Source organism: Crinia signifera, chromosome 3 (assembly GCF_055691185.1).
Source record: "Crinia signifera chromosome 3, ASM5569118v1, whole genome shotgun sequence".
Classification (NCBI taxonomy): Eukaryota; Metazoa; Chordata; class Amphibia; order Anura; family Myobatrachidae; genus Crinia; species Crinia signifera.
In genome coordinates, this window is record NC_139219.1 from 154,817,863 (window position 1) to 155,394,578 (window position 576,716).

At 41.0% G+C, this 576,716-nt stretch overlaps 1 protein-coding gene across 1 annotated transcript; it reads left to right on the top strand.

The window, feature by feature from the left end:
• Window positions 1-42,756: 42,756 nt before the first annotated feature.
• TRDN (triadin) lies at window positions 42,757-470,120 on the top strand. Its single transcript, XM_083174940.1, has 48 exons — window positions 42,757-43,477; window positions 108,744-108,953; window positions 123,997-124,128; window positions 155,491-155,538; window positions 157,464-157,520; window positions 164,475-164,549; window positions 185,003-185,062; window positions 186,537-186,590; window positions 189,751-189,807; window positions 192,556-192,606; window positions 201,002-201,061; window positions 203,774-203,833; window positions 213,469-213,528; window positions 216,212-216,268; window positions 216,936-216,995; window positions 219,737-219,790; window positions 220,033-220,089; window positions 220,781-220,963; window positions 227,113-227,172; window positions 268,811-268,882; window positions 302,995-303,057; window positions 308,566-308,622; window positions 333,750-333,800; window positions 337,331-337,360; window positions 353,370-353,411; window positions 354,775-354,816; window positions 361,426-361,467; window positions 366,142-366,183; window positions 367,372-367,416; window positions 368,839-368,883; window positions 371,009-371,074; window positions 372,890-372,940; window positions 398,331-398,369; window positions 399,801-399,839; window positions 401,392-401,433; window positions 402,429-402,476; window positions 404,039-404,089; window positions 415,438-415,476; window positions 417,071-417,115; window positions 419,242-419,286; window positions 419,368-419,415; window positions 429,189-429,233; window positions 432,572-432,616; window positions 446,596-446,643; window positions 448,134-448,199; window positions 458,838-458,885; window positions 468,065-468,112; window positions 470,011-470,120. The coding sequence occupies exons 1-48, from the start codon at window positions 42,757-42,759 to the stop codon at window positions 470,118-470,120; spliced, it is 3,570 nt and encodes a 1,189-aa protein (XP_083031066.1).
• Window positions 470,121-576,716: the final 106,596 nt, after the last annotated feature.

The following is a 576,716-nucleotide window of genomic DNA, read 5'->3' on the forward strand; positions in this document are numbered from 1 at the left end:
TATATGAGCCAAAGGATGTTGCCTTGTAACTTCAATAATTCAGATGGAAGATACACTTTAAATTAGAGATGAGAGGATTTGGTTTCTAGAGAACCAAATCCCCTGAACTTACCTGATCCAAGGCAGTCACCATTTTCTGGATCCAAAATGAGGTCGAGCCTCATCACCCCGCCGTCAGATTCTTCCAAGACCCAGACCCTAGATAAGTCCCACCATTTTAATTCTGGCTGTGAATTAAAACAGCACAGAATTATGAATTATGCTGTCCTGTGCTGCCATATAAGTCCAGCAGTGCTTCCCTATGCTGCCATATAAGTCCAGTGGTGGTGTCCCTCTATCTTACCAGTCCAGTGGTGCTGCTGCCTGTCTGCTGTGCTGTGTTAAAAAAATAGTTAGCTGATGAAGAAAGACTGGGATACAATCCAAACACATGTAGAATAAGGGGAGACCAAAAACTGAAAATGTGGTCTGTAATGCTAGGGCAAGACTAAAGGCATAAACACAGGCCAAGGCCTTAGCCTTTTTCTTCCCACTTTGGGTCATTGGCAGCATATTTTGTCCTCACTGTCCTCTTGCTCCTGACTCTTCTTAGTAATCAAATATGGAGGTGGTATATTTATAGCTAGCTATGATTCAGAGAACTTGCAAAACTTTCCAGGGGGACCACCTGTCATTGAAATGATGGGTTTATTAAACTGGGCATTTCCTGTTTAAACAACATAAGGGTAGGTCGGAGGGTCCAAGAACAATTCCATTGTGCTACTCTTTTCTTTGCTTTATGTGCTCTTTGGAGCTTTGTTAGCTTGTTTTGTGGGGCCCAAACAAACCAGCCATGCTATGATGCTGTGACCTACTCTTGCACCTGCCCATATTATACTCCCTGTATCATACTACAGCAGCTCAGCCTACTATGAGTACTCCAGGATGTTTTTGAGCATCAATTTTTCTCCTCCACAGCTCCTTCGTCTCATCTTTGCAAGCTCCTACTACAATGTAGTGAGATCATCTCACACCTGCCGTATCATACTCCTGGATGTCTTTGTCACCTAGGCAATGAGCATCCATTTTTCCTCCTCAGCTTCTTCTCCTCATCTTCACAAAGACGCAGTGACATTATCTCTTGCCTAGCGCCTGTGATCTCCACCACCAAAATAATTTCTTCAAAAGCACAGTTTCATCTTGCACCTCTTTTCATTGCATGATGTGCTCTTTGGAGCATTTGCAGCTTGTATTGTGGGGGTCCAAACAAACCAATAATTTCAACCGGAGTCGTGGGGGTGCATTTAACATTGTTAGCCCCCATTAGGGTGCTTATACAATTAAACATCGTATAGGGGGCTTATACAATTTTAAATCGCATCGCAGTGCATCGAGTGTATGCCATGCGATGCGATTAAAAGTTGTGCGACCAAATATCGTGGGCGCCGTGCTAGTACACAAGTACCAAACTTGGTTTCAAAAAGTCTTGAACTGTAATGGGCATTCCTGGGCAGTGACCTGTAGATTGCTTAGTGCACAGCAGAATCTTATGAGATATATATGAAAGTTTTGTGGGTGTGTTTTAGAAAGAAAGAAGTTGCCTACAGATTTACTGAGATATTCACATATACAGTATGACTGCACCTGCAGGTTTGGATGGTGCAAAAAATCCTGCTTCAAAAGATGAACCGATCAACATTTTAGTGTAGCAGTACTGATGGTGTAATGGTTATCATTACTGCCTCACAGCACTAAGGGTTGATTTCCACCATGGCTCTAACTTTGAGGAGTTTGTATATTCTCCTCGTACTTGCGTGGGTTTCCTCCGGGTACTCCGGTTTCCTCCCACATTCCAAAAATATACTGGTAGGTTATTTGGCTCCTAACAAATTTAACCCTAGAATGTCTGTGTGTGTGCGTGTACATGTGGTAGGGAATATAGATTGTAAGCTCCACTGGGTCAGGGACTGATGTGAATGTTCAAATGGTCTCTGTAAAGCGCTGCAGAATATGTGTGCGCTATATAAGAAACTGTTAATAAATAAAGACATGGTATCCCAAATCCCCAAGGAGAGTCTAAGGGTGTTGGTGGTTGCGATGCCTGACCTTCCCGTCACTGTACGGGAAGAGGCGGCTCCTTTAACCATTTGCATGCCCTCTGCATATGATGGAAGGATCACCCACAGTCCAGTTTTGAGATTGAAGGTGTCACTGTTGAAGTACACCAGGAGGAGAATATTGATGTAGCTGGTGCTGAGGAGGAAGTTGGTGAGGAGGATGCTGCTGATGGTGATGTGGTTTGCTTAAATTAGGTACCGGGCGAGTCGGTTGTTGTCCGTAGGATGCAAAAGGACGTCACCATGCCTGGGAAGAAGACCAAAAAAATGTAAATTATTTTTATCCCAATCCGGACAATTGTCTCGCCATATGTAGCTTATCTAAAGCTACAATAAGCAGTGGTAAGGCCATTTTCCACTTAGGTACATCCTCACTTATGCGTCACCTGAATTTCATTCATAAGTCACTGTGATGATTTGTATAATCATCCATTCGTAGCCTTGCGTGCAGGTACAAAATCATTCGATGGACACCGACCATCGAATGATTTTTCAAGCGATTGCATATCTAAGGCACCTCTTTGGTGTCTTACATCTGTGAGCGCCTTACGTCAGCTGCCCGCCCCGTCATCAGAGAATCACCAAGAGAACGCCCAGCATTTTCATGGGAGCGCCCGTGAAATGCTAGGGGTTCCCATGGGCAGATACCCCACGCCCCCGCCCTCACTGTTGTGTGTGAGTGTCTGGCGAATAATCTATTTGCTGTGGCTGCTCACACACATCAGCTGCACATGCGCATAACTGTCTATGTGCAGTCGCAAAATATCACTCTCCTACGTGAACACACAGGGAGGGGGGCAAATTAACCTGAAAAGGCCCAATGTATGTAGGGTATAGTAAGCTTCCCTCTTTTTATGTCCTGTTTCTTTATTATAAGAGATACATACAGTATATGACACAATAGCAAGGAAAACAGCATGAAAAAGTAGTTTTAAACCATTCAACTGATATTATACATGACATAAAGTTCAAAATGCCTTATACCTAGGTAAATTAGTTGATTGCACCATTTAAAAAGTAGTTACATAAAAACTTGTTACATAACAACTACTGTACATCATGGATTAGCTAATAAAAAGAATGTGTGTTCACTTAACTCCAACAGTGAATTCAACTTTACTGTGTAAGCAACTACTTGGTAGCAATAGCTAAATAATAAAGTTAGTCTTTTTACATTGCATTTACACTAGATGCAAAATGAACATAATTCCCAGCAGAAAATCAGCAATTAGCTTGTATCTATCAATTGCAAGTAGGACAATAAAAGTAAAAACCTAGGTTATAGCTACCAAAATGTAACTGGTATCTGGACTGACTCATAATAGACAGTCATATGGTCGACCACTAATGGTCAACAGTCAAAAAGTCAACAGGGTTAAAAGTCGACATGGAAAAGGTCGACAGAGTTTAAAGGTCGACTGGCAATAGGTTGACATGGTCAAAAGGTCTACATGGAAAAGTTCGACATGAAAAAGGTCAACATGCATTTTTTTACCAAATTTTCAGCCGACATGTGGCGATAGAAAGTATTTCATTCCCTACCGTCCACTAGGGCGCGGAGGGAGAATAAAATAGTGTGCAGAACCCAAAGCATGGCGAGCTCAGCGGTACACTTAGACGGTGTCCATGTCGACCTATGTCGACATAGACACCCTAAAAAAACATTAAAAACTCATGTCGACCTTGCAACCATGCCGGTCTTTTGCCTGTTGACCTTTTAACCATGTCGACCTTTTGACCATGTCAACCTTTTCCATGTCAACCATAAAACCATGTCAACCTTTTACCTGTCGACCTTTAGACCCTGTCGACCTTGTGACTGTCGGCCATTAGTGGTCGACCATATGACTGTCTATGATGAGACAGTCTATGATGCATACCATAGCCAATGTAACTACTAGTAGATTTTGATTAACTACAGTATAATCTATTTTACTCCCTCTTCCTGTTTTCATTTGTTTCTTGTAATTTTGCTTTTAAAGTAAACTTTTGCTTGGTAAGTGGTCCATCCTGATATAATTAGATATGCTATGAGGTTGAATTTCCCTGTAAACTTATAATGACAAATCATAATGCATGGCTAAATGTCCATAGCGTATATGCTACTATTTTTTCTTGACAAAATCAAACCGGTGAGGTTTCCAGGACACTAACTGTGTTAATCACAGACAACTTTTGACTCAATTGAGCAATGCTAGATGTTCCAAAATAATTACAGCGCACTATAAGTATACTTGTTAGCTTAATGATGCAAAATTCATTACTAGAAATAAATGTCATGAAAGTATATTTAACTATTTACTGACTTGCATAGGATTTTCAGTGGACTGGTGGCTCCATAATTGTGAATTCTTTTTTATTTATTTTTGTATGTTCCCAGCCTGGAGTCTAGAGGGGAGTGTGATAAAACTAGCAAATGTCTTGGAAAAAGTGGGCAAATAAATAGTCCCTAGCTTAATGTTAACCATAAATAATATAAGTAACACTAGATATGACATGGACTTCATCCATGATACTCTTCAACAGCAGCGGCTTCAGTGCTGACCGTGGAGTGCAGGAAGGACATATATATATATATATATGGTACTCTTTACCTAGCACGGCGCCCATCGCGGTCATCGCGGGCATTGAATGCACTAAAAAATCGGGTGCGACGCGACCGACGCGATGCCTGCGATTTCCAATAGGGACCAATGTTAAATTTCTCAATTGACCCGATTTTTCTGTTCAATGCCTCAATTGACACAATTTTTCATAGGAATCAATGTTAAATGGGCCACAGAGGCCAAATAGCCACCCTGAAGTGTGAAATGGCCCCCACAATTGTTAACGCCACCCCACGATCAACGTGAACCCGAAGCGTGGCGAGCACAGCGAGCCCGCGAGGGGCGGCGGTACGCGTCCTACGACCTTTTCATACCCCCACTATCCACGTTGGCGTGGAGTTTAGAATAGAATAGTGTGGCGAGCGCAGCGAGCCACCGAGCCCAAAGCGTGGCGAGCGGACGAGGATACCTGTGAAGCCCGCGAAGGGACGCGTTTACCTGTGAAGGTATCCGCGTCCCCTCGCGGGGCTCGCTGCGCTCGCCACGCTTCGGGCTCGGTGGTTCGCTGCGCTCGCCACACTATTCTATTCTCAACTCCACGCCGACGTGGATAGTGGGGGTATGAAAAGGTCGTAGGACGCGTACCGCCGCCGCTCGCCACGCTCCGGGTTGACGTTGATCGTGGGGTGGCGTTAACAATTGTGGGGGCCATTTCACACTTCAGGGTGCCTATTTGGCCTCTGTGGGCCATTTAACATTGTTTCCTATGGAAAAATCGTGTCAATTGAGGCATTGAACAGTAAAATCGGGTCAATTGAGAAATTTAACATTGTTCCCTATGGGAAATCGCGGGCATCGCGTCGGTCGCGTCGCACCCGATTTTTAGTGCATTCAATGGCCGCGATGCCCGCGATTTTTTTACCTGCGATGCCCATCGTGGGCGCCGTGCTAGGTAAAGAGTACCATATATATATATACCGTGTTTCCCCGATAATTAGACCTACCCCGATAATAAGCCCTACCCCAGATTTTGGACGCTGGTCCAAAATAAGCCCTCCCCCGAAATTAAGCCCTATCAAATTTCCCATGTATTTTTTTTTTTGTAACTGTAGCCCCCGCTCAGCCCCGCTGCCCTCCGCTCACCTCCTCTCACGCCCGCTCACCTCGCCTGCAACACCGCGGCTCCCGTTCCCAGGGATCCATTGCGGTAGGCGCGGCGTGACGTCACGCCGCGCACATCACCGCCGCTCAGCACACACAGCGTCGGCTGGTCCAACAATCCGTTACACAAACAGGTGGGGGCATGTACGGCACAATATGGATGACTGGGATGGGAATTGTGGACTGGGGCATTTTTTTAAAGGCGCAGTGGGGCATTTTTTTAAAGGCGAAGTGGGGCATTTTTTTAAAGGTCTATTAAAATAAGCCCTCCCCCGAAAATAAGACCTATGGTCTTTTTTGATTGAAAAAAATAAATAAGACAGTGTCTTATTATCGGGGAAACACGGTATATATATATATATATATATATATATATATATATATATATATATATATAAGCGATGTGCTCTGCACTCAGTGCCTATGGGCAGCAGCTTGTCAGGTGCTAGCGATCCAGGAAGCAGGAGAAATATAAGTCAATGTAAGCCAGCACTCAGACGGGTATCAGCAAGTCAAACGCAAAAAGAAAAAAAGGGTAATGACAGCATTACCCGTGGGTTTTGTCTTCTTTTTGCGTTTGACTTGCTGATACCCGTCTGAGTGCTGGCTTACATTGACTTATATATATATATATATATATATATATATATACACACACACACAAACACAGGTGGCCCAGCACTCGCTACAACAAAGTAACTCACCTTAACATTCAAATAATCAATTAATTATTTAATTGATTATTTGAAAGTTAAGGTGAGTTAGTTTGTTGTAGTGAGTGCTGGGCCCCCTGTGTTTGTATTTACTAGAGTGTGTGGTCACAGGCCACTGCACCCCATTCTTAGGAATGGCAAGTGTGTTGGTACTTCTGTATCTATCTATCTATCTATCTATATGTTGTAGGGGAGCTGCTGCAGCACAGTTCAGAATTCAATTAGGGGAACCACACCAACTGCCACTCCAAACTGACTCAGTGGCAGTTGTTGGCAGTTGTTGTATTGCAGCCTCACCTCTGGAGCTGACACTGCATGTTATCATGTATGTAATATATGTGCTGTATCATTCCCCTGGGGATCGCCAGTGCTGAGTGCTGTGGCATCCAGGAATCGTCATAAATCATTACACAAGTGTTATTGGCTAGTCTGGGGCAAGACTTAACAGTGTCAGGGGCAAACGCAGGATTTTCAGAAGGGGGTTTCCAGAGGGGCACTTAGGTGACCCAGTATATGCCGGTTCAGTGAAAGTATTATAGATAGACCAAATGTATATAAATAATAATAATAATAATAATAATAAAATATATATATATATAGACACACACACACACATATATATATATATATATATATATATATATATAACAGCAGTGTAGACCCCTGGGCATAGCAATGTATTGGGGCCCCTACCGATCCTCCAGTGGTAGGGGTGGGGCAAGCTTTGATGTCCCCCGGGTGGTAGGGGTATTATATCAATTGCTCAGCATGTAGGGCCTGGATCAGTAATTTCCACTAATTACCCCTTTACTGTACAGATGGTGGGAGATGGGGTGGGAGAAGGGGGCATTGGGCTGAATGAAGGGGCCCTGATACATAACTTCCAGGGTTGAACTTGTACAGGATGTTTAATATGCAGGGGAGGGGTGTATAGTGGAGGGGGCTTATTATTCATTATTTTCTGGTGGGAGGACAGCTTGCTTGATTGCAGATATCTCCAGTTCCTGAAAATAGATTTCTTAGATTTTAATGGAATTAAAATCTAGAGAATCCCACCTACCAAATGGTATTGGGCACTAGGGGATCAGATTTCAGGAGGCAGAGCAATCTGCCAACGAGTATATAAAACTACATACCAGGTGTGTGGAGCTGGAGCAGTAACCAGCTGCTGGAAGGCTGATATCTCTGGTTCTGGGCAAAGTAGTGACAAGTTGCTAGTGTCCATCAAAGGGGGAGAGTCCCAGCTTTTGGAATATACCCTCAGAAAAAACTCTAAGTCAGACAGAACCTGAAATATCTGACTGGGAAGAGCAATTAACAGGCTTGGATGGGGACCACTAGTTTGAAGTCAGATATCTCCGGTTCCCAAGGGCTGATTTTTAAAATTCTTGTACCCCTGGAAAGAGGGGACCCTCAGCTTTCAGGCTAGTGTCCGTAGACTCCTGGGGGGTTTCTGGGTACTCAGAAACCCCCCCTGCGTGCGCTACTGAGTGTGTAATGCCTTTTGCTGATTTCTGGATTCCTTGCGGCGCCCAATGATCCCTGGGGGATCAATCAAGAACATATGTTACATACATGATAACATTTCTGTATTTATGTGCATAACAATCCCCCCTACACTCCATGGGCGGAACTGCAGCCACCACTGCTCTTTAGGTACAAAAATATTTAGCTATAAGTCACAGAATATCATGTACATTATTATATTTCAAATAATATAGTTAAGACAAATAAAATGTCCACATGGACATTCCAAGAGCAAGATGACTCCATTTCTTTGTTACGGGATACAGATGGAGTGTGATTCATATTGGCGGGGACTGTCGATTCTATCACCAGCCCCTGCCAGCCGGCAGCCGACGCCAGAGGGACACAAGCGCAAGAGACGCTTGCACGCCCTATAGCGATGGAGCTCCCCCTCACCGTCCGCCGCCTCCCCCGCCACCATTGCCGGTCCCCACCGCTGCCCGACCCCCCAACCCTGCGTGTCTCCATGAAGCGGAGATGGACAGGATCCCGCCACCCAGCTGCCGAGAGACTGGGATGCGTGTGCGCCCCAGTCTGATGGAGTCCCTCCCCGCCGGCTCTAGCCAGCAGGGACTTTCTGGCGAATGCCGGGCAAAGAAGAGAGGGACTCCATCTGTACGTTTATATTTATTTTTCATTGTTTTTTGTTTGATTGAAGATGAAATCAGTACTTGCTGTTGCTGTTTGTTTTCTTTGCCAATGCTTGTGTAAACATTTTTCTATTCATTTGTTATTGCTGTTGAACTGGACAGCAAAGGTTGTCTTTATTTCTTAATTCTGTTCTTGTTGTTTCTACTGAATGAATTTCAAATTCTTTCACCTTCTGTACTTTTTCTCTTGGGACATGTTCCTGGGTAACCTTTTCCCATACATTTTTTAGTCAGGTCTTCACTTTGTTCTTGGAATAGTTTTAAATCTGAACAATGTCTGCTCAATCTCATGTGATGACCTACAGCAATATTTACAGTGCACTTTTTGTAATAGTTGCTGATTTGGTAAACTCCAAATCCACATTATTGTTATTTATGTACCTGATGAATTATTATAGTTTCTTTGGGTCTGTCCCATATAAGCAGTGTTGGACTGGAGCATGAAGGGCCCACCAGGGGATGTAGTGGTAGGGTCCCATTTTCAAGGGTGTGGCCTATGTGTATTGGAGGTGGGGTCAGCGAGAGAGTGCATGAGCTGGAACCCTTGATAAATATACAGTAAATACTTCTAATGCTTGCATGATAATGTACGATATTAAGCAGGCCTGGCGACAGGGGGTCAAAGCGAAAAGCTGATCCAGGCCCTGATGATTTGAGGGGCCTCAGAACCATCCGCTCCCCCCCCCCCCCCCCCCCGGCGCGAGCTCAGCCATCCGACAGCTAAGGTCCTGGCAGCATCTTGGACTTGCAGCCTGCTGCCATCTAGCAGCAGCTCAAGCAGCTACTGCGTGGCTCAGCCCCCAACTCAGAGGGATGTGGGCGGAGCTACAGGGTCAATGGTGTGGGGCTACATGGGGCGCAGCTACACTGGACTCAATGGGGCGGGGCTACAGGGCACTCACCCAGTTGCTGGTGCTGCTGCTGCCTGAGCAGGAAGAGAGGCTGCTGCAGTTCCAGGAACTTCCAGGCAGAGATGCCCAGCCAGTAAGTCTGCACCCTGCTGGTGTTTCTGAGGTAAGAGTAAGTGGTGTGTGCATACATGTGGGGTGGGTTATGGTTAGGGTGCTGGGGAGGTAAGGGTTAGGTTACAGCTTACCAGGGTTGGCACTAGTGAGGAGAGTTAGGATTAGGCTGCGGAGGGAGTGTTAAGGAGCAGAATAAGAATGAGCTTTTTTGGCCATGTATACTTGCATATACTAGGAATTTGTTTTTGGTTTGCTGTGCAGCAGCCAGGTGGGTAAAAAGTATGGGGGAACATGTACAGTCATACAGAAAGTTATTCCGAGGTGACACAGAGTTAGATTTTGTGCAAAGGGTTATGGCGTGACTAGACAGTGAGGTGTTCACGTGTTCACCCATGTCATGTAACAGCACAGGCCGGGGCATGAGGGAGTTCGTAAGTATGAGAGCAAGAGCCTCGTGGTGAGGGAGCGCATCAATGTGATAGAGCACAGGCTGCGGGGTAAGGGAGCATGTCAATTTGGTAGAGTGTCGCAGGGTGAGTGAGTGTGTCATTGTGATTGAGCTGCCAATCCGCCCCTGGACATTGGTTTTTGATGTTTTTGTCCCTTCACAGCACTGAGGTCATGGGTATAATGCCCACCATGACCCTAACTGTGTGGAGTTTGTATATTCTCCCCGTACTTGCATGGGTTTCCTCCGGGTACTCTGGTTTTCTCCCACAATCCAAAAACATACTGGTAGGTCAATTGGCGCCCAACAAAATTAACCCTAGAGTAAATGTGTGTGCGTGTACATGAGGTTGGGAATATAGATTGTAAGCCTCACTGGGGCAGGGACTGATGTGACTGTTCAACTATTCTCTGTAAAGCGCTGCGGAATATGTGTGCGCTATATAATAAACTGTTAAGCGCTGCGGAATATGTATGCGCTACATAATAAACTGTTAATAAATAAATTAATAAATATAGGAGGAATGTGTGGGATTTAGTAAGAGAGCAGCATTTCAGCCATATTTTCTCCCATGGTTCTCAGCAGTGGCAGGTTAATTAGGGCAAGGCAGGATAGTCATTACAGAGGGTAATTGTTTTAGTAAAAATGAGACACCGAGATTGTAATATTTACTTGTTAATGAAAGGAAACTAATACTTTTCAGGTCTTGCTCATGTATTGTGTTTTACAATACATATAAGCGGCCATGACAATCCTTATGCATGTAGTCATGGGGGATCATTATGCCTTTTAACCAATACAGGGAAATAGCACTAATCATCCCATTTGAATGTACAGTATATATTTCTAAATTTCCTTTTGTTTCCCTAGAAAATAACAGCTACGTAATAGGGGTAAGGTGAGTGCTAGACTAATTATGGAGTAAGGGAGATCGCTGGTATTTCAGGGATTGTCTCCCTAACAATCAGGTAGAGTTTGGAAGTATGATTATAGTACATCCCCCTGTAATACTGTACCTTGTATCAGTTGGGGCTGGCTTTTTTGCTTCACTGTCCTGTACCTACAGCACTTTAAAGGGCCCCTTACACTTGTGAGATTTTGTGAGATTTCATCCAATTTGAGTCAATTTATCTGACAAGATCTGATGTGCCGTCTGACAAAATCTTATGTGCCTGATGTGTAGGACACAATCCACAATCCTGTGCCATTGGGTATAACCAAGAGATTGGAAGAGATTGAACCTCCTGCACATAGGATAAATCTCGAGTCAATCAGGTTCAATTTGTTGAGACAATTAGTTGACAAGTGTAAGGGGGCCTTAAGTCAGCTTTTTATGTGTTTAGACTTTATCAGTCTTACCAGACAAAGTTATAATTCAATAGAAGCTGCATTTTATTTTGCACAAACACATTTTTTAAGCAAGTTAAAAAAATGAAAATTTTTAATACACTATTCTATGACTATAGTATTTACACATTAATAATTAACTACACCAGAAAACTTACTAGTGTATCTACAGTACATAACTCTTGAGCGTTCTAACTAATCATCTTCAAACTTTGCACACTACTGTATCTAATCATCTTAAGGGACAATCTAAGTTCGGAGATGGATTTAATCAGAAGACGCCTTAAGGGTGCTGTAATAAGAGTAAATGCTATTTCTGTTGTTTTCTTGCATTGTGATATGTTTTTGGAAAGCTTATGACTTTCTGAATACAACTAGGGATGAAAGTGGAAAGAATGGCACGGTCAATGGGAGGGTGTGACCAATGGCAGGGCATGTGCGTGCTGTGTGCTGGCACACAGGCTGCTGCTGCAGCTGCCACTCTCCCCCACGCAGCACATGGCACTGAGCAGCATGTACTGAGCAGGGGAGAGCGGTTGTGCCACTGTGGCAGCCTCTACTTACTTTACTTCCACTGTCCAGTTTCTGCAGCAGGAAGGGGTTGCAGGACCTTGGCACCTCCATCAGATCTGAGCATGGGGAAAAAGTACCAGCCCCTACCAGGGCAGGTTTGTTCTGGGGCAGCCGCTGGCTTTTGATGCAGCCCCTGCTGGCCTGAAACTGCTGCTGGCTTTGGCTGTTTGCAGCAACTTAGAGAAGTTTGGGGCTGCTTGGGGAGGGGGAAGGCTCAGGAGTGCACAACCATTGGTCTGTTTGGACATTTCTATGTTTGGACCCCCGAACACACGAACAGGCGTGCACAGTCAAACCTCCAAGTGGAGGATTGGAAATGGGGGGAGGATCAGCAACAGGAGGGACGGTGTTGCGCCAGTGGTTCACCGCTGAAGGCACCACTGGCACACCATTTCCAATGGCATGCCTGGAAAATTCTCAGGAGAACCCGCTTCTGCAGTGCTTCTCAGACCGAGTAATTTCTGGGCATACCACCAAAGTGGTTAAAAACTTATAAGGGCCCGTTAAATGAAAAAAAAATAAACTTTACAAAACTTTGAGAATTTTATAAGCTTAAACTTTAGCCCACCCGTCGGATGGGCCTGCAGACTAGTCAGTAAAAAATGTAGAAGTACTGTATTTGAACCAACAGTATCAAGAAATATAAAAATAATTATGTCTGAAACATTGTGTTGGTGGTTCTGGAATTTGAGGATAATCATTTTTCAGAAAATAGGAGTACAGGTTGAGTATCCCTTATCCAAAATGCTTGGGACCAGGAGAATTTTGGATAACGGATTATTTTGTATTTCGAAATATTTTAATATCTCAATGAGGTATCTTACGCTGCTCTCCCACTGCAGACCCGTTTTAAGTACTGGTATTTTTAAACGGTATTTAAAGTTTATTAGAATTCCCACTGCAGCAGATTACAATTTTAAATACCGTTTAAGTACCATTCCCATTGCAGGTAAAACGTTTTTATTCCCCTTGTGTCCCCTTGTACCTGCCAGCTGATACCCTCGCTCCCCCCCCTCCCTGGTACCCCCCTACCCCCCTGCCCTGGTAGCTTGCTCCCCCTCCCCCCCTCCCCCCCTGCCCTGGTACCTTGCTCCCCCATACCCCCCTCCCCCCTGCCCTGGTACCTTGCTCCCCCCCTCCCCCCCCTGCCCTGGTACCTTGCTCCTCCCGTACCCCCCTCCCCCCCCTGCCCTGGTACCTTGCTACCCCCGTACCCCCCTCCCCCCTGCCCTGGTACCTTGTTCTGGGGCAGTGCAGTAGGCAGCGAGTCGGCAGGTCCCCCACTGATGCAGACAGCAGGGGCACTGGGGGCACTGGGGATCCAGGAAGGTCCCTGCCATGAATGGGAAATAGCGGAGCCGCTCATTTAATACGCGCATATTTAATTAGTGGCTCATTAGATATGCGCATATTTCCTATTTGCGGCAGGGACCCCCTTCCTCTGCTTCCTCCTCCCACACTACTTCCCCCTCCTCCAGGACAGGTACCAGGGGAGGGGGAAGTAGTGTGGTATGTTAAATACCGTTTAAGAGGCATTCCCACTGCCTCAAAAACGGTATTTTACCATGTAGGACTCTGCTTTTGAAACGGGTTGAAATACCGGTTAACTTTAACCGGTATTTCAACTCTGGCGCTTTCCCACTGCAGCCTTAAACGGTAAATTGCGCTGAAAAATCGGCAATTTACCGTTTTAGACTTGCAGTGGGAAAGCAGCATTAAGGGATCTTGCATTTATGTTGTATAAACACACCAACCACATGAAATACACACAAACATATGTTATTTGTTAAAAAAAAATAAGGTTTCAAAATATGAAACAAAATTTGTGTACTATCTCAGGCACTGAATTTGAATGGCAAGCAATCAGTTTCTTGCACATATTTAGTGCCAGTTACATGTTACTTCATCAGTAGTGCTGTTACAGATGTCCCCAGTAAGCTTTTAGCAAAAAATATTTTTTTTTTTCACTTTCCGGAATGTATGGTTTTCGGAATAATTCGGATAAGGGATATTCGGAAAAGGGATACTCAACCTGTATAAGCAAGGTGCTAATCAAACATTGAAACTTCTTATTTGGGCATTCTTGATCTGCTACAGAATTTTGAATTCAAATTATAGATGACCAATTTTAAACAACACGTGTACTGTACAGTCTGTGAAGTTTCCGTCACAAATAACTACTATAAAAAGTAACTAGTATTTAAAATAAGTATTAAATATACTGTTTGTATAAAGAGGCCTATAATTGGTCATTTGTTGAAGTGCAGTGGGATGTTGTCGGGGAGAAAAATACACTGACTATTATAAGGATTACACCTTAGATTGGATCCTAATAAGCATTATACCCATTAGAAATTGTATCATATTTGTAAAAAAAACTAACACTATCAAGCAACTGCAGGAGTAAAATTACACAATTTTGTGTCAGAAGTACTCGGAATAGAACCAATAAATAACACTCCAAAATGAAGCATCAATGAATTGCATAGAAGGATATAAATCACAATATTATATCTCTCCTGTATTAAATCACTTGTATGGGTAGACACCAATAATGATTCTGGCAATCTTATATGATTTGTGAATTTGATGAATAAGACCCAGGTGTTCTTTTGAGACAACATAACACTGTTCAAATAGGAAGCTACTTTTTGCTTACGGTACACAGTATATGCACAGACTTATCATACCTGATCTAACATGGACTAACATACAGTATAAGCTCTTGTCAGAATATTATCACACTATACAAACCCTTGAACTCATAAGGTGTGTGTATATGTGTATATTTTTGGTTGCCTTTGATATTCATGATGACATCTACTATGTGTTGACAAGTGTCACATTTAATGCAGTTTGAATTCTATTCACCTACAGTATTTACTGCTACAGTATGTGTGCAAGGTTTTTAGATTCACAATAATAATAAATTAAAATTACGTTTTGGTACTTGTGGACTATCACGGCTCCCACGATGGCCATCGTATGCGAAAAAATCTCATTGCATCGCATCGCATGCGATCGCATACGATTTTGCACTGAAAAGCATCCAAATGCATTGGAATTAGTATTAAACATGTTCAATGGCCCCCAAATGGCATTTTTGAGGCTGCACCACCCCCACTATCAACGCGAACCCGAAGCGTGGCGAGCGCTGGCGGTACGCGTCCTACGACCTTTTCATACCCCCACTATCCATGTCGGCGTGGAGTTGAGAATAGAAAGTGTGGCGAGCGCAGTGAGCCACCGAGCCCGAAGTGTGGTGAGCGCAGCGAGCCCCGCGAGGGGACGCGGATACCTTCACAGGTATCCGCGTCCCCTCAGGGGCTTCACAGGTGTCCGCGTCCCCTCGCCACGCTTCTGGCTCGGTGGCTCGCTGCGCTCGCCACACTTTCTATTCTCGACTCCACGCCGACGTGGATAGTGGGGGTATGAAAAGGTCGTAGGACGCGTACCGACGCCCCTCGCGGGCTCGCTGCGCTCGCCACGCTTCGGGCTCGGTGGCTCGCTGCGCTCGCCACACTTTCTATTCTCGACTCCACGCCGACGTGGATAGTGGGGGTATGAAAAGGTCGTAGGACGCGTACCGCCGCCCCTCGCGGGCTCGCTGCGCTCGCCACGCTTCGGGTTCGCATTGATAGTGGGGGTGGTACAGCCTCAAAAATGCCATTTGGGGGCCATTGAACATGTTTAATACTAATTCCAATGCATTTGGATGCTTTTCAGTGCAAAATCGTATGCGATCGCATGCGATTGCATACGATTTTGTAAAAAAACATCAAAAATCTGTAAACATCGCATGCCATCGCATGCCACTATATATGGCATGCGATGGGAGCCGTGATAATCCACATGTACCTAAGTTTTTACTATATGAGTGCCCCTCAATCTACTTAAGGTGGCCATACTTTAGAAAGACATTGCACCCAATCATACAATCTCAATGGATTGTAAAATGGATTGTATTCAGATTGTGTGCACATCGTGTGTGCATATTCTGAATCATACAATCACACAATCTCCCAGCCCCAGGAGATTGGAGGATTGGTCCTCTGATTTGACGTGTTGCACATCAGATCAGTTGGAAATGGGAGCAGATTGCATGTGATTTTTGGCTCTTACAACCAGAGTCATGTAACACTCTCTCCTGGACTAGCAGAGAAGAGAGGTGCAGCTTTCAGACAGCCCGAGGCAGTGAAGATGATGGGAAGTTTCCAAGCGGCAGAATGGCAGGCAGCTGAAGAGAGCGGTGCAATTCCTTTTGCACAAATCTGCTATTACTCTGAAAACAGTTTTCAGAGGATTGCTGCATTCGCTTGACAAAGGTCAATCCACAAGGACCTTTGTCAAGGGATCTTGACAAAGGTCCTTGTGGATTGAAACGCGTTGGAAAGCTGTGGAGGTACCTTGACCCCTTGCCTGCTGGGACTGATACACCCTGGACTTTACCATCTATGTGGACAATCCGGATTTATCCACACCCAGTGAGTCGGGGTACGCTCCCCATGGAAAATTCCCTTTAAAAGATACCTTTATAGGAAATTTCTGCTTTTCTTTACTGTGAGTGGGGTACAACCTTCAATATCCTTAAAGATACCTTTATGTGTGGTTTCTGCACCTCACTAAAGTGAGTTTATCTGTACGACATTACTTCATGCACCTAATGGTGGAAGGACATCTACAGATGGGTCTTGTCCCATCTTGGCAGGAGATGGCGTTGGCGTCGCCAGCCGCCATCCCCCGCCAGCGCCATGGCGATGGTGAGAAGGGGACGCGCGCGCACGTCCCCTTCCGACGGCGCTTCCATCCGTTCCCCCGGGTCCCCGCCGGCTTGCCGGCGGTAACCCGGGGTCCCCGCCGCCTGCCCGCACCCCCCCCTAACCCCCCCTAACCCTGTCCGTCTCCCTGAGGCGGAGACGGACAGGGTTTCCGTCGCGCTGGCGACGGAGACTGAGACGCGCGTGAGACGCACGCGCGTCTCAGTGTATTCGCTGGCGTGGCTGCTGGCGGGTCGCCAGCGCGGACGTTCTGGCGACCCGCCAGCAAGGATGGGACAAGACCCATCTGTATCAAAACACCTGTTTTTCCCTGAGAGTGAATCACTTGGGACTTGTTTTCTTTATATGGTTACATGTATTCTGACACAAAGTATATTGTCTTCATTTTTTTTCATGCCTCTCCATATGAACATTCCCATGGGATACCACTGAGATCTCTAGGATTACTCACGCCTTCAGACCCTAGACTACGAAAAGGGAAGTGACGTGTATATATTTTTTCATAGTCATCATTCACAAGCGCTGTGTAGACTCCACTTATAATTGATTGTTCTAGTACTTGCCAGTGTCGCTCCTGACACCTGTCCCAGAACCTCAGATGCCAACACGGAGAGCTATCGCCGCGCGCAGATGGGTGACACCTGATGTAGCAAACATTTGCATGTAGCATAATTATATAAATTCATAGGTACTTATATGTTATAGTAAGTACGCTCATACCACTATCCATGTCGGCATGGAGTTGATTTTATATAGTGTGGCGAGCGCAGCTTAGTGGGCGCCCAACTAAAATATAAGTACCAATTCATATTTAAACTGCAATTTTGATTTCAGTTTAAACACACCCCACTCAAATTTAACTCTCTCTGCACATGTTACATCTGCCCCACCTGAAGTGCACATTATTTTGCCCATTACAGAGAGATTTTGGCTTTGCGAGACAACCTTAATTAGGCCCATAACTAGAACTGATTCGCTATAGTGATATGAAACATTTTTGCTCTATAGTGATTTAACCTTCCCAAACCCTGGGGGAAAACGCTACTTATAATCCCAATTTAATGTTCCCTTTTTTTTCTTATGTAAGCCACAATACATTGTGCATGGAAAAATTGTGTGTTTGTTTGCTTATCACTTTTGTTTTCATACTTCTTTTTAGAAAGAATGTGTTAAATTTAGCAGGGTCAGACAAGTTGTGATGGTAATTGAAGTCAAACTGCCCTTCATATTATTTTACCAACCATTGGGAAAAGTCAGTTCAAGGAGAGAGAACACTCAGTGGAATTCAATGTACCTGTATTAAAGTCAGAAAGTCATTTTAAAGAGCAAACAGGCAAATTAAGCATTCAAAAGGCAGAAAGATGTTATATAAAAATAGATAGAGTAAATAGACTAAATGCAGATAAATCTACAAAAGCATTTACAGTCTATACCAGTACTGCAATACTGTTCATCTAATAGAGAAAAATTTAACCAATACTGCTAGCTGAGTGGTTCATTAATGACTATATTAGACTCGAACAGAAAGAGTGCAAAAAAGTAATAATTTATAGACTCATTAGTTTCTAACCAATTACAGTTTGTTGAGTAAAAAGAAAATAGGAAAAATATTTAGATGTAGTTTTATTATGCATTAAAAAATAATTCCACCTGTTACCTATTATCTCCTTGAAATCTAATTAAATACAAAATAAATAAAAAAAAAAGAACCCCTACCCCAGAGGAAAGGTGCTAATACATTATTGCAATTTGGGCACTTTTCTTGCGATTCCGAAGGATTGGTCTGAGAAATCACATATGCAGTGTAAAATCGCATGACCAAGATCATAATCAGTTACTAAAAAAAGATTTACAAATTTTATTAAACTAATTTCCCCAATAAAGGCCTATTAATCTGTAGCATCCTATAGCAAATTTCTATAAATCAAAGGTTCTAACTCTACAGCTCCTTTTTCCTAACCTTAAATACAGCACAAATTTCAATGATGCTTTGTGCTATGTTATTTTCAGTACAGTATATAATATCCACAACTACAATCATGGCTGGTTGGGTGGCACACACTAACGAGTGGCTTATCACTCTCCATTTCATCTCTTTTCAAAGCTTCGTACAGATGGAGCAGCTGTCAGCCAGCCTGCCTGATCGCAAGATCTCTTGTGCTGACGCAGGCTGGCGGACGGCAGTGTCATCTGACAGTCCCTGTCAGCAAGTCGGCTGGGAGATGCTTCCCTGCCCTTCTCTTCTTCTGAGAGACGGGCAGGGTGCGAGAGCTGGCTGGAGCAGAGTGGACAGAGGGGCAGAGCTTGGGCTGCTGCTACATAGATAAGTAAGAACCCCTTTAACCGTTTGTCCTTAGAGATGTATATGAAAGACATAAAACACATACAATCTTCGTGTAATACTGACACGGTATGGTGATCTTGAGATAGTTGCTCAAAACCTATGTGTACCACGATAAAAATATATGTGTATATAAGCAAAAAGAATTGGTGATAAATTTGGGGGTTCCCCTATCTCAGATTACTCACAAGAGTAGAGATAAAGATGGCATATCAACAGATCCTTAGGGCTCCCTTTCTGTGTGGCAAGGATAGGCAGGATCACAAATATCAGCTAGGATAAATGCTTTATTAACATTGGTTAAAACATAAGTGAAGTGGGCTACTCATCTTAAGGATTTCCAGATGCAGCGGTGGAATGAAAAAAATAGGGCCCCATTTTTAAAGTTGCTGATACTCCTTTGTCCTTGTGATGGGGTTCCCCACTTATAACGTTTCGATCTGTGGTCCAGATCTTTTTCAAAGTGTAGCTGACTGAGAACTGATAGGGTTTTAATACTCTTCCTATGACTAGATGTCCTGCAGGTGTGTTCAATTTGGGGATATGTATGGAGTATAAATGGTCATCGTATGCTATGGGATTGTTTCCGCTTATGCTGGTTCCCGGTTGGTGTGTAATTCCAGCATTTCCGGTATCGCGCCCATTTTACTTCCGTCGTAAGTGACCTATTACTGCTGTTTGTTGCAGTCTTCTTTCTGCTTGGTTTCTGGTTGTTGTTCCCTCATCGTCATGGTGTTCACCGCCGTCTTACGTTTGGCTGTTGAACTCTGGATATGATCCCTCGGTATAGTGGTCTGCGGTCATTTTGGGTTTGGCAGTATAATATCTTTATAACCCATTAAGAGGAAAAAAGGAACAACTATGCTAGGGAAGTACTGTATTGTCTCATTACCCAGCGCTTAAAATAGAGGTTACAGGGGTTCTTACTAATCTGTCACGTCTAAAGGGTTGGTGTTACCCCTTTTTTTTCCTTTAAACTCCAATCTAAGCTGCTTACAGCGCAATCTTGGTCTTTCCTATATTTCTTTCTGGAGGGCTGCTACAGCCTCCGACAAGATCGAGTGCGCGTGCATCTCATTCGCTCGTGCATCCCGCCTTCTGTCGAAGGACGGTGGCTGGGATTGGTGATAAAATCGTCAGGAGCAGCTCAGATGAGAGCTGCTCCATCTATACATCTTGCCAAATAACTGCCCGCTGCCAGCCAGTTACACACTGCCGGCACCACTGACGAAGGAGCTGAGACTGAGTGATATTTCGCCCCTTCACTCTCCGCTTAGCTGTGCTCCGTTTTCAGTATCAGCAGTGTACACAGTTCAGGGGGACAGTGTGGGGCCCCCTAATGTGTAGGGACCCCAGGGCGACCACCCTTGTAGCCCCTTCTTGGATCTGCCCATTATTCCTCCCCTCCTCACTGATTCTAGCAGACACTACTATCAGTTAGAAGGAGGGGCACTGATATATAATAACACAGTCACTGATTGAGTCTAATATTGGTATTAAAAAATACTGGTCTAAAATGTAGTCAGTGTGAGAGAGGGATAAAAAATGTATATTTCAGGTGATGGGGCTTGCTACAATAAGTAAGCCAGGGTCTCTCATTTACATATCATTTGGGTATACTGTAGGGACCTACTGCATTCAGTGATGAAGTATGATGTATTAATGGATATAAGAGGTGAGAAAACATGGCGCAATCAGTGAAAGTAATATACTGTAATAGAATACAAGTAAAAAAAAAATACCAATAATACTGTAATAGAGGCATAAATCAAGAATTAAATTAAGATGCTATGGATTGTTCGAGGGACAGAGGCCCTAATTCGGTATCTTGCTAAGGGCCCCACGAGGTCTAAATCCACCTTTGATTGAACATGTACGGAAATCAAAATAGTTTAATGTGTATGACTGGAGAGATGTTTACGGTCACTTATATATGAAGAGTGATAACTTGGTAAAATAATCTCAACCTGTGCATTACTGTAATTCCTTCAATAATGTGCAGGATTTAGATATTATGACTTTTTTCCACCTTTTTTCAGTAAATCACATCATCTTCTGAATCCAGGAATCAGATGTAGATGGGACACTGCTCTCTGCAATTGGAAATAGTTATTTTCTTTTTATTCTCTTACTCTGTTTGTTTACAGGGATGTGCGTCCAATGAGTGCAGCAGCTACAGTATACGGTAATAGTGGCATACTCATATTAACCGTTTGAGTGCCAATTTAATTTGTCAAAATAGGTGTGAAAATTGCCAAGCAAACATTTTTATTTATCATAATGACGTGATGTGTACTGTCTACTTTAGGAAGTATCTTTTTTAACATATTTTTTATTTGAATTTATATAATAAATGTGAGCAACGCAGGCATTGTTAGCAGATATTTTGCACAAACCTCAGAGGTGTAAAGTAATGTAAATAATTGTTATTTACATGACCCCAATTATGGATAATCTCTCCTCTCTGCTGTAGTGCACATAGGGGATTATTCAGCTTCATTTCAGTTTTGCAAACCTCGTTATTCGCTGATTTTGGGGGGAATTTGTGCATGTGTGAACACAACCCTTTAAATTGTAGTTGCATTACAAAAAATGCAATTGCTGTCTAATTGATAACAGGGCAGCGACTCAGTCTGGACTGTTTGGGGGTGCGTGGCAACAGCGTCTCACTAGTCACTGCAACCCAAAAGATGGTTGCTGCACAGCCAGGGAACCACCCTTTATGTGTCAGTGTTTCTCAGCGAAGTGATTGCACATTAGGGATGCATTTACAAAATTTTGCAAATGTATAGCAGGGGTGGGACGTGGTTGTGATGGTCGGTCTCCTGCATGCTCATAGTTACTTATGCAAAGGCTTTTGTCATACTTGCCTACCCTCTCGGAAGATGCAGGAGAAACCCTCATTTTTGGGTAGTCCTCCGTGGCCATGAAAGAATAGGAGACTTGTGAAGCAGGTAGAATAATGTGAAATTCACAGACAATAATCTGTATTATATACCTTCCGACATTGCAATATGCTTTAATACATTTCAACCATTTAGACATTGCCTTTCATTGTATAGAGCAGATAGAGCAGAAACAAGCAAATGTAGTATCTTTCACTGAAAAGGAAACAGCAAGTTACAAGTGAGAGTAAGTGATTTACTAAATGTGGTCTCATTGAATCCCCCTTGAACATATACTACATATGTACAACAGTGACCTCATGTGGTAAACACTCATTATACAGTAGCCCATAGTAGAATGACACCAGAACTAACTATTTAGACAACTGCTGTATTAATAGAAAAATACTTCAGATGCACTAGGTAACCAAAAAGTCAGACATTTATTTACAATTGTAGGTAAAATCAGTGTTGTAGACATTAATAATGTGTTTTTATTAATCTCTTAATCGTTTACAGGGTTTTTTTCTGTCAACAACAATAAAATACAGAAAACCATTTATCAATCTTGGGAAAGAAAACAACATATTGGGTGGGATGTTCGGTACTTGTTTCCTAGCACGGCGCCCACGATTTTGATTGTATTGATCAGGTCGGAAAAATCGCGTAGATCGCATCGCATGCCAACCAAATCACATGCGATGCGACCAACGCAATCGACCCGATTTTTAAAATTGGAATCAATGTAAAATGGTCCCTGAGACCCGATTTTACATTGATTTCAATGTAAAAAGCCCCAAAACCCCCCATTTTAATAGCAAACCCCCCTGATGGGTGAAATGGCCCCCCATTGTTAATGCCACCCCACTATTGACGTCAACCCGAAGCGTGGCGAGCGCAGCGAGCCCGCGAGAGGCGGCGGTATGCGTCCTCCGACCTTTTCATACCCCCACTATCCACGTCGGCGTGGAGTCGATTTTATATAGTGTGGCGAGTGCAGCGAGCCACTGAGCCCGAAGCGTGGCGAGGTATACGCGTGCGCTCGCCATGCTTTGGGCTCGGTGGCTCGATGTGCTCGCCACACTATATGAAATCAACTCCGCGCCGACGTGGATAGTGGGGGTATGAAAAAGTCAGAGGACGCGTACCGCTGCTGCGCTCGCCACGCTTCGGGTTGGCGTCAATAGTGGGGTGACGTTAACAATGGGGGGGCATTAACCATACTTTCTAACCATATACATTGTTAACACCACCCCACTATTGACGCCAACCCAAAGCATGGCAAACGCAGCGAGCCCGCGAGGGGCGGCGGTACGCGTCCTCCGACCTTTTCATACCCCCACTATCCACGTCAGCGTGGAGTTGATTTTATATAGTGTGGCGAGTGCAGCGAGCCACCGAGCCTGAAGCGTGGCGAGCGCAGAGAGCCCCGCGAGGGGACGCGCATAACTTCACAGGTATACGCGTCCCCTCGCGGGGCTCGCTGCGCTTGCCACACAATACAAAGTCAACTCCACGCCGACGTGTATAGTGGGGGTATGAAAAGGTCGGAGGACACGTACCACCACCCCTCGCGGGCTCGCTGCGCTCACCACGCTTCGGGTTGGTGTCAATAGTGGGGTGGCGTTAACAATGGGGGGGCATTAACCATACTTTTTAACCATATACAATGAGAAATTGGCCATATTGGCCCATTTCCAATTGTTCCCTATGTAAAATCGGGTTGATCAACCTGATTTTAACTTTAAAAATAATTTAACATTATTCTCTATGGGCCGCGATGGACCCGATCAACGCGATTTTCTAATGTAACATTATTCTCTATGGGAAAATCGCGTCGGTCGCATCGCGGCCCATTATAATGGGCCGCGATGGACCCGATCAACGCGATTTTGTCTTTCACAGGCAAATACACTGGTGATTGACATAAAATCGGGTCCATCGCGTCAATCGCATGCCTTAAGTACCTTAAACTTAAGGCATGCGATCAACCCAACGGGCGCCGTGCTAGGAAACAAGTACCGGATGTTCTAACACCCGCCGCCCGTTCTCGCCCCTCTCCACCGGCTATCGCATTGGTACTAATTGCATATGCTCTGACATATGCGATTAGTAAGGCAAAGGATAGCTATTGCGATAAGAGCTGTTTTGTGCGATGCAGTGCCATCCCTCTGCACATGTGCAGACTGATGGTGCCAGCCGCAGAGCATGCTGGGAAGGATCCATGATGGATCCCTCTGGCAGCGATGCGGAGAGAACCCACCAGCTATTGCTGTCAATTCTCGTCGCAGCGCTGCCCCAACAGTGGGGGTTTAGAGAATATGAAAATGCAGTAAAAACCTAGGTTTTTTACCACATTTTCGTGTTAGAAAGTCCCATCCATTAAGTTTTCAAGCGAATTTGGCCCATTGACCTCTCAATGTGCTTTCCTAATGTCACATTTGAATTTGCCCACATCAGTCCCTGCACCAATTGTACAGGCGGTTGATAGACTGCACAGAGCCAAATGCATAAATCCTAACTGTCCCAGGACCTCCCAACTGTCCCGTGGGCAGCAGTGAGGGGGACCCCACTGTCACTGGTGAGCACAGCGCATCTAATCATGGAGAACGAGGGGCTAGGGGCATGACCAGCAGCTCACCATTTAAGTCTGATTAATTCCATATAATTTGGAGCAAAGATAAGTGAGAGTTGGTAGTGCTCCCTACAGTCACACACAATAGCATTCAAAACAGCAAGAAAAGTAGAATCTTGGTTACATGCAGTCTATGGGCAGTATTCAATGAGAATATTCTCCGTGCATGGCGAGCGTTTTTTTTCTCTCGCCATGCACTCTCCATGTTTTTGCGGAGATTCTCCATGTTAGGAGATTCTCCGTCACGAGACTATCCAGTATTCAATGTGACTAAGACTCGCCGCCCCTCACAGCGAGTCTCAACCAATCCAGCATATGAGGTGACGCCGCACGGAGCCTGAGGACGGTGGCAGGCAGGGAGATGGAAGTCTCCCTGCCTGCCCCAGAATGTATGTGGGGGGGAAGGTGGGCTCCCCGGGAGCCAGGCAGCACAGGCTGCCCCCCCGGGAGAGCCAACAGGGGACCGGTTATTTACTGCACCCGATCGTGCATATGTAATGATCGGGAGCAGTGAATATATGAATATCTAATGAGCGGCTCTCGGCTCCCGGCCCCATGCTGGCTGCTATGTGTAAAAAAATATATATTTTTTAAAATGACATATATATTCATGTGCTGTAATGGCGAGTGACGGAGAGAGACTGAGAATCTCCATGCAAAATCCTATTGACAAAACATGGCGATTCGCAGCGAGTATCAGATGGAGAACCATCCATTATTCACTGTTCGCCGATGGCGAAAATATCACATTGAATAGAGTTGTTCGCTTTTTGAGACCAGGGGCGAAATGTAATAGGGTGCGATTTTTGGACGAGTTCCAAACTCGCCAGAAATCGCACTTTTCAAAATCGCGTTTTTTGACGCTAAATCGCATATGTAATGAGATGCGAATTAGCGGCAAAAATGCGATTTGCCGCGATTTCGGGCGTTTTAAAGTCATGAAAATGTGCGCATTTTCAGTCCTGAAAATGTGCGCATTTTCATATATGCGATTTTGGTTAAAACAAAAAAAAATAAAAAAAAACGGCGTGCGGTCCCCCCCTAAGCATAACCAGCCCCGGGCTCAAAAAGCCGGTGCTGGTATAATAAAATCAAAGGAACAATCAAGTTGGGGTTCCCTGGATTTTATAAAACCAGCACCAGGCTCAAGGTCCGGCGCTGGTTCCCAAAATACGGGGGACAAAATGACAGCGCGTCTGCCGGAGAGGATGCCGATGTCGTCGCCGGGGACCAGGTGAGTAGGATTTCCTTCCTCAGGTACCCCTGTGGACAACTTCGGATCCTGGACCCCGGATTCTTCAGCCCAGGAGCCCCGGAACCCCAGGACCAGCCCCGGAACCAGGACCAAGGCCCCGGAACCGGACTCTTCTGCCCTGGAGCCCCGGAGCCCGGACCCAGGATCCAGGGACCGACCTACGGGCTCAAGGTAGGTAAGTATCAGTGTGTGTGGGCTGTGTATGTATTAAACTTTTATTTTTCAGGGTGTCAGTGTGTTTTATTTAACTATTTCTTGTACTATGGAACTACAAGTACCAGCGGGCCCTTTAATGCCCCGCATGCTGGGACTTGTGGTTCTCCAAGTCCCAGTATGCGGGGTAGGCTTGCTGGGACTCATAGTTCTTCAGCATAAGACAATAGTTTTACTTCTATTTTTTACACTTTACATCAGCCCGATGCCCACCGCCCAGGGGCATCGGGGACAGCCCCGGACTTTCAGCATGGGCTGGTAAGTCCTGGAGGGAAGGACCCCTTCTTTGGGGGGGTCCCCACTTCCCCAGGACCCCTGCCCATGCTGACCAGCCAGGGGGTTAATGCTTTGGCCGCGGGACCTTATATAATAAGTGTCCCCCGGCTGTGGCATTACCCTGCTGGCTGGTTGGGTCTGGTGCTGGTTCTTAAAATACGTGGGACCCCTAGTCATTTTGTCCCCCGTATTTTGGGAACCAGCGCCGGACCTTGAGCCTGGTGCTTGTTTTATAAAATCCAGGGAACCCCAACTTGATTGTTCCTTTGATTTTATTATACCAGCACCGGCTTTTTGAGCCCGGGGCTGGTTATGCTTAGGGGGGGGGGGACCGCACGCCGTTTTTTCTTTTTATTTTTTGTTTTAACTATTTTTTTTACAACAGAAGCATGCACAGATCTCAATGATCTGTGCATGTTTCTGTAAAAATCACCAGCAAGAAGCTGGTCTATTTTTTTTGCGGGTTTTGGTAAGTTCCCATATGCGACTTTAGAACTCGCATCCTATTACATATACGAGTTCTATAGTTTCCTATGGGAAAACATCTGGATGCGATTTTCAGTGTGACTGAAAATCGCATCTTTTAAATGTGCGAATTCACGGGAAAAAATGCGCTTATTCCCGCGAATCGCACCCTATTACATGTGCGATTTTTAGAAAAATTGCGATTTTGGCCGTTTTTGGCCAAAAATCGCAAAAGTCTAAAAATCCCACCCTATTACATTTCGCCCCAAAATTCTCTGTCCAACGCGAGAGAAGCACAAACTCGCCAAAAAACACGGCAAATTTTTCTCATTGAATACTGCCCTATGATTCATTGTCTGGTTTTGGATTTGTATTTTTGTTTTTAGAAATGTATTTTTTGTTACTACAATATTATAACTTCAATCATATTCATTTTCTGTCATTTTCTGTCAGTTCTGACCACCTCACAGCTCACAATATTGTTTTCCCCAATATTAACCTATGGCTACAGCAAGTTGGCTGGTTAAACTAAGTAACATAGCAGCAGCACCAATACATGGAACATTTACAGTGGCATCACTGGTGGGGTGTGCAGCTGCAACCTGCAACCAGTTGTCACCCTTCAATGGGGTGGCACCATGCCCACAACCCCTGCAGTCATGCCTACCTAGCTACTGCCCCCGCTGTGGCTTGGGGGTGTTGGGGGGCTTATATATAGGGCAGTGCAAGTTTTTCTCACCCCTCAATTTCAAATGCGGACAGTCAATCCGAGCATTTGTATTGGCATATGCAGTGATTGGCTGCCGGGTGGTGACCTTTGATTGGCTCAAGAGCGGGCGCCATACTTGAAATAACCGCTGGAAGGGTTAGCGAAGCATATACTCCACTTTTCTCCCCTCAGTTGCCAGCATAAGCGGCAAAAAAAGTGAGCACTACAATGGGCATTATGTGTAAATGTGACCACGGGGCATTATTTGTAAGTGGTACTACAGGGAGCATTATGGCTCTTATTCTGGTTGACTCGCAAGGTTGCAAATTTCGCTGCCTTGCTCCACCAAGGGCCACCCGCCACCCGTATGGCCGCCTGTCCTCCCCCCTCCCCCATGCAGGCATGTGAATGGATGATTTGCCATAATCATCCATTTGCAGCCTTGGTTGCGGGGGAGAAATCATTCGATGGTCGGCGACCATTGAATGATTTTTTTAGCGCTCACAGATCTGAGACACGTCTATGGTGTCTCTGATCTGCAGGTGCCCTATGCGAGGACAGACTGGGCAGCTGACATCCTCTGACATCCGCTGCCCACCCTCCGCACCCAAGTCACCGCCCATAAAATGCTGCTCATTCCCATATGCAAATTGCCCGACCTGCCGTCCCTCCACGCCCCCCCATCTGGACTTCCGTGTGCTTGCACTGTGGGCGCAAGCACACAGCGCCTGCACTGGCACATAACAACCTATGCGCATGCACAGTCACTAAAAATTGCCCCCCGCGTGCGACCATGAGGGGGACCAATTGAATTAGAATACCCCCCACTACAGGGGGCACTATGTGTATAAATGGCACTAACGGGGACACTATATGTGTATGTGTCAATAGTGGGGCATTATGTGTAAGCAGCTCTACATTGGAATTATGTGCATGGCATGGGGGTTTATGTGTAAGCAGTAGTACAGGTGGCATTAGTTATATAAGTGGCACTACAGGGGGCATTATATGTAAGTGACACTACAGGGGGCATTATGTGAAAGCAGCAATACATGGGGCATTATGTCTAAGCAACACTACAGGGGGACATTACATTTGTAACTGGCATTACAGGTGGCATTATGTGTATAACCAGCACTAAAAGGGGCATTATGGACCTGACTCTGTTTCACTCGCAAAAGCAAATTCTCTCTCTAATGGACAAAACCATGTGCACTGCAGGAGGGGGCAGATGTAACATGTGCAGAGAGAGGCAGATTTGGGTGTTATTTGGTTTCTGTGCAGGATAAATACTGGTTGCTTTGGCGGGTCTGGGCGTTGTGCAGGCTAGAGGTGTATTTAACTTGTCATCATTAGTGTGCAGAGGGGAGTTGTGCAGAGGGGTGCAGTCAGTGCAGAGGGGTGCTGTGCAATGCAGACAGAGGGGTGTTGTGCAGTGCAGACTGCAGACTTTAGAGGGGTTTGTGCTGTGCAGACTCAGAGGGGTGTTGTGCAGTGCAGACTAGAGGGGTTTGTGCAGTGCAGAGGGATTTGTGCTGTGCAGAGGGGTGTTGTGCAGTGCAGACTATAGGGGTTTGTGCAGTGCGGAGGGGTTTGTGCTGTGCAGAGTGGTTTGTGGCAGTGCAGTGCAGACTGAGAGCAGAGGGGTTTGCCCCCCGGCGTTCCCGCGTCTCCGTGGTCCTACCCCGTACTTCCGGCCGTATCCAGGTGTGTCATGCTGCGGGGCGGACGTGCGTCAGTATAATATACTTAATTACAGGGCCGGCGCTACCCACTCAGCAGCTCCTGCAAAACAGGGAGGCGCCATGCTGAAAAGGCGCTGTCTCCCTCCCTGCTCTGCTAAAGCTGCCTCAGCCCTCACTGTCACTGCCTCCTGCACACCGCCCGCAGCGCCTGTCTGACAGCGGGCAGGCGGTAGTATAAAAAGCTGCTCCCTGCATCGTGCACACACTTCCCTCCTCCTGTGACCTGCCCCCCTCTTCCTCACTGACACTTGCGCTGAGGCATGAAGCGCTGTCTGTGAATGCCTGGATGACATCTCATGTCCGGATCCGCCCCCTACCCATTGCTCCCTGCGCCTGTCAAGTGTCAAATAAATGATGAACAGGCAACAGCGCCGCCCTTCCTTCCCTCTTCTCGGTGTGCTGTGCCAGTGCCAGTCCTCAACACTCCACCCCCTCTATCTCCTCTTCTTCCATCTCCTCCTCCTCTCCCTTCCTTTCCCCCTCAGTATCGAGAGGGGTGTAATGGCGTCCTCAGCGTCCTGCTTACGCAGATAGAAAAGGAGGGACTGCACAAGAGTTAAACAGCAAAAGAACAGTGAGTCTTGTATTATAGGTGTTTATAACAATTTTTTTAAGTAATTGTAGATTTTTTTTATATTAATTTAGACACTTTTTAAAATAATGGTCTGGGTTATGTGCCTAAAGGTGGCCATACATGCTGCAATAGTAGCGTGCGATGCACGCTCCTGCGGGCATCGCACATTACAAAAAGAATGTGCTGCGATCTAGCACATAACGTATGCGATTCTCGCAGTGTGTATGGGCACCTTTAGTGCCTGCACTAAGATGGTGTATGCATTCATGTACATGCAACCGAGATCCTCCATAGTATCGCATGTTGCATACGCTCCCAGAATCGGGCTGCAGCTTGTTGCAATGGCAATGTGAAAGGTCGCAAAATTTATGGTTTGCAGGAGGGCGCCGGACACCCTAGCACCGGCTCTGCTTAATTATATTGTAGTAATTGTATTGGTCGTGTGTTAGGCAGGCTGTCAGTCAGTGTATTGGGGTACAGTAGTACACAGGCTGGCTGCCAGTCAGCTTTTCATTGTTAATTTTTTTTTCATTGCGGTGTGTGGTCACTGTGGTGTGCTGCACTGCAAGCCAATACACCATATACTACAGTCAGAATCAGAACAAGTTTCGTGTGTGATCATTCTGCCTCCATGGTCCACACAGTGTTATCCATGCCCCGTCCATAAAATAAAATTGTGCTGTTCTTTATTTTTTTGCTGTATACTGCACCCCAATAGTATACACCACACGTTCAGTGTGTGATTGTTCTGCATCCATGCAGCGTTATACAACTTGTGCATTAAAAATAATTAAAGTAAAAAATCCAAATCAATTTTTCTCTTCTTTATTCATTGTTTGTGTGTACTACACCCAGAGTATACTGTCAGAAGGTCAGTGTGTGATTGTTCGGCCTTCACGCAGCATTATACAAGCTGCACATTAAAAACAAATTAAATTAATTAAAGTTAAAAAATCCAAATACATTTTTATCTTCTTTATTCATTTTTTGTGTGTACTGCACCCATAGTATACTGTCAGAATATATGTGTGTGATTGTTTGGCCTTCACGCAGCATTATATAAGTTGCACATTAATTAAAGTAAAAAAAAAAATCCAAATAAATTTTTCTCTTCTTTATTAATTTTTTTTGTGTTCTGCACCCATAGTATACTATCAGAAGGTGGGTGTGTGATTGTTCGCCCTTCACGCAGCATTATACAAGCTGTACATTAAAAAATGTTAAAAAAATGTCCTCTTCTTTATTGTTTGTGTGTACTGCACTCCAATACACCTTTCTGATACTGTCAGAAGTTTGGTGTGTTAATAACCAGCCAGCTTGCTGCAGACCTAGGCCTAAATTGACTGAAAATAACATTGTGAGCTGTAAAATGGCCAAAATTGTCTGGAAAGGGCTGGATTAATGTTATTGAGGTTAGTATTACTCTAGGGACAAAAAAATGGAAAAATTACGCGATTTGGGCGTTTTTTTGACAATTTTTGAAAAAAATCGAAATCCAAAGCCTTTTACCGCTGTTTGACAAATCTTTGGCCCCGGTGCTAATCTCTAATTTCAATCCCATTGTTTTATTGGGCTTAATAGGAAATCCTCCCTTAACGGAGGAGGTCCATGGGGGGAGGGGGGGGTTGACACTAACACTAGCGACACTTCTGCAAATTACACATTATGCTGCTCAGTAGTGACCAAGATTCATATTACACCATGCAGTGCCCCTTAGATGTGTTAGAAAACCAAAGGCTGATTTAGCACAGAGGGTTCTGATATGCTGTAACTTTAAGTAGCATGGTTGCTAAGGTGATCTGAAGAGTGATGAAATAGCCAACCAGGGACAGGGGAGTAGGCAGGAAGTTAGGTGATCTGCCTCTTTGCAAAGTTTTTTCCCACCCTCCCATCCCTAATTTTCTATTTCTCTGTGATGGTAAAGAACGGTCCTTGTTTATATGCAATTGTATGTAGATAGTAGGTACACTCTCCCAACATCAATATGTCATTAACCCATGCCCCTGGACAGGGGATGGGCTGCACCATCTGCACGGTTGAGTTGGCAATGGGAGAGGTGATCACCAAAGGTGTGTGAATGGCATGTGGTGATTTTACCCCCTCTTTTCTATGATCGTTCTATACTGTCGCCACCATTTATAGTCAGATCATAGCTGTTATGCAATAAATTTGACATTCAGTTTTAAAATGCCAGCATTTGTGTCTGTGTCTTTATTTTAGTGTTAAGTTTGATAATGTTAAGTTGTTTAAAGTTAAGTTCGTTGTCTCCCCTTTAACGCCGGCTGCTTGTGCCAATTCCAGTCTCTCCTCACCTCTTACCCCACTTTCCTATATCCTGCAAATCCAATCAATTTATGGTCTGCTGTGAGCACTGGGAACTGGAGATAAGTGGCGTATATGGTACTGAAGAGCACATTCTCACCCCCTCCTAGCTTTTATGAGAGTGGCATGCTAAGGGACGGCAACAGAAATCTTGGGGCCCTGTACACTGATATTTCACCCACCACCATATAATCCCAAACCCACACAACCCTCTTCTGCATGTAGAACAAGAATAAAAAAAAAGTAGTACTGAAAACACAACTTTAATAGAACGTCCATTTACATAGATACAAAATAATACAAGTAACTGCAAGAAGGTACAAGAAGGTAGGGACAGTTAGGGTTTCCAACATAATACCCCTAGCACTCCTTTTATTATTTTAATCTAGTTTAACCTATTGGAGCTGCTTAAAAACAATTAAGAGCATGGTACATTTATTAGTATAATGCTGTATATGACAATAATGATGACACTGGCTCTCACTGCAGAGATGCCTGTATATGACAATATGAAATAAGGTGTGTAACAGAGCGCTAAAGATAACCATGCAATACCAAAAAAATAAATAAATCAAAGAGATTGTAATGTTAAGCTCTGTAAACACGGAGTACGAGATCTCTGAGCAACATATTGCTCAGTTTCCCGATTTCATCAGCGACCAGAGATGGTTTCTGAGAAAAGTAATACTCTCTGCTGGGGGAAGCTGCTGGTCACATGCGCGTGGGACCAGCGATAATCACTAGGGCTGGTTGCGGTAGCGCGCTCCTGGCAACAGTTGCCCCGTACACACGGGGATATGGTTACTTACCGACCATATCCCCCATGATTATGGCTAAAATTGCCCAATGTGTACGGGGCTTTACAGCTATTTTTGATTTGTTGAGGTAGCCGGGTTTTGTACTGCGATGGTACAGAGTACACACTAACTTTCCCTTACTATTATGGTGCCTCTGGATCCGCCATTATCTGTGGCTTCTACTGCTGTGCAATCAACAACAGAGCATCTTTTGAAAATACAGAATTTGCTTTTTGGAGCCGCAGATAAAGGTGGATCCGCCATAATAGTAAGGGAAAGTTAACATGCACTCTGAGTATCAGGACCGCCGACGCCGGCCACATCAAATAAAAAAATAGCTGTAGGACTACAATCTCTTTGATTTATTTGTATTGGTATTGTGTGTTAATTTTAATGCTTTTACACACCATGTTTATTTTTGTTAAAATATTACAGCTGTTTCTAAGCCTTCACATGAGCGATCATGTATGTGACTACGCTAGCAGCACACTGCCATGCCTGGCTCTCTCTGCAGAGAGATGAGCTCCAGGAAGCTCCTTGCCTTTTTGCCTAGTCCTTCCCTCCTTACCTATACCATTATGGATCCAGGGAGGGCCTTTTACACTTTAGTTGGGGACTCTTCTCCAACTGTGTAGTAGAATCTCTGCAGCAGCAGCCAGCAGGGCAGGACTCGGAGGCAGCCACAGACAGCACACAGTGTGGAACACAGATCATGGTGTATTCCACACAGTAAGGTCCATGCGGTGTGGAGTGCAGCCAGGAGACAGCCAACTCAACCTCCGAGCACTGAGTGGCTGCGGCTATCTGACAGCTGTACCCGGCGGCAGCAGACACTGTGAGTGGTTAGTGACGGACTGCCACATCAGCACTGCAGCAGCCGGAGAGACCCGGGGGCGGCGCACACAACAGTGAGTCGGACAGACACAGACAGACAGACAGCACACAGACACAGGCTGCAGACTGCTGCGGCCATGGGGGTAATACAGACTGGCCCTGGGGCCCTTCAGATCACCGGGGCCCTTCACACATGTCCCCCTTGACCCCCTGTCGCCGGTCCTGGGCATGCCTGCAATGATCTCCCTGCCTTGAAGTCCCTCCCTGGAAACACAGTAGTAGCTATCTGTCAGACAGGAAGTCAAAGGGTAGTATTGGTGTTGGTGAAAGGGGGTTTGAGGAATATCTGCAGCTGCACCATCTTTTTACCAATGGAGGGGGAAAGTTTGACTTTTCTAAAAAGCTGATTGCAGCTTTTTGGAAGTGATTATTTTGTTAATGAAGCACGATGAATGCCTCTGCACAGCTCTTTGACCTTGAAGGAAGTTGAAAACATAATGAATGAACCCCTAGAAAGCTTATCTCTGCCATTACATTTATTGAGTTTGTCGACTTTGTTCCCTTTCAGATACTTATTCGCAATTATTATTTTTGAGATCCTAGAAAATGCAAGCCATATCCAAGATGCAATCTATATTATGGTTATTACAATGGCTTCACTATATAAATAAAACTGCTTAGCAAAATCCAGTGCATGATCAAACAAATTCAGACATGTTAATCGAAGCAACACACAAAATGTGTTAATCGGGATATATGTGATTTTTGATTAAATAACATTAAGAGAGAGTCTTAATTGTGATTTTAAATTGCTGCTTACTAATCAATGAACCAGAAATGATTGAAACTGACTTCATTTTAAACTGATATTCTGGCAAATCGTGAGCAGAAGGCAAGGCAGAGAGCAAATGACTCAGTCTCACATTGCCAGATGCCCAGTCAGAGCGGAGAGACAAAACAGGTGCACATAGCACAGTCGAGAGATCATGAGAGTACTGACTGTGTAAGAGTAAACTTAGAGTCTCAGTGGATAATGTATTGTTAGTAAAGATAACAATGTAAAACAATCCCAGCTAGTTGAGCAGAAAATAAATTGTCAATTTAGATCTTAAGAATTTTCACTTTTATGCCATATGCAAGAGGCATCAGTGTTTATTTACTAAGATGGGAGTTCTATTGTAGATGGGATGTTGCTATGGGCAACCAATCAGAATCGATAGTAATTCTGCTGTATAAGTCCAGCTGTGCAGTCCTGTGCTGCCGTATAAGTCTGCAGTATAAGTCCAGTGGTGGTGTCCTGCACTGCCATTTAAATCCAGAGGTCCTGCCATTTAAATCCGCTGTATAAATCAGTCAGTGCTTCCCTCTTCTACCATATAAGTGTGCCGTATATGTCAAGCAGTGCTGCCCTCTGATTGCATATAATTCTGCCCTATAAGTCCAGTGGTAGTGTCCTGTGCTGCCTTTTGCTTGCATATAAATCTGCCTTATAAGTCCAGCAGTGCTGTCCTTTGCTGCCATATATGTCCAATGGTGCTGCCGTATGTCTGCTGTATAAGTCCATCCGTGCTGCCCTATGCTGCTGTATAATTTAGCATTATAAGTTCAGTGGTAGTGTCATGTGCTGCCATATAAGTCCAGGGGTGAGGGGGAGCGGAAACCCTGCCCATCTCCGCTTCAGGGAGACAGGCAGGGTTAGGGGGTGTGGGCAGCAACTGGGGAGCGGCGGAGAGCTTCATCGGAAGGGGACGCACAATGTCTTGTGCATGCGTGTTCCTTTCCAGGGACTGGTGATTGGCGATTCTATCACCAGCCATCGGCAAGAAGAAAGTCTTTCCATCTGTAAGTCCAGCAGTGCTTCCCTGTGTTGCCATATAATTCTGCCGTATAAGTCCAGTGGTGGTGTCCTGTGCTGCCAAATAAGTCTGCCATATAATTCAAGCAGTGCTGCCGTATAAGTGTGCTGTACCTGTCCGGCAGTGCTGCCCTATAATTCTGCCATATAAGTCCAGTGGTGGTGTCCTGTGCTGCCATATAAGCCCAATGGTGCTGTCTTGTGCTGACTTGTTCTGCTTTATAAGTCCATTGGTGCTACCATATAAGTCTTCTGTATAAGTCCAGTGGTGGTGTCCTGTGCGGCCATAAAAGTCCAGCAGTCTTGCCGTATGTGTCTTTTGTATAAGTCCATTGGTGGTGTCCTGTGCTCCTATGTAAAGCCAGCGATGCTGTACTGTGCTGCCGTATAAGTCCAGAGGTTCTGTCCTGTGCTGCCGTATGTCTGCCGTATAAGTCCAGTGGTGCTGTCCTGTATTGCTGCATAATTCTACCATATTAGTTCAGTGGTGGCGTACTGTGCTGTCGTCTTAGTCCAGCGGTACTGTCCTGTGCTGCAGTATGTCTGCTATATAAATTCAGCGGTGCTGTCCTGTGCTGCCGTATAAATCTGTCATATAAATCCAGCGTGCTGCCCAGTGTTGCCGCATAATTCTGCCATATAAGTCCAGTGGTGCTGCCCTGTGCTGCCATATAATTATGCCGTGTAAGTCCAGTGGTGGTGTCCTTTGCTGCCATATAAATCCAGCGGTTTTGCCCTGTGCTTCCATTTTAGCAGTCCTTATGATTTAAAAAAAAAATACAGATCCAAAACCAAAACCCAGAAGGGTGATTTTGGCAAAACTAATTCAGATTCAAAATACAAAGGAGGATCCAGATCAAAAACCAAAAGATAAAACACTAAAAGTGTCCGGTGTACCTAGTTTTTTATTTACAGTATGCAGCATCACCTCTTTATAAGTGATCCTGGCTGTAAGACTACTGAGGGTCAGAATCCCAATGACAAATATTAATGTTAGGGAAAGGCACTTGGTGGAGAGTTAGGGTTAGGCTGTGGGGCAAGGTTTTTGCTAGGGTTAGGTGGTGGAAGGAGACAATTAGCTGTGGTAGGGTACGTTAGGGTTAAAAAATGTCCCAAAATCTGTTAGGATGCTGTTGTCAACATTCTGATTGTTGAGACCCCTACTGTCGGAATTTCATACCAAATGCCTTTATCACACAACTTATATTGGGAAAAATAATAATTATAAAAACATTGAGCTTTTGTTATAATTTTAATTATCGTATCACTTTATCTATATTTTTGAGATACGTAAATATTGGCACTTTTCAATAAGAACAGGTCAGTCTTTCTGAATGTCGGAAATGGTCTGATGGTCAGAAAGCCAACGATCGGTGAAAACGGCTGCAGATTTAACAAATTTAGTGGCCATTTTTGACAATACAGATTCAACTTTTAAAAAGTCGAATCTGTATGTGTGACAATGCAACTGAAAATGACCGAAGTAAATAGGTGTGTGCCGATATTTCTAACTATCGGAAATATAGGCACACATTGAATACACCCCAATATCTGAAAACAGCAGACATGGTTGCTTCTGAGCTATTGAAATAGTTTTCTTTTTTTACAGTTACTGTACACCATGGTAAATAGTTGCACTTCATAGGGTTTCACTATCCAAATGTTTAATTTTAGTTAGATGAGCTTTAAAAATGATGCAATGTCAGGAATCATTTTGTATGCAGTCTACAAGCCAAGCTTGCTAAGGAAAAAGCTAATTTGGAACCCGTCTGTTACAATGACAAATTGCTCTTTCTCATGTCTGTGATTCCCATATCATTATATATCAATACCAACACACTGGCTCTAATTGAAACAGGCTGTCACACTAACATCTACTTCTGTAATGTTTATACAGTCACTCTATTCTCAAGGGTAAAAGGAGAAAAAGTCCACAAGTCATTTTTCCAAAATGTCTGGAAATTCTAGTTATGGCAGTACATATTTTGTGTTATCAGCTAATGGGAGGCTAAATATCCCATATGTGCTGTACAATGGGTAAATGTATATCAAATTTACAATAATGAGGTAATAATCTGATTGTGAATCATATGAAAAAGGAATTATTTTGGTCTTAGAGTACTGTATATGTAAACTATATTGTACTGTAGTTCTTCGGAGGCAGGGGCATAGCCAGTTTTTGAAAAGGCCGCCAATATTTCTAGAAATCCAAATTGCTCCACCGGAGTGGACACAGCTGGTGCTGCCCAGGAGTCATTATTATAGCAACCTATCATTTTAATATATTAACATGCTCAAGTCTCTTCATCATCCTATCATCATCGTATATCACCACCATCCTCACAGTCATTACCCAATATTAGAATATTAAATATTTCCCATAATAGTGGCCAAGTTTATTTTATATTATGTTAGTGCCTAGTTAATTTTATTGCTCCTAACGGTGCTCTAATACATATTAAGATCATTTTAAGTCCACATAGTAGTGCCCTAGTTAAGTGTATGCTACATAGTAATACACTGTGTATATAGTATGCAACTACAGTAGTTCCATTGACCCCGTTAATAATCAGCCCCATATTATGTATTGTCCATTTCCCAAATTGTATCCGGTTGATAGATCTACAGTGTCTAGATCAGTACTCATTTTCTTGGAAAGATGGTCTGGGGGTGGTTAGATTAAATAAAATTGTATAGAGAGAGAGAGACAAAGAGAGAGAGAGAGAGAGAGACAAAGAGAGAGAGAGAGAGAGACAAAGAGAGAGAAACATAGATTCTCCAGGTGACTTTAAAATAAAACATCTTATGGAATGTAAATGTTGGCCCATGAAAGGTTCCTGACAATGTCTTATTTAATTAGAGGTTCAGGAACTGAGTTCTTGCTGGTTCCTGCTGAAAAATAGCCCCGGTCAAGATAGACAGTCAATAGGGCCAAAAGGTCGACATGATTTTTCAACAATTTTTTAATTTGAGGGAAAATATAATAGTGTGCCCAGTGTAGCGAGGCACCGTGCCCAAAGCAGAACGAGCGTAAGCTTTACACTAATTAATGGTCCATGTCTACTGATCTCGACATCAAAGAAAGTGAAAAACTCATGTAAACCTTTTGGTTGTCGACCTTTTGACCCTGCCGACCTTTTGAATGTCAAACTTTTGATAATCAACCTTTTGACTCTGTCTACCTATTGCATGTCAACCTTTTGCTGTCGGCCATCTGTCTATCTATCTATCTATCTATCTATATATCTATCTCACACTATAGATCTATCAATCCACAACTGTCAAAATTTATAGTATTAACCCCCCCCCCTGTTGTCAACAACCTCCAGCTAGACTGATTATTCAGAGGAAGCGGTGCAAAACAAAAGCATTTTACTGATCCCATTAAGTTGTTTTCAAAATGACATACCTGTATTATTTTTTTCCCTCTTCTTTCAACTTATAGAAAAACAGTGAGTGCTACACAAATGCACAACACCATGGGCTTTGCGGCACAGGGTTGGAAGCATATAGCACTGAAGAAGGATCTTTGCTGGTCTGACATCCCTTGCAGTGGTTAGTACTAAAACCATATGGCTTGTTTTACACTTTTTCATAGTCTTTAGATAAACAAAATGTTGGTACTTGTTTCCTAGCACGGCGTTCATCGCATCGTATACCATAAGCCTTACAATTGTATGTGATGCGATGCGATGCGATGGCACCCAATGTTATACAATTCAAAATTATATACCATTGTATATGGCATACAATGTCATACAATGCGATGGTATACAATTTTAAATTGTATAAGCACCCTAATGGGTTCTTTCAATGTTAAATGGCCCACCTATAAGATTATTAATTGTATAAGCACCGTAATGGGTGCTTACAATGTTAAAAGCACCCCCACGACACCCCCACTATAAACGCCAACCCGAAGCGCGGCGAGTGCAGCGAGCCCGCGAGGGCCGGCGGTACGTGTCCTCCGACCTTTTCATACCCCCACCATCCACGTCAGCGTGGAGTTGATTCTAGATAGTGTGTCGAGCGCAGCGAGCCACCGAGCCCGAAGCGTGGCGAGCCCCGCGAGGGGACGCGGAATACATGTAAAGTAATCTGCTCGACACACTATATAGAATCAACACACTATCTGCGCTCGACACTCTATCTAGAATCAACTCCATGCCGACGTGGATAGTGGGGTATGAAAAGATCAGAGGACGCGTACCGCCGCCATTCGCGGGCTCGCTGCGCTCGCCACGCTTTGGGTTGGCGTTGATAGTGGCGGTGGTGTGAGGGTGCATTTAACATTGTAAGCACCTATTAAGGTGCTTATACAATTAAAAATCGTATAGGGGGACCATTTAACATTGAAAAAAAAACATTAGGGTGCTTATACAATTTAAAATCGCATCGCATTGTATGCCATTGTATGCCATATACAATGGTATACAATTTTAAATTGAATACAATGCCTTCGTGGGCGCCGTGCTAGGAAACAAGAACCAAAATTTTTATTGAGCCATTCACCGACTGAAGCAAAATGTATCCGCTCTCTGTACTTATTTCTGTACAGATTTCTCAGATTTCAGCTTTCAGAAGATACTGTATTGCTGTTTCTGACACCGGTGCCTCCACCTCACTCACTGATACATGAGAGGCACCATTACCAAAGCATTCTGGAATTGACCAACAAGATGATTCAGCTGTTGACTGGAGAGTTTCTTGCAGCATAAGAATTTATTTTGGTGAGAAAAACACCATGTTGATCCTTATGGATGGATCTCAATGTGATTATTCTCATATGAAATATGAGTGTGAATGAAGAAATGAAAAGAACACATTTAATTAGATGATATTGCACTATGTTTGTTTTCTTTGAGTTTTAGAGGATGACCATTTGAAACTAGAGTATTGTTACCAGGCAGCAAAATAACGTTTGTTTATTGTGGTGGTGGGATTTCTGCAGGCTGCTCCATTGTAGCACACATCTTTATTTTTATGTTTCCATTTATATCTTATCTGTTTCATTCTGTGTATTTTATTTTTATATAACCCTTTGTGTGCGGACCGGTGTGGTCCACATTGAAATTTGGCTGTGTCTCAGTATTATGTCACAAGCACCACCGGATCAAGCATCAGGAGGTTATTGTCCCACCATATACCCAGTGGGGGCTGCATATACTTATACCCCTGAAGAGGCTGAGGGGATTCTATACAGTAACCTATTGGATGATTTATCGGAGGCTGCACCCCTTGATGAATTATATAGAGATTTACTAAAATTGAAAAAACGTGAAATAGACTATTACTATCACGGGTTATCTCTAAGCGAATACTATCGTGCTAAAAAAATCCCGAGGGGGCTTCGTATGAAAAATGGCCCCACAATAGGGAGACATGATCCCACTTTTTGTCGCAAGTGGGTCGCCATTGTGAACAAATGCTCCTTTGACCTAATGCTTCATATAATCGAGTATTCCACCCAAGAAGTGAAATTGGCCAAGGAGAAGATCGTTCAATTTGAAACAAACCATAAAACCAGTCTCAGTGAGGATCCTGGCACTGACTGGTATGCCAAGCTATATGAGCAGTTGCAAGTCTATAAGAGAAATCTAATTAAATTTAAGAGGGAAAAGAAATTAAAAGTGGACACTGACTACGAGTTGAATTTAGTGTACCAGTGGACAACTTCACAGCATCAAGGAGGGCCCAAAAAGCCGTTCTTCCGGAGACATAATAGAGGTCCGAATAGGACACAGGGGTCCTCAACTGATTTTAACTCCTCAAACAGCGAAGGAGAATGTGTAGGAGCGGTTCCCTCATCTATCAGCCTGCCCCACCCTTTAGGGGCTCGCAACAAACGCTACCCACCAGGCGGTGGCGAATGTACACCCGGAGAGGGGGCCAGACCGAGAGACAAAAACGCTGGCAGAAAACCACCAGGAGGGAGAGGCATGAACTAGTCATTAATCTGTCCTCATATCCCCTGACTCCCGTGGAATCCAGCCTTCTCTCAAAAGGTTTATCTTTCATTCCCACTACACATTTTGATAAGAATAATTGGCAGGTGGAACAACACAGATTGGCCCGCCAACTAAGGTTGAAGGATTTCTTCTCAAAGCCTAGAGATCCCATTACAGCATCCAAAGAGGTAGTGAGTGGTTGGGACATTATACCGCCCCAGTTGAAGAAAATTCTCCCAAAATCACAGTTTGACCCCCAGTCCTTTAACCCTACAATCAAGACCTTCATGCGGCTGCTCAATAACGGGGTAGCAACAGAAGTCCCTAAGAAATGTCCTACAAGAGACAATTTGTCGAAAGCAGAACGGATGGCCCTACATGACCTATCAAAAAACGAAAAATTAATCTTTCGCCCCGCTGACAAGGGGGGGGCCCTAGTTCTCCAAGACCGAGACAAATATCATAGTAAAGTGATGGTTCATCTGAATGATGCAACAACTTACAAGAAATTGTCACAGGACCCGTCATGCACTTATAATAATGAATTAGAACAAGTTCTACAACAAGCAGTTGACAAGAAATTCATTACTAGTCAGGTGAAGGAGGCACTACTTCCAACATTTCCCCTGGTACCATTAATGTACACTATCCCCAAAATACATAAGACCTTGGTGGACCCCCCTGGCCGCCCTATAATCTCGGCCCGGGAGTCCCTTTTTCAACCTTCTTCTATTTTCATTGATAGTGTGTTGCAGCCTTGTATCCGGGCTCATCCCAGATACTTATTGGATACCACTTCATTACTATGCAAACTACAGTCTTTCAGTAAATTGGATATGGATATCTGTATGTTCACGGTGGATGTGTGTAGCCTCTACACGGTCATTCCCCACGATTTGGGGATGGCCGCGGTGAGAGACTACATCACAGGCCACCCGGCGTATGATGGGCCAGATGTGAATCTGGTGCTTGAGCTCCTTGGCTTGATACTTACAAAAAAAAAAATTTCTCTACAATGGGGGTTTTTACCTCCAATTGACCGGGTGTGCTATGTGGGCGGCGGTGGCCCCCTCATACGCAAACATATTTATGTTCCGGATGGAGGAGGAGATATTTTTCAGTGATCAACATATAGCGGGACGTATATTTTTCTACACCCGCTATATTGATGACCTATTGATTTTTTGGAGGGGCCCAGCGGAAGATCTTACCAGGCACATTGAACAGCATAATTTAACCACCAGCCCAGTTAAATTTACCTTTATCCACAGTAAAGAATGCATAACGTTCCTAGATGTAGAAATTAGGTGTGAAGATGGCCAATTATCCACCAGTCTGTTTTCCAAATCCACTGATCGTAACAATTTACTTCATTACTCCAGTTGCCACCCCAGATCAGCTATTCAAGGACTTCCATACTCTCAGTTATTGCGCACCAAGCGCATAAACTCTGATCCTATCAAAGCGGACAACCAGATGGATCTCATGATCCAAAAATTCGAAGATAGGGGATACCCCTCCCCGGTCCTGGAGGCTGCTAAAAATAGAGTCGATGCCCTTGAGAGAAAAGATCTATTAGTACCCAAAAATACCCTCAAAACCCTGGGGAATCGTATGCCCTGGGTCACCACCTTTAATACCAGTAGTGTGTTAGTAAACTCCACTTCTAAAAAACTTTGGCCGATGGTCAAATCAGACCCAGATCTTGGCCTAAATACCACTGATCTTTTGGCTTGCTATAAGAGACCCAAAAATCTCAAAGATACTTTAGTTAAAACCGAGATTTTGATAGGCCCGAGCACCAGAAATTCCAAAAAGGGTAACATTCGGTGCACATGTACCACTTGTCGTTTTCTTATGGTAGGAAATACCTTTCCTCATCCCCAAACTGGAAAAAACATGTATATTAATCACACACTTACGTGTAATACACGGTTTGTGGTGTACCAGATAGTCTGTCCCTGTGGGCTGTCATACATCGGTAAAACCGAACGTTCCTTTAAGGAGCTTATGGCAGCCCACAGGTCAGCTATCAAGAATGCCCTTTTGACTGGCCATAGTGAGCAACCAGTGGCCCGCCACTGGGTCACTGCTTCTCACACTATGTCTCAGCTGAGATATCGCATGATTGATCATGTGCCGGGATCTCTGAGGGGAGGCAATAGGGGTTTGAGCTTACTTAAGAGTGAAGCAAGATGGATTTTGAGACTGGGTACAGTAACCCCAAAAGGGTTAAACGATCACTCAGGGATTAGCGTACTATCTCTCTAAATTTCTGATCAGATTATCTTTGGATTGTGTAATCACTCATATTGTAATGTTTATAATGCAAAATGATTTCTCCTTATGCCTATTTTAATTTTTTGTTAGGGATTTATATGCCCCGTCCTATGGTTTGTGACAGTTAATAGTCCCATCAAGTAATATTTATTTCTTCTGGGACGCGATTGTTAATATAAGGCAGTAAACGTGCCTAGACCTTTTTTGTATCATGCAGACAGCTTGTTTTGTTGATTCACTCTGCATGATGACCGCTTCAGTATTATTTGTGGTTTTAATATGTCATTTTCCTTACGTGTGTTTCTTTTGTGTTTCTCCCACTGTTACAGGGTTGCTAGGTGACGGACGCCGCCGACGCTAGGAGAAACGTCAGCGGGATGACATCATTCCTCCTGCGCCGCCGCCCGGGTGCGTGGTCCCGTTCGCGGCACTGCGGAGTTCTGTGGTGTTTATAAGGTAGGACATTGTCTGTTATCTTTTAAGCCTTGATGAAAATGCCCAAGTAGGCATTGAAACGTTGGTGTTATTGCTGGATTAAATCGTTATCTTGAAAAGCTCTGGAGTGCCACTCTGTATTCTTTTTGGCTATATATATATATATATATATATATATATATGTATATATATATATATATACATATACATAGCGTGATAGGCTGGCACTCCAAACTCCATAAACGATACTTTGAGCCTGGTGCCTTCAGCAGGGTGGCGCCAGAGCAGAAACCCATATACAAAGAGGGGATAGCAGCGGCACTCAGGACTTATTCAGACTGACAAACGACTCGTAGCCAAGACCAGTGACGTTTCAGCCCTTCAGGGCTTTTATCAAAAAACAGCTTACACAAATGAACTGTCTGTGATGTCGTTGCCCTAGCAACGCGTCTGTGCGTTTGAAGAAATTTAATAAAGTTTTGTTGAGACTCCAGAAAAAAAAGAGGAGAAATGTGCTTTTGAATGCGTGTGGATGTGAACCGCTGTCACTGCCTGCAACACAAGTGATAACACACAAAAATAAATACAACAAATACGTGAATACAGCAAACTAAAGCATAAATGACAGCGGAAAAATAACTATAATAATTAAACAAGGAGTATTACTTAAAAACGAAGACAGTGTATTTATAAGAGCTAATAAGAATAAATACGGGAAAAGAAAAAAAGGGGAAGTTTCTTTTGAACCACATGCATAGCTAAGGATGATCTGTGTTGTAAGCATGGATCATTATATTGGATAAATACAGAAAACTGCTATCTATATATTTGTGTTCTCCTTAGAGACCAGGGTACATTGCTTAAATTTATTACGCAAGTAATTAGTAAATATGGGCCACTAATAGGGCTGCCTAGTGTTAACTAGACCTGATGTTACTACTAACAAAGAAGTAAATATAAGCACTATACTTCAATTTAGCAAAAAGCAACAGCTAAATTTGGTGTCAGCTCTCAGTGAGGCGACTCCTCATATCTACATCTTCACAAGAACCAATGGAGACCCAACTGTTCGTTAAGGCCTCTGGGGGCCATAGTACCCAACTTATGGATCCAGCGGGTTTCAAGCTGCAATAGCTTTCTCCCCCTGTCTCCCCCTCTAGCCAGTGGTGGAACATGGTCAAGAATCATATATTTGACCGTTGAAAGAGGATGTTTGGCTTTTGCATAATGTCGGGCCAGTGGTTGGTCACTGGTACCCTTGGTTATGGCAGCTCGGATGGCGGAACGGTGTTGAGACATACGTTCCTTGAATTGTCTCTCAGTTTTGCCTATGTAGGCCATCGAACAAGGGCAGAAAATGATGTGCACAACAAATCTTGTTGTACACGTGAAGAAATGTTTTAACGGGAAGCGTCTCCCTGTGTAAGGATGAGTAATACACATATACATATACATATATATACACACACACACTGGATTGCCAGGGACTCACCTACTACTTTCATCTGGGTCTTGCTCAGAAGGGCATTAATCTGTGGAGCTACATTACATCAGTAAAGTCTAAATTGTCTTGTATGAATTTCTAGTGAACACCATTGTCCGTGTTAGACTCCATGCCCCTCGTTGAGTCCAATTAATCCTTTTCTAGCTTCAGTGTATCCTGGCATTTGGATAGTACTACAATTCTGCATGGTGTCCCAATCAAATTGAAGATCTGATACTGAGCTTGTTTGGACAAATAGACGTCTACTCAGTGATGATAGATTTACAGGAATTAAACAACCATATGGGTGCTTTCCCTTCCTAATTTTCCGATCCTCCAGAACAAGCCCTACAATAAGAAGTTGGAAATCTGTTTTTTCCTACTCCTCCTTTTCTTAAAGGTGATCTAACCAATGTTTTTGTTTCATATTCCAAAGTGCCATCCAATATGAATTGCAACCAACTAACTTTCTCACTGATAGAACCAGAGTGGTCCATCTTTTCTATTGGTACAAACACTAGTTATGAACGTTTTCCAGCAGATGCTAGAGGATTAAAATATCAGATTAAAGCAATTACAATGTTTTTGTTGTATGAGCTACAATGAAATGAAAATTACCAAAATGCTAAAACCATATTTATTTAGGGGGGGGGGGGGGGGGACGACGACTTAGGGCCTCATTCGTCTACTGTACCGGTTTCATCGCTGGGATACACCACCAACATGCATTGGGCCATAAAGGGTTAGGGAAAATATTGGTCAAAGCTTCATTCACCCATCTTCAACCTTGGAAGCTGCAGGATTCTTCTTTGTTAATAAAATGGATGGGGATTGAACGCTACTGCTATCAACAATTGATATCCTCCACCTCTACTGCTATCAACAATTGATATCCTCTACCTCTTATTACTGAATTATTTGGCCATATCAAAGTAGTATCTGTTTTCAATGTATTAGATATCTGAGGAGCATATAACCTAATTTGCATTTGCAAAGGTGACAAATGAAAGCCCGCCTTCAATAAACATGATGGTAACTATGGGTATTTGGTAAAACCATTTAGCATATTCAATGCTCTTGCAGTTTTCAAAACTTTGTAAGTGAGATCTTCTGTGACTTTCTATATAAATGTTTGCTGGTACAGTATATTTGGACAATATTTCCATTTCTCAGTCCTACTGTAGTCACATTACTCATTTATCAGAGTCCTCAGTTGGCAGCAGAAGCATCATTTAATTTGTAACAATGGAAAAATGCATCTGCATTCCATTCTTATAGTGCACAGAACTTGAAACACGGCTTAAATGTATATTATATTACTAAAATAGTTGGGTTGAACACACAAGTTTGCCAATCGACTTTCATATTTAATGTTTGCAAGGTCAGTAAGTGCTAGACATCTCCATATTTAATTATGTATTGAATATTATATTAATTTGTATTTTTCTTGTCATATGCACACTTTGACGTAACCATCATTCCTTTCCTTTGTCCCTCTTTAATTTTATACTGGCTACCAAAGTAGCACCATTGTGTTAGGAGTGATACTTGAATTAAGCTGTACTTATAACCGGTGTGGATGGTCTGTGTGCATTCCCCAGGAAATTTTGTATATGCCAGAACTCTCTGTAAACAGCTATCTTTCATTGTGATGATGAAATGTTGGTCTTCAAAAGTTATTAGGTTTTGTAGCTACTGTATGTACAGACAGGGGAAGATCCAGGAGAATGTGGTAGGGGGGCCACCATGATAGGAGAGGGATTGGGAGGGGGGGACGTTAGTGGTGCCAGTGTACATTCTAAGAGAGTGGTGAGAGAGAGGAGAAGAGAGAGAGGGTGGGATTGGGATTAAAAATAGGCCATGGTGTTTAAAGTACACAGGCCCACTTTGGCGACAAAAGTGAAGAATATAGTTGTGTGTGTGCCAAAGGCGCGCTCAGGAAAAAGTGGGTGGGGCCACTTAAAAGGGGTCATGTCCTTTAATGTAGTGTACCACGCCATAATTCTCATAATGGCACAAGGATTGCGCCAAAATTAACATAATGCTACACAGATAGAGCCAACATTCACAATATGCTTCATGAACAGGGACATTGAGCGCCTTTGGCACTAATTAACAATTTACACCATAATGCCCATTACGTGTTATGCCACACACCATAATGTCCATTATGTATTATGCCAAACACCATAATGCCTATTAAAAATTATGCTACATAAGTGCTACTTACCTACATGCTCATTACCAAGGGTTCCATGCTCATTGCCAGGGATAACATGCTCATTGCAAAGGCATAATACATGTTTGTGGCAACTGGGGAACAGCCGCCGCCAGGCAGAATTGACAGCCATTAACAGCCGGGAGGCTGCCCAACTGTATTCAGAGCACTGCATGCCCCAGCTATTTGAAATAATACCCCTTTCACACCAGAAAATGCAGGGACTTACCCGGGAATATGGTCCCAGGATCATGCAGGGATATTCCCGGGTTGTCTTGTTTTACACCAGCTTAGTCCCTGCAGACCAGTATCATATTGAAGAACTTTTGAGTGGGCTTTGAATTATTTGGTACCATTAAACTGGACTGTTTGGTTCTGCCCTCAAAGAACATGAACAGCCATGAAATTACATTTCAGAAATATCTGTGGAACCAATTGATCCCTATCGACCATCCTGGTATCAGATTGAAGGCCCAGAGATTTGGGATCAAATGAGCTTCAGTGATGCCAGGGCTAGGCTCGTTGGAAAGCCCTAGTCCTCAGCTACAAAATGAGCTATGTCAGAAATGAATCCGCCCATGTGTACAGAATACCAAGTTTCAGTACAATATATAAAAATAAATAAAATAAACAAGCATTTTAACCAAAATATAAAAACACCCATAAACCCATTGTGTATATTTTTGTTATATGTCTAAAAATACAGGGGACTAAAAATTAAATATAAAAAACTACTATTTTCACCTTATGGGCCATAAGTACTGTATATTTTGGTATCTTTCATTTACTCAGGTGTTTTAAGTTTTTTCCAGCTCCCTGTAGTTAGACAATTTGTTATTTGGGACATACTTCAGGGGCTCTTATAATGTATATTGAAGCAGATCTGAAAAGCTTTCAATAGTAAAAGATCATTGATCAAAAGCGTTAAAGTAAGAACTGACTGCAAATCACAGAATATAACTTGCCTTTGCTCATAGTTGACACATTTTTCTTATCTCAAAAGGCTTTCATAATAAAATCTGACTATTGTGTGAACGCTTTCATGGCCTCCAGTACAAAGAAAAAGGGCGGTAAGAGGTTTATGGAGTTAATTAGGCTGACATTTTTTCTTAGGCTGAGGGATGTGCAGTAATTACGTATTGAATGTACAAAAGTGTAATTATTTTATATTAGTGGGGCTAATTATATATGTGACTATTAATATGAACAGGACCACAACTGCGCGGGGGGGGGTTAGAAGGTTGCATGCTCCCTGGTTGCTCGATATGATACTAATACATGCATGCAGAGGAGTGCGGGCACGGAGCGTGGCCAAAATATTGCCTTGGTCTGGTTGACAAATATCCTAGTTTCCGCCCTGCTGTGAAACTAAAAGTCAATGATTTGTATGCGATGTGAATGGGTAAACCAAGCCAATTGACCCGGTTCACTTTCACACTATTGGGAGTAGGCAGCAGCAGCTCCAAGAGCTGCCTCTTCCCCGCCCCCCTGATGACACATCACCGCTCCACCCCACCCCCTTTCTGACTTTCATCACAAATGCCAGGTCACTACAGGGATGGACCCATGTCCAAATCCTGGCATTTGCAATATGAAAGGGATAGGAGTTGTCTCAGGGCCAAATTAAGGACTATGGGGGCTTTCTGAAATGGGACAACAATCAGTAGCCTCACTATAGTAAATAGTTTCTATCTACTTATTGAGACATAGTACACCACAACTTTAGGTCTTTTATATACTGTACCATTCATAATGGCTCTAACAATTTCTGAAATTCCTCAGACCACCCAACTCATCAGACCACCCAATTACCTTGAAATATGCCTTCAGATCTCACAAAGTGGTCCAATTTGATTAGACAAAGGATTTGTAATTTTCCATTCAGTATTATATGTGGAGATATCTGTTAGAATCCAAGCTCTGCACCCTGGTATTATTTACAAGACAGATTTATAACACACTTAAGGGGGGATGTTCTAACATCCCTATCCCAGCTCCGCCCCCTATCGCATTCATAATTATTGCATATGCACTAACATATGTGATAATTATGGCAAATGACAGCTCTTGCGTTAAGAGCTGTCCTTTGCGGTGAGTCAGCTGGTCCCATCAGGACACGGCGGCTCCCCCCTCCCTCCCTTACCTGGCTGCTGCTGCGGGGGGCTGGCTCTCCTCCTCCCTGCACCCAGAAGAGGATCAGTGCACTGAGGAGGAGGTCAGAGGTCCAGGCAGCACAGATCTGTGCTGCCCGGACACAGGTGAGGGGGCAATGCGGGGCAGCGGGGGTCCGTGCGGCGCAGCGGTGAGTCGGTGCGGGGCAGCAGGGGGTCGCGTTAGAAGCCCATAGGCTTCTATGGGGCACGCTAGATTTTTCTGGCGATGCCCCCCGCCACGATGACCCAGCGGGGGATGCTTAGTGCATCCCAAAATGCGGTATAAACCCCGATGACGGGGGTTTTACCGCATTTTTTTGCTTAGAGAATCTCCCCCTTAATATTGTAACTCACTGCTACTGTAGTTAAATATTCTCTTATTCACACTGCTGGGACTCCATTGCAATCTCCAGTGCTTCGCACAGCATGTGCTCATGACCATGTCTCCTGACACCACTTCGGAGACATCACTTGTCCAATCCCCTCTGTCGGATCTGTGGAACCTCACCCCCTGCTCTCCAGGCCTGCTCCTTGGAATCTCTCAAGTGAAAGCCCTTGTTTTACTCCACAGTGCCACCAAGTAAGTCTCTAGCCTTGCAGAATCCATAGTCATCAATAGAACACCAGGGGCAGGTCCACATGTGTTTATTTTTACATGTCCATCATATGTGTATCAACCATCTGCATCCCCTGCCCCAATAGGAAGAAGAGGATCAGGAGCATGAATCAGTGCCTGTCAGTGTGCCTCATTGACCACCAGAGACAGTACAAGAGCCTGCACAAGAGCAACCTATGGTCAATATATATGGTCCCCATGACATTTAAGGTCATTATAATCTGAGTTTACACTTAAGCAAAAATAATCAGCTAACTACAATAGGCATTTGTCAAATCAATCTGCACAATAGCAACTTCAAACAAGCACAATTACATCCATTGCAAATGTGTTTGAAGACTTGTATATAGACTGTTGGAAATCACATCAGCAATCACAGCATTGCACATGATGACAGACAAAATGTGCACATCACTTTCACAGCTACAATACAGTATGCCATACTGCAGCATTTATCCGTAGAACATGCCAGTTCTACTGCTAACTAAAATATTTTTTTTGAAAAACAATTCTGAATGAATGTGTGAGTTCCTACATATTAAGCATATTATATTTAAACTTACCTTTTCAAAGTTCAGAATGTTTTTTTATATATTAAACACTTACATACAGGTATGAATTATGCTTGTATGAGACACTCTCACATGAGATTGTGTTAAAGAGAACCCTGGCTCCTCACTAAACTTTAATAAACCCTGGATCAGACTTATATTGGAGGAACGCTGTGTTATTCAGCATACAACAATCAGGGCTGGTGCTAGCGTGTCCGGCGCCCTCCTGCAAACTATATATTTGCGCTCTCCCATATTCAATAAATGGACAGTGCACACAAATAAAGGTTGTGGTATCATAAGGAAGGGGCATAGACGCACTATAGTACCACCAAATGAATTACACCATAAAGTAACACATAGTAGTGTCCCTTATACACAATGCCCACATAAGTAGTGTCCCTTAAACGTAATGCCAACAGCGCTGCCACTTAAAACACCCACAGTAGTATGGCCCCTTATACATAACTCCCAGTAGTGTTAGTTAGTGCAGATGGGTATATAATGTGCAAAAAGAGGGGGGACAGATTTTGAGAGAGAAGGGCAGATGCTAAGGAGAGAGAGAGGGGGTATAGATGTGTTGGGAGATGGGGTACAGATGCTGGGTAGGGAGAGGGGGCAGATACTGCGTAGGAGGGGGGGACAGATGCTGGGCAGGGAGAGGGATGACAGATGTTGGGCAGGGAGAGGGTGGCAGATACTTGGCGGGAGGGGGGACAGATGTTGAGCAGGGATAGGAGAGCAGATACTGGGAAGGGAGATGAGTGACAGATGTTGGGCAGGGAGAGGGTGGCAGATACTTGGCGGGAGGGGGGGACAGATGTTGAGCAGGGATAGGAGAGCAGATACTGGGAAGGGAGATGAGTGACAGATGCTGGGCAGGGAGAGGGGGCAGATTCTGGGCAGGGAGAGGGGGCTAATACTGGGCAGGGAGATGGGGCAGATACTGGCCAGGGAGTTGGGGCAGATACTGGGCAGGGAGATGGGGACAGATGCTGGGCAGGGAGAGGTGGGACAGATGCTGAGCAGGGAGAGATGGCAGATACTGGGCAGGGAGGGTGGACAGATGCTGGGCAGGGAGAGGAGAGCAGATACTGGGCAGGAGTGGGGACAGGTGCTGGGCAGGAGGGGGAGCATATGTGGGCAGGGAGAGGAGGGCAGATACTGGGCAGGAGCAGGGAGAGAAAGGCAGATACTGGGCAGGGATAGGGGGGCATATACTGGGCAGGGATAGGGGGGCAGATACTGGGCAGGAGGGGGGACAGGTGCTCAGCAGGGAGAAGGGGGAAATGTACTGGGCAGGAGTGGGAAAAGGTGCTGATCGGGGAGATGGGGGGACAGATGCTTGGCAGGGAGAGGGGGGAGGTACTGGCTAAGGAGAGGGGGACAGATGCTGGGCAAGGAGGGGGTAGGTCAGATGAGGAGAGAGAGAGAGGCTGCAGAGAGGCAGGAGCTACAGAGACAGAGGAGGCAAGGTGCTGGGTGCAGTAACTTACAGAGGAAGCCATGTGCTGTGGGATCCTCGGTGTTCCAGGGGTCAGTGGAGAATGATAGGCTCCACCAATCAGGGGCTCTCTTCTAATAAGTATGTGCCGAGCGCCTCCAATCACTGCTTGGCACATGCTGTCCTGACCCTGATGCAGAGCTCAGGAGGAGGGGCTCAGCACCTCAGTGAGGAAGGAAGGTGCAGTCCAGGACTTCCCCTGCTGGTGCTGCTGTCCTCCGGAGTGTCCCGACCCCATTGCTGCTGCTGCTCTCATCCCTCTCTCCCCTCTGCTGCCAGTGCTGCTGCCTGGCTGTCACACACTGTGACAGGTGCAGCAGAAGCAGTGCACATCCCATTCTGTGCATACAGTGCAGTGGCAGACTTGGTAGTGTCGCAGAGCAGGGAGGAGCCTATGGAACACAGCATCTCCCTGCTTTGCAGGCTCTGCTGAGCGGGTAGCGCCGGCCCTGACAACAATATCCATTCCATAACTTGGAACGGAAAAAAAGGGGCACCCCATTGAATTTGCAAGGCACTTGATTATACTTTCAATAGTTCAAAGGTGCATAACAATACACTCCTAGTGGATACAAGTAGCTAATCTTAATTGTGGTGTGCTGTGGCGTGTGGGTTAAATAGAGGAGTCCGTAATCTAGAGTGACAGTGAATTCATGAACCATATGAAATCCTATAGAGCAAACAGAATTCTAAGAGCAATTCTATATTGCATTAATGAAATAGGAATCATACACAATAATCGGTACTTATTTCCTAGCACGGCGCCCGTCTCATTGATTGTATGCCTTAAGTGTAAGGTACTGCGTTGATCGCGTCCATTGCGGCCCATTATAATGGGCCGCACGATCAATGCGATTTTCCCAAAGAGAATAATGTTAAATTATTTTTCAAGTCAAAATCAGGTTGATCGCGTCAGTCGGGGCCCATTATAATGGGCCGAGATGCGATCAACGCGATCAATGCAATTTTACATAGGGGACAATGGGAAATGGGCCAATATGGGCAATTTCTCATTGAGTATGGTTATAAAGTATGGTTAATGCCCCCCCCCCCCAGTGTTAACGCCACCCCACTATTGACGTGAACCCGAAGCGTGGCGAGCGCAATGAGCCCACGCGGGGCGGCGGTACGCGTCCTCCGACCTTTTCATGCTCCTGCTATCCACGTCGGCGTGGAGTCGATTTTATAAAGTGTGGCGAGCGCAGCTCGCCACCGGGGTATGAAAAGGTCGGGGTATGAAAAGGTCGGAGGACGCGAACCGCCGCCTCTCGCGGGCTCGCTGCGCTCGCCACGCTTCGAGTTGGCATCAGTAGTGGGGTGGCATTAACATTGGGGGGCATTTAAAACATGAGGGGGGTTTTCTATTAAAATGGGGGGTTTTGGGGCTTTTTACATTGAAATCAATGTAAAATCGGGTCTCAGGGACCATTTTATATTGATTTTTCAGACCCGATCAATACAATCAAAATCGCGGGCGCCGTGCTAGGAAATAAGTACACAATAATCTTTACATGCAGATATAGTATTTGTAGCACATAGTAGCCAACTTTCAGGCATTTTTCCCACTCTCAAACGTCTCCTATATTTCTGACAGGTTGTAGCGTAGTTATCATGACAGAACCCAGGAGTTTTCATCAATCTCATTATTTTTATGCTAGCATCATATGCCATCTTCACTTTGAGTGCTTGGGAATGATATCAGTTGACATACTGTACACCTCAGCTCTTTAGTGCAGCATCCTCATGCAATACAACATATGGCTCTTAGGTATACCGTACCTGAGACTTGAAAGAAGGCTACCTTTAGGTCCATGACTTCTCACTAGAGAAACAGATTACTCCAGTCCCACCCAGAGGTGCTAATATATCCTTCGGCTGCTACTAATCTGAGAAAGTCCATGGCCAAATGAAGATCTAAAATCTCACATACTGTAGCAGAACCAACGGCCCCTGATACTGGTAGAGAAGATCCGCCTTCCTCTTGGACTTAGGCAAATAGGCCTCAAAATAATAGCTAAAAGCAGCCAAACACGTGGCTTTTTAAAATGTTATTTTTATACACACTTCTGTTTCTCACTGCGGCTATAGTAAAGGTGGCACAATAGAGCATAATAAATGTAATTTTTTGACAGTTTTATTTTAGTTTTTTAACATGGTGCTTACACTGAACAGCACATTACTTCACAGTGCTGCACCTCATAACCATACAAAGTCTAACATAGTCACAGCAGTAGTGCTATAGCATACCCTCCAACATGACCTATTCCATTAGGTACAAAATGCTCTGTTCCTGGACTTCCCTACCCGTGGCAGTTACAGAGGTTGGACTCCAGCACAGTCCAAAATTAAAAGAGGTGGGTCACATCAACTGCCAGTGAGTCCAGGACAGTGATGTTTGGAGTTGCATTAGGTGTGGCTCCCCTTTTTGAATATTGGACTGTGCTGCTGCCCCATCTCTGCAACTGCCACTGGCAAGGAAGTCCAGAAACAGAGCATTTTGTACCTAATGAAATGAGCCATTTTGGAGGGTATGTCATAGAAGTGCTTGAAACCCACAGTCCTACACTGACACAGTCTTTCACAGTCTGTAGGCAGACCACAGCCCTTCACCATCTGTCACAACAGTGCATAGTTGCAACCCACCCTGGCTTAGAGCTGTGGCCCACAGCCCACCCTTCCAGCATCCTGTATGAAATGGAGCCTGAACCACACAGAAGCAAAATATGACACCAAAAAGATTATGCTTTGTCTCATCTTGGAAATCACACCTGGTGGAAAACCTGAGCCTGGGCCTTATGTACCCAGATATGCAAAATTTGGGAAGGTTCGGTTTTCCGAAAATAGAACCTTCACATCTCTGAACTGCACCCATAGGATTTGTGTGTTAATAGGCAACATATATATTAAATGTAAAAAGGGGGGTGAACAACAAATACAAGTGGCGCAGTGCAGCTTCAGAAGATAATCCTTCTAGGTGACACCAACACTTTAGGTAGTTTTCTAGAAGGAAAAGAGGATTTGGAAGAGACTCTTCAAGAGGCGCACCATTTCAAAATTTTGAAAAGTGATATTTCAATAATAAAACCATGTGATAATTCAATAAAGAAAAAGAGAAAAAGAAAAAAATCCTTGTCTGATTATTTTGAGTAGAAGCGTGTCCTTTCTTTTAATTAAAGGTGCTCCATATTGTGGTGATTCTCAGTGATGATGTGATCAATAATGCACATAAAGTGAAAGATAAAAATGGAATTGTGATTAGATAACTGTGTGTACATAAAATGTAATGGTGCAACTAGTTATAAGGTGGTGGGCATATCCAACTCACTCAAGAGGCATGTGTTTTCAAACCTGTAATGGTTTCTTTATCCTCCAGATGGTATGCTGTTTTTCTAATTCGGATCGTCTAGAGGTTGCTCCAGTGGTATAAAAAATAAATGAAGACAACAATGTGTAGATTCCTTATTTCACAACTTAAAGGAGTATTTTACAGAAGTTTTTTTTTTTCCCTTTAGTGGCATACCTCACTCACCGGTTAGGGTGTAGTGAGACATATATCAAGGTATCTTTAGAAATATAGTGAAGGAAGTTTTTTCAAAGGAGCCTACCCAGGACTCACAGAAAATTTGTATGGTAACTCATATACATTTTCTTTTACTCAGGATGGATTTCATTGGACAGTAAGCGTACCGTAACTCACTTGTCCGAAAAAAATGGAGACTCCTATCAAGATTTATTTTCAAATTCTCATTTCTCTTTCTTGGGGTTCCTCGGTAGTGGCTCAAGATATGGTGTATAGGTGAACCGGAGGAGAACACAAAATAATCCAATGTGTAGTATTGAAATGAATGGAGGTCTAGTATTATAAGTTTTGTGTGTCAACCATCACCTTTGGGGATATCTCATATATCAAGGCCCCCAGAGTTTTGCGATAGAAGTTATATCTCTAGGGGTTAGGCGTACCTTACTCACCACTAATTGGGGGGGAGGAATACCCGTAGTGGTTTCTTTACTTGAAGAAAACCCGTGAATGGTGTACCTCACTCCCCAGGCTATATATGGTACCCAGTATATAGCGTTTTCTTTATAATAATGCCGTAAATATCAAGACACACATTGTTTTATTATTGAATTATCACTTTTCTCAATTTTGAAATTGCGCACCTCCTGAAAATATATATTAAATGGCCACAGGTGAAGAATTTAAATCCTTGATATTTGCAAGATTTTTTTCTGGTGCATTTATGGAAACATTCCAAATATTACAGGTCACTCCATCTTGAGACTGTCAAGGTTCCGCCGAGTGCAGCAACAAGTGACGAGTGGTGGGCTGTGCCAGCCGGTGGGGATCGCCAGCCTCTCCACTTCACTGCTCAGTGAGGCAGTCTCATTGTGTACAGGACGTGGGCCCCGCCATTACTGAGCTGATCAGGTGACCAATATATGCCTGTCAGCTTAAGTCAAATCCTGACAAGCCAATAATAGCTCCCTTCTGCACTTCTGCTTTTGGCGATTTGCCAGTTCAACAATTATCACAGCCTAGCTGTGAGTGAGTTATCTTGGCTCCTGGAGATCCAGTTAGGCTGGTTCTGTTTGTGACATCAAGCGAGATCCAGTCACTCTGTTCATTCTCTGATTCTGTTACTCCTCGTTTCTTCTAGCAAGTTTGGATCAGTCTGTCTGGTTATTTTCTGATTTTGTATTTTTGAGGTATACCCAGTTTAATCTGCCTGTTATTGCCTGGTTCATTTATTCTTCTACTTCAAGAAAAAATATTCAGGAACAGTTTATCTTCTCAAACCTGTCCACAGTCTTTCAAAGCATTGTTTTGTGACCCAGTCAGGGTCAATGGGATTCCTTGTGAAAATCTCCAAGCATGTTTGACTGTGTGCCCCTGCACTGGGTCTCACCAACCATCTTGCACAGACATCTGATCTGTGCTCAGTTCATGCACAGACACTATATAGGACCTGCCACCTTCCAGGATCCAAATCTGAAATCTACTTTAAACAAGGCAGCTAATATGGATCCACAGGACTCCCAATCCCTTTACAGAGATTTGTACCTTCAACATTAAAACAGATTGATATATTGACTTTTCTCTGGAAAATTGCGTAAAAAAACCTGCAAATTTCACAAAATTAGAAGTCAATTCATTCCCCTCTGTGCATCAATGGATCCATAAAGTTGTAACTCCTTAATTGCTGGAAATGAAAGCTATTTGAGCTCTGTAATTACAGGCTGTTCCATTGACATAAACATGATAACAATGTTTCTGATGCTGCAAATTACAATGCTCACAAGAATTAGGGTATACTTTCAAATTGCACTGTAAGACTTTCCTCTAGTGTTGCCTGAAGACTAACCCCTTCAGAAAGCTTATCAAAGCAAATAAAAGGGTTGGAGAAATTGAATTATGAAGACAGATTGGACAATTTGGGATTGTTTACGCTATAAAATAGACGTTTAAGGGCAGACATGCTTAACATTTATAAATATATCAGGGGCCAATATAATGAATGGTCAGGTGCCCTGTTTGCTTTGAGGAAGGACTCTAGGGCACATGGACATGAGTTTAGACTAGAGGAAAAAAGATTTCATACCCTTACAGTGGCAAACGCAGGATTTTCAGAATGGGGTTTCCAGAGGGGCGGAGCAATGCCGCGTCAGATAGACCAAATGTATATAAATAATAATAAATATATACAATATAGTGCAGTGGGCTTATTATTCATTATTTTCTGGTGGGAGGACAGCTTGCTTAACTGCACATATCTCCAGTTCCCAAAAATATATTTCTTAGATTTTAATGGAATTAAAAACTAGAGAATCCCTCCTACCAAATGGTATGGGGAACTAGGGGATCAGAGTTCAGGAGGCAGAGCATCTGCCAATGAGTAAATACAACTACATACCAGGTGTGTGAAGCTGGAGCAGAAACCAGCTGCTGGAAGGCTGATATCTCTGGTTCTGGGAACAGTAGAGACAAGTTACTAGTGTCTCCCAAAGAGGGAGAGTCCCAGCTTTTGGAATATACACCCTCAGAAAAACTCTAAGTCAGACAGAACCTGAAATATCTGCCTTGGAAAAGTAATTAACAGGCTTGGATGGGGACCACTACTTTGAAGTCAGATATCTCCGGATCCCAAGGGCCGATTTTTAAATTTCTTGTACCAATGGAAAGAGGGGACCCTCAGCTTTAAGACTAGGGTCCTTAGACTCCTGGAGGGGTTTCTGGGTACTCATAAACCCCCCCTGCGTGTGCTACTGACTTAAAAGATCAAACTTTTTTATCGTCAGGGCAATAAAATTGTGGAACTCTCTTCCTGGAGAAGTGGTGTCGGCAGAGACAATACATTATTTAAAAATAAGGTTGGACAATCATCTATTGGGCAAAAACATCCAGGGGTACAAATAACAATTACAACCTGTATATAATTAAATCAGATTTCAGTTAAATAAGGGATGAAGCAAATAGATCATGCACTTAAATAAAGTAGGTTGATTTCGATGAATGCAAGTCTTTATTCAGCCTTAACTATTAGATCTCGTTAACTGATGCACTGTCTTCAGGAGGGGGACATCACTGGAGGGGGAGTTTACACTCTCCCGCTTTGGCGGGCAAGATGTTAATAATAAGGCAAAGCAGGAAGTATTATAGCGGCGTGCTAAGCGCTACTATAATACATCTGCCCCTATGTAACAAACTCGAATTAACTCACACACTAATAAACACGATCGTATACAAGATTAGAAAATACAATTCCAACAAAAAAGTTTCTAAGTACATTTTAGTGTTTAATCCTGAAAAACTCATGTATGCCAATTGTGTTTAACCCCTTGGGTGGTATACCCGGAGATTTTCTGGGCTCAGCTGGGCTGCTGCAGCGGGCTGTCCCAGAAAATTTCCGAGCATACCACTAATGTGTAATAGGTGCGAGCCAGTGGTGTTCAGGTGTGCACCACTGGCGCACCACGTCTAGAGCCCCCCCCACCCCATTACCTTTGCTCTGGCGATCGTACGCCGAAGCTTCCCTGACCCTCTCTTCCCCAGCCACCATGCAGTTTCCTGCAGTGACGTAGGCGGCAGGCTGGTGGATGTTAGGGGAGGCTCGGGGGGACTCGGGAATGTTCAGGGGAAGCTCCGGCATACTAACGCTGGAGCAGAGGTGAGGGGGGAGGGGCTCCTGTGATCTGTGGTGGGTTTTGCTGGGGCAGGACAAACCTGCCCTGGTAACCCCACCACTCAAGGGGTTAAAATAGGACCAAGCACGATTCTTTATAAATTACTCCCAAGCTTGTAACCACCAATGTGCTGGCTGACAACATTCAATATTCTTTCATGCTATAAAACCTGCAGATTCTGTTGAAGGGATTGTTTTTCCTCTTAAACATTGTTAAAACAGTACGCTTATTCTATTGCCTAGGAACTTTTATTGCCATGCCTGGAGGAGATCAAAAATTGTTTAAGTGTTACTGAGCTGTCAAACATATTTCTAAATAAGAATATATTTTTTAAATACATTTCAGACTGTTTAGATCATTTAAAACATTTCCATTTGTCAAAAATGATGACAAAAGAATATACAGTGCAAAGAATAATGATTTATACACTCTATTTTAGCGATAGAAAATGGTCTTCCTGATCTGATGGAAAAACTTTGTTTTTTTTTATTGAATTGCAGGTTTTTCATGATTGGCAGCCATTGGACATACAATAGCTTTCTGTTACTGGCTGTGCAGCTCTGGACAAGTGGTACTGTATATGTTACCAAGCTTATACTGTACAGTATGTGTATACGCGAAGCTCAGACTGCATCTGCACATAGTAGCGACCAATGGATTGATGCAATGCAGGGCCGGCGCTACCCGCTCAGCAGAGGATGCAAAGCAGGGAGGCGCCAGCAGAGAGAGGCGCACTCACTTGCTCTGCATCCCCCGCTGTCTGTGTGCTGCTGTCGGCGGCTGCTGCTGCCGCTCCTGTCACACTATCTGACAGGCAGCAGCAGCAACATGATCTCCTGCGCAGAGCCAAACACACACTGCTTCTCCGCGCTGCAAACAGCACCGCCCCCTCACCTCCGTTCAGTGGGAGCATCAGACCAGTCACAGTGCTCTGCTGCTGCTCTCTGCAGTCTCAGTCTGTACTTTGCAAGTCAGTCACACGCTGATGCACATGTGACTGTGCACCGGAGGAGCCCAGGACGGCCAGGACACATGAGATGAAGATAAGCAGCCTTCTCCACTGCCAGCCACACAGAAGTTTCTGGTAAATTCTACTAATTATAAAAGGGTTTGGGAGAAGTAATGTGGTCTAGGGGAAGACAAAATGTACCTAAACAATGTTTCTTGTGGGGGAGGGGAGGTTGGCGGAGGAGGACAATGGAGGAGGACAATTTATCTGATCAATATGTGCCTGGGGAATTCTTTATACTGTACCTGAGCAATGTGTGCCGTGTGCGGGGAAGGAACGATGTATTAATGTGTGCTTGAGAGGAATGGCGGATTAATGTGCGCTGGGGAGGGGCGAAAGAATGGCATATTAATGTGTGCTGGGGTGGGGCGGAGGGATGGCGTATTAATGTGTGCTGAAGTGGAGGAATGGCGAATTAATGTTGGGTGGGGGAATAATGTATTATTTTTTGGTGGGGTGGAGAAATGGCACATTAATATGTGCTGGGGTGGAGGAATGGCGAATTAATGTGGGGTGTGGCGGAGGAGTGGTGTATTATTTTACAGTGTGGTGGAGGAATGGCGTATTAATGTGCACTGGGCTGGGGCGGAGGAATGGTGTATTAATGTGTGCTGGGGTGGAGCAAAGGAACGTCATAATAATGTGCGCTGGGGTGGGGCAGAGCAATGGCATATTTGTGTGCTGGGGTTGGGCAGAGGAATTGGGTATTTGTGCGGTGGGGTGGGGTGGAGGAATGGCTTATTTGTGTGATGGGGTAGGGCGAAGGAATGGTGTATTTGTGTGCTGGGGAGGAATGGCGTATTAATGTGTCGTGGGGTAGGACGGACAACAATTCCTTTTTTGGCACAGGGCACAAAAATTTCTAGTTACAGCTCTGCTATCGGGCACATTATGGGGATTATTCTGGTTCACTCACAAAGGCACATTCACTCTGTAATGGACAATACCGTGTGCACTGAGATTTAGATTTGGGTGGGTTATTTTGTTTCTGTGCAGGGAAAATACTGACTGCTTTATTTTTACACTGCAATATAAATCTCACTGAAGAAAAACCCCACCCAAATCTAATTCTCTCTGCATATGTTACATCTGCCCCACCTGCAGTGCACATGGTTTTGTCCATTTGAGAAGGAATTTGCCTTTGCGATTGAAGCAGAATAAGGGCCTATGTGTATAAGAGGCCCTACTACTACAGGCATTATACACCTTTTATTCTCAGCGTCTGTCACACGCTGCCTTATTGTAAAGTATGGGATGGCGCAAATTTATAGTTTGCAGGGGGGCGCCGAACACCCTAGCACCGGCCCTGATGCAATGGCTAGTAGTCCCCTGCTTTCAGATCTGCATGTGCACAGAAGCTGCAATGCACGCATGAAGATCCTAGGCTGCAATTTCGCTTGCAGTCTCCCAAACATTGCAGCATAGTTACAATGCAGCTGGCTTTTGGGGATGGCAACAGGGTGATGAGAGTCAGCGCTCTAGAAAACTGGGAGCTGGGGGCTTCCTTTGTAGGTGCTGTGATGCCACTGGCTATGTGGTCTGTGCCCATCCCTGAATCAAGCTCATTGATTGCTTTTTCATGTAAAAAAAGATACTGCTTAGAATTAAGTTAAGACCTGTAGCGCAGGTGTGGTATGATGCTCAGTCGGAACCCCGACTGCTGGGACTCCGACAGGGGGGTAGGCGCTACTAAGCCCCTTGCAGGCTTGGACCCCATAGGGAGAATAGCCCCTGTCAGTTGGGATCATGATTGTTGGGCATTTATCAGTTGGGATTCCGATGTCAGACTAATGGCCATCTGAATCCCGACTGTTGGAGCGTCATCCAGGTCCCCCTGCAGCACTACATGATTTTGCACAGTAGCTTTTTTTTTGGCTTAACTTATGCCCCTCTGTGCATCAATGGATCCATAAAGTTGTAACTCCTTAATTGCTGGAAATGAAAGCTATTTGAGCTCTGTAATTACAGGCTGTTCCATTGACATAAACATGATAACAATGTTTCTGATGCTGCAAATTACAATGCTCACAAGAATTAGGGTATACTTTCAAATTGCACTGTAAGACTTTCCTCTAGTGTTGCCTGAAGACTAACCCCTTCAGAAAGCTTATCAAAGCAAATAAAAGGGTTGGAGAAATTGAATTATGAAGACAGATTGGACAATTTGGGATTGTTTACGCTATAAAATAGACGTTTAAGGGCAGACATGCTTAACATTTATAAATATATCAGGGGCCAATATAATGAATGGTCAGGTGCCCTGTTTGCTTTGAGGAAGGACTCTAGGGCACATGGACATGAGTTTAGACTAGAGGAAAAAAGATTTCATACCCTTACAGTGGCAAACGCAGGATTTTCAGAATGGGGTTTCCAGAGGGGCGGAGCAATGCCGCGTCAGATAGACCAAATGTATATAAATAATAATAAATATATACAATATAGTGCAGTGGGCTTATTATTCATTATTTTCTGGTGGGAGGACAGCTTGCTTAACTGCACATATCTCCAGTTCCCAAAAATATATTTCTTAGATTTTAATGGAATTAAAAACTAGAGAATCCCTCCTACCAAATGGTATGGGGAACTAGGGGATCAGAGTTCAGGAGGCAGAGCATCTGCCAATGAGTAAATACAACTACATACCAGGTGTGTGAAGCTGGAGCAGAAACCAGCTGCTGGAAGGCTGATATCTCTGGTTCTGGGAACAGTAGAGACAAGTTACTAGTGTCTCCCAAAGAGGGAGAGTCCCAGCTTTTGGAATATACACCCTCAGAAAAACTCTAAGTCAGACAGAACCTGAAATATCTGCCTTGGAAAAGTAATTAACAGGCTTGGATGGGGACCACTACTTTGAAGTCAGATATCTCCGGATCCCAAGGGCCGATTTTTAAATTTCTTGTACCAATGGAAAGAGGGGACCCTCAGCTTTAAGACTAGGGTCCTTAGACTCCTGGAGGGGTTTCTGGGTACTCATAAACCCCCCCTGCGTGTGCTACTGACTTAAAAGATCAAACTTTTTTATCGTCAGGGCAATAAAATTGTGGAACTCTCTTCCTGGAGAAGTGGTGTCGGCAGAGACAATACATTATTTAAAAATAAGGTTGGACAATCATCTATTGGGCAAAAACATCCAGGGGTACAAATAACAATTACAACCTGTATATAATTAAATCAGATTTCAGTTAAATAAGGGATGAAGCAAATAGATCATGCACTTAAATAAAGTAGGTTGATTTCGATGAACGCAAGTCTTTATTCAGCCTTAACTATTAGATCTCGTTAACTGATGCACTGTCTTCAGGAGGGGGACATCACTGGAGGGGGAGTTTACACTCTCCCGCTTTGGCGGGCAAGATGTTAATAATAAGGCAAAGCAGGAAGTATTATAGCGGCGTGCTAAGCGCTACTATAATACATCTGCCCCTATGTAACAAACTCGAATTAACTCACACACTAATAAACACGATCGTATACAAGATTAGAAAATACAATTCCAACAAAAAAGTTTCTAAGTACATTTTAGTGTTTAATCCTGAAAAACTCATGTATGCCAATTGTGTTTAACCCCTTGGGTGGTATACCCGGAGATTTTCTGGGCTCAGCTGGGCTGCTGCAGCGGGCTGTCCCAGAAAATTTCCGAGCATACCACTAATGTGTAATAGGTGCGAGCCAGTGGTGTTCAGGTGTGCACCACTGGCGCACCACGTCTAGAGCCCCCCCCACCCCATTACCTTTGCTCTGGCGATCGTACGCCGAAGCTTCCCTGACCCTCTCTTCCCCAGCCACCATGCAGTTTCCTGCAGTGACGTAGGCGGCAGGCTGGTGGATGTTAGGGGAGGCTCGGGGGGACTCGGGAATGTTCAGGGGAAGCTCCGGCATACTAACGCTGGAGCAGAGGTGAGGGGGGAGGGGCTCCTGTGATCTGTGGTGGGTTTTGCTGGGGCAGGACAAACCTGCCCTGGTAACCCCACCACTCAAGGGGTTAAAATAGGACCAAGCACGATTCTTTATAAATTACTCCCAAGCTTGTAACCACCAATGTGCTGGCTGACAACATTCAATATTCTTTCATGCTATAAAACCTGCAGATTCTGTTGAAGGGATTGTTTTTCCTCTTAAACATTGTTAAAACAGTACGCTTATTCTATTGCCTAGGAACTTTTATTGCCATGCCTGGAGGAGATCAAAAATTGTTTAAGTGTTACTGAGCTGTCAAACATATTTCTAAATAAGAATATATTTTTTAAATACATTTCAGACTGTTTAGATCATTTAAAACATTTCCATTTGTCAAAAATGATGACAAAAGAATATACAGTGCAAAGAATAATGATTTATACACTCTATTTTAGCGATAGAAAATGGTCTTCCTGATCTGATGGAAAAACTTTGTTTTTTTTTATTGAATTGCAGGTTTTTCATGATTGGCAGCCATTGGACATACAATAGCTTTCTGTTACTGGCTGTGCAGCTCTGGACAAGTGGTACTGTATATGTTACCAAGCTTATACTGTACAGTATGTGTATACGCGAAGCTCAGACTGCATCTGCACATAGTAGCGACCAATGGATTGATGCAATGCAGGGCCGGCGCTACCCGCTCAGCAGAGGATGCAAAGCAGGGAGGCGCCAGCAGAGAGAGGCGCACTCACTTGCTCTGCATCCCCCGCTGTCTGTGTGCTGCTGTCGGCGGCTGCTGCTGCCGCTCCTGTCACACTATCTGACAGGCAGCAGCAGCAACATGATCTCCTGCGCAGAGCCAAACACACACTGCTTCTCCGCGCTGCAAACAGCACCGCCCCCTCACCTCCGTTCAGTGGGAGCATCAGACCAGTCACAGTGCTCTGCTGCTGCTCTCTGCAGTCTCAGTCTGTACTTTGCAAGTCAGTCACACGCTGATGCACATGTGACTGTGCACCGGAGGAGCCCAGGACGGCCAGGACACATGAGATGAAGATAAGCAGCCTTCTCCACTGCCAGCCACACAGAAGTTTCTGGTAAATTCTACTAATTATAAAAGGGTTTGGGAGAAGTAATGTGGTCTAGGGGAAGACAAAATGTACCTAAACAATGTTTCTTGTGGGGGAGGGGAGGTTGGCGGAGGAGGACAATGGAGGAGGACAATTTATCTGATCAATATGTGCCTGGGGAATTCTTTATACTGTACCTGAGCAATGTGTGCCGTGTGCGGGGAAGGAACGATGTATTAATGTGTGCTTGAGAGGAATGGCGGATTAATGTGCGCTGGGGAGGGGCGAAAGAATGGCATATTAATGTGTGCTGGGGTGGGGCGGAGGGATGGCGTATTAATGTGTGCTGAAGTGGAGGAATGGCGAATTAATGTTGGGTGGGGGAATAATGTATTATTTTTTGGTGGGGTGGAGAAATGGCACATTAATATGTGCTGGGGTGGAGGAATGGCGAATTAATGTGGGGTGTGGCGGAGGAGTGGTGTATTATTTTACAGTGTGGTGGAGGAATGGCGTATTAATGTGCACTGGGCTGGGGCGGAGGAATGGTGTATTAATGTGTGCTGGGGTGGAGCAAAGGAACGTCATAATAATGTGCGCTGGGGTGGGGCAGAGCAATGGCATATTTGTGTGCTGGGGTTGGGCAGAGGAATTGGGTATTTGTGCGGTGGGGTGGGGTGGAGGAATGGCTTATTTGTGTGATGGGGTAGGGCGAAGGAATGGTGTATTTGTGTGCTGGGGAGGAATGGCGTATTAATGTGTCGTGGGGTAGGACGGACAACAATTCCTTTTTTGGCACAGGGCACAAAAATTTCTAGTTACAGCTCTGCTATCGGGCACATTATGGGGATTATTCTGGTTCACTCACAAAGGCACATTCACTCTGTAATGGACAATACCGTGTGCACTGAGATTTAGATTTGGGTGGGTTATTTTGTTTCTGTGCAGGGAAAATACTGACTGCTTTATTTTTACACTGCAATATAAATCTCACTGAAGAAAAACCCCACCCAAATCTAATTCTCTCTGCATATGTTACATCTGCCCCACCTGCAGTGCACATGGTTTTGTCCATTTGAGAAGGAATTTGCCTTTGCGATTGAAGCAGAATAAGGGCCTATGTGTATAAGAGGCCCTACTACTACAGGCATTATACACCTTTTATTCTCAGCGTCTGTCACACGCTGCCTTATTGTAAAGTATGGGATGGCGCAAATTTATAGTTTGCAGGGGGGCGCCGAACACCCTAGCACCGGCCCTGATGCAATGGCTAGTAGTCCCCTGCTTTCAGATCTGCATGTGCACAGAAGCTGCAATGCACGCATGAAGATCCTAGGCTGCAATTTCGCTTGCAGTCTCCCAAACATTGCAGCATAGTTACAATGCAGCTGGCTTTTGGGGATGGCAACAGGGTGATGAGAGTCAGCGCTCTAGAAAACTGGGAGCTGGGGGCTTCCTTTGTAGGTGCTGTGATGCCACTGGCTATGTGGTCTGTGCCCATCCCTGAATCAAGCTCATTGATTGCTTTTTCATGTAAAAAAAGATACTGCTTAGAATTAAGTTAAGACCTGTAGCGCAGGTGTGGTATGATGCTCAGTCGGAACCCCGACTGCTGGGACTCCGACAGGGGGGTAGGCGCTACTAAGCCCCTTGCAGGCTTGGACCCCATAGGGAGAATAGCCCCTGTCAGTTGGGATCATGATTGTTGGGCATTTATCAGTTGGGATTCCGATGTCAGACTAATGGCCATCTGAATCCCGACTGTTGGAGCGTCATCCAGGTCCCCCTGCAGCACTACATGATTTTGCACAGTAGCTTTTTTTTTGGCTTAACTTATGCCCCTTTCCCACTGCAGCCTTTACATGGTAATTTGCCGTTTTTTTAGGCTTTTTAAACGGGTACAGCTGCAGTGGGAAAGCTCCAGGTTGCTGTACCCGTTTAAAAATACTGTGTTTTTTTAAACGGGTAAAAAGCAGTGTTTTACCCGCTTAAAAGCCGTTTTTTCGGCAGTGGGAAAGGGGTAGCCCTTTTACCCATTAAAAAAAATGGCATGGGGTCCCCCCCCTCTTTGCCGTAACCAGCACCAGGCTGAAGGAGCCGGGGCTGGTATTAAAAAAATCAGGAAACCCGATAAATAGGGGTTCCCTGATTTTTTACAACCAGCCCCAGGCTCCAGGTCCAGGGCTGGTTCCCAAAATACGGGGGACAAAATGAGTAGGGGTCCCATGTATTTTAAGAACCAGCCCCAGGCCAAAACAGCCAGCAGGGTAATGCCACAGCCGGGGGACACTTATGATATAAGTTCCCGCGGCCAAAGCATCAACCTACTGACCAGTCAGCCTGGCCAGGGGCCCTGGGGGAGTGGGGACCCCCCCAATGAAGGGGTTCCCCCCCTCCAGGACTTACCTGACCAGGCTGAAGCCTGGTGCTGTCCCCGATGCCCCTGGGCGGTGGGCATCGGGCTGATTGAAGTGTAAAAAAATAGAATAAACTATTGTCTAATACTGGGGAACTATGAGTCCCAGCAAGCCTCCCCCGCAAGCTGGGACTTGGAGAACCACAAGTCCCAGCCTGCGGGGCATTAAAGGGCCTGCTGGAACTTGTAGTTCCACAGTAAAAGAAATAGTACAATAAACACACTGACACACGTGAAAAATAAAAGTTTAATACATCCACAACCCACACATACTGATACTTACCTATCTTGAGCCCGTAGGTAGCCCTCGGTCCTGGTCCGGGGGTCCGGGGTCCTGGTCCGGGGGTCCAGGGGTCCGGTGTCCGCGATCCGACGAAATCCATGGTGGAAGCTGTGGAAGGCCAGCAGGCCCTTTAATGCCCCGCAGGCTGGGACTTGTGGTTCTCCAAGTCCCAGCTTGCGGGGGAGGCTTGCTGGGACTCATATTTCCCCAGTATTAGACAATAGTTTATTCTATTTTTTTACACTTTAATCAGCCCGATGCCCACCGCCCAGGGGCATCGGGGACAGCACCAGGCTTCAGCCTGGTCAGGTAAGTCCTGGAGGGGGGGGGGGGACCCCTTCATTGGGGGACCCCACGCCATTTTTTTTACCCCCCCCCCCCCCATCTTTACACTGCTTAAACGGGTTTTTAAACGGGTAAGTGTGAATGTGACAAAAACAGCTTTTAAAAGCTGCAGTGGGAAAGGGTCTTTATGGCTCTTACCCGTTTAAAGACCCGTTTAAAAAAACGGGTCATTACCCGTGTAGGCAGTGGGAAAGCAGCATTACAGAACAAACATGAAACAGGCCCTGTATTTACTGCATTTCTTCTCCCCTTTTACTTTCCTGCAGAGACAGATTACACAGATTTGTTTGCCCTGCTGTAATTGCCCGGCCCAACTAAATAAATGCACAAATAAAACTCTCTTAGCTCTTTGAGTGCCAACGTTGCTGTGAGAAATCTTCACAATGTCTGCTAAAAATGCCAGCATTGCTCACAGCGACTGTTATTTTAGTACAAATAAATACAAACAAAAAAAACAGTCGCTGTAAGAGCCACTGGCATTTTTAACAGATATTTTGCACTCAAAGGGTTAAGCCTTGGGGGTTATTCTAGTTCACTTGCAAAGGCACAAACACTCTCTAATGGACAAAACCATATGCACTGCAGGTGGGATAGATGCAACTTGTGCAGAGAGAATTAGATTTGGGTGGGGTGTGTACCTCAAACTGATATCTATAATGCAGTGTAACATTAAACATTAAAACACCCAAATCTAACTCTGCACATGTTACATCAGCCCCACCTGCAGTGTACATGGTCTTGTCCATTAGAGAGTGATTGTGCCTTTGCAAGTGAACTAGAATAATGACCTATATAGTCTTGCCTGCACAGTCTATTTTTCTATTACATTTCGATGCATTGGGATCGAAACTGCAATGTATGCGGCTGAAAACCAGTCAATGGGCGGGATGTATCAATACTCGCATTTCTGTAGTGAAGTGGAGTCCTTTTTTTTGTGGTGTTTTCGCTGGCTTTTTGCGGAGTTTTCCGCGTTATGTATGATTTTTTCCCTCTGTTCTTAGGTCTGCGGTAATGCAGACCTCCGTCGGAATCTTTTCGTTGTTTTTTTTTTTGTGCGCATGTGCAGATGCGTCCTGCTGCTGGCTGGGTTTCCCCCGGCTCGCAGCACTCAGCTTTTTTTGACTTATCCCTTGTATTGCTGGCGAACTGCAGTTGTGACAGTTAAATTATTAAAGTATAATGTATTTCTAGTGTTTTATTTACCTTATGAAAACAGGTTGTGCTGTGGGATGTATTTTACTTGTTGTATGGGAGGCAAGATTGGTTCTTTTTTGGAAGGTGTGAGGCACAGATCATCAGGGCTAGGCAAGAGGCAATGTGCCTCACACCTTACTGCCTCTTGCCTAGCCCTGATGATCTGTGCCTCACACCTTCCAAAAAAGAACCAATCTTGCCTCCCATACAACAAGTAAAATACATCCCACAGCACAACCTGTTTTCATAAGGTAAATAAAACACTAGAAATACATTATACTTTAATAATTGAACTGTCACAACTGCAGTTCGCCAGCAATACAAGGCGAATTATATGTAAGAGAAGCTGAGCGCTGCGAGTGTTAATACATCACACAGCGCTTCAGCTATAATACTCTGCAATGGGAGGATCTTTCACGCCGGAAACTCTGCGATACTTCAACCCGGCGGAGTTTTTTCAACAACAGGAAACGAAAACTTTAATCATACATCATGCGAACAAGTGGCGAAAGCGAAAACGGCATGTCAACGCCACGGTAAGCGTTGATACATCCCGCCCAATGTCTTTTCGATTTGATTTTTACTATTTTGATGATATATATATAAATCAAATTGAATGTTACCCTCTGTAAGGGGCTGGGGGGGGGGGGGGTTTACACGGTTCAGCTGTTTATTAACTTTCCTTCTATCCTTAATTTAAGAATATATCAAACAATTCACGCAACTGAATATTTCAAAACTAGTATTTATGACTGGTGCTTAAAATGTTACAGCTTGGCAATGTAGGGAAACTACTAACTAGTAAATCAGAGCACAGATGATCAACTGCCGTCAAGCAATAAAAACTATTACAGAGTTCAACATTAATTTTTTTTTTTTTTTACTTATTTAATCCCCTGCAGACTTATTGTCTACTCCAAGACATCATACAGTACCTTAAGGCAAACTAAAAACTAAGTTGAAGCCCAGTTTTAGTATGTTTCAAAAAGACCTTGTTTTATGATTAGAGACAAATTTGTAGCCTTGCAGACAGATTTAGTAATAATGAGTATACACTATGCCACATACTGTGTATTTTCTACACACTTCCCATGCTTAAAGGACGTTATCTGTAGCTTAAAATAGAACCATGGTAAAACAAGGCATATAATAGTCACTGTCAAAAGGATCTGCGACATATTGCAGAGGACCTGTTGCGGGCACTCCCAGTGATCTTCCTAAATGATAACTCCAGCAGTGAAGGAGTGAATGACATGGGTGTTTGAGGGACCACACAGATGGGACCCACCCTCAGCCAAATAAGGCCACGAAGAATGCAAAGAGCAAGTGTGCTAAGAATAAACCTGAGCATTAATGGGTAATGTTACAAGACACTCTGAGACCTATGCCATATACAAATGCAGTTATTATGAGACAAGCTGCAGGGCCTTAACTGGCACTATTCAGTTCCTTTGCTTTTTTTGCTGTCTCAGATTTTCAGTTCTTTTTAGAGTTGAATACCTAATAATATTAGGGATCCTCGGAAGGACTGTGAATTTTTTTTTTTAGTGACCTGGAAACGCTTAGATTGATCCTAAGACTCACTGCACTGAGAGCCATCAGGAGGGGGATGCTGAAATTCAGGAAGTTCCAGGCAGCATAAAAGAGGAAAGGACTGAGTTACTAAACACAGAATCCTACCCAAAAATCTCCCCAACTTTAAATTGCTCAACTCCACACCTGAAGACTTATGACCTGTTACTGCCATTGATTCCTCAATCATCGCTATGACAGAAAGCACATCTGAAGGTAATTAAACCTTTTTTGACACAAGTATCTGCCAATGATTTTCACTTATTGTACCTTAGGTGTTTTATATTAATTTGTCACTTATAGAATAAAAAAAAATATACTCTTAGTTACATTGATCCAAATGAGCTGAAGCTGCTTGCTGTTGCATTTTGACCTTAGGAATCATTTATTTTGGACTTAATTTAATTTGTGCTTGTCATTAGCAATAAATGATTTCATAACATTTTTGGAGTTGTTTTTAATTAGTGATAGTTAGATGTTTTGCATGGAAAATCAGACCTCCTATCCCTCCTATAAATAACATGAAATATGAGGCCTGCCAGGGATCTCTGACCATCTTCTAATGTGACATAAGAGCAATGTTTATTAGACTCATCATCTACATTTATGAATCCATAACTTGCCCTCTCTCTTGTAACCTCTTTGTAAAGGTCATTTCTTGCACGGTTCTTCTCAGTCAGTAAGGACTATTTCACACGCTTCGGCTCCTGCCGGACAGCGAAATCCCGCACAGCGAAAAGCTGTTAATAATGGACTAATAATTAGCAGTTAATAATGGACACAATTGTGTCCATTCACACGGGACGGCCATGGCCCGGCCGCCCGATTGCAGCCAGATCCCACTGCTGGAAGGGATGGCTGCCAGGCTGTGGCCATCCCCTCCATTGTAAACTACTGTGTGCGGCACGGCTTCCTGGCCGTGTGGGACGTCACCGTCCGGCAGGAGCTGGAGTGTGTGAAATAGCCCTAATACTGTCTAAGTGTTTTCACAGATAATGCATTTACCTTGAGGTTATTTAATAAGCATTGAGTGGCTATGTTGTTGCTGAGCTAATGATACTTGAAAATGTACAACCCAGGGCATGCTGGGAGATGTAGTTTAACAACTACAAAACATGTTGCTTGCTAGTGACAGAAATCCATAACGTTACAGATATTGTTAAAATAGCATATTACATTATTTACTATTAACCATTTTTGATGGTGAACAAAACAAGGCTGCCTTCTTGCATGTTAAACATTTTTGTAAAAAAGAGAGACATAAACGTAAATAAATCAGCTCCTTCATGTCATTTTTCAAACTCAGCCTGTAACATGACAGTTAGGAGCCATTTGCCTGGTTGTTTATCACCTTCCACTTATCACTTGTTGAAGCCTGATACATCTTGCCCTATACGTTTCCTTGTAATTTGTTTTTATGTTTGCTATGTATGGCGTTGCGGACACTTTGTGGCGCCTTATAAATAAACAAACTACTACTACTATGTTATATTGTATACAAGCACAAGGATATGTAAATAATAATAAAAGTGATAAATAAAAATATACACCAATTAACAAAACACCTATAACAACATGTGATCTTGATATATGAAAACACTACAATGTTGGTAAATATGGTAACATCAATATATTTTTAATTATGTAATCTCAAGCAATGTTTTGAATATACAGTACCAAAAAAAAATTCTCACTTCCTGACATAAACTGACCATATACTAAGGATATTTGTAAAAAAAATATAACAATACCTGAAAGCTATTCCGTGATGTATAATATGTAATAATCATGATCCACAATTGACCATGTATTATAACTATTGTTATTCCACAGTTGCATAATAAATAATGTATATTAAAATGTAATATAATTGAACAACATGGCAAGCCAACACTGCATGTTTACATTTAATACTAAAAGCTAGGAAAATAATATAAAATTGTCACAGATAATGTACAAACCCATCAGCTCCTAACTGTCATTTTCTCCTAACACTTCCTATAAAATGTGAGGCAGAAGCTGATTGGCCAGTTCTCTCACTCTCTCACTCAGTCTCACTCTCTCTCTCTCTCTCCTAATTGTGTTTAACACAAGATGGTTTTCATACCTACCAACAATCCAGTCTTTGGTGGTTTCATTATAATTCATGATAATGGGTAATTGAGTCACAATGGGCCATAGCTAGCACATTTGAGCACTAGGCTACCCCCAATCCCCTCCTCCAAAAAAATTGTTAAAATGCCATACTCAAAACAGTTCTGGCCACAAACCATTCTGAGCATGTTATTCATAACACATTCTCTACATTAGCGGATCATATGAACCAATGGTCAAATTCCATTATAATTTAATCACTAAGATCTATTCATTTACAACAGACATAGGGGGCGATTCTCTAACACAGAAATGCTGTAAAAACCCTGTTATCAGGGTTTTTTCTGCATTTCTGTATGCTCTAACCCCCCTCCACAGTGGCAGCGCTGCGGAGGGAATCGCCAGCAAAAGCTGGCGATTCCCTGCAGAAGCCTAAGGGCTTCTTACTGCAGTGCTGTTTGAGGGATCCCTCACGGATCCCTCGCAGCATGCCCTGCGGCCGGCGCCGTCACTCTGTGCATGCGCAGATTGACTCCCGGGTCACAGACCTGGAAGTCCAGTACCGGCACCGCATTGCAAGGCACAGCTCTTATCGAAAGAGCTGTCCCTTGCATTAATAACCGCATATGTTAGAACATATGCCGTTATTAATATTGCGATGCCCGGCGATAATAGGCAGCGGATGTTACAACATTCTGCCCATGGTGGTGTTTGAACAATTAACTACAGTCATTTCTTAACGAATGATGTAACTAGCTTTTTTTACCTCTGTAGATAGTCTCCCACTGATTCACTTGAATGTCGGATTACTACAAACAATTGATAATCACTATTTGATTATCTATATTCAATGGTGCTGACAGTGCATGTTTGTGTGTGTGGGTGGGGGGTGATGTTTATCTGGGCCTGTGCTTGTTGGAAGGGTACAGCGTGGGCCTGGATCAGTTGCTGAGTGGGATATCATTGCCCTTTGAAACAATGCTCAGGCCTGGACCAGCCCCATCCCTCCTGCTTGCTGTGGGTGCCTAGAAGGTACCATCCGCAGAGAGGCAGGTTCCCCCTCAGTGCATCTCCGTGCTTCACATCACTGCACATGGTATTTTTATTAGGGGCATGACTATGCCTCCTAGGTCGGCCAAATCCCCCGCCCCAATCCCCGTCCACGCATCCAAGTGGCTCTGTCTTTCATCTATGTCAATTATCTGAAACATTTCAATGGCCACTTGGGCAGCCCACTAAGCTTAAAAAGGTCTACACTTTGGGGTTTATTTATTAAGATGAAAGTTCTATTTCAGATAGGATGTTGCTGTGGGAAACCAATCAAAACCTACTTTATTTAGCACCTTCTAGAAGATAATAGATAAAATCTGATTGGTTGCCATAAATAAATCTAAGAAAATATAAACAATATTTTATTAAAAAAGAGACACCTGTAACATTTTAGTATTTACTGTAAATAGGTTTAACAAGCTATAAACCAACAAATCTGACAATAATTCATAAAGGAGCTGTAGGCCGCAGGTAAATGCAGGGAGGTGTAATGTCCCTAATTATGTGGAGTTTGTATGTACTCTACATGCTTGCATGCATTTCCTACTAGTACTCAGGTTTCTTGTATAGGTCAAATATTATTTAAGCTCTATGATGTTGAAATCACTTGGAGAGATCACTGATTGTTTAATTTACTATATGTGGTCACTGAGATGTCACTGTATGGCAATCAGCATGATTCTATTTGGGCTGTGTGGTGGTCAATAGGATGCTCTTTATACTGTATGGTGGTCACATGGATGCTGTTTGTAATATATGGAGTTCACTAGGATGCTACATGTACTGCATGGAGAACTATGAGATGCTCAGTGTACATTAAGGTGGTAGCTGGAATGCTGTTTGTACTATATAATGTTCACTGAGATGTTTGCACTGTAATACAGTAAGTCACTTGGATGCTGTCTGAACTGTATTCTGGTAATTGAGATGCTCTTAAAATTGTATGGTGGTCACTAATGCTGTGTACAGACTTGTACAATCTGCATGAGATCCAGATGAGATTTTGACTATATAGTATTGGCTGCATAGACTATATAGTGCAGATCTGCACTATATAGTCTAAAATGTATGCATATAGTCTAAATTGTATACATAGTCTAAATTGTACAAGTGTGTACACACCTTAAGATGCCGTCTGTTTGGGGATTGCTAGAATGCTTCCTGGTGGTCACTGGGATTCTGGGTTTACTGTTTGCTGGTCACTGGGATGCTATCTACATTTTTAGACAGTCATGTTTGTGTTCTCAATACTTTCTGTGCATGTGGATGCTCAATGTACTGTAAACTAATAATGTAGATACTCCCATTACTATAGTGTGGCTAGGGTTAATGGTTTCTAAACCATTCCTTGACAACTAGCTTTTCTTTCTGGTTATGATTTATTTATCCAGCAAAGTGATATATCTGGTAGTATGGTGACCATGATTTTGAGAATGCTTACTGTCTTCTAGATATTCTATCTTTAGGGTTTCACTTTTAAAAGGCTGTGGTTCAAATGGATTGTCTGCAGCTGGAGGCATTTATATCTATCCTATTCCTAATTGTCACCATCAGTATTGCTCCGTATCTCTGGATGCCTTTCTGCCAATTCATCTTGGATGTTATCTCGCCACCTCAAACTCATCACTTCCAAAACATCCTCGACTCTAAACTGTCCTTTATTTCTCACATTCAATCTGTCTCTATATCATGTTACGTGCATTTAAAAAACATATCCAAAATGTTTCTATATCTTACACAGGACACTGCAAAAACAGTAATCCATGCACTCACTACATCACACATTGATTATTGCAATAGCCTACTTACCGGTCTTCCTAAGAAAAGACTCTCGCCACTACAATCCATTTTGAATGCAGCTGCTAGGCTGATCTTCCTGGATAGACGTTCAACATCTGCGGATCCACTCTGTCAGTCCCTCCATTGGTTGCCTGTATATTACCGCATTCAATGTAAAATACTTGTAATTACAGAGGGAGCCTCTCTCATTCAGCTCCAGCGCTCACCACTATGTCCCCGCTGGCGAGCGTTGGCTGAGAGGGACTCTATTAGGACTGGGACGCACAAGCGTCTCAAATGCACGGCCGGTTCTATCCTTATGTATCCCTCCTATTATCCCTATAGATTGTAAGCTTGCGAGCAGGGCCCACCTACCTCTATGTCGGTTTATTTCTACCCATATTGTTTAATCACTGTTGTTTACAATTGTAAAACGCAACTATGAAAAGTGCAAAGTACTGACTATCGGTACTTTACACATCTGCAGGATTCATTATGCATGTGCACAAATGAGTCCTGTGACCTAAGACCCAGTTCAGCGCCATGATAGGACAGAGATTCCTGGCCTCTATGTCTTGCTACAAGCTGCCCAGTGGTGGGTGCTTTGATATGATGCTGAATCCTAGGACACAGGTTGGCTCACTACTGCATCAGTTTACAAAACTGATCAGATGCCCCTACAAGTAAGTGTGAGCTTTGTGGAGCCAAGGGGATGGGGGTCACTGATGTGGCATAACCAGGCACAGTATTTTTGAAAAGTACCCTGAGAAGTGCAGGGGAGAGATGTGCATTATTGCAAGCTCTACTCTTGCATGAGATATTTGTTACATTCTGCCAATTTGTATTTATAACATGCCACCCACTTCGTATTATGATAAATATGCCCCATAGGGCCTTATTCAGAGTTGAGTACTACCATTGCTGCAGCAGGTGCATTGCATCGGGCCCCTGACAACTAATGGTCCCACTGCTACCCAAACCAACAATGAGGTGTTGTAAACCTGGGTTGGGGTGGAGGAGGGGGGCCTAAGTTATATTTTTGCACCTGGGCCCTCAACCCCCAATTTTCACCACTGATGCCATAATGTACTGTAAGTTGCTGTTTGCTTGCTTTGGTCATTTGCACTATTTAGGTTCTTCTATGGAACCCGTGTGGTCCCATAAATAGAGGATGATCATGATAATAATAATAATAGAATATTGCATTCAAATATCTGGAATAACATTGCAATTATATCCTGCATAGCACATTGGGCCTTATTCTAGTTCACTCTTTCTGACAAAATCCTTCTTAGATGGACAAAACCATGTGCACTGCAGTGAGATTTATTTTGCAGTGTAAAAATAAAGCAGCCAGTATTTACCCTGCACAGAAACAAAATAACTCACCCAGATCTAATTCTCTCTGCACATTTTATACCTACCCCCCTGCAGTGCATATGGTTTTGTCCATCTAAGAAGGATTTTGTCAGAAAGAGTGAACTAGAATAAGGCCCTTTGTTTGCTGCAGAATGTTATAGTAAAATTCCCTTATGGTATTCAAACAAACATTGTGGTAGTTGTTTATTCTCATAACGTTCCATATATGCTAATAAACTGAGATGCTATTTTGTAGAACAAATTGATTAATGACCTTTCACATTGACTCTTCTTAAACCCTGTGTCTCTGTCACACCTGCATTTTTCAACTGTGATGTCTGGGCCATGTCAGTTCACAGTCTCAATTGTAAGTTTAATAAAGCTGGATGACCTGCCATTTTCTGACATAATAGTAAACAGTACTCTGTAAGTTCATTTATACAATTTATTTACCTTTTGTGTTGCCTCTCCTAACCCCGCTGATATTGGAATAACATGCAAATAATTGAAGATACATTAGCTGTAGGTTTAATACAAAGAAGGAACAATGCTGTGGCGTAACTATGCCTCCGCAGCCCCCGCCGTGGCGGGGAGGCACAGAGTAACTATGGGCGCCGGGGGGGGGGGGCTGCGGGGCTATAGTTACCTGCTGCGCTGCTGTCTACTCTGCCCAGCCGCATCTGTGGTCACTGTCCCGTCACTCGCTCCTGCTGATAATAAAAACTGACACTTAGAAAATGGCAGCCCCCAAATTGCAGACAGTTTTGGCAGCCATTTTCTAAGAGTCACTTTTCATTAAAGCAGGAGCCGGCGCCGGGAGAGACTGGACGGGACAGTGACCGCAGATGCAGCCGGGCACTCTGTCAGGTATGGGCAGGGGAGGGGAGGGAGAGGGGGAGGGGGGCGCCAAAAAAAGTGCGGCGGGGGGGGGCGCAAATTATATAGTTACGCCACTGGAACAATGTACAGTAACTTTATAGAGGTGTGAAACAGTAATAATAAAGACTTTTTACATTTCAACAAAATGACACAATCTTTTTGACACAATCGATTTGATGTTAAAGGGGAAAATTAATTTTAGATTGATGTTCTCACCCATACAAGTAAGTGCAACTACATGCCGCAATTACTGTACCTACAGTATAGGGCTGAGAGCCAAAAGATACAAGTCTAGTGGGAGTGCAAGCCACCAAAGTGCTGAGATGCCGGTGCTGGTGTTTACAACCAGATCCAATGGCAACTATCTCAGTTTGAGGGCGGGATGTTGTAACATCCGCAGCCCTGTTCACCCCCCCTTCGCCGGCCACCGCATTTTTAATAACGGCATATGCTGTAACATATGCGGTTATTAACGCAAGGGACAGCTCTTGCGATAAGAGCTGTCCCTTGCGATGTGGTGCCGGCACTGGACTTCCGGGTCTGTGACCCGGGAGTTCTTCTGCGCATGTGCAAAGTGACGCGCCGGCCGCAGAGCATGCTGGGAGTGATCAGTGACGGATCCCTCAAACAGCACTGCGGTAAGAAGCCCATAGTCTTCTGCAGGCAAAAGCTGGCGATTTCCCTCCGCAGCGCTGCTACTGTGGAGGGGGGTTAGTTAGAGCATACAGAAATGCGGTAAAAACCCCAATAACGGGGTTTTTACCGCATTTCTGTCTTAGAGAGTCGCCCCCTGAGTGAGGTGGAGAGTTATGTACATATAAATACGGAACCCCCCCCCATAAGAATCCTGTTTTGCTGCTGAGGCATCAGGTTATGAGCCACTTTAGAGCTTGTACTGTAAGTGCGCACACAAGCTTACCAGCCTTATATTGTAGCTATGGCTCACTTCAGCACATTTGCTTTGACAGCTCAGTTACAGTATTCGATGGTACAGGCCAGCCCTATAAACTGTGAGCTGAACAACAGCTGTTAGACTACAATATTGTAAATACTGTCATACAGTTATGGTGATTAATCCTTCTTATGCAACATAATCATTTGTCATATGAATTTCAGACAAATCACCCTTTCAGGAACATACTGTATAAATATATGTAAATATTTTAATATACAGTAATACAAGAATATTGATCTAATGCAACACCCAAATGTCCATGTGAAATATTGTCTTTCAATGTTCCATTTTCTAATACACCATCTATTATTTGGTAGCTCTGTGTTCTCCCAGGAGACAGATGTAATCAAGTCCCAAAGAATAAGTTCGAAGACAAATGTGAGGAAAAGATACTACTACTGTAGCTTGAAAATGTATAAACTTGATAATCACTTAAAAAGGTATAATAACTGTGCATACCAAAGCTAATTAGTACAATGACATATCAATATATATCAGAAATGTGAACTGTCTCCATCTCTAAATTAGTCCCTGTGTTAGGTAACTATTACTGAAACTGACATTGATAGACTTGTTTGACAAACGTGTTTAACATATATCCTAATGTCTTATGCCCCATACACATGGTGCAATTAGGGTTAGGTTTCGATTACAATTCGATTCTAAGTATATATGTAGTCAAAATCGAATCAAAATCAAACGGATTTCATCAGCATTCGATGCTGATTCGATTCTGGTGTGTGGCATATAGGGTGACCAATCTCAGGATCGGCGGGATCCTGGGATTTGTCTCCATATTTGTCAGGATTTCAATTTCAGGATTGCAGTTTCCAATCCCGGGATTTCAGGATAAGACCCCTGCTCAGACACTGCCCGATTTCTCCCGACCCCGGCTGTACGGCTCTGCACAGCATGACATGGTCAGAGGTCACGCTGCGCAGGCCACACAGCCTCTCCACCCGACCTGGTCACGCCACCAGCACCGCCCACCTGGCTCTCAGCCACACAGCTATTCTCACGGCTGCACCGTCTGGCTTCGGGCTGCACACCCATCTAGCTTCCGGCCGCTCCCGACATGTAAGCAAATATGTGGGGCGGCTGGGGTGTTTTTTTTATTTTATTTAAGGAAACCAATCCATGGACCCAGGGAATACCATTATTGAAAAAATGCCCCAGGATTGGCATCCCTAGTGTCTTTAAAAAATATACTGTGCAGGAAAGCGCCATTTGCGATGCGATTTAATCCTGATTCGATCCCGATCGAATTGGGATTGAATAGAAAAATAATCGCACAATGTGTAAAGCATTTAAAACATCCATTTGCTTATGTTGTACTGAAAATACAGAAACACACTCAATTTATGTACAGTACATTGCTCAGACTTTTGGCAGTGTGTAGAATAGCTTCTCAGATCAGGTCCATTTCCCTAGTGAAGTCAGTAGTCTGAGGGATTGAACAATTGATGTTGAATTAATGATCCTGGCGATGTCACTGTTGGGGCTGGACTGGACCCGCCGATGTCACTGCTTAGGGTGGGCTGGCCAACATCACCATGAAGGGTGTTCTGGGGCAACATCAGTGCGGGTTTGGCGGGTCGGGCCTAGCGATGCTAGTGTGTGTGTGTGTGTGGGGGGGGGTGAGCCCAGCATCTATAGCAGTGCTGTGCTTCCCTCAATTGCACCGGAGGGGTCGGACGGCAGGCTGTTCTAGCAGGGCACTTCTAGAAGGGTAGGGCACAATTTGCCTTATAAAAATTGGGCTAAAGCAGCCTAGAGTGAACACTATTGAATCATGGAATTCTACAGCTTAGTACACGACTGGCACAATTAGCCAGGCCAGACTCATCACTTCAACCACTTGGAAATGTCTTCCAGTATTTAAAGATATTCTGGCCTTGGAATGGGACTAGAGGTGTCTGTGGCAGTAAAGAATTTCCATACAGACACCTTGTTCACACTTGTGTGATGGGTAGAGAAATTTGAAAAGCCCCACTGGATGTATTAGAAGCAAGCATGTGGATAGAATAACACAAAGACATGCTTCATAAACATTGATGGGCACTTAACACCACACTGTTTCCATGTGAAAGAAGCACCGGATTACTCATACAAAGAATTGGTATCCGAGCTGTCTGGTATTATGCTCTGCTATTCAAAAACAATAACAAAAGCACTAATTAGCCATTAACAGCTGTGCAACAACAAACAACTATTGGTGTAATATACTTCCCTAACAGCTTTATATTGATATCACAAACCCCACAGACACAATACCAACACAAAAAGGAACCTAATTGAAGAGTGAACCTGCTGTACTGTAGGTTGGCTTACTACGTGGTACAGGGCACTAGGGTCTAGAGCCCATTGTAACACAAAGCAAAACCACCTCCTACAATATATCAAGCCTTTAATGCTTTGTTATTTGTAGTATGCTTAATGCCTATTGCACAGCACAAATACAGTAAGCATTGATGGTTTGGTGGCACAAACGTCATAATCCCTAACAAGTGATGGAATTTGTCCTGATCTTAATGTACTATATAGGAATTAGGCTTGTGCCAATTCCCACTAAATGGAAGAAAGATTTTGCTACCTCATCTTATTTGTCCTGTTCCAGCTAGTGGTTTCTCTGACTAGATTATTCTCACATTGATCAAGTCTTCTGTTCTTGTGCAATGAGCCCACCAGCTTCCTTTTTCTTTCTGCTGTCTCCTTCTTTCCAGCACTTGCTCTCCTGTTTGGTATTGGAGGTTCTAGTTTTCTCCATTAGCTAACTAAACTGGTGTGAGGGATTGGTATAAGCATGCGGCAAGCCTAGACTGGCTCACTGCTGCACCAAAAAAGTATGACAATGAGCTCTGATTTGCTCATCTCTCTGTCTAATTTGAGAATAATGAGATTTTACTGACAGGAATACTTATTCTTTAGCAGAGCATCGAGTAGAGACACCAGCTGTGTTTACTTTTAACCCTTTGAGTGCCAACTGAATTTGTCAAAATAGGTGTGAAAACTGCCAAGCAAACATTTTTTTTCATCATAATGACCTGTAATGTTTACCTTATATAGGAAATATAATACATTTTTAGTTTTTTACGCAACATTTTATATTTGAATTTATTTAACAAAATTAGCGATGCTGATATTTTTTTGCAGATATTTTTGGCTTTTGGCAGTCAAAAGGTTAAACAACACAGAATGTCTTAATCTACACCCAAATAAATCCATCTCTCCCGTGTCCATTCAACTCAGACATGCTGGAATGCCCCATCATTTTGGTGTGTATGTGCAAAAAATGATCTTATCTATGTAGAACAGAATTGAGTAGTCTGCCTCAAGATGATGATGATGATGATTAATAGGGCCTACACATGAGGCAACACTACTGAGTGAATTGAGCACTGTAGATCACTCAGCACACAGCGCTGAACAGCGATGTGTCAGCACTGTGTGCTGAGCGATCTGTCAGGGCCAGTGTTCTCCAGTGAAAACACTGACACTGACCAGGGATCTCGCTAGATTTATCCTGCATGCAGGATATTAATCACCAGGCTATAGCGACGCGCAGGGCCGCATATCACTATCACTATGACCCCTACACACGGACAATGTACGGTCATTTTCTAAGCAATCTAGTGAGATCACTTAGAATATGCCCTGAAATTACCCCGTGTGTAGGCCCCATAAATCTTTGCGTTACTAAATAAAATCAGTGTATCTTTAATCTGCTATGTCTTTACACAATTAGCTTATGGTTTATTTATATCACTCTGGGATGCTGAACATGTCTACACTACAATCTGTATCTAATGAGCAGCTATACAATATTCTAATGCAAACGGAAGGAACTTTGACAGATGATCTGAATAACCAAATAAATCATGAAAGAAAGCTATATATATATATTGTAAGTATGCAGGGGTATGAAGGTCCCCATACATGTTGTGATGAGCAGCGTGCAATGCAATGCGTTATCAGGTGGATCGCATCGCAATGCATGCATTTTGCATGCAATTTGTGTGCAATGCAATCCGTGGGCAGTACAGAAAGTATGTGCATACTTTTTGTACTGTGCGATGCCCGCGGGAGCATCTCGTCACATTGCACGCTGCTTATCGCAGCGTGTATGGGGACCTTGAGTGTGTCCTGATATAAAATTGTTGGTTCAATTAGCCATGAGCCAGCTTGCCCAGTAAGTGTGTGTGCATGTCACACTTACAGTACTGTATCCTTGAACTTGTGGATTTCTGTTTGCAGCCCCATAGGATTGCGTACAAAAATATCCAATTTCAGGGCAGAAGTGAAATTTGTAATTTCACTGATTTTACATTTAATAAGCAAGAAATTATATTTTTTATATACTGGACAATACAGCGCATAATTATATCTTATTATCACACTCTTCTTGGTTATCTTGCCATAGTGACACAAAATGTATGTTAATTAATCCAGCATTAATGTAATGTTTTCTGACATATGTTTGTTTAAATATAATATCCATTTCAATCAACTATCTGCCAGATTTTCGTGGTTTACAGAACTGAAATGCAGCATAATGTACTAATAGCCTAATGACTTCTTAGCCTTAGAAGACATATGGCTGAAGCAGGCCTTTTTATTTTGGTCAGCTGTTGGACGGATGCTTATTTTGCTTCTGGCAGCGGAGACTACTGCAAAAGGCTGAAACAGGTGGTATATCATGACAGCTTCATGAAAGGACTGTCTCGCGGGTTTAGAAGTCTTGTGCCAAATGTGCTGACACCTTGCTCATTTGCAGTGCTTGTTGTTAGTTCCATATATATGACACTGAGTTATAGACTGAATGCAGTTTAGAATAATGACTGTAATTGGGAGTTATATTAGATTTTTAAAAAGTATAAAAGTTTAATAAACCTGACATAACATTTTACTGAATAAATATACATAAAGCCTGATTCAGAGGTGCAAACAATGCCCACGTTTGTGCAGTTGAGCAATTATTTGGCATTCTGCAAAAAGTCTAGGAAGCTTTTACTGCGAACACGCGAAGCAATGTAATCAATGGGCACTTCCAGACCTATACTGATCGCAAGAAGCGAAGGTGTTATGAGATCTTTGGTCACACGACTGCAACCTCATTTGCAGCACTACAGCCACATATTGAAAACATTTTACAGTGGATGCTCTGTGCAGTACAGATGCAGCTTGCTAAGTTAATGTTGCAATCGATGGTGCATCTTGCATATCCGAGTACGTCCGAGACCGGGCTCATGTTTTCTCATCAGGCTAGAATTCCAAAATAAGGCGCTATTTCACACACTTGAGGTATAGGGTTGGTTGCAGTACTAAGTCAGTCAGTGAAGGGCAGCTGTGGCAGGCTGTGCACTATGCCTGGGCTCGGATTTTTCTGGTTGGCTGTGCGTCGAAGCTTCTCATTGGCTGGCAGTATGTGAGATTTATTTATTTATTAACAGTTTCTTATATAGCGCATACATATTCCTCAGCACTTTACAAAGCATAGTTATGGGCAAAAACACATAACGAATTACAGCACAGGACAGTTTAGGACAGGGGTGTCAAACTCAAATTCATCGGGGACCGCATCAGCAGTTTGGTCACCCTCAAAGGGCCGCTGTATAATAATAATGCAATGACACCACAGGCTGCTCCTGCTGTATAATAATAATGCAATGACACCACAGGCTGCTCCCGCTGTATAATAATAATGCAATGACACCACAGGCTGTTCCTGCTGTATAATAATAATGCAATGACACCACAGGCTGCTCCCGCTGTATAATAATAATGCAATGACAGCACAGGCTGCTCCCGCTGTATAATATAACAATAGTAATGCCATGACACAAATTATTATACAGGGAGAGCAGCCTGTGGTGTCATTGCATTATTATTATACAGAGGGAGCAGCCTGTGGTGTCATGGCATTACTTTTATATTATACATGGGGAGCAGCCTGTGGTGTCATGGCATTACTTTTATATTATACAGGGGGAGCAGCCTGTGGTGTCATGGCATTATTATTATACAGGGGGAGCAGCCTGTGGTGTCATGGCATAATGCCATGACACCACAGGCTGCTCCCCCTGTACAATAATAATGACACCACAGGCTGCTCCCCCTGTATAATATAAAAGTAATGCCATGACACCACCACCAGATATATTGTTTTTTTTTATGTAACTTACTGTATTTTATCCCTCAGGCTCCTTTACTACTGCTGCTGCGGCTCCAGTAATTTTAATTCCACTCTCTGCGCCGCGGCCTGTCCTGCTGCGGCCCCCCGACTCGGCCTGCCTTCCTTCCTCTCTGCAGACGCGTGGGTGGGAGGCGTCATCGTCATGACGTCCCCACCCAGCGTCTGCCACTGCTTTGATAAGAGGGAACAGGCTGCCGGGCCCTCCTCCACGTAGCCGTGGAGGCCGGCGGCCATGTTCCTGTGGCCGCAGACATCTTAAAAGACCACAGGAACATGGCCGCCGGCAGTGCAAAAAAAACCTCTCAAAAAAAGATCTCAAAAAAGAGAATAAAAGGTGAAGGCTGGCGACGGCTGCGCGGGCCACATGACGAGGTCTGTCGGGCCGGATTTGGCCCGCGGGCCTTGTATTTGACACCCGTGGTTTAGGACAAGTACATGGTTACTATGGATATTTGCATCAGGAGACAGGACACTGAAACAATCATCAGGGTGGCAGAGGTTTATATATTCTAAGAAATGCACATGAGGAGAGAGGGCCCTGCTCGTGAGAGCTTACTTTCTAAAGGGGAGGGTTAGACAGACATGGATGACACAGAAGGGAAAGAAGTGAGCATTAACAGGTTAGGATGAGAGATGGTCAGGTTTTATGCAGGAGGGTGGGAAGAGGTCAGCTTAGTCTTTGATATTTTAAGTCGAAAAAAGTGCTGGGTCATCCAAGAGTAGATAGAAGAGAGATAGTTGGAGATATGAGTGAGGATAGAGGGAGAGATATCAGGAAAGGAGCAGTAGATTTCAGTATTATCAGCATAGATGTGATAGTGAAAGTCGAGTGCAAATAAGCTCACCCAGAGAGGACGTATAGAGATAGAGAAGAATAAAATTTAGAGGGTCAAGAATAACATTTTCGGGGACACCTACTATCAATGGAATAGCAGGAGAGATGAAGTCATTAGAGGTACAGCTGGGCATTTTCAAAACTGAAAGTGCAAATACAAGCATTAACAGTGATAGTAAAAGTTGTTTGCAGATGTAAAAATGGTGATATTATGGTTGAATAGCCAGATTAAGCAGCCAGGAGTAATATGTTATGAGAATCAATTGATCTCACTCAAAGCAGTCTTTGGTTTTCTCAGTTGTTGTTTTGTGTCCTTCTGTTTCACTTCAGTGTAACACCAGTATAACGCTGCAGTTACTGTATATTAAAATTATGCCGCAGTTTAAAAATGATGCACTTCAAAACTATTATGCACATAGCTAAACCATGCACACAGCCTACATGGCCCACAGCCTATGTAGTGATCTTTAAATGTATGTGCACTCATTAATTGGACTTTTCCCACCCAATCCCAACCCCCCTACTACAATGAATGGTAATAAGAGTGGCTTACATAAACACCCATGTATTACAAGATAGCATGTGTCATTAAGAGTTATAAGATATTCCTCCCTTCACATAGGCAACAGAGATTTGCCTTTTAACTTGCAAAATTAAGGTAGCAGACTAGCTTTCAAAAGCTTTTGCTTCGCTAATATAAATATATATATATATATATACTGTGTGTGTGTGTGTGTGTGTGTGTGTGTGTATGTATATGTATATGTGTGTGTATATATATATATATATATATATATATATATATATATATATATATATATATATATATATATATATATATGTTTAATAAGCCGTTAGGGTGATTTTGATATTAAAATGAATAACATTTTATATATTTTATTTCTCAAATGCTTGGGAGAACAGCAAGCTGAGCAGATAAGCAAAGTAGACTGCTGACTCTTCTTTTCTGCATAAAAATAAATATGGAACTGTGGATAAGAATCACATACTATGCATACTCAACAGGGACACAAAATTAGGATACCTAAAAATATCTCGCTTTAAGGTATGTTGAAGTTTACACATTATGAAAATCTACTGTACTTAATGGACTTAAAAATCATTTTAAAGGCTCTGCAGAAAAAAAAAATCTTTTTTATTAGGAAAGGGATATAATAGTACAAATACGTAACCTACAAAGCCTGCCATTTTCTGTGCAGCATTCCTTTTCCACAGAGAACATCAAAAATATTCCCATACCTTTAGTTTATGTCAGACTGTCAGACGGATTGTGAATCCAAACCTGTGTGAAAGCCTTTGTTATGGAAATGAGACAGTTTACCCATATCCTTTCCTGTGTAATGTTGAAAATAGCATCTTAAATTTGAATCCTATCTTTTGCTTATTTAAATCCCTCTTAGACTATAATAATATTTTGATATTGGCCTGCAGAATCTGTTAATCTCCAGTTTGGAATGCTATTGACAAATTTGTTCTAATAAGATCTTTACAGCAATCAGAAGATAAGTTATTTCACTGCCAAGTGTCTGAAAAGACATATATTGCCTTTGACACATTCTTAATTGATTAAAAAAAAATACTAAAAGACTGAATGAAAGTCAACTATTTTTTCCCAAGTAGTGACATAAATGGTTACATAGAATGGTTCTTACTGTATGTTCAACTGTTACTGATTTTGTGTACAAACCAGTAAAGATGCATAGGTCCTAATGAACTGTAGGGATTGGTGGAGCTCAGCAAGGTAAGAGGACCTTATAAAGTTTATAATCACTATTACCGTAATATAGAGGAATGAGCACATATTTTATATAAAATAAATAAGAGAGTACAAATAGAAAATACTTATTGACATATTATAAATTGTATTTTAGCACATAAAGATTCTTTTATGCAAAAAAAATAGACATTTGAAAAGCAAGATGGTATAAGAGAGTACACAGAAAAAATCAGACTTTATACTGCTAATCTATAATACACCTTACCTACTGGCTATCTTGTATAGCTTCCAAGCAACACTGAGTCTGTTGCTAAAATCCAAACACTCTTTTCAATAGATAAGGCTTCCTCCATCAAACACAATATCCCTTAATAGTTTGTAATGTCGTTCCTATGTTAACCCCTTCCCGACATTGCCTTTTAAGGTAATTTTTTTTTTTTTTTTCCTCCTTGTGTTCAAATAAGCGTAACTTTTTTAATTTTCCGGCTATATAGACACATGAGGGCTTTTTTTTTGCGGGACAAGTTGTACTTTCTAATGGTACCATTTACTATACCGTATAATATTCTGGGGAATCAGGAAATAATTCAATGTGGGGTAAAAAAAAAAAAAAACGCAATTCCACAATTTTGCGCTGGTTACGGTTTTTTTGGAGTTCATAGTTCGTTTAAAATGATGGGTTATCTTTATTCTATGGGTCGTTACGATTCCGGTGATACCAAACTTATATAGTTTTCGTTACATTTTACCACTAAAAAAAAAAATAGAAAATGTTACGGTTTTTCGAATTTGCGTCGCGTCGCCATGTTCTGCGGCTTATAACTTTTTTATTTTTCCACCTACGGACCTGGGTGAGGGCTCATTTTTTGCGGGCTGAAGTGTACTTTTTAATTAATACCATTATGGGATATGGGCGACTTTCTGATCTCTTTTAGCTATTTTTTTTTGGGTAGGCGATGCGACCAAAAAGCGTAGTTTTGGCGTTGGGGATTATTTTCCGTTTACGCCTTTAACCGTGCGGGATAACTAATGTTATATTTTAATAGATCGGACTTTTAGGAACGCGGCGATACCAAATATGTTTATTTTTTTTATTATTTATTTATTTTTATTTGGGAAATGGGGAAAGGGGGGTGATTTGAACTTTTAATATTTTATTATTTTTTTTTTATTTTTAAACTTTATTTTTTTTTTTTTTTTACTTTTACTACAAGGCCCCCTAGTGTACTTGACCACTAGGGGGCGCGATCGCCTGTACTAGGTTCAGCCATAGAGCTCTATGGCTGAACGTAGTGATTTTTTTCACTTCCTATTACATCCTGCCTGAGGCAGGATGTAATAGGTATGAATACACGGACAGCACAGGGGTCTACATTAGACCCCTGGCTACCATGGCAACCGATCGGCACCCTCCGATCGCGCTGCGGGGGGCCCCGATCGGCGCCGGAGGGGGGCGCCCCCCCTCCGATCAGCTATTTAAGCACTGCGGGCGCTTTGCCCGCGGTGCTTAAAGGGTTAAACGGCCGCGATCGGCGAACTCGCCGCTCGTGGCCGTGAGAGCAGGGACATGGCTGTAATATACAGCCATTACCTGCTCTCTATCAAGCCAGCTCACTCCGTGAGCTGGCTTGATTCACCCCCAACCGACATATGACGTATATATACGTCATATGTCGGGAAGGGGTTAAGGGCTCTTTGTACCAATCAACATTACCATTTAGGTTTTTCTTCCTGTTGGTATTTAAGATGGCATCAAAGTTTGGTTAGCATTAATGAACTTTAATTTCCCTTTGGTTTACTAGTGGCTTTTAGATCTGAAAGATGGATGATTCCCAGAATATTGGTTCACACTTATTAATTGTCATTGCTTTAAATGAGAGGCATGCAGGCGGTTTACTCTTGTTTCCCTTGTTGAAGGCTTTTCTTCATTTTCTGTACTCAACAGTGTCCTGCTGAGAACAGAATGGTTCCGAAAACTACACTGTCTACAAGTCATAACTGTTCAGAAAATGTATTGGTAGCCTGTTTAGTGCTCCATACCTAAATCAAATAAGACCACTGCCAAAAAAAAAACAAAAAAAATCACTCAAACTGTTGCTGATAGTTGGCTTGTGCTCATCTAAGTTCTAGGACTCTGTTTCTTTGGGAATCTCACTGTACAGTATATATCACACACATTCTGAGCATTGTAACATTAAAAACAAAAAACAATCAGTTTTGCTTTTATACTCATGCTCTGACAGAGAGGAGAGGTTGAAGGTAGTAATTGCAGGGCTACTGAGAGTGTACAAAAGCCCAAGTACTGGAAGCAATGTCAAACACAGAAGGTGTGTCCAATGATACTATGAGCAGCACCGCAGGTTGCACCCACCATAACTTCTGCCCTCTTTCTCCCCTCCATACACACTATACTATCCCCAGCCTCCCCTGCTATGCATCAGGAGGCCTGTTTACACAACAAGGGTAACATAGACACAGCATTGCCTACTGGACACTCATTGGGGTGCTTCTTCTGCTGTATGTGTCTAAGCATGATTGCACATGGGAACAGTCAGTAGGAACACGCAGGGAAGGTAAATGAAACAAAGAGAGAACTTCCTTTACTCCTTTATCTCATTCAGCTCCTATGTACCTAGTTCCACTCACTCCTATTAACTAGACATGTGCACAAAGTATTGTGTTTTAGTTTCAGTTCAAATCTCATTGTCATATTTACAAAATAATAATAATTTGGATTTAAAATCAGAATTTTTGGTACTGTACTTCTTGAAAGTGGATAAAAAAAGAGCTTAAGTCATATAATGTTTCCAATCCTATACCCCAAAATATCGGGATTGGAATCCAAATTCTGAATCACCGGAAGATCCACACCACTTTTATACACAGGTTTCAAGTGAGTTTGGATTTCTAAAGAATAGGAATTGCACATATCTACTGTTAACCCCTTCCTGACAGAGCTAGTTTTTGCGTTCCTGACAGAGCCATTTTTTTTCAAATCTGACATGTCTCACTTAAGTGGGGATAACTTTTTTTTGCTTTTACTTATCCCAGTGATTTTGAGAATGTTTTTTCGTGACACATTGTACTTCAAATTAGTGGTAAATTTGGGTCGATACAGTCTGTGTTTTTTTGTGAAAAATACCAAAATGTCGTGAAAAAATGGAAAATTTAGCGATTTGCAAAATGTTAAATTTTCTGCTTGTGAGACAAATAATCATACCACTCAAAATAGTTAATAACTAACATAGACCATATGTCTACTTTATGTTTCCATCATTATTTCAACTTCCTTTTAATTTTTTTGGACACTAGGAGGCTTACAATATGAATAGCAAATTCTCAAATTTTCAAGAAAATTTCAAACACTGTTTTTTTAGGGACCAGTTCAGTTCTGATATGACTTTGAGGGACTTGTATGTGAGACACCCCCATAAATGATGCCATTTCAAAAACTGCACCCCTCACAGTATTCAAAACAGCATTTTGGAAGTTTGTTAACCCTTTAGGTGTTTCACAGGAATTAAAACAAAGTGTAGGTGAAATTTCAAAATTTCATTTTTTTTGCAGATTTGCAATTTTAATACATTTTTCTAAGGAACACAGTACATTTTACTAGAGAAATGTGACTAAAAATTGATTCCCCCAATTCTTTTGTTTTTAAAAATATCCTATATGTGGCCCTAGTGTGCACGTTGACCAAACCACAGGCTTCATAATAGAAGGAGCACCTACTTGATTTTGGAGCCTCCTTTTTATGAGATTATTTTTTAGGCACCATGTAGGTTTCTAGGCACCATAAGATGCTAAAATTTAGGAACCCCCCCACAAGTTACCCCATTTTGCAAACTACACCCCTCAGGGAATTCATCTAGGGGTATAGTGTACATTTCAAACCCCCAGGGGTTTCACCAATTGTGGTACAACTGGGCAGTGAAAATGAAAAATTACATTTTTTACACAAAAATGCAGTTCTGGCTCAAAATTTTTCATTTTCACAAGGAATGAAGGAGACAAAGCACCCCAAAATCTGTGCCCCAATTTCTCCCGAGTACCGCAATGCCTCACATGTGACCAAAAAATACCAGTTGGGTGCATGGCAGGACTCAGAAGGGAAGGAGTGATTTTTGGATTTTGCAGCTCAGATTCTGGTGGAATTTTGGTGGGTGCTATGTCGCATTAGCAAGACCCCCCAAGCACCAATACAGTGGAACCCCCCCACAAGTGACCCCATTTTGCAAACTACACCCCTCAGGGAATTCATCTAGGGGTATAGTGTACATTTCAAACCCCCAGGGGTTTCACCAATTTTGATACAAGTGGGCAGTGAAAATGAAAAATTACATTTTTTTACACAAAAATGCAGTTCTGGCTCAAAATTTTTCATTTTCAGAAGATATGAAGGAGAAAAAGCACCCCAAAATCTGTGCCCCAATTTCTCCCGAGTACGGCAATGCCTCACATGTGAACAAAAAATACCAGTTGGGTGCATGGCAGGACTCAGAAGGGAAGGAGTGATTTTTGGATTTTGCAGCACAGATTTTGGTGGAATGAATGGTGGGTGCTATGTTGCACCAATACAGTGGAACCCCCCCACAAGTCACCCCATTTTGCAAAGTACACCCCTCAGGGAATTCATCTAGGGGTATAGTGTACATTTCAAACCCCCAGGGGTTTCACCAATTTTGATACAAGTGGGCAGTGAAAATGAAAAATTACATTTTTTTACACAAAAATGCAGTTCTGGCTCAAAATTTTTCATTTTCAGAAGGTATGAAGGAGAAAAAGCACCCCAAAATCTGTGCCCCAATTTCTCCCGAGTACGGCAATGCCTCACATGTGAACAAAAAATACCAGTTGGGTGCATGGCAGGACTCAGAAGGGAAGGAGTGATTTTTGGATTTTGCAGCTCAGATTCTGGTGGAATTTTGGTGGGTGCTATGTCGCATTAGCAAGACCCCCCAAGTACCAATACAGTGGAACCCCCCCACAAGTGACCCCATTTTGCAAAGTACACCCCTCAGGGAATTCATCTAGGGGTATAGTGTACATTTCAAACCCCCAGGGGTTTCACCAATTTTGATACAAGTGGGCAGTGAAAATGAAAAATTACATTTTTTTACACAAAAATGCAGTTCTGGCTCAAAATTTTTCATTTTCAGAAGGTATGAAGGAGAAAAAGCACCCCAAAATCTGTGCCCCAATTTCTCCCGAGTACGGCAATGCCTCACATGTGAACAAAAAATACCAGTTGGGTGCATGGCAGGACTCAGAAGGGAAGGAGTGATTTTTGGATTTTGCAGCTCAGATTCTGGTGGAATTTTGGTGGGTGCTATGTCGCATTAGCAAGACCCCCCAAGCACCAATACAGTGGAACCCCCCCACAAGTGACCCCATTTTGCAAAGTACACCCCTCAGGGAATTCATCTAGGGGTATAGTGTACATTTCAAACCCCCAGGGGTTTCACCAATTTTGATACAAGTGGGCAGTGAAAATGAAAAATTACATTTTTTTACACAAAAATGCAGTTCTGGCTCAAAATTTTTCATTTTCAGAAGGTATGAAGGAGAAAAAGCACCCCAAAATCTGTGCCCCAATTTCTCCCGAGTACGGCAATGCCTCACATGTGACCAAAAAATACCAGTTGGGTGCATGGCAGGACTCAGAAGGGAAGGAGTGATTTTTGGATTTTGCAGCTCAGATTCTGGTGGAATTTTGGTGGGTGCTATGTCGCATTAGCAAGACCCCCCAAGCACCAATACAGTGGAACCCCCCCACAAGTCACCCCATTTTGCAAAGTACACCCCTCAGGGAATTCATCTAGGGGTATAGTGTACATTTCAAACCCCCAGGGGTTTCACCAATTTTGATACAAGTGGGCAGTGAAAATGAAAAATTACATTTTTTTACACAAAAATGCAGTTCTGGCTCAAAATCTTTCATTTTCAGAAGGTATGAAGGAGAAAAAGCACCCCAAAATCTGTGCCGCAATTTCTCCCGAGTACGGCAATGCCTCACATGTGACCAAAAAATACCAGTTGGGTGCATGGCAGGACTCAGAAGGGAAGGAGTGATTTTTGGATTTTGCAGCTCAGATTCTGGTGGAATTTTGGTGGGTGCTATGTCGCATTAGCAAGACCCCCCAAGCACCAATACAGTGGAACCCCCCCACAAGTCACCCCATTTTGCAAAGTACACCCCTCAGGGAATTCATCTAGGGGTATAGTGTACATTTCAAACCCCCAGGGGTTTCACCAATTTTGATACAAGTGGGCAGTGAAAATGAAAAATTACATTTTTTTACACAAAAATGCAGTTCTGGCTCAAAATTTTTCATTTTCAGAAGGTATGAAGGAGAAAAAGCACCCCAAAATCTGTGCCCCAATTTCTCCCGAGTACGGCAATGCCTCACATGTGAACAAAAAATACCAGTTGGGTGCATGGCAGGACTCAGAAGGGAAGGAGTGATTTTTGGATTTTGCAGCACAGATTTTGGTGGAATGAATGGTGGGTGCTATGTTGCACCAATACAGTGGAACCCCCCCACAAGTCACCCCATTTTGCGAAGTACACCCCTCAGGGAATTCATCTAGGGGTATAGTGTACATTTCAAACCCCCAGGGGTTTCACCAATTTTGATACAAGTGGGCAGTGAAAATGAAAAATTACATTTTTTTACACAAAAATGCAGTTCTGGCTCAAAATTTTTCATTTTCACAAGGAATGAAGGAGACAAAGCACCCCAAAATCTGTGCCCCAATTTCTCCCGAGTACGGCAATGCCTCATGTGTGACCAAAAAGTGGCAGGACTCAGAAGGGAAGGAGTGATATTTGGAGTTTGCAGCACAAATTCTGGTGGAATGATGGTGGGTGCTATGTCGCATTAGCAAGACCCCCAAAGCACCAATACAGTGGAACCCCCCCACAAGTGACCCCATTTTGCAAACTACACCCCTCAGGGAATTCATCTAGGGGTATAGTGTACATTTCAAACCCCCAGGGGTTTCACCAATTTTGATAAAACTGGGCAGTGAACATGAAAAATTACATTTTTTTACACAAAAATGCAGTTCTGGCTCAAAATTTTTCATTTTCACAAGGAATGAAGGAGAAAAAGCACCCCAAAATCTGTGCCCCAATATCTCCCAAGTACGGCAATGCCTCACATGTGACCAAAAAATACCAGTTGGGTGCATGGCAGGACTCAGAAGGGAAGGAGTGATTTTTGGATTTTGCGGCTCAGATTCTGGTGGAATGAATGGTGGGTGCTATGTGGCATTAGCAAGACCCCCGAAGCACGGTGAAATTATGAACCTAATATTCCATAGATGTGTGGTATATTTTAAAACACTCCTTTATACATAGGCCGGGTTTGTCGGGGCAAGTGTCACACTGGAAAATAGTTTGCTTTCTTATTCCCTTTTTATAGCAAACTTTGCACCTTTTTTGTGTCCTGCCCTTTTTTCCAGTGGAGGGGATTTCATCAGGAAAATGCTGCCCTGGTACAATACGGGGGCCAGTACTAGAAGTACTGGGGCCCTCTGCCTGCTGGTTCCCAAATATTAGGCCCTTTATGACTTCCTCTTGAAAGTGCATAAATGTCCCCCTCTGGCCGGTAGAACGGAATAGTACGTAAGCGTTATACAGTGCCATCTGGATGATATACACGGCCACCTTCTTGTACCAGATTTTTGTTTTCCGCAGGGCACTGTACGGCTTCAGTACCTGATCTGAAAGATCCACTCCGCCCATGTACCTATTGTAATCCAGGATACAATTAGGTTTGGAGGTGTGGGTACTGGTACCTCGTACAGGGACGGAGGTGGTACTGTCTCCGTGAATTGTTGTCAGTATAAGGACATCCCTCTTGTCCTTATATTTGACCAACAACATATTTTCGTTGCATATTCCCCTGCTTTCACCCCTTCTCATTACTTGGGCAATGTGCGTTTTTGGGAGGCCTCTTTGGTTCTTGCGCACAGTACCGCAAGCTGCTGTACCTCTTGAACCAAGGGCCTTAAACAGGGGGATGCTAGTGTAAAAGTTATCCACATAGAGGTGATAACCTTTATCCAGGAAGGGGTGCACTAAATCCCAGACAATTTTCCCACTAACACCTACGAGGGAGGGGGGGCATTCTGGCGGTTCAATTCTTGAATCCTTCCCTTCATAAACCCTAAACCTGTGGGTGTACCCTGAGGTGCTTTCACACAGTTTATACATTTTTATGCCATACCTTGCCCTCTTACTGGGAAGGTACTGGCGGAATTTAACCCTTCCTTTAAAATGTATAAGGGACTCGTCGATACAAATAAATTTTTCAGGGATGTACACCTCTTCAAATTTGGCACTGAAATGATCAATGACCGGCCTGACTTTGAATAGCCGGTCAAAGGTGGGATCATCTCTGGGTGGGCACTGTGCATTATCGGTGTAATGTATAAATTTAAGAATTGTCTCAAATCGAGTCCGGGTCATGGCCATACGGTAAAATGGAGTACTGTACAGAACATCTGTACTCCAATATTGCCTAATTTCTGGCTTTTTTACTATGCCCATATGAAACACCAGACCCCAAAACGTCATCATCTCTACTGCATCTACAGGGGTCCACCTAGCAAATGATGACGTGGGGTTTTGAGCAATAAACTGCTGGGCATATAAATTAGTTTGGTCCACCATTAAATTTATAAAATCATCAGAGAAAAATAATTTGAAAAAGTCAATTTCTCTGAGACCTGTGGAATCAAATTGGATTCCTGGCATGGCCAAAAACTCAGGAACCTGGGGCTCAAAATTGTCTGGTGGTGGGGTCCATACGAGATCAATTGTTGGGGGGGGGGGGTCTCAGCTGCTCTACGGGGGCGTCTTTGAGGGGGTCCCTCATCACCAGAGGAGGAAGAGGAGCTTAAGACGAATCCTTCAAATTCCCCGCTTGCATCACTGGCTGTGTCTGAGTCAGAGGCAAGCATGGCATATGCCTCCTCCACTGAATACATTCTCCTGGATGACTGGGAGGACATTTGGGAGGACATTTGGGAGGACATTTGGGATGCCATTTTTATTTTTGTGTTACTGGTAGTGAAATGTTTCAACACGTGTATAGTGTAGGGGGGGGTACAAACTTTATTTCAACCCGGGGGGTATGTAGTGTGTAGTGTGTATGTAGTGCAGAAAAAAAAAAAATACTTTATACCAATAAAAAAAAAAAAAAATGAAGGGGTTAAAAATAAAAAATTGAAGGGGTTAAAAAAAAAAAAAAAAAAGGTCCTGCGCCAAAAATTGAGCACAGATGTTGGTCAGTAACGTCTGTCACTGAACAGCGCTCAAAGGCAACAGGAATTTGATCAAAAAAAAAAAAAAAATAGATCAACCCTGTGCCGAAAAAGATGATCAGTGATGTACGTCACTGATCAGCGCACAGCGGCCACAGGACACCCACAAAATCACAGTGTGTGTAAAAAAAAAATTAAAAAAAGACCCCACAGCACACACACAAAAAAAAAAGGTGATCAGTGATGCGACACTGATTACCAGTGAGGTGCAGCAGGTGCACAACCTTTGGTGCAACTGACAGTGCAACTGACAGGTATATATAAAAAAAAAAAACCTCTGTACCCCCAAAAAAGTTGCTGATCACCTCAGATATAGTGATCAGCACAAAAGGCGGGGGCAGCAGACACAAAATTTAGCACTCTCTATCACTCTCTGTCACTATCTCTCTCTATCTCTCTATCTCTCACTATCTATCACTCTATGACACTGCAGCAGCAGCACTGACAGGTATATCTATATATAAAAAAAAACCTGCGCCCCCAAAAAGTTGCTGATCAGTTAATTTATACTGATCAGCACAAAAGGAGGGGGCAGCAGTCAGTTATATAAAAAATATATAGCACAATCTGTCACTATCTCTCTCTATCTCTCTCTCTCTATCTCTCTCTATCTCTCTATAACTATCACACTGCAGCAGCACAAAATATAGCACTCTGTCACTAGGCCTCTCTATCTCTCTCTCTCTCTCTATCTCTCTCTATCTCTCTATCTCTCTCTCTCTCTATCTATAACTATATCACACTGCAGCAGCACAAAATATAGCACTCTCTGACACTATCTCTCTCTCTATCTCTCTCTATCTCTCTCTATCTCTCTCTATCTCTCTCTATCTATCTCTCTATCTAGCTATTACACTGCAGCAGCACAATTTCACAGCACAGGAAGGCACAAGTAGCAACAGGATCCAGGAAGCATCCAGCACACTACAAGCACAGATCAAGCAGTGATCAAGCAGTGATGAAGCAGCGATCAGGTAAGTATGGAGCAAGGTTCTGGTCAGTAAATGGCGGCAGGGGGGTACGGTGACCGCACTGCACGCTATTCCAGACCGGAATGGCGTCTGCAGTGCAGTCACCGTTAGTTTAAATCCCCCTCCTTGGCTGTGATTGGTCCGTCAGTCCGACGGACCAATCACGGCCTTTGGGGGCGGGCGGGGTGAGGTGGGGTGACACCAGTGTCACCCTTACACCCCGCGGTGATTGGTGCTGTACTTTACAGCACCAATCACCTCTGATCCCGTGTCACCGGCGAACGTTATTCGCCGGTGACACAGGAAAATGCTGTGAATGGCTGTTCACACTGAACAGCCAATCACAGCGATCGCCGACGGGGGGGGCGGCATCGCAGCCCCCCCTGGGCATGCACGGACATGTCTGCTGTCAGGGACAGCAGACATGTTGAAACTGTCACCGCGTCTATAGACGCGGTGACAGTTTAAATCCATGACGTACATTTACGCCATGTGTCGGGAAGTGCTTCCCGACCATGACGTAAATGTACGTCAAATGTCGGGAAGGGGTTAACATTGTTTCAACAGTGTCATAATCCCATTGAATGTGTCATAAACCCATAAAATGGAAACAATCTCAATCACACCATTAACGGAAAAAATATTGACCTCAAATAATCTATGTTTGTCAAACACAGAAGGTCAATTTGCATCCCTACATCCGCTCTGACCTTTTCAATCACTCTTTGTGGATAATTGTAACTGCACACCGCATATAGCCAGGCAGCCGGGGGCAGGGCTGGGCAGTGGCTATTACACAGATCAGCGCTGCCGCCTGGACCCGGGGGCACAGTGGTGGTTTTTTTTTTTAGGGAGTGCTCCCCAGAAAAAACTTGCTCAGTGGGGAGCGCTCCCTAAAAAATCCCCACCACTGAAGGGATTATGGGTGTCCTATTTTTTTTTAGGTGATTCCCACAAAATGTGTATTAAAAAATACAGAGCTGAACCACTTGTATCCTCTGTGATAGAGAAAATGCATGGTGCACGGTCTGCGATTGCATTATGTGTGTGTAAGTGTTTGTATGTACTCTATATACAGATGAAGCACCTCTTGTTCAGCCCCCCCGGAAGGGGGCGCATGTGCATGAGACGCTTACGCACCACGTTCCAACTGGACCTCTCCACAGCATCCTCGCCGCCTCCCCACACCCCCCCTAACCCTGCCCTTCTCCCTGAAGTGGAGACGGGTAGGGTTTACTCTCCATGCTGCCGAGTTACTGGGACGCTTGTGCGTGTGAGATGGTCACGCGTCCCAGTCAGACGGAGCGCCTCCATGCCAGCGTTCGCGATCGGGAGCATTCTGGCGATTCCCAGCGCTGTATGAAAGGCGCTCCATCTGTACACACACATATAATATTTATATATAATGAACAGATGTTTGAACTACACCAATAATCATGTGATGATTTTTTTTTCAACCTCAGAAAGCAACTTGCATCTGGCAGATGCTGCTGGTACTGGATTAGTGACATGTTGATGCAGCACAGATGTTTCAGACCACACATTACATTATTTTTAAATATAATTAGCTGCATTTCAAAATAGTTATAACTAATAATTGTGTTAAATGGCCCAAACAATGCAAGCATATAAATTATTGTATTTTCTCCTTGAAAAATTACATTAAATGTTTTCAAAATTATGCAAGTGTATTTTTTATGCATGGCTTACCGTATATATAGCAATTGGTGTCCTAACTGTATGTCAGCACTGTCACTACATATCACAAACATGTTTTGATTTAGTTTCATTGCATTGTGCTATATGACAAGAAATAATACTCTGTGAGAATAAAGTGATTTTTAGCTGTTATAGCTTTATTTTACTTGTAATTTATTTTATTTACCATGTTTCAAAACCTAAGGCCCCCGTACACTATGCAACTTCTTTGATGGGAGAATTTGCATACTATCCCACTTGAACTGCCCGGGAGATTCCTTGGCGGCAGGATTGCAAATGATACATCGTATGCGGTTCCTTTTGCACAATGTATCTTATGCAATCCTAGCAAGAGCTGCGGGATCTGACACATCTATAGTGCAGCCCTTGCAATCTCAGGCTCCAATCTAATGGGACCGTGCATCTGATCGAAATCAGAGCTAAAACACATGTGGTTTGACTCTTTTCATCTGATAAAAAAAAACGTGTCCCTCCCGTGGTCCTGCACAGTCTCTCCACAGTCTCATGTACATTGAATGGCTCTGATTGGTGGATAGCTCCAGCCATCTCTTAATCATAATGCTAACAGCTATTTACTGTCTGGCTGCAGGCTCAGAGACTGGTATAATATGCTCCCTCACTGCACTGATTGTGTGGCCAGCACTCTCCCCTATTTAGAGGACCTACAATCATGAGGTTCTGGGTTTCTGCCTAGTGTGCCTATATGTTAAGATGGCCCTGTATCCTCTTAGTAAGTACTTAATAACACCTCCTTAGGTTAACATCACATCTTTCCATGTTTCCAATTTTCTAATCTTCCTTGCAGATTTATTGTATCTCAGAATTATTCACAGGTCTTATTGCACGGTTTGAATGTTTGAGATCTCACACAGATTTTCTATAAAATACAGTAAAAGCTGGAGAATTTAAGAGCTATTCTGTAACTATACTATTTTATTCCTTCATGGTTGAAGTATGTTTTGGATCATTGTCTCATTGAAATATCAGACCTTTTTTCATCTTTATTTTCTTAGCAGTCTCTGTTTTTTAGGTTTAATGTTTATTTTTAGTTAAATCAATTTTTACTTTCTCTTTTTGATAATCTTTCCATTGCATCTCTCTGCCACACTCCAAAGAATAATAGATTCATGTACTTAGTAAATAACAAATTCTTCATCAGTTTTCACCGATTCCATATTCTGGGGAACAATTATTTTTTTTCTGCCAAATCTCCCATCCAACATGAAGCGAGATCATGGAGAACCATTCAAATATGTTTGTTTGTTTCTTTGTTTGTTTTGAAGTTTTTTGCAGATGTTGCACATGCACAATTGTGTAAGAGTAGAAAAAAAATGTGGATTTTAAATAATTCTTAAACGGAGTTGCTTTGGTGGTATATAATGCAGGTGGTAATACTTTCATAGCAGATTAGGCTGCTTTTTACTGGGGGCTGCAGTCCAATGCAAAATCTGCCACTGGACAGTTTTTGTTCCTGTATCCAGTGCCTGCCTCTTGCGGATCCTCTGAACCTATTTTCATTGGGGGTCCTGGAGCTGCAGCTCCATCTGTTCCATTGTACTATACATGCAATTTGACATGACTATGTGGGAGTAGGGGCGGGAGTATTGTACCAAATTGGGAACCTATGGAGACTGGTGAGTGGGGAGTTATGCAATTGAGGATTAATTTCCACTGAGCTATCTATTGACATTGTGGGTGGGAGATAATGGCCCTTATTCTGGTTGGTGCGGCCAGAGCCGCACACGGGGCTCCGGCCGCACAAACCAATCCCCGCCCACCCTACGGATCGCCACGGCCGTCCGTACACGGACGGCTGGCGATCCGCATAAAAATGGTGGAGGCGTACGCCTCCACCATGGTGGGAGCTGCCCCCTGCATTCGATGGTCGTCGACCATCGAAGGCAGGTCCGCACGCCGCGGCAGCTCCCGCAAGCTGAGACCACACGGACAATCGTCCGTGTGGTAGCTTGTATGGGGGCTGAAAGCTGACATCCGGCGACGTCAGCTTTCCGCCCCCATGAGTTGCGTCATGGCCTCATTACCATGCATACGCCCCGCGTTTGCATGGGAACGCCCATGAAACGCGGGGCGTACACATAGGGAAATGAGGGCATGATGCCTCTCACGCCCCTATACGCCCCCTTTGCGGCGGACGAAATACGTCTGCGGCGAAGGGGGCTGCACATGCGCAGATTGACCTCTGCGCATGTGCAGTGTAAAAACATCGGCGGTACGGCCGCACGCGGGCCGTACCGCACGAACTAGAATAAGGGCCAATGTCACAATGGGCACCTATGAACAATGGGAATGTGAGACTTCTATTCATATTCTCAAGTGAAAATGTTTTAAAGAATATGTTTTTAACTTACATTATTGTCAAAAATATGTAATTTTAGTGGGTAATGATGTTTTTGAAAGTAGAAATTCCAAGCTTGAATAATTATGTATCTTTTTATAACTGTCATTACCGCTGTATATATTTGCTATGTCTTTTATTTATGTTTTTGTGTCCCTTAGTAGCTGCTTAGAGGTGTCCATTGTCGAAGAGTAGGTCCAACACACTATTACAAAACAAGGGTCAGATTATTCTAACCTCTTTGTAAACTTTGATTTAATTAATGCCTACTGAGCTACTGAAGTTATATGTTTTTAGTCAGTATTGAGTTGTTAATAACATTATTACAGTGCTTATATAGTGACAGCATATGCTGTTGTCATTTGGAACATAGTGATAAAATGAGACTGAGTATTAGGAGAGAGTAGTAAATAGCTTAACATCTATAAAAAATAGTTACTGTAAGACAAAATAAAGTTTATTTTATTATTACATTTTAGTATTGGCCAAATTAGTACTTATTTTTGGAATTTCTTTCTTATATATGAATGTGAGTAAATACAGGTTGAGACCTATATTTTATTGGGATCAGAAGTATGGTACTTGTGTACTATGACGGCGCCCATCGCATCGCAGACCATAAGGCATGCGATGGTATGCGATGCAACGAGATTTCCCCCCATGTCATACAATGTTAAAATTGTATAGCATTGTCTATGGCAAACAATGCCATACAATGCGATACGATGCGATTTTAAATTGTATACGCACCCTAAAGGGGGGCTTACAATGTTAAATGCACCCCCACGCCACCCCCACTATGAACGTGAACCCGAAGAGTGGCGAGTGCAGCGGTATGCGTCCTCTGACCTTTTCATACCCCCACTATTCACATCAGCGTGGAGTTGTTTTTATATAGTGTGGCGAGCGCAGCGTGCCCTGCGAGGGGACGCGTAATACATGTAAATACACACTATATAAAATAAACTCCACGCTGACGTGGATAGTGGGGGTATGAAAAGGTCGGAGGACGCGTACCGCCGCCCCTCGCGGGCTCGCTGCGCTCGCCACGCTTCGGGTTAGCATTCATACTGGGGGTGGCGTGGGGGTGCATTTAACATTGTAAGCACCCATTAGGGTGCTTATACAATTTAAAATCGTATAGGGGGGCTTAAATCGCATTGCATCGCTGTGCATCGGGTGTATGGCATGCAATGCGATGCGATGAAAAATCGTGCAACTTAATATCGGGGGCGCCGTGATAATACACAAGTACCAGAAGTATTTTTTATATCAGATTTTTCTGTCATTTTGGAATATTTTCATGCCACAATGAGATTTTGGGGATTGGACGCAAGTCTAAACCCTTTATACACTCAGGCTGAAGATAATAACACAATTATCCTTTGCAGTATTACAAAGCAGAAATGACAAACATTGCAATAAAATCTCAGACAGGGAATGACACATACAGGGGGAAGGGAAGAGCTCAATGTAGCTGTAGTGAGGTGTAAATGTGCCCCTGTGTCCCAGGGGGACCCACACCATGCACACTGTATCCATTTTGGTAACACTTACCTTTCGGAGTCCAGTGGCCGACTGCTGCCAAAATGACGAAAAAGTGGTGTGGAGGCCATTTTTCTATTGATCTGTGCATGCGCAATGGAGTCTGAAATCTCAAGCGCACAGGCTCCACAATGAAGCGATGTTTTGAGCATGAGCAGTAGGGTCTGATAACTAGAGCGCTCAGACCCTACTGCTTCTTGAGCTGCTCCCAGCAGAAAGAGGGGGCCTGGCCAAGGAGGCTGCACACACACACACACACACACCCTCTTCTCTTAAGATGCTGCTGGGTACAGCAGCAGGTCTTGTTTTTTTTAGAACATCTACCTATGCAGAGCCAGATTAAAATTCCCATGTGTGCCATAGGCAATATAACAGTTTGGGTCCCTCGTACCAGAACTATCCATACAAATGTCTTTTTTTGGTGCAAATTTAAAAATGATGCGTCAACAACATCATATACCCTTTTCTACTGTCTCGTCTTCACATATACACACCTATAGCTACAGTATGTGTAAAACACACACACACACACACTTGCTTTCCCACATCTGCTCTACTCACATACACTTGTACTACAGTATGTGCACATCCCTGATTACCTCTCACATAAACCTCCACTGTTAACTCACCCACATATTTTAGAGCTAAAATCTTGTCCTGACTTGTCTGCCCCACATTCCCTACATTCCCTTGCTTCCCCTGTCTTTTCTATCCAAATCATGGCGAGTACCGCAGTATATTTACATAGGCAATGCAATGTAAAATAATGTCAACCTTTTGACTGTCGACCCAATGTATGTCAACCCTATGACCCATACCAAATTCAGAGCAGTCCTGTAATGGAGCTTGGTGGCCCAGGGAATGTGTCAGACACCAGTAATCGCTATAGCAGCAACACTGAGCCATTTACGTCAGCAATGGCCATGCTGTGGTTATCTGGGAATTGTACAGATAATGTCCCAGGTACTCAAAACTCGAAACCCAAAGACAAGCCTCAGCATTTTGTTGATATATAAATAGGTGGTGTCCAACTACACTGGCTTGTAGAAAAGCACATACAGTACCAGTCAAAAGTTTGCACACACCTTCTTATTCAGTAGTTTTTGTTTATTTCATTTATTTTCTACTGTAAATTGTACAGTATATTAATAATGAAGACATTAAAACTATGAAAAAACACATCTGGAATTATGTTGTAAACCAAAAAGTTTTAAACAAATCAAAATATTTCTATATTTTAGATTTCTCAAAATACCCCCTTTTGCTTTGATGACAGCTTTGCACAAGCTTGGCATTCTCTCAATCAGCATCAAAAGTTAGTCTCCAGGAATGTTTTTTGAAGGAGTTTCCAGAGGTGCTGAGCACTTGTTGGCTGTGTTTCCTTCACTCTGTGGTCCAACTCATCCCAAACCATCTAAATTGGGTTTAGGTCTCCCATTCTTTATAAAAAAAATTGATTTGTTTAAAACTTTTTTGTTTACAACATAATTCCATATGTGTTCTGTAATAGTATTTATGTCATCATTATTAAACTACAATGTAGAAAATAATTTAAATAATCAAAAAATATTGAATGATAAGGAGGTGTCCAAACTTTTGACTGTATGTACCAGGCTGATATAAAAATAAAGGACCCACTTGGGGGTGTGGCCAATTCTCATCCCCAAAAAAAGTTTTATCATTTATTTTGGTTGTTTTATACACATATGGAAACATATGGAAGGCCAAAGGTATTTGGTACTGTATTTGAAAACGTCTCATTTAAAAACTGTACTTCAAAAATATCATATCTTGGGGGTGTTTGCTAAGGCATGGATTAACTTGTCATCTAACATTAGCAGAGGTATTTGAATAAGACATGACCTACTGTACTAGACTATTTAATATGTACATGAATTTTCAAAACCTATACCGATTTAATTCATTAAAATAAATAAGATATTACATCTCTTAAATATACTATACATTTCCACCCTCTCATTCTCCTGTTAAATGATCATTTTTCAAATTCTATCTCCCTTTGGGCTGATTGTTAGCAGTTTAGCTTTTTGCAATCACAGCTGTTCTTATTAGCACCCAGCCCATAAATCTGTCTTACAGAACATTACTTTGGTTTCATTATGGATTCATAAGACAAGATTCTCAAAGGCACAGAAATAGATTTCAGAATGGAGGAGGATGGTGACAAAACAAGAAGCAATTAGGCAAAAAGGTTGTCCTGTAAAGCATTTTAATTACAGAGTCTTGGCACGGAGAATACATGGGATATGGCAACTGTTTTTGGAAATAAAATATTTATTTAAAAAAAAAAGTCTAAATGTTTGAGTTACATTTTTGACTTATAACTCCTTTATATTGCTATTGAAAACATGGCAAGAAGCCTAAAAATGTTTATTAAGATTTTGATAAATAATATTTCTCCATTGCTATTTTAAAAGAGTGCAATTTAGCAGAAGTGCTCATTAAATGCTATGCTGCTTTTTCAAAGTAATGAAGCTTATTCAGTCTGTTCAAGTTCAAGCTCATGTTTTAAGGGTATTCCTATTTGAGCACATAAGAGTGAATTAAAATAAAAGAGATTTATCAAAAAGCAGAGAGCTAAAGTACCAGCCAATCAGCTCCTGACATTTGTCAAACCCAGCCTGTAACATAGCATTTAGGAGCTGAATTGATGATTCTTAATCTCTTATCACTTTATCTTTCTCCAAGCTTTCATGCATCTCCCACAAAGCTATCTATACTAATGGACAGTTAAGGGTACATTTACTAAAGCTTCTTAAAATGAAAAGAGGTGATGTTGCTTATAGCAACCGATCAGATCAGATCAGATTGCTGTTGGCAACCTCACCTATTTTCATTTTTAGAAGCTTTAGTAAATGTATTACCTAGAGCGAAGACCAGAGTTGGGAAACATTGGCATATTAGCTCCTACACAGTGATAGTTTAGAATTGCTTTTGTTGGAGAACCATTTAACTGCCCCCCCCCCCCCCCCTAAACACACACACACCTGAGCTGCATGTACTTCCCAACAGAACTGGACGTCCAAAAGATTCAGTGGGAAAGCTACAGTTGTGTCTGTGCAAATTTTTTTAAATCCCCGGTAAGCAATCAATGAATTAATATCCCCAGGATGATTCCACTTCTTTCTTTGTTGCAGTCTACTCTTACAGGGCAGACTGTTTTATTTCAAAACATTTAAGTAAAAGACTGACAATGCCTACAGTATTTTGGCTTAATATACTGGAATGGGCTAATTTGTACAAGGAAACTCATTTTGTATCTTCACCACTTTCTTTCTTTCTTGTGCAGCCATATTCCACGTTCATGCCTGATTAATGAGAAGAAGCAATTGCTTACATTTACATAACATATTCTATTTATGAAGCTGTGTTGTTGGGAATCAGCATTCATAGGGACTGCATACAATCCAATGCATTTTCATTATTTTCAGCACATCAGTTTGGCTTCCTGTCCTTAAATTACCTTTTTCTATTAAGTTAATATTTCACTTCAAACGCCAATTTTATAGGCAAGCTGATCAAATTACTTAACCATTCTCCTAACGAATTTAGACCATTCTACAGGGGTACTGCATTATATGTCTGTTCATGCAAAACAATACAGTTACTCTTTCTATACTCAACCTACTGAACCCTACACCAACGTTTCCACACGACTGCATCAGGAAGACCAGCTATGCACTTTTGCCATCTGGCTTTGCCAATATGCAATCTCTGGCAATTGATCTCATGTATCACACTCCTATTTATGTATTTTAGTTTGTTTTAGTTACTATCAGTCTTATTTTAATACTGTATTTGTTCCAAATGATAAAGTACTGCTTAGTATGCCCGCAAAATATATTGTAAATAAATGTTAAGTAATGTTTGTGTTGTCTATATATCAGGAATTTGTAAGTCTCTAATTACTACCTTTGCATTATTCATAGCATTATTAATTTAGATTAATAGAGCATAGCTTGTCTAAACTTAATACTGATTTGAACTCCCACGTTGGAAAATACTACCTTTTTTTTTAATTTTTACTATTTGTCATTTGTCCCACAGGTCGTTCATTTACCACCACTACAGTGGTTTTAGATGGTAAAAATGGATCTGTCCACAAACCACCATTAAAGATGACAAAAACAGTCTCGCAGGACCTGAAGACGACTTTCAGCTCTCCAATAGCATGGCTACTTGTTGTTGCACTCATAGTGACATGGTCTGCTGTAGCTATTGTAATTTTCGATTTGGTGGAATATAAAACTTTTGCAGGTAGGTTTAATCTTTATTGCTAATGTTTTATTTGCAAAGTAACAATGATTATTGTTACTTTTTGATTTCCACAACCACAAAATATAATATGTATATACAAATACATTTGCACTGATTGTAAAACGTACATACAGTATGCCACTATGGAGATATGGTCCATTAGTTAAAAAAGTTTTTAGGATATGACCGGGAACTTTCATGGACATAATGGTAAAAAGCACATTTTTGGGTGAAACCGTGCATGTAGATACCCAGAAAATATTAATAATAAAAAAGTTTAAATCCCTCAAGTCAATATATTTTTCACTAAGATATTTGAATGGGTTAATAAGTAATGTATGTACAGTTTGATGCTGGCAAATGGTGAACTGTCAAATGCATCCTCAATAAATATTTTTTACAGTTGTATTTTTTTATGGTGGGGATATTCTTTTCTAACTGTCTTAATCAGGGTTTAAAGTTGTCCTGGAGAGATGGTAGAATTAATTTCCCTTTGCCACCTAATTATCTCCATCTCCTCCCCCCAATAGGCAGAGCCTGGGTCAGTGGTAGGCAGTGGCGTAAGTTTGTTGCAGTTGCATGGAGGCAAGATAAATATTGGTGCCCCACCCACACCCACACAACCACCACCTTGTATAAATATATGAATGCATGTGTATATGTATATGTTTAGAATAAAGAGATGGTGAAGTGCCAATGGTCCTTATAGGAAGGGGAGTTAGCCACAGAAGCGACATTCAATTAACTGATTCAAACTCACAGGGGAGGAAAGGTGCCCCCTTGGGTGCAGGAGCCCAGCGGCAGATGACTCAATTGCCTCCCAGAGTTACGCCTCTGGTGGTAGGGTTTTTGGCATCCCCCTGAAACTATAATGCTTTTTTGTTACAATTATAGTGCAGGGCCATGGTGGAGGTTGCACTAGTTCCACCTAACCATTAGAGTTCCACATCCCTAACCCCACCCCCCATACACACACTTTAACCCCTTGTCTTGATGCTCCTTTTTATTTCATTAGTATAATTATATTTTAAAAAGTGTAGATCTATCTATGAACACAACTTCATTTGGTCATTTGTTATGTAGTAATAGTAGTAGTAGTAATAAAAGAAGAAGCAGTAGTAGTCTGGGGTAATTTGGGATGGAAAATCAGCCTGGAAAATTTCCGGAAGCCGCCCCTCATGGAGGTGGGGTCTGTTGAGTTTGTTCAGTCTATTAAATTGGTAGGCTCACCCATCACAGGGCCTGATTCTGAGTTGGACAGCCTTCCTTTTGTCTATTCTAGCAGTTGTGTCTGCGAATTTAAGTTAATTCCATTACGATGCCCTTATCGGGTGTCAAGGGCAGATTGTAAATTGAATGTGGCTTTGGAAAATTTCCAAAATGTTGTCGCCTTACACCCCTGCAACACCAGCCTGCCCCCCTGCCCTATCTACCCCTTTACACTCCAATACAAATATGCCACTCTCTACCCCCTAACACACCCACGCAAACAGCTTGTCACCTTCTATCTTCCAACTGAGAGGGGGAATGGGGGGGGGGGGAGCCAAAGGGTTGTAATGACACTCGGACCCTGGAAGTAATAGTAATAGTAGAAGCAGCAGTAGTGGTAGTACTACAATAGCAGTAGTTGTAGTAGTAGTACAGTAGTAAAGATAGTTGTAGTAGTACATAAAAGTAGTAGTAGTAGTAGTAGTAGTTGTTGTTGTGGTCATGGTCTTATGGATACATTATTTTTGCCTTCTGACAATATCCTACTATAATAAATAATAGAAAGTATTATTGGTGTGCCACAAAGATACTTTCAGGGGTGGCTCAGGTTGGTGGTTATTGTCATTATTTGTCATTTACTGTAATCATAGAAAAATTTAAATGTTTGATTATTTTTCTTGTGCTATTTTAAAATATCACTTTTATTGTCATTTTTCATGTATGAACATTATGTGGAGACATATGAAAAGACAGCGATGATATTTTCTTGCAAATGTATTCAGAATATAATATATTTTGAACAAGCTATAATTTTAGAATGAATCGTAGATTTAAAAAAAAATACTCTGTAGCCATTTCCTGATTAATCAACATTATCTTTCTATCAGTAGAATAGTTAGTTTATTACTTCTATTCACAGAAAGCCTTCTGTCTTTCAAAAACTTGACAGTAGGATTAATTTCAGCACAAAATGTAATAAAGTTTCTGGCATTGTCATTTCCCTATTCATGTGTAGATAATGAAATGTAAATTTGTTTTTAGTGTTCATTCCATTTAATATTTGCTACAAATACATGCCTTTCATTATTGAAATCCCCATACATCATGTGCTTAATTTGATGGTACTGTAGATGTGGAAATAATTCTAAGATAAATACAAATGTCATTTGTTTATATCATTAAACTTGCTACAAATCCTCAAATTGCATCCCAGCTGCAGGCTTATTGCAACAATTTGCCAATCGATTTCCTTTGATTACATCCAAACCCAATTTTTTTAATGGACAACTAGTCATACTTTTTCGCGTTATTTATAAGTTAATACATTTTTATAAGCTATACATATTTTTACATAGTAGTCTATTGCATTGTCTAATCTACCACTTACACAAAAAGGAGAGAGGAATGCGTTGCTTAACTACAGTACACTGCTGCTATACTACTGGTATCTTCCAATGGAATGTGGTCAGAAATCTTACAGTCAAGGGCCCATATTCTGGTTCACTTGCAAAGGCAAATCCCTTCTCAAATGGACAAAACCATATCCACTGTTGGGGGGCAGATGTAACTTGTGCAGAGAGAATTAGATTTGGGTGAGGTATTTTGTTCCTGTGCAGGGAAAATACTGACTGCTTTATTTTTACACTGCGATATAGATCTGACTTTGAAGTAAATCCCCACCCAAATGTAACTCTCTCTGCACATGTAACATCCCCCCCCCTGCAGTGCACATGGTTTTGTCCATTTGAGAATGAATTTGCCTTTGCAAGTGAAACAGAGTAAGGTCCTATATCCCTAAAGTCAGCATAGTGGTAAGTTCCTGAGGTTAGGGATAGGGACTATATAGAGGGTTGGGGTAGGTTAGGGTTAAGGGGCATATACACACTTACATGTGTGCTAGTTAAACTTTTGTGATGAGCAATTTAGGGTGAGCAATTTTCTGGTGTCTAAAATGCCATAACTTGCCCTTACACATTCTGCTTAGCAATTTAGATAAGCAACACAAGAGGGAATAAGATGATTGCTCACAGGGAGAGTCAGGGGAGTGGCTCACAGGGAGAGGCAGAGAAGCTGCTCATAGGGAGAGGCAGGGGAGTGGTTAACAGGGAAAGGCAGGAGTGTTGCTCACAGGGAGAGGCAGGTGAGTGGCTCACAGGGAGAGGCAGGAGAGTGGCTCACAGGGAGACGCAGGAGAGTGGCTCACAGGGAGAGGCAGGGGGTGGTTATAAAGCTCTAAATCACTAATTCTGTACACAAGGAGCAATGTGAAGTTACTTGCTTAGCAATCTGAATATATTTTTACTTCACGTAGTTAAGAGCTAGTCAGATAAAACGCTATTGCTGGAGATACTGGGGGGTATACAGTACACATGGAGCAATCTGTGCTTAATTTGACTAGATTGCTTAGAAAACATCTTAAAATTACCCGTGTGTATGCCACTTTAGAATGCAGGGAAAAGGAAGATTAGTTAGGATTAGGGTGGTTACTTGTTGGGTTTTTATACTATACCTGACAGTTGGAATACTGGATGCCGGGGTTTTGTACCTGCCCCCTTGCAACAGTTTATACAGCCAGAGCTTGTGTTATTGCCTTCTTCAGGTTCCAGGAAACAGAAATGCTCCATAGAGTAATGGTGGAGCTATACACAGACATAGTATACATTTTTTCACAACATGCCTAACTGAATATATATATGGTTTATCAGATCAACCTTTAATATGCTATATCATTTAAAATTGTAGGTAACCTTATTTTAATATATTGTATATTTAAAGGCAATAACAAATTAACCACCTGCTTTTGTGTTTTGTAAATGCTAATAATGATCTCAACATTAATTATAATTACTTTTAACAATATTAATTGATGTCAAAATCTGAGTTTTCCAAACACTTCTAGCAGTTTCTTATACATTTTTAAGTTATACCGCTAAGAAATCCTTAATTTAATTGTACTGAAAATAAGGTAAGAAATATTGAGTGTTATCTTGTTAAAACAAATTGCCTACCAAACCTGCTTAATGTGTTACACAGCAATTGTTTCAAAGATTATCAATACTTCCTACGTGCATTGTTTTACTGTAACCATAGTCCTAGCGTTTAAGCCTTCTCAGTAATCATGGGGCAATTCAGTTAAACTACAATTATGCACTGTGCAATCGATATGGTATGGAAATGGTCACAACAGCAGCACATCAGGGACACAACACCCCTTTTTCCTCACAAACACAAAGACTGGGAAAAAAAATGTATTTTTGACTCTGGGTGCATTCCTTTGTATATGCTTGGTTTGATCATCACCATCAGGCAAGCTCGACAGCCGTGACCCTGTTCCATTCTCGGTCTGCTCGACCAAGAATACGCAGGCGGGATTCAATGTCCCACCTGCAGTGGGACAATAAGGGGGCGTGGCCGCGAGTTGCGGCTGGGTAGTCACTTCTCGGCCGTTCTTGAGATGTCGGCTTCGTTCTGCCAAATAGTGCCGGCAGCCATCTCCCCTGAGGAGATGGTCGCCAGTAATTGAATACCCCCCTTAGTAAGCACAGATGTTGCCAAGAGTCACTGCCCAGATGTTATCATTTGGTAGACGCACCATCTCTGAGCCTTAATTAGTTGAATTAGTTTACTGCTGTCAAACAAGCTCGACAACCGTGACCCCCAGATTGAATACCCCCCTAAATCCTTTTATGTTGAAAAAGCTCTCAAAGCTAGACTTTAAGTTATTCTTATTGGATGATGATAAACGGATTACAAAATGTTAATCTATTCTGTTATATAATTGTGACCGGCAGATGTATGCTCTTTAAGGATTTTTATTATGTTAAATGATTATGAAAAAAATCTAAGGTAATGTATTATGTCACATGTACCAGTATACAGTTGCTGTATTGCTGCATTTATGGGAATGCAAAGTCTACAGCAAAAAATGCTAAATCCCCTTCAGCTTCCCTGTTGCTAAAAATGACATCTACCATAGATCAAAGTAAATTGCTAATTAGTTATCAAGGAAGATGTACATAAATTAACAATGAGAGTGAGTGCAGAAGGTTGTTCATGACTTACCTATAGAATTTTATACAGAAATACATTTCCAGTGATAAGTACTAATATATTTCCTTTATTTTTCCATCATCATCATCGCCATGATTGCTCCTGTCACGCCATCAATAGACACCTATTCCCAGTACTGTGATGACCCCTGTTTACCACCTGGTAAAGATATTCTGCCTGCAGTGTTTATTTTATTAATTAACTAAATGTGCTTTCACAGCCGCCAAGCACTAATAATGTCTAATATCTGCCTATGTACTGTATGCACTTTGCATAGGCATATTCTGTCCATATACTAATGGAAATGCTGTGTGTTTTTTTCTTTGAAAGCAACACTTCATATGTAATGGAGTAGATAGGGTGGCACTTAACCCAAACTAAAGGGTTTGGGTTGTACACTGAAACCTGACACTTACGGATGTAGTTGTACCTGGAATTTAAAAAGGCAATGAATTTACCAGCAAAACAACAGCTGGAAAAACTGCGCCCTTTTTACATTTTTGGCATAAACACAATCAGAAGCTATGGGTTTTACAACACAATGCTATGTAAATAAACTCTATAGTCCATATGATGGTTAAGGAATATGTAATATAAACATAGTATTAAAAGTTCAGCTACTAAAGTACTCTTGTTTTTTGAAGATTTCCTATAACTTGGACAAAAGAACCTACAAAAAAGCATTTCATTACACATACAGGATGAGAGTTGGTCCTTATATCCTCTTTCCAGATTACAAGTAACTGTGTGCTCTTCAAAACTGGACTCACCACACTAAATCACATAAATTCTACCAATACAGTACATCCAATACAATGTGTATTCCAAACACTACAAGCATATATACTACTATTAAGCCCGCTTGAAGCAAAAGCTTCAAAAGCTAGGCTGCTACCTTCTGTGTGTGTGCATGTGTGAGAAAGAGATGTAGTTTCACTCTTTGCCAGCAGATGGCAGTATTTCAGAGACTCACGGACACTAGACATATATAAAGATGATATTCATACACTTATGAATATCATCTATATATAGATGATATTTATGTACTTATGAATTATCTGCGTTATTTTTCCCACACTGTCATTCAGCTACATTCCCGCCAAACTCAGGACTCAAACTCTACACCGCACATACTACAGTCAGATTAAGGACTCAAGATCTACACCCCACATACTACAGTCAGATTCAGGACTCAAACTCTACACCCCACATACTACAGCCAAACACCTAATACATGGTACTATTTGATCATGGTAAGAAGCCTACTTGTTAGTGGAATAGCCTCCCATCAGAGGTGGTAGACTCAAATACAGTAGAGCAATTTAAACATGCTTTGGCTAGGCATATTGATATCCTTACAAAGAAATAAGGATCAAATATAGTTTGAGGTAACATGTTTAAAAAAGGGGAAAACTAGATGGGCCAAGTGGTTCTTATCTGCCGTCAAATTCTATGTTTCTATGTATTAACTATGTGAAGCTAGTTGTAACTTCTAATGGTCACTTTAAAACATTGCTGATAGCATAAAGTATGCTGGTCAAAGATCACAAATCAAGTGCCTCTTATCCACAGAAAATAGTCAAACCACAGAATATTAAAATAAATAAATAGAGATTGCACATAATGGAAATCTTGCAGCTCTGAATCATGTTTCTGCTATCCATTGGGAAGTAACAGAATGATACTCTACTACCAAAGTGCCCAAAATAAAAATTCCTTACAATATTATGTGGTATTATCTCATTACTTGTGTATATCCATAATAGGGTGGTATAACAAAAATTCATTAAAAACAACATCAAATTCAGGAACTTTGTTTAGAGGGATAGAGGTCACTGGACTTTCCGGGTTGCACATTTCTATGCACTCTCTTTTGATACATATGCTGTCTAAAACTCTCTTTGGCTCTGTATTGGGAATAACATCCTCCCATAGGATATCATTTTGTTGTATGAACCCTGAAGATCCGGTGAACTCTACACCTATAAACAAAGTCCCTGCATTTGATGTTTTTTTATGTGACTATTTACACTGTGGTTATTTTCTCTGGATGTATTTTCCTTTTGATATTGTTAAAAAAAAGCTCTGTTTTTTTTAAATATTTGTGGATATATGAGACAATTGATACATCAAATAAAAGGATATACCAACCTGTTATGGATATAAACAAGTAATGAGACAATATCACAAAACATTGGACCTTATTCTAGTTCACTCTTTCTGACAAAATCCTTCTTAGATGGACAAAACCATGTGCACTGCAGGTGGGGCAGATGTAACTTGTGCAGAGAGAATTAGATTTGGGTGGGGTTTTACTTCAAAGTGAGCTCTATATTGCAGTGTAATAATAAAGCAGGCAGTATTTACCCTGCAAAGAAACAAAATAACTTGCCCAAATCTAATTCTCTCTGCACATTTTACATCTGCCCCCCTGCAGTGCACATGGTTTTGTCCATCTAAGAAGGATTTTGTCAGAAAGAGTGAACTAGAATAAGGAATTTTTATTTTTAACTTTGGACACTTTGGTATTAGAATATGGGCCCTTATTCTAATCGGCACGGTACGGCCCGCGTGCGGCCGTACCGCCGATGTTTTTGGTCTGCACATGCGCAGAGGTCATTCTGCGCATGTGCAGCCCCCTTCGCCGCAGACGTCTTTCGTCCGCCGCAAAGGGGGCGTATAGGGGCGTGAGAGGCATCATGCCCTCATTTCCCTATGTGTACGCCCCGCGTTTCATGGGCGTTCCCATGCAAACGCGGGGCGTATGCATGGTAATGAGGGCATGACGCCCTCATTACCATGACATGGGGGCGGAAAGCTGACGTCGCCGGATGTCAGCTTTCAGCCCCCATACAAGCTACCACACGGACGATTGTCCGTGTGGTCTCAGCTTGCGGGAGCTGCCGCGGCGTGCGGCCCTGCCTTCGATGGTCGACGACCATCGAATGCAGGGGGCAGCTCCCACCATGGTGGAGGCGTACGCCTCCACCATTTTTGTGCGGATCGCCAGCCGTCCGTGTAAGGACGGCCGTGGCGATCCGTCTGGTGGGCGGCCCTTGGTTTGTGCGGTCGGAGCCCCGTGTGCGGCTCTGACCGCACCAACCAGAATAAGGGCCCTTATTCTTTTACTTCCCATCGGAAAGCAGAAACATGATTCAGCGCTCCTGTATTTCCATTCTATGTAATCTCTGATGCTGATAGCATATCTATGTAGTGTGCAGTCACAAATAGACACATATAGCCACGCACTAAATAGATCTGCTTATCTGCAATTGCAGTATTTTAAACTGACCATTACATAATACAAAGTATAATTTACTGTAGAATGATCCAAATTTCTATGCACCAGAAAATAGTCCAATGTGTTGGGTGTCTGACTGCAGTACATAGGGCTGGGTTTTTGAGAACCAGTTATGACATGCTTACAAATTTGTGTTTTCATTTCTGAGGATATAACTGAAGGTGTGCATATCTACTGTGACCCCATGAATGTAGAAGTAGAACATCAACCATAATAAAATTGTAGTCAGAGACTTCTCATCTCTAAAACAAATATTAGAGATGCATGCAAAACCTCCTTTTGGTTTTGTGTCTAATTTCATCATCCTTTTTTTGTTTAAAAAACCACCCTCAAGTATTTTGGTTTAAAATTCGGATTTAATCTCAAAATCTTGGGTTTAGGATTTTTTGAAGATGAAGAAAAACAGTTAAAATCATGGAATGTTTGCAATCCAAAACCCAAAATTCAGTTTTAAGATCTGAATTCTAAAATGTGGGAAGATTCTAACTAGGTCAGATTGGATCTTCTTGGGAGATCTGGATAGGGTTTGGTTTGAATTGGATCACACACACACACACACACACACTGCCATATACAGTCACACACTACACACAGGGCCTAATTCTGGCTGGTTGACAAGGTAAATTGCAAAGATCGCAGCTTACTGGTTGCGTATCAGTGTTGATTTAAAAGTTTTTGTTAGATTGTCTGTTTTTTTCTTAATACACTGTACACTGACACAGAAGAAGTACAAAACTACTGTATATGCGTCCTATTAAAAACTAACTATTGCCTGCATTAGATGCATGGTTTCAGGATTCAAGATGGAATCAAATCTAAAATGTTGAAAGTCTTTATACAAATTTTAAAATGATAAAAAAATTGTCATTGCAATATTGATATAGTTTTGGTTCAAGAACTACATTAGAATCTAGCAACTGGATATATCATGATCCATTTTGCAAATATACTAAATAATCAATCATGACACAATATTGTACCCATGTAATCTTTATATTGTATCCATGGAATCTCTCTTTCTAAGAAATACCAACTTCTAAACACTACAACCCTGTTCCCACAACAGCTGCTTTATACAGCTGGTTCACCCTGACCATGGAGAAAATATACAGTAGCTTCCTTGCTGGAAACAGCTGTTGATGTGTACACAAATATATTGGATAACAGTGAATTGTTTGCAGTAACCATTGTAGCTGTGTTGTGTTAATATTAATCTATATTTGGTCACTACTACACAGAAATTATGGAAAAAGGATTGCATAACTTAATTTTAGACAATGCAGCATGTCATTTTTTTTCTTTTGTTAACCATTATATATGATACTATGATACTGTGGGGTAGATTTATGAAGCAGTGATAAGAGAGGAGAAGTGATAAAGTGCCTGGTACTTTATCACCGGCCAATCAGCTCCTGACTGTTAAGTTACAGCCTAGGTTTAAATAGGAGCTGATTGGCCGGTGATAAATTACCAGGCACTGTATAACTTCTCCTCCCTTATCACTGCTTCATAAATCTACCCCTCAATCTTCAAGTCACATGCATGTGGAAACACATACTGTATGTCAATACTTATATTCTACAGTATACCTCATTGCATTGTAGATGCACTCCTGTTGAGTACAAATGTAGAAGTTATTTACTGTATTGATGCACATTAGGTACAGCATAATGGGATTCAGACGATAGGTTAACAGTGTCTACATTGACAGCCAATAGATGAACATTCACTAGGTCAACATTGGCTAAAGGTCAACACAAGCAAAACATCAATGCATGATGAAGAGTCTATAAGAGTTTTTCACTTTTTCTTTTTCATTTTTCTTTTGACTTTCTTTTTCATACCTCTACATCCATGTGGTATCTGATAACGGTAATGTGTGCTGAAGACAGTGGTGGTGGAATGAAGCATCTAGCCTGTAGCATGGCAGACTAGGGCACATGCTACATTTGGGATTCAACCGGTTAAGGTGCGAGATTGACAGCACAAAAATTTGAAAAACTCACATCAAATTTTTCAGGTGTTTGACCTTTTCATGTTGACCTTTTGCTTGTGTTAATTTTTTTGTCGAACTATTGACTGATGATCTAGACACTGCCCCTCTTATGATCCATAGCCCACCGTAATGGAGCAAGAAACTTTCAAAAAACGTTCTGCAGTACAACTCAATTTATATACTATACTTAATTTACAACATTATATACATCCACACTGTATCTATAGTTAGAAAGTTATGTCCCTAATTTGCATGTTGTTTAAAAGCTATAATTTATGCATACTTTCAGTGCTCTTTATGTTTAAAGGCTTTCCGAGTCCCCGCCTCCACCCCAGCCCAGGACTTGGCCCTTAACCTACTTAGTGGGTCAATATTTTTTTAAATATTAGTTGATAAAATGCTATGATCACTCTGCTGGTAGAAAACAATACGGACACAGAGCTTACTATTCCTAATATTGTAGAGTAAATTTGTACTGTCCACTAACCATGTGGATGATACAATCTAACAGGAACACAATGATAGTCATTTACAGCTACTTCATTTTCATTAAGTGTTTCATACTTAGTGATTTGTGCCAGCAACTGAGTGTTCACACTACTGTATCTTACACTATGTAATTTGCTAAACACCTGTAGCTGTTCTGCTTCTATCCCTTCCATACATACCCTTTGTCCTAATAGGATATCACCAGCCTGCTGTTGGCAATGCTTTGAAGGATGCTGAAAGCCTTCTAGGCAAGAATAATTCTTAATCTCCTAGCATGTTGTTTGAGCACGATTTTTCCTAAAGAATGTATGCGTGCTTCTTTCTGAGATCTACTGTCATTTTACTATAGGGGCCATTGTGACATATCTGCATATACAGTCATTCAAAAATAATGCAATGCATAGAATATATCACTGTATCTAGTTTTATTAGTTGTATTTTAGTTTTTTTACTGTTTATTGTACAAATAAATATAACAAAATTAATCGATGTATGATTACAGAGAAACTTTGTACAGTGTATGCATTTACTCCATTCAGGGAAGCATATTAATAAGCTGTTGCATATTCTATCTACTGCTCCATTCAGTTGGGTGCCTAGATCACAAATATATGCTGCAGATTATTTAATGCTATTCCAGCACCTACATGTATATAAAGTGGCAGCTCAGACCTCTATGGGCTGCTTCGGCAACAGCACATAGAAGAGGAATCATGGTTCTGGCGTCTGTATAATACAGATGGCAGGCAGCGGGACCGGCACGTGCACAGTACCAATGTAGGTACTGCGCATGCACGATCTTCGGATTTAGCTCGGCAGCCCATAGAGAGGCATCCCAGAGGGAGTGAACACCTCCCAATGGGACTGCCTTGGTGACTGGCAGGTCGGACTTCAAATAGGAAGTCACTGCCAGTCACAGTGAAGCCAGTGCAGTCTCCATCTTGCTTCATTACAGTGATGGATTTTACCTGGGGGGCTGCAGCCCTGCAGACCATAGGTAAAAACTGCCACTGTGTATGTGTGAGTATATGTGTATATATATATATATATATATATATATATATATTCTATTCATGTACGTTCTGAAGAAGTGGACAAGTTGTCAGAAAAGTAAAATCAGCTTCTCATATTACCAGATCAATGTTTAAATGTTTATCTAATATTATCAGAAATATGTGAAAAAACAAGCATTTGTGATATTTAACAATGCGTTTCATAACTACTAAAAGATTTCAGAACTACTATGATTACCAGTTTATTGTAGTCCTTCAAACCATTGAAGAACAAGTTAAAAAAATACAATAAGGTGTAACTGATCTTATAAACAGTAGGTGAACTACCACTATAGCTGTGGATGTGATCGCTATAGAACCTGGAGGTCCAATAGCCAAATGCCTCTCTTCTTAGCTTGGGCTTTATTGAATGTGTGTATTCCCACACATTCCGAATGAGTACCTCTACAGTTAGTGATTATTATTATTATTATTATTATTATTATTATTATTATTATTATTATTATTTTAGTTTTTGCTCTTTTAGTAGTTCCTGCACAAGCAATTTTATTCATAATTTTTCTTCCAGAATATTTTTCTCAACTCTTAGTACAGTACTGTATGTTTTGTTTAATTGAGCATCTGTTGCCCTATTTAGATGTTTGTCAGTTTTAATGCAAATATATGATCAAATAAACCAATATCATCAAAATTTTAAAATATACTATTTCAATAACTATACAAAAATATGCAGTTTGTTTACAAAATAAGAATGTGCATCTTGCTTGTTTGTTGCTCGTTCACATTGGCTGAAATGCAAGCTGACTGGTCACTTCTTGGCATGTTTCGTGCAACACTGCAGTTAGAAACGGTGGTAAACAGTCTGGAAAGTCTACAGAATTGATATGTTACCATTAAGACTACGAGAAATTCACCTTATTATACAAACCATTTAAGCATGTTATACTAAATCTCTGGGTGCGGGAGAGGGGGATATAATGTATTTATATTGTACTTAAAAAAGTAATCAAATTATTTTATTATTGTTGTAGGCCTACGGTATTAATTGTGGATAGCTTCATGACTAAAACTGAAGCCATTATAAATTCAATATTTGCCAGTTCTATAAGACTAGATCATCAGTCAGTTGCTTTCATTAAGAACAGTAGGAATTACAATGGCAGTAGAATTTAAAGATTACATTTTTTTAAAAGCAAGTCTAACCCCATTTTGTCTTTGAAGCGCAAAGAAGCAATACTTTTGCCATTACAAAACCTATTACAATACCGCCATGTTTGTAATGCTTGCAGACTTTGGGCGTTATTCTGATTCACTCGGAAAGGCATAATTGCTCTCTAATGGACAAAACCATCTGCACTGCAGGTGGGGCTGATTCAGCATGTGCTGAGGGAGTTAGTTTTGGGTGGGGGGTGTACGTCAAACTGATTGCAGTGTAAAAATAAAGCAGCCAGTATTTACCCTGCACTGAAACAATAAAAACACCCAAATCTAACTCTCTGTTACACAACCCACTTTGGGTGGTCCCAAATTTAGCCATGGTAATTAACCATGGCTAATATATTTGCCCCAAGCTATACTATTGTTCCCAACAAGCTGGTGCAACCCACGATAAGCACCAGCTTTTTGGAGATTCTATTGCTAAAACACACCTGTATCCGAGAGAGCACATTTGTTTTGGGCAACCAAATTGGAAAACACATCCGTGAAATACGTACAATTTTGCACTCAATATTTTTCCATTACTTCTTGGATACCCTCTTCAAAACAGACTAAAGAAAATCCCAGCTGCTGTAGAATTGAAGTATCAATAAAACCTGTCATATAGTGATTCATTTTAATACAGAAGGTAGTGTTCTGCTTCTTTTGTCTCCACTTCCAGTAGCTCAGCAAGGAAATAACTGTTGCTCAATGAAGTTGATGTAAACAAACACTTTAGTGGAAAGAATTCAATTCAGTCCAGGTAAACATATTTGAGAATAATTGGAGCAGAGCTCTGAATACAAAACATTATGGAACTAATGCAGAGATGGAAGCAAAATGAGTGTAAATGACTGAAAACAGTCACTCCATGGAAAAACTGTGCATTCCTGCACATTCACAGGGCAGTACACATATTGGGGAAATTTAATAAGATGTATATTCTACTTCATATGTGATGTTGCTATGGCAACCAATCCGATCCTGTCTACTATCTTCTAGAGGGTGATAAATAAATAAATAAATAAATAAGGAGTAGATTCTGATTGGTTGCCCATAGGAATATCACAGTAGTAGAATACACATCTTAGTATATTTCACCCATTTTGTGCTTAATTATTTACATGAAGAAACACTTATGGAACTTTGACAATAAGTGTAAGCTTATTTCGACTCATTTAAGAGTGGAGGGGGCCTTTGTGAAGGTTCCGTCTGGGCTGTTTCTCTGTCTTTGAACATGAGGATATATTTACTAAGATGGGAGTTCTATTGAATATGGGATGTTGCTATGGGCAACCATTTGGATACTATTATCTTCTAGGTGTTAAATAAATATGTATATTCTGATTGGTTACCCATAGCAACATCTCATCTTCAATTGAACTCCCATATTAGTAAATAAACCCCATAGTCCTTGTTTCTGGGGACTTCTCTATTGCACATGCTAATCATCAGAAAAATGGCCTACAATCCCAGCTGATGGAGAACTCTAGAGATAGAGGTGAGGTAAGTATAATTATGTGAGTGCAGGTTCTAAGTTGTTGGCCCCTCTGAACTAATTGGCCCATGTGTAACACACCTCCAGCACCCAATGTTTCCATCCCATGTCTTTATGTGCATTATTATAATGAATATCTACACCTAAATGCCATAAACACCTCCCTGTAAAATGAATGAATGACCCTAACAAAGCAATAGAAATAAAAGTATGCAAGTAATGTATGTCATGTATATCTGGACTCAGCTGAATTTTGACTATTTCATTTTCATTTTCAATCATGTGCTCAGGAGGTTCACTTGAAAAGCTCAGGAATGACCCAGTGAAAATCATACATGAAGCTGTAGATGACACCACTGACTGGATCTATTCCATTGCTTCAACTGTGTCGAATCTCATATCACTCGATGATGAACGCAAAGGTATTTGTATATAAACTAAAGCAGTTCCTTTTTCACACAAATTTGACTTTGGTCATCTGTTTTGTTTATTGTACAATGCATGTCCTGTATTTCCACAGAACTATGAACACTTTGTTCATAGTTCGGACTCTGCTTCATTTTTATAAAACTGAGCATGCATCTACTATGCAATTATATGCGCAAAATCACACCTTCGTTATGGAATTTATAATGCGCTACTTAAATATACGTAGACCAATCATATCAAGTTTTAGAAATATATTGAACAACAGATGTGGATAAAAATAGACAGCCTATTCCCTTTTGGAAATACTGGAGCACTCATACAGCATAAACTATGAGGACAGAATGTGATATGGAATATTGTAAATCGGCAACAAGAGGAAAATGTAGGTACATTTTCCTATCATGAGGTGTAGAATTTGGGGTGGTGGGTTTGTCGCACAAGAAGGAATAAGTATTAATAAATACCCTAATATTGGGGTATGGAAGTGGCCCCCTGTTTTATCTCTATTCCATGACTGTTGGTCAGATCCTGGGGATGATAGGGGTGTGCTACTATTGGACAGAAAAATGGACAAATAGATGAGGAAAGAAAGTATGTCACGTTAATAGTGCACAAAAAAGGGGTAATAATATCAGTTCTAAAAAGTATATTTTATTAGATATTGGGATAAAAGGCGGAGTATAAAAACATACATACAAACATAAAGTGAAACAAGACACCATCAATTGTTTAAAAAGACTGTGTGTGTGTTTCTGTGCACAACATCAATTAATTTGTATTTTTATATTGATGTATCCAGCGTCTCCAAGATATATCCACTAATATAAGTATCAATGAGCTTCCCAGCTAATCCTGGAAAGTCCTCGGGATTACCAATGAATCGGTTAATGGGATATAACCCATCTTGTCTAAAATTTTGTAAACAGTTAATGGTTCATTTAGGACAGTGATTCCCAAACTTTCATGAATCAAAGCATACAGCATTTTATTCACAGCACCCCTAGGCCAAAAGTTTCTCATTGAGAAACTGAGAGGGATTTATTAAATGAAGCAAATTGCGCTTACCGGTCATCCTTGGAACAGTTATATACTGTTAGGTTTGGTTGAGCTTCTGTTTGTGCAGATATATTTTGTGATTGGAAGCTACAAGCACTGGTTTTACCTATCACATTGACCATATATAAATTGATTTTACCCACAGATTAATTACAAATTAACAAGAAACAATGAGGTCTGAATAATCCCCTCTTTTCCTAGCTGTCATGGCCATACAGCTGGAAACCTATTTTTTTTTTAAGGACAATATAATCCTGTTCCCTTGTCTTATGAACAGATATGCCGTTAAGCACTTTATAACACCTGGAAATTCTTTGAATTGCAGATGTACTGTAGTGTACGACAGAAAGATGTGTATTGTATCATTTTGCAACTGTTGTGCTGTATCATACAGTGTGTTGGAGTGTTCGTCCACCTTACTAGCATTAGCAGAGCTCTAATTAACCCCTTCCTGACAGAGCTAGTTTTTGCGTTCCTGACAGAGCCATTTTTTTCAAATCTGACATGTCTCACTTAAGTGGGGATAACTTTTTTTTGCTTTTACTTATCCCAGTGATTTTGAGATTGTTTTTTCGTGACACATTGTACTTCAAATTAGTGGTAAATTTGGGTCGATACAGTCTGTGTTTTTTTGTGAAAAATACCAAAATGTCGTGAAAAAATGGAAAATTTAGCGATTTGCAAAATGTTAAATTTTCTGCTTGTGAGACAAATAATCTTACCACTCAAAATAGTTAATAACTAACATAGACCATATGTCTACTTTATGTTTCCATCATTATTTCAACTTCCTTTTAATTTTTTTGGACACTAGGAGGCTTACAATATGAATAGCAAATTCTCAAATTTTCAAGAAAATTTCAAACACTGATTTTTTTAGGGACCAGTTCAGTTCTGATGAGACTTTGAGGGACTTGTATGTGAGACACCCCCATAAATGATGCCTTTTCAAAAACTGCACCCCTCACAGTATTCAAAACAGCATTTTGGAAGTTTGTTAACCCTTTAGGTGTTTCACAGGAATTAAAACAAAGTGTAGGTGAAATTTCAAAATTTCATTTTTTTTGCAGATTTGCAATTTTAATAAATTTTTCTAAGGAACACAGTACATTTTACTAGAGAAATGTGACTAAAAATTGATTCCCCCAATTCTTTTGTTTTCATAAATATCCTATATGTGGCCCTAGTGTGCACGTTGACCAAACCACAGGCTTCATAATAGAAGGAGCAACTACTTGATTTTGGAGCCTCCTTTTTATGAGATTATTTTTTAGGCACCATGTAGGTTTCTAGGCACCATAAGATGCTAAAATTTAGGAACCCCCCCACAAGTGACCCCATTTTGCAAACTACACCCCTCAGGGAATTCATCTAGGGGTATAGTGTACATTTCAAACCCCCAGGGGTTTCACCAATTGTGGTACAACTGGGCAGTGAAAATGAAAAATTAAATTTTTTACACAAAAATGCAGTTCTGGCTCAAAATTTTTAATTTTCACAAGGAATGAAGGAGACAAAGCCCCCCAAAATCTGTGCCCCAATTTCTACCGAGTACGGCAATGCCTCACATGTGACCAAAAAATACCAGTTGGGTGCATGGCAGGACTCAGAAGGGAAGGAGTGATTTTTGGATTTTGCAGCTCAGATTCTGGTGGAATTTTGGTGGGTGCACGACCCCCCAAGCACCAAGACAGTGGAACCCCCCCACAAGTGACCCCATTTTGCAAACTACACCCCTCAGGGAATTCATCTAGGGGTATAGTGTACATTTTAAACCCCCAGGGGTTTCACCAATTTTGATACAAGTGGGCAGTGAAAATGAAAAATTACATTTTTTTACACAAAAATGCAGTTCTGGCTCAAAATTTTTCATTTTCAGAAGGTATGAAGGAGAAAAAGCACCCCAAAATCTGTGCCCCAATTTCTCCCGAGTACGGCAATGCCTCACATGTGACCAAAAAGTACCAGTTGGGTGCATGGCAGGACTCAGAAGGGAAGGAGTGATTTTTGGATTTTGCAGCACAGATTTTGGTGGAATGAATGGTGGGTGCTATGTTGCACCAATACAGTGGAACCCCCCCACAAGTCACCCCATTTTGCAAAGTACACCCCTCAGGGAATTCATCTAGGGGTATAGTGTACATTTCAAACCCCCAGGGGTTTCACCAATTTTGATACAAGTGGGCAGTGAAAATGAAAAATTACATTTTTTTACACAAAAATGCAGTTCTGGCTCAAAATTTTTCATTTTCACAAGGAATGAAGGAGAAAAAGCACCCCAAAATCTGTGCCCCAATTTCTCCCGAGTACGGCAATGCCTCACATGTGACCAAAAAATTCCAGTTGGGTGCATGGCAGGACTCAGAAGGGAAGGAGTGATTTTTGGATTTTGCAGCTCAGATTCTGGTGGAATTTTGGTGGGTGCTATGTCGCATTAGCAAGACCCCCCAAGCACCAATACAGTGGAACCCCCCCACAAGTGACCCCATTTTGCAAACTACACCCCTCAGGGAATTCATCTAGGGGTATAGTGTACATTTCAAACCCCCAGGGGTTTCACCAATTTTGATACAAGTGGGCAGTGAACATGAAAAATTACATTTTTTTACACAAAAATGCAGTTCTGGCTCAAAATTTTTCATTTTCACAAGGAATGAAGGAGACAAAGCCCCCCAAAATCTGTGCCCCATTTTCTCCCGAGTACGGCAATGCCTCACATGTGACCAAAAAATTCCAGTTGGGTGCATGGCAGGACTCAGAAGGGAAGGAGTGATTTTTGGATTTTGCAGCTCAGATTCTGGTGGAATTTTGGTGGGTGCTATGTCGCATTAGCAAGACCCCCCAAGCACCAATACAGTGGAACCCCCCCCACAAGTGACCCCATTTTGCAAACTACACCCCTCAGGGAATTCATCTAGGGGTATAGTGTACATTTAAAACCCCCAGGGGTTTCACCAATTTTGATACAAGTGGGCAGTGAACATGAAAAATTACATTTTTTTACACAAAAATGCAGTTCTGGCTCAAAATTTTTCATTTTCACAAGGAATGAAGGAGAAAAAGCACCCCAAAATCTGTGCCCCAATTTCTCCCGAGTACGGCAATGCCTCACATGTGACCAAAAAGTACCAGTTGGGTGCATGGCAGGACTCAGAAGGGAAGGAGTGATTTTTGGATTTTGCAGCACAGATTTTGGTGGAATGAATGGTGGGTGCTATGTTGCACCAATACAGTGGAACCCCCCCACAAGTCACCCCATTTTGCAAAGTACACCCCTCAGGGAATTCATCTAGGGGTATAGTGTACATTTCAAACCCCCAGGGGTTTCACCAATTTTGATACAAGTGGGCAGTGAAAATGAAAAATTACATTTTTTTACACAAAAATGCAGTTCTGGCTCAAAATTTTTCATTTTCAGAAGGTATGAAGGAGACAAAGCACCCCAAAATCTGTGCCCCAATTTCTCCCGAGTACGGCAATGCCTCATGTGTGACCAAACAGTGGCAGGACTCAGAAGGGAAGGAGTGATATTTGGATTTTGCAGCACAAATTCTGGTGGAATGATGGTGGGTGCTATGTCGCATTAGCAAGACCCCCAAAGCACCAATACAGTGGAACCCCCCCACAAGTGACCCCATTTTGCAAACTACACCCCTCAGGGAATTCATCTAGGGGCATAGTGTACATTTCAAACCCCCAGGGGTTTCACCAATTTTGATACAAGTGGGCAGTGAACATGAAAAAGTACATTTTTTTACACAAAAATGCAGTTCTGGCTCAAAATTTTTAATTTTCACAAGGTATGAAGGAGACAAAGCACCCCAAAATCTGTGCCCCAATTTCTCCCAAGTACGGCAATGCCTCACATGTGACCAAAAAATACCAGTTGGGTGCATGGCAGGACTCAGAAGGGAAGGAGTGATTTTTGGATTTTTCGGCTCAGATTTTGGTGGAATGAATGGTGGGTGCTATGTGGCATTAGCAAGACCCCCGAAGCACGGTGAAATTATGAACCTAATATTCCATAGATGTGTGGTATATTTTAAAACACTCCTTTATACATAGGCCGGGTTTGTCGGGGCAAGTGTCACACTGGAAAATAGTTTGCTTTCTTATTCCCTTTTTATAGCAAACTTTGCACCTTTTTTGTGTCCTGCCCTTTTTTCCAGTGGAGGGGATTTCATCAGGAAAATGCTGCCCTGGTACAATACGGGGACCAGTACTAGAAGTACTGGGGCCCTCTGCCTGCTGGTTCCCAAATATTAGGCCCTTTATGACTTCCTCTTGAAAGTGCATAAATGTCCCCCTCTGGCCGGTAGAACGGAATAGCACGTAAGCGTTATACAGTGCCATCTGGATGATATACACGGCCACCTTCTTGTACCAGATTTTTGTTTTCCGCAGGGCACTGTACGGCTTCAGTACCTGATCTGAAAGATCCACTCCGCCCATGTACCTATTGTAATCCAGGATACAATTAGGTTTGGAGGTGTGGGTACTGGTACCTCGTACAGGGATGGAGGTGGTACTGTCTCCGTGAATTGTTGTCAGTATAAGGACATCCCTCTTGTCCTTATATTTGACCAACAACATATTTTCGGTGCATATTCCCCTGCTTTCACCCCTTCTCATTACTTGGGCAATGTGCGTTTTTGGGAGGCCTCTTTGGTTCTTGCGCACAGTACCGCAAGCTGCTGTACCTCTTGAACCAAGGGCCTTAAACAGGGGGATGCTGGTGTAAAAGTTATCCACATAGAGGTGATAACCTTTATCCAGGAAGGGGTGCACTAAATCCCAGACAATTTTCCCACTAACACCTACGAGGGAGGGGGGGCATTCTGGCGGTTCAATTCTTGAATCCTTCCCTTCATATACCCTAAACCTGTGAGTGTACCCTGAGGTGCTTTCACACAGCTTATACATTTTTATGCCATACCTTGCCCTCTTACTGGGAAGGTACTGGCGGAATTTAACCCTTCCTTTAAAATGTATAAGGGACTCGTCGATACAAATAAATTTTTCAGGGATGTACACCTCTTCAAATTTGGCACTGAAATGATCAATGACCGGCCTGACTTTGAATAGCCGGTCAAAGGTGGGATCATCTCTGGGTGGGCACTGTGCATTATCGGTGTAATGTATAAATTTAAGAATTGTCTCAAATCGAGTCCGGGTCATGGCCATACGGTAAAATGGAGTACTGTACAGAACATCTGTACTCCAATATTGCCTAATTTCTGGCTTTTTTACTATGCCCATATGAAACACCAGACCCCAAAACGTCATCATCTCTACTGCATCTACAGGGGTCCACCTAGCAAATGATGACGTGGGGTTTTGAGCAATAAACTGCTGGGCATATAAATTAGTTTGGTCCACCATTAAATTTATAAAATCATCAGAGAAAAATAATTTGAAAAAGTCAATTTCTCTGAGACCTGTGGAATCAAATTGGATTCCTGGCATGGCCAAAAACTCAGGAACCTGGGGCTCAAAATTGTCTGGTGGTGGGGTCCATACGAGATCAATTATTGGGGGGGGGGTCTCAGCTGCTCTACGGGGGCGTCTTTGAGGGGGTCCCTCATCACCAGAGGAGGAAGAGGAGCTTAAGGCAAATCCTTCAAATTCCCCGCTTGCATCACTGGCTGTGTCAGAGTCAGAAGCAAGCATGGCATATGCCTCCTCCACTGAATACATTCTCCTGGATGACTGGGAGGACATTTGGGAGGACATTTGGGAGGACATTTGGGATGCCATTTTTATTTTTGTGTTACTGGTAGTGAAATGTTTCAACACGTGTATAGTGTAGGGGGGGGGTACAAACTTTATTTCAATCCGGGGGGTGTGTAGTGTGTATGTAGTGCAGAAAAAAAAAAATACTTTATACCAATAAAAAAAAAAAAAATGAAGGGGTTAAAAATAAAAAATTTAAGGGGTTAAAAAAAAAAAAAAAAAAAGGTCCTGCGCCAAAAATTGAGCACAGATGTTGGTCAGTAACGTCTGTCACTGAACAGCGCTCAAAGGCAACAGGAATTTGATCAAAAAAAAAAAAAAAATAGATCAACCCTGTGCCGAAAAAGATGATCAGTGATGTACGTCACTGATCAGCGCACAGCGGCCACAGGACACCCACAAAATCACAGTGTGTGTAAAAAAAAAATTAAAAAAAGACCCCACAGCACACACACAAAAAAAAAAGGTGATCAGTGATGCGACACTGATTACCAGTGAGGTGCAGCAGGTGCACAACCTTTGGTGCAACTGACAGGTATATATAAAAAAAAAAAAAACCTCTGTACCCCCAAAAAAGTTGCTGATCACCTCAGATATAGTGATCAGCACAAAAGGCGGGGGCAGCAGACACAAAATTTAGCACTCTCTATCACTCTCTGTCACTATCTCTCTCTATCTCTCTATCTCTCACTATCTATCACTCTATGACACTGCAGCAGCAGCACTGACAGGTATATCTATATATAAAAAAAAACCTGCGCCCCCAAAAAGTTGCTGATCAGTTAATTTATACTGATCAGCACAAAAGGAGGGGGCAGCAGTCAGTTATATAAAAAATATATAGCACAATCTGTCACTATCTCTCTCTATCTCTCTCTCTCTATCTCTCTCTATCTCTCTATAACTATCACACTGCAGCAGCACAAAATATAGCACTCTGTCACTAGGCCTCTCTATCCATCTCTCTCTCTCTATCTCTCTCTATCTCTCTATCTCTCTCTCTCTATAACTATATCACACTGCAGCAGCACAAAATATAGCACTCTCTGACACTATCTCTCTCTCTATCTCTCTCTATCTCTCTCTATCTCTCTATCTCTCTCTATCTCTCTCTATCTATCTCTCTATCTAGCTATTACACTGCAGCAGCACAATTTCACAGCACAGGAAGGCACAAGTAGCAACAGGATCCAGGAAGCATCCAGCACACTTCAAGCACAGATCAAGCAGTGATCAAGCAGTGATGAAGCAGCGATCAGGTAAGTATGGAGCAAGGTTCTGGTCAGTATATGGCGGCAGGGGGGTACGGTGACCGCACTGCACGCTATTCCAGACCGGAATGGCGTCTGCAGTGCAGTCACCGTTAGTTTAAATCCCCCTCCTTGGCTGTGATTGGTCCGTCGGTCCGACGGACCAATCACGGCCTTTGGGGGCGGGCGGGGTGAGGTGGGGTGACACCAGTGTCACCCTTACACCCCGCGGTGATTGGTGCTGTACTTTACAGCACCAATCACCTCTGATCCCGTGTCACCGGCGAACGTTATTCGCCGGTGACACAGGAAAACGCTGTGAATGGCTGTTCACACTGAACAGCCAATCACAGCGATCGCCGACGGGGGGGCGGCATCGCAGCCCCCCCTGGGCATGCACGGACATGTCTGCTGTCAGGGACAGCAGACATGTTGAAACTGTCACCGCGTCTATAGACGCGGTGACAGTTTAAATCCATGACGTACATTTACGCCATGTGTCGGGAAGTGCTTCCCGACCATGACGTAAATGTACGTCAAATGTCGGGAAGGGGTTAAAAGGAAACAATTTAAAAAAAAAATCTTTGTATGCTTATCATTGTTTGGACAGTATGGCTAAGTATGTTAGTATTCCGTAAGCTTAAATGCAACAGCAGAAATATCAGCTAGCTATAAATAATCTTGAAGAGATACATATACAGTCAATCTGCATAGATTTTCTGGAGTTTGTAGTATGATTTAGAAATTGTTGACTGAGCGCTGAATAAAGCATTGGGTTTATGCATGTGGAAATCTTATGTCATAGACCATTTACTGCCTGCCACATATTACATTTTATAGTGTGCATTTCACTGCAGGTAAACTTGTTAAAGTATTAGAATGCACATATAAATCATTAGTGTTAGTGGGGACAGAAGATCAGTTTCAATAGATAAATTATAGCAGAGCTGGTTGATAAGAGGAAATTTGCTTACAGTACCTGTTCGGTATATCTTTAAATGGACACTTAATATCGATCTATGAGCATGACATCTAAAGTAGATTATTGTAGGCATCATTTCATAACTTGCTATAGGCTTTGTATTTCTGTCCTAAGTAGGTTTGGATATCTTTGCTATCCATTGACTGCTGAGCAGTTGCCACTTGTCTTCACCTATGCCTTGTCTTCGCCTGATGGTTTTGCACTGCACACATCTAGCCTGACTTATCACTTTGTCTGATAGGTATTTACCTTTCACTTGCCATTAGCTACAGTGTTATGTTTAGCACTAGAGCACAGGGCTGGAGTAAGCCTTTTGGAGCCCAGGTCAATATAGACAGGGGTCCCTCTTCCACTTGCCATTACAGGCCGCAGACTGCACAGGAGAATATTACACTGTCAAAATACAGAGTAAAAGCGATATAAACTTGGCCAATTGGTAACTGCAGGGGTGGGGGTGATTAAAATGATATATATATATATATATATATATATATATCCATTCCATATGGACAGCACTCTCCAATTTAATCACATCCACCAGGGTGCCAAAAAGCCAAAAAAGTGTCGCAGAAGTCCAGGTTATTTTGTATTCAAGTAAAGAAATGATGGGGCACTCACTGGAATTGCTTGAAGAAGAGATTTTTAATTACATACCAATCGTGAAAACAGTGGGTACTGGTCAATGTTTCAGTCCCTCATTGGACCTTCTTCAAGACCCCCTTTGCTGCCTCCTCTGCATGCAATCAAAACGTTGATATTATTCAACCGCCTATAGCATTTTCTTTATGGTGAGTGCTGCCGTCTGGTCCTGTATCTGCAACCTTTCTATGGTTTTGGAAGGCACCGCGCTCTGAATGTAAGCTGAGGATGTGCTGCTCACAGATGGACATATATATATATATATATATATATATATATAATCACATGAAAAGCCTTTCTTTGTTTGTCTCTTTGTACCTTACTCTGTAGGACAGACTGTAGGAGCCCTCACAGGCTAAGCACTGCCTCTGATAAAAACCCTCTCATGACGGGCTGCTGCTGTCCTCCATGAGCCTAAGAAGCATGTGATGAGCACCACTAATCAGAGCTCAGCACAAGCCTCTCAGCCTCTGACCTCTTGTGCAAAACCTTTAGCTAATATATATATATACACACCCACTGACGAAGTCCGACCAGGACGAAACACGTTTGGGCAGAGCTGAAGGACAAGAGTCGTGACGCAGTAACGCGGTGAGGCGTGGTGACGCGACCAGGTCCAGGAGTAAGGCTGATGCACAACGCGTCTGATAGTGAGAACTCTGATCAGTGACAAAAGTTTTTAAAACCATGCGCATATTGTGTTATAGTAATGATAGCACATGTACCCTTGTGAGTGCAACTTTTTTTCAGTAAAGATTAATTTTTTTAAAACCTAAAATACTACACTATTGTACGCCTCTTGTTCTTCTTTTTTTATTGACCCCCTGAGCCCCCCTTCCTTAATTTGTTTCTGCTTGAGCACATCATAATACATTACATTTACTTCCTGAACATCATCAATTTTTATTCAATATAAAGTACCAGGCAAGGAAGCCATGTTGGTTAAAATGTCTTACTGCTGTTATTATAAGGATCTCTGTTAGACTGATAATGTCGTTGGGAATGGCAGACAATGCTATAATAATTCAGCTATTTTAGAATGTTTTTATTATACTGTATGTTGTCACAGTGCTCCAAATTACATATACACTTCAAAAAAAAAATCTATACATTTTTAAATTACCCTGTACTAAGCATTACTGTAGTAAATTCCAGACCTGAGTAAAAGTGGCATGTTCTATAATCATGTGGTGTGTTTGAAAAATAATTTCTATAAATATCAATAATTAAAAATCCCTTCCTATACCATAATAGGGAAAAGTAACCCTTTATTTACCAAACAGATGTTGTATTCAGATCCTTTTGAGCAATATTATTGGCAGAGAGACACTGACCAGCTCTATTTCTTTCATTAAATATATTTCATAAATGTCAGGGGTGTGAGAACAGATGATTAGTATTGTACTAATTAATATAAAATAAGACTAAAAACAACAAAATATTTATTTGAAAATCAAAGATTGCATATGATTTGCTGCATGCAGATTTTTCAGGCCATTGCAATGACATGCCACAACATTTATTGCATTTTAGCTGCTTGTGTAAATGGGTGCAAAATGTCATATGTGAAACTTTATTGCATGCTACAATCCTAATAAGACAAGAGTGCCCATATGCAGCACATCTGGTGTGATTTAAATAAAAAGTGTGGTTATTTATTAACAGTGCTTTGTGTAATGCATGCCAAGCTTAACACTCAGATAAGATGAAACCGTAGGCACTTATGGGAGCTTATATGCAAAGTTCAACATTTTCCGCTCATAAAAAATGCATCCAAAATGCTCCTGTCCACAATGTACAGTAGTAATGTCCAGCAGGGAATCTCACGGAGTCTTCTTCTATTCCAATTTAGGACATGCAGAGCCTCCAGTGAAAAAAATAGGTTGGTTATTTATTTTTTATTTAATGTCTTTTTTTGTCACTTTGACATGTTCATGGTGTATAAAAAATGCACTCTACCAATATTTTATATAAAAATTTGGTCAACCTTGGCCTACTGTAGGCTAGCAATGTAATGAGCAATACACATTTTAAGCTTTCATGTCTTGCCTAAAATAATAGAACTCAACTACAGTACATAGTAATACAACATATCCAACACGGTACAGTTTATGTAGAAATGTATTGTACAGATAGTGATACTACAATTTCCCTAAATATGTTACACAATATACTTTATAAATAGACCTCCCCCTGAGCAGCATGTTTAGAGAAGCCAGAGCTGGCCCTGGTGCAATGCTGGATTTAATAATAACATATTGATTCACCAAAACCCAGCCCAGGTACTGAAGTGAGCCTCATACAACTGTCAAAACCCTCACAGTTATGTCATTTGCAGAGCACCCAGCCAATCAGTAGCCACTAATAGGGTAACAGCTGGTGTTTACTGTAAGTGGCCTGACTGTTAATCAAATGCTGCCTGTTCCCATGGTAGCGGCATGTACATAAAGGGCTTCTGTGTCTGGACTGGGTTTGGGTGAAAAAAATTAGTTTTTTTTTTTTTTAATTCTGGATTTCCTTATGAAGAAGCGGAAGTGAGCTATGCTCAGGGATAGGGGAGTATAGATCCCCATTAAGTAGTATTCTACTGGAGAAGTGGACCTATGCAGCATCAGGGGTAAGGTAAGTATACAGTATGTGAGAGTGAGTGCATGTACTTATAATGTAATTGTGTGTTTCATGTCTTTATTTTAATTTATCTTTAACAGATGGGCTAAAAGTACCAGCAGGCCCCTAATGCCACATATACTGAAACTTGTTCTCCAGATAGCAGCATGTGGGCTAGCCTTGCTGGAACCTGTAGATCTCCTGAAAAATTCAGTCTTACTTTTCATTTTACACTGATTGCTATCAACTTGGCACCCAACACCCAGGGGTGTCAGGCCTTGAGTTCCCTGGAAATGGTTGACCCCTTTTTTAGGGGGAGTCTCCATTTCCCCAGGAATCACTAGCCTATGCTGTCTTGTTGGGAAGGATGAAAACTTCAGCCACAAGACCCCATCCAGTGTGTCTGCTGACTGTGGAATTAGTAGAGCCGGGTTCTGGTTGTAAAAAATACGGAGAACCCTAAACATTTTTGACCCAGGGCTGGCTTAAATAGACCAGGGCTGGTTATGCTTTTGTGAATGGAACACTACTATTAATACCCTGTACACACGCAGAAACCTATACAGATACCACTGATCTGTGCAGATTTCATATTCAGGAGTATGATTTAAAGAAGTACTCCCATGTCCAAACGATTACTAACTACCTTGTTTAATCTTGGCCAAACTCAGGCAAAACATAATACTTAGCATATTTACCTCTTAGGGTGAGAAGTATCAAGCCTTGTAGAGATATCAAGTGGAGAAGTTGCAGAACGCAGTCCATCAGCCTCTAGCTTTCATGTATCAAGCACAGTATTTGAAATGACAGATGCTAATTGGCTGCTTTGGACAATGGTTCAACTTTTTCTCCCTCCAAGACTTAATACATCTCATATGAGTTTACAGGGTGCTGCCCCCATTACCCCTTAAAAGCAGTCGTATCTACTGAAATACTCTGTGCTACTATGAACATTATTATGAAATGAATACCTGGAGATTGCTAGAAAAAAAGCTACTGTAGTTTAACTTTAGCAAAAAGCACCTTAAAATTACTAACATTCACAGTATTTTCAACTGAACTGAACATTATTTCCATTTTAAGTATTGAACCAAACTCATTTTAATAAAAACATTTTTTTGAATGATTTAAACGTAACAATACAGCAATTTCCTGATTAAAATATATTAAAATCCGTAAAAGAAAGCATTTATAAATTCATTTTAAGCATGGTAATGGAACACTGATTACTGGTGTATTCAATTATATTCTTGTTTGATCATACATCAAATTGCACAATTAATATCTGCAATGGCACTTGCCAGATGATCGGTTATCAAGAATGAATACTATTTTCTACTTAGAAGAGATTACAAAGGATAGCAGCTGAGGGATAGCTAATGAAGATTATATCTTAAGAATGGAAGATGCTGACAATACACTAATGAATGATTTAAATCATCTGGTAATAAAGATGCAATGAGCCAATGACAAAATAAGTGATTATATATATTAGAGGGTTAAAGGTGAGAGTGCAGGGCTTTTAGTTTCTTATATACTGTATACTGTATATACATACATACACACACACACACACATGCACACACTATATAGTGCATATACATTCTTTTTAAATGTCCTGGCATACTTTATTCACACAACAAATACATCCATGGAGTTAACTAGACTCTTGGATGAAGTGTATATAAAGGCCTAGGCATGCTATTTGAAGTGCAGTTTATAACCTGTTGCATTTACAGTACTAGATTTCCCTTTAACTCTTTTTGGTGAATTGTATATGTAAAATGATGATTGTCACTAACTGTAAAATGTAGTTTGTCCATGAGAGATGTTCTAAATCTTCATCATGTTTAGGTTTTGGTAGAACTCACCTCATATGTTTTTGGTTTCAGTTTTGAATATGGATTATTTGAAGAAAACACTAAAATCATCTGATTTGTGTCTTTTTTATGGGTTATTTATATTTTGACAAATAAAAGATTTGAAAATCACAAACGAGCATGAACAGATTTTGTTGAGACACGCGTGTATCTGGAAAGTACTGTACAGCAATGGCAACAATAGCAAAAACAACATAATCAACAAGTGGAGCAGTGTAATAGTACAATACATTTTTGTGACTGTTTTTATTTTTGCAACATCAATAGCATTAATTTATGATCATTTACAATACTGTTTTCCCCAAAGGCTGCAGCAACCTGGATAAACAGCGACCGAGCAGCAGCACAAACACATGGCAGTTCAAAAGAGTATAGCATATCAATGAAGCATAGTGACACTGCAGTGGCAGACAGGATGGCAGGTTAATAAACTAAAACACTATAAAATGTTAGAGAACTAAATGCCTAAAATATAAAAGCCTAGTAGGAAACATAATATATTATTATCACACTTCTCAAAAGCTGATCACTTAGATGATAGCAGCAGCAAAATATGATTAAAATGTGAGGGCTCCCCGTCAAATCAATATCCAGTCCAGGACTTCTGAGTCTGGTATTCAAAAATAGGGGGAACAATTACTTGGGCTTCCCCCTATTTTCCAATAACCACATGGAGGCCTACGTGCAGTTGAAATCTTGGGAAACTTCTCAGAAATTATAGTATCTCCTAATACATTTTTAATTTTGAAAACCAACAGCCTACAATCTGGAAAATGTAAGGTAAATATTATGTATATGGTTTATGTACCTTTTAGTTGTTAAATACAGTATATTATTTGTTGTAAGGCCCCTAAAATGAACAGGGTCCATAGTCTGGTGCCTACTCTGCCTATTTGGTAATCCAGCACTGCCTCTGTAGCACTACCAGCTCTGGGCTAAAAGTTGTAAGGACAGGGTTATTTCTCACTCACTTGGTTATGGTGGTTGTGATGTTAATGGTATAAAAATAGTTCATATTGTTCTTTACAGATGGACTACCATTCTTGGCAAGCATTCCCTAGCATGCAGGCACTTATTGTCTGGGCAAATGCCACCATGCCTAGACAATCTGGAACATGTAGTCTGCAAATATTAAACACAGGACTCACACACTTATGTTGCATAATTTTTTTGTAAAAAAACACAAATAACATATGCAACAGTTTCATACTTACAGAAACCTTTTGTGGCCTCCTCTTTGAGCCATGCAGGCAATCCAATGGCCGTGTTAGAACCTTAAAAGACATGCAATGTACATTATTATACAGTACATTGCCTAACCTAAAATGACTGGTCACTGCGGTCATTGCCGTAGGAATGAATTGGCTAAGATCAGACATTGCCATAGCAACCACTCATATAGGGCCAGATGTACAGTATCAAAAGTGCTAAAATGGAGAATGATAAACAACCAGCCACTAAGCACCTTCCTGACATTTTTTCAGGAAGGGGCTGATTGGCTTTCTGTTTATCACTCTCCATTTTATCACTTTTGAAGCTTGATACCTCTGGCCCATACTCTCAGCTAACAGTGTACAGCTTCCTCATTCATTGGCAATGACTGATTTGACTGGTCATTTTGCCTTATATGCTGTACATAGGGCCTAATTCAGTGTGGATCAATAATCAGAGAATTTGCAGAACGCTGTAAGCAGAAAGCTGCCACCCAGACAGATAGAAAAGATGCACAATTGCGATGCGACACAAATATCGATATTTTTGCATATCTCAAAAACTGAACCATTGTACACTTTTTTTCTTTCTGCGCCACTCTAGTGTTTTCTCTAATCTGTTTAAGAATCAGGCTGGAAGTGGTCACAAACACATCAATGTCGATTATCACTCACATTTGATAATCATTCAATTTGTGAATTCTCTGATTAGCAACCCATGCTGAATTAGGCCAATAGTGCATAATGTATGTTTGACTTCTTCTCTTGCGACAACAAAGGTGTCAAACATGTACAGTAGATAATTAATGGTTTTGAGAGCCAGTATCAAAACATGGAAATTTCAGTGTCCTGGAGATATTTTTAAAAAAAATTATTATATTTTTTACTTAAGGCTTTATTTTTGTATCTTTTTTACTTTTTTTTTCTCTTTTTTTATATATATTTTTTTTATTCTATTTATCTTGTATTTTTATTTTTAAGTATTTTGCCATAGTGTTTTTATGGAAACATTGAAGTGAATTGTTACCACTTTTTACGGTCAATCCTATTAATTGCGAAGGGTGCAAGGTGTCGTTCCAACGGTGTTTAAACGCCGGTAACAGCACCAATATTAACCGATTTTGCAACTCTATGGGGTAGCGAGCACTTTAGTGCGAATTCCGTCTTCGTTAAAGTGCGTCTGATGCCATGATGATTTGCACTAACAAATTAATCACCATTAATATTGATCCTATTATCCTATTCAAGTTTCTACCAATAGGAGTAATCATCATATTTCCAGGACAATGAAGTTTACATATTTAATAGATCTCAGTAAAAACACAAAAAATTGTATGAAATCTATACAGTATGAACAATCTCTTATTTATAAATTGCTAATTTATCAGCAGATGTACTAAGCTTTAGAGAGTTCTTAAGATGAGAGAGAAACAACTGACCAATCTGCTTCTATATGCTTTATTCAAGCAGAGCCTATAGCATGGGCTGATTGGCTGGTACTTTATCTCTCTCCGTTTTATCCCTCTATAAGGATTATTACATCTCCTCACTAGGGACCTTATTCTGATCGGTGCGGATATATCCGCGTGCGTTCGGCCCGCCGATGTTTTGTGTCTGCGCATGTGCAGAGGCGTCTCTGCGCATGTGCGAGCGGGGCGTACGGCCAAATCCTGCATGATATGTGAACACTTCCGAACAGGGGGTGGAGATGGGCGTGAAGGGCTATTTGGGCTCATTACCATATGCATACGCCCCGCGTTTCATGGGAGTTCCCATGAAAACGCTGGGCGTACGTATGGTAATGCGGCCATGACGCACGTGTAGGGGGCGGACATATGACATCGCCGGATGTCAGCTGCCCGCCCAGATCCCTGCTTTTGCATGGAAAAATGTCTGAGGTTGCGGGTGCTGGTGGAGCACTGGGGGAGGTTCCCTTAGATGGAGGAGGCGTATTCCGTGAAAAATACACGTGCGGTCCGTTCGGCCAGCTTCTTACCGCATACGGACGGAGTTGGCGATCCGTATGGAAGGCGGGGTTTCGCACGCACGGTCCTGGCCGCATAATCGGCTCTGGCCGCACCGATCAGAATAAGGGCCTAAGTAAGGAAGATTGCTACATTAATACAGTATATCTGGCAAGTTTGTCAGCACATGAGGTGAAATATGTTGTACTGTATGTTTCTTGAGGGGTAATTTGAGAAGTCACTATCTTCTTCTTGGCTGCAGACTTTGTTCTGTTGGGCGCCAGCCATTTAATTCCTTTTGTTCTATCCTCTAAGTTGCCTTTGACACCATGCATAAACAATCAAATGCAATAATTGAAAACCAGCAAAACCACCCTAGGTGTTTTAGGTAGGATTTAGGTTTTGGGTTGGTAAAAAATAGCTAATCGTTTATAAAACTTGATAAAACACCTCTGAAATCATGTAATTTTTGCATACGGAAACTAGAAATTTGAATTGAAAATATGAATGCTAACAGTGGAACTATCCAAACTGGGAGTTGGTTTGGAATGGATCTACTTGGGAGATCCAGATCAGGTTTTTTCCAGTCTGGACAACAAATTCAGAACTGAATATCTCTAGTAAATAATTTTTACATATTTAATAAAAGAACCCTTCAGATAAAAACATAAAATCATATTATTCATATTTTAGTGATAGTCTTTGGACTCTGCTTCAGTAAGATTTCCTCTGATAATGATTCACCAAGGAAACCAAACTCTAAAAATAAAACCTTTTTGTCAATGCTATTTGACCACATTACATGTTTAAAGTTGTAACTGGTAGAGCAGGTACATTTTTAGGGCTGGACGAGCCGTGTCTGCACAGTATTCCATGTTATCTGGCCGTCTGCATTATGTACTGTTAAAAATGTCCCTTACAAAATGGCTGCTGCCTCAAGAAGGATACTAGAGGAGGCGTATGAGTTTTGGGAGGCAAGGAGGCAGGCACAAATAGTGTAATATGGAAGTCCTGTGACTGCTGAGCTGCTGGGAGCGATGCTGCAGTTACCAAATCGATTATGGGGTTGGAGGTGGACCAAAAGGGAAACAGCCCATGACATGAAACACCTGACATGAGCAAGATGTTTAAAAGTAGGTAGTTATATTGTGGGGCATATAATGGTGCCAGGAGCATAATAAGGTGTTCTGAGTAGTACTGTGTAAGGGATACAATGGTGTCAGTGACTTACTTTGTATGGATTAATATACTGCAGGGGCATTACTGTGTAAGGAATAATATGGTGCAAGGAGCACTACTGTGTATGACTTAATATGGGAAGGTGTATTACTGTGTGGGGCATAATATGAGGCAAGTGGCATTATGGAGTGGTACATTATGTGTAAATGGCATTATTGCATGGTGCATAATCTGTAAGGGGTATTGCTATAAGGAGAAAAATAAAGAAATCAGTTTTTTTCTGTGCTGGTCTGCTGGTGCAGGGAGAAAAACTGGGTTGTAAAGTAGTATATCCTGCAAGATGCCACACTCTTGAAGTAAGGCCTCACCTTTTTTCCAGGGGGAAGCACATCATTTTTAACTGGGAGCCAAATTGTTTAGAAATGGCCCTGTGGTATAGGATGGTAAGCTCTAGTTAACCCAACCTATTTAACTAATTAGTAGTTGAGCTGTGATTTGGTTGACTCAACCCTAATGGATTCTCAGAACTTAAAAAAATCATAACATTAAGCTGGATCTAAACTAAAGTATTTATCAAATTAATTAGTGATTGTAAACTTATAATTAAATATTTACAATAAATATTGCTGTATCTGTATGCTTCCACATTTGCTATATTTTAATAAATGTTTTGGCATATTCATTTCAGGTACGATACAGGCAACAACACACAAAAAAGGTAATGTTCCTAACTGAATACATTAGTGAAAATTGTATTTTCCAATTTTCCTATGTGTTGGTTAAATTAAAATTCTACTTTGTATATCAAAATTAATTGTTACTTTGTTTGCGGACATGTTTTGCTTTGTTTTCTGGATTACACTGCCTGGAAAGCTTGAGATACAGTATATCCAGGAAACATGTTGCTTCTGTGGTTTGAACAACATTCCTGTGAAATCATTGAGCTAGAGCAATTATATTCGTTTTTTTCTTTTGATTTCCAGAAATATCTATCTAAGTGCGTTTACATATAAAGTTAACTCTTTAGTTCTTAGCAACATTAATGCACATGCTTACAGCTTCATATTTAATGTCATATCAGTAAGTCACATCATGAGACTCTCCCCTATGGATGTGTCCAATTACAAAACTACTGGCAGCGCGATGCAGCTAGTGAATTAATGTGCATGGTCCTGAAACAATTTTCTGCACTGTAGCACCGTTTGCACCATAGGAGTCTATGGTGTTGGGGGTGCACACTCTGGCATGCCACTTTTTCATGGCATATACAGTATGATGTAGAGAGCTTCAATATGAGCAGAAATGTAAAAGGACACATCTGACAGCACCAGGGGCAGGTTAGGGATATGGAGGCTGTTCTCATTGGAATGCTTGCATATCTTATGACTCTACAAAAAATGCTCCCTACATGACCACTGCCAAAGATGCCACTGCTGTTGGGAGAAGGTTAGACACTTCTAAACCACCATGGATTGTTTGTCAAATGTCACATATCAACAGTGTGCTATGCATGCTAACATTTTGACAGTGTCAACATTCTCATGTCCACATTATCAAAAGCCCTACCCTGCTACTCTACCATAGTCTAATTGTCCTCCAACTTTGCCTGTCAATCAGTGGTGCTTTAAGAGAGGAGGAGGTCCATGTGCAGCCTCCAGCCAAGCCCACCCTTTCTACTGGAAGCAGCATCCTGCTGCCCAGTGCAATAGAGTCTGAGCACTTGAGAACTCAGACTCTATTGTGCATGCACATTCCTTCATCGTGGGACTTCAGAGGGTAAGTATTAAAAAATGGGTGCTGTGTGTGTGGTGTGGGCCCCTGTGGGACTCAGGGGCCCGTGTGCACCACGCACAATGCACCCATTATAAATACGCCACTGCTGTCAATTTAATCCATAAGAATGCCACTAACTAATCCGCCTGTTACAAAACTAGCCACTTTTGCAGAATTAGGCATTAGACTTATGCAGCCTTCTGCTATCTTAAACTGCATATTGTCTGAAACATTGGGGGTTATTCAAATCCATTCAGTCCTCTGTGCATTCACACAGAGGACCGATGGTGCGTGTCTGCTCATGCGCAGGCGCCTTTCTGCGCATGTGCAGACCTAGGGTGCTCGCATCCATGACGGCGTGTGGGGGGTGGAGATGGGCGGAGGGCGCCGGGCTGCACCATTACCATATTGGAATACCCAGCATTCCATGGTAATGAGGCAGTGACGCGGTTGCAGGGGGCCCATATCCGTGCCTGCGCGCACGCATATGCACGCATATGTAAGTGACTTAAAAGTCACTTTTATATGTGTGCACGCACCACATCTTTCGATGGTCGGCAACCATCGAAAGATGTGGGCGGGAACCCACACTTCGAGGGGAGGGGTGTCCATTCGCCGGGCGGGGTTTGGTGGACTCGCAAGGCTGCGAATTCTAAGCCTTGCAAATCAACCAGAATAACCCCCTATAAATATATCGAGTAATCCCTTGTTTCTTAGGTTCTAACATACTCTTATCCTTTCCCATTACATTTGAAATGTCCTTTTATGTTATATGTACCAGGAAATAACATACTTAATGTCTACAGTACTTAAAATGACCTACTGTATTTTGACTATTATAACTTAAAAAGAACCAATTCTGTTACTTTAGTTGAAACTATACAAATTTACTGTGGAAATGTGTGGAATGAGTAGATCCCACTGTGAGCCACACAGGTGCTGCTGTACATGCAGGTGCCCCTTCAGGGCTTGGACCCCAGAGGCAGGCAGCTCCATTGCCTCTGGGAGTTAAGCCTCTGGTCATATACAATCCACAAAGAAAAAAGCAAATGCTGGTTTTATATAATATGTGCTTTTTTTCACAGCTGTGACACGGCTGCGTTATCTCATCATGAATATTTTTCATTATCAAGACTTAATCTAATTAAAGACTATCCATAGCCACTAAATAATGACATTTAATTGCACCAATAATGTTTTAACTGGATTCGCTTTATAGGTAATAGAGCAAGTGTAATTTATCATTATAGAACACAAGTCATTGATTTTTTATTTAATACAGCACACACCAATAGTGTCAGTAAGAGGAATACAGTGTTGTTCCCAACTACAAGCTTAAATATCGGAAGTGTGACCGACATACAGTATTAAGAGCATTAATATGTCAACAACCATTGTGATTAGTTGCTCATTATTTTTCCAGCATAAACTTGTTATCATTTTATTTCTTGTTCACCTTCGTAAAATGTAACCAGTACACTAATACTCCGACTTGAGGTCAAGCAAAAGCCATGCTAAAATGAGGCGTTTTGTTAATGCCTGCAGCACAATGAGTGATCTAATAATAAAATGAATGTTCTAAGAAATATACAGCTTTTCCATAATGTAATAAACTTTTCACAAACTGCACAGTTGCCAAGGCAACAAAGATTATCCCAGCAGTTTCTAAATCCTGTATTTTTTTTTCTGAATAGTAGCTGGCAATATTAGGAATAATTAACAATGTGTCACATTGATAAGGATAAATTGCATGTTTTACTCTAGGCATGTAAGTCTTCTTTAAAATGAGATCCTCTTTATCAACTTAGCAATATAATATGATGTGATTACCAGAAAATTAAAGCCATTTGTCATAAAGAATGTGACATATCAAAACACTCAATAGGGAAGAAGTCAACTTTTGAATGCATTTTACAATCTCTTTTATTCACACATTCAGCTGGTGTTAAGGGATCAAGTAAAAATTGTTAAATGGATGACTTGTAAATGTAATCATTGAGAAAAAAGTGATGCTATTTACATAATGAGACATCCCCGCCATATTAAAATATAATTTACTGTCACCTATGTTCTTGTTAGAGAATAAGCTGACATTCAAGACAAAAAATGCATCTGAATGATAACACAGCATTATCTTTTAAGGGTTATTTAAGCCTCGAGACCTAAATATCTGACCTCTTCAATTTTAACAAAAGTAAAGCTGCAATAAAATATCCATTACTCAGTTCAGTTTAATAATCTGTCATTCTCCTTTCTTTAACAGAGCTATTAAAGATAAATGTGTTTTCCATGATGAAAAATGTATTTTGAACTTGTTGATGTTCTTATGAGTCTGTTTTAAAACAGCCTACATATTTAAGATTTCAAGTTGCAAGCTAGAGATGAGTGATATTGCTCTGTGGAATAACTCGAGTCAAAAATCAGATCAGCTGCAGCATTCAGAATAGATTTAAAAGGGGAAAGATAAGATTATGGGAGCTATGAAAGACCAAAGTTACACCATAAGTGCATGGATGAGTGTATTGGAGGAATATGACATGAGAACATGTCTGATGCTGCAGGTGTTGCACCAGTGGTAAAGGTAGGAGCAAAGGGAGGGTTTGAATTAAACTTGGAATAGGGTGGAGGTTGCAGTGGATGGACTTTATGCTCAGTGGTTGGGGACAAGGTTGGATGGTAACGGGGAAGTGATAGCAGGAGATTTTGCGAATGAGATGTCCTTGCAAATAGTGTAAATATGGGAAGTAATATTGGTGGCAACACAAGTGTAGAGTGGGTAGAGTATCAGGTAGGAATAGGAGGGCTAACATATTGAGTTGAGCATGGTGAAGTGGCAGTGAGGAGTACATAACTGAGGACATTAACACCATAGTAAGATTGCTTATCATAGGTTAGGGCCAAGCTGTTGGAGGAGAGTATTTGAAATGTAGTAAATCTGCATGCTAGTGTTTTTTTCTATCAGTAGAATTCACCAGGGCAGTAGCATTGCTGAACTTAGAATTCTAACTTTGAAGTGCAGACTGATTCGCAGGTGAGTGTCAAGAGCAGAGGTCACAAGGGTAGTGTTGTATGTCATGCTCCGGAGGCTTAATTCCACAGCAGGCAGCGTTGCAGGTTCAGGCTGGTGGGGAGACATCTCGGTATAGAGCGGCCAAAGGGGGCTCTGGTGTGGGATGATCTCCATCTTGCTGAGGCCCTTGGGGGTATTGGTGCTGGTTGCTGGAGGCTGTGAGCTACTGTACTCCAGATCCTGAAGGTGTCCTCCTTGCGGGGGGGGGGGGGTGCGATGTTGGAGACCGGAACAGACCATTCTCTCTGAGTCCCTGTGCTATGGTTTAATCCACACCCTTAAACGGGATCAGGTTTTCATCCTCTGTGCCAGTACTTCTAGTGGCTTACCTATGTTAAGTGCTAAAGTTCGGAGATCCTGTCAGGAGCTTCTTGTTGTCACTTGAGCCTTGCGCTGCTGCTTCTGCTCACAGCTTGCCATGTGGTCGCTGAGTCCTCTTCTGGAAGGTATCCTGATTCTGACAGTTACCAAAGTCTCAAGTGTCTACAGTTTTCAGCTATTCACAGTTCCTAAAGCCACAGTTACCAAAGTTTCACAGAATCTTCATATCCAAATCCTCAGTGCACAGTATTCTTCAGTGTCATCTCCCAGTCCTCAGTGCGCAGTATTCTTCAGTGTCATCTCCAAGTCCTCAGTACGCAGTATTGTTCAGTGTCATATCCAAGTCCTTAGTGAAAGCAGTATTCTTCCCTGTCATTTCTAAGTCCTCAGTGCGCAGTATTCTTCAGTGTCCTCTCCAAGTCCACAGAGAGCAGTATTCGTCATTGTCATATCCAAGTCCTCAGTGTACGCAGTATTCTTCCGTGTTATCTCCAAGTCCTCAGTGCGCACATTATTTTTCAGTGTCATCCTCAAGTCTTCAAGTCATTATTATTCAGCCTCGCATCACAGTGCATCTCTTTACAGTGTTCTACAATATCTTCCTTCAAATCATCATCACAAACTTACCATCACCACCTCAGTCCCTCTCCGGCCAGTCACTCCAAACCCCCTAATTGTGACATTGTAGAGGAAGGCAGCTTGGTTAGGACTAATATATATAGGATAAATGAGAAAGTTCAGAAAAAATTAGAAAAGATCAAATAATTAGCATCAAGATCGTTCTTATGAAGATCAACTTCCAAGGAGACAAAAGGTAAAGGAAGGTAAGATAATTTGACAGAGAGTGGGATAGGGGGTGTTAGCTTATTTAGACATGATGCAAATTTTGGGAAAGCTGGATCAAGGATATGGCGGTTTGAGTTGATGGGTGGAGGAGAGAGGGCGAGGCATCCATTGCAATGTCAAGCGGCATATGAAAGTTACCCGGGATAAGGAATACTCATACAGCAGTTGAATACTGGTTTACTTTGAATGTTTGGCTTTTGTAACATTGATTGACCAGAGGAGGTTATAAAATAGGGAACCTTCAGTCTTGTTCAATACAGCAAATTGTAGGTTTTGAGATATCCTTACTTATGACATCAATGCTGGTTGTTATAAAGATAATTCTGGACAGTATATGACAGTTGCAGTATGGTGCACAATAGTCTTAGGAGTTCCTTCAACTTTGTCCCTATCTGTTTGCACTTTGTGTATTATTATGTATACTTTAAACTAATACAAAGTTTAAAAAATGATAGATAAATTGTCTTCTTAAAAAAAATACCCTATTGTATTTGTGATAGAGGATATAGCTCACATGGAGCAGGAACGGATGTGGATTATTACAGCCCTACCCTGTGAGTATATGTAAAATCCATGGAGTCCTATTGGATGAAAGTCAGTATATAAAGAAATGTTTTACATTTTTTATATACAATTATTTTATATGCCAAATGTATGGCAGCTCATGTCATATTTAGCATGTATAAATAAACTGATTTATTTTAATAGGAGATATATTCCATGGGATAATATTGTAGAAGGACGTGAAAGAGTAATTATCATTTCCCCAAGATTAAATTGCCATTCAAAGTAAGTAAAATGAATGGAACATGGTATGGTATACAAACCAGAATAACCACTGCAAATGTTCCCTTTACTATCTAAGAAATTTCACTTGTGCCATACTGGTAATGAAGAGAAATGGTCCTATTGAGCTGCATTGGAATGGCACAGTAGTGACGTTGGACAGCACATTTACAGCAACATAGGCAATTCTAAGCAACAATGACAAGAGTTTATAGGGATAGATCAGTATCTTATCTTTCTCTGCCCACACTTTCCGTTTATTCAATGCTAGAGAATTTTAAAGGCATGATCTTGCAGAATAGGCCAGGTGAGACTGAAATGATAAGAACCTAATAGTTTCCTAATAGTTTTTATATTATTCTCCTTATTTTTCCTTAAACAAATTCTCAGTAGGTTTTCATCCATATAAATCTGATTAATAATATACTTTTTACGAAAACACGATAAGTCGACAAAAATGTGATTATAATGAAGTTTACTTATCATTCATACATCAGGGGTCTGAAATATTGGTGTTACAGTATTTCTGCGCTGTTTCATGCTGTACATCATAAACTTACTGTACAATGTTAATGATGTTGTAGGAATATATATATATATATATATATATATATATGTGAGTGTGTGTGTTAATACTGTATGTTCGAAGCCTAATATACAATACATATTTTCTGAAAAGTTACGAACTTGTACAACAAAGCTCTCTGCAATATTAAGTACATTATACATTTAATATGGATTTGCGAAGCACAACAATGTAAGTCCTGAATGGTAGGTTGACCATGAAGGCTGCTGTGTAGAACATAGCAGAAGCAGCAGTAACAATGTGAGGTGTAAAATACTGTAACAATTTGGGGTCAGAATACCAGAGGTCAGTTACAAGACATCATGCATGGGAATGACAAAGGCAAGATCAGAGTTAGAAGCACAGTAATCTCTTAGTGACTGAATGTCATAAATTGCTCTATATAGCCAGAACCATGGTCTCATGTGATAATGATCTCTACATAGGCCATGCACAAGGTATTAATTACTTTTCATAACAGAGTTTGTTCTGGGCATGCTCAAGGTATTTGATTAAATCCTCTTAGACAATGTCAATGTGACTTTTTATCTTGAAAACCCAGAGTCAGCCAGTAAATGATGTGAAATATTTGTAACTACAGCATTCTTTAATGTTTGTCTAGGATTGCACATAATATATAAATATTTGACCATGTTTAAGCTTCATCTAATTTTATTAGGTTGAAATTTGAATATATTTTTATGTTTTGTGGGTGCCATGATTTGAAAAATATATTCAGAAGGCAAACTGCAGAAACTTTGTGACAGCAGTGGCCCTTATTCTGATCGGATCGGTACGGCCCGCGTGCGGCCGTACCGCCGATGTTTTTACTCTGCACATGCGCAGAGGTCATTCTGCGCATGTGCAGCCCCCTTCGCCGCAGACGGATTTCGTCCGCCGCAAAGGGGGCGGATAGGGGCGTGAGGGGCTTCATCCCCTCATTTCCCTATGTGTACGCCCCGCGTTTCATGGGCGTTCCCATGCAAACGCGGGGCGTATGCATGGAAATGAGGGCATGACGCCGCTCATGGGGGCGGAAAGCTGACGTCGCCGGATGTCAGCTTTCAGCCCCCATACAAGCTACCACACGGACGAGTGTCCGTGTGGTCTCAGCTTGCGGGAGCTGCCGCGGCGTGCGGACCTGCCTTCGATGGTCGACGACCATCGAATGCAGGGGGCAGCTCCTACCATGGTGGAGGCGTACGCCTCCACCATTTTTATGCGGATCGCCAGCCGTCCGTGTACGGACGGCCGTGGCGATCCGTAGGGTGGGCGGGGATTGGTTTGTGCGGCCGGAGCCCCGTGTGCGGCTCTGGCCGCACCAACCAGAATAAGGGCCTCTGTGCTTATTTATAATAAGTGTAAAATAACAAAGCTCACAGTATGTACCTGCTTTTAACAGGCTTATGTACTGTGTAGCACATACATGTTTTTCTGCACTTATATATTTATTCATTACCCAGACTAGCTTACAATCTATATTCCTCACTAGAAGGATGCAAACACACACACACACACACACATATATATAAAGGGGTTAATTTTGTCAGCACAAATTAAATTGTGAATAGCTGGGGAAGAAGGGGGGGGGGGGGGGCAGGACATATGCACCTGCACTCCCACTCCCACCCCAGTGCTCCCTGTCATAACTGTTGTCATATTGTTGCCATTTTTGCAGCAATATGTATATATTGATGTGTGTGTATGTGTGTGTATATATATATATATATATATATATATATATATATATATATATCTGAACGTACAATAGGGGGATGACAGAGTCCTCTTTGACCAATGGACCATCATGAACCACATATTGGCAGCACCCTACAGTTTTATAAAATATACAAAATCCACACAAACAAGGCCCTGTTTACAAATGAACCAATGGCCGTGCAACTGTGAAGCAGAGATACCAACCAATGTACCATTGCGCTACCCAATATTTTTTATTATACTATATGATAAAAATATGTTCAGCAGTTTTACTATGCAGCAAACTGAAAAATAGAATATTTTGACAGGTGAAAATTATTTTAGACTTTGTAAATGTAATACTAATTCTCGGAACACATTCACTAAAGCAGATTCCCTTCTATGTACTGTGTTAGGACGTTTTCAGTATGTGTCCATCTCTGACTCTTGCATCCTAGATATTACTTGCAGAGTCCTTCAAGGATTTATTCTGGGGCCAAAACTGTACTTATAAATGACCTAAGTATACTCAGTAATTCAAAGTCAAGCAATACACTACATACTGTATGCAGATATTATATTGTATTGAAAACACTCATTTATGAGAAAAATCTACTACAAGCTGTTCTCTCAGATGGAGCACTCAAAATATAATTTGCAAAGTGTATTACACCTACAGTAATTTTCTTATTAGTGCAAACCCCTAAATCTAGCTGGCATCAGTACCCAAATATATAATTTGGTATATGGTTTGAACCAAACACTTTATTAAGTTTGGCATGTTGTCTTACATTCAAAATATTCTATAGCAGTGGTTCTCAAGCTCGGTCCTCAGCATAGGTGAATCTAAGGGGTGGTCCGGGGGTACGCCGGACCACCCATTGGACTGCCCGGCCATTATGTAAATTTAAATATAGATTTACCGGAGCGATGGCCATGGGAGGGCTGCGTGCATGCCCAACTGCATGCAGCTCCTCCCATGGTCCTTTGCAGAGTGTGAGCGCCAGGTGCTCCCTCCGTCACCATTTGTCCTCCACATGCTGCTGCAGCTAGCAATGGCTTGTGTGTGCAGCAGCCAGCAGCAGCACCAGCGGGTTCGGGTCACAGCAGACAGTCATGCGGCGGGGATCAACAATCCAGTCCTGACTCCTCAGACTCCTGACTGCACTGACTCCTGTGGGCGCCGGTGAGTGAAGTACGTGTATCAGTGAAATTTGCGCCTCAGTCTCCCTCCTCAGTCTGTTTGGAAAGACAAAGAAAAAGACTCTCTTTTTTCTTGGGGCACTCTGGTAAAGATTATGTTTTGTAATCAGTAACTTGTCATAAAATGAGACATACAGTGGTGTATTGATAATATAGGCTAACTAGCTACGCGACCGCCGGCATAATAAAAGTTTAATTTTAGTACTCACTATAACCAGGGCACTTTCCCCTACAACTATGTGTTACTAGCATTTAATCCAAATTCTGATTCTAACTTTAATTCTAGTGAGGCTCAACTCAAGTTTGCTCCTTTCTGTGCCCCACCCTATATCATCAATACACCACTGTATGTCTCTTTCTATGACCGGTTACTGATTACGAAACGTAATCTTTACCAAAGAGTGCCCCAAGAAAAAAAGAGTCTTTTTCTTTGTCTTTCCAAACAATTATCTTACTCTCAAGGGTGCACCTCCACTTCCTTCAATTATTCGAGAGGCTACGCCTTCCCTCTCTTGATTTATCTATTGTGGACTCCTTCATCACCTTTCAAATTTATCGTCTGAATACAAAACTGTGCACTGGTCGACCACCTCCTCCCCTTTCCCCTTTTCAAGTGTCCCTCCTCAGTCTGCCTTGTCTTGCCCAGTGCCCAGTGCCCCCCCTTAATAAAAAATAGAAAAACAAAGTAATCTGTCCCCCCTGTTCAGTCTGCCTTGGCCTGCCCAGTGCCCTGCCTTAATAAAAAAATAAAAAAAAAATGCAGTAATCTGTCCCCCGTGTTCACAGCAGTGAAAAAAATGGGGGAGTGACTTGACCTTGTTAAGCAATGCCCCTCAATTGAGGCTACACCTCATTTTTTACACCCGCGGGGAAGCTGCACGCAAATTTATTATGTTTGGTCTGGGACCACCCATTAGTATATTTCTAGATTCGCCTAAGTTCCTCAGGACCCTTCACAGGTCATGTTTTCCAAGTCACCCATCAGGAGCACTCTGTATCTCCAACTGTCTTTATTTTTAAATCCACAGGTGACCTGAAAACATAAACAGTGTGGGGTTCTTTGGACTGAGTTTGTGAAACTGTGTTCTATAGAAGCAAATCTTGTGGGCAGATGCACATTTTCCCATGAGAACACAGATTCTCAGACCAGTTATACAATATACCATGGGTCCTCAAACTGCGGCCCTCCAGATGTTGTGAAACTACAAATCCCAGCATGCCTTGCCACAGTTTTAACACTCCCTTATAGCAAAACTGTGGCAAGGCATGCTAGGATTTATAGTTTCACAACATCTGGAGGGCCGCAGTTTGAGGACCCATGCAATATACTATACCAATGTAGCTTATCATTCTTTCGCATTTATTTTACTAAAGCTTGAATCACTTTATAATCCAATATTACATGTTGTAACTACAGTACAAAACATAGCTACTTGAGATACTATCTTATCTAAGCTGGCTCTCCGGGATTCTAGATGTAGCATTCACTAGTCACTCTCTTTCCTATAAGTACTGTCTGGACACATTGGGCCCAATTCTGATTCACTTGCAAAAGCAACTTCTCTGTTAGATTTGGGTGGGGTTTGTGCTTCAAACTGATATCTATATTGAACTGTAAAACTAAAGCAGACAGTATTTACTCTGCACAGAAACAAAATAACACCCAAATCTAACTCTCTCTGCATATGTTACATCTGCCCCACCTACAGTGCACATGGGCCCTTATTCTGATTGACTCGCTCTGGCTCGAATTTGCACCCTTGCAAGTCATCCAGAAACCGCCCTGCGAATTGTGGTATGCCCACCCCCCCCCCCCCGGTTCGTTCGACCAGTTTGTGAATGGATGTTTACATAAACATCCATAAACATCCATTCCCATGCCAGTGGGAATCTCCCCCATCTTTCAATGGTCACCTACTATCGCATGGTGATGAAGGCACACGCATATGTAAGGGTGGTCCAGACCACTCATAAATATGCGTGTAGAATTCCAGTAAATAGGGCGGGCAGCTGACATGCCATTATTTCAGCTGTCCGCCACCTGCATTAGCAAGTGTACGCCCAGCGTTTTCATGGGAACGCCAATGAAAACTGGGCGTTAACATATGCTAATGGCCAAGGCCGGCACCCCACACCCCTCTCAACGCACTGCTCAAAAGGGAGGTAGCGTGCACTTGGCGAACAGATTTTGCACAGGTGTAGAAATGCTGCTGCGCATATGCATATGCAAAACATCGGTCCCAGTGCAAATTCGTGCCCGGACGAATTAACCAGAATAAGGGCCCTGGATTTGTCCATTAGAAAGAGAATTTGCTTTGGCAACTAAATCAGAATCGGGCCCATTATTCAATCAGTTGAACAGACTCTATACTGTACTTCTGCAGCTGTCCGTGCATACTGTGTTATTTAATTTGAATCTTGAAGTTATGTTATTTAGCATTCATTTTAATAACAAGAAAATGTGTGTCAAAGTTTTTCCATGTGAAAGCTTCATCATGTTATGGAGCAATATAAATTATAACTTCTCTTAAGTTACCTGTGATTATTTTAATTACAATAATTATTTTATAATATGCTTTTTATCTTTTTCAGTTGTCCAAATCGAAAGAGAAGAAAAATATGAAAAATCTGTTCAAAGAAGTAAGGAAACGCATGAGCATAATAAAGTTATACATCAGTCAACAGCAATCTGTTTTCTATGACGCACAAATTCATAAAGTTAAACATATGAATTCATTTGAAAATATTTAATTGGACTCCAGGTTGCGGAGTAAAAAACCTTATATTGATTCAACAAAGAAATCATTTCAGATTACTATATATTACTTTGAAACGTTCTTTACTTGTCTTGTAGTTTTCAAGCTTTAATAATCATTTCAAAGATACAGTATATCAAGATAGGAAATCATTTTTTATCCTTGGTCAGTTTTTCATCAGAAGGCAACAGTAAAGCAAAAAAGAAAGTTACAGAAAACATAAAATTGTATAACACTGTGGTGCTAAACTGAAATGCAGTGACTTTCAGGGCCAGATGTACTAAGCTTCAAAAAGTGATAAAATGGAGAGTGAAAAACTACCAGTTAATCCATACCTTCCTACTTTCATCGGTGGCCCAACGGGAGGTTCGTGTGCATGAAAATTTGGTGGCGAGGCCTCACGGTGAGGGTGGCGTGGCCTTCAAGACGTGTCACACGTGCAAAGCCACACCCCCATTTTACCGCCACTCCCAACTGCCCCCCATCCGTGGGACACTGCTGGTTCCGGGCGGGCCAGTAGAACGCCCCCAAAAACAGGGACGTTCACTCGGTAAACACGACAGTTGGGAGGTATGGTCAATCAGCTCCTATCTGTCATTTTTCAAAAACAGCCTGTAACATGGCAGTTAGGAGCTGATTGGCTGGCTGTTTATCACTCTATTTTATCACTTTTTGAAGCTTAATACATATGGCCCTCAGTGAGTGATTGCAATAAGTTAAGATAACATTATATTTATACTGTACGTCCGCTTTTACTCATGTCCCATAACATAAAACTGTTACTTAAATATGTACAGTACAATATATGCATAATCTTATTTGTTTATAAATTAGAATTTGAGGCATTATGATACTATCTTAGCGGAAAAGGTGAAAAAATGATTTACATAAATCTACGCCATGCCTATAATTCACCATTTCAGCTTAATCAATGCATTGATTAAATTGAGACATGTGAGTAGGAACAACATATTATGATTATTTGGCCTTAGTCACATATAGTCAATCTACACACAATGCTGATGTTCTCGTAGCTGAGTGATTAAACAGATTTGCATAATCATAACATTTTCTGAAATCTCCAATGTGGTGGACATTCAAGGAACCAATTATGCGAGTATTGTGGGCGTGTTAATGAAAGTGGCTGCTTTACAGATGCAAAGCCACATGCAAAGGAGGCTGTGGTCAGATTGAGAAACTGCACCTGCCATCGGGTTTATGCAAGTTTTAATGATGCAGCTGATGTTAATTCATGCACCATCAGTAATTACTTTGTGTATGGAAGCAAAAAGTGGGCATTTCAGTCCCTACACAAGTGGATTATGCATGTAATTATGCACAAAGTCATAAATGGCCAATACACACTGCGGCATTCATTTTGCGTGCAACCAAGAATAAGGCCTCATACTGTATCTAATAACATTCCATACTTCTGCAAATACATGGGGAAATAGTATATATAGTAGTTAATCAGGTCAACTGACATTTGGAGGAGGTTGAGCATAGCGCTCAGATCTGGACATTATCAACTAAACCAAGTGCAAAATATATATATATATATATATATATATATATATATATATATATATACAGTGTATATATATATATATATATATATATATGTATCAATAAGTTATGCTTTAAAACCTCTCTCCCCCCCCCCCCCCCCATAGTTTTGCCCATGGTAAAATCAGACCACACTGTTGATTTACCCAGTAGTAATCCTATAACTTATCCATAATAAGTATCACAAAAGTCTTATTATGTTTGTCACTAACACCAAGCATTGATTTACAACTTTTTTTTCAGTTCTTCACAAAGAAAAAGCAGTAAAGGAAGAAACATTTCAAAAGGCAAAACACAAAGGTATATATATACAAATATATGATAACATTTAGCAAATGTCAGTATCATATGATAAGGTTTTTTTTTCCCTATCTGTCTTTTGGCTTCATCCATATGTAAATATCACAAAGGCGCATTTCACAGCAGTAGCTATAGAGAATTTCCTCGTCTCATAATGTCAGCTCTACATAAACGAATGCCAACCAAATTAATTTTCCTTTGAAATGAATATGGGAAAGAAATGTCAATCTTGGACATTTTACATTGATTGCTATATCACTTAAAGGTATAATCTGTACAAGACGACCCTGGCCAAAACCAATATCAATTAATATTCAGTACTGCATAGGTTTAAGTGGCTTCCGACACTGGAGAAATTACTGAAAGTTTCTTATTTTGAATACAATTATTGATTGTATCAAAAGCATTTCATGCTTTGTGTAATATGTCACAATGACATACTAGCATTGTCCCCGCAGTGGGGATAGGACAACACTAGACCTGTGCTGGCGGAAGAGGCCGCTAATCACTGTTTTTTTTTGCTGGCGACAGCCCTGCCGAGCATATCTCGGCAGGCTATCACTAGTGCGCATTAAGTGCGCTAATGATACATTGGGGAAAACTTAATCCCCCCCCCCCCCAGTAAACTAGCGTTAAGTGCATTTCTGCATCTGCAACACTAAAACTTACAGCAGATGCCACCACTTACACCACTGGTTAACTGCCAGTGGTGACAGATGGCCAAAGGGCAGCAGGGAGTGTGGAGCAGTACTTTGGAGTAAATTTGCCTACTGTTTATTGTGTTTAATCATGAGTCAAGACCAAGTAGTGTGCACACAGTTATTGGGGGATGCACTAACATCTGCCACCCCAATTCACTGCACATCATCGGCTACCGCATCAATAATAATCACATATGTTCTAACATTTAGAGCTGCCCTTTGTGAAGCAGCCAGCAATGCATCAGTAGGTCCCTGGCGGCACTCCCCCTTCCTCCTGTGGCTGTGCCCAGCTGTTGCTGCAGGGACTCTGCCAGAGGGAGGAGGAGGTTACTGGACATGAGGTGAGGGGGAGCAGCGTGGGGTGGAGGGGGTCATGGAAAGAAGCCCATAGGCTTCTATGGGGTATTGCCATTTTGTTGCTGGTGATGCCCCCGCTGTGGTAACCTGGTGTACAGGTTTTAGTGCACGCAAAAACCCAGATAAAAGGGTTTTTACAACATTTTGTGTTAGTACATCCCGCCCATTGTTGGATACTGCAGTGTGGATATCATAACCAGATTCACTTCCATGTAGTACATACATTCAGCTAATACGATATCCAGCGAAGCATTGCTCCAGTTACAGTATTGAGTAATGAGTTTATTCAGAGACTAGTAAAATAGACCCAGTGTGAAAGATGTATGAAGCAGTGATAAGGGAGAAGTGAGCCAGGGGAGAAATGGCCCATGGCAACCAATCAGCTGCTCTGTATAAGTTTATATTATGCAAATTATAGATGTTACTTCAGTGCTGATTGGGTTACTTGGGCTATTTCTACTCTGGCTCACTTCTCTCTTATCACTGCTTCATACATCTACCCCTATGTTTCCCAAAGATATTGTACTGCACCATAATGGAAGAGATTGTTATAGTAAAAAGCACATGCCTACAGGAAATAGTTGCAAAACTGCCAGGGTGAACAAAACCACATACACTTTATTGTAGACTATGCATTCTTACACTTATCCCAGACTTTTATTAATTGATCTTAGGAGATAACTTTCCTAGAAAAGTTAGCTAAACTCAATATAGCTAGCTACTGGGCCCCAGTTATAAGAACATTTTAAATGTGATTATTTTAGACTTTGAATTAGTGTGCTAAGAATGTCCGATGTCTTGTACTTTGTTGTTCTGTACATGAGAAGGGTATATGAATAACGTACATATTAGGTTAATCTAATTTGCTATTACTGGTGTAATCACCTCAAGTTCTTGGTATACGGTCATATTATCGACGACACTTAGGTCGACAGTCATTAGGTCAACACCGTTGGGTCGACATGCAACTAGGTCGACAGGGTTCTAGGTTGACATGGTTGAAGGTCGACAGGTGTCTAGGTTGACATGGGACAAGGTCGACCTGGGTTTAGGTCGACATAGTGTTAGGTCATAATGGGTTAGGTCGACAGGTCGTGAGGTCGACATGGGTTTTATCACTGCTTTGTGAGCCAACATGTGCCGACAGGTGGTATTTCATGCCCTACCATCCACTAGGGCGTGGTGGGAGAATAAAATAGTGTGCCCGAAGCATTTCGAGCGAAGAGAGCGATGCGAGGGGCTGTAGTTGACTTCCAACTGTGTCCATGTTGATTGTGACAACATGTCAAAAACCAGTGAAAAAACCATGTCGACCTCGCGACCTGTCGACCGAAAGCCACGTCGACCTAATGCTAGGTCGACCTAAACCCATGTTGACCTTGTTCCATGTCTACCTAGACACCTGTTGACATTCAACCATGTCGACCTAGAACCCTGTCGACCTAGTTGTATGTAGACTCAACAGTGTCAACCTAATGACTGTTGACCTAAGTGTGGTCGATAAAACGATCCACACCCAGGTTCTTACAGCAGAGAGATGCTTACAGGTTAACGCCTCTCGCTGCCCGACCTAATGCACGCCCCCCACCCTGCTGCGCAAATCTCCTCACTAACATGTGTCCGCACAGGCAAAATGTAATTTGATGGTCACTCCCCATTGAATTCTTCTTTTTTTTTCACAAATTCTCAAACTCGGTCCTCAGGACCCCCACACAGTGCACGTTTTGAAGGTCTTCTCACAGAACCACAATGATCTGTGGATCTTTTGCACCTGTTCGGTGACATGGAAAACATGAACTGTGCAGGTCTGAATCACTCCTTTATTCCTGTTAGAAGCTACGGGCAACAGATCTGGGTGAGGAATACCAGAAGAAATAAGGGATAACACTTTCCAAGGTGCTTACTCTCGGGTGTCACAAGCGTCCCCTTAGTACTGTACATATACCCCAATATTGCAAAAGTATTTTCTCTTATGACCTTATGACATATATGGTCAGTGTAGTATAAATTTACAATACAGGTCAGGTGACACCTCAGGCTTTTATTATGTACTGTACAAGGACATTTCCCTGGAAAGTGTTGTGTACTCTAGCCATCCTTGCCTTCTCAATATGCTGCCTATGCCAATGCACCATCTTACTAACTACAACTAAAGGCCCATGCACAATGGATGATTTTGAGCTGAAATTGGCACACTTTTGGTGTTTGGAGCTCAAAAACCCCCCAGTGTGTATGGCCGGTCCATGAGTGTTGAGCGCTGATAGGTGCTCCGGCATCATTGCTAGCCACTGCTGGCCGTCGACTGGTAAACATCATTCTGAAGTTTATCCAGATTAAAAAAATCACAATATGAATACAGGTTATGAAGTAAGAAATACAAGTGATGTATTGGTGATGCATACATGGAAAATTGCTAAAAAACAACAACATACAGATGTGTCTACATACATCTTGGTTTTACTGTGCCATGTATGGCACAATTTACATGCGCAGGCGGGTATCTGCGCATGTGCAGGCGTATGTTGCGTGCACCCACGGCGACCTTTCGGGTCGCCGGGTGCACGCACCCATGCCTGCGTGGGGGGGGGGGCGGAGATGGGCGGGGGGCACCGGGCTGCCCCATTACCATATGGGAACGCCCAGCGTTCCATGGGCGTTCCCATAAGAACGCTGGGCGTTCTCATGGTAATGAGGCAGTGACGCGGGTGTGGGGGGCGGGTAGCTGACATCACCGGATGTCTGCTGCCCGCCTATATCCACGTCAGCGTGCACGCAAATGTAAGTAACTGAAAAGTCACTTACAGTATATATGCGTGCACGCTAAACATCATTCGATGGTCGGTGACCATCGAAAGATGTGGGCGGTTACCCGAGCCATGCGAATGGATGTTTATGCAAAACATCCATTTGCAGCTGTTCGGGCGAAGCCGCACTTTGAGCGGGTGGCGGGGGGGGGGGGGGGCGGTCGTTCGCCGGACGGGGTTTGGTGGACTCGCAAGGCTGCGATTTTGCAGCCTTGCGAATCAACCTGAATAAACCCCTAATATTGATGACTATGCAGTACAGATAGAAACTGCAATGCTTTGTATAAGAATAAGGGTTGTAGAGATTACTACTAGTGTGACTTCTTGGTGGCTTGAAATCACACTTGATTTCCCGTAAACTCCCCGGCAGCTTCCCAGACGGCAGGATCACAAATCCTGTACGCAGGCTATTAGCATACAGTGTATCGTATGTGATCCCAGTCATGGGATTTCTGGATCCGATGCGCACGAGTCTGCACATCGGATCGGAACCGGAGGCTTATAACACATGATTTGACACTTTTTGACCAACTTCTCGGTCCGATACTAAGTTATGGGCCCACTAGTGTATGGGCACCTTTATATTGATAAATAAAGCTTGCACATTTTACTAACAGTATAGACCTTATATCAGGTTTTATTATGAAGTTGGATACCACATGTATTTTTTCAGCATTTTTATAAAATGATTGTATTTTTTATGTATTTATCTTATAATTCAGCATGGATCGCAAAAGCAAAATTGTTCTCGAATGCTGCACTGCAGGTGATACAGATGTAACATGTGCAGAGAGAGAGTTAGATTTGGTTGAGTTATTTTATTTCTGTGCAGGGTAAATGGCTGTTTTTTTCTTACACTGCAATCTATATTACAGCTTAAACACCCCCCCCCCCCCATTTAAATCTCTCTGCACATGTTACATCATGATCTGCCCCATCTGCAGTGCACATGGTTTTGTCCATTACAAAAAGATTTTGCTTTTGCAATCCAAGCTGAATCAGGCCCATAGTCTGTAAGAAACAGAATAGTATTTTTGAACAGTCCATATAATAAAGTCCATATGTATTTTCCTTAACATGAACTGATGTTGAGATATTGAAAGAGGCATTTGAAAAGTATTCTTGGAAAACGGTCGAGTAGATACATATTTCAGTTTACCCTATTTGTATATGCAGTATTTTGTTAGGCAGCTAACTGCTTATGCAAATAATGTCTGAATTTATCATACTGTATATATAATAAGCTAATTCATTTTTTTATTCATTTATATCAATTCTGATACACTGACCCTAATAATTGTTGCATTAAACATATTTTATGTTATGTACTGTACTTACCAGAATTGAATCAAGTATTTCTAATAGAGAGAAATGAGGCATGCTTCCAAACTCCATTTTACTGGAAATGGTTGCTGCTTTGTATCCTGGATTATGGATGAAAAAATGCTGAAAACACATTTTTTTTTTTCTACAGCGATAGAAGGCAGAATGTTAATGCACCGTGCACTCTGCATAACATACTCAAGTAGAAATAACAATGTTTTATATTTACTCCTTGAATGGAACTAGTGAGATTTAGATCATTTAGAATTAGGATACATTTGTTTAGTGATTTTGTGCAATACATGATTGCTGCAGTTGTGCCAAACACCCCTCTTGGCACACCAGGTCCCGTTAGACTCTGCTGGCATCGGTCATCTGTTTTGCCGAAAATGTGCCTTACGCACCAGGATATGCAACACTTTAAATCTATATCTGACTTCTACAGCTGAGTACACACCAAACAACATGTGTACCAAGCCAATTTGACAGGTGATGTGGCTCTGCATCCACAAGGGCATACACACTTTCCGATAATGGGGGGTTTGGAGCAATGCGGCATGTCATGCAGCATTTTACAGCATTTCATTGCTAGAGATATTTTCTGTTGACCCTGCAGCATTGTCAACCAGAAGACATCACTAATTATGGCATTTGTGTGCATATCGGGAATGCACACTGCCCAATATACACCAATGTGAATGATATGTCGTTCTAATTAGCTGGATTGAATGACATATTACCTGGTTTGTAACCTGCTTAAGAATCTATATACTGTATAAAGTGCTGTGATGCATATCTTTTTTCCATGCCAAGTTCTATTGTTCTTCATATACAGAACTAGTCACACACAGATATACAAGTTGGTATGCTCTAGTCTAGTTGCATAACAATGTAATTAAGTTGCATTTTAAAAAAAAAAGTGCCCTAAGCTACAGTAGCAGAATTGTATGTGGCTTGGTGGCTCATTTGCGGGAACCAAAGTGTGTTATAGCATACGCATTTGTGTACTACATTGCTATTACTTGAAATGGCTTCTGCAATTTATAAGTGGCTCAGTGCGGAGACCTAATTCCATGGGCATGTGGCGCATTGGCTTTTAATGGGAGTGTCATGGGCGTGTTCCAGCAAAACACAGTGGGTATGTCTTATGAAACAAACAATGGAGACTCTGCACCAGAGAGGGGCTGTTTGAGAAGTCGATGTTACTAGTGATGGTGGAGAGATTGGATTCAGCAGCACACTTGAGCATTGCTCACATATGCAAAGTGTGTGTTGAAGGATTTGCAAAGTTCGTCAAACAGTAGTGCCCAAGGGGAATGCCTAAAGTACACACTTGGCAGTTTTGCCTGTGTATGACTATGTGAAAATCGCAGGTCGATAAATCGCTCAGTGCATACACACTGATTGATTTCCAGCCTGCTCAACAATTATCACTGCGGTGAACTACTTTCTACAGTAGGAGACTATGGAAAGCGGTTCACTCATCCTGTTAACAGGGCAACAGTAATCAGGGCCCGCAATGATGCAGGAGCACACATCAACGCTCATCGCCTGCCTATACACACTTGGAGATTTGAGCTCAGAGTACCTCAAAATGGGAAAACTGAGCTACTCTGAGCTCAAAATCCCTATTTGCATATTTTGGCACTTGAGAATCTTTGGTAAATCACAGCTACCTGTACACTTGATCTGTAAGCACTTTACAATTTAAATTATTTTAAAACAGGGATATTTAAATTTATAAGGCAAAACCTTTTTTTATATTTCAGAAATTTCAAAAGCAAAACCTGAAGTAAAAGAAAAACCAGAGAAAAAAGCACCAGAGAAAAAAGCACCAGCAAAAGGTAACAAGCAAAATGAGGATAAAAAATTCCTGTAACATTTTGGGGAAAATATTTGAGGAAATGGTTGTAACCCTTCTAAAGTCATGGGTCATTTTTGTCTTCACATAGAATAGCAGGCTGTGTAAAGTGTTCATTCTTATTGTACTCAGTATCGCCTCCTTTGAGGGAAGAGGCTTTTGCGTGTGTCATTTTTTAATTCTTAGAACTGGTTCCAGAAAGAGAAACACAATAATTTCAGAAATTAAAACTTATTTGCAGTTTGGAATCTACTATAAATCTGTACATTTTTCCTGAGTTCTGGAACCTTACTGTACACACTGGTAAAATGTCATATGTGTTATCTCACACCATCCCTGGGAGACTGTTGCACTATGTGGGAGATGAACTAAGCCTTGGAGAGTAACAAAAATGAGAGAGATAAGCCAATCAGCTTCTAACTGCCATGTTTGAAAATGGCAGGAACTGATTGGTTGGTACTCTACCTCTTTCCACTTTATTAGATTTCACGGCTTAGTACTAAGGGCCCTATTAAGAGGGGGGACACAGAAGAACATGCAGCAGTGTCCATTGACATGACCGTTTCCTAGTTATGTACACACTGCAATACAGATTAGATGCCACCATCAGTCATATTGAAACCAGCAATGAAGCATGAAGCAGCTTTTTTTTTTTTTTTTTAAAGAGTAATTTTTATTAGGATAACAGACAATGAATGAAATGCCTACAACACAAACACAAACATCGCAACCATCATTATTATCTCTATGTTTTTATAGAATGTGCAGTACTTGTTTAAAGCAACCTCAATGATGTTATGCAATACCTCTTGCAGTGGATCTACCATATCATGCTAGGTGTGGTGCCTCATGTCGTATGGTATATAGATGCTAGGGGGGAATTCAATTATTTTTCCCTAATGCTGATGGCACCGAACCGATCACCCTTGCCCCCTGACCCCAGGTGTATTACTTATATGGAATTGAGGAGAGAACAAGGTCCTATAGGATCTTGTCAAGTGAACTTCAACTACCACATTTAGAAGAAGAGGCAACTAATTACTGCATGTCCAAATTACCTGGTTTCCATACAACCCCTGTGCAATGGTGGTAAAGCTAAGTTGCCATAATTTGGGTGGGGAAGGGGTGGTGCTCAGCAGTATTCCAAAAAGGAGGGCATGTCATCCCCACTTTCTGAGTGCCAAGGCCAGTGTCTAACATCTTCAGATGCAGATATAATGTACTGGACTTGGCAGCAGGGCCATCTTAAGGGCATTATGGGCCCACGGGCAAAGCAGTGGATTTGGGGCCCCAATCTAATAAATACATATATATATATCTAGAACAAAAGCGAGCGCTCCATAGTGCGTGCATCAGTAGGAAAAACTTTCTTTATTCCATAAAACCACTCACAAAGACCATCAATGGGTCACGTCAGGTCACGTACCTCTGACGAAGTCCTAGTGACGAAACGCGTGGGGGTGTGGCCTAGCATCGGACGAAGGTGACGGTGCAGCCGCTCTAACCAGACCGCCGAGTCTGAGGTTTATACGCTGAAAGCTGCAGTTGTCTCAAACCGCTTTTTATGGTACGTGATCCATTGATTGTCTTTGTGAGTGGTTTTATGGAAAATAAAGTTTTTCCTACTGATGCACACACTATGGAGCGCTCCCTTTTGTTCTAGAGAAATCCATTGTTCACCTATCCAAGTAAAGTTGGGGAAGCTGCCGATCGCTGAAGTGTGATTAGTGCTCATTGAACGTGTTCACCATTTGGGACTATTGGTTCCTTAAAAAAGACTACAGATAAGGACTTGCGCATTGTCTCTTTTTTCATATATATATATATATATATATATATATATATATATATATATATATATATATGTAACACAAGAAAAAAGAGGAGCGCACAGGTGAGCAAGATTTGAAACAGCGTTTACTGAAAAAAGTGCAGGCTCACATACATGGAAGAAAACAGCAGTCAGCATATGCGGTAGTCACCGTCAGCACACCGTCAGATAGCACGGACACCAGAGGACATCTAGACGACCGGCAAGATGGACACAGAGGCGGCGGCGGCGTTCTCCACACACGGACTCGAGACGGACAGGTAACACCGGAATCAGGATCTGATACGTCGGGTGACCACGCCCCAACGCGTTTCGTCACTGATGACGAAGTCATCAGTGACGAAACGCGTTGGGGCGTGGTCACCCGACGTATCAGATCCTGATTCCGGTGTTACCTGTCCGTCTCGAGTCCGTGTGTGGAGAACGCCGCCGCCGCCTCTGTGTCCATCTTGCCGGTCGTCTAGATGTCCTCTGGTGTCCGTGCTATCTGACGGTGTGCTGACGGTGACTACCGCATATGCTGACTGCTGTTTTCTTCCATGTATGTGAGCCTGCACTTTTTTCAGTAAACGCTGTTTCAAATATTGCTCACCTGTGCGCTCCTCTTTTTTCTTGTGTTACATGTGTTCAAATTGAGGCCGTGACAAAGCCTTCAAGAGTGAGCTGCACTACTAATTGAAGACAGGTTCCGCAATTATAAGTATCACTTTGCGCATTTCCTATTGTGTTTGTATATATATATAATATATATATATATATATATATATATATATATATATATATGTGTGCATTCAGATATCACAAATCCCCAAGCAGAGTCCAAGTGTAAAAAAAAACATAAATAAACTGAGCGCAGCAAACCAAGTGATAGTCCAAGCTGCTGTCTCTAAGGGATACTCAACCCTTATTAACCAAAGAAAAAAACACCAAGTAGACAGTGCTGTAGGACTGTAACTTTCAAAATTGTACAATATTTATTAATAAAATATAAAAAATAAACACCGGCCGGTGAAAACATACAGTAACATCACATATTAGTGACACATTGGTTCATATAAATTTCAGCTAACAAGGTTCAATGGCAATTGTGCAGAGAGTATAATACTCTATCATGGACTTGGCTTTCTTCAGAAACTTATGTGCTATCATTCAAATAAAGTTAGTTATTAGACAAGTCCAGTCAAGCAGCAATAGGTTAAGTGTAGCTCAATTTGCAACAGGTAAGAGCATCATTCACTCAAGCAGGAGCAGTCTCTTAGGTTAGAACTTCATAGCTGCAGCACATTCACAAATGTTAGGCTGTTCACAAGCTTAGATTAGTCAGACAACCATCCATGCAGGGTAAAGCAGTATGTCAATGATCACTGAAATAAAAAGAGTTTTTATACTTATGCTCCGTGAACCAGATGCTTTATAACCCGCTATGTTATGGTAAGTCCCTTTGCACTTAGAGCGGGTCCCCGGATGCTGGTGCCTCCCTAGTTGTGCAGCCTTTTCTGGGACTTATCAACTCCGGTATTCTGGGTCCCCCGGTCGGCGGTGATTGTGCGTGGCAAATGTGGGAATCCCTTGGTCACGGCAGATTTTTTCCGTTAGAATGCCCACACATACAAAAATTAAACTCCAATAAAACCAGATTTTTAAACATGTTTAAAAATCTGATTCAGCAATTGATTGGCTAACCCTATTAATTTTTGATTGGGATTGCCAAAAGGGGGAGCCCACACATTAAAGTTTAATTATGATCATCTCCAGAACGGAGGATTGTCACAATTAAGTGCTTATGTATGGGGCCCATTAGAGTCCAAGTGTGTCCCCCGGTTTGCGATGTCTAGGACTGACTTTACCAATACTGCATGGTAACTACACTTGGCTGGTGGGAAAATAATTCTGTTTTGGAATACTACTGTATTTAGTTTTACAAGGAACAAGGAAGATGAAGTATAACAGAAGTCACCCAGTTGCAAAGCAGATTACTGAAGCCATAGCAACTATGCTGGTGTTAGACGTGCATCCGGTATCCGCCATTAGTGCAGTGGGATTTACACAGTTGATTTATGTACTGTGTGCCCAGTCTGGATTCAATTTCACTATTCCCAGACTGTACAAGGGACATTTTAAAAAAGTGTCGTTAGTGTCCTCTCTCAGAAATGTCATTGTACCCACTGTCCACTTAACCACCCACATGTGGACAGGACAAAGTGGAACTTATTATCTGTATTACTGTGCACAACACATTCATTGTAGGCATAATTTTGTTGTGAGACAAATAACTGCAAATTCCAAAAAGTCCCATGTTTTTCTGACACAATTTATTTGATAGCGGAGGATAATTTTATTCCATAAAATGACGGGCATGCAGGAGATGCTATCCGCGACTTGGAAAGGGTGATCAATCTATTGAAATCAGATCACTGTATTTTGGCCACTGTACTTAATCCCAGGTATTGTAACTCTGTATCTTTGTTTCTGATGATCACAAATCTGCAGAGGCGTAAAGAGCTGTTGGTGAGAATATGGTCAGCACAAGCGCAGCAGGACATTGTAACATCTCCTTCTTTCATGTCCCCGCAACTGCCGGAGAACACTACATTTTCAAAACACACCCGCTATAATGATGGACATGTCTATTGTCCATGCATATGATGCTGTCTCCATTGAAAAAATGGGGGATGATTATTTATTTTGTCAGTGACAGTATTGAAGTAGGCATGTCAGACAGTCCATATATTATTATTTACAGTTTCTTATATAGCACAGTGCATTACAAATGGAACAACAGTGATAAAACAAACTGGGTAGTACTAGTAACAGACCGATATAGAGGTAGGAGGGCCCTGCTGGCAAGCTTACAATCATGTAATATATTGGCAGGAAAAAGATGCATTAATTCAGTTGGGCCTTGCACAAACTACATTTATTTTACTGCAGTGCATCTACTCTTCATCGCAATTTAATATCTAAAACAGCACCACCCCTCTCCCACAGTGCCCGGTTAACTCTCCAGTGTGTTGTCACTTGTCAGTAACCCAATTTAAAAATTTACAGTAGCACCCCTCTCCTACAGGACTGGAATTATACTGCATTATTACAGGACTGGAATTACACAGCAGTATTACTGGACTTTAATGGCAGTATCACTGGACTTCAACAACATTACTACCAATGGACTTTATTGGCAGTACCACTGGACTGAATTTATGTAGCTCTATCACTGGCCTGAAAGTACAGCTGTATCACTGGACTTTATCGGCAGTACCACTGAGCTGAACTTATGCAGAAGTATCGCTGGACTGGAATTATACAACAGTATCACTGGAATGGAATTATAGTCATACAGCAGTATCACTGGACTTTATCAGCAGTACCACTGGACTATCACTGGATTTGAACTGCAGCAGTATCACTGGACTTTACTTGCAATGTCACTGAACTTTAACTGCAGTATCACTGGACTTTAACTGCAGTATCACTGGACTTTAATGGCAGTACCACTGGACTTTAAGGGCAGTACCACTGGACTGGACTTATGCAGCAGACTCACTGGACTGGACTTTAATGGCAGTACCACTGGACTTGAACGGCAGTACCACTGGACTTGACTTATGCAGCAGTATCACTGTACTCAAACTTCAGTAGTATCACTGTACTTTAACAGCAGTATCACTGGACTGGACTTATACAGCACTATCACTGAACTGGAACTGTAGCAGTATCACTGGACTTTAAAGGCAGTATCTCTGGATTGGAGTTATACAGCAGGATAACTGGACTAGACGTATGCAGCAGTATCACTAGACTGGAGGTCCCAAGACCAGTGCTCCGAGCCTGGTCAGGAAATCCTGAACAGGCTTGGAGAGTGGGTTTTGTTTAGGGGTGTCCAGGTTCCCCAAATTTGAACTCGCTCATCTTTAATATATATATATATATATATATATATATATATATATATATATATATATATATATATATATATATATATATACATATACCTCCACTCTTCTAGAGTCAAATGCATTGCCAATACATCCTTACTTTGAATCCAATAATAAAAAAAAAACTTCTTTAGAGATCTCTGTGAATTTTATACCCCTACAATTACAGAAGAAGCTTCAACCTTCAAATGGAAAGTGAGACATGTATCAGGATGATGGATTAAAGGAGCTGTGGATGAAGACTATTATCATTTCAGATACTGTGTGCATCAATAGCTTCTGTATTTTCCTGATTTTGGTGAGAGACTTAAAGGGTACTACCAGTGAAGAATATCCTTTTAATTAACTGATTTTAATAATTAGCAAATCTGAGAAACTATTCCTCTAAATCCATGTATTGATGCCAATTCTGGATAGCCTGGTTTTTTTTAGTTAAGATGAATTCCTGACACTATATGAAATTTATCACGTTCAAATTAGCATTTTTCCATGGGGTCTAACTAGAACTTTGTGGGCCACTGTCACATGAGAGAGAGGGTGTGAGAGAGGGTGTTAGGGAAAGACAGGGGAGTGAGAGAAGGTGTATGAAAGAGAATGGTGGAAAAAAAGGGAGTGGGGGAGGGTGTTAGGGTGAGAATGGGGGAGAGAAAGGTAGTTAGAGATGGTGTAAGGGAGAGAAAATGGAAGAGAGGGAGTAAGAGAGGGTGCAAGAGAGACTCACTGTCTCTCTTGCACAAGATAGAGAGAAGGTTTCAGATAGATAGAGAGAGAAAGTTTCAAAGAGAGGGAGAGGATGGAAAGAGAGAGAGAGAGAGAGAGAGAGAGAGAGAGAGAGATGGTGGGGAAGTGTGGAGAAAGAGGATGGGATCAGAGAGAAAAAGAAGAAATAGTCTAAAACAGGAAGCTATGTAAATAGAGAGGTGAGATAAAGGGGGAGAGGAGAGTGGCAGGGGAGGAAAAAAAGAGTATAGAGAAAAGGGAATGAGGAAAGAGCAAGCAACAGAGTGGAGGGGAAACAGTTGAGATAGAGAGGGAAAGGGGGCTTAGAGGGAGAAAGGGGGTGAGGGGAGGAGGGAAGAAAGGCATGGAAAGAGGGGGGCTAAGGCAGTGGGTTTAAAGGGCAAACAGAGAGGATGCAGAGTAGGGGATTGGAAGGGTTATGACATGCATATTCCCCCAATCTTACCCACCATCAGCACCGGGTCACCCTGTTCACCAATGCCGGCAGTGTACATTGGCAGCTGCAGCTCCCCTGTGCTCTGGGTCTCCTGTCAAAGGCATATGTGTCTATCCCCATTCATGGACTCTTGGAAGAGGCGCAGGCAGCCACCTCTCTACTGTGTTCCTGGTCTCCACTGCTGAAAGTAGACTGTTTCGTTGCGGTTAGGCTCTGTGATCGAGGACTGCCAATACCCTTCAGCGAAGCCTTAAATCCTGCAAGGTTTATGGACTCCCTTAAGTCACATACTACAGCTCAGATATATACCAGGGACCATATGATTATCTAATCATGAAGCAAACCAATAACCAGTGGGACTCCAATCACTAAGTATAAAGCCTCTCTTGTCCTTATCAATGCACTTTATTTATTTATTTAAAATTGTTTGAATGTCTATTATACTTGCTGCTAGATAAATATTAAATATTACCTTTAAATATTGAATATCAGTTTAATAAAGATACTATTGTACTACCCAATTGATCCACATTTTTCCACCACCTTCTTTTCCATTTTACACTGGATAATAGTCCCTTCCAAAATACTAGTCTCCCCAATATTGATGAGGTGAAATGCATTTCCATGGGAAGAGTGAGTAGATATATAATGGGAAAATAAAAGAATTAGAGATATTCTGGGTGCACACTGGGAATTGTTATGTGATCGGAGTCACATAACAACTAAATTGATTTCATATTGAAAATTTTAGAAATCCTTTTACTCGATTAGTTGAACAAAACAATTTCCAGTGTGCACCCAGAATATCTCTAATTATTTTATTTTCCCATTATACATGTTCATAAATTTATAGATAAGGGTAGCACCACAACTGCTGAAAAGTTGGAAAGAAATAGCACAGAAGAAATAGTGTGGAAAAACTGAATAATAATAAAAATATTCACAAAAGCAAAGGGAATAATATGTGATCCGCACAAAGGAGCACTCAGTGCAGAATAGACAAACACTTCCTCTGAAGAGTGAGTAGACCCTGATTTATATCTAAGCTTGATTTTGATTTTGTTTCTTACCTTCCTAATAAACTTGAAGTTTAAAAATAAACGATGAACATTTGGTGACAGAAAAACTGATTAGCATCAGTATACACTACTTTAATGTTAGATGGCATGGATTTATTTCTCTTTGGTTATATACTGTGATAGTACAAACTATTTATTTATTTATTTATTTACAGTTTCTTATATAGCGCAGCAGATTCCGTTGCGCTTTACAATAGTAGACAGTGATAAAACAAACTGGGTAACAACAGACAGATTTGGGGGTTAGAGGGCCCTGCTGCAAGCTTACAATCTATAGCGATATTGGAGGGAAACAGACTAAAATGATTTCATTGCATTGTAGATTTTGTAAGATTTAATTCCTCGCCACAACTTAGCAACTCGATCTAATAACATATGACTGTATACAGTAAAAATAAATGCTATACTGTATATTGCATAACCTATACTAAATAATGAAAATATGGTTGTCAATGATATCACTGAATGACATTTATCTGAGGAACACTGCTGTCTCACTGTAGATGATTTTGGAACAATGTCATAGTGTAACAGCAAGTTAACCTCAGTTTGCTATGATATGATGTCATTAGAGTCTGCCCATATGGCCAGTCACTTATAAGACCTAACTGACATCAGCAGGAGAACATGATATACAATCTCAGTCTAAACCCCTCACAAATGTCACTGTAGGCATGATCCCTGTAACAGTAACCAACTACAGCTGTTCTCATCAATCAGGAGTTCCCAGAGGGAAATGACAGTGACACAAATTTGGAAATGAAGTATCTCTCTCTTTAAATTTGGCACATCTATGAATGTGATGGCATTCTCAAGTTTTCACTGTTGTCAAACCACTTGCACCCAGTAAACAAGGAAAGGAATGTGTAGGAATGTAATATGTTAATGAACTTTTATTAACTTAAGTGATGTCTATAGTATGCAAAACCACGCAGTCTAAAATCTGCTAAGTGTTCACGTATTGTGCACAATCAATTCAAGACATTGAAAGCCACACAGTAGGAAGTTGCTCATAATTTAACGTATTTTCTACACAGCCTGAAAACTCCCTTACCTTATAAACATACATAGATGGAACATGATACTCTGCGATAAATAGTGAGATTGAGCACCTGTTGCACAGCATGCCAATTCTCTAACCCACTTTTAACTTTGCCACACTCCGAGGGTTACATTCTGAAGTAGGCAGGATAAGTACCGTACAATCCAGCACATTCTCTTCACTTCATGAGGTGCCAGATCCTACCATTTGTCTAATTATATCATTTACCATCTCTGCACTGATTGTATTACCTGTTTCCAGGAGCATAAACACAGCTTCCTTTTTTCTCCTAACCGTCTGATTTCAAATCCAAACTCTTATTTATATAACAGCTTGTGTTCCAGCTATCTCTCTGATTCATATTCCGCTGTGCAAAAGTCTATTATTTTCTCTATTCCGAATTTTCAAACTTTGCTTTTGCTTTTGAAATGCTACAAATCTGCAAAAGGTGTCATTTTCTCCAAATTCTACTCCAGCCTTTCTTCCACAAATACATATGCCACCTGATAAATCTGAATTGGCTGAAAGAGCTGTTTTAATAATCTCATGTGCAGGGCAGGCGACAGGGGGGGTCAAAGGGGACACCTGTACCGGGCCTCAAGCTTGTGAGGGGCCCCAAGGTTCTGAGGTGCTCAGGGACTGTAAGCATAGCTGGCGCAGTGCAGTGCCTATCAATGGGGTATGGGTAAAATCCGGAATCGGATAAGACACCGGAATGCCGGACTGGACATCAAACTCTGCATTCCGGAGCTTGTAGTATCCGGTCCGGGGGTGTCCTGTCCGGGGGTGCTCCATCTGATGAGGCTGCTCTCGCACCTGGCACCTGGGAGAGGAGAGGGGGGAGAATACAGCCTCACTGCATGGTCCGGGGGTGTAATAAAAACTGGAACGGTCCAGACCACACGGGGAGGCTGTAATCTCCCCTTCCCCATGTCCCTGGTGTGAGCAATCTCAGGCATCCCCCCGGACAAGACACCCCCCGCATGGGACACCCCTCGGACCAGACACTATAAGCTCCGGAATGCAGAGTTTGATGTCTGGTCCGGCGTTCCGGTGTCTTATCCGGGTCCGGTTTTTACTTAGTCCCCTATCAATGGTTTATAAAAGCAACCCCCTGGTTCCTGTAAGGGTACTTACTCTGACCCTCCTCCGGTATTAGTGGATATTAATTATGTTTCGGTACTCTTTACCTAGATGGGCGCCCGCGATTGAAATCGCGGGCGTCGGGGGTAAAAATCGCGGTCATCGCGGGTAAATCGCGGGTACATAAAAATCTGCTACCCGCGATGACCGCGATTTTCCCATAGGGAACAATGTTAAAAAGGCTGATTGAGCGCGATTTTCATGGAAAATGCCTCAATGTCCGCGATTTGGCCATAGGAATCAATGTTAAATGGGCCACAGAGCCCAAATAGGCACAATTAACCCTTAAAATGTCCCCCCAAATTTTTTACGCCACCCCACGATCCACGCCAACCCGAAGCGTGGCGAGCGCAGCGAGCCCGCGAGGGGCGGCGGTACGCGTCCTCCGACCTTTTCATGCCCTACTATCCACTAGGGCGTGGAGTGAGAATAGAATAGTGTGGCGAGCGCAGCGTGGCGAGCCCCGCGAGGGGACGCGGATACCTTCACAGGTAAACGCGTCCCCTCGCGGGCTTCACAGGTGTCCGCGTCGCCACCGACACCTGTAAAGCCCGCGAGGGGACGCGTATAACTGTGAAGGTATCCGCTGCGCTCGCCACGCTTCGGGCTCGGTGGCTCGCTGCGCTCGCCACACTATTCTATTCTCACTCCACGCCCTAGTGGATAGTAGGGCATGAAAAGGTCGGAGGACGCGTACCGCCGCCGCTCGCCACGCTTCGGGTTGGCGTGGATCGTGGTGTGGCGTTAAAAATTTGGGGGGACATTTAAGGGTTAATTGTGCTTATTTGGGCTCTGTGGCCCATTTAACATTGATTCCTATGGCCAAATCGGGTCCATTGAGGCATTGAACAGTAAAATCGTGTCCATCGGGCCTTTTAACATTGATTCCTATGGCAAATCGGGAGCATCGCGTCGCGGGCATCGCGGGTACATTTATGGCCGGCCGCGACGCAACCGACACGATTTCCATGTTTAACATGGGTTTCAATGGGAAATCGCGGGCATCGCGTCGGTCGCGTCGCGGCCAGACATAAATGTACCCGCGATCACCACGACGGGCGCCCATCTAGGTAAAGAGTACCTATGTTTCTTTTGTAACAATTAAAAAACACATTCAATATGCAGCATTCTAAAAATGTTTTTCTCAAGGGGGCAGGGTTAGGAGGCCAGAGATATCAGTGTACCGGGCCCCAAGATTTCTGTTGCCGGCCCTGCTCATGTGTGCAAAGTGTGCAGCAAGGCAAAAATGCATAGCTCACAACTGTCCTGATTGTCACTGGACAGTCCCATTTTTTGGGAGAACCTCTCACTTGTTGCTTCTCTTAGCAAAACGATGGTGAATAGTTACGGTGCGCATGTGCACAGGGTCGGTTTGCGGTGAGAGAGGGAAACGGGTATGCCAGCAGCTCAACCCACAGTGGCAAAAATAGGGTTAGGCCAATGATAATGGCACTATCGGTGATGGCCATGCCCCTTTCCATCTGGGGAAAAACCCCTTTTGAAGATTTCCTGGACTCAAAAGTTGGGAGGTTTTGCAGATATGTCATTTCATGCTGTGACTGTAGTCTCATCAAATAGCCCCTCCCAACGCATCAGATCCATACTGTACAAAGCAACTCTTTTGCTCCAAGTGTTTTATTTGCACAGATAAAAAAACTGGAATTGACAAATATGCATTGCTAGCATACACAGGGCCTGATTTGGACCTGACTATAGGTATGTGTCTGCATCCAGGGGCATTGAGGGAGGGAGCTGGGCACTGGGAAGAAAGATGACAGGCTCCAACCATAGCACAGCCTCTCTCCACAGCTCAGCACATGCTGCTCAGTGCCTTGTTCTGAGCAGCCCGGAGATAGACAGCTGCAGTGGCAGCCTGCCGTCTCTCTCCCTCTCATTTTATCAATGGATTCAATGGCTGTTTTCTTAAGAGTATCTCATTCTTGGGGCTCGTACTGATGTTTTTGAATCACCCAAAAATATTTTTTTATTCCAACCACAAGGCCTTGAAATATCTTGGCTTGGTAGGATTGCAGCTTTTAAAATGTCAATATTACCAAGAAAAATGTACATATTTCGTGTGATTCCATATCTACTACCACAGAAAACCATTAACCAAATTCACTCTATAATTTTTAAATATATTTGGAAGAAACCACCACCACATAGCATATAAGAGATTAACTAAACTACAGAAACACGGGGGGCCTAGAAGTCCCCGACTTAAAGAAATACCAACTAGCTTGCTTAGTGGCCCAAATTAACAACGTCTTTACCTGAAGGCAAAAAACAGTGGGTGGATCTGGAAAGTCAGTTATTCTCCCATACATCTCTAATTGATCTCCTCTAAACAGAGACCCTTTTCATACACTAATATACGCGCTATTTCTTATTCCCTCTCTGCATGGGACACACTTTCCCTTCCCAAAATCTCTCTCTGAATTAGTGCCGAATATAAACCTTACTAACTGCATACCCTGTGGTATTGTTTCTATCACCACATTAGTAGATGGAGTTTCCACAACCCCCTTTACTTCTCTTCAGCTTCAATTTAACCTACCAGATAAGGAACTATTCTCCTATGGTTGGATTGTTCATTAGCTGAGGGGTGTATTAAGATCATCTGGCCCGATACTGTCCCCCCCCCCCTAAAGTACTAACAAAACTAGCTATGGATAACTCTAAGGGATCAATAAGCTTTTGGTATTCCGAATCGCAAGCTGATGACTCGGAGGATAATTCCCCCATACAAATAAAATGGGAAGGGAACATGGCGTGCTCTATCTCCCGCCACCAATGGGAAAAATTCTGCCTTGCATCATATGAGATATCTAAATGTAGCAATCACTTAGAAATGCATTTCAAACTGTTACATGACCTATATTTTACCCCTGCGAAACTGCATAGAATCTGGCCCTCAATCTCTGACCTTTGTTGGAGAAATTGCAAAGAGATTGGAGACACCTACCACACCTTCTGGGGCATTTAAAAAATAAGACAACTCTGAAAGGGAGTCTTCGATCTTGCTTCCAAAGTCCTTGGAGTCCTAATTCACAAATCCCCATTTCTGGCGTTGATTCACGTCTACCCACCAGACATTCCCAAATGTTACATATTAGGCCATTTTTTTCATAGCCACCCGGGCCGCAATAGCCCAAGACTGGAAAACCTTTCTCCTCCCCTATTTTGCAAAATTATCAAGAAAATCCACCACTCATTCCAAATGGAAACAATGGGTCTACCTTCTTCCCCCAAACCTTCTTCCCCAGTTGCGACATGTTGGCAGGAATATATAACTTCGACAGAAGGGGCAACCCTATTATTTGATATGGCCTAATTTACTGAAGAATCTTATTGTTGGCTTTGTTCACTACTTTCTCTAATGTGCTATTACTATGGCTTATTATGTTTATGCTGTTTATATTTAAACTGATGTATGTTGGATTATACCCAATCCCCCCCCCCCCCCCTCTTTATTCTGTACCCCTTTCCTCTTCCATGTGTAATGGAACAAAGCCTTTAATAAAAAATATTTTGGAAAGAAAGAAAAATAGAATTGCTTGGCTGACAAGTACTGGGCCTAGTATTGATGACACTTAGCTGAGAGTAGAAATGTGCACAGACCCCTGTGTTTTGATTTGTCATGTGTTGGTTTTGCAAAACCACCCTCAAGTGTTTTGTGTTGTGGTTTTGTATCTGGGTTTCTTAATATCAAAACAGGTAAAATCATGTAAAGTAACTTGTACCTGTTTTTGTTCCTATAGAATTTTTGACATCAATTATGTTAATTTCCAGTCAATTTTTCCCACATTGCCATACAATGTCCTGAGTAAAATGGAACCTGTAGTCACAAGGGACCTACCTACAATCCAATGCCAAGATTTCAAACATAAGGAATAACCCCGCCCTGGGCCATGAAAACTAATTAAGCAGTTTCTCCTTCACTATCCGCTCATGGTGTCTCCAGTCATGGACCCATAGTGACCATGCTATTTGCATTGGTCTCAGTAAATTTTTGTTTTTCAGGAAAATGGGTACTACTTGTAAAATTCAGTAATAGAAGTTATTTCGCCTAACATTGATGCGCTCAAGACTCTATTTAGAAACAGCCCTTCAGCAAAATGAACAAGCCTGGAGATCTATTTGTGTATCACAGGCAGGTACTTTACTGAAGCCATATTTCTGCATACTGAAGGCTATTTCCATTCTATATTCTGCATGTCTATCTTTGTCAGTGTGTACAGTATGTTTGTATTGGATGCTTGTTTGTTGAGATTTAGATGGCAGGTCTGAGAACAGATACTGGGCTTCGGGTGAAAGGCACTGTGGAGTCTATGTACTAAGCCTTAGGCAGAGATAAAGTACCAGCCACTCTGCTCCTAACTGCTATATTACAGGCTGCGTTTGAAAAATTACAGTAAGAAACAGGTTGGCTGGTACTTTATCTCCAGCACTTTATGTCTGTCCAAATCGTATAGAGAGAGCCATTTGCAAATACATAATTATAATTATATTAGACGTTGTGATTCTTATAAACAGAGGAAAGTTAAATAAAAGACAAAGTTGAAGAAGTGTCAAGCCTCCTAAATAGTATATAGGTGGAGAAGTTACCAATAAAAACTAGTCATTTTCAGCCTATCATTTTATAGTATATACTTTATAAATGCCATTTAGTAGCTGATATGTTGCAATGGGCAACATATCAACTTCTTGTTAAGGGAGCTTGATTCATATCTACCAAATAATGGATTAGCCCTCAGACTTTCCTTAAAGGATCTTATCCATGGTGCTGACCTGGATACAGTACTTGACCTATTTTCATGCCTTTACCTATCATTTTGCCCCTTCTTACTGTATGTCACAGCACTATAATGCATTTTCAGAGAAAGAGAACATTTCTTGAGATTAATGTGGAGGTAAAAGTTCAGAGTTGCCCAAAGCAACCAATCAGCTTCTACTGTTGCTATCAACTACATTCTATAAAAGGATAGCAAGAAGCTTATTGGTTAAAATTGTTAACTTCTCCCACTGTCCTTTTTAATGTTTGACACAGATCCCTTTATAAGTGACATCTGTCAAACATTAGGTGATTCCCCAAAATTATTACCAGAACTAGCCCTTTATGCCTAGACTGGTTTTGGAAAATTTGAGGACACAAAGTGCATGAAGCACTTGGAAAACAACAAGCACTAGCATGCCCTGCACCCAGGGTCCATTGCCACCCACTATGCACCTGTTAAAAATATTAAAGTAGCCACAATACACACACACACACATAGACTCATACATATATATTTTAAATATTTATTGAAAAAAGTATCCCAAACACAACCTTTGTTTGCCACTATATTATTTACAAAATCCATTCTGGAGGCCCTCTTTGGTACAGTTAGCATCAGGGCTATTTTTGTGCAGGCTCTAGCAGGAACTGTGGCCCTTATTCTAGTTCACTCTTTCTGACAAAATATTTCTTAGATGGACAAAACCATGTGCACTGCAGGTGAGGCAGGTGTTACTTGTGCAGAGATAATTAGATTTGTGTGGGGTTTTACACCTGCCTCACCTGCAGTGCAAATGGTTTTGTCCATCTAAGAAATATTTTGTCAGAAAGAGTGAACTAGAATAAGGGCCACAGTTCCTGCTGGAGCCTACACAAAAATAGCCCTGGTTAGCATCAACTTCCTGGCTTGTTAAAAAAAATACACAAACGTATAAAATATCAATTCAAGACCCTTTCTGGAAAACTGGACGTGCACTCATTGGGAACAGCCATGCTCTAACCAATCACAGTGAACACTTGAAAACTTCTGCTTAATAAATTTGGTATTTTATATACTTGTAATGAGGAAACTTGAAGATGGATATTTAAGCTAAAAACTTTTTTTTTGCCCATTTAACCTTAGTTTTTGCAAATACACAAGTAAATTTATCTCCATGTTATTTATGCAAATAATTATTTCATTTAAATATAAATTCTAAAGTATGGTTGAATAGCATAATAACAATTATCTACCAGAATAATAATATGATATTTGCAATCAGTTTACAGCAACTAGCTCTGCTGTACTTAAATAATAATTTTAGTAGAGCCATAATGTATGTCTCAAAGCATTGCTCTGGCAGAACATGCGAATAAAGAGCTGTGAGAATATGTTCAGACTGAATAAAATCAAGACCAGTTAATGCTATGCCAACAAGGTCTGTCTGTGTTGCTGAACATTATTATTAGCAGTGGTGAAAGCCAACAGCTGAAGTAGCACATTCTTGTAGCCTGATTCAGTATGTTCAAAATGATTAGCAGCTTTGGAACATATGAGCTCAAGCCCTGGGCAACATTGCATTATGTCTAACAAATGTATACACTGTACTGATTATTGGTCTATAAAATCAAAATATGACATGAATTTTGACATACAGTATGAGATGTTTCATACACATTATATTTTTCTTGTTTTTCTTGTATTTAAATCATTTTATGAACAGTAACTAGACAACTACTAGCAAAATAGGATTTCAACTTTTTTTTATAGAAATATGTTCAATAGGAAAATAGAGCAATGTGATGATCTATATGTTAGTGTTACATTATGAATATCTGTATATATAATTAACTTATACAAAAAATGCTAATAATATCTGGCTAAACTTGCACACGGTTTGTTCAACATAAATACAATTCAATTATTCAAATTAAAAAAGTGGTATTCACTTACCAATATCAACAAATCACTACTACTGTCCCTTATTTATTTGCTGAATTACAGAAATGTGACAATTTTTTTGTGGAATCAGTGCTTGAAGTGGGCGGTATACACCGGTATGGCAAACCGGCACTTCTTTGAGTACTCATTTTTAAAATTGCACACAGCCCCCCACTGGATGCCGCCAATGCCCTCCCTACTGTCTTCTGTGTCCTGAATCCTGCGCTACCCAGTTGGGACACAAAGCATGTCTTTCCGCCACTATTTTCAAGTCTCCTTGTCCTGCTGGAGTCTGGACCCTGCTGGACTGCGAGCCAATAGGAGCTTGCGGTCCAGCAGCCAATCAGGAGTTGCATTGGTGGCTGCAAGACCACAAGCTCCTATTGGCTCATGGTCCAGCGGGATATTGAAAATAGCAGCGCAACAACCCAGTCCCTTAGCATCCTAGCGTAGCCGTGGGCAATGGGCAGCATTGAGCTGATGGGGACTGCTTGAAGTTATTATAGCGGCTAGGGTAGCAGTGGGCTAATGGCTACAATTTGAGTCCCCCTTGGCAATGCACAATTTGAGTCCCCCTTGGCAACGAGCAATTTGAGTCCCCCTTGGCAACAAGCAATTTGAGTCCCCCTTGACAATGATCAATTTGAGTCTCCCTTGGTAACAAGCAATATGAGTCCCCCTTGGAAATGAGCAATTGCAGTCTTACTTGACAACAAGCAATTTCAGTCCCCTTTGGCAAGGAACTATTTTAGTCCACCTTGGCTACTAGCAATTTCAGTCCCCCATGGCATCGAGCATGAAGCCCCTGGCTTTATGTGTAATGGGTATTACAAAGTTCGCTAAAATGTGCAATGGGCATTACAGTGTGTGGTATAATGTGTAATGCCATGCCCCTTTGTGATGCCATGCCTCCTTTCCATTAGGCTATGCCCCCTTTCTGGAGAGCGCCTTCGGTGCAGGCATCACTAATTTCTTTACTTTTCCATAACCCTACTTTTAAATGTTCACTGGGTGGAACAGGAAAGTAAGCAAAGTGCAGGTGATACAATCTCTAATTATCCACCAATTAGGTTGGAAACTTTTGCAAAAAAAAAAAGGAATTCTGCCAGAAGATTCCTAGGGGAAAATTTACCAAAGGTCAGCTTGTGGTTATTCTCAAAACTGATCGACCCCCCCCCCCCTCATTTTCAATGGTGTTTATGTATAAAAGCCAGCTGTGTTTCGCATACAGTATAGGGTTTCAGCTTCAATTGAAACATCATGCCGGAATCAGTTACGGTATAAATGTCATAGGTTTCATTTCAAAACAAAAAACAAAAACCATATAGAAGTTCAAAAATAACAACAAACCCATTGAATCACTACACAGATCACTATGACCTGTAAAAGCTTTGTTAAAATCAAATAAAGTGTTTAAAAGTAAGAAACAATATTGTGTGGGGTCCCCCACTCTCCTAAGAAATAGCCCAGGACCTCTCAGCCTCATCTGATACTCTGGGGGAAATCAATATGGAGTCATCTGGTTTGACATTAAGGGGGAAATGTAATAGGATAAGAGATTAAGAAAGTGAGAGATTTGGTAAGAAACCTCCAGTTTTTTTTAAAGCGGCAATCATTTACACTGCAAATCCAGTTTGATTTTGAAGTGTAAATGATTGCCACTTTTTAATCTCACTTTTTGAATCTCTCATCCTATTACATTTCCCCCTAAGTGTTCTTAGATCAATTTTTTGGTCCAAACAGCAAAATCTGCGGTTATCTGGTTCCCAGTGTCTGGCCCCATTTTCTACTGGGGAATGATAAAAAAAATGATTGAACAGCTTTAAACCTACAACTAGTTGATAGAATAATATTTTATAGGGTGAACACTAGAAACTGTCAAGCTTAAATTTAGATTGAGTGACTACTCACACTTCAACACAAAGGAATTTCATTACAATTATTATATATTCTGTGTAATCATAGACAAAGCTTTGCCTTGTGAAACATTAATGTATAAGCATAGGCTTTTCACAACAAAACATTGTAATATACTATAAAACCAGGATTTCCTCTTTATTTAAAGAGAAATCTGATCTTAGAAATTTCACAGTAATGATGCACCCTATAACATCTTTGTCAATTACTAAATATATAGATGATATGTTTGACTTCACGATTCAGAAATGTACTTATTGTAACTGTATCAAACATTTAACAATGATTAGCATACTTTTTAAAAATATGTTGTTAAATATTTGCTTTGTTCCAAAATTGCCTATAATATGTTGTATACTGTATATTATTGGCAGAATTTGGGCTTAAAGGTCCCAGTTCTACTGCTAGTGGCACAGCAAAATGTATTGTATTCATTACAATCGTATGCATTACAATTAATTGTATTTACAAACCAATTTCTGAATAAAAGTAAAAGTTGGAATTTCTGTTTATCCAGTATTTATTAATAACATTGATAACACTAATTTCACGTATTGTTTGGTGTAAAATAGCAGTCATGTAAAACACACATACTGTAGATTCATGATACGATGGGGGGGGGGGGGGGGGGGCAATACTAGCTGGGACATTTCCACTTGAAAACCCAAAGTGACCTGATTCTGATCAAATCGGAAAGCCAAAATTTATGCGTGTTTGTATTGCTAGAAAACCAAACTGTTCATCCCTATTTTAACAGGAATATTGTACATCTGTAACATGAAATATTGCAATGTATTACTCAAAATTATCACTATATTTTTTTTACTCTTTCTAATAAGATATTTGTCAATTATAATCTGATAGGCAACACTAGCCTACCTTCTGAAGGTATTAATAGCCTGATTATACATATAAAACACTATTCAAGCAATTATTTTTTCTTTCTGCAGATAGGCAATAGAATACAATTTTTAGCATTACAACTTTCACAAAATAGATTTTATCGAATTTTGCTTTTTGTGATGTGTAAGATTGGACCTTAAGGCAAAATTGTTTCCAAAATTACAACACTGACTTAATCACTTAATTTATCATTTTATTGAAATTCTTAATTCCCTTGAAATTAGATATTTTTTTCCTTTATAACATGGTATCTATAAAAAAAAACCTAAAATATAAATTTGATAACAGAAACTACTTTGATTCAGAGTTTCCCAAACACTATCCTCAAGGCACCCTAATGGTCCAGGTTTTAAGTACATCCATGCTTGACCACAAATAACTTAATTAGTATCTTAGTCAGTTTGATTTAACCATCTGTGCTGAGCCATCTGTATTTTTAAAACCTGGAACATTGTGGTGTTTTGAGGACGGTTTTTGGAAACCTCTGTTGAATTTGTTGAGTGGTTCATATAGTCTACCAATCACAATGTCTACTTGTGTTTCTTTTTTATGTGCATATTTTTATTGGATGCTGGAAACTTGTGAGTATAGAGTGATCAGTTTTATATGTCACATCACTAAGTTTAGTGATATATATAGTTCTAATAAGATTCATCATTTGGAAGTTTCTGTGTATTTAAGTGTAATGAATGGTTTTGTCTTCTAATGCAGAGATTCAAAGACAAAAGACTAAAATACAAGTTGAGACTGTGAAGAAAACTCCCTCCAAAGGTAATACATTCATTGTAATTACCTGACATTTATTTCTAGATTAATTAATTAAATGTGTCAACATGTTGAAATGAAAAAATAATATATTGGTACATAAAATTGTCACAGATGCAAGAAATAACTAGATAGTATGACATACTCTACAAGATGAGAAATTAATCTAGATCCAACCAATAGAGTAGTGGTGTACTGCTCCATGGTTATGCACAGTGTAGCCTTACCAATAATAAAAACAATAGTAAATTTATGACACTAAAGCCCCGTACACACGGGGGAGATATATTGCTCAGCAATATATTGCTCAGCAATATATTGCTAGCAATATTTTGCTGAGCAATATATTGCTCAGTGTCTCCTTTTCATCAGCGACCAGAGATGGTTGCTGATGAAAGGGAACCTCTGCCGGACGGTGCCGCAGAGGTAATCAGCGATTAGAATGGGGCTGAAAATGGGAGCGCGCACCCGGTGATTTATTGTTGGGGCACACTCCCATCACTGGCAATATGCTCGCCAATGACCATATTCCCAGCGATTTCAGCCCCATATCGCCCCCGTGTGTACACAGCTATACAGGGAGAAATTTACTAAGATGGGAATTAGACTTCACATGTGATGTTGCTATGGGCAACCAATCAGAATCTACGACTTATTTATTTAGCACCCTCCAGAAGATAGTAGACAGGATCTGATTGGTTGCCCAGAGCAACATCACATGTGAAGTCTACTTCATAGCTCCACAGTATCTTTAAATAGTTTAATCTTTAATTAACAGCACTTTCCTTAATTCCACATGTCTAACAGCTAATCATCTTCCCACCCTCCAGCACTACCTCATCTCCCACAATTTCAGTATCTATTGATGGCACTACTATCTCCTCTAGACCCCAAGACCGCTGTCTTGGAGAAATCCTTGACTAACATATATATAACCTATATATAAAAAGTCTTTATGAAGTAGCACTCACAATACAGGATAACATTTGCTGGTGCCCTCAGGATCCAATAAAAACGGTCCCAAACATCACTGTTGTCAGGCAGCACTCAGCATAATAATTTCACCAAGATGCAAAAAATGTAGATCAATGTTTCGAATATGTTTACTTGTCTTCAGGATCCTGAAGATGAATAAACATATACAAAACATTTATTTACATTTCTGCATCTTGGCGAAATTATTATGCTGAGTGCTGCCTGACAGCAGATATATACTGTGTGTGTGTGTGTATGTGTATATATATATATATATATATATATATATACAGTATATATATATATATATATATATATATATATATATATATATATATATATATATATATATATATATAAAAGAGAGAGAGAGAACACACAGCAATCAGCAGTGTAGTAAACTCAATCTCCTTAATACATAAATGATTATCAGAGTCCCGACTAGCAAATGAATATTCAATTACCAAATACTGTCCTTATTTTATAAGTAATTGTATCATTTCAGCTGTAACAGAGAAACCTAAGAAGGAAAAGGCTGAAAAGAAAGCTCCGACCAAAGGTTAGTGTCCAGCATTAGAAAGAAAGATTGAATAGTTTAAATTCACCCATCAATTTGTAAAATAGGTACTTGTGTATTAATACGGTGCCCCCGATATTAAGTCGCACGATTTTTAATCGCATCGCATGCCATCGCATGCCATCCACCCGATGCACAGCGATGTGATTTAAGCCCCCTATACGATTTTAAATTGTATAAGCACCCTAATGGGTGCTTATAAGCACCTTAATGGGTGCTTACAATGTTAAATGCACCCCCACGCCACCACCAGTATGAACGCCAACCCGAAGCGTGGCAAGCGCAGCGAACCCGCAAGGGGCGGCGGTTCGCATCCTCCGACCTTTTCTTACCCCCACTATCCACGTCAGCGTGGAGTTGATTTTATATAGTGTAGCGAGCTCAGCGAGCCTCCGAGCCCGAAGCGTGGCAAGCGCAGCGACCCCCGCGAGGGGCCGCTTATTACTTTACATGTATTATGCGGCTGCTCACCACGCTCCAGACTCGGTGGCTCACTGCGCTCGCCACACTATAAAAAATCAACTCCACGCCGACGTGGATATTGGGGGTATAAAAAGGTTGGAGGATGCATACCGCCGCCCCTCGCGGGCTCACTGCACTCGCCACGCTTCGGGTTCACGTTCATAGTGGGGGTGCATTTAACATTGTAAGCCCCCATTAGGGTGCGTATACAATTTAAAATCGCATTGCATCGCATTGTATGGCATTGTATGCCATATACAATGCTATACAATTTTAACATTGTATGACATCGGGGGAAATCTCGTCGCATTGCATCCTATCGCATGCCTTATGGTCTGCGATGTGATGGGCACCGTGATAGTACACAAGTACCGTAAAATATTATGTTTTTAAAGAATAACAATACAAGTGTGTATTTTTACACATTGCTTTATAAGGAAGAATGTAGTTTCAACTTTCTTGTTGACTGAATGAATCTGTTTACCATTTTTAATGCGCCTGCCTCTTTCAATTTGTTCATCGGAGCAGCAACATCCATTTGCCTCTTTCCAATTTTTAGATTGTAACCCAGATATGTCATTATATTGTCAGGAAATTGTATTTGTGAGATGCACACCTAATGCTAGGAAACTACTCATATGTTATGGAAGTACGGTAAATAATGATTCTTTGTGCAAGTTGGTATTTGAAGCAACACGAGTTGTTATGGAAATTATGTTCTACTGTAGGCAAGGTTCAGGAGGAATGAGCTTTTTTGTGCTTTGGAACAAGATACTGTAATAATGAGAAAGGTGGACATTGCCTAAGCCAGTGGTAGCTAACCCTAGCCCTCGAGAGCTACCAACAGTTCACATTTTCCAGACAACCTAGCTGCTGCACAGCTGCACTCATTAATCACTGACACATTTTAAAAGATCCACAGATGGATCTAATTAGGTCACTTGTGATTCTGTGAGGAGACCTGCAAAACATGCACTGTTGGTAGCTCTCGAGGACTAGGGTTGGCTACCCCAGGTCTAAGCCTTGGACCTTTGTCTTATTTGATTACCATAGGAACAGCTAGAGAATATGTAACAAATTGCACATTCAAAATCGCATCCAGATGTTTTCTTATTAAAAACATCAAAATCGCAAATGAATCATAAAACAAATAGACCTGGTCCAGGCTGATGAGTTTGACAGAACCATTCACCAATCAGTGAGATCTGTGCATGGTTCTGTCCAAAAAGGTGTTCTAAAGTAAAATATATTTTTTTCAAAGCGTCCTACAAGTCCCAGCATGCAGGTGGTTTATGGGCCCATTTGTTCTTGTAGTTGTACTGTGAAAACAATTTACAATAAAAGACACACACACACATAGAAAAGTAAAAGTTTAATATACACACAAACACACATGCACACATACTGACCATACCACGATCCAACAACGGAGAGACTCCTCCCTGTGACTTCAGCCACACAGATTTCCATCACGGGGACTCCACTCAGCCCTAATTGGCTCCAAGCATTTTCATGGAGATGCCTACAGCCAATCACTCCTCCATTGAGCCCTGGACACAATTTCCTGCTTACAACCTCCGAAGCCAATGCAAGGATAGTATCAGATGGGCATGTTATAGCTCACGGACGTCTAAGTTGACAGATTGTAGGTCAACAGCAAATGGTCTACACTCATAAGGTCAACCGTGGCAAAATGCCGACTTGAAAAAAGTTGACACAGGAAAAGTTTAGCATAAATTTTACCCATTATTTTGTGTAAATCTTGACACCAATTAGTGTACCATGTTCCCTTGCATGGCTCACTTCACTCGCCATGGTTTGGATGCTTTACTGTTCCCAATCAGAGTCCACATGAAGTATGAAAACGTAAGAAAATCATGGAAAAACTCAAATTAACATTTCTATGTCGACCTGTTGCTTGTGTTGACTTTTTGTAAATGTTAACAATGTTAACCTTTTGGTGCCAACCCAGACAGTGTTTTTCAGGCGTCCAGATACCATTTTGGATACAATTCCCTACATATAACGCATTTCGTTCTGACTCACTAATGACAGGTAGCTGCTGAAGGGCTTCTTTGGTGGAGCATGGCCCGAATGCTGTATTTATTTAGCCTTAGTAATGGAATATTTTTGACAATTAATATTATAAATCACACCCCTTAATTGTAATTTTAATAGATAGTTTTTCCAGAAGTTTAATTTCGGAAATAAGGCTGCAATCATCTTTGATACTAGTATATGAAAATTAACCTTTTGTGTATATTTTTTCTTGTCTGCAGCACCACTGCACTGCAAACTACAAGTCCCATTATGCCTTGCCACAGTTTTGCTATTGGGAAATGCTAAAACTATGGCAAGGCATGCTGGGATGTGTTGTTTCACAACAGCTGGAGGGTCACAGATTGGACATGCCAGCTTTAGACTATCCAAACAGGCACCCCCCTGCAGTCTGTGTGGGCTGATCTTAATAGCATATATGACTCAGCCCCCTTTGTGATTTTTCATCTGAGGTTTACATACAAATTCAGCCAATAATAACTCTGCACAAAAACAATATAAATGTATTTGCTCCCCTTGCATGACAACATGGCTTGTTTGCTTTGTTAGCTTTAGTTACAAACATGAATCAGGTTCATTGTCAAATGTACATTGCTTATTTGTATGTACTATGTCATTTCAGCTGTAACAACTGAAAAACCTAAGAAAGAGAAGACTGAAAAGAAAGCTCCAACCAAAGGTTAGTGCCCAGCATTAGGAAGAGAGACTGAAATGTTTAAAACCATTAAGTTAGATATTATACAGGATATGGGGTGCCATCAAGGGGAGGATTGTCAGGACTTTTGTCCTGGTTCCAGACAGAGAGACATTTGGATGGCAGTGGTGGTGTACTTCATTGCTTAGACAGCAGGCAGTCACTTTCTACAGTCTGGCAGCATTTGAAATGTAGCCAACAAGAACTCACAGTCTGACAGCCAATCGGGAATGGGTGCTCCTGATTGGGTACTGGTCTGTGTGAACCTTATTAGCTAGTGGAGGGAGCCACATTTGAAATGCCTTAGATATGCTGTCAGGGAGCCTGTGTGTAGTGGGAGGGAGCTGAGTCTCAATATACAGTACAATGTCATTTGGTTTCTTAGCAACCAGCAGCCACACCCATGCAAGGGAGAGAGCAGGCATCTCCTGCGGGATGCGGTCATTTGGTCTACTGCATTATGGTAGACAGTCATTAGGTCGAATCCATTAGGTCGACATGCTAAAAGGTCGACATGACTCTAGGTCGACATGGGAAAAGGTCGACATGATTCTAATTCGAAAGGTCATTAGTTCGACAGGTCATTAGTTCGACAAGGTCATTAGTTCGAAATTGTCTATGTCGACATTCACAAGGTCGACATGGAGTTTTTCACTGTTTTTTGAGCCAACATGTGCCGACAGGCGGTATTTCATGCCCTACCATCCACTAGGGCGTGGTGGGAGAATAAAATAGTGTGCCGAGCGTAGCGAGGCACCGTGCCCGACGCATAGCGAGCGCAGCGAGCGATGCGAGGGGATGCAGTGCACTTTAAACTGTGTCCATGTCGGCTGTGTTGACATTCAGGTAAAAAAACCAGTGAAAAACCCCATGTCGACCTTGTGAATGTCGACATAGACAATGTCGAACTAATGACCTTGTCGAACTAATGACCTGTCGAACTAATGACCTTTCGACCTAGAATCATGTCGACCTTTTCCCATGTCGACCTAGAATCATGTCGACCTTTTAGCATGTCGACCTAATGGATTCGACCTAATGACTTTCTACCATAATGCAATAGACCAAATGATCCCAACCCTCTCCTGCATAGCCACCTCATCAGTCATCCCCCTGTAGACTCTCTGAGCCATACTTCCCAATAACTGAGGTTTCTCCCAGTGGCACTCACCACCTTGGGGCAGAAGACACTGACAACTGGTGCAGTATATACAGTACATGCATGAAGGAAGGAGTGCATTGCAAGTGTAGAAACTTTGGTGAGCAACTCTGAGCTCACTAGTAACTGTATAATTGAATGTCTGACACTTATGCTTATTTTCAAGATCAATTCAAACATTTTTTTACCCTGTTCACACACTAGATATAAAGTAGATATAGTCATTGCATGCTATTCATTGCTGTACAAATGAAGCACTACAAGAGTCAGCAAGCCTCTTCAGCCCTCATTCTGATCCATATGCTCTCCTGTGCAGTTATGCTCATGTGCATGCTCCATTTGCGAGCAGGCACGGCAAATTGATTGGGTAGCGGCCCAGTGTTTCATGAGCATCTCTATGCTAATGCAGTTGTGACACAGGCGTGGGCAGCTGACATCAGTGGATGTAAGCTGCCTGCCCTCTTCCCATAGAGGGGCGCCGCAGATCTAAGACACTCTCTGTAGCGCTAGAGAAATCATTTGATGTTCGCAATAATCAAATTATTTTTGCCCCGCACGCAATCTGCAAATGGATGTTTATGCAAACCATCCATTCGCATGCGTGCAGGGATATTCACGGTGCGTGCGGCAGAGGGATCTTCACGTGTGAGGCGTTTTGCTGTGAATTTCGCAGCTTTACTGATAAATCAAAATGAGGACCTTTATGTACTGCACCAGCCTGCCCTTTTGTGTGTTGTTCCCAATGTTTTGGGAAGAGGTAGAAAGGTAGCAGCTACAAGTCTAAGCCATGCTTTAACATGTAAACCCATAAGAGCCATTTACTTTAAGGACAGCAGATGTATTGTGTACTGTCTGTAAAAGGACACCACAGAACTAATTGCGTTAGTTCCTTTCTCCTGTGATGTGATATGCATTCTCTACTACTAATTTGAATTAAATTGTTAGTGCAAATAATGTGAATAAGAAAATGACTAATAATGAAACATGGTTTATTGGTGGGAGGGTCAGACTTTCAATTGGAATCAACTGTGAATAGGTACAGTATGTTATACAGTATGACCCAGGTTTGCTGGGAACAAATCAGGCCATGTACAGTATCTTGGTCTCTTGAACATTGTGTTTTAGACACCAAAGTGTCAAGGTTTCAGAGGGTGGAGGCCACAAAGGGGACCAATAAGAAAAGGAAGCAGCTGCATTAACTATTCTGCAACTACAACCCTGGCACAGTATGGGGAGCATTCTGGGAGTCTTTTAAGAGCTGCATAACTATTTGCTGTGTGTCAGGATTAGGTCTGTGCTTGGCAGCAGCCACGGAGGGTTGGAGCTGTCCTGTACTATGTAAAAAAAAAAAAATATATATATATATATATATATATATATATATATATATATATTTATTTATATCTATATTGTATACTGTATGTATTTCATGTGAATCTGGCGATTGCAATGTATTTTATATAAAGCTGGATTTGTAGAAAATACATTGAAATAGATTATTATTATTATTATTATTATTTCCATTATTTAAGTATAAAATTTAAATGTAAAATAATCTTGCTGTCCTATTCCAGAAATTCCAAAAGAACAGAAGAAAAAGGCTGAAAAGAAAGCCCCAGAAAAAGGTGGGCTTTTATTTCTAAAAATGAAATTGTGTGTTTTGTCATTTGTTTGTTAGCTCGCCACACTTCGGGTTCGCATTGATACTGGGGTGGCGTTAACAATGGAGGGGGCATTTCACATAGTAATCACCCATCAGGGTGGGTGTGCAATTAAAAATCGGGTCTGGGGACTTCCGGCACGCGGCGTATCCAAGATGGCCGCATCTTAATAGAGCTCCGCTCATCAGGGAGCAATCCGGCCCCATCCGAGCCTCCACGCTGCACTGCTGGGCACCAAACACCAACCCAGAGATCCCTGGAACTCGGGGAACCGATCGATCCGAATCTTGGGACGCGGAGGGGCCTGGAAAACCCCCACCCAGCGCCGGAGTCCGGCCTGTGTTCAGGCCGCCTCGTGACAGGGAGACCGACCTGTGCTGCTGAGGTCTGCCCACCTGCCCGCCTTACCCGACACCCAGAGACTGGCAGATCAGGGGCTGTGCTTGCACACCCCCTGACAGGTAACATCCCTGTCTTTGCCCCACCATCACCGGAGCGGCACCTAACTCCCGCAATACCCCACTGAACCTTGCTGAACAATTGTCTAGATACGGTCCGCAAGGACCCCCCCGGCTCCCCCTCCTATATAGATTTCTGCGAAGACCCTGCATTACCACGGCTGGAGGAACGAACTGTGCCCCTGACCCCCCCTGGTAACCCCTCCAGTTAAACCAATCTTCCTGGGTTTGGACACAGACACCATATCTACTGCCCACACGTGGGCCCTCATACTACTTTCTGACCCCCCTCCTCCTGCACCTGAATGGGAGAGCAGTGAACCTGCATTAAAAACAAACAGCCCTCAATACCCCCTGTGTTCTATTCCTCCAAGACTCACTCCCAGTATTGGATACTCGGCAGGGGACAGGACGTGCTCTTTGTGACTTATATTCCATCTGTTGCACCAAACTCTGCTCCCCAATTCGGACCAGCTTCTTGCCCCCCACCACGCCCAATACCCATCCTAGGTAACCTTACCAAGGACCCCCCTCCTACTTGGAACTTGGCTGCAGCAACTAACCCCCAAAGAAGATACGATATTGGTGGCCCCACTCCTGGCTATTGGGAAGATTTACAGTAACTAATAGCTCTAATGGTTCTTGCTATATATGCCTCTTGACTACTCTCTTCTAGCATTCCTGTAGTCTGTGTGTTGCAAATTCTTGTGCTCAATTATATGTAATTGTGGTACACGCTGACAGCCTAGGACACATTAAGCCGATACCTGGAAATTCACAGCCTGGGCCACACTCTCTGGAGAAATAGGCGATTGTTCTGCACTGTTTTGTATTGTTTCTAAGGAATACATAGGTTACATGCTTGGTATATAAGATGCATACCGCCACCTTGTGGCATCTGACAGTACTATTTTAAATCCAATAATTTGTTTCATATACCTTGTAGAAAAGACTGTAATATTGGTAATTGTTATACCTAGCAGACCGAGATATCTTATCATAATTCTTTTACTGAATCTAGCTTTACTTTACTTACAGTAACCTTGGGAACAAACATAGATAAAATACCTACATAGATATAGGATGTGATATGTAAGAACTACATAATTCTAGGCAGGAGAAAGCGCTCATGGACCCTACTCTGAAGATGTGAGATATACACTCTACCCTTATATTCCTATTCTTTCCTTTAAATTGCACGGGCAAACCTATACACCTACTCTAGCAACTCAAAAATCCAGCTACTATTACTTTAGAATTGTCTACACTCGACATAGATAGTAAAGTGTGAGATTCGGAGCACCAAGATTATTATAGTCATAACTGACACAGACCGTAACATTCAGTCCTGAATCTTACACGACTCCTCACGCTTTTTACTCATCTCCTAATAGATTTGGTTAATGGACAGGTTTCTGTCCCCATCACGTTCACTCCCAACCATATCGCTTGGTGAGGAGACAATGAGACGCAACAGAACTACAAAACAGCCGCCTTCGACACCCCAATCGTCACAATCTTCCTCAAACACGACCCCTCCTCCAGATGGGGATATTTTCTCAGATAGTCAATCGGGTCCTTCCTCTACAGCTCAGGAAATCTTAGCGGTCCTGATGCCACACATTGACAAAAAAATGGAGGAATTCAAGGCCTCTTTTCAGTCTACGATTAGGGAGGTTGCCTCTAATACGTCTCGCATAGCGGACCTCGAGCAGAGGGTAAGCGATGCAGAAGATACTGTCAACAATATACAATCCTCCTCTGATAACACCTCCATGATGATCCAAGAACTCCAGGATAAAGTTGAGGACCTGGAAAATAGAAACCGGAGGAATAACCTCCGGTTTATAGGCATACCCGAAAATATTAAACCCAATATGTTATCTGACTATCTATCCTCTAAACTACTGCTAGCCCTAGAGTTGCTGGATTCTGTAGATTTGCCCCATAGCACACAGAATAGGTCAAGAAAAAACAGACCCTAACTCGCGCCCCAGACCAGTAATAGCACGCTACCTTGATTTTAGAACAAAAGAGGCGATACTAAGGGCATACAAAAAAATGGAGCAACTCATAATAGATGGCGTAAGCATACTAATTTTCCAGGACTTTTCCGTTGCAGTAGCTCAGAAACGGAAAGCATTCTCCACTGTGTGCAAATTTTTGGTAGACTCCCATAGGAGATTTGCCCTACTCTACCCAGCTAAGTTGCGGGTAACGGATAACGGACGCACTTTGTTGTTCGATGACCCAGAAGCTGCAAAAGCACACTTCATACCATCTGGTGGTTCTCCAAACGCACTAGCGAATACCTAGACAATTGGTCCTCCTCACTTTCTTTGTTATATTGTAATTGAATATTCTTTCTCTAGGCTAGAATATTGCAAATGTTAAAAATGTTAATCTTCATTTTATTTTTAAATTCTATGTCATTGTTACTCTATACTTACCTGGTCAGCTCTGACGACCTGGTCAGGGCTCACCAACATGTTTTGGTTGGAAAAAATTGGAAAATGTTGTCAAAGCTTTATCTAATTCATGTTTGTTATAACTGCATCATCATTGCTGTTCAGAATTCATGGTTGTTTATACAGATGACCACACTACGGCCCCTCACTCGCTGGGATGAGGGCCCGTTGAATACATTTTGTCCCTTGTATGTGAGCATCGCCAGGGTTGGAATAGGATGACGACACAGGCCCAAATGACTCTACCGTACTCACCCCCACCCCATTCTATTAATGTGCTGTCCTGGAATGTTTGTGGCTTGAATTCCCCAATTAAAAGAAGGAGAGTTCTAACCCACATAAAAAGCTATTGTCCTGACATAATTTTATTACAGGAGACCCACTGGAAAGCTGGTGAGGACTCAACACTCAGAGCGACATGGATCGCGGAATGTATCTCTGCCCCATACGTTACCAAATCTAGAGGTGTAGCTATCCTTTTCTCGAAAAAACTGATATACTCAGTCACTAACTCTATACTGGACCCTGAGGGCAGATTCTTACTCCTGGACGTACAGGTAGGAGACTCAACATTAACAATCTTAAATGTATATGCCCCAAATGCACAGACTTCAAGCTTCCTTTCACATATTTCTCAATTATTAGCAGAACGGGCAAATAATCCTTTGATTATTGGAGGGGACTTTAATACTGTAAAAGACCCTGCTCTCGACAAACTACCCCCCCCACGAGCTACTACCTCGAATACGTGGACAGCCTTTAATACTTTTCTCGCACAGACGCACACAACTGACGTATGGAGACTGTTTCACCCTAGTGACAAAACATACACCTTTCACTCAGGAGTTTATCACTCATTCTCACGTATTGACTATGTTCTGGTGGCAGATACGCTGGTATCCTCGGTCACATCGGCTAATATAGGAGATATACTGATATCAGACCATGCCCCAATAACTATATCTTTTAACGCCCCTGCTACAAACCCGTTGCATAGGACGTGGAGATTCCCCTCATACCTCTTCCACTCAGAGAACTTTCGCCAATACCTGAAACACCACTGGCTAGATTATGTTGACAACAACATTGACCATTGGGACTCGCCAGTTTTGTTTTGGGAAACTGCTAAAACAGTAATGAGGGGACATATTATAGCATATGTGGCAAAAAGGAACAAAACTTCCAGAATGCAGTATAACTCCCTCCATTCCAACATGACTTCTTGCCTTAACCTCTTTATCTCCGACCCCTCAGATGCTAACCATACTGCTTACAAACAGGCAAAACACCTCCTTGAAGATTTTCTGTTATTGCAGGCCCAAAAACACCTAGATTTTACCAAAAACAGGTACTATAGATGGGGCAACCGCACTGGACGCCTTTTGGCAAATCTGACTAAGCCTTTTAACCGAAGGAGCCATATCACATCCATAAAACAATCGGCCAACTCCCCACTGCTAACAAGGACAGAGGACATCATAGAAGCATTTCATTCTTTCTACACTAACTTATACAAAAGCACCCCCCCAGATCACCCACGAATAGACCAATTGCTCAAAGATTCTAATCTACCAACTCTCTCTCAAACACAATTAGAAATGCTGGATAAAGATATCACAGCGGAGGAAATCATTCAAGCCATCTCATCTCTTAATTCGAACAAATCTCCGGGGCCTGATGGCTTTTCTGGGGAATTCTATAAAATGTTACAGTCAGAGATCACCCCTACGCTACTAGAGCTCTTTCAGGGCATACATCAGACCCACCCTCCATACCCCACGTTTAATGATGCCTACACAACTTTAATCCCCAAACCTGGACGGGACCCAACAAAAATAGACTCATACCGCCCCATTACCCTCCTCAACGTGGACTGTAAACTCTTGTCAAAAATAATGGCGACTAGAATACAGTCTTTTTTCTCAGAAATTATATTGCATGCTCAAATGGGATTTGTGGCTGGGCGACAGTCAGTGAAGGGCATCCGAACGGCCATAGCCTCAGTAATCGCCTCTAACCTTAACCCTACTGCCCCACACATGCTCCTAAGTTTAGACGCCCACAAGGCATTTGACACAGTCTCCTGGCCTTTCCTATTCTCGACCTTATCGGCTTACTCTTTTGGACCCCGATTTATAAATTTGATCAAATTCCTTTATAATACTCCAGATACCTCTCTATTACTTAATGGCTCTAAGAGTGCTCCCATACAAATGCATCGAGGGACTCGCCAAGGCTGCCCACTCTCCCCAATATTATTTAACTTGTCTTTAGACCCTATCCTTAGACTAATTGAGTCCTGGCCTACGCTCAGGGGAATACAGGTGGGCGCTGAGGAGGTCAGATCAACTGCCTTTGCAGACGATGTTTTAATCTACATATCAAATCCCAAAACTTCCCTGCGCCCATTGCTGGATCTCCTTGGTGATGCTGGGGGCCTATCTGGATTTCAAATTAACTGGGACAAATCAGAAATTCTCTACTTAAAACAAGGCTACATACGACCTAAATGGGCATCCCAGTTGCCTATGAGATGGGCTAAGGGCAAATTGACTTACTTGGGCATACTCCTGCCTAAAAACATACAAAACCTATACTCTTACAATTTAACCAGAACTATCAAAACTCTCACTAGAGACTTAAACAAGATGAAGCATCTACAGCTATCCTACCTAGGCAGGGCTAATCTACTGCGTATGGTTTATTTTCCTAAAATCCTATACCAGCTCCAGGTCTTGCCCTTTCTATTAACTAACACTGACACTCTTAATATCACGAAACTATTCCGCAATTTCATTTGGAATGGAGGGAGAGCTAGGATTGGGATGGTCAAGCTGATGCAACCTAAATGGAACGGTGGTATCAATTTCCCAAATATCAAGATATACAATCAAGCAGCAGTCTTCAGATATCTGAAAGACTGGTTACTCACGAACTCCACATACGCAAATACCTCCCTAGAACAAAACTTCTTACCCCATATCTCCCTGACGGCTTTTCTACATCTCGAAGACAAAGATATACCCCCGGACGTATATACCATCCCCCTATTAATGTCAACTAGGAAATTGTGGCTAGTTCTACGACATTCCTACCAGCTAAACCCAAATCATTCAATACATCTTCCTTTCCTGCGTAACCCACACTTCCAAAATGGGAGTGCTTCAAATATATTCTCAACTTGGAAAAATGCGGGACTATATAGGGTAGGACAGCTAATAAATAAAGGAACTCACAAGCCACTTACCTTTCTTGAAGCTTCTAGAAACTATCCAGTCATAACCACACTTAACCTGAACTTTATTCAGGCACAATCATACATCGACAAAATATGTAAACTCATTCCTGACAATAACTGGGATAATGATTTAGATAATGTCCTCCTGGCCCCCCCCCTTACCTAAGAAGGCGATTTCCACTTACTATAAATTTCTTCATAAACCATTTGACTACTCAGCACAACGTACAGGACTACATCAGTGGTTAGACCACTTTCCCTCCCTCAGTACGGACACTTTAATAAAAACCTTACAGACCTCGATAACCACCTTCCCGATGGCCAGATTTACGGAAATGTACTTAAATATCTTTCATAGGTCATATATCTCTCCCTCACGGGGATACCAAATGACAATACTAAATACCCCAGAATGCTCAAAATGTGGAAATCCACGAGCAGATCTTTACCATTGTTTCTGGGGCTGCCCACTGGTACTGAAGTTTTGGACTGATGTCCGGGACTTCGCCACTGAGCACCTTGTGAATTATGCACCACTTACTCCTGAATGGGCGATTTTTGGTATCCTTCCAGAGGAGTGTAGAATACCCAGACCGGTCAGGAAATTAATGCTGGCGATCTCATCGGCTGCTCGTAAAACAATCCTTCAGGTATGGACTCAGCCCTCCCCTCCGACCTTGGCGATGTTCAAAGATAAGCTGTTCTTTATATTCCATATGGACTGGTTGGAGGCATCCCTCCAAAAAGAGACGCGCACCCAACGCTTCTTTACTACCTGGACCAGTTACATGGAATCGTTACCATCATCAACCAGACAAACTATTTACCAATGCTTTAAAAACACGCGATGGTATGAGGAACAGACGCTGCTTAGGGACCCCCCATTAACTCTAGAATAGTATGTTTCTCCTATCCAAGCTTAGCTATCATATGACAGCAATTTATTAAGACGATATCTAATGTGATACTTGCTCTTCATAGAATTGTAGTACCATGTGATGTTTGAATATACAATTGTATTAACAGTAATGTTTTGATTTGATATGATGCTTTGACACAATAAAAAGTTGTTAAAAAAAAAAAAAAAAATCGGGTCTGGGGGTGCATTTAACATTGGAATCAGGCATCAGGGTGCCTGTACAAAGTAATATCAGGTATAATCGTATCGCATGCCATTATAATGGCATGCTATGCTATGCGATATTAAAATTGTACACTCTGCCCGGGAAAGCCTCAAATCGGGTACAATCGTATCGCATGCCTTAATTAGTGGCATGCGATGCGAAATATCGGGCGCCAAGATAATACACAAGTACCAAAATATGTTTTATGGGTGTGCCCACAAAAACGGTGACTGCGCCCATGGAAATGCTGGTTGGACACCTGTGAACGCATGTATGCCCATGCCTGCAGGGGCGGGCGGCTGATGTCACATGATGACAGCGCCCGCCTCCATTTCGGACATCATCATGCAGGATGAAAGTATGTATAGACTTACTTTTATCTTCGAAGGGTGGAAAAATAATTGGATGGTGAGTGACCATTGGGTGATTTTTTAATCCCTGTGGCCACATGCGAGTGGATATGTCAGCGTTCACATCTGTTATCACAGTTATTACCCAATTTTATTAGCTAAACTGAACTTTCCAGGCCCAAACTAGCACCAATGAAATTTCTCCATTGTGAGACGAATAAAGGAATAAAAGGAATTCTATTCTAATCTATTCAATGTGCAATCCTTCTAGTGAGTAATAAAGCATTCACCCTTGGTGGGGATAGTTCAGCTTCAATACTAAATATTAACTGAATTGCTATGCCGTTCAGTAGCAGGGCTTTTCTTATAACTGTAAGCCCTAAATATATTTCATACTGTATCTTTGCATTATACAGTAATTCATGTAAAGTGAATGAACATCAATATCTAATGTAAATCCACATTTATGGTCGCTAGGTAATGAACACCAGTCTGTACTGCTGAAGCATGTTGATCTTTGAATTACTCATTTACTATTTACTGTATCTGCTGTTTCTGGATTCAGCTTGCTATTTTTATCTTCTTGTAATGAGATATTACCAATCAATTTTGTTACAAAAATACTGGATACAATTGTAACACATGTTTTGTTTTTCAATCTGTTATGCATTGACATGTGCTACAGTCACTTGTTTGAACATCTATATTTGTCTCATTGCAGTAATTGCCAAAGAGAAAGCTGAACAGAAGGAGAAAGCACAAAAGAAATCTGCAGCCAGAAGTCAGTATAAAACACTAGTTTTTTTTTCTAGAAGTAGCAATTTTAGTAATAGAACAGAGATATGTTTTAAAGATATTCTCTATCTCCAAGTCAGCAATCATCTCACTTCATAAACCACTGGAGATACAAACACTACTTCGCATTGCAACACCAAAAATTAAAGTCAGAAAGTACATTTCCAGCACTTGGACCAATTTCTCCCTATTATATATATCGGAAATGAAACCAAATATAGGGCCTAATTCAGACCTGAACACAGGACAAAATTGTTATCAAACTGGGCAAAACCATGTGCACTGCAGGTGTGGCCGATGTAACATGTGCCAAGAGAGTTAGATTTTTGAGAGTTATTTTGTTTCTGTGCAGGGTAAATACTGCCTGTTTTATTTTTGCAATTTAGATTTTGCTTTGCACACACCTAACCCAAATCTCCTGCTCTCTGGTTTTGCAAATTTTGAAAGCAAATTTGACCTGCAATCAAGTCTGAATTTGGTCCATAGGCTCTGATGCAGGGCCAATTCATGGTATAAAGGTACCACAGACACAAGCCCTCCTTGGTTGCAGTCATCCTCTTATTTAAACATTTTTTTTGTATTTAATTTTTTTTACAAAAAAAAAATCCAAAATGGTGGTATAAATGTACACATGCTTTTATTACAAGGCTTTAGTGGTGTTTAGACTTAATAACATAACAAATGTTGTTTAAAGGTAATCAGCATGTTTGACTGGGTCATGAAGAGCCCACCAGAAAGATACAGTGGCCCTTTTTAAGAAATGTGGTCTGCCACCACAGAGGCTTTTCCAATCATTAGAGGGCCCTTTATAAATATGTATATACTTTGTGCAGTATAATCTACTAAATTATGCACTTTAGTCAAAATATCATAGTCCTGGGAATGTTACCAATATATAATAATAAAGCACATGATTGTGAATCTGTCTATCAGTGACATGCAGTGAGGACAATGGCTGAGGATTCCCTGGAAAGTACCAGAACCAGATTTGCACACAATATATGAGCCCTGGGGTACATGCCAGCATTATGCACATGTGCAGCTGTATACACTGCTGGAGATTCGCTGAGTTTTGATAAGAGATGTACAGAAAAGTTAGCCAGGTGAGGCACTGCACTGCCTCTCCTGCCATAGACTTTTTACTCCAGAGTTTTGACTATGACTATGAAAATTATTAGAATAATAATCACCTGCCTCACCCCACCACACGCCACTGCTGTCTATATATATATATATATATATATATTGAACCACAATCTATATACTTTACATATGATAGAAGACCTCCACATATACCAGCCAGTGTCTAAAACACTATGTTTATTGTATTAGTTCTAATGCATGCCAATGTAAAAAAATGCCGTTTATGTATTACCACTGCAATTCATTTTTTTTTGTAGTTTGCAAAATGCAAAGCACATTAGATCTGATACCCAATCACTAACTTTGATAGTTGGGAGGGTGAATCTTGTTGTAGTACCTATGTTCCTGCTCTGCCAGTTAACAATCCCATTAACAGAGTAGAACATAATTTGAGTGAATTGTCAGGTACTTGACTTTAAAGAAAGGATTGGGGTTTTCAGAGAGTGGGCACATCAGAGATTACCCCTCTATACCTGAGGGCCAGTCCGACAATTAGAAAAAACATCAGTGAGGTTACTCAGAAGTGTACACTACTGTACATTAAGATCATGGCAGGGGCGGATTGGGCCACCGATACCGGGCAATTTCCCGGTGGGCCTGTCCGGATTTGTCTGCTTTCCCCACTGACTGGGCGGCCACCGTCTCCCCAGGCCGCGGCCGCTAACCGCAGGAGGGACTGGGGAGGCTGCCAGTGATAAAGATGGTGGCAGCTGGTGGTCCTAGGGGAGAGCTACTGCCAATGCCCAAATGCAGCAGCTCCTCCTCCTCCCATGGCCCTTTGCGGTGCATCACACACCGTGCACGAAGTGAAGTCCTGCTGCCTAGGCTGTCCTCCCCTGCCGAAACTGTGCTGTCCTCCCTGGACCCCGTTAGCGCAACCCCTCCGTTAGCACAGCACAGCAAACCCCTTAACACCCCCCACCCCGCAACCCATTAGCACCACAAACCCGGTAACACCCCCCCGCAACCCATTAGCACAGAAAACCTGGTAACAAGAGCCCCCCCCCCCCCCGCAACCCATTAGCAAACACCCACAACCCAATCCCCTTCCCCCGGCTGGTGTAGGATTAGAAGGCTGATAAATAACTTCAAGATATTTAGCTATATTGGCACAATACTTGCTGGTCTCTTGTCAAATACAAACAGAATAGAGAAGTAAAAATGTCACCTTTGAACATGATACCAAGCTGAAGCATTTAAATCAACCAAGGAATTTCTTCTGAAACCAAAAATTACCAAGTCAAAATTGTGTATTTTTCACTTGAACATTACAGTAATCTGATGAAAAAATCTGACATGATATTCAGTAGCTTGTATAAAATCCTGAAATTTCAGTAAGTTTTGTCGACATTTTATATCAACTGTATATTTATTTGCAGTATATATATAAAATTTTATGTTCAAGTAGCCTAGTAAAAAGTTAAAAGGCAAGATCGTCAATGAATGCAAATGTATAAGAAAATGTTAGCCCCTTTCCCGCCTTCTCCCCAAAATAGGTAGATTTGATGAGAAAATTGTCCTGTGCATAAATTTCTCATATTAATTTGTGTTTTAGTAAGTACACTAGAAAAGGAGGAAATTAAGGGAAAAGCTGAAAAGAAAACTCCAGTAAAAGGTAACTCATTCTGTTCATATAAGAAGCAATGTACAGTATATAGAGCAGAAGTCCTCAAAGTCGGTCCTCAGGGCCCCACACCGTGCATGTTTTGCAGGTCTCCTCACAGAATCACAAGTGAAATAATTAGCTCCACCTATGGATCTTTTAAAATGTGTTAATAAGTAATGAATGCACCTGTGCACCTGCCGGGTGACTTGGAAAACATGAACTGTGTGGGGTCCTGAGGACTGAGTTTGAGCAACACTGGTATAGAGAGTATTATTTAAAAAAAATTATATAAATTATACTATATATGTATCACAACTACGATATAAAGAAATTAAACCCCCAAACAGCTTGGTGTGGAATGTTATCTATGCTAACCCTTTGAGTGCCAACATCTCTGTTAGAGATGAACAAAATATGAGTAACAACATCTCTGTGACAGATATGCAAAATATCGACTAAAAATGCCAGAGTCGCTCACATTTGCTACATGAATTCAGATAAAAAATATTATATTTCTTACAGTATATGAGATAAACATTACATTATGAGGAATATTTGCTTGGTATTTTTCACAAATTCAGTTGGCACTTAAAGGGTTAACACTGTAGAAAAAATGATGTCCAATGAACAAATATCTGCATATAATGCAAGAGTATTCTTAATTATTTTTATGCTTTATATCTGTAAAATTTAGTTTGCGCAAATATATTTATTTTTCATGGGTATAAAGTTAATGCCATGGTTTGCAGTATCATATTAAAGAGATTCAATTTAATATTGATTTAGCATTATTACCATAATTATTAGATGCTATTTTGGATATTAAAAGAGGGTCAACACTTGAAACTATTTATTGTTTTTATATATATATATATATATATATATATATATATATATATATATATATATATATATATATATATATAAAATATGGTGCAGAGAATCCATATAATGCATTATTTATACAATTCAAGAATTATATTTTCCTTGATACATAACAAAATAATTACTTTGTTTACAGTGAATTATTTTCACAATTGCAAATTGGCTAGACCTTTGACACATTGGACCATGCATACGCACTAAATCAGTCTGAGAAATTAATTATGTTATATTAAACTGTTATACACAAGCTACTCATTACATGTTTGATATTGAAAATATAGATGTTTTTGCAACTACATAAAGTAAAATGAAAGAATTTCAATAATTAAAGAAATACAGTGTCCATTGTGTCATCTCACTTACCTCTTCACATGTCAATCAAGTATTAATTACCACATTTCTGGTTTATTTGCTAGCATTACCATGCTTTCCACTATACTATATAATACATTTCCCGTGAGACACAATTTCATACTACAGGCTGGAAGTAATGTATTGCGAGTATGGCGGCCATGCAGGATGCCAAATTAATTAGAAGGTTTTTTAAGGGGGGCAATAATTTACAAGGCAAAACCATGCTTTGTAAATTTTTAAAAAAGACCTCCTACCCTTTCTATCGCCCGCTCTAGTATTTCTTCATTTTAAATGGTCCCCTTATATCGCTGATTTAGATACCTCAGTTCGAAACTCCATACTGCAAGCCTTTGATAAGACAGAGAGAACAATCTATGACTCATTTACACTTTCGCCCTTAAGTACCACATTTATTTGAACCATGTTATCTGGACTATGATTATTTACCTCTCAATTCAAGACCCCCTCTCACTTGAACTTAGCTCCAAAAGATGTATAATCTCTACTGGCTCCCCCCCCCCCCCCTCCCCATATCCTATATGATCTCCCCTCCTTGTACCTGTCTTTGTCTGTGTCAGTGGTTATGTCTCATAAGTTACCAGAGTATACTGATTAATAGATATATGTGTAGGATTGTTATACAACATATATTGTTATATTATTATGGTTCTCACGTACTATACGCTTTCCCATATGAGATACATTCACCCAAAGGGTATGAATCCTCAGTGATGTCCCACCCTAACCAATTTATTCCCCCCTTATCCTAAATACTATTTAAGGGTGAATGGACAAGTTCACACAAGGACCATTACCCATAATATATTAATATACTTATATAAGGGACATATTACAGTTTTATAGATGTTGTAAATTATTAAATTTACCGGTTATGTGAGAATATGAAACACCTTATTCATTATTGTCAATTTTCTATATTTGTATTTGTATGGTGTGATACATTCTATACATGTATTTATCTGCTTAGAATTTATATTCCTTTATTTACTGTTGAAAATTCAATAAACCGTTAATTAAAAAAAAAAAAAGACCTCAGAGTTTAACTAGCATCCTGCATGGCTGTCGGACTTGCAACCCATAACATCCAACCCTACGCATTAGCAGTACTTACTACTATTAAAAAGTTTAAATACTCAGAAAACATGCTAGTCTTAACACAAGTTTTATAGCAACTTCCAACAAGTCTTCAGAAGCTTATTTTGTTATTTTCTAAAATGATTTAACTGATTTAATCCTGCTTTAAAAATGTCAAATGTTATCAATAAAAGGTGAAAATACAATGCATAATTTAAATACCATCAGAAAATAGCACAGCTTATTAGCTTGCATTATATTTGAGAAATGGCTGAAATAAAACAAGAAACCCTACAATTACATATAAAGGAGTTGGAAAAGATTGCTTAGATGTTTTGCAGATCTTTTATTGTTGCTGCAATGCATACGCATCACAGCAGTCATGGCGTTTGATCACAGGAATCTCGCATATGCATGCACCTGCTATCCATTTGCTACAATGAGCCCGCTAACAGGTGCATTTCAGTGTTGTATACCACAAAGCGTATGCATAGGGGCACCACTATAATACATAGCGATGAAATGCATAGCAGCAATGATTCCCTACAGGTAAAAATTCCTGAAAATGTGTTATTTTTCCTGAATTTTGCATCAAATTCACATTAAGACTAGTGTCGTACTGGCCCACAAAGGTACAAGACAAACCCCCAATGGCTCCCACTGCCAGGGGTCCTAAACCTCCTCTAGGGATTGGGTTACAGACAGGGCCGGCAACAGAAATCTTGGGGCCCAGTACACTGATATCTCTGGGGCCCCCCAACGACACACCCAGATTTTAATAACATTGAATGTGTTTTTATTATTAGTGACAAAAATGATAATTAATATTCACTATGCAATATAATTGTGCAGGGCAGATGGGAGAGCGCAGCATTGGTTCATCCTATGGTTAGCTCTGTTGTGTGATGTCACTGATAGCCGGACAGGTGACCAGACTGAGGAGGGGGGGGTTACTGGATTGGGATACATGTAAGTTTCCTTCCAGGAAGCCAGGTGGGCAGGCAGCACCTTTATAAACTAGCCATGTTTACATCCCCTGAGCCCCTCAGAGCCTTGGGGCCCCTCACAAGCTTGGGGCCCGGTACGAGTGTCCCCTTTGACCCCCCCTGTTGCCTGCCCTGGTTACAGATTGTACACTTGAAATATACATTATGCATATGTTACATTAAACTGTATATGACTATGGTTTATTTGCTGTTATTAATCTGGTACATTGTCATGAACATACTAGCAATATTATATATATATATTTGTATAAGCAATACTTTCTGGGTGCCTTCTTGATAACAGAGTGGATACAACATGAAGGGAAGCGGCACTCCAAATATAATCCAAATGATTTATTGTAACGTTTCGATGCCTAATGTGGCATTGTCCTCAGACATACAAAAGATAAAACAAAGTGATTACCTTATAACACCAACAGGCACAAGAAGTCTCGGGGGTAGAAGGAGTCTGAATGCAGTCACCGGGCATCACGCAGCATGCCCAATTTCTGGTGGCAGAATAATAGTGTCAGCTAAACCAGAAATCACTTCCGGAGCTGATCACTATCACTGACACCGGCGGGTCACGTGACCGCTGACATCCCGGTCAAGCATCAGGATGCAGTTTCCATAGTGACCTTCCATCACCATAGTAACCAAAAAAACAAAGACATGAGCAAAAATGACAGAGAAAAACCAAGTCATGAAATATCTTAAGCACTTATTGCATGATACAACTATAACAGATCCCAGCAGCATACTTATCATAATATTGTAATAATTATACCAAAGCAGAAATGCCAGAATATTCATTCAGGCCCTTGGGGGTTATAGTACCAAGGTGAGCTATCCAATGTGCCTCACATTGTAAAAGTTTGAGACCACGATTCCCACCATGAATTGATGGTGGGACGTGGTCAATCATTCGATATCTGAGTGTGGTTAACCCATGCGATGCCTGAACAAAATGTTGTGCCATCGGCTGATCACTATTGCCGGTGGCTAATGCTTTTTTTATGGCAGAGCGGTGTGCCGCTATCCTCTCCTTAAAGGAGCACTCTGTCTTGCCTATATAAACAAGTCCGCAAGGACAAATGATCTTGTATACTATGTATTTATTGTTACATGTAAGAGCGTGTTTAATAAAAATAGTTTTACCGGAGTGAGGATTACAAAATCTATCTCCGGCAATCTAAAATTTACATGTCACACAGGTACAATGAGAGCAACCAGGTTTTAATATTCTAGCTAAGGGGCATCAACATGGATATCGTTTTTTATATATATAATATTGCTAGTGTGTTCATGACAATGTACCAGGTTAATAACAGCAAATAAACCATAGTCATATACAGTTTATATATATACTGTATATATATAATGGTTAGCCAAGCCACTTACGCATGAGCCCGGTTGCTGCATTATGCCGATGAGCCCTTCATGCCAGAATTTGACAGTGCTTAAGAATTAAACTAGTAAATTCAAAATGCAGTTCAAATGTGCTGTACTTACAACTTTGGTCACTTTTTTTTTTGGGAATTGTTCCTTCTCAGTTGTACCTAGATTTCTAAGCTGTCCTTAATTGAACCTGACAGTTCAACACATTCATCAGATGTGCTAGACATATGGGAAACACACTTGGCACATGCTTGCATGTGTAAGATCATGATTATAATGGATCATCAGCAGATTTGTGATCTTGAAGAGACTCAAACCTGCTTGACACAGGCAAAAACTTGAGTTGAATCCCTTAATCTTGCAAGTTCAGAAGTTACTTTTGTGTAAGTTCAACAAACTACTAAAGTCATTTCAAAATGTTTTGAAAGTCTGGATATCTACAAAACCTGCACTGTTGGTGTGCCTTGGCTGGATACGTCCGAAGTGCATAGACAATCTATGGTAGTCAAATCTTTCACCATCTCAAGGTCCCTCAGTATGACAAGCAGTGATGTTGTAGGCTTTAATAGGTAGAGTTTGCACCCAAGGATTAAGAAGACTGCCTATCACCATAGTAACCAAAAAAACAAAGACATGAGCAAAAATGACAGAGAAAAACCAAGTCATGAAATATCTTAAGCACTTATTGCATGATACAACTATAACAGATCCCAGCAGCATACTTATCATAATATTGTAATAATTATACCAAAGCAGAAATGCCAGAATATTCATTCAGGCCCTTGGGGGTTATAGTACCAAGGTGAGCTATCCAATGTGCCTCATATTGTAAAAGTTTGAGACCACGATTCCCACCATGAATTGATGGTGGGACGTGGTCAATCATTCGATATCTGAGTGTGGTTAACCCATGCGATGCCTGAACAAAATGTTGTGCCATCGGCTGATCACTATTGCCGGTGGCTAATGCTTTTTTTATGGCAGAGCGGTGTGCCGCTATCCTCTCCTTAAAGGAGCACTCTGTCTTGCCTATATAAACAAGTCCGCAAGGACAAATGATCTTGTATACTATGTATTTATTGTTACATGTAAGAGCGTGTTTAATAAAAATAGTTTTACCGGAGTGAGGATTACAAAATCTATCTCCGGCAATCTAAAATTTACATGTCACACAGGTACAATGAGAGCAACCAGGTTTTAATATTCTAGCTAAGGGGCATCAACATGGATATCGTTTTTTATATATATAATATTGCTAGTGTGTTCATGACAATGTACCAGGTTAATAACAGCAAATAAACCATAGTCATATACAGTTTATATATATACTGTATATATATAATGGTTAGCCAAGCCACTTACGCATGAGCCCGGTTGCTGCATTATGCCGATGAGCCCTTCATGCCAGAATTTGACAGTGCTTAAGAATTAAACTAGTAAATTCAAAATGCAGTTCAAATGTGCTGTACTTACAACTTTGGTCACTTTTTTTGGGGGGAATTGTTCCTTCTCAGTTGTACCTAGATTTCTAAGCTGTCCTTAATTGAACCTGACAGTTCAACACATTCATCAGATGTGCTAGACATATGGGAAACACACTTGGCACATGCTTGCATGTGTAAGATCATGATTATAATGGATCATCAGCAGATTTGTGATCTTGAAGAGACTCAAACCTGCTTGACACAGGCAAAAACTTGAGTTGAATCCCTTAATCTTGCAAGTTCAGAAGTTACTTTTGTGTAAGTTCAACAAACTACTAAAGTCATTTCAAAATGTTTTGAAAGTCTGGATATCTACAAAACCTGCACTGTTGGTGTGCCTTGGCTGGATACGTCCGAAGTGCATAGACAATCTATGGTAGTCAAATCTTTCACCATCTCAAGGTCCCTCAGTATGACAAGCAGTGATGTTGTAGGCTTTAATAGGTAGAGTTTGCACCCAAGGATTAAGAAGACTGCCTAAGTAAATTGACACTGGCTGAAGTAAATAACCCCGGGCTGATATAATCGGTCGTCCGGGGGGATTTGTTGCAGACTTATGTATTTTGGGAATTGAATAGTAAAGTGGCACAATAGGAAAATTAACAGTTAGAGCTGTTTTCAACTCTGAAGTTATTCTGCCCTCTTTAACTGCCTGGCACAATACATTATCCAATTCCCAATTACACATCATTGTTGGATCGGTTTCCAATCGGATATAAGTGCTGACATCATTTAATTGATGCTCACACTCCATCCAATAATCCGCCAAGTTTTGCATGACCACTGCCCCTACTTTGTCGGCTCCCCAGATAATGTTATCCCTGCGAGCCGACAGGGATTTACGTGCAAGTTTTTCTTCAACTGCTAAATTATGCTGCACCCGGTGGCTATTAACAGAACTGATGGAATGATCACATTGCTGGTCCATTAACCTAATGAATGTCTTAATTGAAGGGTTATTAGACCCAGGATCGAATTTTGACTGAGGAGTGATCCTTTTCAATTGTGGTGGAATAAGGTCTACTGTAGTAGAGGGGAATTTTTTAGTCCCCCCGATGACTTTTCCAAAATGGTCTTTTAACCACTTCAGTGGTACTCACGTTAAATCTCTGGGCTGTGTAGATAAGCTGACCTTGGCAAACCCGGAAGTTCTCCGTGCTGTATTTTTCACTGAACTCCTGACTGAGTTCATTGTCAGGAGACTTCATAAATGAGCTTATACTGCCATCTTTTGGCTTTTAACAGTATTGGTCCATGTGCACCATTACTACAGCTGAAATTATAGAGCATTGTAGCTAAATTGTAGGCAATACAAAGTATCCAGCTGAATTATGGCCAAAAGAAAAGCAAATAAAATGAGTGCTGATGTAATTCTTGCTTATATGGAAGAGGAGTCTGTAGATGATATTAGCCTTTCAGAAGAAAGTGAATTTGAGCCTGATACTAGCAGAATGTAAACTGTGTGGGAACATCCCATTACATCCAGAAGGCTGCTTTGAAATTTATCACACCAAAGAAAATATTAGAATTTGTTTATGTGATTTTGCTTATATAGCCTCCCTTCATGGCAAAATATTCTGAAAACTACTTATTGTATTGTTAAATAAATTATTGTAAAATGAATTTTCATGATCGACTCATCATTTAAAAACCCGCCCTGGGAGAGGTGACATGGTAATAAAAACCTGCCACTGAAGGGGTTACACGTAAGTATCGGTTAAGTTTAAACGTGTCAACCTTCCATTGAAAGGGATCGGAACAAAACTTAAACCCTTGGCAAGAACTTGCATCTCAATATGGGAAAGAGGTACAGACGCTAAGTTGAAAACTAGGTCTTGGGCTTTATTGTTTTGGCTGCTTTTTTCTTCTCTGATGTTTTGGCCTGACCTCCGCATCCTCTTCCGACTGGTTCTTTTAGCGTATGGTCTCTAAGCATAGCTTGGGTCCAGGTTCCTAAAGGGGCCTCCTCATCATTTGAAGGCATGGACTTTGCTTAACTTTGAGACGTACTAAATCCTTCTAAAGTTCTGCCAGGGATTTGGGCCCCTCTTTGCCTGTATGGTTTAGACCGTCTAGTGTATCGGCTATTGACAACCCAGTCATACACTCTTTTTTTTTCATAGTCCATTTGGACCTTTTTAGCTTTTCTCATTTGAAAACAATCAAATTTTTCCTATACATCTCCATTTGTGTTTGCAGCTTTTCCATCTATTGATTGTCAACATCCTCCAACATGGTGGAAAGATGGGTTGCCTCAAACTCCTCAATTTTTGTCTGGTAGTTTTCATGTTCCTGGCTGGCCACCTCTTCACTAAAAGTAGCAGATCCATTGAACATTTATTCAATACTGATAGCCAACATTTGCAAAACATGATATTATTGCGGCCAATGGTGGGCGTGTTCTTAACCCGAAAGCCCCTCAGGATCATTTTACTTTGGTAATAGTCTGAAAAGCTCCTGGTTTGCTGAAGTCATTATTGCCAGAGGAATGGTTAGATAGTACCTTAGCTGCTGAACCCCTGTGGGGTATGGAAGGAATCAATAAAATAATAAACTCCGCTTTTGCAGGCTTTTTTAAAGGGTGGACTCAGGGGGTGCCTATAACAAAGTCCCAATAGGTGCCATGACATGTGAAACTGTTTCAGGGAATCACAAATCCAATATATACAGACAGAGAAGTCCGGCTATCATATGCAAAAAAAAATCACTCACTATGAATGCATGATGAACTATACTTACTGCGTGGCCATCTGGGCACAGCTCCAGCAGCACAATGGGGCAGATGTATGAACGTTCGTTATGGGGGAGAAGGGGTATTAGCGCACGTTATGTGCGCTGATACCGCTTCTCCCCCATGTATGAAGCAGCCAGCGTGCGGTACAGGACAGAGGCGCTATGCGCCCCTGTCCATATCGGCGCTGCTATCAAAATGATAGCAGGCCGAATGTATGAACGGTCAGCATCGCTGACCGTTCCGCACGAAGCCGGGTTTGGCTTCGCCAGCATCAGGCTGGCAAAGCCCTATCTAAACAGCAGGGACAGCGCTGTCCCTGCTGTCAGCTGTGGGCTGCGCTGGGGATCTCGCGTGAACAGCGAGATCCCGCGCATGCCCAGTGCGGCCGGCCGGGGGACAGTATTAACTGATGCGCTATCTCCAGAAAGGGACATCGCTGAAGGGGGGAGTTAACGCTCCCCCGCTTCGGCAGACAAGATGTTAATACATCTTGTCGATGTCCCTTCCTGCTTCGCCTCGCTATTGAGGCGAAGCAGGAAGTATCATAGCGGCGCGATAAGCACTGCTATGATACATCTGCCCCAGTGTGACAAGTTACATACAACATTTAAATACTCAGCCCACCCCTCCCCTACCACTGATTAGTGGAGACATGGACATATATATGATGTACAGTAGTGATGCCTTATTTGTTGGTCTTTTTTCCAGAAGCCACAAAAGAAAAACCTGCTACAAAGGAGAAAACTGAGAAAAAGGCTCCAGCTAAAGGTCCAAAATTAGCCATAATTTTTATGAATTTTAATGGTGACAATTACTTGGCTAAAGATTTTTGTTTTAAAGTTTTTTGCTCTGTACATAGTTTATTTAGATATATATTTGCAAAATGACATATATGTAGTATATCATTAATTTAAAACTACATAAAACATAGTAGCCGAGACGTACTAAGCCTTGAAAAGTGATAACAGGAAGAGTCATAAACCACCAATCAGATCCTAACTGCCATTATTCAAAATGTAACCTCACAGTTATGAGCTAATTGGCTCACACTTTATCACTCTCCATTTGATCACTTTTCCAGCTTAGTACATTTGACCCAGTCACTTATAATTTTATATTTTACTGGGATTATAATTTTCACCTTATTGTAAATTTTCTTTTGAGAGAATGATGAAACTTCCATGCTGTATGAATAGGATTTAGGACCCTATTTAACATAAAATGTACTATGGCAGGATCTTAGCAGATATCTCCGATATGTGCTGATCAATGGTGAATCTACGAGTGTGTGTAGTGCACAGGAGCCAAACCCTGATAGATTAACCCTATAGTAGCAGGATATGTTGTCTCCTGTTGTAGATATACTGTAGAAGTGAAATAATTGCTACTGAGATAATTGCACTACTTTTCAAAATGCAGGGATGGACTCCTCCCATGCATACTATCGTTACCAGGGCCACCATCAGGGTGGCCCTGGTAATAGACAGAAAGGGGCAGATAACTGTAGTCTATCAAGTATAATTTGTCATAAACAAAACTTTTGCCTTGTAAATGATTACCCCTTTAAAAAAAAAAACACCTGTGTTAGTCTGGAATCCCACAATGCCACGAACTTGGGGAGCATTTTATCCTGCTTTAAAAATATTAATTTAAGTTACATACTGTAATGCCGTTTATACAAATGTATAAGAAATGCTCCAGCTGTCCTATACATTTACAGTATTACAAAATGTCTAGAATTCTGAGGGGTTTCATTTATAGATATTTGTTATTTAGGTCCCTAGTAAGCTTCCATCTGCTGTTATTAATGTTCTTTGGTGTTATCTTAATGCCTGCATAGTTTAAAGTTAGAAATAATTCCTTTATCCAGATTAAGCCTGTTTGTACAGTCATTGCTGGCTGACTACATGTAAAATATAATTAAATATACTAAAATAACAATATAAATATACACAATGCTCCTAATCCATTAATACAGTTATTTTAGAACTTGTTAATGCCAGTGCACTGAAATTAGTTTTACTTGGCATGTCACAAAATGCTATGCTCTGCATTAAAGTCTGGCCTACCGATCCATAACTGCAGTTTGCATTACCCTGCAGTCATGTGATTGCTGCTATCACTAGCTATTATCTATTTAATATATGGCTTCCCTATTTAAATGTGGTTTAATGGTTGCTAGAGCATTGGGCTCAATACTTAATTCCAGCATACAGTATTTAGACTTCCTACAGTTTGTCCGTGCTCCTGTGGATGACCTGACTTTGGTGTGACTACTCCCTGCATAAACTTAGTAGCCTGTATTTGAACTCATGGAATCCTGTCTTTGATTTTTGATCTTGACTGCTCTTTACATATTTTCTGTAGCTAATCTTCATGTCCCTGTGTACTTGGCTAAGAGAGTCTCCTTGTTTTTCCACTGTGGATTAAACAAGACTTCAAGTATACCTGACCACAGCTTGGTGACATCTTTTATTGATTACTAGCACAGATCTATCACACTGGTAACCAGTGCAGGGAACTGCTACTTACATTCTTGCCAAAACCACTAAAATTCATATCATTGTAATTGGATGTGCTATTACTGGCTTGAGGCACTAAAGCCATTAAAACGCACAGATCAGGAACACAGAAGTACAGATGTAGATATAAAGGTAATTAAAAAAATAAATAAACTAAAACCAGACAAAACATATACATTGTCAATAACTTTTTAAAACAGTCTTAAGTAATTGGTAGAACTAAAGTAGGTCAATATACCACTTCTTGGCCACTTTTCCCCCAATTTTTCCTTAATGTAATTTCAGTAATCTTCATGGAAGACAACTATTCACAAAGATATTAGAAGCCACATTACTATGGGGGAAATTTACTAAAGGAAATTTGTAAAAAATAGGTGTATTTGTATCCAGAAATACACTTATTTTTGGCATTTACTATCCCGAAAATACGGCAATTCATATTCGCATTAATGTGCTATCAATACGGATACGAAGTGCCATATTTTCGGGATAGTAAATGTCAAAAATAAGTGTATTTCTGGATACAAATACACCTATTTTTCACAAATTTCCTTTAGTAAATTTCCCCCAATGTCTATGTATATATAAGCTAAGCAAGGAAAATAAAATTACTTTATGTCTAATTTCAGTTATATATATTTGAATAGTTTTTGTTTATTCTTGGTAAAACAACAGTCAAAACTATTGTCCATATAAAAAAAAAAAAAAAAACAACAACTTAAAATAGAAAAAAAACTCTTTGGTCAAAAAATAACCCTTTGCCTAAAAATATAGAACCAAATGATTATTTTCTTCAATGGTGAAATTACAGCTACAAATCATTTAATGTTTGATAAATATATTCTTGTTACATCTGTAATGTAAAGATATTATGTAATGATTGTATACACTAAAGTAGTGTCATGTATTTTTATTTTTTTTTATTTTAGAAACTAAAAAGGAGGAACCAAGCATGAAAGACAAAATTAAGAAGCCCTCAACCAAAGGTTCATAAATAATTAAAGTTATCCCCCTAGTTTTACTAATGCCGTGGTCCACCATCTTCAATGAAACCATTGGAATGATTTGCAGCCAAATCTGTAAACTACTGTACATCAAAAGTGTGTCTTCAGCATAATGAACTGTGTAACTGCTATTGTTCCATGCTGCCTCTGACAAAACAAAGACATACTAATATTTCAGCTTGAAGATACGTTTTACACAATTTGAAAACCTTGTTATCAAAATACCCCATAAAACCGAAATTGCTCCATTGTCTCTTCAAGTTTGTGAATGGGGGCACCTTAAAGTTTTGGGGAAGGTTTTGGGATGGATCACTATGCTTTAACTTTCCATTTGTTTTGAAATTTACCCCCTTTGTCTAATTATTTCCATTACTTCAAATCAAAATTGTCCAAGATAAAAAGCATTAAAAAATAATAATAAAGGATGGAGACAAGATAATTCCATTCACCCTTAAAATCTAGAACCATTTGACTTCTTTACTCCTGTGGTGACAATACAGTCAGAGCTGTTTGGTCATTTTAGCCATATTTACTTGAATCGTAGTCTAGAGCAATTTTGACATATTTAAAGTTCTTAATATAACAATAGTTGTACAAGCAATGTGATGTAAAATTTGTATATACTTTAGTGTTGATATTTCCATTTCAGAACCTGCAAAAGAGGAACCCAAAGTCAAGGACAAAACTGAGAAAAAAACTCCATCTAAAGGTTAATCATTTTATAAACAAGTTACATGTATTCATGGTACTTGAAAGTACAGTGTGATGGGTTTGTTTAGTGTGTAACACTGTAGGGGAACTGGATGCCCATTCCTGGGGTAGAAGGCAGCAAGCAGCAGCTGAGGAATCATGCAAGTCCAGTCTCTGGGGTGCAACTGGCCGCAACCAGTTTTATTAAGCAGAAAATAAATTAAACATCAAAAGGAAATACCTTGCCTGTCCGGCACTAACTAAACACAGGATATTACTACCTGTCTCTAAACAAAACACAAAGTTGTCCAGTCACTACTGGATGGCTCACTTTCTTCAGAAAGCTTGTTTCTCTCACAGAGATTCTGAAGTCTCAATAGGCAGTCTGCACCCACTGATCAGTCTAGAAGCTCTATCAGGCCCTTCCACAGCTGCAAGCCCTGATTAGTTCTCTGTGAGGCCAAACACCTGAACTGGGCCTTTACTCAGCTTTAATACAAAGAAACACTCTCATGAAAGTTTTCCTGTTTCTAAAATGTGTAAGACAAAAACCTGGGACAAACATACCTGCCCTCAAACACTATTCAGTGTTCTTGTCACAAGTGTAATACAATTGTTCAAATCAATGCTCACTACCTTGTTCTATGGGAGATAGCCAATTACCCCATATCAATTGCATTGCCCGGGGCTTTTTAATTCACCACATTAAGCCAACACTCAGGCAATGCATATGATTAGAGCTAATTGGATCAGATACACAAAATATTTTTTATTTAGATTACATTGCATATTATATGTGTTACTCCATACAAGTGGATAGTAGGAATGGGGGAAGTAATTGATCAACACACCTAGGATGAAGAAGATCGTAAAGGCCCCCATAAACTATTCGGTTTGGGCACAATTTTGCATGATTCGGATGAATCGGGCCGTAAAATCGGCCCAAATTGCATATGGAGACATCCCCTCCAACCCGATGCGCGGCCCCGTGCGCATTGGATCGGAGTCGGGAGGTTGGACGGGCTGCACATAACATTTTCTAAATCTTATGTGCTGCCCGGAGCCGTGCGGGGACTGCAGCTGGTGGGGGGACCTACCAGAGCCGGGCGGAGGGATCAAGGGGGGCGGCGCAGGGAGCCAGGCAGAGGAGGAAGAAGCTGCCGTCAGCAGGAGCAGGGGGGCGGCGCAGAGTACCAGGGAGCCGGGCAGGAGAAGATGCTGCAGTGGCAGCGCGAGTGGCGGGAGCAGAACACTTTAAAAAAAAAAAGCCCATACAAACGCATAGGAAGCCATTGATTGGCTGAGACCTCTCTCAGCCAATCGCTAATTGGCTGAGAGAGGTCTCAGCCAATCAATGGCTTCCTATGCGTTTGTATGGGCTTTTTTTTTTAAAGTGGTCAGCTCCCGAGTCCCGCCGCTGCCCGGCAGTGTCTTCTCCTGCCCGGCTCCCTGGTACTCTGCGCTGCCCCCCCCTGACAGCAGTGGCTTCTTGCACGGCTCCCTGCGCCCCAGCCCAGCCAGCTAAGTGCTGAGGGACTTGCCGCCCGCCCCACTGCTCCCCCTGATGAGGATCACCGGCGTCCCCCCTGCCCCTCACCGCCTGCCCACTGCTCCTCAACGCCCGCTGCAGCTCCCTGTTACATCTGGTAAATAGCAAGCGATATATCACATGTAAAATTTGGCTTATCAAGTGACAAATTGTATGTGAGCCTCCCGGGGAGCTGCCGGGCGTCTCACAGGAGAATTGGGTCCGACTTGTCCTAAGGACAAGTCGGTCTAATGTATGGGGGCCTTTAGGGAGTGTACATGTAATTGGAATTGTGGTGAATCTGGATGTAGTGTAGATGTGTATAAACATGCCAGAAAATATATTTCTTGTGGCCCTATAGACCTATATTGTGATGCAATGGGATGCACTGATTATAAGAACCAGCAATAGCTACAGTAGCAGCTGTTGATTGGTTGCTTGTGGGTTTACCTCAACGGTTGATAGTAATGAATTCATGTGGCTGCTATATACTAAATAATGTGGTCACCTCAATGTGCAGAACTTAATTGACATTTCTAATTAGACACAGGAAAATAGATTCCTATTTTGTTTATAAAGGATCATACAAACAATAATTTTATTTAATTGTATATATTCATTTGGAATTTATTTAAAAGTTATGTTAATTTTATGAAATGATGACACTGTCAACCCAACATTATATGTTGTAAATATTACACTTCATTACATTAGTTTACTGTAGAAGTAGATAATAGTGTTTGTAGTAGTAAATGCAGACAATTGTCTTGCCACACCTCTATACTTTTGTTAGGTGTAGGTGGCACAGGGTTAGGGTTGTAGAGATGGACACATGTTGAACTGTATCATACTACACATATGCACATAAATGCTCTTACTCATGTGCATGATGTGCCAGGTTCAGTGCATAAAAGCATCCAAATCTGCAAAGCCCAGCTGTATCAATAGTCCTTTACTCATTTAAACAGATTTAAATTAAGTTAACATGTGGAGTGGTAGCCCATAGCCTGAGTGCACCATTGGTCTCTTTCCATATTGGAAATGCTTTGCAATGCCCTTGCTCCATACAATCCACCATATATTAGATATATTTCTTTCCAAAAAATGTGGGTGTTTTAGTTTTGTTACACATCATAATGTGGGTGTTTTAGTTTTGTTACACATCATAAACCATTTAGTTAACCATCTTGTTTGTTAACTCTCTAATATATGGCCATATTTTTTTCCATTAGTTGCCAAAGAAAAACTTGAAAAAGTTGTAAAAACTGAGAAAACCCAGGTCAAGGGTAAGGAGTCATTTTAGAATGTTTTCTTTTTATTCTTAAAATATCAATAATCATTTTTTTACTGTAAGTGAAATAAAAACATTAAGATATATATATATATATATATATATATATATATATATATATATATATACATACACACACACTGTATATTATTTTGTTGTATATTCCTCCACTCCGTATGTTAAGTCTTGCTTTTTTATTTCTAATATTTATTATGGCCATCATTCTTATTCCAATAGTTGCAAAAGAAGTGCCTGAAAAAGTTTTAAAAACTGAGAAAATAATCCAGGCCAAAGGTAAGTAGTCATTTAAGGAGTTTTTATTATTATTATTATTATTATTATTATTATTATTATTATTATTATTATTATTCCTAAAAATGTAAATTTTATTTAATTTACTAAAATTATATATTTATTATGTCTTATTTTTTATACTGATGTTGGGTAGTACATTCATAAAAACCTTATACTGTACAGTAATTTGGGACAGCTGTAAAAAAAGACAGTCATACCAACAATAACATAAATGGAAAAATGATACGTATTTTCCTAAAGTAAATCTGTTCCCATAAGATATTAAATATCAGTTTATATTTTAGCCAAAATATGTACATTTGTAAATCAAAATAAATGCTATTATTTTTCCTAGTCCTACACTAAATTATGATTCTTACAGTATATATGGATTGCAGGTTTATATTTGAAGGAAAAATACAGTATGGTATCATATTAATACATTGTATCTTTACTGTACTAGATATATGTGGATTTACAAGCACTAACAAGAACTTTAGTCACTATAATTAATTTATATTGATGTTCAGCTACAGTAAGAGACATAAAAGATATATCACTATCATTTTCCTTCAACGCTTTGAAATAAAGATGCATCACCTGAAAATGATGAACTAAAACTGTATTTAGTGTACCAAACCCTTAAGACCTACATGGAAAATACTTGATATTTCTGCTTTAAATTATTTAGATGAGAAGAAAGCTAAAGTCTCTCAGAAAGAAGTAAAAGCTGAAAAAGATGGAAAGGCAAAAACATCAGACAAAGCTGTAACAAAAGACTTAAAGAAAGTAAAAGCTGTTGAAGAAACAAAGACAAAGGCTAAGCCCATTGTGGCTGAGAAGGATAAGATGGAAACCAAAGTTGAGATGAAAGGTAAAATAACACAAAATAATATTTAGCAGGCATACCATGGTAACCAAACAATATATTTTCTTCCCTTCTGTGTTAAAAATATGAGGATTCATCTTCAAATGAATGTATAAAGAAGGCGTAGTCCAATGTAATATATTAGCACAATTCACATTATTAGCTATGCAGTAATCCAGTATCCTCCCCAACCACAAAAATGCTGACCACATATAGCACTAAGATTTCCTTAAACACTAAAACCTTTTCCTTAAACACTTAAACTCTTTGTGGTCAATCCAATTACCCACAAAGTACAGTATGTGATTTGCTATTGCAGTAGCACTAAAAATGACAGAAAATACACCTCATGTGTACTCCTCGCAGTTCACTCTCACGATCTAGCTGTGCTAACTCACCTAATTCATTGCATATATGTATCCCAGGTGCAAGTGAGGTAATGCAGAGAAGTTCCTTTTTTCCAGGTGCTTTTTCTTCCAGATGCGCCTACTTGAAACCATTTTCAAAATGTGTCATTTATAGTTATACAGTATATTATATAAAACAACATCGGTCCCGTTGCGAACACAGCCCTGCTGCGAACAGACCTGAATAAGGTCTAAAGTACATACAGTATCAGGGGTATAATCAGAACTTTGTGGGCCCCATAGCAGCATATTGCAGTGGCCCATCCTAATGATTCTTGAGAAACACATCTCTGAAGTTATTAATATTATTCCCTACAATATGCACCTTGTTTCATTTCCATTGTAATACCCTAGTTAATTTCATGACTCATATTAGTGCCCTAGTTTAGTTTATAAACAATCATAGTTTACATTATGTCACATTGTAGGCTTGACAGGATAAATTATGCAACACACTACCCTAAAATCATATTATGACATACAAAGACCCCAGTTCATATTCTGCCACATTACAGTACCCATCTATGTATGCTCTGCCACATAGGTGCCGATTTATGTTTTTGCTGGTGGGTGCTCAAGCCAAAAATATAGGGGAGTGGCTTCATGAGGAAGGCCACTGCCTTGACCTCGTTTTCACCAGGCTGTGCTCAGTCTCTGATTTTATTAACACTCCCTTCCCTCTCTCTGATCACAATCTCATTACTCTCTCACTCTCCTCCATTACCTCAAGCTCACTGACACAGAAATCATGCAAGCCTACTCTAACCCGCAGAAATACTAATGCTATTAATTTTCCACAACTTTCCACCTCCCTGCAACAACAGCTCTCACTAATTTCTACATTTACCTCTCCTGACTCTGCTGTTTCCCACCTCTACCAGACTCTTGAAACAGCCCTTGATAAAGTGGCTCCAGCTACCCATTATACCCCACGTAGGCTTAGATGCCAACCGTGGCACTCCAACACAACAAGACAACTACGAAATCAGTCACGTAAAGTTGAACGCCAATGGCGTAAATCTCGTAATATTACTGATTTCCTCACATATAAGACTAGCTACAACTCCTACTGCAATGCTTTGGACACGGCCAAACAAACATACTACCAATCTCTCATCTCTTCTCATGCCACCAACCCTAGGCGACTTTTTAACACATTTAAGTCTCTTCTGTACCCTCCCCCTCCTCCCCCACCGGCTACCATCAGTGCACAAGAACTTGCCTCCTACTTTAAGGACAAGATTGATAACATCCGAGATGAAATGGTATGCTCCACAATCTCTAACCCTCTTTCTGCCACACCTGAACCCTCTGGCACTTTCTCTTCGTTTGAGCCCACAAATGAAAAGGAAGTATCCGCACTCTTCTTATCCTCCTACTCTACTACCTCTCCTCTTGATCCTATACCTGCACAAGTCATTAAAAATCTATCTCCTGTGATTATTCCAACCTTAACTAAAATCTGCAATCTCTCTCTTGCTACTGGTACTTTTCCGTCTCTGCTCAAACATGCAGCGATTACTCCCATTCTGAAAAAACACAATTCTGACCCTAACTCTCTCTCTATCGTCCTATCTCTCAGCTCCCATGCCTCTCCAAGCTACTCGAGAGACTTGTCTACTCTCGCCTAACAAACTTTCTTAACTCCAACACCCTATTAGACCCGCTTCAGTCAGGCTTTCGCTCTCAACACTCCACTGAGACAGCACTGACTAAAGTGGTGAATGATCTGGTAACAGCTAAGTCTAAAGGCCATTATTCACTGCTTATTCTTCTAGATCTTTCTGCTGCGTTTGACACTGTGGATCACACTCTCCTTTTACAAACACTACACTCCCTAGGTCTTAATGATACAGCCCTTTCCTGGTTCACATCTTACCTACTGTATCTGATCGCTCTTTCACTGTTCGCTTCTCTGACTCTACTTCCTCTTCACTACCTCTGTCAGTCGGAGTTCCGCAAGGCTCAGTCTTAGGTCCTCTGCTTTTCTCAATCTATACCTCCTCGCTTGGCAAACTAATCAGCTCCTTCGGATTTCAGTATCACTTATATGCGGATGATACTCAAATCTATCTATCAACCCCAGAGTTGTCACCAGTGGTTTTGGGCAGAGTCTCTGAATGTCTCTCTGCCATCTCATCTTGGATGTCTTCTTGCCAACTCAAACTCAATATTTCCAAAACTGAATTACTTATATTCCCGCCAACTAAGAACAGTTACCATCCTGATATCTCCATCACTGTTGACAACTCGACAATCTACCCTACCCCACAAGCTCATTGCTTAGGGGTCACCCTCGACTCTGACCTGTCCTTTGTTCCCCACATTCAATCTGTCTCCAAATCATGTTACATGCATCTAAAAAACATATCCAAAATACGACCATATCTCACACAAGACACTACTAAATCTCTTATCCATGCACTCATTATATCCCGCATTGATTATTGCAATAGTCTCCTAACTGGACTTCCCAAGAACAGACTCTCACCACTGCAATCCATTTTAAATGCTGCTGCTAGGCTGATCTTCCTTGCAAGACGCTCATCGTCTGCTGATCCGCTCTGCCAGTCCCTCCATTGGTTGCCTGTATATTACCGTATTCAATATAAAACACTTCTACTTGCATATAAAGCTATTAACCATACTGCACCAGCATATATCTCTGCACTTATCACACAATATCTCGAATCTCGACCACTCCGCTCTGCACAAGATTTGCGTCTCTCATCTGAGCGGATCACTAGCTCCCATTCACTATTACAGGACTTTCATCGGGCTGCTCCCATCCTATGGAATGCCCTTCCATGCACAATTAGACTCTCCGCTAGCCTCCAAACTTTCAAGTGTTCCCTGAAAACTCACCTCTTCAGGCAAGCCTATCATATTTAAGTTCTACACGCATAACCCTCTGAGGCACTTATGTATTATATAGCTTCCCTTCTGGACTTGTAACTTTTTGGGACTGCTATGCTATTACTGATGCCTGTCCTTGTGTTTCCCTCCTATATACCTAATAGATTGTAAGCTTGCAGCAGGGCCCTCTAACCACCAAGTCTATCTGTTACCCAGTTTGTTTTATCACTGTCTACTATTGTAAAGCCCAACGGAATCTGCTGCGCTATATAAGAAACTGCAAATAAATAAATAATAATTCATGGGAAAGGGGCATGGCCATAAAATAATACTGATTTATATTACGCAGCACAATTGTCTCCAATATTCAAATTATGGCAACAGTGTGAAATACATAAATGCCCACACAGTGCAGGTACAAAAATCCCCCCACAGTGCCAAATACATAATTGCCCCCACAGTGCCAAATACATAAATGCCCTCACAGTGCAGGTACATAAATGCCCACACAGTACCTGTGCCAGCGACGAGGGAGGGGAGTGCAGTGGGACACGGGCGAGTGGGCCGCTGCTGAGCGGGTGGGTGCTCATCAATTTCCGTGGGTGCTTGGGCCCTCAAGAACCCACAGAATCGGCACCTACAGATGTGTCCACGTACATCTTGGTTTTACTGCACCATGTATGGCACAATATGGCACACCTTGGACTCTTCTACTGTTTCAGACATTTTTTAGACTCTATCTACTTGCTACATTTGGAAAAACAGCTAAGCCGTGTTTTACATGTTGTGACAAGTTGAGAAAAAAAAGCCAAGATGTACACACATCTGTATGCTCTGCCACATTACAGTGCCCCAGTTCATATTATTTTACACTATATATATAGTGCCTCAATTAAATTTTGTGCCACATTACAGTTCCCCCGGTCTTCTTACAAAACATGTCCTCCACATTACAATAAGCAGATCAGATTGTGACAAATTACTCCGCACTTCAAGTGAATCTTCTGTCCAATTATAATAGCCTCCAGTTAAAAGTATGCCACATTAGAGTGCCATCATAATACCCACTGCACACTCCTATCACGAATAATGTAATGTCACATAATTTAGACACAATTGCTAAGCAGGCCCATCTGGAAAATTGCTATGCAACTTTTTAGCATGGTTCCTGGACCTTCTAGGCATCTGAGCTCCATAGCAATAGTACCCCTTCCACCCACTACAGTTGTGCCCATGGTAAATATTACTATGAATCAGAAGTAACCATAATCAATTAAAATTATCCATGACTTTGGCTCATCAACGTGATAACTGTATATTGTGTTGAGCAGAATCTAAATATGTCTAAAACACTTAGAACGTAACAATATCTAAATTGTCCATACCTGTCAGATAAAGTACAGTAAGTTGTTTTATTAACATTAATTAGCAATATTTTAGATGTCCTGAAAATAAAAAATGACAGAAATGTGTATTTCCTCTCCATATTATTATTATTATTATTATTATTATTATTATTATTATTATTATTATTATCAGGTAGTAGTAGTAGTGGTCTTGGTAGTAGTTGTAGTAGTAGTAATAAAAAAATTCTCCCATGACATACCCTATTTAGGACTAGAGCAATTTGATTAAAAGTGACATTCACAAGGGAAAATGATCAACCATGGTTTGCCAGCTAATAAAGGAAATGCCTTTACCTCTCAAACGTTTTACAACAAAATCAGAGAAAATTGTTAATCAGATTTCTGTAATGAATTTATATAGATAGAAATGTAACTGTGTGGTGTATTGAAAACAAGACATGTGAGACATAACCGTGATGTATAAAAGTATGGATACAGTTTTAAAACAAAACCATACTATTTGTCAGCCATTTTTTTATATATGTGGCATTCTTAAAATATGTCTATTGCTAAAAAATGAACTGTAGTCAGTATCTAGCACATCACAAATTTTTAAACAGAATTTCATCCAAAATGTTCTAAGCCTCTGTGTACAGCTATTTTGGATAAAATATCACCTATCCAGAACAAAGTAAACTAAATTCGGACAATTTTGGAGAGTTTTGTTTTGAGATGTACTCTAGTTTGAAAAGAATTGTATAATATTAATACATATCCTTTATATGTACAGTATTGGATATAATGTGGCAATTTTAGTTATCCAGGTCATAAACTTTTGATGTTTAAACTACATGAATAAAAAATAAATACAACAAACTAATTTATCCTGCAGTTTAATACTAAAATATCAATGCATAACTTACTGCTTTAATCAACAAATTTTCTCCCTTTTATTGGGTAATTTTATATGCAAGCAGGATGTTTTGCTGAAGCAATTGCAATAAAACCCCAGCAATCATAATTTAGATTGTTTTAGAGTGGTGTCCAAGGACAGGTTTTTTAATTGGATTATAATCAAGTCATAAATACTGTTTCGGATTATTTGTACAGTATTTATTTTAGAACACTCAGCTGTACATTGTGTACTATATCAGATATATACTACAGGAAGATATTTAGCACTTTAAACCAAACTATGCAAAGTATTTAGCTGTTCAGTTACTTGTTTGATGCAGACTATGCACTAGACCAGGCAGGTCTAAAGTTGGCCCTCCAGATGTTGTGAAACTACACATCCCAGCATGCTTTGCCACAGTTTTGCTATTAGAGAATGCTAAAACTATTGCAAAGCATGCTGGGATGTGTAGTTTCACAACATCTGGAGGGCCAACGTTGGACATGCCTGCTCTAGACTATAATGTAAGTGAAAGACTGCGCTTCAGGTTCTAGATTTTCTTCCAGGGATGTGGTGCCTTATTGTACTGAATCAAAGCAGTATTAATGTGTCCTCACTGGTGACTGGTCTTTTTCCTTTCTGTTTCATTAGATCAGTATCAGTTCTGTCGCTATGTGGTTGACATGTATTCTCACGGGGATTTATACACAGGTATTTTACAAAGCCCTTGTGCGCTGGCTTAATATACTGTGCTTTTCTCAAAGCATTAACTTACATTCGCATTTAATTCTTCTGCATAAGCTACTGTCGCAGAGAACACTCTTTAATAAAGACAAGAACTAATAGCTAATTGTGCCTAAATCTGCATGGATAGTACTTTTGGAAATTTCTTATTAATGGGGTTTACCTGTCATACATATCTAATTAAAAGGTGATATGCAGTGATAAGTCTCATATTGTACAAGCAGCAATCCCTCATACTACGCATTATAGTGTAACAAATCATTCCAGTCAGACAGCACAATGGTTCCTCTAATTAGTCTCATGTTGCTATGAAAGAGCTTTCTTGGTTATCTATATTGTCATCCAGAAGAAGAAAAACTTTTATCCTTTTTGCTAATAAATGCTAAAGTATAGAATGTTTCATATCAATGGCAATATGTATTAACCAGCCATGTGCATGCTGTGCGGGAAGTTCTGCGAGTAGGCCTTATTTTTAAAGCAGCAGTCATTTGCAAGGCATAACTGACCTGGTTTTTCCTTGCAAATGATTGCCAGTTTTAAAAATACTTGCACAACTTCCTGTATAGCCTGCACATCAAAGGCTATTACATATTGCCCAAAGTGTCTGTGCCTGATTCTGAACATGAGCAAAATCGCTCATGCATGTCTACCATATATTTCCAATGCACACGCACACTTATCAGTCACAATAATGGGTAAGATGAAGCTAACCATACTGTATTTGTATAAAATCATTTTATATTTGTTTACTAGTCCTTCTAGAAGTCATGTTATATTTTTACTATACATTCAATCATATTAGTATGCAAACAGATCATTATTGGCTAATATATGAGTATATAGGTGCACACAATTCCATTCATTGTGGTTATTATGCAATCACAGTTTAAAAATGTCAAACCTATAGATTGTTCAGTTTTAATCTGTGGCACATGCCACACCTGTGCTGCTAAATTTTGATGCTATGAAAATAAATTATATTTTTTTGTAGCAGAGGAGATAAATTATTCAAAGTGACATTTGCCAGGATTCTGAATTAGAGATGTTCACCTGGTGTTTAAACGGTTATTTAAAAACAAAACTGTTTGCCCATATTTTTAGATTTCAAATACTAGATAGATAGATAGATAGATAGATAGATAGATAGATAGATAGATAGATAGATAGATAGATAACTACTGGCATACAAGTGAATCGTTTCAAATGATTTGTCAATACTGTACTTACCATTCCTATCTTATGCTGTATGCACCAATGTTGCTTAATAAGAATTAGCTTTGTCACAAGTCTTGCTTGCCAATCACATTTCGCCTTTATGTCTTTCTCTTCTGCAATACACTCATTTGTGTCAATATATTTTACATGATATCCTTTCCAAACCATACCTACTCTCTACATGTGTCTGAACCATTTACCATATGTTCCCCCATCATCTGGTATGAATAGTTGCATGCTAGTGTGCTGCTTCTTTGTATGTTATCCTTCAGAAAAGGATTATTGATGCTTAAGTAATTTGCATCAGTTATTTAAAAGCAAATCTTTTAAATAACTTTCTACTACTCAATAGGTGATATTTGCATTTTAAATATTTGCGTATGGTACTTTGGTTCATGTACTCACAATAAAGCTGTGAGAAGCATTTGTTGTTGCAATGTGACCTGAAGAACCTGGATCTTCCACATTTATTTATACAATATTTCCTCTTAAATAATCTTTCAATAAAGTTGACATTGTGATGGAGTGCAATGATTAAGCAATACTGTACATTATATATTTTTTGTTTGTGTTTTTGAATGTCAGGAAGCCTGAGTAATATACTGTAGGTGTTACAATGGCAGTAATTGTAAGATAGCTTTATATTAAAAGAGTTAGTACTACTAGAGAGCTTTAGTAATCACAGAGGTTCTTGGCTATGGCTGACTTTAAGAGAAAACACAAGAATGAGGTCATAACACTCTGAAATTATGGGTGAAATGTAATCGGGTGAGAGAATCAGAAAGTGAGAGATTTGGTAAGAAATCTCGAGGTTTTTTTTTAAAGTGGTAATCATTTACACTGCAAAATCAAACTGGTTTTGCAGTGTAAATGATTGCCGCTTTAACCCCTTCCCGACATATGACGTACATTTACGTCATATGTCGGTAGCGGGGGAATCAAGCCAGCTCACGGAGTGAGCTGGCTTGAAAGAGAGCAGGTAATGGCTGTATATTACAGCCAGGTACCTGCTCTCACGGCCACGAGCGGCTAGTTCGCCGATCGTGGCCGTTTAACCCTTTAAGCACCGCGGGCAAAGCGCCCGCAGTGCTTAAATAGCTGATCGGAGGGGGGGCGCCCCCCTCCGGCGCCGATCGGGGCCCCCCGCGGCGAGATCGGAGGGTGCCGATCGGTTGCCATGGTAGCCAGGGGTCTAATGTAGACCCCTGTTCTGGCCGTGTCAGCATTCCTATTACATCCTGCCTGAGGCAGGATGTAATAGAAAGTGCTGAAAATCACTATGTTCAGCCATAGAGCTCTATGGCTGAACCTAGTACAGGCGATCGCGCCCCCTAGTGGTCAAGTACACTAGGGGGCCTTGTAGTAAAAGTAAAAAAAAAAAAAAAAATAAGTTTAAAAAAAAAAAAAAAAAAATATTAAAAGTTCAAATCACCCCCCTTTCCCCATTTCACAAATAAAAAAAAATAAAAAATAAAAAAAATAAACATATTTGGTATCGCCGCGTTCCTAAAAGTCCGATCTATTAAAATATAACATTAGTTATCCCGCACGGTTAAAGGCGTAAACGGAAAATAATTCCCAACGCCAAAACTACGTTTTTTGGTCGCATCGCCTACCCAAAAAAAAAATAACTAAAAGAGATCAGAAAGTCGCCCATATCCCATAATGGTATTAATTAAAAAGTACACTTCAGCCCGCAAAAAATGAGCCCTCACCCAGGTCCGTAGGTGGAAAAATAAAAAAGTTATAAGCCGCAGAACATGGCGACGCGACGCAAATTAGAAAAACCGTAAAATTTTCTATTTTTTTTTTTAGTGGTAAAACATAACGAAAACTATATAAGTTTGGTATCACCGGAATCGTAACGACCCATAGAATAAAGATAACCCATCATTTTAAACGAACTATGAACTCCAAAAAAACCGTAACCAGCGCAAAATTGTGGAATTGCGTTTTTTTTCTTTTTTACCCCACATTGAATTATTTCCTGATTCCCCAGAATATTATACGGTATAGTAAATGGTACCATTCAAAAGTACAACTTGTCCCGCAAAAAAAAAGCCCTCATGTGTCTATATAGCCGGAAAATTAAAAAAGTTACGCTTATTTGAACGCGAGGAGGAAAAAAAAAAATTAACAAAAAAGGCCTCGTCGGGAAGGGGTTAAAAAACTGGAGATTTCCACAGCGCTTTCAAGAGAATATTTGAACATTCACATCAGTCCCTGCCCCAGTGAAGCTTACAATCTATATTCCCTACCACATGTATACGCACACAAAGACATTCTAGGGTTAATTTATTGGAAGCCAATTAGCCTACCAGTATATTTTTGGATTGTGGGAGGAAACCGGAGTACTCGGAGTAAACCCATGCAAGTACGGAGAGAATATACAAACTCTGCACAGTTAGAGCCATGGTGGGAATCAAACCTATGACCTCAGTGCTGTAAGGCAATATTAATTCCTGTGATGTGAATACCCACTAAATTGTATAATTCCTGTGATGTGAATACCCACTAAATTGTATATTTAACAGTAAATATTAAGCTGCTGGTGTATGCTGGGAGGGAAAGGTTATAAGCAGTTGGAACACCAAAGATATCAGTTATGCCACCCTTACACGGAGCGATAAACTCTGTGCATTTTTAAGTACTGTAGATTGCGTTGCATCTAGTACAAAACGCATGCAATGGGCTAAAGCATCATGCGTTTTGAACTAGATGCAATGCAATCTAATTTAAAAAGTATGGCAGCACATACTTTATGTGCTCTGCAATGTGATGTGCACGGGAGTGCTCATCGCATCACACCTGTCCGTCGCACCGTGTATGGGCGGCATTACAGAGGGTCTTAATTAAAGTAGAGTTATAAAAATTCAATGAAAGTGTACAAATTTGCAACTGGACAAATATTTTTGATCAAAGGTATGCATATGTTATACACACATATACTGGGCATAATTATTCACAATAGGAACCATATATGCCCACATTCAAGTTCTATTTACACATCTAACCCCCACCTCATAAATCAACATGGTTTTGCCTAGATTAAGAAAAAAAATGCACATTGTAACTGAATTTGCAGTGCTATTATGTACACCTTTTGCTTTATGATGTTATATTATATTGAAGAAAAACACATTAAGTTGGACCTAGTTAGGTAGTATCTGTTTAGTCTTACTTAAAGAGGAATCTTACTTATCCAGTTTCTCACTTATTCAGGTTTAAGAAGTGTTTGTCTCACTTATACAGGTTCTCATTTTTGCAGGTTCAAACAGTATTTGATTCAATTATAGGGGTCCCTACATGCTAAAGAAAAATATGTACATTATGTGCATGGTTGGTTTCCATGTCTTTTCTGACATCACCGATCAGAAATAGAAACTTGTCAAAACCTCTATTAATCCCAGCTAGAGAGTTTCTAAAAGTGGTTGTCTCATTTATAGAGGTAAATAAACTGCACTACTCTCCATTGAAGAGGTTCTAACAGTGGGATAAATATGGATGGCCAGCGGTCAGGATGCTGGTGGTCAGAAAAAATATAACTGGCCCTTCCCCAGCCGCAATCCCGCTGCAAAAATAAAAATGTCTGTGACCTCTTTGGGGACAACTATAAGCCTTGAAACTCTTATTCTTGAAATTAAACTTAATTTCTCATTCTGAAATCTGGGTTTTTACACCTGCCGTATGCTTTGTAAGGCATACTGTACATGCTACTGATTTTGAAAGTCTATTTACAGTAAGCATATCCAAAAAGCTGCTGTCAGAGGAGTCCTGAGCTTTTGATGGCATATGAATATTTTATTGTAAGGATAACTTGCATAATACCAACATCATGATTATGTTTCGGTTATGTCGGTATACCTGGTTGCTGTCTGCATCACTTAACAGAAATCATCTCAGTTATAGAGGTGATTATTCCTAAAAATCAGTCTACGTTAAAGTGGTTTGACAGTTTTGTTAACAGAGGTTTTTTTAGTGCAAAATGAGCTTAGTCCCAGTAATAAAGGTTTCCAACTTAATTATACGATACTAGTCTAAAGCAAAACTTTATGCTTATGCAGTTCTCAAAAATGCTGTAATGTGAACATGATTTTAATTTAATGGACCCTTATAGGCTTTTAAGGGTCAATTTAAGGGAGTCTGTTTATTGTATTGTATTCAGTGCCTTCAAGAGGGGGGGGGGGTAGTTTTTACCCGGCCCAGGTCTGTGGGAGGGACCCAGGCCTTTTGCCCCCCCTCCACAGCTGGAGGGCGTAGAGAGCAGAGGCTGCCGCAGCAGGGTAGAGAGTCAGCTTCAGCAGCATTTGGACATCATGAAATTTACAATCCAGTATAAATGTTACCTTCTTATAAGCAGAAGTGTGTGGAATTTGGTGGAGAGGAGGAGACATTACCACCATGGATTGGGGCAAAGTTCTTGCACTGGACTCATGTGCACCCTACATATCAGCAACATGAAATGAACAAATACTCAAAGCCAGGACTTCTATTGTTTTGGGAGAGAATAATGTCTTTACAGTGTTATAAATACATGTGGAAGGCAGTTTTTATATCAAATGTAATTAAATACAGAACAAAAAATGCAAATAAAATCATTTAAAAAAGTGATAGTTTCTTGTTTAACTGTCACATAGGAATATTCTGTCATTCATTATCAGAAACATCTAGATATTGTGCTTATAGTCATATAGTCATTGTCATGATTGCATCCTCATGGTATAGTGGCTTTATTCTGGAGGTGTACTGGATAACACCATCCCAAGGCGGCCACCAAGATGTGAGTGGCAACTGCACAATAACGCCACAAGGCTACTCACTCATTTTGGACAGGTGTACAATGAAAGTGCTTGGGAGGTCCATTTAGCGTACTAGCTGCTGGAGGAGATGAGGCCAATGCAATATAGGCATGTAGACAGGGGCTGGCTGGCAACTTTCAGCCTGGGGGGCAGAGACAAGCAAGTGGCCCCGGCTTCTCTACCACCACACATATCCTGCCGGTATGTAAAAAAACGATAAGCAGCAAACGTACATTTATTGCAGCAGAGCACAAAATACTGCTTGTTTCTTTGCCACACACCTTACTTGCAGCTGTCAGGAACAAGGAGTAGTGCTCCACAGTGACACGAGCACTCAAGTGTCTGGGAGGAGCCATGTGATGCAGCATCTGGAGGATTCATCCATCCTTTTGGCTACTTGAAGCTGCCGCACATGTGCGGCACTTGGTGATCTACTTATGAGGGGAATGGTGTGAGGCAGTGGGGCAGGGCGGGGGTGAGTGAGTTTCTCAACCTGTTGTGCTACACAATTGAACCCTCCTGCCCAGCATGTCAGCACAATTCATGACTGGGTCTGCAGGAAGGCTGCTGTCTGCACCTAACAGTCAGAGACACTGATCAACACAGCTGGGCAGCGCAACCCCCAACCGTGCATCCCGAGAGCATTTTCTCCTGATGCTGGATGCAGTTGTCAGCCCCGTTTACTAGCCTGACCCTGAAACAGGGGTGAAACTAGACCTATTGGGGCCCATAGCAAAATTTTACCTGTGTCTGACCAACCAAGGTGCGCAGAACATGCCACCCCACTGCAACTGCAACCAATATAGCCACTATGTCCAACCTAAACCCACAAATAAAGACAATCTACCAATCTCACATTCAGAGGTACAATACACAGAATACAGAAATGATCATATATACACATATATACGTAAAATAATAATATTTACACACACACACACACACACACACACAAAAAACATTCTACCTATAAATGAGTGCAGGGGAGGGCCCCATAGCACCTACTATAGTTATTCCATTACACATATACTGTATAAACATACATACATATGTTGAGGTTACACACATACAAATATAGTACAACACATATAAACATACATACAGTATGTACAGTTACACACATACACATATAGTCACACACTTATCTATGTACAGGCAGACACACACAGTACACATGTATATATTATATATTGTACCTCAGTCACCACACTACTGTATTACTTTGTGGGCCCAGTGTCTTTATTGCAGCTGCCTCCTCAGTCCTCACATGTTGTGCAGGCTGCCGTGTAGCTCCAGAAAAAAGGTTGGGGGTCAGTTACCAAGGTAACTGTAGGGGCGCCTGTATGAGTGGCTTTCGCTAGCAGCTGTCACAAAAAGGGGGTGTCAATCCCTATAGAAAGTACAAGAAAAAGAGGTAGACTGCGCTCATTGATGACAGAATGAGAAATTAAAAATAGTAGTAATATTTTAATTACACAAATAGCATGCTATAATAAACATATAAAATACACCGTATACAATAATAAGGTACACAAAAAAAAAAAAAAAGGGGAGGGGAAGGGGAAATGGTAGAATTATTAGAAATAGCTGCGTCCACTTTTTTGAAAAGTGATATCACCTGGTTTGAGTCCACAGTCCAATGGATGACCGTTTAAATTGAGGAGCAGATGGATTGTCAAAAACTGACCACGGCGGTACACAAATGTCACACACTTATCTATGTACAGGCAGACACACACAGTACACATGTATATATTATATATTGTACCTCAGTCACCACACTACTGTATTACTTTGTGGGCCCAGTGTCTTTATTGCAGCTGCCTCCTCAGTCCTCACATGTTGTGCAGGCTGCCGTGTAGCTCCGCCCACCCGCTCGATCTCCCTCCCCTACAGCTGGCAGAGCACTGGGGCAGCTAACCTTCATCCAGCTCTTGTTGTGACAGGCAGGGCAGCCCATGTGCTGTCTAGCTCCGCGGTGGCCATCTTTAACAGGAACATTGGCATCATGGGATTTGTAGTTAATCTTTGACTGCTCAGAGTCTGAGCAGTAACAGTTAAACTACAAATCCCATGTGCCGCTGTTTTTCCTGCTCTGGACAGCCTCCAACTTCCTCCGTGCAGGCTGGTGGTTGTAAGTGAATCTCTCCCACACACACTCTGTCTCACACAGTACTGCGGTGGCCCCAGTGCTGCATAACTGCACCGGCCCGGGGGGCACATGGCACCCTGCCCCCCGGCCCAGTCCGCCTCTGCATGTAGAGCCCATACACTATAAGCCCCAATGTCTCCCTGTATAACTAAAGAAAAAAGAAATGCTATTTTAACACTTATGATTTATGCACATTCGTGTGACCTGGTGGTGATTATCATGCTGTCTAGATGGTGGGCTTATTTTTATATGGAGGCCTGGAGATGCAGCTACATCTGCCCCATTGTTAATCTGTCCCTGCCTATCACCATATGCCTCTTCATTCATTTCTTCATTCATTAGATAAGACAAGTCAACAATACACAAAAAACTGTGTCTGATTCAGAAAAGACAGGACAAGGCCGCCTCGTATGCCAGGTCAGGACCTGTGATGTGCCTGCAAAATGTTGAGGGCACATCACTACTCTGCAAGCACTTTGCTATACAGATAAAGCCACATCCATCTATGCCACCAATGTTGTGCCGCTAATGAAGTGCGCGTGCGTGTGAGATGCGCCCCATTCACGGCAATGTACATGCAAGTATGTAAGATGCTTGCATGTCCCTGTGTCAGCGAATGACGTGCCAAGACAGGTTGCTCAGGCGTGCCGGTGGCATAGATGGATGTGGCTCTATCTCTACATTGAAGCGTTGGCTCATCACTTTCTGTGAAGTCAGGTGCAGGCCAGCCATGTTTTGGTTTGCAGCGGTCCAGACACACCTGTGTTGTTCCACAAAATGCCGTCCTGCCAAAGGTCCTGCAAAAGTTCATTGCTGCCCCCATCAGTACTTAAACTGGGGACTGTAGTTTAAGAGCACATGCACTGGCAAGTGCCCACATGTGTATTGGCTCATATGCGCAGATCTCTGGAAACCACAGACGAGCAATCTTTGTATATATATGCGCATATCTCTGAATCAGCCCCTATATGTGGATATATTTATGGTTGCAAATAAGACCCATTCAGTTTAACATTTTTTATTCAAATTTATATGATCAGCTATCAAATTAAATGTTTTAATGCACTAAACATTTATTCCAAGTCATCACCCTTGTGAATAACTGTATAATATACTTTGATCCACTCGCATGCTTCCTCACTTACAAAATAACAAACTCTTAATGGGTCAAATATAGCTGAAAATAGTAGTTTATGGAATATGTTGCAAATACTGTTACAGAAAGTGATTTCAGATTATACAAGCATCACATGAGAATGAGCTTCAAGCACTATCTATTTCTAACATTACAAGTTCTTGCTGATCACTGCTTACTGCTTACCAGAGCTGAGACGGTATTATTTAGTAATGGCTTGCAACTGCAGCTTCATATCCTTTTTTGCATGAGATAATCCTATAACAGAGAGGGGTTTGTATGTGTGTTCTTGGAGGAGCTGTGAACTGTGCTTGCCAAAATATGTTCAGAAATATTGCTATGACTCTAGATGGATAAGCCACAAACAATACAAATTCTAACATTATAGCTATGATCTATGAGTTTCTATTACAATTAGATTTCCTCTTTGTACACTGAACTACATTACTAAAGGAATCACATTTTCTTTTGAATCAATGAGTACAGTTTGGGTCCTGTTTCAGCATGATCTGACAATATGCGCATGCAGCAGCGCACATGTGTGAACCATTAAAGCAGGCATGTCCAAACTATGGCTCTCTAGCTATTGTGAAACTACAATTCCCATCATGCCTTGCCACAGTTTTGCTATTAGGGAAGGCTAAAACTATCGCAAGGCATTCTGGGATGAGTTTCTTCAGAACAGCTAGAGGGCCATAGTTTTGGTCATACCTGCCCTAAAGTCTAAGTGCTGGCGATGGGTGTAGCGAAGGGATGATTATGGTCTAGAAAAAGCAGTCACGTATGGAACATTTGTAGGGTGGCCCACAGCAGCTGCATGAGATCACACGTAGCTGCTGTGACCCAAAACATGGCGTCCCTGCACCTGCCTTTACAGCTAGGCTGCTCAGGGGGGATACCCATAAGATGAGAGTGCTTTGCTGCAATTTGCAGAGAGAGAACTGGCATGTGGGGAGGCCTTACCCTGTGCCGGATGTCCCCCCTGCATGCTAGTGTAAGTAGCTATAGTTTTGCGATTACTTGCTCATGCTTAATTAGGTCATAATACACTAAAGCAGCTAATAATGCAGCTACCCTACATCTAGACAACACCCTCTAATGGGTCCTGTAAAAGGCTGAACGTGATGGACGTACGTCTTCTTTCAACTTAATTTACTATGTTACTATGTTTGTTTGTTTTGTCCTTTGCACAAATATCTGTACAATACAATATATGTACCATTTTTATATGATTAAATTGTGTTATAAATAAACGGTTGTTTATTTGCTTGCCAATTCCTTTAGCGTAGTTCAAATATCCAATCTTTATGAATTGCTGTCCATTCTTTTTAAATTAAGGCATCATGAAATGGGCAGTCCTCATATTGTGTTGTCTGTGAGCGGTGATTTTGGGTTGTTTCTTTACAGTATAGCCCCCACCCATTTTATTTTTAGTAGTAGGAAATTCGTCTAAAGATCTAAGAATGTAAATTTATCATCGCTACATTAATCTTCAACAATGCATTTTCATTGCATAAATATATTCACTTTTCAGATCTATATTCCCACAAGAATTAATTTCACTTTAAAAGGATATACAATTACAGAAATTGCAACCATTTTTCAAATTGAACTCATGAATTTCTAAAAGTCAAGTATCGTGAATTCTTCCATTTAATAAACTACTTGAAGCATTGTTTTGTATATCATCTTTTGCATTTCCGTGTATATTGCTGTAGAGAAAGATATTAAGTGCATAATACATTTAAAACATTTCATTTTAACGTGCTTCTGAACATTTTCAGTTGATATAGGGCCTAATTATAGTTAATTCAGAGCGGGATAGATTTTGCCCTATTCCGATGTTTGGGGGTCTGCACAAGTGAGTATTTGCGGGGGTGGGAGGGCTGGGGGAGGATGGTGGTGGGAATGAGGCTCGCCCAAGGTAACGCCCAACATTTTACAGCCGTCCCCATGAAAACGCTGGGCAATCCCATGGGTACGCAAGGACCAAGGACCAATGCCTACCAGGGGTGTGTAGCTGGTGTCACAAGGCATCAGCTAACCCTCCCCGCCTTCGTCCAGATGTATGTAATAAATGTCAGTTTTCACTTACTTCTATTTACGAAGGCTGGAGAAATCATTCGATGTTTGGCAACCATTGAATGATTTCTCCTGCTAGCAGAGGCATGCAAGGGGATGTGTTTGTTACACATCCCCTCGCCTGTTACTGAGAGGAATCGGTGGTGGCGGGGGACAGGTGTTGGGACGAGCGTCAGGCGGCGTCTCGGGTGCACAGATTATTACTTTGGCAATACTACCAAGTGTATACTGTATGTAGTTGGGGGTTGGGGCTGAGAGGCACTAAGTACATGCAAACATACATGTGACAATGCTGACAGTGTATCTGGAAATGGGAGTGGTGCTGTGTGTGAGTCAGTGATCATTAGAATTCATTCTCTTAAGCCCGTCCCGACTCTCATTTGCTAGTTTCACAGGAGTCTGGTGGTGGATTTATGAGAGTGAAGGGTATTGCTCAGTCCTGGGTTTTGCACGGGGGCATGTCATATCTGGCTTATCCAGGATAGATGGCCAGCACGTATATTACATAAATTTTTACATGTTTGTTTATATGTGTTTATTGGTGCCTTCTGCACTGCACTTTGGTGCTGATTCAGACCTGATCACTGGACTGCAAAAAGTTGCAGCCCGGGGGGATCAGTTAACCGCCACACTGAGAACCAACCCCTGTGCACGACAGCGAATTGCATCGCAGATGTGCGATTAGGGGAAAATACATTCAAATTCTCTCTCCATTGAATTAATCTCCCCCCCATATGTGCAGTCAGGATCTACCTGCATTCTTTGGTGGCACTCCCAGAAAACACTGGGGTGCCGCACACAAGTGCCCAACACCTGTCAATCATCTTACAAATTGGCTATGGCTAGCCTTTGTTAGGAGGGGGACGTTGCACATGTACACAGCCTACTGTGCACATACACATGAGCAGTCTTTCTAAAATCAACAGGGCTGAATCGGGCCCTAAGTAGTTGTTGCAGCTTATCCCTCTAAGTAAGCAGGATAGTAAAATATAAATGTACTTTATGTGTTTACTAGACTGCAAGCTCCTTTGAGCAGGGTCCTCTTCCCTCCTGTTCTGTACAGCCCTCTTCTTGCATTTCAATAAAGCTCTCTTACTACCATTTATATCCGCATCTCTTCTCACTTGTGTTAATTCATCTCTACCACTAACAACTTGCCCCCGGTAACATGTAGACATCTCCTCTGCTTCCTTACATCTCAGCTGTGTTCTAAGAATTGTGCTGCTACAGTAATTGTTACCTGTGCTCTGTTTTAGTTCTTCTGTTGCTGTTATGTTTAGTACTGTGTACCCTGTATTGTTCTTATACAGTATGTGCTATATGTATGGCGCTGCATACCACTTGTGGCACCTTATAAATTAAAATATAATTATAATAGTAATTTCCAGATATACTGTATTATTCTTAATCTAAAATCCCAAGTGTGACAAGACACTCACTATACTCATCATGTGTTTCTGGAGTTACATTAGTAAATTTGAAATGTTTCATAATAGAATACTATAGAAAAATTTAATTCGTATTACAAACAACATTTTATGACATTCTGATACTATTTTTGCATATATGAGCTTGACCTAATCATAGGTTGCCTGATGGGCTGATGGGTAAAATACAGATGGAGCAGGTCTCTTCTTTGCAGGGAATGGCGATGGCGACGCCAGCCGCCATCCCCCACCACCCGCCATCCCGCACCCCCCCCTTATCCTCTCCATCTTCCTGAAGCAGAGACGGAGAGGGTTCCCGTTGCCCCCCAGCCCGGAAACTGAGATGCGCGTGAGACATATTCATAATGCACCTAAAAATTGTGTTAACATAATTTTTTATGTAATGTGAGATGCATCTTGCATGTACAGCCTTTTGCTCTTGAAGTACCAGAAGATAGAGGTAAGGTCAGGGGCGTAACTTGAACTGTGTGGGCCCCATAGCAAACTTTTGTAACATCACAGCACTACAAAACACATCACAACAGCAATCCCAACAGCTTGAAATTCATAGGAATAGAATCCATACGACCAAATTGGAGAGGAGGAGACTACACAAAACTCATCAACACAACCAAATTAAGATGGATGTACGAACTAAAAACCCTCAATCCACGTGGACTCAATCTGGACAACGAAATAAAATCGATAGTAGGAAAGAAATAGAAGATGAAACTCCAACATACAGGATACAAGCCCACAGCAACACTAGGACATCCCATCCCTACAAGTTCTTACCACACCTCCACAACATCAACACCCAAGTATAACCATTCCTCTTTTTGACAGGCAAAATATCCAAACCATGCTCTAAACCATATTCACTGCGCATCACCATATCCCAGGTTATTTCATACCACTGTATTAATACTTTTTTTCCCCCACACCTGTTACCATGTACAATCACCCCATAGCATCCCCTGAAATACCACGTCATGTCAGCTGAACATTATCCACACCCAAAGATCACACCTGAAGGACCGACATAGAGAGATAAGGCGAAACGGGACACCAGCAGCACAGCGTGCATCATTGGAGTGAAAGAGACAAGAACCAATCAGCAGAAAAAGAGCACACCTGAGCACGACCAATCAGGACATAAGGACCCGCCCCCAACACATAAATAAGAGCAGACACAGACAAATGGTAAAACTCCCTAGAAGAAGGCCAGACAGAAGGCCGAAACGCGTTGGAGACACCTACCCTGCAAGTACACCCCACATCACAAGATAGAACCCAGCGGTACAGAACAGCCAGGAGAGACAGAGTTACCGGCAGGGCACCTGACCCGACTTTGATGCGACCAACAGAAAGCAGGGAGCACACGCCGGGAGAGCCGACAAAGAGAAGGACGAGAAGCGCACCAGAGAGGGACCAGGAACACAAGTAGGTGAGTAGGCGGGGGTCCATAAGAAAGGCACCGGGAAGGGGTTACCCAAGCCGCCTCCTACCCACGCTCGCTGCCAGACACGCCACGACGGCTATCAGCCCGAAACACTCCAACCGTGACGGGACACAAGGAGTGACCAGACCCACTGCCACCACTGAAACCCGTTCACTGCCGCTCACATCACCTCGGCAAACACGTCCATCTCACCCCCCGCGGAGGAAACAGCCACCAGCCGGAGTGCACCCACCATCAAGTGCACAGGACTACACTGTTCATCACGGACGAGCGGGACACCAGCCACCGTGCACCGTTTTGGACTCTGTCACCCCGTACCTTATTTCACCCACCCAATACCCCCACCCCATTCCATCAATGCCCCAAAATTCCCTTTATTAAGCGAGCAATAAAGCACTGTGTAATAGCCCTTTGGAACACACGGACAGTTTCATTTTGCTACATTTTGCTTGCTACAATCCCCACAAAAACGTTATTATATGTGTTATACTTTGTATCGACCTTGTATTGTTCTTGATCTACTATTTTTGAAGTAAAAACTACCGTTTTAAACAAATATCTACACTGTACCACCCAATTTATTTCCACACACACACACATCTAGGAGCAGAGCGCTGCACAAATCCCCATTTAAAACTTTTTGTAAGGGCCCCCAACCATTGTCTAGAAAGAGAGAGAGACAGGGAGGGAAGGATGCCATCATGGATAGAAAGAGAGACACAGAGTGAAGGAGGGTGTCATCAAGAGAGAGGGAGAGAGACAGGGAGTGAGAGATGGTGTTAGGGAGTGACAGAGTGAGAGAGAAGATTTCAGGTAGAGAAAGAGAATGACAGACTGTCTGTGGGAGTGAGTGAGCAGATGGAAAGAGAGAGGGGAAGTGTGGGAAAAGAGGATGGGAGGAGAGCGAGAAGAAAGAGAGACTTTGGCAGAGAGATATAAAGAGAGAGGGGAGACAGAGGGGAGGAATGAGAGAGAAAAAGAAGGGCTGTATATGGGAAAAATCAAAAAGGTGCAGTGGATAGCCTGCTGGGCCTTCGGCCCCCATAGCAGCTGCATCCCTTGCACCCTCTGTAGTTATGCCACTGGGTAAGGTGTGTCCAAGTATAGCACAAATAAAGTAAGAATGGTTCAGATGATGTCATTAGGGGACTGAACCAGAGGTAGATACTACTGTGTCTGCTCTTGCACCCTTTGCAGGAGTAGTGGATTCAATAATATGCAAATGCTACAATGTGCTTTCAGTGACAGTCCCGCAACACTCCTGTTGCCCACCTAGATGGCAGATTTTGTGCTGCCTTCAGGCCACCATCCAAGCACCACTCAGACACGACCATCCCTCTCCAGTTCTATAACCAACTCTGCCATATACAATAGCACATTTATGCACACACTCAGGCATGAGCATGCACCATAAGGGGTCCAGAATATTTTTGTTTATGCATTAGAAAATATTCACTGAACTGTACATCAGCATTGTGATGTAACTTGCATCCACCACTAAATTAGGACCTATGGGTGGGAAACTCATAGTGTGGGTTCCTCTTGTTATAATGTGAATTGGGCTCATAAGAAAATGCTGGTTCTCTCCTTTTGTAAAAATCAGCCTATTGATGAAAACTCTAAGGCTATACCCACATACATTTTTGGAAAGGGATTTAGCTTATTCAACAATAGTAACATGGAAAACAGATGCATGCAATTGAAATGTCAAATAAAATATAAATATGAGTTTTGTACTGCCCCAATACCTTGTAAAATGCAATTACCATTGGCATATCTATAATGGGTGCACCATGGGTCCAGGGAGACCACACCACAAACATTACACCCATAAAATTATACTTACTGTGGAGGGAGGAGCTGATAAATATGGTGGGGGGGGGGTTGCTGCTAAGAAACTGGATGCTGTATCTTTGTTTTCAGTATTTCTGTTTAATTACGGTCTTATGATGCCCATACACGGTACAATTATTGTGTGAAATTTGGACAAGATCGCATCACATTGAATTGCATCACATACGTTTTGCAATGAAATTAGATGCAATGAGATGCAATCAAGTACAAAAAGTTTGTGCACATACTTTTTAAACTGTACGATGGGATGTGCACGGGACCACGCATCTTATCGCACCCGGCAATTGTACCATGTATGGGCACCTTTATAGTGATTTATGTACTTGAATGAATGCTCTTCTATTTTGTTTTATTTATAGACATTTCTAATGAATTTTTCTAGCCCCCATTATTAATAAAATTTCTGGGGACCTTTTTTCCCATTCACACTGGGTTCCAAATTGTCTACAAAGGGCTCTGAATGTAATCTCTCATGAGCAGGACCCTCTTTCCTCATGTACACTTTCCTCTCTTAGAATATATATTAATTTTTTATTTACACTTTACTCCATTCAACAGTACTTAACCCCAGTCTCTGCCACCCTGGTGTCCTTCAGTGTCCTGTCCCCTGATGCAACTGTCTTTAGTTACCATGTATTTGTCCTAAATTGCCTTTTAATGTAATGTAAGTCATTGTTTTTTTTTCTCATTTATGTATTGTAAGGTGCTGTAGAACCCTTGTAACACCATATAAATAATAATAATAATAATAATAATAATAATAATAATAATAAATATTTATAGGTGACAAGCCCCTCGAAAAACACCTGTTTCTATTGCTTTCCTCTGAAACAATGAGTTATCACCACTTCATAAATATACCAACACCACTTAATGAATATACCACTGTGTTCAAGAAACCCTACAGTTACTTCACATCTCTTATAACCCTTAGTAATGCACATAATTTTGTATATATGAACATGAATACTTGATTATTTTGAATTTGAGGAAATATACTTGAAAAATGCAGTCAGCAGATTATTTATTGAATTAACGTCTCCAACACGCTTGCAGTGAAATTTAATATTAAAATAGAATCTGCTACTGTATCTTCTGAAGGGATGTGGTAAAAATCCTAGCAATTGAGTTCCCGACATTTAGAAGACAAATAGCGGAATCCTATCTGACAGAATACAGACAGTAAGTACTGGATTTAGGGATAGGTGGGAGGGTTAGGGATATGCTTTGTGGGTGGGGAGGGTTAGGCTGTGGCAGGGGACTGTTTGGGTTAGTCTGTGGGAGGCAGAAGCAATGGGGTGTGGTATAAATCCCCGACGGTCGGGATTCCGACAGTTATTAGTCAGACGTCGGAATCCCGACTGCACAGCGGGGGGAGCGCAATGAAGCCCCTTGCGGGCTCGCTGAGCTCGCCACGCTGCGGGCATGGTGGCGAGCTGCACTCGCCACCTATTTTATTCTCCCTCTATGGGGGTCGTGGACCCCCACGAGGGAGCAGTCGGGATTCCGACATCGGAGTAATGACTGTCGGAATCCCGACTGTCGGGGAGCCATCCGGCACCCAAAGCAATGGATAGGCTGCTAATGCGATGAGTAAGGAATTCTGTCCACCTGGAATGATCTGTCGTTCTTCTAGCTTTCGGGAACCCGTCACCTGGGTTTTCGTACCAACCTTAATGGTATACTACTTAAAATTCTGTACTTTATAACAATTATTACAATTTATTTTTAAACATTAAATTAAAACGCAGTACAATGTAATAATATTTTTAAGTTAATTAGATATTTTTCTATTGAAATCACTCTTTTTGATAATTTATGACAAAGTACAAAAATACTCAAAAGGAAAAATATGAATTTACTGATGTACCAAATACATTTAATGTTATGTAAAGCAATGAAATGAGTTTAATATTTTACCAACAACACCTGCTTGCTTTCTAGGCTTATAAAGATTTTGAGTTACAGAACAAATAATTGCAGCCAGTGTATTAACAAAGGACCAGACTTGGCACCAGAAGATATTTTCCTCACTGCAGTAAAATAAATGTATGCATTAAACAAACTGTTCAGTACAGGACAAATATGATTCATCCTATAATAGTCCAGCGTTTTAAAGGTTGGCTGGATGATTAATGTTATTGTAATCTTTATGGCATAATTAATTACAATGCCAGACTGTACATTTCAGATTTTGTGACCATTTTTCATTGTATAGATACTCAAGAACATGTTGCTTTGCAAGGGAAATGTAGATAATTATTTAGTGTTTGGGACTGAAAGGAAGGTTATAATAGGTATGCCAACATGATAATGAAATTTCAAGTTTCTACAAATATCATTCTTTTATGGATGGCACATCAGTTTGTGAATGTCAGACAGAAACCATTTATGGAATTGGAAATGAAATTGTCTTTTAAAATGTCTTTTTTTTCTAACAAGAAACACAGAAAAAACATCAAAAAGTAATATACTGAATAAATGTAATTTATAGATGAATATTTGTCCTTGCTTTTTATTTAAACATTTCATAAAATTTGTTAAACAAGTCACCAAAACAAAATAGTTCACTTTTTTGGCAAAATGTCCTACATTGAGAATTTTATATTAGGGGTATATGTGGTAAACTTACCAAACAGAGGTTTCCTGGAGGGTTTGAAATTGTGACATACAGTATTGATGCACATAATCAGGTATTTTTTATCAAGAAAAACAACCGGATTTATTATGCAGTAGGGGATTAAAACCAACATTTCTGTCTATTCCAGACACCTAGGAATATTGGGTCAATGTTAAGTATCCTTGGGCCATTCCTGGTAGTTATGCCTAGTGGGCAAAAAATATATTTTTTAATTGTATATTTTTCTTCAACTGTTAAACATAAAATGAACATGCTCCATAATAATATTAATTCCACTTAATGGTTATTAATGGATTAATGGTAATTTTCTGTTGGGTTTGTAAGTACCTATCTTGTTCTAATTATCTTCTTTCGATGTACTGTAGATCAATGGGTTGTATAAAAAATTCACAGTGAGCGTCCACTCCATAATTGCTGTTTAAATTCCAAAGCTTTGCTAATTCCACCAGGAAGCTCTTGTAAGGGTACTGCAGTTTTGTGCAGTTTTTCTTTTTTTTATGTTTAAGTAGCATGGCTCATTCAGAAAAGGGTTGGGTTTTTATTCTTCCTTTTTCTCTAAAAGGCAAGAAAGCTTTGGTTTTCAGTTGCTTTGACTCTCAGAGCCAGTGCATGCGCAGAGCAACAAGCCGGGGAGGATTGCACAGCTGTTATGGGAGGGAGCGTATCCCCGGCAGGAGGGGATAACGCACTCCCATAACGTGCGGCCAAACAATAATAGATTCGGGTGAAAGTCAGGTTCTCTTCACCACGATAAAGTGGTGAAGCAAACCTGCGCCCATAAGGATCCTTAAGGGAAAATTAATAAATCTACCCCTCAGTGTGTACGCTCAATATATTATATATAAATATATTGAGCGTACACACTGAGGGGTAGATTTATTAATTTTCCCTTAAGGATCCTTATGGGCGCAGGTTCGCTTCACCACTTTGTCGTGGTGAAGAGAACCTGACTTTCACCCGAATATATTATTGTGCACTACTGTGGTCACATAAAACCACCAGCTTTGATGCACACCAATCCTAATAGTATCATTAGCAATTTGGTTATCAAGCATTATATATGGCAAACTGGATGACAAACAATATGTCAGACCACTCTAATGTCACATTCATGCCATCCCTAGAACAGAGTAGAATTAAGGTTGTTCTAGTTTGTACATGTGCAATGATAAATTGCATGAGCCCAAACTATGTAATACATTCTTCATCATTAGCAAGGTTCTGTGCATGCACAATATTGCTTTTTCTGGGCTCATGGGAATTGGTCAGTAAGTCAGAACGATTAGCGGCCTCCTATTCTAGGATTTAACAGATGACACATTGCAAACAACAGTAAATTATAGAAAGTTTCTGATATTAAAAATACATTGTTCATCCAATGGAGATTGTTTATTTAACATTTGCTGTACAGCGATGCTTTCCAACATATTTCTCTCCAGTAGCTACTTTGTCCCAGGTTCCACAGAAAGACCCCGCTGAATTAACAGTTTGAAGTAAAGAGGGTTTGCATAACATCCTTATACAGTCTTAATTTCAAAGTGTATAAAATACTTTCAATGTTTCTGATTTTCAGTATGACGCACTGAGATAATGGGGTGAAGTTGCCTAAAATAACTGACATTGCTTCTTTTACTGCTTTGATTCTGCACCTACACTGGGCTAGCTATATGCACATTGCACACATCGCTTCAGTAAGATGACAGATCATTATGACAATGAAAATGAATGCAACAAAAACATAAAGCTAACAAGAAAACACATGCACTAATCAGCTTTAAATGACAAATTGTAATATAAAACAGATCTTCCAGCTATATAATATAATTTAGCATTACTTTAGGATACATCTTGTGCATTATTGCCAATAATAACCTAATCTTTTACATAGGTAATTGCATGAGCCATTGTGATTTCTGCATTGGAGTTCACTAGAATCGCACTGCTTGATAGAACCTTGTTATATAATTCTATAAAGCTTTGATTTATACAGTATGTAAACCAGAGTAGAGTGTAAATTCGAATATAGTCATGGGAGTTGAGTTATTATTGCAATGATATAGAAATACCACAATGGCACCTGAACTAACTCCCCTCACAGCTCAATATTACCCTGGAATTTCAATATTTTGTATGCAGCTCTATGGGGCTGTGAAAAAAAAAGTTATGAGTTCAGAGATATCTTCAGTATGGCATATAGCTGCACTTGCTTTGGGGCAAGTCATCTCCTGGCTATTTGAATTAAGCATCTAAAACTCTATTGTGAACAGGGATCATATGGAACAATCAAATGTATCATTTTGAAGGATATCTTTGATAAACATGAAGTTAGCTCTTATTGAACATTTGTAATAATTTAAGTTTGTAACTTGAAATCTGGTAACAGGAATGGTGTAAACCTTTCTAATTAATGCAACTCATAAATTCCTTTTGGAGCATCCATTGGGGTTGGCACCATTATTGTTCAGTCACCTAAGGGTAGCATAAAGGGCCTTATTCTGGTTTACTCTCAGAGGCAAATTCCTTCTCCAATGGACAAAACCATGTGCACTGCAGGTGGGGCAGATGTAACATGTACAGAGAGAATTAGATTTGGGTGAGTTATTTTGTTTCTGTGCAGGGAAAATACTGACTGCTTTATTTCTACACTGCAATATAGATCTCACCTTGAAGAAAAACGCCACCCAAATCTAATTCTATTGGCATGTTATATCTGCCCCACCTGCAGTGCACATGGTTTTGTCCATTTGAAAAGGAATTTGGGTACTCTTTACTTAGAAAAGCGCCCATCGCGGTGATCAATGCTTCAATGGCCGTGATTTGGCCATAGGAATCAATGTTAAATGGGCTACAGAGCCCAAATAGGCACAATTAACACTTAAATGTCCCCCCAAATTTGTAACGCCACCCCACGATCCACGCCAACCCGAAGCGTGGCGAGCGCAGCGAGCCCGCGAGGGGCGGCGGTACGCGTCCTCCGACCTTTTCATGCCCTACTATCCACGTCGGCGTGGAGTTGAGAATAGAATAGTGTGGCGAGCGCAGCGAGCCACGGAGGCCCGAAGCGCGGCGAGCGCAGCGAGCCCCGCGAGGGGACACGGATACCTTCACAGTTATACGCGTCCCCTCACGGGCTTCACAGGTGTCCGTGGCGACGTGGACACCTGTGAAGCCCGCGAAGGGACGCGTTTACCTGTGAAGGTATCCGCGTCCCCTCACGGGGCTCGCTGCGCTCGCCACACTATTCTATTCTCAACTCCACGCCGACGTGGATAGTAGGGCATGAAAAGGTCGGAGGACGCGTACCGCCGCCCCTCGCGGGCTCGCTGCGCTCGCCACGCTTCGGGTTGGCGTGGATCGTGGGGTGGCGTTACAAATTTGGGGGGACATTTAAGTGTTAATTGTGCCTATTTGGGCTCTGTAGCCCATTTAACATTGATTCCTATGGCCAAATTGCGGCCATTGAAGCATTGAATGTAAAATCGCGGGCAGCACTAAATTTAACATTGAACCCTATGGGAAATCGCGGTGATCGCGGGCATCGCGTCGCGGCCGTTAATGTACTGCCCGCGATGCCCGCGATCACCGCGATTTTTTTACCCACGACGGCCGCGATGGAGATCGTGGGCGCCCTTCTAAGTAAAGAGTACCGGAATTTGCCTCTGAGAGTGAACTAGAATAGGGCCCAAAGAAATGGTTATAGCTCAAAGTCTTGCATTTATTTTAAAAGAAAATGTACAGTATGCCAGATGTCAAATACAATGTTCGTCTTCTATATGTTACTAAGGGCTGTAAAAAAGTGTAATGAAATCTGAGGACTGTAATAAAGTTTGGTAGACATCAAAGATGTAATATCTCCTATTCAATTAGGGGCAATTACTTGGGATAGCCAAATAAACTGCACTAACTGTCAACTGTCTACAGATATACAGTACTTAGGAACTTTTACTGTTGCGCAATAGAAAGCCTACGGTATGGAAGCAGTACTATTGTAGAGCATAATATGATACAGAGAGTGGTGAAGACCGCTCTTATAGGGACTTCCCTTACGTCCATCCAGGATATTAAGCGGAGGCGCTGTTTGCGTTGCGCTCAGGGGCGGGCTGGGCCGGGGGGCAGGGTGCCATATGCCCCCCGGGCCAGTACATATATGTGGCACTAGGGCCGCTTGTGCTTCGCATGCCTGACAGCCGGGAAGGATCTGCTGCCTGCCACCCCGGCTGTCGGTGTCAGGATGCGGCCGCTGCTCATCTCACTGCTGTGTGCAGATGCTTAGGAGGCGGAGGGCTCTGTGAGGGGGCAGGGCTTAGCTGGGCTCAGTGAAGGGGGGGGGCTTCACAGAGCTCAGTGGAGGGGGCAGGGCTTATCGGGCTGAGCTGGGGGAGACGCTGACAAAATGGTCATTGGCTAGCTGACTGCTGGGTGCAGACTGCAGACAAGCTAGCAGCCTTTGTGATTGTGCGGCTCACACCTTCCTTCCCTACCACAGTAGCCACAGGATTTATACAGCTGCTGCAGCCCTGGAAAGAGGGATCTTTTAGAGGCAAGGGGTGTATGCAGCTGTACCCCATGCAGTAAGTAAGCCACAGTAAGCTACTGTTTTTTTTTTTTCAATGAAGAATTTTAAATCCTAAACTGCCTACACATTACACAATGGGCCTGATTCAGACATAATCATACAGCTGCCATCGGCATCGGGCCATTATTGGTAGATGGCGAATGCGCAAGAGTCACAATGCATATGCGTGACCAGGCCTAGCAAACAAAGACTGGTACATTTTCCCTTCGCTGACCGATCGCAAGATGACTGACAGAAAGTAGACATCTAGGGGGGTAACCGGACATTTAGTGGGAGTGTCAGACTGGGCATGTGAGAAAAATGCTGGGAGTGCCTTTGAGGATATGTGGCGACAGAAGCAGCCCGGATGTGCCTGTATTTATAGCAGTCATCGAGTACGTCATTGCAGCTGCCGAGTAAATGGCTGCTGCTGTGGCTGGTGTCCAGTGTAAAAACAATTTGATGGTGAGCAGCTTCTGACAGGATATGGACATATTCAATCAGGTGCGAATCTACAAGTTTAGGGAGGACAGCCTGTGGTGTCAGGGGGAGCAGTCTGTGGTGTCCTGCTCTTAACGCAAGGGAGCAGCCTGTGGTGTCTTGTACTTTACGCAAGGAAGCAGTCTGTGGTGTCCTGCTGTTATCGCATGGGAGCAGCCTGTGGTGTCTTGTTCTTTACGCAAGGGAGCAGCCTGTGGTGTCTTGTTCTTAACGCAAGGAAGCAGCCTGTGGTGTCTTGTACTTTATGCAAGGGAGCAGTCTGTGGTGTCCTGCTCTTAACGCAAGGGAGCAGCCTGTGGTGTCTTGTTCTTTACGCAAGGGATCAGCCTGTGGTGTCTTGTACTTTAAGCAAGGGAGCAGCCTGTGGTGTCTTGTACTTTACGCAAGGGAGCAGTCTGTGGTGTCTTGTAATTTACGCAAGGGAGCAGCCTGTGGTGGCCTGTTCTTTACGCAAGGGAGCAGCCTGTGGTGTCTTGTACTTTACGCAAGGGAGCAGTCTGTGGTGTCTTGTAATTTACGCAAGGGAGCAGCCTGTGGTGGCCTGTTCTTTACGCAAGGGAGCAGCCTGTGGTGGCCTGTTCTTTACGCAAGGGAGCAGCCTGTGGTGTCCTGTTCTTTACGCAAGAGAGCAGTCTGTGGTGTCTTGTACTTTACGCAAGGGAGCAGTCTGTGGTGTCCTGTTCTTTACGCAAGAGAGCAGCCTGTGGTGTCCTGTTCTTTATGCATGGGAGAAGCCTGTGGTGTCCTGTTCTTTATTTATGCAGGAGAGCAGCCTGTGATGTCTCGAGTTGATATAATCAACTCCAGGCCTAATCTTTTCTTTTATTAATACATATTTTTTAAATGAAAAACCTGCATTTAACAATGCGCTGTAACTTATGGGCCAGTGCTCTTGTCTTGCCCCCCAGGCTAAAATTTGCCAGCCAGCCCCTGGTTGCGCTCACAGTATTATAAGTGATTCCTCTCATCCGGTACAAGAATTTTTTACATTGTTGCCTTCTGGAAATTGCTTTACATGTCTCAGGACTAGAATTAGTGCTAGAGCTGTATTGATGTTGAATTCGTATTTTGCTAATTTCAATAGTTTTTTTTTTTCAATTAAAATTTTTCTTGTATAACAATACTATATTGCTAAAATTCTGTGTCTTGATTGTAAGAAAAACTAAATTTTGTAGTCCTGTACTTGTGCATGGGCGATGACAATAAAATGAATTTAATATAATTCATTATTCAATTCCGTGTGTTTTCACATGTTTTTGAGTACATTTTCGCCCATGACGTTTCACTTTTTGGGGTGAAAACAGACCTGAAAGCTGTCAAAAATGGTTGCAAATTCGACCAAAAGTTGTTGCAAACACATGGATTGGCGGCAAATTCACAAATCCACTTTTTTTAACAATACTGTTTTTTTAGACCAGGGTGAATACGGCGAATCCAATTCATAAATCTTTGTATGCATCTAGAATCTGCAGGTCTCAATTATATTACGCACAATTGTCATGGTGCAGTGCAATATCCCATTTAGGGACTCAACAATGATTCACGAAGATTTTTGCCAAAGTGCATTGATAGGGAATATGCACATCAGAAAGGAATACACACATCAGAAAATGAATAAAACTACTCTATCTACCATACAGCTGTGGATAGGGCACATTATCAGGGAAGTTCCTTACTTTTCAAAAAGAGAAATTTAGTATGATATGTCACACACATTTGGTTTTAATTCGAGAAGCAGAAAAAAATAGCTTTTTGCATTTTCATTGTAATAAGGCTATGTTTTCTTATTAGGCAATTTGCAATTTCAAGAATCATTACTTACTTCAATTTGCTATTGTTGTCATTACATGATAATTTGATTATTTTTCTCAAAGCACGTACTTGTCTGGTCTGTAAGAAGTACATAACAAACAATAATCCGAATATTAGCTGAAGAAGCACAACAAATTATGACTTATTTCTTCAGTACTAATCTCTAGTTAATTGCAAAGTATTCATTATAATAAGATAATAATTGCAAAAAGGTTCCTTATACAGTTAACGAGTCGGCCTGTGGTAATATTTATAAATATATGTATATCCAGGGGTGTAAATGTATATAGCACATACAACGTAGACTGTAGAGATGGGCCCCCTTCAGCTCTGGGCCCCAAAGCAGCTGCACCCCTTGCACCTATGGTAGTTACGCCCTTGTGTATATTTCCTTCACAGACGAACACACCTTTTGATTGTTGTCATGAATGTGGATATTAATGTGTTTTGTCTTTATCTATGTATTGTCATTCACTTAAATTTTAGTATGACCTATCACTGCATACCACTCATAGAGGTAAATTTACAAAAGCTTTTAAATATGAAAAGAGGTGATGTTGCCCATGGCAGCGAATCAGATTCTATCATTTCTCTATTGCATCCTAGAAAATGATAGACAGAACCTGATTGGTTGCTATTGGCAACATCATCTTTTTTTCATTTTTATAAACTTACGTAAGTTAACCCAATAGACAGCATTTCATTGCTGAAAAACATGTTTTAAATAGCTGTGGTTTTTTTATTCTTATTTTTCATTTTATGCACTTGCCTAGTCATAATTTGTTCACTTGATTTAGTTAAGAAAATGCTAAACCATATCAAAATCATATAGACACCCTTGCAAAAATATTTTGAAATGTAATCGAAATTCAGAAAAATGTGATAAAAAAGTATTAAAGTTTATTATTATTGAAACTTTTGAACTACATACATAAAAAAAAAAATTGCAGTGCAAATCATATGAGATATAAAACACAATATAAATATACAGGTGAAATGTAATAAGGTGAGATAATCAGAAAGTGAGAGATTTGGTAAGAAATCTCCAGTTTTTTAAAGCCGCAATCATTTACACTGCAAAATTAAATTGGTTTTGCAGTGTACAGTAAATGATTGCCGCATTAAAAAACTGGAGATTTCTTATTAAGGGGGTATTCAATGCTCCGCCGCTATTCCCAATGGGGGAAAAGCGGTGGGTCCTTATTCAATGCTGTCTTTACCAACAGCATCGAAGAGGGGTCATGGCAGAATGAGCCCGACTTTAGAAGCTGTCTGACCCGTTCTGCCGATAACGGTCATGGATTGTCACGATCCTGACTGCAGATCGACAATCCACGGCCGTTTACGCAGACATGCCCACTTTTTGCCGATCGTCAGGCGGGACATTGAATCCCGCCTGACGATTTGCTGTCAGGCAAACCGCAAACGGGCCCGGATCATGGCTGTTCGGAGGGATCGACAGCCATGATCAGGGATGGAATGACCCCCTTTATCTTTCACTTTCAGATTCTCTCACCCTATTACATTTCACCCACAATGTACAATTTAAAGTGAACAGCATCAGTGTACATTATTGGATAGTTTTTTCAATTAGTATTTTAAATGATCACAGCTTATTAATGATTTGCCCCCTTCTGAATCTGTAACTGTAAGTGTTGACATATAGTAGAATGTTACATTTGTTGGTACTTATGTAGTATCTGGGCGTCCGATTTAGAAATCGGATCGCATCGCACGCGACCAAATCGTATGCGATGCGATGGTCAAGATTTTTCCATAGGATTCAATGTTAAAATGGTCTGAGTCCATTTTAACATAGAATTCAATGGGAAAAAGGGGTCCTTTTCCTTTCCCCACTATCCAAGTGGGCATGGAGTTGGATATAAACCTGTGGCGAGCGTAGCGAGCCACCGAGCCCGAAGCGTGGCGAGCGTAGCGAGCCCCGCGAGGGGACACAGAATACTTTTTAAGAAATATGCGTCCCCTCGCGGGGCACGCTTCGCTCGCCACGCTTCGGGCTCGGTGGCTCGCTGCGCTCGCCACGCTATATAGAATCAACTCTATGCCCACTTGGATAGTGGGGAAATGAACAGGACCTTCTTAACATTGAATCCTATACAAAATCGCATCGAATCGCATCGCATCGCATCTGATTGTATGCCTTAAGGTAAGGCATACAATCACAAAATCGGCAGCCCAGATACTACATAAGTACCCTTTTGTTTTATCTCCAAGATAAATAATTGAGGCCATAAAGCTGGGAAATATCAGTATGTATAACATTTGTTTTTTTCTGAGTGAAAAATTTGTAATAAATCAATTCTAGGTATGAACGCTTTGGTATTTGTAAGAATAGTCCATAAGCGGCAAAACTGATGGCAATGTAACATTTCTGCAAAATTACATTTCAGAATGTTGTCATCATTTGACCTTTTTAAAACCTAAAGTGCCAGTGCTGCCTGGAGTCTAGGATAATACAGGCAGTCCAGACAAAGGTTCCGATTAAAAAATATGCCCTCTTTAAAAAAAGAAAAAACAACTTAACATTTTACAAAGGAAGGTTTTCATGCTAACCATAATTTCTGAATACACCTTTGTACCTTAATAAGCCAATTTATTATTTGGGTACTTGTGAGTTATCCGGGCGTCCGATTTTTTGATTGTATGCCTTAAGTTAAGGCATACAATCAGATGCGATGCGATGCGATATCGCATCGCATCGCATGCGACCATCGGATGCGATGACCCGATTTTTCCATAGGAATCAATGTTAAAATGATTCCTATGGAAAAAGGGGTCCTTTTCATACCCCTACTATCCAAGTGGGCATGGAGTTGGATATAAACCTGTGGCGAGCGTAGCGAGCCACCGAGCCCGAAGCGTGGCGAGCGAAGCGAGCCCCGCGAGGGGACGGTATTCCGTGTCTCCTCGCGGGGCTCGCTACGCTCGCCACGCTTCGGGCTCGGTGGCTCGCTACGCTCGCCACAGGTTTATATCCAACTCCATGCCCACTTGGATAGTAGGGGTATGAAAAGGACCCTTTTTCCCATTGAATTCCATGTTAAAATGGACTCAGTCCATTTTAACATTGATTCCTATGGAAAAATCGGGTCATCGCATCGCATCGCATCCGATGGTCGCATGCGATGCGATGTCCCGATCCGACCCGATTTAAAAATCGGACGCCCGGATAACTCACAAGTACCATTATTTGCACTTAGTTTGAATGATGATTAAATAAAACAATTCATAAACAAAAGCTTCCTCTTTTGTCTAATTAATTAAATTGATGAGTTTTATCATAATGGTTTTAAAAAAAAAGTATGTTTATTATAATAATTGACTTACAAAATAAACCAACTTATTCTCACTTGCTGCAGATTCCATGATTTTTCTTTAGTCAAGGGAGTTCTGCCTGGTGATCACAAGATCACTATGCATACAGTTCTAGGCTTGAATACAGTTTGAATGAGGAGATTCTCCTCTTTAAAACAATTTAGCCCCAGTCTTTATAATTTGTACAGTGCGGAAGATAGAGGGACTTAATTCCTTAACCCCACCACTCTTTCAGTAATTTATTTATATTTTATTTAGTTTATTTACAAATGTGACTATTGCAAATATGCCCAATTATGTCTCTTCTAGAGTATCACTATCTGCTACCATCATTACTCACTGAATCCATGATGACAAGGTAATAAAAAAAATCCCCTTGTTGCTATGGAGATCAAGTGGGACACATCCTCTAGAGCACGGGTGTCAAACACAAGGCCCGCGGGCCAAATCCGTCCCGACAGACCTCGTCATGTGGCCCGCGCAGCCGCCGCCAGCCTTCACCTTTTATTCTCTTTTTTGAGATCTTTTTTGAGAGGTTTTTTTTGCACTGCCTGCGGCCATGTTCCTGTGGTCTTTTAAGATGTCTGCGACCACAGGAACATGCCCGCCGGCATCCACGGCTACGTGGAGGAGGGCCCGGCAGCCTGTTCCCTCTTATCGAGGCAGTGGCAGACGCTGGGTGGGGACGTCATGACGATGACGCCTCCCACCCATGCGTCTGCAGAGAGGAAGGAAGGCAGGCCGAGTCGGGGGGCCGCAGCAGGACAGGCCGCGGCACAGAGAGAGGAATTGAAATTACTGGAGCCGCAGCAGCAGTAAAGGAGCCTGAGGGATAAAATACAGTAAGTTACATAAAAAAACAATATATCTGGTGGTGGTGTCATGGCATTACTTTTATATTATACAGGGGGAGCAGCCTGTGGTGTCATTATTATTGTACAGGGGGAGCAGCCTGTGGTGTCTTGGCATTATGCCATGACACCACAGGCTGCTCCCCCTGTATAATAATAATGCCATGACACCACAGGCTGCTCCCCCTGTATAATATAAAAGTAATGCCATGACACCACAGGCTGCTCCCTCTGTATAATAATAATAATAATGCAATGACACCACAGGCTGCTCCCCCTGTATAATAATTTGTGTCATGGCATTACTATTGTTATATTATACAGCGGGAGCAGCCTGTGCTGTCATTGCATTATTATTCTACAGCGGGAGCAGCCTGTGGTGTCATTGCATTATTATTATACAGCTGGCGCAGCCTGTGGTGTCATTGCATTATTATTATACAGCGGCCCTTTGAGGGTGACCAAACTGCTGATGCGGTCCCCGATGAATTTGAGTTTGACACCCCTGCTCTAGAGTCTCATGGTTGTGGTAGAATCAACCTAGAGGTGGCACTAATGAGTCATTTGTTCAGTGCTGGAATCAAGGATTCCTCCATACAAGGTTAAAAAGTGGAGTGACCAAACCTATTATCTTGACAGCATGTATGTTGTAATGGTTAGCTTACTACGCCACAGCACTGAGGTCATGGGTTCGCTTCCAACCATGGCCCTAATTGTGCGGAGTTTGTATATTCCCCCCATGCTGTTGTGGATTTCCTCTGGGCGCTTTGGTTTCCTCCCACAATTCAAAAATATACTGATCGGTTGCTTGGCTTCAAACATAATTGACCCTAGAATGAATGTGTGAACATGTTGTAAGGAATATGGATTGTAAACTCCACTGGGACGGGACTGATGTGAATGGCCAAATATTCTCTGTAAAAGCACTGCGGAATTTGTTTGTGCTACATACCGTAAATACTTTGTAATAAATAAATAAATAATAATTGTCTGTCAACTGAGAAAGATCTGAGAACAGAACCAGGCAAATATAGAAGGTTAAGTTTAGAGACAGACACATATCCCAAAAAATACTGGGCTACATCAGAAGAGCTGAGTGGGAGAGCCCCTAGTGGCCCATAGCCACACTACATGTGTGGGCGGTTTAAAATGAATATAGAGACTAGTGTCTAAACTCAAATATAAATTGCAGAAAAAAACTGTCCAGCATTTGTTGGATACATACAAATTAATGTAGCCCACAAAAAAATTGCAACAAAATCCTATCTCAAGATTGCCCATGTATCTAAGTTGTTATGACTGTAATTGAAAGTTTCCATGTCCCACTACAGCTTTGCAGCTTGTTGTAGCAGGATTATGATGTGAATGTTTTACAGGATGCCGCATGTATACACATCACAGTTGACTTCCATAGGCTTCAATGGGCAGTGGCTCCCACTGTAGTCCATGCATAGTGGGATCATATGCATAATGTATGTCCGACTATGCTGTAAAAAGTATAGCTGACACAAAGGACACATTTGTAAGTATAGAGTGTGCTGAAATAGTGAAGTAGCACCCAGAACTGTGGATGTGCTGTTTGTTATTTTCTGCATTTGTGCAAAAATGAAAAGCAACATTTGTGTTTAATCCTGATTTGCTGACTGTAGACCTTTTTAACAACAAAATATTGTACCACTGACCAATCTGCCAAAGCAAAATCTTTATATAATGTCATCTTCCTTGCATTGGATCTCACCATTTAATAAAGGAGCTATGGAGGTGTTGGTGTTAAAGGAGGACCACTTTGGGTTCCAGATGATGCTCCAACAGTCGGGATTCTGATGGACAGTACACCAACATCAGAATGCTGACTGTTAAATGTAACCAGGGCCGTCTTAACAGCAGTGTGGGCCCCTGGGCAAGGCAATGCACTGGGGCCCTTACCCATTCTCCCCTCCTAGGGGTGGGGGGGTGCTATAAGCAGCAGCTTTGATGTCCCACGGGTGGCAGGGGGTGCTCCATCTTCCATTCAACATGTAGGACCTGGAGCAGTAACTTCTGCTAGTTACTCCTTTACTGCACAGGTGGTGGGAGGGAGAACACTAACATGTAAAAGGGGGCACTGAGCTGAATGTAAATGACTTCCAGGGAGGTAGGGGGTGTTTTATACACAGAGGAGGGTTGGATAATGGAGTGGGCTTAATATTCGTCATTTTCCAGTGGAAGGGCAGCTTGTTTGACTGCAGATATTGCCATTATCTGAGAATTAGCCTTAAATAGTATAAAAAGGCTTGCTTAGCCTTCAATAGTATAGCAACCTAGAGTCCCAACTTTCTGGAGGTGCTGGGGACTTGGAGATCAGAGATCAGGAGCCAGAGCAATCCATTGACAAAAATATAAAACGGTACACCAGACGTTTGGAGCTGGAGCAGGGACCGGCTGCTGGAAGGCTGATATATCTGGTTTTGGGCATGATACAGACAAGCCGCTAGTGTCGGCAGAAAGGGGAGAGTCCCAGCTTTCGGAATGTACTCTCAGAAAAACTATAAGTAAGATAGAACCTGAGAAATATGACTGGGAAGTGCAATTAACAGGTTAGATGTGGACTGCTGCTTTGAAGTTGGATATCTCCAGTTTCCCAGGGCCGATTTTCAAAATTCAGGTATCCCTGGAAAAAGGGGATCCTCAGCTATCAGAGTAGGACCCTTATACACCTGGGGCCCCTGGTCAAGTGCCCAATAAGCCCATACGAAAAGATGGCCCTGAATGTAACAGTCAGGTTTGCACTACTTACTGACTCCATCCATCTTAGGTGCTGTGCTGAGGCTGACAACCCAACAGGAGAAAATTAAAACAGCAGCTAATGCAAAAAGGTGTGATGTAATAGATCTCATTCATATAATTGGGCACCAACATTTTAATGCATACATCCAATATGATTCCCTCTTCCCCAGCTTCAACTGGTCTCCTCCTCTTCCATCTATGACCACATGTTCAGTCACCTTAAAACTAAAGTTCCTCAAATAGTTTCCACTGCATTTTATGTGTCTTGGTACACTATTAATATTCTTACTATTAAGAATGCTTCCTACATAGCGTGCCCCACATCTGACCTCCAGCATGTAGACTACACATGTTGTTTGGCAGTTGATATCCCCTTTAATATCCCATGACTTACTTTTATCATTGTTCCAGAATTTTCTTCTTTCCTTGCTAACATGTTTGCACATTTGCAATGATTACATGGGGGAAAAATGTGTTTTTTCCAAGCAATTTTATTATTATTTATTTACAGTTATAGCGCAGCAGATTCCATTGAGCTTTACAATTGTAGACAGTGACAAAACAAACTGGGTAACAACAGACAGACATGGAGGTAGAAAGCCCTGCTGCAAATTTACAATCCATAGGGACATAGTAGGGAAACACAAGGACAGGCACCAGTAACAGCATAGCAGTCCCACCTAGTTACAGTGTATCAGAGTGTTATGTGTGTGGTACTTAAATATGATAGGCTTGACTGAAGAGGTGAGTTCACAGGGAACACTTGATTGTTCCTAATCCATGCAGAAAATAGATGCAGTTCTTGTGCAGAGCAGAGTGGTCAAGTTGGGAGATATTTAGACATAAGTAAAGATATATGTGTTGGAGTAGTATGGTTAATAGCTTTATATGTGAGTAGTATTTTATATTGAATATGGTAAATACAGTCAACCAATGGAGGGACTGGCAGGGTGGATCAGCAAATGATGAACATCTTGCTAGGAAAATCTTCATTGCAGCAGCATTCAAATGGATTGCAGTGGAGTCTGTTCTTGGGAAGACCATTAAGGAGACTATTGCAATAATTAATGCAGGATATAATGAGTTCATGGATTAGAGATTTAGCAGTGTCTTCTGTAAGAAAGGGTCATATTTTTTATATGTCTTTTTAGATTCATGTAACATGATTTGGGGACAGATTGAATGTGGGGAACAAAGGACAGTTCAGCATTGAGGATGACCCCTAAGCAGCAAGCATGTGAGGGTAGAGTAGATTGTCAAGTTGACAACAGTTATGGAGATCAGGATAGTAATTGCTCTTGGCTGGTAGAAATATAATTAATTCCGTTTTGGAAATGTTGAGTTTGAGGTGGTGAGGAGACATCCAAGATGAGATGGCAGAGAAGTATTCAGTGACTCAGCCAAAAACCACTGTTGACAACACTGGGGTTGATAGATAGATTTGAGTATCATCTGCATACATGTGATACTCGAATCCAAAAGAGCTGATTAGTTTTCCAAGAGATGAGGTATAGTTTGAGAAAAGTAAAGGACCTAAAACTGAGCTTTGCGGTGGAACACTGAAAGAGCGATCAGATAGGTAAGATGAGAACCAGGAAAGGGTTGTATCATTGAGACCTAGGGCCTTATTTTGGTTCATTCTTTCTGACAAAATCCTTCTTAGATGGACAAAACCATGTGCACTGCAGGGGGGGCAGATGTAACATGTGCAGAGAGAATTAGATTTGGGTGAGTTATTTTGTTTCTGTGCAGGGAAAATACTGACTGCTTTATTTTTACACTGCAATATAGATCTCACTTTGAAGTAAAACCCCACCCAAATCTAATTCTCTCTGCACAAGTAACACCTGCCCCACCTGCAGTGCACATGGGGGTTTATTCTAGTTCATTCTTTCTGACAAAATCCTTCTTAGATGGACAAAACCATGTGCACTGCAGGGGGGCAGATGTAACATGTGCAGAGAGAATTAGATTTGGGTGAGTTATTTTGTTTCTGTGCAGGGAAAATACTGACTGCATGATTTTACACTTCAATATAGATCTCACTTTGAAGAAAAACCCCACCCAAATCTAATTCTCTCTGCGCAAGTTACATCTGCCTCACCCGCAGTGCACATGGTTTTGTCCATCTAAGAAGGATTTTGTCAGAAAGAATGGACTAGAATAACCCCCATGGTTTTGCCCATCTAAGAAGGATTTTGTCAGAAAGAATGAACCAAAATAAGGCCCCTAGAGAGTGTAGTGTTTGTATGAGAAGATTGTAATCAACAGTGTCAAAAGCAGCAGAAAGATCTAGAAGGATGAGTAGTGATTAATGGCCTTTATTCTTAGCAATGACCAAATCAGAGAGATAGCAGATTTTAGTTAAGGTTGGGATAAGGAGATAGAGTTTTAATGACGTGCAGGTATAGGATCAAGAGGAGAGGTAGTGGAAGAGGAGGATAAGAAGAGTGTGGATACTTCCTTTTCATTTTGTGGGCTCAAATGAGGAGAAAGTGCCAAAGGGTTCAGATAGGGAATTTAGGGTTGGTGGCATGAGAATAGATGAAAAATTGAAAGTATGTTTATTTGGCAGTGTCCAAAGCATTACAGTATGAGCGTTAGATAGTCTTATACATGAGGAAATCACTCAGATTCTGAGATTTACACCACTGGCATACTTATGTACATGACTGATATCATTGTTGCTTTGTTAATTTGGAGTGCCATGGCTGGCATCTAAGCCTGCATGGGGTGTAGAGGGAAGCTGGAACCCTTTGTCATGGGCTGTTTCAAGAGTCTGGAACAGGTGAGAAACAGCAGAGTAAGGAGTGGTAAATGTAGAAATCGGTGAGAGCTGTTGTTGCAGAGAGGTGGAAAGTTGTGGAAAGTTAATAGGGTTAGTATTTATGTTAGAGAAGGCTTGCTTGATTTTAGTGTCAGTGAGCTTGGGGTAATGGAGAAGAGTGAGAGGGTAATGAGATTGTTATCACAGAGAGGGAAGGGAGTGTTCATAAAATCAGAGACTGAGCATAAACTGGTGAATACAAGATCAAGGCAATGCCCTTCCACATGAGTAGACAACTTAGACCACTGGAAGAGGCCAAGAGAGGAGGTTAGAGAGAGAGGAGTTTGGAAGCATGCCGAGATTGTGGACTATAAATAGTACTATTGAAGTCACCCAGGATGATGGTGGAGATGTTAGAGCAGGGCTGGGCAACAACGGCCCTCCAGATGTTAATGAACTACACATCCCAGGATGGTTTGCATTAGTTTTGCTATGTGGCCATGCTGAAACTGATGCAAGGCATGCTGGGATGTGTAGTTCATCAACATCTGGAGGGCCAGTGTTGCCCAGCCCTGTGTTAGAGGATAAGAAGTGAGGTAGCCAGGCAGATAAATCTTTCAGAAATTAAGGCTTGGGAAGCCCAGGTGGGCAATAGAGAATAGTAATATGCAGAGAGAAAGGGGAAGAAATTCTAATAGAGTAAACTTCAAATGATGTGTATGTGAGTGAAGGAACTGGTGGTAAAACTGAGTATGTGAAGGATTGAGGCAGTATTACATCTACCCCACCTTCTTTACTGTTACCGGGCCTGGAGGTGTGAGTGAAATGGAAACCACCATTTGACAGTGAAGCAGGGGAGGCTGTGTCTGATTGTGTGAGCCATGTTTCTGTAATAGCCAGCAGGTTGAAGTTGTGAGAGATGAAGAGGTTGTGGATGGATGTTAATATGTTGCAAACAGAGCGTGCATTTAATAGGGCACATTTAAGTTGCTTGGAGGGTGGTGGGAGACAAGCGATATTTATTCAGTTAGCTGAATTTCGAAATTTCTTCTTTATTGGCTGGTAGATCACTAGGTGCTAGCATATTTGAAGGGTTCTTTCTCACCTGAAGACAACCTAAGGTCCTTGAGGGAGAAACTTATTTAAAATGGGATCAAGTGTAAGAACATCCCAATGTTTTGTAGAATGGTATTTATTTTATTTTCTTTTGTATTGTAATTTGTAATAAAAGGAATAAATGAGTATTCTCGAACTTTATCCTTTTCTTTATATTTCAAAAGATCTGCCCAATTCAGAGATCTTAGATCATAGAGGAATAGGCCATATTGATGGGTCCAGAGAATCTCCAATCTCTGCTTTTACTTTTCCATTATGTGGAATGCCAATTGGCATTGTATCAATTCTGCTGTATGATTTTTAAATATTACACATTTTGCAGGAAAAGCAGAATCAGTCAAATATTTAACAGAGCTTTTTTAAAAAAATGTGCTCCTTTCTAGAATTAAGTGTACATGTTATATTTTGCTTTTATTTTCTTCTTGCCTGTAATTCTTAGTGATATTGGCATACATTTGTCTCTTGGGTTAAGAGGATATATTTAATTCCCCAACTGTCTTGAAGATGGTACTGGCAAGACACCAATCATTCCCCCAGAGACTACATATTGTCAATTTCCTACAAAACGATGGATGGTCTTGGATACAGAGCTTCCTGTAAAGATTCATACTGAAAAAAATAGTTTGCCTAGAAATATTCACACTGTATTCATCTCAACAAACTGCACTTTTACTACTCTCATGTTACATACATGTTTGGTAAGGGGGTATGATTTTCCTATACTGCACATACTTACCAAAAAGTATTTTGTTGTATAATGGAGAAAACATCCAAAATAATTATAATCCCCAAAAGTTTTATGATTAAAAAATATTTTTATAGTCTTTCTATATTTGCCAAATAATTGTGAATTAAATTGCTAACATGGATATACTCATAATAAACAGGGGTGTATTAAGAATGAAGGGGGCCTTCTCTTCTCTACTCAGCAATGTAGTGAATCTGTTAGCACTAGAATCAATAGGAGTCTAGTGTGCATGTGCAGGTCTCCAGGGAACTAGCATGGTGGCCATTTTCTTGGTGATTTTCCATCTGTGCTTGGGTGAAATGCCAAAGTCCCCTGTGCCATTTTTTCCGGTGATTTGTGCAATGCTGCTGCCAGCATTGTGGGACTCTGGAGGAGTAAGTTTTCAAGAAATGGGTACATGGTGTGTGGTGTGGCCCCCTGGTCCCAGGGACCCATGTACACTGCATGCTTTGTACAAATTATAGCTATGTCACCAGTAGAGGCTCCAGAGGTATGGCTGCAGCACAGTTCAAAATTTAAATCTGGGATCAACACCAATTGGCAGCGAGTCACATACTGTAGGAATGACAGTTGGTGGCAGTTGCTGTGCCTCCGCTATTTGAGTTTTGAACTGTGCAGCAACCCCTCCTCTGAAGCCACCAATGTATGTCACTGTACTTACAAGATGCAGTCTTGCTTTGCAACACAACTTTTAGTCAGGTTTCAAGGAAACACTTCATTAACTCTTTTACTATCTATAAAGAAAAGAACGTTTGTGAATATGGGGTTTTCATCTAAAGGTATATCCATGTTAGCACAAATATTGCAGATCCTAAAACTTACTTTTTTCCACACTTTAGCTCAGGAAAGAAGCAAGAAACATTTATTATACTAGAGCTCCTGATTTTACTGCTGCTGGTTAGACAGCAGAACAAACTATTAATCTGACTTGGCCATGGATGAATTTATCTGCATGGGTGGGTATAAATGAGAAAACAGACCTCTGTATGTGACATGAAATATGATTTTCTAGATGAGAATTCCCAGCACAAGGTTAGAAAAAAATGAATTGGAAATGGTATACAGCTGTAATATTGGTTAAATAAACCCTGAGCGGTTATAGACCTGTGAATATACAGCTCATAAATAGCACATTATAGTGCTTGCTTTAACTCTTCCTGTGAAGCCAGAGCCGGAGAGACATTATGTGATATTCTATCAAACTTGTACAGATAATATTGTATTTTGAAAGGAGTTTTTACATCTTGTATTATTTGTTTAGAGAAAAGCCCTCAAGATGTTACTGCATCACAACATTAAGCATGTTAAAGTAGCAAAACATGTACTATATTACAGATACAAACATATATCTGTAGATACCTACTGTATACACAATTTCTTGACCCTTTTGCACATAAAGGCTAAGGGGGGTATTCAATCCCGTGTCACAACTGTTGATCCCTCCCAACAGCCATGAACCTGGCCTGTGTTCATTTTGCTCACCCACATATCGGCAGGTGGGATTCAATGTCCAGTCTGAAGATCGGCGAAAAGGGGGCTCGTGACAATTCACAGCCGTTATCGACAAAATTGCCGTCAGCTTTTAAAGTCGGGCCCGTTCTGTCAATCTGCCTCTTCAATGCTGTCGGGAAAGACAGCATTGAATAGGCACCCACCGCTATTTCACCTGTCGCAAGTAGCGATGGGGATTGAATACCCCCCTAAGTCTTACATTTATTTTAGCGGTACTGCCAGTCAGAGGTTGTTTCATCAAATGATACATTTTATGACACTAACAAGTGCCAAGATATAAAGTTAAGTATTATAATAACCATGTTAAAAAAAAAATCTCTTTATCTGACACGTTTCCTGGTAGGGAAAAATGAGCCGGGTTGAGGGACATGGGTCTATCACAAATGAGATATAAAGAAACATATGATCAACTATATCAGGAATTGGCGTGTAGTTGTATTGTAGTCACTAGCACCATGTGGATCCCAGAATGCTGGCATAGGGAGATCTACAAGGATGAAATGTTACTTTAAAGCATTTATCACACACTGCTACTAACACTGAACACATGATGATAAATAATCCTGTTTTGTTAATAATGCCAGGGAAATGTTTTACATATCATTTCACACTTGATCTCCTGATACCTGCTTTTAGTGTCCATACCACTTATCAACATTCTGCATGTCAATAGATGTCCCTCAAGAATTATTTTAGCAAAAGATTACGAATGTGAAATATTTGTTTTGCATTTGGGAATATTGTGTATTCTTGCTGTTTAGATGATGTTTAGATCATATTCTGCGGAAGCGCTGAAGCTGATGAAACTCATAAATAGGAGAAGGACGATAAACAAAGAAAAAAGATGGTAGAACAAGGGAAGAGGGCAGATATAAAGGAGCATATACTTATCACTGCAAAAAAACATAAGTAGTCTTAGTGACCAGAGATATTAAAACACCAGTGACCATTAGAACACATTGAAAGAAAAAATATCCTGATGTATACATTGCTATTAAGTAAATAAAACCTTAAGACATTTCAAACCTGCAACATTTTGGCTGCGAGACAATGATCTATTTTATTGTTAAGCAGAAAAAAAAATGTCCATGTGACCAATATGGACAAAGGGGCCGATGTGAAAAATAAAGCAGGAATACAGGTGTATACTTTGCATCTATGCGCTGTTTATGATAATACAAAAAGGGGATTGGCCCAACACATGTAGCAATCAATTTTTGCATGGGCAAATATATGGTTTATTCTGTGCATGAAGTCCGGGACAACATATGCCTAGTTTCCATCTAATTCAACATCCAGCCTCAAGTCTGTAATGAGCTAACTTTATCATCATAGCCATGATCTAGTCATTGACTGACCAATCACCTTCTGCATGTATGTGTGCTGACAGCTAGTGACAGACTGTATAGGAAGAGTGGCATGTGTAATTAGGTGTACAGAGGATTGGTAATTAGAGAATTTTCAAATGCAGCAATGATCAAACAACTGTTAATGCACAAGATGAATTAGTGACTGAAAATGCATATGGATCGCAAATGCAATGTTGACTGACAGGAAGCCAGAGTTTGGGGGTGGAAACCTCCTGTTTTCTGAGTGTGTCTGAAAAAATGCAGGCATGCCCAGGGGTTTTTGAGGAGTGTCTGTAATGTCAGCTATGACCACTTCCAGCCTGCCTCAGTTGCAGGTTAGTGAAAGCCTCAGACCTACTCACAATTGTACAGATGGCAAAACCTCTTTAATGGTTAAGGAATTGAAATGTGATTGTAACAAGGGTGGATTTCTTTTTCTGTCTGGGCGGAGCATTCTCCTCGCAGTCCACTCCAAATTCTTATGTAAACGATCAATGCTGAATTAGCCCCAGCGTTCAGTCCAGGTCACTCATAAACACCTATCAAAACTAAAGCTTTTTCATTTATTTATTTATTTATTTTTCAATCAATCAAGCAATGGTAAAGACAAAAAAGCATCCTGCTTATAAAATAACAGTTATATGTCAATAAAAAAAAAAAAACACTTAATGTATAGAAAACGGAAATTCTTACAACTGCAATTTATCTTTCAAAAAAGAAAACAAACAAAGACAATCGATTCTAAACACTTTTAACAACACATGGAGAGGATTATATTGTCTTTTATTCAGGAAACATTTATTTTAATTTACTTTTGTCATGATTTTATTTAACACAGTATAAGTTGCTTGATATAACATGTCTTTTAAAAATGACCTTTACTTTAACTGGCAAGCAATTAATGATTTCTCGTTTAATGCATGTAATTCTTCACACTACTCGCTGTATGTGCTCTGGGTGTAGATCTCTGCAGCTCAACATTTCAAAGCAATAATACATTATTTAAGTAGTAACACTTCAGGATGTCTACCATTAAGCTACTGTAAGGAAGTTAACAGTAAATTTGACTTTGTAAAAAACTGACCATAGTCAGCAATCAGATAAGCAAAGGGAAATCCCTTACTTGATTTGGTAATCAGATAAATAATTGAACAATCAATGTCACCAAGATGTTATGATTTTGATTACCGTAACCCTGCAATATTTGTTGTTTAAAAGGTATTTTTTATTTCTTACTACTCAACATCAACTTTACATTAAATACAATACTTGCAATATCATCATTTTCTAGCATTTTGTAACTCTTCTAATTAGATATTCGCTATACTCACTGTATCAAGCATTTGATGGTGCTATTGTGTTCTGTAATCCAGTAGTAGCAATGTATATACTAATTTACGTATTTCCAGTAAAAGGGACTTTCATGCACAATACAATACATGAAAATTAATGGAAGCAGAATTTAACTCTAATATACAGTACATTTACTATAACTACAGTAATTATACCTTTCTATTCCAAACAGCTGGAAAGCAGCCAATGACCCCCGCAATCCACCCACCAAAAGTAGCTGCACCTTCTCCTGCTCCTATAAAAGGTATTGTAGTGTTTGTTTATGTCTAAATACATTTAAAAAAAATAAAATAATACATGACTATTTAATAAATGTTTGTGACTGGATGAGCACTGTGTTCCAGTATGCCACATCAGTCTGATGAGAAATAGCCATTTGAATTTATATGCACTACCTACTCCTCACTGTTTCCCTGTTGTGAATGTGCTTTTTAGATGTGGAGTACATTTACTAAGGGCTTACTGTATTGCTGTGTTTTAAGCAAGACATTTTAAATATTTATTTTTATAATGAATTGCACAATAATGCTGCTATAAAACGTGAAAATACCCATATCTGCCAGATGGACTGTGAACAATACAATAGTAGCAAAACCTTTAGAGACTTGTGCAACTCTCTCTACACATGTTATATCTGCCCCATCTGCAGTGCAGCATGGTTTTTCCCATTTTGAGAACAATTTTGTCCTTCAATCAAGTCTGACTAAAGGTGTGTGCACACGGGGGCGATAGGGGCTAAAATCTCTGGAAATATGGTCGCTGGCGACCATATTGCCAGTGATGGGAGTGTGCGCGCTCCTGTTTTCAGCCCCGTTGTAATCGCTTACAGCTTGCTCCTGCGGCACCGCATATGGTAGCTGATGAAAAGGAGAAACTGAGCAATAAATTGCTAGCAATATATTGCTGAGCAATATATCTCCCCCATGTGTACGGGGCTTTAGGCCCTATATTCGCATATGCACAGTAGATCATTCATGCATAACAAGTGTTGTTTGAAGAACTCCCGTTCTTTTACCTGCCACTGTACATTTTACAAGTAAAAGCTGACTACTGTAAATCATACTTTATTTAACTTCGTATGTGTTGTCATCTGCCATTATTGTCATCTTCCTGGTTGTAACATTAGTGATATGAACTTTTAGGTGTACAGTATAGGGCATCAGGTATAGTACTCAAACTCTGAACAAAGATTGGTCTACAGACTGCATACAGTATAATCTAATCTATATATACAATACCTCCAGTGTGCTACACCATACTTCATTGCCATTGGTAAATAGCAGGATTTAAATTCTGTAATAACTGCCTCACAAGATGGACAGATGTGAACTAATTTTTATATACGGTAACTTTTACTAATTATTGTACATACTGCATATGCCATACTCAGTAAATGTCTCAAACTAGAAAATGATTCCTGGTATTTAATAATATGGAATCATCTATCATATTTATGTCTCATTATTCAGGTAACATTAGGGATTATTGAAGATTAGTCCATAAAATGTAAATCATATAACAATAAATGTTTTGATGGGGCTTATTAAAGTGCATACTGAATTAGTTTTGCTTTATTGCTAGAACAACTAGGAGACAATAAATCTTTTGGTGACATATTGTATTGGCAATTTAACATGACTGATATATGAATTATCAACTCACAGAGGGTGTATAACGCTTACTAATCTGTCTGAAATGCTGATTTCTGAAGCAGATGATACAAATGTTTAAGACTTACAAAGTGTTGATAAATATTATATAGAATTTCAAAAACAATAAATAATGCCCCTTTCCCACTGCAGGTCTAAAAGGATTTTTCAGCACAATTTACCGTTAAGGCTGCAGTGGGAAAGTGCCAGAGTTGAAATACCGGTTAAAGATAACCGGTATTTCAACCCGTTTTAAAAGCAGAGTCCTACACGGTTAAATACCGTTTTTGAGGCAGTGGGAATGCCTCTGAAACTATATTTAGTTAAAAAAAAAATCGGCGTGGGGTCCCCCCCACTGCCGTAACCAGCACCAGGCTGAAAGAGCCGGGGCTGGCATTAAAAAATCAGGAAACCCGACAAATAGGACTTCGCTGATTTCTTAAAACCAGCCCCAGGCTCAAGGGTCGGGGCTGGTTCCCAAAATACGGAGGACAAAATGAGTAGGGGGTCCCCCGTATTTTAAGAACCAGCCCCAGGCACAACCAGCCAGCAGGGTAATGCCACAGCCTGGGGACACTTATTATATAAGGTCCCGCGGCCAAAGCATTAACCCTACCGACCAGTCAGCCTGGTCAGGGGTCCTGGGGGAGTGGGGACCCCCCCAATAAAGGGGTCCCCCCCCTCCAGGACTTACCTGACCAGGCTGAAGCCTGGTGCTGTCCCCGATGGCCCTGTGCGGTGGCCACCGGGCTGATCATTGTGTAAAAAAATAGATGAAAAACCTATTGTTTTAAACTGTGGAACTATGAGTCCCAGCAAGCCTCCCCCGCAAGCTGGTACTTGGAGAACCACAAGTCCCAGCCTGCGGGGCATTAAAGGGCCCGCTGGGTCTTGTAGTTCCACAGTAAAAAAAATAGATAACTAAATACACACTGACACATTATAAAAATAAAAGTTTAATACATACATTACACAAACACACTGATACTTACCTATCTTGAGCCCGTAGGTAGGTCCCAGGGTCCAGTCCGGTGCCTTGGTTCCTGGGCCTTGGTTCCGGGGCTGGTCCGGGGCTCCAGGGCTGAAGAGTCCGGGGTCCTGTATCCGTAGTTATCCAAATGGGTACCTGGCGAAAGAAATTCTACTCACCTGTCCTCTGGCGACCACCTCGGCATCTTCACTTCAAGACGCGCTGCTCCCGGCTGCTGGTACCTGCTCCGCTATACACTAGAGACGCAGAGATCCTTCTTCCTCTGCGTCTCTGCTCAGAATGATTTCTGGCCAATCAGGAGTCTTGAAGTGAAGATGCCGGGGTGGACGCCAGAGGACAGGTGAGTAGGATTTCTTTCCCCAGGTACCCCTTTGGATTACTACGGATCCAGGACCCCGGACTCTTCAGCCCTGGAGCCCCGGACCCGGACCAGCCCCGGAACCAGCCCCGGAACCAAGGCACCGGACCAGACCCTGGGACCTACCTACGGGCTCAAGATAGGTAAGTATCAGTGTGTTTGTGTAATGTATGTATTAAACTTTTATTTTTATAATGGGTCAGTGTGTATTTATTTATCTATTTTTTTTACTGTGGAACTCCAAGGCCCAGCGGGCCCTTTAATGCCCCGCAGGCTGGGACTTGTGGTTCTCCAAGTCCCAGCTTGCGGGGAGGCTTGCTGGGACTCATAGTTCCACAGTTTAAAACAATAGGTTTTTCATCTATTTTTTTACACAATGAATAGCCCGGTGGCCACCGCACAGGGCCACCAGGGACAGCACCAGGCTTCAGCCTGGTCAGGTAAGTCCTGGAGGGGGGACCCCTTTATTAGGGGGGTCCCCACTCCCCCAGGGCCCCTGGCCAGGCTGACTGGTCGGTAGGGGTGAATGCTTTGGCCGGGGGGACTTGTATAAAAAGTCTCCCCCCGGCTGTGGCATTACCCTGCTGGCTGGTTGTGCCTGGGGCTGGTTCTCAAAATACGGGGGAACTCTACTAATTTTGTCCCCCATATTTTTGGAACCAGCCCCTTACCTGGAGCCTGGGGCTGGTTGTTAAAAATCGGGGAACCCCTATTTGTCGGTTCCCTGATTTTTAATTACCGGCCCCGGCTCTTTTAGCATGGTGTTTTTTTTTTAACCCCCCCCCCCCCTCATATTTTTTTATGGGCTAAACGGGTTTTTAAACGGCAGTGTGAATGTGCCAAAAACGGCTTTTAAATGGTAATTTACCGTTTAAAATCTGCAGTGGGAAAGGGTCTTTATGGCTCTTGCCGTTTAAAAACCCATTTAAAAAAAACGGGTAATGAGCCGTTTCAGCAGTGGGAAAGCAGCATAAGAGTAATGTAATTTAAAAAATATCATTCATTATTATTAGTAATTATTGACGAGTTTAAAACAATGTTTATAACAAAAATAAACTATAAGACAGGGGTGTTTTAACCCTTTGAGTGTCAAGTGAATTTGTCAAAATTGGTAACAAAATTGCCAAGCAAACATTTTTATTCATCACCATGACCTGTAAGGTTTACCTTGTATACTGTATGAAATATAATCTTTTTTAACACAACATTTTTTATTTGAAATTATATAACAAATGTGAATGACGCTGGTATTTTAAACGGATATTATGCACATATCTTGCAGAGATGTTGGCACTGAAAGTGTTACTAGAGGAGATGGCCCATGTGCAGACTCCATGCAGGCACTGTACTCTTTGGTAGCGAGTAGACTTTATCCTGGCTTATCTCTTTTGGGCATGTGAAAATCACATGCAGGTGCAGGGTGTGCAGTGCAAGCTGATAATAGCCTGTGCTACTTGGTGGAGAAAATCTGTTCTTCCCCTATGCAGATTGGATCTCCTGCTCCAATGCATGATGATGCTGTCAGTGATTGCCAACATCACTTCCAAAGTCATGCCTTAGATTGCCGTGCGAACAGCACTCCTGGGCAGATGCACCTGAACCAAAAGCGCTAGGTAAGGAACAGAGCCCTCTACCCTACCTCTTGCACTATACCTCCCAACTGTCCTGATTTCCCTTATTCCTGGCACAATCCTGTGTCCCACCCACCCACGTCCGGCAGAGTGGGGGCAGTTGGGAGGCCCCCTGACACTCACTGCTCTGCTTAGCAGCGGTGAATAGATGCTGTGCGCATGGGCCCAGTGTCTATTCATCAGAGTTAGAAGAACAGGGAGAATGGCCAGCAGCTCACAGAGTGCTGGCCATACCCCCACAGTAATGAATAAGGGGCATACAGATGGAGTGCCTCACTTTGTTGCGGGTCCTTGTGATTTTATGCGAACCACCAGAACCCGCCAACAGACGGAGGGGGGGCATGCGCATTAGATGCTCATGTTCCACGTTCCATTTGAGCCCACCGCCACCCTCCGCCGCCTCCCAGCCGCTCCCCCATCGCTGCCTGCAGCCACCTACACTTCCCTAACCCTGCCCATCTCCCTGAAGCGGAGACGGGCAGGGATTCCGCTCCCCACCGCCAAGTGACAGGGACACGCATGCGTGTGAGATTTGTTCGCCTCCCCGTCAGATGAAGCGCCTCTCCACGGCTCTCGCCAGTGCAGGGAATCTGGGGATTCCGAGTGATGATTGAGAGGTGCTCCATCTGCAATTCCTGACTGGTATACTGCACAATAATACTGATCTCTGTATGTGCAGATGGAGTAATCTCAAAAATCACTTATAACTCATTGCTGGCTCATAGGGGGAAGATAGAATTGGAAGGCTGCTGCAGCTTTCCTGATCCCCCTAAGACCAGGCTGCAGAAAGACTGTCTCCATGCAGCTATGGGTGAGGCAGGTAGGTTTCCCCGGCAACAGAGAAGCTTGCTGAATGGGCTGAGCCTGCAAGCATGCTGGAGAATTCAAGCAGCAGGTTGCAGGCTCTCTTGACACAGTTGATCGTGATCACTGTTAAGGTGCATACACACGGTGAGATTTTGGCTAGGACCGATTATACACTTTTCTCTTAATGCCTTAGAGCCAAGAACCATACAATCTTGACTATTTAAAATTTTCGGTACTTGTGAGTTATCTGAGCGCCCGATTTCTAAATCGGGTCGGATCGGGCACATCGCATCGCATGCGACCATCGGATGCAATGCGATGCGATGCGATGACCCGATTTTTCCATAGGAATCAATGTTAAAATGGACTGAGTCCATTTTAACATGGAATTCAATGGGAAAAAGGGGTCCTTTTCATACCCCTACTATCCAAGTGGGCATGGAGTTGGATATAAACCTGTGGCGAGCGTAGCCCATTGAATTCCATGTTAAAATGGACTCCGTCAATTTTAACATTGATTCCTATGGAAAAATCGGGTCATCGCATCCGATGGTCGCATGCGATGCGATGCGATGCGATGCGATATCGCATCGCATCTGATTGTATGCCTTAACTTAAGGCATACAATCAAAAAATCGAGCGCCCAGATAACTCATAAGTACCAAATTTTCACTATCCCTGATTTTCACTCTACTAGAACACTAAAGTTTGGGAGTTATTCAGGTTGGTTTACAAAAGCACACCCCTTCTTTAATTAACAAAACCATGTGCACTGCAGGTGGGGCTGATGTAACGTGCAGAGAAAGTTACATTTTGGGTGAATTATTTTATTTCTGTGCAGAGTAAATATTGGCTGCTTTATTTTTACACTGCAATATAGATATGTTTGAACACATCCCACGCAAATGTAACTCTCTCTGAACATGTAACATCTGCCCCCCCCCCCCTGCAGTGCACATGGTTTTGCCCATTAGAAAGAGGTTTTGCAAGCCATCCTGAATTAGGCCCGTTATACAATATAGTCAAAATTGGTTTGCCTGCACATTCTATGTTTTCTTGCAATGCCAATCTCACCGGGGGGTGAGCCTCGGCATCGCAAGCTGTATACACACTGTGTGATTTCTGCTAACTTTTCGATTTGGACTATATAGACAAAATCAGAGGCACAAATCACACCGTGTGTATGCACCTTTCGAGATTGCAGGACATGGAAGCAAATGATTTATGAAGAGTGTAATCTCTATCATATACATCAGGTAATATTAATTATCTAAAGAATCTCAAATTTTTTATGTAAATAATGAATCAAACATACATTTCTATAGTGATTTATGTAGGTATACACATGCAGTTGTATTTTCTTTAAAGTGCTCCAGCATATTTAGCCATTGCTGATATCATGGGAATTAAATATACTGTAAGGTCTTAGTAAAGACACCTCTAAATGAAACAAAAATGCTGACTCTAGTTTACAGGTTATTATAACTTGAAAGTTCAGTGCCTGTAATGGTGCAGAGCTATAGAAGTTTACAGTATAATAACATCTGTGGTTGGACACTTTGTTGCATTCATTGACACGTTGTTATTTGCGATGATTAATTGACTAGCTCTGCACTTTGCCTCAATATATGCATTTTTAAGAAAACCAATCAATACTAAATCTTATTTGCTGGGACTTTAAATTGTATAGAATCTACTTTAAATTAGCTGATTTAAGTTTAACATTCCACTTTTACCAGTAATGGAAACATATTTAAAAAGAAGTCAACTGGCGGAAATTACTTCCATTGAAGTATTTGTCAAGGGGGACAACTACATATTAAATTATAGTATTTACATTTTTTTTCTATATGTAATCTATCATCTTCTTGTCTGGGGCATTATTATGTGAGTCTCTAATAAAATCCTCTATTGAAAAAAATAAAACTCTCCAGCTGGGTAAAAAATGGAACTGTGGAGCAGATTTATTAAGCTTCGTAAAGTGATATAGTGGCTGGTACTTTATTACTAGCTAATCAGCCCCCAACTGTCAAGTTACAGGCTGGGTTTGAAAAATCATAGTTGTGAGCTGATTGGCTGGTGACAAAGTACCAGCCATTATATCACAAAGCTTAATAAATATGCCCACGGGTACTAACTCAGAGGTGGATGCAAATCCCGTTGTGAATATCTTTGTATTTAAAGATATGCTAATTACACCGCTGCTAGAATTTGCACAGAGTAGCACACAATGCTGCTTGCATACAACGCTTGGGTTGCTCAGAATGTTCTTGGAAGTGAGTCTTCAGGTCTTCTGCAACTACATACGCAGATGCAGTCGCTGTGGCACGCCCATAAAAAGTTTGCAACATCACTGGTATTTTTAGCTAGCTGCCCCTGTTACCCTCCATGAATGCACACTGTCAATTAAGCCTCATACACACTAAACAATATTGGACACAATATCTTTTAGAAAGGGCTTTCTGAGCGATATTGTGGACAGTATTGCCAATTGTGTACTCTCCCTTTCATTAACGATACACACTCCAAGCATCATTAATGGCCCCCTCCCTTGTCCAAGCATGACCAGACAAGGGAGGTTATCATTAACGACGGCCATGCTGCAGCAGAAGCATGGCCATCACTTTTCCAGTGACCCCTTTGCTGTCACTCACCTCTGAGCAGGAATCAGCAAATGTGTATGCCTTAAAGTGTATGAGCCATAACTTTGCAAAAAAACCTCCCCGTGATTGCTTTCTGTAATCAACCATTACACATGTTCAGTGCTGTTCATACAAAAATTCCTTAACTGTGCAAAAATTATCGGCATAGCATCCACCTCTGAATCAGGCCCTGTATACAGTAGCACTTGTTAGCATGTGGGCACCATATTGATATAACTTTCAATTTGGAAGCTTGCTTTTTATTTACTAAGTTTCTAACGTCAGCGCTTATCAGAGGCATTTGTTTTCTCTTTCCTTTGTCTTTGATTTATTCTGTTTTTGCTTGTGAAGTTTGTTTTCTTTATTTCTTTTCCATTGCTTCCTCCTCCACAGTCTACATTTCATGCTTATCTGTACTAAACAAGAGGTTGTTTTGGATAATACTAGCTAAATTGGTTGTTCTTATAAATCTGCTGCTTGGTGTAAATACTCTGGAGGTGGATTCAAACACGTTAGTAATAAAAGCCATTTGAAAACATTTCTTTTCTAGTGCAGTGCTATTTTACCTCTGTGTCAGGCTGTGAATTAAAATCAGAGAGCATGCAATCATCTCACAGACAATATGTCACTTAAACAGTGCAGCTAAAAAAAAAACAGAATCCATAATCTGAATGCTCGAAAAGAAGAAATTGGAGAAACATATTGAGAAACCAACTGTGCAATCAGTAGCAAACAGCGTGTTTACTCATCTCTTCATTAAGTAGGACGCTTCCAAATGTGAGTTGTGAATAAACTACTGAGGATCCTCATGTCTCTAGACATGACATGACTATCCAATTGCTTCCATACTTCATTGGTTTTGCATAGACCCAGCTGTTCTGCATTTGACTGCTGGTTATTAGTGAACACACAATGATGGCTTGCATATTAATGTCAGTGGCATTTAAAAGTGTGGATTACCATGTGACCTAACTTCTTTATGACTATGGACCTGATTCTAATTTGTAAGGAATTGCACAGATGCAGGGAAGCAGCTGTGCAATATGTGTTAATAAAATGTACTGTATATGCAGCAAGAGATGACTCCTACTGCAAGATGTAAGTGCTGAGGCTGAGGATGCAGCATTTGATCACTATTGATCTTTGGAACAGGGAGGCTCTAAACGAGCCTGTGGTCAGGGCTTGTAAATCTGTCCCTGAAGTGCAGTCACAGGCACACACAGTCAGGTCCCGATAAGGAAGACACTGCTGGCTTCTTCCTCTGCTTCTCACTAATCATTCTGCCTCCAGGTGCCAGCAGGGGGAGCTGAGAGGATTACTGTCTTCCTTATTGTGACTGTAGTGACTCTTGGGCAGCTCTAACATTAGAGGCTGCAAAGGTGAATGTATTAAGCCTGCTGAAGAGATAAAGTGGAAATAAAATGGAGATAAAGCTGAAGGTGATAATGAAACAATCAACTCCTAACTGTCATTTTTTGAACATAGCTGATTGGCTGGCGCTTTATCATGTTCAGCTTTATCTTTACTTTATCTCTTCACCAGGCTTAATACATCTGCCCTATTATTTGAAAACTGGGTTGCGGTGGCTGGAACCACTGAACCTGTGTGTTTTCGGGAGAAATCATACTTTTTAATGGGCGATCCAAATTGCATAGCCCGATAAAAACATTGGGTAACTCCCATTTTTCACATCTGCTGTTTTATCAGTGATAATAGGATATTGACAGCAGTTAAGACTCAATTGGCCCATAAAGTCTGTCCAAAACAGTAATATGTACACTAGGTTTAATTTTGTTTGGAGCTAGTTCGCCTACAGATGGAGTAGCTCTCATTAGCTGCTCCTGGTGAATCTATTGCCAATCGCCACTGCTTGCCATCCGCGCCCCATTCTGATGGAGCCCGCTGCCATCCGCCACCTCCCCGCTGCTCCCCCATAGCTGCCTGCACTCCACATTAACCCTGCCCATCTCCCTGAAGCGGAGACAGGCAGGGAATCTGCTCCCCACCGCCGTGTGAATTCGGTGATTCCCTGAGCTGGTTGAGAGGTGCTACATCTCTACTAGTATGTTTTTGCATTATGGGGGGGGGGGGAACGGTAGTACATGGAAGACATACATGCAAGTACAGGAAAAATATACAAACTCCACACAGTTAGAGCCATGGTGGGAATCAAACCCATGACCTCAGTGCAGCAAGGCAGTAATGCTAAACAATACACCATGGACCTAATTCAACACCATTTGGAACGGGGCAAATTCGACCCTGTTACGATTTTGGGTGGTCTGCGCATGTGCAAGTGCATATTTGCACATATGCAGACCCTGGCAACAAATAGCTTCAGTGAGTTACACACTCACCATCCGTTGCGGGCAGGGAGGACTGGGAATGGCTGGCGGCGGGAACAGGGCTCACCCATGGTAACGCCCAGCATTTTATGTGCATCCCCATGAAAATGCTGCGTGTTCCCATGGAGGTTTAGGTGAGCTCTACGGGGGGCTGGCGGTTGATGTCACAGGATGTAAGCACCCGCCCCATCTTGGGCACTTTGCGGAGGAACTAAAAGTCAGTTTCTACTGGTTTTTTATTCTGAAGGCAGACTAAATCATTCGATGGTTGGTGACCATCGAATGATTTTTCCCGGTAGTGGATGCATGCGAGGAGATATACTAGTGAACACATTCCCTCACATGGTACCAATGGGATCCGGCGGTGGGGAAGGGGGGGGGGGGCGTTTGCCAGGGTAGCATGGTGGCTTTAAGTCCCTCTGTAAGCTGCTTACCGAGCTGTGTTGAATCACCGCCCATGTTTGTAATTTCTGTAATGTTTAAAGCTTTCAATATAAGGAGGAAAAATTACAAATAATGTAAGGAGCATGGATCAGGAACGAAAATATAGTGCTATGTATAATTTGTGCGAGGGGGCACCAAGCGTGTATTTTGTCTAGGGCCCCATGAGGTCTAAATCAGGCTCTGCAAACATTGGTCATGAGTAATCATTGAATTAGAGCATAGCCCAGGAAGTCTGCTCTGGCAACTTAGACCTTGGTCCTGGAACTCCTACAAAAACTCAGGGAAATGCCTTTGTTTTGAATGTACTAGTAGCCACTCCACCCCTCAAATCCCACAGCATGTCAATCATACTCCAGCTAAGGGAAACTGCAAGAAATATTGTATGACCAATTCTGCAGATGCGCTGGCATTTGTTTTGTGCATGTGAAAATCAGATTTGTATGTACACTATTGTGTCCACTTCTAGGATGTGGAAGGCACTGTACACCTACTCTTAAGGGGATGTGGGGGATGGCAGCAAATTTGGTTGTCTCCCTCACCTTCTGGGAGAGGAAACATGTAGCACTCTAGTGGTTTTGGAACTACATACTGTATATAATTTTGTTGTGATACATATTTGTGCAAAGGCATGATGTGTACTGCAGTTCTACTTCAGCTGGAGTGTCACAAATCAACACTGAAAATCCTAAACATTCACTTTTTTACAAAGAGTGCTTACCATTCAACTTTGTGTAATTAAATGTTAAATAAATGTTCTCTACATTTTAAGTAACACATTTGTATGCAGTGTAGATTTTTCAAACAGGGTGTGTGCAGTAACGATTAGATAGAAAGCAGTTAATTTAAATGCATGTGCTACTTGGAAGGAGCACAAGCTTGTCAAACACATAGACATACACATTTCTGAGATTATAATCGCTGTCAAGTACGTATATCACATTGATACACCAATCTCTTCAATTTATGTAAATGAGCACTTTGCTGCTAATCAATAGGGAGCTCTTAAAAATTAGAGAATGTAAAACCAAAGGCACAAATCACTTTATTTTTCATTTACAACATGGCTGTCCCTGTCAGGTGGCTAGTCACACAGCCTGACTCAGAGATGAATGCAGTTGCATTTGTTTCAGTTGTGATAACATGCAGATGCTATTATCAGCATTCAGGGCTGGTGTAAGGCTTCTCAGCACCCTAGGCAAAACTTCAACCTACTGCCGCCACACCCCCTCCCCCCCCCCCCCCATACTGCCACCAATAACCATTTTCCAATTCCTTAATGCATATTTGCCTAACATTCTGGAATGGCAGGGAGCCTCCCAAAATTGAGTGGTCCTCCCAGCCCCCAGGTAGGTGGGCAAAACCCCTGCTTTCTATGGAAGCCCCCAGCACCCTCCTCTTTGCCACCCACAACAGAGTACAGGAAGAGAGGGCAGCAAAATAGGGAAGTATGCCTCAAGAGAAAGTATGGAGGTGAGGTCGTAGAGGTTCCACAGCAACCACCTGCATTAAGTACAACAAGGATCCTCACAGACATCCTTCATTTTTTGATAGGCAGACTTTGTGGTGCCCCCCTAGATCCTGGCGCTCTAGGCAGCTGCCTAAAGCGGCCTAGTGGTAGAGCGGACCTATCAGCAATACCTTTGTGCATAAGGGTGCAACACAGAGCACAAGCACAGAGATCACTAGATTTCTCTAGAGGGGCAGGCGCTAATACGTAATAAATTATATTTTTTGTTCATCTATTTCAATATTTAACCCACTCAATATGAGTTTATATTAACCAAGCTGCAGACTTTATACAGAGGTGTCAGTGTATTCACCTCTAATTGGTCTAGGTCTGAACTCAGACTTCTAGAGCCAGACACTCAGGGGAAATTTACTAAAGGAAATTTGTAAAAAAATAGTTGTATTTGTATCCAGAAATACACTTATTTTTGACATTTACTATACCGAAAATACGGCAATTCGTATTCGTATTGATGTGCTATCAATACGAATACGAATTGCCGTATTTTCGGGATAGTAAATGTCAAAAATAAGTATATTTCTGGATACAAATACACCTATTTTTTACAAATTTCCTTTAGTAAATTTCCCCCTCAATCTTCAGAACAAAGGAAATTCTGCGCTGGTTCAATTGACCTTTTGGCTGAATTCACAATTTACTTTTTGATTATATTTATACAATTTTATTTATGTGTTGTGAAATATATTATATTTGAAATAAGATGGCCACCTATCATATATTTCTATATTCAAATTTTATAGCAATATATCTTATACCTTTTTTTGCTAGCTATTAAAAATAAAAAATAAAAAAGTAATTACTAATTCATTTGTATTTGTGTTTGTGAATTCAGCCAAAAGGTCAATTGAAAAATTCAGCGCAGAATTTCCTTTGTTCTGAAGAACAAGCACAGAGATGCCCAATTTTTGTGCCCGTGGATATTGCAACTACATTGGTGGTTCCCACTTCTCAGGCACCAGCTCTACTACAAGTAATGTGGTCTCTGCATACACTCAGTAGTGTGCATGTGCCATAGGGGTTTCCAGGACTTTCACGCATGCACAGTAGAAAAGAGTCGCTCATGTGTACAAACATCGGCATTGCATCCATCTCTATTTAAGGCCCGCAATCTTTAAAGGGAAAGTATTCCAAACACAATTTTTTAATGAATTTCAAAGCATTTTTGAATAAAGCCAGTGTACAATTTTTGTTTAAGTGTTATTTTTGACAGATACAGTATATTTTGTTAGTCAGTAAGAACTTCCTTGGAGATCCTGTTGCTGTGGAGTCTAATGAAATAAACAGTTATATTTTATAAAATACAATTTGAACACACTAAAACCATTAAAACCACTTATACTGTAGGTAAAGTGAATAGCATTGATTATCTTATTACAATGGAAGTTTGTCAAGGGGTGCAATATATTAGGCAGCAAGTGAACAGTCAGTTGTTGAAGTTTATTTGTTGGAAGCCAGATAAATGGGCAAGTGTAAAGATCTGAGTATTTTTGTCAACAGCTATATTGTGATGGCTAGATGCTTAGGTCAGAGTGTTTCCAAAACTTTAGGACATGCAAAACTCAGTATGCAGTGCTAAGTACCTACTGTACCAAAGTGATCCAAGGAGGACTGCTGGTAAACCAGCAACGGGGTCATTGGTACCCAATACATATTCGATATGTGATCTCTCAGAAGAGCTACTGTAGTATAAATTGGTTAAAAAGTTAATGCTGGCTATGATTGAAAGATGTCAGAACACACAGAGTAACATAATGTTCACAACCGAGAGTATCTACAATAGGCAATCAGAACTGGAACCTAAAACAATGGAAGAAGGTAGCCTGATCTGATGTATCACATTTTCTTTTACACAATGTGGAAAGCCAGTTGTGTGTGTCATTTACCTGGGGAAGAGATAGCACTAGTTTACCCTGTGAGAAGCAGGCAAGAATGTGGATGCAATGTGATGCTTTGGGCAATGTTCTGCTGGTTTACCTTGGGTCTTGGCATTGATGTGAATGTTACTTTGACATGTACCACCTAGATAAGCACTATTACAGAATAAGAACACCCAGGGCCTAATTAAGGGATTCAGCTGTTCTAGGCTAAAACACCCTACCCCATACATTAATTAAAAATTTTCTTACCTACATACTTATTGCCCGGGAGTATGTGCTCATTGCCAGGGGTTTTGTGCTCTTTGCCAGGGGTTTTGTGCTTGTTGCCATGCTCGTTTGCCAGGGGTTTGTGATCACTGCTAGGGGTTTTGTACTTGTTGCTAGGGGTTAAATGCTTGTTGCCTGGGATTACATGCTCTTTGCCAGGGGGGTTGCATACTCGTTGCAAAGGGGGTTATTTGCTCAATGACAGGGGGTTACTGTGAATACCACATCAGCTTCCCAGAATTCACACTTTTGGATAGCGCTGCCCTCACGGACTTCCCCTGACAACCTCTAGAGGTCTAGTTGGACCTCTAGCTTCTGCCTCCTAGAAGGTGACAGCCATTTATGGAGAGTACATATTTGCAAATGCCATTGCCTCCGCATGGAATTTGCAGAGACACGGCTCCCCCCACCTCAGCTTCCAGTAGTAGGTACAGGTGCATTGACTATTGCTGCAGCTTGATCTGCCTATTGGTTGATCAGTCCCTGTGTACACCTCTTCATGGTATCAGTATTCCATGATCGAAGGGGTGCCGGATGACTGACAGACAGTCGGGATTCCGACAGTCATTACACCGATGTTGGAATCCTGACTGTTAGAACCCCAACACTCGGGATCCTGATGGTCACCGGGTATTCTCCCTCATCCACAACCCCCAAAAAGGGACAATAGAATAGATAGCTTTGTTGTCAGAGTCCGGGCAGTTGGGATTCAGACTTCGGGCTAATGACTGTTGGAATCCCGATTGTCGGTGTGCTATACCACACCTGCAGGAAGTGTATCCTTTCAGCAGGATAATGTGCCCTGTCATATCGAAAATATAGATCCAATGCTAATGTCTTAGAGCCAGATGACACTGGACACAGTCAAAAGTCTGTGACATCCTAGCATTGTGCTATTTTTTACAGCAAGAGGGGGTACTGCACAATATTAAGCAGTTCATGTCTACACGCATGAAGGTTCTTATTCTATTTCAGATATTTTGTAGTGCACCGAATGGTGCCATTATTTACTAATTAATGAATGTTCTATATTAACTACCAAATGCAGAGAAAAAGTTTTCAGTTAACCCTTATGTTGAACTCACTGCAGGACACACTAACTGAAAGTATTAAACTAAAAGAACAGCTGATGTTAAACATCTAGCTAAAACAGCCTAGCAGGAGGTGTAATTGGAGTTCTGCTTTAATGCTCTGAAAGACATTTAAAAAATCAGCTTGGTTTCTGATATCCCAGAGGTACCTAGAACGAGCGCACATGCTTGTGTCCCATTGTAGCTGACATTGGGGGTGTCCTTGTGTTATTACACACATTTATTGGTGCATAATGAACACCAGTTTGGCATCGCAGTATGATCACTGCCTTTCCTGTTTAACGCATGAAGTGAACTCACAGGAACTTAATTGTGGGACAGTAAGTATTAGATGATAAAGCCTGCAAAATGCTAATTCACAAGTACTGTTCAGAGCTAGCACAGTAAAGTTGCCTTTGAACGATGGTATTGCTACAATATCTCATGTCTGTTACATGGTATGTATTGTACAATGTGCAGGGCCGAAACTAGGGTTTCCGGCGCCCGGGGCAAGGCAGTCTTTTGGTGCCCCCCCCCCACCCTAGTGATGCTGCGCGCCGGAGGCGCGTCGAAATTTTCGGGGGGGGGGGGGGTGGCCTAATTTGGGGCGTGGCCTATAATCGCTGCTCCCCCCGCGAGGCCACGCCCCCATTTTGCCGCTATGGGGGCATGACCCAGAGGCTCTGTGAGCCTCTAGCCATGCCCCCAGCCCCCATGCCCCCAGCCACACCGTAATGCCCATTACATACTATACAACACTGCAATGCCCATTACATACTATATAACACTACGCAATGCCCATGACATACTATATAACACCGCAATGCCCATTACAAATAAATACTCCGTAATGCCCATGTCATACTTTATAACACTAAGCAATGCCCATGTCATACTATATAACACGACGCAATGCCCATGACATACTGTATAACACACCATACACATTTGACACATAAGTGCCACTTACCTATATGCTCAATGCCAGGGGCTTCATGCCGATGCCAAGGTGGACTGAATTTGCTTGTTGCCGAGGGGGATAGATCTTTGCCTCTGTGCTCGTTGCCAAGGGGGATAGATCTGTGCCTCTGCTCGTTGCCAAGGGGGATAGATATGTGCCAGTGTGCTCGTTGCCGAGGGGGATTGATCTGTGCCAGTGTGCTCGTTGCCGAGGGGGATAGATCTGTGCCTCTGCTCGTTGCCAAGGGGGATAGATATGTGCCAGTGTGCTCGTTGCCGAGGGGAATTGATCTGTGCCAGTGTGCTCGTTGCCGAGGGGGATTGATCTGTGCCTCTGTGCTCGTTGCCGAGGGGGATTGATCTGTGCCTCTGTGCTCGTTGCCGAGGGGGATAGATCTGTGCCTCTGTGCTCGTTGCCGAGGGGGATTGATCTGTGCCAGTGTGCTCGTTGCCGAGGGGGATTGATCTGTGCCAGTGTGCTCGTTGCCAAGGGGGATAGAATGCCAGTGTGCTCGTTGCCAAGGGGGATAGAACCCCCCCCCCTCCCCCGCCTGCGGGAGGCAGACAGGCAGGCAGGCTTGTCAGTGTGCCTGTGCCTGCCTGCCCGTCCCCTCACGTCTACCCCGCTGTATTCGCGGGAGAGACGTGCTGCTGCTGTGCTGTATGATTTTAACATTTCTAACTCCCGCTGCTGGACCGCTAGCCAATGGCCGTTCGCGGTCCAGCAGCCAATCAACTGGTGGCTGCTGGACCGCGAGCGGCCATTGGCTAGCGGTCCAGCAGCATATGCAGCACCGCAGCAGCACGTCTCTCCCGCATACACAGCGGGGGAGACGTGAGGGGACGGGAGCAGGGCAGCCAGCGGGGGAGCGGGGAGACGAGGGGGCGGCGGCGGGCGGCCATCTTTGATGTGGCAGCGGCTGCGGCGCTAGCTCCCCGCTGCTGCCGCTGGTCACACCAGCGTCCCCCTGCCTCCAGCGCCCCCTGCCTCCAGCGCCCGGTGCGCGTGCCCCCCCAGCCCCCCCCTAGTTACGGCCCTGCAATGTGCAGCAGTTTTTCGAACAACTTTGCTCTTGTCTACTGTATACTGTAAGCTACAGGAATTCTTAGCATATAAAGAAAAAATGTCATACCGCTAAATCTTTGAATGTTGTAGGGATTGTAGGGGCCACAAAAGTTTTTTGTTTTAGAGAGACACAACTTGCACTGCCCTTTTTTTTTTAAACGGCTGAAAACTTAGGTACAGTAGCTGGGTACCCACTGGCCAATATACTGTATCATCTGATATCACTGGTCCGTTGGCCATTGTGTAGCAGTGATATGTCTGTCATTGACAGGGAGAATATACAAACTCAGCACAGTTAGGGCCATGGTGGGAATCGAACCCATGACCTCAGTCCTGTGAGGCAGTAATGCTAACATTACACTATCCATACTGCTTATGCAAAATGTTGCTTTAATAAGGCATATCTTCATTTATTTATTGAACTAAGGTCCTGATTCAGAGGTAGAGGCAGTTGAAATTGCTCTAGCCATTGCTGTCGTTACAGCAGCTGCAAAAATATACAAACACCAAACTCAGCCTCAGCCTTCCTTGTGCACCAGCGCACGATGGATAGTACACTCCACCATTGGTACACCATCCCAGTCACCATCGACACTTGTGACAGGGTAGGAGCTGCTCAGTGATCCATTTTCAGTTAAGTCTGCACATAGCTTCTGAGGCATTGGAATACATCTGCGATGACTGACACATACATGACACTACCACATACATACCACACCCACAAGATAGCCTTTTTTGCAAACATGTTCCAGTCATTGCCCATGATGATTCATCACAAGCTCTAATACAAGCGACACCATGAAGGTTTTCTGTACTTTTTTGCAATTGCACAGTAGCAAAAAACAAAAAAACAAAAACTCAACTGCGCATACATTGGCATTGCATCTGATTCTGTGTCTTGGATTACAAGGCTGTATGACAAGATTGCAAAACTTTAACAATTATTTAAATACTAGATAATAACCATGACATTTCCGAAACTATAAGTAACACTTTAGATAACTAAAAAAAAAAGTGACACCCACATGAACATGAAGGTTGTACACTTTATTAATTATATTGTTTAGTTATGATATAATTTTAAGAACAGATAAAAATGTGATTAAAGCTACTTTATTTCAATCAGCAGAAAGAACCATCTAGCATATGTCGCTTGCATTTGTACTGACTTAGATCAGGTCTAGTCAGCATTTAATGCAATAATAGCGACTAATGTAATTTATTTGGCATTTATTCTTATAAAATCAATAATTTATGTCTATCACAGCAATATGTTTCAAGTACTGAGGCTGGTTTGTGTAATAAAATAACTACAGGATTCTTCAAGTGTAGAAACTTGTCAAAAAAGAACAAGACAGGAGAACTGTTTGAATTTGTATTCTGATTAGATTTATCAGGGGAAATTTTCCATTATCTTTATGAGAACATGCATATGTCAAAAGAGATGCCTATTTTCTACTTGAACAGCATAATAAATCTAATTTGTTCACAACAGGCCGGATTTAGGTAAACTGAGGCTGGCAAAATAGAAATGTGCTCACTACACTGGGAATGATGTATTAGTAGCACCATAATGTACTTCCATAGATTGCATTTTTTTGACAGTCCTACTGTATATGCCAAATGCCATCCACAGTACACAGACTATTGCAGAAACCAACCTTGGCACAGTTCTACAACCAAACTCCTTTGTTGCAGCTATATACTTCACAGACCAGGAAGACAGATGCAATACCTGGCTAACATGACCTTCAGCATGCTGGATTTACTAAACTTGTAGGTTGGGAATGGTAATTTTCCCCAAAGCTTGGGTAGTGAATGGAGCCTGGACATTTTTACCGATGGTGGTCACTTATTACCAAACATACAATGGGCCTGATTCAGACCCGCTTGCTAGGCAGCACATATTTGACAAACAACCGCCACCCCCCCCCCCCCCTGCCACCAGCGAGAACACATCCCCTTGCATGCGGCTAAAGGGGACATAAATCATCCGTGACCATCGAATGATTTCTCTCCCCTTCGGAAATAAAAGTCAGTGAAAACTAATTTTTATTTCAGCCGGAGAGGGCTGAAAACAGGACGGGAGCTGACGTCATGTGATGTCAGTCCCTGTCCTGAGCAGGCATCGGCCCACCTGTGTTCCCGGGGGAACATCCAGAAGTTTCATAGGGATGCCCATAAAAAGCTGGGCGTTCCCCTGCATGTGCCCCCTGCTCTTCCCTTAGTGTGCGAATGACATGTCGACTCTTTCACCCAGTTGACATTTTGTACTTGATAAAATGACTCACTATTGACTGTTTACCTGTCAAACTTTTGTACCTGTCAACCTACTGACAGTCAACCTACATACTGTAGATCTATAAAGTACACAATAGTCAAGAGACATTGTTGAAGTGTGCCAATTTTTCTGCCAAGGAGAATTTGAAAGTAGCTAATTGGGCTAGCGAGGGCATTGCTTCAAAGTAAAGAGTACCCTAGATGCACTGATTTACTTTTGGAGCAAGGTTCAAACTACATAAAATTTTGTATCATTCACTTTGTGAAGGGTTGGACTGCTAGTTTGACTCTGTGAAAGACTTCCCAGTTCAGGCTGACATTGCACATTTTTACCCGGGTTGTCAATATTACACTTGGCACCAAGCATATTATACATGCCACCGGCTATGGTTCTCAATATTAGATGTGGCAACATATTAGGCTCAGTGTGTTGCTTTACATCAGGTATGACTCTCCATATTATACTGTGCCATGTATGCATTTACATTTGACACATGTATGCATTTTTTTTTTTTTTTTTTTATATATGTAGATAGACACTGGGGTTTATAGATGGCAATGGCCTCATCTCCTCCTCTTCTCATAAAAGGTCCTTTAACAGTTTGAGCTCCAGGCCCATTAGACACTTAATCCGGCCCTGGGTACCAAAAATGGATGGAAATATAGCGCCTTGAGTCCTGTTGGAGAAAGTGCGCGATATAAATAAAACTTACTTTCTGATAGACTTGGCTCATTTCTATATATTTGGCAGGAGATAGCTTTATGTGTTTATGTCTTTATTATTTTAAGTGCCAGAAGTATCTAAGCATATGCAGTTTTCTAACTTTTGATCCAGGCTCCTAGACTTTGGGCATACATGTAGAGAGTCATACTGTAACTGCCTTTGGAGCTACACTCATAGCTTTTTAATGAATCAGAAGCTTTAAAACTAATTGACGCTTTTAATCTACAGTAGCTGGAATTTGCCAGTGCCAGCAAACCACAGGCTATCATTTGGGCCCCTGCCTGTGGCTCATCAATAAATTAGGCACAGAAACAGCAAGACGAGAATTGCATAGAACAAAGTTATAAAATGATCGTATTTGTGACAGTACAAATAATCAACATTTAAATCAGTGAAAATGTTATTTACATATCAGAGTTTATTTTGAAAAATAGGATCAGAATTGTGATTTTATATAAACATAACCCCCCCCCCCCCCAAAAAAAAAAAAACAACAACTGTTTTTCAAATTAAAGAAGCTGTATATAGAGTGCAGACCACCCAAACAGAACACTGGTCATGCCTCCCACATTATTAGGTGCTGGCCACAACCCTTATTATTGCGCATAATAGGCCCTTGATAATTTTCAGCTCCAGGCCCATTTAGACCTTAATCTGGCACTGTCAAAGAGGATACGATGTTTGGTTTCATCTTGAGGCAAATAATTGTCATCATATAGGGAGCCAAAACGTACATACATAAACATAAAAAGAAGATTATAGCAGTATAGTTTACAGGGCAAAACAACAAGTGTCATATCATAACAGTCATATAATTCGTCATAGAAAGCACTTCAGCTCGAAATCAGCGTTCAAGCCTCTGGGTACCAAAGTTTTTAAATTGTAAAGAAGTCTCATTTCTGTTTGAGACATTGTAATATCCTTATCATCTTTCCTCCAATTGGACCGGATCGCTTTAATGCCACAGAAGGACTTTATATGACTTAGATCACTTCCATGGTAATTCTTAAAGTGTAAGGACACATTGTGTGTCTCTACACTTTTTTTTTATATTTCTCACGTGCTCTGCTAAACGATCTTTCAGAGCCCTGGAGGTTTTTTCTACATATTTCTACATTTGGTATCACACGTGATTCCCTATTTCAAACATTCTATCCGTCTGATTGGATTTATATTCAGTCAGCTTAGTTTATTTTGTTTTACACATCCTGCACATACAGTACTACTGTACATCTGCCACATCTAAAGAAACCTTTAGATTTTATCTGATTACCAATCTTGGGTGTACTAATGGCACTCCTTACTACCATGTTCTTTATATTATCAGCTTTTTTATATATAAAGATAGGAGTGGATCCTACATGTTTTTTCAAAAGGGGATCGCTACTCCAAATACTCCAATGTTTTCTGAATATGTGTTCAATCTGTTTGTGTTGGGTATTAAATTTTGTTATGAATGGGACCCTCGATATTTCTCTTTTTTCATTTGTAAAACCATATTTATAGTTTCCAACCTATTCAGATCTGCACCTTCTTTTTGTGCTTTTTCCACAATATTCGGGTCGTAGCCTTTCGAGATAAATTGGTTTTTCATCATGTTAGCCTGTTTATTGTACATTTCTAAGTCAGTACAGTTCCTTCGTATACGAAAAAACTGGCTTTTGGGGGCACTTTTTTTCCAATTAGTGTGGTGATTGCTATCAAAGGGAATATATGAATTACATTTGGTACTTCTAATGTCATTTTTGTTTTTGATTTGATTATTATCAATGTATATTGAAAGATTCAGAAAATGTACTTCTTTGTTGCTGCTCTCAAACGTTACCTTAATAGATAATAAATTATTGTTCAAATGTTGACAAAATAAATCCAAAGATGAGATGTCGCCCCTCCAAAAGAAGAGGAAGTCATATATGTACCTCTACCAGGACACCAGGCTAGCACCATACGGGGGACCATTCCAAACCGCAGTGGCCTCCCACCACACCATAAACAAATTTACATAGCTTGGTGCCAGCCTGCTGCCCATGGCAGTACCTGTCAGTTGCAAATAATAAGAACCTTCATACGAAAAATAATTGTTGGTCAATATGAGGGAGATTCCCTACAGGATAAATTTCTTTAAATCTACAGGGGTATTTTCAAGATCTAAAAAATATTCAATTGCCGTCAGTCCTGATTCATGCTTGATTATCGTATACAAAGAGGTCACATCAGCTGTGACCAATATGTCCCCCTCTTCCCATGGTGTATTTTGTATAATTTGGAGAACTGAAATAATATCTTTTAAGAAAGACTGAACTTTCTGTACCATAGGTTGTAGCAATGAATCTATATAATGTGACAGGTTGGATAATATAGAACCAGTACCTGCTACAATTGGGTGGCCAGGCGGATTTTCACTATTTTTGTGAATCTTCGGTAATACATATATTACCGGAATCGATGGTGATTGATTATTTATATATTCCCTGACCTCTTGTCTAATGACTCCTTTATTTCTATATCTCTCTAGAAAAACCTCAAGCTTCTTATTTATCCTAACCGTGGGGTTCCCCCTTAGTCTCTTGTATGTTTGAGTATCCGATAACTGTCTCATAATTTCTGCTTGATACATAGTGGTGTCCACTATGCTCCTACCCTTATCTGCTGGCTTTACAGTAATTAGTTTGTTGTCCTTGAGACTCTTTATTGCTTCTCTTTCATTTATAGAAAAGTTGGAATGTTTATCAGATTTAAGGGTCAGTCTATCCAAATATTCTCTTACTAAGCGTTCAAAGGACTCCATAAAGCACCCTTTCTTATGTGTGGGGTAAAATGTGGACTTCTTCTTAAACACTGAAACCGTGGGATTATCTACCACAGGTTCAGTGTTTTCTACCTTCTCCTCAAAGACATATATTTTGTTATTTGTGGACCTGAGGAAAAAACCTTCGGGTTTTGAAACGTTGTCCGACCCTATGCTTTAATACACTTCGTTTGTGTTTGACAAAGCCCGCAGAGTGCTGCCTCTTTTTTTTTTTTTCCACCACAACCAGCCAGTCTCTGGCTCACAGTGTTAGGAGAAACCCTTCTATATATATATATATATATATATATATATATATATATATATATATATATATATATATATATATATATATATATATATATATATATATATATATATATATATATATATATATATATATATATATATATTATATATATATAGAAAGCACTCAGAACTGGTTACTGTATTTGTCTGAGGACGGGACTGTGTCCCAAAAACGTTTACTTCAATACAGCTTTTTCAACTTTAAACCAGTCCCTGAGTGCCTTTTATTGGACCTGTATACATTTATGCGAGTGGCATCGGGGCAGTTGCTTGATTAGTCTGAGTGCTGGCTGTCTTGGACTATATATATAGATATATATATATATATATATATATATCTCTATATATATAGAGATATATATATATAGATATAGATATACATATATAGATATATTGGAACATGTCCCCGACACTCCCCTGATGCCTTAAATTACTGGCTCCGGTGCCCTCCTAGGTGAATCATGAAATCCGACACTGCTATATATCCAGGAATGAGGTGGCACTCAAGAGTCTTGGTGTAATAACTTTTAGTGCTCAAAACGAACAGTCAACATTTCGAGGCTCAGTACCCCATCATCAGGACAATATGTGATAAAAAAGTGGCAAAAAATACATACAGTAGGAGCAAGTTTCATCTTTGCTCCTTTGGCCATGGCTAGCCATGGCTAGCCATGGCTATTCTATTGTTCTCAGCTGCAATACGTATTGTATTGCAGTTGAGAACAATAGATTAGCCATGGCTAGCCATGGCTAGCCCCGCCCAAAGGAGCAAAGATGAAACTTGCTCCTACTGTACACTTACCAGCCCCCTGCCCAGTCACCCGCGCCAACACGGGCTGCATTGCTCCACCAGGATCCGCCAGCATCAATCAGCCAAAACTCCCTACACTTCTCCTGGAAGTGACATCTTGTGGCCTCAGCCACACAACCGCCAGGGCACCGGAGACTGGCGGTAACCATGGCAGCTAGTAAACAATAACAAATATATAAAAGCTCAAATTGTGACAACATAATATAGAGTAAAGTGCATATTCAGTGGATATAATTTAAACAAACTCAGACATCCCTAAAGATGAAAGTGACAATATGTAAGTTATTCATCTGTCTTATAATAACACACATATTGTCAATTTTCATCTTTAGGGATGTCTGAGTTTGTTTAAATTATATCCACTGAATATGAACTTTACTCTATATTATGTTGTCACAGTTTGAGCTTTTATATATTTGTTTCTTGTGTTATTGTTTACTAGCTGCCATGGTTATCACCCCATCTCCAGTGGCTATGTGGCTGAGGCTACGAGATGTCACTTCTGGTGGAAGTGGAGGGAGTTCCGGCTGATTGACGCTGGCGGGTCCTGGGCCTGGGTGGCCACGGGCGACATGGCCTTGGTGGGCACAGGTGACTGTGTGGGGGACTGGTAAGTGTATGTACAGTATTTATTGATATTTTTTTAATAAAATATTGTCCTGATGATGGGTTACTGTGCCCCGAAACGTTGACTGTTGACTGTTTTGTGCACTAAAAGTTATTTCACCAAGTCTCTTAAATGCCGCCTCATTCCTGGATGGATATGTATATACTGTATATATATCTTGACAAAGGTCCCAGAGGAGGACCAAAACGTAGATGCCTTGCACCCTTGCCATGCTGCCTGAATAAACACTGTTGACTGAGAAAAACAGACAGGTGAGTGATGTCATTATTTTGACTGTGTTTTTATCATGTGGTTTGCAAAATAACCTATGGCAACGGATAGTCACCCTAGCGATTGATCATGACCCAGGTGTGAGTGCCAGCCATATGGATATATATATATATATATATATATATATATATATATATATATGGGCAAGTTGATGATCGGCACTCCCGGCTGGGCGTATGTAGGATGGTGCCTAGATGCCTTGTCTCGGTGCAGGGAAGCACAGTAGTTAGACGTCAGGTAGGTAACCGGCACTCATAGGGCTTGTCAATGAAGAAGGCAGACACGGAGGTCTTAAGCAACGTTTCGGTTTATTACAACCGTTACCAAGCTTTATAACGGTTGTAATAAACCGAAACGTTGCTTAAGACCTCCGTGTCTGCCTTCTTCATTGACAAGCCCTATGAGTGCCGGTTACCTACCTGACGTCTATATATATACAGTATATATATATATATATATGAAAAAGAGAAGGTGTAGAGGTGCGCTCTGAAAGTGGTTTCACCAATCCACAAATTGTAAAAGTAAATACAAAATATTTATTTAACACAATAAAATAATTGAAAAAACATTTGTTTGTAATCGTTTTACAGAAATTTTTGGTGGATCATTGTAGTCCAATACAAGATTTCGACCATAGGTGCAGATTGATCATAAGAGAAACCCTACGCGTTTCGTCCCCTAGGGACTTCTTCAGGGGTAGTACACCAAGATCAATGGACTTTTTACACCTTGATTGGGTACAGCTATATTGGGAACACACTCTTGGGTGTGTGCTTGGGGTAGTGTGGTCACCGCTGTTGCTGTAACAACCCCGTGATGCTCCACTTAATGTATAGTGTAACGATTTCAAAACAGGGGGCGCAATATAACACCTCTCCAACTGATGCCTTTTTCAACTCTGCAATCGGTTCCGAATCAATGTGCAGATGTCACGGTCAGCGTGATGTCACGGTCTCCCCACGCTGACCCTGACATCTGTACATTGATTCGGAACTGATTGCAGAGTTGAAAAAGGCATCAGTTGGAGAGGTGTTATATTGCGCCCCCTGTTTTGAAATCATTACACTACACATTAAGTGGAGCATCACGGGATTGTTAGAGCAACAGCAGTGACCACACTACCCCAAGCACACACCTAAGAGTGTGTTCCCAATATATCTGTACCCAATCAAGGTGTAAAAAGTCCATTGATCTTGGTGTACTACCCCTGAAGAAGTCCCTAGGAGACGAAACGCGTAGGGTTTCTCTTATGATCAATCTGCACCTATGGTCGAAATCTTGTATTGGACTACAATGATCCACCGAAAATTTCTGTAAAACGATTACAAACAAATGTTTTTTTAAATTATTTTATTGTGTTAAATAAATATTTTGTATTTACTTTTACAATTTGTGGATTGGTGAAACCACTTTCAGAGCGCACCTCTACACCTTCTCTTTTTCATCCTTTAGATCAGACTCCCATTAGCGGCGGGGTCTTAGAGTAGTGCTGCTCACCTACAAGCGCAGGAAAGGGTCACAACCCCTTCTCATTCCATATATAGATATATATATATATATAGATATATATCTATATATATATATATAGATATATATATCTATATATATATAGCTAAATACTCCTCACCTCTTTGAGGTGAAGTACCGCCATTGACCACTAGAGACCACTCCACAGACCAAATTACTCCTTCACTGAATGTGAAAGCAAAATGTATGTTTTAAACTTATTGAATATGGAGAGAGGGAGCTGTGAAGACAGAGATTAGAGGTAGGAGCAGAGATAGGGACTAAGCTGTAATTTTAACTGGCTTTAAAAGGCTTTTAACTAGTAGAATTTATTTGTTTGTAAAGGGAAATATTTAACATTTAGCTTAGCAAAAGCATATCCAAAGTTTATTTAAGTTTTAGATAATAAAATCAAATAACCTTCCTCTAGTATGCAAAGGATTCTCTGCAGTAGAGTGTATGAAACAGTTGGCTATCATTCAAAATCTTGTCAATCTTATATGAAAGTAGAGTATGATACACAAGCGCATAAAAACTATCTTTCATCCTTATCATCATCACATCATTTGTGGTTTTCAAAAGCCCATCTGGATGGTTCATAATTCAACATTCTCGGTTACTATAAATATTTTTTACCTGTTTGTCTGTTCCCAGTCATAATAATGCATGAAACTATATAGACAAATAGGTTTTTTTAAGTATAATAAAGGATTTATAGTCACAGCTGAGCTTTGTTCCATTCATCATTCTGTAAGGAAAGTTAAACCTGAGCTTGGAAAAGGATCATTGTATGAGTACAGGCTATCTGCTTAGCTTTGTGCAGTGTGCACTGTTTATGAAATGATCTATTTACCACACTACTGTATGATGTGAGTGCAGTTCAGTCATTGCTACAGAGGCACCTTTTCAGAATACAGTAATATAGGCCCTTATTCTGGTTGGTGCGGTCAGAGCCGCACACGGGGCTCCGACCGCACAAACCAAGGGCCGCCCACCGGACGGATCGCCACGGCCGTCCATACACGGACGGCTGGCGATCCGCACAAAAATGGTGGAGGCTACGCCTCCACCATGGTGGGAGCTGCCCCCTGCCTTCGATGGTCGACGACCATCGAAGGCAGGCCCGCACGCCGCGGCAGCTCCCGCAAGCTCAGACCACACGGACAATCGTCCGTGTGGGAGCTTGTAAGGGGGCTGAAAGCTGACATCCGGCGACGTCAGCTTTCCGCCCCCATGTCATGGTAATGAGGGCGTCATGCCCTCATTACCATGCATACGCCCCGCGTTTTCATGGGAACGCCCATGAAACGCGGGGCGTACACATAGGGAAATGAGGGGCTGAAGCCCCTCACGCCCCTATACGCCCCCTTTGCGGCGGACGAAATCCGTCTGCGGCGAAGGGGGCTGCACATGCGCAGAATGACCTCTGCGCATGTGCAGACAAAAAACATCGGCGGTACGGCCGCACGCGGGCCGTACCGTGCCGATCAAAATAAGGGCCATAGTTCTGTCAATACCATCCACTTGCTGCTAGCAAAATTCCACCACAAAATTATGGGCACAATACAGTAGCTCTTATACACTGTGAATATATATATAATATATATATATATATATATATATATATATATTTACAGTGTATAAGACACGTCGACATGTCCTGTCGTCTTTTTTGATTTATGAGAGAACCGAGTGCCGCACCTTCTTACCCTACAGAGAGTGGCACTCAGCGAATTTAGCAAAATAATTTAATGTTCAAGGTGGTACAGGATACATCAAATGGGCATCATCGACGTTTCAAGGCAGAACGCCTTTTCATCAGGATGCGCTCAAAGTGCAAATAGTGCAGATGTATATACATATACAGAGAGAGAGAGAGAGAAAATCCCCAATCTGCGCTCAGACCAGCGTGAGCAGCACCTCTGAAGGATCCTCTGTCAGACAGAATCCAGCATTTAGATATGAAAAAGAACGATAGTTTCAGAGGGCGCTAAGAATTAATTCAGTTTGTTCAGAACAGATATTTAATACATAAAACTGTTATAAAATCACATAAAAAATCGCCATTATGGCAAACCAGAAGTATATAGGAATCACATATACAATTTCATAATATATCAGTGTGGCATCCTTTTAAGCAATTTGACGACACATATCTTTCGGACAACGCAGACGGACCAACGCGCTTCGTCATTCACATGACTTCATCAGGAGCAAGCGGATAACAATTCAACCATATATTATCTGTAGTCTATCTCGAATGTAATGTATTTAGAGTAATTGCATTGGAGGAAAATCCAAATGGAAAAAAAGGGAATGAATGTCCGCTATTTGGTTTCTTTCAAGGGATAGGGTATATGCTCAAATAAGAGTTGAAGGTCAGTTGCTTTAGACCTCTGCCAGCTCACGTATAGTGGCTGTAGTGGTGTGGTGAATACAGCTGCGATTCCAAACTAGGAGACTCTGTTCTGAAAAAACTGAATTGATTATTAGCGCCCTCTGAAACTATCATTCTTTTTCATATATATATATATATATATATATATATATATATATATATGTCGTCAAAGAGCCACTGTCACTCCAGGTCTGGTTCAAAACGTGATCTTACGTGATTATATATATATATATATATATATATATATATATATATATATATGTATATCTGTTTATCACATCCACATGCTGGTAGCAAAATTCCACCACAAAATTCTGGGCACAATACGTAGCTCTTATACACACACACATATATACCATGTACTGTATGTGTGTAAGCTCTCACGAGCAGGGCCCTCTCTCCTTATGTGCCTTTCTTAGAATATATAAACCTCTGCCACCCTGATAATTGCTTCAGTGTCCTGTCCCCTGGTGCACCTATCCATATTAACCATGTACTTGTCCGAAACTGTCTTGTACTGTAATTTGTTATGTGTTTTTGATTATAACTATGCTCTGTAAAGCGCTGCGGAATCTGTGTGCGCTATATAAGAAACTGTTAATAATAATAATAATAATAATATATATATATATAAGACAGGACTTACCCAAGCCTCCGTGAAGGAAAGGAATGGACCAGCACTCACAGTTTGATGAAAAAAGATAGTTTGTATTAGCAATTACAGCATGTTGTACAAGCAGGCTGACCCAACAGCCGTTTCAACTGGATACCTTTCCAGTTTTCGTCAGGGGCCCCTGACGAAAACTGGAAAGGTATCCAGTTGAAACGGCTGTTGGGCCTGTCTTAAATTAACCTTTAAGGACCCTGCACCCCCGATATTATTCTTTTCTGAGTGCCATCCTGCATATATCTATCTATATATATATATATATATATATATATATATATATATATATATATATATATATATAAAAAGATATGGGGGGTCCCCTTTCTGCGCTCTAGAACTATGGAGCAGCACCTCTGAGGGATCTTCTGTTAGATAAGATCCAGGGAATAGAAATGAAGAAAGAAAGTGGGGTTTCAGAGGGCGCTAATATATCACAACAATTTTGATAAAAATGGTATTTATTACAACCTCAGTAAAAATTGTCATAAAAAACACCTCTTAGGGTGTAATGTTTACACATAAACAATGAAAATAAAACTCTGGTGAGACATTATGAGTCGCAATTGGAACGATGACACTGGTGGTATAGTCGATTCAGAATGGAAGGCCCTTCATTCTGAATTGACTATACCACCAGTGTCATCGTTCCAAGTGCGACTCATAATGTCTCACCAGAGTTTTATTTTCATTGTTTATGTGTAAACATTACACCCTAAGAGGTGTTTTTTATGACAATTTTTACTGAGGTTGTAATAAATACCATTTTTATCAAAATTGTTGTGATATATTAGCGCCCTCTGAAACCCCACTTTCTTTCTTTATATATATATATATATATATATATATATATATATATATATATATATATATATATATATATATATATATATATATAAACAACAAAATTCCTGGAATTTGCGCTATCAATAAGTGGTCGCCAAAGACACTTTGCTCCCTACTAGCGGAGCTACCTCTACCCAATACTACCACAATAGTGTCAGGCGCCCTGTATTACAATGATTATTTCTGTCTTTCCATACGCACAATACTATTCCATAAGAACCATACATAAATTTACGTGTATAAAAATGCTGTTTATTAAAACATAAATTGCTTAAAATCAGGTTCTTCTTATCATAGGAGTACACTCTTTGTTTTTACAGTTGAAACCCAACGCGTTTCGTCTTTTAGCAAGACTTCATCAGGGGTAAAGACATTTACACAGTAATCTATAAAGATAGAATACGACAGTAAGAACTTTACATGGGAAAGACATTACATACATTATTAATATATGAACAGTTCTTCTAATTTTTTACATTTTTTACATTTTTAATTTTGGACACCACCCAAGACATAACCTGTTGTATGGTATTTAGGTTTTTTATTAGTCTTTGTGAGTGGCCAAAAAAATGGGGGGGGGGGGGGGGAGAAAAGGTGAGGAGGAATAAGAGCGATAGGATCGACTTTCAAAGGACCTAGTGGGTTTCTTTGTTTAAATAGAGAAAGAGAGTTTGTTACCTCTGTTCAAAAGGATGACGACTTTTAAAGTATTGTCTTCTTTTTGGATCTTTCTGGTACCTCTGGATTAGAGTAGATCTTATATAGGGATACACTTTGTTCCTTCAGAGTGAAATTTCGCCATTAGTATGTATTATGGTACTATAAATACAGATGGCTTGTTTGTAACTCCCAATTTTTCATTTACCTGTAATAGGGTGCTAGATGTTTGGCTTAATTAGTGTGGTCCACCTTTTCATCTAGCCGATGAAATAAAGATCAGTTTCTTTAAAAAAAAATAATAAACATAATAATTTCTTTAAAAAAACATAATAATTTATGTTTTAATAAACAGCATTTTTATACACGAAAATTTATGTATGGTTCTTATGGAATAGTATTGTGCGTATGGAAAGACAGAAATTATCATTGTAATACAGGGCGCCTGACACTATTGTGGTAGCATATATATATATATATATATATATATATATATATATATATATATATATATATATATATATATATATATATATATGAAAAAGAACAATAGTTTCAGAGGGCGCTAAGAATCAATTCAGTTTGTTCATGTAGTATATATATTACAGTTCAGTATGTGTGTGTGTATGTATATATATATATATATATATATATATATATATATATATATATATATATATATATATACATACACACACACAGAAACAGGAAAAAGCCCCTACTGTTTTTGGATCCCTGGAGAGCACATCCAGTTCTTGTTATTCTATATTGGCCTGAACCCCATAACTGATTACTACTATATTGGGGGCCAAAAAAAGAAAAATGGGGTGGTTGCGCTGTACAGTACTGCTCAATCATGCATGGATTAAAACATGGATATTTATTATGATTAAAAAATATATTCACAAGGTAATATTATCAGTGCACACTTTTTTAGCCTGTGGCTTTAAGAATATTAATAGTAATAATAGCATGTAAAATGTGGATATACAAGAAATTGGTGCTGCGGCATTCTGTATGTAGGGGATAATAGTCCCAAAAAGGTCACCTCAGTTCAGCTGTGTCCTGTCCTCTTTTGGGCCCAAAAGGAAATTGCTCCCTGGTGATGGGTGAACAGTGGAATAGGATGGGGGCCAATACTTTCAAAATCAGTACTGGATTCCTGATATGGATCTATTCTGCTATTTTTCAAACTGGTTGTGATTGCTTGATATGGTTCTGATTTGCCACATTCAGCTCTACTTTTAATCAATTGTTCTTGGCGATTGTCCCCATTTATCATTTATTCCACCATTTGGGACCGTTATTGCAGAATCACAATTCTTATGAGATAGTTTCTTTTACAATGATCTATGCACAAATTGGTTCTGATTATAAATTGCTTCCTTCACCCCTGATGAAGTAATGGTGACGAAACGCGTTGGGTCAACATCATTCTCTGGAAGTTCAAATTACGGATTATGAAATACCATTAAGTATATTGAATGTTTTTTATTGTGTAATTGTTGTCAGCGCACTCTGAAACGCCTTTTCTTTACACATTACGGGTGTGTAGCGATGTGTGCTGATCAATCCTTGCTTTAGCACATCGTTCAGCACCAGCTCCCCCATCGCCCCATGTGTACAGGGCGTTAGACTAGAATATTGTTTAGGAAAGAACAAGAAACAAGGAACTCCATACTTGAGGATATCATATTCAACATTTTAATTTAACGTATTATATGTAGTAATATAACATCATGGGTAGAACAATAAAAATAAAAAATAACAACATATAGTTATATACAATTTTCCTCTTAAATATGATAGTCACTCTGTTACTGATCATTATGTTAACACTTGATGGTCAACATTGACACATTCACCATGCATAAAATATCGACACAATTAAAAAGGGTGGTGCTCCTGGCCTCCCCGAAGAGTGGGTATGTCCCCCACAGTCATACACCACCCCGAGCCCAGATTCCGACTTATTGAGTGAAAAGGGTGGATCCGGTGGGTCACCGTAACCACTCCATCTTCTCCCACACACAACCTCTTCATGGCCCCAAGCCATCCCCTAAACCAAGCCATGATCCCCCCAACCCCACTCCAACTACATATCAGCTAACATGGCTCCCTCTCCCAGCCAGAAAATCAGCTACTATGATATGATGTATTCTGCCCCATGACATATATATATATATATATATATATATATATATATATATGGTACTTTTTTCGTTTCTCTGCGGCAGCATGGCCACACGTTACTTCCGGGTCTGTGTCCTCTTGCGGGGCTCGCTGCGCTCGCCCACGCTTCTGGCTCGGTGGCTCGCTACACTCGCCACACTATCTAAAATCAACTCCATGCCAACGTGGAAAGTGGGGTATGAACTATCCACGTTGGCATGGAGTATATTTTAGAAAGTGTGGCGAGCGCGAGGGGACGCCGACCCGGAAGTAGCGCGCGGCCATGCTGTCGCCGTGAAACTATATATATGGAAACCTCCTCTTGCAAATCCTACATTTGTCCCTGTATAGTACCTTTTGTTATATAACTTTTCTCAGTGATTTATTATGTTTTATTTTGCGAATGTTGATCTTGTTTTCTACACTTTATTCTTTTCAAAAAGCAAGAAACAACCAATCAAAATTATGCTGAAAATATACACCCTAATTTACATTTTAAATCTTTAGTCTTTCTCTTAAATGTAAATAAAAAAACACCTTTACGGGCGTGAGAACCAGCATGCCAACAATTGCATGGTGGCTCAAAATCGGTAAAATAAAATCTAGAAAATCCAGGAATCTGTTTGCTGCTACATATAATTGAAATGTAATTTATTTCTTTGTAGCAAAAGAAGAGCCAAAGAAAAAATTAACAAAAGAAAAGGACATTAAAGAGACAAAGAAAGCAGGTATGCAATAATGTGAGGCTGTAAGCTGTGCCTGATGTGTGTATACTAGGGACAAATACAGAATGAGTATTGGTAGAGATGCCTAAGTGGGTACAGGAATAATACTCTGGGAAGAAGTAGAAATGCATATTGATAAATGGAAATTGAGCCAACATGAGGATAACCAGATTCAGATCTTGATTTAGAGGGGGACACTGGAGTAATATTTTAGCAGTTTTCTTTTGTGATGAATAGCACTATGCATGTGCAGATCAGGAACAGATTTTGATTTGAAAGTAAAGCAAAAAAGCAGGCTTTATATTTGGTACAAACAATGTTGCCATGCAAGGGAAGCAAATCTATATATTTTTACTTTGCACGGTAAATACTGGCTGCTTTAGCATGTAACCCTCAAATGTAAGACTTTGGGTGACATTTAATAGGATGCGATTTTATCGCTTTTCCGAAATCACACCATATTGCACTTTTTAAAATCGCATTGTTTTGCTGGAATTCGACTATTTAATGAAATGCAAATTTGTGGCAAAAAGTGCGATATGGTGTGATTTTCAGTCATGAAAATCTGCGATTTTGTGTAAAAAAAACGTTGTGGGGTCCCGCCTCCTGAGCATAACCAGCCCTGGGCTCAAAGAGCCGGTCCTGGTTTCATAAAATCAAGGGGCAAAACAAATAGGGTTCCATAATACGGAGGACAGAATGAGTAGTGGTCGCCCCGTATTTCAAGAACCAGCACCGGGCCACACCAGCCAGCAGGGTAATGCCACACCCGGGGAGGGGGGAGACTTTTTATACAAGTCACCCCGGCCAAAGCCTTCTCCCCCTGACCAGTCAGCATGGGCAGGGGTCCTGAGGAAGTGGGGACCCATCTAAAGAAGGAGTCCCCCCTCCAGAACTTGCCTGCCCATGCTGAAGCCCTGGGCTGTCCCCAATGGCCACGGGCTGTGGCCATTGGGCTGATGCCAAGTGTAAAAAAAGAAGAACCTCCTGGGTCCCAGCAAGCCTGCACCGCATGCAGGGACTTGGAGAACCACAAGTCCCAGCATCCAGGGCAATAAAGGGCCCACTGGGATTTGTAGTCCCACAGTAGTACACATAGTTAAATAAATGCACACATACACCAGAGAAATAAAACATTATTACATAGGGAGCCCATACACACAGATACTTACCTATGTTGATAGTAGTTCGGTCCACTTCTCCAATTGTAACCATGTGGGATCCCAGTTGAAGGAAAACATGGTAATATCAGCAGATGAGTGGTAGTGGCCACCGATGATGCGGGAGAATGCATCAGTGCTCACGACTCATCGCTGGAAGGCACTGAGTGGTATTTGAGCAGAAAGCTGCTCAAAAGGTATGAAACTCATCTGCTTACAGCTCAAAGTCACCCAGTGTGTATGGCCCTTTTCTTGGGCAGTTGCAATGAAAATGAAAAATGTCTGCATTTTCCCTGTCACTCCTAGCATTTTTCTTTGATTACCACCCCCAGACACTACTTCCAATCAATTACCTTGCGTCTGGCCAGCAATCAATAAAAGTAGCAGACTTTCAATGCAGGATGGTCTCTCGCATGTGTACTAAGGGCCTGATGCCTTTAGGCAGGGCAGATAGTGGTCAAACAATCAAACAATCAGAGCGGCCAGGCAGCCTTCTCTACCTGACTCCAGCCAATCACTGTATGAAGCAAGACCTCAGAAGGGGGATGTTAGGATTTAGTTTACTTGGGTCCCATGAATGGGCGATTAGGGGCTCCATTGCATTGCTTTGTCCAGGGTCTACAATGTTGTTAAGACAACACTGATCCTGGACCCAAAAAAGTGACCTTTGATATAGCAAGACCATATAGAATGTCATTAGTATTGGTTGAAAAAATGATAGCAGTTTTGCTACTTGTGTATTATCACATTTCAAATTTCTTACGTACGGCACCATAGGAAAATCGCATCGCATGGGCCATTATAAAGGCCGTGCGATGCGATTTTCCTATGTAATTTTTTCACTGCTCTCTTAGCCCCGGGGAATCGCATCGCATTGATTTGCATCGCACCTGTACAATGCCATTTGGTATACAATAATGACATACAATGAGGTTTTAGGCAACCCCCCACTATCAACGCCACCCCGAAGCGTTGCGGAACGCGTCCTCCGACCTTTTCATACCCCTACTATCCACGCCGGCGTGGAGTTGATTTTATATAGTGTGGCGAGCGCAGCGAGCCACTGAGCCTGAAGCGTGGCGAGCGCAGTGCGCCCCGTGAGGGGACGTGGATTACTTTACATGTATTCCGCGTCCCCGGGACAGGCTCGTTGCGCTCGCCACACTTCTGGATCGGTGTTTCGCTGCGCTCGCCACACTATATAAAGTAATCTCCAAGCCGAGGTGGATAGTAGGGGTATGAAAAGGTCAGAGGATGCGTTTCGCTGCCACTCGCCATGCTTCGGAGGTGACGTGGATAGTAGGGGAGTGCCTAAAACCTCATTGTATGTCATTGTATACCTAATGGCATTGTACACCCTATACAATATAAATAAAAGAGCACTGAATAAAATACCTAGGAAAATCGCATCGCATTGCATCGGCACTTACAATGGCCCATGAGATGCGATGCAATGCAATTTTCCTATGCAGAATAGCCCACTTAGCAAATAGCTAAGTGGGTACCACATTTTTCATTAAATTAAAGTCCTTGGGGTACAGAAAAATGCATGTTTAGTAGTTACACAGTTTTTTTTTCTATGACTTTGACAAAGGTTAAAAAAATAGACTTTTACCTCTCATCTGCAAGTTCAAAATCCCCTCTCCCAGGAAGATAACATTCCACATACCTGTCTCAATTATGTATACACATCAATTAAAGACCAGCAAAGCCTCTCTGACTGGTCAAATAACTATGTGCATGCACATTTCTGCAGTTTGTAAATCTGCAACTTAAGAAGTCTGTGGATTTGTATTCTTAATATGTAGGGGAAACAGACAAGTGAGCAGTTGCTACCAGACATCGTACTATGAGGTCTAAGAGCACAGTATGTACTTTAAAAGCTTAGTTTTGTCTCCCAAGGACTCCTAGATTTGCTCCAATGATCCACAGGGTAGTGGACTTGGATTGCATAATAATGCCCACATCAATAAAATAATACACAGCTAAGGCTGTAATGCTGCATCAAATGGCTTTTTGTGATCATTGGCTCTGTATGTGTCTGCACTTTGAATGATGTTGACTATACAGTACCTTGTTGCATGCTAATTACATCTTTGTCCTGCTCCTGACAAACACACACTCTAAAATCAAGCATTTGAAAACCGCTGTCTTGAAACTTTAGATATTCCCCTTTACTCTTCCATTATGAACACAGCCAAATGTTTAGTGTTTTTTCAGTATGGCAGTATGGTTCACTGAGCAAAAATCATGATGCATATTTACTATCAGCTACAGTTGGTCATAGACAGATAGATATAGTAGTGAGTAAGTCTGGCTGCCCCTGGTAAGCAACATTTAGGTTTTTAGGGGGCCAAAAAAAATTATACCTTAGTCTACTTCAAACTTAAAATGTTGTGGCCCCCCTGACCTACACTTTTACAAGAAAGAAAGCTCCCAATGAAAAGAGACATCACTGTCTTACTAAGATTTTTCCCTGTTACAGATCAATATAGATATTACCCCAAATTACTAATTCCAAATGTTTTAATCAAACATTTATCTTTAGTTTTGATACTGTCCAATATAACCATACTACAGTATATTGCACTATATGATTAAATGATCCAAACTTATATCGTACAATAATTATACTTGATTGTTAAGTCTGTCTTAATCTGAAGAATCACCTGAATTGCAGTTCCCTTACAAGGATCATTTACAGCATCTACAATCAATGGAAAAATTTATCTCAGCATAAGTCCTATGTTCTTATACAGTTCACCTGAAAACCGCCCAGTAGAATAGATGCCATCTTGGCCAGTAGCGATCAGCCTGCCCAGAATATAAAGGACTGATCAGCAAACTAGATTTAAGATGCCTTGTAATATAGATGTGTAATCAAAGCAATCCGTTACATGAATCACAAATACAAAAAGATGAAGCAGTAGATTATATAGGAACATATCAACCACATGAATTGACAGAGAGGGTAGGAGTGCAAAAGGAATGGACAACCCAGGTGAAGGTAAGACAACAAAATGCCCTCATGGCACCCAAATGAGATCAAATTAAATCTTGGGTTAGCCCCGTAATGAGCACAACTTTAAAGCTGAACATTGATGTAAATATATGCTTTTTATATAAGCTCTGCACTTACAGAGGCCTAAAGACAGAATGTGCATGACTTAACAGCCCACCTCCACAAAGTATCAGTACCAATTCTGTATAAGTGCATGAAATATGATGATGCATCCAAGCCAAGCTCCACTACAATATGCTTGAACTACACTGAAAACTGAAACTTGGGTGGTTATTTTGGTTCACTCTTTCTGACAAATTCCTTCTTAGATGGACAAAACCATGTGCACTGCAGGTGGAGCAGATGTAACTTGGGCAGAGAGAATTGGATTTGGGTGGGGTTTTACTTGAAAGTGAGATCTATATTGCAGTGTAAAAATAAAGCAGTCCATATTTTCCCTGCATAGAAACAAAATAACTCATCCAAATCTAATTATCTCTGCAAATGTTACATCTGCCCCCCTGCAGTGCACATGGTTTTGTCCATCTAAGAAGGATTTAGTCAGAAAGAGTGCACCAAAATAACCACCTTGTTGAGCAGAGTAGTATCAGCATGCACCAACCAATGGATGCAGCATGCTGAATGCACATCAGAGTATTGATTTCAATATAGACATTGGACAGACATTGACAGTACTGATGTGAAAGAATGATGACTTATTATAACTGAATGATCAGCTCTGTTTTGGATCATTGAATTGGCTTTAGCACTGCATTCCTTGCCAGCAGGCGGGAATCTAGTGAATCATTTCTACTCAGGCATTGTTAACTCATTTTAGCTGCCCAGACACTTGAGGCTAGGAACTGTTTTCAGTCTTTTTGGACCACTAAATAAGACTGACTTGTGGATGGCACCAGGGCCATCTTTGCCAATCCCTCTATGCTGGCTTGATACTGTATCTGCAGGAGAGCTTTAACACCAAGAACTATCCCCAGATGCCAGCTCTCTAAATTTCACTAATTGACTCAATGCAACAACACATCAGCCATTCAGTTGTCTTCTCCTTCTCCATTGTGGATGCACATGGCTGGAAAATCTGGGACAGCAGAAGATAATAAATTTAATTATCAGCACATTTTATGTAATTGTAGTATCTAAATGATTAGATTGATCATCTTTGTGAGTCTTTTAGCAAAATCATAGGTCTAAAAGAAAATTGTGTCAAGGTAAGTGGCACACAGTTAATAAGAATGTTCATACAGGGGATATAGTTTTTTCATTTATTTGGTGCATTATTGTTCTTTATGTAACTGGGGGAATAAAAACAACTGCTTATTTTATTACTTTCAGTCACAACGCAAGAAAAAAAGCCGAAAATGAAAGAATTAAAGAAAGAGAAAAAAGCAGGTATGATGGTATACAGTCATATAAGCTATCACAATGCATGGTGCATTTTCATGAGCTTAGTTATAATTACTCACAATAATTAATCGTAAATTAATATACTCAATTTTATTTGCAGTCTGATGTAAGATATTGTGGTAGAGTAATTGGGGGTCCATCAGTGGCGTAGATTGCGCCACGCAGCCCCCGACACTGCTTGGTGGAGCAGGTGCTGCGTGGGCGCTCGCTCCCGTTCGGCGCACTGAGGAAGGCGAGATGCTGGTTTGTGTCAGTCAGACTGACATTATGTGCTGCTGGTGACCGTGCGCCGCCTTCCGCTCCCGCACAAGAGAGGCGGCCGCGGCATGGGCGCAGTCATGACAGTCTGACAGACTCAGTGTCAGACTGTCACATTGGCCTTGATGGGCGGGCGGCTGTCCAATGGGAGGGTAGGCGGGCGGGCGGCAGTCAAATGAGCGGGCGGGTGGGGGTGTGGCCTGGCACAAAGTGACATGGTAAGGCAGCAGCAGTGACTGCTGGTTACTCTGCCTCAGTATCACCTATGCGTGTGACGTCATCACGTCCCACGCTGGAGAGGCCAGACAGAGGAGCCGGGATACTGAGCAGGGAGGGAGCCTCTGGCAGCAGTGCAAAGAAAGACAGAGTGTTCCAGTCCACCCAGACCCAGTCTTCACTCCTCACCAACAAAAACCTGACTTGTAAAAGAAGAGGTGCGTTTTTATTTGCACCTATATAAAGAAATACATTTAAAAGAAGTATATGTGTATAAAGTATATATAATATGTGTGTGTTTTTATATATATATATATATATATATATATATATATATATATATATATATATGGGCACAATACATTTTTTGGCAGGGGGGAGCAAAATTTATAGTTACGCCACTGGGGTCCATGTGCTACAAGGTAAAATTTGACATACCAAAAACCTTCACACTGTCAAACTTTATCCAAAACAGATACAATGATAGTCATTGACTCATAACATGCATAATAGGAGATTTCAAATGATTATTTAAATGAGATGAATAGTTAGATAGTGCCCATTTAGAGCTAAGTTCACTAAAGCATCTAAAAATGAAAAGAGGTGATGTTGCCCATTGCAACCAATCAGATTCTGTCTATATTACATCCTAAAAAAAATGATGGAAATAATATGATTGGAAGATATGGGCAACATCATTTCTATTAATTTTAAGATGTTTTAGTATATTTACCGGTAACAGTTTTTATCTCCTCTCAAAGAGGAATTGTTTTACTACCTTGGGTTTTGTTTGATACTTTTATTAGGATACATTTTTAACCCTTTGAGTGCCAACATCTCTGTGAAAGATGTGCAAAATATTCGCTAAAAATGCCCACGTCGCTGTGTTAAAAAAAGATTATATTTCCTATATAAGGTAAACATTACAGGTCATTATGATCAATATAAAATTTTGTTAGTAATTTTCACACGTACTTCGACCAATTCGCTTGGCACTCAAAGGGTTAACCCTTTGATAAAACCAAAACTGAACCTAAAATTAAATGTTTGCTGCCTCAATTTACATGCTTACTACGGTATACGTAGGAAGAATACAGTAGCCCGACAAGACCTACCATTTGATAAGCTTTGATAAAGGATCTGTCCAGAGGCTGTGGGGCAGATTTATTAAGCTTGGTGAAGTGAAAAAGTGTCTGTTTTTTTATCACCAGCCAATCAGCTCCCAACTGTGAAGTTACAGGCTTAGTTTGAAAAATCAAAGAGAAAGCAGCGCTATAACCACAATGAATTATGAGTCAATAATAAAAATTGATTCTTTTATATAGACTGAAAAAACACATATAAAATTACATCACATACATATACATAAAAAAAATAATTAAGAATTGAATAAAAAGGAGGGTATCTCACTTTACACATTCACTGGATCCGGGGGTACTTTAAATTTTGGATGGTAAGTCCTTTTTGAGGTAAGTGCACTTACTTATCCACCGTTAGATGCCACTTGAATAAATGATTGTCCCAATTGGTAGAAGGGGGTGACGTAAACGGGTCCTCACTAGTGTATACGGAATCTTGTAGAGTTACCGCTGGAGGAATCTGTGGGGGTGCTCCAAAGGGAAGAGTGTATAGCTGGACCCAAAAACCCCTTTCCTTGTCACGGGGCCCCAGATGTCCACTGAGGGTTGGGTAATGGGCAGCTCATATTTCTCTGGATGATTAACCCTGTAGGCAGCTGTGTATCCTAGGGCTCACTTGAATCAGAGTGGTGGGTTTCTCATTGAGATTGAGTCCTTATCGATCCTCTAGGGGTCCCCAGAATGTGGAACCCTCTAACAGGTGGCTGGATGGATGTGCTCACCTCAGGGCCGGCGCCACCACTAGGCAAGGTTAGGCATTTGCCTAGGGCGCCGGCCACTGGAGGGTGGTAGTGAGCTGCTGCAGCAGCAGCAGCAGCAGCAGCAGGAAGCTACGTAACGCTACCGCAGAGGAGAGCCCGGAGGAAGAACTAGAAGAAGCTGCCTGCAGCGTCAGCGATCATCTGCAGACAGCAAACAGCTATTAGGTGAGTAGTAAGTTATTCAGACCCCCCTCTCGTCCCCCCGCCGGCGCCCACCCATGTAATTTGCTGCCAGCCGCTGACAGACATGTCAGTCCCCAGTCACCCGGTAATCAGGCCACCGCCTACAGCAGCCAGCGGGAAACTTTGCGGCGGATGGCGGCTGCCCCTCCCCCCGCCGGTCAGTCAGCGTCAATCCCCCCCCCAACGCTGGACACCGACACAGGGCCGCCGCCGCCCGCCCCCCTCCCCCCACCCACCCGTCCAGGTACCCATCCACAGCAGCCAGAAGCAGCCTGGCTTCCACCAGGTTTACGTCCAAACCCCTCCCAAGGCTCCTTTCATTTATCCCCAAATCACAGCTTCCCCAGGTGCCAGTGCAGGTGGGGTCGTGGCATAATGAAGCTGCATAAATGATTAGGGCCATGTGCACTATGGGGTACAGTGGATATGAAGGGGGCTAATGGGTGTAAGGATGGAGGTGTACATGGGAGGCAGCACAATGCTATACGCAGGAACAAGGTGACAATGAGCCAGTGACATTTACAATGAGTACAGTACATGCTGCACAGACTCGATGTTATAGGCAGTAGCGAGTGTATAATGATGCCTGTCCCCCCTGGTCCCTGCTGCGATGGCTGGCTGTACAGTATGTACAGTATATGCAGCGTGTCAGCTCCCTGGTCTATACTGCCGCAGCTGGCCAGCGGCGCCAGCTCCTCGTCCTCCAGGCGGCGCACGACGTGATGTCATCATGTGGGGGCCCCTGGCTGTCCTGCTGCCCACTGCACTGCCTGTTTTATTGTCCAGGGCAGGCAGGCAGTGGGCAGTTAAGTCGCAATCAGGCCACTCTGATGTTGCGTGGCGGGCTGTGGATCAAGCGCAGCCCGCCAATGTGAGGAAACATGTCGGCCTGGCAGCTACGTACTGAAAAGTCAAGAGGGATGCTGTGGGGAAAGAGTGGCCTGGGACGGGCCCTACCCCTTTAGCACAGTGGCCGGGCCCAGGACAGTTGTCCCCATAGCACCTCCCTGTCGGTGGCCCTGTCGGCATCATATTCTCCCCCCCCCCCCCACTACACCAACATCATATCATATCATATGATGTTGGTGTAGTGTGTGTGTGGGGGGGCGTTATCCTGTAGGTTTGCCTAGGGCGAATAGATGCCTTGCACCGGCCCTGGCTCACCTGGAGGAAGCTGTTTGTGGGTATCCAGGTTGAAGCCGCTTTGGGTGGTAGATGAATCTTGGAACAACCAGATCTTTTAGATGATATTTGAATCTTGGGACAACTGAAGGCAACAGGGTGAAGGGTGGCAATAGGGGGTACCTCCTGGTCCAGTCCTGGAAATTTAAAAGCAAACATCTGACGCGTTTCGCCACAGGCTTGTGGATTTTTCAAAAAGTCACAAGCCACACACGTCGGGATAATGACTGTCGGGATCCCGACTGTCTGAGTCCTGTACCACACCCCCTTTGTCAAGGTGCAGGTGAACAACTGCACCTTGACAAAGGGGCTAGTTCACGAAACATTGGTCTTCAATACACGTTTTGTTGAAAAAACCCAATGAGTGCCGCTGTTTGTCTGCTTGCTAAGCAGAGTCCTTCTTACAATTCGTATCCAGAAGGCACCAGGGTAGTTGCCTTTTATAAGTGGAGTGGCGGACCACCAGTTTTTTCATCTGTTATTTTATGTTTGAATTGTAGTATGTGAGTTATGAGTATTTCTTTCTCTCTCTTCATTTTCTTCCTTGTGAATTTCACTTATGCATTTTTTCAATAAATTATTATTATTATTATTATTATTATTATTATTATTATTATTATATAAGTTCAACAGCACACCATTCAAATGATGATACAGGCTCCGGTGCTCTCCACGACACTCAAGACAGAGTGACTAAATGAACAGCACAGACAGGCGGCACTCAGATACTAAAAATGACACCAACGCAGTATTTGCTCAAATGCTTTCGATGTATTTCACCACCTCATCATCAGGATGTGGTGATGACGTCCTGATGATGAAGTGGTGAAATACATCGAAAACGTTTGAGCAAATACTGTGTTGGTGTCATTTTTAGTATCCGAATGCCACCTGTCTGTGCTCTCTCTCTCTCTCACTCTCTCTCTCGCTCCTGTTTTTCCTGTTTCTGTATATATATCAATCAAATCAAAATCAAACATTGATGTGATAGCTATGTGTATTGTAGCCATTTTTAGCGATAGTGTTAGGACCTGCAGAAAAGTGGGGTCCCGTGAAGGGGGCTGCAGGCTTAAATGCATTGATCAATTCATAAACCAAATCTCCACTATTTATTATCAGTTAATTTAGTGTGTGCAGAGCCCCTACAATGTCTGTTTAAACAATGTGGTCACAAGCCATAGGGCACCCCAAAACTAGGAAATGTGAGTGCCGATGTTTAGTGTGTGTGTATATATATATATATATATATATATATATATATATATATATATATATATATATATACACACTACAGCAATATACACTACAGCAATCTTGTATATTGCATGAAGATTCAGGAAATAGCACCAAACATGTATCCATTTATATATTGTAGTACAATGCAAACAGGCTTTTGATGTTTTTTGTGACCTTTCATTGAACTGAGCTAAACTGTCAAAAAGCTCTTATTCTTGTGGCCACAATACACAAATGTCACTGCATAGCACAACTTTACATGTAAACACGTTCACCTGATTTGTCCACACAAGTTATTCGGACCGGGCATGTTCTGTAAGCCAGAAGGGAAATTCATACACTTCAGTTGGTGGCACAAAGAAGAATTGATTGGCTCTTCCACAAATTGCTGTTATATCCATTGCCTACAGAATTCGGAGAAATTGCTTGCAGTCATGATTTTAAATTCCTTTTAGATTATTATTTTAATTAGTTGAAGGCATCTTGGTATCTCTACAGTATTGATTGGCAGCACCTGTTAGGTTGAAGAGCTTTTCAACATTCTTTAATTGCCTCCTCTTTGATGCAAACGGGAGCATTAAAAGCTGGCAGGCAAAACATAATTGAAATGACTTTAAATGGATTTAGACTGATTTATAAGTAGACACGAAAAAATTCAGTAAAGCAGCTTAGAGTAGCAACTTGCGATGATTTTAAAGTGATAATATGTAAAGAAATGAACTAATCGTGATAGTGCATTAATCATTATGTTCCGGGGCAGCTCTTACCATAGCATATTAATTCCACTTTGTTTTCTTTATTTAAATTTTAGTTATATGTTTAGATAGCTAACTGGCACAATGCATTAAATAAGTGTAACTAGGTAATAAAATACTATAAACTGGGATTTGTATTCAGATAAGAGAGGATATTGCAGCCACTATTGTAGTTTATTAGTATTTATATGGTGTTCTAATACTGCATATAGAGTTGTACAAAGCATATTAATGTTGTGTAATGTAATCCAAGTTAGTTTTTTACCTTTATTATATGTATCATTCACACTAAGAGGCCTATTTATCAATTATGCTTTGCAGGTTCTCCCATTGAAAACACCTGCAAAGTAGCACATTTGTCGGTGTTGCTGCAATCCCCACATGTTATTTGCAGAAAAAGCCATGTAGGGACTACTTTCTTACAGAATTTACCAAGCTGTTAAATGCAAATCATTTTATAGCTTGTCCCCGGTAGCTAACACCATTGATGTTTGGACATGGTAGCCTATAAGCTAAATATCGCAATATCACTGGGAGAGGGATCCATAGGATCCCACCACCACCTTTCACCACTTTCACTTGAACATTCAGCACATCCCACATGCACAGTAGCGTGATGACTACTAGGATTTTGAGAGCGTATGCATTTACTTTACATTTACCATAAACTCACCATCGGGTATCCTTATGCATACACTTTAACAAACTTAACCTGTAAACAGCTTAACCTTATATTTTTAACACTACAATAAAGATAGAGACACAAGTGTTGGCATTTCAAAACTGAATTTCAAATTTATGGATTGACAACTATGATCTGACTATAAATGGTGGTGGAACGGGCAGAGGAAAGGGGGGTGAGATCACCACACACAATTCACACACCATTGGTGATCAACTCTCCATTCACAACCCACCCGTGCAGGTGGTGTAACCCATCTCCCATCTGGGATCATGGGATAATGACATATTAAAGTCGGGAGAGTGCACCCACTATCTACATCTACATGGGTCTTCAACCTGTGGCCCTCCAGATGTTGTGAAACTACATGTTCCAACATGCATCGCCACATTTTTTCCTATAAGAGCATGCCAAAACTGTCAGGACCAGACCTTGCATTCCTCCATACCCACCTGGGTATCATTGAGGACCAAACTAACTGACACTCATAATATACAAGTCGCTAATGATAATGGACCATAGCTTCAGTGCCATACACTGCCCCAGGTCATTGCCACCGAGGTGGAGTATCAACACCTCAGGGACCCTAAAGTCCTGCAATGCCATCAATTGGAGCTCCTGCAATGAGCTCCAGTGCATCCAAACTTGACCATGAGGCCCAATAAACAAATGAGTGACCCATCACCAACACCGTCTTGGAATCCTGTCGACCTGCAAAATGTCATAAAACAGGTTAGCATGAATGTCATCGTCAACACCATGCAACACTCACTATCAGGTATGCCATATCAGATTGTAATTAGAGGCCGAATTGTGACCCCAGGGGAAAGGGAACAACCTCAAGACCCCCACAGTAGGTCGGCGAGTGCTACGGCTTCCAGTTGACCATGGTCTGGCAGAGTGACAGATAACCCCAGCTAATTGTATTTGTGAAATGCAGCAGAGCGCCATTGGCTCAGTGACTGAATCTTTGTGTCAGAGCAGCCCACCGCAGCAGCAGAAGTGGCCACCCCAATCCGAAAGGAGCTAAGTGGGAGGTGGGCATGGCCTTGAGTAAAAGTGCATGGCCTAGCACCGCGACCCCCTTCTTCATCATTTTTGGGGTGTGCCCAGCACTCCTCTAGCAGCTGGGCAGCCCCGGCTCTCTCCCACCCTCCCTGCTCTGAAAAGATACCGTGCACTTGTGCACAACATTGCTTCAGTGATCACCAGCTGCTCTGTCAACTGATGCCCCTGCCCCCGGGACACTTCTACCCTTGGTATGGAACAGTGGAACAGTCTCCAAATAACGGGACTGTCACACTGTAATAATATAGTTGTTTTAAAGCAGTGGTACTGCATGAATTTGGAAATAATACATATGAGGCAGAAATCAGTACAAGAGAGCAAACCGTTTGGAATAAAGATAAAACAATTTAACAATACAGTAAATCAGATATAAATCCATCATCTATAGATGGAGCGGCTCTAGTTGTTTCCGCCAAATGGCCATATCGGGAAAGCTGGCGGAGTTTGCAAATGGCGGAGACGGGGACACGCTAATGTCTCACATGCTTGTGCGTCCCAATATTTGCTAGCAGCAGTAAGAGGACTCTTACTGCATTACAGGCAAATCTACTGTATGTCACCTGTGTCAAGCAAGGCCAGAATGTTTTACAGCACTTGTACTGAAGCTGTCCTTGTTAAACAGACTTTCCCATCCACACTTATAGTTGGAGAATCTCAGCAGTAGTGGTAGAGTAGGTCAATGATGTCTAGGCCAACAATGCCTAGGTCAATCCCAAAAGGTCAAAAGAAGCAAAAGGACAACACACTGAAAGGTTGACTTTTTTTGTGTGCTAGTATCGACACCTGAGCACATTAGCTCGCAAAGCTTCAAGCCACTATACTGTTCTCAATCGGTTTCTTTGTAAAGGATGAAAAAAAGAAAAAATAATAATTTCTGATGCTCTCGCTAACCTAAGTCACTCTCTGCTGCCTTAGATTATCGGTGACCTGCTCCGTGAACAGGGCGGGTAGCTGACATCCGGTGAAGTCAGCTGCCTGCCCCTATTTGCATGGGGACACCCAGTGTTTTCCTGGATGCTCCAGGTGTTTTCCTGGGTACGCCAAGGAAACGCTGGGCATTCACATGTGAACTCCCCTGCCAGCCTCCTGTATGCCCACCCTCCTGCGAGCGCCCCAGAGACTATGCAAGTCTCTGAGGGTGCCCGCAGATAAGACCTGCACATGCACATATTCACTTATGCGCATGTGCAGATCTTCTACATCGGCGAACCGATCAGAATGTCGACTTAAGTCTCCTGCTCAACTTAACTGAGCGAATGACCTTCATTGTACTTTTACTCTCATACAATGGAAAACTATTCACTTCTCTTCATTTTCCTTATCTAATTGTACCAACCATACTGAAATGCATGTTAAATTGCTCCATAGACTTTTTCACCCCACCTAAATTACATAAAATATGGCCTGCTACTAGCTAGAAATATTGCGCCCCCCTGCAAAAAAAAATTTTGCGCCCCCCCCCTTCCTATCATACATTAATTATATTTGTTTTCATACATAATACTTCCTGTCCCCCATCTCTATCATCACTCCTATGACCCGTAACAATTATGCCTCCTTGTCCCTCCCATCACAGTTATCCCTTATCTTCCTGTTCCCCCACTAAACAGACAGTACAGAGAAGTTCAGACCTAGCAGGCAGGCTTCAGGAGCAGGTGTCTGGACTCTGGACACAGCGAAGTTCCTGTAAGTAATTTCTTTCAGCTCATTTTCTGACTGTGGCAGCCTTTATAATCAATCTAAAGCCTCACTGTAATATGCTTTACTGTGAGGATTTAGGTTGATTGTAAAGCCTGCCACAGTCTGTATGAATCAAGCGAAGTGTGGCAGGGGCAGGAGGAGAGGGAGATCGTTATGTATGAAGCTGGCCTCGCTGCTGTCAGTGTCACAGACGGGTGCAAGCTGCAGCAGCCGGGCACCAGCCTCATCTCAGCAAGGGAGCACTTTGCATACCTTGCTGTGCCGCCAACACTCAGCCCCCGGCATTCTCCTCCGGCATTCTCCTCCTGCCTCCAGCTCCTGCATTCACAGGTACTGTGCGGTGACACTGCACCTACATATTGCTGGCTCCCCCCCGCAGTGGCTTGGGCTGCTGAGCCTTAGTTACGCCACTGCCTGCTACCTCTAAACTCTGCTGGTGCCTCTGCAATTACTAAGTTTTCTGGGTTACAGTGTATACCCTTAAACATGATGTTTTAGGTTTAACATTATTCCCAGATCCCTCTGTGGCTCTGTTACATTGGCACCCTTGCATAGTACCTAAGTGTGCTCGATATGTTTTAGGCCATATCCTGTTGTCCGCTAGAACCATTATTGCACAACACCGGAAATCCCCTTCCATTCGCTTATTTCACAAAGTTATTTCTAAAATCCAATTGCATTGTGAAATGTAGACCAGGGATGTCCCTTACTCCATGACACACCCTTGTCCTATTATGAAATGTCTTCCATGGCATGTCTATGTTACAGAGGGAAAGAGGGCTCCACCTCCACCTTCACATTCCACATTACAGACTCTGTCTTCTCGATTCAATTTGAATGAGTCCTCATCAGATGCCTCCAATATTTAGTGTGATTGATTTAGTTTGCTTGTTTTTTTAATGTTTAACTAATGCCTTTGTATAACCTTTCCCCTCAATTTACCCTCTTTTTTATTTGACCCCTTATTGTTATTGTGAAAATATTGAATAAAAATGTAATGTTGAATAATACTATTGCAATGCACTGTAGAAAATACATCATACTGTAGTCCAGGGCCGTATAAGGTAACATACTGTATGTATAATTCAGGTGTCTGCAACCTGATCCCTAGATGAGGAGTGGGCCCTGGCAGTGGGGCCAATCTGGGGTTTCCACTGTATGCCTGTGGGCCAGTTCCATCCTGCACAATTTTACACCTCAAGGACCTGCTACAAATATTTGGGCTATTTTAAAGTCATTCTGCTAGATTTGTTATCTGTGTGTTTAATATTATGATATATGGATGAAAGCATATAATTTCTTAGCATTAAAAACAACACACTCTGTGCTACAGAAAATGCAATTCCAACGGTTCAGTAGATTTTAAACATACAGAGGAAATTATGCTGACAGGTGCACCAGCCTGATCCGTTTTTCCGCTTCAAAATTGTATTTCGACTTTTAAGATTACTTATTTGAAATAAGAACCTGGAGTAGTCTTTAGAATCATATCCTTTATTTACACTTAATAAAATCTGAACAGCGATTTTACTGCAAGTGAAATTATTTTGTTTCTGCACTTTCTTTGCAAGGCAGATATGTTAGCTACCCAGGGTTCTTGTCTCTGCTCCAGTGAGACAGTTATACTGTACCTCCCTGATAATATGCAAGAAATGGATCAACATATTTATCAGTGCGCAATATGTAACATACTGCTGAAATACATTCCAGCTGTTTACATTAAAGGGGTTTAAATACACTGTAGCTGCTATAATGTTTTTATGTTTTTATATAACTATTTAGCAAAATAATTCACATAATTATGATTTAGGTATGTTTATGCATGTTCAGTTCTATGTTCCCCCATATCATTTTTGGTCCACCAAATTACTTATTAAAATGCAGCCCTACCACAGATCAGAATGAAATAACACTGATGATTTTATTAATTGACTATAAATTTTGCAAAATGCAAATTTATACCTAAATCGGAAAAACACAGTACTGTACTCCACATTAAAAAGCATCACAGAAGCTGTTATACAGGAGCTGCAATAGGGGAATCATCTCCATATTAAAGTATACATATTTGAATAAAAATTTATTGCCAGTGCTGTGCTGTGCCGGCTGCTGGCTCCACTAATCGGGAGAGGCAAAGGTTACTATAATAAGTATTCCACAGCGTGGTACTAATAAGCCTGCAGAGATCAAGGGGTCTGTGTAGTAAAGTACACTCTACCCTCTTTCACTGCCGGGCTATATGTCTCTAAATGATTGTTGAATAGTTTGAAGTGCACGCTGATACCGCTAGTCAGCGGTTCTCCGGGTCACACTGTCAGTGTTCACCCGGCTTGAACTGCAAACTTCTTCCCCTCTCCTAGGCTAGCATTGTTAACATTCATAACATAACATATTGTGTATCAGATTGAAACTGCTAAGGTTGCCACTCACAGTGGTGTAACTATAGCACCGCAGCCCCCGCAGTCGCAGGGGGGGGGGGGGGGCGCTGTGCATGTGGGGGCGCCCGGGGGCTGCGGTGCTATAGTAATGCCCCCGCCCCCCATCCCCCACAGGCTTACCTGTCTGCGCGTCCTGGCTCCCCTCCTGGCTTCAATCAATTCTATGGAGACGGACCATGATAAAATGGCCGCCCCATAAAGCAGACAGTTCTCTGAAACTGTCTGCGGTATGGGGGTGGCCATTTTATTGTGGTCCATCTGCATAGAATTATTAATTGAAGCCAAGCGGGGAGCCTGGACGCGCAGATAGGTAAGCCTGTGGCGATGGGGGGGCACCGTGCACCGGCGGCCGGGGTGGGGAGGCCAGCGGGGAGGGGGGGAGGCGCCCTCCATTAACGGCGGGGGGGGGGCGCCCCAAACCAAGCTACGCCACTGGCCACTCACTATATGACAGTGTTACATTTTCGCTATGCTTTCTAAGCTAAGTACACATAGTATCCTCTCTAACTACAGCCTACGATCGTTTCACACAAGCTTTTTCAGACTAAATGATCCAAGGGATCAGAGCTCTGATTTCCACACTGCTTTTTTTTTTAGAACTTAAACAGATACTGAGAGGCAACCCAACCACTGTGTTCCCTCAAGGCTGGGGAACAGAAGTTAGAATACACAAGACAATACTAGTATGGCACATAAATAGTATGATTTAAGCCATAATATTCAGGTTTTAATGTCCAAACTCCAGTGAAGTAGAGAAAAAACTTTGTTCATACAAAAAACGTATAGGTTGATACAGGATATACAGCAGATTGTTTCTCAATCAAGGGTACAGAACAGAGGATTAAAAATCCATTATATTTAAAAATGTGTTCTCATTTAGTATACAACCAAATTACCATACTTAAGGCATTATTCTTAAAAGATTAAATTCTTAAAAGTAATTGTGAATATACGAGGAGAACTGAAGTGATGCCTGTCCCTCCAAATTGATAAGATCAATTAAATCACCAAACAAAGGGGGTTATTCTGGTTCCTTCTGGCAAATTTCTTCTTAGATGGACAAAACCATGTGCACTGCAGGTGGGGCAGATGTTACTTGTGCAGAGATAGTTAGATTTGGGTGGGGTTTTACTTCAAAGTGAGATCTATATTGCAGTGTAAAAGTAAAGTAGTTAGTATTTTACATGCACAGTAACAAAATAACTCACCAAAATCGAATTCTCTCTGCACAGTTTACATCTGCCCCCCTGCAGTGCTTATATATATATAGACACAGAGATATAGAGAGCGCTAATATGTTCCACCACCTGATAGAAATGTAGGGTGAGATTTAATAGGATGAGATATTCAGAAAGTGAGAGATTTGGGAAGAAATCTCCAGGTTTTTTAAAGCGGCAATCATTTACACTGCAAACTGTGGCAAAATTTACACTGTTTGATTTTGAAGTGTAGATGATTGCCGCTTTAAAAAAACTGCAGATTTCTTCCAAAATCTCTCACTTTCTGAATATCTCATCCTATTAAATCTCACCCGTAATCTTTCAAAGCATATTACCAATGCGTTAAACTGCTGATAATAAAAAAAATCTCACTCGCCACACAATATAAATTCGACTCCACGCCGACGCGCGCGCTGCTGCTGCCCGGCGCACGATAACGTAGCTTACATATGGAAAGCATCCATGCGCTGCGCTGAGAACAGCTAGAGCGGCACGTACACAGTTAAACACAGAGTCTGGCAAGCTGCCAAGTTTCTTAGACAGACTGTGCGCGCGGCAGCGCCGTAAAACTACACAAGTACCAAGATTACAAATATCCAACTAAGGCAATAAAAGATTAAGGCTAAATAGTATACTATGCAGAAAAATCACAATAAAAAATGAAAAAATGAAAAAAAAATGTATCAAAAGAAACAATTTAAATTAATTTGTTTATTTAAACCATGAGGATTAACTGTATCCAGTTTATAGATCCAAAGTGCTTCTTTCTGTAGAAGGATCCTTCCACGATCACCACCATGAATGTTGATCCGGACACTGTCAATTATCTTATATACAGTATGGGACATGTTTATTTGGCAAAAATGTCTGCCCACGGGCTGCTCAGTGTCCTTGCCCTCTATTGCTAGGCGAATGGCGCTTCTATGTTGTGCCATGCAAGTGGTCTTGCCAATATAGGCAAGCCAAAAGGGGCATTTGATTAGGTAAACTACGTAAGAGGAATTGCATGTATATACTTGGTTAATCTTATAGACCTTGCCAGTCCGTGGATGGGTAAATTAATCTCCAATTTCAAGAAAATTCAAAGTAGCGCAACCCAAGCAACAATAATTGCCAGGTTTCTTAATAAGAAAATGTGTGGTAAGTTCCTTCTTAGTACTAACTGGATTTATTTTAACCACCCAGTCACGTATGCTACGATTTCTGCGAAAGCATGGAACCAGCTGGGTGTTATTTAATAAGGGCAATTCTGGATCAGAGTTTACTACCGGCCAAAGTCTCTTTGCCTTGCCCATGATTTTCTTACTACTTGCAATTTTCTTGAAATATACATGGATGAGTGCTTTCTCATGGACCACTGACTTGTTAAGGAAATGTTATAAATCCTAATTCTGCACAATTTATTTTCAGTCTGGTTTCATTAGTAGTGAAGACAGTTAAGTTTATGGGCCAGAAGTACGAAGCTTCAAAATGTGATAAAGTCAAGCATGATAAACAGCTAGCCAACCAGCTCCTATCTGCAATATTACAGGCTTTGTTTGAAAAATTACAGGAGCTGATTGGCTGGTGCACTATCACCTTCTACTTTATCACTTTTTGAAGCTTGGTGCATCTGGCCCTAAAACTGATATTGTATAAGCCTGATGTATTCTTGTCTGATAAAAAAGTCAGGATCAGGGCTTAAAGTTTTCCTAGAGTGGTGGTAGAACTCTTTTCCCCTAACACCGTGGATACCAGACATGTATGTATGTATATATATATATATATATACATACATACAGTATACAGATGAGTATGTTCTGCATACTACAAATGTTCATTTTTAATCTTTACAGAAACTTTTTCTAAACTTTTTTTTTCTTCTAAAGAATAAAAGATAAAGTAATGACCATAATATGAAGCTACAGTACTGTGTACATTTGAATATTAGATACATTTTACTAAATAATATTACAAATCTCTTTTGTGGCTGCTGTGATTATAGTATTAATAACTACTGTGCACTTCTGAAACATGATGGATGGATAGATGCAGTAAATTACAGGTTGTCAATCCTTCTACATAATTTTATAAGTTTTCAGACAATTCATTGGTCCAGGTAAAACCCAGACCTGTGTAACATTTTATCGCTGGTGTGTTTAAAAACCTTTAACATTAGTGACATGGTACCTGCAAATCGATTAAGATATAGTAATTGATTTGGTAACCTATACGTATGTTTACAAATAGTTATTTGGTCTTGTTTTACAGTAAATAGTAAGGACCAATGAATACTTACTGGATTGTAAGCGGATAAAAAATGATAGCATCCAAAGATTTCAGGCAGTGAAAACCAGCTATGACTCATTGCATACAGCAATATAGAAACATAGAAACATAGAATTTGATGGCAGATAAGAACCACTTGGCACATCTAGTATGCCCCTTTTTTAAACATGTTACCTCAAACCATATTTGATCCTTATTTTATGTAAGGATATCAGTAGCGCACGCACGGGGGGGGGGGGGGGGGTTCTGAGTACCCAGAAACCCCCAGGAGTCTAAGGGCCCACTGAGGGTCCACTCTTTCCATGGGTATGAGAATTGTAAAAATCGGCCCTTGGGAACCGGAGATATCTGACTTCAAAGCAGTGGTCCCCATCCAAGCCTGTTAATTGTTATTCCCAGTCAGATATTTCAGGTTCTGTCTGACATAGAGTTTTTTTGAGGGTATATTCCAAAATCTGGGACTCTCCCTCTCTGATGGACACTAGTAGCTTGTCTCTACTGTGCCCAGAACCAGATATATCAGCCTCCCAGCAGCTGGTTACTGCTCCAGCTCTAAACACCTGGTATGTAGTTGTATATTCTCGTTGGCGGATTGCTCTGCCTCCTGAAATCTGATCCCTTAGTCCCCAATACCATTTGATAGGTGGGATTCTCTAGTTTTGAATTCTATTAAAATCTCAGAAATCTATATCCGGGAACTGGAGATATCTGCAGTCAAGCAAGCTGTCCTCCCACCAGAAAATTATGAATAATGAGCCCCACTCCACTATTCACCCCTCCTCTGCATATTAAACATCCTCTACCACCCTCAACGTTATGTATCAGGGACCCTTCATTTAGCCCAATACCCCCTTCTCCCACCCCATCTCCCACCATCTGTGCAGTAAAGGGGTAATTAGTGGAAATTACTGATCCAGGCCCTACATGCTGAGCAGTTGATATAATACCCCCTACCACCTGCGGGACATCAAAGCTTCCCCCACCCCCTACCGCTGGAGGATCGGTAGGAGCCCCAATACATTGCTATGCCCAGGGGTCTACACTGCTGTTGACGCCCCTGTATGTATGTATATGTATGTATGTATATGTGTATATATATATATATTATATATTTTATTATTATTATTTATATACGTTTGGTCTATCTATAATACTTCAACTGGCCCGGCATATACTGGGTCACCTAAGTGTCCATCTACGTGCTTTGCTCCACCCCTCTGGAAACCCCCTTCTGAAAATCCTGCGTTTGCCCCTGGGATATCAATATGCCTATCCCAAGCATGTTTAAATTGTACCACTGTATTTGCGTCTACCACCTCTCAGTGGCGTAACTCCCGGAGGCAATGGAGTCTTTAGCCGCTGGGCGTTACCCATCAGGGGGGGCGAGTGACAGGAGAACCCCCCGCTCTGTACATGTCTCCTGTCACTGCGGCCCCAATGCTCTCCCGTCAACCCGTCCCGTCAGATGGTGGTGCCGCTGCTGCAGAGCTAGTGTGGACAGCTGAGCAACGGCTCAGCTGTCCAATGATAATTGATCCTGCAGCATGCGACACCCTTATTGGCTGCCCTGAGGAGGAAGAACGTGGATCCCTGTGCGCACAGAGCAAACTCAGCGACGGCACGCAGCGGCAGCGCTGAGTTTGCTCTGTGCACACACACAGGGATCCACGTCCTTCCTCCTCCAGGCAGTCAATCAGGGTGCCACAGGTTCAATTATAATGGCTGTCCACACTAGCTCTACAGCAGGGGGATGCCGAATGAGTGCTCCTGCTCTATGTTACAGTAAACGTAAGACTGGCTGTATTGTATGATATATATATATATATTAATGTTTGTGCGTGTGTAATATGCATGTGTGTATATATATATATATATATATATATATATATATATATATATATATATATACAGTACATAATAAAATGTATGGTAGCTACAAATACTGGGGGGGCACCACTATCTATACTGCCTCCGGGCGCTTCATTTGAACTTACGCCACTGCCACCTCTGATGGGAGGCTATTCCACTTATCTACTACTCTTTCTGTGAAGTAATTCTTCCTCACATTTCCCCTGAATCTTCCTCCCTCTAGTTTCAGTGCATGTCCTCGTGTTCTGCTGCTCCTCTTCCTGTGAAGAATGTCTCCCACCTGTACCTTGTTAAAGCCCTTGATATATTTGAAAGTTTCTATCATGTCCCCCTTTCCCTTCTCTGTACAAAGACACTAGTTATATGGAAAACATTTACTGGAGGACACTGGTCTATTCTTATTCATCATCATTCAGGGGGGGATTCTGGTTGGCTCGCTAAGCATCAGAAATTTGCTGCTTGCGAATGCCTACCCCCACCACAGTCTGCACATCCCTGCCGCTTTACTAATGGATGTTTTGCCATCCAGTGGGGGCTGGGCCAGGTGGCAAGGTGCAATGTGTCCCCTGCTGCACTATGCTTGCATATAGCTGTCAGCTAGGATGGATCTCAGCTGTCAGGGAAAGATTGCACCTGCTGCACAAAGCACTTTGCTTTGGTATTAAGCCACACCCCTTTTTGTGAGTGAATGGAGCTTAATGAGCCATGTACTGAGGGACAGAATTGGTGCTGGCTGCAGCCTTCATTCAGTTCACTCCCCCCGCCTCCCCTTTCTTACCACAAACTACTAATTTATGATGAGTGCAGGCAATAGGCTCCTCCCCCACCAGAGAACATGAAGTGGATCATCTTAATGAGTCTGCAATGCTACTGTTGCCCTGGAAAGAGTGGAGTTTTCAATGACAACTTGGTGTGCATGCAGCTGCTATTCATAGTAAGCTATTGTTTTTTTACATTTAATGCCTTAAGTCCAGGGCCGGACTGCCATCTGTCACCCCTCACAAATTTCAGAGGAGTCGATTGTCTGGTGGGCCAGTCCAGTGTAAACACCATCTGCGGTGTTTGCAACACTGCAAAAGGTCAACACAAGCACAATGTTGACATAGAAATGGTCTACACATGAAAAAGTTGACATGAGTTTTCACTTTTTTTGGTGTCATTGTTGACACTTGAGCATGTGGATACCCAATTAGTGTACTGGGCCCCCTCGCTTCTTGTCGCCATAAGTCAAGCTGGGTGCCTAGCTCCAGGACTTATGTGCTTGGGAAAGGTTATTGTTCCCAATCGGAGTACATGTGTATGACCATTGCTATGTCAACCTAATGGTTGTGTTGGGCACCTGGTTACCAGGGAAGAGTGGGCCCCCAGGCTGAAAGAAGGCCAGCCCCTGCCCACAACACATCCAAACTAAACCCGCTTGTGAATAACCAGTTGTCACCCAATTAATACCCCTTTCACATTGCAGCTTTAACACAGTATATTGCTGTTTTTTTACCATTTTAAAATGGGTACAGCTGCAGTGTGAAAGCTCCATTGTCAATTTACCGGTTACAGAATACCGGTATTTTGAAATGTGTTAAAAGCAGAATCCTACACGTTTCTGAGCCGTTTTCCCTGCAGTCTGAACAGCTCAGAAATGGTATTTGCTACAAATGACAACCACACAAGGGTGCTAGGTTAACTCCCTGCATGATCCCCGCCCACAAGCAGGAAAAGGCCATTTAAAATTACATTGTATGGCTTTCTATGGGTGAAATGGGTTTAATCTGAAAGGTACAAAAACGGTATTGTAAATGCAATATACCGTTTACAAAATGCAATATGAAAGCGGTTTAACTGGCTTTTGACACGTTTTAAGACACGTTACAAAAACAGGTTGAAAGCAGGTTTTTGCAATGTGAATTCTGATATCTTGTTTTCATTTTTATTTTATGTTTTACATCAGTGTTTTTGGTGAAAACACCAAGCTCTTGCAGATCTGAAATCATGCTACACAATTTAAAATGATTTTCTTTTCATTTTTCAATCTATTATTGAGTACTCTTCAGTATTATTATTGACTTCATTTTGACAGTGACTTTTTTAGGCTCAAGCCCTGAGTGTATTGCACATACTGTTGTTATCATTTTAAATAAATTCATTTAGCTGCCTTGTACAAAAGTAAATCAATACAAGTATGAATGTTGTTTTTTGATAAAGTAAAAGTTTTACCACCAAAGCAAGACAAATATATATTTTGTTACATTCTTTGGATCACTTCCTAAAAAAAAATTCCTGGTACTTATGTACTAACTGGGCTGCCGATTTTTAAATCCGACCATATCGCATGCGATGCGATGCAATGCGATGGACCCGATTTTTCCATAGGATTCAATGTTAAAATGGACTGAGTCCATTTTAACATGGAATTCAATGGGAAAATGGGTCCTTTTCATACCCCTACTATCCAAGTGGGCATGGAGTTGGATATAAACCTGTGGCGAGCGTAGCGAGCCACCGAGCCCGAAGCGTGGCGAGCGTAGCGAGCCCCACGAGGGGACACAGAATACCGGCCCCTCGCGGGGCTCGCTTCGCTCGCCACGCTTCGGGCTCGGTGGCTCGCTACGCTCGCCACAGGTTTATATCCAACTCCATGCCCACTTGGATAGTAGGGGTATGAAAAGGACCCCTTTTTCCCATTGAATTCCATTGAATCCTATGGAAAAATCGGGTCATCGCATCGCATGCGATATGGTCGTATGCGATGCGATATCGCATCGCATCTGATTGTATGCCTTAAGTTAAGGCATACAATCAAAAAATCGGCAGCCCAGATAATACATAAGTACCAAAATACTTATTCATAGCAAAAAATAACAACTTTATATCATTCCTCTTTTTGTGAAAGCTTTATACAGTATAAACATCAAATACAATACACGTGAGAATGAGACAATTGTTTTGAGTTTCTGTGATCAGTGTTTTGAAGCCGTTAAATGTCATATTGGGTACACTGAAATCATATCCTAAAATTGTTTGTAACTTTTTAAACAAATTTTTCTAAATTAACGCTTTGAGGTCCAGATTCAGCACTACAAGCTGAATCAAATGCCCAGGCAGATTCACGATTATTATGAATGGGCTTGAGTGATTTCATGCAGCCCTTTCTGCATCTGCCTGATTGACAGGGAAAGATGTTTAGGTGGGTGGTGCAGGGACCAACATTGTTTCCAGAAAGTAGTGCATAACCCATGTTTTCTTGGAGTGGCAAGGCCAGGGTCTTCATCTCAGCATGCAGACTTCCTGGCCTCGAAACCCTGCAATGGCCACCCTGAGTAAGCTGAGGCTTACTCGGCTAGCCATTGCAAAGTTGACCCCAGAATGCGACCTCAAGTGTATCTGACACCTCCTTCAGTGGGCTGATATGAAAATCGGTTAATGGGTGGCTTTGCAAATCTTCTTTTGAACAAGGCCCTGAATTTGCAGGATTTTTGTTGATAGTATCCAGATATGCTTGTACCCGAAAGAGATGTTTTTTTTATTTTTTTGAGAACGGGAGAGATGTGGACAGGTTTAAAGGTAGATATAGTAGTTCCAGTCATGAAAGAGAGAGAGAGAGAGAGAGATGTTAAATAAGTAAGGCAAAGATTATACAAGGTGTCTTGTGCAGTCCACTAAGCAGATTTGGCCTGTTTTCGTCAGATTCAGTTGGATCTGGCTGACCGATCTGAAGAAAAAAGGCCAAATCTGAGCTCCCGCTCAGATCCATTTGACAAAAATAGATCTTACGTGCTAACTCTAGAATAGAGTGAAAATTTAGACCAGATCAGATCAGTTGCTGGGAAATCTGAAGAGCTTTAAGAGTGATGGGAGAGAAGTTGGAAAGTGTAGGTTGATCATCATTAAAGGATAATTGATAGCAAATCTGGATAAAAATGATGTAGCAAAATACATGGACCCTGGGGAATTAAGGTAGGTATGGGAAGGTAGTGTACACAACTGAAGGAGACACGGGGACATTGGTAAACTGGGAGTACTTAGGAAATATAATTTTTTTAAGTCATTTGAATTGATAGTTCTCGTTATCATTTCAATACTAAGATAATATAGACAATGTAAAGAACTTGCAAAATAAATAAAATGATAAAAGTGTACACAGTAAGAAGAATAAATGTCTGTTTTTTCTAAGTACATGATCAATAAAAAAGACGTATGGAAAGAGTGTGCCAGTGAATAAATGTTTTGATGCTGTAACTCAATATGTGAACTATACAAAATGTCTAAGCGTGAATGTATAGCATGATGTATTAATGAAAATATTGTAAATGTATTCAGCATATTAACTATACTCTTATCAGAAAGTTTTAAAAATTAGAAAGGACTAAGAGTAAATTATTGCAATTTTTATCCTTGATAATGTACTCAATATTTCTCCCTGAGGATTCTAATGGCCCAATGGCAATCTTGAGCTCAAAGTAGCTCACTTTTCCTCTTTTGAGCTACTTTGAACTCAAAATCTCCTAGTGTGTATTGGCAGTGAGGAGCATTGAGTGCTGATGCACCGCATCATCGCCAGCCAACTGCTAGCTGTCAGGTCCCATCGTGGCTGCCACTACCGACGGGACCTGTGCCGAGTGGCATACTCATCTGGTCGGGCATGGGCTCTGCTGCTCCCCGACGGCTCTCTCCGTCTGTTGGCAGCTGCACGCTGGTGGCTGCTCTCCGGCAGGTCCGGTGATCCCTGCCGCCGGCTCCTGGAATGGGGGCCCCCATCTTGGTTGTGGCACTTCTGGGATCAGGGCAGCAATACTTATAACCTCTCTTAAGAAGGTGTTATCCAATCCCTGCTGCTCCAGGGATATAAATGGTATTGGAGCCACACCTTCTGGGCTGATGCTACTTCCTGGATTCCGTAGATTTCATAGTTCAGTTTTCTGCTTAGCTTCCCCATCTGAATCAGCGTTTCCGGTCTGGTTCGCTACTTATTCTATTTTTGCTCCCGTTTCCATACTTCAGGATTCCTGTGCCTGGTACTTGTGAGTTATCCGGGCGTCCGATTTTAAAATCGGGTCGGATCGGGACATCGCATCGCATCGCATGCGACCATCGGATGCGATGCGATGCGATGACCCGATTTTTCCATAGGAATCAATGTTAAAATGGACTGAGTCCATTTTAACATGGAATTCAATGGGAAAAAGGGGTCCTTTTCATACCCCTACTATCCAAGTGGGCATGGAGTTGGATATAAACCTGTGGCGAGCGTAGCGAGCCACCGAGCCCGAAGCGTGGCGAGCGTAGCGAGCCCCGCGAGGGGACACGGAATACCGTCCCCTCGCGGGGCTCGCTTCGCTCGCCACGCTTCGGGCTCGGTGGCTCGCTACGCTCGCCACAGGTTTATATCCAACTCCATGCCCACTTGGATAGTAGGGGTATGAAAAGGACCCCTTTTTCCATAGGAATCATTTTAACATTGATTCCTATGGAAAAATCGGGTCATCGCATCCGATGGTCGGATGCGATGCGATGCGATATCGTATCGCATCGCATCGCATCGGATTGTATGCCTTAACTTAAGGCATACAATCAAAAAATCGGGAGCCCGGATAACTCACAAGTACCCTGTGCCTTTCCTGTTACTCTTCAGTTATTTGTTATACGCTGAGTGAGACGTCCTAAGTTGCCATTATTCTTCAGTTATCCATTATACGTCCTAAGTTGCCGTTATTCTTCAGTTATAAGTTGCCATTACTCCTCAGTTATCAGTGAAAATCGCTTAGTGTGTATGCACTGAGTGAATTTATCGGGCAGTGATTTTCATCACATCGTTCATGGGCAAAAACGCCCAGTGTGTATGCACCTTAATCCACAGGACACAATGGTATGATGCAGTTTCGGGGCATTATTAGACAGGGTAAAGGTGCATACACACAATTCACTTTTGGATATGGATGATTTTGACTATGCAATTTCCCTTGAGCGTGGAGCACTGATTTTGACTATAAACTGTGGGATATTAACAAACTTTAATTGGGATTTTGTAAAGTTTTGGCTATACTAGAACACTAGATTGAACATATTATTATTATTATTATTATTATTATTATTATTTTTATTGTCATCATTATTATCATTATTAACAGCTATTTATATAGTGCACACACATTCCGCAGCGCTTTACAGAGAATATTTGAACATTCACATCAGTTCCTGCCCCAGTGGAGTTTACAATCTATATTCCCTACCACATGTACACGCACACACATTCATGCTAGGGTTAACTTTTGTTGGGAGCCAATGAACCTACCAATATACTTTATACTGTATAGTAAAAATTGGATTGCCTGAACATTTCACATTTCGCAATGCCAATCATATGGGGGTGCACATCGGCATCGCAAGGGGGACCGGAGGCGGGGGGGGGGACCCGGAGGGAGCTCCGTTGCCACTGGGTGTGCAAGCATCTCGTGCATCCTGTGCGCGCGCACTGCCTGACGTGAGCTGGTGGCTGTTTGTCACAGTTATATTACTACAGTAGCTTAACCCTATCTGTTTGTCAAAATAGATGTGAAAATTGTCAACCAAATATTTTTATTTATCATAATGACCTGTAATGTTTGCCTTATGTAGGAAAAATAATCTTTTGTTACACAACATTGTTTATTTTCGCCAGCCCCTGCCTGGATGAGCCAGGCTCCATCTGTATCAACTAAAAATGCCAGCATCGCTAACATTTGTTATATAAAGTAAAACAAACAATGTTGTGTAACAAAAGATTATATTTCCTACGTAAGGCAAACATTACAGGTCATTATGATAAATAAAAATATTTGGTTGACAATTTTCACATCTATTTTGACAACCAGAGTTAAGCTACTGCAGTAATATAACTGTGACAATCAGGTGACTTCTAAACTTATAATTAAGTTTTACATCTGGGGAAATGTATTTCTCCCAATTTCCTCGTACTTTTTTTAGAACTCCAGGACTGAGGTTTTGGATTGTTTTTGGACCCGAACAAATTAAGTTTTATTTAATTTTTTAAACTGGAATGTGTAGCTATCAAGATAGATGTCATCGGCAAACGAATGCACTTGCTGGAGTTGCCAGTCTTCTTTTAAGAAATGTTGGTACTCTTTACCTAGAAGGGCGCCCACGATTTTGATCGTGGGCATCGTTAGGAAAAAAAATTGCGTCGATCGCATGCGACCAAAAATTCGCATGCGATGCCTGCGATGCCTGCGATTTCCCATAGGGAACATGTTAAATGTCCCAATTGACCCGATTTTCCTGTTCAATGTCTCAATTGACCCAATTTTCCATAGGAAACAATGTTAAATGGCCCACAGAGGCCAAATAGGCACCCTGAAGTGTGAAATGGCCCCCACAATTGTTAACGCCACCGGCCCCATGAGGGGACACGGACAGCTGTGAAGCCCGCGAGGGGACGCGTATACCTGTGAAGGTGTCTGCGTCCCCTCGCGGGGCTCGCTGCGCTCGCCACGCTTCGGGCTCGGTGGCTCGCTCCGCTCGCCACACTTTCTATTCTCAACTCCACGCCGACGTGGATAGTGGGGGTATGAAAAGGTCGTAGGACGCGTAGCGCCGCCGCTCGCCACGCTTCGGGTTGACGTTGATCGTGGGGTGGCGTTAACAATTGTGGGGGCCATTTCACACTTCAGGGTGCCTATTTGGCCTCTGTGGGCCATTTAACATTGTTTCCTATGGAAAATCGGGTCAATTGGGACATTTAACATTGTTCCCTATGGGAAATCGCGGGCATCGCGTCGGTCGCATCGCATGCGATTTTTTAGTGCATGCTATGCCCGCGATGGCCGCCCTTCTAGGTAAAGAGTACCGAAATGTTAATGGGTATTGAACAAAACTAATCCAGGTTCTACCTAAAGATAGCTTAATAAATAAATAAATATAACGTCTCAATAAATAACAAAGAAAACTATACAATTAAATTAATTAAGAAAGTTAAAGATTTTCTAGTAAATTGTGAACGGTTTTCTATGCATTACCCTCAATGTTAATTCAGCCATAGCTTGGTATAATAATACACATTTTTAAGTTAAATATACAGTAAGAAGTGCACTGTTCATGTGACATGAAAGACATGAAATATAATGCAAAGAAATTCATCTTTTACAGAGCTCGTGAAAGCTCCTAGAAGAAAGGCAGAAGCGCCAAAAGCAATTAAAGGTAAAATTTTGTGCAGTCTAGCAAGCTTTAGCTAAAGATATGAGATATCATGGCAGAGCAGCACCACCTACTGGACATTATGCAGATGACTCTATATATATATGATACATATATCACACAAATAAACCTTACATATCTAGCATCTAGAGCAAATGCAGGTTTGAGTCCATTTTATTCTAATACGTAAAGTAATAAAGTATTGTGTCTTTCTGTATTTGCCCACATGTGTATTTAATATAATGAGTAAAATAAAATAAAAATCCTTCATGCACACATGTAACATTGACTTGCTGAATATTGACCAGTGTGCCATAATGAAGTTCCTGACACAAAACTGCATTGGTGACCAAAAACCCAAAATGCTGGTTAATCATATCATACTGCAGCGCTGTATCAGCAGGGCCGGCGCCACCACTAGTCAGCTCTAGGCATTTGCCTAGGGTGCCGCCCAATGGAGGCAGCTTGGAGGTGAGTGGCGACAGCTGCAAATCCACTCCCCTCCGGAGCGACTGAGCACCGGAGCGCCCCCCCCCCCCCACGCTTGGGGCACTCTGGTGCCTTGCACTGGCCCTGTGTATCTATAATACATTTATTATTAAATGCCATGGGTGGAGTGGGATAGAAAGGGAAGATTTTTATTACTGCACCACCTACATCAAGCAGCCATTATAGAGCAGGTTGCGGAGTCCATATTACACAAGGTCAAACACCAGGAGCTATGCCTAGTTGCTAAAGTGAATGCAGAGGCTTTCAAAGGGTTGTGGCCAAAGACACTTGCATTTTTTGACCAACTCCCCTGCATTACAGTATGCCCTGATTCAGCCTCTTTCCCCTTTATTGCTTCTTGTTCAGGTTTGTAAAAGCTTGAAAGTACATACTCAATATATGGATTTCATGTTTAATGCTGGCTGTACCATTGCTGTCAGAAGAAACTTTGTCAAGCTCTGGTTAGGAGAGGAAATGCAGAAATAACAGCTTATTGAAAATGTTGCTTAAGAACGTTATCTGTTTCTGCTGTCATTTCTATTCCATTTATTTTTTTGACACGTATTGCTCAGCAAACATTGAATGTTGTTCACAGTCCCAGAGAATATGTCATATGGAGATAACCTGGCCATCTCTAAGTGACTCAGCAGTCAGCGATTCAACAAGCATACGAATTGTATTGAGCTACTGCATATAACAACGTATAAGAAAAGTGAATTTATTAAGTGTACCGCGCAAAGTGAAATTTTTCCACATTGATTTTCCATGTTTTATCTGCCAAAACACATTTTAAATTATCTTAAAGCATTTCATGGAGAATTTTGAAATATAAAACATTCAATGCCCATTTCATACCTGTTCCACATTTACGCCAACATTTCATGAGAAATAAGATCATTTATTGTATTACATTTCAGTTCCCTCGCTTATATTTTAGTAAAATGAGAAATTTTCTACAGTAAAGAATTCATGCAGAAATATAATGGGACTTGGGACCTTATTCTGGTCCATGTGCACTGTTGCGAATTTGCACCCACTACTGAGTGCCGGTGGCATGCGGCGGTGGGTAGTTCCCATGGTAATCACCCAGTGCTGTGGGTGCCAGGGGTGGGCAGCTGACATCACCGGAGTGTCTTAGTTTTGCGTGTACCTTCCACATCAATCGATGGTCGGTGACCATTAAATGATGTGGGTGTTTCCCCATAGGCTGCGAATGGATGTTTATGTTAAACATCCATTTGCAGCCATGCAGGGGAATTCAACCTGTGAAGGGGGCGTGGCATATTCAAACGACAGGTGGGCGAAAAACTTTGCAGCTCTGTGTGTCTTCCAGAATAACCCCCTGGTCTGGATTACATAATTAATATTGTATATATCCTGTTCATTTCATTGTCTTAAAATCCACAAAAACATGAATATTCAGAAACATACAATATATACAATATAAAATACTTTAGGGGTAACTTTTCATGTGTGTATTTTTTGTGACGTCATTTGTTTTTATTTGATCTTAATTAGCCACACCATTGAATAGTGTGGAATAAGGAAGGTACATAGTCTTTTAGGAATCTCCTTTCCATAATCTTAGAATACTCCTTAGAAAAAAATAACGTGCAATGTTTTTTTTCCCATGACCCAAATGTATTACGCACCCAGATTAAAAGGTTCTTCCAGCCAATTAGCTTTATTATCTCTTTGAGAGCCAAGTGAATGTCAAAATAGGTGTAAAAATTGCCAAACAAACATTTTTATTCATCATACTGACCTGTAATATTTACATTATACATTATTACATTATTAAATATAATATTTTTTTTACACAACATTTTTTATTTGATTTTATATAACAAATGTGAGCAACACTGGCATTTTAAGGGCTATTTTGCACATCTCTCACAGAGATGTTGGAACTTAAAGAGTTAGGCACCACAAGGGAAACCTGGACTCAGCCTAACATGGGTGTCCTGAGTTTTTTTTTTTTTTATTACAGGAGACCACTTCTTTCTATGGGCGGTATTCAATGAGCCTGATTCGCCAGGTTTTTATGGCGATTTAGTGCTGTAAGGCGAATTTCTGTCAAAAACGGTGAATCACCCTAATCAATGACCACATGGCGAATACATTTCTAGGTTTTTTTCACCATGATTCACCGAGTAGCAACCGCTATCTTTTTATGGTGAAGTGGAATGTGAACTTTTAAAATAAAGTGTTTTGTTTTTTACATTTGGTGTCAAAAAATCAGGAATTTTATTCTGAGGAGGGGCATGCTATTTTTATTCATGTGCTGTAAGCACATGAATATATATTTAATTTTAAAAATAATATTAATTTTTTTTATTTTTTTTTTACACAGCATCCAGCAGGTGGCGCCAGAGCGGAGCCGCTCATTACATATTCATATATTCACTGCACGATCATTTTGATCGTGTGTAGTGAATATACTCTTGCCTGCTGGCACCGCCGGGGGGGCAGCCTGTGCTGCCTGGCACCCGGGGAGCACACCTAACCCCCCACAAAGGTCTGGGCTAGGCAGAGAGACTACCATCTCTCTGCCTGGCACCGTCCTGAGGCTCCCTGCGGCAATCGCCGCAGGAGCTCATATTCGCCAGTCAGGGGCTCGCTGCCCCTGACTCGTTGAATACCGGAGCCCGCCGGCTCCGGAACGTGGCGAATGTGCAGCGAATCCAAAAAAGGATTCGCTGCACCTCGCAGGTATTCACATTGAATACCGCCCTATATGTTACATCATAATTTACATAAAACTGAGGCACATAAAAGCTTATGATAAAGTAAAGTGATGAATTTAGAGAGGTAAAAAGTATTTAAATGCAATTACTTTATAAAATAGTTCTGTTATAATGATTTTAAATTAAAAATGTGTAATATAAGAGTTTGAATGCTATGATGTATGCTAAGTATCACAATTCTAGAACATGCATGTATACAAATACACAAAGAAAAATAAAGAAAATAGCTTTCACATTTTAATTCTGATTGTGATTACTTTATAAATTATGCTTTTCGTTACTATTTTTACATTTTAGCTAAAGAAAAGAAGGAAGAAAAGAAAAAAGGTACATTCACTTCTTGTCTTAACATGAAGCAATGGTTTTATACACTGCTCAAAAAAATAAAGGAAACACTAACATAACACATCCTAGATCTGAATGAATGAAATATTCCTTATTAAATACTTTGTTCTTTACATAGTTAAATGTGCTGACAGCACAATCACACAAAAATTATCAATGGCAATCAAATTTATTAACCCATGGAGGTCTGGATTTGGAGACCCCCTTCAAAATTAAAGTGGAAAACACACTACAGGCTGATCCAACTTGATGTAATGTCCTTAAAACAAGTCAAAATGAGGCTATTTAGTGTGTGTGGCCTCCACGTGCCTTTATGACGCCTGGGCATGCTCCTGATGAGGTGGCGGATGGTCTCCTGAGAGATCCTCTCCCAGACCTGGACTAAAGCATCCGCCAACTCCTGGACAGTCTGTGGTGCAACGTGGCATTGGTGGATGGAGCGAGACATGATGTCCCAGATGTGCTCAATTGGATTCAGGGCTGGGGAATGGGCGGGCTAGTCCATAGCATCAATGTCTTTGTCTTACAAGAACTGCTGACACACTCCAGCCACATGAGGTCTAGCATTGTCTTGCATTAAGAGGAACCCAGGAACCAGTATATGGTCTCACAAGGGGTCTGAGTATTTAATCTCGGTACCTAATGGCAGTCAGGCTACCTCTGGCGAGCACATGGAGTGTTGTGCGGCCCCCTTAAAGAAATGCCACCCCACACCATTACTGACCCACTGCCACATCGGTCATGCTGAAGGATGTTGCAGGAAGCAGAACATTCTCCTTGGCATCTCCAGACTCTGTCACATATGTCACATGTGCTCAGTGTGAACCTGCTTTCATCTGTGAAGAGCACAGGGCGCCAGTGGCGAATTTGCCAATCTTGATGGTCTCTGGCAAATGTCAAAGGTCCTGCACGGTGTTGGGCTGTAAGCACAACCCCCACCTGTGGACATCGGGCCCTCATACCACCCTCATCATTTGAGTAGACACATGCACATTTCTGGCCTGCTGGAGTTAATTTTGCAGGGCTCTGGCAGTGCTCCTCCTGTTCCTCCTTGCACAAATGCGGAGGTAGCGTTGCTGCTGCTGGGTTGTTGCCCTTCTACGGACTCCTCCACGTCTCCTGATGTACTGGCCCATCTCCTGGTAGCGCCTCCATGCTCTGGACACTATGCTGACAGCAAACCTTCTTGCCACAGCTCGCATTGATGTGCCATCCTGGATAACCTGCACTATCTGAGCCACTTGTGTCTCATGCTACCGCTAAAGTGAAAACACTGCTAGCTTTCGAAAGTGACCAAAACATCAGCCAGAAAGCATAGGAGCTGAGAAGTGGTCTGTGGCCACCACCTGCAGAATAACTCCTTTATTGGAGCTAATTGCCTATAATTTCAACCTGTTGTCGATTCAATTTGCACAACATCATGCAAAATTGATTGTCAATCAGTGTTGCTTAGTTTGATTTCACAGAAGTGTGATTGACTTGGAGTTACATTGTGTTGTTTAAGTGTTCCCTTTATTTTTTTGAGCAGTGTATATATGTCTGGGTCTGTGTGCTTATTATAATTTATATTATATACATTTACTATGCCTTATTTTATCATTATTAGAATTATTATTATTATTATTATTAATAATAATATTATTTATTTATATGGTGCCAGAAGGGATCCGCAGCGCCCAGTCACATAGTACATGAACAAAGAACACAGTGCATTACACTCCAAGAAAATATAAGACAAGTACAGGGTATATACTAGCCAATGTACAGATGGAGCTGGCCTCATTCTTGCAGGGGCTGACGATAGTACCACCAGCTCCCGCCAGGGGCGCGCGCACGAGATGCTCGCGTGCTCCGTGGCTACGGAGCTGTCTATGGGTCCCCACCGCCTCCCTCGTCCCACCGCCTTCCCCGGTGCCCCTCGACACCCCGCTGTCCCCCTATCCCTGCCCATCTCCTTGAAGTGGAGAGGGTCAGGGACCCGCAGCAGCACAGTGTATGTATTCACAGTGAAATGTCCCCTCCTCGGGGAAGGAACAACGATATTCTGCAGCCAATGAAATGAGCCAACACTGATCTGTTTCAAACTTTTTGGACTTTGAAGAGAGGGAGATGTAAAGGCAGAGGATATAGGTAGGAGCAGATAGGGACTGGGGTGGGATAGAGAATTTGTGAGTTAAAAACTAGCAAGAGAATGGGTGGGAAGGGTCTGCACGAAAGATTGGAAATAAGGTTTGGGAAAGATGAAAAGATTGGGAAAGAGCTGACTTTAATATTCAATAATTTATTGCTAACATCACCCTCAAGTCTATGCACTAAGCAGTGGCTTGAAGACACGTGATGGTCAGTGGTGCACCCCTGAGTAGAGATAAGTTTAGTTGTAAACAAAAAGAGAAAAAGAAACTCGGGTGGGGTGCACTCTTAATCCCCAATCTAGTAAGCTAAGCTGCTTGAAAAAAGTTTTTCATGTTTTTTATATTTTTTTTATTGCCAAGTGAAAAAAATAGTAATAATAAATAAAAAAAGAGGGTTTTTTTAAATAAAAAGGTTTTTTTCAAAAAACCTTTTTATTTTACGTTTTAATGTGCTTAAATTATATTAATAAAATCTACTATTGCACAAGAATTTTATATCCGAGTGGTTATTTTGTAAATATGTTTTTTTTAGTATTATTTATAAATAATTTATATATCCAAAATATATGCCTTTATTTGCGAATAATTAATTAAACAATAATGATAGGGCTGGTATCAAAAATTGGTGCAGTGGATTCTCATATGTGTATCACTGCATGTGATTCACATCAGCACCAACTCTATGACAATAATGTGACTTTATATAAAAAAAATGGTGCAATAATCCTTATATGTGTGCCACTGTAAGTGATCCACATAAGCACCAACACTATATAAAGCTGACCTTCATAAATCCTTAATGCCTATACCATTTGGCATTATATTTTTGTTCTCAATTGGAATGAGACAAGGATTATAATCATAAGTCAGCAAAATAAAAAATAATTCAAATAAGGTATATACACATTATTTACATTTATATTTATGCATTAATTCCCTTCATAAATTGACTGGTTGCTGTGAATAAGTTAATCAATTAGCCTGATGGTCTACACATATGAGTTTCAGCCCATTAGCCTGATAATATTCACAGACATAACTGCAACAAAACTACAATGTCACAGCTCTGTCCGCAAAAACCTCACTCAGAAATAAATGGATCAATTAGTGTGTCTCAAATATAATTACTTATATGTTCATGTGTATCCACCTATCAACAATCGTTGCTGGACCAGAATCAAAGCCACAAAGACAAGTTGCCCTAAATAAGCTGTGAATCAATTATGCTTCCCTGATTTTTACTGAGGCACCATTCTGCAGCCAATGAAATGAGCCAACACTGATCTGTTTCAAACTTTTTGGACTTTGAAGAGAGGGAGATGTAAAGGCAGAGGATATAGGTAGGAGCAGATAGGGACTGGGGTGGGATAGAGAATTTGTGAGTTAAAAACTAGCACAGTTCAAAGTGAAGGTAAAGCTGTAACAGCTGTAAAGCTGTAAATAGCTGGGCTGAAAAAACGCTCAGTGCATACACACCATTTTCTCCAGGGAATGGACAGCTTTCTATAGCAGGAGGCTATGGAATGCTGTCCACTCTGTTGCTCATCTGCTGGTAATACTGTACACACTCCGACAAGCGGTGAAAGTCACCCAGTGTGTACAGAGCTTAAATTAAAGGGGCAAAATTTGTAAAATTTTATTTACAGGGTCCTTTAGAGCAAAAAATATGGACATAAAAAGCTATTTATTTAAAATATGCCCACAACAAATCTTGTTACCCTGGTACCCGAAGCTTAATAAAGGTCCAGTAATTTTTGTCACTGGGACAGATATCACTAGAAACAGGGACCAGTATTATTTATTTATTTATTTATTTATTTATTTATTTATTTACAGTTTATTTATTTCAGTATGGTCTTTCACTCCCTTCCCTTCAGTGGCGTAAGTTTATAACAGAGGCCCGGAGGCGAAAGTGTGATGTTGACCCCCCCCACACACACACACACACACACACACACACACACACACATGAAAAATCCAGTATTTCTTAAGACTATTTGTTAGCCATCCTAATATGCAGACACACCCACATAGGCACATACACAGCCACATACACACATAAAGCCACATGTATACACACTGCCACATACATCACATGTATACACATACAGTAGCTACATATGCACATACACCCACAATTATACATTGCCACTTACACACACACACACACACACAAACACATGTATACACACCCACATGTATACACACTGCCACATACACACACATGTATACACATACAGTAGCTACATATGCACATACACCCACAATTATACACACTGCCACTTACACACACACAGACACATGTATACACACAGCTACATATGCATATATAGCCACATGTATACACACTGCCACATACATCACATGTATACACATACAGTAGCTACATATGCACATACACCCACAATTATACATTGCCACTTACACACACAAACACATGTATACACACCCACATGTATACACACTGCCACATACACACAAAAACATGTATACACATACAGTAGCTACATATGCACATACACCCACAATTATACACACTGCCACTTACACACACACAGACACATGTATACACACAGCTACATATGCATATATAGCCACATGTATACACACTGCCACATACACACATGTATACACATACAGTAGCTACATATGCACATACACCCACAATTATACACACACAAACACATGTATACACACAACTACATATGCACATACATCCACGTGTATATATACACACACCTCTGTAAACACAGCCACATATGCACAATCAGCCCATACATGCATATAAACACAGCCCTATATAGATATACACAAATAGTTTCACACACACTACAACTGCCCCCTCTCACCTATAAAAGAGGCATCCATCTATTTCATGAGCCAGAAGATCGTAGGAGGTGAAGAGCTGGACGGGCTGCAGGGCTGTTAGGAGGAGACAGGGGCTCTGCGTGTGACAGGAAGTCCCGTCTCCTCCTCTCACTGAGATCCTGGAGCAGCTCTGCTAATCACTGCAGCGCTGCTCTCATCGAGTATTCTTTGCTGGCACGCAGGGGCTGGAGTTCACCAGAGGCAATGGATGTCAGGCCGAGTGTCCCCTTCTAATGTGACGCCCGGCGGCAAATGACTCCATTGCCTCCGGGACTTCCGCCACTGCTTCCCTTACTTTCCTCAAGGACAGCACCTGAAGATTAACTTTCTGGAAGGGCAGGGGAGGCTTTCCAAAAGAGAAAATATAACCTCATTCAGAGTTGTACATGAAAGGTGGGCAATCCTCCCGAATTCAGGGGGACTCCAACTGCACCCCCTGATTGCAGCCGTCTTCCCCCGACCTCGGCATTTAAATGCCGCAATCCAAGGGTCTCTGAGGAGGGGGCAGAGCTAAAATGTCACAATCGTGTCATTTTAGCCTTGCCCCCTCCACCGAGATCCACAAATTCGGCTATTTTACATCCTGGGGGCGGAGCTTAATGACGCCACACTCAAGCCCCGCCCCTGAACTGCTGCTGAAGGTCATCTCCCAGAGAGGAGATTCTAAAAGTCGGCAACCCTGTGTCAGACCAATAGCCCTCTGCATAATTGCATATGTTTCTATGTTTCTAACCCTGATGTATCTCTGTATCAGGCCAATAGCCCTATGCATAATTGCATTTGACTTGCTGAAGTCAGACTTACTCCAAAAGGAACCAGGCTTGTTCATCATCGCATAAAAAAAGAGGAATTAATTTAGCTGCTGCAAATATGAGGTTTGCAGGGGCCCACTGCAGGGTTTCATCCATGGCTCAAATACCACGTGGACACGGCTGCTTTTTAATCTCTTTTTACTCCAAATCTATTTAACATACATTTTACTTCGGCAAAAGTGTGCAAACACTGACATGTTGGAATTACAGTAGATGGCTGAGCTTTTCACATTTAAGTAGCAACAGTGCCATCTAGTGATTGTGTTGGATATTAAAATAGCTGTTTGGTTTGCTCTGCAAATGATGTCTACAAGCAACAAACAATATTTAACTTGTTAGGAGGTTACAGTTTTATTGTTTTTTGTTTTGTAAATACAAACAAATGAAAAGTTTTTATTTTTATTATTTTATGCTAACACAAGAGTTGCTACTAGGTAGTGAGAATACATAAGAATTTAGTTACCTCCTTACTTTAAATATCAACAAATTGGGTTACAATTGTTTTTACATTTATGACATGGAATAAAATGCCAGTAGTCAGGATTCTGCTGTCAATATCCCCAAAGTAAAAATCCCAACAATTACAAAATAAATAGACCACCATATCCATAACTTAACAACCTAACCCTAACCAACTTCTTTGGTAGCCTAACCCTAACCATCTTTACTAGTGATTAACCCTAAACCTAACCCTATAATGGCAGTCTAAATCCCAGCTCTGGAGTCCCGACATGGTAATGCTGACTATTCCCCAATATTATATTTAGGTTATATAGTAAACGGTACTTGTTTCCTAGCACGGCGCCCACGATTTACATCTTATGGCATCTTATACAATTTATAATTGTATACCATTGTATATGGCATACAATGATATGAGATGAGATACGATTTTAAATTGTATAAGTACACTACCATTGTATATGGCATAGAATGAGATGAGATGAGAAACGATTTTAAATTGTATAAGCACACTAATGGGTGCTTTCAATGTTAATTGGCCTCCTATAGGATTTTTAATTGTATAAGCATCCTAATGGTGCTTACAATGTTAAATGCACCCCCACGCCACCCCCACTATCAACGCCCACCCGAAGCGTGGCAAGCGCAGCGGTACGCATCCTCCGACCTTTTCATAACCCCACTATCCACGTTGGTGTGGAGTTGATTTTATATAGTGTGGCGAGCACGCGTTTTACTTTACATGTATTACGCGTCCCCTTGCGGGGCTCGCTGCGCTCGCCACACTTCGGGCTTGGTGGCACGCTGCGCTCGCCACACTATATAAAATCGACTCCACACCGACATGGATAGTGAGGGTATGAAAAGGTCGGAGGACGCGTACTGCCGCCCCTTGCGGGCTCGCTGCGCTCGCCACGCTTCGGGTTGGCATTGATAGTGGGGGTGCATTTACTATTGTAAGCACCCATTAGGGTGCTTATACAATTAAAAATCTTATAGGGGGGCCAATGGTACTTGTGTACTAGCCCCGATAATTAGTCGCCCGATTTTTTAATCACATCGCATGCCATACACCCAATGGCATGCGATGCGATGCGATTTTAACGCATATACGATATTAAATTGTATAAGCACCCTAATGGGTGCTTTTAAGCACCCTAATGGGTGCTTACAATGCTTAAATGCACCCCCACGCCACCCCCCAAGTATAAACGTGAACCCGAAACGTGGCGAGCGCAGCCAGCCCGCGAGGGGCGGCGGTACGCATCCTACGACCTTTTCATACCCCTACTATCCATGTCGGCGTGGAGTTGATATTATAAAGTGTGAGGAGCGCAGCGAGCCACCGAGCCCGAAGCGTGGCGAGCGGATGCGGATACCTGTGAAGCCCGCGAGGGGACGTGGATACCTGTGAAGCCCGCGAGGGGGCGCGGATACCTGTTAAGGTATCCGCGTCCCCTCTCGGGGCTCGCTGCGCTCGCCACACTTCAGGCTCGGTGGCTCGCTGCGCTCGCCACACTTTATAAGATCAGCCCCACTGGATAGTGGGGGTATGAAAAGGTCGTAGGACGCGTACCGCCGCCCCTCGTGGCCTCGCTGCGCTCGCCGCGCTTCAGGTTCACCTTTATACTTGGGGGGTGGCGTGGGGGTGCATTTAAGCATTGTAAGCACCCATTAGGGTGCTTATACAATTTATAATCACAACCCATCACATTGTATGGCATTGTATGCCATATACAATGGCATACAATTTTTAAATTGTATGCCATTGTAAAACATCGGCCGATATAGCATTGCAACGCATGCGATATGGTCTGCGATTCGATGGGCGCCGTGATAGTACACAAGTACCGGGCCAATTAACATTGAAAGCACCCATTAGTGTCATCTCATCTCCTCTCATTGTATGACATATACAATGGTATACAATTTTAAATTGTATAAGATCGGGTCCCATCGCATCGCATCTCATCTCATTGCATACCATATTAAGCCTAAAGGTGCCCATACACGGTCCGTTTAACGGATCCGTTCGGCACTTAATTAGCACGCATTGCATCGAATCGCATCCCTAGTGCATGCCTTGTGCATGCACTGTGATCCGATGCGATGTGTACCTAGTACAAAAAGTATGTGCAGCACATACTTTTTGTACCGTACGATGAGATGCGCGGGAGTGCGCATCTCATAGTACAGAACGGACGGTCCGGGAACGTCTATGGGCACCTCTATGGAATGCAATGCGATGGGCGCCATGATAATACACAAGTACCTATTAAACATTTGAAATTTTTTTTTTTTTTTTTTAATGACGATTATTTATAAAGATAGGATAAGCTGCATATTGATATACGAATGTCAACATTGGCCAGTATTCAATGCTCTGGATTCACCGCTTTTTTTCGGTGAATCAGGAAGTTTTCACTCTCTGCGGTGAATCTTTTCACTGAAAATCTGATTCACCCTATTCAACGATCACTGTTCACCGAAAAAGAACAGTGAATGCCGGCCAGTTCTCTGTTTCATGCTTGCTGCAATTCACTGGTGTATGTCAAAGGGGTATTGACCGTAATTCGCCGAGAGTGCTAGAATGGAGAACTGGTTTCACCGTGATTTTCACTGAGTTTCTCCGTATTGCATTAGCCATCTTTTTAAGGTGAACTGGAATGTATTCTTTTAAAATATAGATTTTCTTTTTTTGTGTGTCAAAAAATCAGTTATTTAATTATTTGAAGGGACTTGCTGTTTTTTTACTGGACAAGCATTACATAAATATATTTAGAATTTTTACTTTTATTTTTTTTACATACTATATGCAGGGGGGGATGCTGCAGGTCACATTACATATGGTGTGCTGCTGATTACATTACATATTGCAGGGGGGGGGGCGCGCCACTGATCTCACATAAGGGACCCCCTGCCCGCTGGTGGGTAGCATGCAGCTGGGTCTGGCAGCGCAGGGTCAGGTGGGTAGCGCTGGTGGGCAGGGGGTCCCTGCAGTCTATGTTCGATCAGTGGCGGGGTCCCTGCGGCGGATGGGAACTACTAGTAATAGAACTAGTAGTTCCCATCTTCCGCAAGGACCCTGCCACTGATCTCACACACGCTGCAGGGACCCCCTGCCCTGGTTGGCAGGGGACATCTGCTGACGGGCGGCCAGTGGCAGCTCTCTGCAAGGGGGTTATTTGGTACTTGTGAGTTATCCGGGCTGCCGATTTCTAAATCGGGTCGGATCGGGCACATCGCATCGCATCGCATGCGACCATCGGATGCGATGCGATGCGATGCGATGACCCGATTTTTCCATAGGAATCAATGTTAAAATGGACTGAGTCCATTTTAACATGGAATTCAATGGGAAAAAGGGGTCCTTTTCATACCCCTACTATCCAAGTGGGCATGGAGTTGGATATAAACCTGTGGCGAGCGTAGCGAGCCACCGAGCCCGAAGCGTGGTGAGCGTAGCGAGCCCCGCGAGGGGACACATAATACTGTCCCCTCGCGGGGCTCGCTTCGCTCGCCAGGCTTCGGGCTCGGTGGCTCGCTACGCTCGCCACAGGTTTATATCCAACTCCATGCCCACTTGGATAGTAGGGGTATGAAAAGGACCCCTTTTTCCCATTGAATTCCATGTTAAAATGGACTCAGTCCATTTTAACATTGATTCCTATTGAAAAATCGGGTCATCGCATCCGATGATCGCATGCGATGCGATGCGATACGATGCGATATCGCATCGCATCGCATCTGATTGTATGCCTTAACTTAAGGCATACAATCAAAAAATCGGCAGCCCGGATAACTCACAAGTACCGGTTATTTTTCTCCCTGCCAGGGTAGCAGGAGCCGGAGGTCTGCGGGAAGGGGAGAGAGCCGGGACACTGCCTCGGCAGCTCGGTAAGAAGGAGCACATTGCGAAAACAATCGCATCAAAAGGCTCGGAGTAGGAACAGGTTCCACTGATGCCTGGGGCAAGTTCAAAGGCATGTGAGAGCCTGGAGCAGAGAAGAGCCAGTGCCTGGCATGGGGATCAGTGTGTGCCCTCTGCCTGGCAGTGCTCAATAGTAGTCAGCAGTGCTACAACCTGGAACCATCAGGCTGCCACTGACAGCAGCAGGGGGGATACAGGTGGGAGAAGCATATACACCCACAGCATATAACCATCATCAGATCACCACTGTTAATGTGGCAGAGCAGGGCACAAACTGAACTGCGCTCATCAGGTGCCGATCACTCACCTTTCTGAGCGCTGACCAACTCCACAGCGAGATACCCGATTACCAGCAGAGAGAGTGGGGGAGGCTACCTGGGAGGGCATGCAGCAGGACTGCAGGAGTCGGGTGGTGTGTGTGTAGTTGTTTGCCCTGCAGGTCATCTCTTCACCCCCTCTCTAACATCAGTGCACTGCTCACCTGCCCGCCAATTGTTCCCCTGCGCTGCTGCTCACAGCCGCTACCGGGGTCACACTCTCCACTGCAGTCTCACCACCAGCTGCCGGCGTCTCACTCTGCGGAGTCCCAGCAGGGGGATGTGAGGACTGGAGTCCCGTGGGGGGCTCTAATGCCGTAGGGAGCCACTGCACAGGCTAAGGACAGGGACGGGTCCAGCAGCAGACCTCTGCTGCTGCTGGACCCGTCCCTGTCCTCTGCATCCTTAGGCTGTGTGGGAGCTCCCTGCAGCATCAGAGCACTCACCCGCTGCGACTCAGTCTTCAAATCCCCCTGCTGGGACTCCGCTCCATCCCCAGTCCAGCCTGGCATTGCAGCCCCAGTAGCAGTAGAGAGAGCAGGAGGGGAGAGAGTCAGGACACAGTACGCCATATTGGATAATTTTCACCATCAGGAGCAGCGAGCCGCTGACACGTTTAATAGTGTGGACTGACAGCTGGTAGGGAATACTGGAGAACGGTGAATCATGGCTAGCGTATGTCAAATCCAAATCAGGATTTGCTGCTGTGCGCTCACTGGATTGTTGAATATTACCCTTTGTCCTAACATGAACGTTTCCATGAGGCTTAAGGTGCCCATACACTAGTAATATATGGCCCCTTTTCTCAGCTGGGAGTCTCTCAGCCAATCAGAGGGTCACCAAGTTTTTAAACTGTTTGTTATTTTTCAAATTCTACCACCGCTGCTGACCCCCCCACTGCTCGATAGCACTCCTTCCCAGCACTAAATGACAGAGATGAACCTTGCCCACCCTTTTCCTGCACCCGATGTGCCATAGCAGATGTCATGTAACATTGGGTGCTGGAAGAGGGCTCCATAGAATGTGATTGGATGTGATGGGACATCGCACTTCAATGTCGCATTGCATCCAATCTCAGTGTGTGGGCAGCATTAGGTTTAGATTTACTACTGTACTTTGTATTGGGCATATCCACTATGGTGACATCACCACTATGGTGACAACCTCATTTTAACATACTGAATGTCAACATTGCGAACATATGAATACCTGATATATATATATATATCCATGAGCGGTATAGGTAATACTTGAGAGTATTATATTTAAACAGGGATGACAGGGGCCACAACAGGTTACAGAAGGCTTCACCACAGCCTCAGTCTGCTAGCACAGCAGAATCAGCAGCCTCAAAAATAAGTAATTCCCATGAGGCTGGTGCTGCTGATGTATATGGGTCAGAGGAGTATGTGATTGGCTCCTCCAATCACAGCTCAGCACATGCTCCTCTGACCCCCTCTGCAGTGTCTTATGGGATTTATTTCCCAGGTCCTCATAACCCATCTGCCACCTTCAGCAACAAGCCAAGTCAGGTAAACTGCTTGGCAAGTAGCTGTTTTACTATACTAACTTGTGCTAGGCTCTGCCTCTTATGATAGAGACCATTGGTCGTAACTTTAATGACAGAGGCAGCACAGAAAGTGCTGCATTATAACAAGAGCAGCTTTGGGGCCCAGGGGGTATGTTGGGGCCACGGGGGGGTTGCGTGGCACAATTGGAGCATTGCTGCTTCTCACAGAGAGCTTCATGCTCTGAATTTGATGCATGTGTTTCTGTTATCTACCCCAACCCCCGGGGGCCTTAATCAAGCTCTGGGCCCAGGGGAACTCATCCAGCTTTGATGGAAACTACAGCTGGCCCTGCATTCCCTAATATAACACCATGTTTTTCATTTTTTTTTAAATGTTAATTCAACTGTAACTATTTTCTTACATATAATTGTATGACATACATAAATCATTCACAAACTGGAATAATACTTACATTATTACAAACCAAATTAATTGGAAACTAGAAAAAATTAGCAATATGTGTAGTATATTGTTACTGTACTAAAATTAAACATTAGTGTATATCTTGAAAAACTAACACTGGGCTTTTGAATCTTAATTTTACCCACCAAGATAATTTCTAGACTTGTCGTGGTTTAAAGATGTAAGATAATCTCTTAATTAGCTTTCTTTCAGCAAATGCTGACCTAGAAACTCAACACACTATTTAATGGTGTATTCAATAAATCTTTATCAGATTGCAAATTAAAATAATTATACTTTTGTAATTACTTAGGTGGAATAGACTGTGGGAATGAAAGGAAATTGTAAAACTTCACATTAAATTATAAGGAACATCTTCTAATATTAGGAGATATGTCAAAAAGAATTGCAGCAAAACTAAAATTACACAAATAATGAAGTATGTTGTGACTGTCAAATATACCTAAGCTACTGTATTATGCATTAGTATGTACAATAGGTGAGGCTTCTAAAACTAATGTTTCCTCAATTGCTGCACTGGTTTCAATTTATAATAATAAAAAAAGCCATTTTATATCATTGAACTGAAGTTACCACCCACATAGGAATGGAATCGGTACATCTGTCAGACCAGACTATAGCCCTGTACACACGGGGGGAGATATATTGCTCAGCAATATATTACTAGCAATATATTGCTGAGCAATATATTGCCCAGTGTCTCCTTTTCATCAGCGACCAGAGATGGTCGCTGATGAAAAGGAACCTCTGCTGGCGGTGCCGCAGAGGTAATTAGCTGGTCGCAGGAGCAAGCTCCTGCGACCAGCGATTAGAATGGGGCTGAAAACGTGAGCGCGCACCTGGCGATTTATCACCGGGGCACACTCCCAATCACTGGCAATATGGTCGCCAGCGACCATATTTCCAGCGATTTCAGCCCCTATCGCCCCCGTGTGTACACAGCATTAGGTCTACAGTCATTAGGTCGACCCCGGAAGGTCGACTGGCCCCAAGGTCGACAGGGTTAAAGGTTGACATGGGTCAATGTCGACATGAGGTTTTCACTGTTTTTTTACCCGAATTTCGACACAGTCGACATGGACACAGTTGGAGTTGAACCGCAGCCCCTTGCATCACTCGCTTCGCTCACAATGCTTTGGGCACGGTGCCTCGCTACGCTCGGCACACTATTTTATTCTCCCGCCATGCCCGAGTGGATGGTAGGGCATGAAATACTGCCTGTCGGCACATGTCGGCTCAAAAAACAGTGAAAAACTCATGTCGACCTAATGACTGTCAACCTAAACCCATGTCGACCTTGGCCCATGTCGACCTTAAGTCATGACGACCTTGACCCATGTCGACCTTTAACCCTGTCGACCTTGGGGCCAGTCGACCTTCCAGGGTCGACCTAATGACTGTCGACCTAAGTGTGGTCTGACAGATGACCGTTTCCCATAGGAATAGAGTGTTTGGCTGGACATACATGGTAGTAAGTAATTACCCACAATTGGTGATCACGGGTAATTGACTTGCTAGGTGCTATCTAATTAGCCCGGATAAGCCGGTATTGAAATAGGCAGGCAAGGCAGGTGAAGCAAAATCCTGGAAAACAGACCAGTTTTCACCAAAAAAAAGGTGCTACAGCAGCTGAAAACACACAGGTTTCATTCATTGAACATGTGTGTTTTTGGGCAAAATTTTGTTTTTTAAATGGCAATCTAGATGGCCCATTGAAAAACCACTGGTGAAACATTGGGAAAAATAGCAAAATACTTTTTTCACTACCCTCACAGGTAGGGTGGCCAATCTCGGGATCGGGAATGGCAGGATCTGGGATTTGGCAACAAAATCGTATTCCGGGATTAGAATGCACATGTGCAGTCTAATGCTAGGCAGCGGCTGAGCACCAGCTCAGATGCTGCCTGGCTTCTCCCATTTCTGGCTGTGCAGCTCTGCACAGTGTGACATGGGCTAAGGTCATGCTGTGCAGGCCTCACAGCCGTACCGCCCACCCCCAGCCACACCACCCCCTTGCTCTCTTCTGCACTTCCCAGCTGCACCACCCATTCACCTGGCTCCCAGCCGCACCGCCCACCTGTCCTGCTCTTGGCCACACACAGCACCACTTGCCCTACTCCCGGCTGCAGATCGAATCAGATTGGTTAGCAACATTCCTTTTGAAAAAGAACTCCCATCTTAGTAAATAAACACCCCTGTGTGTAGGGAACCCAATCCTGGGGGTATTTTTTGTGATTTTCAGAGCAAACTTTGGTCAATGCTGAGTTATTTGTATACAGAGATCCATTTGATTTTAGAGGGAAAGGGCAAAAATTCACTATTAGGTCCATGCACGCAATGAAAGTGTACAGTAATTGTAGCTAACTGGCTTACGACGCTGAATCAGCCTCAAAATCTCTTGATTTGTTTTTATTCACTATACGGCTTAAAGTGCTATTTTTTATTCATCAAAAAATTCTTGAATTTGTTTTAGTAACATTATTGTTCTTTTCTTGAATGTATACATTTTTAAATAAAAAAACACCTTTTCCTCTTTGGAAATATTTTAATGTAACATTCATGAACTAGTTTAGTAGCATACTAAACAGAAAAACAAAATCAGGCACAATTACTGTAAATAACTATGGTCTATCCACAACCACTTGAAACACTGACTATAATTAAATGAATTAGCAGCCTCTATAGAATATCCTGGAATATTCAACCATTTGCTAAGAAATTAAAATCATATGACTAACAATATTTTTTTGTATTAGATTTTTTTTGTATTAGAATAACAATCAATTAATAGAAGCGCTCTGCTTCTATTAATTGATTTTTATTCTAATGCACGTTAAAACAGAAAATGTATAAATATCCGATAATAATATTGTTTAGCAGCATATACATTTCACTCGTAATATAAAATAATATAGCATACACATCCAATGGTGGTATATATATATATATATATATATATATATATATATATATATATATATATATATATATACTGTATATATATATGAGAGTGCGGATCCCTGGACTATATATATATATATATATATATATATATATATATATATAGGTAATTGCATAGGTGCGGCACTCCAACTGTGTGCAGATGGGAAAGGGGTGCCCGCCGAGGTACACCTGTCTCACAGGTGCGTATTTGCAGAGATATGGATGGCCGCCGCCATCCAAATCTCTGTATATATATATATATAGGGAAAAGGGAATTTTCCAATAATAGCAAAGAGTCTGGTTTTTAGGCCAGAGAGGGCCAGGCTTGCTGTGGTGACACACTGATCTTCTGTCGCTGTCTTGAAAACGGCCCTCTGGGGTTGAAACGTTGACCATGCCTGTCTACAAATATAAATATATATATATATATATATATATATATTCATTAACAGTAATCTCTACATTTTCCAATATTAATATTACTTATGTACATGATTGACAGTACTGTATCATTGTTTTGTTGTATCTGCAGATCTACCTAAAGAAAAACCATCAAAAATAACACCAAGGAGAGGTAAGCTGTAACAACTATGCTTAGACTGTAAATGACAGCGAAGTTAGTTATGTTTATAATAAAGTACACCTAGTGAAGCTTATGAATACGCATGTATGTATAATTAGTGGAAAGTAATATATTGTGATAGTAAAATAACAATGACCAAACTGTTCTAAAGCCACATGTTAACAAGGAATTGCTGTAAAGAAAAGAAAAAAGCTTTATCATGTTTCCTCATACAAGTTGAGTATCCCTTATCCAAATATCGGTTATCCAAATTATTCCGAAAACCATAGTTTTGAAACTTTACTTTTATTTTTTCCTCAAAACCTATTGGCTACATCTGTAACTGGCAGTACTGGGGAAATCACATGTAACTGGCACTAAATATGTGCAAGGACACAATTACTTAGTATCTGAGATTCTACACAAACTTTGTTTTATATTTTAAGACCTTGTTTCATGCTCACATAAAATATATTTGTGTGTATTTCATGTGTTTGATGTGTTTATACAACATAAATTCAAGATACATCAAAATATCTCATTCAAATATAAAAATATTCCAAAATACGGAATAATCCATTATTCAAAATTCTTCTGGTCCCGAGCATTTTGGATAAGGGATACTTAACTTATATTTTGGTCCATATGGTAAGATACATATGGCAATAGCGCTCAAATCTGTAAATGTGTAGGATGTAACCATCGATTGGTAGATTGATGATGGGTGAGTTGGACTATGGGGAGCGGCTGCAAAATGGGTATGTCCAATACCCTATGGATTATCTGAAAGAAAGGGGATATACTTAGCGCTCACCCTGTGTGAGGTAAAAGTTAAGTGTGTGTGGGTATTGATAAAAGATCAAAGATGATGAAGTCAGTATAATATAAGTATGGTGATTTTATTTAAGATGATAATAATGTGGTTGGCAAATATATAGTCCTGGTTGACTCACAAGAATAGGCCAGTGAGGTATCACTCTGCCTGGCCTTAGTGTGGGGCTTAAGGGTATCTGAGGGGAACCCTTTATACCATAGGTATGGGGACCTATGTCCAATAGCAGGTGACAGCAGCGGAAGTATATCCCCTATATTTTGGTCCAGTACATGCAAGCCTGGACCAAATGGATTAAGTGCACAAGGACATGTCTTTACTGTGCTATAGTGCATGGTTCACACTGGATGGCCTTATATCTTGGTGTTTTTAATTAAATCATAATAAACGTACTATAAAAAGAGCTGAAACTCCAATGCTCTCTTGTTACGTTTCAGTAACAAAAGTAAATGCCAACAAACAACTGTACGCTGAAAAAAAACAACTGTACACACAAATATTTATGATCACTTCATAGCTAACGTTGTTTGTTATGCTTTACAGAAGAGAAACCAAAGGTGGAAAAGCCTTCACCGATAAAAGAAGGTAGGGTAATATGCGTTTCATTTCAAAGTTTTAGAGCATGACCATTTCACATTGTAAAGAAGAAAAGCTTTATACAGAGTTTCAAGTATATGTTTAAGCCCTCGTTCTAGAATTACTATTTTACTTTTATCGCTAATTGGAGAATTTGCAATCCGATTGATTATTGCGAATAAATATCCGTATGCATAGCAGTCGCATTGCTGTTGCAATTTTACTGACAGGAAGCCAGTGTTTAGGGGCAGAAATGGAGTGTTTTCTGTTTGCATTTTTTGGGGTGGGTCTCTGATGTTAGGGGTGACCAATTTTGCAATGGGTGTTTATTTTTTTTTGGCAGCGAAATTTTGATCGCAGGCAACAACTTTTTCGCTAATTAGCAAACCATGATGAATTTGGCCCAGAGTTACATAGAGAGAATACAATACCACAATATATTTTTCTTCATGATACACTGGTCATTTCCATTGCAGCAAATAGATCATTATATCGTCCAGGTACAAACATTTGTACAATTCAAACTGTACATGTTATTGAGTACATGTACATGTTATTTAAGGGCTTTTGGTTTTGGCAGCGGTTTTTTGATCACAGCAACATCTTTTTCTCTAATTAGCGATCCATGCTGAATTAGGCCCATTGTCATACTACAGACAAGATTGTAGTAGACCTTTAGTTAGACTTCCTAGAATATTTTTTCTCCACTGTATAAAATGATAATCTGGAGAAGAACAAGTGACCAATATCATTAGGTCTAAAAACCCCTTACTTTGTTGAGATCTGATTTAGTATACTACAAGCCTGTCCAACTGGCAGTTTCGGAAGCCTTAGATCAGGGGTGGGGAAGCTGAGGCCCGGGGGCCGTATGCGGCCCCCTTAGCCGGTCTGAGTGGCCCACCCGGCGTCTTTGCCTGGACAGTACAGGGGAATTCTCGCAAGAGGTCGGTAGTTCTCATGAGATTCCTCTTTATCAACAGCAGCCGGAGACTGTCAGTTCTATTTAGCGGCAGCCACCGGAGCGTGGGGCAGCTGCAGCAAGACAATTTGTCAGAGAAATTTTTACAAATGGCCCCCAAAGGATTTTATACCCATACAAACGGCCCTTGGCACAAAAAAGATTCCTCACCCCTGCCTTAGATGATATTGTGTGGCTTTCACTTTACCTCACAACTTCATTGTGTGGCATTGATTTTGTTGACACTCTGAACTACCTTCATAGATGCAAATGCGGAATTTTTGCAGATGCCCTTCTTATTTTGAGTTAGTTGTTTCTTGGCTAGATCTGTTTTTACATGTAGTCGGATGTTTTGGGGCAGGAACTTGGTGATAGTAACCCTCCTTACCTGTGGGAGTGTCATTGGATTGTTGTGGCTGTGAATCAATAGCTATGTGTGATTCTTAGATGTGTCAATGTGAAAGAGAGGCATACAAAGTAAAATTAATGGGCCGCACTGGTACATGCATAATCCCTCTCATAAACTTAAAGGATACCAACATTACTGTAGTATAAAGTAGTAAAACATGATTCCACAGCTGCCCACAACTACTGTATAACCACTTTACCTCTGACTCAGAATAAGCACCAGTGGGCTTTCTGTAATTGGTCTGCTTTTTCAGTAGTTAGCTATTAAATATCTCACTGATCCATCCATACAATATATCTGAATGTTATGTTCCTTGCCTCTAGCACATATTAGATAAAAATTAGTAACTTGGCAACAACTTAATTTAAAAAGTTGTAATACCTGTAGCAAGACAACATTATGTTGCAATGATAACTGTAACATAATTAGTGGCATTCAACTGATCAATTCCACTTCCCAGCAGATATTATACAGGTATACGCATCACTATTTTGTAAATACTGTAGTATCAAGTACTGTACTGTAAGGAGATCAGGGTAATGGCAGCCTCTAATGGGGTAGATGGGCATGCCCAAACAGACAGCAGCCAGCAAAACAACACACTAGGCATATAACTAATTTTATTGTGCAGTACATAAAACAAAATAAACCTATAAAAATAAATCCTAACCCATCTGATCAACAGATTCTCTTGTTATTACAGTACAGTAGTCAACCTTCTACGGGTGCAGTCCCTAATTAGCCTCCTCTCAGGTTAAAGGTCTATACACCTGAAATGAGCATCGTGGATGGAGCCCTCCCTTCTATATCACATCCCCAGGACCCATTATCTGGGTTTTACTAAAAGCTCAAACTCTAATCAAATCTGTATATCCGTGCTTATATGACAATAGAGTTATCAGTATTTTGTAACATCAGTGGCTATTTTCAATCAATATACCGGTAGTTAAAGAAGTATATTTTATAATGGTCATTTATAAAAAATGTGAACTGTTTCACAAATCTGTAAGGTTAGTTTTGTGTGTCATTACACTAAGATAGCTAAGCAATCTGGATCATATATATTTAGAATATTATTGCACAATAGAGTTGATTAAAGATAGTGATATACAATCTTGATTTCTGTTTTGTGACAGACCCATTACACCATTTACACCTTCATATCACATGCATAGTACTATGTGGGCTGCATAAAAGAATATTTGCAGATGCCATTTTTTCAACTAAAGTATATGCTGATGGCACCCACTTAGGATACAGCCCACTGCCTTTGTCATTATGAGATATATGTGCATAAACTTGTGGTGCAGAACCCTCTCATGGTGATAATGCTCTGCATCTGCGTAATATGGTGATTTAGGGTTTCTTTATTCTCAGCTGACATTTATCCAACCAACATATGATATAGTAGTGTATGTTATATGTTGTATGTGTTTATTTTAATAAGCTTAAATAAAAGATTTTAAATGAATATATTTTATATACTTATGGAGTGCCCCAACAAAAAGAGTTTATTTTCCATTGTCTCTTTACATAATCCATTGTCACATTTTAGCCTTCTTCCCATTATGGGCGTGAGTTAGCGTTGATGTCAATAGCAAAATCTTTCTCATATGGGCAAGACCATGTGCACTCCAGGTAGGGCAAATGTAACACATTCAGAGAGAGTTAGATTTGGGTGGCTACTGGGGGATTTCTGTTGATCTATGCTTGTTAACGTTAATATACTTACATATATGCTTGGAAATTTTACATTGGTTACACAAAGGACTTGCTCTTGTATAAACTACAGTAGCTTGATCTTCAGAGAAAGATGGCAGGACATAACCATGGCTGCAGGAACATGGTCAATGCTACTTAAATCTGTTCAACTTTCTAAATTTATTTCTAATTAATTCATCGAAATTCAGTGGATTAGTACATTTTTGCTTTGGATTTTAGAATTGATCCATGTTCCTTATTGTTCTGTGTAATAGATACGTTCTATCCTGCATATCTGTATATTTATTATATTTATTTTCATTCTTACAGCAAAAATGATTAAACTGAAGAAAACAAGTATGTTAATTACTCTGCTTTTAATTACAGACTAGCTGATGGCTTATCCTTTGACTAACAAGCCTAGCTATTATTTATCTTCTGTATTACACAATCACTGGTTTCTCGCAGGGGCATTAAATGGGGGAGTGGGACTAGTACTATTTACCCATGCCCAGAATAGAATGGGGGGCCTGGTGGGTGCATGGGTTTGTGTTCTCCCCCCACTGCTCTCTGCGCTACCACTGGCTGTGTCTGTATTACAGAGCGGCCCAGTGGCTTTGGGCAGTGAGAAATTGGAGACTGCTGCAGCAGTCACTGTCACTGCCCGGTGTATGGCTGGGTTGTGTTGCTATAGGTGCACAGCCAGCTGTAATGCACAGAGATATAGAGTGTTCCCTGTAGCCACCTTGTCTCCAATCGAGCTGCCCCCCCCCCTGTTCTGAGTGTGCAGTACTTTAAACATATTTTAAAGTGGGTATGGCCATACCTACCAGGTCTTGACCATGTCCCAATCCCTAACTTGCGCTTGTAACAGCTTTTGTCTGCCCTGTTTGTCAGCAAATTATCATAGTGCTGGTTCTAGAGTGGGTGGTAGTAATTGTCAGCTGCACCACGACTAACTAAGGTTAGAATTTTATTACACACTGCAGAAATGTCATAATTCAATTTCTGCACATCCATATGTTCCCATTTTTTAAGTCTGTCGGGATAGAGGACCTATAGAGAATGATATAACCTGAGTAATAACAACAGCACAGATTATTTCAGCAAATGAGCATCAAGATCTTGTAGGGGAAAAATGACATGTCACTGTATGTGACTGATAGAGTGTTTGTTAATATTGGAGTAGGGGAATAGATCTGTTTGAAAATCACAGAAAGAAAGTCACATAGTAAAAAGCAATGTAAGGACGGAGCAGAATAAAGAAAGTGGTAGCATTATAAAGAGTGGGGGATGAGGCAGTTCAGGAGAGGTGTAGACTGAGGTGACCAAGCCATAAATATTAGAAAGTATATATTTTACTGCGTCTTTATTAATCGTAAATCCTGTGCTTTATTCAGCAACATCCAGTAACCATGTACATTGCCAAACTATCTACGTATTGGGGCAGGTTCAGGATTGCTCATAGCAATCCGATGGTCTAGGTTTGTGCATGCGCATTTCTGCATATGTGCAAAACCCGAAAGCAAATGGCTTTGATGAGTTAAACACTCACCAGGCCGTTTGCTGAATGGAGGCAGGATCGGATATTTGCCCCGGGTCGTGGAATGCCCAGTGTTTTATAGGCAGTGTGTTTTATAGGCATAGTGTGAAAACACTGGGCGTTCCCCTGGTTATGCGGGTGGGCCAAAGCCTGCCGACGGCGGGCGGCTGATGACGCAGGACATCTGCCGCATCCCCATCTTCGACCTGTGCTTGTAAATAAATGTCAGTTCAGATGGACTTTAATTTGCGAAGGCAGGAGAGATCATTCAATGGTCGGCCGCCATCTAATTATTTCTGCTGCTAGTGGAGGCATGCGAGGGGATGTATTCTCGTACACATCCCCTAACATGGTATTGAGGTGATTCGATGATGTTTGATGCTTACAGAGCCAACCTAAATTGGGGCCATTATGCTGAACTACTGCTAGATCATCATGAGGTGTTAGTTGTGCCTTCCTTCTTATCACATCTGAACATCTGAAAGATGTTTTACCATGATCCATGTATGTGGCACTTGTAAAAGTTATTGAAAAAGGAAAATTAGGTCTGGTGAAGAAACATCACAGGTAGAATGTTAATTGAAATTTTTTTTATTATTATTATTATCATTATTATTATGTCAGTGTAATATTTGTTAATAACTGTTTAAAGCTTATCTCTAAAAGTGCCCATACACGCTACGACTATCGCATGCGTTTTGAACTTTTAAAGTGCATCGCATCCCCCTTCAAGTGCCAAAATTGCACGGCACAAATGAAGTACAAAATGCGCAGCACACATATCGGTACGTGTAGGGGCACTTTAAGTGTGCTTGCGCTCTGCTGCTGTATTCTAATGCTTCTGACTATTCTATCTAATATTTATACAAATGGACATAAAAAATGAGAATAACTGAATATTATATGCTACCTAAAAAACTGGTATCCGGTAAGCTGACAAACAAATTGCCAAAATTTGTGGCCGTGCTGGAAGCCGGCCGAACTGTGATGTTTTTTGAAGGAGCAATTATTTACAAGACATGGTGTTGCCTTGTTAATAATTGCCCATTTTAAAAAAAACATGCACATGGACAATATTGGCAAAAGTTCAACATGCACAACATTTTGAAAAGGTCAAAACAAACAAAAGCATGAAAAGTTTTTTGGGGAATTTTTTCAATGTTTTTTTCAGTTTTTTGTGACTTTTTTACATTTTACCATCCATGAGGAATCCCATTGGGATTAGTGTTTTGTGCCAAGTGCAGCAATAGCAGACCGAGACACCTGGTCCAAAGCATGCTGAGCGAACATGGTAAACTATTTGGGAGTCCACATACTAAGCTGTCAGCATCAAGAAAAATGAAAACTTATGTCAACCTTTTCAGGTGTCTCCTTTGTGCATGTTGACCTTTGTCAAAGTAGACCTTGTGCATATCTTCCCTTTTGTGTCTATCTTTTGACTGTCGACATAGACCTTGTCTGTGAGCTGACTCACACCATAAAAAAGCACTATATAAACTTTGCTTTGGGACCTGATTTGGTGGTTGACACAATGCTGATGTGCATACACTGTCACCAAGTGATCGTTATCAACTCTAATTAATATACATGATGTCAGGGTGTTCCTAGATGGTGACTGGAACGTGACTAGGAGTGCATGCAAAAATGCTCCGTTTATTGGGCATGTTTTGGGAGTATTGCAGAAATGTGAATTAAAAATGGTTTGTGAATGGATGCACGGCTGTAGACACACTGAAGGTACATAGAGAAAGTGCATCTGCCGGAGAGCTGGGGTGAGTTTTATTGGTCTTACTATGTATGTGGATGCTGAAAGTGGGCGTCTAAGTGCTTGCACATTCAGCCACATGAATGCGCCCCAGAGGAGGAGCATTTATAAGCATTTGCATAAAGCAGCACACGATTAATGTTGTTGGGTGTGGGTCTGTGTCCAACTCTGAAAAATGCCCTGATTGTGAACTGTTGATTACTTTGATCATGAAATAGTTAAAGAAATATTGTGTTTTATAGAAGAGAAACCAAAGAAGGAAAAGCTGGCACCAATAAGAAAAGGTAAGAACAATGTACACTTCATTAAAGCTGTTAAGAATGTGACCATTTAATATAGTTAAAATATATTAAAACATCTACAACAGACTTTCAAGTTGTAAGTATCGCAGCTCTAGGTGTTTAACAGAAAATATATCTGTCCTACAACAGGCATCATTTTAATTCTCTATGTACCATATAAAGGTAATCTGAAAATAAACCAAGAGGTCTACTGTATATTACTTTCCTGTAACCTCAGTCTATGGAATTCTGACTTCCAGCAACTGGCAGAACCAGATGCCTTCTAATGAATGTTGTTCTCCTTCCCTCACAACCTTCATACACTTTAATAATCGGTATTAGTTTGTTTGATACGTTCAGCCTAAGTGCATATAGGGCCCTATTAAAAATACAGATGAATAGTTAATATTTCACAATGAGAAAATAGAAATATACACAGCAATTTAGCCAAAAGCTTTTATAAGACCTTCTCCAGTGAAACGCTAAAAGTAATGTACAGTAGTAGCTTATGTTATCACACTGCTTCATGGTTTAGATCCCGAGCGCATAATGTGCATAGATCATTGTCTGAGCCAATGAAAATACTGTAAATATGATATTTTAACTGCCTAAATAATCCAATGGGGCTGGTCTGCAGCTGGAAATAATATGGATGTAATATTTGCAGCGGAGATTGGAGTTTGGATTCCTGTTCTCCTTCCCTAAATCTTATCATTTGTGGGTACTTCTGAGTTTATTAATTTTTTGGGGATGGGAGATTGCAAATATACTTTAAAAAATATGTAGTCTGAACATCTATGTGGCCCTCTTCTTGTATATGGGCATTGCTGTTTTAGCATAATAAAACATTTTCAGTACATATAGTAGCTATTAAATATCACTTCATTCCATCCATGCAATATGCGATATTCATACAAGTATTCTTACTCACTTGCACATTTTACTCTAAATCAGGTAACTCAATTTTTTTTTAATATGAAAAGTTTTAATACCTGTACAAAGACAATACAATGTTAGCTACAACATTATTAGTCTCCTTTCCCTTACAAAATATTTTTAAAAAAGTATCACTGTTTAAAATGTTGTGTACGCTACTGTCTTGTAAACATAATGTTTTATAGTGTTGTCTATAAAAAGAAAACCTTTACATGTTTTTTTAACAAGCATATTTTTATGTATTGCTGCAGACAAGTTTGAAATTTTCAAAGCAATTAACATTTTTAATTTAACCAGCGCAAAGGACTCAAACATGATTCAACCCCATTCACATATGAATAAATTGACTCATTCATGTGCAAACCAGCACGAGCATGTTTGGACACGGTCCAAACTGCTAAAGCATAGTTGAACCTCTTAAGCTTTCTTACTTTTTTTTAATGAATTGAAAACCTGGAAATCTAGGGGAATTTTCACATTTTTACTGGAGTTTATCGAACGTGTTTAGGAACTGATCTGTGTCAGTTAAAATGTCTTATTTGTCCTGTGAAATAGGTTAATTTTGCACTGCATATCTGAATATTCCATCTACTGTTTTTGTTCTTACAGCAAAAATGATTAAACTGAAGAAAAAAAGTATGTTAATTGCCTAGCTTTTACTTACAGCTGATGGCTTATCCTTTGTTAAGAAGCTTATTCTTCATATGAATTCTGTTTGGCAACATAACTTTTATTTGTCTGCTGTATGTCAATTAGAAAACAAATGTTAGGGAACCCTTCATGTAGTAAATTTCGAAGTGCATGACTATGGATTAGCACACCCCCCCCCCCCCAGCACATTTGTCTTTATTAATCTTTGCCCCCACCTTAGCATACTTACATTCTTTTTCATCCATACATACCAAGTTGTTAAGTCTGTAGGGATAAAATAATCAGTAGCCAATCACATATTTACTGTATTTGATAGCATCAACACAGATTATTTCAGGAGAGGTGCCTGAAAATCTTGTAGGAGGCAGTTACATGTCCATCATATGATTGGTTCTTTCATGAATGTAGAGTATGAGAGGAGAGAACCACAGAGTCAAAGCCTACAAAAAGGGCCTGTTTAATGGATACAGTCGACTGTGGCATGAAATACAAATCTACATACATCACAGTACATATTTTATAGATGAGGACTTTCACTGACTGTAGCTTTATTCCTTGTCTGTACTCAGCAATGCCCAGTAGCCATATGCATTAACTCTGTGGCTGCATAGATTTTGATGTACCAAACTAACCCGTTCATGCAGTTGAATAACATATTCCCATGCTTTATAAGAGATAATGGTAATGGATTATGCTAAACCACTGCTAGCTGCTCATAGTGTGATTATAACTTGTGCAATCCTTTCTATTACAAGTAATGTAGCCATTTATTGTAAACATCAAAGGCTATATTTTACCATGATCCATAATTGTATGTTGGGATTGCAAAAGTCATTGTCCCTGGAAAATGAGGTCTGTCAAAAATGCATTACTGAAAAATCTAAATAAAAACAACAAATGTATTTTCTGTTTCTATTTAATTATCTGGATTGTATTTACAAGCTGCCACTTATTTAAAAAAAAAACAGCACTTTCTAATGTGTTTAAGCCCGCAATTAAAAAGGGCAATGCTTTCAATAGCAAAATACCTTGGGTCAAAATCCATTGCCCTTTTAAATGTATGGCTTAAACACCTGAGGAAGTGGTAGCTTTTTAAATAATTGTAAGCTTGTACACTAAATACTGTAGACTTCAACACACTGGAAAGTGCTTGGTCAATACACTCCTTGGTATTAGTAATTGCTTAAGGCTTTTCTGTTGCTCTAGCACTAGCTACTGTAATTTTCCATTAGTATTAATGTTTCTCAGCAATCTGTGTATGTTTTGTTTTATAATTTTCATGCAAATGCCTATGGAAAAATTCAGCAAATAATAAAAAATTCTAATTTATTTTGCATATATAAATATTTTTTTAAATGGTACTTGTTTCCTAGCACGGCGCCCCCGGTTTTGATTATGTTACTGTACATTTTGTACAATTGCATCGCATGCAATATAGTGGCATGCTATGCATGCGATGCTATCTGATTTTTAATTGTACAAGCACCCTGATGGGTGCTTTTAATGTTAAATGCACCCCCATTGTCAATGCCACCCCCACTATCAACGCCAACTCGAAGCGTGGCGAGTGCAGCGGTATGCGTCCTCCGACCTTTTCATACCCCCACTATCCACGTCAGCGTGGAGTTGATTCTAGATAGTGTGGCGAGCGCAGCGAGCCACCAAGCCTGAAGTGTGGTGAGCGCAGCAAGGGGACACGGATTACTTTACATGTATTGCGCGTCCCCTCGCGGGGCTCGCTTTGCTCATCGCGCTTCGGCCTCATATTGCGCGGACCCTCGCGGGGCTCGCTGCACTTGCCACACTATCTTAAATCAAATCCAGTGGGGGTATGAAAAGGTCAGAGGACGCGTACCGCCGGCGCTCTCCATGTTTCGGGTTGGAGTTGATCCTGGGGGTGGCGTTGACTATGGGGGGCCATTTAACATTGTAAGGACCCATCAGGGTGCTTGTACAATAAAAAATCGTATACGATCGCATCGTATGCCATTGTATGGCATACGATGCGATGCAATATTTTACTGTACAATATTGCGTCGCATAGCATACCATCGTATACATTACTTAGTGTAATGGTATACAAAGCGATGGGCGCCGTGCTAGGAAACAAGTACCTTTTAAATAAAATTTTATATATATATATATATTAGATAGATAGATAGATAGATAGATAGATAGAGTTGTATACATACATATCTATATATACATAAATAAAATCAAAGTTGTTTTCTGCACTCATGTCCCGCAATGAGTTATCCTTTGGGGTTCACAATTAGAAGTGGTTCATCATACATAATACTAGTTTAATGGAAAGAAATTCCTAGGGAAGGCACTCAACAGATGAAGTCCAAATTTAAAGAAAATAGCTAGAAAAGACACTGGTCAAGTGAAGAAGATTCACTGAGTTGATGTTTTGGTTTGACAGGACAGCTAGCAATATAAGACATCTGGAGATTAGTATAGCACAGTATATCACAAGTATGCTCAAGATGTCTTATATTACTAGTTGAACCTATCTTGAAATATAGAATATCTCAAAATGTAAATTATGTCAAACCGAAACGTAGACTCAGTGGATCTTCATGACACTTGACCAGTGTCTTTTGTAGCTATTGTCATTAAATTTGGACTTCATTTGGTAAGTGCCCTCCCTTGGAGATATATATATATGGTAAAGAGCTTAACCCTTGTTCTTTTTAATGGTGAAAAACTGTGTTATTTTGCTATTTATGTCTACAGTGTTTCAGGCAACTGCCCGCCTTCAGGACACACAAGTTGTTGTTTTTTCACTTATGTGTCTTGAAGATGGGCAGGTGCCCGAAACGTTATAGACGTTATAGACATAAATAAACACAGTTACCATTACCAAGACTCGAAGTGATGCACTAGAAGGAGGAGACTTTCTGGAGCAAGTACCATATTTACATATATATATGTATATATATATATATGTATATATATATATATATATATATATATATATATATATATATATATATATATAAATTTGTTTTGGTAATACCTACAATTTTTTTAAGTATGAGTTGCCATATTCTGGAATAGTTATATTTTTATTAATGTGTTTTATAGAAGAGAAACTAAAGGAGGAAAAGGCATCACCAATGAAAGAAGGTAGGAATATTGTTACTTCAGTTAACCTTTTAAGGGCATGACCCTCTCATTTTTTAAACAGAAAATATTTTAAGACATCTACAACACAGTTTCCAGACACCTTCTAAAGTAATCACAATGAGTAGTTGTAACAACTGTTGTGAGATCAGTCATAACTACAAGAATCACTGTTACTGTTATTACACATACCTGCAGTACAGTCAAACTAATGGAGTGTTTATTGCCAAAATTTATTTTTCATATTGATGCAGTGATTATTTACACAGAAACAATGGATCAATACATAATACAAGTGCAGACTTTTTATAATTCAAACTGATTGTTAATGAACTTATCATACATATCTTCTAGTTTGTTGCTGTCATCGCACTGAAAGCTATAAATGGACTCTGAAACTGTAATTTCATTAAAAAATGTTGTTTGCAATAGCATTGTCGTAGTTTAGGCAAGATTTTAATTCTGTTGAAAACATATTTTCCATATCTAAAACATTGTAACCTGTTGAAGTCCAAATAGGCAGTGACCTCATTTGCTCTGAAAATCTGACTCATTGAAAATACACTAACTGGCAGTTCCAGGGGCATTCTAAGGGTTTGGGTGACTCTTATATCTACAGCTGGATGAAACCTAAATATTTTTTGCTTTGTTTTAACCATTGTTTAATATTGCTCAGTACCTTTGTTCAACGTTAAAGAGTTCTGTACATACAGCACAGTAAGTGTGTCATGCATATATGCTTGAAAATGTAGAATTGGTTACAAAATTACCCACAATCAGTGATTGCAGGTAATTGGATACTGCCTTGAAGTATTTAACAAAGGTTGAGTAATTTGCCATGGTAGCTAATGTTTCTGTGTGGAGGATACTATAAAAAATATCAATGAAACTGTTACTATGATATATGTAAAAATAAATTAAAAATCTATATAATATTAATTTACAAATAAATAATATTTTGATACATTTAAAGTTGAGTCAAATGGTTTACTTATTGTTATGTACTTAATTTAAAGGGAACCTAGCTTTTGCTAAATACAATCATTGCATAGAGTAATGTATTACATTGCAGTTTTGTACTTCTGTACTTACGATATCACTTACAGTAGGAAAATGTGTAAATTTCATATATTGGTTTATTGTGTTCATTTATTTGTTTACTTATTCTGTTATATCTACAATTTTATGTAGAAAAAGTAACACCTACGATACAAATACTCCCAACCCAAAAGGAAGGTAGGTTGCATGTGCATTCTGTAATATGGAAAATATTGTGCTATGTTGGAGTGTTTTCTTAGCTTATGGTGACTTAGCGGTAGTGTGTGGTGGATAATCTATATTCTGCACAATAGCACAGTGAGAAAGGCTGGCATGTAACCATTCACTGAACTACTGTAACTATCAGTACTTTGCATTAGAGATGTGCAGGTGCTGATTTACTCTGATTTACTCTGATTTCAAAGCAGGATCTCTTTGGCTATCCCAAATCACATGACAGTTGTTGACAGTTGATAGCCAATAAGATCCTGCTTTGAAATCAGAGTAAATCAGAGCCTGCACATCTCTACTTTGCATAGAACAAATACGTTTTCCAGTGCCCATTTTGAAACATTCCTCAGACCTCTACAAACAAATGAAAACCACAAAGGTCACTGCTTATGAGGTTATCTGAGAGGGGTGTCTTTAATTTGTAGGTCAATCTGCCCTACTGTCAATTTTGCCCTGATGTCATGAATTGGGTCCACTCTTCAACATTTCCAGTACATAAAATAAATTTTTAAAGCAAACTACTGTAATATCAGTAGTTTGTTAATCTAGTATTCATGGCACAGGTGTGTTTGGCTCCTGGATGTCAACCACTCAATAACAAAGTACCTTATATATGTAATCTTTCCTTGCCTTCCCTGCAGAATATGTTCTGGGTTAAAACAAAACAAAAAAGATAAAAAGTTAAATCTAAAATAAGTGCTATTGTTGCTGCAACCTACATTTTACCTTGAAACATGTAAACATTTTATATTGCTGTTCATAGAAAAACTAGTTCACTATTTGCATAACATTTTAAACTTGCAAATTAAACACTATTATTATTATTATTATTATTATTATTATTATTATTATTATTATTATTATTATTATATATGGTGCCATTGCCACAAGTACTTAACAATACATTTGAACGTCCATACATAGTATAACAAAACCAAATACAATGAATGTGGGAAATAAGTGTTGAGTGACTCATTGGGTGATATTTACTAAGATGTGAAATACACTTCAAAGGTCATGTTGCTATGGGCAACCAATCACATCCTGTCTACTATCTTCCAGAGGGTGGTAAATAAATAAGAAGTAGCTTCTGATTGGTTGCCCATAGACCTGTGAAGTGTATTTCACATCTAAGTAAATTTCACCCTTTATGGCTTGTAAAAGTAAGCAAAGAATATGTACCGTAATTTATGGCAATTTTATAGCTTTTATAAACCTACACTACTTGACTATGCTAAAATCTTTAGACCCAAGACACATATTAGCTTCAGTATATACAGATACTCCAAGTATGTCCAAACCTCTTCAAATATTCTTGCTATAAATCAGAACTTCTAACTTAAATGCAATGTACCTAATTAACAAAGAAAAACATTATCATTTGTATAGAACAAGAACCACCCAAGGTAGAAGAACAAGTGTCTCTAAAGGAAGGTAAGGAATTGTGCGGTGAAGCATTTTCTTAATGAATGTACATCATTAAAATAGGAAAAAGGCAATACCTGCAGTGTTTCTACTATGCATGATACACTTACGAAAATAAAACAAGTATTTATTTTAATTTGAGAATTGCAAATACATTTGAATTAGGACAATAAGCTAGATAACAGTGCATCTGTTTTTCTACAAGTGGATGAAGCTATTTTGCGGACTGCACCAATATGTAATTTTATTTTTATTTCAAATAAGAAAAGAGATCAATATACAATTTTTGTTAAATATTTTTATTTCAAAGATTGCAAATCACCATCATTTGCTAGGTACTGCATGCTCCTTTGTATATTTACTAAAGCATTCTTGTATTTAATCTGCAAAAGGATGCAGTTTGACTTTCAAGTGACACTAACACTTGGGAAAGCATAACAGTTCTCAGAGGTGTTGGTGAAAAAAAACATGTTCTTTCAAGGTTCTTGCAAGACGTTTCCTTTTCTGTGGAATGTACAGTATTTTCATTCTGTCTTTGCTTTCTAAAGTAGATATATTGATTAAATGCACATAGTACATTCTTAGTAGTAGTGACTAGCTTTCAGATGTAGAAAAACATATCACATGTTCAACTTGTGGCATTTAAAATTAAAATACACTACATGCTGTTACAATGTGTTGCCTTTCTACAGCTAAACTGTATATGTTAATGACAAGTACAAAATGCACCTCATTGCATTTCAGCCAATAGATTGTAATGTATGAATTGGGTATTAGTGCTGACAATTCCAGAGAAACAGTTTTGTTATGTAGTGGACAGCATTGTAGTTAGGGGGCAAAATAGTTTCTTTCCCCAACCCCATACTGTACTTTGTCATTTAATTTTGGATTGGCATTCTGTAGGGGAAGAATTTGGTGTCTAACTCAATCCTGGATGTTGTAGGGGCAAAATGGGTAAGGGAATAAAAGTGATTTAATAAAATGTAGCCTAAATAGAGATACTGTCTAAGCAATTTACCTATTTTACTTAGTTTGTACAGTTATATTATACATATATTGACATGGCTTCAACTCTGTACAAATTGGGTCAGTAATGCATAACATCTGTAGACATCAGTACTGTGAGTATTTATTTTATGTCCCATACTAATATAGATAGTCATATAGAAAAATTAACCACAAGGCTTCAGTAATCTATATGAGGAACTATGGTGCTACTGGACGCATTCCTGAGCTTGCCAACCTTGCCCAATGCTTTCCCCATGGAATAAACTTCCATATCCAGTGATAAATAGACTGATGAGCAAATATCAATCCTGATAATTAAGAAGTAGATTAATCATTTAACTTTGTAGCATTACGTGATTACTTGATGATGATTGATTTTACTATTGTATAAAACACCGAACTATGAGGAATTCATACAGGCACTCCTAATTTAATAGTTAAACAAAGATCCATTTATGTGTATATCCAATATACTGTACCTGAGTTTGATTATCGTTTTTTTTTATTCATGGTATTTAAATGTCAATTTGTCATTTGTTTGTATGGAATTATTCACAGTATTTCTTGAAATCTCCAACTGTCTAGATTAGGAAGTTATGCTATCATCAATCATTTGTTAAACATAGAAAATAGTAGTACAGTATAGTGTAAAACTGTTTTCTAAAAAAAAAACAGAAGCACAAATGTTGACATAAACAGTTTACTTCTACCATATAGTTGTGAGGCCACAGTATCAATTATAGCAATGGTTCAAGATGTTAAAGTGGGGCACACCAGCTGTCAATACCTTCTGCCCCACTCTCACACTTGGTAGTCAGTCAACTCAAAACGGGCTCCTGCACCAACATGTTTCCTTAAAGAATTGGCAGGTCCTTGAAAAATACTATTTCATGGTCGAAACTTGTTGGTGGAGGAGATGTTTTGACTAATTTGATATTTACTTTCATCTGTTGGTTTTAGATGCCTAATAACTGATGAGTTTATGGTGTTTTTTTATATAGCATCTGTATTATTCATATGATTCAATTATATATACTGTTAGTACTAACCCAAATAATACAACTGTATCCATTTTAATTGATAAAAAATGTTACTTGTTTTAAAAATAATTCTGCACATTTCATAGGAACATGTGGAACTAGTCGCATTGTCCCCGGATTGATCATAATTATGTCTGACTCCCTGACTAGTCGTAAGTATATTGATTGCCGTATAACTTTTAACATCATGTGCTTGTATTGTAACATATTAAACAATATGCATGCCATTGAATAATTGGGTGCTCACTTGTATATCTGAAACCCTTACATTTTCTGCTATCAGGGATTGGTACTGTGAGGGGATTGTAATTGCTCAGTGTATGGAATTTGGTTTTATCCCATACGCTTACATAGTCTGACCACTACATTAAAAGTCATATTAAAGTAAGACCTTCAATCATTTTAGACTGACATCCTTCCTTCATTTTTCTATGTTTAAAACACTATTTATTTTTATTAATTATTGCACTATGCATCTTTGAATGCCAGACATATTTTCCACATGTGGAATATATATCTGTGTTCAATTCTATTTTGCATAGCAGCCCCAAGTACAGCCTTAAGCTGGCCATACATCAGAATGAGCAGCTTCTGATACAGATCGTGTCAAAATTTCTCATGCAGCTTCCCAGACACATGATAGATCTTATGCATGTAATTTCACATAAGATCTATCATAAAATCTGCAACTGCTAGCATACTGGTATTTATACTGGTATTATACTGGTATTTAGCAGCATCTTCAAATCTTATGTGCAGCTCATAAAACCTGACTATTGACCTCACTACCCGTGTATCACACTGAAACACCTCAAGATTTGCACTCAAAACACCCACAATGCATCTCTCATGACCCATCGCAATCGTGCATTTGGGCCTGAAATCATTCTGATATATGGCCAGCATTAGAACACATCTACATTTTTCATATTAAACTCTCAAAGTAATCTGTCCAGTAGTTCATGGAGCACCAATGTATGTAAAGGGTTAAGTATGTGCAAAAGGTTAGGTAGTATGCTAAAGGGTAGAAGGTACTTGTGTAATATCTGGGCGCCCGATTTTTTGACCGGGTCGGAAAAATCGCGTTGATCGCATCGCATGCAACCAAATTGCATGCGATGCGATCAATGCGATTTTTCCATAGGATTCAATGTTAAATGGTCCTGTTGATACCCCCACTATCCAAGTGGGCATAGAGTTGATCTTATATAGCGTGGCGAGCGCAGCAAGCCACCGAGCCCGAAGCGCGTTGAGCGCAGCGCGCCCCACGAGGGGACGCGGAATACATTTTAAGTAATGCGCGTCCCCTCGCGGGGCTCGCTGCGCTCGCCACGCTATATAAAATCAACTCTATGCCCACTTGGATAGTGGGGGTATCAACAGGACCATTTAACATTCAATCCTATGGAAACATCGCGTCCATCGCATCGCATGCGATTTGGTTGCATGCAATGCGAATAACGCGATTTTCGCATCCATCGCATCTGATTGTATGCCTTAAGTTAAGGCATACAATCAATCGCATCGGGCGCCCAGATATTACACAAGTACCGGGTAGAGTAGCACTAAATTGCTTCCATTACATATCTTACTCAACACAAAGTAGGTAATTTGCTCAACAACTGTAGCACATCAATTTGGGCACCTGTGAGAAGATTTTGAATGATTCTGTGCACCATTATTAGACTCTATAAAATTTAAAATGTATTACTTTAGTAAGCACAGATATATTTAACAAATATTACAGTAAGTCAATATCTACTAAATATTATAAGAAACATAACTCAGTAGCAGTGTAGTAACTTAAAATATTCTGCAAATATTATTTATACATTTCTCAATTTGCATGGTTGCAAAGAATTAACTATTAGAATATGAAAGTATTATGTTCTAAAAATGATGTTCCCTAATGATTTGTGATTCCCAAGCAGAACAGATACTGATTAAGTGTTATCTATGTGTTGCAGATGGACTGTCAAAGGAACAAGAGGAAGAAGTGCTGAAGGCAGCAAGGCAAGGTACAGTACAGTGAGAATTTCAGCTTTGTCTTCTTAACAAAAAATAATTCAAAAAAATTATTCCAATCAACCCACACAGCATAAAGCTTATGCTCTAATTCATTGTATTGATAAACTGTATTGTAGTAGATGCATTCTTTATTTTTATTTTTTGCAATTGCAGAACAATTAACACATCTAAAATGAGCTTTTTCACATTTAATCTTGTCTTTATAAACATAACGTCTCTGAATCGTGATCACTTTGCAATATATATTTTTTACAAGGTACCAATCTCATATCTGTATTGTTATTCAAGATTTTACTATCACAAATTATTTTTCTAAAATATTGCACATATTTGCCATACGGTATTTGTCATGTCTGAAATATTAATGAAACACTCTAAATTAAAATTTATTATGACAAAACCAAATTTACAGTTTTATCTTTAACTGCTGGAGAACCCAAGTAAAATGTTTCAATTTCAAGTAGGTCGCATTCAAAGGTGAACACAAGTCAATGCAATTTCTGCTGCACTGCATGCACCGATCTAAATGCAGTACTGTAATTGAGATTAAGGCACCATGTGCCAGCCACAGCTGCTGTGCACATGACATTGTGATAAGGGGCTGGTTAATCAGTGATGGGAATAACATCACTGTCCAGTGCATCCACGTGATGCTCCAGGAAGACTGTAAGAGTTGCAGTGAACACATACGAGCCTCAAGATAATGTTTTAGCTGGTACTGCACTATGCAGCATTGATTCTGGTTGCATAGTGCCATTCCAGGCACTCTGTGAGGCAGAATCAGGGGTCATTGGTGTGCAGCAATGCCACCCAAAGGGCTCTGTACTTTTTGCAGTGGCACTCCTTGCACACCCTTACAGTAGTTACAGCCCTGTTTGTATGCATATCTACTCTGCCCTATCCATACACTTGGTTGCATAGAGCCATTATCTGTGTATACTTGCACCACCCCTATCCATAATTCAAACGATGCATATGAACACATGTACGTTTATGTGTATGCACAATCCTTTATACTCCGCAATTCCACGGACACTCCCTCAGTTAGATTTGTGTTTGTTGGAATGCCCTGTTGCATTCAAGTTCCATCTTCTTAGCTATAAGTAGAGATAGATCTGAAAGGCATCACTCTTACATACAGATCTTTACATTGAATTCTGCAGTGTGTACCCACCTTAAGAAATACCGTTTTTTTTTTTTTTTTGTACCTTATAGGGCTTATTAGCATAAAAATATTTAATTGACACTTTACTATATGGCTACATTTGTGTAGGCAACATTAAGGCTATTTCTGCTATAATATTAATGGTAGGAATCCTACAGTAAATAAATAAAATTAAACTGATTTAATTAACCATAGGCCTATGTGATTAATGCTTACCATTAATAAGGACACATACAGGTCAGAACTTAAATTCTGAGTGAATATTTAATCTGTCCCACTCACACCCCGCTTATTACCAGGGAAGCCATCAAGGGGGATTGTGGAGATTCCAGTCCTGGGCCCAGACAGAATGGGGCCCCAGGACTGCAGTTTATAAAGTACAATTTCTCATAAACAAAGATCACATTTCCCTTGAAGCAATGTAGAGGGAGAGTAGTGTGGAAAGTGCTGCAGAAACAGAAGGTCTCATCAGGCATTCCAGGTTTTTGAGAAAGGGAAGGGGTGCCTATTTGTTCAATCCCATAATTTCTGATGGGGCAAGGTAGCATTTTATGTTCTTGGAAATGTTGTGCTGGGTGCTTGGTACAGCCTTCACCTAGGTTTGCCCATCAATGGGGACATGTCCAGATTCAAAGATTTAGAAATTGAGATTCAGTCACATATGAGCTTGGAATTATATTGAATATGTATGAACATCAATGTGATCAAGCCGTATGATGTCAATGCTTTTCATGAATTGCTTTTTAAAGTAAACTCTTTATTTGCATTTTAATTATATTCTATTTTTCTATACTGCATTTTCTACAGTTCTGTTGCATTACAATATCAAAGGTAGAGCATTTTGTGCTGTAAACAAACATGCTCTTACTGGGACGCTATCACAAAACACTAGGTTATAGTTTGTAAACCTTGTTAATGTTCTTAAATTTTTATTATAAAACACATTCTACTCTCCTCAGAACCAGAGGCCATAAGCAATAAAATCTTTCATACATGTTTCAAAAAACTATATATATTATTTCATTTTTTTCAAGTTACTTGGTTTTCTAGTATAGTAACCATCCCCCATCCTATTTGTAATATGCATTTAGTGGAGGTTTTCCCAGTGGAGCTCACTGTTAATTGCATTCTATAACATTCAGGTACTCTCTGAAGGAGGAGAGAACTGACAAAGCGCATATACATTTGTTCACATGGAGAAAAAAGAAGACTCTTTGTGGGAAGAGTCTTCTTTTTTCTCCATGTGAACAAACATATTTGCCTCTGACTCTGGGGAGCACCTCCAACCTACTAAGTTTGAAATTTTGAAAGGGTCCTTTCTCTACAAAAGAATCCTTTTGACAAATAATTAATGACAGGATTTGGACTCAGATCGAATTATTTACTCCCCCTAAGAAACTGTTGAACTTTAAGTCAACATAGTGGAGTATCCAGTGCGGGACCCAAACATAAAAAAAAACGTATCTAAAGCGCATATACAGTAAGGAAGGGACACAGATCGCCGTAAAGTACTTGGAGCATAATACTATTTAAGATGTGAAAGCCCCCTTTTAAGTCAGCAATTACCGGCAAAGGGGCAATTTGGTGTTGCAGCAATGGGCAAACGCCAGCAATTGTACCTCAATTCGCCCACCTCATGGCCTGACCTGAGCCCAGAATTACAGATTTTATTATGCAACCCTCTTGGGCTGGAAAACATTTGTGAGTCCAGCAATGTTGTTATTGTGGCTTACTCTATAAATCAAATAATTGAATTGAGCCCACAAGTGTTGAAAATACTACAAATGAATATTTTATTGCTAGATCTACTTTTACAAGTTGTCTAAATGATTAAGAATCATCAAAAAGCTCATTTTGAGTCGCAATGCTGCTGCGGTTATGTTATCATCTTCTGCCATAGTCACATCTGTAACTTTATGCTAATGATAGTATAAACCGTTTTCTTTGTGCACACGCATGAGACTGGATGCGCAAGGGCTAAGACACCCATTTTATGTGGCTGCATTCACAACCATTGGAAGCACCATCGAAACTTGCCCCAGTCCCATGCTAGGTACAGTAATATCCATCAGAGTAAGAGCCTGATTCATAATTGATCGCTGAACTGCAGATTGCAGATGACTGCAATAGATAGCCTCTGCCCAGACAGAAAGAAACCGTCCCATGCAAATTTGCAATAGGATTGCAAATAGATCGCTATTCACTGTCCACTTGCAAATCCATACACCATTCACAAACCATCAATTGATTTTCCCATTTGTGCAAAATGTGAGTGTCTGACCCTTCCACAACTCTGCAATTGAGACAGGCTGATTGAGGCCTGCACTGACGTCACAGACCCTCTCTTAAAATGCCTGGGCATGCCTGCGATTTTTCTGACACTCTTAGAAAACAACCAGTTACCATCCACAATCATCCATAACAAACCCATAAATCATGAATATCTACATGCATTGGTTTGGCCACCTCTCACTCACCACCCAGGAATGCCCAATACATTCTAGACTCAGAGATGCTCAATCTGTCATTTTCTAAAGATTTATGGCATATTAATCACAATCCGCATCTCAATGGCCCTTATTCAGATCTGTGCGGTACGGCCCGCGTGCGGCCGTACCGCCGATGTTTTCGCTCTGCACATGCGCAGAGGTCACTCTGCGCATGTGCAGGGGAAATCGCCGCACAAAAAATTTTTACGCCGCAAAGGGGGCGTATAGGGGCGTGAGGGGCTTAATAGCCTCATTTACCTATGAATACGCCCAGCGTTTCATGGGCGTTCCCATGCAAACGCGGGGCGTATGCATGGTAATGAGGCTATGACGCCAGTGATGGGGGCGGAAAGCTGACATCGCCGGATGTCAGCTCTCAGCCCCCATACAAGCTTTCACACGGACGATTGTCCGTGTGGTCTAAGCTTGCGGGAGCTGCTGGAGCGTGCGGCCCTGCCTTCGATGGTCGCCGACCATCGAATGCAGGGGGCAGCTCCCACCATGGTGGAGGCGTACGCCCCACCATTTGCATGCGGATCGCCAGCCGTCCGCGTACGGACGGCCGTGGCGATCCGTATTGTAGGCGGGGATTGGTTTGTGCGGCCGGAGCAACGTATGCGGCTCCGGCCGCACAGACCAGAATAAGGGCCATTATGAGATGTGATAGATACAACCAAATCTGCAATGTGATAATTTAATTAATTACAGTGAAGCATCAATGATCACACTTACAGACTGAGCTTACTGCACTTTTTTTCTGAAAAATACCCTGAGATTTTGTCTACACATGAGCCTCTGACTACCACCCGAAACCTATCTCTGATTACTCTTACCTGCAGCTGGGACTGATGATCAGTGATCCAGAGGGAGCAGGGCATCTGATCCTGTGCTGTGATCCCCAGTGCTGTAAAGTGAGATGGTGCTTCATGGCATCACTTTACTGCACTGGGGGTCACAACAGATGCATCGCAATCTGATGACTGGCTACTCTCACTGGATTATCAATCACTGGTTTCTGGATACTGGTAAGAATTATTATTATTTTACTGTTCTCACACTACTTTGGTTACCCCTTTAGAAATTTTATTTAATATTTTGTACTTACTGAAATTTTTTTGGTTTTGGTATGCAATCGTTTTTATATTGTGCACAGCTAAAATCACATTGATGGGAATATGATTTATACTAAATGTAAATGATTTCACCATGTTTATTCTTCATAACTATAATCGGCTCCCTAACAGCGGATAACATAAAAATGTTGCCATTCAGAGATAAATTGAGCAACCACATAAATCAGATGGACTGCAGTCACATTGCTAATAACTAGGATGAGTGTGTATGGCAGCAAGAGATTCAATTTAAGTACAGTAACCCATTTCCAATAAAAGCGCTTTGGTGGTGATGGGACATCTACAGTACTATTCTTTTTATTTAGCACTTGTAAATAGGTTGGACATCTGCCAAACACTTTCAGCACTGTCTGCTCAGCTTCCCCGAAGCAGGAGAGATCTAATGCAACTGCTCTAACATAAAGCCTTAGAGCAATGTTGTTAATGCAATCCTTATTTCTGTTTATTCTTTGTTAGCCATGCACACCACAAATTAACATTTCATTGTCAAATTATGTACTGCTGGAAACCTTTTTACATATATTTAACAACCCTTTTTGCAAACAAATTTGCATTCAAGAAAACTATTATTTTTATGTAATAACTATTAATGCACTAGGAAGTAGTAACTAATACTGAATTAAAATCACCATGGGAATTGAGAGAGGTTCAAGTGATGGGCTACACATAAGTTTTTGTGCCTGGCGACAGTCTGAATTTCTCATAATTAATACCCACTCTGTATCACTTATTTGTATCAGCAGTAAGGGTCTAATACATGGAAGCAGGAAATCCGTATGCACTGCTAGTGTTCACATATTTGAGCAATTGTTTGCAAATCTGCATGCACTAATATTTCTAAAAACCCCTGTGATGTGTGCATTACACAGAGTGTAGGCACAAGGGTGTTGTTGCAATCAATGCAGATGGTATCAGAAAGGATGTAGGTTGTTGGTGTAATATGGGAGTGCCATGTGCATGTTAAAACAAGAGGCAGCATTCACAGATGCCCTACTGCAAGCATAGGCGGCCATAGAGAAACTGATTCTTCCATAGGTTGCCATTTTCAATAGTGTATCCAAGGCATATAAGGATGCACCAATCATTGATACAGTGTGCATGGCACTAAAGATGGGTGTATCAGTCCTTACACAACCTGCCGCACAGATGAACACGATAATACAAAGATTTATAAACTTCCTAGATGTGCCACCTAGTGGGGTACAGCTCTAGTGACACCAGATTAAACTTTCCACCAAAAGTTTGCGAATACACAGAAAAAACAAAACAGTGTCACACTAAGCGATCCCACACAGATATAAACAAATAAATTCACTACCCCTTGTATCAGATTTTCTTTAGATTAGGGGGTTCAATGTAAATCCTGAGGACAATTCTGAAACAACTCAGAAAAAAGGAGACATAGGCCCTTATTCTGATCGGTGCGGATTTTTCCGCATGCGGTCGGACCGCCGATGGTTTCCGACTGCGCATGTGCAGAGGTCACTCTGCGCATGTGCAGGCGGTTTCGCCGTACCTATTCTTTAGACGCCGCACAGGGGGCGGAGAGGGGCGTGAAGGGCTACTTAGCCTCATTACCCTATGCATACGCCCCGCGTTTCATGGGCGTTCCCATGCAAACGCAGGGCGTATGCATGGTAATGAAGCCGTGACGCATGTGTAGGGGGCGGGCATCTGACATCGCCGGATGTCAGCTGCCCGCCCCCATACATGATTTCATACGGACAAGTGTCCGTGTGGTCTAGGGTGGCGGGCGCTGGTGGAGCGTGCGGCCCTGCATTCGATGTTCGGCGACCATCGAATGCAGGGGCTGCTCCCAAGATGGAGGAGGCGTATCCCCGTCCACTTTCATGCGGACCGCCACATATCCGCGTACGGACGGAGGTGGCGATCCGTATGGAAGGCGGGGATTCGCCTGCACGGTCCTGGCCGCATATTCTGATCTGGCCGCACAGATCAGAATAAGGGCCATAGTGCAGATAGTAAAAACATCATGCAATTTTATGGTTTTGATATCCCACTCACATGTTGGGTGATATTAGAAAGGCAGAATATGGACACTAGGGCCCTGCATAGATCACTCTGATCCAGTATTGAAGTGAAGATTCAATAAGTACCTACAACTTAGAAAGTATATGATAGTGCAACATTGTATGGATAAAAAAACACAGGTTTATTACAGGTTTGCACTCACATAAAACAATTTGAAACAGGCATATAACACCACAGCGGGTGTACTGATAAAGACTGGATAAAATGGATAACAGTCAGGGATAATACATGCTGCAGGCTCATTCTCGGGGTGCCGACTCCTCCAAGACAGCTGATAGTTGGTACAGCAAGCAGAGTCCAAAGCATCTTCCGTGGGGTCCAGTAAGGTGGTGTTTTGGGCTTAAACTCATTTTCGGACCTATGGGGTCCTTCCTCAGAAGCTCACAACACCACTTATTCTCGGGGTGCCGGCTCCTCCAAGACAGCTGATAGTTGGTACAGCAAATAAAAACAATCCTCGTTTGGGTTTTCTCGAACAGGGGAGCCAGTATACAATATATGAATTCTATACCTTACATTCTTTAAGAATAAAAAAATCCGTCCTAAAATGAAAAGCACAACATATAAAAGTCCTTTTAGACACAATGCCATTTTTGCGTTCCATACACGCAAGGTGCCGGAAGCGGAAGTGACGTTTATGCATTCCATTCAGCCAGAGAAGAGGAAATCAGATGACGTCTGTGCGTTCCACTGGTGTATATGTAGCCTCTTGCGTACCAAATGTCCGGAAACCTTAATTATATTCTCTTCTTTATTGTATGGAAATTTTGTGCAGTTTGTTCTCAAAGTATTTTGTTTCATAAACGGTCAGAGTCCATCATATATAAAAAAAATAGCGTAATATCCACTTCATCTCTGCTTTTGCTAGTCTCTGGTCTAAATAATTACATTCCATCATATATAAAAAAATATATAATAAAACATGTATAAATATACAATGCAGGAATAACGAATAAATGAGTTACAACATTACTTGCATGGAGAATTCTATGAATTAATAAAAGTTAGCCATATAAATATTTAAAAAAAATCATAAAAACCACTTTAATTTGAATAATCCATTTAGACCAGGCATGTCCAACGTTGGCCCTCCAGATGTTTTGAAACTACACATCCCAGCATGCTTTGCAATAGTTTTAGCATTCTCTAATAGCAAAACTGTGGCAATGCATGCTGGGATGTGTAGTTTCATAACATCTGGAGGGCCAACGTTGGACATGCGTTTTTAATTTATATATCCACTTCATCTCTTTCGCTAGTCTCTGGTCTAAATATTTACATCTCCAAGTGGATTTCAGAGATTTCAACCCCCAAAAAGTTTTAAGTTTAGTTAGGTCACAATTGTCGAGTCCCTTTTGGAGCACATATATAACATCCAAAAGGGACTCGACATGCATACACTTTCGGCTCATTTTAAATTGAAACACAATTGTGACCCAACTAAAATTAAAACTTTTTGGGGGTTACAATCTCTGAAATCCACTTGGAGATGTAAAGATTTAAACAAGAGACTAGCGAAAGCAGAGATGAAGTGGATATAATGTTTTTTTTTATATATATGATGGACTCTGACCGTTTATGGGACAAAATACTTTGAGACCAAACTGCACAAAAATTCCATACAATAAAGAAGAGAATATAATTAAGGTTTCCGGACATTTGGTATGCAAGAGACTACATATACACCAGTGGAACGCACAGATGTCATCTGATTTCCTCTTCTCTGGCTGAATGGAATGCATAAACGTCACTTACGCTTCCGGCACCTTGCGTGTATGGAATGCAAAAATGGCAATGGGGCAGATGTATTAAGCCTGGTGAAGAGATAAACTGGTGATAAATTGGAAGGAGATAACGCACCAGCCAATCAGATCCCAACTGTCATATTTCAAACACAGCTGATTGGCTGGTGCGTTAACTCTTCCAAGTTATCTCCACTTTATCTCCAGTTTATCTCTTCTCCAGGCTTAATACATCTGCCCCATTGTGTCTAAAAGGACTTTTATATGCCGTTTTTTATTTTAGGACAGATTTTTTTATTCTTAAAGAATGTAAGGTATAGAATTCATATATTGTATACTGGCTCCCCTGTTCGAGAAAACCCGAACGGGAATTGTTTTTATTTCTGTACCAACTATCAGCTGTCTTCGAGGAGGCGGCACCCCGAGAATAAGCTTGCAGCAAGTATTATCCCTGGCTGTTATCCATTTTATCCAGTCTTCATCAGTACACCAGCTGTGGTGTTATATTCCTGTTTCAAATTGTTTTATGTGAGTGCAAACCTCTAATAAACCTGTGTTATTTTATCCATACAGTGTTGCACTATCATATACTTTCTAAGTTGTAGGTACTTATTGAATCTTCACTTCAATACTGGATCAGAGTTCTCTATGCAGGACCCTAGTGTCCATATTCTGCCTTTCTAATATTACCCAACATGTGAGTGGGATATCAAAACCATAAAATTGCATGGTGTTTTTACTATCTGCACTATGTCTCCTTTTTTCTGAGTTTTTTCACAATCGTCCTCAGGATTTACATTGAACCATCTAATCTACAGAATATCTGATACAAGGGGTAGTGAAATTATTTGTTTATATCTGTTTGGGATTGCTTAGTGTGACACTGTTTTTTTTTCTGCACAGATGAACACAATAGAAGGAGTTTGTAGGCCATTTGTAAAAACGTGCATATGGGCAAGCTCCAGTGGATGCTGCTGGTAACAGGGTTTTAAGCTCTGAAAACCATGCAGCTCATGACAAAAAGAATTATACTTACCCCAAGGTGGCTTTTGGTGGTCTTCCCTCGACATTTGGGAGAGGGCTGCTGAGAGATGTAGTTCTCCCAGTTGCTCGATCTGGGTTGGATGACACTCACACGCTTTCTTGGGTTCAAACACTCTCATACACACTCGCACACACTTTTAAAATAAATGCTGCTGTAGGAGTCTGGATTCCAATGCTGGAGAAGAAGACACCATTTCAGAAGGTGAGTCATTACAGACTAATTAAGCTACTTGGAATCTTTCAATTGCTTAATTACTGTATTGTTTGGGGCAAGGGTGGGCGGGAGGGTTTAGAGCAGGAATGTCCAAACTGTGGCCCTCCAGCTGTTGTGAAACTACACATCCCAGCATGCCTTGCTATAGTTTTAGCATTCCCTAATCACAAAACTGTGGCAAGGCATGATGGGACTTGTAGTTTCACAACAGCTGGAGGGCCATAGTTTGGACATGCCTGGTTTAGAGCAAGTCCCAAGTAATTTTTCATTAAAATAATGCTTTTTGGTGAAATCAGGCTTGCGCTGGAGAAATCACTACATCTCATTTTCTGTCATGGAATTTAATATCAAAACTCGGTGGCTGCAGGAAAACCCCCAAATAATGGGTATTATTCATCTCCCATGCTTACCTTATTGTTCCTGAAAATGTCTGTCACCCTGTTGTGTAGTGAACTGATTCACTATAATTGATTTAGATATTTAAAATTTACTTAAGACTTTGTTGAATATACCATATAATACCAATCTAAAAATAATATATTAAAGCAATACTAATACTGTTATGTGGTCACAGTTTAAATGCGATGTTGTCTGATACCATGAATCGGAGCAAAAATCATTCAAATGATCTAGTGTGCACCATCCTTTGCGCATAATCTCATCTGATGTTCTGTGCATCAGATGTGAGGACCCGGAATAATTGCATGCTGCTGAATGCAGCTGAATGCAGCCGATGAGTGATATATTGCACAGCCACATGCTATATCATTCGGTGTGTACTGGAGACCAATGTCTCTTTACATCATTTGTCCCTTACACTATGATCCGGGTCATTGTATTGTGCATCCAACCTTACTCTCTCTTATAACCCTGTGATAGGACAGTCAATTATGAATACAAATATTATAGGAAGGCTCTCAAGCAAATATCAGCTTAGAAAAGGTCAAAACAATTAATTCATTGAAATGTCAAAAGAACACTAGCTGTTAATATTTTATTAGCATACTAGCACTTATTTAGCAGATTGTCCAAAGGTCCTTCAAGTGTAATGTAAGAAAAATCCAGGTGTACAAGTCTAAAATGTGTCATTGCCGCACACAGTTTTTAGGAATTGCTGGATTATCCTCAGTTTCCGGATGCAAATGTTATACATTCAGAAGTCACTGAGATAAATTAGTAAAACGCTGCAGGAAAACTAGCTTTCAGAGTGTTGCACGCAATCTACATTAAACCTAAAGGCCAGGAGACAGCTCAGATACCAGAAGTAATTGAAAGAAGCAAGGCAGGCTTAATAATAAAAAAAAAAAAAACATAGAGGTATAGTACATATCCCTGACATACAGTATATTTTACATACTTGTCTAAAGTTAGATGTCAGAAGAGTGATTTAAACAGAGCAGTGGTATGGATGTTCTCATTTACACACTGCCATATAGTTTGCAGGATTTAACTACACACAGCCCAACAACAAACATACTATTGCTCAAGGAAAACAAGTCTTAATTTTAGAAACAATGACTTAAACATTGATTGCTGGCACATCGGTTCATTGTGACCATTGCAACTGTACATTTTCATGGTGGCTGGTCCTCTCTGCAGCTCTGGGAAAGCACGGGGAATGCAAGGGCTGCATTTTTACTTTTTCCCAGAGGCTTCTGATCTCTGCAGCAGCAAGGCAAGGAGTGCCACTAGGCTGACCAATCAGCAGTGATTAGCTGCACAGCAGGTATAATGGACATTTCTGACTAGTTGCATTAGCAGTGCAGGGGCATACACGGGACTACTCATGCTCAGAAGCGTTTCTCACTTTACTCTTCTAAGAACAGAGTTGGGGCCTTGGACCTTGGGTGTGCACCTTTGGACTCTGTAGTGACTGCATTTTCTGCAAAGCCAGTTGTTCCACCACTGTTATGTAGTGTACACATGGTGCTCTCGTTTAGTGGAAATCCAACATAAAAATATACTGTGCAGGCAAGACTATATACAGTATTACAGATCTGTAGTATATAGTCAAAATCAAATGCCTTTTGGTTGCCATGTGATTCAATCCCGATTCGATCATGATCGAATCATGATAGAATTGTAAGGCTATAGCACCGGGTATAAACACATTTAGCGTGATGTTTTCTAAAACTAGATCATCTGTAAACATGTTCCAGTGTTTTGTCTACTAAATGAGATGCTCTCCAAGGGGCCACCTAGAGTACACGTTTCCATTAACTTATAGAAACCCGACATTTTTGACTTTATAAAGAATACAGTGGAAGCTGCTGTCTCATTTTAATAGTGCCACTCATTTGCTGAAAGACTAGAAAGATACACAAAAAATGCATTGTAGTGGATAATAAGAGATCTTAGTTAAATATATTTTCCACAATTTTCTAAAGATCCTTTGATACTGGAGGGCCCTACATTGCATCATAAGAGTACCCACTCTGGGCCTTATAATTGACTACTTTAAGGCTACATGATAATAGAACATACAAATACATCTAAATTGAGAGCCTGCTCACTAGGAGTCACCCCTAGATCCTCCTTGCTGTACTACATGGACCAGCATGCTCTGCAAATGCAGGTCCCATCCAAGTTTTGATTTAATCCAAATAAAATAATTAAAGCAAACAATTGATACTATACATTGCTAAGGGTGATGTCATTATTTTTTAGAACATTAAATATCTCCATCAAGGACTATGTAAAGAAAAGTTATATTTATAGGGTACATTTACTTTTTCATAAAAAAGAAATAAAGCAATAAGTATTTGTTTAGATAGTACGGGAACCATATTTGTATTAGTAGCTGTGACTGCATTGTTATGTATATGTTTGTTACTTATACCAGTTTTGTTGGGTGGTAGCCTTTAAATATTTTCTTATATATGGAAAAAAATCATCACATAAACAGCTGTGTCACATATACTGTAGGGTTCAGGGGCACTAGGCAGGGTATCTTTTTTGGATCGGGTATGCCCGGTGGTGGCCAAGCCTCCAGGCACATTGAAATAAATAGTTATTCAATCCATTTAGAAGCCAACTAACTTTTATATAATACCATTTTTTTTGTCCTTGGCAGACAATATCTGCTTAATACAGAACAATTTTATATCTACATAAAGAAAAATGAAATGTAAAGTCAAGGTAAAGTAAGTAGGAAATCCAAGGTTACCTGACTTTTTGAAATCACAGATAACATGCACAATACAGTATGTGTGCAAATATTATAGAAAAGATATCTATTTATTATTTATTTATTAACAGTTTCTTATATAGCGCACACATATTCCGCAGCGCTTTACAGAGTATATTTGAACATTCACATCAGAGCTTACAATCTATATTCCCTTCCTTATGTACACGTACACACAGACATTCTAGGGTAAATTTTGTTGGGAGCCAATTAGCCTACCAGTATATTTTTGGATAGTGGGAGGAAACCGGAGCACCCGGAGGAAACCCACACAAGTATGGGGAGAATATACAAACTCTATACAGTTAGAGCCATGGTGGGAATCAAACCCATCACCTCAGCTAGGCAATAATATTATTTTGTTGGGCAGAGGTAAAAATACTTTAACTAAATTGCAAAACAAGACTTGGTCATTTAAAATGTTTTGTGCAATCATGAGCAATTGTAATTTCCTGCTCACACAGGAAATTGCGGGTTTAGATAATAAACTTTGCATTGTTCTCTGTCATGCAATTACATGATGTGTCAGAACTGAGGGTTTCCCTTTGTACACTGTCTGCTACATATGAAAGACAATGGGTAAAAGCAGTAGGGCTACAGTTCTTTGCCAGCTATATAGCTTAATAGCAACTACTTTCCCATCATCAATAACTAATATTTGTTTTTAAATTACATCCATCTCACCAACTGTTTGCAACCTGCCACTCATCTAATCTCATAAAAAATGGCACAAAATTATCATAAGTACGCTACCATAGTATCATTGACATAAAACACCATTGGCTGGTACTGAATTTCATATTTTTTTGCTTATTGCTGCTTCATCATTGAGTTTTATGTGCTCATTCTGTATATGATTGCAGTAATCTGTTGTGTATGTTTGATGTCTGCCATTCAGTTTTATGTGTCTGACTACTGTCGCTTTTGGATCCACATCATTTCGTGTCATATCACTTCCAGCATATCTCCGGAAAACATCTGGGAAATTGACACCGGGAGGGTGAATGTTCGTTCTGCACTCGTACTTCTATTACATGTTTCATGAATCCCAGGACCTCATCAGAGGAAATGTCTTCAAGTGGCTATAAAATCATTGTGGCTTACACCCCATCTGTGTTTGTTATCAAGATCGTGTAATTGTAAACTTGAAAATAAAGTATTGTTCTGGTATTTTTTCTGGCCTGGTGTCTCATATTTTTTAATTACCACCAATTGCTACAGTCCAGCTTAGACCCAATAAGATTATTTATTAACAGTTTCTTTAATGGGAGGGTGTGTGACATAAGCTTCAGGCAGTATATGCCTTTTTCCATCCCATCACCACCAAGTAAGTCAATGGTTACTCTGAGCATGCGATGACTTGTGTACCGTGTACAAATCATTCCATGTGAGCCTGTTACAACGGGTGTTGAACTAATTTGCTTGGCTGCCAAGTCTTCGCACAGCCTACACATCGATTCAAACAGCGAACACAGTTATTCGCAAGGCAGGATTTCTCTCTAGCTGAATGCTGAATGCTGGCAGCTGCAAATTTGCAGCCATGCAATCAAGTCTGAATTACAGTAGCCTCAATATACAGTGATATGTATTTGAACTTGTTTTTATAAAGGATAAAAAAATAATTTTCAGTTTACAATTTATTTTAGCCACTGTTATTTTTTAGAACTTTATATCAATTTGCATTCCTAAATTTGAATTATCATCTAATGTTCATAGTATTTTTTCATTTCCATATTCACATCCTCACTCACCATGTCTGGGTAGATAATCTGGAACAGGCTTTAGGCTGTAGTGCAGAATGATCTTTTACATTTGAAGTACTGGCAGACTAGTTGATTTCCAAATTGGATTTCTTCATATTCTCATTTATCTTACTCTTTTATTGTTTTTATTCCTAACACCATATAGGTGGTTCAGTTTTTCATTGACATACATTATCTTAGTTCAGGACCTGGCTTGCCTTATTTTTTATCAGCCTTTTGTAACTCATGCAATTATATGGCATGAATGAGATCAGTACAAGAGACATTGCTTACATTACTTGTCACTCAAATGAAAGCAAGGATAGCTAATGTTAATGCCATGACCTTTGCATAGAATAGAACTTTTACGGTTACACTGTAGAATGCACTAAAATGTTTGTGCGTCATGCACTTTATACTAATATGCCTTAAACCAAATAAACTTTATTCAACTGTGGCAAACATTTTTAACATGACCTAAATAACTCTTGTCGCATAATAATCAATTGCACCATTTAAAGCATTGTACCTTTGCCTCCTGTGTTTAATTTCATATTTACAGACCATTCCCATCTTACTAAATGGTCCTTTTTCAATTAATATTATTATTATTAGTAGTAGTAGTAGTAGTAGTAGTAGTAGTATTATGATGATGATGATGACGACTCATTTTACGATTGCACATGTGAAAACAAAATATAAGGAAGGGCTGTCTCTAGAGAATTTACAATCTAGTGCATTCCATTTCATTAATTTGTTTTGTGGTTTAGGTACTGGTTTCCTAGCACGGCGCCCACGATATTCAGTCATACGGCATCGCATCACATGCCATATGCCGGCATGTGATGCGATGTGATTTTAAATGGTATAAACACCCTTTACGATTTTTAATTGTATAAGCACCCTAATGGGTGCTTACAATGTTAAATGCACCCCCATGCCACCCCCACTATCAACGCCAACCTGAAGCATTGCGAACACAGCAAACCCGCGAGGGGCGGCGGTATGCATCCTCCAACCTTTTCATACCCCCACTATCCATGTCAACGTGGAGTTGATTGTATATAGTGTGGCAAGCGCAGCGAGCCACCGAGCCCGAAGCGTGGCGAGCACAGCGAGCCCCGCGAGGGGACGCGTATTACTTTACGCTGCGCTCGCCACGCTTCGGGCTCGGTGGCACGCTGCACTCGCCACACTATATGAAATCAACTCCACGCCGACATGGATAGTGGGGGTATGAAAAGGTCGTAGGATGCGTACCGCCGCCCCTCGCGGGCTCGCTGTTGATAGTACGGGTGGCGTGGGGGTGCTTTTTACATTGTAAGCACCCATTACGGTGCTTATACAATTATTTATCTTATAGGGGGCACATTGAACATTGAAAACACCCATTAGGGTGCTTATAGAATTTTAAATCAGTTACCATTGTATATGGCATACAATGGCATAAAATTCGATGGTATACAATTTAAAATTCACGTAACATTGCATCGCATACCATCGTATGCCTTATGGTATGCGATGCGATGGGCGCCGTGCTAGGAAACAAGTACCGTGGTTTAAAATGAACATGAGGGGAAATATACTAAGATGGGAGTTCTACTTCACATGGGATGTTGCTATGGGCAACCAATCAGCATCTACTTCCAATTTATGTAGCACTTTCTAGAAGATAATAGATAGAATCTGATTGGTCTCCTATAGCAACATGCCATGTTAAATAGAACTCCCATCTTAGTAAATTTCCTCCAACATGTCTAAGACTTAGGACAGTATTTGATTACCCACCCAGGTATATACAATACAGGAATATTGTTTTATCTGCAATATAGGATTTTGCTACCTGATCCTGGACACAAAAATACATACAGTACAGTAGGTCTGTGACTTTTTACCAATCCTATGTCTTTCATCTGAAAAGTTACTGAATTGAATACCCCTAAGACTTCTTTACTATCTATGATGAACTAGTTACTAGTTTGTACTGTATGTAGAACAGCTTCACGATGAGATAAAACTCTAGTTATCTTGATCTATTTTAGGTACAAAAAGTTTGTATAATTTCACCTACAGTACTTTTGAGCCTTGAACATTCTCTTTAAAGTTGGTGGGAAATGTATGGAAATTATAGGTGAAACCACCCGAAAACTAGCATTTCTTATCACCTTGATTTGAAATGTTTGTATCAATAGTGAGACGCTGGGACATGGATCTAATTTTTGTGAATACTAAATAGTAAAGCAATCACTTACAAAATCATCTTACTTATGGGTTCTAACATGGCATTAGCTAACTGGACCAAACTCTAAGTTACTGTATGAGCTTGGAATTGCAGACCCCATTTAAACTAAAGAGATTGCTGTTGCAAGTGTAAAGAATGGACCTACCTTTGATAAAAAGCCCTGATTATCAAAAATGTGTCACTCCTCAAAACCAGACATTGTTGCAGAATGCATGTTTGGGTTAAATACTGTAGGTAGGCTCCTGCGCAGGGACATACGTTCATCTCAGTCACCCCGGAGGCAAGTTGAAGTTTGTTGCTGCCCTCCCCAAGTAGTTTTGTGTCAACATTCACCTGTGCATAACAGATTACTTTGCCACACATTGAAACAAAACATAGAAATATTTTAAGGGCACTAAAAGGGCATTAGTGCCGTTATCTACAGTTTATTTGGAATATAAATAAATATAGTGTTTGGATTTATATAATGCTTATCCTTCTATACACTGGGTAATAATAAGCATATAGTTGAAAAAATATATAAAAAAACAAACAAAAAAAGCAGTGTGCTTCTGTGCTAAAACCAACTGCACAAGTCATAAAATAACACAATCAAATAAGCAAGCACATTAAATAATGAATCTACATAATTTGTTGCAATTTGACATCTTTTTCATAAAGTGTTTGATACCGTGTATATTGTTAGATTGCTGCTTTTTAGTAACAATGTGTTCTTAAAAATTTACTATATTTAAAATACTTGTATGTGTATTTTCTTTTATGATTGGCTTAAAATATTTTGTGTTAAAATCTGGTCCTTTCACTAATCAATGATAAAAGGTATGGAGATGTCTACACTATTCATTCTGGAAGTAATGTCCATTAATCTCTGTCATCCAGGATAATGGATTATACATTTATTTGACATCAAATATTCTTTGAGTTAATGATGTTATATATATATATATATATATATATATATATATAAAGCAGCAGTGGGTTCCGGCACTCACTAAAATGTACGACTGTCCCTGTTGCCCTCCGTAGTTAGGAAACATGCAGTTCCCAAATAACAGCAAGGTCCGGCGGCACTCAGGAAGAAAGAACTCACAACAGCACACAGGCACACAGGCTGCTGTTGTTAGTTCTTTCTTCCTGAGTGCCGCCGGACCTTGCTGATATATATATATATATATATATATATTTTTTTTTATGGAGTTACTTGTGTACTGCACAATCAGTAGATACAAGCTATATTAAAATGTAAAGTACTATATATGTGATTTTAAATGATTGTCCTACAACATCCTAAAAAGAGTAAACTAACTAAAACTACATACAATGGCAGTTGGGATATTACTATTTTATGATATAATCTATTCTCATTCATTTATCAAAATTACATCATACTGTATGTAAAGTAATAATATAAATTCAGAAAATAAATTGTTTTACATGTGTCAACTAGAGAGATCTCAATTGTCCTAAAGAATAACATTTGGTTAATAATACATATCTTGATATACAGTAGAACTTATTTAAAGCAGTAAACAACTGTGAATGGGCCTTGTATAAAGGAGAGAAAGTAGGGAAAGCCTTTCCCCTCCCTAGGTATAAATTCTCCAATCCAGGTAATATTTTGCAGACATTGGGCCAAATGTAATAGGATGTGAGAATCAGAAAGAAAAAGATTTTGGGAGAGTTTTCCCATTTTTTTAAAGCGCGATCATTTACACTGAAAAAACAGGCTGATTTTGCCATGTACAGAGGGGGGCCATGTATATGATTGCTGCTTTTTTAAAAAAAATGGGAAAACTCTCTTAAAATCTCTCACTTTATAATTCTCACACCCTATTACATTTGGCCCCAAGTCTACAAATGTTTCATACACACTACTGACTAAGAGCAGCACCTCCCAAAACACTTACTGCACTGGAATGAAAAGCATAATGGATTTATCTTGACGCATGTAATGAGTTACGAGTACCTAGTAACTAGTCCCTTCTGGGCCCAACAGCAAAGTCCTAAAAGGGGTGACAGGTGGGGGGATAGAGAGAGATTAGTTGAAGTGATGTCGGGCCCCCTCAGTGAAGGGATAGGTGGGAAGGCTGTAACAGCTGGACCACTTTCCCCTTCATTATGTAGAGCTTTGTCACTGGCAGTGGAGGGGGCAGAGATGGCAGTGCCAGTGTGGCTGCAGCACTACTAAAGGAAAAGGGTGCAGGGGATGTCTGATGGGCTATTTAGCCCCTCAAGGGCCTGGGCCCCATAGCACCTGCATCCTCTGCTCCCTCCATAAATACGCCACATCTGTTACTGCAAACTGCAAACATCAACTGACAAAAATACAAAATAATTGTCAAATAAGAACAGACCAATCAAGCATCTGAGTTTTTTTTTTTAAAGGAGCAGTCATTTCCAAGGAATGATTGTGTCTTGTAAATGACTGCACCTTAAAAAAAAACTTCAGCAGGCATCCTGCATGGCTACTGGACTTGCAGCACATTACATCTGGCCCAACATGTCAAATAATAACATGTTTTATTGCATTATGCCAAAGTAAAACATGTAATGCAGTAAGATAATACATGAGTGAAAATACTGTAATTATTAAAAGCAAATCACATTTACCATACAACATTGCCACATTCCTTGTTTATAGGAATCATTTGTTTTTCAACAGTCAGTATTGAAATGACAAAGTGAATAGACAGCTGATTATTATTAATATAAATGTATCGTATTCTATAGAGATGTAATGCAAAATAATGAATAAATGCAGGTAAATCTACAAAAAGAAGGAAGGAAGTTAATATAAAATATTGACTACAGTCATCACATAATCACATTGTGTTAGCCCTCTGGTACCTACTGTACTTCAAAATAAGCAGCAATTATGTGAACATGCCCTTAATGTACTTAGCCCATGCTTGTTGAAGCCGTCACTATCCCATACTGCCTCTTTAAAAAAAGGTTATATGTAAGTATGTATGTGGACAAAAATGCATGTCATACAAAAACAGACATATGTCCATCTCTAATACCTCATTCACACCAAAATCCTGGTACCACCCTATGTATCTGAACATGGGTTTGAATCTGTGTCACAGCTGCTTGAAACACATTCACTCCTCATGCTGGTCCTGGGCTATTGCAGGGACTTCTCCTCTTTCAATCCTTGGAGAAGTCATCATCTCCCAGCGTCGGTGAGTCAGCTCTCAATAAGGTGTCAATAGTGCCCCCTGACCCAGGTCTTTTCCAGGACCAACTCTGCTCACTAAATGAGTGATTCCTGTGTTATCCAGGTTATTTTTGGAAAACCGTTCACACAGAGACTAAACAAAGGTTAATCCAGCATTGTCCCAGGTTATTGTTGCAGTGTGATAGTGGTATTAATGAGCCCTCTGATAAATATCATATACAGTACTAATAGAAAAAATAAATGCTTTTAAATAAGAGTGGTTCTTCTATTGAGTCATAATTTATTAGTTATACCTGATTTATCGCAGGATGCACTAAAGTGAAAATGTGGTGAAACCCTAACTTCAGGATTTTTACTTCATTTTCACATGTACTAAAGCCCCTCCAACATAGTACCGATGCGGGGAGTGTATCACCAAAAAAAGATGGCGATACCCTAGAGAAGCCTACGGGCTTCTATCTGCAGTGCTGTGTGAGGGACATCATGGAACCTTCCCAGCATGCCCTGCAGCCGGTGCTGTTGCTCTGTGCATGCACATAGGGACTCCCGGGTTTCAGACCTGGAAGTCCAGTGCCAGTATCTTATTGCATAGGACAGTTCTTATTGCAAGAGCTGTCCTTAATAATTGCATATGTTAGTGCATAAGCGAATGTTATGAATGTAGTGAAGTGGGCTGGCACCTCACCCTCCCATGCAAATGGGAACTGACTGGATCTGGTTTTCACTCATCGTTGTGATATTTCTGATTTCTCCAACTCCCCTTTTCCCCTCTCTGGCCACCACCTGCTCTCCTTTACCTTATCTCTCTCTGCTTCCCCATCTCTGCCTCCTAAGGCTACCATCACCAAACATAACATCAAAGCTATTGACACCTCATCCTTATCCTCCCTGTTTGAATCACTTCTCCTATTCTCTCTCTCTCATGCCCTGATCAAGCCACTTCCCAATACACTGCATCCCTTACCTCTGCACTTGACACTGTTCCCCCACCGAACACAATTCACCCTCACAATTCAACACCACAACCATGGCGAACCAAATGCCCCAGTTATCTTCAAAGATTCACGCACTGCCGAGCGACAGTGGAGGAAATAATGCTCTAAGGCAGACTTCCTCCACTTCAAACTTATGCTCTCCTCCTTCAGTGCTGCCCTTTCCCTCACTAAAGAAAATTATCATCGCCTCCCAGTCTTCCAACCCCTGACACCTCTTTGCCACCGTCAACTCCCTCCTCTGCCCGCCACCACCTCCTCTCCCCTTCTCACTATCTGCTCTTGACTTTGCCACTTATTTCACATACAAGATTGACTCCATACATCAATACATTGTATCCCACCAGAACGCCAGCAACCAGCCACCTCCTATCCCTTACCACCCCTCCCCTTCCCTCTCACCAACTCTGCCACCTTTCTCCCATGTATCTGGTGAGGAAGTTATGACACTCATCCATTCCTCCCCCACCAACACCTCCCCACTTGACCATATCTCCTCCCACCTCCTACGGTGCCTCATTCTGCCTGCTCCCATCTTGCACACCTTCTCAATCTCTCCCTCTCATCAGGCATTGTCCCCTCTGCCTTCAAGCATGCTATTGTCTCCCCTATTCTTAAAAAACCTACCCTTGATCCTAACACCCTCTCCAAATACCGACCTATATCTCTCCTCCCTTTTACCTCCAAACTCCTTGAGCGCATTGTCTGCAATCACCTCACTGACTTTCTTTCCTACCACTCTCTGCTTGACCCATTCCAATCTGGCTTCCATTCTCTCCACTCCACTGAAACTGCCCTCACAAATGTCTGCAATGATCTTCATGCTGTCAAATCTAGGGCCACTACTCTCTGCTTAGTCTTCTTGAACTTTCTGCTGCTTTTAACACTGCGGGCCACCTCTCCTTCTCCAAATCCTTCACTCCCTTGGTCTGCATGATACTGCTCTCTCCTGACTGTCCTCCTACCTCTCTGATCGTTCCACTCTGTCTCCTCTCATGACACTACCTCCTCCCCACTTCCACAAACTGTTGGTGTCCCACAAGGTTCTGTTCTTGGTCCTCTCCTTTTCTCTCTCTATACATCCTCATTAGGTGAGCTCATTAGTTCTTTTGACTTCCAATATCATCCCTATGCTGATGATACTCAAATCTACCTTTCCTCCCCTGACCTTTCCCCCTCTCTTCTCACTCATATCTTCAACTGTCTCTATGCTATCTTTTCCTGGATGTCCCAGCGCTTTCTCAAACTTAACATGTCCAAGACTAAGATGATCATCTTCCCACCCTCCCGCACAACCTCACATCGCACAATCTCATTATCTATTGATGGCACGACTATCACCTCTAGCCCCCAAGTACGCTGTCTTGGAGTAATCCTTGACTCCTCCGTCTCCTTCAAACCACATATTCAGCACCTCTCTCAAATCTGCCATTTTCATTTCAAAAATATTTCCAGAATTAGACCTTTTCTCACACAGGATGCCACTAAGACCATTATCTATCCACTCACTGGTCATATCCAGACTGGACTACTGGAATCTCCTCCTAACTAGTATCCCTGACAAATGCCTGTGTCCACTCCAATCTATCCTCAATGCTGCAGCCCGACTCCTCTTCCTCACCAAATGCACTACCTCCACCTCCCCTCTTCTACAAGTCCTTCACTGGCTTCCCTTTCCTTTTCAGAATTAATTTCAAACTTATCACACTCACTTACAAAGCCCTCACCCACTTCTCTCATATTTATCAACCCCTTTGCTCTGCTAACACCCGTTTGCTCTTCTGCCGACTTATAACCTCCTCCCACTGCTACCTCCAAGATTTTCACCAAACTCAGCAAACTGTCCTCCTAACCTTCTGTTCCTCGCCTTGTCTACCCCTCCTGTGTCAGACCTGTCTGTCTGCCCCTCCTCTTTAGAATGTAAGCTCTCACGAGCAGGGACCTCTTACCTTATGTGCTTATCCTTTTTTATTTCAGTAGTCTTTGACTGCACCAAAGCGTGCTGTTTGCTGCCACCTGGATACTTATGTTGCAGTAATCAGCTGATGTTCCTATAATCATTTACCCTGTATTTGTCCTGTATTATCTTCAACTGTAAGTCACTGTTTGCCTGTTTTGATTATGTGCATTCTGTAATTGGGAGCTGTGGAACCCTTGTGGCACCATATAAATAAAGGATATATATATATATATATATATATATATATATATATATATATGGAATGTTACACTATGAACGGGACAGCAGCACCTCTAATAACCACTCCTGTTAGTGAGGGGCTGGAGAAAGTACAGGAAAAGATACTTAGGGCGCGCCCAATTCTAAAACTTAAACTAATCCTAAAAGTACCAACTAACAATAATAACACAGTACGACAATGACACTAATAGGTCGTCATAAAATGTCACATTCAATATGTACAGTTTCTTCAATATGTCCAATATCAGCATCTATTCAGACAAGATGCAGGATCCATGTTGTATTAAATCCATTCATTCATAATAATGGGTTTTATACAAAATGTATACATATACAGTCCAGTAAGAATAGGGCACTCACCAATCAGCAGTAAATAATTTCCTTTTTATTGCTTCATATCACAAAGCATGAATAAGCTGACGTTTCAGACCCCACTGGGCCCTTAATCATGGCGCCTGAATCACACAAAAAGTACAACTAAGCGACCATATTGCCAGCGATTGGAGTGTGCACCGGCCATAACTCGCGCTCCCGTTTTCAGTCCCATAATGGTCGCTGGTCGGAGGACCATGATCCTCTGACCAGCGACTTCTCCTGCCTCTTCTCCCGGCAGTGTGTCATTTTCATCAGCGACCATCTCTGGTCACTAATAAAAACGAAACACTGAGCAATATGATTGCTACCAATATATTGCCAGCGATCATATTGCTCCGTGTGTACACAGCTTTAGAACAAATACAATTGAAATTAATTTTCCTTATATAATAGTCTGTTTGATGATATGATTAATAAAGATCCCATTTATGTATAGGTATGCTCTATAAACAAGATACATATTATACATTTAATTTGTTAATGGGTCAGACACATTTCAAATATGGCCCCTTTATCTACAGCTGCTGTGTCTTTTCTATTATTATTGTTGTTATTATTATTATTATTATTATTATTATTATCCTTTTTTTACATTGCGCCACAAGGGATCAGCAGTGCTGAATTACAGAGTATGTAAATGAAAAAGCAAAAATAGTGACTTACAGTTGAATACAATAAAGGACAATTACAGGGTACATAAACATAGCAGCAGACAGAACTAAAATAAGTATCAGGATGACAAAAAAAACCCCACAGGATTTGGTGCCATCAAAGAGGAATTAAGTAAGAGAAGAAAAAGCACATGGGGAAGAGGGCCCTGCTCATTTGAGCAGCTTTGCTAAAGTACATACAGTACAATCATGAAGAAGTACAGTATCTGGAGGTGTCTGCATGCTTTTTGATCTCCTGCTTCAGCTGAAAAAGTAACATCCTCTCCGTGAACATCAGTCATCCGATTAACCCTAAGGTTACTCAGAATGACCTCAATACACTGAAAACAAGGCTTTATTGCGGTCTATTACTATCCCCATACCCCAGCAGTATATTAATAAAGATGTGGTGTTTGGGACACTGAAAATGGCATTGAGCCCCAGATCTAAACACGTGCAGGTATCTTTTTTAGGCCAAAATTACTTAAAACAATGAAAAATATAGCTTTAATTTCTAGTTTGACCTATAGTTCATGTATTGATTCCTGTATATAATAAATGGTAATGTAATTTTTTTCTACTACTTTTTTCATTGTTTAGACTTTTGGCAGATCCAATGTGTTTTTCTCCTTGGGTTTTCTGTTATTTTATAGTGTTTGTATGTACTCTATGGGCTGGCTTTCATACAGTGCATGTCCGATGGCCATACAGGATGCTGCTCAAACTCTGAGTTTTTTTTAAAGGGCAGTCATTTACAAGACAAAACCATGGCTTCACTGCCCCTTTAAAAAAAAAAAAAACTCTGTCATTCCGCATGGCCTCTGGACTTGCACTGCATCACATCCGACCCAATGTCTTTTTCCAACTGCTATACTATATTTTTGGCTTTCTTTTTGTTGCTTTTATTTGCTTTCAGTTAAAACAAAATTCTGTAAATTTATAATTCTAAATCATATATAATTATTTTTTTAGAACCTGAAGAGGAAATATTGAAAGTACTAATGCCTACAGGTATTTATTGATTAATCAATGCTTGCTTAAAATGTGTAATTACAAAATAATGCAATTGTATTGAAATAACCATAAGCCTAATGAGCTGTATGCAATAATTGCCATAGTGTAGAAGGATAAGCCTGTTAAAGCACTAAATATATAACAAACAGCTTAGACAACATATAATACAGAGCAAAAGATGGATGAATAGAATTATTTTTAAAACTATGTTACAATATTACATTTATTTTAGAACTATGATAAACATGTTTACTAAATCATGTATCTACATATTTTATAAGTACATTTTTTAAATATTAGAATTAAAAGCATAATAAACATTATGAATTATACATATATAATAATACATATTATGTAAATATGTTTTTATACTTTGGGGAATAATTTACCAAAATGTATATAGGTCTTATTCATACAGCACAATATTAGTACTTTTAAGGCTTATAAACATATAGCATCTTAAGTTGTCTGCATGCTTACTTTATCACTACTTTGGCCAAATACAGCATTGGATTATCTGTCTGAAAATCTGTCAAACCTAAGGTTACTCAGGATAACCTGAACATTAAAATGCACCTTTGTTTTCATCAATGCTTCCTTTAACTGCACCCAAGCAATCTATTGACGCAACATCAATAGTTTTGCACTGTTTGAGGCAATGCAAGAGACATCACTGCCCTAGATCTAAACATGTGCAGCAAGGGTTCTACACAGGCACAGATCCAAAATAATCATAGATGTACATAAAGATTGGGTTTATCTACATCAGTAAATAAGACCAAAAGTATCTGAGAACAATAGCTTAATTTTCTTTGATATCTTTATTGGTTGAACTGTAGTTCATGTATTGGTTCATCTATTTTATAAATTGGAAGTTGACATTTTTCTACTACTGTTTACATGTTCTTGAATTTTGAAGGATTCACTGTGTTTTCTACTTTGGGTGTAGTCTGTGGAATAACTTCATCCCAGACACCCAGAGGCAAGATTAGGGCTGGGCAACACCGGCCCTCCAGATGTTAATGAACTACACATCCCAGGATGCCTTGCATCAGTTTCAGCATGGCCACATAGCAAAACCAATGCAAAGCATCCTGGGATGTGTAGTTCATTAACATCTGGAAGGCCGGTGTTGCCCAGCCCTGGGCAAGATAGATGCTAGCACCAGGTGCCAATCATTTTCCTTGTCTCCAGCAGTTCTGCCACTGGGGGTAAATTTACTAAAATGGGAATAAACAAAAAATAGAAAAGTGCCAGTCCCTGCAGCCACAAATTTTAGTAAATTTACCACTGGATTTTCTGTTATTTTATAGTCTTTGCATGTACTCTCTTTTTACAACTGATTTATTTTCAGCTTTCTTATTATTGTTCATATTTGTTTTCAATTGAAAATATAATTCTGATAAATTACATAAATTATTTTTTCAGTGCCCAAAGATGAAATACTGAAAGTACTAATGCCTACAGGTATTTTATTGAATAATCAATGCTTACTATATGTGTTAATACAGCCTAATGCTATGGCTGGTAGCAACCATAACCGTAATAGACTGTACGCAATAACAGGTTAAATGTAGACGGTAAACCCATATAATATTCTGTTAATGCACTAAATACATGGGAAACAAATCGCATATATTACAACGCTATAATTAATTTAGAAATATGATCACCATTTCTACTAAATTCACATATTTTTACATGTCAATGTTTTCTAATGTTATAATTAAAGGCATAATATATAAATGGATATGGATGTAAATCCTTTGAAATAATGCTTTTAAAAGTTTGGGAATAATTTATCTAAATTTCTAAAGACCTCATTCACACAGCACAAAATGGCAAATGGCATCTTTCGGTAAGGTTTTTCTCTCACTAGTAAAAAATTCACTCCTTAGCTCCCAGATAATAGTTTAACTATGACAATAGCACATACAGTCATATAATGTATCAATGGGAAAGCAAAAACATAATGACCATCAATCTATAGTATGTATATTTATTTATTATTTATTTATTTATTACCAGTTAGTGCACACATATTCTGTACAAATGTGCCCATTCTCACCAGTCCCTGCCCCAGTGGAGCTTAAAACACAGTGCTGCCCATCTATACAGACATATATAAAAAACATATTTATAATTGAACTAAAGTAAGCACATTGGAGTGTTGTAATAGTCACAGTGGGCAATGTACTTTTAATATCCCAAAGTGATAAACACAGAAAGTTAGGGCACATGTAGTTTGTAAAGAAATCTATTAACATGCCTTGACATGTTTTATTAAAGTTTCTCACAATGAATGAAAGACATATGCTAAATGTAAATGATCCTCCTGTGAGCTGTATCATAGCTGTTAATATTAAGAAGAGAACACTATAAACCAGAGTTTTTAACAATATTCTTTTTCCATTTTTTTTGTTCATTCACGCACATCTCCTTGCCCTTTTCCAAATTGCCTCATTATGATTATACTTATTTAAATACATGACAGTATTAATAAATGTTACATTGTAATAATTGGATTACATTGGTCAGCGGGGTGTGGTGTGGGGATCCCGATAGTCAGTATCCCGACATTGGAATCCTGACTGCCGGTGCTCCAACAGGGGAAGCGAGAGCATAGAAGCCCCTTGCGGGCTTGCTGCGCTCGCCACGCTGCAGGCCCGGTGGCTCGCTATGCTCGCCACAGGTTCTATTCTCACTCTATGGGGGTCATGGACCCTCACAAGGGAGAATAACCCCTGTAAGTGAGGATCCCCCCTCTCTGAGCACCGGCAGTGGGGATCCTGAAATTGGGATACTGACTGTTGGGATCCCCACTGTCAGAGCGTCATCCAGCACCCGGTCAGCAACACCTCCAGAAAGAAAGTGGTTACAATATTGCAGAATACTAAATCACTTAATTGAACTCTTAAGCATAGTTGAATTACTATATTAATATTACTAAATTGCTAATAATTTTACAGTGTTTATTTTGAAGAATAAAAAGTACAATGGGACATTTTGATTCTTTCAGAGCAAGAAAAAGAGGAAAACATAACTGTGCCATTGCCAACAGGTATGTTTATGGCCATGTGGTAACTACAGTATTTGTATTTCCCTAGGGTCATGGTTCTGCTAAATGTTACTCTACAGTACTTTCTCTAACACACAAATATACAATGCTTTGTGTCTTTAATGGTTACATTTTATTTTGTTTACCATAGGCTTTTAGCAATCTATTTTATTTTTGTGAATAAAACAAGATATTCTCACAGAGCCAGAAAAGGAAAAGGAATTGTTAGCAATTCAAATAGGTGTTGATATATCCTAATTATTAATCATCATACCAATTAATCAGATTTTCATAAGTCACATGTGTTATAATATGAAAAAAAAAAAAAGAGGATGAAAAAGCGTCTGTGCCAATTCTAACAGGTAGTAAATAATTGCTATAAACTACTGTTCTGTATATGCTTTTTAGCTACTATATTCTATTGGGCTTTTCTGAGTCAGACAGATGTCTGTGCATGTGCACAGATGGTAAAGGTTTGCATACAGCGTATATAGGCCAATGCAAGTTTACACATTTCTGTGTGTCTCCATCATATCCTGCATAGGATAGAACCCAAATAAATGTGAAATTGGCACAATCCACTGCAAATATCCCTACGTATTGTATAATTAGCATATGGTATTCAAGTTCAGGCTTTGACGGCTGCCTGCAAATACAGCCCCATTCAGGGGCGTAACTACATATTCATAGGCCCCATGGCAAAAGATTGTAAGGGCCCCTATTCAGCAACTAATGGTGATAAATATATGTAAAACATATTACTTAAACAGCAAATATGGGCCCTCTGCATCTCTGGGCCCCATAGCAGCTGCACCCCTTGCACCTATGATAGTTACGCCCTTGGCCCCATTGCATGCAACTCTGAATCAGCCCATATACATTTTATTAAGTGTAAAAACATGCTGTGTTAGTTGATTATTTTTAAGGAAAAGTACCAATTATATTTGAAAAGTATACAGATAATGTATATAATGTGCAAAATATATATCTTTGTTTAGATCTCGAGACCGAAAAAGATGATAAACAGGTTCCTAAAGTATTAGCAGGTAATATAATGAACTACTTTCTACAGACTTTAGACTGCATGGTCTATTAATGTAAATATGTTACATGATCTGGTTTATTTCAGGTAAATAATAAAACAATATTTATTTTCTGAAATACAATTATTTAATTGTAAAGTGAATGGGTTGTGTCAGTACCTACTAATAATGCAATTTACAGTATCTAAGTACCCAGTAGTGATCCTAAAGGCTAACTAAACAAATGCAGACAATTGCAATTGGTTAAAAATCATAATTCATAACATACTAAAATCATTGGATACTGGATTCCCATTTATCTCACTGAAACTCCAACTTTCACTGTTGACCTCTACATTGAGGTGTGGTATCTCACAACTTCAACTGACTCTGAGCTTCATGAATAAGGGATACAATGGGGGTGTTGAGGAAAGAGACACTTATTCTAGCAAGCAGGTAAGTGAAAAAGTACATTAGTTCTAAACACCCATATATAGCATGGAGGTTAAGATCGCTTCCTGTCCAGTAAGTAGAACATGGAGTCTGGAGGGGTGGGATGGGTCCATGACAATAATTATTAATGCGCAAAGATAGCAAATTTCAAATAACCCAATACAGTGATGGTAAAATAGGTAATGTAAATGTAATGATGTAATAACAAATATAAGAACATTAAAAATATATGTGAACAATTTATCGGAACAAGTGAATAAACACAAAGTAAACAGCTTTAAAATATTCCAAGAGATACACATTGAACTGAATTAGGAACCTGAAATGTAAGAGGAAAGAATAAATATTCAGGCAGAAAATATGTAATATACAACCATAAGAGCTGTTATTCTGGTAATGTCCATATTGAAGAATGCTTCTTTCTTTATGCTCTGCTTGAACCACTCAGACACCAATCTTGCATATCATTACTTTTTTCTAAGACCGATAGACTGTATCAAGTAATATGAGACCAAACTGAAGAGTAGCCACCTTATTATTGAATGTCTCCTGTCATTTAGTTTCTAACAGTACAGTTTTTTTTAATATGTAGGTCTTAACTAGAAGTTAAGGTACAAAAGAATCTGCTACAATTCAGTCAATTGATTTATTAGAAGACTGTTGGGGACTATCACTAATAGCAGAGGCGCTTGAGACATTTAGGAACTAGTGAAGTTCCAATCATCACAGGGCATTTGGCATTTCTCTTTTCCTGTTTTAGCGTTATTATAGCCTTGCTCCTTTGTGCTGCTTTGGGAGGACATACAGTTCTTACATTTTATATACAGTATATGGTACCACAAGTGGTTTTCAGCACCATACATATGGCACACATCACAATATTATGGGATACACAGAACTTGACATTACAGTAACTGAAGCAAATTAGTTGTTTGCGTACTACTAGGGGCAGGGTGCTGTTGGAAGAGATGAAAGGTTATAAGTGAGAAGAGATACAGTACAGATATAGACAGTCGTGGAGTAGGAGAGAGCTGTAATTGAAGTGTCCTAGTGCATAAGTACTGTAAGTGCAATGAGAATTTTATTTTGTGAAAATCTCATATGTTTTAAGTAAAATGTAGTTCTTGTTTCAGAACCTGAAAAGGAACAAGAGGAGGAGAGACCTACTGTACTAATAGTAGAAGGTATTGAATGTTGAATTATCCTGATAACCATTAGTTAATGCATCTTCACTTTGATCAACATATATTATTTATTAAGTTATTAATATCAATCATGCTGAAAGACCATAACCAATATATGCTATAACCATTATCTTTCATCAAGATGATCATTTTTTGGTTTACATAAATATTGTTCATGATTGAAGCTTAAATGGAAAATATTTCTGAATTTAACGCCAACTGTGTTCAGAAGCAAATCTTAATAAACTAAACATAATGATGTTCAAAATGTTTATAAATGACATTACAATATATTGTTGTCCTTGCTGTTTTACATACAGAATCACTGAGATGTGCATGTAGTGTACTATTTAAGACACTTAGGGGGGTATTCAATCCCGGATCACGACTGTCGATCTGGCCCGACAGCCGTGACCCTGGCCTGTTTTCGTTTTGTTAGATCGCAGATCGCCAGGTGCGATTCGATGTTCCTCTTTTTGATCGGCGAAAAGGGGGCGTGTCTGCGTAAACGACCGTGGATTGTCGATTTTCGGCCGCGATCACGACAATTCACGGCCGAAATCAACAAAACGGGGCCGAAATCGACAAAAGTCGGGAACATTCTGTCGATCTGCCTCTTTAATGCTGTCGGTTCACCGCTATTTCCCCCGTCGTAAATAGTGGCCCAGATTGAATACCCCCCTTAGGGGTAAATTTACTAAAGCTTCTAAAAAATAAAAACAGGTGATGTTATCCATGTCAACCAATCAGATTTTGTCCATCATTTCTCTATTGCATCCTAGAAAATGATAGACAGAATCCAATTGGCTGCTATGGCCAACATAACCACTTTTCATTTTTAGAAGCTTTTGTAAATTTACCCCTAACACTGAAATGTACTTACTTTAATGTATTTAGCAAATTAAATTAAAAAAAAATTCATTACATTAAGAAAACAAACAATATTTTGCAAATATGAATAGATGATTGATGGAAATCAACTCAGACTGTGTCTGATGCAGAGACAGATTTGTTTCTCTGTATTAAAAACCATATTAACTTTGTTTTTCAGTTGATCTGTTAGTTAGACTAATCCTTTGGGTGTCAAAAGGGTGTAATTGGGCATCAGGAGTATGTTTAAGTAGTTTGATCACTCAGGCCTTTTTGTTTGATGATTATAGGATATCAACTGATTCTACTACTGGTTAATGTACTTTGTGCAATGTATGTATTTTTGTTCTCTCCATTTTTCTTTTTTCTGCTTCTGTTCTATTCTCTTTTTTCATTGGCTTATTATTTTTTGTATCTAAATGCTGCACAGCTCACCCAGATTGTGCTTATTCCTCAACACCAGTTATTATTAGAGATGTGCACCGGCCACTTTTCGGGTTTTGGGTTTTGGGTTCTGATTACCTTGAGGTTTTGGGTTCTAATGGGTTTTGCCAAAACACCTCCTAAGTGTTTTGTGTTTGGATTTCTTGGGTTTTGGGTTCTGATTTTTTTGTTAAAAAAGCATAAAAACTGCTAAAATCGCAGAATTTTTTATTTGTTTTGCTCCTACGCTATATTAACCTCAATAACATTCATTTCCACTCATTTACAGTCTATTCTGAACAGCTCACACCTTACAATATTGTTTTTAGGGCAAAAGGTTGCACCGAGGTAGCTGGATAACTATGATAAGCCACACAAGTGGGCGGCACAAACACTAGACTGATATGGCACACTTAGCATACCATCTAGGCTGATACTGCACACCTAGAATTACCCCTGGACTGATATGGCACAGGTAGCATCACCCCTGGACTGATACAGCACATTTAGCATCACCCCTGGACTGATACGGCACACAGCATCACCCCTGGACTGATATGGCGCTCAGCATCACCCCTGGACTGATACAGCACATTTAGCATCACCCCTGGACTGATATGGCACACTTAGCATCCCCCCTAGTCTGATACGGCACACCTAGCATCACCCCTGGACTGATACGGCACACCTAGCATCTCCCCTGGACTGATATGGCACGCTTAGCATCACCCCTGGACTAATACAGCACACTTGGCAGCACCCCATGAATTATACGGCAGACTTGGCTTACCCCAGGAATTATACGGCACAGATGGTGGCACCCCTGACCTGATACAGCACACATGGAATTATACGGCACAGATGGCGGCACCCCTGGACTGTTACGGCACACATGGCGGCAGGCATGGAATTATACGGCAGACAAATTCCTGCAGTAAAAATAAAAATGTGTATTCTTTTAATTATAAAAAAGAGCAGCACACCTTACTTAGCAACACCCCATGAATTATACAGCACTCTTGGCTCACCCCTGGACTACAGCACATTTAACAGCCCTTGCAGTAAAAAAAAAAAAACACCTTAAATTTATTTTCATTAAAAAAAAGGGCAGCTCCCCTGGTCTGATATGGGACACATGGGGCACCCCTGGAATTATACGGCACACATGCGGGCACCCCAGGACTGATACAGGACACATGGGGGCACCCCTGGACAAATACAGCACACATGTGGGCACCCCTGGATGAATACAGCACACATGTGGGCACCCCTGGACTGATAGTACTGGTAGCCAGTGGAAACAGCAGATTGGAATTATATACTGCAATAAATACTGGTAGCCAGTGGCAACAGACTGGAATTATATACTGCGATAAATACTGGTAGCCAGTGGAAACAGCAGACTGGATTTTTATATACTGTGATAAATAATACTGGTAGCCAGCGGCAACAGCAGACTGGAATTATATACTGCGATAAATACTGGTAGCCAGTGGCAACAGCAGACTAGAATTGTATACTGCAATAAATAAAATACTGGTAGCCACTGCCAGTGGCAACAGCAAACTGGAATTATATACTGTGATAGGTACTGGTAGCCAAGGGCAACAGCACACTGGAATTATATACTGCAATAGGTACTGGTAGGCACTAGCCAGTGGCAACATCAGAGAGAAGACTGCAGCAGACACTAGGCAGTGCAGGGCAGGCAGTGGCACTAGCAGCACCAGTGGACTATTACACTGTGACTGACTATACAGGAGCAGACTCAGCAGAGGCAGGCCCCAGCACAAAGGAGACAGAACACAGCACCAGTCATCCTTGCAATGGTGATGTCTTGATCACTGAGCAGTACACAGCAGCACGGGCCCCAGCAGAGACCACACACAGCAGCAGCACACCCTTCCCTACCCTTCTCCGAGATTGGAGTGAAGATGGCGGCGCAAGGTTGTGGAATTTAAGGGTTCCGTGATCTCGCGAGAATCCGACGCCGGGCGATGACGTTTTGCCCGTGCGCCCAGATTCCAGTCAGGCAGGAAGCGCCGAGCACTGCTCATATCCGGGCCCGGATTGATGACGTCCGTGCTGGCTCGGATCTGGAGAATCTGAGCCCGCACATCTCTAGTTATTATTGACATCATGTCTGATCAGACAACTTTTCCCTTGGTGTGTCCATTGCATCATTAAGACCGACATGACTATTACCTTACCACTGGTAGCTCTGGTGCACAGTCACTATTTATGGGACGCTCTTTGGCCTTAATAACCGCCTTCCACTGACCAAGGCAGTGTGGATACATGCCAGCTCCATTTTGGCACTTGTGTTCCGTGTATATTACACCGGCCCAATACTGTTTTTGATGACCAAGAGATGTCTGTGCTGACATGGCTTTTTGCATTAGAAAATTTCATTTGGGGTCCTTGCATACCATTGGAGTTGAATGTTTACTATACATGCTGCTTTGGATTGTATTTTTAATTGCTGCTCAATGGTTCATTTTTAGTACACAGGCCAAATTCCTGATCTGTGTTGCATGTACATTAGGTGGTAACTTTTTTTTATCTCCTATAATTTGCTTTAAAATCTATTATTCCTTGATGCTGTTGGATTATGCAGTGATGTAGCTTGATTTTATTATAACATGTTAGCATTTTTGTGATGCACTTATTTGGTAGTGCTTTAGTATGCTTTGTTACAGGTTATGAGACTTCTGGTGTGCATGTGTACATGTTCTCAATACTGGGAATGTTGTATACTCCTGAGCTTGGTCTCTGTATCTTGTCTACAGTATTTGGGGTATTGTTTTTTTGTTCTGTATTGCAGCCATCTAATGCGTGAAGAGGCTACACTTTTGACCACATGCTAATTGAACTCATTAAAGCCATTTTTATTATTGGCCAGCTTTGTGCATATTTATTGGTTTTGCTCTATTGCTCATTTTTTCCATCGGCAGATGCTTTCAGTGTTTTATTAACACATTTTCTTCAGGCAATAAATAAACATATGGCATGAAGTTCCATCAATATTTATGGAACTTCATGCCATATGTCTGTTTTTCAATTTTTTTTGTACATGTGCGTCCGGTTACCATGGTTACCTCCCGTGAGGTTAGTGACGTGAGGTGAGATCTTGTTCGTCCTCCATCCAGTGATGGTCTTGGTCGCCAGATACACATGCTTCTTGGTGGGGATATAAGGTAAAGTGTTTTATTGCCTGAAGACAATGTGTCAATAAAACATTGAAATGTTGCAGATATACTGCCTGATACTTATCTTTATTTGGTGTGCCGCCGCTTCGTATTGCTGTGTGGAGCTTTGGATCGGAGATCTCTCTTGGCTGGCACCCAGCCATTGCAACATCGTATGTGAGTGCTGCCTGCAAGATATTTGTATGTGTATATATATATATATATATATATATATATATATATTATATTGCAGACACAAGGACTGGCAACAATCCACCGCACAGACACCAAATCAACTTAGCTGGGTGCCCTTACTGAGAATAAACAAGGAACAAGGGGTGGCACGGCACTCGCAGGCAGAAATGAAAGTCTCAGGCTGTAATACAGCAACGTTTCAAAACTTTATTTGCATTGTCTTCAGGCTCAAAAGGACAATAAGAAACACATACCTTTATACATCATACATGTGCTCTGCAGACACCCCCACCGTCGGACCGGACTTCCGAGTCTCAGGTGGAGGATGTCATCTTGCTATTGGCGCACTATATATAAGGTACAGGGGGTGGCACTGCACTCGCAGGCAGAAATGAAAGTCTCACAGGCTGTAATACAGCAATGTTTTGAAGCTTTATTTGCATTGTCTTCAGGCTAAAAAGGACAATAAGAAACACATACCTTTATACATCATACATGTGCTCTGCAGACACCCCCACCGTCTGACCGGACTTCCGGTGCGCCAATAGCAAGATGACATCATCCACCTGAGACCCGCTAATATATACATATATATATATATATATATATATATATATATATATATATATATATGTATATATATTAGCAGCGTTGCCCGGGAAAATTATTATTTCCAAAATTGCAGTAAAATTTCATCTTATGCTGTGCCAAACCTAAGATTGTAGTTTGTTAAAGCCTCCACCCTACTGTTAGAATGTGTTTGCATTGATTCCCAATCAGATGTGGTGTTATTGTTTAAAACAGACTGATCCTGACTTGATAGCTTGTGTGTGTTGATGAATTCCACATCCACTCCTGAGATTTAGCCCCTATGACATACCCTTCAACATCTGAAGTCAGAAATCGGTATAAAATCAGAAAGGGGACGTGGCCATGGAAAATGGGTGTGGTCACACCTCCATTTCTATACTTTCAATGGTACAGTTTCTAGGGTATGTAATTACAAGTGCTGAGTGCATGGAGACCAGGGTGGGCGCTACTTACCGCAACATAATTAATGAAAAATTCACTCCTCCCTGCCACTGCTGCTCCCACCACATAGTTTCTGCAGCAGTCTCTGATGTCTGGCATCTCTACCAGACAGTGGGAGCAGGTCTGCGGGCCCGGCCACGTGATGTCATGACGCGACATACGCTACCTGGACCACTGGAAATGGGTGCAATGGGCCAAATTCTTCCCTACACCCACCAGACCAATCCACCGATCCAGCCATTGCAAGCATCCACGGGTGCATTGATAATGGTTGGTCGATGGTCATGTGAGTGTTGCCTGTATTTGTTTGAATGTTATGAGTGTAAGAAGTTGAAGAATAAGACTGAGAAGAAGATTTGCCTAGTTAAAGTGTTCAATTTCATCAATAAATCGTGAAAAAATTCTAGGTGTACATAAAAATACAATCAAGAAATGAAAGTAGGATTAAAAATAAGTTCTGATTCAAAATGATTTTTTTGGATTGGGTGGGTTTGTGAAACAGATCTATAGATGGGGGGTGTGGATATTGTGGTCTTAATTGGTGTTTGGCACACCTACAGGAGGTCCCCAATTGATGGGAAATTTCCCCTACATTGTCACCAATTAAGCCCACAATACCCATACCCCCTCACCTATAGATTTGTTTTGCAACCCACTGCCTTCCAAACAATAATCATTTTGAATCAGAACTTATTTTTTAAACTTACTTTCATTTCTTGATTGTATTTCTATGTACACCTATATTTTTTAATGATTATTTGAGTAAATTGTACACTTTATTGTGACAAATATTTATCTCTTCTTAGACTTATTCTTCAACTTCTTATACTTATACCATTCAAACAAATACAGGCAGTGCTCATGCCCATCGGCCAAATAATATCTAGGAACCAAAAGGGTCTAGGACACCCTTAAGGCAGAGCAGTGCCTAACATCCAACTAACAGGGTGAGTGCAGTGTACCCACTTTTTATTGATCAATGGGTGCATTGGCCAGGACAAAGTCTCAGTGGCACTGGCCAGAGAGCACAGTGACAGCCTGGAGGACAGGAGAGACGGAAATGGGGAAAAAGAAAAAACTGTATATTCGGTACAGTTTTTTTGGCGTTACAGACTTAAAATATTAGGGTATACTATGATGCAATTATTTTTTTATGTGTTCTGTGTGTGCTGTATTGTTTTTGTGTGTGTGTTGTAGTGTATGTGGGTGTGTGTGTTGTTGTGTGTATCTGTCCAATGCGTAAGTGTGTGAGGTGCGCTAAGTATATGTACAGTATGTGTATATGTGTGTTGTGTCATTGTTTATCTGTGCAATGTTTAAGTGTATGTTTTGTGTGTGCTGTACTGTTTTTGGGTGTGTGTAGTGAATGTGGGTGTGTGTTAGAGGTATGTTTTGTGTGTGTGTGTTGTGTGTGAATGGTGTGTTATGTGTGTGTGTTGTGTTGTGTGTATCTTGCCAATGTGTAAGTTGCGCTACGTATATATGTGTGTGTGTAGTGTGCTGTGCATATCCTCGCAATGTTTCAGTGTGTGTTCTGTGTGTTGTACTGTTTTGGGGGGTGTGTTGTAATCAGTGGTGGTTTTTACCTATGGGGTGCAGTGCTGCAGCCCCCCAGGTAAAATCCGCCACTGTCTCTGCCTAAGTGAAACCAGATGCAGTCTGTGAGACTACTCTGGCTCCAATGTGACTGGAAGTCCGACCTGCTAGTCACCCAAGGCGGGACCTATTGGGAGGTGTTCCCCCCCTCCGTAATGCCTGTCTGTGCGCAAATGTGGAGCGGCCGCCAAAACATGTTCAGTACCGCTGACCATATTGCGCATGCCCCAGAACCTGCTAAGAAAGCCCATGGAGGCTTGGGCCAGCACATGCAACCGGCAAATATCACTCCCAGTCTGACGGTTGCCGCAGCAACCGATCATAGTGTGGGCTGAATAAGTGAACAATAAAGATATATTGAAAAAAAACTTTTTCATGTGTTTACATGTGCTATTATTAAACAAAGCGTCAATTCCTGCATAAAACATGCTGATTGCCTATGTAACTATGCCCACTGTCTCTGTAAATCAAAGTAACACTGCAAAAGAAACATAATAATAGTGAAACAAAACCATATTAGCGGGACATAGATCAAGGCATATACATCACATCTAACAGTTATATATACATAAATTTAAATATTACCCATAAAACCATCTACGTGGTTAGCGGCCGTGGCCGCAGCACTATGCCCACTTTAAAGATTGCCGCGGCCAGCCCAAACTTAAAATGGCCGCGGGAAGGCCGGTGCGCATGCGCGACAGCGCACAGCTCCTCCTGCGGAGCTCGTGAGTGACAGGTTACAGCTCCCTCCTCGAACTGAACGCAGGCCGGAGGCTGAAGATTCCGTGAAGCCGTTATTTACTTTTTACTTGCCACTCCCAGAGATAATGTTGCCGGCTCTGTCTTGCGTGGGGTACATTATGTTAATCCCGACAGCGATGCCTGGTGTTCCCTGTGTCCATCACCAGTTTGCTGATACCTGAAAGGGTATAGAAGCTGCTGTTTGTGCGCAATATGCAGGGATGAGGCGGGCTGCCGGTGGTGATACCTGGTGACCACTGTCCCACGTAGAAATTCATTTACTAGGACCTGGAACAAGGTGCCACCTTCCAGCCTGGTGATCCACAGGGGCCTGCCGTGTACGCTGTGGGAGTCTGTGATAGGAGAAAAAAGAACCCCTCTGCCCTATCTGCCTGTCTGTGAACATCATTACTATATGTTTTGCTTATGTTGGTGCTAATTATAAGCATTTGTTATTGTGCTGGGGCCTCAGTGATACAGTAATTTTTGTGTACAGTGCTATGTGTGTGTGTGTGTGTGTATGTGTGTGTGTGTGTGTGTGCTTGTTGTCATACCTCCCAGAAATTGTCTGGGCTGTATCCATTTATGCCCCTAAATGATTCTCTGTAAACCCGCCTTCTATGACCCCTTTCCTCCACCTGCCATCTATGCCCCCTTCACTCCATCATCTATGCCCCTTCACCTGTTTGTCTATGCCTTCCCCACCCATCGATCTATGCCCCCATATGGTGCTCTGTTCACCTGTATTTCCGTCTATGCATATGATTCTCTGTCCACCTGTCTGTCCGTCTATGCCCCATCAATCTATTCCCCCTCACCTATCCTTCTATGTACCCATATGGCACTCTGTCCATCTGTCCTTTCAGCCATGCCCTCCCTCGTCTATCTGTCTATCTCTGACAGTGACACTTTCTCTCTCCCTGATACTCTCTCACACACTCTTGTCCCCCCATATCCATCTCCCTCCCAGGCACTTTCTCTCTCACTCCTGCTTGCACCCTTCCCTCTCTTACTCCTCCCTACTGCCTCTGAAGCTCTCTCTATGTCCCTCTCTTCTCCATTTCTCCCTCTCTACTCCTGACACCCTCTTTCTGGCTCACCTGTCTGCTATCCTCCTAGAGAGCATTTTAGTGGGTTCAGTATGATTTCCTGGCAGCCAGGATCCCAGCAGGGGAGAGGGGTTTTGCGTTGCTCACCACAAAGTTCTATTTCCCACTATGGGGGTCATGGGAGAATAAACCCTGTGGCCGGAGGTAATGTCACAGTCAGAACTTTAATGTTGTCATCCTGACCCCCGTGTTCCCAACTGTCAGCATATTAACTCCCCCCTGTAGTGACAATGGTGATGGGGTGAGGTCTTTCAAGATTCTGCTATTGGGGCCCACAAAGTTATATTTACTCCCCTGTTCTGATCCCCAGAAGGCAGCACAGCAGTGTTCATGTGCTGGCATAAGTGACGCTGGTGCGGCTGCAGGCCTTGACTGGGTTGTGTGGCTGGCTGGAGGTATCCAGAGCCCGGAGTTCAGTGACTTGAGATAAATCCTGTCCAGTGCATCTCCCCAAAAGCATGTTCCTTTCAACCACACAAAGGCCAGGCTAGTAGCTACTACACACACCCATGTAGCCTAGCCCTATCCATAGACACACACCTGAAGCCTAACCCAATCATAAACACACACACACACACCTGTAGCCTAACCCTATCCATACACTCACGCAGGCGTAGCCTAACCCTATACATACACACACCCATAGCCTAACCCTATCCATTCACTCACACACACCCATAGCCTAACCCTATCCATAAACACACACACACACACCTGTAGCCTAACCCTATCCATACACACACATCCATAGCCTAACCCTATCCATACACACACACAAGCATAGCCTAACCCTATCCATATACACACAGGCGTAGCTTAATCTTATACATACACACAGGCGTAGCTTAACCTTATACATACACACACCCGTAGCCAAACCCTATCCATACATACACACACACCTATAGCCTATCCACACACACACACACACACACACACACACACACACACACACACACATACACCTCTAGCCTAACCCTATCCACACACACACTTGCAGCCAAACCCTATCCATACACACACACACACACACCTATATCCTAACCCTATCCATTCACCTCCCCCCTCCCACAGCCTTACATTAGTCTTTCCTACCCCCTGGCCTGCAGCATAACTGTGGTATGCAAATCTCGTGAGGGGGCGTGGTCAGCCGGGAGAGTGGGAATAGTGATATATGAGGTGGGAGTATCCCCTCCCCCTTGGATGACCATGCCCCCTCACAAGATCCCACCCCCATTAGGGCTGCTACGAGACATTTCCCAGGATGGTTTAATTTCCCAATCCGCCCCTGATGCTTACTGACTATATATATTTGTTTCTGACTTATGTTTTTTTAAAACCCCATGGAGATGTTTGTGGTTGCTCTGCTGAGAGCTTTGGGCTTTTTGAAAAAGCAAGACAATGGCTCCTGGGGTGTGGATGTTAGAGAGAAGGCAGGGCTTCATCCATTTTGTGTGTTTACACCTTCAGCCTTAGAGCAGGCTAGTATTTTTATGGATTTATTTTGTTTTACTGAACAATAAAACTAGCCATGGGCCAGTGTTCTGTTTTCCTTTCTGCTATCTGTTTGGAGGTACCAATGTACCCCTTGAGAGGGCACCCTTACCCTGATCTCTTCAAAATTGTGAGTAGATAAAATGTGGCTGTAGTTTGTTTGGCTACCATAAAACATTCAAATCGAATGGGTTATAGTCAAGTGTATCTATTGTACCTATGTAGCCATAACAACCACACACACACACACACAAAAAAAACTTTAGTGATACAAAAGCAGAAACAAAATAAAATATATGCATATCTATTTAGGTTTGACAAAACTAGTAGATTCCTTTTTTATTGCTTTCTCATTGGTTATGTTTTTGTATGTAACCAACTTTCATGCAACCAGTGTTGATATGTAGTTTGTATGTCATTCTATCGATGATATGTAGTTTGTATGTAATCAATGTTTTTGGAATTGACAACCTGTAACTCAAATTTAATATAATACTTGCAATATTTTTCTATGAAATTTTTCAGTAAGCCAAAAATTTTTGAAGAAAAGCAAACTCTTCAGTACATAAAAAAGCATAATAAAGTATACAAACCTTGTTAGATAAGCTTAAAATATTGTAGTTTTGCTCATGATTTTTCAAATGTAAAAATATATCCATTTAAAATTATTGTAACTATTTTAAAATTCTTTCTTCAGAGCCTGAAAAAGAAGAAGCAAAATTGATTCTACCAAAAGGTACAAATCAATGCTGAAATAAATTCCTTGATATGCATATTAGTTTTAGATATTGCTAAGATTACTCAAACTTTGGAGAACCTATTGTAGTGCCTCTCTTACAAACTACGAGTAAGGAGGTGGCTACAAAATTTAAGGTACATAATACAGTGAGTTACATTCTATACTTTAAATAATGCACTGTATAAAAAGTTCTGTTTTTACTGTTGCATTCTAAAGCTATGAATGCTTATTTATCTAGAATTTGTATATATTTTATTAACATTGATTAACAAACAGAGGGAGACTTAGGAATGCTTTGAATTTTACTCTGCATTTAGCAATATATGAAAAAACTATATTTTTGTTATATTGGAGCTATGCAATAATTTAACCATGATTGGGTAACATTTCAGAAAATTTGTCAATTATGATCTATGCCAGTTTCCAGTTTTTTGCATAAACATGCGCCATTGCTGATGGGGTGGGAGCGATAGCAGGGGCCCCTGTTAATGTGGTCCTCTCTCGTCTTAACTTTTTAGATGAGGGAGGGGGTCCTTAATGATCCATGGTAGTGTGCATAGTTAATAATGCAGATTGTACACACTAGACGATATAGTAAAAGATATCGCGCAGAAGAGCCCTTTTTAGCAATATCTTTTACTTTCTTGTCTAGTGTGTATGCATATTAACAGTTACAGGTACCCATGGCCGTGTATAACCAGCAACATATAGTCTGTGCATTAGTGAACTCCCCTTTCAACAGCTCCAAGCTCTTTCCATTTAGAGCAGCATTTAGGAATGATCTGTTAAATGACTAGAAGAAAATCATTGTTTTATCAACATAGCAACATGGGTATTTGACCATGTAAATGACATACATACTAGCATATGTGAGGACATGGTTGAAAACAATTAGTACTATATCTATAATCAATTTTATGGCTGCATAACCATTAGATGATTGGAAAGGTGTTCCCTTATGTCTGTAGGAACTGTCCAGTTACAGATGTTTTTCCTCCCTGGAAAAACTTTTTCAAGTACTTTTCATTAGGTATTATTGGCCAGAGTAATCTGATAGTATTTCCCATTATTTTATGTAAGGTACTGTATTAAAACAAAGTACTGATTGTATCTTATTATGCTAACCATAATAATAATAATAATAATAATAGTAATCATAATAATTATACGACAACAAAAAAATACTTCCTGCAAAATCAATTAAATATAGTGCAGAATACAGAGGTACAGATTTTAAATGATACCAGTACACTTTATTAAGTACACCAATACACTGTATCATTGATTTTTAAACAATATATATGTCCATTCCCTATTCACTAGTAATATAATTCACTAATCTACCATCCCTATTCACTAATAATATTAATAGGACTTGTCAGCCAATAAAATGACTGTTTCCAATATTTGTTGTAATAAAACAAACAGTTACTGATAGTACTGTAAAGACACATAAGTTATATTGCTTTTACAACCTAAATTCACCAATAGCTTGTAATTATAAATTGCATTATTTGTCTATTTTATACAAGAATGTAAGTAATAAATGAAATGAAGTAATGCTTTATTTTCCTATAAATAATTTTTTTAGAGACAGAAAAAGAAGAGGAAAAAATGACATTGCCACCACTAACAGGTATTTTTTATTCATACTAAATTTGCAATAGCAAATTATTGATATGCCTGGTCCATCTGTACTTTGGATACCATTCTAATGCCCAGAGCTATAACGTGATATAAACATTTGCAGCTTTTGATATTTTCATACTGTTTATTGTTATTATTTGAAATATGAGGCTACTGTTAAAAAAATTAGCTGTATGCTTATTCTGAAAATGTACAGTGATCATTTGGCATTATGTAATATATAATAGCATGCCATCATTAAGTGCCCAGGGTACCTCTGTAGGTGTCAGTAGGGTGCCACAGCACACAGTTTGGGAGTCATTGAGTTAGTGCCCATATAAAAGGATTGTTTAAGCATAACTGTATGAATGGATCATTCCTAAATAAGAATGACTTCTTAGTTTAAAAAATGCATACAATCTATCAAATAAAATGTGTAAAAATAAGTGTAAATGATAATATGATACAGAACCAAATAATATATATATTGAAAAATAGTATAAACACATAAGACTGACAATATATTTATATCATTGTTGTATTCTAGTACCCTATGGTTGCTTCAGTGTTGATAGAAAAATACATTTGTAGTAATTAAACCCTACAGTATTTCTAGCTATGTACCGGCTAAGACAGAGCACCAACAACTTCTGTATATTAAATAAGGCAACTCTATACCTAATGGCAGCACCTTTCCAGCTCATCTCTGAAAGGGAGAAATAATCCCACATTGAAGTCACTCCAGGAGCTTGAACAGAATTCCTATAGATTAATGTTTCCGGGACCCTGTCATCTTGGCCAACCCGGAGATGGGAGTTGCATACTAATGTCACAGTCAGAGTTGGATTAAGGAGGACCACAGAGTGTACCTTAGCCCAGATCATCAGTCTCTTTAGTAGCCCTCGTGCCTGCAGTTAAGCACTGCACCACCCAGACGGCACAGTTGGGGCACAGCTACTCCTCACAGAGAGCTTTGAGACAGCAGATCTCTCTGCAGTGATAACATTACATTACAAAGACAACAGCTGAGGGAGCATACATGGACTCCAGCAGTGACTGATTTCATCCTGTCCTCCTTTCTTGGTTAGTGCTGTATATATATATATATATATATATATATATATATATATATATATATATATATATATGCATACAAGACCTGCAGTCTCACCCATATGAAAAGGTAGCCGCTAGGGTGCCATATAAATAGCAGTGCTATATGGATACAGTAGCTCCCGTAAGGGAAAAACAGCACTCACCGGACTTCAAACACCAGTGTTTCACAGGATTGAATGTCCCAGCTTTAATAGTCCAAAAGTGGAGCCTGCCGATGTTTCGGTCCTACTGGACCATTCTCAAGGCAGAAGGTATCCAACAGTCAGCATAACAACAGAAGCATGTATGATATATGTGTATTGTGTACAGTATTTTCAAACTCTTAAAAAATGTTCATAACATATTCATATAGTATAATACTTAGGAGCAGATGTACTGTACTAACATGGCCTCCAAGAAGTATGCCGGGCCCCGGTAACATTTTTGGGGGCGTAGCCTAATCGTGGGTGGCATGGATGGCCACCTCCCATGATTAGGCCATGCCCCAAACATTTAGGGGGGGTGAAAAAACACTTTAAAGTTGAGAGGGCGTCTTATTGTCGCACCCCCCTCAGCAGCAGCAGCAGCACACACCTACAGCATGTGCTATGCTGACAGCAGGCTCAGCATGAGCTCTCACACTGTCAGTGAGACGCTCATGCTGAGCCTGCTGTCAGCACAGCACATGTTGTAGGTGTGTGCTTCCCGGTAAGCACCCTGGGGTGTTTATGGTCATTGTAAAAGGCAAAAACATTACTGGTGGGCTACCAATAATAAAATATGTGTACAAACAGAAGCTAATCCTGTCCCTCACCCATAAATAAACCCATGTATGGCATACAAATCAATTAACAGAATTTACACCTGTTTTGGACTAGGTGTGCCGTGAGAAAAATTCTGATGCTCTAGGGTGCCGTGATTTTAAAAAGTTTGGGAACCATTGCCCTATATTTGAAAAGGCTCTGATATTGACTTTAGTATCTGTTACGTAAGCTTTGGCTAAATTCAAAATTCCTAATATTCTGTTATATTAATCTGCAGAAACTGTAAAGCAAAGAGAAGAGCTTCCCACTGTAGAAGCGAAAGGTAACTGCAAACAAGCCCAAACAAACAAAGAAACAAACACTTTTTTTTTGTAATCCATAATACTTAAAATTCTTCTTCCAGAACCTGAAAAGGAAGAGGAAAAGCTGACTGTGCAAATACCCCCAACAGGTACTGATATAAAAAAGAAATATATTTTTCCCATTGCTTTTGCTACACCCTTTCTCACATACAGGTCATTTGGTTTAGTGTCTTCTCCTAAAGAACATCTTTTGACATGCAAAGTATTAGCCTTTTTTTTCAGGCCAAGGCTTGTATCCAAGGCTCTGATAGGATGAGGTGAGTGTGCAACTGGCCAAAGGCTTTGGGGGTTTGCACGTGTGCATATTCGCGTATGCGCAAACCACAACAATTGGCCGGGGTTGTGAATTTGGCCCTCACCGAGTTGGTCTGAATCACCCCATCGATGTAGTGAGAATATGACTTCTTAAACATATGTGTTGTTGTGTGTGTTTTTCTGACATACACAGCAAACATTCACATGTCTCTTAACCCCTTCCTGACAGAGCTAGTTTTTGCGTTCCTGACAGAGCCATTTTTTTCAAATCTGACATGTCTCACTTAAGTGGGGATAACTTTTTTTTGCTTTTACTTATCCCAGTGATTTTGAGATTGTTTTTTTCGTGACACATTGTACTTCAAATTAGTGGTAAATTTGGGTCGATACAGTCTGTGTTTTTTTGTGAAAAATACCAAAATGTCGTGAAAAAATGGAAAATTTAGCGATTTGCAAAATGTTAAATTTTCTGCTTGTGAGACAAATAATCATACCACTCAAAATAGTTAATAACTAACATAGACCATATGTCTACTTTATGTTGCCATCATTATTTCAACTTCCTTTTAATTTTTTTGGACACTAGGAGGCTTACAATATGAATAGCAAATTCTCAAATTTTCAAGAAAATTTCAAACACTGATTTTTTTAGGGACCAGTTCAGTTCTGATATGACTTTGAGGGACTTGTATGTGAGACACCCCCATAAATGATGCCATTTCAAAAACTGCACCCCTCACAGTATTCAAAACAGCATTTTGGAAGTTTGTTAACCCTTTAGGTGTTTCACAGGAATTAAAACAAAGTGTAGGTGAAATTTCAAAATTTCATTTTTTTTGCAGATTTGCAATTTTAATACATTTTTCTAAGGAACACAGTACATTTTACTAGAGAAATGTGACTAAAAATTGATTCCCCCAATTCTTTTGTTTTCAAAAATATCCTATATGTGGCCCTAGTGTGCACGTTGACCAAACCACAGGCTTCATAATAGAAGGAGCACCTACTTGATTTTGGAGCCTCCTTTTTATGAGATTATTTTTTAGGCACCATGTAGGTTTCTAGGCACCATAAGATGCTAAAATTTAGGAACCCCCCCACAAGTTACCCCATTTTGCAAACTACACCCCTCAGGGAATTCATCTAGGGGTATAGTGTACATTTCAAACCCCCAGGGGTTTCACCAATTGTGGTACAACTGGGCAGTGAAAATGAAAAATTACATTTTTTACACAAAAATGCAGTTCTGGCTCAAAATTTTTCATTTTCACAAGGAATGAAGGAGACAAAGCACCCCAAAATCTGTGCCCCAATTTCTCCCGAGTACCGCAATGCCTCACATGTGACCAAAAAATACCAGTTGGGTGCATGGCAGGACTCAGAAGGGAAGGAGTGATTTTTGGATTTTGCAGCTCAGATTCTGGTGGAATTTTGGTGGGTGCTATGTCGCATTAGCAAGACCCCCCAAGCACCAATACAGTGGAACCCCCCCACAAGTGACCCCATTTTGCAAACTACACCCCTCAGGGAATTCATCTAGGGGTATAGTGTACATTTCAAACCCCCAGGGGTTTCACCAATTTTGATACAAGTGGGCAGTGAAAATGAAAAATTACATTTTTTTACACAAAAATGCAGTTCTGGCTCAAAATTTTTCATTTTCAGAAGGTATGAAGGAGAAAAAGCACCCCAAAATCTGTGCCCCAATTTCTCCCGAGTACGGCAATGCCTCACATGTGAACAAACAATACCAGTTGGGTGCATGGCAGGACTCAGAAGGGAAGGAGTGATTTTTGGATTTTGCAGCACAGATTTTGGTGGAATGAATGGTGGGTGCTATGTTGCACCAATACAGTGGAACCCCCCCACAAGTCACCCCATTTTGCAAAGTACACCCCTCAGGGAATTCATCTAGGGGTATAGTGTACATTTCAAACCCCCAGGGGTTTCACCAATTTTGATACAAGTGGGCAGTGAAAATGAAAAATTACATTTTTTTACACAAAAATGCAGTTCTGGCTCAAAATTTTTCATTTTCAGAAGGTATGAAGGAGAAAAAGCACCCCAAAATCTGTGCCCCAATTTCTCCCGAGTACGGCAATGCCTCACATGTGACCAAAAAATACCAGTTGGGTGCATGGCAGGACTCAGAAGGGAAGGAGTGATTTTTGGATTTTGCAGCTCAGATTCTGGTGGAATTTTGGTGGGTGCTATGTCGCATTAGCAAGACCCCCAAAGCACCAATACAGTGGAACCCCCCCACAAGTGACCCCATTTTGCAAACTACACCCCTCAGGGAATTCATCTAGGGGTATAGTGTACATTTCAAACCCCCAGGGGTTTCACCAATTTTGATACAAGTGGGCAGTGAACATGAAAAATTACATTTTTTTACACAAAAATGCAGTTCTGGCTCAAAATTTTTCATTTTCAGAAGGTATGAAGGAGAAAAAGCACCCCAAAATCTGTGCCCCAATTTCTCCCGAGTACGGCAATGCCTCACATGTGAACAAAAAATACCAGTTGGGTGCATGGCAGGACTCAGAAGGGAAGGAGTGATTTTTGGATTTTGCAGCACAGATTTTGGTGGAATGAATGGTGGGTGCTATGTTGCACCAATACAGTGGAACCCCCCCACAAGTCACCCCATTTTGCAAAGTACACCCCTCAGGGAATTCATCTAGGGGTATAGTGTACATTTCAAACCCCCAGGGGTTTCACCAATTTTGATACAAGTGGGCAGTGAAAATGAAAAATTACATTTTTTTACACAAAAATGCAGTTCTGGCTCAAAATTTTTCATTTTCAGAAGGTATGAAGGAGAAAAAGCACCCCAAAATCTGTGCCCCAATTTCTCCCGAGTACGGCAATGCCTCACATGTGACCAAAAAATACCAGTTGGGTGCATGGCAGGACTCAGAAGGGAAGGAGTGATTTTTGGATTTTGCAGCTCAGATTCTGGTGGAATTTTGGTGGGTGCTATGTCGCATTAGCAAGACCCCCAAAGCACCAATACAGTGAAACCCCCCACAAGTGACCCCATTTTGCAAACTACACCCCTCAGGGAATTCATCTAGGGGTATAGTGTACATTTCAAACCCCCAGGGGTTTCACCAATTTTGATACAAGTGGGCAGTGAACATGAAAAATTACATTTTTTTACACAAAAATGCAGTTCTGGCTCAAAATTTTTCATTTTCAGAAGGTATGAAGGAGAAAAAGCACCCCAAAATCTGTGCCCCAATTTCTCCCGAGTACGGCAATGCCTCACATGTGACCAAAAAATACCAGTTGGGTGCATGGCAGGACTCAGAAGGGAAGGAGTGATTTTTGGATTTTGCAGCTCAGATTCTAGTGGAATTTTGGTGGGTGCTATGTCGCATTAGCAAGACCCCCAAAGCACCAATACAGTGGAACCCCCCCACAAGTGACCCCATTTTGCAAACTACACCCCTCAGGGAATTCATCTAGGGGTATAGTGTACATTTCAAACCCCCAGGGGTTTCACCAATTTTGATACAAGTGGGCAGTGAACATGAAAAATTACATTTTTTTACACAAAAATGCAGTTCTGGCTCAAAATTTTTCATTTTCAGAAGGTATGAAGGAGAAAAAGCACCCCAAAATCTGTGCCCCAATTTCTCCCGAGTACGGCAATGCCTCACATGTGACCAAAAAATACCAGTTGGGTGCATGGCAGGACTCAGAAGGGAAGGAGTGATTTTTGGATTTTGCAGCTCAGATTCTGGTGGAATTTTGGTGGGTGCTATGTCGCATTAGCAAGACCCCCAAAGCACCAATACAGTGGAACCCCCCCACAAGTGACCCCATTTTGCAAACTACACCCCTCAGGGAATTCATCTAGGGGTATAGTGTACATTTCAAACCCCCAGGGGTTTCACCAATTTTGATACAAGTGGGCAGTGAACATGAAAAATTACATTTTTTTACACAAAAATGCAGTTCTGGCTCAAAATTGTTCATTTTCAGAAGGTATGAAGGAGAAAAAGCACCCCAAAATCTGTGCCCCAATTTCTCCAGAGTACGGCAATGCCTCACATGTGAACAAAAAATACCAGTTGGGTGCATGGCAGGACTCAGAAGGGAAGGAGTGATTTTTGGATTTTGCAGCACAGATTTTGGTGGAATGAATGGTGGGTGCTATGTTGCACCAATACAGTGGAACCCCCCCACAAGTGACCCCATTTTGCAAACTACACCCCTCAGGGAATTCATCTAGGGGTATAGTGTACATTTCAAACCCCCAGGGGTTTCACCAATTTTGATACAAGTGGGCAGTGAACATGAAAAATTACATTTTTTTACACAAAAATGCAGTTCTGGCTCAAAATTTTTCATTTTCAGAAGGTATGAAGGAGAAAAAGCACCCCAAAATCTGTGCCCCAATTTCTCCCGAGTACGGCAATGCCTCACATGTGAACAAAAAATACCAGTTGGGTGCATGGCAGGACTCAGAAGGGAAGGAGTGATTTTTGGATTTTGCAGCACAGATTTTGGTGGAATGAATGGTGGGTGCTATGTTGCACCAATACAGTGGAACCCCCCCACAAGTGACCCCATTTTGCAAACTACACCCCTCAGGGAATTCATCTAGGGGTATAGTGTACATTTCAAACCCCCAGGGGTTTCACCAATTTTGATAAAACTGGGCAGTGAACATGAAAAATTACATTTTTTTACACAAAAATGCAGTTCTGGCTCAAAATTTTTCATTTTCACAAGGAATGAAGGAGAAAAAGCACCCCAAAATCTGTGCCCCAATATCTCCCAAGTACGGCAATGCCTCACATGTGACCAAAAAATACCAGTTGGGTGCATGGCAGGACTCAGAAGGGAAGGAGTGATTTTTGGATTTTGCGGCTCAGATTCTGGTGGAATGAATGGTGGGTGCTATGTGGCATTAGCAAGACCCCCGAAGCACGGTGAAATTATGAACCTAATATTCCATAGATGTGTGGTATATTTTAAAACACTCCTTTATACATAGGCCGGGTTTGTCGGGGCAAGTGTCACACTGGAAAATAGTTTGCTTTCTTATTCCCTTTTTATAGCAAACTTTGCACCTTTTTTGTGTCCTGCCCTTTTTTCCAGTGGAGGGGATTTCATCAGGAAAATGCTGCCCTGGTACAATACGGGGGCCAGTACTAGAAGTACTGGGGCCCTCTGCCTGCTGGTTCCCAAATATTAGGCCCTTTATGACTTCCTCTTGAAAGTGCATAAATGTCCCCCTCTGGCCGGTAGAACGGAATAGCACGTAAGCGTTATACAGTGCCATCTGGATGATATACACGGCCACCTTCTTGTACCAGATTTTTGTTTTCCGCAGGGCACTGTACGGCTTCAGTACCTGATCTGAAAGATCCACTCCGCCCATGTACCTATTGTAATCCAGGATACAATTAGGTTTTGAGGTGTGGGTACTGGTACCTCGTACAGGGACGGAGGTGGTACTGTCTCCGTGAATTGTTGTCAGTATAAGGACATCCCTCTTGTCCTTATATTTGACCAACAACATATTTTCGTTGCATATTCCCCTGCTTTCACCCCTTCTCATTACTTGGGCAATGTGCGTTTTTGGGAGGCCTCTTTGGTTCTTGCGCACAGTACCGCAAGCTGCTGTACCTCTTGAACCAAGGGCCTTAAACAGGGGGATGCTAGTGTAAAAGTTATCCACATAGAGGTGATAACCTTTATCCAGGAAGGGGTGCACTAATTCCCAGACAATTTTCCCACTAACACCTACGAGGGAGGGGGGGCATTCTGGCGGTTCAATTCTTGAATCCTTCCCTTCATAAACCCTAAACCTGTGGGTGTACCCTGAGGTGCTTTCACACAGTTTATACATTTTTATGCCATACCTTGCCCTCTTACTGGGAAGGTACTGGCGGAATTTAACCCTTCCTTTAAAATGTATAAGGGACTCGTCGATACAAATAAATTTTTCAGGGATGTACACCTCTTCAAATTTGGCACTGAAATGATCAATGACCGGCCTGACTTTGAATAGCCGGTCAAAGGTGGGATCATCTCTGGGTGGGCACTGTGCATTATCGGTGTAATGTATAAATTTAAGAATTGTCTCAAATCGAGTCCGGGTCATGGCCATACGGTAAAATGGAGTACTGTACAGAACATCTGTACTCCAATATTGCCTAATTTCTGGCTTTTTTACTATGCCCATATGAAACACCAGACCCCAAAACGTCATCATCTCTACTGCATCTACAGGGGTCCACCTAGCAAATGATGACGTGGGGTTTTGAGCAATAAACTGCTGGGCATATAAATTAGTTTGGTCCACCATTAAATTTATAAAATCATCAGAGAAAAATAATTTGAAAAAGTCAATTTCTCTGAGACCTGTGGAATCAAATTGGATTCCTGGCATGGCCAAAAACTCAGGAACCTGGGGCTCAAAATTGTCTGGTGGTGGGGTCCATACGAGATCAATTGTTGGGGGGGGGGGTCTCAGCTGCTCTACGGGGGCGTCTTTGAGGGGGTCCCTCATCACCAGAGGAGGAAGAGGAGCTTAAGACGAATCCTTCAAATTCCCCGCTTGCATCACTGGCTGTGTCAGAGTCAGAGGCAAGCATGGCATATGCCTCCTCCACTGAATACATTCTCCTGGATGACTGGGAGGACATTTGGGAGGACATTTGGGAGGACATTTGGGAGGACATTTGGGATGCCATTTTTATTTTTGTGTTACTGGTAGTGAAATGTTTCAACACGTGTATAGTGTAGGGGGGGGTACAAACTTTATTTCAACCTGGGGGGAATGTAGTGTGTAATGTGTATGTAGTGCAGAAAAAAAAAATACTTTATACCAAAAAAAAAAATTGAAGGGGTTAAAAAAAAAAAAAATTCAAGGGGTTAAAAAAAAAAATTGAAGGGGTTAAAAAAAAAAAATTGAAGGGGTTAAAAAAAAAAATTGAAGGGGTTAAAAAAAATTGAGCACAGATGTTGGTCAGTAACGTCTGTCACTGAACAGCGCTCAAAGGCAACAGGAATTTGATCAAAAAAAAAAAAAAATAGATCAACCCTGTGCCGAAAAAGCTGATCAGTGATGTACGTCACTGATCAGCGCACAGTGGCCACAGGACACCCACAAAATCACAGTGTGTGTAAAAAAAAAATTAAAAAAAGACCACACAGCACCCACAAAAAAAAAAAAAAGGTGATCAGTGATGCGACACTGATTACCAGTGAGGGGCAGCAGGTGCACAACCTTTGGTGCAACTGGCAGCAACTGACAGGTATATATAAAAAAAAAAAACTCTGCGCCCCCAAAAAGTTGCTGATCACCTCAGATATGGTGATCAGCACAAAAGGCGGGGGTAGCAGACACAAAATATACACTCTCTATCACTCTCTGTCACTATCTCTCTCTATCTCTCACTATCTATCACTATCTATCACTATCTATCACACTGCAGCAGCAGCACTGACAGTTATATGTATAAAAAAAAACCTGCACCCCCAAAAAGGGGGGGTAGCAGACACAAAATATACACTCTCTATCACTCTCTGTCACTATCTCTCTCTATCTCTCTATCTCTCACTATCTATCACTATCTATCACTATGACACTGCAGCAGCAGCACTGACAGTTATATATATAAAAAAAAACCTGCACCCCCAAAAAGGGGGGGTAGCAGACACAAATCTCTCTATCTCTCACTATCTATCACTATCTCTCACTATCTATCACTATCTATCACTATGACACTGCAGCAGCAGCGACAGTTATTTATATATAAAAAACCCCTGCACCCCCAAAAAGGGGGGGGTAGCAGACACAAAATATAGCTCTCTCTGTCACTATCTCTCTATCTCTCTCTATCTCTCTCTATCTCTCTCTCTCTATCTCTCTATCTCTCTATCACACTGCAGCAGCAGCAGGAAGTCTCAGGAAGTCAGATCCAGGAAGCGTCCAGCACGCTACAAGCAGTGATCAAGTGATCAGGTAAGGTATTTGCAAGGATCAGGTAAGTATTAGCAAGGATCAGGTCAGTATCACGGCAGATAGGCACGGTGACCGCTCTGCACGCTACTCCAGACCGGAATGGCGTCTGCAGCGCAGTCACCGTTAGTTTAAATGTCGCGCCTTGGCTGTGATTGGTCCGTGGGTCCCACGGACCAATCACAGCCTTGGGGGCAGGTGGGGTGAGGGTGGGGTGAGGTGTCATCGTCACCGATGACCCCCTCATGCCCCCTGACGCCCGGCGGTGATTGACACCTGTGTTACCGAGCGTCTGATTCGCTGGTAACACAGGAAAACGCTGTAATTGGCTGTTCACACTGAACAGCCAATCACAGCGATCGCCGACGGGGGGGCGACATCGCAGCCCCCCCTGGGCATGCAGGGACATGTCTGCTGTCAGGGACAGCAGACATCGTCCCTCTGTCACTGCGTCTCGAGACGCAGTGACAGTTTAAAGTCATGACGTACATTTATGCCATGTGTCGGGAAGTACATCCCGGCCATGACGTAAATGTACGTCAAATGTCGGGAAGGGGTTAAGAAGCAGTACATACATGTAAGCAGGGCCGGTTCTACCATTAGGCAGCTTTAGGCAGCTGCCTAGGACACCGGGATCTTGGGGGCACCACCAAGTCTGCCTATCAGAAAATCAAGGATGTCTATGAGGATCCTTGTTGTACTTAATGCAGATGACTGCTATGGAACTTCTATTGTGGGGTACACACCACGACGACCCACTCACGATGCACATTGTGAGCGGGTCGTCAGTGTTTCTTCAGACCCGCTCACGATGATGCGGGGGGGGCACGACCCGTGAGCGGGTCCGATCCGATGGCGACCCGGACCCGGCTGTATGGTCGTTCTTCAGATCCTACCTGCTGCAGGTAGGATCTGAATAACGACCGACCGACCTGCGGGACCGCGCATCGGATCGGTATCGGTCCACACCAGGACAGAAAAGGGCCCAATCACCACACAATCTACATCCAATTGGTCGGAATTGGATCTAGATTGATGGGATCGGGCCCTAGTCATCCTGGTGTGTACCAGGCATATGACTTCACCTCCATACTTTCCCTTGATGCATAATTCCAGCAAGCAGGGGACTCGCTCACCTTCCTGGGGTGCAGTGAGGAGCACCTGATATTTAGGAGCTTCCCTGCCATTCCGGAATGCTAGGCAAGTATACCTTAAGGGATTGGTATGTGGGTATAGGTGGCAGTATGGCGGTAGCGGGGGGGGGGGGGGGTGCTTTGGGCAGTAGGTTGAAGTTTTGCCTAGGGTGATGAGAAGCCTTACAAGCATGTCATTTCATTTCACAATGTTTACATGGCTTATTTTACTAGTAGATTTTAAATGCAAATGTGTTCAATACAAGTTTAAAAATTATGTATTATACACTGTCAAACCTGGAACTTAATCTATTCAAGAGAATATTATAGCTACATTGATTTTGTACTGTAGCCCTGATTCTTATTTAAATGGCATGGTGATTAAAACACTGTGATGCAGAAAATGACTACTGTGTCTTTGGTAATTACATTACTGTATGCAGGGTCACTATGTCCCCATCTCTAATTGTCTGTTTTATTAAACCTGCAGAAGCCCTGATACAAGAAGAAAAGCTTCCAGTTGCGGAAATAAAAGGTAACTAAAAATCATTGCTGAATTTTGTGTTTCAACATTATGTATTCGTATATTTTGATTGGTTTTAGTAATTTTGTTTTAAATAGCACAAAACATAGCATAAAGGAAAAAACGTATGCAAGATCGCACCACACTAACCTGTAATACATTGCTTTATAAACCTGGTGGACTAATTACAGTTTACTCAATCGACTTTATAAAAGTGACAATTTGTTTCTCTGTCTTTCTGTCTGTCTTTCTATTTAAATCCACAGTTTACAAGCTAAGGTTGTGAAATTTTACATATGAGCCTATTAAAACACGACCGAGGCAACTAAAACAATTTGAAATGAATTACAGTTAATTTTGAATTAATTAAAAAACAAAATTTTAGTTTTACGCATAATCCGATTACCAAGATCACCGATCACACACACTTATAAGAGAAGCCGATCACAATATATGCTCAGTGTGACTCACTGCCGTTGAACTGAGCAAAATTCAGGATTGCGCCCTATGGGTTAGGCAGCAGCACAGAGTATTTCAGAAGACAGCATAACTCCAGAATGACTGCATCAATTTGCACAAAACTTTGTACACATTTCACTTACAATATGTGAACAAACACTGTGGGGGTAATACACTCCTAACACCCCTAGGGGTGAGGCACCAGAACAGAGTATGCCAGCAGACAGCATAAACTCTGCAATGACTGGAGTAATTTACACCAAACATGCTACACATATCAATTACAATCTTTGAACAAATACTGTGGGGGTAACACACCCCTAGCTCCCATAGGAGTGGGATAGCAGCACAGACTATATTAGGACATGCATGATATGTCAGTGATGACAGGGTTGCATATGACAGGGTCAGTGACATGATGTGAGGAGGGGAATGGAGATAGCACAAACCCACACACTGAGAGTTATATAGTGGCAGTAGCAGGATCCCCCAGCAGCACATGTTATTTCGGGATATGCATAATTTGCTTCACTTTAACATAAATAAATCCATATTGCTTTCCATAGAAAAACTCAAACCTGCAAATCCTCCATCAATTTACATACAGTAATAGCTTAGCTGAACACATTTTTGGGAAGAGAATAAATAGTATAAAAGATGAGTACATAATTTATTTATTCCAAAAGACAACTTATATATATGTTAAGATTACAGTACCTGAATATAGCAGGCAGCATTGGACCCAGAGCTCATTTATCACACCTACACATTGACTTTGAGGTCATTGCTAATTTGTGTGAGAGCAGTCTCAGTGGAGAGGAGAGGATGGAAGACAGACAGAAATGTGTCAATAGCTGGGGAGCCACTGGCCAGTATGAGAACCAGATCAACACACATACAGTATATTTGAACCTGATAGCTGAAATGACTATTACACATTTTATAAATATAAAATAGGTATAATATTTATAAAATAAATATGTTCTTTGTATTATTCGATTACTTTTAAAAGCCAGAACTCTGGAGTGTTGTGAAGTATGGCAGGTGAAGCTCTGTCTCCCTTGCCTACCCTGACGTCATGGATATAAAGGCAGTGAGGCACATGTAGCCAATATGCTCAATGAGTTTGGAGGCAAAGAGCTTGTGCAGTAACTGGAGAGAGTGTTGTTATCAGAGGAGGGTTTTAATTATGGGGAAAACTAGGGTACACTATGCTTGAATCCAGAGGGGGTCTGTCATTGGGAAACAGTGGGTGGCAAAAAGCATGCAGAGAGTGAGTAGAGGAGGCAGAGAGGGGGACTGAGGAAGGAGCTGAAAGTGATTAAGAGAAAATGGGGGTTTGAGGACTAGGAGGAGAGAAGTTTCTTGAGTGAATTGGACTGCAATTTTCTTAATTGCCACTAAGCATATTGTAAGCACTGTTGCAAGTGTAGGGTTGAGGTGTAGATCTGCAAAGTTGAGTTGTGAGATGTCAAAAAAAGAAGTAAGGGAGACATTTCATAGTTAGACTAGTTGAGGGCAGGAGAATGATATACAATAGGGGAGAAAATTGTAGGGTGGATACAGTGTTGATAGAACTGATGTTATGCTTAGTGATGGCAGCCTTGGGGAGCAGAAGTGAAGCAAGAGTCAGGAACAAGTAAATGAGAGAAGGATAATGGCCATAAAGAGTGAATGGGTACTTGGTATAATAAGATATATGACAATGGTGAGTTAAGACCAGATCAAATGTATGTCCACTCACATGGGAAGAGGTCAATTGGGAGAGACCAAATAATTATTCGAGGGTAAGGATTTGAGAGACAAAGAATTTTGTGAGGACATCTATAGGAATACTAAAGTCACCTATCATGAGAATGTCAGAATTGAGGCATTAAGGAATCAAGGAAGCAAATTTGTCGAGGAATTTAGAGGTAGGGACAGTGGGATGATAAATAACAGATACTTGAAAGTTAACAATTTAAAGAAGACAATAGCATGTGTTTGAATCCAAAGGAATGGTTCTAAAGGTAAAATTTGGTAGATGTCACCAGAAACTGGGGTTTGGGGGCCACCAGAGGAGAGATCCATGGAAGAAGTGATGTGAGAGAGAGAAAATCAGGTTCTAGTGAGGGGTGAGTGGCAGTTGGAAGTCCCCCCTGTCACCCATGAATAGTTGCTGTGCATATGCACACAGCATCTATTCCCTTAGCAAGAGGGGCTGGGTGCATGGCCAACAGCTCACAGAGCCACTGGCTATGTCCCCCCACAATGGTGAAAATGGGGCATGGCCTAATGCGAGCAACAAAAGTATAGGCCATGCCCCAAAAATTCCGACCATGCACCGCAGTGTTCCGCCGCCCATTCATTGAATGTTGGGAGGTACAGTATGCAGTTATAAAGGTCAATTATATCCACCATTGGTGTATGTGCACAGTCATGTACAGGCATCTTGAGTTCATTTATATGGCAGTGCTGCTTTACATTACTAGAAGGAAAACTGTTTATATACAAGTTTGTTCACATAGGAATTAAAGTGGTAATGTAGTTAAATGTGTGCTCTCTTTAAAGAGTATTAAACTATCATCATTACCGCACATATAATAGGCTTTAATGACACAGGTTGAATGTGTAAAATTAAAAATGTAGCTGTGTTTATTACGAATTAGCATGCTGTTTTAAACATTGTGTGCCATATTATCAGGATTTTTACAACACCGTAAAACTGCTAATACTTCACAATATTTATGCTTAATTTTCGAATCTACAATGCAACATCTGCATATTTTAAATCAATCTATCTATCTATCTTATTCTGAAATATTTTCTATATTACGATAATAAATCTGATGCTAATTCAATTTTTTCACCAAATCTAATCAAAAGTAATCATACTTTTTTTTTAACTGTAGAACATCCAATACACGAAGAAAGACATCCAGTCATAGAAATAAAAGGTAAAAATGCTATCACTTGTGTATAAATTTTAGAGACCATCATTCAAAGCTTGATAAATGATTCAGTCAAGAAAACCAGAATGAATTGTTATATTAAAGGTTCTCTAAAGAAAGTTGCTATTTTATTTTCTAGTTGTACCTGCCTACTGTATAATTTAGGAATTGTCCAAAAAATTCATTTTATGAAGATATTATGCATTTACTGTAGTTTGATTCCATGACCATTGTTTCTATATGCAATCATAATCTCTGTATCTTCTCTTAACTTTTTTCTTACGTCAGCCTATTTTCTATGTGATACTTGATGTCTTGAATGTATGGACCAGCATTGTTACGTATGTCTGATGTAATTGGGGAATATCTTGAATACAATAAAAAAGAATACCTAAAATAATTTTGTGTTTCTGTATAAATTGAGAGATGTACAAATTTGTAACATTTAAAAGTAAAGGACCATCAATTCAGCTGTATGAAAGAAGTTTCGAATTATACACAAATGTTTTCCATTAAAAAAACAAAACAGATTGTTTTTTCGTACTCTACTTGAAAAGTGTACATAAATATGGAAGTAAAGTTGTTAGCGGATGAGATATTCTGCACTCATTTTGATGTCTTCATAAGATCAATATTTTATGTGGGTTTCTTAAAACAAGCACATGTAAGAAAAGAAAAGAGAAGAAAATAAAAATGGTCGGAGAATCCTTGATTAAGAGTCCAGGAAACTTGAAACTTGTTGATTGTGGGAGTGCACGTATGAAGTGCCTTGAATAAACTACCAAAACTGCAACCATTCATATGCGATACTGGATCATCTCACAGATATTTCCAGAATAGGGGAAGTTAGGGATGGCCACTGCAGCTGAAAACACACGCATACTTCCAAACTGTCCCGATAATTGTGTGACAGTCCCATTTTTGGGGGGAATGTCCCTCTGTCTAACCCACAGGCAGCATCCTGTATTAGGGGGCAGTTAGGAGCATTGTCGCAATTGCTAGATGCTGTGTGTATGCACAGCATGCCAGCAGTTCACAGAGTACTGGGCATGCCCGCTCAGTGATGGGAAATAGGCTTGGTTTGTGGGCATGTCATCCCACAATATATACTGAGGCCATGTTCCCCTTTCAAGGTACTGCATGGAGAAATCCCGATTGGGACAATTTAACCCTTTGAGTGCCAACTTCTCTGTGAGAGATGTGCAAAATATCCGCTAAAAATGCCAGCTTCGCTGGCATTTGTTATATAAGTTCAAATTAAAAATGTTGTGTAATAAAGTTTATATTTCCAATATAGGGTAAGCAATACCAGTCATTATGAGGAATAAAAATGTTTGCTTGTCAATTTTCACATCAATTTTGACAAATTTGCTTGGCACTCAAAGGGTTAAATGTTGAGGGATATTCCTGGCAGCAAAATTGACACTTGAAAAGCACAACCTGCTCTATTTCTTCCTAAAAAGGCTTTAAACATGACATACAATTTGTAACCTCTTTTGTTATGCAAGTCTAATCCAATTTCTAACTGCACCTCCCTACTATTCCCATTCTTACTTCTGTATCCCTTTTTTCTCTTTACTTTCTTGCAGTCAAAAGTTCCCCCATTGTTTTTTCTTCTTCTCTCTTTTCTTACACTTGCTCTTGGTCACAGCCATATAGCTGTATTACCTCATGCTTATTGTATGTATATTGGCAAGGCAGATCTCTTGCATGTAACTTATGCCCCATACACATGGTTCAGTTTGGTCTATTTTTCTATTCGATTTTGGAAAATTGAACGGAAATAGAATGCATTCAATTTCGATTCAATCCCGAAATCAAATAGAAAAATAGACTGTACGGGTAAGAACTATATTGTATGGATCTGTACTATATAGTCCAAATCTAATGTGTTTGCCTTGCCATGCATTTTAATCCCTAGTTGATCCTGATTCGATCCCGATTCAATCAAATAGCAAGGCAATTGCACCGTGTGTACACCCCTTAAGGTTGTGTTGATTCAATAGTTAACAGTTTGGCTATTTCAAATGTTGAAAAGCTGGAAACAAGTTTATATGAGTGAGGTAACCTTTATAAATGTATGTTTATGTTTTTTAAGCTTGATTTCGAGGTTGGAAAATATTACAATTGTAAATCAATCAATAATGTTTGCTCTTGGTGTGCCAGGAAGTCAGGGCTGAAACTAGGATTTCCAGAGCTCAGGGCAAACAAGGAATTTGGTGCCCCCACGCCAAATAAAAAAAAATCCCAAGGAAGGGGGAGAGTGGAGGAGAGATTGAGCGGCTTTCAGCGCCCGTGTCTTTCATTGCCCCGGGTCTTTCAGCGCCCGGGGCATGTGACCCCCTAGCCCCCCTCTAGTTATGGCCCTGAGGAAGTGTGATATTTGTATTTGTTAATCAGAACATGTAAGCTTTGTTTAAAATATTTCTAATGCTTGAAATTATTTTTGAAAAAGTCCTGAGTTAAAGGGACGAAACACGTTGACCTCCTCCTACGGCGTTAACTTAATACCCTGAACAGTGCCCATACAATCAATCCCTGGCACACTACCAATCTCAGCAAGCTGATTATTCGGATAATCTATCACTCTTCCACCATGTGCAGACCAGCTAACAGCAACTGGTGGATTCCAACCCACTGGGGGGTTCCAAAATAGGGCTGACCTCTGGCGGTATCCAGCGCACTAAGGATCCCAGCAAAGCTGGCCGGCTGGAGATCCACTACAAGCAACATGCCACTACATCCCCGCTGCCGAGAACATGCCAGTGCTCACCTGTGCACTGCATTAGCATGCCAGACCATCTTTTACCTCCACAGCGGCACATTTCTGGATCAAGCACCAGACACACAGGCACTACATCTGCATGTGAAGGCTCCTGGGATATGATTGAGCTCCGGTTCCCCCACCGAAATTACGGGACCCCCCACAATGGGACAATCAGGGTATCCTGAGTACTATCAATTGAATTGACCTATTTGTCCACACCATTATTAAGGACATTATATTATATCTCCATGGGCTTCAGTCTACCTGGCTAGCTGGGATGCCAGCAATTTCATCGGAATATAATATTTGATGTATCTTCATTTATAGTGAAGGACTGAGTACAGTTATCAGATAGTGTTCAGTGACTTTTTTATCTATTCTATTCAAGTATATATTTTATGCATTATTTACGCATAATATTATTGTCTATCATGTTATATTTTTAGGATTGGTACAGCTTATAAATTTATGCAATGTATACCTGTACTTAATAATCTTTTTATGGTATAGTACACGTAAAATAAGGATCACGCTAAGTTAAATTTGTTTCTATCCCTAATTGTTCCTAAGACACAGTGTTCACTTGTTATTATTATTATTTTTATAATATAGGTAGATAAAGATTATGAAGTATCTTAAAAATATAATGTTTTTTAATAAGTTAAACACATGGGTATGGGTTGTAGGTTTGACATACATTTAGTCGACCACTAAAGGTTGACAGGGCTTAGGTCGACACATGAAGTAGGTCAACATGGCTAAGGTCAACCGGGTCAGAAGGTTGACACAAGCATTTGGACAAGAATGAGAAGGCTGACAGTCAAAAGGTCTATATGAGCGTTTCACATTTTTCATCATAAGTCGACATTGATACCATATCAATGTAACAGGTCCCCTTGCAGTCTTCAGCTCATCAGCCATATCACCACCTCTTCCAGGCTCCTCATTGGTCAGAATCATTTTAATGTTCTTTGACTTCTCTATTGTGGCAGGCACATGCACTCCAGCTTCATGAGCCCTTCGCTCTGCATGCTCCTTGTCCTTCTAACACACCACCAGCTCATCCTGCAGGCGATGGTTCTTCTTGTGTAAGCAAACATCCTCTCTGTGCAGCTCCTGCACTTACAGCTTGTGAAGTTCTCCGTGACAGCTCCTGCTGAAGCCTTAGTGCTTCCGTCCTGGCCACCTCAAAGTGTATGTGCGAACCATCTCCAACTCTTGATTTTGTTTTGCATTCTCTACAGTAAGCTATAAAGGTAGCAGCTGTAATCTGGCCAGGAGGTTAGCTGCGAGCTGGAGAGAGAGAGAGTAGAAAGAGAAGAACACCGTTTATCTTACTTTTAGGTACCAATGGTGACAGACTTGCATGGAAAACCAGGCTTTGGTGTGAAAGGGGTTGACCTGGGAAATTCCTGGGTTACTGCCAAGTGGCCCCTCAAGCACACCACCGCCTGTCTTCTTTTGTTCATTTACTGTAAATGTGCTTTGTGAAAGGGGGTAAAAGCTTTGAGCCATGTTTTACCCAGGTTTTTGTAGCCGTAAAAAAAAACCTGGGTTTTGGGGATTTTTCTGTCTGAAAGTGATACTAGAGGAAGGAAGGTGATTAGCTTAGCATTGGACATGTTGAACTTTAAGTAGTTTTGAGGTAGTTGCACACATGGGATAACATAGAACTTGAGAGGTTAAGTGAAGTGGGACAGTAACAGAAGCCATTACATGAGAGAGAAGTATAATGAGATAAAAGCAGAGGTCTGAGGTGTGAGAACAACCACAAGTAATGCCAACATATAGATGCCAGAAGTACTTTAGGACAGTGATAAAACATTTCCACAGGTGCATGAAGATGTGGCTAGATGGAAAGTTCTGTATATTGTACGAGAAGGTATTGAGTAGACAGAATATGTATTCATCTTAGTTAAAGTGATTAAAATAATCTATTTCATTATTTAAAATGAATAAGATGTTCCCCCAGCATAAGGACCAACTCGGACTTCCTACAGGGAACATTTGCAAAAAATGTGTTGGTAATTTGTATATCAGTCTTGTTTTACCTGTGTAGCCAGTCAGGCAAAAAAGAGAGACAGTTACTTCAAACTTTGATAAAAGCCATAGTGATATGTTTAAAATAGAGTAAAATTATTTGAATTGTTGCATGTTACAGAAAGCAACATTTCCTATAGATGTTTTTTTTGACTCAACCAATGTGTCAGCGTTGTGATGTATATTCTGGACAGAAAACATTTCTTTTAGCAATTGAAATTTTCTTTATACCTTGTACATGGGCTTACTATTTGTAAATGAAAAAGTACAAATAAATAAAGTATGTTTTAGAAACATACAAGTGCAAAATACATACAGTATATGTATAGCAGGGCAGCAGAAATCAGCAATTTCATAGAATGAAGAATATGCATTATAATGAAATAAGTGATACAATTGAAAGATATAAAACATTTTGGTGCTTGTTTCCTAGCTCGGCGCCCATCGCATCGCATTCCAAAACACTAAATAACGTATACGATGGTATGCGATGCCATGCGATGCGACACGATGTTGTACAATAAAATATTGCATCGTATGCCATACAATGGCATACGATGCGATTGTATACGGTTTTTGATTGTACAACCACCCTGATGGGTCCTTACAATGTTAACTGGCCCCCCATACTCAATTGACGCCACCTTCACGATCAATGCAAACCCGAAGCACAGCGAGCGCAGCGATCCCGCGAGGGGCGGCGGTACGCGTCCTCCGACCATTTCATATCCCCACTATCCACGTTGGCATGGAGTTGACTTTAGATATTGTGGCGAGCGCAGCGAGCCACCGAGTTCGAAGCGTGGCGAGCGGCTACGGAATAGGAGCCTGAAGCGTGGCGAGCTAAGCGAGCCCCGCTAGGTGCCGCGCAATACATGTAAAGTAATCCGTGTCCCCTCACGGGGCTCGCTGTGCTCCCCATGCTTCGGGCTCGGTGGCTCGCTGCTCTCGTCACACTATCAAAAATCAACTGCGCGCCGACGTGGATAGTGGGGGTATGAAGGGTATGGAGGAAGCGTAACGCCGCCCCTCGCAGGCTCGCTGCACTCATCACGCTTCGGGTTGGCGTTGATCATGGGGGTGGCGCTGAGTATGGGGGGCCATTTAATATTGTAAGGACCCATCAGGGGGGTTGTACAATAAAAAATAGTATACCATTGCATCGCATCACATGGCATGCATTGTATGCAGCTATATGGCATGCCATAAGATGAAAATATTGGGCGCTGTGCTAGGAAACAAGTACCAACATTTTTATTTATTCAGATGTGCCAACCCATTGCCATTTTGGTGCTCAGTGCCAGAAAGAGAATTGGTCCACCCCTCCCCCCTACACACACACACACACACACACACACACACACACACTCAAAATATGAATAGGACATGCCAAAAGCATCTGCCCAAAATTTAGGGATGCAACTTCATTGGAAAGGGCGTGGCCACATATTAGTACCAATTCACATTACAATGTCCGTTATTCACACAGTACCACTTGTACACATTTCAATGCAGCTGCACCCTGTGTGCACCACACTGCAGCAGCACAAACAGAGCAATACCACTTGCACTGGCACACACACAAACAGAAATACACCACATTGCACCAGCAGACACAGAGAGTTACACTTTGTCTCATATACAGTGCGAGTTAAGTGTGCATAAAATACAATTCTGGATACAGTGTTGTCAGATACTGTAAAAGATAGGGGAGAGGGTGGTGCTATCTCATGGGCTATGTTTATGCTGGCTACTGTGGAGTGAGATAGGCCAGCGGCGGCGGGCAGAGAAGCAGCAGCGAGCAGCTGGATATTTCAACAGTCCCATTGAAATCAATGGGAAACCGCTAATTGGCTGAGACCATGAAAGATGGCTCTCTTGGCCAATCAGCTGCCACCAATTGATGTGAATAGGGCTTTTGAAATCTTTAGGCTGCCTACCACTGCCTGTTTTACTGTCGCTTCTCTGCTCCTGGGTTCCGACCTCTTTGCAGCAGCTGGGCAGTAACAGGATGCAGAGTGGGGAGCTAGTTTCTCCTGCCTGGAACCTACCCACTCTGCAGACTAGGTGCATGCCAGTGGGTGTGTCCGCAGTGCAGATGTGATGTGGACAAAGCAATGCTGCCACACACCTAGTTATGGCTCTGTGTCAACCTTCATATATCCTGAAAGTGGACCCTGTGACATTGCCACAAGATTTTGCCACAAAATATACATCTTATTCACATCACTAATGCAATAAATGTACAATGCATGGGGATTCTGACAACTGATGCTAAATTTCATAAGTTGACATAAGCTGCCCGCTCCCTGCACCCACATCATGAGTGCATGTACATGGGAACACCCAGCATATTCATGAGAGCAGCCCATTGCTGCCGACCTACACCCCCTGCCCGCACTGCTAGGTGCCAACGGCATGCCAAACAAGCAGTTTGCCATGCCTTACTCCACACCAAGTGGCTGAACAGAAAAATTGCTCCCCCATGTGAACTAATCAGAATAATATCCTTTGTGTTAAGTAAGACATTTGGGGAAAAGTCTGATAATATTATCAATGCAAATCGTTCATTCAGGAGTTAAAAGATTCTGGCTAAATTGCAATATTCAAGCATTCATTAAAGTTAGTAAAAGTATCTACTGTTCTAAACGGAATCCCGCTGAGCCATATCTTACCATTCCACGGTATACTCTGAGTGGAGGTTGGTTTAAATGTTGTAGCCCCAGTGCATGATCCGATGCAGTGGGGACACTAGGGGTCAGCATCCATCTCCCTTCTCGTGCTCCAGAGCACGGAGAATACCAGAACTACCGCTGGTGTCCGCGCAAGGTTACAGGGTTACTGTGCAGTGCGTTTGTGAGGCAGGTTGTAGGGAATGTCCTGGGTGTCTTTGTGACTAGAGCAAAACATGTTGCCTTGCAAGTGCAGCTAATATTTTTTTGTGTGCAGTGTAAATATTAGGTGCTTTTGTCTGTAGCACGCAAATGTTAGACAGCTTTACTTTCACACTGCAGCATAGATTTCAGTTTGAACACACCCCACCCAAATCTAATACTCTCTTCACAGGTTACATCTGCCCCACCTGTAGCACAACATAGTTTTTGCCCAGTGGCTTGCTTTTATGCTTTACTTACAAACATGAAACAGGCCTTATATAAAAAATATTAATAATAAAATGTTTATTATAATAATAATAATAACACATCAGTATAGAGAAGTAATGTATTACAGACAAAGATCCACATAGAAGACTATGGGGGGTATTCAATCCTGGCCAAACCTAGCATTGGTGAAATCTGCGATAATCAGCAAAATCTGCAAAATTGACAAGAATTCATGTCGTCTTGGCTAATTCATTGTTTTCACCCATTATTTCACCTATTTTTTCGCCCATGACACTACCTAAAAAAAAAAACCTGTGATTGAATACTGGTAAACAAATTTTTGCCGCGTTTTGCACCTGACAAATAAATTTGTCTGGGATGGAATACTCCTTTAGATTTTTATTAGTAAATACATTTATTTTTTCAGCTCACTGACTCCCCCCCTCCTCCCCATAACTGGTGTGCAATGGTGCATATGTCCTCATTTGCTTCTAATGGGACCTGGCAATGAAGATATTCAGCTGTAAATATTTGGCTGCATGAATCTGTCATGAAACAGATGTTAGTTATATATTGTTCAAATTCATCATCTCAGCAACAAACATGAAGACCATGATAGCTATTGATTCTGACACTGCAATGTTTGTGTCACAATAAATTATACCACATAGTGTTTGATTTATACAATTGACAAAATAGTTTGGAATGATCTATGTGAAGCATCATGCTTAGTGAAAGGATTATAGAGCAAGCAATGTTCTGAGAAAATATAGATGGTACAGTGCTTAATTCAGAGATGAATACATACAATATACTCTAGTAAACATGAGGGAAGGTAATACGCTCTTAATGTTCTTGCATTAAAAATAATTCTTATTCTGGCAAGTGCTAATATGAATATGAAATACACAGACATTCAGAGGAGACAACCCACACTAAATGACACCCACACCTAGTGGCAGAACTTGTGGGTGGTGAGCCCAGGTACAAAAATATAATTTAATCCCCCCTCCTCCAACCCAACCCAAGACCACAATATTCAACATGGCAGTGGGTGAAAGCGAGAGCCAGAGGGTGGCAGGGGGAGGCAGAGTGTGACAGGGAAAAAGAGTGTGTGAAAGGAAGAGGGTGACAGAGCAGCAGTGGTCCACTTAGTCCTCCGGGCCGGATGCATTGCACCTCCTGGTATGGTTTGGAATGGTAGTTTCACCTCTGCCCACACCAGAGCCTGGTAGTAATAGTATGAAACACATCTAGATTGGCTCTCCGTGTTTTTGGTCTTTAGCTGATTTTGTACCTGCAGAGCACTAAAAACATTGACATACAGTACTGTATACAGGAGTTGTGAGGGAAATGGGTCTTGATAGCAGGTATGATATCTACAAGAAATATTCATTTGGTAAAAATATGAAAACATTTTACATAAAAACATGTAAAACAAGTGAAACAAGAAGATGTGTATATGTGTGTGTGTGTATATATATATATATATATATATATATATATATACAGTATATATATAAATTTATATATGTATGTATATATATATATATATATATATATATATATATATATATATATATATATATAATATGTGCATTGATGTAGTTGTATTGTATGTGTATTTAGAGGTTTGGAAAACTGCTGGTGACATTAATGGAATATGGCATTAACAAAAATCAAACTTTACCTTAAGGAAGTAAGTTAAAAGAGCATGTGGCTGTTCTATGCAATGATCAAAGTTCATTGGATACATCAGGTTTAAATGATTTTATTGAAATAATGAATGCCAAATTTCTAGAACTTTTTTTTGTGGAACAGCCACTAAAAAAACATTGGAACATGAGTTCCCATCAATATTTACAGTAGTTACAGTGATTTCAGGTGTACAAACCACATTTTTTACTTGGTATTAGTACTGTATAATAATTTAACTGGGCAGTGTTTGCCAATCTCTAGCCTTCCTGTACTACTGTATAATTCCAGAATCCCTGCAAAATACAAAATATTTGTACAACGTCCATTTTTAAATAATCATCTTTTTCTATCAAAGTTTAAAGATGTTGGGCCTGGCTGTATGAGACTAAGGTCTGATTCACACCTGTTCGTACAGGTCTGAATTCAGCCCTGGCCCCGATGGTGGGTGTCTGTGCATGTGCTTACGACAAATAATTTAATTCAGCAAGGAATTCGCAAAATGATTGGCAGCCTGGGGGTCACTCAGCATTTCTTGGGCATGCCCATCAATACAGTGGGCATTTTGGCCATCACCATACAGTATACAAGTAAATGTAGGCTTACTTTTATTTGCAAAGAGAGGAAAAATAACTTGATGGTGATTGACCATCAAATCATTTTTCCTGTGTGTGGGTGCATGTGAGCAGATTTGTAGGCATTGTACACATTCGCTCACATCATAATGTGCTGAGTTGGGTGGTTGGAGGGAGTGCATTCGGCAGGGTGGCGTTTACCTTCTCGCTAGGCAGTGAATATATGCAGATCTGAATTGGGCTCCAAGACACAAAATGTACATTTCTCCTTATAGAGCTTCTAAATTATGCTGGGTGTCTCGCACTGTATGGTGTAGAGACCCTTTGCGTATAAAGACTCATCTTCACTCAGTGTAGAGTTGGTCTGGTGTTGGAAAAGTTCCCTCTCTCAGGCAAAGCAACTCAGTTGGCAATTTAGCCCTATGCAGTACCCAATTCTTAGGGAATAAAATAAACTAATTGTGTAATTGTTAATAATATGAATGGGTGAAAACATTACAAGAGCTCTGAAGATCACCTAAAGATTTCATTCCTCTCAAATATACTGCCTCACTGAGTCTGAGCACAGCATTTGTAAAACATTTGTGCATAAAAATGAGAAGAGTGAAATCCAAGTTAGATGTTAGACCAGGAATGACCAACATGTAACTGTCTAACTGTTGTGAAACTACACATACCAGCGTGCACTTCCACAGTTTTAGTATTACCTAATAACAAATCTGTAAAAGGGCATGCTGGGTCTTTCATGACAGCTGGAGAGCCACAGTTTGACCTAGCCTGCAGTAGAGGAATGAGTTTTAGAAGTGTCAAAAGTGAAGACAGAAATGACTCGAAATCCACTCCAGCAGTAAAACATGGGCTCAAATGTGGGATGCCATGGGAGTATGTAACCTTGAATGGAAGATAATTGATTTTCTGTGTAGACCTACTGTTTAGACATTGTGTTACATGAAATATTAACGGTGCATTCTAGATGGGATGAATAATAACTAATATATCAAGGAAGTTGAATCCATTTACCTTACTCCAGACAAAAACCTCAAGGGTCATGTATTCGACCCCCACTATGGACCTTACTGGGCAGAGTTTGTATATTCTACCCCTGCTTGTATGGTTTTCCTCCGGGTACTCCGGTTGTCTCCCACAATCCAAAACATATACAGATAGTTTAATTAGCTTCTAACAAAAATTAACCCTAGAATGTGTGTGTGTGTGCATGTACATGTGGCAGGGAATATAGATTGTAAGCTCCACTGGAGCAGGGAAACATGTGAATGTAAAGTGCTACGGAATACATATGCACTATATAAGAAACTGTTTATAATAAAAAATGTACAGTAAGAGTTGAAACATGCATTACAGAGAAGGTAGCAGGAGCAGTTTAATAAGGAAAAGTGGGCTAGACGACCTGACCTGTTAACAAGTCAGTTAACCTGTTAACAAGTACAGAAGTCTCATTCAGTGCATTTGATTGCAGTGAATACATGTAAATATTATGCAAAAAAATAAGGTTATGAGTAGCATCATATCACCCATGCCAATTTCCCTTATTTAATTATATTAAATATTCTGTTGAATCAAAAATATAATGCAAAGTGTAATTTCTATTAAACATGGAATAGACAATGTTGGATGCCAATTCCTTGTGCCACATTTTTAAGTTATTAAGTGAAAAACAATTTCTTCTATTTCCATGGAAGGGCACCAACAAATCGAGGATTTATTATTTCTGATTGTGTGTACAAAGTACTTGAGGTTATACAATTTTCTGTACTATGGCAGGTCCCTCATACTATAGCATCCTGTGTATTAGTATATAATATGCTGTGCTTGAGTTCTGTAGTTAATATACTATTAATTGTATACTATATTCATAATATACTGTACTGTGCAGGATCTTCTCATGGTATAGATGCACTTATGCCTTTTTGATTAAAGGTTTGGCCTCCATATTTGTCTTTTTTGGGATTTCTCCCAGGTGTTTCAACCCTGTTGTATGTCTTTAGTGATAGCACTGTAGAGGAAATTGTTAGTAATGGCCTCTGATTATCATATGTGTCTTGGAGGCTCTGAGGTTGCTACTCACCAGAGAAGGCAATGTGTAATTGTCTACCCAGACCATTAGTACTTATCTAATTTAACATAATATGAAAAGAAACCTGAAAGTCAACCAAAAGAAATAAGTAAAGTTATCCATCGCTAATCTTATTCTATTTTAACCAATTTATAAATAAATTGAGAAGGACAAGTATTAAAGATATCTTGTGTGCAACTATTACTACTTTATTTTTGCCATGACAAACAAGTGATGTGATGGTAACACATGTTTTTTGTCAGTATATTTTTTAAAGGTTTTCATATAAATATTTGATGGAATTGCAGGAACAATAAAATGTACCAAGGGCTACCTGGGAAGTTGCCCAGAACCCCACAATTCAGACAGCGAATGGAAATCATTGTGCTAATTTTTGGATGGCTGGAATAATTCGCAAATCAGATTGCTCACAGCCATTTACTGTGTGGAAAGATGGTGCAGGACTGCAGAAGGGGACTATTATAGTTTAACATGGTTCTTGAAAATGTGTGCTTAGCAGTCCCATTGCATTGCTTTGTCCAGGGCCTAATGCTGATAAAGACAGCCCTGGCTGTACATACAGTATAGCTCTTGTTCAGCCTAAAGGGTAGGACAAGTTTAATTAAAAAAAATATTCTATCTATTGTTGTTAATTAGAATTTATTAGATTACAAAACTAATTTCAAACCTCATTTAATGAACTAACATTTTACTCTGAATGAAATATTTGATACCAGCAGAGTCACTGAGCTAATTTAAATAATATGGAAAGCCTGAATATTTCTACATTATAGGGAAGAGTCATAGTTGTATACAGATCTGTTTTGCAGATGGATGCTGCTCTTTTATACACTCTACATGCTCCAAAGATATATGGACCTTATTCTAGTTCACTCTTTCTGACAAAATCCTTCTTAGATGGACAAAACCATGTAAAATGTGCAGAGAGAATAAGATTTGGGTGAGTAATTTTGTTTCTGTGCAGGGTACTGGCTGCTTTATTTTTACACTGCAATATAGATCTCACTTTGAAGTAAAACCCCACCCCAATCTAATTCTCTCTGCACAAGTAACATCTGCCCCACCCGCAGTGCACATGGTTTTTTTCCATCTAAGAAGGTTTTTGTCAGAAAGAGTAATCTAGAATAAGGTCCTATATTCTGAGGGCATGACGTGAAAGTGTAGGAAGTGCAGGCTACGCTGATTTAATCACATATGGTATAGGGATTTAAGTATTTTTTCTATGTGCATTCTGTCAAAAATATATATCTACATTACCTATCATATATTAAATATGCAAGTCATTGATATCCATATATTAAGTAATAACATAAGCTGTAGCACAAAACATATTTTTATCAGATGAAAGTTTTAAATATAATTTTTGATACATATACATAATAAAATATACTACTTATTGTAAAGCATTTTTGGAGATCAACTCCTTAAAACCGTAGACTTATTTTAATTTACCTTTTTAAGTTTAATGTATATCTGGGTTATTATAATCTTATGACTTTCAATATTTAGTTTCATACAGTTCAATCAGACTTACTTGTTTTATTGTTCATTTTTAATTTATTTTGATTATCAAAACTTAAATTTTTTGACAAAACAATATTTAGTTTACCTTATATTCAAGACTCTTCTTTATAATAAAATGGCATAATTTGGTTTTATTTTGTGTAATGCATGCTATAAAATGAATGTATACATTTTATTATCCATAGATATAGAAGATATAGAGTTGATAAAGAAGGAACATGAAATAGAAAAAGGTAAGTGGAATTATAATCCATCTTTTAAATCATGAAAATACAAGTATACTAAACACATTGTAAACATAAAAATGTATAACCTCTTCATTTGTATAATAAAACCTTCATTCCACTGACCGATATGGCATTAGTTGTCACTGTAAAGATTTGTATTGTATAGCTTCTGTCAATTTAATATATAGTTCTTCTTCTACAGAGCAGAAATACTGAATTTATTAGTATTCTGCCAAACTGTCAGTCATTTTGTTTACTTCTACTGAGGATCACCATAATGAAAATCTTGTCCATTACATCCCATTCAATGTTTTTCCTGCTACGTCACAAATTCAATTGCATATCTAAATGATTATATAAATTAAATAAGTCATGTGCCATAAGACATAGTGATTCTCATTGTTGAGTAGAAAATGTAACTTGGAGATCCAACTTCAATTGTCTTGCCATGTTTTCCAAGCACAGTGAATACCAAAAACAGACAGCATCTTTTGAGATGCCAGATAATGTTTTGGATAAAAGAGCAGTGGGATGGGCTCTCAAAGAGCTGTATGAGCATAGTAATAATCCAATGGCTAATACATAACCAGTTTAAGAGTCCCCTTAGAGACAAGTAATTTTGTGTCCGGAGCTGTGAACAAGTAATATAAAGTAGTAGTATAAAGTTATTACACAAATTATCTGCAATAGTTATGATATTACAAGATTGCTATACGAAGACCCTCAAGTTGGGTATGAAATGAGTGAGAACAGACATAGAGAAAAACATCCAGTGCTCTAAGTGTTCCGAGATACATTTTGGAAAACTGGGATATATACAATGGAGATGCTGAGGCATTGGCATAAGTTTTACCACCCAATGTTGAAAAATATAACATGTAACTTCGACAGTGAAGGTGGGTCCATCTCAGCAACTGGCCCAGTCAATGACTTGCACTTCTAAGCAAGCAGTTTGATATGCTATCAAATCTTGGACAGCCAGACCTCCTAAACACTTGAACTGTGCTAGTTAGTGATTTTCCATCTTGTTTTTCCATTTAATTTATGAAATTGAAAAAAAAGTGCAAAACAGGTATATACGTTTTGGTAAAATCCTCTTCATAAATATAATCAGCTAAGACATCTGATTTCTCAAATAACTTTTTTGGAGTTCATCTATATGAGTGCAAACAGGATTCAAATAAAATTTTCCAATCATTTGCCTCAACATTCGGCATATTTATACCCAATAAATAAAGGAATTTGTCTTCAAATGGTACTTTTATAGGGCTTTAGGCATATTTTAGAGAAAGACGTTTCGAAGGAAAAGGATGTGACTCAAGCAGATAATTTTCTAACTTCAATGATTATAAATTTTGGACAGCATTTAAATTTGGAGAGACTTGGAGCTGTGTCTGAACCCTTCATTTTATATTAGTTTTTTTCTTTATATTTACATAGTTTAAGTAATATAATTTAGTAATTTTGTAATATTTTCCTCCTTCACTCACTATAAGAAAAATTATCTTCAGCAGAGGAACCTGTAAAGCAACCTGAACAAGAACCAGCAGAAATAATTAAAGGTAACCACGGAGAGCTTAAGGCCGAGCATGAGTGACTTTTTCTGCTTAATATTTTATTATTTTAAAGAAATGATAAAAGGAAATACTATTTTTAGGTGGATATCAGTCCTGATTAATTGTTCTTCTAGCACTTGCATTCCTCTCATAGAGGTGAGGAGCAGTGTTAGCCTTTTACTATGTGGAATATTTGCATACATATTTGAAAATGATTAGCATTATTAAGTAAGAGAAACTTTACTAATTGCCTTCTAAAACCATTAATCAAAATTAAAGTTTAAATCAAATAATCTTCCAATAAAAAAACATTTAAGCCTCTTTTTTAAGATTACCATCCAAAGTCAAATAGGAACAGGATTCAATTTGAATGAGGATAAGAGGTGTGCACTTCCATTGTATTAAGTGCATATAATGCATGGTCCGATCTTGCACTATTTTTATTTGTAAAAAAAAAATTGTATTTTTAATTAGTATGTCTTTGCATTAGGAATTATATTTATTGTACACGCTGTATATGGTAATAAACATTCTATCAGCAGATGTGTGACCTCTAGCATGTAAATTGATGTACTTATACTTCTACATAACCTTATCTAAAATAAAGACTCGGAGACATGGGTTTAGCAGAAATTGTTAGCTGAGTTTATTTAATCTTTAAACTAATTTTGAAGTTTTATTTATTTTAATGGTTATTTTATGGTGGCCAGAAAGAACGGCTAAAACTTATTAAGCTCCACCCCCCAAACTAACTTGCGTAAATCAGCCTAACTCAGAAAACGGTATCCACTCAACCTACAACATTGACTACCCACCCATCCGGGTGGGTTCGCAGTCCCCGAGCGGGTAATCCAGCGAAAGGCCTAAGCCAACGAGAGGCGAGCGCACCGAAAAACAAGCCAATTCCGCAACTACCAAAACTTAATAACTAATCTAAAATCTATGAACTTGCCGTTCTTTCCCGCCAATCAGCTAACGTGATTATCACCAAGCCCAACCCCCCAAAAAACAAAAAAACAATTAGGGAAGGGAGGGCGGTAAATTTTTCTGAGAAGAGAGGGAGACTCCTCCCACTGCAGCTCATATTAACCCAGCTAAGCTGCCAATCCCCATGCCCCTATTGGACACTCCGAGTCACATGCTTACCCTAAGCCTACACCCAGCTTCAGCATGTTTAATACACTACATGCCTATGCAGCCATTTCGTTGTCCTAAACATTCTATCAGCAGATGTGTGACCTCTAGCATGTAAATTGATGTACTTATACTTCTACATAACCTTATCTAAAATAAATACTCAGAGACATGGGTTTGGCAGAAATTGTTAGCCGAGTTTATTTAATCTTTAAATTAATTTTGAAGTTTTATTTATTTTAATGGTTATTTTATGGTGGCCAGAAAGAATGGCTAAAACTTATTAAGCTCCACCCCCCAAACTAACTTGCGTAAATCAGCCTAACTCAGAAAACGGTATCCACTCAACCTACAACATTGACTACCCACCCATCCGGGTGGGTTCGCAGTCCCCGAGCGGGTAATCCAGCGAAAGGCCTAAGCCAACGAGAGGCGAGCGCACCGAAAAACAAGCCAATTCCGCAACTACCAAAACTTAATAACTAATCTAAAATCTATGAACTTGCCGTTCTTTCCCGCCAATCAGCTAACGTGATTATCACCAAGCCCAACCCCCCAAAAAACAAAAAAACAATTAGGGAAGGGAGGGCGGGAAATTTTTCTGAGAAGAGAGGGAGACTCCTCCCACTGCAGCTCATATTAACCCAGCTAAGCTGCCAATCCCCATGCCCCTATTGGACACTCCGAGTCACATGCTTACCCTAAGCCTACACCCAGCTTCAGCATGTTTAATACACTACATGCCTATGCAGCCATTTCGTTGTCCTAAACATTCTATCAGCAGATGTGTGACCTCTAGCATGTAAATTGATGTACTTATACTTCTACATAACCTTATCTAAAATAAATACTCAGAGACATGGGTTTGGCAGAAATTGTTAGCCGAGTTTATTTAATCTTTAAATTAATTTTGAAGTTTTATTTATTTTAATGGTTATTTTATGGTGGCCAGAAAGAATGGCTAAAACTTATTAAGCTCCACCCCCCAAACTAACTTGCGTAAATCAGCCTAACTCAGAAAACGGTATCCACTCAACCTACAACATTGACTACCCACCCATCCGGGTGGGTTCGCAGTCCACGAGCGGGTAATCCAGCGAAAGGCCTAAGCCAACGAGAGGCGAGCGCACCGAAAAACAAGCCAATTCCGCAACTACCAAAACTTAATAACTAATCTAAAATCTATGAACTTGCCTTTCTTTCCCGCCAAAGCGGGGCTCCGGTCCCGGAGACCCCGCCCCACCACCATACTATTGAACCGAAGCTACCACGATCAACAGATCCTCCACAAATATCCGTAAACCTGCCTTGACAAGATGTATCCCGTCAGGCCTATAAAGCTGGTGAAACCTGAATCTAATCCTCTCATGTGGCACCACAGCACCACCAGCCTGTAGAACCCAACGAGCCACAGCTGTGTTTAGCTTTTTCCTGGCTTCGTCAATCGCACGACAGTCCCTGGCACCTCTCCAACACAGGCGGGGGACTATGAATGACCATATCAGGGTGCAAGTAGGCCATGCGGCCCTAATGGCGGCCAGATCTCCCAGGATCAAGGCCCTTAACTCCAGTTGTGACATCTTCCCCAGATCATTGCCGCCCAAATGAAGTACCAACACTTCTGGCAGGCCAAAGTTCTTCACCTTCATAAGAAGAAAAGCCCTTAGCTCGCGCCAGGACATTCCTCTAACTCCAAGCCAACGCAGACGCTGGCAGCCAACCACCACCGGACCTTCACCTGACTCCATTAGCCTACCTGCCCAATAGACAAATGAATGACCTACCACCCACACCCTAATGTTGTCGATGCCCACACCTGAAGGAAAAATGGATAAGATGGATTAATATGGATTCTTTAAAAGACAGGAATGAACATTTTAAGGGAGGATCTGCCAAAAGAAAAATTGTTTGGTGCACAAATTTGGTGCGGTAGCACTGCTTCAATAGCAATTGAAGCCACTCCTAGACACAATAGGTAAGAAACTCACATAGGGAGGGAAGGGTAGTGGAAGGGTATCGGAAAGAAAGGGATTACTCGGCCGGAGGAAAAAAAGTCTGAACCTGCTGCGGGACTCTTAAATGGAGACAGATTAATAAACCGAATTCAGTCCGTCAGTTCAGGCAAAAAAGCGTGAAAACTCCGGACGCTGGCCCAACAACAGAGCGTAGCTAATCCCCGAGTAGGAAACAGGCGGGCTGGGGTAACATAGGAGTACAACCAAACAGCTGGAAACCAAACACACACAGACTAACAGGGCAGGAGATGCGGACGGATGTACTTTCTATAGCTCGCAGAGTGCCATCTACCCAAGGCTTTGATGTCTCTAGCCGGCCAACCTGCCCTAGCTGCTGATGTTGCCGCGTCTATTCTAAAGGAGTGGGTGCCAAAGTCCCCCGGTGCCAAGCCCAAGCTCTCCAAACAAAGCCTCATCATCCAGCCAAATTGGTACCTGGTCAAAGGTAGCCCATCATAGTGCAACAGCCACGACCCATCCGAATCCGGTCTCACTAGCGCGTATTGCCCTGCCAGAGCTACAGGGCAGATAGATACCGGCAAAATAGGAGGCATTGACACCCACTTTCCCTTTGCTAACTGATCTGTTTTTGAGCGCCGTATCCTGCACCAAAGCGCCTGCCCCTCTATCCGTATGTCTGATGCCAGCAATTGGGAATCCCTATGCTTAGAAGGAGCAACCAGTTCAAGTATTCTCAAGGCCCCATGAAATGCAACTGAAAAGGCCAAACGAAATAACAGAGTCTCGAACGCGGACTCAGCATGGCAAGCTACTTTATCCAATAAGGAAGGGAGAATTGATGCATCAATGGGACGCCTGCTATCTGGGGCCACCGGGGCTCTACGCAACCAGCCTTTCATACAGATGGAGCTGGCCTTATTATTGCTGGCGGAGCGCCAGGACCGTGTCCCTGGCGATCCGCCAGCAATCTGGCGCTCTGGCTGAATGAGACGCTCGTGCGTCTCCCACGCACGAGCGTCTCAATAGCCGGGCGGCGAGGCGGCGCGGCGGGTGCAGTCCTGCCCGTCTCCAGCTTCAGGGAGACGGGCAGGGCTGCGGGGGGCTGCGGGGGGGGCGGTGTGGACCGGCGGGGACCCGGGGAAGCCGGCGGGGACCCGGGCAAAAGCACCGTCGGAACGGGACGCGCGTGCACCTCGTGCACGCGCGTCCCCTTCCGACATACAGATGGCGCGGGGCGGGGGATGGCGGGTGGCGAGTCCTCCGCCATCCCCAGCAAAGACAAGCCCGGCGCCATCTGTAGCTCTTCGTACCAAAAAGCCCTTGGTAAAGTCAGGGAGCCCTTTTAGCTGAGCGAAAAAGGCTATTCCTGCCAGATAACTAACTGCGACCACCCTGGATTTGCCTGAGTTGTAAAGTTTCCAGAGAAAATATAGCAGAAGTTTCTGCCTCCGCCTACCTGGCTGCGCAGACCCTCCGGAGAAAGCTTCCCACTCCAACCAAGCCTGGCGGTACTTCCTAAGCGTAGCCGGCGCTACCGACAGTTCCGCTAGCCCCTCCATTCCGGCCTGATGACCTGCCAAACATAAAGAGGGCACGAAACCCCGAAAGCATCAGACCCTGGCACTAGCCTACGAAAACGTTCCCACTGAAACCGGGAAAGCGCATCCGCAACCTCGTTCTGTACGCCAGGAACGTGCCTCGCCTTAAACAAGATGTTGAACCGCAAACACTGTAGCGACAGCTGCCCCAGGACCCTCAAGACCAGAATAGATTTAGCCTTCTGGTTATTAATTGCGTGGACAACGCTGTAATTGTCACACCAAAAAAGTACACTGCGATTCGCCAAGCAGGGACCCCAAATCTCGATTGCCACCATGATCGGAAAAAGCTCAAGAAGCAGCATATCCCTGTTAAGACCTTCTCTCAACCAATCATCAGGCCAAGCCTCTGCGCACCATCTCCCATCTAGATAGCACCCGAAGCCTGTGGAACCCGCAGCGTCAGTGAAGAGTTGCAACCTGGAGCTATCCACCACCGGAGCCAACCAAATGCGAATGCCATTGAAATCCTCTAAAAACGAGGACCAAATGACAAGGTCACGCTTGGTCTCAGTTGACAGGCGCACAAAATGGTGAGCTCTTTTAACTCCAGCAGTGGAACGCTCCAGCTTGCGACAAAACAGCCGTCCCATTGGTATAACTCTGCAAGCAAAGTTAAGCTGGCCCAGAAGGGACTGTGCCTGACGCAATGTCACCTTGCGAGACCCCTTGCACTGCGCGATGGCCTCCTTCAGCTTCTCCACTTTGTCAGGAGGCAAACGACAACAGCCTGCATCTGTATCAATCTGGATCCCCAAGAAAGACAGGCAGGTAGTGGGGCCCTCGGTCTTTTCCTCTGCAATGGGCACACCAAATTTAGCAAAAATGCCCCGTATGCTGAACAAGATGCACTCACACTGATCGGAGCCTGCAGGTCCTACGCAGAGGAAGTCGTCGAGATAATGAGCGATCCCGCTCAAACCCGAGGACCTCTCCACGCACCAATGCAAAAAGGTACTGAACCTCTCAAAGAATGCACAGGAAACTGAACACCCCATCGGCAAACATTTGTCAATGAAGTATTCGTCCCCCATGCGGAAGCCCATGTACCTAAAAGCATTGGGATGTAAAGGCAAAAGGCGGAATGCTGATTCAATGTCAATTTTAGCCATAAGAGCTCCTGGACCATAGGACCGGACCATCGCGAGTGCATCATCAAAGGACTGGTAAGTTACCGAACAGCATTTGAATGGAATGGCATCGTTAACTGAAAATCCAACCGGATAGGATAGGTGTTGGATTAACCTGAACTTACCCGGATCCTTTTTAGGCACCACACCGACAGGCGAAATGATCATGTCAGCAATCGGAGGTGTCAAAAAGGGGCCAGCCATGCGACCCAAGTGTACCTCTTTCATGCAGATTCCTAAACGCCCCCCCTTTAACTTCCCCCCTAACTGGTAAACTGAAACCCTCAGAAAAACCTTTTAACAAAAACACTGCAGTTTCCCTGTCAGGATAACTTTGAAGCCATGGGGGCCTTAAAACAAACCGGTGTTACAGCCCTAGCGAGCAGAGCCTGAGGAGGGGGGCCTATTGGTAGGTGCGGGACCCGCCCCTCTGGAGGGGCGGCCCCCTCGAAAGCAGCTAGACGAAGGGTGGCTGCCAGAGCAAGTGATGCATATGTGCTTGTAGCGACAACGCTGACCCATATTGCAGAAGGAATTATTAAATGCATAACACTTCCCTCGAGTTGACCCAGGAGCAAATGATCTACCCCCCGGTGTAAAACGCTTAGCTGCCGAGCTATCCATGATAGCCCTCTGAGGCGCATGGCTCGGGGGTGCCGCATGCCCTGGAGGCCGACCACTATCTGTCACCTCAGAGTGAACCCTGGCAACCTCCATCCAAACCTCCACATCTTTACAACCAAAATCTATTATGTGTAAGCAGTCCTGCTTGCGCCTGAACTGCTCATCATACTTCCTCCAGGCAACCCCACCGTACCTTCTGTACATATCATGTACCATATGAATATAGCGAATAATATTCATATGCTCATCCGGCCTATCCTCTAAGTAGCATGCCGCAAAGACACAAAAACCGGATAACCAATTATCATAGGATCTGAAAGCTTCAGAACCAACACCCCCTTTCGCCTTTGCAGCCTTATGGGCTTTCTTGGCCTCGTCTGTCAAGCTAAATAAATTCACAAAGTCACCCTTCTGGATTTTCTTCCGGCAGCTTTCCCGAAGGCCTCGGAGAACTGCAGTATAATCGCAGTGCACCACACTAGGTAGATTCCTATGCTTCCTTTCCCTCCTGGAAATTGAAGCTAGGCGCTTGCACTTGTCGCCCTTTCTACGCTTCCCAGCCTCCTTCTTAGCGTACTTAGCCGCCCTCTTACGAGCTTTTGCTGCACTACCCTCATCAGAGCCCCCCGAGGAAGAAGAGGAGGAAGAGGAGGAGTAGCACGAGGAATGGGAGCCACCAGAGGATGAGCCTGAATTTGACCCCCCTTCGTCATCTGATGAACCATCACCTGATGTTCCAGCCTGCTCTTCCCATGTATAATCATCATCATCATCGTCGTCGACATCCGCGTCCACTAAGTCGACTGTCACTTCCTTCTTCCCTCGTCTCCGACCGGTAGCATCACCACCTGTGGGCACACAAGAAGGGGGCCTCGGGGACCGCGAGCGCCTATTGTGCTTGGGCTGACTGCGTGACGGACCAGGTCCAGACTCCACAAAACCACTCTCACCCTCAGCCACTACAGGAGTATGCACACGACCAAATGCCCTCACAAACTCAGAGCAGCCTGGTATAGGCTCAAACACATCCTGCCCGCTGCTACCTGCACCCCTTTCTCCCTCGGGCCTGCCCTCCAGTAAGGGAGCAAGGGCATCAGCCATTGAGGACAAAGCCGCGGAGAACAAGGCAGGGTCAAAAGAGGCAGAGGATGCACCCCCGCCAGAGGCCTCAGCAGCTGAATCAGCCCTGTGGTGGCTGCCGCGGGTTGATGCTCTCCCCTTGCCTGACCCCGACCCGCTGCCCCCGCAGCTCTACCATCCCTTGATGGTTCCGGCTCTTGTCTTTCCCAAGATGGCCTATAGCCATATAAAGGGGTTTCAGGGTCAGGAGCAGGCTCAGCTGGTAGAATCACCTCAGGCTGCGTCTGTCCTCGCCTAACGCCAGCTCTTCCTGACACTGCAGCCCTGCTGCCAGCACCGCCACGCCCCCTTGTACACCCCGGCCTAGCCGCCATTACACCGCGCTGACGCGACACCTCCGCGACTAATGGCCGCCGCCCGCCTGCGACACCGCCAGCCAGAGCCCCGGCCACAGCGGAGACCCCAGCACCACGCCGGGCACCTCTCACGTAGCTGCGCCCGCCGCGTGACGTGGCTGAGCCGCGACCTCTCCCAGCCCCTCCTGCAGCCGGCACAGCAGACGCCGTCCTCCTTCCCTGACCAGCAACCGCCGCCCGACCGCGAGCAGGGCCCAAGGCGGCAGCAGCGGCTAACTCCGCACCCACCGGAGCCTCACTCCCGGCAGGGCCCTCACCTACTTCAGCCGCAAAATGAGCAGGCAGCCTCGCAGCGCGCCTGGGACGCTGGGGAGCGGGCCTAGACATGGCAACAGGTACAGCACAAATCACTTAAAATTACCCTTCAAACACCTCACAAACCCAAGCTAATAGCCACAGCACACTCTTCTCCAAACTATACCTCAAAACCCCTCACAAAACCCTAGGTAATACCACAGAATTCTCACAGAAAAACAAGCACAACCACTCACCTCAAATTTTTCTGAGAAGAGAGGGAGACTCCTCCCACTGCAGCTCATATTAACCCAGCTAAGCTGCCAATCCCCATGCCCCTATTGGACACTCCGAGTCACATGCTTACCCTAAGCCTACACCCAGCTTCAGCATGTTTAATACACTGCATGCCTATGCAGCCATTTCGTTGTCCTTTCTTCCTCAAAGCGCAGTTTCACTCTTTTTCATCCCTTGATGGTTCCGGCTCTTGTCTTTCCCAAGATGGCCTATAGCCATATAAAGGGGTTTCAGGGTCAGGAGCAGGCTCAGCTGGTAGAATCACCTCAGGCTGCGTCTGTCCTCGCCTAACGCCAGCTCTTCCTGACACTGCAGCCCTGCTGCCAGCACCGCCACGCCCCCTTGTACACCCCGGCCTAGCCGCCATTACACCGCGCTGACGCGACACCTCCGTGACTAATGGCCGCCGCCCGCCTGCGACACCGCCAGCCAGAGCCCCGGCCACAGCGGAGACCCCAGCACCACGCCGGGCACCTCTCACGTAGCTGCGCCCGCCGCGTGACGCGGCTGAGCCGCGACCTCTCCCAGCCCCTCCCGCAGCCGGCACAGCAGACGCCGTCCTCCTTCCCTGACCAGCAACCGCCGCCCGACCGCGAGCAGGGCCCAAGGCGGCAGCAGCGGCTAACTCCGCACCCACCGGAGCCTCACTCCCGGCAGGGCCCTCACCTACTTCAGCCGCAAAATGAGCAGGCAGCCTCGCAGCGCGCCTGGGACGCTGGGGAGCGGGCCTAGACATGGCAACAGGTACAGCACAAATCACTTAAAATTACCCTTCAAACACCTCACAAACCCAAGCTAATAGCCACAGCACACTCTTCTCCAAACTATACCTCAAAACCCCTCACAAAACCCTAGTAATACCACAGAATTCTCACAGAAAAACAAGCACAACCACTCACCTCAAATTTTTCTGAGAAGAGAGGGAGACTCCTCCCACTGCAGCTCATATTAACCCAGCTAAGCTGCCAATCCCCATGCCCCTATTGGACACTCCGAGTCACATGCTTACCCTAAGCCTACACCCAGCTTCAGCATGTTTAATACACTGCATGCCTATGCAGCCATTTCGTTGTCCTTTCTTCCTCAAAGCGCAGTTTCACTCTTTTTTCTGTTTTCTATGTATTAAAGGAACTGACCTGCTGTTAAATTTGAATCAAGCACAAAGCAGTGTCTGGTACTTACCCTAGTGGTAATTACATAGCCTTGTTCTCCAGTATTGCACAGAATGTTTTTTCTTATTCGCTGTAAGAATTAATTAATTCATCACCATCCTGATGTTTTGGGGAATGCACATGCGTATGGTCACCGAGCCATTCACAAGAATGCTGTCAGAACGAGGTTGGCCGGTGGCGGGGATCACCCATGGGAATACCCAGCATTTTATGGATGTGCCCCTGAAAACACTTGGCATTCCCATGGGTATGTGGGCAGGATGATGCCTGCTGGGGGTGGGCGGCTAATTTCACAGGACATCTGACACTACCCTGTCTTCAGCCAGGCACACACAAATAAAAGTCAGTTCAGACTGGCTTCTATTTGCAAAGGCATGAGAAATCATTCAATGGTCAGTGACCAAAGAATGATTTCTCCAGCAGCAAAGGCATGCGAGGGGCTGTGTTTTTATTACACATCCCATAGCTTGTTAATGAGGAGAATCAGTGGTGATGGGGGTCAAGGATTCGGATGGGCAGTGGGTGGCATCTCTGGTGCTTGGTAAGCAAGGATGTTCACAGCTTACAGAGCAAACCAGAATAAGGGTCATTGTATTATATGTTGCCCCTCTGTTTTATCCAATTATATAAATCATGTCAGTTATTAACCTTCTATATTTTTTACATTATTCTAATTGCAGTAATTATATTTATTTTCAAATTAAAGTATTATATAACATTAAAACATGGTAGAAATGATGTTGGCTTTTATTTTGGTTATTGTAAATGAACAAAACAACTTTCAGTTTATTTCATATTTAAAACTGACCTGTATTCTTTATACAGTAACAGTGGTTCCCACTGACCACCAACCCTCCAAATAACCCACAGCAAACAGTTTGAGAACCACTGCTACTGTATATAGAATAGCTTTTCTTTTTATAGTTGTAACTGTATTGTACAATATTACATTTACTGTAGTATATTGCCTTTATTGTCAATAGAGATTGAAGACAGAGAGCTTATAAAGGAAGAGCCAGAAATAGAAAAAGGTAGGTGTGTTCAAAACGAATCTTTGATACATTAATTAGCAGGTATAGTATGCATAATCTCTGATCAAAAGAATAGTAATAACAGCTTTAGCTGTAAATCACTGTGAATCAGACCTCTACATGATACTCTACAATCAACTACCCTTTCATTCAGAAAATTATATAATTTATTTACATAAGAGTTAGCCTCATTGTAAAATAAATATATTTACCTTACAATATTTGGACAAGTGGAATTTGAGGACTTTTTACAACAGAAATTAGATTGAACTTTGAAATAAAACTAAAAATAATGCTTAAAATATCAGCAGCGACCTTATTTTGAAATTCCCTCTTTGTTCATAAAATATCCTGCCTTTTCAAATCTTTTTTTTTGTTTCTATTTGCCTACTTTTAATCACATACAGTAACTCAAAGTTTATATATATTTTAAATGAAAATGAATAAATAATTTTTTCAATGTGCTTCTCCTAAAATACTTTTCTCCTACGCCCTTCTGGAAAATGCTGATTTTAAAGATGCAACTCTCAAAGGGGCTTCTGTTAGTAAGGCCAAAATTAAGATGGATGAAATATGTACTAGATCACAATAAACTATATCGAAGATGTTCAGAAGTAAAAAAAAAAAAAAAAAAAAAACCTACAATGTGAACCTTTATGGTTGTGCTCATATAAGAATATAGTCCTTTTAAAGTGATGCTGCCTGATCAGAAGTACTGTACACTTCACATTGCTACTATATTGTTTTAATGAAGGATTTTATTTGATTTTATGTTTCATAGGAATTATCTCCGTTATGTCCCCAAGCTATACATATGAACCCATAGTGGTTTTTTATGTCACTTTGGGGCAGATGTATTAAGCCTTAACAAGAGATAAATGCAAGGGTGGTAAAGAGAGATAAACGTCCAGCCAATGAGCTCCTTACTGACTTTTTTTCAAACACAAGCTGTAACATGGCAGTTAGCAGGTATTTGCCTGGATGTTTATCTCTCCTTATCACCCTTGGATTTATCTATTGTTAAAGCTTAATACATCTGCCCCTTTGAAACATGTATTCTGCTAACAGAAGTGATGCAGCTAATTGCTTCACCCCAGTGTGGGAATAAATATGAGTCCTAGCCAGTTATGTCCCTACCCTTTGATGAAGTCACATTGGCAAAACGCGTTGACTAAACTGCTGATACCTACTTCATTCAATAAGATAAGCTACCTCCTCTTTTATACATATTGTAGTCTTTAAGTTTTTATAATTTATGTTTATTCCTGTTTTTACATGTAAAGCGCATTTTTGTGGTTTTAACATTCTAGCCACGTTTATGCTTTTATTTGGAACTGTTGCTTTCTTATGATACATTGGATTAAATTGTTTTATATTATCTATAATTTGGTAGTCTTGCTATATTATATTCTGACACCATTGGTTGCCAATATAGTCTTATTCCTACTGTAACTATTTGTTTTTTGAGAATCGGCCACCCACTTTTTTAGGACTGAGCGGACACCCTTTATTAAACATAGGGAGTGTCATCCTAGAGACAATTAACACACTACTTCTTTTATTCCATAAAACCCTGGCACTATAATACACCCTCCCCCATTGCATATATATATATATATATATATATATATATATAGCGGGGAGACACTTAGCAGTGACGAAAGAGGCTAATTAAAGCCTCAGAAACGTTGACCACACCGACTGAGGTGTAGTGTTTTTATTTCTATTGCAAGTCTCCTGAGTGCCGGCCTAGGCACTGCTAAGTGTCTCCCCGCTGTTCACATATCCATTTGGCAAGGACACCAGGAGCTGTTGTTACCTATCCAGAGTGCCGGACACAAAGAGCCTTATATATATATATATATATATATATATATATATATATATATATAGATAGATAGATAGATAGATAGATAAAAGTGAACATTTGTCCTTCTGTCTTTCTATACAAATCCACAATTTACAAGCAGAGATCTTGAAATTTTACATATGAGCATATTAAAACACAGCCAAGGATTTATAAAAAAACTCAATTTTTTCGGTAGGCTCATTTTGCCAGTGACTTGTGATGGTGGCTGTGAGCAGAGAGGCACGGTTACAGCCACTCCCTCTCCTGACCGAACCCCCTCCTCCGCAAAAAAAAACCCATACTCACCAGGGGTGCACCAGGTTAGAGGGGAGCCAGAACTTGGGGACAGATGAGAGGGGAGCCGGGACATGGAGATAGATGACAGGGGAGAGGAGAGCATACTCAGCTCTCTGACTATACCAAATTACGCTTGTTGCCAATATTACTTCTGAAATTATTTCACAATGTTTTTTATACTGTGTGTTTAATATTTAAATTTACCTGTTCATTCCATAAAGTCGAGTGCAAAAATCACCATTCCATAAAGTTATAAACCCAATAATAACCTTAAATAAAGTACCACCCAGTGAAGTGAACACACTGTTGAACTTCAATGGGTGGTTCTTTATTTAAGGTGATTATTGCATTTATGAATCAAGAAGGAGGTTTCCTACTTTTAAATGACCATAATTGGCTCTGTAAATCATTGACTTTATTCTTCTCAAAAAAATGAATACAGCTCTTATTTTATGGTGTAATAAGGATTACACTCCCCTTGAGATCTATTCAATAAGGTCAGATCTTGTATTTTACAATGACCATTAATAGATTTTATAAAAAATTGTTTAAAGAACACTCTCCGCTGTACAGATCTCACTATAAGGTCTCTTTGTTTCACCACACCCCTGATGAAGTAGTTTTATTTAAATGCATTGGATTGGTTTTAATAAAGAACTACTTGCTTGATCAAAGTCTACGCCTTATTCCTGAAATTGACAGAAGACTGCTATATGAAAGTGTGATTGTTGTATCATGATAATATAATAGTTCATTACTTAAATTGGCTAGGTGTTACCAAATATAGCGCACCCCGATAACCCTTCATTTTCTCTACCTTTTTGTGCCCAGTCTCTCACTAACAGGAGAGTCTTATCGGAGGAGTGGCTTGTTATTTAATAATAATATAAGTGCATAACGGAAGCCATACTGTTATATATATATATATATATATATATATATATATATATATATATATATATGTGTGTGTGTGTGTGTGTGTATATATATATACACACACACACAAAAACACAATAGTGAGAGTCTAGCTACAAGAATACAAGAAAAAATGGGTTTATCAGAGAGCGCTAGATCTAATACCATCTAGTCAATTATACAGTTATAACCAAACCATGTGATGCACCAATCACACTTTGTATAACAATTCTTTGTTGTCTTCCAAAATCAAATGTAGACTTCGTTCTGGATAAAAAGTTCTTTATTGAAACCAACACGTTTCGTCAGAACGACTTCATCAGGGGTATAACAAGAATTTTATCATTAATCTTGCATCGCAATTAGTATTCCCTTAGAAGGTAAAATCAAAAATAATGACGTATTACGAAAACCTATTATGGTTTATCCAACCAGGTCTTCCTGAAGGGGTGGAGTCCCTGGATCTTAGATTTAAAGGGCTGTATTAGTATGGTTAGTTCAAATATAGCATTCACATAGTACAGTTTAAAAAGAGCCAGATAACAGTATCCCCTCTTAATTGAATAATACAATCACCACAATGCAGCAATATCCTAGGCTCCTTCAGCCAGTGAAGTACAGTAGGAGCAAGTTTCATCTTTGCTCCTTTGCCCATGGTTAGCCATGGCTAGCCATGGCTATTCTATTGTTCTCAGCTGCAATATGTATTGTATTGCAGCTGAGAACAAGTAGTAGTAGTAGTAGTAGTAGTAGTAGGAGTAGTAGTAGTAGTAGTAGTATGTTTATTTATAAGGCGCCGCAAAGTGTCCGCAGCGCCGTACATAGCAAACAAAAAACAAATGACAAGGTAACGTACAGGGTGTGTTGAAAAATACAGTATAAATAGGGGTATAGCTGGTAGAAATAAAATCAGCATCAGTTCAGAAGTAGGTGTCAAAATTGTCGAGGAGACTGAAGAAGAAGGAGAGGAAGGGAAGAACAGGACAGGAGGACAGGTGAGGTAATAAGGTAGGGTGAGTACGTCGTGAGGCAGGAGGACCCCACTCATAAGAATTAACATACTAAAAATAGGTGGGAGGACGAACGAAAAACAACAGGATAAGTAGGAACGGAGGGGAATGGAGGCAGGATAGGAGGATCAAAAGAGGTTAGAAGGAGGGATAGGCTAGTCGAAAAAAAGTGAGTATTGAGGGAGCGCTTGAAGGAGGTAAGGGAATCAGAAAGCCTGATGGGTGGTGGGAGGTTGTTCCAGTGCAGGGGGGCAGCGCGAGAGAAGTCTTGGACACGGGAGTGGGAGGAGGTGATTAGGTGAGAGGTCAGTCGGTGGTCAGCGATGGAGCGAAGAGGACGGGAGGGAGTGTGGATAGAGATCAGTGAAGAGAGGTAAGGAGCGGTGGAGGAGGAGAGAGCCTTGTAGGTGGTGGTGAGGAGTTTAAAGAGAACTCGGGAAAGGAATGGGGAGCCAGTGAAGAGATAGACAGAGGGGGGAGGCGGAGGTAGAGCGGCGGGAGAGGAAGATGAGCCTAGCAGCAGCGTTAATAATGGTTTGGAGAGGTGCGAGGCGGGTGAGAGGTAGCCCAGAGTGAAGGATGTTGCAGTAGTCAAGGCGGGAGAGGACAAGAGAGTGAATGAGAATTTTGGTCGCGTCAGTGGAGAGGAATGGTCTGATGCGTGAGATGTTGCGTAGGTGAAAGCGGCAAGACTGTGAGAGAGCACAAATGTGGGGGGTGAAAGAGAGGGAGGAGTCAATGATGACACCGAGGCAGCGCGTTTGGTCGGTGGAGGTGATCTCGGTTTCACCAATGCTGATGGAGATAGTGGGAGAAGAGGTGATGTTCAGGGGATGGAAGATTAGAAGTTCAGTTTTAGCCATGTTTAGTTTCAGGAAGCATTGGGTCATCCAGGCTGAGATGGCCGTGAGGCATTCGGAGACCTTGGACAGGAGTGATGGGGATAGGTCGGGGGAGGAGAGATAGATTAGGGTATCATCAGCATAAAGGTGGTAATGAAAACCATAGGAGCTGATGAGGGTGCCCAGAGAGGTGGTGTAGAGGGAGAAGAGGAGAGGGCCAAGGACTGACCCTTGGGGAACACCGACTGGCTGCGGGGTAGTAGGAGAGGAGGAGCTCGGAGTGGAGACGGAGAAGGAGCGATCGGAGAGGTATGAGGTGAACCAGGAGAAGACCGTGCCAGTGATGCCAAAGGAGCGGAGGGTGTTGAGCCGGAGAGGGTGGTCAACAGTGTCAAAGGCAGCCGACAGATCAAGCTGGATGATGATAGAGAAGAGGCCTTTGGATTTAGCCGATAGTAAATCGTTAGTGACTTTGGTCAGGGCAGTTTCAGTGGAATGTAAAGGGTGGAACCCGGATTGGAGGGGGTCTAGAATGGAGTTAGCAGTAAGGTGGCTTAGGAGACGATTATAGGTCAGACGTTCTAGGAGCTTGGAGGCAAAAGGGAGGAGGGAGATGGGCCTGTAGTTGGATGGAGAGTTGGGGGTCCAGATTTGTTTTTTTTTTTGAGAATTGGGGAGATAAGAGCGTGTTTGAAGGAGGAAGGGAAGATCCCAGAGGATAGGGAAAGATTAAAGAGGTGAGCCAGGTGAGAGCAGACTGACGGACTGAGACGACGGATAATATTGGAGGGGATAGGATCGAGCGGGCAGGTGGAGGGAGAAGCGGATTGAAGGATAGAGTGGACTTCAGCAGCAGTGGTGGGGTAAAATGAGGACAGGGGTTGGAAGGAGGGGAGTGGAGATGTAGGAGGGGAGGAGGGAGAGGGTGAGGTCATGGCAGCAGTGATGGCAGTCCTGAGAGAGATTTTGGTTGAAAAGTAGGTAGCAAAATCAGCGGCTACGATGGAGGACGGAAGAGCTGGAGGAGGGGGGAGAGCAAGGAGTTGAAGGTGGCGAAGAGCCTGCGGGGATTGGATGATTGGGAAAGGATGAGGGACTTAAAGTAGGATTCCTTGGCCAGAGCAAGGGCAGAGCTGAAGGAGGAAAGAATGAATTTGAAATGGAGATAATCCGCAAGGGAGCGTGATTTCTTCCAGAAGCGCTCAGCAGTGCAAGAGCACTTTTTAAGGAATCGGGTGATAGGCGAGTGCCACGGTTGGGGGTTGGAGCATCGAAGGGGGATAGAGGAGGGAGGGCAGGCAGAGTCCAATGCCGAAGATAGGGTGTCATTATAGAGGGAGGCGGCGAGGTTCGGGCAGGACATGAGGGCGATTGGGGCGAGAAGAGGACACAGCGTGTTTGAGAAGGCAGCAAGATCAAGTGTGTTGACGTTATGCCGTGAGACAATGCGCTTGGGAGGGGGGGTGGGAGAGGGGGGAACAGTGAGGGAGAAGGAGATGAGGTGATGGTCAGAAAGAGGAAAAGCCGAGATAATGTAGTCAGTAAGGGAACAAGAGCGAGAGAAGACAAGATCGAGGGAGTGTCCTTGGATGTGGGTGGGAGAGGTAGTCCACTGAGATAGGCCAAGAGAGGAGCAGAGAGAGAGAGGAGTTTGGAGGTGCCAGGATCAGCGGGGTTATCCAAGGGGATGTTAAAGTCACCAAGAATGACAGATGGCAGGTCAGTGGAGAGGAAGTGTGGAAGCCAGGCGGCAAAGTTGTCAAGAAATTGGGAGATAGGGTCAGGGGGCGGTAGATTGCAGCGACACGGAGGTGGTAGGGGTTGTATAGACGGATAGAGTGAGACTCAAAGGAGCAGAAAAGGAGAGAGGGTTCAGGGTGAATGACACTGTGGGTGCATGAGGCTGAGAGGAGAAAACCCACACCGCCACCTTGGCGACCGTCAGGCCTGGGAGTGTGAGGGAAAGAGAGGCCACCGTGGGAGAGAGCAGCTGGAGAGACAGAATCAGAGGTGGAGAGCCAGGTCTCGGTGATAACAAGGAGGTGGAATGCTCTAGAGATGAATAGGTCATGGATGGCAGGGAGTTTGTTGCAGATGGATCTGGCATTCCATAGTGCACAGGAAAGAGGGGGGGTGGGTTGTGTATTTATGTGGATAAGGTTTTTGGGATTGCAGAAGCGAGGGGGGGTCGTTGGGAGGGTGGGGGTGCGGGGGTGAGTGGTCATGATAGGTATGGGATGGGAGGGGGGAGGAGCGGTTGGAGAAAGTGAAGTTGAGAGATTAACAGCCATGAGGACCAGAGAACAATAGAATAACCATGGCTAGCCATGGCTAGCCATGGCCAAAGGAGCAAAGATGAAACATGCTCCTACTGTATCTGTATATACCCTTAACCCCCCAAGCGCGAGTCCCCTGCACCATCCGGCTAGTCCGATCTTGTGATGTCACCCTCCGGCGACACACACCCGCCGGTGCGTCAGAGCACCTGGACAAGTTGCTAGGAGACCCTGTGTAAACAAAATCATGCATATGATTAAAAAACCAGATACCTCAGCATAATGCTACAGCAAATACAATGCAATGAAAATATAGGGAGAAAATCAAACTCCTAGGTAAATAACGTGAATTACAAGGAAGCAAAAATCATAGGAAATACATGCAAGCACGAATTAAAGGAAAAGATGGAAACTACGTATTTCATTTAACCCTGCGGAGGCTATGGTATTAAGACTGTGTATCCTTCGGGTTTCTAATTGGAAAAGTTTTCTGTCACAGTCTTCCCCCTCAGACTTTTGGGTACACTTTCAATGATTTTATATCACAATGTTCCATGTTTGAATTCTCTAAAATGTTTAAGAACTGATTGTTCAATTTGAGTAGACTTGCCCTCTAGGGCCTGTCTGATGTGGGACCGGTGACCTGCCATCCTTTCTTTAAATTGTCATGTGGTTTTCCCCACATATAGGAGGCCACATGAACAGCGTATGATGTAAATTATATGGGTACTGCTACATGTCAAAATTTGTTTGATAGGTATCCATTCTCCCGTGTTTGGATGACGGAAACTATCTTCAGTTTCCATGAAACTGCAAGTCGTGCAGTTCACGCACCGGTAGCAACCCGGTTTCATTAACAGAAAGTGTCTGTCAGTGGGAGTGGAAAAATTAGAAATATCATTGTGTACCAGGATGTTTTTCAGGTTACTCGGATGTTTATAGCTGGGCAAGATTTTACTGTGCGCTAGATACTTCAGATCTGGATCAGTAGATACCAGAGGCCATAAGTCTTTTGTGGTGCTCATCACCATTACTTTTTTTATTATAATACCTATTTTCTGTCATTTGTCAGCATAGTCACTAACATTCATTACTTTTTTAACCTATCTTAAGCTATTACTGATACAGTATACAGTATATGTTTAATGCAAACCACATGGTACTGTATACCACAAGACCATTCGTACAGCATGAAGCCTTGGGTACATCATCATTGTACCATATGGGGAATCATTTATTGAAACATATATTCAAGGAAACTAATGAATAGCTGATTTCCCCAATGACATCCAGTAGTTTACATTTCAGTTAAGTGACTTGTAACAAAGGCCTTCCCAGTTAAATATTGACATCAGGCAATGTTATACTTTAACTAAAATGTTATCTACTTGTTAAATGTTATCTAAAATATAAATCATATGTTAGGAGGAGCTTCTTCTACATATGCCTTTTACTTTCAGTACAGAATGTGGTTTGATACAACAATGTACATATACTCTGTCATATCTAAATTCATCTAGTTAATTGGATTTAAGTGGAATAGAACCCTTTATAAAAATACTATACTATACTGTATGTATGGATTATATTTCTATAAGAATTAATCACTGGTATGTATATAAATAAAGTTTAAATATTTTACCCTGGAAACTTGCAGGTGTCTAAAATAATTCTTAAATAAAGGATAAAATATACAATCAGTATGCAGGACAAAATGTATCAACAAATGAAAAAAAAAACCCAGTCTTCTTAATTCATTTCAGAAAATATCTTTTAAGGAGGAGGATGTGACTCGGTCAAGTCATGTTCTAATTTTAGTAATTCTTAGAACATTTGAACATTTTCATAATGAACCACATCTAAATCTGAACTGTTTTAGTTATGTTCATAATCTTGAGCTTTTGCATTTTTAAAAGTCAAGTAATTTAGTGAGGATTTTGTGCTCTTTCACTTTAATAATATATTCACAATTTAAAATTATCTTCACCAGAAGAAATTGCAGAGCAGCATGAACAAGAACCAACAGATATAAGTAAAGGTAACTCCTTCAGAACTTATTAAATTGAAAACAGAAAAAGAATAAACATTGCTGACATCTACATCTGTAAAATTGAAAAGCATTGGTAAAGTTAGAAATATATACATTGTGTGTGTATATATATATATATATATATATATATATATATATATATATATATATATATATATATATATATATATATATATATATACGGATGAAGTGCCTCTCATTCAGCTCAGGGAGTCAGCATTTTCATAAGGATGCCCATGAAATGCTGGGCATTCCCATGGGTGCAGCCCCTTCCTTTCTGCCACTCCATATCCCTCAATCCACACTGCTCGGTGGGAATGGGTTGGCGAATAATCAATTCACCATGCCCGCTCACACCAAAGTGTGTATGTGCATGTGCAGTCACAAACCATTGCTCCCCTGTGTGAATGCGCATTGGAGCATATGAATTCAAATAAGGTCCTAAATGTATTTCCATGAAGATACAGTATAGTTCATTCAAAAAGCAACAAGGGTACTTATGTATTATCTGGGCTCCCATGTTACATGCACCCCATTTTTTCATACCCCTACTATCCAACTACGCATGGAGTTGAATTTATATAGTGTGGTGAGCACAGCGAGCCACTGTGCCCGAAGCGTGGCGAGCGAACGCGGTCTCATCAGAAAAACGGGAGCCCAGATATTACATAAGTACCGCAACAAGATATGTCTTGAGCATATCCCAGGGACGTGTGGTGAGGTAAATGGCTGAGGAGTCCCTGGCAAGTACCAGAGCCAGATTTGCACCCAATTTATGAGCCATGGGGTACATGCCAGCATTATACACAAGTGCAGAAGTATACACTGCTGGAGATTCACTGAGTTTTAATCAGATATGTGCAGAAAAGGTAGCCAGGTGAGGCACTGCAATAGACTTTTTACTCCAGAGTTTTCACTAAAACAATTATTAGAATAGTAAAAATTAGATTTTTTCTATATATTCTTTGCATTTTTGACATACTTTATAAACTCAAAACTCCAGCATATACCTTAGTATGACAGGAAAGGCTGTGCCTCACCTGCCTCACCCCACCGCACGCCACTGGCATATCCGAATGCACCCACATTTATTTATTTATTATTAACAGTTTCTTATATAGAGCGGTACTTGTGTAGTTTCACAGCGCCTGATATATCGGATGTGATAGTGCCCGATATATCGGATGCAATATCTGCTGATATATTGATGTGATTCGAAGCGATTTTTTGACCTGTTCATAACCCCACTATCCACTACGCATGGAGTTGATTTTATATAGCGTGGCGAGCGCAGTAATCCACGTCCAAGCTTCGGGCTCGTTGTCTTGCTGCGCTTGCCACACTATATGAAATCAACTCCATGCGTAGTGGATAGTGGGTTTATGAACAGGTCAAAAATCGCTTCGGATCACATCGATATATCAGCCAACATCGCATCTTATATATTGGCTGACATCGCATCCGATATATCAGCCGATATTGCATCCGATATATTGGGCGCCGTGAAACTACACAAGTACCTATAGCGCATACATAGTCTGCAGCGCTTTACAGAGTATAGTTGCCCATCCACAGCAGTCCCTGCCCCAGTGGAGCTTACAATCTATATTCCCTACCACATGTACCAGTATGATGACTGCTGTTTTAATGTATCATTTATATATAAATACATTTACAATCCTGTGTTAATTGCCTTTGCCCCAGAAGTAATCTAATCATCTGCTATCACAGACTATGCTGTGCACCACTATTGCAGATAAATAAATATTATTAGAATCCCCTCAAATGCCACAGCCAGCATCTGTAGTATAATGACATTCATTGTTTTTAACTTCCACTTGCATTGTAGGCAGTAATATTTAATATATCATATTTATTATCTACAGAGAGCGACATCATAAAGAAAGCACCTGAAATAGAAAAAGGCAAGTATATATTTTTAACAAACAAAGATATAACAGGTACTGTAGACATATTGAGGCTGATGCACATTTGACCACAAAGTGAGCATAATTTATTGTTTGAAATAGTTGATCCAGAAAATACATATTTCCACCAATATGCAGAATTTAAGTGGCATTGTTCTAGCTAGCATCAGTATCGTATTACTCTGGTGTAATCCGCGTATCTGTCAAAGACACTGCAGTACATGAGCATACCTCCCAACTGTCCCAATTTTCGCAGGACTGTCCTATTTTTTGGGGGAGGAACATCCCACCTGGGATCGGCTGTATCCCATGGTGGGGGGGAGGGAGGCAGTTGGGAATCCCCCATTCTAACCACTGCTCTGCTGAGCAGCAGTGAATGCACACAGCATCTATTCCTGAAGACAGAGGGTCTGGGGGCATGGTCAGCAGCTCACAGAGCTGCTGGCTATGCCCCTTACTGGTGAAAATGGGGCAAGGCCTTGCTGCAACTCCCCAGAATTTTTGGCGGATGCAGAAGTACCAATTTTAATAACTCAAATGTTGGGAGGTACATAAGTGTTTCTCAAGATCAAATGCTCAGATTTACTAAGGATCATGTTTGACAGAATTGAGTTTTCTAATGGTTTATGCAATCACGTTTAATTGTGTTTAGGAGTCTAGAGATAAGGCAAATTTCTTTTGTAGATCTTCAATTAGTAAACATACCATCCATTTTATCTTTAATTTAATTCTATATTTTATTGTTCCTTCTTTTTGCAATGAGCAATCACAATGTACTTTTTTTTAGTAACAACTATACAAACTTTTCTACACTATAGCTTATATATGTACCATTTTATACTTTATCACCACTGTCATTCACTTACATTGTTCCTTGATCCTCTCTTGTCAAGATATTAAAAATATATAGTAAACTATAAGACCTTAAAGCAGGCATGTCCAAACTATGGCCCTCCAGCTGTTGTGAAACTACAAGTCCCATCATGCCTTGCCACAGTTTTGCTATTTAGAATACTTAAACTTGGCAAAGCATGCTGGGATGTGAAGTTTCATAACAGCTAGAGGGCCACAGTTAGGACATGCCTGCCTTAAAGGGACAAAACTATTAAGCCTTAAAAGGTAAAAAATTAGAGAGTGATAAAGAGTGATAAATGACCAATTGTCACTTTTCAAACACAGTCTGTAACATGGCAGTTAGTAGTTGATTGGGTAGTACTTTATCACTCTATTCCCCTCTCTACTTTATCACTTTATCACTGGTTAAGTCTTAATACATTTTACCCACTGTGCTCAAATCCCAGTGCAGTCTCTCATTTTATATAGAACAGAGAACAAAGCCTGGATACCAGTTACATATAAGGATATAATCATTATCTTAATCATTTAATTGGCTAAGCAATGGTTACAAACATCAGTAGTTTTAAAAACAAACTTGAAAAAGGAAGATACATGAGACTAGAAAAACATATATTTATATTTTTAGTATTAACCTCTTTAGCAGTATGCAAATAGCAGTGGAACAGATGCTTTACAATATGTGACCTTTAATTATACAGATAGCAGGGGACATTCCAGCTTTGTGACAGATAAACTAAAATAATTAATAGTCTAAAATAAAATGGAGGATTGGAAGCCATTGTGATCCATACAGTCACGTGTCATATCCTGAATGGCACTATTACAATTATGAACAAAATCAAATTAACAGACTCAAAGCAAACAGGAATGATAATGTATATAGCCACTGCACTTTTATACAAATGTCAGAAGCATTGAACTATTAATTACAGGGAATTAAAAAAATTATTTTCTATGTAACAGGAACAAAAAATAATTATCTGTGAAAATAAACTAAAATAGCTTATAAAGCTAAAATCTTTTAAACTATAGCAATAATAATAATAATAATAATAATAATAATAATAATAATAATAATAATAATAATAATCTTGTGGAACACAAATAGTATAAAACATTCCAGAACAAAATTGAAATAATAATAATAATAATACATTTTTTTATAACTATTAAAACCCCAAAAAACTGGGTGCAGAACAGATTCCTGCTCACTTCATAAATAGCAGAAATGTCACATTTGATAAAAGATGTATTAAAAAATCCATTATAATGGAATCAATAATAAATATCTTTACGTACTTACCTGAGGTATTGTTCCACCACTATGCAGAATTCTCTTCTTGCTTGGACAGCTCTGCAATGTACAGATGGAGCTGGCCTTGTCTTTGCAGGGGATGGCGGCAGAATCGCCAGCCGTCATCCCCCGCCAGCCGCCATCTGCTCTGCAAAAGGGGACGCGCTTCCCGCGATCCCCGCCGGCTTGCTGGTGGTCACCCGGGGTCCCCACCGCCTCCCCGCCTCCCCCCTGCCACCTCCCCTAACTCTGTCCATCTCCCTGAAGCGGAGACGGACAGGTTTCCCATCGCCCGCCACCCGGAAACTGAGACGCGCGTGCGTATGAGACGCACACGCGTCTCAGTCAGATGGAGCCAAATGGAGCCCCTCGCTGCTGGCGGATCGCCAGCAGGGACAGTCTGGCAATCCGCCAGCAAGAGGAAGCCCGGCTCCATCTGTAGCTAACCACGAATATGTCAAACCTGCCCTACAGGTAGTTATCTTTTAACTAATTTTTTAGAAGCAATATTTAAGTTCTCAAAAAACATTATTACCTAAGCAATGTAAAAAGCACATCATTTTTCACTATCACAAAGTGTATATTTGACTTATATTAATCATCTAAAATAATAAATGCTCATCATGACTCTTACAAATCCCATTTTAACGATTGCATTGGCAGTAGTTATATTCCATATAGTGTCAATTATCATTTTAGCATTTACTCAGATACTGTGCCTTTGTTTTATTATAAAAGAATTATGGAATCCATTTTATATAAAATATATTTCTTTTGAATAGCCAAGTCTTTTACACCAGTTTTAACAGTATTGTATTCCACAGAGGCACCACTGAAGGAGCTGCAAGAATCAAGAGAACCAGGTAAGGGGAATTTTATAAAACTACAGCTCAGTGTACAGTATGTGTGGTAAGTATAGTTATCCATCAAACATTATAAAATAAATATGTCATAATGGGACAAAGACCAGCATATGTCAGCTTTAGGCTGCTGCCTATGGTGTCGGGATCAGTGGGGGTGGGGGGAGCACTAAGGATTCAACATTCTGAAATGAGCAAAATGTGGACACAGTGCAAGATATTTTGATCACACTGGGTTTTTTTTGAGTGTTAGACTGGAGGCAGAAAGGTTGGTACTTCCAAAAACTGCTGTGCAAGAGATCGTGACAAAAGAATTAACAAAGCAAAAGGTGTGTGCCGGATTGGTTCCAAAGGTTTTGACTAATGAGCAAAAGGACAAGCGTGTGGTGATTTCCCCTTAACTTTTTGAGCATGTGCAAAGTGAACCAAGTTTTTTTGATAGAGTAATAGCAGGATATTATTATTATTATAATTTTATAAGGCGCCACAAGTGTTTTGCAGCGCCGTACAAAGGAACAAAACAGGGAGACAACATTTGACATAACATTGAATAAATAACAAAAATAGAGTACAAATAAAGAGCACTTCAATACACATTACAGTTTAAATATAAGTAGTGAGGACTCAATCAACATACTATAAGAGGCTTGAGTCCAATGATGGAGATGAGTATGCGGTTGAAGATGGTCACTGAGTGTTTGAGTATAGGCAGGGCCGGCTCTACCACTAGACAGCTTTAGGCAGCTGCCTAGGGCGCCAGGATCTAGGGGGGTGCCAACAAGTCTGCCTATCACAAAATCAATGATGTCTGTGACGATCCTTGTTGTACTTAATGCAGGTGGCTGCTGTGGAACCTCTAAGACCTCATCTCCATACTTTCTCTTGAGGCCCTACGTTACTGCCCTCTCTTCCTGTACTCTGTTATGTGTGGCAAAGGGGAGGGTGCTGGGGGCCTCCAGGGAAAGCAGGGGTCTTACCCACCTTCCTGGGGGACTGGGTGGACCACAAAATTTTTGGGAGACTACCTGCCATTCCAGAATGTTAGGCAAGTATGCATTAAGGGGTTGGAAAATGGTTATTGGTGGCAGTATGGGGGGGGCGGGAGCGGCAGTAGGTTGAATTTTTGCCTAGGGGGCTTAGAAGCCTTACACCGGCCCTGAGTATAGGAGAGCTGTGAGTGAAATTGTAAGCCCCTCCGAGGGAAGAGGGCCCTGCTCGGAGGAGCTTACAATCTAGCAGGTGACGAAATGTGAATCTTTGAGTATGATACAGAGACCAAAAGGCAAAGCACGCACCATCGTTGCCTCACCCCAAAAAGGTCCAATTGAGAAAATCAAAGACCAAATACATGCTCATTGTGTTTTTCAACTAGAAGGGTGTGGGCCAGAAGGAATTTCCATGTCCGCAAGGAGATTGCCACTACCTGGGTCCTCCATCACAACAATGTGCCAAGTCGCACATCGCTGCAAGTGAGGGAGTTTTTGGCCAAGCACAACATGACAATGCTGCCTAAATCTCTTTGTCATCCAAATTTGGCCCTGGCTGACTTCTTTTTGTTCCCTGAATTAAACTCAGCCTGAAAGGACACCATTTTTTGACTGTAGACAAAGTAGAAGTGGGCAAAAGAAGGGCATTCAAGGTTGTTACAGTTAATGCTTTCCAGGAGGCATACCAAACTTGGCAGACACTATGACAATGGTGTATCAATGCTCAAGGGTCATACTTTGAAGATTATTAACCCTATGTATCTGAAAGTTCATTAAATAGTTTCTCTTGGCCTTCTTTCTGTGGCTTAATATAACCAGGTGAAATGCAGGCTTAAAGTTAGTCAGCTGCATACTCTGTTTAATTCATGTGCCAGTTAATATATATATATGTACTTGACCGTAATTGAATCTATGACTCCACACAGATGAAAAAAAGTGTTTTATTGTAATTTTTAATTGTTTTACATTAAATTTGTTGGACTGTGATCTGATTGTCACTATCTGTTCTTCTGGTGGTGGATAATTCTGACCAGGGGCGCACTTTGTTGTTTTTTATATATATATATATATATATATATATATATATATATATATATATATATATATATATGTATAAAGTCCAGAAATGGAGCAGCACTACCTTGACAAGTAGTATACTTGTTGTGGTGCCTTCCAAAGGGGTTTTGGAAGGCACCGCAACAAGTATACTACTTGTCAAGGTAGTGCTGCTCCATTTCTGGACTTTATGTTACCCTTCCAGCATGCAGGTTGCTGATTGGGACCGGAGCTGATAGCACCCCGATTTTCTTTTTCATTTGGCCTCATCGGGCTTTGTACATCCCTCGCATCTACCATCATCATGGCTGAGGGTGGTATTATGGACAGTGTCGACTGTCTGGACAGCATCAATTTGGCACTCCTCACACAGGGCAAGGTCCTGTCCTTTTCTGAATCGGAAGCTGAGGTGATTATATCTAACGCTAAGATAGACGAGGAAGTGGCTGAGACTCATCCTCTGGAACATCTTTATAACGACTGGCTCAAACTAAAACAGAAAGAAATCGACTACAAGTATCACGGCAGTACCCTAAGCGATTACTACAAGAACAAGCGCATCCCGCGGGGCTTCCGAGTTCGGAATGCACCCACCATCGGACGCTTCAACATAACGTTCTGAAAAAGTGGATCGCCGTGCTAAAAAAGTGTAGTCTAGATTTAATCCTCCTCGTCATTGAGGAATCCAGCCGTGAACTCGCCATTGCACGTGAGCGCATTAAAACCTTTGAGGACACACATAAAATATCTTTTTCCACCGATTCTACAATTGACTGGCTCGACAAGCTTAACAAACAAGTCGCCAATTACAAGCGTGAGCTTATACAATTTAAGAAACAGAAGCTCAACAAAGTAAACGCTGATTATGAGCACAATCAGGTATACTCCTGGATACAAAATGGTGGTAACTCTTCAAGGAACTATCAGTATGGTCGACACCAGAGACGACAGGGTCACCAAAGGGACAATACTGACTCTTCCTATGACGGCCCGACCACAAGTGACTCTGATGTTGCTACTAAACCTAAGCGACGGGCTAAACGTGCGATTTCCCCTTTAGGGGTTCGCACCCGTCAAATTATGGCCCGATACGGAGGCACAGGACGTGGAGAGGTGGTCAGTGGAAAAGGTCGCGGCAGGAGGGGCAGACCACCCCTGAGAACATAATATATAATTTATCTTCCCATGTATTATTAGATGCTGAACAGCGAGTTTTGAATAAAGGGCTGTCTTTCGTGCCCACTGCACGCTTCAATGACATGCAGTGGGAGATCGAAAAATATAAGCTCAATAGGTCTTTAAAACTCAAGGAATATTTCGGTAAGAAAACTGATATACCGCCACTGTCTATACCTGCATCTGATATACCTGTTCAATTGTCTAGGCTACAACCTAAATCTGTTTTTGACCCATTTTCTAATAACTCTAATATTAAAACGTTTATGCAAGCCATTGAGGTCCAGGTTTCTAAGGAAATTCATCCACGCAAAGGTGCTCATAATATCTCTAAAGCTAACCTTAGCCATGATGAATTTAAAGCTCTGCAAGATCTTGGTAGTTATAATCACATTGTAATCCGGCCCGCCGACAAAGGTGGGGCCGTAGTACTACAAGATCTAGCAGATTATAAGCGTGAGATAGCCAGACAATTAGATGATGAGTCTGTTTATTGTCGCCTCAATAGTGACCCCACTATTGAATACACTGGTATCTTAACCAATTTATTGAAGACTGCTGTTTCTGATGGCATTATTTCCCCTGAGTTATCCACGGCCCTGCTTGTCACCAACCCGGTTGTACCTTTACTGTACACCCTACCAAAAATACACAAGGGGTTAGATACCCCTCCGGGTAGACCCATAATTGCTGCTCGTGGGTCCCTCTTCCAAAATATTTCTACTTATATTGATGCTTTATTGCAACCTTGCATTAGGTCCTCCCCAGGTCATTTGCTAGATACGACAGGATTTCTGAACAGCCTCTCTGAGCTGGGACCTATACCTCCTGGAAGTTTTCTATGCAGTATAGATGTAACCAGCCTTTATACTATAATTCCTATTGTTTCTGGCATGGAGTCTGTATGAAATTTTCTGCTTGGTAGTGTGCATTATGTTGGCCCTAGTATTGAGTTTGTACTTGCTCTACTTGGGCTGGTGCTCACACATAATTACTTTCTGTATGACCGTTCTTTCTATCTACAACGCGTTGGCTGTGCGATGGGTAGCAATTTTGCCGCAATCGTACGCCAACGCGTACATGATGGATGTTGAAAAAAAGGTATTTTTCACTAATCCCGATATATCGCGGTGGATATTTTTCTACACGCGATCTATCGACGATTTATTCATGATATGGACTGGTCCTAAAGATGACTTCACCACCATGATTGATAATCACAACAAAACTGGCAGTCCAGTTCAGTTTACTTACATGGTCGACACAACGTCCATTAATTTTCTTGATGTTGCTCTTGCCATTCAGGATGGTGTTGTGGTCACGTCGGTTTTTACCAAGCCGACTGACCGCAACACATTTCTGCATGCCACCAGTTGTCACCCAGTGTCTAGCAAGTTCAGTCTGCCATACTCACAGTTCCTCCGCGCTAGACGCATCTGTAGTACTGACGATCTTGCCGAAAAAGCTATCGATGACATGTTAAACAAGTTTCTTACCAGGGGCTATGATCGTTCTTTACTATATGAAGCAAAAGCCAAAGCTTTGTCTAAAACCAGACAATCACTATTAGTTTACCAACAGAGAAATGTTAACAAAAAAAGACTCCCATGGGTTAACCATTATAATGTAGCTAGTTCATGCATCAATAAGGTTACCAAAAGACTTTGGCCTTTGATACAGATGGACGATTCCCTTAAGCTGTCCGACACCACCATAATGCCGTGTTACACCTATGGCAGGAGTGTGCGCGACTTTGTGGTGAAGTCAGATGTTGCTTTGTTGCAATCTTCTGGCAGTGAGCAGTTTTTGGGTACACGTCCAGGCTGTTTTAAATGCCTCAATTGTGTCACCTGTAGATCCTTGATCACAAGTGACTCATTCTGTCACCCGTCCAGTGGCAAACGGTATTTCATTAGGCATCGATTGACATGCACGACACGTTACATCGTGTATTTGATTTCTTGCCCTTGCTCCATGTATTATATTGGTAAAACTGACAGAACCCTTAGGGAACGTATGGCCTCTCATCGCTATTCCATCAAATTAGCACTCGAGAAAGGTGCCAGCGACCAACCGGTAGCTAGGCACTTTCTCGAGGCGCGCCACACTATGCCAGCACTTCGATACATGATCATAGATCATATTCCGGCTTCTATCCGTAGAGGCAACTGCTCGCTACAATTGCTAAAATGTGAGGCACAATGGATTCAACGCCTCAACACTATTGCTCCCCGTGGCCTCAATGAGTTCAGGGGTTTGCATTGCTTTTTGTGATATTTACGATACCATGCATTAGACCTATTTATGCCTTGTCATTAGCAATTTTTGCACTGTTAGCGTTGTTAGTTGCCTCTATATAGCTACTGATTTTTTGCAACTTTTCTATGACTAGTAAAAGATAATTTTTTCTCATCTTCGATTAGTAGATGTTACTTCCAATATAATTATGATATATTGATATGCTAATTCCTTGCTATGTCATATTCAGTCGACACTTTCTATTTACTGCTGTTTTTAAATTTTCTCTATTTTTATGGTGCATTTTTGTACTTTTTTCAATTTTTTTCACTTAATGTATTGTTTCCACTTATTATGCAACCATAGCGATGTTTATTAACAAATTTTTTCTTATGTATCTTATACTTAAGTTACCACTGCCGTGTTCATATGGCTTTGGCTGTCAATTGCATTATGTTGCTATGGTTACATCAGCTTCCCAGGCAGCTCATATGGGACGCGCCGGCTGACGTGCTGACGCACTGTATGTGCGCCAGTGACGTAGGCGTGGCTGGCGGTGCCGTGATGGGGGGGCGTGATCGAGGTGTCCATTATCCGGTGTGGTGTATAAATGTAAGTTTGTTTTTTATGTCCTGTTATATCCTGATGAAGAACTGATTAAAGTTCGAAACGTTGATTGATTATCTACCTGGCTGAGTTTCCCTCATTTCTGCTGAGTGCCGCCGTCTGAATTGCTATATATATGTATATATATAATTTTATCCACTGTTCTTGCCTTGACAAATGGGCTGTGTTGCCCCGAAACGTTGGCCCATTTATTTGTTGTTTAATTACACTATTTTCTACATTGAAAAGTCCTCAGAGTGCCATCTTACCTTCTCGACTATATATATATATATATATATATATGTGTGTGTGTGTGTGTGTGTGTGTGTGTGTGTGTGTGTGTGTGTGTGTGTGTGTGTGACAATAAGGGCGTATTCTTTTTGCCAGGATAATTTTTCTTGTAAAAATAAATTCAGTTTTTTTGGTAATTTTCGATTGTATACGGCTACCCAACTAAAGCTCTTTTTTTTTCATACAGAAAATGTCAATTTTTTTAGGCAATAACAGATAGGACCTGGGATAAGTTCCCAGGCTCACGTGTTATTGAGGCTCTGAAGGCTGGTTAATGGGAATTATACTATACATTTTCTTGCCTTAAGCACACAATCATAATCCCCAATAAGTGACTGTGATTAGGAATAATTGGACAGTCCTCTTGGAGGTCATTAGCTGCAGTAATTTACCATGCCTTACTGGGTATCCAAGACGGGTCCATTCTGACAATGGATCCAACATGACCTATCCATTCAGCAGCCAAATGCGACTGCTGAATTTGGCTGCTGCTGCTCACCCAGCCGGCGTCGGAACCGGGTGAACGACAGAGGAGGTGGCGGCGGGAGGTGGATGGGTGTCAGGATGGCGAAGAGGGCGCCGGATGAGCTGTTGCTACTGCTCACCCGGTCCAGCAGCAGGATAAGGTAAGCAACAGGAGACGACTGTGGGAGGCCTCATTACAACTTTTTTTGAAGTTGGATTAAGATAGCCAGAAACAGGGCCATACCTGTCGGATTTGGATGCATTTCTGACAAAGGCACGTGTATCTGCATCTATTCAGTCAATCCACATGGTTTCTAACAGGTTGGAGCATTCTGACCTGTCGGGAAAAAACAGCCCTTATTGAATAGGTTGGAACCCCTTCTGACCTATTTAAGTTGTAAACTGCCATCTGTACAACAAGATAGCAGTTTCAACTGCAATTGACTATACACCTTAGTCTTTTTAGTTTGTAATTCCATAATTGTTACAGATTACAGATTTCATTTATATTAGTGTGGTTAATAAGATGCATCTGGAGTGCTAGTTAAATTTCATCATGACTTACTTTTGCGTTAACCAAATTTAATTTTAAATTATTTTTTTAATTATTTTATTTTTCCCATACTGTTATTCAAACAGCATAACTGAAATGTTTAATTAATGTAAGAAAGTACAGAAATATTTACATATTATAACTGCCAACTGTCCTTTTGTATATACAGTATTTTCAATTATTTGTCTTCTTGCATGAAAGCTTTCTGTTGATATGTGTCCAAAAGTCTGCCAAAGAAAAGATTAGGAAGTTTTGAAATAGTGGAAATCATAGGTATTTAATTAATAGAGCAACGTTAGCTCTCTTTAATGTATGATTTCTTTTTTCAGTGCAAACAAATGCTCTTTTGAAGATATTATCTGCTCTTCAGGACTTTCAGCAAGGAATTGTCCAACTGGGAGGAGACTTAAATCTCTCATTATATCCACTGTATAATATTGGCACAGGTACTGTAAATATTTTCGTCTGTATGAAAGATGATTACATATTGAACACTGTAGCTGACCTGAATTTAAACCAGGGCCATCCTAACAGTATAATAGGCCTTGGGCAAACCAAAGCAATATGCTGGGGCCCGTAATCACCCATTCACTGGACTGTTCTGTCTTTCCACATGCTCCTGTATAAAGTGAATGGATTAGCACTCTGGAAGATGGTTCCAGACTTCCAGACATCTACCAATCAACATGCTGATAGCCATTCACGTGTGGCTGCAGCCTGGGAAGCAGGAATATATTGCTGCCCCGCTGCTTTGATTGTGTGACAACCACCTGCTCCTGCTTGATTGCTCCTAGAATTGCCTTTGGCAGTTGCCCAGTGTGCTAATACTGTATGTTATGATGGTCCTGATTAAATTGGTAAAGCCATTACTGAGACTTATTTAAAACATTCAAATATTGACACTTGCATGTAGAATCAAATAAGTTTACTTGATGGTTTGACTTTCAATGAAGACTCATATACTATATTTTAAAATTTAGAACCAGATACACTAAGCTTCAAAAAGTTAAAAAGTAGAGAGTGATAAGCCACCAGCCAATCAACTCCTAACTTTGACTTTTCAAATCTAACCTGTAACATGGCAGTTAGCAGCCAATTAGCTGATTGTTTATCACTCTACACTCTAACACTTTTTGAAGCTTGATGCATCTGGCCCTAAATCTAAACCATTCTAAGTATTTTGTTGTTGTTTAAAGTCCCATTACCCACTATAGGGTTATCATTTTGTTTAATATGTCTGTGTAAAGTGTGTTTGTGATGTTTTTAGAAGGCATGCACTTAAATTCCCTGTGTTTCTAGCTTACACTTACCTATAATACACATCCACAATGTCAAACACTACTGATTTTTGGCCAGGGCTGCTAAAGAAACAGAAATGGGGGTCCTAGTTATCTCCCAAGATTAATGAGCTTTTACTTTACAGTAAACATAACTAGAAATGTATTTTGTATTAAGTCTATTTAATATTATTCCAGAGAGACATTCAAAGTACATTATTAATGTAGTGGATTACAGAATATAATTACATTTATTTGCAGACATCTATTTATAGGAATAATTTTATTGCAGTGGTTCCCAAAGTGGGTGCAATGGTGCCCTGGTTTGCCCCTGGGCACTTGCAAGGGTGTAATAAATTGGTTATCCAGGACCAAATCAAATCATTAATGGTCTGTGTAATTATGGCAGAGCTGATGGTTGACAATCATAAAATATATGGACAAACAACCCATTCCGCCACCACATAAAGGAACCACATGTAAGCCCTATTTATTTCTTTAAATAATTTTCTAAAAAAATAAATTAATTCAATGTAGGGTCACAACTGTCAGGCTGGCCTGACAGCTGTGACCCTGTCCCGTTCTCGGTCTGCTCAACAGAGATTTTGCAGGCAGGATTCAATGTTCTGCCTGCATAGCACCGAGAAGGGGTGTGGCCTCAGGAAGCGCCTGGGTATAGGCGAGCTGCGGCCGGGAGCTTGTCAATTCCCAGCACTGAACAGGGATCTCGGCAGAATGTGCCCAACTGCTTGTGAAGAAAATGTTTTCAAGTTGTAAAGAAGGCAGATAAAAATAAGTAAATTGTTGTAAATCTATTCCCTAATTTGTAAATTCCATCACCATTTCCTCCAATTTTTTTTTGTATCACACAAATGGTCATAAACTGAAGTAAAAGTTACAGTCACGGTCAGACTCATTGCCAGACTGGGGCATAAACTGCCCATCAGGAAATGTAGTAATAGGGGCCCCTGTTTATATATATATATATATATATATATATATATATATATATATATATATATATATATATATATATATATATATATATATATATATATATATATAGTATATGGCCATACACTGTAACCCCTGTGGGCAAGTCCACCCCTGATAATAGTTATAGTAAAAAAGTATATTTGAATATTATAAGCAATTGACTTAATTTAGTGAACATCCCTATTTATTAACTTGCAGATACAGGTTGAGTATCCCGTATCCGAATATCCATTATCCGAATTATTCCGAAAACCATACTTTCCAGAAAGTGAAAATTTGTATTTTTTTTTGCTAAAAACTCACTGGGGACATTTGTAACAGCACTACTGATGATATGATATGTAACTGGCACTATATATGTACAAGAAAATGACTGCTTGGCATTCAAATTCAATATCTGAGATAGTACACAAATTTTGTTTCATGTTTTGAAACCTTGTTTTTTGAACAAATAAAATATATTTGTGTGTATTTTATGTGGTAATAAAATATATTTGTGTTTATTTTATGTGTTTATACAGCATAAATGCAAGAAACTTCAAAATACATCATTGAAATATTAAAATATTCCGAAATACGGAATAATCCGTTATCCAAAATTCTCCTGGTCCCGAGCATTTTGGATACGGGATACTCAACCTGTATATGCAAGGGCAGTTAGTATTGCAAATATAATGTTATCTGATTAATTAAAATATATACATTTAGTAATTTAATGTTATTGACTAAATTCTTATTAATTTTATTAGAAACAGTGGAAAAACATGAAGCCAAACCAGCTGAACTGAAAAAAGGTAATACTAGTGTATACATCATTATGCAAGAAGTTACAAAAATCATCTGATGTATGGATCAATTATTGTATATTTAATATGGCATTATTGTGTCTTTTTATATAGCAGTTATGTAACTCAGTGAAAGATGTAATTAATTTGTGCTTTAAATATGATATACAGCATTCTATGTAAAAATATTGCAATAGAAATAGACTTTTAAATGCACATGTTGGACCTGATTCTATCAAATCAAGAGAGAATTATTTCTTTAATTCAGTTAGTGTATAATAGCACACATTCAGTTTTGGAATGTAGTTATAAAGAACCAGGGGGGCACCCCGGCACGTGCCCCACTGTCATTTTTTATATAACTCATTTTGTAGCTGAGGACCAGGACTTTCCAACAAACCTGGTCCCACATCGCTAGCCCCCGGGAACCGGAGATATCGCTAGGCAAAACTGGAATGTTTTCCCCATAGAATTCCATGGGAACCGCTAATTCCGACCCCTACCCGGTTCTGATGGCTGCCAGTCCCCCCCCCCCCCCCCACCCGGCATCACAGAAGCTCAAGGTTGATCATACTCAAACCCAAATCGCTGGTCCTTCAATCTGATACAAGGCTATGTCCATATAGATCAATTGTTTCCGGAGATATTGCCGGTAAACTTAAAAAAAAAATTATTTCTGAAATGTTATTTCATGGCTGTTCATGTTCTTTGAGGGCAGATCTGATCCAAAGAGCCCAGTTTAACGGGACCAATATCATTCGAAGCCCACTGAAAAGTTCTTCAATATGATACTGGTCTCATGTAAATGGGTTAATTGGTTCCAAATATATAGCCGGTAAAATTATATAGCTGGTTAAAGGGGGGGGGGGGTTTCCCCTACCCCTCACACTAGTAAATGCAGGGACTAGGCTGGTGTAAAAGGGGCCAACATGGGAATGTCCCTGCATGATCCTGGGACCATATTCCCAGGTAACACTCTGCATTTTCTGGTGTGAAAGGGGTATTTTTTCAAATAGCCCGGGACCTGCAGTGTTCTGAATACAGCCATGCAGCCCCCTACTCCCCTGCTCTCTGCCCAGCTGTCAATGGCTGTTATTTCTGCCCAGCGGCGGCTGTCCCCCAGTTACCGTAAGCATGTATTCCCCCTTAGCAATGAGTATGTAATCCCACATGGCAAAAAACATGGAACTCCTGGCAATGAGCATGAAACCCTTGGCAATGAGCATTTAGATAAGCAGCGCTTATGTAGCATAATATTTAATAGGCATTATGGTGTGTGGCTTAACATGTAATGGGCATTATGTTGTAATTTTTTTTATTGTCCCTGTTTTTGAAGCATATTGTGAATTTTGGCTCTATCCGTGTAGCATTATGGTAATTTTGGCTCAATCCATGTGGCATTATGTGAATTTTGGCTCAATCCATGTGGCATTATGTGAATTTTGACTCATTCCATTTGGCATCATGTGTACAGGGCAAGTATAAGGTGGTCTAGTATTTTGTTGCATAATGTGTAGAAGTTGTATATGGTGTGGTACATTACACTCAAGGACACATCCCCTTTTGAGTGACCACACCCCCTTTTACAGAGCACGCCTTCGATGCGCTCACAACAACATGCTTCACTTTTGTTGCCAAGGTGAACTTTAAATGCCAGGGCCTATTTTTTAATCCCATTCCCGCCCTAGCATGTACACTGGCACCACTAACACCCCCTACCTTCCCCTCTCCTGTCATTTTCTCCTGGATCCACCCCTGATTACATGTGTATTTATTGGGTTCTGAATGTGGCACATAATAGCAGTTAAGAATTCTGCTGCATTTGTGTATAAAAGCAATAAAATATATACTGTAAGAGATATGAACGCAGAGAACTTTAAATGGTTAAAGTGTGCTTCCTGTGTTGCTGCCATGTAGTTAATTATTTGATAAATGAGATAAACATCTATGCTGCATGGGTATGTGTTGCATGCATCTGATAGTAATTTAGCTATTGTGCGTGTTGATTGTCCGAGCGAATGTGGGGCCACTAAGGCGGCTGGGCTGCAAGGTTTGAGACTTGCTTTTTTCGAATGAGTGTTATTCATGTGAAACGGACCAAGTGCTATGTGACTCGAGGGAGGCCTCCGCCCAGCACTTGTCACCACCCATGTATATACCCTGGTTGCCACCCAGTTCTGCCCAGTTTTGAAACCGTGCCCTTCAATACACCCACATTACACCTACTGTGTCCGAGCATGCTCAGCAGAGTATTTCTGTTCGATGGGTCATGTCCGTGCGTATTTGAGTGAACCTGCACAAGCGCATAGCGAATGGTACGCATGTGCAGTATGCTAAGAAACACTCTCCGAGCGAAGTTGTATCTGAGCGAGTCAATCAGAATAAGGGCCTTTGTCTTCCCCTTCATTACTCCACCCATTTTACTCAAAAAAAAATATTTTTCTCCTGTTTTGGGGATTTTAATGAGAAACCTCTTGTGTAACTTTATGTGATTAAAGATCCAAAGATTTTTAGCTGAATACCTTAAAGTAAACATTATATCCTATATATTTTGTTATATTTAAATAATGTTTGTTTTAACAGCCCAACTGAAGAAACACAAAAAAGCACCAGCTATACCAATAAAAGGTTAGTAAAAATGCAGCCATTTAACTGGCATCACATCCAAGCTTACACCAAAAAAGACACAAAAAACATATTTCAAGTATGATATTGCAGATATTAAGAAAGGTGACTTCTGCACTGAAAATATGCTGCTGGATAATTATTTTATATCTGCATTTAGGGATATACTGTAATAAGTAGACTCCCCTTTATCTTGTAATTGCCTAATGACATCATATTCCTAACTTTTTTCTCTATTCCCCTCACCATTTTTATTTTCCACTTCTTCAACATGTTTATATAATAAAAATTGTATTGTGTGATGGTAGGAAACATAAAATAGTTAATAGTTATCTTGACTGGGATATTTCCGGCACTGTCACTCAGCATGAGGAGGGAGACATGCTGTACAGCCGCAGACACAAAAACGTGGGAGAACTGGAAAGTGATTGCGGAGCAGCTGCACTGCACACAGGATGCCAGTTGCAAAAAAATATGAATAGTGTCATTAAGAAACATGAAAGCACCAAGAAAGTTTCCAATTACAGAAAAAGCTGAAAATTGATGTATTTTTCCATTGTGAAATGTTCAGTTCAGATTACCAGGGAAGAAAGATACTGTAGAAACATTGTCTATGATTCGCCATACACAGAAGTGGCAAGACATGCTAAACACGTTCAGCATGCCTTGCCACCAGGGCCGGTGCTAGGGGGGTTCGGCGCCCTCCTGCAAACTATAAATTTGCGCCCACCCAAACTTTACAAAGGGAGGGGTGTTGCCACACAATAATGCTCCCACTCCAAATTACACTACACAGAAGCACAATCTTATTCACCATTGCCGTAATTAGCTATTTTGGTGGCATGTGTGAAAAAAACAGGGACAGTGCGCGCAAAATTGTAGAAGCGAGGCTTCATGGGGAATTGGCGTGGTAACATAAAAGTACCAATAACACCATAATCCCCATAACACATTATGCTTCACACCTCAAAGCCCATTACACATTATACCACACACAGTAATGCACATTATTTGTAATGCCACACATCATGATGCCCCTTGCACAATATGCAGAACACCATAATGCCCATGCACTATAATGCCCATATGACATTGACATACATTATGCTACACATAATGCCCCGAGTACTCCTGCATATGCCCACATTTGTAGCGTTGCTTATTCATAACACCCACACCAGTTGCGAAAAGTAGTTGCTCTGCTTACAAGTAGTGCCCACACCAGTTGCCGACAGTAGTAGCACTGCGTAACCATATACCTACACCAGATGCTGAAAGTAGTACCTCTGCTTATACATAACACCCACACCAGTTGCCAAAAGTAGTTGCTCTGCTTATACACATGCCCACGCGCGTTTCCTGAAAGTAGTACCTCTGCTTATATGTAGTGCCCACACCAGTTGCCGACAGTAGTAGCACTGTGTAACCATATGCCCACACCAGTTGCCGACATTAGCAGTGCTGCCTGTACACATGCCTACACCAGTTGCCAACATTAGTAGCGCTGCCTCCACACATGCCCACACCAGTTGCTGACATTAGTAGTGCTGCCTCTACACGTGCCCACACCAGTTGCCAACATTAGCAGCGCTGCCTATATACGTGGCTACACCAGTTGCTGACATTAGTATTGCTGCCTACACATGTGCCCACACCAGTTGCGGACATTACTAGTGCTGCCTACACATGTGCCCACACCAGTTGCTGATATTAGTAGTGCTGCCTACACACGTGCCCACATCAGTTGCCGACATTAGTACACTCACACTTTACAATGGTGGCACTGGCAGCTCATCCTCTCCTGTTTCCTGGTGTCTTCAGTCAGCCTTGCTCCCTTGTAGCTCCGCCCCTTCTGGTCCGTGTAGCCACGCCCCTCCGTCTGTGTAGCTCCGCCCCCTTTCTGACCCTGCCGATGACCAGCTGATAATGAGCCAGGAGGGATCTCTGTGCCTCCGGCGCTGCTGCCTGTGATGAAGTGTGACAGGCGCAGCAGCAGCAGCAGCAGGCAGGCACGGAGGACAGCAGAGGATGCACAGCAGGGACAGCGCCTCTCCTGAACGGCGCCTACCTGCTTTGCATCCTCTGCTGAGTGGGTAGCGCCGGCCCTGCTTGCCACTTCTGTTGTTATCATACCTTGCGACTGCAGGTTTTTCTGTCTCCAGTTCCGGAGCTGGACTACCATTCCATTAGACCACCTTGTATTCTGCTGTGTCCCGAGTTCATTATTCATGCTTGATACTGCTCACATATTGTAAGTGTACATCCTCATTATTATTAAATGTTTTAAAAGTTATGCACTATCTGCATTCTCTTTTTATTACATATTCCAACATTGGATGAGGATTACACCATTGTGAGACTAACCTATTTGGATTAACCCATTGGTGACTTTTTATTCATTATATGAACATGCATCACTTGATTTGAAGCATTTGATATAAAAAAAATGCAGCAGGCATATCCTACTGTAATAACCTCCCTTGCTGCTCATGTAGCAGACATGTTAGCATTAAGACATTTTTAATTAGATCTTGTAAATGGGTCTTCAAATAATCATTTTCAAATGTAAATGGCAGTGATAAACTACTGTAGGTATTGTAATACTGAACCATATAGTACTGTACATACATTTAGTTACATTTGCCATATATGTAGAAGCTTATAATACTAATTCATCATTTTGTTGTTTATAGAATCACCAGATAAAAAGCACAAAACAGAACCATCAAAACATAAAAAAGGTATTTTATTTTACATTATGAACAGGAAAGTCTACCAAAGATTAGATTTTGTAGAGATTGTTATCTGATAAATACAGCATAAATAAATCTCCTATATTCTACAAAAAAGGGGATAATGGATTAAGCTAATATTATGTAAAATTCAGGGGCTTACCTGCCCCCAGGAAGTCCTCAGTTAATGACTTGCTCTTATAATTTACTATTCTTTAAAGTTTAATGCTTTAATAATAATATAATAATAATAATAATAATAATAATAATAATAATAATAATATTAATAATAATTTTATTTATATATATATATATATATACACAACAGACAGAACTGGCACAACAGGACTTAAGGAAAGCCAGGTATGGGTAGCGTGCCCCGGTGCCAGCAGTAGGAACCTTGCAGCCCCTTGTAGATAAACAATGAAAGAATGGGCACTCAGGGACTCTCAATCAGGTAAAGGTGAACTGGTTTATTCAGTCAAAAAGCGCCAACATTTCGGGGTCTCCCCCTTCGTCAGGACAGGTATGGTGGTATAAACCAGTCCACCTTCACCTGATTGAGAGTCCCTGAGTGCCCATTCTTTCATTGTTTATATATATATATATATATATATATATATATATATATATTTATATATATATATATATATATATATATATATACAGTATATATAAAATATGCAGGGGGGAATCTGGCTCTCCCTGTAGCAGAAACAGCTGCGCTGGGTGCCTGTTTCAGGAAATAGTATAAATCACAATTGGGGGGAACAGCCCTCCATATATATATATATATATATATATATATATATATATATATATATATATATATATATATATGCAGTAGAGTACTGATTATTCTAAGACTAAAGACTGTCAAACATTGTTGAGAAATTGAAACAAATAAATAAATCTACAATAATTATAGATGTATATCCAAACTAGAAATATATTTTTATTATTTAGGGAAAATAACCATTTTTTCAGGGAATGTAGAATCATGGAAACATTTTCTATTAAGATAATAATAGAAAAAAAACATCTGTGTTTGTTTTGTTCCCCTTAGATATAGTGGTGAAAAAACAAGAAAAACAAGTAGCAAAACAAAAGAAAGGTAGCAATATATCTCTTTCTGATATAAATGTCGATGTTTAAAAAGTATTCCAGTGTGAAAAGAAATTTACATTTACAGTATTTTACTTTCTTTGGGGTAGTACAATACAGTATGTCATGATATAATTTTAATTATTTTAAAATAAAAACAGTACCTAATAGTTTCTCTGGGTCTGGCTTGTACTGCCACTCAGCCAGGTCTTTACTATATTTTTTAAAAATAACATTTTAATTAAGTTTTAGAGAAACTAGGTAAAAAAAATGTATCATGAACATGCAAGTGCATGTGTATTTAATTAGAAAACATATACAGGTTGAGTATCCCTTATCCGAAATGCTCGGGACCACGAGCATTCCGGATAGGGGATTTTTTCGGTTTTTAGAATAATTTTTTTTAGGCTTACTTACCTGTCCCCTGATGGTGTCCGGTGGTCCCTCGGTATCCACACAGTCCCCCGGCGTCTACAGCAGGCCTCCGGCATCTTCTCTGGGTCTCCAGCGGTCCCAGGAATGCATTGCGTGGGTGTGCACGCGCACCGGTGACGTCACCGGCGCACGCGCACACTCGCGCAATGCATTCCTGGGACCGCTGGAGGCCCTGGAGAAGATGCTGGAGGCCTGCTGTGGACGCCCTGGGACTTGGTAAGTATGAAAAGAGGGTTAGGGGGGTAAAAAAAAAATCCAAATTATTCCAAAAACCACGGTTTTTGGAATAATTCGGATAATGGATGCATGTTTACGGGATACTCAACCTGTATATTTAACTCCTAAATAACAGCAAAATGAAAATATGACTTAATATTTAATTCAAGAGAGTAAGATTTGTGGATAATACACACCATGGTTGGTGGAGGCATCTGTCATCAATTTCCCAAAGTCACTATGAGATATTAAAAAAAAAAAAAAAATATATATATATATATATATATATATATATATATATATATATATATATATTAATAGGTATTATCTTAGCATATTGTGCCTATTATATTGCTATTTGTCATAACACTGTATATCACATGTGCCAAATATTGGGGTTTATTCTAGTTCATTCTTTCTGACAAAATCCTTCTTAGATGGACAAAACCATGTGCACTGCAGGGGGGCAGATGTAACATGTGCAGAGAGAATTAGATTTGGGTGAGTTATTTTGTTTCTGTGCAGGGAAAATACTGACTGCATGATTTTACACTTCAATATAGATCTCACTTTGAAGAAAAACCCCACCCAAATCTAATTCTCTCTGCACAAGTTACATCTGCCCCACCCGCAGTGCACATGGTTTTGTCCATCTAAGAAGGATTTTGTCAGAAAGAATGGACTAGAATAACCCCCATTGTTATATCTACATAGGGCTTTTACTCTCATGCTATGTCCTCCTATAGAACTCTCTAATAGGAAAACATTAGTTGTTTACACTCAAGCATGGAATGACATTGTGATATTGATATTGTGTATGGGATTTTAACTGCAAGTGTTGAGATTATAAATCTTGTATTTTATAATGTCAAATGAAGCATAATTAACAAAGTAGTAAAATTTGGTAAAATGAAAAGGAGGCAAAATATCAAAATAAATAATTATAATAAAAATAAATAGAAATAAGAAAAATACATATATTTCTTCCCTTTTAATAGTTATGAAATGTATATTCAAGCATGCGCTATGTAGGGGAAACGCTTTTTTAATACATCCCTATTATGGATATGATGTATTTGGAAATTACAGTATGCACAAACTAAGGCACCATCTTAGAGCCTAATTTCAGGATATGCGTCTTCATGCCCTTAACCTGGTACCTGTACCTTTCAGCAGATTTGCATCACTGCCAGGTTTCTCTCATCACATAGCTACACAAAAATAGAGGCAATTCTTTACAATTTTGTGCACATTGAAATGTTTCAATGCACATCACTAAACACAGGCACCATACACAGAAGAACTTTATCATTTAAGACTAAGGGCCTTATTCTGATCGGTGCGGCCCGATCAGAATATGCGGCCACGACCGTGCAGGCGAATCCCCGCCTTCCATACGGATCGCCACCTCCGTCCGTACGCGGATATGTGGCGATCCGCATGAAATTGGACAGGGATACGCCTCCACCGTCTTGGGAGCAGCCCCTGCATTCGATGGTCGCCGAACATCGAATGCAGGGCCGCACGCTCCACCAGGTCCCGCCACACAAGACCACACGGACACTTGTCCGTGTGAAATCATGTATGGGGGCGGGCAGCTGACATCCGGCGATGTCAGATGCCCGCCCCCTACACACGCGTCACGGCCTCATTACCATGCATACGCCCCGCATTTGCATGGGAACGCCCATGAATCGCGGGGCGTATGCATAGGGTAATGAGGCTAAGTAGCCCCTCACGCCCCTCTACGCCCCCTGTGCGGCGTGTCAAGAATACGTGCGGCGAAATCGCCTGCACATGCGCAGAGTGACCTCTGCACATGCGCAGACGATCACCATCGGTCACCATCGGCGTGGCGAACGCATGCGGAGAAATCCGCACCGATCAGAATAAGGGCCTAAGAGTGAACAACATTTTTTCCTCACATACTATAGTAATGTAAGATAAGGATAAAAAAAAAATGTATTAACCAATTTACCAGATTTGTTACTGTAAGTTTGAAACGATTGGCCATTTAACGTTTGGTTCAGAAAAAGTAAATAAAAAAATGTATTTGATTCATAATTGTTAGAATTCAAATAGCTTCTCTAATGTACAAATAGTTTACCAAATTAAATGATTAAAAAGGTAATTTTCATTTACAAATAATTATACTAGAACATGTTACTTTATAAAGTACCTATAGAGTAATGAACCATGTCACACAGAGTAGCTGGTCATAATAATCCTCTATTATAAAATAAACTGCAAAATACACATTGTCAGAGTAAGGCAATTGAAAATTCATCAAACAATGTATTACTGACTATACTGACTTAAATTATTAATGTTTATACAGTTGTGCACAGTATGTTTATCATTTTCTTTGTCACTAGATATAATAAATAAGAATTATACACCTGTTAAAAAAACATATAAAAGTAGGTGACTGAATAAATTTGTTGTGAAGTTTATCTGAAACACTAAAATAAATTATATAATGTGAAGGAGTTTTTTTTATTAATAATAGGTGTATATGTTAGAATAGAACATTATTGTTACACAGCTAAATTGCTCTTTAGCGGCAGCTACACTCACTGAGGGATAATGCATGTACTGTACAGTTTTTCATTGTGATTTTATGATAATGATGTTACAGTCACGCAAAGTATTTTTAAAGATATCACAGCTCAGTTCATACGTTAAATATGCAGTATGTCTTAGTTGGAGATTAACCTGACATGATATGCTACTTTAACACTTTGCATGATGCCTTGCCATTTGCACAGCTTGCTGATAACTAATTTTCAGTTGTCTAGACTCAATAAACCAATAAAGCTAAATTTGTTTCCTTCTCCAGTCATACCAATGAAAAAACATGAGAAAGCTGAAGCAAAGAAAGGTAAGCATACAAAATATAAGTTCAACATCAGTAGGTTTATGTACCACAGTTACAGATGAGTTGCTTTAGCACTAAATTGAGTAATTTGTTTCAAAATCAAATTGGATGCAGTGATTTCATATGGTTTTACTGTAGGTTTACAAAAATTGTATTAGGCCAGAAAATCCATTTTATGGTGCCAAGAAATGTATGCTTTGCCACTAGTGTTTAGATGAGATACTTCAGTGTTGCGTTCTGAATTACATATTGTTGCACAATGAAAATTAACGGTGCTTGTTTCCTAGCACGGCGCCCACGATTTTAATCTTACATTTTTTTGATCGCATTGATCGCATCGCATGCGACCAGATCGCATGTGATGCGATCGATGCGATCAAAAAGATGATTTCATTGTACAATCACCCTGATGGGTGATTAGTATGTTTTATGCACCCCCATTGTTAATGCCACCGCCACTATTAACGCCAACCCGAAGCGTGGTGAGCGTAGCGAGCCCACGAGGGGCGGCATTACGCGTCCTCTGACCTTTTCATACCCCCACTATCCACGTCGGCGTGGAGTTGATTTTGAATAGTGTGGCGAGCAAAGCGTGGCGAGTCCCGCGAGGGGATGTGGATAACTTCATATGTATTACGCGTCCACTTGCGGGGCTATATAAAATCAACTCCATGCCGACGTGGATAGTAGGGGTATGAAAAGGTCGTAGGACACATACCGCCGCCCCACGCAGGCTTGCTGCACTCGCCACGCTTCGGGTTGGCGTTAATAGTGGCGGTGGCGTTAACGATGGGGGTGCATATAACATACTTATCACCCATCAGGGTGCATGTACAATTAAATCATCGTTTTGATCGCATCGATCACATCGCATGCCATTTTAATGGCATGCGATACGATTTTAAAATTGTACAGTGCGGCTCTTAGGACCCGAAAATCGGGTCCCATCGAATACCACTAATTAAGGCATGCGATGGTATGCGATGGGCGCCGTGCTAGGAAACAAGTACCAAATTAACAAATAAAGTGGTAAGCAATTTTAAATTCTAAACATAAAAAAAATATATATTTTTGCTACACAATAAAGGTCATTTATTAACACTCTGTCCTAATTTTTTAAAATATGTTTTTTATTTCTGTGCATTTGCAATTGTTTATATTTTCTCAGAATAGTGGCATCTGCAGTGAAGTGAAGTATTGTAAATTTTGTGAGAAAATAATACTGTTTATATATATATTAGAAAAACTAGAGGTATGCTGTGCATGAATAGACTCAGTCCAGCAAGAAAAAAGCCACACTTGTCCAACCAGTCCACCGATAGCCTCAAACAATGTGAGCTGCATCTCCCTCTCACAGGCTCCTGGGAATCACAGAAGAAAGAGATGTCTGTTTCAAAATAGAAAGAGAGAGGGGTGCTTCATTGTGCATAAATGATGTTTAATAAAAGCGACAGGACACTTCATAAAAACAAGCCCAAGGTTGCTCGTACCAAACAATTCCTCATTGTGGGCTGGATAACACAAGATATATGTATATGCTACCAGGCACAATCAGCTGCGACATCCGGGGCACTGCTGAAGACTCACTTGACCCACGCTGATCCTGCAAGGTATACAGCGCACCAAGACCCACACAGGAACAGAGGACCTGAACAGGCAGCAGTGAGCATCACCGAAGCCACGCCCTAGCGCATTTCGTTAAACACTTCGTCAGAGGGCATGGCTGGCGTACGCTCAATGACTGAATAAAAGAATAAAGAAACACAAGTAGCAGCGCTTAAATGATAAAAATAGGTGAATCAATGAAAATAATATTTAATAAACAATTAGTAGGCCCAATGACATAAATAAAATTAAATTAAAAACAGTATAATCCAGATTTTAATGGATAATGAACTATCCACAGTGGGGTTGGAATGTAACCTGCACTGTCCACAATAGCAGCGGTCCCAAATGGTGATGGAGTCCACACAGCGTTTTTGTCCTGTGAGGATGTGTGAGGGAGTCCCTTATAGATGGTTTGGTTGGGACTACAACCTCTTCACACTTTGTATCCACTTAAGCCAGGTGTTATTTAGCCAAAGACATCCAAACTTGCAGGGGCCAGGTGGTCAGCAAAATCAGCAAGTGGGTCCAACTTTACTGAAGGGTCCAACAATACTGGATCTGGAAAGCACCAATGTGTTTCACTGGGCTCAACGCCAGCTTTACCACACCTTGATAATGTTTTGAAAATATTTTTTATATGAAAGAATTTCTTGAACGGTGCGTATATATTGGCTTGTAATCATGATGTATTTTGTGATAATGTGTTTTAAAAATAGTTTTGAATCATGTTTATATGTTAAATGAGCTGTTTTATGTGTTGACTTTTGTGTAAAAGCCACAGGTTATCAGCCAAAGAATTCTGCTGTCAAGTGAAGCCTGTGTAATCTATGTATCATGTGGAACACAGCTCTCCCTCTTGATAGGTCATTAGTAAGAACAGTCATTATTTTTCCAACTGCCCATTGGACTAGGTCCTTTACTTTATACTAATTGAACAATGGGGTTGTCAATCGGTAGATGGCCCAATAGGATTGGAGCCTGCACCTAGGTTTAGGAATATTAGTATATTAAAAGTGATTGGACAGCGTGCCTGTCAATCACTAAACAGAGCAATATGATTGGATGCTGTTCTTCTTTTATTCAGTCAGTGAGCGTACGCCAGCCACGTCCTCTGACGAAGTGTTCCACGAAATGCGCTAGGGCCTGGCTTCGGTGATGCTCACTGCTGCCTGTCCAGGTCCTCTCATGTGGCATCTGTTCCTGTGTGGGTCCCGGCATGCTGTACACCTTGTGGTGTCAGCGTGGGTCAAGTGAGTCTCCAGCAGTGCCCCAGATGTCGCAGCTGATTGTGCCTGGTAACATATACATATATCTTGTGGAATCCAGCCCACACTGAGGAATTTGGTAAGAGCAACCTTTGGCTCATTTTTATGAAGTTATGCACCATGAAGCGCCGCTCTCTCTTTCTATTTTGAAACATATATATATATATATATATATATTTATAGATATATAGATCTATTTATATATATATATATATAGATATATATATATCTATATTTATATATACTGCGGGATGATGAACCCGGCACTCTGACAAATGTACAACTGCTCCAGGTGCCTGCAGTGTCATACAGATATGTGAGGAATAATCTGCATCACTCCAGGGGTCTTATACTTATACTTACCAGCTCCTGATCTCCACCATGGCCGGGTGCTGTGTACATCCACTCCAACCAGAGTGGCGCTTGCTGCTGACGTCAGTCCCGACTACGTTGCTAAGCAACAGTGCAGGACGCCGTCCCTGGCCGTGGTTTTGATCAGAGTGAGCCGGAATTGTGCAGCATGGAGATAACAATAAATAAATAAACTGGGGTACAAATCAGCTGAGTTACATAGACACAAGGACAGCAGACTGGAGGATGAACTAGACCCGCCAAGGTAATCACATCAGAGAAACGTCTGCCAACTGAATCTCTCATTTAGACCCCCAGGTCTCACAATCTGTAGGCGGTATATCCACTTAGATTCCAGCTGAGCAAATGTCCATCCCTGTCACCTCCACGGATAGCCGTATAACGACCCGTGTGGTCTATCCAGTCATTTGCATTTTAATCTTGGCAGGATAAATAGAAAATAATAAGTCTAGAGTTGATCTGGATAGCCAAGCCTTATGTACTCCACTCTGAATAATAGAAGATTGGATCAATTAGCTTTTTGGATTCGATACTGTTCTCAATTTAATATAATGTACACCGAACATGTCCAGATGATATACATAATGTGCTGTAATATATAAAATATTTATTTTCCAGAAACACCTATTAAAAAAGCTGAAAAGAAATTGGCAGACTCACAGAAAGGTATTGTAATGGTAAACACATTATAACATTGCACCACTCGGTACTGAAGGTTCTCTAAATATATAAGGGGTAGTGGGATGCTAACAAAGAATAATTCCAACTGTTTTAGGTTATGTTATATTACAAAATAAATAACATATAGTTACCAATATTGCATAACTACTTATTGTATGTACTTACCAAATATGCTCAGTGTAACATACAACAGACATATTTATATTTAGAGATACGTAAATGGAAAGCATTTAACTGAACTACTATTTTTAATGGAATATACATATTGATTTGAATTGTTATGGTAAATCTGTGGAGATGTAAGTCAAAGGTTCCTGTTTTTTTATTTCTCAGGTTACACTTAAGATTTGTCAAGTGAAAACAATCTGTGAACACAACTTTACCCATTGGCATCTTAAATGTGGTGTAGGTCACACCCAATTGTGACCATCTGAGGGGTGACCATAAAATGCTGACTACTCAGGGATAGGAGTCAGGTGCTGCATTGTGACATTACATGCAGCACTCATCTTCTGTTACAGTGTAGAAGCTTGCAGTTCAGCCAGATGAGTAAAAGAGTAGATAGTGACTGACTGCGCTAGAGTAGAGGTAAAGTAGGGTGCTGCTGGGTGTCCAGGGTAAAACTACAGAATTTACCCTATGGTGTACAGACAGTAAAGGGAAAAAGAGGACACACCTGCAAAATCCTACACCATGAATAGTAGAAAGACACGGAGAAAGTTTCTACATTTAAATATCAATTTATTAAAATTGTATCATAAAAAACAAAGAAACGTGCACACTTGTACACTCATAAAAGTTTATGGTACTGCTTTCCTAGCACGGCGCCCACGATCTAGATTGTATGTGTGGGGCTGATATCTCAAGCATCTCATGCATCTTATGTGTTTGTGCGGCATAAGATGCATGAGATGATAAGATCGACGAGATTGACGAGATTTTTACATTGCAAGCATCTCATGTGTTTGTGCGGCATAAGATGCATGAGATGATACAATCGACGAGATTTTTACATTGGAATCAATGTAAAAAGGCCCCAAAACCCCAATTTTAATTGCTAACCCCCCTCATGGGTGAAATGGCCCCCCATTGTTAACGCCACCCCGCTATTGATGCCAACCCGAAGCGTGGCGAGCGCAGCGAGCCCGCGAGGGGCGGCGATACGCGTCCTCCGACCTTTTCATACGCCTACTATCCACGTCGGCGTGGAGTTGATTTTATATAGTGTGGCGAGCGCAGCGAGCCACCACGCCCGAAGCGTGGCGAGCCCCGTGATGGGACGCGGAATACATGTAAAGTAGTCCGCGTCCGCTCGCCACGCTTTGGGTTCGGTGGCTCGCTGCGCTCGCCACACTATTTAGAATCAACTCCACGCCGACGTGCATAGTGGGGGTATGAAAAGGTCGGAGGATGCTAACCGCCACCCCTCGCAGGCTCGCTGCGCTCACCACGCTTCGGGTTGGCATTGATAGTGCTGGTGGTGTTAACAATGGTTATTGGGGGCTCACGATTTTTTATCTCATGGATCTCATGCATCTTATGGATGCATAAGATCCATGAGATAAAAAAATCGTGTCCATCGCGTTGATTGTATGCCTTAAGTACCTTAAACTTAAGGCATACAATCAATGAGACGGGCGCTGTGCAAGGAAAGCAGTACCAAGTTTATATATAAGAAAAGGCAGAGGGGTGTGTGGCCTAATACCGGTATACACTTTAGACAAAAATATACGTACTCACATGTAACATATAAAAAACCCTAAATGGAGTATACGTTTTTGTGGAATGATACTGTCACAATGCTGTATTAAGCAAAAAACAGTGTACTATGCTCCTTACTCCTAAACGGAGTGCAGTGTGGTAAAGTACAATGCAGAAATAAGCCAGATAAGGTGTTAGAATCCTTACTACTAACCGGAGTGCTGTACTTGTGAGGGGACTAGAGACAAAGTACCATGCGATGCTCTGACTGTGTCCTCAGGAGACAGATAGGGTGACATTAAATGAGATGCGAAAATTTGACTTTTGCAATATTTTCGCAAATAATGGCGAAATCGCACTTTGTTTTTTGACGCGAAATCGCACTTTCTGAAAGTGCGATTTTTATTCGCGCCGGAACTCGCATCCAGATGTTTTCCCATTGAAAAGTATACAATTCGCATATTTAATGAGATGCGAATTTGGGAAAATGTGTCTAAAAATCGCCATAAAATCAGACCAGGTTCTGATATGCGAATTGGCCAGAACCCTGCACAGATCATTGAGATTTTTTTTTTTTTTTTAAATGGGTAAATATTTTTTTTTTGTAACAAAAACGGGCTGGGGTCCCCCCGCCTGAGCATAACCAGCCCCGGCCCAGTGTATCAGGATGCAATCCAGGAGTTTCTATCAAGTGTATACCCATGACCCATGATTGAGATACTAAAAGAATATACAAAGCTTTGCTATGCAGGTCCTGCAAGCTGTATAATAATAGTTTTCAAAATTTGGCAAGGCAAGATCCAGTCCTGGTAACAATATCTAAACTGATTTGAAAATTATAATTTGTCAAAACTAGTGAAAAAAGGAGACTATTTATTTTCCTAACTATACCTGCAGATATAAAAATATGAGAATGTTGAAGTATATACAGTATAAAAGCTTGGGTTGCACTACCGTTTTGTTTCAACTAACTCTACCCATAACTTTAAGGGGGAGTTGGCTCCACACCCTAATTTTATCCTTATCATAAATGAAAAATGGGTTTAATTTAAAGTGAACAAAATCAATAGATGTATTTGTTGATTAATTAAAATTTACATTTTACCAAGAAAAACAGTACATACAAATAAAGAAAAAGGTGTGTTTCTATATAAGATTTTAGGAAACAATAAAAAAAAAACCTTAAATAACCGTGAGAGATTTAAACTAAGTACAGTACTTGGCTACATACTTGTAAAGGTGTGGCTCTGATATTCTGACCATAACTCATTGTATATTAGTGGAACTCTAAAATAAATATAATTTTTGTTATAGTCCCTCTGTATGAAGAAAAAATAAAATAATAATAACCTACACCAAAAAAACTCCGGAGAGCAACATGACAGATACATTGAAATAAACTGGTAGAGATACAGGGTGAGATTTAATAGGATGAGAGATTCAGAAAGTGAGAGATTTGGTGAGAAATCTCCAGTTTTTTTAAAGCGGCAATCATTTACACTGCTAAACCAGTTTGATTTTGAAGTGTAAATGATTGCAGCTTTAAAAAAACTGGAAATTTCTCACCAAATCTCTCACTTTCTGGATCTCTCATCCTATTAAATCTCACCCACAGTTTTAATACATATAAAAAACTGGAGGTCATCTATTAAGAGCACCTATGAGCAGAATTCAATTCTTTTTGCATATTGGGAATGGTAGTGCACACAATGAAAAGCTATATTCTGTATATCTCTTTATCTAATTACAGTAAGCCCACTCTACAAAATTTACAGTAGCTACTCTGTACTTTACTACAGATAGATTTACTTTGCTTGACTCTACTGAACTCTGCCCAGCCTCTCCTTTTTCTCTTTGCAAACTTGTGCTACAGTGTCGATGTGGCCATCTTATTTTAAAAACTCATGGACTTCCATAGTGTTATTCACTGTTTCATAAACAGAGTACACTGTGTCATAAGGTTTAATTTAATTAATTTACTAGTAATTTAATCTAGTAATCAATATCAATTGATATAAATGATAAATAAAAACCTTCTAAACATCATTGCATCTTCTTCATTTGTTCAACATTAATGAAACAGATGAATTAGTCCATTATGTATATCCAGATATATGTTGTACTATTCTCAACCATGGCCTTAACTGTGCAGAGATTTTGTATTCTCTCCATGCTTGCATGGGTTTACTCCAGGTATTTGTTTCCTCCCACAATCCAAAAATATACTGGTAGGTTAATTGGCTCCCCAAAAATTAACCCTAAAATGAATGTGTGTGCGTGTACATGTGGTAGGGGATATATATTGTAAGCTCCACTGGGGCAGAAACTGATAATAATGTTTAAATATTTGTAAAGCGCTGCAGAATATGTGAATAAGAAGGGCACTCAGGGACTAGGTGCTGGTGAACGTAGGACAAATTTATTGCCTGGTGGTCTACATTATTGTTTTGTCCTGACGACGGGGGGAGACCCCGTAACGTAGACCACCAGGCAATAAATTTGTCCTACGTTCACCAGCATCTAGACCCTGAGTGCTCTTCTTTCTCCAATTTGTGTCTTCACGGGCTGCGAAGCCCTTAGGGTGGCACCAGGGCAAGCTACCCATCTGGACTCAATATAAGTCCTGGGTGCCGGTCTTTCCCTTGGATATATATATATATATATACAAGTACTCACACCGTCAGGGCAGTGAAGGCAGCACACAGTAGTAGTGAAAGTAAATCCAACAAGTTTCTGCAACGTTTCGAATTTATTTACAAATCGTCATCAGGCATAAACAGACAAACAAACAGCTCACCTTATATCCCCTACACCCGAGTGCACGTCTCTTCACGTTTCCCGCGGCCGGCCACCTACGTCATCAGCGCGCGTCACAGTGTCGTCAGTTACCATGGTCACGCAGTAACGCTGCATCTCCCACACCATGGCAACCGGCGTATCCTAATGACGCGGCCGCTCCGTCGCAGATGAGCCGCCCAACCAGAACACAGCGAAGGATGTGTAAATAAAAACACAGACAGAGGATGGCATCGGGGATACCAGGCGGCTAAATGTATACAATGTACAAGCAAAAAGCATACATAGCAATATAGATGCAACAAGCAGTAACAAAATCATATAATCAAGGCACGGAAAAATATATACAATAAAGGTCATACGGAGTACATGCAAAAGTATATGCAATAATGTACCAGAATCCTAATAACGATCACAATGACCCATATACAGAAAATATATCCGCACAAAAGTAACCACATCCAGAGTATCAGAGAAAAAGTGAATGGGTGAACCATCATAAGAATGCATGGAGACCCAGATGGTCATTGAGACCATGTGGGACCATGGTTCTTAGACGGTGTATCCACCTCGATTCACATTGCAATAATGCCAATGATCTATTTCCTCCACGAAGCCTAGCAGGTATGTGGTCAATGATGATATAATGTAGGTTGGCCATATTGTGTCCAGCCAGTGCAAAATGTCTCGCAACTGGCTGGTCACTCGAGCCAGAGGATAAAGCAGCCCGAATGGAGGCACGGTGCCCTGCCATCCTGTCTCGCAGATTCCTATCGGTTTTTCCTACATAATGTAGTCCACACGGACATGATATAAGATACACTATGTAGCGTGTAGTACATGTTACCTTATGTCTAATGGAATACCTCTTCCCAGAAAAGGGATGACAAAAACTGTCACCTACAGTCAGGCTCCTGCAGGTGATGCAGTTTAGGCAGCGGAAACACCCGTTGCGTCTACCCAAGAAAGTATTAGGGGATGCATCAACAGGGGGAGTAATGTCCGCACGAACCACCCAGTCACGCACATTCTTCCCCCTGGTGTAGCACGGCATGAGGGACACTTCAGATAATTGCAAGGAATCATCAGTGCTGACAAGAGGCCAATGTCTCCTGGAGATGCTCCTGACAGCATCACTAGATGTGCTGTAATGGTTAACCCAGGGCATTCTTTTTTTGGCATTAGAGTTAATGGGCTTAGGTGACAGTAAAGATTCTCTAGGTTGTGCCAGTGCTTTTTGTTTAGCACACATAAGGAGGTCCAAATCATACCCCCGTACAAGGACATTTTTAACCATATCATCTATTTGTGCAGTGGCCTCAGACACATCACAGCAAATCCTGCATGCACGGATAAACTGAGAATATGGCAGCCCAAACTTCAACGGCTTGGGGTGATGGCTAGCAGCATGCAAAATGGTTTTGCGGTCAGTCGGTTTCTTGAATAACGATGTTTTGATAATACCATCCACCAGACTGACAGCAACATCCAGGTAATTAAGTTTCTCAGCACTGATTTCGAAGGTAAATTTCAATGGGGATGTCGACCCATTGTGTCGACTAATGAAATCCACCAGCTCTTTTTCACCACCGGTTCAAATCAAAAAGATGTCATCGATGTATCTGACATAGAAAAATATCCTGTCAGACACACCGATGTCATCAAAAAATATCTGCTTCTCAGCACAAAACATGTACGCACTGGCGTACGATGGGGCCACATTGGACCCCATCGCACAGCCAGAGCGTTGTAGGTAAAAATTACCATAATGTATAAAAAAATTGTGCGTCAACAATAATTCAAGGAGAGAGCAGAAAAAATCAATAGAAGGACCGATATACAGGGGGTTATCCAACAACAAGGTACGCACAGCCTCAATCCCCTCAGTGTTAGGTATCACCGTATCAACAAGTTGCGCACTTTAAGTGATATTCCTCCCCACAGTCTCCTCTGCACTATCGACGTATCTAGCCTCTATACGGTGATACCTAACACTGAGGGGATTGAGGCTGTGCGTACCTTGTTGTTGGATAACCCCCTGTATATCGGTCCTTCTATTGATTTTTTCTGCTCTCTCCTTGAATTATTGTTGATGCACAATTTTTTTATACATTATGGTAATTTTTACCTACAACGCTCTGGCTGTGCGATATGGTCCAATGTGGCCCCATCGTACGCCAATGCGTACATGTTTTGTGCTGAGAAGCAGATATTTTTTGATGACATCGGTGTGTCTGACAGGATATTTTTCTATGTCAGATACATCGATGACATCTTTTTGATTTGGACCGGTGGTGAAAAAGAGCTGGTGGATTTCATTAGTCGACACAATGGGTCGACATCCCCATTGAAATTTACCTTCGAAATCAGTGCTGAGAAACTTAATTACCTGGATGTTGCTGTCAGTCTGGTGGATGGTATTATCAAAACATTGTTATTCAAGAAACCGACTGACCACAACACCATTTTGCATGCTGCTAGCCATCACCCCAAGCCGTTGAAGTTTGGGCTGCCATATTCTCAGTTTATCCGTGCATGCAGGATTTGCTGTGATGTGTCTGAGGCCACTGCACAAATAGATGATATGGTTAAAAATGTCCTTGTACGGGGGTATGATTTGGACCTCCTTATGTGTGCTAAACAAAAAGCACTGGCACAACCTAGAGAATCTTTACTGTCACCTAAGCCCATTAACTCTAATGCCAAAAAAAGAATGCCCTGGGTTAACCATTACAGCACATCTAGTGATGCTGTCAGGAGCATCTCCAGGAGACATTGGCTTCTTGTCAGCACTGATGATTCCTTGCAATTATCTGAAGTGTCCCTCATGCCGTGCTACACCAGGGGGAAGAATGTGCGTGACTGGGTGGTTCGTGCGGACATTACTCCCCCTGTTGATGCATCCCCTAATACTTTCTTGGGTAGACGCAACGGGTGTTTCCGCTGCCTAAACTGCATCACCTGCAGGAGCCTGACTGTAGGTGACAGTTTTTGTCATCCCTTTTCTGGGAAGAGGTATTCCATTAGACATAAGGTAACATGTACTACACGCTACATAGTGTATCTTATATCATGTCCGTGTGGACTACATTATGTAGGAAAAACCGATAGGAATCTGCGAGACAGGATGGCAGGGCACCGTGCCTCCATTCGGGCTGCTTTATCCTCTGGCTCGAGTGACCAGCCAGTTGCGAGACATTTTGCACTGGCTGGACACAATATGGCCAACCTACATTATATCATCATTGACCACATACCTGCTAGGCTTCGTGGAGGAAATAGATCATTGGCATTATTGCAATGTGAATCGAGGTGGATACACCGTCTAAGAACCATGGTCCCACATGGTCTCAATGACCATCTGGGTCTCCATGCATTCTTATGATGGTTCACCCATTCACTTTTTCTCTGATACTCTGGATGTGGTTACTTTTGTGCGGATATATTTTCTGTATATGGGTCATTGTGATCTTTATTAGGATTCTGGTACATTATTGCATATACTTTTGCATGTACTCCGTATGACCTTTATTGTATATATTTTTCCGTGCCTTGATTATATGATTTTGTTACTGCTTGTTGCATCTATATTGCTATGTATGCTTTTTGCTTGTACATTGTATACATTTAGCCGCCTGGTATCCCCGATGCCATCCTCTGTCTGTGTTTTTATTTACACGTCCTTCGCTGTGTTCTGGTTGGGCGGCTCATCTGCGACGGAGCGGCCGCGTCATTAGGATACGCCGGTTGCCATGGTGTGGGAGACGCAGCGTTACTGCGTGACCATGGTAACTGACGACACTGTGACGCGCGCTGATGACGTAGGTGGCCGGCCGCGGGAAACGTGAAGAGACGTGCACTCGGGTGTAGGGGATATAAGGTGAGCTGTTTGTTTGTCTGTTTATGCCTGATGACGATTTGTAAATAAATCGAAACGTTGCAGAAACTTGTTGGATTTACTTTCACTACTACTGTGTGCTGCCTTCACTGCCCTGACGGTGTGAGTACTTGTGTTTGGCCCGACCTGGGTCTTTGGCGAGCACCAGGAAATTCCTCTTCTGTTGGCTGGAGTGCTTGGTCTGCTGGACTCTATATATATATACACATAACTGGTAATATATAATAAAGAAGTATATGAAATATATAATACAATTTCATTTGAAATTGATGACTTCTGAAAAAACCCCACAAAAATAAAAAGCTTAAATGGAAATATTTGTAGTGAAAGCTTTTATTGAACAACATTTTATTGTCTCCTCCTTATACCTTCTTTAGCAAAAATTGGGTACTTATGTATTATCTGGGCGCCCAATATTTTCATCGCATGCCACTAATTAAGGCAGGCGATGCGATGCGATTTTTCATTGTAAAGACCCGATTTTTAATTGTATAGTCACCCATGGGTGATTTCATATCCCCACTATCCAACTACGCATGGAGTCGACTTCATATAATGTGGCGAGCGCAGCGAGCCACTGAGTCTGAAGCGTGGCGAGTGCACGTGGATTACTTTACATGTATTCTGCGTCCCCTCGCGGGGCTCGCTGCGCTCGCCATGCTTCCGGCTCGGTGGCTAGCTGCGCTCGCCACACTATATGGGATCAACTCCATGTGTAGTTGGATAGTGGGGGTATGAAATCACCCATGGGTGACTATACAATTAAAAATCGGGTCTTTACAATGAAAAATCGCATTGCATGAATTTTATGCCACTATATTGCATGCGATGCAATGCAATACAATGAAAAAATTGGGCGCCCAGATATTACACAAGGACCAAAAATTGTATCACCAATTTGCATGATAGTGACACATTTGGTTGCTCCACTTAGATTGCTTCAAAAACTAAAATATATATTTTTCTTCTTGAGTTCTATACCTAATGTTAAATATTATATAAGCTATGTATTTTGTATTATTAATTGCTTCTATGTTATAGATAGTTCTAGATATAAATCATCATACTGTTTTCCCTTATATATTGCCCATTAAATAAAGATACACTATTTATAATTGCAAATTGGCAAATTCCCTCTCTGCCCAAACATAATAAGACAACATATTGACATACAGTAGTGACATTGGGGGTTATTCAGACCTGATCAGTTCCCTGCTAATTTGCAGAGACCTTCAATCAGGTAATCACCACCCATCCAGAGTAAATCCCAGTAAGATCTGTGAATTGCTTTGCAAGGCTTGCGCATTGCTTTAAGAAAATATGCCAATCAGAGATTAGCAGCAAATCCATATGGAAGATGCACACCATCAAATGATTGTTCCTTGTGTGCAGTCTGTGCATAGCCCAGGGCTTACTTGGTGGCTGCTATATAAATAGGCTGATCAGGGATAGAGCTGACGTCAATTGACTTCTCTTCAAATGCTGGGCCATTCATGCGTTTTCCCTGACACTCCCAGAGAACGGACGGTGACTACCCAGAAATGCTGGATTTTTGGTAATCAACTTGCATATGGTCAGCAATAAAAAAGCAGAATTTCATCACAGGATGGCCTCTTGCATATGTGCTATGAGCCATACGTGTGTGCAGTAGTTTGTTTATTGCCTGGCCTTTGAATTGACAGCCATGCAATCATGTCTAAACCCCCCCCCATTGTAACTAGTAAGAAATGTCAAAATATGAGTATTATTCTGTTAGGGATAGTCATGTAGGTGTAGAATATTAAACTTTTGGGGAATTATTTTTTTCCCTCTACAGAGATAAACTATATAACAGGAATTCAAGCAAACTTAAGAAACTCTCAGTGACAGGATGAATGTTTTATGACAGTTCCAAATAACACATGTGTACCTAATGCACCATGAAATCTTTTGTATTTACTTAAATACTTTACTTAACACATCTTAATTATGGATTGATTAAGCGTAAAGCACAGATTACTTCTTAATTTCATTTGTATTTTGTGTACAATATGATGTACAATTAAAACATTAATGCTTTTGTTTTCAGATATACCAGTGAAAAAGCATGCAAAAGAACCATCAGAGCCAAAGAAAGGTAATATTTTCAAATTGTTTCAGGTCTGCAGGTGCAAAATTGCAAAGCTTTATTTTCCTAGTACAGTATCCCCCCACTCTACCTGGTCATATATTCTCCAATCTCCACATATTACAAACATCCCCAACCACCATCATCTTACCCCACACCAACTCCAGTAACACCATGCTCCTATATCCCAACCAACACTGTTCTTAACAGCTGTATCCATTGGAGGAGGACTTAGTGCATCTCTCCGATTCCTTGTTCCACTGGTCTCTACAGTAGGGTAAAAGCGGCCTAATACTTTACAAGGAAAACTGCGCTCTACCTAAAATGTTGGTTTCTTTTTGAATGATTTGATTTGTAACTGATGTGTTAACAAAAGTAAAATGCATAAATACCTTTACTTGGTGTCAGAATGGTGCATAGCTACATAGTGAAATACATAATTAGCATACTTATATGTATGATACAATAGAGATGAAATGCACGCAATGACCAGTGGTGGCTGCCTAGGTGCTGTGCAGCTCGGTGGGTATGTGTTCCCTGTGTGATAAATGTACTGTCCCTGCTTATATTGTTACCTACCTGGCTGCTGCAATGACCAGTGGCACAGCTGATGGCTGCCTAGGCGCTGTGCAGCTCAGCGGGTATGTGTTCCCTGCGTCTATCCCCCAGGGTACTTCTAGTGTATACCTGTATGTGTTTGTATACCTGTCACTGTTTAACTGTACCTAACTGGCTGTTGCACAGCAATCAAAGTCAAATTCCTAGTATACGCAAGTATACATGGCCAATAAAGTTGATTCTGATTCTGATTTTGATTCTGATAAATCATTAAGGTTAAGACAAACAATAATATTTGATGATTGCCAATATTGCCATCTGACATCATGTCAAGATATTTATGCATTTTATCTTCGTTGACACATCTGTTAGAGAATCACAGTATTTACCATGAAACCAAAATATCAGGTAGAGTGCAGTTTTCCTTGTAAAGTACACTGTAATTCCACCAAGCCCAGACAAATGAGTCTAAACTGCAGCACCATCTAAAAACATAGAGACATCACTTCATACCCTCACTGCGCAAAACACCTACTAAAAAAATTAAAAGCTGCTTACGTTTCTTGTAGACACAAGCAGAATTGTACATGAATTACTTCCCTAAACAGTATTTGTTGGTATACTAAGGACCCTCCTATTTTCGGGGCTTTTGCTCTGTCCAAGTTGCCTGCCACTGGTGAATTTGAGCTATTACTATATTTGTGCTGTAATTATCTGTTTAACAGAGCTTCAATACAATGTAAAATGCAATTTAACATTAGAGATGTCCAGGCATATAAATTGCTAATTAGCGAGATGGTTTTCCATTACTGTTAATTAAATCATTAGTTAACCTCCTATTATTTTAGTTTATCCATAAAATATGATTGATAACAGTAAGAATTGATCTACAAATTTACCAGACTACTATAAGAGGATATAAAAAATGCTAACATCAAAAACATCATGGCTTTTATTCTACATACTGGTTTGACTATTAACATATATTTATTATGCTGCTGTTAAGATGGCATTCTATGTGAGATAGGTAGAGATAAGCAAAACTGCTACTAGGAATGGCTATTTTGCTCTTTATTTGTAAATTTACATTGTATTGCATCTATAGTCCATGACTAAAGCTGGCATGACAGTCAGTTCAGTCTGCTGTGTCGTGTCACTGAGAATCCTTGTCAGCAGCAAGTTCTGCTAGTGAAATGTACAAAATTTCAAAACCAAATTCATATTGAGCTAAAATTCCCTGGAACAGTTTCAAGAGTTTTTCTAATCTCATTAGACAGGTTGTGAGAAATAACATCAGACTGTTCTCACAGTGATACATACTAAAGTGACACTCAGTTTATCTCGAAGAAATGCTTTGTTCTAAATGTGGATATTGACCAGGGGCGGATTGGTGACCAGATACGGCCCGGGAACAATCTTGAAGGAGCCCGGGGGGTGGGGGCGGGGTGTGCAAGCTACTGCCAGGGGGGGGGGAGAGTGGGTGTTAACACTACTGCCCAGGGGGGACATTACTAGCCAGGTTCCATCCGCTCGCGGCCGCAGCCTGGACACATAGAAGTGCAGCATAGCCCAAAATATATATGGTGGCCGTTGCATATAGGATGACGCGCGCTACTGTCGGCGGGGGGTTGTTAACACTACTGCCCATGGGGGGGGACCGTAACTGACCGGGTTCCATTGTCGTACTGAAGTCCGCTCACGGTCGCAGGCTGGACACATAGAAGGGCAGCATAGCCCAAAATAAATATGGCCACCGCATATAGGATGATGCCAGCACCAGCCCTGGCAGCACCGTCGGCAGGTGAAAATCTCGAGCAGCCCACCGGGAAATGGCCCGGTTTCCCGGTGGGCCAATCCGCCCCTGCTATTGACTACAATGCTATTTAGCGTAAGCAATTTAGTGGAAGTAATTCATTGATTAATAAACACACGATATATAAATATGGTAACACTAGCACGCTGCTCTTTCTACTCACTTCAACATTGGCACTGGTCAGTCTTAGTAGTAAATTTCATAAAGTGTGACATTTTAGAAGTGTGAGATCTTGCCCATAGCAACCAATAAGATTCTAACTATCATCCTCTAGAAGGTGTTAGATAAATGATGAGTCGAATCTGACCGGTTTCCATGTGAAACATCTCTCACTTCTAAAAACTCACACTTTAGTAGGGGAATTGACAATGCAGCTCTTAACATTCTTTAATGTATGATATCATATTGTCAGAATTTGCAATGTCACAGAGGAATAGTTCTGAATGACAAAGAGTAGAATGTCATCAACGATGTTCAGAATGTGGACATGCAACATGTCGACAATGACAACATGTTAACATGCTCAAAATGTTGACATAATTCATGCTACTATATGAACATACCAGCTTTGAAGTTAGGCTATAGTTAGGGTTAGGATGTGGTTCATGTTAAGAAGTATGTTCAACATTCTCATCATCGACATGCATGATGTCGACATGTTGAGCATAGTGAATGTTGACTTTGGAACTCTGTTGACATACTTAATGTTAACATTCAGACTATGCTGACATGCTGGATGTTAGCATTATGGGGTAGATGTATTACGCCTGGTAAAGAGATAAAGTGGAGATAAAGTAGAAGGTGGTAATGCACCAGCCAATCCACTATGTATGAAAAATGACAATTCGGATTTGATTGGCTTTTAAAAGATCACTTTTCACTTTAGCTCCACTTCATCTTCACTTTGGCCCTTATTCTGATCGGTGCGGCCGGATCCGAATATGCGGCCAGCACCGTGCGTCCTAAACCCCGCCTTCCATACGGATCGCCAACTCCGTCCGTACGCGGTAAGAAGCTGTCCGAACGGACCGCACGTGTATTTCTCATGAATACACCTCCTCCATCTCAGGGAACCTCCCCCATCATTCGATGGTCGCAGACCATCGAATGCAGGACCGAGTGGCCAGGCAGCTCCCGCAACGTCAGACCACACGGGCATTTCTCCGTGCAAAAGAAGGGATCTGGGCGGGCAGCTGACATCCGGCAATGTCATATGTCCGCCTCCTACACGTGCGTCACGGCCGCATTACCATACGTACGCCCAGTGTTTGCATGGGAACGCCCATGAAACGCGGGGTGTAAACATATGGTAATGAGCCCAAACAGCCCTTCACACCCCTCTCCACCCCCTGTTCGTAGTGTACACATTTCATGCGGAATGTGGCCGTGCGTCCCGCTCGCACATGCGCAGAGACGCCTCTGCACATGCGCAGACACAAAACATTGGATATTACCGCACCAACCAGAATAAGGGCCTTTATCTCTTCACCAGGCTTAATACATCTGCCCCTTGATTCTTGGACTCATTTAGCACACACTTTTGAACTATATTTGTTCTCAACAGTAACAATATGTCACAGTGTTGGGCAAAATGTCCACAACTACATTGTGCTCACGTATTCTGCATTTGGTTGCAAATTTGCATGTTTGCATGTTTGCTGGTGAAATTTGGTTGCACTGGTAAATTATTTGGGAGATTAAAGTGTGCATCATCATCCCAGTTACCGTATATTCATAGACTTCTATTTGTATTATATATTATTAATAATCCTAAGGCTATGAATTTATATCATATACAAATAAAAATGCAGCGCCTAAAAGAAATGACAACCAATGAGAGATTGGATTGACTTTACATTAGTTTATATATGTACAGCATAAATAAATTATACAATGTTTAGTCAATAAAAATGCTAACACAAAAAATATATAAATATAAAATTAAGAAAATGAATCACCACACTATATCAATAGAATGATTAGTAAACATGAGCAGCATAGCTTTGTCACCATCCATTCCTATGTATACCTGGAGCAAATGTATGGACTTTTTGAAGAGATATATATTTACCATCCACCTTCTCGGATTAAGGGCTCGAAGTGTCCTGATAGTAGTAAATACTTAGGTTACTCCCCAGAAATTACCAAAGTCTTATTGGAGAGTTACCTAAGTATTTACTACTATCAGGACTCTTCAAACCCAGTTATCGAGTCATTGTGGGATGCTCTAAAGACCCCCCACTGGGTTACCATGAAGGGGGGGGCATCGCCTATGGACTTCTACCGCTACTCACTGCCACCCCAAATGGTGTGCTGAGCAGCACAGTGCTGTGGTGCCCGGACCTGTGACCTCCTCCCTGCACTGGAAATCCTTTTCTGGGTGCAGGGAGGAGGAGGAGAGCCAGCCCACCTACAGCAGCACAGTGTAAGCCAGGTAAGGGAGGGAGGGGGAGCTGCCGGGACCCGCTGCACATCGCTGGCTCACCGCAAAGGACAGCTCTTAACGCAAGAGCTGTCCTTTGCCATAATTATCGCATATGTTACAGCATATGCGATAATTATGTCAGATGTAGCCAGCGATGTGCGGTGTATGGAGGGCACGGATAGTACAGAATCCCTCCCGCCATCTGGTGTTTGGTTAGCAGCCCTACCTGTGCCTCAAACTGATAAATAATTGATCTACTGGTAAATGACTGCCCTGAATGTATACTTATTGTGATTGTTTCAACTTCAGAAGCACCAAAGAAAAAACAAGAAAAAGAACCTGCAGGACCAAAGAAAGGTAACTACTTTGCATAATGGATGTATTAAATATACCACATTATGCTGACAGATATTCCCTAAAAAATGTTTTTACTTGTTATGGAGCAAGTAATGTATCACTAAACATGTATATAATTTCTTTCCATGAGAACCAGTTGAAAAACACGAGAGAAAGTCAGAGGAACCAAAAAAAGGTAATCAAAATAATCTCTTATGCTTATTTTACATTAAGTAGTTGCATGGTGGATGTCCGTGGAATTAATGTAGCATTTCCTTGTAAAACATTTAACTCTTCATCTCAGGTGGTGCTCATTAGAGTCAATAATAGAAATACAGAAACTACAGATAACGCTGTGGACAAAATGTTTGGAGAGAATAATAGAGAAGAAATCCTAGCCCCTCCCTAGTTACATTTTACTATTTATAAAACCAAGCAGTGCAATTAAAGCATAAAAGCAATTTCCATATTTCTGTGTACCCTGAACATCAGTTTATTGTTATTTGTTGTTTCTATGTGTTGATGTTATTGTATGCCATGGGTATTTATATTGATTGAGTTTTACAAGTTATTATTTAATGTTTACAGGTGGAGTGTTTTATCAGAGATGAGAAAACAAATGGTTTGGTTTAAACAATTAGTAAATGCAGATGTAATTTTTATCGACCTTTTAATTGTTTGCTGGTGCCTTGGATTGGAATCCTAGGCAGCACAAAGAGTCAACGATCACCAACTGCCATGGAGGGGTGATACAATGAGTCTTATCTTAGTCTTACCTATCACAATGAAACTACTGCCCCCTAATCCACCCACCACTAACTCCAACAACGGGGAATGATTAAGGGGATATACTGCAACCTGTGTTTTCACCTACCTGTATCGTTGTGAATAGTAACTGTGCTTATAACACCTGTGTTTGCTGTATCTGTTACGCATTGCATCTGTCTGTATTGTCATCTACAGAATAAACTGTGCTTTGTTTGCAACAATGTGCCTAGGTGATTTAAAAGATCCCAACTAGGATTCACTGTCATCACAGAATCACTGAGAGGATATTTTTAATTTTTATTACAATTGATAAAATAGTTTTATACACTATATGTGTCACCATTTCATGTATATGTAATAGCATATATACATGGAACATTGTATACATTATATATTGAAACATTGTAGCATAGCAAGTGTGGTTACATTGTTAAAATATAATGCAATATATCGCTCACTTATAAACTCCTTAAAAATAACATCAAATAGAATCATATAACTTACAGTAGGTTCAAACTATAAATACTTTACTATACATATTACAAATGTTGGCACATTGTTAAAGTAGCATTACTACTTTGTGCAACCTAGCTAGTAAGATATCCATTCACCATGTATTCTATTGATGTGACAATTATTATATTCTTGGTTCCAACAGCATAAACAGATTGAAAAGAGAGATCTATCAGTTATGTGAAACTAAATCAAAATTTTTGTTTGTAAAGGCTGCAGACTTGTTTTTCTAGCAAAAATCCTGTCTGAGTTAGTATTCAATACTTTACTGGCTGTGAGCCTGACTACAGAACACTGTTGAGTTGCTAAATAAGAGTTAAATACAAGGCAATTTCCACTTACTTATATGATAAACATAAAGCCACTCATATTGCCATCCAATACTCTTTGCCTTTCTAGACTACAGTATATACCAGTGGTAGCCAACTCCAGTCCTCGAGAGGTACCAACAGTTCACATTTTCCAGACAACCCAGCTGCTGCAAAATTATATTCATTGCTCACTAACACATTTTAAAAGATCCACAGGTGAAGCTAATTACTTCACTTGTGATGCTGTGTGAAGATCTGGAAAACATTAACTGTTAATAGCTCTAGAGGACTGGAGTTGGCTACCCTAGGTATATACCAATAAGATTGCTTTCTTGTATAGAGTAAGTGGAATCTCCAAAGCTAGAAAGCACCTTTATTTCAGAAGGAGTGTAGAATAAAATGGCAATAAGTTGTATTTCTTTGTGATATATGTTATATAAAATATAATATAATTGTACCAATTCATAATTTCATCTTAGACCCCTCAGTGCTAATGACCTGACAAAGAAATAACTAATCCTGTAGTTCCCAAAATGGATGCGGGTGACTCAGTTTTGTGGACGTGGACCAGATCAAAGTATCTATGGTCAAAGTGATAGGAAAAACAGTGCTTGTTGCTGCCAATCATAAAACATGTGGACAATCAAAAACCAAACACAACTAAATAACTGAACCTAAGAATGACAAATAGACACAATTTACATAATTTAATAGTTTCTTCAAACTTTATCATTACATTTTTTTTTAACCCAAGGGTGCCATGAAAAAACATGCTGATGTTCTAGGGTGTCAGGATTCAAGAAAGATTGGGAACCATTAAACTAATCAAATAAAGTTAACTATGGAATTTTGAAACAGCAGTTGTAATATAAAGGTATGCTGGTTAACTGAACTGACATATATGGTGGAAGATGCTAAATTAGTTTAGTGATATCACTCAGGCGCATGAAATGTAGGTATAATACTGGGTACAAGAAAAATACATTGTTTTTCCCCAGCACAGTGAATGACATCGCAACCAGACTTAAACACTACATAAGAGAATTCAGAGATCTTGGTTACATAAATTTGCACAAATGTATGATTAAGACCCCAAGCCATTGTCAAGGTTCTCTGTATATTGAGGTCCAAATTTCTATTAACTGAAATGTGTAGCACTCCTTCAACTTCTCAGGACCATGATTGAACCAAAAACCCATGTTCTAGTTGCTAAAGTGGTATTTTTTACAGTAAGTATGGAAAGGATTGTCTTAATTTCCTGTTCGTTCAGGACCTGACATAACTTTGTACACAGGTAATAGAAGTTTGCACTTCTCCCCCAGTTCTCAATGCCAATGCTGACATTTTTATCCTCTCCTTTGCAAGCACTAATTGGGTGCCTGAGAAGAAGGGATCACCCCTATAGATTTGGTACATTGGGGGATGTGTACCTGATTACAGAGTTTAGCATTAAACTGGAAACGCATTAACAGTGTACAATACCCTTGGAATTATATGCACCAGGCATGTGTTTATCAAAATTATGTGCATAATCTCTATATTTTTCACATTTAAAAATTCATACAAAAAATAACAAACAGGACCAAAGAGAAATAAAAGCTACCCATTTTAAGTGGTTTGGTTGGAAACTACCATCAAGAGGGGACTCAAATATTGTGTGTGCTAATTATGTAATTTGCTAATCAGTAGTTATGTGCATTTAACACAATATGCAACTCAAACATTATTTTTATACACAGCAGAAAAATAACATAAAAAGACCCACAGGAAGTTAACTGTATATAGTACATTGTATTCCCTTCAGATGGAGGGATGAACTAAATGAAACATATATAATTATATAAATCCAATTCCTAATTTAAATTTTGAATCATCAGTGAAAAAACTTGTGATAGAAATGACTGAAAAAAAGAAAGTTGACTATATTATTTTGCTAAAGCAATGCTGAACAATAAAATAGGCTGATTAACAGAGCTGTGTAACATTCCTCCAGCTTTAAAGGTCACTAAGTGATCCCTGTCATGGAAACAAACAGCTTAGAAAATAACTGGTATTGCGTACGCTAGATGTGGGCACGTATTTGAGGTGCACCAGGTCATCCAAACTCATAGAAACCTCCAATTTTACTGCAATACTTTGTTTAAAAAAAAAAATTACATTTTTGTTTTCTATATTACTACACTCTTTTAAACTGTATAAAGCAAACATAATTTATAAACCAAAGCAAATTTTGTCTTGTTGAATTGTATATTTGATGCATAAACATAATAAATGTATTTATATCATGTACAATTTAGAAGGATAAAGGTAACACAGGAAACATATATTAAAATGTCAGGCTACCATCTCTGGGCTGCACAGAAAATCTTTTATATTACTGTAGTAAGATGTAATTCATGCCAAGTGGATCTGCCGCCAAGAGAGACACAGTACTAAGCTGATAGTTTTCTGATGCCCTGGCATGGATTATCAGAAAGGGGAGTTTTGACTACCACACTCTTATAGTTGTAATACATCTTGTCAGTGCTTTTCTTTAGTAAAGGGAGAGAACTACAGTGGCACAATATGTGTAATTAAAATACATCTCTCCCTAAGGGCAGTATTCAATTAGAGTCGGAAATGGGGCATTTGTCGAAAATGGGGCCAATTTCGATAGGCTTTGGCAGGTTTACGACAATCTCAAACTGACTTTAAAAAGCCTCCCCACATGCAGGGACTTGGAGAACCACAAGCCCCAACATACAGGGCAATAAAAATCTTTCTTGAACTTGTAGTGCCACAGCAAAACCAATCAAGGGTTGACAAGTTATGGTGAGACAGCCAAGGGACTTTGCATAAAAAGTATGTCCCTCCTGTGGCATTACACCACTGGCTGTTGGATCCCAGTGCTGGTTCCAAAATACGGGGGAGCCGTATTATTTTGTCTCTTGTATTTATGGAACCAGAACTGGTCTAATACCACTTTGCTAGTTTCTTAAATATTGGGGGAACTCCAGTTAATTTTTTTCACCGTATTTGGGAAACCAGGACCAGCTCAAAGAGCCCAGTGCTGGTTGTACTCTTTTTTCAGATCTGTTCATGGTTCCGTCAATCTCACCTGCCAGAAGAATTTTTCTTGCAATTTTTGGTCATGTTTGGGGTGCAATTGAAAAATTGCACCCTGTTATATTAGCAATTTTGAAGTTTGATAAAGCATCTGGATGTGATTTTTGAAGTGCAATTTTTTTTTATCACAGCAAAATGTATGATATTTTACCACAAATCACACACTATTACTTGTGATTTTGGCTGTTTTTGACCAAAAATCACAGTCTCAAAAATCATATCCTATTAAATGTCACCATTGCATGAAAAGTGTTCTCCTATTTTTGTTTCTCCCGTATTTTTGGAAACAGGATCGGTTCAAGAGCCTGGTGCTGATTTCTTAAATAGTGTGGACCCGTATTTAAGAAACCAGGGGGGCATGCCCTTTTTTCCCCCATCTTACTAAAAAAAAAAACACTCTCCCAATACTATAAAATGGCACCTTTACTAAAAAAAATTAGCATGTATCCATTATTGAAAAAAACTGATAGAATTAGCAATTGCCCAAAAATGCACCCTATAACAAAAGGCATCCTATTTTTTTTTTTTTTTTTTTTTTGGGGGGACGCACATTTCAGACGTGCAATATAGTGAGAATTCATGAAGTGTGGAAAAAACACATCCTATGATATGTCACCTTAATTTTGGAACCTCTGGATTACTGATATAAAGTTTAAATATTATCAAATACTTCATTAGCAAATCAGTTGACTGTCATAATGACTAAGCTGCAAAAAAATTGCATATACTCAAAGTTTGGCCCATTATGATTATAAAACATTTAATGTTTGCAATCTGTATCCTTACATAACATCCATGATAAATGATATGGTGATTAGTGTTGTTGTGTACTATAAGACCTGATTTTGGTCTAAGAAGTTGTGGGTAAAAATAAAAAAAAATGGATCACAGCTTTGTTCCCAATATAAAGATGTAGACAGACACATCCATCTCACAATGTGTACTTATCACGGTATGGATGGTGTGACTACTGTTACCATGACTATGATGTGCACATGTTCATATGCCCTTAAAATCTATGGAAGACTGCTTGGTTCAACTATTCACAGTCCAGCATGCCATGCAGCATGCCGCCATATGTATGTCCATGAAAACTCATTGCGGCAAAGATGTACATGGCTACATATGGAGTGTCTAAATATACTGTACAATTGAACTATTTTATTCATAAATTTAATAAGATGATAACATTGACTTTTTCCATGAGATTTGTCACCAATGTCAGAATCATTGTAATAAAACAGATTTGTGAATTGACAATGATGAGTTGGTGAAGATGCCTAGTGTGTGTGGAAGAGGATGAATATGGATAAAACAATTCATAATTCTTCATGAAACAATGCTTTAGGCCAGGCATGTCCAACGTTGGCCCTCCAGATGTTTCGAAACTACACATCCCAGCATGCTTTGCAATAGTTTTAGCATTCTCTAATAGCAAAACTGTGGCAAAGCATGCTGGGATGTGTAGTTTCACAACATCTGGAGGGCCAATGTTGGACATGTCTGCTTTAGGCTAAAAACAAGTGAGGGATAAACACATCAGGAGAATATTTAGATGCACCAATTTTTGGAGATAATGGGTCAACTGGATTAGAGATTAAATATGGAAGTTGGTAATGAATGCTTGGGGAAGAGTAGCGTGAGGAATATAATTTTTTGTTATATTGTATATAATTAGCGCAAGTTCTAGACTGATACTGATTTGCAATTTTCTTTTTAGAGGCACTAGTGAAAAAACAAGAACCAGCAAAACCTAGAATAGGTATTCTAAAAAGAAAACAAATCTTGCAATTTACTAAAATGTACAGCAGATTACTCACACATAACAATTTCCTTTGCAGAGACACTAGTGAAAAAACATGAAGGAAAAGCTAAAGAAAAGAAAGGTAACAACAGAAATTACTTTAACTGACATGTTTCCGAGTGGTGGGTCCAAGTGTTCATATATATCCAGATCCATTGCAATACCCTTTGCATTCTTTATCTTTTCCTTTCTCCCTTTCATCTGTATTGATAAGGTGTTCTGATAACCAATAAAATGTGACACACCGCATAAACTATTCCACTTATTAGAGAAATAAACTTTTGGTAAAAGCATATATGCAAGATGCAATTTACCACATGCATTTTATGTAACAGAGATGAAGCACAAAGAGCCAGTACAAGTAAAGAAAGGTAACTACAGTATATACTGTATATGACCTTACATGTCATGTTGCTAAATTGTATTTACTAGAATTTATATATAATGGGTCCAGTGTCTATAAACTTTGATACTGCTTGGTTTGCTCTTCAATACAACTGAGATCACAAAAAGCAGCTCATTGTTGATGAAATCCACAAGTGCTTGAATCTCCTTACATTGCAACAGAGATTTCACACATTGACATTGGGGCATACACATGGGGGGATGTGTGTTTAATTCCTACGCAATCTAGACAGATCGCTTAGAAAAGAGTCAAAAATTGCTGTGGTTGTATGCCCACTTAGAAGAATGCAAATATCCCAACAATTTGGATCCATATATAAGGTGTGCCCAGCTGAAAAAGAGACTGCAGTTGTAAGAAAAGGAGACTATGTGTGTATGTAAAGATTACTTGATTAAATAATATTTAATTACAGTTCATGTGTAATCAGAGGATCAAGCAGACACCCATTCTCAAGTCAGATGCTTGGTTGCATAGGGAGCGGTATCAGCAGTAGAAAGAAAGAAGTAATAATGCCACTGTATAGGTCATTGGTACAACCTCATCTAGAGTATTGTGTTCAGTTCTGGAGGCCATATCCCCAGAATGATATAAATACATTAGATACTGTACAAAGAAGGGCAACTAAAATGGTGCATGCAGAGGCGTAACTACAATCATGTGGGCCCCATAGCAGAATTTTGAAAGGGCCCCCCCCGGGGGGGGGGGTGCAGAAAAAAGTGAGGGAGTGAGAGACAAAGGCAAAGAGTGTGTAAGGGGTAAAAGAGAGAGAGAGAGAGAGAGAGAGAGAGAGAGAACAAAGGTGTGAGAAAGGGAGGGGGCTCATGGAAAAGAGGGAATGAGAGAATGAGGAGCAGGAGATAGAGGGTGTCAGGGAGAGAGAGAGAGGAGTTCGAGTGGGAGTGAGAGAATGGCAGGGAGGTAAAGAGAGAGTAAGAGGGGAACAAAAGAGAGAGTGTCTAGGAGAGAAAGGCAGAGACAAGGAGAGAGAGGATGTCAGTGTGAGAGAGAAAAAGAATGTCAGGGTTCACAAGGGGGAGAGACAGGGAAAGAGAGGGTGTAATCAACAGAGAGAGAGAGCAGGTAGAGAAAGTGGAAGAGAGAGTGCCGGTGAGAGGGGGAGAGAGACACAGTGTCAGGGGAAGATGGAGGGTCAGGGAGATAGAAAATGCCAGGGATAGATAGATAGATAGATAGATAGATAGATAGATATGAGAGAGAGAGAAAGTGTCAGTGATGGAGGGAGAGACCCTGTCGGGGAGAGAGAGAGAGAGAGAGAGAGAGAGTGAGTGTCTGAGAGAGGGAGATAAAGAGACAAGGTCAGGGAGGAAAGAGAAGGACAGACAGTGTCAGGGAGATAAAGAGAGAGTCACAACATAGATAGAGGGGTAGAGCGAGCTTGAGAGACACTACCTGGTTACATTACAAGATGTGGTGGGGGATCAGACAGACGGGGGACGGGGACAAGTACAGACAGATAGTGCCCCATATGGGGCATAAATGGGTATATGGATGGACGGGCAGAGAGCACCATATGGGGCATAGATAGTTCAACATATTTGGGCAAAGATGAAAAAGATTGATGGGGGGTGGGTATAGACAAGAAGGTGGATGGACCGGGGGCATAGACTGACAGTTAGACAAAGGCGGGGGGGCACACATGGTGGCACAGAATGACAGACATAAGGGGTGGGAAATAGACGGATGTCCAGAGCACCATATGGGGCAAATACTGAAAGACGGACGGATGGTCAGACAAGGGGTCATAGAGCACCATATTGGGCACAGACAGATAGACATGCGGGGCAGCATAGAAAGGGAGGTCTAGGGCAGCAAGAATGGATGATCCATTGGTTTGGCACAGCATAGCTAGACAGTTTGTGGGGGAGGCCACATAGATGGACAGTGGTCATAAACAGCTCATTTACCGGCACTTTGCCTGCATGCACTGGCTCAGGGAAGAAGCTGCGTCTCCTCCTCATTCTCCCGGAGGGGGGACAGTCACCCCCTCGTTCTCTTCTGTGGAGAGGCTCCAGGTAGCAGCAGCGGCTTCTCCTCATTACCTTGGATGGAGCGGCTAAAGACAGGCTCCGGGCAGCGGCACCCACTTGCCTCTGCAGAACAGCCAAAGCGAGCAGCGGCAGCTGCTCTTCCCCATCCCCCTTCAGACAAGTTCGGGACAGCCGCGCCTCCTTGTTTTCCTCCGCGGTGAGGCTCCTTGCAGCTTCCGGACTTATACCTTCTTCCCCTTCATTGAGTGGCCTCTGGTCAGCGGCTCCGCCTCCATCTGCCACAAGCTCCGTCACTAGCGGCTTCGTTCCGGGACACTGGCAGTGTGTGCCAGGTAGTATAGATGCCGACCCGCACAGAATTAATGCATTTATTTATTGCTATGGAGGGGGCAAGGGAAGCAATTGCTATGGGGCCCCCCAAGCCCCCGGGCCCCATAGCAATTGCATCCCCTGCACCCTCCATAGTTACGCCACTGGGTGCATGGCCTACATCACAGAACTTACCAGGAAAGACTAAAATATCTTAATATGTATACTTTAGAGCAGAGAAGGGAAAGGGGGGACATGATAGAAACTTTCAAATATATCAAGGGTTTTAACAAGGTACAGGTGGGAGACATTCTTCACAGGAAGAGGAGCAGCAGAACACGAGGACATGCACTGAAACTAGATGGAGGAAGATTCAGGAGAAATTTGAGGAAGAATTGCTTCACAAAAGAGTAGTAGATAAGCGGAATAGCCTCCCATCAGAGGTGGTAGAGGCAAATACAGTAGTACAATTTAAACATGCTTGGGATAGGCATATTGATATCATTACAAAAACATAAGGATCAAATATGGTTTGAGGTAACATGTTTAAAAAAGGGGCAGACTAGATGGGCCAAGTGTTTCTTATCTGCCTTCAAATTCTATGTTTCTATGTTTCAACAACTTCTGATTCTCTGACAGATACTTGGGCACTCGCTGTGCACAAACTTTGCCATAACCAAGCTTGTTGTGATGCACAGTTCCCTTGCTTATCTACAGTGCGGCAACAGTTTCACATGTGGTGATCCGATGATTCTGACAGACGAGATCCTCCACAGCTGAAATTGTGAGGGGGTTGGTGGCAACATATGCCTGCCCAGACATAATGCTGGCCTCACCGGAAAATGGTGACAGACACTGCTCTCCATACACTGCCTTCACCCTGCGATAAATTTCTGAAGCATGCTCGCCTCCAGCACAAATACATTGCATAACAGATCTTTCAGCTGTGGATGACCACATAAAACAACTTTCCAGAAATGAAGAAAAGGGCGCAAATCCATTCACTACACATTCGTAACTGGGAAAAACTCCATGCCATCTATTGGCAAACACATTAAACCACTGTGATAAGATACAGCACCACTAAAGCAAAAGACTCATTTTTATTTGGGCACACCTTAAAGTTTTAGTTAATAAACAATAGTATCCTCTCAATGCACATTATTTTGAAACCCATAGTATTATTTTGATGAATACCAAGGTTTACAAGTGGAAAGTCAATTTTGCTAACATTCTGTCATTTTGTAATCTGTTTGAGTGCCTGTGTGGCCCCCAATATATGAGCAAGAAAAATCAGGATAAACGAGTATCAACTTAAGAGAAAGGACTTCTTACACATAGACTGATCTAATTAGTGGCAGTAAATTTAACCAGGGTTCAGGCACCCAAAACATAATCCTACATAAGCAGTCCATGGATCTGCAATAACACATGGGCCTGAAAACAGGACCTTTTTTCACCCCTCCCCCAAAACAAAAAAAATGGACACTAATTGGATAGCTCAATAATGACTATCAGTAAAATACTCTATCATGCTATCAGCCCAATTTCTGGGGGTGAAAATGCATCAGGGCTAGTTGGAAAACCCTCCATAGTGTATTTGGACATATTAAGAAATATTTTTATATTCACCCTGGGTCTTATATCTGTGTACATTGAGAAGATTCAAGAAAGCTCTCAAACTACCACAATGATAGCAAGTGGGTACACTATTAGTGCTCTGCTTTCAAAATCTTCTTTATTGGGAGCTGGCGTAAACCAGGAGCTAAATTCTAATGGATTAAGGTTAATGTGTTAAGATTTGGTATAGTACTAACAATGAATAATGTAAAATATAAGTATAAAGACAAAACATGCAAAGTAGAGAAACATCATCCTTTTGTTACAGCTGCCATTAATTTAACTTTTTAAATCTTATAGAAAATAGAGAATTAAAACAAATGGAATGCTTTGTTTATTCAATGCTATTATTTTTACCAGGATGTCACGTTAAGAAAGAGTAGATCCATTATATTTTGTAGTTTACTATATGTTTTTCTCCATTTCTCCATTGACCTGCAACATACTGTAGAGAGCTCTTTACCCAATAAATGTTGATCACCATTAACTCATTGTAAATATGCTTTGCAGAGATATCAGTAAAAAAACATGAAGAGCAAGCAAAAGAAAAGAAAGGTAACCATAAAAATTATATTGTAATGTTTCTCGGCTGTATATTTTAGAACTTCATTTAACTTGGTAAATTTTCAATAATCCTTAGCACTTATTGGTTTTCTGTCCAATGCAACTGAGATCTTAAACATCAGCTAATATTTAAAGCAATAGGGCCCTGGAGCAGGGCCGTCTTTCCCCTTGGGCTTAATGGGCAGTTGCCCAGGGGTCGAAGGATTCTAGGGGCCCACCACCCACCCCAACCTGGAAGTCGGCACTGCACCAGGGAGCTGTTGAGGCTGCAGTGCAAGTGGCAGGCAGCAGGGTCAAGGCAGCAGTGGTCCGGAAGCTTGTAGCACTGTGCTATTTGCCAGCATCGGGGCCGAAATGAAGTGCTGCTGAATTTGAAAAGACTGGTCAGATGCTGATTGGCTGAGAGAATTCAGCCAAACAGCATCTGGCCAGTCTTTTTAAATTCAGCAGTGCTTCCTGCCCATCACCCTGCAAATAGTGCTACAAACTCCCAGCCGCCGCTATTTGCCTGGTGGTGGGTGGGAAGCGCTGCTGAATTTGAAAAGACTGGCCAGATTCTGATTGCCTGAATTTGCTCAGCCAATCAGCATCCGGCCAGTCTTTTCAAATTCAGCTGTGCATCCCGCCCCGCTGCCCAGGCACTACTGCATGGAGAGAGTGATAGAGAGAGGGAGATGGAGAGGGGAGGGGGGGAAGTGAATTATTTTGCCCAGGTGCCTGAGCTAATGTAAAGACGGCCCTGTCCCAGAGTAAGATTTTCTCTGCTATAGAGTGAGTTAAAGCCGATCAACAGTGGTGATGCCTAAATTCAAGTTTCTGAAATTATAAAAAGAGTAAATAAATGCTGGTCTTTGATAAGGAAGTACAATAGTACTATTATTGGGATGGAGAATGGATTTATTAAATAATGTTTATGAAGCAGAAAATCTCTGATGTTCAAAACATAAACTGTGGTTGACAAGAGAGTATAATTCAATGTAATTTTACGCGGTAGCTTTTACACTACTTTTATGAGTGAAATTGTTTAGCATTTGCTCTGTACTAATGTAAAATAAATATACAAAGTATATTAAAATATCTGTCAACATATATTTCATATGAATATTTTGTATATAGAAATATTTATTACATTTGAAAACACATTGAAAAATATAATATACACACTGTAAAGAACATTGCTAACAATTAAGACATTTTGTACTAGGTCACTGCTACCAGTATTTAAGCTCCATTATTTTTTCCATAAATAAATCAATAGTCCAACTTGAGGAAGATGTACAGTACCCTCATCAGTTCTATATTTAGATGTAATTTCCAGAAGGATTTATCCTAAATATAATAATTGGAGACAGCTTATTACATAGTTAATTTCATATATTGTAGACAGCCAACCTCCAATAGTTCTGTAAAGTCCTGTAATACAATGAAGTATATGAGCGAGCACACAGAAATCCTGATCCCCAGTCATGACCTGCATAGATTATTTACTCTCATTTCAGGGATATGTTTTTGAATAGAAAGGCCCTGAAATCGAGAACCTCAAAAAGCTTGTTCACCTTGTACATGTCATTATTTATGGGCACTAAGAGTGATATCAAAATTAGTTGTTTGTGCTATGCACTATACTTCGCATGCTTTCTCTGGGCAACACACCAAAACTCCAAAACACCAATACACCAAAAGAGATATTGAGAAAATTGTCACACATAGGGGTATATTCAATGCTGGGGGCGAGCTGTGACAGCGAGCAGGGCTGCCTGCATGTATTCAACTGACAACACCCCCCCCCGCATACGCTGATTCCCGCTTCGAAGCGAATCAGCATATGCGGCCACAGAAGCAGCAAGACTGGCGACCGGCGTCTAAATGCAGCGGGCTCTCTGCACTGCTTGTTTTCTGCAATCCCCGCCGTTTGACCCCCTCACCAGCCGCATTGAATATGGGTCTACTATAAAAAAAGGTGTGGAACAATCAAGTAATGAACTGCATTATATTGGTATTTATTACAGAATTTGGTTAATTATATGACTACAGTAAAAAAACCATTAATATTAAAAAAATAATTTATAATTGAGATGTCAAAAAAAGAGCTAAACAAGTTGTAATAAAAAAATTGTATTTAATGAAACATTGTAGCTATTATAACTCATACTATTGTAGGTATACAGCTTTTATTCATATTGTGTAGCTCACACCTACTGTACTGTTGAGACAGATAAAATACTATCAGCTTCAAATTTTCATTTTGCAGACTCTCTCCAAGCTTTGATAAATGTCCCCCCTAAGATATGCCATCAAACAAAATGGATCTCCAAACCTCAAAATACATTTTGAAATATAACAATTAAAATGTACTGTAGATATCAGCTCACTTATTAGTAATTTCCTTTGCAGAGCAAGTGAAAAAATATGAAGAACCAGTAAAAGAAAAGAAAGGTAACCAAATAAATGACCTAACCTGACAATAAGGACAATAAGTTCAAGCTCACATACTGTATTACTGGAACCAATGTAGATGACTTTTAGCCATGCTTGGTTCTTTATTTGTATGATAATGATGGTGAACAGAGTTTCTGGCCACATGTGTGTGCCTGGTCAAGCATAAGTTTATTGAAGGATTTCCTACATGATGTTCTACTCACTCGTAGTATTTTTGAGTAGGGCATGGAAGATGATGTAGTGAATTTCCTATTTAAAGCAAATAATGACACAGGAATAGTAAAAGCAATTTTCTTGATTGATATGTTGAGTATAACAGATAGTTTTGCAAATTCAATATATTTATATATTTTTCCATTGTAATTATTATGGAGCTATTTTTTTATTAAATTAGCCATTTACACGAAATGCAGATGTTGCTCTCCTACTATCAATTTCCTTTGTAGAGACACAAGTCAAACAGCCAGCATAATTGAAGACAGGTAACATAGTAATTAGGGTTGAAAAATGAAGTTAGTTCAACCTATTTGATTTGTAACAACTGATTTAAGTAAATCATATCTATATGATTCTTTTAGTGGCCAAAAATGTATCCAGTTTTGATTTAAATTCCTTAAGAATAGTTGCTGTAACCACTCCCACCGGCAATGAGTTCCAGAATTTTACTGCTGTAATGATGAAGAATCCTATTCTTAATTCAGTACAACATTTATTTTCTTTGAGCCTCAGTACATGTCCATGTGTCCTAAGTATAGACCTGTTAGGGAAAAAATCATCTCCCAGTTCTATATGCTTCCCAATTCTGTATTTGAACATTCTTATAATTTCTCCTCTCAACCTCAGTTTCTCCAGTGAAAACATATTCAGCCTGGTTAGCCTCTCTTTGTATTCTAGTGATTCGAGATCTTTTACTAGCTTAGGCGCCCTTCTTTGTACCTGTTCCAATTAATTTATGTCCTTTTTAAGGTGCGTTGCCCAGAACACAGTTAATTCTGTGGTCTCACCAATGCCTTGTAAATTACATTGGCATCCCTTCAATTCATTCTCTTTTTAATGCATGCCAGTATCCTGTTTGCTTTTGCTGCTGCACTTGAGCAGTGTGCAATATTACCCAATTTTTCATCTATGATGACCCCCAAGTCTCTTTCCACAACAGAATACCCTATAATAACCCCATTTAGCCTATACAAAGCTTGTTCATGTTTCCGCCCACTTTTCCAGTTTAATTAAGTCACTTTGTAGCATATTCACATACTCTCCTGAGTTCATTTGCTTACTCAATTTTGTGTAATCTACAAATATTGCAATATTACTCTAATATGTCACTACCTATATCATTAATGAGTATATTAAACAATGTGGGTCCCAATATTGAACCTTGTGGGACTCCACTTTGGACCTTACCCCAGCTGGAATGTATGCCATTTACCACCAATCTCTGTCCCTGATTGTGCAACCAGTTTTTAAATCAATTACGAATTCTATCTCCTATCCCTAAATTATATACTTTTATTAATAACCTTTTATCAGGCACCATGCTAAAAGCTTTAGAGAAATCAAGAAGTATTACATCAATGGAATTTCCTAAGCCCCCCTACTGAGTTCCTCATAGAAGCTAATTAAATTAGTTTGACATGATCTATTTTCGCTGAACCCATGCTGAGCCTTATGTATCACCTTCTCCTGTTCTAAGAAATTTTGGATACTATCTCTTATTAGTCTTTCTAATATTTTCCCCACTATGGATTGTAAGGCTGACTGGTTTATAATTTTCAGGGTTAGTTCTGCTACCTTTCTTCCATATTGGTACCACATAAGCTATGCACCAGTCCCTTGGTAACATCCCTGAATTTATTGATTCATCGAATATCATATAAGTTGGTAGTGCTATGACAGAAATCAGTTCTTTTAGTATCGTAAGGTTTTATTTCATCCAGGCCAGGAGATTTGTTACTATTTAGGTTCTGTAATCTATTTTTGACTATTTCTTGACTCAAACTTGCTCAATTTCTTCACTCAAACCTGCCATTGATGTTTATCATATTTTATTCATAGTAAATGGCGTTCAACCGCACACTGTACTCGGTTGGTGCTAGCTGCAGCACTTGCCGTTTTGACCTATATGGCTTGTAGTGGACAAATTCTTAGATTGGTATTTGTGCTGCGCTCCGCTCCTTTTTCATGTGTGGTGTGGACGATAAATGACAGAGGCTTGGTATTAATGTGAAAAATAGTTGCTTTTCAGTAATAGTTTCTTTGCTGTGAGCGGCTACACCAATGTGAGTGTAGCGCTCAGATCCACGGCGCCGGTGGAAGCAGAGTTGCTGGCCGGATGTAGATGCGGCTGATGCGGCTGGTCTCTGAATGTAAGGGCGGAAGTCGGAATCGCATCTGCTAGTAGCACTGGCGGAAGTGGGGCAACGCGTTTCATCTCCCAAAGGCTGGAGACTTTTTCAAGCTGCTTACATTCCCCGGCACACGGACCTCTCACCATCTACGGAGGTACCGTTTCCACCTTTCTCCAGCAAGTGAGCATTACCCGCACTCCCACTCACGAGTGACAACCCGGGACTCCCGCTGTGTAAGCATAATACTAACTTTGCTTTTCCTGCTTATACTAACCCGCAGGCACCACCGGTACTAATTATACCTGCCAAACACCTGTAAGGAAACATTGCTTGTCAGCCCACTTGCTAAATCAGGTTGTTCGGCTTACTAACTTTCTTGTGGCCTCAGGATACCAGCCATTGGTCCCTATCAAGAGGCCGTATCTGAATTATTATTGCCTTATTTCTTCTAAACTGGGACGCCAGCAGCCACTATTAAGGAATCCTATTGAGTCTGCTTTTAACCCATTAAGCTTTTTTAGCGCTTTATACCAGTACAATATGTATACAGTATGTTGTGTGTGTTTTTATACTCCAATTTCTGTTGATTACCCTCCTAATTGTTATGATTATTTTTATTGATGTCTTTATATATATAAAATATTCTTGATATATACAGCGTGTCCTCCGTCATTGTGCAGACTTAATACACTTGCAGCAGCCATAGAGGGTTTCTAAACACTACCTTTAAACATAGAATTTTATTATTATTTTTTGCAATCCATACATCAGCGCCGGGGCTCCCAAGAGATCGGCTTATCCCCTTTCTCCCAGGTAAAACTTTCAGATCCCATTCTAGGAGAAAAATTGATGACAGCACCTGAACTAGTTATAAGACGATCAACTACATTTAAAAAATCATCTTTCTCCCAGCCTTCTTCCAAACATTGTTGAAAATAAAATGAGAAGTTTTTTATGTTATAAATTGGAAGGGTTTTATACTTGTGGTAAATGCAAGATGTGCGCGCACAGTAATAAAGGCACAAAAAGTGTCACTAGTGGGGATGGGAAAGTGAAGAATATAAAGAGCTTCATTAACTGTAATACCACATATGTAGTGTATTTACTAAATTGTAAATGTGGAAAATCTTATGTGGGAAAAATAAAAAGGAATAAAAAAATACGGTACTTATATGTTAGTTGGGCGCCCAATATAGTATGTATGCTCATACCCCCACTATCCATGTCGGCATGGAGTTGATTTCATATAGTGTGGTGAGCACAGCATGCCATCGAGTCCGAAGTGCGTCGAGTGTAGCGAGCCCCACACGGGCAACCAAAATGCTCAGAACCAAAAGAATTTTTGATAAGGGATTATTCTGTATTTCAGAATATTTTTTATATTTCAATGATGTATCTTGAGGTATCTTGCATTTATGTAATACAAACACATCAAACACATGAAATACACACAAATATATTTTATTTGTGCATAAAACAAGGTTTCAAAGCATGAAGTTTGTGTACTATTTCAGACATTAAATGTGTATGCCAAGAAATTATTTTCTTGTACATATTTAGTTACATATCATGTCTCCAGTAGTGCTAGTACAGATGTCCCCAGTAGTGCCTTTAACAATGAAAAAATATTTTTGCACTTTCTGTAAGGTATGGTTTTCAGAATTATTTGGATAAGGGATATCCCTTATATATAGATAACATCTAACAAGACCAAATTGATACATAACTAATAGTGCAGACTGAGCTTAACTTGCTTAAAATTATTTTCAGAGAAATCAGAGAAACAACATGAAGAGGCTGTGAAAGAAAAGAAAGGTAACCATATAACTTGGTTCTCAGTCCATGGCAACAGACATCTGTCTAAACAGTGTTGTTAATGACAAACAAAAGGGCTAAAAAAAATATCAATAGTGTTTCTGGCTATTTGACCGCTTTGACCCTGAAAAAAATGTTGAACTACTGTATGTGGGACATCAAAATTGATTATACTATTAGAGAGAAATTATTAGGATTTAATATTGTTTTTAACATAAATCCAATCATCTGCTCCATATTGATTATTGATATGTGCATAAGTACATACTAAAATAATTATGTAAAATTCATGATTATGATACATTGAAACTATTATAAGACTTCTAGCCACATTTAGGCACATGGCATTAGCATTAAAAGGTAGATAGCCAATCTTTCAACAGCAATTTCTTTTTTATACACAGCAGTAAAAAAACAAGAGGAACCATCAGCACTAAAGTCTGGTAGTCAGATAATGTATTTCATCTAGTCTATATTAAAAAAGACACACAACTGATAACAAATGTCAAGATGAATGTGAATCACTCATTTCTAATTTTGTTTTTAGAAAAGCAATTGAAAAAACTTGAAGAACCAACGAAGACAAAGAAAGGTAACCATATCCAAAACCTTACAGTTCATGTTTATGGCAAAATATTTAAGATGATTGAAGATTTACTTTATGTTAAAATCAATGATCATCTTAAACCAAATATGTCACAAGGCAGTGGTTCCCAAACTGTGTGCCTAGGCACCATGGAGGTGCCTCAAAGCTCTTGCAGGTTGGTGGTCCAGGACCATATCAAAATATTTATGGTCAAGGTAATGGACAATACAAGTGCTAGCGGCTGCCACTGATAAATAGTTTGGATAGTCAGAAGTGCACCTGTACACCACCACACAACTGATTGGAAGAATAACAGGGAGGCACAGTTTCCTAAATTTGTTTTTGAAAATGTATCTATAACAAACTTTTATCCTAGGGGTACCATGCAATAAATGCTGGCATTGTATGGTGCCATGATTCAAGAAAGCTTCAGGACCACTGTCACAATAACTTCTGATGACATTATGTTTTATTCTTGCAGTACACCCTCTTGTTACAGTACACCCTCTTGTTACAATCCGCCAGCTGCCGGAAGGGGACGTGCACATCCCCTTACAATGGAGCTCCCCCGGGCCCCTGCTGCCTAGCCACCAGTCCCCCCGCTCCCTCCCTAACCATTTCCATCTCCCTGAAGTGGAGAAGGGCAGGGTTCCCATCCCCCACCGACAGGAAACCAGTCCCAGTAAGATGTAGCACCAGCTTGCCAGTGTGGGTGGTCTGACGAGCCCCAGCACTGAATGAGTGGTGATACATCTGTAGCCAATGACAAAAATCTATTAATGCAACCTGTACTATGGTCTTATTAAAGTATTGCATTATACATTGGTGTCATTTAATTTGCAAAAACATAATTTAAATATGAAGGCTCGTTTTTGGCATTAATAAGAAGATAAATGCCAAATTAAATATGTGCAAATTGTTGGCACATGCTGAGGAAAAAAGAAAACCGTAGTCCAGAAAACAGTTAGATGAATAGTCCAAACATCCTCGCTGTAGATTAGCTGGGAAGAAGTGAACTCACATACAAGAGAGAAAGAGGTGCTGTTGCTTTATTCTAGAGGCTACAAACTATGCAGTTGTTTTACTCTCTCTCTCTCTCTCTCTCTCTTAATAACTGCGTATATCATTCTTATGGCAAATTGTCTAATCTCCTTAGTTTTTTATTATCTTAAAATTAGTATATTTAATTAAATATAATACATAACCTTATAACAGTTTGTCATTTTCAGTTTTATATATACTGCATGTTCAAACTCATAATAACTTACATTTATTGAGATTTCATCAACATTTTCTATTAAATGGGCTATGCCATCTATATAATCAAACAAAAACTAAAATTAGAACCACCAAAGAAAAAAAGAAAGGAGTCACTAGAACCAAATAACGGTAAAAGCATAAATAGTTAAAAAATACATTATTGTTGACATGGATACAATTCTACATGTGTTAATGATGAATTCTGTGTTAATGGAGCATGCACTTAAAAATCCAATATGAATAGTAAAATCAGGTTTATTATTAGTGTGGGACATGCCCACTGGAGGAGGATACAAGAAAATCAACTGGACAAAAATGGAATAATCATTTAGTGGGATCTGATATACAGATGGAGCGGGTCTCTTCTTTGCAGGCGATGGCGACGCCAGCCGCCATCCCCCGCCACCCGCCATCTGTATCTGCGAAAGGGGATGCGCACACGTCCCCTTTCGCACGGTTCCCCCGGGTCCCCGCCGGCTTGTCGGCGGTCACCCAGGGTCCCCACCGCCTCCCCGCTCCCCCCTAACCCTGTCCATCTCCCTGAAGTGGAGACGGACAGGGTCCCGTCGCCCCGCCGCACGGAAACTGAGACGCGTGTGTGCGTGAGCCGCACGCGTGTTTCAGTCAGATGGTGAGCCGGGTTGCTGGCGGATCGCCAACGGTGACGTTCTGGTGATTCGCCAGCAAGAGGGAGCCCGGCTCCATCTGTATGGAAGTTTATAGATGGAAATGAACCAAGGGGGGCTCATGAATATATGACAACATCATGTTTGATGCCTGCATTTTATATCTTCACTACCTATTTTGAGATTTTACAGATTAAAATAAGGGTTTGCAGTATTTCAATAGAGTCTAAAGTACAATGTAGCTTTTATTTTTTGGGTATCTATTTGGATATATACAGTAGTATGTGTGGAAAGTGATATTATTATGGTCCATGTCTCTGCCAGACAGAATAAATGGCACACATTCCAATATTCAAATACTACAAAGGATATGGATTAAGAATATTTTTTAAGAATAAAACAATACAAAATATATAAATATACAAAGTAAACAGAAATTCATAAAGTGTAGTTAAGGAGGCAAGCCAATAGGGGTTCATTATCCATACTGATTTAAAAAAAAGAATATTAGGTGATAAATCAATGATTTAAACATTCTAGCTATCCTACTAAGTTCTGCTTAGAGATCTTTTAAGTTTACAATCAAGCAATTATAGATTTATTCTGAAATTAATACATCTTTGTAATAATTTATAATATCTTCTGCCACTTACTCTTTAGTAATTTCTTTTGCAGAGACACAAGTGAAAAAACCTGTAGAACCAGCAAAAGAGATGAAAGGTAACCATATGCAGCATTTTAACAACTTAGAGTACAGTACTTAAAATGATTCAGATTATTTGGCTGTAGTTTTGCTAGAACTAGTGATAGTGACTTTGGGCTGTACATGGCTTTATCTATTGCTGCACAAATCTGAAAAGGACAACTCTAATTTGAACCTGTGTTGACTTTATGTCAGTCCTTCACTGCTACAGAAATAATCAACTATGAACAAAGATGATCATTAAAATCCTTTCCTTTATGTGACTGCTTGATTCTAAATAAATGAAATTCAATTATTTTACATCAGAAATTAAAAAAAAAATAAAACATTTTATACATTTAATAAAGTGAAAGTTTACTGCATGTTGAATTTTTTTCCTAAACAAATGTCAACATTACTTCTGCTTTATGTTTTATCCTTACAGTAAAGCCTTCTGTTACATTATAGCCCCTCCTTTATATTATAGCCCCAACTTTACATTATAGACTTTACTAATAAACAAAATGTTCCTCTAGTTATTCTTTCCACCTATGACAGAGGAGTTTATTAATGGTTATGTTTATGTTCTATGTTGTGTCCTGAGCACAATTGTTCCACTACTCATTAAGTAATCAGTTTTAGAGGGCATTGGTACATATTCATAATGCAATATGAAGTTAAGGACAAAAACCTTACTATTTGACTTGGTGGGGTTTATCAGTTTTAACTCCACAAAATAGCATTATAGTTTAATTACTGTGTTAATCCAGGCAATCTTAAATGGCACCCAATTGCAATGAAAAGTTGTGAGGAAGACCTTATTGGTCTTCCTCATGACTTTTCATTGCAATTGGGAGCCATTTGAGATTGCCTAGATTAACACAGTAATTAAACTATAATGCTCTTTTGCGGAGTTAAAACTGATAAAAACAAATTAAATATTTGCTAGTTATTCAGCACATGCTGAGAAAAAAAGAAAACCAAAGTCCATGATACAATTTGTCAGACAAGTAGAACATTTCCAAACAGCCTTCTAGAAGATTGGCTAGAAAGTGGACACATAACAGGTGGAAAGTGTGTTTAATCCAAGAGGCTGCAAAATGTACAGTTGCATTACTTTCAACGCCTAATAGCTGCCTACGAAATACATACAGCAAAATTGTCATGAAGATGGGATTTTGTGGGACAGTCTCTGGGTCTTGTTTACTGACAGAGTTCATGCTAGGGATTAACAGTCTTGCAGATTTAATGTAGTGCTTGTGCATGGACTCCTCGGGGCTTGCTCACTTCCACTGTCTTAAATCCTCTCTCACTTATACAGCCAGTCGGGGAATCACTGCACTGCCTTAGAGCAACAGTTTTTCCAGACTGTGGTGTGTGAGCAGCAGAGGGATTCTTTATTGGTCCAATCTGTACCTCTGCCTTACTGCCAACCTCCTCCCCTCCTCTATTCACTGGGCATCCGCTGATGCAAGATGTTCACTAAAAGGGAGGTGATGGAGACGAGCAGAGGCACCTTGTAAATTTCCATATTGCATTTGTATTATTCTAATTTACCCACACCAACAGGTGCTTTACCTCTCGCAGCAAGGACTTTATCTCTCTCTGCATGTTTTCCATCTTTTCTCATTCACTGACACGGTCCGGTTTTCAGCTGCACTGCTATATGCAACAACTGAATCCGTGAGACTAAGGATGTGAACAGCAGAAAGATTTATATCTATCTCTCCTGGCCAATTTTCAGGTTATATGATATCTCTCCCCTGTTCTCTCATCCATCACCCGCTATTCAGAGAATATGATGATAGGACAGCAGAAACAGGGTGAGCACAAAGATATTTAAGCCGTCTATACTGGAAATTTCAATTTCCCTCTCTTGGTAAAGAAAACTGTGCAGTCTCAGGTGTGCTAGCACGGCAAACCGATATATAGTTTTCTGTTGTGGCAAACCTGGAATTGATACAGATTTGCACATACAAATGTTTGTTATAATTTTCAGAACAGAAACTGTTACTAATGTTGCGTGCAACACTGGTTTAGAGGCAATCTAGCCATTTATTATCGGATACAATATACAAGTATCTCTCTGCTTTAATCCATCATTGTGAACAGGGGTGCAGTTATCTGCCTTTTTAGATTAATGTTGTTTTGTCTGTGTGTATATGTATTGTATGTAAATTTGTGCATATCACTCTGTTGATGGCATATACTGTCCATGATCGCAAATTCTTTTTAGATAAAAATCAATTAAAAGCTAAGTTTTAAGCAAACTAATTTAATCATTGAACACAGTCATTTTGACTACACATACCTTATACTACTCATTAAGTGTGCCCCCAAAAAAAGTCTTCTTTCTCTACATGTGCTTTTTGCATTCGGATGGTGTGAGCGATTCATATGGGAGGTGGGGCTAAGAACACTCGGTGGCCATCTGAAAATACACATCCATCCTAGTCAACTAGAACATGGGCCAAAGAGAGGACACAATCTACACCAGATGGAATGGTTAGTATAATTTCTTTACACAGATAACCTATGGATTCTACTGGAGAAGAGGACAGGCCTATGGTGGACCCTATAGGTAAGTATGTACAGATGGAGTTCCTCTCAGTCAGCAATGGGATTCACCAAATTCCCTGCACTGGTGAGAGCTGGCAGAGAGGCATGCCGTCTGTCAGGGACACGCAAGCGCCTCACATGCATGCATGTCCCCATCAACACGGCGGTGGGGAGCACTTTTCCTGCCTGTCTCCACTTCAAGGAGATGGGCAGGGTTAGGGGTGTGCAGGGAGCTACAGGGGAGCATCAGAGAGGCAAAATGAGTCTGCGGAGGGCTCAGGTGGAATGGGGCATGCAAGTGTCTTGTGCGCACACACCCCCTTCCATCTGATGGTGGGTCCAGGTGGTTGGTCGATAGAAACACCAGGATCCGCAACGTAGTAAATTTTAAGTTTTTAATTTATTAAGGTGTGTGTGTTTTCTTTAGGTAATTGTTTTGTTGTATAACTACAAGAACCAGCAGGCCCATTAATGGCCCTCATGCTGGGACTTGTGGTGGTCCAAGTCTCTGCATCCAGGGGTGGCTTGTAATTCCACAACATAACACAATACTTTTGTTCCTATTTTACACTATTTTACTGGCATCAGCCTGCCACCCAAAGCCAAGGGGTGGCAGGGACAGTCAGTCCTTTATTTATTTTAGGATCCCCAAGGGACCCAGCCCTGGCTGACTGGCCGGGGTGATCATGCTTTGGCCAGGGGAACGTATGTAAAAAGTTTTCCTCGGCTATGGTATGACACCACTGGCTGTTTGAGCCCAATGCTGGTTTCCAAAATATGGAGGAACCTTACTCCTGTTGTTCCCATATTTTGGGAACCTGGACCTGGTGCTGGCTATAGAAACACATGGGGATTCCAGCTTTCCTGCCCCCCCCCCCCCCTGTATTTCTGCAGCAGGACCGGCTCAATGAGCCTGGGAGCTAGTTATGGCCGGGCTAGTTTAAAAAAAAAAAGATCTTTCCAATTTTGTCACTAAGAAGTCGGCTGACTGACTGATCCATGCATCAATGCAGGCTTCAGCCAAATGTGCCTGGGAAATGAGGCCTATTTTCCAGTCATATTTACTGCTTATTCTTAGCTGCATTCAGCAGTATGAATGATTGTAAATTTACATATACAACCGAGTTTTACTGATAGTGAAATCATTCAAAAAAGCCAAATTCGGCTGGAGTTGCCATTCATAAAAATGACAAATCAGCCAAATTGGGCTGATTGTAAATTTGATAGGCTCCAGGGACCAACCATTTATAACATTGAATGGGTATGAATGGGTGAATTTGTACCCATTCGATCTTAGTAAATTTTTCCCTATGTTTACCCAAGTACCCAAGTACTATAGGATGCAAATCCTTGGGAATAACCAGAAAATTGATTTCTTCCTGATAAAGGACCCCTATGTGGTGCTTGAGGAAATCAGTTCTTCTTAGCTAGCTTACAGGGATAAAACTTCCATCTGCTGTTGAAAAATGAAGAGAACGAAAAAAGGGGAAAGGTTTTCAAATGATGGTTAGTCAAAACTCTCTGCTGCTCCGTAGTCAAGAAGAGCAAGAGTATCCAGGGAGCCATTAGGAAAATTGATCTGCACAGGAATAACTGATTTGGAGTAGTTTGGAGAATGTTGTTTTAGTCCTAATTTGGCTTCTCCGAGATCAATTCAGATTGTAAATTTACCTGACAGCAGGGACAAGAAGCAATAAGATGACCTGCATCTTTGTAACACAACCCCTCCCAACACTACTTCAACCCCCCCCCACACACTTTCACACCCCAATGCACCCTGTGGGAGCATACAGTAAAAACAAAAACAGGGCCAGGCAGGAGGGGGGGACAGATTACTGTTTTTTTTTTTTAAAAGGCCATTAAAAAAACCTCTGTAATCTGTCCCACAGGGCAGGACACTGCGCAGTGGGACAGATTACTGCGTTTTTTGTTTTTTTAGGCCATTTTAGAGTGCCCAGTAAACAGCAGGCAGGGCATGGAATACATAATGCACAGACATCACATTGAGACAGTCACTCACTGCACTGCACTTACCGCCCGGTGCCCAGAGGTCGGAGTCAGGAGCAGACAGAGACAGTCTCAGGACGGGACTGTCATTCCCCGCCAGAGTGTGACCCGGACCCTGCTGGCTGGCTGCTGCTGCACACACACACACACACTAAGCCGCAGCAGCATCAAGTGGAGGAGGAAGGACAGAGGAGGACACGGAGGGAGCCGCCCAGCCCAGGGTGCACTGCTCACGCTCCGCAAAGGACCATGGGAAGAGCTTGTGCAGTTGGATATGCGCGCAGCCCTCCCGTGGCCATGTTTTTGTGTAAAAAATGGGCTGTGGCGGTGATTAAATATTTAAAGGTACAGACGCCGCGCAGTCTAATGGATGGTCCGGTGCACCACTGGACCACCCCCTAGATTCGCCTATGCCTGCTAATCACCTGCTGTATTGTTCTATATATTGTTTTTCAGGTGAGAATAATACATGATAATAAACCTTGGTGAGCCATGGCTTACCAGAGAAGGCTAGTTGAAGAAAACTCCATCTTTATGCCACTTGTGATTTACAGTATTGGTCAGGAAGTTGAAAGGTTGTACTGAGAAGAGCATATCAGACTAGTTTAAAAATATCCTTCATAACTCTTGGGTTAAGACAAATTTACTTGGTGGAGGTAGAAGTATAGAAGAAAGATGTGATCTGGGAGGAGGATTTTAATGCAATTTAGCTGCAAAACATTGATCCATTGCTGGAGCTATGTCACCAGTGCAAACTGTAAGGAGGATAGGTTTGGCTGAGGTTCTGAGGGTCTTTGTGCTAGGAATTAATCATTTTGATTTAATGTAGTGCTTGTACATGAACTATTAGAACGCTGAAGGCCAAGGAAAGAGGTTGGCAAGACCTAAAGATGGGGTGTAGGACCAAATGCGCCTGGGTTGTTCACCAGGATATGACTCCCTTTGAACAACACCGCACACCTGAAGATATTATTGTCTTGTTATACATGTTTGCGCATATGACATTTGAAGCTTAAATTAGGATTATTCTGAGCTTATTTTATCTAGCTTATCTATGGCCATGCTGTGAAGCCCTCCAGACATCAATCTTTAATTGATGTACTGCCCATTCATACATCATCCTTTATGATATATTTTTCCTGCTATTTTTATTACTTCTCCCACAATAGTGAAAGATTGTTTGTTAGTTTGTTCTAATGTAAGTGCAAGAGTTGACAATTTATATCAGCTTGAATTGCCACTTAATTACTTGAAATTTTCATTTGTGACATTAGTCAAAAACATGAAGAATCATTAGAAAGAAAGGTACAGAAACCAAGGGGTAAATTTACTAAGGTCGACCATATCCAAATTCACCAGTATTGTACATTAATTGTACATTTGCCAATCACATAGAACACTAGGCCACATATGGCCATGTTTTATCAACATTGAATGCTTTCATAACAGCCGAATTCAGCTGACCTTGCCATATATACATATGGTAGATCAGCCGCATTCACTTGATAGAAAATCGGTCATGCAATGGGTCCCGGATGTAATTTATATAGAAAGGGTATGAATGAATGTATTCCTAACCATTCAAACTTATTAAATGTAACCCCAAATGTTTTATTTAATATGATTTCTTTTGTAGATAAACAAGTGAAAAAACCTGAAGAACCAGCAAAAGAGAAGAAAGGTAACTATATGCAGTATTTTAATTTAGAGTATTTAAAGTGATTCAGGACATTTGGCTCTAGCTAAAATGTAGCTAGCTAGGACCAAGAATAATGACTTTGGGCAGAACATGGCTTTCTCTATTGCTGCTCAAATATGAAAAGGACAACCATAATTAAAAGCCGTGGTGACACAATGTCAGTTCTCTATTGCTACAGAGAGAGTCAAGTAGGAATAAAGATGAACTATAGGAATGCTGAAGGCCAATGAAAGAGGTTGGCAAGACCTAAAGATGGGGCATAAGACCAAATGTTGATTGATGTATTGCCCATTCATACAACCTCCTTTATAATAATTATATTTTTCTTGCTATTCCTATTATTTCTCCCGAAAAAGTGAAAGATTGTTTGTTAGTTTGTTTGTTTGAATGTAAGTTCAAGAGTTGATCATTTATATAACTTTTGGATTGCCACTTATTTACTAGAAATTTTCAATTGTGACATTAGTCAACAACATAAGGAATCATTAGAAACAAAGATAGAGAAACCATGTAGAGAAACCAGTAAATTTATTAAGGTCGGCCATATCCAAATTCAGCAGTATGAATGATTGTACATTTGCCAATCAGATAGAACATTAGGCCACATACTGCCATGTTCTATCAACATTGTATGCTTTCATAACAGCAGAATTCAGCTGACCTTGCCATGTATACATATGGTAGATCAGCAGCATTCGGCTGATTAAAAATCAGTCATGCACTGGTTCCCGGTCATAATGTACATAGAAAGGGTATGAATGAATGCATTCGTAACAATTCAATCTTATTAAATTTAACCCCAAATGTTTTATTTAATATAAATGTCTTTTGTAGAGAAACAAGTGAAAAAAACAGAAGAACCAGCAAAAGAGAAGAAAGGTAACCATATGCAGTATTTTAATTTAGAGTATTTAAAGTGATTCAGGACATTTGGTTCTAGCTAAGATTTAGCTATCTAGTACAGCACTTGGGCAGTACATGGCTTTCTCTATTGCTGCTCGAATATGAAAAGGACAACTATATTAAAGCCATGTTGACACTTTGTCAGTCCTCTATTGCTACAGAAAAAGTCGAGTAGGAATAAAGATGAACTATAGGAATGCTGAAAGCCAATGAAAGAGGTTGGCAAGACCTAAAGATAGGGCAGTAGATCAAATGTGCCGGGGTAATTCACCAGATTATGACTCCCTTTGAACAACACTGCACACCTGTAGATATTATTATCTTGTTATTCATGTTTGCTCATTTGACATTTGAAGCTTAAATTAGAATCTTTCTAACCTTATCTTTGACCATGCCTTGAAGCCCTCCAGAAGAATCATTAGAAACAAAGATAGAGAAACCAAGGGGTAAATTTACTAAGGTCGTCCATATCCGAATTCACCAGTATGAATGAATGTACTGTACATTTGCCAATCACATAGAACAATAGGCCACATACGGCCATGTTCTTTCAACATTGTATTCTTTCATAACAGCAAATTCAGCTGACCTTGCCATATTTACAGATGGATCCCTCTTCATCAGGCCTTTAATAGGATTAAGTGAGTAATAGGATTACTCTGCTAATCCCCGTCTGTATTGTTCTTATGTGTTGTTTTGCTGCTGAGAACAATAGGATAGCCATGCTCGGCCACAACCTAAAGAAGATAGTTGAGAGGGTCTCCAACAGTACATATGGTAGATCAGCCGCATATGGCTGATCGAAAATCAGTCATGCACTGGGTCCCGTACATAATTTACATAGAAAGGGTATGAATGCTCAGAGATTTGATATCAAGGGGACCACATTCCATACCCCTTCTTTCTTCTCACTGGCTCTGATTACTCTCCTTCTTTCACATTTATTATGTGATTTGGTTTATCTATGGACTTTTGTGTTGAGTTATTTGAATTACATCTATACAAACAACTTATAGAGTGTGAATTTAGAAACATGTTTTAGTTTGTTTTAACGCTTGTCTCTGTCTGTTGTACACATAAAGGGGGGAATTTACTAAAGGAAATTTGTAAAAAATAGGTGTAAAAATAGGTGTATTTGTATCCAGAAATACACTTATTTTTGACATTTACTATACCGAAAATACGGCAATTCGTATTCGTATTGATGTTCTATCAATACGAATACGAATTGCCGTATTTTCGGTATAGTAAATACAAAAACACCTATTTTTTACAAATTTCCTTTAGTAAATTTCCCCCAAAATACATTTTTTGTGCAAATTTATGTTAAACTCAATAAAAATCTATTCGCAAAAAAAAAGAAACGGTATGAATGAATGCATTCCTAACCATTGAATCGTATTATATTTAACCCCAAATGTTTCATTTAATATGATTTTCATTTGTAGAGAAACAAGTGAAAAAACCCAAAGAACCAGCGAAAGAGAAGAAAGGTAACCATATGCAGTATTTTAATTTAGAGTATTTAAAGTGATTCAGGACATTTGGCTCTAGCAAAAATGTAGCTAGCTAGAACCAAGGATAGTAACTTTGGGCAGTACATGGCTTTCTCTATTGCTGCTCAAATATGAAAAGGACAACCATAATCAAAAACAGTGTTGACACTTTGTCAGTCCTCTATTGCTACAAAGAGAGTCAAGAAGGATTAAGATGAACTATAGGTATGCTGAAGGCCAATGAACAAGGTTGACAAGACCTAAAGATGGGGCATAAGACCAAATGTGCCTGGGATGTTCACCAGGTCATGCCGCCCTTTGAACAACACAGCACACCTGAAGATATTATTATCTTGTTATACATGTTTACTCATTTGACATTTGAAGCTTAAATTAGAATCCTTCTAAGCTTAACTATGACCATGCCTTAAAGCCCTCCAGACATCAATTTTTAATTGATGTACTGCCCATTCATACAATATCCTTTATGATAATTATAATTTTCTCGCTATTCTTATTATTTCTCCCACAATAGTGAAAGATTGTTAGTTTGTTCGAATGTAAGTTCAAGAGTAGGTAATTTATATAAGCTTTGGAATGCCACTTATTTACTAGATATTTTAATTTGTGACATTTGTCAAAAATATGAAGAATTATTAGAAACAACGATAGAGAAACCAATGAGTAAATTTACTAAGGTCAGCCATATCCGAATTTACCAGTATAAATGATTGTACATTTACCAATCACATAGTACACTATGCCACATACGGCCATGTTCTATTAATTATGTATGCTTTTATACCAGTCGATATCAGCTGACCTTGCCCTATATACATAATGTAGATCAGCCGCATTCGGCTGATTGAAAATCAGTCATGCACTGGGTCCCGGACGTAATATACATAGAAAGGGTATGAATGAATGCAATCGTAACCATTCAATCTTAATAAACTTAACCCCAAATATTTTATTTACTATAAATATCTTTTGTAGAGAAACAAGTGAAAAAACCTGTAGAACCAGCAAAAGAGAAGAAAGGTAACTATATGCAGTATTTTAACTTAGAGTATTTAAAGTGATTAAGGACATTTGGCTCTAGCTAAAATGTAGTTACCTAGAACCAATGATAGTGACTTTGGGCAGTGCATGGCTTTCTTTATTGCTGTTCAAATATGAAAAGGACAACTATAATTAAAAGCCCCAAGTATAATTAAAAGCCGTGTTGACACTTTGTCAGTCCTCTGTTGCTACAGAAAGAATCAAGTAAGAATAAAGATGATCATTAAAGTTCCTTGCGATTTGTGACCACTTGTATCCTGAAAAATAATTTCAATTATAATTAATTTAAAAGTAATCTAAAAAAAATACAGTATAATTGAGATGAGATTTTTGCATAGTAATGCTCTTGTACATATAAGACAACTTCTTCAATATTATAGACATTGAACCGTATTTGTTTAAAAAAGGGCAATTTTCTTGACTGATATGCATATTTAAATATAATCATTGTAATGATACCTAGTAGTAGCCATAACACTTTTATTATTGAGCTAAACTTATGGCACATATATGTTAAGGTAAAAGGAAGATAGCCCATTACTCACTAGCAATCTCTTTTTTTGATACACCAGTGAGTCAGCAGACTTAAAGACTGGTTCTTATCTGGCCTTAAGATATAATTATACACAGCTATTAATTAAAATCACATTGTTAAATAGACCAACTAATTGATCAATTTGTTTTCAGAAAAACAAGTTAAAAAACTTGAAGAACCAACAAAACCAAAGAAAGGTAACAAAATTCATAACCATGTATTTCATGATTATAGCAGAAAGAAATAAATTAAGTGAATCTTTTCTGTATGTTAAAAACATTGATTCCTTAAAACAATTATGTCACCAAGAATTACTGTATGATGCTGTTATATTTTATTTTTATGGAAAAGACTCTTTTTCCATTATAACACCTCCTTCACTTTATAGAATTTGCTAATGGGCAACATTTTCCTCAAGGGACTCTTTTCACCTATGATTGTAGAGTATATTCAAGGTTATGTGTATGTGCTATGCTCTCTCTATAGCATAATTGCTCCATTATCTACCAAGTAAACTTTATTTTGGGCATTGGTATAGATGCATAATACACTATATAGTCAAGGGCAAATATAGTACCATGCAACTTGGAGTTAAGGGCCTTATTCTAGTTCACTCTTAGAGGCAAATTCCTTTTTAGCTGGACAAAACCACGTGCACTGCAGGTGGGACAGATGCAACATGTGCAGAGAGAATTAGATTTTGGTGGGGTTTTTCTTTGGGAGATCCATATTACAGTGTAAAAATAAAGCAGTCAGTATTTTTCCTGCACAGAAACAAAATAACTCACCCAAAACTAGAATCTCTCTACACAGGTTACATCTTCCCCTTACATCTTCCCCCCTGCAGTGCACATGGTTTTGTCCAGCTAAGAAGGAATTTGCCTCTAAGAGTGAACTAGAATAAGGCCCTTAGTCTCACAATTTACACTGGGTACCAGGTAGGTATATATATATATATATATATATATATATATATATATATATATATATATATATATATATATATGTGTGTGTGTGTGTGTGTGTGTGTGTGTGTTAAAACAATAATTGAACTACAGTATGAAGGCTCTTTTGTGGAGTGAAAAGGAAAAATTTAAATTTGCAAATGATTCCACACATGCTGTGAAGTAAAAAGAAAACCATAGTCCAGTATACATTAACTACGACTAGCAAGACTTATCCATACAGATCAGTAGAAGATTGCCTAGGAAGTTAAGGACTCTCATATCATCAATATTATTTATTTATATAGTGCCACAAGGTATACTCAGTAAGTACATAAACAAATAAATAAGCAAAATAGGTAATAGAGAGTTACAGATGAATACAACAGATTACAAGTACAGGGTATAGAAACCCAGCTACATCAATAGACAACATTAAAATAGATTTTCAGGTGGCAGAAATCCACAGTAGATGGAGTAAGTAGGATTTGGAAAAGGACATCTGGATAGAGAGCCCTTATATGCTAAAGAGGAAAGGCAGGCTGACAGGGGTGACTGTAATTAGATTTACCTGGATTTACTGAAGTGGGTCTTGAAAGCCTTTTTGACAGTTTTTAGAGAAGTACAGAGTCTGAGGAAAGGAGATAAATAATTATAGAGAAAGAGAGCAGCACATAAAAAATCTTGGAGGTAGCAGTGGGAAAAAGTAATTAGTATTTGGGAGAGATCGCATGCATTAATGGAGCAAGAAGAGAAATAGTAGTGTAAAGAAAGATACATTCAGAGATATCAATATGAGAAGAGTGGGTAAAGGATTTATAAATGACTTTGAGAAGTTTGAATTGGAATCTATAAGGGAAGAGTAGCCAATGGAGAAAAATGTAATGGAAAAAAGATTTTCTGTATGTTAAAAACATTGATTCCTTAAAACAAATATGCAGGGCCGGTGCAAGGCATCTAGGCGCCCTAGGCAAACCTACAGGATACCGCCCCCCCCCCCACCACCACATTTGATCCATTCCGATGCGCGGTCCCGTGCGCATCGGACCGGATCAGGAGGTCGGACGTACAGCATGTACGATCACGTCCGACCTCCTGCAGCGGGCGAGCAGCGGCTCTTTAATGAGTGAAGGGGGCACCCCAAGTACCTGTGAAGCAGTGCAGCCGTGGCAGGGATCATCAGCGTGCTGTCACTGTGTGCAGCGGGCGGGCAGCGGTGATCAGTGACCGCAGCGGGTGGGCAGCAGCGGCAATTACAACTTTAAAATAAAGTGTCAAATGATTGCCTGGCTATTGATTGGCTGAGATAGAGCACTCTCAGCCAATCAGCGGCCTCCTTCCGCAGCCGCTGATTGGCTGAGAGTGCTCTATCTCAGCCAATCAAGAGCCAGAGAGTCATTTGAAACTTTTTTTTTTAAGTTGAAATGCCGCTGCTGCCCGCCCGCTGCCGTGCTGCGGAGTGCGGACACTGATCACCGCTACCCGCCCACTGAATACAGTGATAGCCCTCCCCACTATTTTACCACCGGATGGGGACCGATCACTAATGAACCAGGACCTAAGTGCTCAGTGAGGTCCTATGATCTTCCTATGTATGTGTGTGTTTCCTCCAGGTGCTACAGTTTCCTCCCACCCTCTGAGAACATGCGCTCGCTGACAGTCCCCCCCCTACTGTGTGCAAGGCAACCATTAGAACCTACCTTTTGTGGATGTCAAAGACAGTAATTTTATTATAGGAGATGACCCCCCCCCCCCATAGAGGGAGGCAGCGACACCTTGTAAAAAAAAAAAAATTACTGCCCACCATCCTATAGGAGATGACACCCCCCCCCCCTCATAGACATAGGAAGCGCACCTTCTAAAATAATGACTGCCACCATGCCACCATCCAGATGACTGGCAGTGGGTGGCATATCAGAGTGACACTGGGTGGGTAGGAGGGGGAAGGGGGCGGGCGGCGGCGGCTCCTCCACCCGCCGGAGATTTGCAGGCCTGCTGTGTCGGTGTCTAAGCAGCGAGCGCACGGGCATGGCACCGGGTGGGGGGGGGCAGTGGATTCACGCTGTCTTGGCAGCGGGGGCAGGGGCTGCCGCCGCCCGCCGCCAAAGTTTCCCGCTGGCTGCTGTACTGTAGTAGCCTGATGACCGTCCGGGCGACTGACTGACTACTGTCTATCAGCGCTGGCGGCAGGCCGGCAGCCATGTACACGGGCGGGCTCCGGCGGGGGCGGGGAACGGGACGGGGGGGACAGGGGTCCGAATTATACTCAAGCTGCAGTTGTTGTTGCTGTGTGGGGTCTCTGCAGCCGCTGCCTTCCTTCGCCTTCTTGTTCCTCCTCTCTCCTCTGCGGTAGCGACGTGGTGCGTAGCAGCGTCCTCCTGCTGCTGCTGCTGCTGCTGCTGGCCAGGCCAGCTCACTACCGCCCTCCAGTGGCCGGCGCCCTAGGCAAATGCCTAACCTTGCCTAGTGGTGGCGCCGGCCCTGCAAATATGTCACCAAGACGTATTTATTTATTGAGTTTCTTATATTGCGCATACATATTCCGCAGCGCCATACAGAGTGTATTTGAACATTCACATCAGTCCCTGCCCCAGTGGAGCTTACAATCTATATTCCCTACCACATGTACATGCACACAGACATTCTAAGGTTAATTTTGTTGGGAGCCAATTAGCCTACCAGTATATTTTTGGATTGTTGGAGGAAACCGGAGTACCCGGAGGAAACCCACGCAAGTACTAGGGAGAATAACTCTGCACAGTTAGGGCCTTGGTGGGAATTTAACCCGTGACCTCAGTGCTGTGAGCCAGTAATGCTAACCATTACTCCATCCGTACTGCCCAACGTATGATATTGTTAAATATTTTTTCATAACAGTAAAGACTCTTGTCACATTATAACGGTTATGGTATAAAACATAGACTGACTCATGATAGACAGTCATATGGTTGACCACTAATGGTAGACAGGCACAAGGTCGAAAGGGTCAAAAGGACGACAGGGTCTAAAGGACGACAGGGTCTAAAGGTCAACATGGTTAAAAGGTCGACATGGTCTAAAGGTCGACAGACAAAATGTTGACATGGAAAAAGGTAGACATGGGTTTTTAATGCTTTTAGGGTGTCTGTGTTGGCATGCGCTCGCCACACTATTTTATTCTCCCTCCATGCCCTAGTGGATGGAAGGGTATGAAATACCGCCTGTCGGTACATGTCGGCTGAAATTTTTCGTAAAAAAATGCATGTCTACCTTTTTCATGTTGACCTTTTCCATGCCGACATTTAGACCCTGTCGACCTATTGTGTGTCGACCTTTAAATCCTGTCGAAATTTTGACCCTATCGACCATTAGTGGTCGACCATATGATTGTCTATCATGAGTCATTCTATGATCAGTCCGGATACCCATTATAACACCTTCTAGAGCCCCGTACACACGGGGGAGATATATTGCTCAGCAATATATTGCTCTGTGTCTCCTGTTCATCAGCGACCAGAGATGGTCGCTGATGAAAAAGAAACTGCCGGGGGGGGGAGCCCGGCAGCGGAAATCAGCTGGTCGCAGGAGCATGTTCCTGTGATCAGCGATCACTACAGGGGTAAAAACGTGAGCTCGCACCCGGTGATATATCGCCGGTGCACACTCCCATCGTGGGCAATATGGTCGCTCAGCAACCATATTTCCCATGATATTACACATAATCGCCCCCCGTATGTACTCACCTTTAGAATTATAGCCTTTGGTAATGAGAAACATTTTCCTCTGTGATTCTCTTCACCTATGATAAAGGAGTTCAATCAAGGATATGTTTATGTGCTGTGCATATAATATGGAGAAAGTTGCTAATGCTTAATCCTAGATCCTGCAAATTGTATAGTTGCTTTCATTCAACAGCTAATCGAAGAAACATAAAGCAAGTTGTGTAATACCTATGATCTTTTTATCTTAATATGATTATATTTTAGACCATTATGATCCATAACCCTATAACAGTTTCTCTATTTACATTTAATATGTAAATATCTGATTGAGGGGATATTAACATACAGTTCCTGAGACTTTATCATCATTATCTTTATTGCATGGGCAATGCAACTCCATATCCAGTCCATGAGAGCTCACAACAGTTAACATTTTGCTGGTCACCTCACAACACCACAAGTGAAGTGATTAGCTCTACTTGTGGATCTTTTAAAATGTGTCAGTGAGCAGTGACTCCACCTGTGCACCTGCTTGATGGTCTAGAAAACCTGAATGGTTGGTAGCTCTCAAGGGGTGGTGTACGCTACCTAATAATGTATTTTAAATATAGAAACACCAGAAAAAAGCATTAAAAAGAGTCTGTAGAACCAAAGAAAGGCAAATACATTGTTTGCAAAATATTGTACTCGTGACAGGAATAATATACTACATATGTTAATCATAAAAACTGTATCAATTCTGCACATACTTAAATATCCACTATGTAGATTACCATTAAATTAACCATTAGTGGGAATGTGCCACTAGGGGAGTATAACAGAAATTTAACTGGTTAAGGTAAGGATTGTTAATTTAGTGGAATATAAGGAAATGTCTTGGAGTGTGATGATGGAAGTAAATTGAAGGTAACATCAATAGAGACATATGTGTTCATCTGGAACATTTCATATCTTTACTACCAATTTTGAGATTTTAGAGTTTAGGGGGGGTATTCAATCCCAGATGCTGTATTCACCCATCAGGAATAGCAGCCATTTCTGACATTATTAGGTTGAATGTCATTCAACCTATTTAATGTAGGCGCCCATCTTCTGACTGCCGGAATATATTCTTCCATCGCCTAAAACGGGTACTGATAGTTGGAAATGGCCATGGATTTGACAATTCAGCTGCCATTCCCAAAAATACAGATATGCTTCCGCATGGAGGTGAACCTGTAGCAGGCAAATCCCACCTGAGATAGAAAACAGTTGGAAACTACAATTAAATAGCAGCCAGAGTACTTCCCTAAAAACCAGGGTTTGCTAATTTCAATAGAGTCTAAAGTACAAGATGTCTTTTATTGTTTTGGATATCTATGTTGAAATATAGTATATATGGAAAGATAGGAAATTATAGTCGGTGTCTGTACCAGACTAAATACATGTACAACATACCAATATCCAATTATTGCAAAGGATATGGAATTAGTGAACTTGAGGAATAATGAAATCAAAAGTTTTTAAAGTTCTAGAAATTGATAAAGTATAGTTGAAGAGGCAAGTCAGGAGGGGTTCATTATTAATATTAATTTATAAAATCAATGATTTGAGCATTTTAGCTATGCAATCAAGTGTATGTTAGAGACAGAGTAGTTTTGAAGTTAAGCAATTATAGAAGATTTTTATTGCCACTTACAGATGGGGCATGGCTCATCTTTGCAGGGGATGGCGATGGCGACGCCAGCCGCCATCCCCCGCCAGCTGCCATCTGTATAGCGAGAAGGGGACGCGTGCACGAGAGGCGCTCGCGTCCCACTTCCAGCGCTTCCCCCGGGGTCCCCGCCGCCTGCCCGCACCCCCCCTGACCCTGTCCGTCTCCCTGAAGCGGAGATGGACAGGGTTCCCGTCGCCCCACCGACGGAGATTGAGACGCGCATGCGTCTCAGTCAGATGGCGAGCCGGGCTGCTGGTGGATCGCCAGCAGTGACGTTCTGGCGATTCGCCAGCAAATAAGAGCCCGGCCCCATCTGTATTTACTAGGAAATTAAATTTGTGACAATACTCAAACCACATGAAGAATCATCAGAAACAATGATAGAGTAACTGAAAGTTTTATTTAATATGAAAGGAAAACTTCTTTGTAGAAATGTATAATATCTACTGGTATTTAATCTTTAGTAATTTCTTTTGTAGAGACACAAATGAAAAAACCTGAAGAACCAGCAAAAGAGAAGAAAGGTAACCATATGCATTATTTTAACTTCGAGAATCGAAAGTGATTCAGGACATTTGGCTCAAGCTAAAATTTAGCTTCAACCAGTAATAGTAAGTTTTTTTAATTTTTTAAAGACGCAATCAATTGCATGGCAAAATTAACCTGGTTTTGCAGTGTAAATGATTGCCTCTTTATAAAAATTTAGAAAACTCTCACAAAATCTCCCACTTTCTGATTCTCACACCCTAATAAATTCTACCCAGAATATTTAAAGTGATTGAGGACATTTTGCTCTAGCTGAGCTGTTACTAAGATGGGAGTTCTATTGAAGATGGAATGTTTCCCAAAGCAACCAATCAGATTCTATCTACTATCTTGAAAAAGCTTAAAAAAAAAAAAATCAGAAGTACATTCTGATTGGTTGATATTGGCAACATCCCATCTTCAGTAGAACTCCCACCTTAATGAATAAACCCCCCTAAATCATTAATAATTTTATTTTTAGAAAGTTTTTATTCATTTTAAAGTCAATCAGTAAGAATAAAATACAGACTATGCAGGTGTAGAACCACTGCACACACTGCACACATACAACATGGCATAGTCATGACATTTAGTTAACAATGAATGAGTTTCTAGTAATGGATATCAGATATATAGTAAATCAATAACAAAATATCATTGAGAGACAAACGAGTAAAGAGTATAAAATTAGAACTCAGGGCCATATGTACTAAGCTTGAAAAGTGATACAATGGAGAGTAATAAACTGCCAGCCCATCAGTACATAACGGCCATGTTGCAGGCTGTGTTTTATCACTCTTCCTTTTAATTTTTTTTAAGGCTTAGTGCATCTCACCCTCAGTCAGGTATTGATACATAAAGTAACTTCAGGGGAGATAAAAAAAATTGTTAATAATTTATTTTGTAGAGACAAAAGTAAAAAAAAAATGTAGAACCAGCTAGAAAGAAGAAAGGTAACCATATGCAGTAATTTATTTAAGATTATTTAAAGTGATTAAGGACATTTGTCTCTAGCTATTATTTAACTATAACCAATGATAGTGACTTTGGACTGCAAATGGTTTTCTCTATTGCTGCAGAAATCTGAAAAGGACAACTCTAATGAAATGCCATGCAGACACAATGTCAGTCCTCCTTTGCTACAGAAACAGAGGTACTTATGTAGTATCTGGGCTGCCGATATTCTGATTGTATGCCTTACCTTAAGGCATACAATCAGATGCGATTCGATGCGATTTTCAGCAAAATCGCATTGAATCGCATGCGATGCGATTTTGCTTAGGATTCAATGTTAAAAAGGTCCTGTTCATTTCCCCACTATCCAAGTGGGCATGGAGTTGGATATAAACCTGTGGCGAACGTAGCGAGCCACCGAGCCCGAAGCGTGGCGAGCGAAGCGAGCCCCGCGGGGGGACGCAGATTTCTTAAAAAGTACAGGTTTATAAAAAGTACAGGTTTATATCCAACTCCATGCCCACTTGGATAGTGGGGAAAGGAAAAGGACCCCTTTTTCCCATTGAATTCTATGTTAAAATGGACTATGACCATTTTAACATTGAATCCTATGGAAAAATCGGGACCATCGCATTGCATCGCATACGATTTGGTCGCATGCGATGCGATGCAATGCTACCGATCCGACCCGATTTCTAAATCGGATGCCCAGATACTACATAAGTACCGAAACACACTACTAGTAATAAAGATGAAATGGAAAAGGTGGACTCAGCGCTAATTCACAGTTACTTTCTGTATGCAGTTGCTAATTAGGGGTACTCAGCCCCTGGAATTTAGAAGAAAATAAGAACAATGGAAAGCAGCCCTTTTGAAAGTAATTAATTTATTAAAACCAAAGATATTAATTAATATGATAACATGATTAAAAATATTACACAATATTTCATTTATACCGACCGGTATTAAATAAGCTTTAAACTATATATATATATATAATTAATGAAAAAGGAGCTCTCTCACGGCCAAAATAGCAATGAATACAAAATTATTAAAATAGCATGATATGAACTCCTAATTTTGCAGGTAATTATTTGAAATAGGTTGACAGGTGCAAGCAATTTTCCTGAACTCTCTCACAGTTCTGATTAATTGTGATGTTTGTACCTTTAAAACATATTAATATCCTTAGTGTCCTTCTTTGGATTTGCTATATCCTGATAATTATTGGGCTCTATAATAGCTGAGGTTACTGTCTTAGCTTGATTTATTCAATCATCATGCAGCATGAAATAATATATATTTAAATATTTGTAAGTGGAGCTCCACACTTAAAAAGGGATTCCTTCCCTGTGGTCAGTGTCCTTAGGTACAAACAAACATCGCAATTAATCGGAACTGTGAGAGAGTTCAGGAAAATTGCTTGCACCTGTCAACCTATTGCAAATAATTACCTGCAAAATTAGGAGTTCATATCATGCTTTTTTAATAATTTTGTATTCATTGCTATTTTGGCCGTGAGAGAGCTCCTTTTTCATTAATTATATATATATAGTTTAAAGCTTATTTAATACCGACCGGTATATATGAAATATTGTGTAATATTTTTAATCATGTTATCATATTAATTAATATCTTTGGTTAAATAAATGAATGATTTTCAAAAGTGCTGCTTTCCATTGTTCTAGTAATAAAGATGATTATTAAAGTCCCTTGCCATTTGTGACTACTTGGACCCTGATAAATAATGTAAAATATAATACTTTTGTAAAAGATAGCTGCACCATTACACTAAAATTGATAGGGTATTTTTGCACAGTAATGATCTTATACAAATACCATAATCTCTTAAATATTATACACATTGATCCATATTAGTGTTGAAAAGTGCAATTTTCTTGTCTTATTTGCTTATTTAAATATATGCTTATCATAATCATTATAATGACAACAAGTAGCCATTACACTATTTATTTTTAAACTCAAGGCACATAGATGTTATGCTAAAAGGAAGATACTGTAGTCCATCACTCACTATCAATCTCTTTTATAGAAACAATAGTGAAAAAAAACCAGGAAGAGCCAGCAGAACTGAAGACAGGAAACCATACGAAGAATCTTATATAGCCTTATATAATGATGTACAGCTATTTAATAATATTGCTTAGTTGTATTGACCCACTAATTGACACATTTGTTTTCAGAAAAACAAGTGAAAAACCTTGAAGAACCAAAAAAAACAAAGAAAGGTAACACAATCCATAATGATGTATTTCATGTTTAGTGCAGAAAAAAATTGATGTAAAGATTTTATGTTTGTTATACACATTGATTTCTTAAAACAATTATGTCACCAAGACTTACAGAATGATATTTATGATATATTTTATTCTTACAGTACAGACTCTTGTTACAGTACATTATAACACCCTCTTCACATAATAGCATTTGCAACAACATTTTTCTACTGTGATTCTTTTCACATAAAATAGAGGAGTTTATTCAAGTAGATGTTTATGTGCTTTACTCTAACCATACAAATATATCCACAAAGTAATCTGGGGGGAACTGGTGTAGATGCATAATACACTATATACAGTAGACAAGGACCATAATCTTGCCATGCAAATGGGACTAAAAATGGATTAAAAAAATAATTTGCTAATTATTCTGCAGATGCTAAGAAAAAAAAGCAAACCATTGTCTAGTACACAATTACTCTGACCAGCAAAACATATCCACAAATCTACAGTACAGTATGTCGAAGATTTCATAGGAGGATGTGAACTCACATATCATTATCATTTATTCATTTGGTGTCATAAAGGATCTGCAGCATCCAATTGCAGAGTAAATAAATAAATAAGCAAAATAGGAAAAAGGTACTTACAATTGAATACAATAGAGGACAAGTACATGGCAAATAAACCTATTACATCAATAGACAATACTAAAATAAGTATCAGGGTGGCAGAAAACGGAAGTAGATGGTTTAAGTAGGAATTGTAAAAGCACACATGGAAAAAAGTCCCTGCTTGTGAGAGTTTATATTGTAAAGGGGAAAGGAAGATTGAAAGTGTTGACAGATGGGGTAGACTGTGAGCATGGAACAGAAAGATAAGAATAGATTTGGCTGATTTGGTGAAGTGGATCTCAAGAGCCCTTTTGAAATATTGTATAAAGTGGTAGAACATCTGAGGGAGAGAGATAGAGAATTATAGAGAAAGGGAGAAGCACAAGAAAATCTTGGAGGTAGCAATGGCAGAAAGTAATCAGTATATGGGAGAGACAGCATGCATTAATGGAGCAAAGAGGATGAGTATTATTGTAAAGAGAAATAAATGCAGAGATGTAAAAGTGGGTAATAAACTTGTAAGTGACTGTGAGAAGTTTGGCTTTTGAAAGGGAATTGAAGCCAATTAAGTGTTTGTAGGAGAGGGGAGGTAGACATGCTATACTATAGCCAGCAAATTGTATAGATGTTTGTATAGATGCTTGACTATACAAACGACATGATATGTGTTGAAACGTTGCTGTGTTCCTCTCTGTTTTTTGCTCACTAAAAAGAGTTATTGAAAATTTTGCTGGAGTGCTGCATTCTGTTGGATTTTATATATATATATATATATATATATATATATATATATATATATATATAGTCAAGCATCTATACATATACATATATATATATGATTGAGCTGATAATAATATATATTTCCTGAGATTTCATCATCATATTTTGTTGCATGGGCTATGCCAGGGGTATCCAACTCCAGTCCTCGAGAGCTACCAATGTTTAACCTTTTTCAGTCCTCATAACACAGTAACAAGTGAAGTAATTTGCTCCACCTGTAAATGTTTTAAATGTGTCAGTAAGTATTGAATCCACTGGTGCACCTGCTTGGTATTCTGGAAAACATAAACTGGGCAGTATGGATGGTGTAATGGTTAGCATTACTGCCTCATAGCATTGAGGTCATGGGTTCGATTCTCACCATGGTTTGAACTGTGCGGAGTTTGTATATTCTACCGTACTTGCGTGGGTTAACTCTGAGCACTCCAGTTTCCTCCCATAATCCAAAAATATACCAGTAGGTTAATTGGTTAACAACAACTTAAACCTAGAATGTATTTTTTTGTGTGTACATGTTGTAGGGAATATAGATTGTAAGCTTCACTGGGACAAGGATGGAATGTTCAAAATATTCTCTGCAAAGCAGTGCAGAATATGTGTGTGCTATATAAGAAACTGTTAATAAATAAAAAATAAATAAAATGAATTGTTGGTAGGTGTTGAGGGCTAGATGTGGCTAACCCTGGGCTATGCTATGTACATAATAATAATTTTTAAATATAGAAACACCAGAGAAGAAACAAGAAAAGGAGTATGTAGACCCAAAGAAAGGTAAAGTCATTGATTGCACAATATAGTTAAGGTAAACTGGTTAAGGGAAGGAATGGTAATTTAGTGAAATGTAAGGAAATGTATGCACATTTGATGATGGGAGTAAACTGAAGGGAACATCAATAGAGACATTTGAGTTAGTCTGGAGCATCCTATGTGATAGAATGACAAATGTTTTAGTACTGTAGCTTGATTGATGCCTACATTTCATATCTTCACTGCCTATTTTAGATATTAGAACAAGAGATTAAAACATTGGTTTGAAATATTTCAATAGATTCTAAAGTACAAGATGGCTTTTATATTTTTTTCTAAATCTATTAGGATATTTAGTATGTGTGGAATGCTAGATGATTTTCATCGATGTGGATCACATATAGGATAAATGTGCAACGTACCAAAATTTACTTTTTGCAATAGATATGGATTTTGTCAATTTTAGTAATGTAATTGAAAAAATTGATAACATTTCAAAAATGTATAAAGTGTGGATGAAGAGGCAAGGCAATAGGAGTTTGATTTAAAAAGCATAAGAGTTGATAATTCAATGAGGTGAGCTTTTTAGCTATGCTATCAAATGCTTGTTAGAGACAGTATAGTTAAGGAGTCGAGCAGTTATAGAAGCTTTAGATTGCCACTTAAATACTGGATCATTTCTTTTTTGACATTATGCATAAAATATGAAGAATTTTTAGAAACAACGAGAACCAAATGTTTTACTTTATATGACATGAAAACCACTTTATAGAAATGTATAATACCTACTCTCACTTAGGGGAAAATTTACTAAGATCAGAGTTTTATTTCAGATGGGAAGCTGCTATGGGTAACCTATCAGATATTATCTATTATCTACAGGGCCGCCGAGAGGCAGGGGGGCGGGTACATTTTACCTGGGCCCGGGCCTGCCAGGGGGGCCCGGGTCTGGCAGACACACACTTTAAAAAATATATTTATTAGGCTGCGGGTGCGCCGGGATCACAAGGACCCGCACGCCCATGTGTGCGGCCACCCGCCCACCCATGTGTCCGGCCACCCGCCCGTCAGCTGCGGCTGCCCCTGCCTTGCCCTGTCTGTCCTTCCCCTGCACACAGAGAGACAGATGCTAGAAGTCATAGTTCACCTCTAGCGTCTGACAGGAAGCACAGCTCTGCACTTCCTGGTTAACGCTGCAGAGCTGGGTCCCTGTCTGAGATGCTGGAAGTGAAAAATGACTTCTAGCGTCTGTCTCTCTGTGCGCAGGGGAAGGCAGGATAAAGCAGGGGCAGCAGCAGCTGATGGGTGGATCCCGCTCTATGCACCTTTGTCCCCGCCATCTCTCTCCCTGCATCCCCACCATTCCTCTCACTGTCCCTGAATTTTGCCACAATCTGTGTGGCATAATGTGAATTTTGGCACAATCCATGTGGAATAATTTGAATTTTGTGTCATTCCATGTGGCATAATGTGAATTTTACGACATTACATGTGAATTTTGGCTCATTCTGTGTAGCAAAGGGTATATGGTGTGGTACACACCCCTATATCCTTTTAATGGCCACACCTCTTTTCTGTAGCTCACCACTCCAGGAAGGCCCCGTGACACTGTTGTACTGGGGCCCAGGATTTCTCTTGGCAGCCCTGATTATCTACTAGAATGTGCTAGATAAATATGAAGTAGATTTTGATTGGATGCCCCTAGCTCATTTGAAATAGAACTCACATCTTAGTAAAGTTCCACCTTAAACTTTAGTCATTTCTTTTGTAGAGACACAAGTGAAAAAACCTGAAGAACCAGCAAAAGAGAAGAAAGGTAACCATATGCAGTATTTTAGCTTAGAGTATTTAAAGTGATACATGACATTTGGCTCTAGCTAAAATTTAACTAGAACTAATGATCATGGCTTTGAGCTGTCCATGGCTTTCTCTATTGCTCCAAAAATAAAAAAAATAAAACAGTTCTAATTAAAAGCCATGCAGACACAATATCATTCATCCATTGTTACAGAAAGAGTAAACTAGGAACAAAGATGATCATTAAAGTCCCTAGCTATTTGTGACCACTTGGATACTGAAAAATAATATAAATGATAATTCTTTTAGAAAGATATTGCCACTGTTACACAAAGTTTGAGATGGGATTTTTGCATTGTACTGATCTTATATAAATAACATAATCGGTACTTATGTAGTATCTGGGCTGCCGATTTTCTGATTGTATGCCTTACCTTAAGGCATACAATCAGATGCGATGCGATGCGATTTTGAATAGGATTCAATGTTAACAAGGTCCTGTTCATTTTCCCACTATCCAAGTGGGCATAGAGTTGATTTTATAAAGTGTGGCGAGCGCAGCGAGCCACCGAGCCCGAAGCATGGCGAGCGAAGCGCGCCCCGCGAGGGGCCGCAGATTCCTTAAAAAGTATTCTGTGTCCCCTCGTGGGGCTCGCTATGCTCGCTGCGCTCACCACGCTTCGGGCTCGGTGGCTCGCTACGCTCGCCACAGGTTTATATCCAACTCCATGCCCACTTGGATAGTGGGGAAAGGAAAAGGACCCCTTTTTCCCATTGAATTCTATGTTAAAATGGACCATTTTAACATTGAATCCTATGGAAAAATCTGGACCATTGCATCGCATCGCATACGGTATTTGGTCACATGCGATGTGATGCTACCGATCTGACCCGATTTCTAAATCGGACTCCTAGATACTACATAAGTACCACATAATCTCTTGAATATTATAGACAATGATCCATACTGGTGTGACTAATGGGCAATTTTCTTAAATGTCATTTGATATAAATATATGCTTATAAATTATTATATATAATTATATTATTATTATAAATTATATATTAATTAAAATTACATGGTTGTATAGACCCACTAATTGACAAATTTGTTTTCAGAAAAACAAGTTAAAAAACTTGAAGAAAAAATGAAACCAAAGAAAGGTAACAAAATCCATAACCATGTATTTCATGTTTATGGCAGAAAAAAATAAATTAAGAAAAGATTTTCTGTATGTTAATAACATTGATTCCTTAAAGCAATTATGTCACCAAGACTTTTGATACTGCTATATTTTATTATTACATTAAAGACTCTTGTTACATTATATCACCATCTTTAGTCTTTGCTAATGAGCAACATTTTCCTCCAGTGATTCTTTTCACCTACAGTTTGATAGAGGAGTTTTTTCAAGTATATGTTTATGTGATATGGTCTCTCCATAGTAAAATTGTTCCATTATCCACAAAGTAAACTTTTTGGGGGGAATTAGTATAAATGCATAATACACCTCATTCTGGTTGACTCGCAAAGCAGCAAATTTCGATGCTTTTCAATCCAACTAACACCACTCCCACGAATACCCTCCCCCCTCCACCAGAGGGCAAATGTACTTGCTGGCCTGGGAATGGATGTTTTTTATAAATATACAGATGGAGCCACTCACATCCTTTCTGCTAGCGCGCCTTGGTGAGGGGTTTGGCGCACCAATTTCAATGTGCGTGGATGCATGCCATACAATATACATTCAATACATATCACCACTGCTGGGTGGCTAATACTCCACCAATCTAGTGTCAGATTGATATAAAGATGGAATCGTGCTATTCACCAAGAATGGGATGCACTTACATATGAGGTGCACTTACTGTATGTACAGATGTAGCCCTTGCCAGTCACGGCCGGGGCTTGCCAGACCCTCCCCGCTGGTGAGCCCCGGCGGACAGGGGCTACACTGCACTGGGACGCGGGTGCGTCTCACACGCACACGCGTACCAGTCTCTCGGCAGGGATGCTGCATGTCCCTGCCCATCTCCGCTTCAGGGAGACAGGCAGGGTTAGGGGGCCGCTCAGGGCGGCGAGGGGTACTTGCTGCGATGGCGGGGGAGGCAGTAGGGACCGGAGGCAGGCTCCATTGCCAGGGGGTGCACGAACGTCTCATGCGCGCGCTCCCCCTGGCGGGATGGCGGGGGCTGCCAATAGAATCGCCAGCCCCTGCAAAGATGGGCTAAGCTCCATCTGTATGAGACACTCATGCACCTCATTCCTGTGAACATCACTGTGTCTCCACCTGTACTGTACAAGCTTTGGCAAATGGGCTGTGTAGTGTCCAGGTCCCCATGGCAAATAACTGCGGTCTGCAGTTCACATAGCCGATGCTGAATATTATGAACACCAAACCCTGTATCATCTCATTCTCTGCAAACTGCGTTATGGCCCTCTGTGCATTGGATCACTCTTTGCATAGGCTCATGAGCCATGGATGTAATCACCAGGTGGGGGTGCCGCTCTACATTCTGGAAACCCATGTTCGATTACTTGTCATTTTTTTTAAATAAAAGTAGGCACACCAAAAAAAAACCCTGTTTCCATAAAAGCCTTTTTGTGTGACTCCATGCACAAGAACATGTGTTACAGTCACGTTGGTATAAAATCATGCTAATATAGAAGTGCTATAGCTTAACCCTATGGATAAATTAAATGAGCTTAAAGCTCATTTTCTGAGACCCCAAAAAGGCTAACTGCAAGTGTCCGAACCCATGGAGGGTCTCAATTAACGAGTCCATTTCAGTCTATGTGGAAAAATGTGTCCATTTTGCACCCTATATCCAGTGTGTGTGTTCTAGAGGCTTGAGACTGGTGACATCTGAAAAAGGAGACTACTAGTTTGTGACATCAGGAAGGGAAGTGACAAACAACCACTTGTAGGGTTCCCTCCAATTTTCCGCCAAGCTTGCAGAGGTTTCTGGCCAGGGAGCCATCACTGGAATGTGGTGAGGTGACAATGAGGAATCTTGCTCTCTGGTGGGTCAGCTCCTGCTAGGTGCTCACTCCCTGTTTTACAGCAGGTGTGCCCAAACCTGGACAGCAGTGTCAGTAGGGAACCAGAGAATGGACTTGGAGGCAATTTACAGTATTCACACTGCTTTGTTCACTATGAATAGAGCAGTGTCCCAGGGGAGAGGGAAGGTGGATAGGAGAGGTGGGAGTGACCAGCCAGTGCTAACCAGCATCTCATTAGGCTAAAAGACAGCAATGGGGAAGTTGTGTGAGCGTCTAAGTCCCAGCGCTAATATGGCCAATGAGCTGCTGGTTGGATTAATAAACTGCTATAGAGTTGCTATAGCTTACTCCTACTGATAAATTACATCTGAGTACCGCAAATAGGAAATACTGTATAGAGAGGATAAACATAGTTTTTGCATCCAAGAACTTAGGGAGGAGCTTTTAGCTCTCCCCATTATACTTCTAAATATATCACTTATAGCTGTAACTTTTATAGCACAGTAGAATAAAATCTGTTCGTACCACTTAGTAAACAAATTGCTACTTAGTAAGCAAGTGCTATTGTATTTAGTACCCGAATAGGAAAAACTCTAAGGATGTGCTATGCACAGTGTTTTGGAACCCAGGAACTTAGGGAGGAGCTTTTATATCTCCCCAGTATACTTTTTGGGATATCACTTATAGCTGTATCAGTTACCGTAAAGAACAATAAAGGCTGTTTATGACACTTAGTACACAAAGTGCTACTTAGTACGAAAGTGCTACTTACAGTAGTACTCAAATAGGAAAAAACTGATAACCACAACTCCACCTGTATAGTACAGCATTTGTTACAGATTCATCCTTTTTGTACGACTCCATGTGAAAAAAACAATAGCATTTGTTACAGTCGCATTGGTGTTAAATCATGCTAATATAGAAGTGCTATAGCTTAACCCTATGGATAAATTAAATGAGCCTAAAGCTCATTTTCTGAGACCCCCAAAAGGCTAACTGCAAGCGGTGGAACCCATGGAAGGTCTGAATTAACGGGTCCTTTCTAGTCTATGGGGAAAAATGTGTCCATTTTTCACCCTGATATCTCTGGTTTTATGTGTCCTCTAGTCAGACCAGATGCACACTATTGGGGTGATTTAGCTTGGAGCTTGAGACTGGTGCCATCTGAAAAAGTAGACTCTGCTTTCAGAGCAGAATGAGTACTAGTTTAGGTGACATCAGGGAGGGAAGCGGCAAGCAACCATAGGTAGGGTCCCTTCCAATTCTCTCCCCATAGACTAGAAAGGACCCATTAATTCAGACCTTCCATGGGTTCTTGCAGTTAGCCTTTTGGGGGTCTCAGAAAATGAGCTTTAGGCTCATTTAATTTATCCATAGGGTTAAGCTATAGCACTTCTATATTAGCATGATTTAACACCAATCGTCTCCTAAGCCACCTTACTGATAACTCCATTCTAGACCCCCTCCAATCCGAGTTCCGCCCTTTACATTCCACTGAAACTGCCCTGACCAAAGTCACTAACGATCTACTATCGGCTAAATCAAAAGGCCTCTTCTCTATACTCATCCAGCTTTATCTGTCGGCTGCCTTTGACACTGTTGACCACCCTCTCCTGCTCATCACCCTCCGCTTCTTTGGCATCACTGGCACGGTCTTTTCCTGGTTCACCTCATACCTCTCCGATCGCTTCTTCTCCATATCCACTCTGAGCTCCTCCTCTCCTACTACCACACAGCCAAACAGTGTTCCCCAAGGGTCAGTCCTTGGCTCTCTCCTCTTCTCCCTCTACACCACTTCTCTGGGTACCCTAATCAGCTCCTATGGCTTCCATTACCACCTTTATGCTGATGATACCCTAATCTTTCTCTCCTCCCCCGACATATCCCCATCACTCCTGTCCAAGGTCTCTGAATGCCTCACGGCCATCTCAGCCAGGATGACCCAATGCTTCCTGAAACTAAACATGGCTAAAACTGAACTTCTAATCTTCCATCCCCCGAACATCCCCTCTTCTCCCACTATCTCCAACAGCATTGGTGAAACTGAGATCACCTCGACATACCAAATGCGCTGCCTCTGTGTCATCATTGACTCCTCCCTATCTTTCACCCCCCACATTCGTGCTCTCTCACAGTCTTGCCGCTTTCACCTCCACAACATCTTGCGCATCAGACCATTCCTCTCCACTGACGCGACCAAAATTCTCATTCACTCTCTTGTCATCTCCCGCCTTGACTACTGCAACATTCTTCTCTCTGGGCTACCTTTCGCCTGTCTCGCCCCTCTCCAATCCATTCTTAACGCTGCTGCTAGGCTAATCTTTTTTCTCCCACCACTCTACCTCCGCCTCCCCCCTCTGTCTATCTCTTCACTGGCTCCCTATTCCTTTCTGGGTTCTCTTTAAACTCCTCACCACCACCTACAAGGCTCTCTCCTCCTCCACTGCTCCTTACCTCTATTCACTGATCTCTATCCACACTCCCTCCCGTCCTCTTCGCTCTGCCGCCGACTGCCGACTGACCTCTCACCTAATCACCTCTTCCCACTCCCGTGTCCAAGACTTCTCTCGCACTGCCCCCCCCTGCACTGGAACAACCTCCCACCACCCATCAGACTTTCTGATTCCCTTACCTCCTTCAAGCGCTCCCTCAAAACCCACTTCTTCTGTTTAGCCTATCCCTCCTCCACCTAACCTCTTTTGCTCCTCCTATCCTGCCTACCCTACTCCTCCATCCGTTCCTACTTATCCTATTGTTTTTCGTTTAATCCACCCACCTCCTTTTAGTCTGTTAACTCTTATAAGTAGGGCCCTCCTTCCTCACGTACTCACCCTACCTCTTTACCTCACCAGTGCTCCTGCCCGGTTCTTCCCTTCCTCTACTTCATCTTCAGTCTCCTCGACAATTTCCACACCTACTTCAGAACTGATGCTGATTTTAGTTCTACCAGTTATACCCCTATTTATGCTGTATTTTATCAAAACACCCTGTACGTTACCTTGTAATTTGTTTTTTGTTTGCTATGTACGGCGCTGTGGACACTTTGTGGCGCCTTATAAATAAACGTACTACTACTACTACTAGCTTGCATGGGTTTCTGGCTTCCTCTGCAGCCAGGGAGCCATCCTTGGAATGTGGTGAGGTGATAGTGAGGAATCCTGCTCTCTAGTGGGTCAGCTCCTGCCAGGTGCTCACTCCATGTTTCACAGCATATGTGCCCAAACCTGGACAGCAGTGCTGGCAGGGGACTGGAGCTGCAGTTTGATCATTGCAGCATTTGTGCCTTTGTCAGAACCCCCTGTGTGTTTAAATAGTGTATTGAGATGCACCTTCAGCATTCCCTTAGACATGTGAAACCTATGCCATTGCTCGCTCCATAGATGTGGGCTTCCACAAAGCCTTGGTTCACGCTCAGAAGCATTTTTTTTAATCCGCTCATGCTTGAGTCTGGCCTGCCCATACTTTATGTCATTCATACTGTAGCATAATTCAGTGTTTAATTAGTGTAGAGTAATAAGAGGCACAGACAGCAGTGCCCTTACAAAAGTGTTACCCATGCCATCAATAGCTCCATATTTGTGGGCTCCCATGAAGCCCTGTCTGACACCCGGTAGCCATTGTAACCCCCATGGTGCTCGAGTCTGGCCTGCTTGTCCTGTATGACATTTCTACTGTAGTGTATATCTGTGTTTAACCAGTGTGCTGTAGCTAAATGAGATGCACAGACAGCAGTGCCCTTACACAAGTGGAGACTACAGTATGGAACTGAAGTTACCTCTGCTGCTTTCCCACCGCAGCGACCCATCTTGGTATGCTGTTTGCCGAGAATGGGACGAACGAGTGTCTCACATGCAAGCTTGCCCTATTCTCAGTGAAAGTACTGTATACTCACTCAATTATTGCCATAGCCTGCTATAAATAACATAATGAGACGCACGTCTATGCAATAGTATTTTCAGAAACAAGTGTCTATATAACATAGTGAACAGTACAGTAATGTACAGAAAAGTAGTTTCTGCACTAAAGTGCATTTCAGTGGACACTTCATGCACACACAATCCGGATCCTTTTGCTATAGCTTTGCATTAGACATCTCCCACATGCACAGTGGTGATTTTAAAAAGTGACATCTGATGGGTCATCGCTGGTATTGTACTCATCCAGTAACACTATTCACTAAACTCCAGGCTGTGATACTTTTTGCGGTGCCTTGCGACTAGGCGTGCTGTGGCGAATTGGTGGGACAATCACCATAGGCAGGCTAGACGAGAGCGGCTCCATCTGTACATTCAAAGCCTTGCTCCGAGAAGCCTTGCCCCTGGAAGGCAGGAAGCTGCCCCCAGTCGCATGGGGATGCCCAGCATTTTCCTGCACCCCGTGTTTCCACGGGTATGACAAGGAAACACAAGCAAATGCCCCCAGTATGGCTACTGCACCCCCCACTACATGCGCCTCAGGGACTATGCAAGTCTCAAAGTGCACCCCCAGTGAAGACCTGCACATGCACTTATTTGCATATGCGCACATGCAGATGTACAATTTCCCTGTCCCTTTTAAAAATTCACAATGGGGCAAATCAAGTAGAATGCTACTTGGACAGAGGTCTTCTTCAAAACTTGCAATTACAAATGGGTACCAATGAGGTTTATCAAGATTAAAACAATAATTTAACTACTGTATGAAGCCTTTTTGTGGAGTGAAAATTGTTAAACAAAAAGTGAAATTTGCAACTGATTCGGCACATGCTAAGAAAAAAAAAAAACATTGTCCAGTACACAATTACTCTGATCAGCACAACTTATCCACACAGCTATGTAGAAGATTGCATAGGAGGATGTGAACTCACATATCATTATCATTTATTTATTTATTTATTTATTTATTTATTTATTCATATGGTTGCACAAAAGATCTGCAGCATCCAATTACAGAGTAAATAAATACATAATCAAAATAAGAAAAAAAGGTACTTACAATTGAATACAATACAGGACAATTACAGGGTACATAAACCTAGCTACATCAATAGACAATACTCAAATAAGTATCTGGGCGGCAGGAAACCACAGTAGATGGTTTAATTAGGAGTTGGAAAAGCACATCTGGAAAAGAGCCTTGCTTGTGAGAGCTTATATTCTAAAGGGGAAGGGAAGAATGACACAAATGACTCAGACGGGGTAGACAGTGAGTATTGAACAGAAAATTAGGATTATATTTGGCTGATTTTGGTAAAGTGGGTCTTGAGGGTTCTCCTCTGACCCCCCATGACTACAGGGAACTGTGGGCTTCCCTCCAGCATGCTGCAGCCTAACTCTGGAGCATGACCAAGGCCTCGATTTGGACACCTACCCGATGGCCGGGCTCCATGGGGTGGATGGCAGCAGTCCTCTGCACCTGCAGGCTCCACAGAAGGTTTCCTCCAAGACAGGAGTAAGTGCAAAAGAAAAGGAGGAAAAGTAAGCATAAGCTTAAAGAAAAATCCAGTATCTCCTCCCTGGCCCTGTTGCTGCATCCTGCCACCTTCTCACTATTGCTGAGCCCCCTGTGCCCCTGTATAGTCATGCTTCAGCCCCATAGAGGTGTCCGATATCCATATTGGCTCCTGGTTCCTCCCCAGCCTAAATTAACTGCTTACTACACTGTGTCTCTTTTGGCTTAACACCCTGCAGTTATAATCCTTATTACTTCTGTCTCTATTACCCTTGAAGTGCACCCTACAATATTTGGGTTGCTTTAATAATCTGTGTCCATCTGAACCCCACAATAATTAACAATACCTGTGTGCTTGTTGACTCTGTGGTATATTACACACTATAGGCTGCCGCCTTCCTGTGTCCCGTGCTTGGTGCACACATAGCATCACTCTGCTACCTGCTCTATAAGAGCACTGCACCTGGGATTTCAGACCTGTGCTCCTCCCACCCCCCACAGCAACATCAGTCTTCTTATTTTCAACTTTTCACTCTCCACTCGGGGGCCCACCCCTGTGCACCCATTGAATATCAGTGTTACAATACTGATTCCTGCTTTGCCACTCTTCACCCGACCATGCTCCCTTGATCACAGCATTTTCCACCCAGGAACCTACATTCGTGGCAGTGGATGCTTGTACAATACTGTTTTACTACCTATGATGACTGACAATCCTTGGCCTATGGTACTATGAGCTGATCTTCATGAAAATCCCTAAATACAGCCCTGCAAGAAATATCTCATCACTTCCTCTGCCAGGCTAAGCACCCTCACCCCCACTGCCTCCTTCCCATTCTCCAGAGATGGATCAAGCCTCATCACCTGCCACTAGGGACGGTATCAAAAATCTGCAGGTCCTCATTGTTGACCTTAAAGACTTATTCACTACTGCCCTATAGAAAGCTGTTGGCGAGCTTAAGGCTGACCTGACCGCTCATACCACCTTGCTTGAAACTACAATAATGCAAAAGTCCATACAATAGAGCAACTCCTTCTTCTATGGGCGGTGTTCAAGTCAATATTCTATAGGTTCACCTTGTGTATCAGACAAGTGCTCAGTGCTCACTTGTATGCTGACATGTGCTGTGAGCGTGGGATGTGCCCATAAAGGTTTCTTTATGCACTTGTGCAGACACAATAACCAACATCACATAAATCTGTCAAATCCTCCAGATGAAATACATATACAATGTAAGCACTTTCACGCCAAAAGGTCTAAATTGGGATTTTGAGGTTAAATGGTACCTCTAACATCTTATGTCGGACCATTTTAAAAAAAATAATAATAATCAATATGTCACGGTTACCTTATTTATATATAATACTCTACTCATTTTCTAGTTTATTTGATTTCATTATCTTTGATGAACCAGTTCTAATATTTAAAGAAGATAATTTTAGATTCTTAGGAATAATAAGTATTTTAGATTAATTTTTGTAGCGCAAACAAGGGTTAATAGGCATTGTTTATTTATGTAAATCCCTTGTGTAAATAAACCAGGCATGACGAACAACTATAAAATATAACGTTCCCCAAATGTTAAAATACATTGTAGGACAAACTCTAACCCTTAATTGTAGTGTAGCTCTATATTGGTACCCATTAATTCCAGGTTTTCTAACTGTGAAACGCAAGGTGCATTCCAGAGGTGGTAGAAGAAGATAAATTCTGCATCCTGAAATGCAAGGTGTGTTCCACACACACCATGTTGTGATGATTGGAGAGCGCTTTATTGACTGCATACTTACTTTTCCCTACTCGATATATTTCTGAATGTAATTAATTAACCTCAGCCAAGAAGGGGGAGGATTCATTGGGAATATAAACCCAGTTGGGCAATTGATATGCACCACCTTGATAAAGACCACCAGGTCGAAACCCATTTGTGCTGTGCTACTATTTAATGCAAAAAGGACCTTGTACATATGTTGGCTTTTTTCTGTCTTCTGGTAAGCTACCTGTGTTTTCATTAAAAAAATTCCCAGTAACAGTAAAAGTCACTCAATGTACCTTAACATCTGGTCTGTGCATACAAATTTATTTTATTTTTTATGTCTTTGGATAAATAAAAGTGTTGTATTTGTTTTTATCGCTATAGTGGAGGTGTATTTGATAAATAATCCTTGATGTGTGGAGTCCAAGCAAGTGTCATGTAAGCATACATGTGAGCATCTAGAGGTTTGACAGGTGAATGTGGTCAGGTGAATGTGGTGTTGGTTATAATTGTGTCTACACAAGTGCACAAAGAAACCTTTTTGGGCAAATACCACACTCAGCACATGTAAGCATCTCGTTTACACACCGTATTTCCCTCTGCATCTGACCTATGCTGAATGAGCTATGGCCAGGTTGGTACATTTGACCAAATCTGCTGGGAATGACTGATAAATTAAACCTTTTGGTCTACAGTATGGTCACTGCTAACTTGACTGCTTGGTAAACCTGTCTCACCATTAGTTGCTGTAGCATGACTGATTGCCCCAATCACATATGTCAGTATAAACCAGGATAGGCTCATTGTCAATGTATGCAATGCAGCCAAATCCCTGATTATCTCTGCGCCACAGGAGAAGGGCGGGGGACGGATGCAGGTTAGCAGGTGCACACAAGCATTGGGTGGTGGTATGGCAATATAAGCTGAGGTTAGCGTGAAGCCTGCAGGATTTTTGCTTGGAGTGCTTGGTATAAGCCAGTATTATTGGTTATGGTCTCTCAGTCTCTGCTAGTCGAGCCGGTTGTCTGGGGGATATGGGAGATATAGGGTAGCTGGGTTATATGGCAGCTGGTCTTAGCTGGTCTCTCTGTTTATATTGATATATGTTCATAGCATTGGAGAAGGGGCACAGCAGATCTCTAGAGGTGTCAGTTCCCCACCTCCTCCAAGCTCTTTATTCCTGAATTAATGTAGCTTTGATGGAATACATCACTTGTCTACAAATTGATTTTTTTGCTGACTGCATAATGCCATCACTCGCTGTTGTGTTTGTGTTGATATAAGGGATTCTATCTGATTTTGTCATCTCCCTGGCAATCTTTGTTAAAGTGTCAGATCTTGAAATACAAAGAACTTTATTCTTGGCCTTCTGTAGGAGTTTCTTGTCTTGTGAGTGCTTTCTTTCTAGCACTCAAGCACTTTAATGCACGCATCCTGATGAAAAGACCTATACGGTCTTGAAACGTTGATGGCATAAAGATGTTATTTTTGCACAATATATCTGATTTTGTTTAAACGACCGAGTGCCGCCTGATTCTTTGGACTAGGAATACCTACTCAGGGAATATCTGCTGTATATATATATATATCTCAAAACAATAGTGTCTTCAGCGCCCTTTACGTGTAATGTCCATACAATACACCTTAATACAATAATAAAATAATAAAAGTAATAAAATGATATACACTTCTTGAATTGTTCTTTTGAAGAAAACTTTCTTTATTTCTCAAAATCGTGATCAATACCCAATGCGTTTCGCCTCTATAAGAAGCTTCATCAGGGGTTTGTGATCTTTTGCTTAGAATTTAACACTTAATACCCTTCAAAGTCAGGTCATATTTGATTGTGGACAGATTAAAGTATCCATGAAAGAACTACAGGTATCAGACGCTGGCGGGCCGTCCTCGGGGTTCTCGCCAGGGGGGCGTCTCAGAGGCTGCAGGGGTACTGGTTTTGCCATCACATCCTGCCACGGGTTACATGACCGTACAGTAGTCTAGTGGTTAGCTGCGCGGCAATCCAAGCAGGAGGCCCGAGTTCGATTACGGAGGGGAGGGGGTTGTAAGATAATTTTGATGTTTATTTATTTATTTATTCATTCATTTATTTATTTATTTATTTATTTATTTATTTATAAATGCACAGTAATCAATAAAGCTAGCGTAGACCACTAAATGTGTACTGAAGGATTCACAAGCCGAGTCCTGACAGACCAGACTTCACGGAGGTTCAGGCGCATCTGCGGCCGAATCTAGATAGTACACTCGGGAGATTTAGCCTGTAGCTTAACAGTCAGGAGCTGATTGGACGGCATTTTCCACTTCTCCTCCCTTATCACCGCTTCATACTGTAAATCTACCCATCAGTAACTTACCGCACAATACTGTGAATGTAATGCTGCAAAACCATATTGTGACCAAGTTTCCAATATTGTGACCGCCTTTAGAACAATACTGTACTGTATACTGAGACGCATAGCGTCCGTGTCGTACAACCTTTAGAACTACAGTACGGTGTTTGATGTTACGCATTAGCGTCTGTGCGGCTACATCTCCTAACTGTCACTGCGTCTATAGACGCAGTGACAGTTAGAAGCCATGACGTACATGTACGTCATGTGTCGGGAAGTACCTCCCGGCCATGACGTACATGTACGACACTCTCTGTCCGCATCAGCATGATGCACTCTCGGCTAAAGAGACTGGATCACGCTCGTGCCAGCGGCATTAGAGAGGTGCTCATCGTATAATAAAGTTCATGTAATTCCTGCGCATCATGCACGCGCTGAAGCACAAATCTTACGCATGCGCAAATGAGGTTTTTAAAAGTGACATCTGGTGGTTGGTCTGTGATATTGCACTCGTCGTGAAGCGCCACGGCGATTCGCTACATGTATGCGCCATGGCGAGTGTCGGAAACATCGCCATAGGCGGCAATAATAAGACCCGCGCCATCTGTATATAAGAGCTGCTAATGCTTACTCCTAGAGCCTGCAAATTGTATAAATGCTTTACTCTTTTGAAAACACTAATATTATCTTAGATGAAACATAAAGCAAGTTGTCTAATACCCATGATATTTTTTGTCTTAATGTGATTCTATTTTAGTTCATTAGGATCCAAAACCTTATAATAGATTTTCCTTTCAATTGAATATCTAAGTAAAGGATTAAGTTGATATTAACATACATTTTCATAGATTTAATCATCATTATCTGTTCTGCATGAGCTATGCCAGAGGTAGCCACCTCCAAACCTCGAGAGCTACCAACAGATAATGTTTTCAAGGTCTTAGAGAATCACAAGTGAAGTAATCAGCTCCACCTGTGGATTTTCTAAATGTATTAGTGATTAATGACTCCAACTTTGCACCTACCTGGCGGTCTGGAAAACAAGAACTGTTGGTAGCTCTCAAGAGCTGTTTTTTTCTGCCGCTGGGCTATGCTATATACATAATAATATTTTTCAAATATAGAAACACCAGAGAAGAAGCAAGAAAAGGAGTCTGTAGAAACAAAGAAAGGTAAACATATTGTTTGCAAAATATAGTACTGGTGACATGAACAATAAAATAAATGTTTTAATGGTAATTACTGTAGCAATTGTGCAGATACAGTATGTAAATATCCACTATGTATATGCCCAATAGACTTGTCACTACTGTTGATATGCCCACTAGAAGAAAATAACAAGAAATCAACTGGTTAAGGGAATAAATTGTAATTTAATAAAATCTAAGGAAATGTTTTTGAAGATTGATGATGAAAGTAAATTGAAGGGAACATCAATAGAGACATATGAGTTTGTATGACGCATCATAGGTGAAAAAATAAAAAATGCTTTAGTAATGAAGCTCAGTTGTTGCCTACATTTCGTATCTTCACTATGGCCCTTATTCTGGTTGGTGCGGTAATATCCGCATGCGTCCGTGCCGCCGATTTTTTGTGTCTGCGCATGTGCAGAGCCGTCTCTGCGCATGTGCGAGCGGGACACACGGCCACATTTCGCATGAAATGTGTACACTATGAACAGGGGGTGGAGAGGGGTGTGAAGGGCTGTTTGGGCTCATTACCATATGTTTAAACCCCGCGATTCATGGGCGTTCCCATGCAAACGCTGGGTGTACGTATGGTAATGCGGCCATGACGCAAGTGTGGGGGGCGGACATATGACATTGCCGGATGTCAGCTGCCCGCCCAGATCCCTGATTTTGCACAGAGAAATGCCTGTGTGGTCTGAGGTTGCGGGAGCTGCCTGGCCACTCGGTCCTGCATTCGATAGTCTGCGAATATCGAATGATAAAGGAGGTTCCCTGAGATGGAGGAGGTGTATTCATGAGAAATACACATGCGGTCCGTTCGGGGTTTAGGACGCACGGTGCTGGCCGCATATTCGGTTTCGGCCGCACCGATCAGAATAAGGGCCTATGTGTTTTAAGAGTATAGAGATTAAAACAAGGGTTTTCAGTATTTCAATGGAGTCTAAAGTACAAGATGAATTTGATCATTTTGGAATGCTATTTGGCTATTTTGTATGTACAGAGAGTTAGATGATTATCACCAATGTCTGTGCCATATATAATTAATGTGCAACATACCAATATTCAATTTTGGATGAGGATTTAGTAAAGTTTAGGAAGCATGCTATTAAAAACAATTAAGTTACAAAAATGTATAATGTGTAGTTAAAGAGGCAAGCCAATAGGGGTTCATTATCCATATTGATTAAAAAAGCATAAGAGTTGATAATTCAATGATTTCAGCAATATAGCTATGCTACCATGTGCTTGTTAGAGACTGTGTAGTTATAGAGTCAAGCAATCATAAAAGCTTTGTATTGCCACTTATACACTAGGAACTTTCATTTGTGACATTACTAAAAAAACATGAAGAATCATCAAAAACAATGATAGAGAAACTGAACGTTTTATTTAATATGAAAGGAAAACTTCTGTGTAGAAATATATAATATCTACTGGTATTTAATCTTTGGTAATTTCATTTGTAGAGACACAGGTGAAAAAACCTGAAGAACCAGCAAAAGAGAAGAAAGGTAACCATATGCATTTTTCTAACTTAGAGTATTGAAAGTGATTCAGGACATTTGGCTCAAGCTAAAATTTTGCTTCAACCACTGAAAGTAACTTAAGGCTGTACATGGCTTTCTCTATTGCTGCACAAATCTAAAAAGGACAACTCTAATAAAAAGCCATACAGATACAATGTCAGTCCTCCATTGCTACAAAAAGAGTCAACTAGGTAAAAAAGATGATCATTAATGTCACAAGCTATTTGTGTCCACTTGGACACTGATATACTGGAGTGCCGCAAGGCTGTGTATTGAGCCCGTTTCTTTATTCTATCTTTACATCTGACTGCAAGTCGGTTTACAATTCTAACACCATTATTAAATTTGCAGACAATACGACACTGATTGGGCTAATTGATTATAATAATGAAATAGCATATAGGAATGAGATCCAGCATCTGGTGGATTGGTGTGGAGTAAATAATCTCTTCCTTAATGCTAGCAAGACTAAGGAGATTGTGGTGGATTTTCGTAAGAAAAAGTAAACCCCAATCATGCCAATACAAATTAATGGAGCATGTGTGGAACGTGTTTCCAGTTTCAAATTTTTGGGGACTCAGATTTCTGAGGACATAACCTGATCAATTAATATTAAATGCTTGGTAAAAAAGGCTCATCAACGCCTTTTTTTTCCTTCGGATGTTGAAAAAACATCAACTATCACATCGAGTATTGTTAAATTTCTACCGATGTGCAGTTGAGAGCATCTTGACCAGCTGCATTTCTGTTTGGTATGGAAATTGTACCACTGCAGAAAGGAAACTTATATAGAGGGTGTTTAAATCGGCCCAACGTATAATGGGTACTACACTCCCGTATGCTGAGGAGATTCAGAGTAAACGCTGCTTACGAAGAGCACATAATATTTTAAAAGACATAACCCATCCGGCTAATGGATTATTTGTGCTATTACCGTCAGGGAGGCGGTTCAGGTGCCTACGGAATAGGACGTCTAGGATGAAGAATAGCTTCTTTCCAAGGGCTATTGTTAAATTAAATAGGGAATGTAGCTTGGGTGGGGGGTAATTGGTTTTTAGTATTCATTGTATAATTGTAAACTGTATGGACTTCTGGTTTTTTATAATATGGATGTGTACGGATGGATGCTAAATTGAATTTTGTTGTCCTAAATTAGGATAATGACAATAAAGTTATATCTATCTATCTATCTATCTATCTATCTATCTATCTATCTATCTATAAATAATTGAAATGATAATTCTTTCATAAAAGATATCTACACCATTACAAAAAATTTGAGAGGGGATTGTTGCTAAGTAATGTTCTTATACAATTATGACAATCCCTTGAATATTATAGACATTGATCAATATTGGTGTGAAAAATAGACCATTTTCTGAAATGTCATGTTGATTTAAAAATATGCTTATACTAATTGTTGTAATGACACCTAGTAGCCATTAAGCCATTCATGGTTGAGCTAAACTCACGGCACATGGATGTTATGCTCAAAGGAAGATAGTCCATCCCTCACTAGCAATCTCTTTTATAGAAACACTAGTGAAAAAACATGAGGAGCCAGCAGAACTGAAGACAGGTAAATATATGAAGTATCTTATCTAGCATTAAAAAAAATAATGATGCCCAGCTATTATTAAATGTGCTTGGTTATATAGACCCGCTAATTGACAATTTATTTTTCAGAAAAACAAGTAAAAAAACCTGACGAACCAACAAAATCAAAGATAGGTAACACAATCCATAACAATGTATTGTATGTTTATGACAGAACAAAGCTGAATGAACAAAAGGTTTTCTGTATATTGATAACATTGATTCCTTAAAACAATTATGTCACCAAGACTTATGATAATGTTTTATTTTATTCTTACAGTAAAGACTCTTGTTATATTATAACATCTTCTTTGCATTATAGTGTTTGCTAATGAGAACATTTTCCTCCAGCGATTCTTTTCTCCTATTATAGAGAAGTGTGTTCAATTATATGATTATGTGCCCTTTATATAAGATGGAGATAGATGCTAGTGCTTAATACTAGAGCCTGTAAATTGTATAGAGGCTTTACTTTCTTAAAAACACTAATAATATCATAGACGAAACATAAAGCAAGTTGTCTAATACCCATGATCTTTTTTGTCTTAATGTGATTCTATTTTAGTTCATTAGGATCCAAAACCTTATAATAGATTTTCCTTTCAGATGAATATCTAAGTAAAGGATTAAGTTAATATTAACATACATTTTCATAGATTTAATCATCATTATCTGTTCTGCATGAGCTATGCCAGAGGTAGCCACCTCCAAACCTAGAGAGCTACCAACAGTTAATGTTTTCAAGGTCTTAGAGAATCACAAGTGAAGTAATCAGCTCCACCTGTGGATTTTCTAAATGTATTAGTGAGTAATGACTCCAACTTTGCACCTACCTGGCGGTTTGGAAAACAAGAACTGTTGGTAGCTCTCAAGAGCTAGTTTTTGCTGCCGCTGGGCTATGCTATATACATAATAATATTTTTCAAATATAGAAACATCAGAGAAGAAGCAAGAAAAGGAGTCTGCAGAAACAAAGAAAGGTAAACATATTGTTTGCAAAATATAGTACTGGTGACATGAACAATAAACTAAATGTTTTAATGGTAATTACTGTAGCAATTGTGCAGATACAGTATGTAAATATCCACTATGTATATGCCCAATAGACTTGTCTCTACTGTTGATATGCCCACTAGAGGAAGATAACAAGAAATCAACTGGTTAAGGGAAGGAATTGTAATTTAGTGAAATCATAGGAAATGTTTTTGAAGATTGATGATGAAAGTAAATTGAAGGGAACATCAATAGAGACATATGAGTTTGTATGACGCATCATAGGTGATAAAATAAAAAATGCTTTCGGAATGTAGCTCAGTTGTTGCCTACATTTCGTATCTTCACTATGTGTTTTAAGAGTATAGAGATTAAAACAAGGGTTTTCAGTATTTCAATGGA

Excerpts from the sequence above, each read along its gene's own strand:
- TRDN (XM_083174940.1), top strand. The coding sequence starts at position 42,757 with ATGGAGGAGGAGATATTTTTCAGTGATCAACATATAGCGGGACGTATA. Across the intron at positions 367,417-368,838 it reads ACTCCCAACCCAAAAGGAAG|AACAAGAACCACCCAAGGTA; the intron begins GTAGGTTGCATG and ends TCATTTGTATAG. Across the intron at positions 371,075-372,889 it reads GTCTGACTCCCTGACTAGTC|ATGGACTGTCAAAGGAACAA; the intron begins GTAAGTATATTG and ends TATGTGTTGCAG.